The sequence below is a fragment of the Pseudochaenichthys georgianus genome, chromosome 4 (genome assembly GCF_902827115.2).
Source record: "Pseudochaenichthys georgianus chromosome 4, fPseGeo1.2, whole genome shotgun sequence".
In the NCBI taxonomy this organism is placed as follows: domain Eukaryota; kingdom Metazoa; phylum Chordata; class Actinopteri; order Perciformes; family Channichthyidae; genus Pseudochaenichthys; species Pseudochaenichthys georgianus.
Window position 1 is genome coordinate 16,625,575 of NC_047506.1, and position 576,716 is coordinate 17,202,290.

The 576,716-nt window shown below is 41.6% G+C and overlaps 8 protein-coding genes and 1 pseudogene across 30 annotated transcripts in view; 4 read left to right on the forward strand and 5 right to left on the reverse strand.

Annotated features, from left to right (window-relative positions):
- kif14 (kinesin family member 14) overlaps positions 1 to 5,826 on the reverse strand; it is a 27,917-nt gene extending 22,091 nt beyond the window's left edge. The window contains exons 1-10 of the mRNA XM_034082029.2: positions 4,603 to 5,826; positions 3,974 to 4,228; positions 3,735 to 3,822; positions 3,480 to 3,578; positions 3,235 to 3,287; positions 3,098 to 3,128; positions 2,691 to 2,798; positions 2,410 to 2,526; positions 934 to 1,052; positions 75 to 247 (exon numbers count right to left, since the gene is read on the reverse strand). Coding sequence (XP_033937920.1) covers positions 75 to 247; positions 934 to 1,052; positions 2,410 to 2,526; positions 2,691 to 2,798; positions 3,098 to 3,128; positions 3,235 to 3,287; positions 3,480 to 3,578; positions 3,735 to 3,822; positions 3,974 to 4,228; positions 4,603 to 5,630 — 2,071 coding nt within the window. The 5' untranslated portion in view covers positions 5,631 to 5,826. The remainder of the gene's footprint in view (positions 1 to 74; positions 248 to 933; positions 1,053 to 2,409; positions 2,527 to 2,690; positions 2,799 to 3,097; positions 3,129 to 3,234; positions 3,288 to 3,479; positions 3,579 to 3,734; positions 3,823 to 3,973; positions 4,229 to 4,602) is intronic.
- A 472-nt stretch (positions 5,827 to 6,298) lies between these two features.
- ddx59 (DEAD (Asp-Glu-Ala-Asp) box polypeptide 59) lies at positions 6,299 to 14,109 on the reverse strand. Its single transcript, XM_034081270.2, has 8 exons — positions 14,028 to 14,109; positions 12,863 to 13,719; positions 11,730 to 11,912; positions 11,542 to 11,631; positions 8,820 to 9,071; positions 7,519 to 7,671; positions 6,863 to 6,991; positions 6,299 to 6,750 (listed from the first exon to the last, which is right to left on the reverse strand). The coding sequence occupies exons 2-8, from the start codon at positions 13,700 to 13,702 to the stop codon at positions 6,490 to 6,492; spliced, it is 1,908 nt and encodes a 635-aa protein (XP_033937161.1). The 5' UTR covers positions 13,703 to 13,719; positions 14,028 to 14,109; the 3' UTR covers positions 6,299 to 6,489.
- A 556-nt stretch (positions 14,110 to 14,665) lies between these two features.
- On the forward strand, positions 14,666 to 63,298 carry camsap2a (calmodulin regulated spectrin-associated protein family, member 2a). Of its 7 annotated transcripts, none has more exons than XM_034081056.2 (19): positions 14,666 to 15,350; positions 20,317 to 20,576; positions 37,060 to 37,221; positions 38,101 to 38,184; positions 44,758 to 44,790; positions 45,947 to 46,088; positions 46,854 to 46,993; positions 53,407 to 53,503; positions 53,656 to 53,752; positions 53,903 to 53,934; positions 54,049 to 54,118; positions 54,213 to 56,241; positions 56,925 to 57,061; positions 57,471 to 57,694; positions 58,268 to 58,340; positions 58,951 to 59,013; positions 59,697 to 59,812; positions 60,319 to 60,437; positions 60,972 to 63,298. In XM_034081056.2, exons 1-19 carry the CDS (start codon positions 15,212 to 15,214, stop codon positions 61,275 to 61,277), a joined length of 4,323 nt encoding a protein of 1,440 aa, XP_033936947.1. In that variant the 5' UTR covers positions 14,666 to 15,211; the 3' UTR covers positions 61,278 to 63,298. The 7 variants fall into 7 exon arrangements, with proteins under 7 accessions (XP_033936947.1, XP_033936946.1, XP_033936948.1 ...); XM_034081055.2 differs by having other exon boundaries at positions 14,667 to 15,350; positions 58,244 to 58,340; XM_034081057.2 differs by lacking the exon at positions 44,758 to 44,790 and having other exon boundaries at positions 14,667 to 15,350; positions 58,244 to 58,340.
- A 2,126-nt stretch (positions 63,299 to 65,424) lies between these two features.
- On the forward strand, positions 65,425 to 76,545 carry LOC117445676 (WD repeat-containing protein 47-like; annotated as a pseudogene).
- Positions 76,546 to 76,720: 175 nt separating this feature from the next.
- Positions 76,721 to 81,274, forward strand: lim2.2 (lens intrinsic membrane protein 2.2). The gene is made up of 5 exons (XM_034081501.1): positions 76,721 to 78,379; positions 79,822 to 80,044; positions 80,618 to 80,758; positions 80,897 to 81,031; positions 81,204 to 81,274. Exons 2-5 carry the CDS (start codon positions 79,867 to 79,869, stop codon positions 81,272 to 81,274), a joined length of 525 nt encoding a protein of 174 aa, XP_033937392.1. The 5' UTR covers positions 76,721 to 78,379; positions 79,822 to 79,866.
- A 3,266-nt stretch (positions 81,275 to 84,540) lies between these two features.
- Positions 84,541 to 102,684, reverse strand: LOC117445503 (GRAM domain-containing protein 2B). Of its 6 annotated transcripts, none has more exons than XM_034081232.1 (13): positions 102,477 to 102,684; positions 90,447 to 90,620; positions 89,644 to 89,707; positions 89,458 to 89,530; positions 89,272 to 89,375; positions 89,061 to 89,159; positions 88,796 to 88,867; positions 88,606 to 88,674; positions 88,397 to 88,493; positions 88,194 to 88,283; positions 87,763 to 87,862; positions 87,136 to 87,243; positions 84,541 to 86,589 (listed from the first exon to the last, which is right to left on the reverse strand). In XM_034081232.1, exons 1-13 carry the CDS (start codon positions 102,566 to 102,568, stop codon positions 86,574 to 86,576), a joined length of 1,158 nt encoding a protein of 385 aa, XP_033937123.1. In that variant the 5' UTR covers positions 102,569 to 102,684; the 3' UTR covers positions 84,541 to 86,573. The 6 variants fall into 6 exon arrangements, with proteins under 6 accessions (XP_033937123.1, XP_033937122.1, XP_033937121.1 ...); XM_034081231.1 differs by having other exon boundaries at positions 88,397 to 88,496; XM_034081230.2 differs by having other exon boundaries at positions 90,447 to 90,623.
- Positions 102,685 to 106,918: 4,234 nt separating this feature from the next.
- On the forward strand, positions 106,919 to 116,404 carry gipc3 (GIPC PDZ domain containing family, member 3). The gene is made up of 6 exons (XM_034080858.2): positions 106,919 to 107,401; positions 110,247 to 110,432; positions 110,546 to 110,726; positions 113,339 to 113,448; positions 114,138 to 114,219; positions 115,268 to 116,404. The coding sequence occupies exons 1-6, from the start codon at positions 107,108 to 107,110 to the stop codon at positions 115,417 to 115,419; spliced, it is 1,005 nt and encodes a 334-aa protein (XP_033936749.1). The 5' UTR covers positions 106,919 to 107,107; the 3' UTR covers positions 115,420 to 116,404.
- Positions 116,405 to 117,432: 1,028 nt separating this feature from the next.
- On the reverse strand, positions 117,433 to 138,147 carry tbxa2r (thromboxane A2 receptor). The gene is made up of 3 exons (XM_034080857.2): positions 137,896 to 138,147; positions 128,414 to 129,278; positions 117,433 to 118,714 (listed from the first exon to the last, which is right to left on the reverse strand). Exons 2-3 carry the CDS (start codon positions 129,200 to 129,202, stop codon positions 118,415 to 118,417), a joined length of 1,089 nt encoding a protein of 362 aa, XP_033936748.1. The 5' UTR covers positions 129,203 to 129,278; positions 137,896 to 138,147; the 3' UTR covers positions 117,433 to 118,414.
- Positions 138,148 to 156,939: 18,792 nt separating this feature from the next.
- On the reverse strand, positions 156,940 to 419,686 carry ptprsa (protein tyrosine phosphatase receptor type Sa). Of its 12 annotated transcripts, XM_034082000.1 has the most exons (36): positions 419,453 to 419,686; positions 358,203 to 358,286; positions 288,444 to 288,670; positions 268,858 to 269,003; positions 266,746 to 266,887; positions 246,129 to 246,317; positions 231,818 to 231,928; positions 221,636 to 221,905; positions 220,456 to 221,037; positions 219,534 to 219,670; positions 219,283 to 219,427; positions 212,371 to 212,691; positions 210,320 to 210,513; positions 208,943 to 208,969; positions 207,666 to 207,783; positions 200,712 to 201,305; positions 199,580 to 199,674; positions 199,080 to 199,330; positions 198,720 to 198,807; positions 197,601 to 197,813; positions 197,237 to 197,400; positions 195,589 to 195,600; positions 195,149 to 195,264; positions 190,421 to 190,468; positions 186,634 to 186,731; positions 183,789 to 183,912; positions 180,460 to 180,635; positions 178,674 to 178,793; positions 174,604 to 174,758; positions 173,410 to 173,695; positions 169,811 to 169,989; positions 168,743 to 168,869; positions 168,460 to 168,585; positions 164,230 to 164,384; positions 161,325 to 161,460; positions 156,940 to 161,223 (listed from the first exon to the last, which is right to left on the reverse strand). In XM_034082000.1, exons 3-36 carry the CDS (start codon positions 288,538 to 288,540, stop codon positions 161,155 to 161,157), a joined length of 5,811 nt encoding a protein of 1,936 aa, XP_033937891.1. In that variant the 5' UTR covers positions 288,541 to 288,670; positions 358,203 to 358,286; positions 419,453 to 419,686; the 3' UTR covers positions 156,940 to 161,154. The 12 variants fall into 12 exon arrangements, with proteins under 12 accessions (XP_033937891.1, XP_033937894.1, XP_071058994.1 ...); XM_034082003.1 differs by lacking the exon at positions 208,943 to 208,969; XM_071202893.1 differs by lacking the exon at positions 195,589 to 195,600.
- Positions 419,687 to 576,716: the final 157,030 nt, after the last annotated feature.

Consider the following 576,716-nt stretch of genomic DNA (forward strand, 5'->3'; position numbering starts at 1 on the left):
ATATGAAACAAAGATCCCAAGGCTACATTGAGTCAAACGGAGATCATTGAATGCGAATGTGTTGAGTGTCTGACCTCTGATGAGCTTGGCACTGGTGTCCTCATTGACCTTTGCCACATTGATGATGGTGCGGGCCTGCTGGGCATAGCGCAGTGTGCTGAGGGTTTCCTCCACATTGCTGCCAGCTGGACTGATTGTGGCGATCATGGCCGTCTTAGAGTTACCACCAATGCTCTCTTTCAGCAGCCTGCGGAGGAGAAAAACGGGACTTGATCAGTTGATAGGTCTTCTTACCTACAGGAGGAATAGAAATGCAGAGAATCGACAAAGACATTCAAAGTATATTAACTAGTAGTTCAGTATTTTCAGTCATATCAGCAAGTGGGCTGTGGCTCAGCTACATTAGACGACTCATTCGGAAGATCACTGGAAACTTTTTTGTAATTATAAAAGCATCAGCTAAATGTAATAATTACTTAATAAATGTATACTTTGTTGTATTATTGAGGCTATAACATGGTCAAGTTTACATATAATATTTAGGAATAAAGAAAATCCCTCTTTGCAGTGTTTACCAGCCTCCTTAGGCTTGTCAATCACAATAATTAAACTGGAAACGATATACAATATTGATACAAATTGATTACATGAACAAATTATTTCATGTTCAATGTTAAGGGTTATTGTTCAAAAAGCTTTCATGAAGCTTCATCTCGCCATCCCGAGTGTCACAGGGGGGGTAAGGATGCAGTACCCAAACAGGTACAAACGGGGCAGCACGAGGTAGGATCACAGACAGGAACATTCATAGGAACGACGATGAACCGACAAGGAACAGCAAGAATAAATACACACAAGGGTAATCACAGGACAAGACACAGGAAGTAAGACACCAGGAGAAAATAAATGTCAGATCGTGATCTGATCCCTCACCATGTCAGGACAGACTCCCTGTACGGTATGAAGACAGTTTTCTGCGTCATTGACTGTTCTGATAGGGCAGAGATTACCTTTCCAAGGGTAAGCAGGGACTTGTTGATGCTAGCACCCTCCTACAACAACAAAATAACAGAACATTTTATTTCTAAATGCAAAAACTATAACATGCAAGGGAGGTTGTGGATCAAATAAAAAAATCATTTAGTCTTAAAATGTTGTATTTTTCAAAATCTCAATTACCTATACAACTTGAGATGAACTGTTCTATTGATTCTTTCAGCCTAAGTTATTGTTTAGGTTTTCCAATGGTAAGGGTTTATAGGTCAAATAATAACAAATATTTTGAGAGTCATATGGCATTGGAAGGTCATCGGCTGCTCACTGCCTTCTCTGGAGGAACTCTTCAGCCAACGTTGCCTCAACAGAGCAGGCAAAATAATTGCAGACTCTTCACACCCTGGACACTTCCTGTTTGCTCTTCTGCCTTCCGGTAGACGCTACAGGTCAATTCAATCAAGGACAAACCGAATGAAAAACAGTTTTTACCCCAGAGCCATACGAGAACTGAACACCGTCAAACGCTGAACTGAACAGTTACAACTTCCAACTGCACTACTTTTTAATAGTTGTATTAACTTATGAACTGATCGACATCAGAGATGCAAAATATCATCCCTGTGTTGTTTTTTTATATTGTAAACTGTATTTAAATAATGTGCGGGCATGTATGGATGTGTGAGCATGTTTAATGTGCATATGTTTATATAGATAATATATTTATTCGTTGTATGTGGAAATGCACTGCGAGGATTGCTTTTTTAAATTTCGTTGTACCTGGTGCGATGACAATAAAGGAATTCTATTCTTCTATTCTATTCTATTTGATTATATTATCGAGGCAAAAGCTTGAAAAAAAAACACCTATAAAGAATGATATGAAATAGAGAAAAACTTAAAGGTGGGGTAGGTAAGTTTGAGAAACCGGCTCGAGATACACCTTTTGTTATATTCCATGGAATGCTCTTAACATCCCGATAGCAATGAATATCTTAAGTGCTTTGACAAAAAATCCATAAAAAAAAAAATGTCATCTGTGGAAGCCGTAGTACTGAAAATAGTACAACCAATTGAATTGCCGCCCTGTCTGTCAGCCTTCCATCTCGTGCACGCACAAATGTATCTCGTGCCCTCATTGGGCGTGCATTGCAGCAGTACTTCAATGACTCGCCAGCAACAGGCGGCCACTTTCACCAGTCTGCTGACGTCATGTGCGCGTTCATGTGTGTTGGAGGAGGTGCTCTGTAAGGAAGTCTGAAGGAAGGGGCGGATTCTTTTCGGCTGTGTACTTTCAAATTTTAATGCACTCGAGCCGGTTTCTGAAACTTACCTACCTCACCTTTAACAATCCAGGAGCAAGAACCAATAATAACATTCTCGTGTGTGTGCGTGCATGCGTGTGTGTGTGTGTACCCTGAGTCGGTCTCCACTTGTCTTTGCAGAGTTACAGCGCTCGCTGCCTGCCAGGTCCACCAGGTTGATCCTGCTGGTGATGCTGTGGTCATGTTCCTCACCCTCCACAAACTCAGTCTGTACAAAGAACCCACATTCCAAAACTTATTTTTAGTGTCACACTTAGATTAAAAACATGACAGCCACAATTTATTAGTGCGTCACTGCAGAATTATGTACATATTTAAGAATTTGATCGGCAAAAGTCATTGTGTGCGATGTGTAAGCTTGAGAGGCCGTACCTGAGTCTGGGTCATGACCAGGGTGAGGACAGAGTGAGACCTTGAGCTCTTGTCATTCATGCCAGTGGCTGCTGTGGCTCTCTGCTTGTTTCCCAGCGCTAGCCAACCCTAAAAAGAGGAAATATGTGAATTACAACTGAATCTAAATGGTGTTACATCTTCAGCATTTTTGTTTTCTATGCTAGGCCTTGGATACATTGTTGATCCTCAGCACTTCACTAAATTGGGGGCATGAACTACACATTCAAGAAAATGAACATTCAGGTCTGTATTTCATTCTGTCCTCTCAGTGTACTTGACACTGAACCCTGACTTTCTTACTTGTTCAAAGTTGTTTTTAAGAGCATCCGCTGAAGGCTGATGATATAAAAGAAGAAAATATCTTGACAGCCGTTTTAAAAACTTACCTGAACGTCATTGTAGGAGCTCACAATGTTCCTGTAAAGAGAAAACAAAGTGAGCACTCCTGCGCATCAGACCATTCAAGAATGTTCTTTTTAGCCTTGAAGAGTAATGAAGCTAAATAAATTAAAAGGTTTCTTACGCAGAGAGGTCAGCAACATAGGGACCATTGACTGGATGTTCCCTTACCCTCAGCTGGAAACACACATGAACAGTGTTATCATGTCTTACCAATGAACCAATTAAACAGTACATATTAAGAATTATGAGCAAGAGTGGATGTCTAAAATGTGTGACTGTCAGATGTTTCATGCCATCTTTACAGAGAATAGCAGATACAAATAACAGTAATTTTACAGTAACAGGCTATAGCTGCAAACTACTTACGGGCATCCTTCTCTGGTTAGTTTGTTCTCTTGTCACCAGCAGGTCATGGATCTTCTCATTGTAGACTTCCAAAAGGCTCATCTCTACATGGCATTTCACCTGATAACCCCAAAAACCTGATAATCAGTTGTGTAAAAAAAAACTAGAACAAATATTTCTCATGAACACAAATGAATGTTTTAAAATGTATTGTTAAAGACATTTTCTTACAAATAAAATGTTTTTAATATACAATCATTCAAATAGAGAGTTTACCTCTTCGTTTTCCATAGATGCCAATCTAGAAAACAACTCCTGGCAGAATCGTGGGATTACGCCTTCCTCCTCTCCAAAACCCATCATCCTGCACAACAATGTTTTCAAATAAATGAAATTGACAATTTGACTGACAACTTTAAAAACACAAGAGAACACATTGAAATTGAGGAGAGCGTAGGGAATAGGTTTCAGTGGTGCAAGGTTGACTGTTATAAACAAAGACAAAAAATACTCACGTGTACGACTTCCCGGAGCCCGTTTGTCCATAAGCAAACAGACAGGTGTTGAACCCTTCAAAGGCCCTCAGCAGCAGAGGTTTAGCCAGCGTCTTGTACACGGTCTGCTGGCTGGCGAAGGTGGGGTCACAGTCATCCACTGAGCAGAAGGAGAAGTCGTACATGAAGTTGTATCTCTGTTTGTTGCCAGGATGCTGGACAGCAGTCTCCTGACCGTTCATGTAGATGACCTGCAAGGCCTTCTCTGCCTTTTCCCTAAAACAGAGCAAAGATATTTATGAATGTCCTTTCAGAAATAGATTTTGTCTGCCAGAAAGAGTATGTTCCTGATTATTAAATTATATTAATAAATGATAATTTAAAAAAACCATATGCCAACGTTTTTATCATAAATGGGCGATTTGATTAGTGTCATTTGTTAATCCCCTTTATGATTCTGAAAGGGTAATACAATTCACTGTGTTTCTTGTCTAGACTTGATTTCACTGCTGGCTAACAGTTAAATTAGCCAGATGACACCTTCAGAAAGCCCAGCAGTGACTTATGGAGAGTGGAGACCCAGACTCTAAACGCTGACGACATTACTCCTTAACTTAGCCACCAATAGAGACAAATACTGCGTCACAAACCTGGCATTGAAAGGCCGTACACGGACCGCGACAGTCACTGCACTGTTCTCCATCTTCAATGAATCCTGGGTCTGTTGAGCCTCGCTGGATCGGGACAGGTGCATGGTAGGTGGAGCAGGAGTAGTGGAGGTCCTGGCTTGGCTCGCGTCTCCCTTTTGGCCTGAGGTGGAGGTCTTTCTCACCTGCAGGGAGGTACTCATGTGCACACCTGAAGACGCGTTCATGACCCGGGGAGCTGCCACGGGTTTTGTATTCTTCGCTTGCTGTATTCTGGATTTGGGCCTCTCTAGACTTGCAGATTTAACTGCCACAGGTTTAGGAGCGTCTGTCCTTGCCAGCTTCTCGAACACGTCTCTCCTGGCAGCAATTTTTCCAAACGGGGTCTTTTTGGTAGGTGTCTTAAACGTGTGAGCTTGGTCCTCTAGCTGCCTACTTGTAGACACATATTTTGACAGCGTCTTCCTCCCCTGGGTTTCCACAGAAGCAGCCCCTTTGCTCTTACAGGTACTTTCTCTTAAACTCGTAGACCTGAACACACCAGCTGCCCTACCATTTGGCTCGCTGAGAACTGTTGGAGTTGTCTGTAGTCCACCGCCGCTGACCACACGCTGCACATGTGTGCTTTTACCCATGGAGGGAGTCCGGGTCCTGCGCTGCAGTGTCAGTCTCTTGTCCGGTACCGGTGTGGTGCTCTGGCTGCTTTCTAACAGCGTTGTCTCCGCTGTTTCAGACCCGGTTTTCCTTCTTGACCTCCTTTGCAGAGTGAGTCGGCCTCGATAGGGAGTCTGCTGTCCGCTGCTGCTTTTTGAGAGGGCAGAAACGACATAAGTCCTGTTCCCTTTTCGGCTTTTATCCGAGGACCTGCTGTCTTCACACGCAGAGCTTCTGGATGTTATTTCAAGTTTGCCTTCCGTTGTCTCCGCCGATTTTCGCTGAGCCGGGCGCTCTCTGGCCGGTGTCCTAGGTGGTGCCACAAGTTGGTCATAATAGGCTGTATGCTTTCTCGCTTGTACACTAAACAACGACATGGCTGCTCAAAACACGTTCAAATAAGCTCCCCGCTTAGCTAACGTTAACGACAACTTAACACCGGTTGCTCTAGCTACCTAACGTAACAACAAAACACGACATAAAAACATGTAAGGCGGACGCAAGTACTGCGGAGTGTGCTGGTTAAAATCGAATATAAATCCATTAGGGTAAAAAACAAGTTGTGTTCAAGCAACTGAGCTCCATCGGTTTGTTATTGTCCACTTATCTCTTCCGCGTTCGCCCGCTTTATTTTCAAATCGCCCCCAGAAGTGACCGCTGATTGGCTGAATTCTCTCAAGCCGTTACGTCATGTCGTGGTCACAACATGTAGGTACCTGAGGCTGACGGTGGGTGGCAGCATAATCAAGGTTATAATGTGTATATGCACCACAAAGTGAAGCCGGAAAGCCTGTATGTTTCCCAATGAAAAAAAATGTGCTGCTCATATTTTCCTGTCTAAAATTAGCACTCTACCGTTAACAAAGTGACGTACTCTAGGGTTTAAACTAAAACATATCAAACTATATCTGCGGTGGGAAAGGGCAGATATTTTTCCTGTCAACAATATATTTTACTCAGTGTTTGAAATGTCAAAGTAACTTATATAAAACAATACAATTTAAATAAATATACACATAGTCTGTAGCCTACCTCAGTATTCAAAAAAGGCACATCAGCCTGTTTTATATCTGTGTTTTGAAGAAGATAATACCACTATTTGAATACATTGTAGTACATAAATTACAAAAGTCATTTATTCATGGACAATTGTTTTTCTCCAAAAAACTATTTACAAAATAAACATTTAGCATTGACCATATAAATAGACATCACCACTGGCATTACAAAAATAGACTATTTCTTGCGTCGGTCGTGTTTCCTTATGATGTCTATGAGGTTGTTCTTAGTGACCAGCGTGTTGTCAGACTCTTGCTTGACCTTTTTTCTTTCCCTCTTCTGCTGCTCATGAAGGTAGGGGGAATTAAGGAGCTGAGGAGGCAGTGAGGACCCTGTGGCTTTGACCCGCTTCACCACCTCCAGGAACATCCGTTTATGGGTGTTGTTGAGAAAGGTGATGGCTGTCCCTCTGTGTCCCAGCCGGCCAGCCCGGCCCACCTGGATGTAAGAAATGAAGATATGTCTTGTGTTGCTCAATTTTAACTTTAAAATGCTGTAAAAAAGTTGGACCACTCACACCGAACCACAATTCTACTCCAGTATTACTAACCTGATGGACATACTCATCCATTGTGTTTGGCATGTCAAAGTTAACCACCAATTTGACATTGGCAAGGTCGAGTCCTCTGCCTAACACACCTGTACTGATCACAACTTCAAAGTCTCCTTCCAGAAGTCCCTGAGGATGACACAGATCAAATATTAAATTGTAAGCTACAATATGTTAAGCCTGATCAGCATTTCAAAATGTATGACGTACATTTCACTAAAACTCAACATAGTTCTGTGGACCTCTGTAAATGATAACCATGGTTAAGAAAAAATATATCGGCAAAAACAATATGTATGCTTCAGGATTTTAACAAATATAATTTTAAACTCTGGATCTATTGGTTGGTCCATCTTAAAAACAACAAAACCATAGATATGTATATTATAAATTGGCAAGATCCCAATTTTCCTTTGTGAGGAAGGATGTTAAATCCATTTGAAAAAAAAATATTTCTATCAGGAGTTGTATTTTGTTACAGCATCCTTCTGCATTCAATATTATATAAAACAACAGTTGAGTCTGAAGTCTCAGCTCTAGGTGTATGTGGTCCTGCAGCTAAATGTTATTCCAGAGCAACACTCTTGGACAACAAACATAGGAGAAGTGTTATTTATCCTCTTGACAGCGCATGTTCTGGCTGCCGCTGGTCTCACCCTGAGGATGCGGTTGCGCTGCCACTGGGTCTTGTCAGAGTGGATTGCCACAGTATTGAGGCCTGTCACCTTGGCGACCGCTTCGCACAGTAGATCAGCCCCCAGTTTACAGTCTACAAACACCACCACTGGAGGCTGGTACAGCTTACTGTCCTGCAAACCCACAAGGAAAAACAAAGGGGTGATGTTAGTTTATTATTAATTGTTTGCTCTTTGCATTTTTATATGGATTTGTATATACATACACTATATATATTTTAACATATACTATTTGCTCATTAGGCTTCAAGGAATGTGACATTTAAAATGTAGGGCATGCATGTTCTTTTTAACAAACCTTTGGACAGGTTCAGAGGTTTAAGTCCTCTTGAAGATTGCGACCTTGACTCTCCAGCCAACAAAACACTTACTGCAGGACTGGCTTACATGCCTACCAATAATCTAGATAACCTGTAACTTTTCCACATTGAAAAATAACGTGTTTCTGATTCAAGCAGCAGGTTAGATAAAGTGATAATGATGGTTATGACTGATTTCTATGTCATGTCGACTCTAGAGTCTTGGTTTTCCTGAGTGTACCATCCAATTTCCCTTGTAATAACCTTATGATTCTACAGTACTCCTGCTACACCACCTTCCCCTGTTCAGAGACGGCAGATTTATACTCTGAGCGGCATTCAAGAACAGATGTCATAATCAGAAAAAGAAAAATCCCTATTACAACCACCCTCCACTCAGAGAAGTAGCTCCTGTTACTCACACAATGCTCTAACAAAACGTATTTACCGGCTGAATTGGACCCTTCCTGTCCTGCCCTGTGTAAATGGTGCAAGCCATTGCTGGGATTCCTGGACAGGGGCCATAGCCCGAGGCCCACCCATTTCCTCCAGACAGGGGCAGGGCTGCAGAATGGCTGTCTAAATATGGTGTAGTGCGGAGACTGGTCTTGGAGCTTTAGGAATTATCACCTTTAAACAGACCGTTTTAAAGTGTCAAGCTGGGGCTAGTCTGTATAAAGACTGAGTGATATAGCCATTATAAACATACATTTTGGTAATAATCCACTTTCCGTGTTTGTCCCTTTCAAAGCACTCTCCAGAGTACAATAAGACTTTGTGTTACACAAGACCTAAGCAAACTGCTGACCTTTTTAATAATAGACAGCCTATGTTGGCAGTGAAACTGAGTTTCAAATGGTACTCCACCCAAAATGTTTCCATATTTTAAGATTTCCTGAGGAAAAACACTGTGTACCTTTTGAAGTAACTCTAAAAGCTCTAAACCTCAAGTCTTTAACCTACATTGAGAATCTCAAACAGCTTCTTCTTCTTGGAGGGTTCCTCTAACCAAAGCACGATCTGCCTCACGTTGGCACAGGGCTGGTTCTTCTCTCCAATAGCGATACGGACAGGGTCGCGAACCAATCGGGCAGCCAGCTCCTCCGTCCCTGTGGGGATGGTGGCCGAGGCCAGCAGAGTTTGGTGTTCTTCTGGGACGTGCTCCAAAACCTCCAACACCTGCTGCTGGAAACCCATCTTCAACATAGTGTCAACCTAAAGGACACACCCCAAATACAGAAGGTTGCAGGACTTTCTCCATTTCACAATTGTATGATTTCTGTACAATTAACAGCATATAATGAAATACTTTAAAAACTATTATTAAGGAAATCCTCAATTTGTTAGCATGTTTTGGGAAATGAGGCGACTTTAGTCAAAGATAGCTATCATTAAATCCTCATAACGTCCAACTCCAGTGTTTCCCCTATATACAAATAGTGGCGGCGCAGCGCCACTGCTGACATATGTGCGCCGCTGCTAGGGGGCGCCAGCCAGGTACCCAAAAAAAAAACTACTACTTTTTCATTTTTTATTGTTTGTTATGTGGATTTGTAGTATTTGTGTTACTGTATGTTCAATAAAGGTGTATTTTTGCTAAATGTTGAGACATTGCCACTGTATGTACTAGGCAGGGCCGATCTTTGGCACAGGCGGTCGCCTAGGGTGCCAGATCTGGGGGGGCTGCGCTGGTAGCTCTGGGAGGGAAAAAACATTTTTGAACGTTGGCGCTCATCCAAATGTTCGGCCTTGATGTAACAACATTCATAATTAAGTAAATGTAACACCCTTTTCACCTCGGTTACACTTTTCATTTGCCCTGTACGATGGGCGCTGTAAGTGATGAAAGTGGGGGATGTTGGCTTATCTGGCGCCTGCTGCTCACAGCCAAAGTGCGAGCATGGGAGCGAGAGAGAGGGCGCACCGGTACCGGCGCTGTTGTTATTAGAATCTGGTGCTAGCTGCACTAACGGATATAAGAAGTAGATGTTTCTACAACCAGGGTGGAGGAGAGCTCTCCTGTCAGACTGAGAGGCTCAGTGAGGTAAAGGACTCTCTGAGTGTTTAGATAAGTTAATTTTAGTCTAAGTTATCTCAGTGGGTCTCAAACGTTTTGACCACAAATTATGTAAACACATATTTTCAAGGCACTCCTTTATAATTATTAGGATAAATAAAAACAGGTTTGAAATCATTCCAATGTATACTATAGGACAGTAAACCAAAAATATCGTTTAAAGTTGGAGAGATACAAAAATATGAATAAATAAATAAATGTTAACTAGGTAAAATAAGATATGAATGAACACAAATAAAATAAGCTACATTTATTTGTTATTGGCTATGGTAGGTTATTGGTTATGTTCACATAATTATTTGATTATTAAAATGTAAACCGATCTTTTTCATATGGGTGTTTTAGAGTTGTACCCCCTAGATCAGGTCTCTAGTAATTGTGTGCTCAAAGTGCACCAGATTGAAGCATTTTACTTTAAAGGTCCCGTGTCATGGCCATTTACACTGATCATAATTCCATTGTTGAGGTCTACTAGAACAGATTTATATTGTGCAATTTTCCAAACTCACATTGGTTTCTCAAACAGCATCTCTGTAAACTACGTGTATTCACTGAATTTCACTCTCTGCCTTTAACGGCTCGTTGTAGCTCCAATAGCTCCAGCCCCCACCCTCCATGTGAGCACAGTGTGCTCCGATTGGTCGGGACGTTGTGAATCGCGCTAAGCTCCGTGGAGGGGTTGTTTCCTTGTTTAGCGATACACAGCGAAACACAGCCAAACTCATCCTGAGCACACACAAAGTCACAGCCGAAGTAAAAACAATAAGTGTGGCTTGATATTGAGTAAGAAAAAGGTTGATAAACGCTGTGAGAATGGGTCTGCAGAGAGAATTTTGCCGCGATCCCAACTGTCTGTTATCAGCCTGCAGCCAGGGAGGAGAAATCAGCAGAGCTGCTTGCACTGAGTGTGTGTGTGTGAGGAAGTCTGTGGATTGGTCAATTCACATCATGCGTACCCGGAAGAATCAAATGGACAATGACGTATCTCCAACGAGGCGTTTTGGGGAGGTATTTTCTGTTTTAGAGTTTTACTCGCTACAGGGTGTACTTTGAGGGTTTTGACTCTGCACACTGTTTACATGCATAAAAACCTTCATAACACACAAGGGGACGGGTACTAACCAGAAAAGCATGACATGGGACCTTTAAAATGTTAAAAAAAGGGCATACCCCCGGACCCCCCTAGAGGATGTGACGTCCACCCCCCAATTCAAACATGTTCATACAATAATGAATACATTTGAAGCCATTTTAACATCTATTACCTATGTCAATAGGTTTCTGTTTTTGTAGTGTATTTGCCTTTTGTAGAGACTTTTCATTTATTCTTTATATATAAAATCTCGCCTAGGGCAGCAAATTGGCTAGAACCAGCCCTGGTACTAGGCCTCAAGAGCCTTTCTTGTACTGACACATAGAAACAAATTGGCGGGGCTGCTGTATCAACACACACTGGTTTTCTGGGAGATACTAAGTTTAAAGACTTGGATGCAGAGGATTTCAAAGACCTGCAACTTTACTGTCTTTGATGGATTTACCTTTGTGTAAAACATTTTCACTAAAGAATGAAACCTCTAGGAAATCTGAAACGCTCTGTGTTTATCATACCTCATCAACCACCACTACCTTCACCATGTCCAGCTGCACTGCCTTCTGCTTCAGGATCTCGATGAGTCGCCCTGGGGTGGCTATGATAATCTAAAGGGGAATGAGAGAAAAGAACATGATGCTGTAGGAAAGCTACAAAGTGTTTGGATTGAGGAAGAAGAAAGTTACTGTAAAGACAAAGAGTGTACTTTGATGCTGCTTTTGAGGCGGTGGAGTTGCTGGGGGAGGGGCATGCCGCCCACCAGCAGAGCGGTCCTCATGTTGGGGACACCTATCACCAGCTCCTTGGCCTGCCTCTCTATCTGAATGGCCAGCTCCCTGGTGGGGGTCAGGATGAGAGCCACAGGACTGCCTGCACTCTGTGCTGGCTTCTAAACAAAAAATGTTTACAGCATCTTAAGCAATATATACTTATATAAACATACACACACATATGCAAGCCCAACAGCCATTAGCCATGAAGCAATACATGTTATTAAGTTATATGAGAGAGACGTTTCATGAATAGTTTAATAGTACTATTCATTTTTAGTTGTTCCCATTAAAAATAGATGAATTATTTTGGACTTAATGGCCAGCTCCCTCATTGTTATCTTGCTAAAGGACACTTCTGCTCATAGGTAAAATATCAGTCTGAAATATCTAACCATTTCAGTTGAGTTTACCTTCTAACCATGCAAACAATCTGCTGTATAATAATACTGATGATAATTCCCAAAATAAAGTAGGTTCCTTTTGATTTTGTCTAAACAAAGAGATTTACTTGACCTGGACAATATCTTTGTTTATGCTGGTCACTACTTATTATAATTGTAAATACTGTTTTGAACTTTTGTGAAGAATAACTTTTGTAGGTTAAGAAGAAGAATAAAACAATTCTGTATTTTTTCTAAACGTAAGTTAACCTGTTTCAGATATTTACAGATATGCATCACCATATGTTTATTATGGTGATGGTGTGTAAATGTTTACATTCCTTTTAACATCAGTATGTCTAAGTGATTGATGGATTATCAAGGCTAACACGATTACTGCTAGAATGTAACTGTATTTGCTTTTCCAAATTGCATTAATGCAATAACTCAAACAAGGCTAAGTTTATGTGGAGGCCGAGATGCGGTTTAACTTATATGTTTTTATCACCGTGACTTAAAATGTAAAATCTGCCGACATGTAAGGTTAAATAAGGCTGACTTCTGACAGGCAGGATGCTGGACGTGTTTGCCAAATGTGTTTGTTTCTTCTAGATAACATATCCCTATAGAAGTTTCCTATAGATGAATTAATCTCTTTCTCTTGGTATAAAAAGGCACTACTGTACCTCCAGTGCCCTCACTACCACTGGCAGCAGGAAGGCTACAGTCTTCCCTGATCCTGTATCAGCACTGACGATCACATCCCTGCCGGTGAGTCCAACCGGCACCATCTGCATCTGGACCGGCGTGGGCGCCGCATACCCAGCCTTTTTCAGGTTGCCATTCAGCGTGGCAGGGAAGCCACAGTGTTCAAACTCAAGGATGGGCCTCTTGACTTCACTCCCTTGGGTTTCTATGCCCAGCTCCTGTTTGATACGCTGCACCTGCTCCTCTGTTAGGCCTGATATGAACAGATCATCTTTGTAGGCATAGACTGCCTCACTTCCACCCACTCCATCGGTGTCAACTGCTGACTGTTGAGGTTGAGTCCTTTCATCTCCAATTGTGTCCTTACGGTTAAACACGTCCGCACCAGTGCCCATCCCCATTTTGAACAAATGTTTTGCTTTGCACTCAAGACTGCAAACATCATTGTCAGTACTGTCACAAATGTACTCCCCATAGCGACCACACATCACACAGACTGGCTCTCCTGGCTCAGGCCACCTCTGGCTCTTTTTAAAGGATTTGACAGGTTCCTCCTCTTCCTCTTCCTCTGTATCACTTGAGGCGGATGGGTCTTCATCCTTAAGCACTGGGCTTTCTGTCAAACATGCTGATTCTCCACTTGCTTTTATTGTCTCATCCTGTGTTTTGGTGCCTTCACTGATTTCCTCCTTCTGAACTGGTGTCGCTGAACTTCCTTCATCTTTTCTCTCCTCCTGAGATACCTTGCTTTTTTTATTCAACACTGGGCCTGAGACCTGGGCAGGTCTCTTTACTTTTAGGGCTCTTGGCATGAACATTTTTCCGGATTGTTTACCTGCAAAACATCAAGAAACATAAATGTCAAGGGTTTCAAAGTCAGAGTTAAGATTTCTACAGAACATAAATACATACCGACTAAAAGTCATATTCCCAAAGGTACACATGTTCGTTTAGTAACAAAATAACAGTAGGCTATCACAAACACCAGTTTAACAGCAACTCTTGGCTTCTTGGCTCAAAAGGAAGTCATATGTTCGTGTATTTGGTCAAATCATTTGTCAAACCACACTTCGACCTGACTCATAAACGCCGGGAAGTATACGCTGAATGTTTAATACAATAAAAGCATTAAGTTACACATACCTTCTTCCAACGCGTTATTTTCCAGCGATTCAAAACAATCACTGACGACGCAGACCAATGACGTGTATTGCTTTGCATGTTGGGAAATGTGGTTCGTGGAACATCGCCCCTTTACTCTCCCTTCTGTTGTTAACAGACCTTGTTGGTGTTTTTTTATTCAATCGTAAACATATTTGACCTTACTGTAAACCTTTATTGACATTCGTGGTCTTCTATCATGTATAATGAGTGTATGTATAACATGGAGTGGCTGGGTAATTAAACCGGGTTGTCAAGGTAATTAAACTGCTGGAAAAAGGATAGAGCAGTAGTCAGTAACTTGAAAGGAGGTCTTTCTGTCAATTTAAAAATAATAAGGTATTATGTAAATAAATTGTCTTCATTTTATTGGTCAAATTGTAGGCATGGTGTCCTTTTTCATGTTACATTCAAATGCTCATTGAACACTTTACAGTTCGACCAAAGACGTAAAGGAGTGCTCTCTATCCTGGTGTAAGGGCTTGTAATTAAAATATTTTAATAAGCCGGCTGTGATTTGGTATATAATTGCAGTCTCAACAATACACGGATTTATTTCTATGATAGGAAATGACAATACACGGCCAAAACAACAAACCACAACAAAACAAAGTGTTAACATTCCCCACAGTAGTGAATGCACCGTCCGCGCATGCGTATTGCGGAACAAAGGTGCTGTGCTCGGAGTGCCACAGTGCGGCAGGAAAACCGCACCACGGCACCAAGAACAGAATAGAGGAGAGAATGCCAAACACATAGGCAATTCATACAAAAATACATGGACATAAAAGGGAGAAGGCGTCTGCTTTCACAGAAGCCAAAGAATGGAAATATTTGTGTTTCCATTCTAGCTGAAGAGCTATTTTTCCTCTGAAACCCAAGGAAACCTTCGCTGCTTGGTCCGACGAAGCCCATTGCATCTGGTAGACAGCAGTATGGATGAAAAACAAGACTAGCTGATCATTGTGTCAACGAAACTGAATAAGAAGAACAAATCCCAGCAAAAGTCCAATTGTATCACTTAAAGAACCCGTGAATACTCGGAAGAAAGACGTTGTATGTCATCATTTTACAGCCGTTAATGGTTTTTTCAAGAAATTCCAGTGGTGGGATGCCTTCGCGTTGTGTTGCCTCATAGGATTCAACAATACAGTTCAGGGAGAAATATGGGTGAAGTGCAGGACGCCAGGGATGTTAAGAAGACCTGTGTTGCCCCGGCAGTAAAGTCTTTTGAGCACTATGACTTCCCCCGGGGAAAGATCTGTTGCAGCCTCACATGGCTGGTGGCCAAAGCGTACGGGACAGGTAGGTGCACAACTGTATAGTCAAATACCTGCATGCTGTATGAGTAGCTTGTTTTACAATGCATGTTTATAAATAATTGAATTACCTACTAAAGGCCAGAACCTAACGCAGTACGTGTAAAATATGCCAATAAAAACACATACAAAACATTACCTGCTCAGACTACACTGCAGAGACACCTAGAGAACAGTTATTCACAATAGACTTATCATTGATAAGGCTACACCAGTATTCTCTACTATCAGCCTGTCGAAATATCACAGGGATTTTACCTGTTTTGGTCCATGGACAATATCGGGTTGTGTTGCGGACCCTCTTAAATGAATAGCCTATTGGAAAGACAATAAATAGTATCCCAAGAGGAGATAAAACCAGTTGCCTGTACTAGTGATCATAAATATGTTGTCCTACTTAATGAAAAGGGAATATTCAGTGTGGAACTTGGAGCTAGGCAGGTGTCCCATATTATGTCACCTTCAGGGAACAGCATCCACATTTAGAAAAAGATGCATCACATCATGAGATTGCTTTCATACATTGTGAACAGCAATTTGGGGCAAATGGAAAGGTTCAGGTTTTTTCGTAATAGACCTATTTCATGTTTATCTTGCCTCATTGATATCACTTTCTTGATTCTGATATATTACACGATATTATAGATTTACCTTAGTATCTTATCAAAGGTCCAAATAGGGTTTGCAAGTAGTCGGAAGTGGGTTTCTTTTTACTCATTTAAAAAACCTGCTCTTATAAGATACGATAATATAATAAGATAATCAATATTAATGCAGAGGTGTATCCATATAGCCTGGCTCTATTCCTTTTGAATTGCCAGCCAACATTGCGGTGAAAACAAAATGGCAATTCAGTCTGATTATCTGATTGTCAGTATGGATAATACATAGCTAGAGAGGAGGGTTGTTACATGGGGTCTCAGAGGCCCCCCTCACTGTTGCAATACTAGGATTCAAAATAGATTTTAAAGGGGCGTTTTAGTGCTGTGGTTGTTTACCTGAGATAGTAGCTTTTGTTTCTCCACATCTTACTTTTGTTAGACTATACTGCAAAGCTGATGCTGAGAAACCGCTCAAAATATGTTAAACTCAAAATAATGAAAAATGCAAATGAATGGTGCTTTCACATGAAGTCTTTTTTCAATTGAACATGTCAAATATGTCCATCTAGGACTAGTACCAAAGATTGATGTGCTCTTTCATAATTTCCAGGCTGCTCGATTATGGCAAAAATCATAATCTCGATTATTTGGGTCAATAATTGATATCACGATTATTAAAAATGATTATCCATTTACTTTGAAAACATCAATTTATTGGAGAAAAAAATGTGACCAGTATGTTTTTAACAGTTGATGTAACTGAATTACCAATTGAAAAAAAAAAAGTAATAATAATAATAATAAAAAAATAATCTTTTAATTTCGATTACGTTGTTTTCATAATCGTTGAAAGCCATAATCGTAATTGCGATTAAAATGTGATTAATTGAGCAGCCCTAACAAAGCCTATATCTCTTATCACCCTATGTTGTCCAGCAATTGGAATTACAACAACATGAGTTAACAGTATCAGCAACTCGTCTCTTTCCACATCCATCAACCCCTCTTGTTTCATTGTGAGCGTCAGTGAAAATGGTATGATTCCAACACCCATAACACACACTCACACGAGTCACATGTTACCAATACAAGCAGGGATTTAACAGACATACTTCAGAATTAGGTTCATCAGCCTTCAGAGTAGGTACAATTCAAGGTTTTTATTGTCATGTGTACAGAGCTACAGTGTAGTTATGACAATGGATATCTTAGGTCACAGGCTCCTCCAACAGAAACACAATAAAACAGATACAATAGTGCAAGTAAATACAATAAAATAGAATATAATAGAAATAGTGCAAGAATAGTCATACAAGTTGCAAACAGATGAATGCTATGGATGTTCTTTCAAAAGTGCAGGTGTTTAACAGTCTTATGGCCTGTGGAAATGGGCCTAATGGTGTTGTCTGTCATCAGCTAATCATATTGAGCAGCTAAACATGCACAACACATTTTGAAATACCAGTAAGTGTGCTGTTTGTCCGCGGGAAGTCTCTTAAAAGTCAAGTGAAATACCCAACTGCACTTGACATTTATGTTATGCTTGGTGCCAGAGCCAAGGCTGATTGATAGGATGCCATCAGGGAACATAGAAGTACCTAACCATGCAAAGCCCTAAAGCTATAGGCATAATTAAAGATGTATTGCATGGCCCCTGCCTGATCACATGTTCAAGTCACTCAAACGTTTGTCCTACCACTGATGCATTTTCTTTGTTCGTATTAGGAGCGTGTTTGAAAAGATGCACAGTTACAAAACTTAATTACACGTTATGCAGAAGCATCTGAAAGACAAAACTACTACTACTGACTGAATGCTCAAATTCTGAATTTCCCAGGACTGATGGTGACTTATTTGAAGCAGCAGCTTGGGCTAAAACGAGTTCTTGCTCTATTGGCTTTCACTGAAGTGGAACGGATGTTGGTCTAAATATGAATCCTGAGGCTTTGTGAGAGGTTGTGAGTGGATCGAGCGGCTCAGTGTGTGCACTTCTCCAAATGTAAACCCCACACAATTCAGGGTGTACGTTTGACCTTAGAAATATGCTGTGCCTGTTCATATGTTGGTATCAGATTTTGCTTTGACAATATGAGTGCAAACGGAACACACTGTCTTCATATTCTTCTTCTCTATTTCTGTTGCCTCTATTCAACTACTTCCTATGATCCCCATCATCGTGGTTATTAATCACCAGCTTAATCTTCATATGGGCTGAAACAGATTTGCCATATAAATACAAACACATCTGTTTGTCTGCACAGTGCAGACAGGTGGTATTCTGCTACTGTCGCCACCGAGCACATTATTCCTTGCTCTGTATTGTGCAAGCCCTCTGAACACGAGATTCCTTGCAGATCCTCCGTGTATCCTCTGTCAGAACTGAAGGAAATGGGTTGATTCCAAAAATACAACTCTCCAGAGAGAGAGGGAGGGAAGGAGGGAGAGTGCAAGGAATAGAGAGAACAGGCTCATCTCCGGATCCCTGCCTACGCTGCTCTGAATACTTCTGCATCTGCCTCATTACACCAATGCAGCAGGGCATCAGGAAGAGATGTTGCCTCTGCAGCAGATCATCTTCTGTGTGAAAATACGATCAAGCTCACACCGATTCCACTGCATGTGCAATGCAGCTCATGTTAAGAGCTCAGAGGAGATTCACTGTGACCAACGGCTTTCCTGTTTGCATGCTGGGTGATACTGTATGTTGGAGCGAAATGAGTAACTGTAATTCTTTCAACGTTCCCCAAACAAGTACTTAACAGATTCCCTTCTTCAATACATTAAACCATTGCGTATTGAGTTTGCTGTGTGCAATTGATGGAACACTGCTCTTGTAGTGATTTCATTAAAGTAATTAGAGTAATGTGATTTTCAGCTCAGTGAACTGGGCCACACACACACACACACACACACACACACACACACACACACACACACACACACACACACACACACACACACACACACACACACACACACACACATTCCTCACAGTGAAGTCTTCTTTAAACGTCAGCTATTGTCCAGTTACAACATGAACTTAGGCCAGAAAAGATTTGAGGGCACAAGAAAAGCCTTTATGTTGAAAAATAAAATGCAATATGTAAAACACCTCAGCAATATGCCTGACCTCAACATCCCACAAGCTCGAGGCATGTTGCTCTGTAGCTCAGCCTGACCTCTGACCTCCCTGTGTGCGTGTGGGGATCTTTGTTTGAATCAATAACACAATAAGGTAGTCAGGAAAAGGATATAAGCCAGATAGCTGCTGCTGCGGTATGGATCTCTGTTCCGTAATGACACAGAGTCCATTTGTAGATGACCTTGTTGATGATGGTCAGCATAAGAAGGTGATTCATTGACGGTGGAGGTTGGGTAGCAGCGTCAGAGTGAGTAAAGCTCTCTCACCATATGCCACATTTGTCTCTGCTTACACCCAGGCAGTCATCTAATGTCTATCTATACTCCTGCTGCTGCCTCTGACACTGTGATGAGCTCCGACTGCTTGGGGAGGGCGTGCAGATGTGTTTGGATGTTTTGCATAGAAGCAAAATCTGAAGCAATATCAAACCAATTGTTTTTGTGTTTTCATAAGAAGTGCTTTCGTTGGTTTGTTTGTAATAATTCTTCCAAGCTCAGAAATCGCTGGTAAGAAAGGAATGAGACTAAAGCAATACAAAAGGCATTACTAGTATTGTTTTTGGACTATCCCCTTGCAGTGGACTTGTGTGCCAGTGGACTTGTGTGCGCACACACACACACACACACACACACACACACACACACACACACACACACACACACACACACACACACGCACACACTTACAGGCTCTCCCGTTGAGAGGCAGGAAGAGAGAGGGTGTTCCCAGGGAGCTGGAAGCTGCAGACTAAGATGAATCGATCGGGTTCCACTCCTCCTGCAGTTACTATAGCAACGCTCAGGTCGATCCACACACATCCACGTCAAAATAACGTCAATGCATTGAAGTGAAAAATGAAGCGCTCTTGCCAAATATGGTAGTGAATGTGGACTAAGGAGAAAAAAAGCTGCCATCACTATTTACGTCACAGTTTCCAGATTGTTTTACTTTTCTATTCAATGGATTTGTGATAGAATTTAAATATCTTCTGTGAAATGGGTGATGGGCAAAGTGGTTTAGCTTTTCACAATTAAGAAAATTAATTGAACATTTTTATCCTCAGTTCACATCTCAGCGGCATATGTTGTTGATGATATAGAAACCTGCCACTGTGGGGGCAAATAAACACAGTATTGTCTTCTAATCGAGCATCTAAGAAATGTGGAATGTCTTACCCAGCATCCAACTTTCTCTCTTTCATTATACAGACAGTATCCCAGCTGATTTAAAGGACCCCTTCTACACCGACCAGTATGAGCAGGAGCACCTGAAGCCCCCCCTGGCCAGCCTCCTGCTGTCTGCAGACCTCTACTGCAGGGCGGGCAGCCTCGTCCTGAGCAGTGATGCTGACCACCCCCTGCTGGGCCACGATGCTGTCGTCCAGGCGCTGGCTCAGCGGGGGCTCTACGTCACCGACCAGGAGAGACTGGTCACCGAGAGGGACCTTCGGAAGAGGCCTCTGCAAATGGTAAGAGAGATTTGTAAATCCTTTCTTTCATTTCAGGGTGCAGATGTCCCGAATAAACTCTATGGCTGCACGATTTTGGGAAAAAATAGAATTGCGATTTTTCTGACAAATATTGCGATTCGATTTGCGATATTTGTTTTTAAGCGACCCAACGGAAGTTTATTGTAAAATGCGGCCATATCACCTTCTATCATGGGCCACTTCTAATTTGTTAACAATGGCTGGTACATGTGGAGCACAGCACTTCTGATTGGTGTGGATGACTGACACACAAGAAGGAAAAAAAATCGATTAATCGTTCAGCCCTAGGTTCCTGCTTTGTGAGCATCGAGTGTTATGTCACAGTGACCATCACAGCTAGGAACGTATCTGTCTTTTTAAAAATTCCCTTTAGTATCATTTGAAACCAGCCTTGTACCATACATACATACTTTCTGTTCCCTCAGTTCATGAGGCATACTTAAATAGATACATTGTTTATTAGACACATGACCAATGCCAGTGGAATTTGTTATTCTATGCAGCACAAACGCATACATTGCCAACAGAAGAAGCTCCTGGAAATGCATATGAAGAGGAGGCAAGGGAGAGGAGTTCAGAGTCCTGTAGGGAAAAGGCTGTTTTTAAAGTGTTACATCTTGGTGACCTATAACAGTCATCTGAGGGTAGGAGCTGAGAGGTGCAGGATGTGAGGGGTGGGAGATTCTCTACTTTACAGTTGTTCTGAGTATGTAGAGATTTAGCTGAGGGGAGTTAGCCTATGATGTTGGGTGCCTTGTTAACTATCCTCTGTAGTTGTTTGTGATCAATCCAGTGATTCAGCCAGCGTCATTTATAAAAATGTATCCAACTTCAGTGTTTTCTGACGTGAGGGTGCCTCTCATTTTGTATTTGCCAGACAGCAGATAGGGGAAATCTCTTTAGTGTACATTTAAAAATCACATTGGTCTGTTTTTTGAGCATTTCAAAGAAGAAAGAAAGAAACCAGAAAGCTAGTGTATCAAACAAAGCATTGGTGATTGGTGGAGTTATTATTCACTCTCTGAGCCTGTCTGGGGAATGAAACAAGCTGACCCCAAGGCTCCCACTGCCCTGTGTGTATGTGTCATATCTCAGTGTCTTTGTAGCTCATCTCTATCGCTCATCCTACTGAGTGAGAGTGAGGGATCCTCATTATTTGGGGCCATTTCTCAATAGGAGGCTTTATTGCTTCAGTGAATTGCAATTGAGAAACAATTAGCACACAGTTTGCCTGCAGTCTGTTTGTAGAGTCTTGCTGCTTTTAATTTCCTTTCTATGCTAATTCAAAAGTTAATTAAGCTTAGTTTGAGTGTACATTTCAAGCACTTTGTTTAGTGAAGACAGCAAGTATTTTTGTATTTTGAATTTGTTAGTGTCGTTGTCGTTCTACTTGATCCTAATATTCTGATCTTTCCCCTTATCCACCGCCTTCACATAATTCACCATTTGTCTCCCCTTTAGCTTGTCTCCCTTTTCCACCCATACTGCCATTCAACCTAAACAAAATCCCTTATATCCCATTCTTCTCACATTTCATTCCTTTATTCCCACATCTCCCCCAAGCTGTAACTTGTTGGTCTTTTTGTATTATTTCCTAGCCTTATACCATTTAATTTTTTTATAAAACAAAAATAAGTTATATACTAGTAGCATACGACAAACATGAGCGCCATTTAGTATTTGCTTATTAGGAAGAGAATACAGACTTGAAACTGTGGATTACCTGCTGCACATAAGGCACCTCAGGTGGGGGATCATCTATTATTTAAAAACTGACTAAGGGTTGCCAAGGTGACCAGAACCTGTCCTGGCTGACATCTGTGAGGTTGGGGGAAATCTGCAAGAAGAGACATGAAGAGTTAGAGTGTGGTTGAATAGGATCAGTGTGTATTCTTCTGCAACAGACTGAACGAGTACCTGCAGCTCGGACTGTGAGCTTCTCTGGATAATTAGTGCTGCAGCGATGAATAAATGCTGCTTCGTGACATTAAATGCTGCTTCATGGTATTTTTAGCTGAGCATTTATTTTGTAACTCAGCAGTTTGCATAAGGTATAATACTTGTCAGACTAAGCAACTTCAGTGGAGGCTTAGTAGGTCACTCAGAGTTAGATGCTGCTGATGTCAGACACATGTCATAACTGAACGCTTTACTGACATGTTCAAGAGGTTGCCAAACTGACTTTGCATTTAAGTCCTGTTCTATACCCGCTTTCTTTTCTGTCACTATTCTGCCCACTCATCCTTCTGTCTTCTGCCATGTGAAGATGATGGCCTCTCACTCGCCTACATATATTCTGACGCTCTCCACCTGTATTGCTAACAACAGAACAGAGCGAGGGAGAGATGCGGAGGAGGGCTGACGATCTGAAAATGGTATTCTAGCATTTCACATTACAGCCCACACAAAGCACAGCTGCACTTAATATGATAACTCAAATTCATCATCAAAAGGCTGTAATTGCTAAGTGCTTGATTGTGTTCTTTTTAAATGGTCAGTCCTATGTGAACAGCTTTGTTCGTTGTGATGAGTGTTGGAGACTCAGCAAAACACCACGGGAACAATAACCATTTTCTCTTCCTTCAAATTGTTTCTGTGCAGGAGAAAAGGTAACATTGAAGTTATATGCACAGAGTATAGTGGCACAGAGTCGCACCTTTCATCACAGCAGCAAGGCAGGGAAGGTGGTAAATGTTTAGAAACAATAATTGACATTTAGTACTTGATTTAGAGCACGCACACTCTACATCAAAAACGCTCTGCTCCAAATTCACATACTGCTGGACACAGAGCAGCCCCACTGCACTGATGGTGTATTGCCTTGCTCTAGGGCACTTCAGCAGTGATAATGAGGAATGGATAAGCTCTGTTGTCCCATCTCTACTGTGTTTGAATTGCCATTGCACCCGAGGCACAAGAGAGTAAGCTTTTGCTAAATCAGAGCTGGATTTCACACAGTGTTGTTTTGCAGAGGCGGGCCACTGCACCAATATCATGTGCTATCATCATCTAAAATAGAATTGTAAAATGTATCTCAAATGAAAAGTTACTAATTACAACAAAATAGTTCCTACAACAAATACCAATAATGTAATGGCTTTTATTTATATCATAATCTACTCAGAAACCTGATGACATGCAGCAGCGTGCCACGATTTGAATCAACAGTTTCCTGGCTTTCCTTTAACCACAGGAACATGATGGTGATGTATCGGTATGTTCTCTTTACTTCCTTGACCTCGTTGCGGTGAGAATCGATGTTCATCCTAGCTGCCGAACCTTGAATGTCACAGCTTTAATATTTAATAAAGCTGTAGTAAATAGGTCATTTTGTTGCCAAGAGTTTTAATGTAGTGTATAAATCACGCGTATGTTGGATCGACTATGTTGGATCACACCTAATGGTTTTCTGAGTTGCTTATTGGCTATACCGGGGCTGTGTCTGTGAAGGTATGTCAGAAAAGCAATAAAACAGACAGCTTTATAGTCAGACAATGCTTCTAAATACACATTAATGGCAAATGCATAATGTATTTATTATCTGATTATTTCTGTAGATCTTATTAAAACCATGCTGCTCTAGAGTGAAACCAATCTGCGTTGTTTTAGATGTATTGTCAGGCAAATTAATTACACACCATTGTGATGTGGAAGCTACTCCCATGTTTGCTTTCTCTACTCATTTGATTGCTAGTTGTGGTAAATGTAAAGCACCAGATGTCACATGAAAGTTATTTAAACAGCAACACATTTACTTAATTCAGCCAAGTGAAAATGACCGTGGCAAAGAAGACGGGACCTGGTTAATTGTTGTTGACATATTACAACACAGGACCGTAACATTAGCTGCGCAACAAATCTGGACATGTGTACACTACTACAGCAGCTCCCAATAAGAACATCATCAATGTCAAAAAAACTTGCAATTAATTATGCTGAAGGTGTTATAAGGGCGTTGTGCCAATAGTATCTTTATCAGTTGTCTCCATAGTGTAATAGATAACAATTAAAAGCAATGTTCTTGTTAGGGCTTAAAACAAGCAACCATTAACGTGTAAAATACAACGCAAATGTAAAACAACATTTATCTCAAAGCATAGGAGTACATCAACAGATAAAGCCAGAAATCTAGGTGTAGTCATGGACTCTGACCTGAGTTTCAACAGTCACATTAAAACAGTTACTAAATCAGCCTACTATCACCTAAAGAACATATCTAGGATTAAAAGACTAATGTCACAGCAGGATTTGGAAAAACTTGTCCATGCTTTTATCTTCAGTAGACTCGACTACTGCAATGGTGTCTTCACAGGTCTCACTAAAAAATCTATTAGAAAGCTGCAGCTGATTCAGAACGCCGCTGCTCGAGTCCTCACTAACACTAAGAAAGTGGATCACATCACTCCTGTTCTGAAGTCTTTACACTGGCTTCCTGTGTGTCAAAGAATAGATTTCAAAATACTGCTGCTGGTTTATAAAGCACTGAATGGTTTAGGCCCAAAATACATTTCTGACCTCCTGCTAAATTATGAACCATCCAGATCTCTCAGGTCTTCAGGGACTGGTCAGCTTTCTGTCCCCAGAGTCAGAACTAAACATGGAGAAGCAGCGTTCAGTTATTATGCTCCAAACATCTGGAACAAACTCCCAGAAACCTGCAGGTCCGCTGCAACTCTGACTACTTTTAAATCCAGACTATTATATATATATATTAGGCGGTGGTGGCGAAGTCGATAGGGACTTGGCTTGGGAACTGGAAGGTCACCAGTTCAAGTCCCCGAAAGACCAAGTGCTACCGAGTTGTCCCTGAGCAAGGCACCGTTCCCCACATTGCTCCCCGGGGGCCGTTCAAAATGGCAGCACACTGCTCCTAACACTAGGATGGGTCAAATGCAGAGAAATAATTTCCCCATGAGGGATTAATAAAAGTTCATCTTCACTAAAGACTTTTCTTTTTGTCGCTGCTTTTAATTGAACTATTCATATCTTAGACTGCACTGTAACTTTTATCCATGTACTTTTTCTTTTAATGTTTGTTTAATTGAACTATTCATATTTTAGACTGCACTGTAACTTTTATCCATGTATTTTTCCTTTTAATGTTTATTTTATTAGCTTTTCTTTTTTAATGCTTAATGTCTTTCATTTTTTGTAAAGCACTTTGAATTGCCTTGCGTTGAAAAGTGCTATATAAATAAACTTGCCTTGCCTTACATAGACCCAAATGCATAACATATTTGATAATAAATACAGTCTTAAGCCAAATTAAAAAGGAAATGTTTTATAGAACTAAAGAAAAAACTCTCTATAACAAAAAAGAGAAACTGCGCTTTCAATATGTTTGCATTTATCACACTAACAATGTGTGTTATTTTCAAGTCTAAAGGAAGTTTAACGAAAATATTAAATTCACATTATTTAATATTCTTGAATAGATAATTAGTTATATAACATGTAATTATGTGAACCATTATTATGTTTTCATGTTTGTTATATCTTTGTTTGAATAATGTAAGGCATTGTGCCACAGTAAATCATCAGTGTTTTGATTCGTCAATCATAATGTCCTGTATACGTTCAAATGTAATAATCACTACATATAAATGTATAAAGATCAGTACATGAACATTTCCTAATTGATTCTAAAAAGTGTCTGTCACTTCAGTTTTCTTGTGTGACCGACTGAATAATTAACTCCTGTATTGCGTGGGTGAATAGAGGTGAATGCACTTCCTCCTGTTAGTCTCCCTCTTCTTCTTCCTCTGCTTCCTCCATCACAACCCCTTTTGAGCAGGCGCTCCGTTTCCATGGTTACACTCCAGTAGGCAGGGTATGTGTGTGTAGGTGGGTGCATGAGCGGGGGTGCTCATGACGGCATATGTCATATGCGCAATCTGCCTGTATGTGCAGCGATGAGAGAGCCCTGCCGCACTCTGAGGAAGAGGATACTGAAGGGCTGGGTTCCTACAAACAGGCAGATGGTATTTTCTAAGACATTGCACAAAGATACGCACACTTACAGTGAAGTACAGTATGCTGCCAAGCAATTCAAAAAAGACTTCTCGTCATTGAACTAGCTTCCTCTGCCCTGCTTCTCCTTCTTTGCACTTGATCTCAGGAACAAAGAGGAGCTGGAGCAGCAGGGTGGAAGGGAAGCCCGTCCAAGTGCTGCCTGTCCTCATCTTCAGCGGAGTCACAGCCAGTATGTTCTGCTCCATGCCAGCGGCGACTCCCAGGCAGCACAGTATGGATGGGTAGGCAGCAGCGAGCACATCATGTGATGTCCTAAAGCATCTTCTCTGTACTGGCTAGATTTAGTCGGATGACATATCTTGTTTTATTCTAATATAGGATTTTATCTTCAAAGAGAAACTGTAATGCAGAGTCCACATTATAAGGGTTGAGGCAGGAGCCCAGTTGTCTCGAGGCTTTTGAACAGCACATAGAAGAAAACATGCTTATGTTCAGCTGATAGAATACATGCAAATGCACTCAGAACCTGTAATACTTTACTTATGCAGTCTAGTTAACAGAATTGTGTTCAAAGTGTCTATTATAATGAAATGGATTGTTTGTTTGCAGAGGAAACAGCTCCTGGTCGGGTTACCTAAGGCAAATGGATTCCTGGTGAAAGGGTAGACTGAGCATTATTCAAAGACATGATATATATAGATCTGTGTCTTTGGTCCCTTTCGAGCTCGGCCTGTGAGGGAATGCCTCAGCCCAGTGCCTGGTGTTTCAGCCTGAAGGAATAACCTGGCCATAGACTTCCTCTTTCCTCTTATGGCATGTTGAGGTAAACAAATCCTGCAGTAACTCCAAAAAGCATGAAACAAGACCTACAGTGCAGTGTTGGAAAGAGGCTATGTACATAAACACACAAAGATTTCCTCACCAAGATTATTATTTGTATTCCATTCTTCTTTCATCTGTTCAATCAGGTCTCTGGTAAATGTAGACATCTGAAACGATGTGTGTTTTAAATGCTTTGTATTCTGACCTGGTGTAATGTCAAAATAAGCTTATTATACTTATAGAGAACATCTGTGTCATTTTCTCTTTGGAATGTAAAGCAGAGGATTTTGTTTGACAAATCTTTCTAGCTTTACAAATCCTAAAATATTCACCTGGTTCTGCTTTTAACTAGAGATGTCCCGATCCGATCACGTGATCGGGGATCGGAGCCGATCATGTGATTTTCAAAAAATCGGCGATCGGGAGAAAAAAAATCAAGATTTTTTCTTTATAATTTTTTTTTTTATTATTTAATGTTACAAAGCAAAAATGACCATGTTCACGTCTTAAAGTCATCCTGAGGACTTAGTTTTGGTTTAAAATTACACAACATCATGTATGTGTTGCTTCTCTTGGGCTTGTTTTCAGACCTGGTTGCTTATTCCTCTGAAATCTGGCAACAGAGTGGGCGCAGTGTCTAATAGTAGCAGTAAGCTAACGAGAGGCTACGTTCAGCTGGTGACTCGGGAGTCTGGACAGAGAAAATGTCAGGAGTTTGGAAGTATTATAAAATTGAAAGCGAAGGCAGTGTAACAGCCAGATGCAATGTTTGCAAGGCGGAGGTTCCGCGTGGTGGAAAGAACAGAGCTACGTTCAACACGACCAATCTAATACGCTACCTGAGAAACAAACACCAACAACAACACGGCGAGTACACAGCGGCCACTCAGGTAACGGCACTGAATCAACCGACACTTTCAGAGACTTTTAAAAGGAAAGAGAAACTGCCCCAGAACAGTGAAAAGGCCAAACAAATAACTAGATAGCTGAATTCATCGCGTTGGATGACCAGCCGTTATCTGTTACCTTTTGTTTCTCTTAATGCATTGCATAAAGATCGGATCGGGAAAAATCGGTATCGGCAGATTGTCAAAATCAAATGATCGGAATCGGATCGGGAGCAAAAAAAGGTGATCGGGACATCCCTACTTTTAACCGACATGACAAATGTGTGGGATTTGGATTGGTGAGACTATAATAGCACTTAATCCGTTATTAATGTATGCTGCTTCAAATGTGGCCCTTTACAGAGCTTTACACAGGTAAACCTTTTCATGAGGTTCAATTAAACGAGGGTTACTATTTTGTTAAACTATTGGAGTTTGTGTGAGAAATATATATTCACAAACATTAGCAAACAATAACGTCAATTAAACAATATGCAATGTATCAAAAACATATAAAAACGAAACAAAAAAAGTAGTATTTCTCTCCACGTGCATATCACAAAGATATAAAGAACAAAGAAAGCTTTGTGGACAGATACAGTGTATAAGATTAATAGCTCTTAGCAAAAATGTAGATTTAGCGATATAGCTAATTCTTGATCATGTTTTTGTGAAATAAGTATACCTTTCTTTTAAATCAAATCCCTAACCTATCCACACATGTTACAGTTTCCACACAGAGGTTCCTTTCACACAGGACTTCCAGTGCAGGCGTATCTCGGGGCTGGGTCAACACTGGCTGGGAGCCGCGATCGTATCCCCAGATACGATGTTCTAAGGTTAGCTTTGAGGTTTCTATATAATTGCTAGGTTGGGGTTTGGAGCATATGGAGGGCGAAGGTATTCTGTTTTAAAGCTCAATTCCCACAAGTGATGCCAGACCTCACAGTTGGTATGTTCTGCATTGAAAAGTGGGCAATTGTGTGCAAGAGCATTTTATGTCTGCACAAAACTGGACAAGCTGTTACAGGAGTTAAAAAGGAAAGACTAAAGGGAGAACAGACAGAAATAGTGAGGTTTTTTATGACCACGCTTTTATAAATATATCTTTTATTCTGTGAGAATTTGTCTGAATTCCAAAGGCAGCTCTGTGTCATTCAAACCATTTAGATGAAGTGCAGCACGACCCTTGTGACTGGTGACGAAATGTGTCTGAACAACCGTGATTCAGTTCATTAAATGGTTTGATTCTATTCAGTTGGAATACAACACCTGTAGGGTTTTAATATAGTTGGAAATGTAAAGGATTTGTTTGACAGGCAGCAAAGCTCAACGGGTAGTGAATACCTGTGCTTCCAAATGCAAGGAATAAAAGATTATCTCATTATCTAAATTTTTTCTTTTTATCGTGCCATGTATCAAACGGAAAAAACTAGAAAGGATCAGCTCTTTAACTGTGTTTTATGCTTTTCCCCCAAGCAAAGAACATTTATTTATAGCAATAAGTCTTCCTGCTTTCCCCTTCAATTTGACAGTACTTCTGGTGACCTTCAGAAGAGAGCAGAGAGAGGTGCAGCTGAAAGCTTTTCCATGTCCAGCTGATGCCCATGTGCCTGAAGTTACATGAACAATGTTTAATTAGACATATGCCCCAGCAAACAAACAGACTGCATTTCAATATTACATCACCCCCTAAGCTTTATGCTGAGTGTCGGTTTTTCCGTTTATGCTCATTTACTGCTTTAAAACTTTGGGGTTTATCATAAATAATATGAAAGTCTTGCACTCCAATAAAAGCAGGCACAGACTGATCATAAGCCACGATCCGTTAGAACCCCTTAATGCAGCGGATGGTCGAAGCAAAAGTATTTTTTCAGAGATCCTTTAGGAAATAGGTGTGGTAGAGTGAAGAATTGTGCTTCCTCCACTACCTGGTTCATGTCTCAACAAGCAGTTCAAAGCTCTGACGATGGAGATGTTGGATTATCAGACACACAACGATGAGGTGAAATACAACACACACTTTCTTTTGTGGGTTGCTGTGGTCTGTTTTGGCATTTCTTTTGTGTAATGTTAAATCAGGCTCTTACACGGTGGATTTTTATCTCGCCTCTTGCACCGAGAAGCCGTATTAAAGATCAACAGTGTTTTCTTATCTCCCCGGGTAGAAATATCAGAGAGGCAGCCATGAAGCGGCACAATAAAACCAGGATATTGGCCGTGAAGGAGCTTTTCCTTACCTCGTGAGAAATCAAAACAAGATTTATGGACTTAATCATCTTAGATGAGAGAGCAAAACATCTTGTTTGTAGCTACTGAGTTAGGGCTGCTCGATTATGGCAAAAATCATAATCTCGATTATTTGGGTCAATAATTGCTATCACGATTATTAAAAACGATTATCCATTTACTTTGAAAACATCAATTTATTGGAGATTTTTTTTTTAACAGTATGTTTTTAACAGTTGATTACCCTGAACTTTAAGTATAATAATAAAAAAATAATCGTTTTATTCCGATTACGTTGTTTTCGTAATCGTAATTGCGATTAAAATAAGATGAATTGAGCAGCCCTATGCTGAGTGCTCCATGGCTGTATGCAATTCATTCATCGAAGTGTGATTCAAATAAGTTATCATCAGTTTAGTTTTCGTACTGAGCATATGGTAAAGGCAGTATCCTAGGGGGAGCAGAGACTTAAGGTTAGGGAAGTAGTCTTATAATCAGTGAGTCATCATTCTTTTGAACCAGGAAAATCAAATGGAGCAAGTTATCAACATGTTCCCCTCTTGCAGATACCCTGAAGCACGACATATGATCCATAAGTGTGTGTGTGTGTGTGTGTGTGTGTGTGTGTGTGTGTGTGTGTGTGTGTGTGTGTGTGTGTGTGTGTGTGTGTGTGTGTGTGTGTGTGTGTGTGTGTGTGTGTGTGTGTGTGTGTGTGTGTGTGTGTGTGTGTGTGTGTGTGTGTGTGTGTGTGTGTGTGTGTGTGTGTGTGTGTGTGTGTGTGTGTGTGTGTGTGTGTGTGTGTGTGTGTGTGTGTTAGGGCTGCACGATTTTTCTGACAAATATTGCGATTCGAATTGCGATATTTATTTTTAAGCGACCCAATGGAAGTTTATTGTAAAATGCAGCCATAACTCCGGCTAGGAAGGTCGTATCAACATACTCCTGTCTCTAGCACCACCGCAGCCCGAGCTACGAGTGAAAGAACTAAACTTACATGAAACTTCCGTTGGGTTGCTTTAAAGTCAAGCTTCAGTTAAAGATTCACCCTTTTAGATGTAGAACATGTGATGGAGCATTACTAACCTGACTCAGATGCTTTGTTTCACCAAACTATCTAGGAAAGCTCCATTGGAAGCCATTTGGAAAGGGTAGGCAGTTTCAAAAGCACTTGGCAGGTGATTGGATCAATCTGTCTATCACCTCCTATCATGGGCCACTTCTGATTGATTAACAATGGCTGGTACATGTGGAGCACAGCACTTCTGATTGGTGTGGATGACTGACACACAAGAAGAAGAAACAAATGTAAACAAAACAAAAATCGCAGGCTTTGCGATTTAATAATCGCATCATCTCGAATCGCGATTTCGATTTAATATCGATTAATCGTTCAGCCCTAGTGTGTGTGTACATGTGTACATGTGTACATATGAAGTAAAGTATGGCTGAAGGAAAGCATATATGCTCAGCAAAAGGAAAGGTCAGCAAACATGACGTCATGGGATCACTTTCATCAGGTCAGCTAGTAAGCAGCTTATCCACGTTTTCTCTGCAGTACGAGAAAGGCTAACCCTGTCTTTGGGCTGTGAATCGACCTCCTTTCTCCGTCCCATTCTTCCTTCCTCTCTTCTTCTCCTTTTCGTCATTTAACCACAACTGCTATCTGCACTCACCAGGGCATTTTTTAAATGTTGGCTTTTATCTGACGTTTACAGTCAGATGATCCTTTAACTTGAATTGTATTAGTATTACATTACAGTGACTCTTATTCAAATACAATGAGACGATTGCATGAGTTTGTAGAATTGAATCAAACTACTGCTTCTTGCTAACATATCTAACTTTTAAATGCTGAAGGAAGCAGCTTTGTCACATTATAAAGTTGCACGATCTCAGTGCCAAACAATATGGCCGTGGAATGAGCCTGTGTTCCTACACCATCCTCCTCCTCCTCCTCCTCCTCCTCCTCCTACATAATGCCCTGGAGTCATTCAATATGATTAGAGACAACAGGTCTTGAGGTCTACTAAACAAGATTAGTTCCCCTTGCTGTCATCTCATCAGACTAGAGCAGCACCAAATCAATTCCTCCTATTGCTCAGCAGAAGGAAGGAAGCAGGAGGCAAAAGAGGCCTTTGAGGAATGATGACAATCTCTTGGCTTTTTGCAAATTGGTCTTGCCTGTAGCTCAGAATTGTAACTGCGCTACAAACTGATACCAGGAAGTGTGTGTGCATTTGTTGTTCCTTTCTGGGATAATGTTTCACAATGTTTAGACAGGATAAATGGTGGCTAATAGGAAACATCTTGGCAGTGTATTATTACATGGGATTGGTTTGCCACTGGGTTGCCAGACAAGAGATAGGGTAAAGCTATGCAATGTCAAACAACAAGATAATTTTACCACCAAAAATGTGCATATAGCTGGCTGCTCACTTGACAGCTAACATCGTTATAATGCTTTAGCTTCCAGGAAAAATAATATCTTACTTTATTTACACAAATTACAAAGAGTGCAGAAAAGGAACACATAAGGTGCACCTCATCATTGTGGAGCTAAAAGGGGCTGCTTATGGATGATTGGCTGGGTTAGCTCATGGAAAACCTGCCGCACAAGTATAAATATTTGGTGTTTTTAATTCCTTAGTAGTGTGTGGGTGGTTACACAAGGAAGTACAGACAATTAGAGGGAGATAAAATGGAGGTGAGAGCCAAGATCTGAAATACACAGATTACACAGATATGACCATGGTGACATGAAAACAATGTTATAGTTCACTTTAAATGTTCCTCATTTAACTCTTAATACCGATCACAATGCAAATAAAAGTGATCGATTACATGTCAGGAGTGTCATTCTAAGAATAGGCACCTTTTTATAAACAGGCATAAGTCAAAGTCAACTTCAATCTCAAAAGATGTTTGTACACCCAGAAAGATCGAAATACTGTTTTCCACAGTCCTGAGGTATACAAAAACACACATTAAAACTCAATAATTACAAAAAAACACTTCAAGTAAGCAGGATATATATATATATATATATATATATATATAAAAAAAGATGATGTACATAGTGCAATTGAGAGTGCAACAATGTCCAGAGCAGCGTAAAAGTGAAAAAGTGACTGGTGTTGGATTTTTTTGTGTCAATAAGTCTTGATAAGACTGTTTTCTGAATAGTTATTTTAGCTCTGTGTTGGTCTGTTTGAACCTAGATAAATAATGTTTCTATTCTCTTTATATATTATAATTTTTGTTATGCTTTGAAGTTGTCTTTCATGACATAGCATCTGTTTCATGATGTAACATCGCTACTTAGCACGAGCTAATTAGGCATGACTCTCCAAAAATAAACTGCCAAACTAAAAACAGATTTATTTAACACCACAGCCTCCTCCCTAAATCCGTTCGCTGCACTGTGAAAACATAAACTTTGCTTTGCCATTGGCATGTATACATCTCAATTCTGATTACAAGTCTTTTGTTTAGGCTCACTTGATCACCAATCTATAAATCTATGATTATTGAATACATGTACAAAGTGACCCACAAACAATATCTGAGATTGAGTGCCCTAATAGTATTAGGGCCAAAGTTTATTTGTATATTTATTGTTTCATGAAATATTTATTTTAAAAAAAATGTTCACAGTTCACTTTTGTCCCTTGATATTACACTGACATCTCCTCTGTATCTCACAATGATTACAAATGTAGTTGTTGTGATGCTTGGGAGCTAAACTGTTTGAATACACATGTTAAATGATACTCTTAGCTTACAGCAAACACGTCTATCTTGTTTCATACCTGACTCTAAAAATGCCTTCGATAGTTTAGCTTCATATTTTCTTGATGATAATGATGAAGATTTACTAATAATGATTACAGGAAATAAAGTTATGACAAGAAACAAGGAAGTATTGTAATTAAGAATTGGGGAATATGTTTCATTACAAAATCACATATCCATCATTTAAATAAAAGTCGTAAAGGTGGCTGACAGAGACAGTGTAAACATATATGCAAATTGCAGCATAGAACTGGTAGCTGCACCTTTCTTTGTTCTTTTTCTTGTATCACACTAGTTATCAGATTGAAACTAAATATTTTTAAAGAGTTCCTTTTGCCAGCAGAGCCAAATAAGAGGAGTAGTCACACAACACGCAGCGATTCATATCTGACATTCACTGTGAGATACTGGTGAGACATTGTATGGTGAACTCGTTCATTTGTCCCAACATTGATTTATATTTGTTGATTCAAAATAAAACCCTGTAGTCGATGATAAGTAAGGGATAATGTGCAGCGACGCGGTCAAAGAACACCTTCAGGCCGATCTAGATCCCTCCGCTTCGCGTCAGGCTCCTGATCAGCCTGTCGGTGTTCTTTTCCCCATAATGACCAAGTCGCTGCACATTATCCCGCTTATTACATGGCCACATTCTCAACAAAGTAACGTTATGACTCCCAATATTAATTGAAATGCTTTTATGGATTTAGAAAATGATTTTATTGATTTAAAAAATAGTTGTATTGATTTAAATTGACATGCATCCGCTAAGAAAAATAGTCCGTTGTTACCGTTTTAACTAACGTAGCAACGGCAGGAACTGCTTCGATAGCGTTTTTGAGGAGCTTTTTGATTACAAATTTGAAAACATCGCTGCTTGCTTTAAAAGTAGCACAATTCATTATGTCAAACCTTGGAAAGTATCTAGATATCCCTGCCCTAATGCCAAAGTAACTGCACACTGAATATGTGTCGCCTTTTGATGTCTATGTCTGGACCGCTGCCTAAAAAGGAGGGTTTCTGCCCGTTACTTCTCCGCTGTTTTCTTGTCCCTCTTGTCTTTTTCTTTTCTTCACTGGGGACTCATCTGCCACTAACCATTCCTCCAAATTACTGTGCTCTCCAAATATATTAAAATTAATGTTAAAATCCTCCATGTTGCTATCACACGAAAAACTAAAGACAATCAGACAGTTTGCTTGCTTTTCAAACTGTTACATTTGAAAAACAGTTAGAGTTTGCTTTTCGGCCCAACTGTATACAGTTAAATCGACCGGACTTCTTTCTGAAGATGTGAGCGTCCTTAACAACGGTCAATAAGTCCTTGACAGCGGTCTGTCTGTTCGGTATTAACAACGTGTCACGTGTTCTGAATTGACCAATCAGAATCGAGTATTCAACTAAGCCATGTAATAAAGATGAGTAAAGCAGCTTCGTATGAATGCCAATTCTATTAATTGGACTCAGTTGTCAGAGAGATGTCTTATTCAGGCTGCTCAGAGGGTAGCAGCCACCGTGAGCGAACTGGGTCTTGTAACCAGGGATGAAGGCCTTTGTTTCCAGGGCAACGGCCATAAGGGAATGTCCAACTGATGACGCTATTAGATGTACAGCGGAGGATTCGAGTCCTGCTCCAATCCTATAAACCACTGTGCTAACAAAGGCCTTGCTGCCCACAGTTCTTTGCAGTTCGGTCTCCCTTTCACAGATGGGACATTTTCAAACTTTACAAAAGGTTTTAAGTAGCTATTTTAACCTGCTCAGATACACATTTGCAGTCAAGCTTCTTTTTCCTTTGTTCGTGTCTCGTTCTTGATCTCAATGGACTAGAAGGGCCTTTGGCTTTGCCTGTTATTAGTGACTTGCTGTGATTTTATACTGATAACACTCAAATCAAGTTTTATTTATATAGCACATTTATAAACGATTTTTGGTCGAGCCAAAGTGCTGTACATATAATAAAAATAGCCTACAGTAGAGACACTTTACAGCAAATACAACAGCACAGATTGATCAGAAAATCAGTATGAGAAAAACAACACCCTCTATCCTTAGACCCTCACATCGTACAAGGAAAAACTTCCAGAGAAAACCCACAGTAAGGTCTTAAGATCAGATTGTCTTGTGGTCACAGCTCAATGTAGACAGCTCAATCCGTCACTGAAATTGAAAAAGCTTTCATGGTCTCAGATTCAATTCCTCTCAGAGCAAAGTGATCCGTCTCTTTGGATGCAGTGTCAAGAAAAGAACTGGGCTGGTTTTCATTCTCTTTTCTGTTATCTCACATAGTTTAACACTTTGACAAGGTGTTGACCACTGCAGTTGGGATTGACCTTTGAAGCTGGTGACTGAGAGCATTGGCTAATATACTTCAAGTAAACTGTCTACTACAGGAAATTAACCAACGTCAAGCATCTGCTGTTATTACCAGCAGGGGCGGACTGGGACTAAAAATCAGCCCGGGCATCTCGACCGGCCCACTTCGGTACCACTAGTAAATTGTCAACGGGGTGGGGGGGGGCTGCTACTGAATTATCCGACCGGCACACTTCGGTACCGCTAGTAAATTGTCAAATGGGGGGGGGGGGCTGCTAGTGACTTATCCGACCGGCCCACATCGTCCGACCGGCCCACTTCGGTACAGGCCCATCGGGATTCGTCCCGAACGTCCCGATGGCCAGTCCGCCACTGATTACCAGCCATCTCAAAGCTGCTAGTTTTACCTTCTAAACCTTTCTTCGTACTGTTTTCTCTTCCAGAGCGCTCACATGGCAATGATCGATACTCTGATGATGGCGTACACTGTGGAGACGGTGAGCGTTGAAAAAGTGATGGCCTGCATTTGTCAGTATTCGTACCGCGACCCTGAGGTGGAAACACCTTACGACACAGAGGACGCAGTGAACACCTGGATCAACAAGGTGGGTAATGGTATATCTCTTCAAATGACAGATTTACTGTTACTACAAGGACAGATTTTAAGATACTGGTCATTGGAGTTGTACTATAACATCAACATGAAAAAGATGTTCATGCTGTGCACAAGTTACTGTAGATTCACAAACATTGTATCCATATTGGGCTCAAACTATATCCTAGATCCTGGCCTAATACCCTTTCAACCAGCCTGCTCTGTGTGAATCAGGTTCTTTGGCTACATGGCCTGCCTGTACAGATGGTACTTTCGCCTTCGTACAGTGCTACAGGGCCCAGTCTGTTTACATTCTTCCAGGAGGAACACTGGGCTCCTGCCAACTCTGAGCTTTACACACACACACATACACACACAATAGCTAACAGGTGTGGTCGCGGAGTCCTACTGCTCGGACATTTGGCTCTCTGTCAGACTTCCTATGTGTTTCAAATGTCCAACATTTTGAAACTTAACAGCTGATTTCTGCATGAACTGGATCCATATGAATTCCAGAGGCATAAGTAACTGGAAAGGGTTGTGAGATTAAATTTGATTTCAGTAATTTCAGTTAATATCCACTTAATTTGATTTTATTCAGATTTCATTTGTATTTCTATTGTTGCGAAAATTCCCAAAAATGGTAGTTACTACACAAAAACACAGTTTAATAAATGTGTTGTATTCTTTAAAAGTCATAATAACAAAATAAAGCACTGTTTTGGTCACAGTGTAGTCATTTTTATTCAGTATCGTATTTCAATGTTTCACAGCTAAAAAGTAACATTTCAATATCAACTTAACTTATAAGATGTAGTCATAGTCTGTTACTCATATTTGCTCACGGATGCTTATTTAATTGTAATCTTGATCATCCTCTATTCATCAGGTGAATGAGTATCTGAAAGACGTTGTGGCTCAGCAGCAGAGGAAGAGTGAGACGCAGAGCGCAGAGCCTGCTGGGAGTCCTCGGGTGAGTGTTTTTCCTTCCTTTTCTCTCTGCCAACACTTCAATACCTACACATAAACATACACCTTTTCAACAGTTTGATGGACATTCCCAAACAGGCTGAATGAAATCCTTAGCCCCACTTAATGGACTTACCACAACATTCTCCCTTTGACTGACAGATATCCGTCTGGGTGCTCTGTGTCACCAGAGTCCTGCACGGGTCTGATTTTCAAGACCCGCACCCGCGACATACAATACCGAACCCACCCCGCTACCCGCACATATTGCCAATTAGTTCCGCAACCCGACCCGAGCCGTCGGCACAAGATCCGCAACCCGACCCGAACCCGCATAGCCTATATGAGCAGTGAAAACGTGCAATTATTAACACACGCAGTTGCATATTTGTCTCAAAAAGCGTGGGATGTTGGTTATTTTCCCCATCTAGGATGACACCAAAAGCCTCCCAGACGTTGGATTTCGCTCTTGAGGAAGTGTTATTGAAAATGCTGTATTCTCCGCTAGAGAGCTTCACCTCAGCCCATGGGCGGCGCCAGGATTTTTTTGCTGTAGTAGCTTAGCAGTTGCCATATGACAGCACGGCGTTGCTAGTTAATTTTCAAAATAAACAAACAATACCAGTGGGCCAAGCACGAGCCTGTTCATATTGTAGCGTTCACCGCTATTCAAGATCACTTAAGCCTTCAATGTCGAAAACGTTCTCTTTATTTACAGAACCAATCAATAGTGTAACACTCATGACTTTCACGTGACACACATCGGAAAACGCACACACATACACACACCTGGAAGGGGCGGTCTCTCCCTAACTCCCACCAACAACATCGCCTAAATAACGAACTTTTCCTCCTCTCTGGCCTCATTCTGTGACTCTCCTCCTCCTCCTCCTCCTCCTCCTCCTCATTCTCAGTTCTCTTCTCCTCATTCACAATTCCCTGTGTTAGATCTCACTGTCAGCACGCCTCGAACAATGCGCCATGTCGGAAAATACAACACATTCTTGATTCATTTAAAATGACCATTTGTAACTGAGAGGAGTGACTGCTCATTTCTGCCGAGATGCTCAAAGGGTGAGACGCTGTGTCTGAGAATCACTGACTAGCAGAATTTGTATATTCTGGAGTGGAGCTCTGCAGAGAGCAGGGTGGAGGAAATGAGGGCAGTGGATCATCACGGTGCGGAGAGCAGCAGCACTAGTTCCACTGCAGCTCGTGGTAGCAGCTAGCTGGTCCTGCTGCTGCGGGTGCAGCGGGTCAGTTGGCGGGGGCACCTGTTCTTCGTGGTCCCAATCCTCCCGGTTTTCATAGTGAACATCGGGATCCTTGTGGATAGCAGGGTTGTCCAGACCGGCTCCGTTGGAGAACGCGGTCGTTTACGCTGACTTGTGACTGTGAGAAATGTTTCCATTTTCGATCTACTGAGAATTAGCCAAGTAACAGTTCACGCAGTAAATTACAACGACCCGCCCCTGATAGATCCCGCAAAAATGTATCATATTTATACACATTCTCGCGGGCTGCGAGAATGTTAAATTATTATTATTTTAATATATTTATTATGCAACACTCGCGACCCGACCCGATCATCTTTGTTTTACCCAGAACCGAACCCGGAAAAAAGCGTTTGAAAAAATACCACCCGCGAATCACTTTTTTTGCAGGGTAGGCTACCCGACCCGATGCAGGACTCTGATCTAGACCAGTTCCTCGAAAAGATCCCAAGCCCTTAAAGCACAGCTAACATTGAAGAATCTCCATAACAAACAGTATGTCTGAGCTTTAGATTAAGCTAGTATTTATAAAATGAGAGAGACTGCCAGGCAACAACATCATAACGAGTCTGTCCACCCTGACCACTGAACAAGCTTCAGTCACATCAGCAGATCAGTGTTCTGTGGTCTCATCCAGCAGTCATTTAGTGCAAGGTCACCCATGGTCAGGGACCTGCCCGCAGTACAAATGTGTTATATAACTAACTCTAGCATCAGTGTGTGTGTGCGTGGGTCAGTGCGCGTGTGTTAGAAGATGATGGCACATTCATCCTTCATGCTTTCATGCTGGTGATTATTCTCCCCTCTATCATTTATTATGCACCAATAGCAGTTTTTCAGAAAGAAAGGTGACCTTTTTGTGATTTTTGAATTATGCAATATTGTTTGCAAGTTTCAGTGACCTCTGGAAGTCATGAACCAGGTCAATATATGTTAGTTAACCATTACATATTTTTACATTTCAATGTCGCCCTGCCCTTGATCCTTCTCAACTGAACCCTAGACTCTCTAGAGGTGTGTGTGTGTGTGTGTGTGTGTGTGTGTGTGTGTGTGTGTGTGTGTGTGTGTGTGTGTGTGTGTGTGTGTGTGTGTGTGTGTGTGTGTGTGTGTGTGTGTGTGTGTGTGTGTGTGTGTGTGTGGTGTGTGTGTGTGTGTGTGTGTGTGTGTGTGTGTGTGTGTGTGTGTGTGTGTGTGTGTGTGTGTGTGTGTGTGTGTGTGTGTGTGTGTGTGTGTGTGTGTGTGTGTGTGTGTGTGTGTGTGTGTGTGTGTGTGTGTGTGTGTGTGTCCCTGTGTGTGTTTGATGCTGATCTGACTGGTCACTGTGCAGACGCATCACTTCATGCCCTAGCTTTCACAAGAAAATAGGGGGAAATATGTTTAGGTTTAGAAAAAACAGAGAAGAACAAAGGGAAACAAAGTAACTAAAAACTGCACTAATATGCTAAACAAAATAGTGCACAACAGCTATTTTGAGTTGTTTATTTTGCTGATGTATTGCAGCTCTTTCTATCCTTCCTCTATCACTCCATCATTCCCCAAACCCCCAGACCTCCCCCTTCTGTTTCTGCTGTATGACTGCAGTGTGAGTCACGCAGGCAGCCTCTGTCTCAGTCAGACGGCGCTGTAGCGCTCACCGGAGCAACACTGTTTTATTTGAACGTACTTAACCCAGGGGTGAGAGTGGGTGGAGGCTAGGAGGGGGTTGGTGGAGGTGGGTGGGACTGTAAAGGCAACGTCAGGACAGAGAGGAAAGGACTAATCCTTTTAAGTTTTAAAAGCCGAGCTCAGCCGGACATGTCTGGCTTTAGAGGATGAACTTTGACGGGAAGAGGAAGAGTCACAGGATGATTGAAGATGGGTGGGGGGCATACATACACATGGGTAAAATGGTGTGTGTGTGTGTGTGTGTGTGTGTGTGTGTGTGTGTGTGTGTGTGTGTGTGTGTGTGTGTGTGTGTGTGTGTGTGTGTGTGTGTGTGTGTGTGTGTGTGTGTGTGTGTGTGTGTGTGTGTGTGTGTGTGTGTGTGTGTGTGTGTGTGTGTGTGTGTGTGTGTGTGTGTGTGTGTGTGTGTGTGTGTGTGTGTGTGTGTGTGTGTGTGTGTGTGATTGCTCTTCTGTAAGGCGATGGATGAGGGCCTTACCGCTCCCCAGGGGTTTGATCGGTTAAAACAGATTGTAAACTCTGTGTGACCCTGCTTGGCCCACAGTCTTGTGAACACTTATTCACAAACAGTTTTCATCTCCTCCTTCATCTTATTGTTTTACTATAGGGCAGCAAGTGTATTCAGAATAGTCCTTTAATGAAAGTTGAGGTTGACCCCTTAGCAGGTGATTTATAGGCATCAGTAGCCATTTTGTAATCAGAGCACCCTTTATCAAAACCCTAAACATACCTCCATTTATTCACTATCACTTTCCAAATGTTATACTGACAGGGATATACATGGTCAGAGTGTGTGTGTTCATATGTCAACCATTTTATTTAAAGAGCATTTTTACAAATAGAAACATAGAAAGGATTTCCAACCTTTAGCAGATCTGTATTCTCTTTCTTGTAACACAACACGACTGTAACACTCATGATGGGGCATTAGATTCATAGGCAGTCCTTTCAGCTGCGAATAGATCAAATAAATTAACTGACATTTTGTTTATAAGATTACATCACATGTCTGACGCCATCAGACCCATCCAGAGAGTTAATCAAATCAGGAAGATCCAAGAAAGCTACGGCCGATCTTTTCTTTTGTATTCATTTGGGGGGTTTCGGTACAAAGCGTCTGTACTTTCAAGGGTCATGACCTTTGAAGTTGAGCACTTGCCAGCTGTTTTGAGTGGCACTCACATTTGGGTCTTTGATGTGTCTAGGTAGTAGGGCTGTCCCGAATACCATTTTTCGGGCTCCGGATATTCGGTAGTAATCAGCAGCGAATATTCGGTGCGGAGAGATTTGTATTTTTTTTTAATACATTTTTTTTTCACATATTTTTTTTTCCCAAAAGGCTTCATAACACGCTCCGAATCCGAGACACCTGACAAGACGCTGTTAAGCAGAAGCGCATAAAGAGCATACTATTACGATTTATATGTATTTATTGTCTCAGTACTCGCAAACATTAAAACTAAATGTGTCCTCTGCATTTAACCCAGCGCAGCACCCGGGGACCAAATCTGGTTCCACATTCCGTCTATAACATTTTACAACCTGAACAGTCAAACAAAGATACAAAACACATATTTCAGCTGCCAGCTTCATGTTGCTGGCATTGTCGTGGACAACGGCTACTCGCTTATAATTCAGAATGGCAAAGGCGTCCGCCACTTCTCCAAGCTGTTCTGCAATATTTACTCCCGTATGGTTTACTTCCATTACTTTGGTTTCCAAAACAAAGTTACAGAGTTTCCACTCCCGAGTTATGAAATGACAGGTGACAGCCATATACGCCTCCATACGTACCGAGGTCCAAATGTCCGTTGTAAAACTTACGGCAGTTGAGTTTTCAATCTGAGTTACAATTTGGTCTCGGTGATCGCTGTACTTCAGAGACATGGCATCTAAAATACTGGAGCGTTTGGGGACAGTGTAGCCGGGCTCCATCTTCTTCATTAATTTTCTGAAGCCTTCGACTATGTAAATGGGTCTCATATCCATAGCGATGAAATCTACTATGGCATCGGTTTTTGGAACTGTAGGGTCTGCTGTATTTTTGAGGATGTTGATGGCTGGGATGCGTGGGGATGCACCTATGGACACAATTTATTATTAGGCTGAGCTACTCAACTTTATGCCAATAATTGCCTTAGCCCCAGATGTTCCCACATTACTCCTATTATTTTCACTATTCTGATCAAATTAAAAAACTAATATAAAAAAACAATTCGGTTGCTTGCTTGCAACTATTTTCCAAGCAAAGTAAGTGCACGTTTTTATCATGTTTAACGTTACTGTTTAAACGGCGGATAAAGCAGCTTCATCATGGCAACTTCACAACAGCTAAGCTAAGCTAGGCTACTACTTACAGCATCAAGGTGACTTTTCAGAGTTGTTGTGCCACCGTGGTAGGCCAGTTTCTTATCACATATTTGGCACACTGCCTTCTTTTTGCCGTCGTCCAATTTAAAATGGTCCCACACAGCTGAAGTATTCGGCATTTTATGGGTGAAACGAGGTGAAACGAGGTGAAGCGAGGTGAAGCGTGCCGTTTGCGTTCGTGACTGTCAGTGAACGCGATGTCAGGAGCACAGGCTGAGATTGTATATATTTCCGCATTTTAACAGTGCAATTCAAAAGTATAAATATAGTATAAGAATATGGCAATTCGCCTTTATTAATAGCATACATTTAGAAAAATATATCAATTTTTTTTTAAAAATATTTAATTTTTATTTTAAATATTTTTTTGTTTAAAAAAAAAAAAAAAAACGAATATGCGAATAATGAAATTGAAACCCGAATAGTTGGCCAACGAACGAATATTCGAATATTCGGGTACAGCCAGGTAGTGTGGGAATTAGCGTTTAACTCAGGCAAGCCTCTTCTCTTTTGAACTCAGCTTACATTGTCAGTGGATAGGTGACAGTTTGGTAACATTTCTTCACAGGGATTTTTACTTGGTTTCTTTTAGTTACTTTGGGTGTCAAGCACACGCTGTTTGCTTTTAATAACAATAAGATGCATTTTATGATTTTGTTGGTACATTACAGGGTCCCTTATAAAGATGCATCTAAGCTATTCAGGGACACTTTAAACTCTTTATGAAAATCTGGGAATTTGTCTTTAATAGATACTGTATGTGTCGATTTGATGGGCGCATTCCAGGGAAAAAACATGCAACAATTGAAGCTTATATCAGCTGATAAGTCATTTCTAACAACTTAATCAGTTAGTGCCCGGAAATCAATGTTGCAAAGACATTAACAAAAGGCCTCACCATTTTTTGTACGTTGCTTCTCCTGTTTTGATGCATTTTGTGCATTTTATTTTATCTGGCTTTTCAAATGTTCAATATGTTATTGTTTACTATTCAGTTATAGTGTGATTTTATTCATATAGAGGTTTCCTGTGTTGGGTCTAGTCATAAATAAACTCTTATTCTGGGGACATATAAGCTGTAAAAACCAAAGATACACATTTAAAACTCAACACTATATTAACCTATTGCCACTTTGATGTACTCTCAATAACACACAGGGTATCTTGCTTTGATGTCACTGCTGTCATGTCTTTCCTTGGATTGCTAATCACATTTCTAACAAATCTCACTAACGGGTGTTTCTTTGTTGTCTTTTCTTTGTGCTCTGCAGTCACCAACCAAGTGGTACATGAAGCTTGTGCCCGTAAGTCAACTGATCAGTGCTTTGCTTTCATCTATGTATCCATAGCGACCGTCTCTGCCGCCCCTACCTCTCTGTGTCATGATTCCAATCATTGTATTACGTTCACATCCACTTCACTGTTACATCAACACAGTGTCTCTCTCTTTTCCCTGTTTGGATTATCACGGTTTACCTTTTGCTGAATTCATGTAACTTACTGTACAGAAAAAATAGGAAAGAAATAGTTAAACTGTTTCACATGTCATTATTTCTGATTGAAATAAAGCAGTCAAGTGTGATTTACATTGCAAATACATGATCCTTTAATCTCTACAGCCTCTTAACTATAGGTAATTGAAAGCTTACATGTATTGATAACCTTTCTATACAGACAATAGGAATGTGTGTATATGAACTCTAACATGCTTCCATGTATTTTCTAATGTGAATGTCCTTGTAAGTGGAACTAGACACCCTTGGAGAATCAGTAAGAGGTCCAAAGGGATTAGCCAAGACATTTCTAATAATTGTATTATAATTTCATCTCAGAGAGGGGATGTCTGGGAGCATTTGGCATTACATTGTTTCAGAAACCCTGTGGTTGCTCTTGCTTTACTCTTACATTGCCTCTCTTGCCTCTAACATTGTGTGTGTTTAAGTGGAACACTATATCATGTATACCATTGGGTAGCACTAACAGTTAATGTACATTTTGACTGTGCGGTTTGTAAATACTTCTTATTTAATTTGTTGAATTGAAAACACATGTAGGGAATAAGTATCTGGTATCATACCATTAGGGCTCACACAGATCACAATATCGACTTGACGGTCAGTGAAGCGCTCTTATTGTATCTGTAGAACTGATATGTTACCACAGCGTGTTTTACCCTCTCAGTGGGCTCACTTTGGCTGTTTCTTTTCAACAAGTGAAACATTTCACTACAGGCTCCAGAACCATTCAATTACCTGCATACATGAGTACATCTAATGAAGCCTTAAGTGTTGCTGTTTTAAAGAGACAGCTTGTGTGATGGTGCACCATTAAACATGACCAGTTGTGCAGCTGTAGTTAATGATATGAATAAAGAAACAGTAGGTACTACAGACGTAGGCATGTTAATGTTGCACAATGGTTTATAGGTATGTATCTTATTTTAATTGTAATTGTATGCAGGCCCGCTACAGGAAGGAGCAGTCCTCTACCCAGATGGTTCCCTGGATCCCCCCAGTGGACAACCTGCTGAAAGACAGCACAGACGGCTCGGCACTGGGCGCGCTGCTACACTTCTACTGCCCTCAGCTGCTCCCATTGGACGGTAAAGAGCTTACAGTCAGTGTGGGCTGAAGGTGTATTTATCTGCAAGAATTTAAGAGCTACGTCGACCACAAAAAAACAAATGCTACCTTTTTCCACCTTTCTGGCTCTAACAATGTTCCTGTCTACTAAAACTGAATAAACATCGGTTTTCAGGGCACATTGCTCGTACATGCTGAAAAGCTTTATTTTCAAACCAGAAAAAATACTAGATTTATGTCATTTTGTCTCCTTCTTCTGAATGGTTAATCCAAAAGATCAGAGATCAGTCTAAAACTAAAGATAACACATAATCACATCACATTGCTAATGAAGTGTGTTGATAGTTGGCTAAACACACACACACACACACACACACACACACACACACACACACACACACACACACACACACACACACACACACACACACACACATTCTACAAAACATAGCCACACACACAGGCATTCAATTGAACTGAGCACATCACAGGAACAAAAGCTCAATCACTCAACACTGTTTAAATTGACTCCACCCACAGATCGATGACATTCAACCCCCTGTCATGATTGGCCAGTCACAAAGCAGTGTGCTATGACCCCTCAGCCGTTCCTGACTATAAATGAACCTCAACATTGTATTTAACACACCGCATCCATCTCTGATCTTAAACAAAAGCCATCAGTACACTAAAAAACCACTTAGGTGTTATAAGCAGAGCCCAGTTAATCATAAAATCCATACCGACGTCACACTGACAGCTGATGGCTCCCTCTGCCCTCCCAGATGTGTGTCTGAAGGAGAACATGGCGCTGGCTGACCGGCTCTACAACCTGCAGCTCATACAGGACTTCTGCAAAGACAACCTAAGCGGCTGCTGCCACTTCAGCCTGGAGGACATGCTCTACGCCTCCTCCACCATCAAGGTAGGGCACAAACCTGGCTGCATGCAGCACCAAAAAAAGATTAAATATCACAATAATTTGCTGTCACTTCTGTATCACTCCGCTGACTGGGGCTTAATAGATTTGTCAGTAAGTATGTGACATACAAGATTATCCAATTTGTTCAGTTTGAGGTTACTTACCTAGTAACAGTATTTTAATTGTCTATATATGTACAGAAATCTATTTTAAGCTAGTTGTTTTTTAGAAATTGAGCTAGATGATTATTTAAAAGAGTTTCAGTTATTAGTCCAAAATAGGACACATGTCTTCAATACTATAGTGTGATACTGCTCCTCTTTGTTGGTGTCCAAAGCTTCTCTCTGCAGAACACTTCTCCACTCTGAAATTGCTTTTACAGTTAGTGTGTAATCGTTGTTGCATTCTTGGAGAAATGTCTGCCAAAATGTAAACTGCTGAGCTTCTGACTTGTTGAAATGGAGCCTTTGAATATGCCAAATGTGTGCGTGCCAGCAGGAAGAACAAATGCCAATTGCAGTTAGTATATCTCAATCTAAAAGCAAATGGGATCTCATTTAAAAGCAAGTTATTTTTACTTTGAATCTGGAAGAAATGTCAGGTCTTGGTTGACATGTTTACAAAATAGCGAGACATCAAAATGTTGAGTTATACAGTACTTAAATTATTGAGTGTTTTCATAAACAGATGCAAATATTGATTATACGAATTCATTCATGAGTGTCTTGACGAAACTGATAAGAAAAACATACGTTGTGGTATCCAATGAGAGCATCAAGAGAAACAGGTGACTCTGTAGGCCAGTGTGGTGAGTCATCCTGTGGAAAACCAATTTGATCCTAACAATCCGTCTTTACCAACGCCTACCCTGGAGAGCTGCTCTCCCAACATGTCTGCCTGTGTTATTTCCTCAAACACTCTCTCCTTTTCTTACTTGATTTCTTAATTTCCGTCTCTAAGCTTGATCTGTCTTTATTTTACTACTGTGATTCATTCTGACTTCTTATGCTTTTTTTTAACAATAGCTTTTTGTAATTCTCTTCCTGTCTCTCATTGACTCACTCCTTTTCTTTCCTTTACCACTTCTTACTCACAGCTCACTCTCTCGCTCCGTAACCTCTTACCAAATACTAGTGTCATTAGAGAGTGGGACTAAACACATGCTACATTCATACTTTAATTTGTTTACGTTAAAGATCTGTGTTGGATCTAAAAATAACGTTCTAGATATGTTAACGAATGTATTTTTGTTGGCAGAAAACCTTTTCATATAATAGCCGCAATTCCCACAATGCCCCAAAGCAGCCACTCTGCCACACAAGCGTAATCTGTCCAGTGGTTTGATGTAACTTACTGTCCATGCTGTGTTTGTGTTTGTCCCTGATGTGTCAGTCTCAGCGGTCTTTGCCAAAGAGCTGCATTAGCTAATGTCTCTGGATAACTTTTACTCTGCCTCAGCATGTCCTCTGATGGAGAACTGTTGTTCTCAGCACAGACTGAAATGACATGCACTTTTTGGACTCTGGTAAAAAAAAAAAAAGATTGTATAGTTAAGCTAATACTCCTTTAATATATACTGTATATAGAAATGGTTATGCATGGGAATTTTAAAACCAAAGAGACAAAGGAGCATTATTTCACTGAATTGTGTTATGAAACAGACCTTGTCTGTCCACCAGGCTCAGGGACAGTTTTATCCCAAAGGCAATACGACTGCTAAACACCTGAGCTCTGTTAAGTGCCTCCATAAGCATTCATCTGTTGTCATCTTGCAATTTATTTATTTATCTAAATAGTTATTTAATTTCATCTTACTACACAATATTTAATTTTAGAGTCTGTTCTTGTATATATCATATTCTATTTACGTGTATATAGACTTCTTGCACTATTTTTTTGTTGTTGTATTTTATCATATACAAATATATTATATGCAGGTGCTCAGAAACATTAGCAGACATATTGATATTTGTACCAATATATAGTTATACATCAGGGAAAAAACACTATAAGGTTAACATGGCTGCACTCGCAGCAGCACACACGCATCGACTGAACACAAAGCATCAAAAAAGAAATAATTGAATTGTGTGGACGAGCCAGAAGCAGTTTTCTGCTGACACTGATTTTATGAGGGTGGAGAAAAGAAATCCCAGCAGTCAGAGCAATTGCCTGAGAGCAGCAGTGCATCCACAACTGCATACAGAACCAGTGAGATTCAGCCACCTTGACCCAGTTTCCAGGCAGTTACCCCCTCAGTAGCTGTACATTGTGGCCCGACACACTAATGCAGTTCTTATTATAGAGATGGAGCCCAGACATTAGTGGGGAGGGGAGGTGAGAGAGGTGTTGATGGGGAAGAAAATGGAAGCAGGAGCCAAGAGGAGTGATGAGACGCTTCTCCACGAGTCTGAAACGCTTAGACAGTGAGGTGTAAAAGAGAGAGAAAGAGGGACAGCATCTTCAGCAGCTTTAGTATGATTTTTGACATGCCCAACACTGAAGGATCAGATTTGATATAGATCAGAAGATTTCCATTTAGAATGAAGAACATAACCGTAAGAACCAAATGGGTTTTTGCAAATAAAACATACTATTCTATGTAAATAAGGGCGGCAACTAACTAATACATCCATTATCCTTGATTAATGTATCTATTTATTAATTAATTTGTTGTCTTTTTTAATGCTTATAGGTTTTAAGAGCCAACAAAAATACATTCAATTGTCTTGATTTTGTTTTGAAACCATGAAAAACAGCAACAAAGCCAAGCTAACCCAAGCTCTTTGTGCGAGATCCATGTGAGTAGACTTAAGGGTCTGTTGCTCTGAGAGTGAGATGAAAGTGGGTCAACAGTCTGGATCAGTAAAACAGGTTCAGTCCCCTTCATATTTAATTTGCCTTTATAAGAGACAAAAAACTGGCCTGCAGTACCCAACCCCCAAAGCCTTACCAAACATCACTTAGGGCTTCTCTTTCCTAATGGACACCAGGCTAGTAAATCATGCCAACCCATTCCCATTTACTGGCTCTTTAATTCATTCGCACCACATCTCAAATACCATCTGTGGATCTACAGCAAGAAGGAGAAATGAAATCCACCAGCTGTGGGCTTTCTTCTGTGTTTTCTCCTTCTTAACCAAGGAGAGGTTTGTAGGTCGCCCTCAGGAAGGCAATTAACACACTTCATGTATTTCATAACCTTTTGCGTTTAAGTCTGACTGTTATAAGCAGCAATGTTGTAAGCAATGCTGACATTGCTGTACAAACCAGATAAGTCTATAAAAAGATGTAACCATATACACAGACTGGTTTCTCAGTATGATTTACAAAAACTGTATTGTGTTCATTTCCGTCATTAGTTGACAAAGTGATTTGCAGTACCGGTAAGTGTTGCCTCAGGATAAGCCCTAGATTATGGACCAGCATTAAAAAGAGTGGAAGGATTGTGTGTAACCAATCGTTGTTTTCAGTGTCATTATATCATCCCATTCCGTCTCGTGTCTGCGTGTGGCCACTTTTAGAAGTGTTAAAGTTAATTTCTCTTCAGATGTTTTTCCTACTTTTAGAAATATGTTTTATAGGCAACTTGAGGGCACACTGATAAAGTTGTTTGGTAAATTCAGAAAGTGGGTTCTGTAAACTGATCGTGTCTGGCTGCAGGTCCTTTCATTGTCCTCTTGCCCAATGACTGTTTACATAAATGTCAAATGAACACTCAGTGTTGTCCAAGCACATATGTAATTAATTAATAATAATTCATGGATATGTCATTTTTAAGCAGTTTAAATGCATTTGTATGCAGGAAAACCCAGAAGACATTGCTCTTTAATGACAGTGTTATGTATGCATGTGTTGTGTATGGACTGTTCATGCCCATCCCTGTACAGCGGATTAGATCCCTCCACCCCCACATGCCTCAACCCTGAGCTCTCTTCTACTAATCACCAATCAGGTTCCTGTTTTCTGCCTGAGAGTGACACACTCTGACACGCCAATCTCCAAACCAGACAGACTTGGCTACAGTGCAGACTTGGCAGAGGTAGTAATGCCAGTCAACAGGGAGATAGGCGTAGTGGTGGTCCGCCGTTTAGTTGTGTGTGGATCTCTGTCTCTGTGTGTGTGTGTGTGTGTGTGTGTGTGTGTGTGTGTGTGTGTGTGTGTGTGTGTGTGTGTGTGTGTGTGTGTGTGTGTGTGTGTGTGTGTGTGTGTGTGTGTGTGTGTGTGTGTGTGTGTGTGTGTGTGTGTGTGTGTGTGTGTGTGTGTGTGTGTGTGTGTGTGTGTGTGTGTGTGTGTGTGTGTGTGTGTGTGTGTGTGTGTGTGTGTGTGTGTGTGTGTGTGTGTGTGTGTGTGTGTGTGTGTGTGTGTGTGTGACCGCTGACTGGTGGTATTAAACGATAGCACTCACACCTGGTGTATCAGTAGTAGTGAGAGTGGCAGATGGGAAGAGAAGTCAGACGGGGCTTCGCCACAGATTACAGCTGAGTGGGCGATAGGGAAATATTTCTTTCTTCTTTTTTTCTACCTGGGTCTTTTTTTTCTATCCGTCCTTGAGGAATGCTTTACATGCTGAGCACACCTAAAGGTAAACTACTCTTCGGTATTTGTCTAGCCATGTGTTAGTGATTCTATGCTTAAGAACAATTTATAGTCATAACAGTTTGGCCAAAAGAAAGGGAAATATAACTCAAATCATCCAATCCAATCCAATCCAACTTTATTTATATAGCACTTTAAAAACCTTCAGACCAAAGTGCTGTACAGAGAGATAAGCTCACACAACATAATTAAATAAAAATAAAAATCATAGGTAGTTACTCTTGTCGTTGTACTTGTATAATGACAATACATGATTATTTTCTATTCTAGAAAATGATGATAGAGAAATTAACTGATTGATGAGAGATTAAAATGTGTTATGTTTCTGCTCTACTTTATTCATTTTGGTAACCATGTGCACTACAGCGTCTCACATAGATTTTGTCAGAGCGAAACACGTTTTCACACGTTTGCAACTCTGCTATCTAGCATGTGAGAAAACAATGAAAACTGCTAAAATGCTGCAGTAAAACCCAAGGGAAACCAATGCTGCTGGCGTTAATTGACTTTGCCCCTCCTGGTGTGCTTCTGGGCTGCAGTTGAGGGGCAAAAGGGGTGTATGTATGATGTGTGTGTGAGAGCTTGGTAGACTGAAATGTTGCTGATGAGGACAATCATGTATCTTTAGAGCTGAGCGGTGCAGCATGTCTTTGTCTGGAGACCATGTTCTGAGGGTGGGGAGGGTGTTCCTGAAGGTCGCCCCCGCTTTACTGCACTCGTTTTGCATATCGTGAGCACGTGTGCATGTGTTAGTGAGTGCTCCCATGTTCACTTCAAAAGACACTGAGTTGCTGCAATAATTGATTACATATTAATTTCCTAAAGAGGTCAAAGAAGATCTGTTTGACCTGGATTCAGTTAACAGTGAAAAATAACTTGTTTCTGATTGCAAAGATTGACACTACATTTAAAATGTGTTTAAAACATTTCACTCAGAATCTAGACTTAATATGTTAACAAAAATAGAAATCGGGTTGAACCATTGGTGTTTTTACATGTTGTGCCTATTAAAGGCTACATATTTTTGGCTTTGTTATAAAGTGCAGATAAAGTTGAATAGATTTTCAAAGTCCACACATTTTACGATTGTTACAAAGAAATAAAACAACAGTAGGTGTGGGAAAATGTTATACTGAGAGAAAGTAATTTGTAAAATGAAAATGTTTTGCAGTGCAGTGTCCTCCAGCAGCTTGACCTCCCACTGTATGTTGACCTGATTGAGACATGGACACGGCCAGACACTGTGGCAAAGGTCCCTCTAACATTTCTTACCCGATCCAATTCATGCTGGCTGGCTGGTGGATCGCATGCTGGTGATTCAGAGCGGGAAAAAATAGCTGACCTCTATTTAAGAAATGAGGTTAATGCCTTATCACTCCTCTGTACTAGCACAGGTGCTGTTGACAGATTAGCTTGTCTGGAAAAGTGATGTTGTTGGGTTCACTAGCTTCAGTGAAAGCCATTTTCCTTATGTTTATTCAGTTTTTTGGAACATGTCTTTTTTTTTTTTTAAATGATGATAAATATAGATCCCTTCTAAATGACTCCACTGCATGTAGAACTATGTGGCATCTCTACATTTAAAGGATACTCTGTCACATGGAACAAGATTGGTGAAATACATAAACTGGATGATACAAGTAATACTCATTAACTCTGGTTCTTTGTAAGTGTAAACAGAGACACCTGCTGGGGAGATGGGTGCAATGCAGTGTAACGGCTGTTGTATTGTGGGAAAGTGACAACAGGACACATGCCAAAATGTAACTGAAACTCATGATTTTAATGTTAGTCTCGTTTGTTTGTTTTTTCCACAGAATAACTATCTGGTGTTCATGGCAGAGCTGTTTCAATTGTTTGAGGTGGTCAAGCCGTCTTTTGTGAAACCAAGAATGCTGGAGCATGAAGGCACAGGCAAGTCTTAAGTCTCTAAGTTCTGACTTTAAAAGTAATAGCAGCTGTATTGTCATTTGTAGAAAGAAGAATTGGTATATGCTTGGTATGTGCTTTACATTTTTAAAGCAAATTGTGTTACATCATCATTTGTCTCTGTTGTGTGACCACAGACCCCTCATCCTTGTTGAAGAACATTTCAGCCATTCCCATCTCCAAGGCAACCAAGAAGAGCTTCATGGAAAGACCCCCGAGTCCGGAAAGACCCAGGTATGCTAGTCTGATCTATAACACGTGAAATGTTGTCCATTTGAGACTTTGTGCTTGTTGGCTAGTAGTTTACACAGGTTGTTGGCAGGTGTGATTATATGGGACTTGTGTATTTTACACATTTGTAATTTTTTCTCTCTCATTCTCTAGTTTACCCCTCCGACCTCAGCCTCGAAACTCAGGTGATTTTATTAATGTATTCATATACTTCTTTTGTACTTATTTAGCTAATTGTGATTACTTTGAGGTACAACAACCTGTGTTTTAACTCTTACTCTGCTTCTTGTGTCATCCAGGAGAGATCAAAAGGTCAACCTCTATGTCCTTTGTCGATGGAAACCTCGGCACCTGGCCAAAAGAAAAAAGGTCAGTTATATTGCTGTACGTTTTATTGGCTGCTCATTTGAAAAAAAAACATCTGTATATTTATTTTGGTTTCTTTTTTTGTTTTACTCTTAAGGTCTGGTCCTTATGGAGTGTCATTTGACATCCCCTTTGACAAAGAGGACTCTGCGTCCGGCTCCATGCATGGGATGGTCCGGTCCGTCAGCACTGATGACGGTTCTGGTTTCAAAGTCCACCACATGCCCCGTGGAATGAAGCGTAACCTGTCCTTCCAGCCTGTGAACGGTCAGAGTGTGGGCATCGATGAGGAGGGCTGCCCAGACAGCCTGGCTGGTGAGGAGCCCAGCAGACGAGCATACCCCAACGGACATGGAAGTGTCATGGCAACAACTCCCTCCATTGAGGAAGCCCTTCAGATTATCCACAGCCCGAGCAGACCCCCAGCGGAGGGGGACAACAGCGGCTTCTTCCTGCACTCCCCACTAGAGGCTGGTGTTGGTGTCTTGGAGTCAGTGTCAGAGTTGGACTCCAAAGGGTCTCTGAGCATCACAGACACTATAGAGGTGGACACAGGCATCCATATCCAAACAGAGGACATGCTGGATGAGGACTCCTCTCTGAAAGACTGCTCTGTAAACATGGATCTGGATATGGACACGCCAAGCCCCTGCCCGAGCAATCGGAGCAAATCCCCCTCAGGATTTAGGTTGACCAGCTTTGCAGATCAGAAGAAGAAGAAGCCTACTCCATCATTGCCAGACTCAGGGAGGTGCAGCAGCAGCTCACTCAAGACCACTCCTGAGGGCTCTGAGTTTGGCCTTCCGTTATCCGTCTCCTGGGCCCCGACCCCCGAGCACAGCCCCATCCGTCAACAAACCCCATCCCCCCTCACTGCTAAAACATCGCCCACACCTGTACAACTGCCAGCAAATGACCCTGCTCAGGCCATGGCTACGGAGATGGTACAGCTGAGGATGAGGCTGGAGGAGAAACGCAAAGCCATCGAAGCACAGAAGAAGAAAGTAGAAGCTGCTTTTACAAGGCATCGACAAAAGGTTGGTCACTCTGCGTTTCTCACTGTGGTCAAGAGAAAGGGAGACGGGGCGGCAAGTGGGGAGGAAGGAGGGAAAATTGAGGCAGCAAGCACAAGTCCTACCTTTACATTTGGGAGGAGCAAAGCAGACACACCTGATGGTGCAGAGCAAAGCAGCACGGCCTCCTGTTGGACAACGTCAGCGTGTGCAGGAGAGGAAGGTGGTCCGGGCCAGGCTCAGCTAACAGAGGGAGATCTCTCAGAGTACACACGTTCTATTGACAAACTCAACCATTCACTAGCCTTCCTTCAGACCGAGATGCAGCGACTGGCTCAGCAGCAGGAAGTGATCATGGCCATGAGGGAGAAACAACACCAGCAGCAGGCGTGGGTCATCCCTCCTTCATACGCAAACCCATCACCACAAAAACAGAGTCGAGCCGTTACCCGATCCTCAGGACCCCCTTCTCCTGCCGACTCTCCTCATTCTACTCACCGCTCTCCAACCAGCATCAAACGCAAATCTGCTTCCTTCCACTCACGTACTCCTCGCAACCCTCGGCCCAACGAGCTAAAGCTTGCCCCTTATAATCGAGTCCTAACTGCCCCACAATCTGTCGACAGCATCCCCAGGCTACGGCGGTTTTCTCCCTCCCAGCCCTTGGTATATGCCATGGCTTACTTGGGGGAGAAACCAGCAACAGCCAATCCAGATACAATAGATGGAGATAAAAACAAGGAGACAGAGTCACTCCTTTCCCCAGAGAGGGAGAGTGCCAGTATATGTGTAGCTAATTCAGCGCCCAGCTCCCCAAACCTCAAGCTCAAAGGAGAACCAACCGAAGCAGATTCAGTTCTGAAACCTCTCATAGAGTCATCAGTCCCTGAGGTTCTGGCCCATCCTGTGGTAGAGACGTTCACAGTGACCACTTCAGAGATCCCTCCCCAGCCAGAAGACCCAGGCCAAGTGAAGAGCAGCTTGATCGAGGTTCCTCTGTCGGTCGTGAAGCCACTGGAAGATTTGACACTTGATGATGATCTGGAGATGCAGCTGGGGGAGGAGGACGGCCCTGATCACGAACAGAAGATATCTCGTGGTTTCTTCTTCAAGGTACGCAGATGATACAAAAGAATGTCTCCAATGCGTGTCACCTATAGAAATGATTAAAAACATAGTCTACAGAGTCCATGTAGAAACTATCCAGGACCATTCAAGGCCTTTAAAAAGCAATGCTGCAGTTGTGGGTTAAACACAACTACATTTGAACCTGAGGCAGCCATGTTTGCTGTTTATCATTGTTTCTAACACAACAAGATGATGAATGATTCAGGAAACATGTCTGCTGAGAAAAGCATAATCTTCCTATTAATGGGTTGGAAGATGGCTTGCTAGCTGCAGCCTGTGTTTCGATGTAGGTCATAAAACTGGGGCTGTTGTGAATAATTCAGGCACAGCTGTGGGTAAAGAAGGGTTAAATAGATGGTGGCTGCTGGGGGGTGAGCGAAGGATGTTCACATGAAAACGAAATCAATTTGTACTAATTAGCAGCCTAATATGACTATATTGAGAACAATACATTATACAAATGACGTGAAGAATAACAGAATAAAAACCATTTGCATAATAACGGTTCACATTTAAATTCAATAAGAATACCGATGAATGTATCTTTCCAACTCAGTCTCATCCCATAACAAAAAGGAGAGTCGAGCTTTCACAGTTTGAATTACATCATTCATTATAAAAACTGTAGATGGTGTGAAGTGACTGACTTTGCTTCCTTCACGTCTCAGGCGGATGGTGTGGCCGAGGAGGACATGGCTCAGAAGAGGGCTGCACTGTTGGAGAAAAGGATGAGGAGGGAGAAGGAGAGCCAGCAGAGGAAGATGCAGCTGGAGGCTGAGGTGGAGCAGAAGAAGGAGGAAGCTCGGTATGTCGACACTTGATCTGGAAAATAAGTCCATACGCATTTTCAGAATAGAGCACAGCACTGTACTCAACAATATTTAACAGGCAGTTTGGTGTGTCAATGTTTTAAACTGTTTTCAATCCTGTCTACTTCCTGCCTTTGTTTACTTTCTTTTCCCTTTATGGTTGTAAATAAATCTCTCTATCACTGTCCAGAAAAGAATAGGCAAGTTAGTTTTCATCAGAAAGTAAAGAAAGTGTGACTGCATTGCCAAAGGTTTTTATGTATTTTATAAAAGGAAAAATGTAGAATGTATAACTTGGTTGATATTGTATTTCTTTTTAGAATCATAAATAATCATTGACTCATAGTTAACAGAAAACCCCTGAAAGTATTTCTCTGCATTGACCCATCCCTCCGTTCTGTGCAGACTGAAAGCAGAAGAGGACCGCATGAGGAAGGAGGAAGAGAAGGTCAGGAGGGAGTTCATCAAACAGGAGTATCTCAGGAGGAAGCAGCTGAAACTGATGGAGGACATGGACACCGTCATCAAACCTCGACCAGTGGGCGGGGCCAAGCAGAGGCGGGGTCGTCCAAAGTCTATCCATCGCGAAAGCATGGACTCCCCCAAAACCCCTGTCAGAGCTGCCACAGGTAACCATGGAGACGACCCCCACTCAGAGGGTCGTGGTCATCCCATCTGTCGAATCTGTGTCCTGCTGCCACTGTGCTTTGAGCCACTTGAGAAATATGTTTTAATCACAATCATCTCCAATGTATATTTTTTTATTTTCCATAACTAAATAAAAAAAAATTATTGGCAATTTGTATTGTATTGTAAGTCAACAAACCCAAAATGATACAGTAGGACGAACATGTTGAGCTTAAACATAATGAAACTGAAGGAGCAATGCAATAATATTGTATGTTTATAAGTTTGTATGGGTCAAATAAAATAATGAATGATATACTGTATAATAATACAGAGTAATGTGTTACAGGGTATGACCATGTGAATATTGTGTGTATTACTGGCTGTTAGAGTATTAAGAGTATATTTGTTTTATAACACTGAGATTGCATTGCTCTGCAACAGGGTTTGGCAGAAAACCCAGTGGACAGCGGGCTGGTTGTGTTGCTGTTGTGTTGCTGTTGTGTTTCTCATTGTGTCTGTGTAACCGTGTCATGCTGTGTCACATCCAGGTTCACGCCAACGTGTCTTTTCAGTCTCTAGCTTGTCCCTGGCTTCCCTCAACCTGGGAGACAGCGACAGTGTTCACTCTGAGAAGAGGTTGCCAAGGTGAGATGCTTTTACAACTCTATACTCTAGCTGATGATGTAACACACATAAAATGCAAGACAAATATTTGTAATCATTTGGTCCCTACTACCATGAACTTAAACCTTGATGTTTTGAAGATCTGTTTTTAAATATGTCATACGTTTGGATTCATAACTCTGATTCATTCAGTTAGGTGAAAACCTACGTATGTGCATTCATGCCAGCTTGTTCTTTGCTGTTTGATCAAGAATATGAAGATCGGCAGTCCTAAAACAAAATAAAGGACTTTGGCACCCTGCTTTTATTAGAAATAATTAGAAATGTCAATCTGGTTTACCTAATTTAAGAATTACAGTTACTTAGCAACTTTGGAGGAACAGTAAATGCTCACTGAATTATACAGGGCTGACATATGGAACTGCAATGCCCTGAACATTTGACTTTGTAGTCATTTTTAAACATCATTATGTAATCATCCTTCATGTGCAGTAAAGGTGATTGTTCTGATTTTTCTGTGTTTTCAAAGCCAAGCTCTTCACTAACTCCAGTTCTCAGGACTAACATGTTTCCTGTATTCTTCTATCTTCCTTCTTTAAAACTTTCTTTCCTGCTGTTTCACACACATCAGAAGTGCTAGCTTAGCATCTGGTGGTCTCTTCTATCTGAACTCTCCTAAACTGAGAAGGAGAAGGTTAGTCTCTGCTTAGCGGTTACACCTTTAGCCTCTTCACGCTGCCCTGAGTCTAATCCTGCACTAAAACCCTTTCCACACCCTGGGTTTTATAATGGATTGATAGAGCACTTGAATAAAAATCAACTTATTCCCTCATCATTCACTTCAGCCCTTTTAGCTGCATCGCCACCACACAATCACTTGTCTTTCTCACTTACGTTTCTGCTGTACCTTCCTCACCAATGTCCACTCCCGCTCTGGCTTTTTCACACCTATAAAAACATTAAAGTAAATGTTTTAGTTTGGTTCAGAGCTCAAGACCAATTATATGGAACACACTCTGGAGAAAATGCAGTTGCAGTCCAGAAAAAGAGCAAGTAAATGCCTTGTGTTGCACTATAATTGATTGACCTTGACTGCACCAGACTGCTTCACATCACTGCACTCCCTGCCTGTGCTTGCACGCTTTGCTACTAGTTAGGCTGGAATAGTACAAATAAATCCCTCTACAGTAAAGGATAAATATATACCAACATAATGTCGACAGCGAGGTAAAATCACACCAACTGCTGCTATAGGATTTGTTTTTAGAGATGCCACCTTGTGTAGTAGTACCGTAGTCTCCTGCCTTCCCTACAGTATACTCAGCAACCATGCAGAAAGGTAATCTGACACTGCTTGTATACGTGTGTGTGCTTTAGGCCAGACTCTGCAGATGGCTTCCTGTCCCCGAGCCGCTCCAGCAGCAGGAATGGAGAAAAGGACTGGGAGAACGGATCCACAACCTCCTCCGTCATATCCAACGCAGAGTACACTGGTAGGAAAACTTCGGACATATCTTCTGTAGCATTGGTTGTAAGATGTTAAAACTAGCAGACTAAACAGCTAAACTGTATATATGTGTATGTCATTGTATGTTTTAAACACATTAAAGTTAATATTAACATGAGATAATGATATGAAATAATATCATAAACATATTTTTACTTTTTTGGATCTTACAATGCAGCTATATTGAACGTACAGGGTAGTGTGGGTAATCTGTTAAGAGGCACAAAGAGTATGATTAAGTAGCGTTGTGCTTTTTTAATATTGTCATTTTTATTTTACCAAAGTTAAGTCATCCTCTCGTATCGCTCAATAGATCTAAAACATGAATGTCTCTAATAACACATGGATATGTAACCAGTAGCAATCTTCATACATGATTTATCAGGAGAAAAAGGAGGAGAATAGGAAGGGAACATCTTTTTTTGGACATAGCTAGAGTAGTTGCCATGACAACAGTCCCATCTAGACGTTCTCTCCTCTCTTCTCATTCAGGACCGAAGCTGTACAAGGAGCCCAGTGCCAAATCTAACAAGCACATCATCCAGAACGCTCTGGCCCACTGCTGCCTCGCAGGCAAGGTTAATGAGGGCCAAAAGAACAAGATCCTGGAGGTAACGGCACGGAGCATTTGATTTATTGTTATTTACACTTGCAGGGGTCGGGGTGTCCTAAATATGCACGCCACATACAACTTTGTGGAGTAAAATGTTACGTGGGACCTTTTTATCTCTGCCTATTTCCATTTCTATTTTGTACTTGTATAAAAGAAAAGTATACACTTCTCACAAAAGGTGTTTCACAATAAAAGCCCCTCAATGAAGAAAAAGCTTTTAATTCTGCAGGACATATAATGAACTGTTTCTTAACATTGATCGGCAAAGGAGGAAAGGCTGGGATTATTTTGTTGATGAAAGAGAAATACGTTTAGAGGAAAATTAAGTTTAGGGTTAAGGTTTTTTCTATAACCAGGAAACAGTACAAATTCAAACAAATGCATCAAGTTATATTAAGTTAACTATTCTTCCATCACAGTGACATACAACACATTGTATGGCTAGTCCACCTAGGGAAATGTACATACAAATATAGGGTTGCTTTCCTTCAGTATACATGAACTAATGAGCTTTTCCACCTGACATTAACAGGAAATGGAGAAATCCGAGGCCAGCAACTTCTTGGTTTTGTTCCGAGATGGCGGCTGTCAGTTTCGCTCTCTCTACATTTGCTGCCCCGAGATGGAGGAGATCAACAAGCTGACAGGTATCGGCCCCAAGAGCATCACCCGCAAGATGATCGACGGCCTCTACAAGTACAACTCGGACAAGAAGCAGTTCAGTCAGATTCCAGCTAAGACCATGTCAGCCAGCGTGGACGCGGTCACCATCCACAGCCATCTCTGGCACACCAAGAAGCCCGCCACCCCTAAAAAAGTAGTGCCTGTCCAGTCCTAATGGAACTTGAAACCCCAGACTTCACCATTACTCCCTCAAATGGAACATACCCATTTCAATTTGCACTTCACTGTAAATATCCATGAAGATTCAAGCACCTGCAATGCCAGTTAGATGAATGCATACTTGTCTTATTAATGTGTGTTTGTTTTATCCTCTTATTGCATTCCTGTCCTTGTCTTTACTACTTACTATGGACTGGACATGATAGGACTCAAAGATTATGAACAGCTGGAATGTATGCCACCTTTTAAGAATGATGTAAATGCTTATCACAGCTGTGTTTTTAGAGATTTTACATGTTTAAGTCTAATTATGAAGGCATGTGTGAGTGTTGTTTTTCCTATGTGCCAAAAGTCAAAAAAGAGACAGTATGAATGCCAGGACATTTTAACGAAGCACTGAATGTTTTGAATTCATGTACAGATTGATTTATGTTGTGCATTATCCTGTTGTGGGGCCTTATACGCATTTGTTTTAGCGTGTGAGCGCAATGAGGTGTTTGCGAGACAGCGTATACAGAGGCTTTTTTGTATTTGGAAGAACACTTTTTGTCATCTCTGTAGGTTGAACAGTTTGTATATTAAGGTACGTTAAACTACAAAGGGCCAAAAAATGAATTGCATACAGCTAGTAATAGCAACACAGTTAATGTGTGCTCAACTCAACAAAGCTAAGCGGTTTCAGCTTTTTTCAAACCCCTTTTTAAGAAAGTGATTTTAAACAATGCAGGAAGTTACTTTAGATCACTGGTTCTCAACCTGTGTGTAGGGACACATGCAGACAATTTAACGTATGATGTGTGTATATTTCTTATATACAAATATGCTGTCATGTTTGTATTATTCTTTCTCGAAATATACAGTGGTAGTTGTAACTTCAAGACGTATTCAATCAAGTCAAATTGATGGACAGTGCTTGCTTTTCACTTGGGGTTGGCATTGCGTCAGCCACAAAAGGCAGAGAACCAGTGTTTGAGATCACGTTGCTGCTGTTTCAGAGCACCTTGTGAACAAATTAAACTCTTCAGTATTATTTATATTCTATTTTGAAATGCTGCCTAATGCACCGTGTAGGATCTTTGTAGTATATTATGTTGTACAATTAAACTTTCACCCACTGATATCAGGAATATGACTCAATGTCAGATCATAATGACACCTACAGTAAGAGGTTTTTCTCTTCACAGCAATATCAGGATTTCAAATAAAAAATGTACTATTACTTTGTTTTCAACATTATTACATTCTTCAGATTCACAACTATCCTAACAAAGTCTACACTTATGTTACTCTTAGGCACTTTTGGTAAAGGTATCCACCAAACACAAAATGTAATAAAGATTTACATTTTCAAATTCACAAAAAGAAATCAATTGCTCTGTTATTAAAAGAAAAAGACATCACAGCAATGTTTGCCTGATTAATGAACATGGTCAAACTTTTATTACGATTGTCCTTTTCAACACCTTTATTCATGTTTGCTCTAAATTCAGAAATGTGTGTTGACCCAAACTACGCATTAGGTGATTGTCTATGTTGCATACATGTAACATGTCCTAAAATGGCCAGATATAGTCATTTTATTAGATTTCAAAGATTAAATTAGCAAAGGCAGAATAAGTGAGATCCTTGTTGCTGCATACGGGTATGGAAAAATGGAATCTGCTGACAGGGTGCTTTGTTTATGACTGAAGGGATATTATGACCAAAACAGAGCATGTACATGTCATTGAAAATGTAATCTATTACAGAGTGTTTCCCTGTTGTTTAATCGAAGGATTTATCCACAGAAGCTCTGTCCACCTGCTTATGGCTGTTTAAGGCCAGGATGAATGGTTATTTAAACTGTAATGATATTGTACAGTATGTTCCTTTGAAAGTGTACCAATTTACTAGGATGAATTTGTTTGTTTGTCAGACGCTGTGCTGTCATTCAACTTTTTGCTGAAATTGAAGTGGAATTTTTGCTTAGTTTTTGTCCTTTTTTGGCATTCAATAAAACTAAGCATGGTCTCAGCATTTATATGGTTTTAATTGTAAAATCAAACAAGGGAGGATTTATATTATTTCTATGGGTTACTTTTAGGACGTTTGGGATTTAATTTGTTATTTAAGTTGTTAAAAAAAAATTACAGTAGACATTTTGCAAAAACAATACATCAGCACTTCCGTTCTCGGGCTACAGTATCAAATGTAAGGCATTCTCAAAATTGAAGTCTTGTTTTTTTTCAATAGCTTCCATATCATATGGCCCAGTGACTCTGAATCCATTGCAGCATTATATAACTAAAGTAGACGAGTAGGAGACTCACTATTTGTAGCCTATATGATTTAAGTGCATTTTTCCTATTTTATATTAAAAAAAAGTTTTTAACTGAAACTCTTGGATTTTTTCAATAACTTTCATTTCATATCACTGTATGACTAAATGGGACGAATAGGACACACCTATTACTCAAATGCTATCAATTCATGACACATCAGTTATGATCGCCACATAAGACACATTAATAATTTGAGTAAGTTTAGCACATAGACTGTAGGCCTATATATAAAGGTTTAGCACACCGAAAATGCTTTTTCTAATTGTTTAGGTCAATAGAAGTGCGAGGGCTCGAATGTATATGGGCCATATACCGAATTGGACCAATGTCAGGTTGGAAATGTTTTGAAATGTTGTATGTTTTTTTCCCAAAACTAAAACAAAAAAGTATTATATTAACTTGTTAATATTGTTTTACCTTCCCTTCTCTAAATAGTATTTTAACAAATATTTCCTGAGGGTTTTCACAATTAAATTAATAAAAGTGAATTTTTAATCAAATTTCAAAGTTCAATTTATATAATTCATAAACATCATAATGCAAACTTTCTTTGTAAAATGCATAATACTGATCATATTGATTCCCGAGTTGATGATTGTTGAAATTGAACATTAAACCAATCAGTATATCATTTTAGTTGATAACTCAATATACTTTATTTTATTTTTCGGTAGTGACCACAGTATTTTTTTCTCAAGGTTGTATCATATTCCCTCAACCTTATTGCTTAATCTTAACTTATAACATGCCTTATGTTGAAGTGTGAATGTTTGAAGCTACTGACCCAGAATCAGCACTTTAGTAACAGGCTGAAATAGAGGGGAATGAGGAATGCATGATCTGTTTGGTATTTTGAGCAAAACACTTCATAGACATTTTTTTTATATATCTGAGACTATAATATATAACAATAGTATAATAAGAGACCTTTAAAGTAACACACTGATTTTCCGACTTTAAAAACACATTTTTTCAAAATGGTGGGATTTGCTTACCATTCCATTTCGTCACTACCGAAATGATCGTGTTAATTACCGAAACGTAACCATATGTTTTGGTAGTGACCATTCTTAATGCCGATTTTCAGATTTTGGAACAGATTTATATCAAAAGTATGGGATATATACTTGCCATTCAGCCATGAGGGACAGGGATTGAGTTTCACTGCCTAGTCAAAAATGCAGGGGTGTGGCTAAAAACCAGGCTCAGCCATTGGATTAAAACCCCTTGTGTTTCGGTAGTGACCTATGGTAGTGACATGAAAACTGGGGACATGATTTTTTGAGTATAGTTTTTTTATTAAAAAATTATACCCACAATAAATCTAAATATTCCAACTTCTGTTTGAATTGAATCATAAAGGTATTCTAAATACACCATTGAATAAAATAAAAATAAAAACGTTTTAAATGTTATTTACAGAAATTGAAATGTAGATGTCAGGGTTGGGGACAGCTATTTCCCAATAGGCTACCCTATAAATGATGTGTTTGTATATATTAAGCTTATCACTATCTAATGTAATGCCTTGTGTTTAAATAGACCATAACATGTTCTTAGTAAATAATATCTATGTCTGAATACTTAATGGTTTTGTTAAATAGTCTTTCTTGTTGTGGGACCACACTTTGTACTAATTCGGTAGAATTCCCCATGTCATAAAAACTAAATACGCTGCGTAGGTTGTAATTAATTTTTATTTAGTATATTAGGTGTCTTGTAAGCCACAATTAGAATGAGCTTAATACAAGCCTAAACAACTTTTTGTAAGGTGTACTATTATTTGTATCGCCGTGTTGTTTGACTGCAGGGCGTCATCACTACAGTTGATTGGTGGTTTGCGGCTGCGTCCGCATGGCAACCGCGAGCTGTGTACAAGAGAGAGGGAAGAAGGGACCTTTTGGAGACGCTGACCGCGATTTCAACATTCAAACACCCAATTCCTGTTTCCTTCTTCGGACATACTGTACCATTGGAGACTGCAGACGGTTTGGAGCGGCTTTAATGCGGCGTGTTATTGGCGCAGCCTGACAGGTGAGGAGCTGGCACGGATCCAAGACGGCGTGTTAGCCTGCACGGTCCGGTGTAGCCATGCGCGAACTTCTGCACATTAGAGTGGAAATGTATGACATTAGCTCTTGTTGTGCTGCATGCTGGTCACAGGTGTTGGTGTGTGCGCTATGTGGTGTCATACTCAGGTAAACAAGTGCGTGTGAGAGCCGAAGTGCTGAGGCTGTCAGGTTTGGGCCGCAGACCTACTATCACATGCACAGAGCTGGATGTTGTTTCTGTGTTTAGGGAGGAACAGGGCGGTGTCACCGGCAGTCTCCCACACACACGCGCGCGCACACACGCACACACACCTCTGGGGCATCGCTGCTCTCTTAGCCTCTGATTGCTCTTACAGGGCAAGAGGATCATGCATTATGAAGATGCATCATGTTTTTGTCTAGCTGCCTCTGTGATGTTTCTGTAATTAACTATTTACAGCCCCACCTTATAGTGCATTGAAGATACTCTTACGTTCAGAGCAAATTATTGTTATTAAATGTTTAGTGGACTGCACGCCACTACAATTGTAATGAATGCTCATCACCGTAAGATCCCGTTTTAACAAACTGGAGGCTCAGAGACATCAGAAGCTCCTTAAGAAGAGTTGATTTTAAATACACATCAGGTTAGTGTTGTTACTGACCAGCTGTTCAAACCATAAGAGTGTATTGTAATTGGTTGCATTTGTGTCATATAAAGAATGACCATTTGTCAGTGTTTAAATCATTAACATTGATTTCAAACTATTAACCTGTCAGGGCACTCTCTTTTGTTTCACACACACATGAAATGATGTATAATAAGTGACTCATATCAGAACAGTTATTGTTTGGTCACTAATTAACTTGCCTACACTTTTTCTTAAGTCCAATACCTAGCTTGTGTTTTTCGTTTTACACCGTTTGACAGAACATTTAAAACATATGGCCATTTAACAGATTGCATGATATTTATAAACTGAGATTCCTGAACAATTGAAAAAGATATCACATGACTAAACAACTAACAATTTAAAACTGAGATTTCACCAATTCATTTCAATCCATCTATTAGGGTTTAATTAGATAATGTACTGTTTATGAACCATTAACGGTTCTTTCTTTATTGATGCAACATTGTCAGCATCTCCTCTTCTCTCTCTGTGTATTTCATCCAGCTGGGTAAGCTGAGACCAAATATCTGTAACCATGACGGCAGAGGAGACAATCGCCATCAAGGAGGCGGAGGTGATCAAGCTGATGCTGGACTTCCTGAACTCCAGGAAGCTCCACATCAGCATGCTGGCCTTAGAGAAGGAGAGCGGCATCATCAATGGACTCTACTCTGACGACATGCTCTTCCTCAGGTACGACTGTACAGCAGACCTGTGTGTTGGATAACGGATGATTCTCGTGTCCTTAAAGGGAAAATTAGACTTTTTAGTTTTATCTGGCAGTGCTGTATTTTTAAGATCTGGGTTGGTTCTGTCACTGTGGTTGGCTGCACTTTGATGGGAACAATCCTCAATTGTTAATGTGCTGCTTTCAACAGACAACTCATTCTGGACGGCCAGTGGGAGGAGGTGATGCAGTTCATTCAACCTCTGGAAGGAATGGACAAGTTTGACAAGAAAAGGTGAATTATTCTAACATGACATGCAGATTATTTTGTATTTATTCTATCACATTATGAGGAGGAGACCTACCTGAAACTCTTGGAGGTAGAGCTGTAGGATGCTTGTAGCTTGTGCATTTTGTGTGGAGTTGTGATAATGTTTCCCTTCAAAAGTGACTGAGTGTAGACTTACGAGTTAAGCAGACCACTGGTAGCCTAGGGACCTAAATTAGGTGATTCTCAGTACTGCAGTGGCATGATCATGTCATTTCCTGATGGCCTCTATTTATTTCTAACCACCAAACACTCAGCACAAATCATCCTAGTTCATTGACAGATTTATCAACAACAATCCAGCCTAGGAAATGTCCAATTGGAGTTATTGAATTCATGTCATACAAAGTAATTTTTTTAATACTGAGATTTGTGTTTTCAGGTTCCGCTACATTATACTGAAGCAGAAGTTTCTAGAAGCTCTGTGTGTAAATAACGCCATGTCTGCTGCTGAAGACCCTCAAAATGTGCGTGAATATGAAATAAGGAACCAAGTATGATTATTGACAATTTGAAAAAAGTCTCATTAGATCCACTGGTGTGAGTGTGATTGAATGGATTTGACACAGCTGTGTGACTATGAAGCAAAAGAGCATCTTACAGCCACTTACTCACATTTCCTTTTTGAATTGTACGTCTACTTCAGCTGGAGCTTACCATGCAAGCGACAGTCAAGTGTCTTCACAGTCTGGAGGAGTTCTGTCCGACCAAAGACGACTACAGCAAGCTTTGTCTCCTCCTCACCCTGCCACGCCTCACCCACCACGCAGAGTTCAAAGACTGGAACCCCAGCACGGCACGGGTCCACTGTTTCGAAGAAGCCTGTGCTATGGTGGCTGAGTTCATCCCCGCCGACAGGAAGCTGAGCGAGGCAGGCTTCAGGGCGAGCGGGAACCGTCTCTTCCAGCTGCTCATCAAAGGGATTCTGTACGAGTGCTGTGTGGAGTTCTGTCAGGTAATGTGACACTCTGGAAATTAATTGGGTAACATTCATTAGATGTTAAAAGGCTCAAACCTAATGCTACCTCGCTAAACCTATTAAATTGACTTTTCAAGTTTTCCAACATGTCAGATCTGATTATTTATATATATATATCCTTTATTTAACCAGGTAAGAGTCTCATTGAGATTAGAATCTCTTTTTCAAGAGCGACCAGGCCACGAGGGCAGCATGAACAACACAAAACAATACAGGCAGACAAATACAGCTGTCGTAAAACACAAATGAAATGGCACATTAACTAGTCTGTCAATATGCAAATAAAAGAAGCTGTTATAAAACATTACAAAACATTCCTTTCATGTTTCAAAATCGTCATAGGCAAGGAAAGTTTATTTATACAGCACCTTTCAGCACAAGGCAATTCAAAGTGCTTTACAAAAATGAAAGACATTAAGAGCATTCAGAAACATATTATAAAATGGCATTTATAAACACTAATTTGAAAGCAAAGATAATACAACATGAAAGCAAATGTACATGAATAAAAGTTACAGTGCAGTGTGACATATGAATATATCAATTAAAAGCAGCGGCAAAAAGATTTGAAAGTCATACACAAAAACTCAACGAAAAGTCCTCTGCTTCTATTTTCAGAGTAAAGCCACTGGTGAGGCGATCACAGAGGGGGAGGTGTTGCTCGGTGTGGATCTGCTCTGTGGGAATGGCTGTGATGAGCTGGACCTGTCCCTGCTCTCCTGGCTGCAGAACGTCTCTCCGGGGGCCTTCTCCTGCGCCTTCCAGCAGAAGACCCTCAACATCCACGTGGACCGCCTGGTGAAGCCCAGCAAGGCGGGCCACGCTGACCTGCTCACTCCATTGATCAACCGCCTGTCCCCCTGCCCGACCTCCCCCTTTAGCCAGAGGCCACATTCAGCAGACACCTACATGTCCAGGTCCCTCAACCCAGCTCTGGACGGCCTGTCCCACGGCCTGGCTGCCCAGGACAAGAGAGGCATGGAGGCCAGCATGAAGTCGGCCCTGAGTCAGAGTTTAGTGGAGAATAATCTGCATCAGCAGGACGATTCACCTGAGAAGTAAGGGTCAGCATGAGCACACCTGTGAGCAATGTGTTTTGTGTTAGTTATGTTCTAGGACAAACAGATGGCTGAAGTTCAGTACCACAAATGTCTGCAGCACTGCACAATACGTGTCAATACATACCGTCCCTTTTCATTTGCAAAACTATGAGCCTGTATCACTGCAAAACAACTTTTCCCCTGTCGAGATAACACACTTTATTGTCTTCTAAAAGTATCCCATCACATGTTTTGCTCTGATTATTGCTACTTTCCCTCAATCACTTTCACAACTGTATGTATATAAACTGATTTATTAGCAGATGATACTTTTGTTTTACATACTTAACCATGGATTTCCAAAACTCAGGTTGTCCAATATCAGTGATACAGTTTATGTAGCTAGCTTTAATTATATTGAATCAGCTGAGAGCCGATGGATCAAATATAATCTAAAGCATTTAATGGAAAACATATAGAAACTAATGTTACTCATTTGAAAGTTGATTCAGTAGGGTCTCATAGGAAATTAGGAAAAACTTGTGTAAAGTCCATAAAAGTATTAAAAGTAAAGGTGAGCTGACATATTTTCTCTACAAGCGAAATGCAAATAAGTAAAAAGTAAAGTAATGCAGGACACAGGGATGTAATAAATGAGTTGAGGGAACTCCTTAAACTGAGCAGTCTGTCTCACTGTTGGATGTTGTTAGGTTATGGCTCCACCTGCTGGAAACAATAATGTTCTCAACTGGTTCAAAAGTGAGATCGCTCATCCTTTCCAGGAATTTGTCTTGCAGTATGTAATGCAATTTATGCCATGATTACATTTAATCAAATCTGCATAATAACATTAACATTAAAACATAATTATTTTAGTAAAATAAATGTAGCATGTCTAATTGTATTGAAGTGCTCTGGCATTGGCATATGACTTGGTCATAAGACTTTGCAAAACGAATAGCAATCATTCAATTTCTTTCCTTTCGCTACATATGGTGTATTCTCAAGTTAAATATACAGAGACTGTGATTTTATTTGTTCTACTTACTTTATTTTATTTTCCTTAAGTTCACTTTACATTTCCATTTGTTTCCTGTCTATAGGAAGCAACCACAAGGGCTGGATGGACCCAAAACAACTCGCACACCTCTGACCCCCGGAAAAGATGGCGGCCCCCCCTGCAGCACGGACACAGATGAGGTAATAAGAAAGCCAAACCCTAAACAGTAACTTGTTGTATATGTTGAGACTAGTTCTGGTTCATATGAACCTTCAGAGCAATGTAAAGCCCAATCTTTTCTTGAGTTGTGGAGTGTCTATCACTGTTGGTTGCTCAGGCTGAATTGGTTTCATGACTTATATGAAGACTGTAAAAAGCCATGGTTGTCTGTCTGGTCAGAGTAAGATGTTAAGTCTGTCTCCCCTCCACGGTCATTACTCCATATTTTAGAGATTTAGAATACATTCCCCCTGAACCACCTTGTATTCACTGCCTCATAAATCCTTCCCCAATTTCCCCCCACCTCTGTCCACGGGGTCCGACCCTGTCCCAGTGAAGAGAGTGGAGGTCATGGACACCGGAGGCAGATCACCTGGTTTGATTGGGGGGGGGGGGGGGGGTTCACACCCGAGATGTCCCGCTGTCCATCATCGTTCATCTTTATGCATCCCAGATCCCATCCCAGTGTGTGTGTGTTGTGTGTGTGTGTGTGTGTGTGTGTGTGTGTGTGTGGTGTGTGTGTGTGTGGTGTGTGTGTGTGTGTGTGTGTGTGTGTGTGTGTGGTGTGTGTGTGTGTGTGTGTGTGTGTGTGGTGTGTGTGTGTGGTGTGTGTGTGTGTGTGTGTGTGTGTGTGTGTGTGTGTGTGTGTGTGTGTGTGTGTGTGTGGTGTGTGTGTGTGTGTGTGTGTGTGTGTGGTTGTGTGGTGTGGTGTTGAGGTCCTTGAAAACCTTTTATGGGATGGATGATGGAGGACGAGGCCTTGGGAGTTGAAGAGTTGTCAGTAGGGGCTCTCGGGAGTTGGTCTATTATAATCTGGTGTGTGTTGTGGCAATGAGAACTGCCAAGCATTGAAGCAAAGAATATTGATAGGCGATAATAACCTGCTCAGTGGAAGTTGCTAGAGAGTTCTTTCGACATCTTCTGCAAAAACAAGCCCCACGGTATAAGTTAATTTTCCCCTCGCTGTGTGGATGTGTGTTTGTCCAGCATCCCGAGTCCTCAGAGCACATCCAGGAGTATCACCGGCAGCGTCTCCGAGTGCAGCAGCATCTGGAGCAGAAGCAGCATCAGAGACAACTTTACCAACAGATGCTACTGGAGGGAGGGGTGAAGCCGCAGGACATTGCCCAAAACAACCTCACTGAGACCTTCCTCAGCAGGTGAGCAAGTCACCTTAAAAGAGTCAACATCAGTGATTTAATGAATGAAACACAACTTCAGTGAGATTGTGTTTTTGCTCAGATCCATTCAGAAGTTGGAGGAGATGAATGTGGGGATTGACCACAGAGCAGATGAGGTGCTGACGCAGTGGAACGGACTGACAGAAAACACTTCCAGCCCCCAAAGCACCGCTGCCCAGCACACCCCAGACACTGGGCCGCCAACAAACAAGCCAGGTGGGAGGGTCAGCAGCACCCCTCTAAGAACCGGGGGCCACAGCTTGCCCTCCCTCGGAGAGTCCCCCGTCCCTACCAGTCAGAGGTAAGAGCTAGCGTCATATTTGGTTTGCATTTTCATAATGTCATTTTTTTCCTGTCAAAATCATTAATTTGTACTAGTGTTGAATAAATCTACCTTTTTGACTGCATGTGTGTGTGCATTTTCATTTCAGTGCTGAGAAGATCAGAGGGGCAGTGCAAGATGATTCTGGCTGCTCTGCAACACGTAATTCACAAGAGGTGAACTGCTCAAGGATTACTTGTATATTATTATCATAGTTATTGTAGTATAGGTAGGTACATTGTTCCAAACTGTAAAGTTAAAGGTGGGGTAGGTAAGTTTGAGAAACCGGCTCGAGATACACTTTTTGTTATATTCCATGGAATGCTCTCAACATCCCGATAGCAATGAATATCTGAAGTGCTTTGACAAAAAATCCATACAAAAATTCATCTGTGGAAGCCGTAGTACTGTAAAAAGCACGACCAATCATTTTAGCCGGCCCGGCTAAAATAACTGGATGGCCTACCTGCCTGTCAGCCTTCCATCTGTGCACAAACTTATCTCGTGCCCTCATTGGTCATGTGCGCGTTCGTGTTTGTTGGAGGAGGGGCTCTGTAAGGAAGTGGCAGATTTCTTCCGGCTGTGTATTTTCAAATTCTAGCGCACTCGAGCTGGTTTCTCCAAAATAGCCTACCCCACCTTTAATGCTATACCAAATATCTGTTGGAGCTGTATCCTAAAGGTTAACCCGGAGAGAATTTGCGTTTAAAAAATCTATGCTGATGTTTATGTGATCATTGTTCAAAAGATCATCTGTTGTGATCCTGTGCAGCCGGGGAAGTCCAAAGCGCAGTTTGTGAGGGTGAACCAGCTGGAGGACACCCAGGCGGTGCGCGCCGTGGCCTTCCATCCCTCCGGAGCGCTCTATGCCGTCGGCTCCAACTCTAAAACCCTCAGAGTCTGTGCCTACCCAGAAACACTCTCCCCCAGGTAGGAGGAGCCTCTACTGGAACCTACAGATCAAACTATTACATTTGAGTACATGATAGATTATTTACATGCTAAATTATATTACTGAAGAGTGTTTATAGAAAGTAAACCTAACAAGCCAAAAAGTGTTTTGACTTAACCTACAGCATGGATATCAATGTAATGTGCATTCAAGTACACAGGGGATTTGGGCATTGTGTGTTGGTTATGACCTAGAAAGCACAATGGAGAAATTGCTAAATTCCTGTTTTGTCTTTAATTTGTTTTGAATGTTTTTGACAAAAAATAGACACATTGGAGAAAATTGGTTTAGGTTCACACATAAGAAAGTTATTCTTCGACTGACAACTCCAAATTGTTCTTAAATCTCAGTCTCTACATGTATGGCAGCCATTCCATTCCAGTGTCTTTTGAATTCCAACACAGAGAATTGTTGTCAGTAGTTTATAGAGTGAAATACATTTGCATTATATACATTTGACTCAAGTGCATACCTATAAATAGTAAAACCAGAGAAACTGATAATGCTTCATTGGTCTCTGCTGTATTTCATATGTGTTATTACTATATAAGATGTTAGAATGCCTGCCTTCGCACCTTCCTTAGTGTATCTGTCTTGTCTTCTTGGCTCCAGTAGTGCTTCTGGTGCAGTCAAGCAGCCGGCGGTGCGCTTCAGGAGGAACAAACACCACAAGGGTTCCATCTACTGTGTCGCCTGGAGCCACTGCGGACAGCTGCTGGCCACTGGGTCCAATGATAAATTTGTCAAAGTCCTGCCTTTCAATGCAGACAGCTGCAATGCCACAGGTATCAGGTCATGTTTGGGGTGTAGCTAATGAGTTGTGTCCATTTTCACAGCAACTTAACTTTAACCTAAAGACCTATGTTTTAATGATGGATGATATACCGATGAGAATGTAAAATACAATTTCAGGAAGAATACCTTAGGCAAGTTATTTCTCTCTCTAAGGATATTGAGATGATGATACTGTTTTCACCCTTGGCTCTCCTCTGATTAAGGCCCGGACCTGGAGTTCAGCATGCATGACGGCACCATCAGGGACCTGGCCTTCATGGAGGGGCCCGAGAGCGGAGGATCCATCTTGATCAGTGCCGGGGCCGGAGATTGCAACATCTACACCACCGACTGTCAGAGGGGACAGGGCCTGCACGCCCTCAGCGGACACACTGGTACCTTAGCAACAGCTCCTCCAGGACATTTAATAAATCAGTTTGTAGACAAGGTTGATCATATGCATAAACAGTATCTGCATCATAATAAACAAATGAACACTATCTTGTTTATCTTGTAAACACAAAAGACTTGGTAAAACAAGGTAACGGTATAAAATCCAAGACTGTTAAACACCATAACATTCAACTGTTTGCAACTTATATATATCAATATTCCAATTACTTATATTGTATATTACCAGGTATATAGACTATTCTGCACTATTTATATTATATTTTATTTTATTTACTTGCACTGTTATCTGTTTTATTGTGTTGCACTGTTGGAGGAGCCTGTGACCTAAGATTGTCATAACTACACTGTAGCTATGTACGAATGACAATAAAAGCCTTGAATCCTTGAAAATGTTAATTATTTAACACCTCCCCTTTTTGTCTGACCAGGTCACATTCTGACTCTGTACACGTGGGGCGGGTGGATGATCGCCTCTGGCTCTCAGGACAAGACGGTGCGCTTCTGGGACCTGCGGGTGCCCAGCTGTGTGCGGGTGGTGGGAACAACTCTGCACGGCTCAGGTGAGTCCAAACTACTTTCACCTGACTGCTGCAGGTTGGTGTGGTACCACAGTTCACCCACAGGAGGGCACTAATGCTTCGTGAAGATTTCTGGAACACAGCACAGCTTCACACTTATGTCCTTATTAAACTGCACAGCTTATATTTTACCGATTTCTCATAGTATTTTATAGTATCTTTTTAAATATTGCTGTTCTTTGCCTGTATTTTAGATTTCCTCTTGATAAGATAAGACATAAGAAGTACTTTATTCATCCCAATTTGGGAAATGTTTTCATTGCAGCAGCATAACAAGACAAGGCATTTGTACATTAGAGAAATTAAAAGATAAGAAATAAACAATCCAAAATGTAAACATCTCAAATAGAAATAAAATAGCATTAAAAAAAGTAGAAAATATACATGTTAAAATACAAATGTACAGTAACAAAATATAAAGCAGGATATTATAAATACAGTGTGTAAGGATGTGATATGATATGTTTATTGTATGCACCAAACCCCAAGGCAAAATTGGTTATAATTAAATAACCTTGGTAATGAAGTACATAAATAAATAAAATGCAAATTCTGAAATTCTTTTAAAATAGACACTTTAGATTAGACCAAGTTAGTTGTCCCATTTAAAAATAAAAAAAATTAGTAGCAGTAGAGGCTCAATGAGATAAACAAATCCCCAGTTCAGAGTTTTAGAGTTTAAATATTTTTAAGGAAAAACAAAAAGTAAGCAGTCCATTTTTTCTCTGTCTCTCACAGGAAGTGCCGTTGCCACGGTGGCGGTGGACCCCAGCGCGCGCCTGCTTGCCACAGGTCAGGAGGACAGCACCTGCATGCTGTACGACATCAGAGGAGGCCGCATAGGTCCAGACGTATCCGGCCGCACAGCAGCGACATCCGCTCAGTGCGCTTCTCCCCCGGAGCCCACCATCTCCTCACCGGCTCCTATGACAACAAAGTCATCATCAGCGACCTTCAAGGTAGCTGTCTGCACGGGGTGGGAAATAAACTCAATGTCTGGTGTGTGACAAGTAGACTTCGGAATGAAAAAAAATGAGTCACTTCTGATCATATAAACCAATTTGAAAAGGTAAAACTTGCCCATTATTTACTTAAAAACGGTTGTCTGCCGTATAATAAATAATAAATAATAAATTACATTTTTATAGCGCTTTTCTGGCACTCAAAGTCATTAAACAATATAAGGGAGGTTTGGGTTCAAACCGACAAGGACAAACGGAGGACAATCAAAAGGCATGGATTAATGGGTCTATTAGTAGACAGAGGAGAAGAGATGAGTTTTGAGGCAGGACTAGAAGAATGTGAGGGACTCGGAATCACAGAGATCTGGGGGAGGGAATTCCATAGCCTGGGGGACCGTTGGGGTTGGTAGGGGGTCAGTTGGTGTTTCGGATTTTTATGAAGTCATGAGAAATATTGTAATTTCCACTTACTTTTAAAAGAGTTACACACTTTTACACCCATATATCTGATCCTTTTGCTACCATGCCAATTGAAAACAACATTCTGGTGTTTGAACCCACTGTTTGCCACTTCTTTCTCGTACCCAGGTGACCTAACCAAGCCCCTTCCTCAGACGGTGGCAGGCGAGCACTGGGACAAGGTGATTCAGTGTAGGTGGCACCCCCACGACCGGACCTTCCTCTCCTCCTCTGCAGATCGAACTGTCGTGCTCTGGGCCCCCCGGCCCCTGAGCCGTTCACTGGAGGAACACTGGTGGGCAACAGCAGGAAGCACAAGAGTAATCACATCCCAGTGAGGGATCAATAAATGCTGTGTGTGTGTGTGTGGTGTGTGTGTGTGTGTGGTGTGTGTGTGTGTGTGGGTGTGTGTGTGTGTGTGTGTGTTGTGTGTGTGTGTGTGTGTGTGTGTGTGTGTGTGTGTGTGTGTGTGTGTGTGTGTGTGTGTGTGGTGTGGTGTGTGATGTGTGTGTGTGTGTGTGTGGGTGTGTGTGTTCAATTGTGTGTGTGTGTGTGTGTGTGTGTGTTCAATTGTGTGTGTGCGTGGATAAAGTTAGAATATAAAGATGACTGATAATGCCTGTATTGAAAGGCATGAGTCATTTCACTGCAAGCACACCTGCAAGTTAGATTTGTTTTATTTTTTCACAATACTAAACTACATTTTATTCAGCATAAGTCCGTACTTGGTACAAAACATGAATGTTACTTCAGAAGGGAAGGAGCGTTTGGTGAACCATGAAGCGTTCGCTGTCTCTAGTTTCTGTAGGAGGCAGTAAGCTGGACTCTTCATGTTGTGGAAAGAAAAGCCACGGTTGGTTATGCATATCATAATGTGCCTTTTTGTGACATTTGTAGATATTTTTGACGTGTGAATTGGATTGATTGAGAGATTTATTTATTTATTTTGTCATAAGGCTTGTCATCTGTCAAATATTGTAATGTCACTATAATGTAGAAAATGATCACTCATTGGCAGTTTTGCGCACTTATTAAAAAGGGAAAACAGTAATTAGAGCTATACAGTATGTTCAAGTTTGTAACATCAGTGGCTACTCATTTGTAACTTAAATAGATAAATTGCAACATGGAAATAAGTAAATGTTGGTTGTGACATTTTAGAAACCTGTTTTTTATGCCTACAAATGCGATGTTCAGTCATTACAAAGCTTCATGCATTATTAAAAAGTGATTTGAGGAGGAGAAATAAGAGTGGAAGTGGTAATACTGTAACCACTGATCAACTCCTCGGATCACATTCAAATTGAGGTGATATGCAGTTGTTGCCCAAAAAAATACAAAAAAAAAAGTTAGCAATATGAAGAGATGAATGCTGCTGGACTGCACAATATGAAATGACAAATCCACACACATCTTCAACTTTATATTCACTTTTATTGAGCACCTATGCAGACACCAGATCGATGTGAGAGAAAAGGCTATCATGCTTTATATTGTTCCTTATCTGTGGCTCACAAAGGCATGTCCAGTGTCACTTAAAAGTAAAACCTGTGCAGTTAGAAACAATGTGTGCACAAATGATGAAATGGTGGTCAATGGGATTCAAACTGTACAAAAACATCAGACAGTGGCTGTCTAATAACACATTTTGTTCTTGCTAAATAAATAAAGGTATTTTTAAGTTACACTTTGGAGGTGTAAATTACCTGATGGAATAAAGACATAAAGTGTCATAAGACCTCCTGTTGTTTGTATGCATTTTGGCCAAATAGAGGGCACACATTTGAATTACATTTTACTGACTTACACACACACACACACACACACACACACACACACACACACAAACATATGTTCTGCTCCTGGTAATTGCATGTGTTTGTATGCGTAGAAGGACTGTGAATGCCTGTTCTGTAAACTGTGGGGATTGGGACCAGCCAATGTATCAATTCCTTTGCAGAAAACATTTAAAGATGAGGGGAATGAGAAGAAGTCATGGACGACACATAGGGAAAGACAAAGTGCAAGAGGTAACTGCAGGGAAGAGCGCTAGCAGGGATTTAGCGTCCCTCACATTCTGCTCTGGATCATTCCCCCTTTTGTGAGCTGGACAATGAAAGCCAGGGGTACAGGGCTTAAAAAGGATAGGCACACAGTCACAGCCAGCTACCCTGGAGAGACACCGGCCAACCCAGAGGTATCAAAGCAAAACTTGAATCTGTTTTTTTTTCTTCTGTACATCCAGGTGTTCAAGTTACTTTCAGGGTTTCAAAGGCAAATCAACAACTGAGAAACTGATTTGCAGAACAAGCGGATCTACAGAGACCAAAGAGAGAAAGGACATTTGGAGACGAACAGCACGTCTAGGGAAAATCTAAATAACTATGCCTGGTCTGTTCATGTTTCCTTACAAGAACAACATAGTTTGACACATTTGAAATTGAGATTTGTACGTTTTATTTGGATTTGATGTAGGTATTTGGGTTTTTCCAAGAGCAGCATTGAGGATTACGGGGTTGAGGATCAGTGTATTGGTTTGCTGGCTGTGTGACAGAGAGCCACACTGCTGACAGTTCAGTTGCTCAGTGTTGGAAGATTAGTTTGTGGTGCATTGGGGGAATTAGTGGTGAACAATGCTCTGAACTGCCTGATCGGCACGCTTTTTGTTACACAGCGCCGTGGGTCAAGTGCTTTGCTGGCTGTGAACAATTTGCACGCGACACTGAATAATGACTCACTCTCTTTTCTAACGTGCAGGCATGTATGATTGAAATGTTACCGTCAAATCTTTGACTTTTGTATTTTATGGTAATTCCAAAAGCAGTCTCGCTATTGTTTTTTAACTGTTTTAAATAATAGGTTTCTTTCTGTACATTTAGTTTTGGAGTGTAATCAATATATTCTGTCTGCTCTGAAACCAGAGTTACTAAGTACATTTACTCAAGTCCTGTACTCAAGTACAACTTGAGATACTTGTTCTTGAGTATTTCCATTTTATGCTATACTTTGTACTTCTACTCCACTATAATTCAGAGCTAAATTGTGTACTTTTATTCCAGTAAATGTATCTTGTACCTTACTTTACAGACTTGGATTAACAATGTATAATATAAACAACTGTTAAAAAATACTTTAGGGACACCTTGAATACATTCACATTATTCTGAAATGGACCAATTTGCGTAATGAGTACTTTTACTTATGGTACTTTAAGTATATGTTGACGCTAATACTTTTCTACTTTCACTTGATTGACCCTTTGAATGCAGGAATTGTACTTGTAACAGAGTATTCTTACACTCTGGTACTTCTACTTTTACTCAAGTACAAGATCTGAGTACTTTGTTCTTCCATCTCTGTCTGAAACGACATACACATAAATGCACTTGATTCAGATAGGAAAAGAGAGGCAGCAGGTCAGTAGAGCTATCATGGACACATCCCATGACAGATGATTTCGGTCTGTTGCACATCCAGGAAATGTAATACGTTGTTTTCCAAAATTGTCATGGAAACTTGACCAGCTATACTGTATAATGATGTATAATGAATATATTTGGCATGAAGGGCGTCCATGAGTAAATCTTTGAGTGTGGTGTTTATATAATGAGCATGTTCTGCCCTGTCCTCCCTGAACAGTTGCTGAATGTTTAGGAGGACAGCGCTTCCTCTGGCTTCTCCACGATGCTGTATACTTTAGCGGGAGGGGGCACGCTCTGCGGTTTAGCTGCCCTTGTGCTCCTCATTGTTTCTACGGCAACTGATTTCTGGATGCAGTATCGGTACTCGGGTAGTTCTGCTAATCAGGGACTTTGGAGGTTCTGCATCAACCACAAATGCCATGCCCACACCATAACTGTGGGTGAGTACTTCAGAGGCCTTCAAACAAGACAACAAGTATGATATGGACCAATCAGGAGTTTCTGAGGAAATATCAGAATGTTAATAGGGATAAAGTTATTTCAATTACATTTAAAACTCAGCTCTTAGCCACAGACAACTGGACTTGCTGCATTTTGCAAAGTATGTTCCTTCAACTCAGATCTGAAAAATAATTGTTGCCACACATTTACACATACTGTATCTTTAAGAAGCTCATTGGACTTTACAATTCAAATGAATGGTATGACAGCCTTTCACAAACGCATAATGATAACATTTGAATAGCAGAGGAATTGTCTTGTTCAGAATGTTAATCATTTGTAATCAGAACAACACAATTATCTACACAATTAAATTATTTAAACAAATGTTTTAAAAGAGAAGAAGAGCATATTAAAGCAGACGAGAATTCTACATAATACATCCAGATGGTCTTATAGTGTAAAATTCCCAACTGCACAGTACTGCAGAGGAAATCTGTATTTCTGTAAAATCCAGGCCTTAGTGTTTGTGTGTTGATGTGTGCGTGGTCCTTGGTCTTGTTTGTGTCCAGCCTTCTGGGATGCCACCCGGGCCTTCATGCTGCTGGCGGTGCTGAGCTGCTTCGCCGGTGTGGTGCTGGGCCTTAGCGCCTTCACTAACGGCACCAAGAACCGGAGGGTCCGCACGGGGGGCATCGCCCTGGTCCTGTCAGGTAACACACACACAATAAGTGAAATCAACAGTCAGTGCCAAAACATGTTTATCTGGTTTCCGTTTTCCCTGCATTAAACGTTTCTGAGATATTTTTTGCAATATTGTGCATTCTTAACTTTACCTCCCATTTTTAAAGGTTTTCTCGCTCTGCTGGCTTTGGCGATCTACACCGGAGTGACCGTCACGTTCTTTGGCAAACGCTTCTTGGACTGGCGTTTTGCCTGGTCTTACTTCATTGCCTGGGTGGCCATCATTTTGGCTTTTACAGCAGGTATACTGTGTGAAGTTATTCTTAATGTTTTGTAATAATGTTAACTGGGAGTTAACTGTTGGGACTACAATCCTTGTCAGCAATAATATAATCTAAAGCATTCCATTATTGCACATTTGTTGGGTCAGTGGAAACTTAGACTTAACTCCTTCTGCTGTTTGGTGTCTTCCAGGTGTGTTCCAGCTCTGCGCCTACCAGCGCACCACTGCAGAACCGGCTCCATCAAATAACCAGGATACCTGAACAGGACAGCATGCCGTTTAGCTTCAGGACTGTTGCAATGCATGTCACTGCTGCTTTTGAGTATAGAATGGAATAAATAGAATGATAGACTCCTGTGTGTTTCACTGCAACTGCATCACTTACATGTTTCTAAACCTTGACCTCAACATTTGAAAAACATACCTAACCTTTTCTTCAGGGGAGGAAATGTGCTAATCTTAGACCACTAAATAAAATAAATGAACTACATTTTATTAATTGCATTAAAAATAATTATAGTTCATTTTAATTAACCCTTTCATGCATAGAGGTCACTACAGTGGACAGCTATTCAAAAGGTGTTTTCTTGTATAGGCATTGTTTTTTTTTTGCATAGTTGCACCATCAGCCACTACATGGCCCTATTGCATCATCCCATACACTGCCACTCAAGTGCCAAGTCAGTACGTCCACACAGCAGCTTTTCAAAAATCTTGAAAATCTTGGAGCTGGGCGTGTCTGACAGCTTGGGGATTTTTTGCGAGCAATGCGACCAACAACCAATCACATGAATCTCCCGCCCCCGACATACAAAGTAAAAAAAACCGGGGATTTTATGCGAGCAATATATATATATATATAAACTCCCCAAACAGGCGAAAACCTACCAGTTTCACCCACTGTCTCTGCCACCTCCCTCCATGCCTGGTTCCTCCGGTTTGTATCCCGTTAATAGTTCTGATCGTAAAGAACCGGGTGATTTGCTACCGTAATTTCTCGTTTGGAATATGAGGAAATTAACTGCGGTCTGGTTCTCCCTGCTTACACGCGGTTCTATTGGCTAGCGCTTCTACTGTCAGATTTGCATAAACGTGTTTGATTGGCTGACGCTTCCAGCTCAGCTTCAAAAGTTGAACATTGCTCAACTTTTGAATCCTGGAAATCCTGGAAATCTTCGCTTCGCTCCCCCACAATGCAGTTCGGCGAAAAGCGAGGCAAAGTGACGTCATCCCCATTCAAAGTCTCTAAACTAAGATGGACGACAGAAAGCTACATGGACCAAGTCACCCATCTATATCTTGCCAATCCTTTTATGGAAAGCGTCCCCTGCAGGTATAAAAAAGGTGGTGACATCAAGTAACAACTAAGGAATCATATAATTCATAAATTATCAAAGTATTGATTTTATGTTTGCAGGAAATCATGGTTAACCACCTCTCCACTACAGTGGACATCATGCATCACTATATTTCAACTACAATTCATACTGGTACTGCTGCTGTTGTTCCCAGGGCCGTCCCTCCCTACAGGCAGATCATGCAGACTGTGGACATATACAAATCTATTTGAAAAAACTAGATAAAAAAAAATAGCAATAATAAAAAAAAAATCCTGATTGAGGCTCTCATAATTCATGCATGAAAGGGTTACATAAAAACAAAGCATCCAGAGCTTGTGTAATACATGGATGCCCTCTGTTCCACTGATCAACATTGAAATGTCCATTCTAATGTGGTGTAGTTTTCTACTGCAGTGTCTGTTGAGATTGTCCACTAGATGGTGGTGTTAAGCCACATAGAGGAAGCGAAACACCTCAGAAGATAAGGCTACACATTATCTATTTCCACACTCACTGTACGAAGACGAACAAGACGAACAAAAGTCTGGCTGAATTCAACTGGTTCTGGGTTTGCTTTTATAACAAACACCAAGCCTTCAGCACAGTCAACAGCACAGGAGAGCAACTTTAACAGGAGATGAAGGTAGGATATTTCTATTACATTTAAAACTCAGTTGTCACCAGAGTTGGGTGTAACGCGTTACTTTGTAATATTATTACAGTAACGCGTTACTTTGTAACGCGTTACTGTAATAATATTACTTTGTCGGTAACGGAGTAGTGTAACGCGCTACTTTTATAATCCAGTAATCACACTACAGTTACTAACATTGCCCCGACACGCGTTACTTCGTTACTTTCTAAAATCAGTCATAATCAAACCTCAACAAACACCTGCAAAGAACACATGCTAGGTGAAGCTAACGCACATAGCTGTTGTTTATTTATATCACACACACACACACACACACACACACACACACACACACACACACACACACACACACACACACACACACCACAACACACACCACACACACACACACACACGTAGTTCTTCTTCTCTGTTTTCCGGTTGTTGCTTGTTTTGAATGACGAATACACACTACCGCTGCCTGCTGGTAAGGAGAGTTATTGCCACTCACGCATGCGCAGTTCGTACGTGCTCGGCTGAAGTCTGGCTCCAGTGCAACACATGGCCAACACGCAGGAGAACACGCTGACGCAACAGTGTGAGCAGAGATAGACTGCGCAAAATATACAGATAGCAGGAGACAGAGGACAGCCACGGTCAGATAGCAGGAGACAGAGGACAGCCACGGTCAGATAGCAGGAGACAGAGGACAGCCATGGTCAGATAGGAAAACATTCAGGAGCTATCTGGATCAGTCTTATGCGACAATGGAAACTGAACTAAAGAGAACATTTGAAACTTTAGCAGTCTGCGTGATCTGCCTGTAGGGAGGGGCGGGCCGGCCCTGCGAGTAAAGTAACGAGTAAAGTAACGAGTAAAGTAACGAATTACTTTATGTAGATAGTAACGAAGTAGTGTAATATATTACTTTTTTTTAAAGTAATATGTAATATGTAATATATTACTTTTTTTTAAAGTAATATGTAATATGTAATATATTACTTTTTTTTAGTAACGACCCCATCTCTGGTTGTCACAGACACGGACAACTGTTCTTGGTGCATTTTGCTTAAAAGATTTACGTATACTATTTCTTCAACTCAGATCTGAAAAATATTGTTTGCATTAAGTGCACATCTTCACATATCTCTAAAAAGCTACAAGCTAATTGGACTTTGCGATTCAATATGATATGGCAGCCTTTCACAAACAGAATGATTATGTGAACAGCAATAGTTTATTTTTCAGTGTAAAAGTATTCACACACCTCCAGATGCAGTCTGAGTAACACAAGGTGAATTCCAGAGCTCTAAACAGGTTTCTATCAAACCACAGTATAACGTTTCGCAGCAATTGCATTTTTTTCTGTGTCCAAAGATTTGAAGTTGCGTTATTACCTCACCACCATTGCTGTGAAATGCAAATATGTCATGCGTCTTGTGAATGCTTTCATTTATTTCCAAGTTATCTTTGCTAACCCCAAAACTTTATAAGATGAAGTTAATTTTCCATTCATTTGAAGTCTTGTGAAAGAACAGTAACAACGAACCATGATTTACTTCGCAACATTTGATTTATTTTGAACAATAGCAAAGCCATCTCACAGAGACTACCTTGAATTACACAGAATGCAAATAAATATAGAGGACCATAGAAGAATTAAGGACATTAACATTTGATACAAAATTATTTACAACACTTTGAATAGTGCAAAACCACAAACATACTGCCCTCATCATTGGGATTCTTGCATCGAGTCCATTCAAGGACAGTGGATGTGTGTGCTGCCCCCATGTGGGGGATATACGAAATGACAGAACTGTTAATCACATGTTGACTAACACCTTAGCTGAACATGGTGTGATTCTTTAAAACAGGATGTAGTAAACAAATCATTACACCTGGGCAACAACAGCTTCCACAATAACAGTGGTGTTAAACCATTGAGATGGTGGGTGGATATGCATTGTCAGGTTAGTTTTAAAAGTTCATTTGGGTGGGGGGGGGGGGGGGGCAATCTGAGAATCAGTTGCATCACTCAATAAGTAAAGTCAAGTATTCTTTCTCAATGGGACATTTGAGAAAACACCCAAGCCAAGATGTACAAAAATGTGAACCCCATCATAACCACTAGACATTGAAATGACAAAGACGACGACCTAAAACCACGAGGCAGGTAGTGCCCACCACCCCTGAGTGAAAACAACTGGAGCACCGTCTTAGCACCGTCAGATACCACAGAACGCTATGCCATTTCTTCTCAACCCAAGACACGAAGTCTCTGATTGTGACAGGCACAACACATTTTTTTTTAAAGTGCGCTCACACGACTGAGCAGTTTCTTTCACTCAAATCTTTTTTGATTTCTTTGTCCTACACAATTTCTTCCCCACAAACATCAAGCTCCATTTAAAAACGCCACACAAAAGATAAATTACATTTTTGCCATGCATAATAATTTGTTGCATATTGAAATTTCTTCTTGGGACCACTGCTGAAAACTCGGACCTTGGAGTGTGATTGCAACTCTCCTCTTTCGCTGACAAGAAGGAGAACGCATATACAGTATCAGTCAAGTGTCGATATTGCAGACACATGCATTAAAAATACATTATTGGTGCTACTTTAATCAACCTGAAAATTCTATAAAACACCACTTGGGTGATCAAGAGGCCTGCCATGGATAAACAAGACACATTTGAAATGTACGAAGGTCGTAAAAAAGTCGCACACAAAAACACATCGTTGCCTCTGAGACAACCTCTGCGTGTCCTTTCGTTTTAAATATGTGTGCATTGATTATGCATTCATCCACAGCTGGGACTGCAGGGAAACATTTACTCTGAGCATTGATCATTAAACTGCTTTAAAATCATGCCAAAGAACAGGAAAGTAATACTGCAATCATTGCCGATTGGAGGAGGAGAGAAAGGACACGCCCATCAGGAGAGTTTCGCGCCTCCATGGGCTGATCTGATTTTGAGGCTTCAGCTATCACCAATTCAACCTACAGCTGATAAGATAAGAACCATTCCGAGAGATATAACCCAGCAGATCTGATTATTCCACAGATAGATGAAAGTGTAAATAAGCGAAATATCAAAATCATCTCCGTGCACACATGCAAAAAGACGTGTGCATCTTTGGTTATGCATAGCACTACGTCTCAGGTGTGGAGGTGCATTATAAGCACCAGAGCAGGATAATGCTGATTGGTGTAGCCCTGTTCAGACTGCATGCTCAGGTAGAAGGTCTGAAGGACGATGGATAACATAACTTGGCACATTGCTGAGAGCCGCTTGGCTTTGGTTTCAACGACAGACACGCTGCAACCAGGCAGTGTGTGTTTTCATTTTGGCTCGGCTCCGTGTGACTTAGTCGCGGCATGTCCATGTGCCAACTGCAATATGAGGAAGTATAGCCCTTCAAGTTAACGAGTTGTTCTGATATTGCACAGGTCGGCCATTTTTCCTCTCGCCAACAGCACAGGCCATGTTAGGAGCAGTCTTAAAGTACATTGAATCTTTGAGGTCGAAACAAAATCCTCCAGTCCTCAGTCGACCGATCTCTCCTTCAGTCACTGAGGGTTATGTGTCTTGGTACCTGTGAAAACACAAGAGGGAACCAGTTTTGAGTGACATATCTAAAGCAAACACAATACACGCCTAACAATACTGAATGACTTGTGAGGCAACACCTTTTAAAGGAATCAATTTGCCCATTGTCCTAAACGAAGAACAGAGCCAATCATGCAACAGTTTAAACACTAGATTAAAAAGATAACAATGTAGATTTAGTCTGAAAACAACATTACAATAGCCATTCTGAGGCCAACACGATATGTTTATTTTTGTGATTACAGATTAGTTTGTCATGGCGAGTAAAGCATAATTGGGGGAAAGAGTAAGTCTTCAGTTTTTCCTTGTGTCGTATTCAGTACCCACCATTGACCACCCAGTGGCAGCAATGTGTCGTGATGAGGATCTTCACTCAGGACTTTGATCAATGTATTCTTCTAAGGTGCCATGGAGCGAAGCAGAACTGTTGTACTGCATGGATAAAACAGCTGCTAACTTCCAGTGTTTCATCGCTATGCCAACCATCCTATCAGGGTTGTTTATGCTTGTTCATTTTCAAATAAGTACTGACCCGCTTTGCAAGGTGAACTCCGGCAGGGCCCCTAGGGACGTCAGCTGTTCCTCCAGGGCCACGATACGTAAACCAATGTATCCAGAAGACAAGAGCAGCAGCACAACCCTGTAAGAGGAACATACGAGTCAAACTCACTGTGATAAAGACTAGAGATTTGAGCAAACAGCAGGTGCAAAGAGAACAAACAAAAGCTTAACACCGAATGAACGCCTATATTCGTAAACTCCTTAGATAAGATAATAGAATGATTACATGTCATACTTCATATCAATTATCTCACTCCACTGCCAACATTACAGCTCTCAAACGGAATGCCTTCTTATTGTAAACAGCAGGGGGGGGAAGAAGAGTTAAAGTCTTAATTAATAGGCTAACATATGGTTTAAGAGACAGCTGTGCACTTTTAACTGGAGCTTCCAAACACTGGGTTGCAAGCTTAGAATGTATCTTTATGCAATGAGATCCAACAAGATCACCTAGTTCATTAGAACCTCAGCAGGCTGCTGAGATTCCTCAGCCTTCCCTTTCATAAGTGTGACTTCAAGAGTGAGGAGCAGATTAAGATTAGCACATAGGGAGATTAGAAGAGCAGACAGAACATTGACGTGAGGAAGAGCTACTCACAAGATCAAGTATATAAAGAGTAGAGTGTTGAGGGTGCTGGCCTCTCTCTGAACCAGCAGGGACTTGGCCTTTTCCGTCACGCTCCAAACCCACGATCCACCTGAACAGCAAAGGAAAATAAACAAAAGCATTATTATCTATGTTCTGGTAGTCCTGCACTAAAAGTACACGCATGTTTTGTAGATAAATAGAGTGAGATGCACACTAACACTATGAGCAAAGAGAACACTTCTTAATATCATTGCAAGATTCAAACAGACATCTTCCAACTAGTAACTTTCTAAATGTATATTTGTAGTCTGTATATAGGGGATAGAGACTCAAGCTGCTTTTTTTATAGGCCCGTAAAACACCTCTACCAGCAAGTTTGGTAAAGAAACTTGTTTCAGGACTTGGCTGCGGAGTGAAACTAAGCTGTCGTAAAATGTTACCTGAAACGGACAGTTCTTCTGAGGATGAGCTGTCACTCTGCTGCATGTGAAGGCTCCTGAAAGGCGGGACATGGCCATTAAGCACTGCTTCTGAAGAGGGGAGAGAGAAGAAATAAGTTAGCCAGCTATTATACTTTCCATGATGACTGGTTAGAGTTGTTCAATTCACTAATGTTGATGTTAATGAGGGGTAAAAGACTCACCTCTGCGTGGTCTGTGCAGAATCTGCTCCTGTAAAGATCGAGACTCAGAACCATCGAATCGGTCTAAGCTGTCGTCCAGACTCGACTGGCTGGAGTTCTGCTGAGATAAGAGAGCACGGAACACCATCAGATTTATGTTGTCCTTTCAAAATGTAACATTTGAGTCAATGCATTCTACATATTTGCTTTATTGAGAAACGTTCTCTTACCACCAGTTTGCTCTTATCGAAGCTGTTCTCCGCTGAGGAAAAGATGGGGCTACTATTGGTGCTACCATCCTGTATCAAAAGAGAAATGTTTAGATTAACAGATGTATTAAACACTTTTATTTTTGAAATGTTACTTTCATTTTGATGGTCAGTTTTGTAAACTCTTTTACATTTGACTTGGGCACCTCACCTCTATCTGCGGCGACACTGAGCGCAGCAGCTGATAACATGACTCTCTGTTCCGCAGGGACACAAAGAGGTACTACACAAGGAGAGGGAGAAGAGAAGCACAGAGGGGATATTAGCCACCTGCCATCCTGAACCATTACACAAAGAGCAGTCGATTGGCTTACATCAAAAGCAGAGCTCAATGTGCTCGAACAAGGCTTATTAAATACACTGTATAGTCTGTATTACCAGAAATGTCTGTGTGGAAGTTAAGTAGAGAAACCAACCTTTTCTCCGCCTGTCGTGCGAATGGACAACGCGTTGGGTACCAGTAAAGCTGTGTTCTGCTTTTTCACTATATGGATACAGGAAACTGGAATAACTACCTGCAGAAGCATGAAACTGTTAGGACAAGTGGAACGACGTAATGAAACAACAAGAAATATTACAATTGAGATGTTACACAAACACACACAAACACACACTAGGACAGCCTACCTTGGTGTCTCTGAGCAGAACCGAGGAGTAGAAACAGGCGTTGGTGTCAGTGACGTACAGTCTACCGTGGTAGGGCACTTCCTTCTGCAGGGCACAGATGTATGCTGGGAGAAGAGGAGCAGAATCATGTTTAGTTTTATGTGATTCCTTCATTAAGTCATTATGCGTTTCTTTTCTTTTACCTACCGTGTATCAAGTCTTCGCCGTTAGGAATGTCTGGAAACAATTTGTGGAATGTCTTGTTGTGCTTCATAAAACTCTAAAAGAGGGAGAAGGAAATTAGGATCAGGTTAGATTTCAATAATGACATTGGTACAACAAAAGGTCTGTAGCCCTCCACCTGACAAGTATCATTAAATGTGTAATACTTACACTTTGCGAGCCAGTGCCCTCCGTCCTCTCAAACGCTCTGTGGTCAACATCGAAAGTCTGCGACCTGCGGAGACAAAGATCACGGCTGTCATTTCACAGGAAGTCTGTCGCTACAGCCCAGAGGACTGAGCACGAGAAACGCAAGAGCGTGGGAAAGCAGTCCCAGTCATCTGTATACTAAGCTAAACTGTGCATGACGTCATTTGTACTTAAGTGGCACCAGAGGTGTGTTACTTCAATGTGTTACTTTGTCGTGCAAACTGAATCCAAGGTTTATTTTAACTAAACATATAGCTTATTCTGAATAAAATGATAGCAACAAACATCAAAGTGTAGCACCAAATCGCAGAGATCCAATTGTTCCTTTATAAGTCGATATAAAGAGTTCCCAGTTTAAAATTGGGGTTTAGAATACAACTGAACTTGGAGTTCCTCAATTCATAATAACATATGTGGAAAGGAGCAGGTTCATCTCTCTGTCATGAAGGCAGTATTCAGGATGAATATTAGAAATTCACCGATATACCTCACATGTTAGAGTCATGTGAGAAGACAGTCGGTGTGGAGCAGCTGTGCAGTCATGAGTGTGTCACGACTACCAGCTGCGAGGGAGCTCTGGTCTTGTGATACTCTCCCGAATAGCTTTGAGTCGTCACCTTATGCAATTGTCTGCATTTCAAGTAACACAAACAGTATTTCCACACATCGGATAACACTTTAGGAGTCATCACTTATTTTAAGGCTTGTTTCTAGACACCTTATGGCGTTTCGTATACATCCCAGTCTCCTCCCCTCAGTCCTACCTGATGGCTTCCTGTCTGGTGAGGGTTTTGTGTTGCTGCTGGACCTCGAGCTCCGCAGCCTCTAGGCTCAAAGCTTTCCTGCTCTCCGCCTTCTTGATGCTGCCATTGCTGGAGCTGCTCTTGCTTTTCTTCAATTTGGCTGGCAGCCCGCCACCACTGCTTTCTACTGGGTAGCTGCTGGAAAAGGAGGAGGAGAAAAGGAGGTTTAGCAACATGCATAATAATAGTTTACAAGAGTTCTAATGCACACATGAAATAGGCCTCTTTAGCTCAAATGTCACAGCCAACATGTCCACTGATCAGAACTTCCCCACTGTAATCACTTGTAAATTCTTCAGTGAGCTAAACAAAATGATTAGCTAATTTGAATGATGAGAACATGAAGAAACAAAAAGCGGAAGACCAGCCACCATCTACATTTCTCTGCATGGACACAGATTACAATCTCCTGAACTCTACAGAGTCATCATTCAGCACCAACAGTAGCTACACACTTTACTGTTGAAGCTACATCTGTTCAACACCTGAACAGTTGAAACAACATCCTTAATATTAATATGGCTGCTACTTAAACATTATTTATCTATATATCCTATTTCTATAACTTGCATATAGACTCTTATTGCACTATTTCAAAACAATTTTTCTTTTTGTATTACTATTTACTTGCGCTATATGTTTCTGTTTATCTGTGTTTTGTGTTGCTCTGTTGGAGGAGCCTGTGACACAAGATTTGCATCGGCATAACTACACAGTAGCTATGTTGGTATGACTACATAAAAGAACCTTGTTATGGTTTGGGAGGTCAATTCTATTTACATGACATGTGATAATGGGACTTAGATTTGGGAGACGGTGTGTTTCTTTATGATCTGTCGGAAAATTCCAATGAGAAAGTTTCATTGATGTACGTTGCGTCAGTGCTCGAGTCGTGGCTGTATGATTCCACCTTCAGGAAACTTTACAAGCTCATCATCGTCGGCTCATGCTCTTACATTTACAAGCCTCTGATTTCTTTTCACTTAATTGAATGTACATGTTGGCAAAGTGCTCTTTTAAGGCCCTAACCTTTCCATGGCCAGGAACAAACAAGCTGCAAATTCATGGAGGAATAAATAATCTTGTGAAATCTATAGACTTGAATCTTAAACTTAATGACGTTACCAACAACGACTACGAGTCAGAAAGCCTCTATTTCGGTTTGTTTTTTTAAAAGCAAGCAAACTTAGAAAACGACTATAAACGAACAACAGAGACAATCTTACCTGGTAACTTTAAATCGCTTTGATGAACGAAAACTCATATACCTACTAACAGTAGGCATTTCCTTCTATTATACAAAAAGAACCCCACTCAAAACGCTCTTTATCTCTAAGCTATACTTACTGACTCCATACCATCAAAGCCAAAAGGTTCTAACAAGTCAGTAAGATATTAAAATTCCCCAAAAAGATTGTAATAGTTCCCTTCAGCTTTTGAATACCAAAAAGAGTTTAGTACTAGTTAAATCAGTGTCCTCGCCATATCCTGCCAGAACAAAACTGTTGCTGCACAGCTCTGTGAATGTGCTGGTAGGAGGAAGCAACTCTGTGCTGAGAATGGTGTGACACTCCGTAGTTGGTGACGTCAAACTCAGCCACTCCCCCCCGAGCCACACACACACACACACACACACACACACACACACACACACCCTTCCAGTGCCATTATCCAACATCACAGTCCTGTCTTGTTGGGATTTGTTCTGGTATGAAAAGTGGGATCATAGATTTTATAAACACAAATATGAGCGGGTAAGAAAGTGAAATACTTGTGGACGCTCAGACGGGCCCATCCGGCAGTGCAAAGAATGTTACCACGGTGATGGCAGGACAACAAAAAGCCTTTCTCAAACACACTCAGTATGGTAGGAACTTCTGTATAAGAATTCAGACATATCCAAAAAAGTGACAAACTTAACATATGGCAGCATGATATTGCAGAATGTTATTCTGAGGAAGTGCACTGAATGTTTACGGACTGCTTTAATCCTGCACAGATCAACAAAAGGAGTTAGTGCCCGTGTTAGTAACCCTTAAACAATGTCTCTGCAGCGCGGCCTGTGCAATTGGAGTAAAGGTCAGAAAGAAATCATGAAATGCAGCTTCACCTGTAATTAGACTAATCATCAAATTGTGTTCAGCAACAACACTTCCTGTAATGATAATTTCCTGCTTGTGTCATGAACAATTAAGCCTGTTATTCGTTGACAGACATCCTTTATTCTAAAATATAAAACGTATCAATATCCAAAGCAGCTAGTAAACATTGGGGAAAGTAGGCTCCTGCGGCTGGCGTGTAGACTAAGCAAACACACCGGGAACAATTCTAAAAACAGGTTGAACCGTTGACCACATGGTTTTTTTCGGTGTTCAAATAAGCCGCTTCCTGAAACACTCAGGCAGCCTTCAGCCCTCTGTGAACTTAAAAACACATCAATGTTGCAATTTTCCCACAGATTAGGGAGGTTTTGTGAATTGAGTTAAGTAGTATGTTGTCGCAGAAAAGTCTATGGATAACGTGGATGACAGACACAAGCATCCTTAGCCTTATTAGCATGCAGTCAATACACAGCCAGTCTGGCAGTCTGCCTCTCAATTCTCCCGTGTATAATGTTTATTGCAAAAGTTCCAGTAAATAAGGGCATTGTCTTTACACTGTATAGAAAACTTGACATTCACACCGACAAAAAAAAGAAACAATATGATTATCTAATATCTTCCAGTGAAATGAAATAAGGAAGTACATTTTCATGCCAAGCCTATCTCAAAGGAAGAAACTGAGTCAGCCTGGTGATAACCGATAACAGGGTTCAAGGCCAAAGCTATCAAGGGTGAACAGGTGCGCGACAACAGCCAATGTAACATCTAAAATGTTGTGGAAACAAAATCTAGATCTAAAAATAAATGATGGAGTGCATAAAAGTGGCATTTCTTAATGAGCACTTCATATTTACAAAGTAGGAGGCGGCCAGCCTGAATGGTTGTGTCATGGCCAGACCGGGGCCTTGACTTCTGACCTGATTACTACGGTGCTGGAGCACATATTGAATGTGTCACAGCACCCGACGTATTTAAGGGTTGTACAAACATTTCTGATATCTCAAAGCAGACGTAGGCACATCACATTCTACACAGAAGTGGATTCAAATGGACATGCATGGGGGCATTTCGAGACTTGCTTCTAAAAAATGAACAATAACGAATTTTGACCAATTGTGCAATGTGGAGGGATTTACCATATTTGAATGATGATTTCTGCATACTTTTAACTGAAGAGATGATCATGATGCATTTGTGCCGAGGATCTTAACCAAACAACGTTCTTATATACATGCATACGACAAGTCTACAGAATATAATGTGTATGCTTAACATCTCTTTAGCACCACAATACTTTTAAAAGTACTTTGGATTGGGAACTAATCCCTATACACAATATTTCTAGCCCCTTTTCAGAAACGATCAGACGGGCAGTCGTGAAATTATAATTCTTTATATAATGAAACTGCACAACAGCTGCTAGCATAAACAACAAGGTCAGTGACGCCTGTAATTTGTTCCATGATGACATGTTCCGTGAAATAGAGATGACTTGCATTCATATAAGTCTAATCAATTTCTTAATCGCTTTTGTCCTGGTATATCTTAAGAAACTAGACCAGACACAGGCTAGACGGCTCATAACTGTAACCACTGCTATGCTAGCACATTTACCCGATTTACATAGGATCCATTGAGAAACCGACAAATAACTTTGTCAGGAAGATGGGCTGATGATTACATTATTTTTGTATATGAAGAACACATACAGTATGAGACTACATTTTAACGAAAGATTTTACAAAGTGTTCACACATTAATTAGCCAGCCTTTGTTTTACAATAGGGAGAAAACATAGACAACCTATAATCCTACGTTTACTTAACATTTCTCAAGTGAGCCCTTTCCTATCCGAGACCGTTTAAGAAATGTATTTGCTCGCCTTACCTTCCCTGATCCTCGGAGCAAAGAGAACCGGCCACAGCACCCTGTTGGTTTAACAAGCCTTTCCCTCTCTCCATGACCACCAATCCCTAAAAGCGTGTTGCCAGCGCTCGTCGAGGCAGCCAAACGAGTATGGCGGTTTGTAGCTGTTGCACTTAGACCTGGAGCATCGCCAGCCAATTCAAAAGGGTGTAAAGGTCTGTTTTACTGCAATGTTAAAAGCACTAAAGAGCCCGACATGAAGATAGTGCAAGAAACACGGCGAAAGTCAAATTAAACCCAAAAGAGGGTGTTCAAAAGACCAAAAAAGAGACCGTGTGGTTTAAGCCTAAAATGCTCTCCCAAGCGTTGTCCTTTCGGAGCCTTTTCTCTGCCTGTGTTGTCGGGAAAACAGCTACAACGGTAGGGGTTAAAGGTGGGGGGTGAGAGAAACTATGCCAGGTTATTCTCAGTTTAGAAGAACAAAAAACATCCAATAGCCTGTTCTCAATAACAACAGTTAGATTGCTTTAGAAGCCGGCCGGGTCATTGTGCATAACAAGGGCAGTGCATACTCTTTGTTGATGGTGTTAATGGAGCCATCACACACATGAATACTTGCGTCTAACTAAAGGGAAAATGGGAGAAAAGCTCAGAAGAATATATTATGCAAAACAGATCATTACAGTGTACTCCATACTCTTGATGTATCAGAACCTTGTTTAAACCCCAGCTGAGGGCTGACGTTCTCCACGCTATTCCTATACCTGGTGAGATCACCATCCAGGACACTCAAGCAGGCAGATAAAGTCCAACTGCACTCGTGACATCATTCCTAATATAGCCACCATACGACTCCTTTACTCCCCTTTAAACCTGCCAAGTGTTTACTCTATACCTCTTGCTGTCAAGTTGCAGGATGAATTCAGAGGGATGGCCGTGTTATAAATACATTTTGTAAAAAGGACACAGTATTGTTCCTTGCTTGAGCCCTGTGGCCTTTCTGAACTGAACCCTCTGCTTGCAAGTCTGATAAACTGTCTAATTCTGAGTTAATATTAGTGGCATTCAAACAGGAAACGGGTTTAGATTATCGCTGAAAACAATGTGTAATATTTGAATCATAACACTGCCAAGTTTACAAAAGGAGATACTTAGGCTGCGGCCCCACGAGGACGAAAACGGCTAAACGCATAGGATTAACGCAAACGCAATCGCAAACGGCTTCCGTCCACATGCAATAATTATCCGGATAGTGTCTGCCCACACGAGACCGCTCCGTTTAGCTCCAACCGCTGGAGAAGCTGCAGTACATATGCAGGAGCCTCTACGTGGCGCTGTAACTTCCTCCACAAAAGCAGCGAAGAAGCATGGTTGTCATGGTTGCCCTTCTGTTTATTCTCCGCGGTGGGGGCCGAGGGAACCGGGCAGAGTTTTTCGCCAGTCAGCGTGTATTAAAGTTGAAATCTTCCGGACAAAATTATAAAAGTGCCGGTCAAAGGTCTTCTTTGTTATTTATTGAGCTTTAAAACAAATGAATAACGACTCTATATAATATAATGATAAAATACACGGAGCCTCTCTTTTTCCTCCCTCTCTTCGGACAGCGCCAGTGTCTGTCTCATGCAGCAGCTCATCCAGTAATCAGTGACCCGGCCGACTGTAAACATAAACATATTTATAACTAGTTTAGGGAGTTTGAGAGGTAATTAAAATAGCTAAGGGCGATGATCTGACTTGAAGTGTGTGTTTTGCTGCAGCGGGAGGAGCTTCAGGTGAGCAGAGCTGCGTGTCTCCGTCCTGTCAGATTAGACTTCACTCGCGAGAGAAAGATAAATAATCTGAATTCAGGGTGCAGTTTACTTTGACGTGGGGGTGAGCAGCAGAGGTGGGGAGAGGCGGGGCTATTGCCTCATCATTATTGCTGTAGATGTTGCACAAACAACTGTAGCATGGTCAATAGCGTCCGGAGCACGATAGCAACTCTGCGATCCGCCATTGTTGTTGTTGTTGGTGGCGAAACACTTCAGCACTGGCGCGGGGTAAGCGGAGGTGAGCAGAAGAGGTGGGGAGAGGCGGGGCTATTGCGCAATCACTATCAGTGATCTGAAAATGTCCGTATAGGGCGCACACACGGAGCTGTTTGACCCCCCAGAGAGTGGCGTATGCATTTCTATCCACCTTGGGACCCGTTGTCGTTTCCTCAGTCGTTTAGTGCCATATTCGGTCGTCCTCGTGTGGCCGAACGGTCTATATGACACTAAACAGTAACGCAAACGACCGAATTCGTCCTCGTGGGGCCGCAGCCTTATACATTCACCTTAGTAAGTAAGTAAGCTACCCAAGCACGCAGCCATGATCAATTCTACCTTGTGTTTGTCACTCTCCATTTCATCTACAGATAAGGCTTGCAGAGTGCTTGTGAGAAGGCTCAGGGGCCCTTCTCACGAAAGCCTTGCTCCTGATAAATCACTCTTATTTAAACTAGGGATCGACCGATATGGCTTTTTCAAGGCCGATACCGATAACGATTATTATTAATCAAGGAGACCGATAACCGATATTTGGAACCGATATACATTTGCAGTAAAATCAGAAAATCTTGGTGTCAAAATGTAGAATAACACAAACTCCAACACAACTTCTTTGAAATGCATTTAAGCATAGCCTATATTATGTTTAATGAACTTTTAAAACATCTTACAACTGGTTTCCTCTCTGTGCCCTTTTCTTTAGTGCAGCCATCTGCAATGAGTTAGAGAGACAAGAAGTGGGGCAGCAGGCTGACATGCTTAACTAACAATAATGCTTAATTTATTATATCAAACCAATGCCTGTCTGTCTAGCATAAAATCCCAATAAACTGCTAGCAACTGCAAAACACTATGCTAGCTAATGTTTTGCAAACTATTAAAAGTGAGGCTATTTCAGTAGACCTAACGTTAGACTAGTAGCCTCACTTCTAATATTTTGCTTCTTCTTCTTTCGTATAACGTTATATGTCCAACTCGGTGTCGTGTAGCCATGCCCGCATCTCTGGTCCTAGGTCGAAGAGGCTGGCTTCCGAGGGTGGTCTATATAAGGGGCAGATGGTGATTATATGGACAGCGGTCTGCTCAGGGTCACCGCACTCGCATGCCGCACTGTCCGCCAAGCCCCACGTCTTCATCGTGGTTTTAAAGCGACCGACCCCAGTTCGTAGACGGTTTAGAGTGGTCCACTGCCGGCGCGGTAGGTCGTCTCCTCCAATGGTGCCATCTCCTGGGTCCCAGATGTAACGGTGGATTCGGGAGGGCCCGGCTGACACCCACTCCTGCTTCCAAGCTGCTGCCAACCATGCATCTCTGGAGATGTCCTCAGAGGTGGAGTTGAGCATCTCTTGAGCTGCTATGTTGTAGGGGTGGCGGGACTTGAGTCTGTTTGGAGGTGCTGGAGTTATTGTGGTGTGGTGCAGGATGTGCCAGTCATACTTTTGTGCCTTCCTTCCTATTTTGCTAAACATTTGCTAAATACATGTTGGCTAGCTAATGAGCTTCACATATCAACCTGAAAAACTGTGAGGCTTCACTCGCAGCCCCTCCTCCGCACCACAGTTCCGCTGCAAGACGCTGCACGCTGACTGACTTCCCCCGTCCCTGTGTAACTGGGAAGCTGATAGAATTAAATCAATAGATCGTGCTGTTTTTGCAACTTCAGCATAGGGGATTGGGATGTTTATTGAACTTCGGCTTTCAACTGATTTACCTTCGAAACACATGTATGGCTCTGCCGCTCAGCGCTGCTGCTTGCCTCTATCTGTGTCTGCGTTCTTCGCACCTGCCTGTAATCTGAGAAGGTCCCGTCTCTATGGCTGGCTCCCGCCCGGAAAATCTTCAGTGTTGATTGACACTTCAGTAATAGCCTATCAGATAGCGCTGTGGGCGGGACATTGCTCGTGTACAGAGAGTGGTGACTGCAGACAGAGAAACGGCCGCATCAGAGCCAAAGTGTTATCGGCAATTTTATAAAAAAAAAGGCCGACACCGATAATCGGTCAAATGATGAATATCGGCCCCGATAATCGGCCTGGCCGATAATCGGTCGACCCCTAATTTAAACCCCAACATTAATTGTACGATTAACTTCACTTCTGGAGTATCAACATGTACAGTGTGTTACCGACAGCTTGACGGATGATGTTTGTGTTATAAACTTTAGTAAGCTGGGTGAACATACTTCAATTATGTTGCATGTGGGAAGATGGACACTGGCCCTTTTATGATATAATAATACATTGCAGGAAAGGCCCTTTTACAACAATCACATTTATTTAATAAATTACAACAAAAAACATCAGAAAGTTATAAATAAAATATAAACTAAGCTTATAAAAGATGCATATGTTTCAATTTACTGGAGCCTAGGTCGCACTAAAACGTGAGGGCTGACTTCTCCAGCACGGGGCTGTCCAGCTGGCAGAATAACTCCCATTGGTGCAGAGGTATGACGCATTTGTTAGCGGTCTCGAGATGAGAAATATGATCCCAGGAGCCCTTAGGAATCAGCCACATCAGCTTTTCAGTGCTAGTGCCATTAAGACAAAATTGCTTCAGTATAGAATGCTTATGTAAAAGCTTTCCCACAGGTAACACGACTGCTCTAACAACACCACTCACAGTTCTCAAGGCTGACAAAGGTTTGACTTTCACATAATCTAGATTGCCTGAGAATTTGCTGGACAAGATAGTGTGAGGGCACCATCTTCTGGAGAGTCGTGGATAATAGTCGTCATGTGAACCAATCAGAACCATTCTTCTCCAATGCCAACAACAGATTGTTGCAGCTGTGCTTTACAAAGCCAAAGGGTTCAGTTAAGATGTATGCAACCACGTACACAGCATCTGAGCTCATTTAGTTTTCCCTTTTTCTTATATTTTGATTAAACTACTTAAAAAAACAAACAGAAACTAACAAAAGATTGTCAAAATTAGGAAATTGAAGATAAGAGGAAATCGTATCATAATGAGTGACTGAAAAGGGTTCTGTGCCTTTGCATGTATGCATGCAAGCTTCAATAGAGCCGTTAGGAAGGGCAGGGAAGCGAGCTAGTGGTTATTGCAAAATAACAGGCCGTCTGTGGCGGCCTGCCAGGGCTCAGGCTGCATGTTGGCGTGTGCCAAATGGAACAGAGAACGCATCTGTGTGCATGTGTTACAGAATAACTGTGTGTGTGTGTTGGAGTGGGAAGTCATGTGGCCTTGAGTATGCGGCATCTCCCTCCAGTTCCTCTCTGCAAACTGGGCACAGAGACAGAGGGTCTTTCTTCAGGAAACTCAGAGTACTTCCAGCAACCAGGCATATGAGCATGGGGGGGCGTGTTGTGGTGGTTGCTGAAAATCCCACCTGACGTTAAAATCGTTAAAAGTAAAAGTAGTCTTCTCTACCGTGTACAAGGGGGCTTCTATTTTACTCACAGTAGAATTTTGTTGACCCCTCCTCCTCAGAACCACAGGTTGTTGGGGGGGGGGGGGGGGGGGCAGTCATATGCATAAGCACTACATGTAGCAAAGCCATTTAGAGGCTAAATGAATTCAACAGTTACTTGGTGCAAGCCAGCGCTGTGTATGGCAGGGTCCCTATGAATTGTTTTGAGTATAGTGGATTGCATTCTCCTTGTGTTGAGAGTTTCCATACTGATACCCCAAACTATAATAAGCAACCTTGATGCAGTGATGCCAAGGCAGTACACCCACTTTCCAAAAGGGCACAAGTGCCTTAGGTTAATCTTAAAATCAAGATACTATTAAAACAACAAATAAAAGAACTGTATTTTATGCAATCCTGGTGATCAAAGCTGAGCAGAACACCAAGCCTTTAGCTAAGCTTGCATAAAAGCCTTGTGTGGCAGAATGAGTCTGACCTACATTAGGTGGAATTCACCAGGCTACCATGAAAACCAAAAGGTGAGACAGCTGAGAAGAATATAGCATTTTTCTTGACCCTGTGACAAGGGCAGAGGAGTGGCCATTAGCACTAGCCTGACAGAAGCTACACATAACTTTAACCAGCTGTTAAATATGCAACCCTTTATTTAGCCATACAGTCCTGCTGATGTGGTTTCATCCTCCAACTTGGCTTTTCCTCTACGCCTGCAGCACATCTCATAATTTAGACCTACAGTCTACGCTGCCCACAGCAGCAAGGAGGCTGCGTCCTGGGAGCATCTTCCTGGAGCCAGCAGAGCGCCTGCAAAGCTGCCCCACCCAGACTATTCCAGGCTCCTCCATCTAAACAAGCTTTGCAGAAGTAGGTTCTTCCCCCATTCAAACAATACTATTCAAATTGATGCCACTGTGTTCATTGCAAACCTGTATGTAGTGACTAACTATACGCTGGCTACACATTTTTTTACATTAAGGTGGTGTACTCATTTGCTACATCAAACTTCTTGATGTATAGCGTTTTTATAGGGAAGATTAAAGTATTTAAAGAGCAATCCGACTAGATCATAAGTGGATGAAATGACTTTGGATAGCTGTTGCATTTATATGAACATTGGCTCACCTAGGCCAATGCAACAACACTGTCATGGAAGTGTGTGACTGTGTGTTGTGGAAACAGATAATCCCCCCCCCCCTCATACCGTTCTACAAACACACCATAGCTATGCTGATAAGCAGCAGGCCAAGTGTGATTGGCAGGGCTCCTTTACTCGAGCAAATGGCTATCTATGGAGGCAAGTGAAAGGTGAAGCTCAGAGGACGAGAAGTACTAACAGTGAGATACAGCGGGCATTTATATAACGCCATGTACCACCTGTGGTCGACTCAAGGGAGCTAAATATAGTCTTTACAGGGAAAAGCTAGACTTGCTCCCATGTGTCACAAGTGTGCGTTTCCCTGGGGGTAACACAATATATGTGTGCATGCTTAAAAGAGTCAACATGTATATGCAATCCTGCAAGAGTGGTCTGCTCTTGGTCTAAAAAAGGGCTGGATCCTCCATGACAGAAGGTCAAGAAGTTACACCAATCTGACCCACATAGGCCGGTGGATGAAGTCATGATTTCTGAGCACAGACGAGATTAAGAAAGTTCCAGACCTGCACCAGTCTGTCTTTATGCAACTCATCCATATGTAAATTAGATGTTTATAAACGCTGCCTGGAACAGATTAGAAAGCTACTAGTCTCCAACAACACACGCATTACATCACTTTGCAGGGCTGATGTGGGTCAATCATTGTGTTCTTGGAAAAAGCCCAATACAAATAGAAACAAATGATTAAATCAAATCCCCTGCCTGGACTGTGTCTGTAGAAACACTTGCAGAGAAGCTTAACATTACAATGAAAAAACGTACCAGAAAAACGCCCATTTTAAAACATTTTACTACCATCTGCATCAGGTGCTTAGGTCAACAACCGTTCAATCAATGACCAATCGTATACTACGTTATAACTACTACGTAACTACGTATGTTTTTGTTTATTTTTGGCTTTGTTTTGTTTGTCTACCCTCCCTCCCAAATGTAAAGCGTCTTTGGGTTCAAGAAAAGTGCTATAGAAATAAAATGTATTATTATTACGTTAGCTATGACAACATCACGTTTACAGTGAACCTATGCTAAAACACACACTGTTTACACCAATATTGCAAAGATGCAATCACCAGCCAGCGTGTACACCGATATATTAAAACTCAGTAGACAACAATGAACACAACGTACAGTTGTTAAGTGTAATTGATGATGGTAATGTTAGCTAGATGTAAAGTCATTTAAAATGCCTTCACATCCTCAGCCAGGAGGGTGGCTAACCTGCTAGCATATTCTAACGTTACTCGTTGACTGAAATACTTATTGACCCCTTATGCACAGCTGATGTACAATTCTAAACGATATTTCTTGGTTCTGTGTTAAAGGAAAATCTTGCGAGATAAATAGTTGTTTGACAGGTTGTCTCCTCATCAAAGAAATGCTAACCGTTAGCATCCTCCGGCTGATGATGATCACCGGCAGATAGCGGTTCAGCTAGCCACATTCGCTTACCTTTCTTTCATGAAGTGCTTAAGTCTGACGATGGCCTTTTCGTCGATCTTCTTGAGAAAGGTTTTCAATCTCTCTCTCTTGTTTTCAAGCATTCTTCTTTCAGCCAGTGGTCGTCGGTTCGTGTAGAAACGACGGTCCACACCAGACTCCACCGTTCCTGTTTGACTTCTGCTTTCTTTTTCTCTCACTCCATCCACGGCTGATTAAGATAATGAGCCGAAATCGGACCAAGTCAGCCGACCAATCAGCGTCGATGACGATTGTAAAAGATCGGTCATGTCAGACTGGCCCTCCAATCAGAACGAGGTAGTTGGCTTTCAGCGACCGCCCATTACCCTATATGGTAGCAGGGTGGTCTCTCTCTTGAGACCTACAGCAGGACTTATGTATTGTGCTAGCGGTGTCCTTTTAACTAATGATAAACATGTGATTGTTACGTTCCACCTGTGAACAACTTGGTAAATACACGTTGTGTTATAACAAAAGTGTTTTCGTTTCCACATCACACTATGCTCAATCCAATACAAAATAAAAAAACTGCTGTCGGCACACCAGGGTGGGGCCTGTTTTGCATTCTGCTTAACATCAACCAACTATATTAAAGCAGAATTGTATTGTATTGAGGCCCTGTAAATGTACACCATACATCTGATGAATTGTAACAGGAAATAGCTCTTATGTCTTGATATGATATGATTGATAATGTGTAGTTATTTTTATAAAACTATAATCAAACCAAACTTCCCTTAGAAGCAGTGGCAGACAAGTACTGACTTCACCAATAATGTACATTTGTAAATTCACTGTAACCTCATGAATCATAATAACCAAAGTCCCAGTTCTTATAAAAGGAAGTGGAGGGCACTGACCCAGAAAGAAGGCTGGTCAATGGCTCAGTTGGTGGATTTTATTCTGATGCCTCTGAATAATACACTTAATTTCAGCCTAGTATTATGCAAGCAGCTAATGTAGGGGCTTCTCATCTTCCTGGGGAAAAAGGCAACAACTGCCGTCAGCAGACCAAGGGCACAAGGCCAAAGCTAAATCATCAGCTATGTCACATTGTACTCACAACGGATGACGGTGGTTCTTGTGACTACCTTATGTGATTACAAATGGATTATGCTCTAGACTAGGGGTGGCGTATTGAGACACAATGCTGATGGGGAAGGATGTTCTGGTTGGGTTATTCTTCAATTCAAAATTCAGTTGAAATTGAAGTGTTTATACACTGACACAATTTTGAACTTGGCTTGGTTAGGTTACGCAATGAATATTATATAGTGAGAGTGACAATATGGCCTATTGATTATTTGTAGTTATTGTCCACAAATGTGTCGTTGTGTCATAAATACATCACATCCTTACAAATTGGTGCAACACTGTTCAGTCTTATTACAACACAGCTTTCAGAAGAAATTCTTTATTTGTCCCACAGAAAGGTAATTTACTCTGTTCCAGCAAAGACATGGTGAAGAAAAAGCCATAAACAAGATTAGTGCAGTAACATTAAATAAAATCTAATACATTCACAGGAACGAAAATAAGTAACAGCATTATAAGAAGTCATAGGTAAGGCAAGTTCATTTATATGGCACCTTTCAACACAAGGCAATTCAAGGTGCTTTACAAAAATGAAAGACATTCAGACATAGTGAATAGTACTGAGGTATCAAGAGTATATCACCACTCTATTGATGGAGACCTTGAATACAAAAGCCAATCATTATCAGGAGGCGTTCAGGGAAATGCACTCAAATCTTAGCATCTAAAGGTCTTTTTTTATGACCAGGCAGCTCAGGCGCCATCACACCACCACAAACAGAAGAGGCAGTGTATCACATCATGACACACCACCCACCCACTCACACAATCTGGCCTACACCGGCCAGCCCACGGTCTCCCCTTCCATCTCCCTCTCCATTAAACAAAGCCGATAGAGAGGAAGAAATCACGCTTCAAAAAGAAGGATGTGACGCAGTAAGGGGGTGTAGATCAAATGTAAATAACAGCGTGTGTGTGTGTGATTCATCAGTGAGAAAGCTGGATAGATAATTGGGGAATGTGGGGAACTACGCAAAGACTCAGGACTCACAAAAAGCCCCAGCATCACAGTGTGTCAATTGGTTTGAGGTCATTCGTTTTGGAATATGAAGGATGCACAATATCAAAACCTTGAGGCGCTGTCTTGTAAAGAGGCACTGTGCGTCAGTCAGTCAGATATCAATTTGATGTAAAACCACATTCAGAACACTAGACCAACACTGCTGGATGAAAACCGTGTGGAAACCATAAACTAAGGAAATAAAATATAAGGAACATTTGTATTTGTCACTATAAATGCTTTAAGTCGCATACAACCACACATCTGATTCATTGGCCCTGAATTAATCACTCTTGATGTAGTCAATATTCGTTAATTGCACACCATCTGTTCAGAGCCAATGAGAGAATAGTCACATAAGAAGGGCGTCATTGGAATATGCAAACAGGGGAAGCATATTTGAAGTCTTAATACTTTCTCTTGTACTTCTCCGTAACGTAATACATACCCATTGCAGAGTACTTAAGGCATTGGCAGGCTGATGTTAAATTCCTAATCTGTTATATAACATTTACATTTTACTTGCATAATCAGAGCTGAGTTTGAAAATGAGCAAAAAAGGCTTTGCCTTAACCTGTACTAAATCAGTGGCTGCAAATACCTTAAGAAAAATTGTATACCTTTTTTACCAGAAAAAACACATTTTAAACATTTCAGAAAATGCATAATAAGGCTTTCAGAGACAATTGTGAGCTAAATAAACATTTTGATTGATTTGTTTGTCTGTGAATATCAATCAACTTTATTTAAGGCGGATGAAAGTCCTTTGGAATTGTGCAATAGCCACTTTTTGATATTGACAACTCTAAAACAGAGGTCTTATCTTGTTAAGCAAATAGTTTCCAACAAATATTGGAACTTGTGCTTCCAATTACACATCTTGGGAACCAAGTCGCTCAGTTATCACTGATGTGACTAATTGGTGCTAAGTCATCTTTCTGCAATAAAAGAAAAGGAGATGTCCTTCACTTAGCGGTCTGCCTTGTTTCTGTTTGAAAAGGTATGATTTGTTAGGAAGATCATTATTATCAGCTGATGATCTAAACACTCTGACCTTCAGAGGCTGACAACACCTTGGCCTGGAAAAAACAAGGCTGTGACGCACAAACAGCTGCAGCCATGCACGTTACAGCACAGGTGGAAAATAATGCTTATGAAGCAGTAAAACAGATACATAAAAGGCTTGAGCCCTTTACTATACAATAAATGGAATTTATATGTTTGTCTTAATATTATAAATAATGTAAACATGGTAGGCATTTACTGATGGACCAGTACAGTCCTGAATTAGTACAGCCATGGATCAGTGTAGTCCTGGATCAATATAGTCTTAAAGATCAGTACAGCTCTAAAGGATCAGTAGAGTCCTGGGCTAGAGTCCTGAAATCAGTCGACTACTTCTGCATCTCAAATCTCTTTTGTAATTTAGACATTCCCAGCAAATTTAAAAAAGGGATTTGTGTGGAATTTCCCGATCTGATAGAGAGATAGATAGCTTTCCGTGTCCATGCTAGACAGCATCTTTGGTTTGCAAATTATTAACGCATCACATGAGAAAATGTGTGAAAATAGAAATATGTTGTTTATAACCTTTCAGTGTTTATCCAATTATTGGATTATTATTGATTATTATTATTGGATTCCAATATGAAAAAGATTATTAGTAAAAAAAAACTTTACCAGGCAAATTAAGTAATATGTTTCAATATATATCGTTTATTTATAAAGTATATCATCGTTTCTACAAGTTTAACAACAACTTGTAGTATTATTTATTTAATTAATGGACTGTCACGTGTACACACATTTTGTACATTCAGGTTGAAAACTGATATTTAAAAACCTTGCCAGAAGCACAAACTACCCAGATGAATTAAACATGTGTTTAGCGGCTGTAACTGTCATCCTCTGTATCTGTGGGCTGTCAGTGGTCAAATAGGTCAGAGCATCACCAAGGATTCACCCCAGCAACAGCCAATTTCATTTAAGAGGCCAGCAAAGGGGGGAGCACCTTGCTCCATACCCAATGATATCATCTTACCTGTTACACTGGGACTTTGTCTGTTGCCATCTCCAAGCTGCCCACTTTGGAAATCGTTTTGCTTATGCTTGGCATTTTCACGCTTCAAAGCGATGTTCGCATATTCAGGGTCATGTATGTCTTCCTCCCAGACTGATATGAGGGATTAGAGTTTTAACTGTGTTGTGTCTATGAAGAAACCTTTACCTAATGTGTTTTATTTCTGTTCTCTATGCGTGAGCTGCCAGAAGCTCAGGTATAACACATGCTGTCCTCAACTCAAAGGGTGTTGGGTTTCTGCCCAGCAGGGCTGGCTGTCCTCTTCCAGCTATTGTTACCAGGCTACACTTATCACTTATTCATCTGCGCTCTTCACCCCAAAGCACTGGGTGGCTATTTGGTTGGGTGGTTGGTCTGCTAAGCAGGGGAAAAGGCCAGAGTCTCTCTTTCCCAGAGCAGTGTAGCACCGGGGCTCCCAGAGGAGGACCCTACCTGAGCCGTGGCCCGATGCAGAACGGGGAGGCTATGAGCCCTCAGGACTCCAAGGCAGCAGTGGCAGAGCCAATGGAGGAGCAGAAGGCCCAGAACCAGAGCCATAATCAGGGGAGTGCAGAGCCCACAGCCCCTCCACTTCCTCCGCCTTCACCACCACCACCAGGGCCACCAGAATACCCGAGACCTAGGCTAATTTTCCACACCCAGCTGGCTCATGGGAGTCCCACAGGCCGCATCCACGGATTCACCAATGTAAAAGAGCTCTACGCCAAGATCGCTGAAGTGTTCCACATCTCCCCTTCAGAGGTACCAAACTAATTCTGCCATGCATGTTATGATTAGGCTAATAAGTGACATTTCCAGTGTTGAGAAAATGATCAAGATACAAAATGTAATACTGATGGTGTTTTTTGGAGTTTGATGGTGTTATTTTTCTTTTCCTTTCTGGTCTGATAGGCCAGCCGCAAATAGTTTTAGCTTTCCATTCTAGGCTGTTTTCCATGATGCACAATCGAAGACCATTTGACCTCACTTTTGTCAGCCATACTTTGTACTTGTGTGCGCCTTGAACAGGATCAATAACGGAAACAATTATTAACTGGATAATGTTATGTAGTCACAAAATACCACACATACAACATAACAAGTACATCAGATTTCCAAAATGGTATAGGACTAGGATGTGTGGTTTGCAGTCAGGTTACAGCAGCTGCTCACAAGGCCAGAACCCTTGAGAAGAGGTCTAGTCACTAAACTGTTTTGATGTCAGGGCTGTCCGCAAGCCCAAGGCCGTCACAGACCCATTTCACAGAATGAATTATCAATGGCTTCATTTGTTCGTTTTTACTACAGGCCTTTTTCCAGATAAACTGGAAAAAGATGCCATATATTGATCAAAGTTTGCATAGGAGGAAATGAATAGTTGAGTTAAGACTGTCAAAGCACTTAAGGTGTAGGAAACTGATAGTCTGTCTTGTGCATGTGCACGTTTTGTGAGTAGAAATTGGTTTACTGAACTCAGCTGTGGTTATTTGTGCAGTTCAATTCCAAACTACAAGGATTGCATTTAAATAGTGTTACCTTTTTATTAAGAATAACGGTGGCCTGCATGGTTCTCCAGTATGTTGTGGTGACAGAGCAATAAATATTCAACATTGGCCTTATCTAATACTTATCAGTAGCGTGTTTGAAGGCCACTATGAAGGTTTTCCTTTCAATGTATCCTTGCCTGTTGGACTTAAATGACTGGAGATAAAGGGATGTAGACCAATATACAGCACATTTCATAGCTAACGTTAAAGATCTTATCAGGCAGCTACCAGCTGTGATTATGTCTTGTGATGTGAAGGCTGTTTTCTTTGTGTAACACAAGGTTTATGCCTGCACGCTACATGTTAATGAACAACCCATGTTCACTTACCAAGGTAATCAAAACACATCAAATAAGCACACCTACAAAACATAGCTGTCACTTTTACTCCTCTTCTGATATTACATGTTCAGTTTAAACACTTAGCATACAACTCTCATTCCCTGTTATTGTGTTTATCTTCCTTTACATGTAAACCATGTGGATTCTTGGCAACCAGTCCATGGTCAACTCTGCAAAGTGTATGCTGGGATAATCTCCAGCAATTCTGAAAAAATAATAACTTTATATCATGTTTTGATCGATTATTAGTAGAGCATAACACTGAAACAAATACATAATAATAATAAAAATAATAGTTAAAATAAATCTTTCAAGTCTTGATATTTTTTTATTTTTGTCAGAAAATGTCATTCAAAAAACAGTTTACAAATAAACCAGACATCTAAATGATTAATGTACACACCTTTTTTGGTCTTGCATGCTTTGTTTTACAATCAACATTGGTTATTCTTAAACAAATGGTTTTGCCGGGCATTATTTAAATATTTGTTGATTTAGTGTCCTGTGTATCTACAATACCTTGAACTACAGTTAGAATTCAAGATACAAGACTTTCTATGGGAAATAACAAGCAATTAGTCAGTGAGAGTGAGATGTATAGCAGTTCCCTTGAACTCCTGTACTGAATTGCATAAAGCGTAATTTTTGACGGCAAAGAAGTCCTTGGAATGTAATCAGAATGTTCCACCTGGGAAAATTCTGTGGGCAATAGGCTATCTAACAGGAACTGCTACAAGGGAGATAACAGTTCACATAGGTTATCTTGAATTTCTGGCTTGGATTATTAAATCAAATTTAAACTCTAACCTCAGATTTCAGAAGGCTTTGTTTTGAAATAGATTTTGTTTTTGCAAATCCCGCCAAAGGCAATTACAGTTCCAAACTATAAATAAACTGTACAGTAAGAAATTGTTATTTCAAGAGCTTGAAGACATGATATTAGAAATGTACAAGTTCAATACAGCAATACAAATGTAATAATATAATAATGTGGTCTTGAGATTTATTCAAATGTCATGTTTTAGAAGAAACATTTCTTTAGCTTAAGTGTTAACATAATTTTGTGAGCCACTTAATTTAAGAACTAACATTTGATTACAACAATGATTTAAGCACTTTATCGATAAAACTATCAGAAAAATGTGTTTGTGTGCTTTGACTGACTTAACCATTCATCTTAAAATATATAAACACTCATAACGCTTTTTCACACAGCTCCTAACAAAATGGCCACAATGGCAAATTGTTGTCTCTACTGCCCTCTGCTGTTTCATTCTGATACAGCACAGCTAGAGGAATGATGTTTGGCTCCATAAACAGGAGGAAGAAAATGAAACATCAGTGAATGTTACAGGAACACAACAGAAACTATAACCACCACTTGTATTGTAAAAGGAAGCATATTTGTTATGTTTTGCAAAACATATGTCTTTCATTTCATAAAAAGTAACTTACTAGGGAGGATCAAACCATAATTTAACAACAACACACGTTTTCACCAAAAGAAAAACAGTTAATTCCATGGGAAATGGAACTGAATAAAAAAAGTGAATAGCTTTTACTAATGGATCAATTTAAAGTCATTACGGATTCAGGGTAGCACTTTAGAATGGTAAAAGGTATGTTTTAATGTTATTAATATTTATAAATAGAACATAGAAAACTCAATTGAAAACAATTGATATTCTATAGTTGTACTGGTCTATTTCCTACCTCTAGATCCTTTTCTGCACCCTCAACTCCCATAAAGTGGACATGCAGAAACTACTGGGAGGCCAGATCGGATTGGAAGACTTCATCTTCGCTCACGTCAGGGGGGAGACTAAGGAGGTGGAGGTGACAAAGACAGAAGACGCATTGGGTCTCACTATCACAGACAACGGAGCTGGATATGCATTCATCAAGGTGAATGAGTGGAAGAGCTAAACTGTCTGAGCCCTGCCACAAATGTGTAAAAGGCTTCAAACTGATAATCTAATGTGAGACACATGGCAAACATTTCAATCTGTTTCTTTCAGAGGATAAAGGAAGGCAGCACCATAGACCAGCTGAAGACAGTCTGTGTTGGAGACCACATCGAGGCCATCAATGACCAGAGCATTGTAGGTTGTCGACACTACGAGGTGGCTAAGATGCTAAAAGAGCAACCGAAAGGCATACCCTTTACACTCCGCCTGGTGGGGCCCAAGAAGGCCTTTGGTGAGTGGAAAATATTTCCATGTGGCCAGGCTTTACTGTCATATGTAGAACAGATGACGATTAGGATTTCTAAAAATGCGCTCATAAATCAGTGGTTGAAAGCTAACCTTTTATTATTTACAGTTGCGGTTCACTTTGTAGTACATTTCTGCTTTCGTTTGCAATGTTATTCTGATAAACAAACTATTTCAACATATCTAGAGTAAGACAATGCTCACATGTCCAGCATGTCTGTATTGGTGGTACCGCATTAGTTGACAAAAGGTCTGCGCTGAATTAATACTCAGTGAAAGTGTTTGCACCCATGTATTTCCAATTTCATTTTCTATTTCCCATGAATCCAGGATGTGGTAATCACTTTCATTCCACGGTAAAAATCTATTCCTGGCTAAGTAAAAAAACATATGGGCTGAGTTATTAAGAAACCGAAAGTGAATTCATAAGGGAAAATAAACATGTATGTTCTTCCTAATATTGCTATAGCTTTCATAGCTTTCTGTGGGAACCAGAAGTTTGTGTTGGCATTGATTCATAAAACTGGAATTGATATCAAAGCAAAAAGCTGCACCCAGGATATTATGATTGGACTGTCCGAGTCCCACAACCACTGTTAGCTAGCCCGAGTGGTTGATGGATTTCAGCATTCTTCTGTACTTTCCCCACATCTCATTAGCCATACCTGAAGAGGAAACAGGAACTGTTTAGAGATGACTGGCTCTCTGCCAATGAGCCAGGAAATGTTGTTCATTAACAGCTAACATTAGTTGACCAGTCTTGTTCTTAAGTCTCAGCCTAAATGATCTTGTGTGTCTACTCTAAAATGTCTCTGCAGGAAAAACTATGGCTTAGTGAGGTAGGATTTTTATTTTCAGAACCCTGACCAAAACACAGAAACAAAACATAGAATGTATATTGGTAAATTCTGCTCCTATTAAGAGACATTTAAGTATTTTGGCAATAATGACAAAAAATAGTAATGCAGTATATCAAGGTTACTGAAATATGTTTTTATTATCAATCACATTTTTTATCACATCACTTACTAATAAGCATCACTTACTAATCTTCCTGAAGAATCTCCCTACAATGAAGGCAGCCTATCCCTTTTCCTAAAGTATAATAAGTGGTCTATTTATCTGGTTCGAACATTGAGAGGAACAAAGGAAGTCCCCTTTCCAGAGTGGATGTAGCAGATTAGGTTGAAGTCCAGTTTCACCGGATACTAAATCCATGATCATAGGGCTAATTTCCTGTTAACAATCGGCAGCTGTTAGTGTATTGTCACCAGACAAACTCATGTTATAAGAACTGGCTTCGACTGTGGGACAACATAACAAACAAACTCAACCATTTCAACTTATAAGTTTTGTTTTGTGAGCTCATGTGTTAAAGGTAAAAAAGGCTCAACACAAACCACATGTAAACCATTTGGTAAACATCTTTAAGTGTGTACTGATTATTATCAAACCACAGCCTGTTTTGGGAAGCAACAGTAAACGGTCCTTTCAGTGAAAAAGGAGTAGGTTTAAATGAGGAGCAGAGCAGAAACGCATCCCCCATTTCCCTGTATAAAACTGCTAAGCACAATTGTCATGGCTGTTAATACATCTCTTTATAATAGAAACACACACACAATGGCTGGCTGATAAATCTGTGTACAACAGATTAGGTTTGATGTGTAAATAGTGTATTAGTGGGGGAGGCGTGTGGCGCAGTGGATAGAGCCTTGGTGTTGGGATCAGGGGAGCACAGGTTCACTTCACCCCAAATTGCTCCTGTGGGGATTGCCCACAGTATTGAGTATGTAAGTCGCTTTGGATAAAAGCGTCTAACAAGTGACATGTAATGTAATGTATTATACTAATAACAACTCTGAGTTCCACAGCGCTGGCCTTTTCCATCTATTGTCCTTTTTTGTAACAATTAAAATGCAGTTATGTAGCATTATGTGAACATTTTAGGTCTGATGTAACTATTTTACACTATTGAGATAATTTGATTTAGTGAAGGTTAGATACCATTCCATGTCTGTTTTGGAAAATGTGATTGCTGAGTATTATTCCCATACACTGTTAGCGTGTGACATACAGTAGTTAATGCTGACCCTTGACATCCCTCAGGAGAGGGTTTAATTCCCTTTTGTAAACTGATGTGACATTATGAAAACAGATGTGCATTTTCACACAGACCCTGGGGGGCATTTGTTCAAATTAACTTTTTAGAAAGAAAGCTAAAGGTATATTTGTGGCTGGGTGAGGCAGTGCTCTGAACTTAATGCTTACAGCATGCAGTTGATATTGATGGGTATGTAATCAGTATTGCAGGTGTTTGGATACAGATATGATGATGGGATCTCAGCATCTGATTCACAGTCAGAAATGTCATTGTTAACACAGACAGTTGGAAATGGAAAGATTTGGAAATCCATGATTCACATGGGTAGTTCTCAGGAAAAATAAACTAAGTTTAGGTTTCTGACAAAACATCAGTTTCTTTGGAAATTCTGAAAAAATAATACTCAATATGTGAGAGACACCTGCAGGAACTGACTAAACTTCATAATAATGGTCTTTTTAAATTGATTAACATCCTGTTTTTGTGTTTGTGGTTAGACATGATTGGAATGAGGACAAGAGCTCCAAAATCGACTGAAGGCAAGATGGTGAACGGGAGGGAGACGCTGCGTCTTCGCTCAAAGGGGTCTGCAACAGTTCAGGAAGTGGTGAGTTTCACACACTCTGCTCAACAATGACTGTGTTACTTCCTGATGTACTCTGTTAGTGACATGTGTACACATGGTATACAGTAGCAAATATGCAAACACACACACAGAAGTTTTGTAGATAATTAAACAATATGTTGTTAAATTATTCTACAGCTGATCTTTCTTTATCTTAAACATTACCTGATTGAAATGTTTGGCTATGCTGAGTCTTGCTAAAAGATTCCAATGGGACACTATAGAACTGAAAGGACCTGAGCTGAATGGCCCAGTTGACCTTGGTTACAAACACAGTCACATATTATTCTGCATTAAACAATGTCTCTCTCTTTCTTAGCTTGCCGGAAGTGACCTTTGTACCCCAAATTATTCCCACTTCCAAAACTTCAATGCAGGATGTTTCACATTACATCAAACTCTGAAGGGAATCCACAATAATACTTAGAAAAACACATTTTAGGGGGAAAATGTTTACAAAAATGGAACAAAATAAAAATAGAACATTTGACCGCAGTGAACACTTACCAGCAATACTCAATTTCAACTATAAACGTTCATATATTTATTTAAACAAGTGCTTGGCTCATACACGTTTTGGTAGAGGAAGATATGCTTGTTGTCCATATTTGGAGTACAAGCCCTGCACATTTTCCACTAACACCTCTGTATTTTCCTGTTCCATCTGCCAGCAGAATGAGTTTGAAGAACGGGCCACCAAGAAAGTGGACGACCTGCTGGAGAGCTACATGGGCATCAGAGACCTGGAGCTGGGTAATGCCTGTCTCCTTTAAATATAAATCACCTTTAAATCCATGTTTAGATGTAAGGATGTGAGCCATTGGATGTTCACACATCCAGGAGTGAGTGGGGATACTATGGACTGTTTCTTAGGGTTGTAAAAAAACTGGCAAACCCACTTGTTCTCCGGCATGCTGAGATAGACCAGGACCAGCACACTTCAGGCCAGGTCCGTATGAAAGGAAAATTCCTCCTGATAATTTATACTCACCACGAATAAACTGTAATTATTAAGTGTACCACCAGGGAGATGTTGCATTACTTGCCTTTTTTTTAGTACTTCAGTTTCCATTAACATTTTATACCTGCATTACCAGCATTCAGTTTTTTGTTGAGGTGGAAATAATAACGATAGTTATACGAGAGTAATATTTGAACTCAGTCAGGTTGGTTTGCATTGAGAGGTCATGCATATCGTTTCTTCCTTGATTGAGCAAACTCCACCTGCTGAGGAAGCCTTAAAAAAAGTGGTTAAAGCTTCAGACGTCCAAAATAAAAAAATGTAATTCAATAACAATAGTGCATACAGAGATGAAAAATAATTTTCAGCATCAGTTAGGAGCTATTTACTTTAATTCCTACAGAAGATCACAAAAGGAGAAAGCCATCTCCTTTTGAAGGGTCTTTGGAAGAACTTTTTTTTTAAAAGGGCTCATGGGGCTAATCTGATATTCTTCCTGTTTTCCTGATTCAATAATTGATCCAACAGAAATTGTTTGGTTGAATATTTTCATCCAAATATTGTTGGAATGTCATGGTTCATTTTAAAAATAATGGTGAGAAAAAAAGGGATTTATGCTCAGGATGTGTGTGTAGCGAGGTAAGACAAGATTGCTTGCAAATGTCTATTGTTGACCTAATGAAACTACATTAAGTTTTATGCATCACTGGGGGTGATCCATGCATCACTGGGGGATCCAAGCCATCCTTTCACTTTTAGATACTTTCAGGCACAAAGGAACTGGCTATAATACAAACCCTCATCTTGAATTACATCTGTCCTGTCCCTTCTTTTCTGCAGCAACCACCATCGTGGAAGCGGGCAGAGACAAGAATAACCCCGACGATTTTGCAGAGGCCTTGGACTCAGTTCTGGGAGATTTTGCTTTCCCTGATGTGTTTTTGTTTGATGTATGGGGAGCTATCGGAGATGTCAAGAATGGCAAGATGTAGACATTTACCATATATTCACATGATAGAGGGAGAGGCACATGAGACCATTACAACCCCAATATGTATGCACAGATAGACGGGGTGTATCCAACTGCGAAAATCATTTGTAGACTCTTTAATTTGTAATCACTTTCTTTGAAACCATGTCAGTGACTGCAATGTATTCAACCATTTCCCCTTTGAACAGTACAATTACTATAATTTGCCCAAAAGCAGATCATCACTATTAATGTTAGGTTTAGACAAATCTTGCAGTATTGTTTTTAAATACATTTGTATAGAGTGACTCAAATATTGAAATAACCTTGTATGGTGTTGGAATTTAGCTGATGATCTAGTTCAGAAAATAAGTTGTAAATTGTAGGTCTACAAAAATACAATCTTATTCTAATTCAGATTAAAGACAAAAGTTAAAAACATGTTTTGGGGGCTCCCTTTCTCGTACATACGCATAAAACATTATTTAAAGAGTCATTCAAGTCCACAACACGTCAGGAAACACAACTTCATAACAGAGGCCAATCAGCCGGACATCTGGGAATCAAGGAAGTTAGATAGGGAAGTTCGCTACAGTAAATATTTCTCCTTTGATGAAACCCAGTGGGGAAAACAGGAGACAAACAACGATACATCTTTGTGTCATTGGAAAGTCAGAATGTATTACTGCTTTTCAATTATTAACAATCAAATCCAGCTATGATCTATGTGCAGGATTTATAACTGGTCATATCATTGCACCAGGTTATCATTATATTTATCAGGAATTGGTTTCTGTTTCAGGCTTTTTGAAATTAACAAGTGGCCCCATTGCAGAAAGATATCATATTTGAAATCATCTAATTTATATTGACTGATCTGAATTTGAACTCGCAAATAACACTAAGTTCAAGAAACTTACCCAAATTGTGATCTCACACAGGAACCATGCCCATAATGTCCACACAATTCCAAAACAACCTCAAATAAAGTTTGCTGATGCATGTGTCATTTTGCCTAAAATTTGTATGCATAAAGGTCATCATGCAAAATAACATTGTATCCCATATTATTAACTTGCTTCCCACAGAGTTCACAGGAAACTCTTCTGGTTTGTTTCAAGTAAAGAATGTAAATATGCTTGACCAGTTTATGACAGTCTTTATACTTGACTTTGTTTCAATGTATACTCTCATCGCATTGAGGCATCAAATTACATCTTAGATTTTGACAATTATATGTTTTCTCACTCAACAAACAATGTGATATGTCACATTATTTAAATGCAGGTAAGTAAATGCTGAAATGCAGTTGGACTCAACTATATTTATTTAGGTTAAACTTAAATCTGCATTTGTCTGGTTTTGTTTCACCACTTTGTTTATGATTGCATCTTTCTATTGAGACATTAAAATGCATGGCAGACTTCACATGTTTAAATTGTAAAAATATTCAAAATGAGTTATCAAGCCTGTGTGTTAACAGAAAAGTCCTTTTAAAAATATTTCAGATTTTCTGCATTTCACTAATCCTTTATTTATATGTCCAATCATATGCCATCTCTGTCAACCACATTCAACATTTACACTTCATTGACACCGGATGATACAAATAAGGAGTTACAGCAAAACACATTTTAGCTGTTAAATATATTGGTTTGGTGATTTAGTGGCACATTGATATGAGTGATACAATGTATAAAAGATCAGTGTGACTAATGTAGGTAAATTAGAAATCACAAATAAAGAATGTAATCAGTTTCATTATATTGAAATAGAGCCATAATATAGTGCATTTAAATCTATTGCAATACAGCTACAATGTTTGTAATTTAACTTCCCAAATGATCCGGCTGAATTTGGATTCATCCAACAAATTAAACTAAATCCTTCCCTACTCTGTTCAACATTTTTACAATCAAACTTATACTGTTACATTTCAAATTTCTAAAGTACGAAAGATGTGTCTAACATTCACAACATAAACTTTGCATTTGCAAGTTCTGCATAAATATGTATCTTTGTTATGATAATCACATTCTCATTGGCATTGCTTTATTCTGCAGTTATTTCTCTTCTGCCAAACATTAATGTGGCCATTAATGACATGAATGACTGAACCAGAGGATCATATTCAAATCTACAGAAAAATCACAAGTGATCATTACAAGATCTGCAAAGTTTGTTTTGAATAATGTGAATCATCAGAAAAAGTATTATATTAAGAATACAGTTCTTAGGGGGCCTAAGCTAAATGTCAATTTAGTCAAAACTATTTCCTACAAGATTAGGATCATTGTTGGATGCTCTGGGGATCAACTGTTCCACCGTCATAGTTCCTTCAACATACAAAGTTGGGAGGGTAAATACTTTCAGAAAAGGAACAACACATGAATACACACTATAGTATCAGGCATAATAGGGTAGGAACCTTTATGATGTAACGTGTTGTGCATCGGTGATTAATAAACGAGAGCAAGTCAACCTACACGTTGGTCCAATCCTTTCCAAGAGCCTCTATATAAGTTATAGTGAACACTTATAACAATAGAACACACACTTTAGCATGAACCTTAAATCATAGCTACATACCTATTCCTCAAATGTATGGGACACTCAAGAGCAACTGAGCAAAGTACAAGCTTAAGATATATAATGTCCTACAAGAAAAAGTACATTGTTCAAACCTCATATATCACAATACACATCTGATGGAGCAGTACACCTAGAATGAGCAGTGCATATCTGTAGTTACAGAGACCGATTGTATCCATCTTTTAAACCTGAATACGTTTCCAATCAGCCACTGTTGTATTCTATAAACTGCTCTAAATTAAAGTGTCATTGCTAATACTGCTAAAGCTTTCAGTGCTATGTAAAAAAAATAACATAATTACAAATTGTTCATATTCTGTTTCTTATTTTGGTCACAGTATTGGTATTTTGGTCACAGAGCTTGAAAACACTGTCACCTCCAGTTTCCACAACAACAACTGGCCGCAAAACCCAAATCCAAATAATCACGGAGAAGGAGGTGGGAGGTTAGATTTCCGCCGGTCTCCTGTGGTTTCCTGGTTCATGGTGCTCCGTAGTGATGAGCGGGTAAACCTTCGGACGGTGTCGCCAAAAGATGGGGTCAAAGACATGATGGAGCTGCGAGACCAGTCGAGGCGGGGGGCGACTCTTTTAAGCATGGCTCTTCGGCACAGGATGTAGACCCAGGGATCCAGGATCTGGTTGAAGGTGGCGAAGCGGAGCCACAGCAGTAGGTATTTGATCTGGAGAGGACCTCCGGACAGCACAGTTTGTGCAATAAAGACCTGGTGGGGAAAGGGTTTAAGTGGGGATATGGATGAAGGAAAAGAGAGGAAAGATATAATGGAGTGAGGAAGGAATGAGGTGACATGATATAGTAGGTTTAAAGAAGGGAAGTAAAATAGTTGCAGGAGAGAAAATATGTTAATAACAACAGACAGCAAAGATTTTGAAGGAGAGATGAAGTAGGGAACAAGAGGCAAAAGATGAAAATGGTTAATATTGCAAATGCACACAGACACATACACATGTGTTAGGTCTACTGAGGGAAATGGCTAAAATATATTTTGCCATGGCAGTCCTGAAGTAATGGCTGTTGCAGCACAATTATCCCCCTTGCTTTACCAAAACTGCTGCATTTGTGAGGCATAGCCTTATAGAGTGGTGCAGTGATGAGTCCTAAAACCTGGAAGTGAGGTAGCATTTGACCACTACCGGTTCCCTTGTCTCAGATTACATTTTTGAATATCGATCCTAAATTGTGTGACGTTGAAGCAGCAACCCTGCTGTAGTTCGTTTAGCATAACGTTAGCATTTTGCTTCTGGCGATTAGATTTATGATTCGAAAATGATAAAAGTAGGGTAGACATGTGGATATTATCCGGCTGAACAAAACGTGCATTTATCTAACAGGTTAGTTTTCCACAGACCTTATTTCGAGCTATTTTCCAAAATCCTATGGAGAAATCCCATTGCTTTTTTGTCGAGGGAACTGTTCTATTTCGTATATGCAGGGGTGCACATAACTTTTTTGCCCTGGTTCTCAAAGGAGCACCTGGAGATGTTGCTTGGTGCTCATCCTTAAAATGAAATAAACCGTAACTTTTGAGGGGGTCTTGACTTTATTTGCCAGACACACGGCACTGAACACACAGAGGTGAACACAGAACACACATGCAGAGGTGAACACAAGACAACATTAGCACGACCAGTAATCCTACAAGCTGTCATCACTACCCTCCTGACTGTTCTCCTCACTGTCTTCCTCTCTGTCAGACATGGTAGCTGATGATGTAGGCCTACTACTTTCTCTCTGGTTGAGTCTGCGATTAGCTGCTTGCACCCACAAGTCAACAGCTGGTTTTGGGTCGAAAGTCTCTGTTGTCATCTTAGACAAGTGGATGTAATCAAATAAGTATGTGAATATAACCAATAACCTACCATAGCCAATAACAAATTAATGTAGGCTAACTTATTTTATTTATGTTCATTCATATCTTATTTTACCAGTTAACATTTATTTATTTATGCATTTTTTTTTATCTCCAGTTTTAAAGAATATTTTTGGTTACTGTCCTATAGTATACATTGGAATTATTTCAAACGTGTTTATCCCAATAATTATAAAGGAGTGCCTTGGAAATATGTGTTTACATCAATTGTGATCAAACCGTTTGAACTTAGACTAAAGTTAACAATCTAAACACTCAGAGTCCGTATACCTCACTGAGCTGTAGTTATCAGCCTCTCAGTCTGACTGGGGAGGACTCTCCCTCCACATTATTGTAGACACATCTTCTTCTAATATCTGTTAAAGCAGCTAGCACCAGATTCTAATAACAACAGCGCCGGTACCGGTGCACCCTCCCTCTCTCACTCCCCGCTCACTCGCACTTTGGCTGTGAGCTGCGGGTGCCAGATAAGCCAACATCCCCCATTTTCATCACTCACATTGCCCATCGTACAGGGCAAATGAAACGTGTAACCGGGATGAAAAGGGTGTTACATTTACTTAATTATGAATATTGTTACATCAAGGCCGAAAATTAGGATGAGCACCAACGGTCAAAAATGTTTTTTTCCCTCCCAGAGCTGTCAGCTCAGCGCCTCCCCAGATCTGGCGCCCTAGATGCAACTCGCAAATCTCTCTCTCTCTCTCTCTCTCTCTCTCTCTCTCTCTCTCTCTCTCTCTCTCTCTCTCTCTCTCTCTCTCTCTCTCTCTCTCTCTCTCTCTCTCTCTCTCTCTCTCTCTCTGTACGCAAATGCGCCTTTTTCAAATGACACGGTGCTCTTTTTTGGCGGAGGTGCGCATGCGCACCAGTTATGTGCAGCCCTGCGTATATGGCTTCGTCCTCAATCGCTATTGGGTAATCCCCCTGCGCACCCTTGCAGCACTGAAACACTTGTAGTCCACGCCCACCCGCAAGGTGGGCCCCAACCTCGGGCCCCCTTCCGGTATAAATAGGAAGGAGGCCCGACAATCTGCTCCCTTTTTTTCGCTGCTGCGACCAAGGAGGACAATTGGCCCGTCCAGGCTTTCGAGCACGTGGACGGCAGCATGTCCCTGGAGCCGAGTGCCGGGCAGGAGTCGGACGACTCCTATCCCGTCTCCCTCCATGCTTCACCGTGCGGTTCTCCCCTCCCTCCTCTCCCTCGGACGGGGGAGACAGAGTCGGAGCAGGGTGCCGGTTTGGCGGCCGAGCACGCGGTCCCCTTCTCCGTCACCACGGCGCTGCCGGCGCTAGGTGGCATCATGGTGGAACTGCCGGAGATCATTTGCAAGGCGGCCACCTGCAGAGGTCTCCCCGTTCCCCTAGGTCGGGAGAGGTGTGCTCTGGACGACATGGCGTCAGACGGTCAGGAGTGATCCAGTCTGGCCACGCTTCCCCGCCATCAGGAGGTATCAGGAGGGGGCGGCGGCGAACCCGAGGACCCTGAGGGCTCCGGTGTCCACATTTGTTCCCTTCACCAAGGTGGAGGGGTTCACAGATGCTGGTTTCCCAACCACCCCTTCTCTGGAGCCTGATGGCGTTCTTTGGGGTTAGACAGGCCAACATGATCGCCGGACGGCGCCCTACGTTGGCCTCCCCCAGGGACCAGTATGTCGCCCGCCAGGCCGACCAGGCGCACCAGTGTGCCTTTCAGTCGTCGGCAAACAACATCGCGCTGCTCTCCAACTCGATGGTGACGCTGGTGGAGTGGTCCACCATCTTGGCTGCGGATGAGGCGGAGGAGATCAGCAAGGCGGCCAGCACGGCGCTCATGCTGTGCACGTCCGTTGCTGTCTGCCGGGCAAGGATCGCTGCGTGGATGACGCAGATTCAGCGCCACCTCTGGCTGCAGCAGGCGTCGGTTACAGAGACGGCCAGGAAGGTACTACTGGACGCTCCGATCAGCCCGGACGGGCTGTTCGGACCCCAGTTCCACGCCATGGTGGAGTCCATGAAGGCGACTGCGGAACAGGCGGACGACATCCGCCAGCACGTTAGCTGGCTCCAGCCTGCTGGGCGGTCACAGCGGCACCAACGCCCGCAGCAGCCGCAGCGTCCAACCCGGCCACAGCGGTAGGCGGAGAGACGCACAGCAACCGCGGCGTCAGACTCGCCCGTCGGCGGCGGCAGGGGCTCCGCCCCACGTCTCCGCCCCACGTCTCCGCCCCCCGCCAGCGGTGGGTCAACGGGGAGTGAGGCATTCCCGCTCTTCGTCTGCTCCGCGAGAGCCTCCGAGGAAACAGAGCCGTTTTTGACGTGTTGCGGGGGATTGTGAGGAAAATAAAAAAAAGTTCATTTTCCAACCTTTTGTCTGAGTCATCAGTATCAAATGTGTCTCACATATCCTCCACTCTGCGTAAGCCGGCTGCCTATAACCTATAAATCGGTCAATAGCCAACAGGGCTCGTTACAAAAGCCTGCAGTTTTTAATCTATCGGTTAATAAACTGCAGAGTTCGGTAACTAAGCCAGCTGCCACCAATCTGTTGATTAGTAGACAGCAGGGCTCGCTGCAGAAGCCTGCTGGTTTTAACCTATCGGTTATTAAACCGCAGAGCTCGCGGCATTCCTCTGTCCGAGATACGCCACCGACACACGGTCATAATGAACCCATGAGCTCCGTTATAACGCCTCATGTGGACATCACTGCTCACACCTCCACTCATCCCCTGAGCGTGTACGCGCCTCATGATGAGAGTCGGAGTGAAACGCAGCGTGTGCACCCGCTCTCAGAGTGTTTATCAGAGTGGCAGCGCATGTGTCTGATGGACAGATGGATGAGCAGGCTGATCAGCAGAGGGTACACCCTGCAGTTCGCCTCCCCCCCCCCCACACAGTTCAATGGGATACAGGAAACACTCCTGTCATCCCGGGAACAGTGTATTGCGCTCCAGTCAGAGCTGCAGGAACTCCTATTGAAAGAGGCTATTTCCAGGGTTCCTCAAGGGGAAGAAAATCAGGGGTATTACTCCCGCTATTTTCTTGTCCCGAAAAAGACAGGGGGAATGAGACCCATCCTCGATCTGTCAGCTTTCAACAAAGCAATAATGAAAAGGCCTTTTCACATGCTGACGATCAAACAGGTGCTAGAGTGTGTTCACCAGGGAGACTGGTTCACCTCTATAGACCTGAAGGATGCATACTTCCACGTACCCATCATCCCACAACACAGGAAATTCCTGCGGTTCTCATTCCAGGGACTATCGTACCAGTACAACCGTCTGCCGTTCGGTTATTCCCTGGCTCCTCGCACCTTTTCAAAGTGTGTAGAGACGGCGCTGCAGCCGCTACACAGAGGAGGGATGAGAGTACTACATCCTACAGCCTACATCAATCGCCAGGGCGGAGTATGCTCAGCGCAGCTTCTGAACACAGCCAGGCGGCTGTTGATCTGGGCGCGCGCACACTTGCTCTCCATCAGAGCAATGTATGTTCCCGGCGAATTGAACAGAGGGGCAGACCTCATGTCCAGAGGAGGTCCTCGCCAGGAGGACTGGAGCCTCCATTCCGAGCTGATCTCCCAAGTTTGGAGCCGATTCGGGAGAGCAGAGGTGGATCTGTTCGCCGCACGCGGGAACGCGCAATGCGCGTTCGCACATCGTCCATGGCCCAGGGGACTGTTGTACGCTTTCCCACCAGTCCTGCTGATCCCTCGGTTCCTGGACCGAGTACAGGAGGAGCGACTGTCAGTGATCCTAATTGCCCCAGAGCGCACGGGCGCTTCCTGGTTTCTATGCCTTCAGAGTACGCTGTCAGGCAGACCGTGGGAAATTCCTTGGCGCGGGGACGCTCTCTCTTGCAGGTGGAGGGAGCGATCAGCAGTCACCCAGTGATAGGCCAGCACTTATGGGCATGGCCCCTGAACGGGAACACTTTGAGGGGTTGGGCCTCTCTCAAGATGTTGTACGTACCATTCAGGGAGCCAGGGCCGCGTCTACCAGAGCGTCCTACACAGCCAAGTGGACAGCGTTCCAGCGTTGGTGAGTAGAAAAAAGCCTGGACCCCATTACGTGCCCCCTGCCTCACGTGCTGTCATTCCTCCAGCTGTTGTTGGATCAAGGTATATGCTGCTGCCATATCATCTTTAGTCACCCCCTGACGAAACGTTTTCTTCGAGGAGTACGAAGACTCAGACCTGTGTCACGCGCACTGGCGCCTCAGTGGGATTTGGCTTTGGTGTTACGCGCACTAAGCAAAGCCCCATTTGAACCTTTAGAGCAGGTTCCCCTTAAACTGTTATCAGCCAAAGTAGTACTGCTTTTGGCTCTAACATCAGCGAAAAGGGTGAGGGATTTGTCTGCTCTCTCTGTGGCTCCGTCATGCCTCCGGATCCAAGGAGATGGCAGTTCAGCTGTGTTACGCCCTAACCCGGCTTTTATGCCAAAGGTCATCACAAGCTCTTTTAAGTCAAGAGTGATCACCTTGGATGGCTTCTTTCCGCCTCCTCACAGGTCGTAGGAAGAAGCCACGTCTCATCTCCTCTGCCCTGTGCTGTCCTGCTATGTGGCGCGTACGGCGGCCTGGCGCCGTTCTCAGCACCTGTTTGTGCATTATAGAGAGCGCTCGATCGGGCAACCTCTGTCTGCACAACGGCTGTCACACTGGCTGTGTGAGGCTGTGTCACAGGCATATGTTTCCTCTGGGGTGGATCAGGGAAGTCAGGGATCCAGCTGTGCGCTCTCCTGCCTGTCTGCACGCAGAGAGCTGCTGTTCCCCCTCTTTTGTCGCTGGGCAAAGTGTGACCTTCGTCTCTACTTTCTCACAGCGGCAGGTATGTATTGTTCCTAGCCTTCGTCCCCTCATGGAAAATATTCATGTTATGCTATGTTCCAGGGACGGTGATGCGCCATTACGCATAGGCGCAATAGGCATGGGTTGTTATTGAGCAGATGTGTCTGTGCTTCTAGTACCGGGCGGACCCAGTGGGGCGCAGACTACATCATGCTTCACCCTTAACCCAATAGCGATAGCCTTAGAGGGCGAAGCCATATACGAAATAGAACTGAAGTTACCTACTGTAACTCCAGCTTCTATGAGTAAATGGCGCAGCCCTCTAAGTGCTGGGCCCCACTGGCTCCACGAATAGCTGAAGAAAAGTTATTTTGTATGGGAGCAGATGGTCGGGCCTCCTTCCTATTTATACCGGAAGGGAGCCCGAGGGTGGGGCCCACCTTGCGGGTGGGCGTGGACTACAAGTGTTTCAGTGCTGCGCGGGTGCGCAGGGGGATTACCCAATAGCGATAGCCTTAGAGGGCTACGCCAATACTCATAGAAGCTGGAGTTACAGTAGGTAACTTCAGTTCTTATTATACATCCGTCGAGGGAACCCATGCGCAGCTTATTTCCGGGTAAATACGTCATCCCTGCACCACTCTATTAGACTCTAAGCAGTCTCTAGTGGGGAAAAAAACATACTAACAAGCTCCTTTAGAAATGAGTGACAAATTGCCTTATTGTTGTCTCTGTTTCAAATTCAGCTGGTGCCAACAAACTGCTCAACTGTGGTTTACACCCAAGCAGTGAGAGGAAACAGTTCCCCTTCATCATGAAATTGTTGCATGCAAGCTTTGAGATTAGATGCAAACCAACGTTTAAGTCAGACAAAATGTTCTTAGAAGCAGAGGTGCTCCATGGACTGAAAAAAACCAAAGTCACTTTTCCAAGTTTGTTTTAGTTGCTAACTTTCACTTCCGCAGAAGGTAGCGTTCACAGTCTTGCTTACAGGTAACAATCTTTTTTTTAGCTAGATAAGCTACTAAAGCAAGATTGCATTTTTCCGGAATACTACATTCACTGAGCCTGGAAAACGTACTTGATGTTTAACTCTTCCAAAAGACATCTGCTGCTCCGCTTCAAAGACATGTTTGAGTAACAAAACCTCAATCTTCAGATTGTTAAACTATCAAGTTCTGGTAATAAATCATTCATGTTAGTATCAGGGAATAACAAGGGCAATAAACAAACATGACAAAAGGCTGAAACTATTTAGGTAAAATGTTTATTAACGGACTAGGAATGGAATGAAGTTAACATAGCAGCATCAAAGCCAAGATGAGAAATTGGCCTCACTATGAAGCATGCTCCCCATGATGAGCTTTTGGGTAATGTTTTGGAAGCTGTAAACTTTGTTGTTCACTCCATCCGTGAGTTTTATTGGCAGATGTTCAGGACATGCTGAGTTAGCCAGCCAACCAGAACACAAAGTTACGATTTGGGATGAGAAGTTACTTTGAAGAAGCTGTGTTATTATATCAACTTATTGCTATCATGGTTTTTGTACTCGCCTTAGTGGGGACACTTGACACATGATGTATATCCAGGGGTCAAATATCTGATTGCAGCTGGCCATTCGTATGAAGAACAAAACATTTTCATCTCTTTCAGGATCTGCAGTCATCTCAGTCACCTGAGTCACGTACCTCAGAATATATATCTGTGCAGGGTATCACACAACTGAGGTAAGACAGGACTGAAGAACAATATGTGCTCCAGTCAAGTAACTTTAGCCTTTTTGTTGCTTACTCTGGGGCTACATTTTAAATCTATTTTTTTTTATAAAAGTTATGAATTGACAACTTGTAGGTGTTGTAGATGGTTATTTACGCTGGTCTGAAAGCAACATTGCATGTAAGATATGCAATACTAAGCTGTCTGTGGCTCTTTCCTGCTGTAACGATGCAAATTTCCCCTCTGTGGGACTAATAAAGGTATTCTGATTCTGATTCTGAACCCATAGGCACATAGATATAATTTAAGCACAGATTAATACCATATGATCTTTTGACCTTATGTTGAGCAGTAATCAAAGGGCACTCCATACACCTCTGTCATTTATTTTGTATCAAAGCCCAATACAAGTCAGTGTTTCCCCTACCATTGTCTTGGAGGGGCGCTGCGCCCCGTCAACGGAGCCCCGCCAACGGAGCCCCGCCAACGGAGCCCCGCCAACGGAGCCCCGCACCCATCCTGAAATTCAAGGTGTTTAAACAATAAATAATTATTATAATCTTTTTTTTTAATGAATTTTTTATATAAATATATATATTCATAGCACCAAATTGCAACTAATCTATATCTACTGTCACTTTTCACATTGAACATGTGCTCTTTTATTAAATAAACTAAACACTTTCATTTTAAGTTGTGAGTTTAGTGTTTTTGACCCTAAGAAACACTGATGCATTAATCAATAACGATAGTCCACAGCTCCTCTCTCTGCTCCAGAGGATTTAAAAAATATATATCCCAATGCCCCCCCCCCCGCCCCGCCACGCTCAGGCAGCACCCCCCCAAAGCAGTAAACCTAGGGAAACGCTGCAAGTAGGAACAAGCATGATGGTATGTAGGAGTGTACATAGATTGGAGTAAATTCTTCTTGTTGCTTCTACAGTTGTAAACATTATACTTGTCCTCCAGCAAGACAATTAGTGGACTGGTCTCAGGAAAACAGCAGTTTAAAATAACTTGGGTTGTATTTTGTTGTAGCTTGTGCTATTGGTAATGATAGCATTGTATTCAGGATAGTAATAGCTAAGATCTTAGATAAAGCAACATCCCTAAACATTAAGGTTTTTCTAAATAAGTTATCCCCATATTTGTTCTTATAATCCAACTATGGCAATAGCAGTAGGTAAAAGTTAAACGGTCACTTGGATTACACTTTACCTACACTTTTATTTTCCTTCCCAATAAATGTGTGTTTGTGTATTGATGTTGCCATGTTATCAGCAAATAAAGTTGAGTGCAATGTTATATCGGATAGAACCAAAAGCTATAGCTACACAAGTTAAATCCAAGTTGTGATAAACTGGAGTTTACCTTAAAAGGCACTGATTTCACCCATGATCTGAAGCTGAAGCATTATTTCAACTAAGGCATTAAGGGGCTCTCTAATCCAGATCAGAGGGCTTTCAGATCAATTAGGAGAAGTGAAGCATATTCATGGAAAGTGGACAAAAAGAGCTTAGGATCCTTTGATGCCTTATTATGGTTTCAACAATTGAAAAACAGCACAGATATTACCAAGAATAATGGATGACTCCATTACTAAGTGATTTGCAAAATAATATCTGGCTACATTTTAATTGCATTAGTCACCTTAAAATGTAGGTTGTTTCATGGTTACTTTGGTGTACAGATCAGATCATACATCTGTTTTATTTTAGGGTGTCTTGTGGTGGATATTTAAAGACGTTGATAATGAATTTCAAAAATGTGCAAAATGTCAAGATGCTCATCTGTAAACACCAGGACTGAGGGAAGACAAATGCCCTCTATTGCCTGCAGCCAAAAATGGCACATTCCCTTGTGATTTTATCACCACACTGTCAAACAGGGAGGAGTGTGAAGTGTGTTTTTGTTTCATCTTTATCTTTTGCCACACAACCAGTCCTTAAAATATTACATGCACACATATAGGGCTCATTTGAAATATTATTCAATATATATATATACAGTATATATTATTATTATTGTAAACAATTGGCAAACTCACCAGAAGGGGGCACCAGCAGTTGGAAGCGATGACCATGATGAAGATGAGCTGAACCATCATCTCTATTTCGTGATCTCTGCGGCGCTGGTTCTTACCCTGTCCGCAGCACACCTTGATTAGCGTCACAATGCTCACCGTGTTTAGCAAAAATGACACAGCGATGCTCATCAACCCGAGCAGAGAGAAGATCAGGGAGAAGGCAAAATCATTCCCCTTAGAGCTGATGTTGAAAAAACACCAGGATCCAGGTATCTGCATGTGGTAGCTCCCGATGCCCGTTAGGGGCAGCAAAGCTATGCAGCCTGCGATCAACCACACCATCAGCACCATGCACACTGTCCGGCTCTTGGGCATGCTGCTGGAGTGTGCAAATGGGTGGTTGATGCCAATGAAGCGCTCTATGGCCATGGCAGCACCAAGCATCAGTGGGCACAGTCCATAGAAGACCATAGACATACCCATGAAGTTGCATAAGTGGCAGTTTGGATCTAAGTTGCGCCAATTAAAGTGAGTGACGTGGTATGAAACCACGATGGACCCGGTGACCAGAAGACCCATGAAGTCAGTAACCACCAGGCCACCAAGGAAGATCATGAAGAAGGAGCGCGAGCGGCTGTGTGTCCGCCGGAAGGACTTGAGTAGAACTACGAAGGCGATTAAATTTGATGTGAGACCCAAGGCGCTGAAGATGGATGAGAAGTAGGCCGAGGCGTTGGGGATCGGCCTGAATGGAGGGCTGTTGATGGAGTAGCATAGTGGGGTGTTGTTGGCAAATGATGAGGCATTCATGATTATCAGCTGGTGTGAGTTCCTCGATTACAGATGACTCAGGGATGGAAGGAGGAATTTCATTTCCCTCTTCAACCTCAAAAGTAAAAAAAAGAGAAAACGTAAACATTGAGACATTCAAAACACATGAAGAAATAGAGACATACTAAACTTTCTGCTGTGAGAGTGGGCTGGTTTTGTTGCAATTCCAACATGCTTTTGTGGATGTAATGCTAAATGGTACTTTTCCAACTCTTTATTAAGGCAAGGTGTGTTGCATAACTGCTGGTGCTTGGATTCAATCTTCTACATGCATATTCCTATCTAAAGTAATGCATGGCTGGTCTAGTACATTATTATTCATTTACATGAATTTACGTAACAATTTCACCAGGAGACTATTCTCCAATTCAAACACTGAGTAAGTGCATTGAACAAATCAATGACTGGATGTGTCAGAACTTTCTCCAATTAAACAAAGATAAAACTGAGGTAATGGTTTTTGGAGCCAAGGCAGAACGTTTAAAAGTTAGCGCTGAGCTTCAGTCTGCAATGTTCAAAACAACAGATAAAGCTAGAAATCTAGGTGTAGTCATGGACTCTGACCTGAGTTTCAACAGTCACATTAAAACAGTTACTAAATCAGGCTACTATCACCTAAAGAATATATCTACGATTAAAAGACTAATGTCACAGCAGGCTGATTGTCGAACCTCAGATTGAGGAGGAACAATGCGGATTCCGTCCTGGTCGTGGAACGACGGATCAGCTTTTTACTCTCGCAAGGATCCTGGAGGGGGCCTGGGAGTACGCTTATCCGGTCTACATGTGTTTTGTAGACTTGGAGAAGGCGTATGACCGAGATCCCAGGGAGTTACTGTGGGAGGTGCTGCGGGAGTATGGGGTGAGGGGGTCTCTACTCAGGGCCATCCAATCTCTGTACTCCCAAAGCGAGAGCTGTGTCCGGGTCCTCGGCAGTAAGTCGGACCCATTACCGGTGAGGGTTGGCCTCCTCCAGGGCTACGCTTTGTCACCAATCCTGTTTGTAATATACATGCTTTTATCTTCAGTAGACTGGACTACTGTAATGGTGTCTTTACAGGTCTCACTAAAAAATCTATTAGAAAGCTGCAGCTGATTCAGAACGCCGCTGCTCGAGTCCTCACTAACACTAAGAAAGTGGATCACATCACTCCTGTTCTGAAGTCTTTACACTGGCTTCCTGTGTGTCAAAGAATAGATTTCAAAAATACTGCTGCTGGTTTATAAAGTACTGAATGGTTTAGGCCCAAAATACATTTCTGACCTACTGCTAAATTATGAATCATCCAGATCTCTCAGGTCTTCAGGGACTGGTCAGCTTTCTGTCCCCAGAGTCAGAACTAAACATGGAAAAGCAGCGTTTAGTTATTATGCTCCAAATATCTGGAACAAACTCCCAGAAAACTGCAGGTCCGCTGCAACTCTGACTACTTTTAAATCCAGACTAAAGACTTTTCTTTTTGCCGCTGCTTTTAATTGAACTATTCACCTCTTAAACTGCATTGTAACTTTTATCCATGTATTTTTTCTTTTAATGTTTCTTTTATTATCTTTTCTTTTTAATGACTGATTTTAAATGCCATTTTCTTAATGTCTTTCGTTTTTTGTAAAGCACTTTGAATTGCCTTGTGTTTAAAGGTGCTATATAAATAAACTTGCCTTGCCTTGCCTTACATTTCTTGCCATAATTTCCAGTGATTCAACATTTTATGTACAAAGTACTTGCTAAGATTTGGGAACATGGCTTTTGTATTTTGCTTAAACAATGGCTAACATTGAAAAAGGAGTTAGTAACAGTTTAGCCAGATTATCAGAGGTACATTTGAAAGTAAACTCACCAATGTTGCTGATAAATCCTAAATACTTAAAGTCAACATCAAAAGAGGTATTAAGGCTGCTAACTATGATGGACGATTACATGCGGCCATTTACTGTTTTTGTTTGTTTTTTTGTCTTCTGGTCTGATTGTATGACTGTTACTGCTGCTTGCCCTGTCAGACACCTTTTGAGAAGATGTTCCCAGATCTTAGCAATCGTCCTTGCAGGTACAATAATTGCAACCAATACCGACAGACCCTATCTTATGTCTGTTTAAATCGATAACATTTTGTGAGCACATTTTTAGGATGGATATGCAAACCATATAAAGATAGAGCAAAAACACAACACCCACACATACAGACAGCATGGAGAGAGTGATATAGAGACTGCTATAGACAGAGAGTAGGAGAGCTGTCATATCCTGGCAGGAAATGCAGTTATATGAACAGTGCTGACAGAGTTACTCGAATAAACACAGAGTGTCACAATGGATCTGTGATGCTGTCCCTAGTGGTCTGTCCCCAATATCATGTCTGCCATAGTCAGACTGTATGAGGCTGGTGACAAGCTAGGTGCAGTTATGCATTAGGTCAGAAGGTGAAGTGAAATCAAATATGGGCAATACATAATAATGTTGTCCCTAAGCAAAACATTAGATTGATGGCATACTACAGTATAAGGATATTGATATAATCCCGAAATAGGAAGAAATATTAAATGTTTATGTAAGCCTCACGGATTTGCCAATTATGTCTTTGCTCCTCTTTCAATAGTGATCTCAGTACATCCTGTCTAATACTTCATTTCAATTTACTAGGTTAATAACACTGCACATAGCAAACTGTGGGTGTAACTTCCTGTGAGCTTCCTAACACTTGTTTCATCAGCCAACAACAGGTGTAAGGCCACTGTATGTCCTGCTATTTAATACTTTTCAAGATACGATCCAAATGTAGAAGGAAATAGAGTGACCGCTAAAGAGAAAAAAGAAAGCAAACTAGAGGCCATACTTCAGCTAATGAGAAATAAACAAATAAATGGATAGTGTTTGATTAATAAACTGTGCATATATTTTCATTTATGGCTAAAATAGAGTGATACATTTTTGGAAACTATATTACATGCTTTGTTCTACGACATAAAATACAGCTGTGATCCTCTACTCGTAGATTCTTTAAGCTTCTTTGTATCTTAAAAAAGAGCAGTCACATACTGTACAAGTAGCCAAATAAGACTACTCCATCACTTCCAACACATTGGCTTAGCTGTGTGTGCCACAAGGAGTAGTTCATTTGTGACTTACATTTGCTTTATATCAGGCATTTGAATTTAAGCTTCAAAAATCATAAAAGTGGGGTCCATCTGGTGATCATCACGGGTGTCATACACTTTTGTTTACAGAGCTTATTTTTAAGCAATAATCTAAAATCAAATAAAAAATCCAACAGAGATTTTGTCGAAGGAGCCAGTGCGATGCTAACTTGCGGGGTAGCCTACAACAATTACGTCGTCCCTGCAGCACTCTATAGCCCTGACAGTAATTTGTCTGTATAATTGTGACATTTTCCTAACAGGCAACATTAAATTAAACATTAGGATCTAAAGCTAAAAGCTAACTACACTGTTATCAGGTCCTTCCATACCTTAGAGAATACTATAAGGAGACAGTCGGAGATTGGCGCCAGCTCTTTTGTGACCCTAATAACCATTTGAGTGTGCAATTAGACTAAAAATCCTGTTAGCATCTCAAATCAATATATTGTATCCCATTTTGCTTTAAGGAGGCAGTACAGTGGTTTCCTATTCAAACTAATGGTCAACCACATACACATAATCATGAGGTGCATGTACTCTATGCAATGGAAAATGCAGTGTGTGCAAAATGTGTGGTAAGAGGTTCCTAAACTGAGCATGGGATCTTTTTCAGCCACTTAACAGACCAGCCTCCACAAGACACAATTATATTACAGTTACAGTTTGTGGTGCAAACCATTTTTTAATACAGTATACTTGTGGTTGCAAATTATTTTGAGACATCTGTGATGGTAAATGGTAAATGGACTGTACTTATATAGCACTTTATCAGATCTTTAAGACCCCTCAAAGCCAATTGTTCTTAGAAACTAACATTCACACACTGTTGGCCATGCCATCGGGAGCAACTCAGGGTTAAATATCTACCAAGGATACATCTACCTGTAATAGTCTGCTGTACATCGAGTATTCTGCCCTGTATAACCCATCTGTAAAAAAAGATACTATTTGTTTTATTTGTTTGTATTGCAAACATTTTAATGGGATTTTATTAAAGATATTCCTTAGTAAAAACATTTCTGATGCAATACGTTATCAAGGCAACAGGGACAAATGCACATAGATGTGATCAATTAGACGAGAGATAATGAAAACGTTGTGCTCTCACCAGCGGCGTAGCTGTGGGTGGGCCCGGGTGGGCCTGGGCCCACCCACATGCACATCTGGCCCACCCACAGCCAATCAGCGCTTCATAGCGCAGAACCGGGAAGCCCAGAAGGAAGTGCCACAAACTGCAGTTCACCTTGTGGCCGACAGGGGATGGATGCAAAAAGGAGCAATTCCCATAGACCCCCATGTTAAAATGCCCAACTTACAGCCGAAATAAACATGTTTCTAGCCTGGATCCAATAAAACTTATTCTGGATATAGTTAGATTCCACCTTCATGACAATGGAATAGGGAGTGCATTTTTTTACCGTGAGTTTTTATAGTAAGTAAAGTAACTTTTGCCGTGAGTGAATGAAAGTTTTATTTCTTCTTGAGGTCTGCAGTTTAGCGTGTACACATTTGCTGAATATGAAAACACTCAGTGTGTGCCCACTGTGCGACTGTCAAGGATAAACAACCTGTGCCCCCGATATATGTTGTATGTATTATTGCTACACAAACATTACATTGCAGTTTAAGTGTCGCCAACTCTGTTTAAGATATCTATCCCCCGTCTGTGTGCGAGGGGGCGGAGCAGTTTACACACACGCAGCTGCTACATGCAGCAACACACACACACACACACACACACACACACACACACACACACACACACACACACACACACACACACACACACACACACACACACACACACACACACACACACACACACACACACACACACACACACACACACACACACACACACACACACACACACACACACACACACACACACACGGAGGAGATGGCGGAGAGAACGCGCTCCGAGGTGTGGTTAAACTATAGCCATGTCGATGGGGACAATACTCGTTACCAAAAGTGGAATAAGAGTTTAGCATTTAAGGGCGGTAACACGAGCAATGTGTCTAAACATTTATCAAAAGTGCTCCACATCCAGACGGAGAAATGCACCGGGTTCCACTGTCTTTCTAGTAGCTCTGTAGCCCCATCCACGAGTAACGTTTCCACGTCAGGTGTTATGTATGCTAGCAGCAACACACCGAGTTAACTACATTATACAAACATGGGTTATGATTAGAGGTAACTGAGTTATTTATTTTGTTAAAGTTTCAGCTATTCTGTTTACAGTTCTGTCATCACATTATTTAATACGATTTGTTAAAACATTGTTGTTTCTTTTGATGTGAAATATTATGTATTTAATTTAAATAAAAAGCAATGTTAGTTTTGTTCACAATTTGTTTAGTTAGTTTACCTTATTTTTTTCTCCAAAATAACCGATAAAAGTAATGTTAAAGGACCGGATCGATAAGACATAGACATACTTTATTGTCATTTCAACAAGACACAGAGTGTACTATTAAAACGAAATTTCGTTGTACTGGCTGCAGGAACAGGACAATATAAAAACTTGCTAAAATTGTACATATAAATAGATAATAGTGACGTGGTGCTGATAAAATTAAAGTGTAAGTGTGCATTTAAAATATAAAGACTTACTATACATATAAATAAAATAGACATACTATATAACAAATATGTTGCGTTGCAGTCTCTCGACCAGATGGAGATGCCGCTGGTCAGCACGCTCTCTATGGTTCCTCTGTAGAACGTGTTGAGGATGGGAGGGGGGAGCTGTGCAGGAAGTGTAGGCGCTGCTGTGCCTTCTTAAATAGTGATGTAGTTTGAGTGGACCAGGTCAGACTGCTTGTGATATGCACCCCCAGGAACATGGTGCTGGCTGTAGTCTTCACTGCTGTGCCGTTGATGTGGAGTGGTGGGTGACAGTGCTTTTTGTTCCTGAAGTCGACAATAATCTCTTTTGTTTTATCGACATTCAGGATCAGGTTGTTGGTGTTACACCAGTCTGTCAGATGTTTCACCTCCTCCCTGTAGGCCTGTTCGTTGTTGTCCCTGATGAGTCCCACCACTGTTGTATCGTCCGCGTACTTTATGATGTGGTTGGTACTGAACCTGGAGCATAAGCATAAGTGCTATCGATAAAAGTAGTAGTACCGTTAAAGCCTTAACGATACCCATCCCTATGTGGATGTCAGTTGTACACACATTCTGAGGCCGCCGTGCCTATGTTTTTTGTTTTCACTGCTAATTTATGCTTATGTTCTATTAGTGCATTAAAAAATCATTAATGAAGTTTCAGCTCAAACCCCACGCTTAATATGTCTCCCCCTGGCCCACCTACATTTCTCCAGGCCCACCCACACAATAATTCCTGGCTACGCCACTGGCTCTCACTGAGGTGAATAAATAAAACGGAAACTTCACAGCCTATAGGTTTGACTAGGTCTTGCCAAGAATCTCAACTAAAAACACTGAATTGCTTTTTTTTTTTACAAAAGTCTGATGTGTATACTGACAATATTTCTCAGGTGAGCTAACTGCTTTCTTCATAAATATTGTTTAGCTTGTTTTTAGACAGTAGGTGTTTTTTTTCACAGACTACATAGAACAAGGTTGGATCAAAAAGCATGAAATCCACAATAATTCTCCCACAGGAGCCAAGCTTTGGTTTATTCTAACATCATCAGTGATAGTTAATTAATATGGACTCTAGAATAGGATGACGTCAAACATTAGCCATTCATCTCCAGTAAATATTTTGTTAAAGAAAATGTTAGGTTTGAATGAACACTCTTTAAAATGGTGAAAGAATGTGCTATCGGGATGTTAAGAGCATTCCATGGAATATAACAAAAAGTGTTTCTGAAATAAATTACATACCCCACCTTTAAAGGCTGTTATTGTCTTTAGTTAATCAGCACTGAACTAGGTGCTGATTAACTTGGTGTTGCTTCCCGTCAATGGGCTAAATTAACTCACTGAACTATGACTTTTTACATCTGATATATAGGCCTAATAACAAATGCAAATCACAATTTGTTTAAACTATGCTCATGGACGCGGGAAGGGGGGTGCTGAGGCCCTCAGCCTGAGGGGGCTGCAGCACCCCCATCGGTTGGCGGAGAGTTGTAACTGCAACACCAAGTTATGCTTCTTCTGTTGCTCTGCTATATAAAAGAAGCTCGTCAGTGCAGACAAGATCAGGGATGGGAGTTTTGTGAAAGGAGGATTTAACAACTGGCGAAAGGCAGGGAAAAAATCTACGGAGCATGAGAAGTCCCATCAACACACAGGCCGTCAACAAACTGGCAGCATTAAAACGAACACCGATGAATGCGCTGCTCTGACAAGCAGTTGCTGAAGACCAAATGACTGCATTTAATATGACGTTATTATGGGCTGCCCCTCCCTACACGCAGATCACGCAGACTGTGAGGCAGATTGAGGTGGGGCAAAATGTGGCTCATTTTGCGGAGGGAGCCTCATCTGAAGCGCAAACGCGGCGCACAGTGTAAGCGCGCCACAGTTTCGCCGCTGTGAGGCTCCACTAGCACCTCCCGCACCCTCAACTCTGACTGACTTCACGCGTACATATGCTAAGATTGCATAATGTAATGCATAATCCATAAAAGCAAATGTAAATTAAATGTACATTTGCAAATAGTTAGCAACAAAACAAAACAAAAGGCATATCAAAGGGATTGGCTGATTTCAAAGAACATAGAATCCCTGTGTCAGGGGCCGGCCCTCGGCATAGGCAGTATAGGCGAATGCTAAGGGCACATCAACCCAAGAAAAAAAAAAAAGAAAAGAAAGAAATTAAAAAAATATATTTTTAAAAATGTCATAACAACACAATTTCCCGATTTTGGATCAACAAAGTACATTTTATTATCTTATACTAACAGAACTACGCCTATATTGCGTACAGCGCCCATAAACTATGGCACACACCCCCCCCAAAATCAAGTTGAACTGCCCCAGCCCCAGTAAAAACCATTATTTTTTAAATAATGGTTTTAGTGTGCAATTATAGGTTTTAATTTTGTATTTGTGTTAATTTAAAATAAATCAAACTCCCAAAAACGTACACAGCTTCTGTGTGCTTTTATTAACATAGGAATTTACTGTATAAGCGGCCGCGGGGAGGGGGGGGGAGAGCTTTAGAGAGCTCTCTCCTGAAAGACTAAGAGGCTCTGATAACCTCAGCTCAGTGAGGTAAAGGCACACCTTTATATGATCATTATAGTTATACAAAATAAGAGAAAAACAGGTATAAAATACTATATGACAGTACAAAAAAGTTGTTATTAATAAACAAGAATACAGTTTGAAAGGGGAGTGATTTGTAAAATATCCATAAAGAAAAAGAAAGCGCCAGCTAAAATCTTGCCTAGGGCAGCAAATTAGTCAGGGACGGACCTGCCCTGTGTAAAACAATTCCTACATTGGTGTTCCCTTACTTCCCCAATTTTTTTTAAATGAGACATTTTAGGCGTTTCATGCTTCATAGCTGTTCTTTCAGAAGTTAATTGACTAAGAGATTAAATGGGTCTTACCAGTACAGACGCACTATCAAGTTCCCAGTTTACTTTCACTTTGGAGGTTTGCTCTGTTCCCTTCAAACCATCTTTCTGCACTTGTTAGATAAATAACGAACCCAATAGTCACAGGAAGAGGAGGGAAACCGGTTGCATATCAAGTCCCATCTGATGTAAATATATTACGAACAACAGCAGGCTTTTAGCAGGAACCCTCGATCATCTCCACTCTCTTCCCCCGCAGCTCAGATACTCATCTCTGCCCCGAAAGTCAGGCTTTCCTTTGCTCAGTTCTCCCCTCCCCGGAAGACAAAAGGGGAGGGGGCTCCTGGAAGACACCACATGGTTTAGGCAAGAGAATAAGCAACAGAGAAAAAGTCCCCAGGCATACAACTGAATGTGTAGTGCACAAAGGTGCAAATAGGCTTTTTATTAAGTGTATTGGGTGCATAGGAGTATTTCTACAAGCTGTAAAAACATTTTTTCTTAACTTTTGCACTGAGAATAGATTTGAATAGCTACAATGCTGACATTTGACATTGAGATGTGTCCCAACATTATATAATCTGATACTCAAAGAAAACTGAAAAAAGGCTCATAGCTATTGTTTTCTTTACATAAAACTGTAAACAAAAAGAAAGTGTTCAACAACATGTTTATACATAATGCTGTCGGAGAAGAGACTTGGATGGAAATCAATCTGTTTTAAGGACATAGGTTTCAAGACAATTATAGAACAATTGAAAAAAGCTGGACATGCCATCAGCAGATGCTTTTATTTCTTTGGTTTCAGGTTTTACAACTGAATCTGACCTTTTCACAGTTTATATAACTTAACGACTTGTTGACATATGCGATGCAGATGTGGAGCACGGCTGCCAGACAAATTCAGCGAAAAGCATGGCCTGTAAATCAGTGACAAGGAGAATGTAGCAGGAATGAAGGTTTATAAAAGTACAAAAGTTACAGTCCTTACATTTGTGTTGAATTTCGAATGTTGGAAATATTTTCTTCAGAAGACATTACGTTAACGGTCTTAAAAGACTATACTGGGCTATACTGGGGCGGTGATTAGCTTAGCTTAGCTTAATTTAGCATGAAGAGTGGAAGTAAGCCAGTGGGGGAAAAAACTTCAAACATCTATAGATAAAATACTTCTTAGATAACTTGTGTGTTAATACCAAGCACAAATAAAAATATAAAAATAACCATTTGTGGTTAAAGGGGGTGTTGGGTGGTATAACCTTTCATTGATGAGCAACAGCTGTGCAAAGTGACTATTGGATATTAAAAACCCTTTCATGCATGAATTATGAAAGCCTCAGTCAGTCAAGTGTTATTATTGCTCTTGGTGCATGAAAAACAAGATTTGAACTTTTTTTTTTTAATCTACTTTCTTCAAAGAGATTTTTATATGTCCACTCAGGTGGACAGTATGCGTTCAGGGTTTGAACTGAAAAGATGTGCATTTTGAAAATATGATAAATAAAGATGTGCAAACTTAACATTACATTATAATAATATAAGTATATTGATTTACATGCATGATCTGCCTGTAGGGAGGGACGGCCCTGGGAACAACAGCACGTATGAATTGTAGTTGAAATATAGCCAGTGATGCATGACGTCCACTGTAGTGGACAGGTGGTTAATCATGATTTCCTGCTAACTGTTAGTGTATTCTAGAACCCTGAAGGCAGGAGAGACTGAAAAGAGTCAAGGGAAGCTTATAAAAGTTAACAGCGAGTGGAGGCGCTCTCCTCATCTGACCGGTCAGTCCAGGTCAGCAGGTAGAACTAGAAGAGGTCAATTCTTGGCTTGCTCTTCCTGTTGTCCTCTGAGGTCTTCTCCTATTGGCCGGCGTCGTCGGGTGGCAGGTCCAATGCAATTCCTGCCTTTTTCTGTTGTTAAATTACATCATTCTGGTGTCTGTGGTTATTTAAACATTCCCTAATAAACGTTATTCAGCGGCAATAAATGAGTGCTAAACCCAGTGTGCTCAGTGTACAACATCACATGTCATTTCACCTTTGATTCACGGTTTGAAAATACAGTATTTTGCCACATGCTAATGATAACAGGAAGTGAATAATTTTCAGAATAAAAGTATTAAGTTAATAGTTAGTGAACTTCAGGTTTTTCAGAATAAAACTGATTTAAATTAAATAGTGTATTTAATTCAAATTACGCCATATCAACATTGATTTTAATTTCTAACAAAACATAACATCAATACTTTGATAATTTATGAATTATATGATTCTTTAGTTGTTACTTGATGTCACCACATACAAAATGTGGTGACATCATACCTGCAGGGGACGCTTTCCATAAAAGGATTGGCAAGATATAGATGGGTGACTTGGTCCATGTGGCTTTCTGTCGTCCATCTTGGTTTAGAGACATGTATCATGCACTTACACTGACTTGGCATTGAGTGGCAGTGTATGGGATGATGCAATAGGGTCCTATGTAGTGGCTGATAGTGCAACTATGCAAAAAAAAACAATGCATACAAGAAAACACCTTTTGAATAGCTGTCCACTGTAGTGACCTCTATGCATGAAAGGGTTTTAAAGAGAGGTTTCCATGTAGGCCACCAGGACTATAGTTGGAGATGCTCAGTACAAAGGAGTAGGTGGTGCATCTATAATCTAATTTCTACCCACAGAGGTCTAACAATAAAGATGAAGTTATGATTTTGTTTCCTTTGGCTGTACTCCTCTCCAGCACACATTCATACACACATACACTCACTTACAAGAAGTGTTTGAAGCAATTTACCACAGTCTATAAAATGTTTGCATTACAAAACCACAAAGTCAAAGTCGATAGTATCTGCAGGACGGAAACAACTGAAGACTCATAGCTTTGGCCAGCCTCACAAGTTCTAAGAGAGAATAAGGCACCCACGGGATCATCACTGACCATAAAATCATAATCTGGATCCTATCCAATGAAGAAACACATGAGAGACTCTCCAAATAGCAAAAATGTAAACAAGAATTAAAGTGATGGATTATGGTGTCAGTGAGAAATTGTTGTAATTTTCCCACCAACACTGAGCAATCTCACTTCTTGTTTGTGCAGCCTTTTGCCAATTTGAAGAAACAGAGGCCTGTAATTGTTGTGTGATCTCTCAAACAGGCCTATCATTTGATGCTCAAGGAGTAGGAAAAGTAGGGCTATTACTTTCAGGTTAGGCACAAAAGGAAGATGAATAGTTTGTTTTAATGATAACCTGGAGATGTGTTATGCTTTTATTAATTCCAGAATGTATTACTATATCGTCCTTTATTTAGGGTTTGGCAGCAAACATATAGCTTGTAATAGTTACCAATGACTAATTAATAAATGATTAATTTAATAAAATATGATATCCCTGCTATGCAGCTTGATGAGAGTGATGGGTGAGGCTATCAGCAACATATTATGGTGCATCACACATTTTGATACATGTTGCTTTCAAGTTTCCCTTTTAAGAGGTATGCCAGTACAATCTAATACATAATTAACCAATACATGATAATTTAAAAAGACAATAAATCTAATCTTATGCACAAAACTAAAAATAGGACAACAGAAGAGCTAATTATTATGATCGATAGAGGATCCACTAACTTTACCAAGCTACTGCCTTGCTTTAGGCCCATGTTGATGTGTTTTCTCTTACAAGAGCGCTACTGATATTCCCTCATCTATTCCCCATGTGGTAGATGAAAGGGTTTGAGATAAGGAATGAAATGGTGGATGTCTGAATAACTACAATTTATTACACTTGAGCCATCCCTTGGGCTTTATACCGGGGTTATGTGAGGGATGACTTTAGGGAGAAAATAGATGCCGTGCAGTAATTTGTTCTGCTGTGGATGTTTGTGTAAATATTATGACCCCTGAGAGCGTGTTCACACAGCAGGCTACATCTAAATGTCACCTCTTTGCTGCGTTTTTACAATCCTTCAACACTAAAGCTGTATTTCTCACACAAAAGGCTGTGTTTTGAAGAGTGGATACATCTGAAAGGGCATTGTGTGTATGTTGAAAGGAAGCTAAAGGCAGGGCCGCCCCTCCCTAACGCATAACACGCATAGTTTCGCATAGCTCCACTAGCATCCCCCCCCCGGGCGTTGGCCTAATGTAACAAAAAACGGCACATTTGTCGGGATCACTGTGAACGTGACGTATGATAGTACACGTAGAAGATCCAATGGGGATACTGAATGGCGGTTCCGATGGATCTCAATCAGTAATGCATGACGCAGACCCAACCCTCTGATTGGCTGTAGGTCTATTCAAATTGCATTCGGAGGCATTTTGATCTGACCGCGGCCGCGCTGATATTATAACGCCAGAGAATTTCCACACCATTAGTGTATATACAACTCCCCCACTACTTAGACTATTCCTTGTACCCCTTTTCTAGCATAACCCCGAATGGTCGAATGGTCATCAGTAACGTTCACTTGTTGTTACAGCAGGATCAGTTTATGTGTTGTGGACACGACCCGTATATTTTCGCAAGTCGTGTTCTCAACATTTAGTATTTTGCTTATTAGAGGTGCTCTAGTGGTCGTGTAAGAAACAACATGCTCCCGGCCCGTTCATTGCAAACGCTCCGGAGGGACGTTTATTCACAAATATCCCTCTCTGGAAAATCCTAAATTGTGGAATAGTTTGGCCATTAAAATGCTTTTTGATTCAATTTCTGGCGAGAAGTGTATATTGTACTCTTAGAATCCACGTCCAGTCGATGTGTAGGATCTATAGTTTGATAGGTATTACAAAGATGATCTTCCCAGTCTTCCAAGACCCGACCGGACAAAAAGACGTGTTGCAGGCACGAAACACACTACCAATAGAAATAAATTGCTTTTAAAATCGTTCTGTGTGACACGAAAAAAAGGGGGAAATCGTGTTGGTGAACACGAATCAACAGATTAAATGTCGTGACTATAAAACGAAATGCCGTGAGATTGGGTCATTCTATAATACACAGTTTAAGCCTGGAAGCCTTAAGCCTCTCCACGAGCTGCAGAAGCGAAATGCTTGATGGGAAACGACTCACTGTTATATCGAGCTGAGCGCTCATTGGTGGTTTTTACGCCATGCTAGTGATGAAACTCTCCAATTGGCTCCGCAAAAGTTTGTTGTTTTGTGTCAGTTTTACGTCGCCACTTCCATTCACATTTGTCATCATTGTTAGTTTTCCAATGTTTATCATCATGAAATTAATATCTATATATTTTATACTATACCTGCACTGCTTACCGTTTTCATACTTTATACATCTTAGCATATTCATACACACTGTTCATACTGCTCACAGGATGCTGTGTATATCTAGTGTATTCATAACCCTCACTGTTTATTCATCATTCAATTCATTCTATATTTTATTCAGTACATTGTGTACATTACTTTTCACTTTACTGCTTTTTGCACTCCTGGTTAGAAGCTAAACTGCATTTCGTTGTCTCAGTACCTGTCACCTGTGCAATAACAATAAAGTTTAATCTAATCTTGAGCAGGAAAACATTTATTTACTTATTACATATATGACATAAACACATTTGTGCATCTTTTATAAATGCAAACCGAGTCAAGCCAACTCCGAACTGACCTCCCCCGGCTGCAATCGGCTATTCTTGTCTACTTTCGAGGCGAGCCGCAGCTCATCTCAAACAAGCCTAATCCCTTATTTGGCAAGACAGTAGTGACGGCCATCTTGGTGATGTGTGTTGTGCGAGACCAGAGATGTAGTTCAATGAGCGGTTTCACACAAAAATAAGTGTTACTTCACAGTTTTACGGCAATTTTTCTTTTTTTTTACTTGCAAAATTATCTTTTAAATTGACAAACATATGTGTAATTCGTGGCACAATTCAAACGGGATCGAAAGATAACTTTTCTCTCGCCATTGACTTCAATACATAATTTTTCTGAAATAAGGTCCCATGGAGGTCCACTGGAAGGGGAGGGACTTCGGCTCTCTATTGAAAGGGTTGACGTTACAAGGAAAGAGGACATGTACAAAGGGGAGGACTTCTGCCTTCATTTCCTTAACACTGAGCCTTATTGCATCAGTGTTATAGTCCATCTGAGACCACTCTTGTAGAATCTCTGCTTAAAGGTCTTTTTAAACACAATATCCACATGGCCTCCTTTGCACCATTTTAGGGTTAGGGTTAAAGCAGACAAAGCTCTATCTGATTAACTGACAGAACACATTACCTGAATCACAGTGACCCAATAAAATCCTTTCCTTGCACTTTCCAGTCTTGATTCCCGAATACATTTTTCGTCTTTATAAAGAGCTCAGGCTTTTCATAGTCTCTGCCAGGAACAGTTCACCAAACTCACTGAACGAAAAACTCACTAAATTATAACAAGGAAAAGAAGCAGGGAGTGAGATCTGGGGGATAACGGAATATTTCACAAGTGTTACTCTTTCCTAATGAGGCTGTTTGCTTTAGAGTAAAAAAAAACCTGCTTGGTGACTCCATATCTTAAAATAAACAACTGGCTAGACCATCTGCAGGAAGCACAAATTATAAAAAGGCCTCTTGCATAACTCTGGTGCACATACACAAATGTTTATCAATTTGCACTTTCCCTGTTAAATAAACAAATAAATTAACTTAATAATCAAGAAAAATCGAGAATTTGCTTTAGAAAAAAGGCAGCAAGTAGCAAAGCAAAGCTAAAGGAATTAATTAATAGGAAGCGTCTTCTTGTTTAAGAAAACATTAAAGACTTAAAAGAACAATGAAGATGGTTAGTTCTTCCAAAAAATGTCTTTCATCACCAATCACTAATACTCAACACATTTCCTCACTGCGCACCTTTATATCTAAGGAATAAAAGGTCCATTTGGGGGATACGGAGGACGATAGTTACGTCTGTAACTACGGTTCTATGAATCCCGGATGACCGCCAGAGGCGATGCTTTGAGCACTGGATATGTCCATCGCGCACATGTGCAGGTCGAGTACCAAAACCAACAAAGTCACCTGTGACCCCACGTGACACCGGCTATATCTGCCTGTGTCGTCAGAGGATCTGTTCCCAGAATCTTCTCGCGAGCACACAATAAATCTGAGTGACAGGATAGTGTGGCGGTCATCCGGGATCCAAGCACTTACTCACTTAACTGAAAGCAGCGGAGCTCGGCAACAGGACCACGGACAGGTTTGTGTCAACTTTGTTGGTAATGGCAACAGTTGTCCTGATTTCTGTCTTATTATTTGGCTTAGACTTTCTGGTGATGGCAGTGTTCCCTCTCCCGCTCCCATAAAGTTGCCCTTATGCGTACTTTTCTGATTGTCTGATTTCCCCCAAGCAACGAGGACAAAGAGGCAACTCCTTCCGGTCTTCCCGGAGAGTTGGATGAGGTGTCGGTCTCGTGGAGAGACCGGCCCTTTAGCAACAAGGCCCCAATCCAGGGTGCCTTCTCCCTAGACTGTGACGGTATGGAGAGGCTTGGCCTGCTCCGCATACCGCCTATGGAACCGCTGGTGGCAGCCCACCTCCTACCGAGGATTGGCCCGTCACCAAGCAGGAACCCCACGCTGCCAGCGAAGGCGGACCGATTCCAGTCGACCATGACTGAACGGTCCTACAGAGCTGCAGCGTTGTCCGCCAGGGCTCTGAACGATTCCTCGCTGCTAACCGCATACCAAGCGGAGCTCTGCGAGGATCTGTCGAGCAATCCTGGACCGGCCGTTCGGCATGAGATGGCCGTGGTCACAGACATTTGTCTCCGTGTCCAACGCTGTGCCGTCCAGGCCACGGGCAAGGCAATGGGGATCATGGTGGTGCAGGAAAGAGCTAGATGGCTCAACCTCACCAACCTCCCAGACCGGGAGAAGGAGGATGTGCTTGACATGCCCATTGTTCCCGAGGGGATTTTCGGCTCCGCTCTCGCCTCCATGCGGAGGAGATGCGAGTCGAAAAAGAAGGAGGACGAGGCCCTCCACCTCTCCCTCCCTCGAAGGGTCCAGCCGCTGCCTTCACAGTGGCAGTCCTTCGCCCAAGCTGCCTCGAACCCTGCTCGGTTCAAAATACCTAAACAGCAGAGGTCGCAGCCCGCCCCGAGTCCCCAGCCCAGGCAGAAGACGAGGGCGAGTTGGCCTAGAAAATCTCCGGTCCCGGCTGCAGCCCAGGCGCAGCCGACCCAGAATTTCGGCCAGCAGTCGAGGAAGAAGAAGCGAGCGGCCTGACAGCCCCTCCTTCTCTCCTCTGTGACAGAGCTGGAAGTCCACGGTTCCCCAGCTCTAGATGTGTTCCCGCCGCCTCGAGAGATGCCTCAACACCATCCTCAAGTCCGCAAAAACAATGTCACAAGTTTGTTGTTGTTTCTAAAATAAACCATTTTCCGCTGACGCATCCAGGCTTCAGGCCAAGGGCGCAGCTCAAAAAAATGAAAAGAAAAACAATAAAAACAATAAACAGTCCGTCAACTGTTCCCCTTCTGAGAGCAGCTATGGCCTCTCTCAAAAGGCGGATATTAGACGGGTCTGTGAAGGCACCACCGTCACGCGCATGCGCAGTGCCGGCTGGGGGCTCTCCGCGCGTCATGGCGCGCGGAGAGTAATGGTTACTGTGAAATGCGTAATGGCACTACGCCACTGGCCGCACGCGACTTTTCTAGTACGGGGCGTGCCTATGGGTGCTGTCCTTTCACGGAAGGTGGTCACCACGGACGCATGTCTGACAGGCTGGGGAGGTATTTACGAAGGTCGTCCGGTGAGGGGTCTCTGGAGCAGAGACCTCCAGCGGGCGCACATAAATTACCTGGAGCTTTTAGCGGTGTTCCTCACTCTAAAACGCTTTCTGCCTTTTCTCAGAGGACATCATGTCCTCGTGAGGACAGACAACACGACCACAATATCGTGTATAAACCGCCAAGGGGGTTTGCGTTCTCTCCAGTTACACATGCTGGCACGCAAACTGATCTTATGGAGCGGCGGACGTCTCCTCTCTCTGAGAGCGGCGCACGTACCAGGAGTGATGAACCTCGGGGAAGAGCTACTGTCCAGAGGTGCACCACTATATGCAGACTGGACTCTACATCCAAGGATTGTGAGTCAGCTGTGGGTGCGTTACGGCAGAGCCGCGGTAGATCTGTTCGCAACAAAAGAAAATGCTCAATGTCAGCTGTTCTTTTCAATGTGCGATTTAAACGCACCGTTAGGCGTGGATGCGCTCGTGCACGATTGGCCTCCGGGCCTTCTGTACGCGTTCCCACCCCTGGCTCTGATACCCCCAACTCTGGCCAGAGTGAAGGAACAATGCCACACACTTATCCTGATAGCTCCGCCCTGGCCCGCAATGTACGGGCTGGCGGAGATATATCAGTTGCTGTGCGGGCAGCCATGGCAGCCCCCACTACGCAGGGACATACTGTCTCAGGCGGGGGGGGCGATCTTTCACCCACGCCCAGAGCGCTGGGCACTATGGGCCTGGCCCGTGAGTGGTACAATCTGAATACAGTGGGACTCCCTCAGAAGGTGATAAACACTATTCAGAGTGCGAGAGCTTCCTCCACCAGGTCTCTCTATGACTGTAAGTGGAGGGTGTTTGAGGAGTGGTGCCTTCAAAAAGGACACATTCTTTTCAATGTCCTGTCGGGGTGATTTTATGATTTCTACAGGACTTGATCGATAAACACAGAGCTTTCTCTATGATCAAAGTGTACCTGGCTGCTATTGCTGCATGCCATGTGGGCTTTGAGGGAAAGACGGCTAGCCAACATCCTTTGGTCTGCCGTTTTATGAAAGGGGCTCGCAGGCTCCTCCCTGTTTCCAGGTCACTGGTGCCCTTATGGGACTTGGCAGTAGTTTTAGATGGGCTCAACCTGACCCCATTTGAACCCCTGGAAGGAGCTGACATGAAGCACTTGTCACTCAAGACAGTGCTGTTACTGGCCCTGGCATCCGCCAAGCGGGTCAGTGACATTCATGCGCTATCTGTACATCCTTCATGCACTCAGTTTGCCCCGGGGCAAACGAGAGTGTTGTTGAAGCCCAACCCTGCCTTTACACCAAAGGTGGTTGGTTCGTGTACCTCAATTGACATTGAGGCATTTCCTCCGCCGCTGTGTCCCTCCGGGGAGCAGCAGCAGGATTTGCTGTGTCCAGTCCGTGCTTTACGCACCTGGACAGATCAAAAGAGTTTCGTCATAATGACCAACTCTTTGTGTCCTGGGCTAACCCTCACAAGGGCAAGCCCGTTACTAAGCAACGGCTCTCCCAATGGATTGTGGAGGAAATTGCTTTGGCCTATACGAGTCAGGGTTTGCAGGCACCTTCGGGTCTGCGGGCTCATTCGACTCGTGGTCTGGCTACATCCTGGGCTTTGTTCAAGGGTGTTTCCATCCAAGACATCTGTGCAGCGGCGAGCTGGTCCTCGCCGCTCACTTTTGTCCGCTTTTACAGGCTAGACGTCTCTGCTCCTAGTGTGGCCCGAGACTAGTTGAGTCAGAGCTCTACCTGTTAAGTTCTGGTTGATCGGTTATTTTCGAGATAAGCTTGTCTGGCAATACGGGAGCTACAATTTCCCATAGTGAAACATCGAACGGAGTGTTATGAATGAGAACTATAGGTTACTTACGTAACCCCAGTATTCAGAGTAACATGTAGTGAGACGTCTCACCAGACGGCACTCCTTGCTATGGTGAAGCGAGAAGAGGTGCTTATTTTGAATGACGCATGCGACGTAGCGCAAGTTACTTATAGGGGGTGGATTCCCTGACGCTGACGTCAAGATCACCAGCCAATCAGGATTGGCGTAATGAGATTGATGCTTCTGTTTGCTCCGCGATGAGGCGCATCCCATAGTGAGACATCTCACTTCATGTTACTCTTAGGACTGGGGTTACGTAAGTAACCTATAGTTTCCAGCTTTAGCTGCGTTTTCTCGTTTAGTTTAGTTAGCAGTAGCGTGGCTCAGCCTAACCCCTCGATTCCACCAGGTCCGTCTGCGTGCTAGTGAATTGTCCGACCGGCCTACTTTGGTACCGGCCCACCGGGAAACCTCCCGGTATTTCCAATGGCCAGTCCACCCCTGTTGGTACTCGACCTGCGCATGCGCGCGATGGACATATCCTCATCAGTAGGGATGAAATAGAACAGCCACGGACTCATCAGTCATCAGGCACACTTGAAAGTGCAGTGCTCTCAGCTTTTGTGTTTTAAACATGCAATCTTACCCCATACTGATCTCATCAAGTCCACTTCATCACTCAGCCTTTGTCATCGTTAACTGAATATTGGTTCCCTTGTTTGACTACAGACCATCCTGAAACTCCTAATGACATCACGATGCATGCATCAGTTCCTGCTGTATCATTATGTTCCCAGTATAGATTAGCTGCACGGCTCCTTTGTTCTTTCACATACTCTGTGTGTCTGTAAGCTCAGTGTATCCTACTAAATTGTATTACACTACACTCTGTCTCACACCTTAAAAGGAAAGAGTGATTTCATCAACATTAAGCAACAATGAGACCTAACCATAATAGGACAATTGGCCTCCATTTTCATCTCTCATCCAAACACAAACTCCCACACAGCTACAAACACACATTCACTCTCTCCATCCATTATACTAGTTGCACGCTCAATCGCGCAGGCACGCACGCACGCACGCACGCACGCACGCACACACGCACACACGCACACACGCACACACGCACACACGCACACACGCACACACGCACACACACACACACGCACACACACACACACACACACACACACACACACACACACACACACACACACACACACACACACACACACACACAAACAGAACAAAAACAGTAGTGCACCCAGTAGCACTTTGCCTTTTTAAATTTCATCAGGAGCAAAGTAATCAGTAGCCATAAAAACATTCATGCAACTAACCTATACAATATGTTTTGTCTCAAATAACATTTGTCTATTTTTTTGACATTTTCTTACAATTACATTATAAAGCTTGTGAAGTTCACCTACGTATGCTGGTAAACAAGGATGTTGGTTGGTTTTTTGCTCAAGATGAAGTCATTTAAACTCTGTTTGTTATGGTGTGGATGCTGAATCGTGCACCAGGATAGTTCTCAGTGTTGGAACAGTTCCCAGACAAATGCATGCTGCTCATTGAGTGCAGTGTCAGATCTTCAAAGAAGAAGAAAGACACCCGTAAAGAATTCAGAGCAACAAACAAACAAACAAACAAACAAACAAACAAACAAACAAACAAACAAACAAACATGTATAGGTAAAAACATACTGTACAAAGGACTGTTCCATCTAACATCAATTTCTATATCTGACACACATCAATGTACTAACACCAGCCTCATGTATGCTTTTTTGTTGTTACCCTAATGAGCTGTATAAGGGAAAGAAACAGTGCAACAGCGAAACAAACTAACTGAACTTCACGTGAACTCCGCCAGAGGGTCCTACCCGTAGCAAATGTCTCCATAGATGCAGCGCAGACAAAACGAATGTTTTGTTCAAGAAAGGCAAAAATACATTTGACAATGCACTCCTGAGGAATTGCTGAGAGAGTTGTAGATTTCTTCTTGCAGAAATAAACACACCTTGATATACATCTGAAAAGACGTTCTCATTTCACTTCATTCTCAACTGCCAGTGCAGGCATGTTGGAACTAGTTTTAGAAGCCAATTGCTTATTAGCGTGAAGCATACTGCGGGTGTATGCTGGTTTGTCCCAGTCTCAATAGGGCAAACTTACTTTCAGTACAATTATAATGGACAGTTATTTAACATAAAATACATTTCAGAGATGCCATTTTTGCTAATGCACGTAGTAGACACATTGACAGGTCACCTGGCTGTTGGCAGTTTGTGTGAATCAAACCTGTTGCAGCAGGACAATGATAGATACCATACTTCAAATGTTCAAAACCAAGGTTTAAGAAAGGGTTATCAGTGACAAATTGGTGCTAATTGATACTGCGAGTTATTTGCTTGTTTACCCGATTTAGATTTGTTTTTTCATAGGATTTATTTACAGCTGGTGCACAACATATAGATTTACAAATAACAAAACAGCAACACATAGCAAGCATTGTTCAGAAAAAATACTCCTGCTCAATCAAGCCCAACTCCATTTGAGTGTCTTTCATCACCGAACAGAAAGGAGTAATGTGAAGTGACGGTTCAGTGGTTCAGTGGCTCTTCATACGGATATGGATTCATATCTGAAAAACTTGTGAGAAGAAGATTATTTTGTAGGTAGTGTGTGTGATGCTGGTGAGTTTGTTTTTTGAAGATGGTTATTAGGGTTAAGAAGGGGTTAAACAGGATGGGTAGGCCAATGTTGTTGTAAATCAACAACTGGAGTAGGTGGGAGGCAAACGGAAAGTGCTCTGAGTTTATGGATGACATGGAGTCATTAAATGAGGTATGGCTTCTTGAAGTAAGACGAATTTCCTCCTCCTTGTCATTGCGACTTCAGATTAGTAATACACCAAATAGAGTAACTAAAAAGTACCTTTCCTTTAAAAATCAATGCCCATTGTTAATTATTATTTAATCCAATCTTTCCCCTCTCAGGTAAACTTGTCTTTAGACAATCTCCTAGAGAGAATAATGAGGTTCGTAATTCCTCTGAGGCATTATTGCTCACACGTTGATCCAACAGCTCCGCTCATCTACCTAATTTGAATTAATATACACTGATAATGCTTCTGTCATTTAAAAATGACTTTCAAGGCCCACTGGAGAGTTGTTGCTTATGCTCCCCTAGCACCCAAATAATCCCACGCTCTCACAGTGTAGCAGTGACACAAAGGCCATAATTAAGGAGCCCACATGGTCATTGTACTGTAGGACATTGTGCTCTTTGCTAATGCATGACACTTGGCTAAGCTTTGCTCTCCCTTTTTCACAGTGCGTTAAAGTACATGGTAGTTACTTCTAATTCAAGTGAATAAGCCAACAAAAACAACCAAACAAAAATAAAACGGACAGCTTGGAGCCTGTGCATAAAAAGAATAAATTCAATAAAGGCAAACCTAACGACCCATAGTGTGTGTTGTAAACTCCCATCACAGTTTACATACTTCTTGGTTCAACTTAGACCTATTGGACTTACACTACTTAACTGTAAGCACAGTTGAGTGCTTACAGTTGTGAAAACTCACAACTGTAAGCACTGGTTTTCATGTGGAAAGAGATATCATAAGTTTTGATTTTCGTTTTTGAATTTTACTCACCAAAGTTATTGTGTTCTGAAATCTCAGCAATACCTGCAGCGAACACAACATCATCTTTAATAAAAGATCTAACAGCCTGAGCTCCATAAACAATATTAGAGTGGTTTTAGACCACAGATTTGTCTTTAAGTATATAACAGTATTCTACACCCTATACATGCACTGGATCAGCTGAGACACTAGGGGGAGAGAGATTTCTTCTCTTTGGATTTGATAATGGTCATGGCCCAGTGTTAGACCATGTCTGCAAACAATCTCACATGCAGGTCTCAGCCTGACACATATCGAAAGACGAAGGACACATTTACCATTACAGAGGTCCTCCACTTTGCTCTCATATTAATGGCCCATCCATTTCACTCCTCTTTGTTATAAGCACACAAACAGAGTGAGAGGGAAGGACGCAGAATGGTAAGGTTATAGCTTCACACATCAGATGTTGCCCCTAAACCCATAGTGGTGACATAAAGAACAGAGGGGAAAGCCCAATTCCTTATGTGGGATGTAGTGGTTAGTGAACACTCTCATTTTGCTTTACAAGCCTGGATGGCTGACTATACACAAACTGCAGTCCGTGTATGCACTCGGATAAGAGGTTGAATATAGAAAAGTCCTGTTAAAAGCTCCACCTGTCTTAGTACAACTCATACTATAAAACATTACCATCATTTTTCAGCCTAAATTCAATTTCTCAGCTCCTCACTTATCCAGAATGTGATTGTGCTCAAATGGACATGTTTACAGGCAGGCTTTAATGGTTCCACTGCTGATGGTTTCATGTATCCTTAGTCATTACTGTACAATTCACTTGAGAGAATCGCAAAGCAGATAGCACTGTTGGGGTTTATTCTCTGCCATCATTCTTACATTCTGTTTCCCATTACACAACCATAATCCCTACAGTACTGAGCCTGTTTTGTGATGATCTGGGGGTTTTAGCTGACATCCGAGACCCTGGTCCAGATGAGTTCCTTCATTTTTCTTTTTTAAACAATGTTTTATTCCGTTTTATTTTTTCAAATATACGACTTAAACGCTTTCACTGCTTTTTATGTTTGAGGGCCATGGATGGTAAATGTCTATAAATCCAAGCCGAGAGAGAGAGTCATTTGCCATTTTGCCAGATACATTCCTTTTCCTTATATGGACATATGTTTTTAAAACTTTAAATAGAAACATTTGACTTTTTCTCAGCCAAAATGAGATCTTACTTAATGTACACTTAATCAAAACATCATCTAAGAATGCAGAATATTGGCTTGTATCCTATATTTATATGTAAGCTGCCGTATTTGCTTTTGCAGCTTTTGCAGCACTTAAGAACGACAACTTAACACTATACTCATCGCATCCTTAGGTCCTGAGAAATACTGCTATGAGTTGTCTCACACACCCAAATGGCAGTTATTGTGAAACACGAGTGCGTAGAAAACACCAACGAAATACACTTAGCAGATGTATTCATTTTAAAATAGGCATATCTCTTGATTGCTTTGACACAACCACCATATGGCGGGTAATATTAACAAACACAAGTAATGAATTAATCCTTCCAATTACAAAAAAATGAACAATAATTACGATTTGTAAGACAATATCCAGCTGCCAATTGAAGCAGCTGATCATTCTCAAAGAAACACCAAAAACAAAACACATGGTTACACTTCCATTCAAAGTAAACCATGTAAGCACTTTGTAGATCAGACAACAAGATATTGGCCAAGCCATGTACCATTTGATTAGTGAATGTCAGGCAATTTAGTACTGAGCTTCCATAAAGTTGTAAAAATTGCGAGGGACAGACTTTCATTAGTTTTGCAGCCTATGTAAAAAAATCTGTATTTAAACCCAAGCTGAGATAACCCTGATGAAACAAACCCTGAAGTATTCATCCTGTGGGGATCCGATTCTACGGTCGCCCATCCACTATTTGTAGGCCTATTTCTCTCTGGACCAGCATTGGACCGATCAATCAGCAGAGCAGTGCCAGAACAAGACCACTGGCATGGTTACATGTCGATTGTAAACAGAGGAGCGGGGGTGGGGGGGTGGGGGGGGGGGAAGACTAACAGTGCAGAGAGAGGGAGAAATAGAAATGGTGGATGAGGGAAAGACAAAGTGAGTGAAAAGAGAAAGGGCGAGAGGGAAAAAACGAGAGCCCTTCTTCCCTCTCCAACAGGAACCTGTTTTAATAGCAGCAATCAGTCAGTGCTTGAGCTCTGTCTGGGAACACAGAGACAGAGAGGATGGAGGGGAACACAAGACAGATTATAGGAAATATCAGCACGAGCCAGGGCATAAACACAGGAGTCATGTCACAGTTTACTGATGGCAGATGCTCAAACAGCGGAGATGAGGGGGGTTGCAGCATATAAGATACGTCTCAAAACTGTGTATGATTTATACACTGTAGATAGGCGCTTCATTTGTTGGGGTCAAATCCATAAGTATTTGTCTAAATGCACAGGTTCCACGTGTTGGTTACTGTACTGTATTACATCTGATGTGTAGGTTGCTGATAGACAGCATTACTAAGCATATCTCACACTGATGTAATTAGCATCTGGAGCCTCTGGAGAACACAATACATCATCTACATTCATCTCTAATTTAATTGAATGGCAATAGGGCCGCAGTGTGTTTAACACTATGATGAAGAAGCATATAATACCCTGCAGAGGGCAGCAAAGACTTTTGAGAAAACAGCTCAAGAGTTCTCTTCTGGAAGGGAAGTGGAATTCAGAAAAAAATGCTAAATAAATGTTAGACTTTTATGTTAGCTGCTGTCATTTCTTTTACCTGTATTAGTTATCTATCTATCTATCCATCCATCTATATATATATATATATATATATATCTATATATCCATTTGTCTATCTATCCGTCGAGTAAATCCCTCCCATGTGCTTGGAATACCCTGCGGTGAGAGGAGATCCTGCTGTATCTGCATTTTATTTATTTATCATCGTGCCTCGGCTTCTCATTTACATCATCCAGATCTCAATGCAGTGCTGCTCAGTAGGCATGCGGTACCCCTCTGACACCTCCACAAGTCTGGCTGAAGTTCAAATGTCGGTAAATCTCTTATTATAAAAGGGGGTCATAAACACCTAATGGTCTGGCATGAATATTTTAGAGGCCTGGATATCATACAGAAATGACCTCTGCAGAAATCCCACCCTCAACAATGCACATCTCAGACAGACAACCTCAGGGGCCGGTGCAACTCGAGGCCCTTGTTTCTGGTTCTTTTGGCTTTTTTCGTCGTGATTGTATTGATTTGCCATTTGCAACAGAAAGAGCTTGGCCACGGGGCTGTGGATAATCCAATTTATCGCTTTGCCATTTATTACACATTTCTGTGGCTTTTGGGTCCACTGTCACATCGATTCGTTGATCGCTTGCTTAGCTGGGTCCTAATGAGCTGCTGTCTGAATCACTGCATAATCACCGCCCTAATTCACTTCTGCCCTCACACTCGGTCGGCTGGCTCACCACTATTAGAAAAGAATGGACTGAAACACAGCTTTCCGAGCAGACAATTAGTGACATCATCCTCCAAACGGGTGTCATCCTGCGTATATTATTGCCTTTAATAAATGACAATCCTCATGTGGCTCAGTTTGTTTTCACACTACTCACTTTTCACAGATTGTGGTTTCAGGTGACAATGAGCTCGTTGGCACATCTTCTGCAGCTCGCACACGTGTCAATGAAACACTCATGAACAGAGAGTTCTAAGCAGAGAGGGGTTTACATTCTGACTAAATACTTTCACCAGAGTGTCTATGACTAGATTTGTTTGTCTACATCTTTAGATCTGAAGCTAGAAAAACCTTTTAGATTACAAAAATGAAGTAACAGTTTTAAAATGTAAAAACATAGGCTGCCAATGAAATAATTACTGGGTATTTACTAGAAGGCACAACAGAAGACGTAGGTAACAAACACAAACACAAACACATGAGCTTAGTGGGTTCCAGAAATAGGTTGTACTGTTTGTACTTTCTTCTAATTAAAGCCTGCATACCCAAAGCGTTAACCAAGAGGATGCTTTATTTAACAGCCTCCATACCCTGAAATTAATGTGTGAAAAGGGATAGCAAGTAACCACTCCATGTTACAGCTTGCGTAACATGGTCTTACACTGTATTATTTACATTTTATCAATCCTTTTTCTTAATTGTGTTGCACTTCAATTAAAAAGTAACTCATGCATGCATTCAAAAAACAATTTGAACATGCAAAACCAAACATGACATAGAGACATTTAAAAGTCGTAACCCCCTTACTCTGTTAATTTTCTTTTCTCCCTGTACTTACATCACATTGCAAGCTGTAATAAAAAGCTACGCAAACTCAATTATGGAACCAATATTTTCATTTCATTTGATGGTTTCAAACATCTGAAGATAGATGAGAGAGCACATGCCACCAGGTGAAGGTTTACCTCTACACCAATATCAGTGTGTCTAGGTGACATTTATCAAGCTTAAAGAGGGGCTTAGGGACCCATCGCGACATGCTTGTGAAGAGGCCGGTGGACAAATATAGGAGGAAGATAATCAAGCCATCAATCAACAGAAGTGCGCCATCTGTGTGCTACACCACTTATCCTCTGAGCTGTTGTAACACAGCTTTTTCAGTTCAGTTTTCAGTGTAATGATTGATGTACAAAGTAAATAATGGAAACATTGAAATATTGTAGTTAAATGTTACAGCTATTAGCACATACACACTGATCGTCGACAAACAGACATTGCGACAGATATCTAGAAGAATGGCATCATCCCTTATCGTGCTTGATCAGTCACAAATCACAGCCAAATGGTTTTCAGACAACATTTCTTTAATACAAAGTCAACATATCTACATACACAGTGGCTTTAAACCAATTATTGTTTCAGTTAGAAGTAACAGTTTGAAAGTGATAGCGCTTGGCCCTCATAGAAAGGAAAAACTATTTAGCTGAATTTGGGTTATTTTTCGGTATGTACTGTATATGTTCTATTCTTTTTGAAGTCATTTTTTGTTAGTGTTTTTATTTTGTTAGTCCCCTCCCCTCCCCCAAATATTCGGTGACATATTCCAGTAAATTTGGCGTCAGTTTTCAAAAGTCTAGCATCTTTACATGAAGTCAAAAGAGTAACACATTGCACAAGCTTCCAAAGATTTCCGGTCCACGGTTTCAGTTTTGGCATTTGAGCCATTTGAACCAGTCCTTTAGGGTTCCAAAAAGACTTCACTTCAGGTTTTTAGTTCATTATGAAACATCTCAAGGTTCCCACTGTTCAGAAGTGACGTGCTGGAAATCAGAATTTGCAGCAAGTTTTTGGTTGTCTTGGTCTTCCCTTAGTTGCATCGCACTGCTCTGTTTCACTGAGTCCTGGTTTCTTTCTGCATCCCACAACAAAATATGGCCGAACAAAAACATAGTATGGTTCTATACAATGCTTAAAAATTATCTAAGGTGAAAAAAAAATCAACATGTCATGTTGCAACTGAACTATGTATGGCCTTTAACATAGCTGCATTCGTCCATCAGCCAATGAAATATTCATGGGTAACACCTTGGCATTTTAGGCAGTTGGACAGCTGGGAACCTTCTGAGGATTTTTAGGCAAAAACACCTTTGGGGGTCCATTGTTTCTCTCATTAGTGGAAGCTACATCTTTGTGTTCCCTTTTTGTTAGACTTTCAGTCTTTGGAAGTCTAATTATTTAAACAGAATCATTTTAAAACCTCTCCAGTTGCTGTAAGGAAAGAGGAAAAAGTCCATCTTATCTCTAGTAGACCCTTGCTAATGCCAGGGCAGGAGGACGTTTATGTCCACATTGAGAATGAGAATGTAACAGGACCTTGAATTGATGGTCAATTAGCATTTCAAATGGCTAGCGAGTGGACTAACTTCCCATCCTCTGCTAAATTATACCAGCAGGTCACTGATGCTGATTGCGTGCCCTCATTGAGGCTATAGGTGTGAGAACTGGAGCTGGCTTGTTTCCCGGTTTAACTACTTGAATGGGAAATTAAAGGCAGAAATAAAGTGAGTGGTAATTAAAGATCAGGGAGCAGGGCTGGAGAAAGAACATTTCAGGCTTTACAAACACCAGGAAGTCGTATATGAGCAGAACCTCAATCTTTGTGATTCTGTTTCCACTCAAAGTTTGATATTTTGAGGGTCAAATGATACAAATACATATAATCTATATATTTGTTTATTTACAGGTATATTCTAGTACATAGTGGATATCTAACAAAATGAATGAGCCAGTATGTCGGAAAATAATGAAAGTAAAAACAGAGAAAGAACTTAAATAAATGGATTTACTTAAACTCTGTGAGGGTCGTAGTCTGTACATGATCATACAAGGTACAGTACGTCAAGTCAGGCTGATATAGCTAAAAAAAGTTGAATTATGAAACTTTTGATTGATTTGATATTTCGTAGACCAAGGTATCGTTCAACAGTTTAAAAAAAAATATACTAATGCCTACAAGGTAATGATAATAAAGAATCTCAATAAGGTTTAAAAATGGCATATCCTCATCGGCACAGGGTCTACCCGGGGGTAGAAGTGAAACATGGTGAGTGGAGGCAGGGGATTCAGGCAAATAACTGACACCCACCCCTTTCCCTCATCAAACGCACAATGTTTCTGAGATTACAAAAAACACACAAACAAAATAATAAAATTCATAATTTGAGCACTGGTATAAAAAAAGATGATGATGAGGAAAATGTAATTAATACTAAGTGTTTGGATATATCTTTATATTCTGCATTTAAATATATATGCATGTGTGAGTGTGCAGTATATATACATATATGCACACGTTCACACAGACATGTTATACTTAACATTCCTACAGTGAAAAAATAGAATGTTTTTTAATGTAATATGAACAAATAAGCTTTTTTCTTTTCCTGCTAATTTAAACAAATGCGATACAACATCTCTGTTAAAAAACTAAATGGAAATAAACAAAAAAGAAAATAAAGAGTCTACTATGTAATGTAAAATAAGTCGTCATAATACAACAGTAATGTTTTCATAATGTTACATTAACAATAAGGCTTTTTTGGAAATAAGAAAAGATTACACACAGTTCTGTCCATCGCTCTGGTTTTTGTGCACACCCATCACAAACCGCCACAGAATCCGTACACTCGTCTGAACCAAAGCACTGATTTCAAAATGATAACCTGGTGATCTCAAAAGCTTGATTTTTTTTTAATATCAGACACATACATTAGTGCGTCATATCCAACAGGGAGTTGTTTGGGGTTTTCATTTTAACTTTATTTTCTTTTCTTTAGGGATGTGCAAGTAACTTGTACCGAAGAATTTCATTATCACATCATGGCATCGAGATCCAAGATGGCCGCCTGGTCTGGCTGTGTCATCCACAGAGACATCGTCTATAAAACAGAGGACCAAAACCAAAGCAACTACTTTGTTTATCCACCTGTTACCAAACACACACACACACACACACTGGAACTAAAGGCCAATTTTTTGTCAACCACATGAACGTACAGCTGTGTAATTGCAACAGGCCTCAGCCACTCTTGAGTGTCTTATACAATGAAATAGATGATTATAGAGGAGGCTGGGGGAAAGAAAAAGGAGAGGTGGAAAAGACCAGTGGACTGCGTGTGGATGCGCTTTCAGGCATGCCCGCCTCGATGCTAGCGGTTAGCAGAGCTGGCATCGTTTGTTCGTCAGTTTCCTCTCTCTCAAAAGTCACACATACAGCATACACGAGATAAGCAGCATGTTCGGTTCTGACAGAAAAAGTTAATTCCTCATAGGACAAAAAAAGTTTGAAATAGTGATGATGAGCATTGGTCAATGTACACAAAGAAAGCCCAGAATCTGCGGCAATCCTTGTTTGGTTGTTCTGTTTGTTCCAAAGCTTCTCGCCCAGCAGATTTATCTCTCGTTCAAAATGGTGGGTTTGAACACTGAAGCCTCATGAGGCAATGGTTCCAAAGAGTGGAGTGATTGTAAAAAAACCATGGGACACGTTCGCCATTTCTCCCACCGTGACCCAGCCACAGTGTGTAGCAACAGCCGAGTTTTGCCCCCCCCCGCTTTCTCTGGTGATTGAGACACGAGCCTCCTGGGGGAATTTTAAATACACTGGGATTATTTTGAACATCACTATGGTTACCTTGCGCGGGATACTGGTTTTACACAAATTCATAATTCATGAAACTAGCTGATTTTACGGTATTTGTTGCTGCTTACTTCCCCATAACGACTGACAGTGCCTACTCCTAGCTCTTAAGAACAGAGATATTTGATGTATTCTTTAATAGTTGAGTGTTTTTAACAGTGTATAAAAACTCATGTTTAAGTTGATCGTTGCTAAATGGGAATGTTCTCATTGCTAGTGACATTTCCACTGTTTATATTTTTTTGTCTTAACGGAGTTTGGGGAAAACCATTTGTGTTCACACAGGCAACCACAATATGTATTTTCTCTGGATGTCACTCACAAAATGTGTTGATAGAAATACTATTTTTACACCCAGGTATGTCTAAAAAAAAAAAAAACGAGAAAGTCACCCCATCTTGGCTACATCCATCTGCCTTTCATAGATTTTTGCTGTTGCCTTCTTCTTCTTCTGAACTGATGCTTGGTACAGTTGAATATTTTTGAGAAGGGAAATGTCCACCAATGTTTACAATATCCTCCACATTGAAACACTTGAGGTAAGGTAAGCAGTCTGACACTTTGATCAAATCCCTCCCCACAGCTTGAGCCACAGCGCCTGGTTTTTCTTCCGATTTTCCTTTTCTTGATGATGGGCAATTTTTCCTTGATTCTTCACAAAAGGTTTCTTTAGTCAAATTGGAATTATTCTCAACTGGTTGGTTGGGCAGCCTCTTCTAAAAATCTACATTAGGATCAAGTGTGTCTGAATTAGTTATGGTGTTGTTGTCGTCTGCTGTCATCTTTTCAAATTTCAAAAGTTTCTATGGCTCAGGAGACTGTTGAGTGGGGGCGACAGGATTCTGGGGGGTAGAGATGGCTTTTACGTTGCATAGTGATCAAAGCTTCCTAAGTACTCCAGAGCTGCGTGATAGCAGAATTGGTACTCATCCTGTAGGGGAAGAACACACACGTACAAGAGAAATGCATTAGAATAAAATAGTGGTTTAAAGAGTTTGCTATGATAATGAGAGGTCAGTTATTTCCTCTCACCTCAGTCTGGACCATGGCTGGCCTCTGTGTCCGGAGCATCTTCACTGTCTGGAAGATATCAACCACGCCTTCATAGCGCATTCTCTCCAGGACGATGCTGAGGGTGATGAAGACTCCAGTCCTGCCCACGCCAGCACTAGAAACATTAAAAGGCAAAGTGACTTAATAGGCATGTTGTAGATGTACATTGGCAGCATTTTGAAACTCTATTTACACCAAGGATAAGTCAAAGTCAACTTTATCGTCAATCTTCCAGTTTGTGCGTCCAGACAGAGAAATCGAAATACCGTTTTCCACAATAAGATAAGACTTTATGCCTTCGCGTTCTTCAAACTTCTTCTTGCTAGCCAACAATCCTGCGGCAGGGTAACGCAACGTGAGCAATGGAAAGGACGCAATCTGCATGTTTGAATCCACTTTCATGTGCGACCACCTTCTCGTCGAACACAGTATGAGCCTTCATGGACCCACATACACACTCCAAATCGGGCACAACAACAACCGAGCAAACATTTTGTCTCATTAAGCCCCTACCCTGTGTCGAGAAACTCAGCCTTCTGCTGCTCTCCAGAAATACTGAGTCTTAACTCAGATTCTGACATACTTGAGAGCTGCCTCTCTAAGCTGCTTTTCTGTGAAATGACTTCCACTTCACCAATGGAACAATAATTGATATGACAACAGATTTATTTGGGCTTCTTCCAGCCTCCGATGCTATTTTGTTGTGTGAAGAATGAAAGTGATGGCTCCTAGCAGCCACTTTTGGTGTGTGTGTTTTGTACGGTATGCCTGCAAGTGCGTGTCTGTTAGGAGACAATCCTAGACGTACGACAAAAGATGAGTCATTATTTAAATATAATCTAAGTGATACTGAACACAGTAGTTATTCAGTCTAATCATGCAGAATATACGGCCTCCCTTTTCACACACCCACTTCCAACCCCCACACCGCAGGAACTCTCATCCCACCCAAAGCCTCTTCCTGGGAGTCGGTCACAGCTTGTCACATGGACTCTTAAACTCACTCAGAGCTCCTCTCTCTCTCTGTGTCTCTCCAGGAAGATCGACTCTCCAAATCTGAAGGCTCGCCGAGCCGCTGCAGACTGAGAGGATTTGGTGTCCCCATTCACAGGAAGTAATCAGGCAATTAATGACAAAAAGCATGTGGGTCTATTAGATAGTGGCTGAGGAGGGGAGTGGAGGAGGTGGAAGAACAGAGGGTGTGAGAGGAGAGCTGGGAGACAGGATAGATGGAGGGGAGGAGAAGAGCCAGGGAGAGGATTACAAAAAAAAAAGACAGAGGGATGACGGACGGGAAAGACCAGTGACAGAAGACGAAAGTAAGAGGAAAAAGAAGAAATAAGCTCTGAAGATGAAAAGCCTGAAGGAGGAGGGGGAGGAAGAGGAGGAGGATAATAGGGAGGAGCAGGAGGTGGCTATGGCAGTAACAGACAAAGAAACCAACTAAAGCGTAGTTCTTTTTTTTCATCACTACTCAAGAGAAACTCATTTCCGAAATTCAATGACAAAGTGACACCTACTCATAAAAAAGATACATATAAAGAAAGTACACAATTACCACCAAGTATTTCAAATGACTGCAGGTGACATAGGAACCTGATTAACAGCATGCCATTCTAATGATTTACTCCACTGTGGGCTGTAGACGTTGTGTGGTAATCCTCTTATAGTGCTCTGAAAATCGAACAGAGTTCACGAGATGTGTGAAGGATGCCGTAACTGTGCATTTGGCAGCTGAATAAAACCTAGTCATGTGACTCTTGCAGTCATTTTGTTCCTCCAGTCCCGCTATTCTTCCTGCAATAACACACCCTTTCTGCTTGAAAACAAGCTCTCCCCCCCTTCAGTAACTGTTAGGATTCACAGAAGGGAGGAATAACTCAGACTTATTGGAGCTTCCCTGTCACATCTCACAACTCCCAGGGCGCCTATTCATAGCTGGTGACATCAGTGCTTTTTAATACAGGGGAGGTGAGGTTATGCTTGATGATGTCATGGCGCCTTTGTGATATAAAACGAAGAGACATAGTGACACCTGATCAGCCATCAAAGTGTACCATGTTTATGAGACAGCAAGGAAATTATTCAGTGTGTTCACACCTTTGTCAACACGATCACATTCAAAGAAACTGTTGTATCCTAAAAGATTTTTCTGAATGCCAGACGATGACAAAACCGCTGTATAATGAATCATACACGTACCTGCTTTTGTTCAAGGAATTATAGACATTTCCTTCTTTTCTGTAACAAAGTCTATCAAAGATGTCCAACTCCAGGGAACAAAAGGTAAAAACAAATCTGTTCCTACTGGGAGGTCTACCACGAATAAGAGAAAGCCCCAGTTTTGAACACTTCCAAATATGGGTTTGTACTTGAGTTAATGATAAAGGTTACCTTGGAAGCTACGGCCAATGTGATAAAAATGCATCACGGAGCTATCATACAAATCAAACAGAATGGCTGTATCATTTTATGTGCCTACTTTTTGCAAATGCCAAGCCTTATCAATTATGGAGGAGCAGAGCCTGTGGAGCCGCAGAGATGGTGTACTACGGAGGCAAAAAGGTGAGGAGGATGTGACGATGCTGTAAGAGCTGTCCCCCCAGGAGGGGCTACGTTGCTAAAACAATAACCATCTTAAAATTTGATTTAATCTAGTCTTGATATTTGAAGCCTTATATATCTTTCAAGAAGGAAAGTGTGTCTGTAGGGTTCACCTTGAAGCATACATGTTGCAATACCTGGAAAATGGTATGTGACCCCCCCCCCCCCCTTTTCAAGAAATCAAATTGATGATGTTTTAAAAAAAGTGTTATCCTTTTGTGTGTTGTCACTTTAATAAAAAGCAGAGAAATATAGCGCAACATGACAGTGAGTTTGTTACCTGCAGTGAACAGAGATTGGTCCATCCTGTCCAAACTGCTCCTTGGTTTTATGCACCTGGCCAATAAAATCAATGAATCCCTCTCCGGATTTGGGCACGCCTTGTTCCGGCCAATCAGTAAACTGGAACTGCCTTACTGTCCTGGACTGACCATCCTGCAAAAATAGAGAAAAACAATGTGAGAATAGAATACAGAGATAGCATAACAAAGAATAGGAGGCAGAGACGCGAGGAACAAATATGTAAAGAAAGCTTTTTTGGGTTAGAGAGGATCTTTGTTCATGTTTTTTTACACTCTACACGCTTTGGATCATTTTATGACCATAATCCAGATTGATAATTGATAAAAGGTGATAACGTCTTAACTCATTGTCCCTTTAAAAAAGTGTAAACTGATGATTATTTTCTAACATACAAACGTCTCCCTACAAGGGGACCGTTTGTCCTCTCCCTACAACCCTATCGCCCCTATATTCTCCCCTACCAAAGTGTGTGTGAGTGTGCGTGTGTGTGCATGTGTGTGTGTGGCACGAGTAGGTCCTGGTTAAAGCTAATCAATAGTGTATCTGCCATGACAAGCGTCTTCTCCCAGACATCATGTTGAATAGGATAATCCTGCGATGCGATCGATGCAGCGACCTGATTGATGGAGGTAAGAAGAACGGAGGAATACCGGAGCAGGAGGTGGGATTGGATGCTGACAATTGCAAATAAAAACCCTGACACCCTGACAAACCCGCTAGACAAAATGTCAATCTTAACAATTTAATCTAATATTGATTCTTATAATCTTGTGTTGGCAGTGCACTTGCATTTGCTTCCAATGCAAACAAACACCCTTAGATACATTTTTACAATGAGGTGGCATCACAATAGGACAAGTGAATTGATCTGCTTTATTTTGAGAGAGCTGATCTTGGAGTTTGAGAATGCACAGTCGATAGTTGTGTCCTTGTAAAGAAAGTTGTTATAGAAGTAGTTTGGAGTGAATACATTTGTTACAAAAGTAAGCAAAGAGAAGCAATTTCAGAGATTTTGAGATGCGCAGCTGTCCGCTTGAAGCCCCCAGCAATTAATACAACCAGGTGTTCATTTCTCCCTTTTTGCACACTACCCTATGCTTGTGTTTAGACAAGCTCTCACACATTTGCCTCTCATGTGTTCACTTTGCAAAAGGCTTAATTTGATCAATACTCATTTTGTGAGTAAACAGGAATATGTTTGTCCTTTATCTATTGTCATCCTGCTAGTAGAATTAAACAAATCTAAAATCAGCTTTAGGGGGAATTTGTCTAAATAGCAAATCAATGATATATGCAAGAATGTGAACTGTGTGAAACAGATATAACTTTGTTGGGAAAACTGAAATATATTTCCACGGAAGCAAATTATCAGCACTTGTTTAAGTAGCGTGATAATGATTAACAAATTACGTTTATTCACAGAGCCAGTGAATTGAGGAAAGTAACAATCAATGTGGATCTCATTCGCTACAACCTTATACTAGTCGAAAGCTAAGCAGTGTGTAAGGGGCTAACATCTCCACAATACCTCCGATGCTGGACATAGAAACAAGATAATACAAGATTAAATGTACATTTATATTATAGCAGTTGTGTCGGTCTGCACATATATATATGTTTGATCAGGTAACTATGACACAAATGGAGTGGTGTACTTCTATTATGAAAAATAATTAAATCCACTAAAGACTACTTACTGCCCACACTGAAACTCAGGTTTCATAAGGTATCATTACATCTACAGTAGCTAGCTTAATGGATAAGAGGTGGATGAGGTGAGAAATAACATCACGTCAGGATAGTATATGCAGAGGAGAATAAAATGTGTCAGTAAAAGAAGGTTAAAACAATGATTAATTATTATAACCTTGTAAAACTAACAATGGCTTACCTAAAGAGTTTTCTTGATCTATATTTTCTTGAGAAAAGTAGGTGCTGATGTAAGTAGCTTAGGCTCTATATTCATCATGCATGTTGTCACGGTGCCTTTGCCACATTTTAATTCATTCATTTTAGCCACGAGCTAACCCCCCCCCCCCCCCCCCTAATGTAAGCATACTGCATGCAGATGTCTACCTAATCTGTCCTTTGAGTCTTTGTGTGCTTCCTGTGGGAAGTCCTGCTGTCCCGCGGAGCCGTATGCACCGTGTTGCTATTTAAACTGTTGGTGTGTTTCTGCATTGATGCAGATAATTCACATTTATTGCGCTCTACAAATACAGTGATTTGGATTCTCATAAATTAATCTCCGTGTGCAGACTCTCTTTGTCCAACGTCTCGTGTCTCTCCCTGTTTTATGACGCATCGCATGTTTCTTCTCTTTCGTTGCCTTTGTTTTCATCTCATAAACATTTTGCCTCAGCAGGGGGATTAAAAGTGAAAAAGGGGCAAAGACAACAACACAATAAAGCAAGTATGCCAAAGAAAGAAAGAAAGAAGGAGAAAAAAGGGAGGACAATTTAACACACAACCTGAGGGCCCACGCGGCGTGTCAAATTGTGTGATTAAATACGTGACTGGCTCGCTAGATGTGAGTGTTGAAGCGTGGAGTCTATGCTATTACTGCGCAGGGCATGGAACATACATGCAAAATTGCGCACGCACACACACACACATACACAAAACACAAAGTTACATCAACAGTGTTTCTTAATATTTTACAGAGACCTAACCCTCCATATACCATCTCTTTACTGTCTTTGCTTTGTTTCCTTAACTCCGATGATAAGCTTTAACTGTCTGTTGGCTTTTTATCCTCCTTTAATAATCCTCGGAATAACTTCAGCACTGGGCAGGGCATGAGGCCACATGTGTGCATTTGTCAGAGTTTTAACTCAATGTATGTGTCCTTGAATTTAAATTGAAAAAAATAGGAAATACAAGGATGGGTCCGAATATAGAAAATCAGCATGGAAAAAGGTATGTTGTGAGAAGTAAGCCTGTGTAAGTGTGTGTGTTTGTGTGTGAGCCTGTTAAAAGAGATATTTTGCACACTGCAAAAAGTATAAAGATAAAAGTGTGCGTGTGTTGCGGGGGTGATGGCATACCAGCTTAAACAGCAATTGCTGTCTGATTTCCACACTGAAAAGTGTGTTGTTTGTATTCAAGTGTATGGCGTGTGTGTGTCTCTGTGTGTGTTTGTGTTGTTATGTGTTATGTGTGTGTGTGTTTGTGTGTGTGCAATGATATGATATGTTTCACTTTTAATAACAGGATGACTGCTAACTAGCTTCCACAACACACGGGAAATCATTGAATATGTCAGCCTGTTGGCACAGAGAGAGAAAGCAGGTATTTTTTCCTCGCTTCACTTCTTCTGCTGCTGCTGCTTCAAACTGTCTGCCCTAATTGGACCCAAAAAAGAAATCCTGAGGTGAAAAGATTACTGCAGTCGTTTATAAGCAGTTCAGATCAAGAACGTCAGGCTGGTTATGAACTCTCACTATTTTGTGAATGAAGTTACTTTCAACATTAAGTTATCGTGATATCTTGTTTTGTGTTGGAACCCAACTAACTCATATCTGAGCCATTTTAGGACATTTTAAGGAAATAAATATGATCCACTTGTGATATTTATGTGACCTACTTTCCCTTAACCTGCTTTGTCTCCTACATTTCTCACACTTCAGTGAAGGGTGGGTCGCCAGTGCAATTGTGGAAATGATAGCATAATTTTGTTTCCTTCTAAACTTTTGAGTCTGCTAATAAAGTTTGCCTGTGTATATTGTATGATTATTTTTAACCAAACACTAGTCCTGTATTGAAAGTCAGTCTAAGATCGAGAATCCAAAAAGCTCCTTGGTCTTTCAAATTGAGGGACTCATAACGGGAGCTTAACATTTACAAAGGATGATTATGCTTGCAGACAACAATTCAGTCAAGTGTGTTACTGTTTACATCGATAAAACCAAACAATAGACCTTTTCAAATGTTTCATGCTGTAATTACTATGATTGTCTTTAATTTCGGATGATTTTCTTTTGATTGATGATTTTTTTGCATGTCAGAAACAAAACATACAACAATAATAATATATATATATATATATCATTTTATTTCTTGTTTTTTCCCACTCATAATAATAATAATTATAACAAAGTACAAAAATAAATAAATAAATAATGATCATAATGTGTGGCTTGTTTCCACATCGCAACCTACTGAATACACACTCATTCAAAATCCAACACTGTTAGGTATGACTTACCCTTGCGTCTGTGACCTTGAACTCTCGGAGGATGTACTGGGGCATGTTGTACTCTGCCATGGGATCGACCACGAAGTATTGGTACCTGGCAGAGCGCTCTGCGGGCCAGTACTGGTGACACTTTTCCTGTTAGAGCAATTGGGAAGATAAACTCTTGTTAATTTAGATTTTGACAACTAATTATTGCATTTGTTACATTTCCTTTTCCTTTGACTCCTTGTATAAAAAAGTTGAGAAATAACATAACAACAAATATTTGGAAATGATGTGTGTTATGTCCTACCCGTCCCATCTCTCTCAGTTTGGTCAACATGACTACGATAGTAGAGTTGTTCTCCCAGAGCATTCTCCAGAAGTCTTCTGTAGTCTCTGCCAGAGGGCCCTGCGTGGCGATGTATGCCTTCTGTTGCCTGAATACAGCAAAAGCGTATCAAAATCATTTATGTTCAGCTTGTATAATTACTTTGTACCAATTTCTTGGTACAAAACTGATACTTAAAACATTCTTGAGTGATAGCTAATTTTTTTTAGTCCATTTTTTGAACATGTCAGAAACAAAACATACAACACTAATAATAATATATATATTTTTTCTTATAATAATAATTATAACAAAGAGAATAAAACAAACATAAACAAATAAAATAATAATTTCAATCTCGAGTACGCTTGCTTGGTAGCACATGTCTTCCGAGCATCTTGCTTCAGAAGAAGGCAAGAATACTTCCTGGCATTCGAAACGAAGAATGGAACAGGCTAGCAAGTGTGCAGGTGTGCGCCATATGAGAGGCCCCGCCTTACATTTTCCGCCCCAGATTTGGGGAAATTGGTCCGTGCGCAAAGCATTGTGGGGATTTTAAGACTGCGGAGTCTACACATGTGCAGCCACGAAATTTCTCCAAACGAAGTACGCTGGGCTCGGTAGAATTCCAAGTATGCTGGACATTGGAACAGTACTTCGGCAGCACTCGATGATGTAATATGCTTGAAATAGTGGCTCTGGAGCAGCTTTACTCGATATTGAGAAACACCCTCTGTCATGTTCAACAGAGGCATCGTCATCAGCGTCATGTTCGTGACTCCTGAGTTGCTCGTGTTAACAAGTTATACTTTATATGTGGATCTAGAAAACAACAATAGGAATGCATTTACATTTGCAGTTTGAAGTATCTTCCTTTGAAATCGAAATCATATCCTGATTTCCCTTGTGTACCGTACCTTCTCTTCACAATTGTATCTTTAAGTTAAACCTCAGAGGAACATTTTAAATGTATGTCTTGCATTATTAAAGATGTTCCTGGCAACGGATCAAAACAGACATGTTTCCCACCATCCCCCCCCCTATTCCTACCTGTATCCATCGATGAAGCTGGAATTGATGTAGTCAGATCCTTCCAGGCCTCTGATTGGCTGAAGGCAGACGCGCGTGGTCTCATAGGGCATGATGTTCACCAGCCGATTCTTGAACTTGTTACAGGGAAGGTTGGCACTGATGAAGCGCGACGTGTGGGCTTTGGAGTTGGCCAAACGCTGGAGAGGAAAGACGAAGGATTAGATGAAGAAATGGTGGAAAGGAATTCACAGAAATAAGTGAGGTTGAAAAATACAGAAAGAAAAAAAGTGTTACATAGAAAGTGTGGCATGAAAGTTATTGAGGAGGAAGAAGATGAAAAGAAAGGTATGGTGGAGGTAGTTACAAAGAGCAAAGAAGAGACATGAATTGAGTTGGAAGAGTAGGAGAAGATGATAAAAGGTGGAGAGATAAGGGAGACATGGTAGGAGGGGAGGTCAGGTGCGAGACAGATAAAGGGAGTATATCAATGACAGAAAGTAATGAAGAAGACCCAATCTAATCTGCTTTGCATATAATGACACCACTTCAAAGGAACATTGTTTATTAAGTATATATTTAAGCAATTCAAAAACGTTTTGTAACTTATGGGGTCTTGCAGTGTCAGAAAGCAACAATGAAAGATATACCACACACCCAGAGTAACAAGCCGCTGGATCAAGCCTGGATGAAACTAAAAACTCTTCTAAAAGTGGGTCACCAGTGCCTTTGATAGCAGCAGAGTGGTATGTGAGCATAAAACGTAGACTAAAAAAGGGAACTTCAGAAACACAAACACTGCATAATGATCAAAAACAAGCTGTACTGCTACGTCGTCGCCGTCACATGGACCTCAGCGGGAGCTGCTGTTCAGGGGGAATAAGATCGCCACCTTTTGGCTTCAATGTCCCAAAGAAGCATGCATGTGTGTGTGGGTGTGTGTGCTTGCTTGTTAGCGTTCGCCTGAAAATGGAAGACACTCTAATAAGATTGTCGAGAGGCCCTTTCAAACAGCAAACAGCTTGGCGCATCGTAGGCACCAGCAGAATCCGGTGAGAGATGGGTTAAATTGACCCTAATAAAAGGTAGGCAGGAGTGCAGATTTACTTCCTTGTCTCTCAATTGTCGTCCAAAGTCAAAGTGTACCTCCACATTTCTCAGTGTGTACACAGCCAAACTTACCGATTTGCTATTTCTCCCATTAGAACGTTGTCCTCTCTTTCGCTCTAAATCCCCTATAGCACCAGTAACTCCATGTCAGTGGACACTTGGAGTCCGTCCAGCCCTTTTTCTCCCTGCTTCCCTTCATCCCTTGCTACCATCCTCCCTTTGATCTGTGTTTCACAAAGGCACCTGGAAAGGCTCGAGGTGGCCTGGCAGCTCTAAAGAGGCTCTCAACGACACCACCAAACACCAGAGGGTGCAGGGAACGGAGCCAAACCTGGCAACCTGTCATCTATCAGGCCAGAGAAGCACCTACTGCTGGTCACGGTTGCCAGTTCCTTATTTAAATCACAGTACATCTGCACTTAAATGGTAAGGAAGCAAAAGGGACATTTACGTTTTGGGTTTTACGTAACAACAACGGGGCAATTTGTTTTTCCTAATCCCAACCTGCCCAAGCCATAACCTTAACAAACACTTGAACAATCAATGTTTAATGATGTTTATGATGTAGCTACAATACCTCACAACCCCTAGAAAGGATCTTTGGAAATGTCGCTTCACAATATAAAAAAAAACAGAACAGTTCCTCTTCTCTTGTCTTGTTGTTTGCATTTCGATCCCAATTGAAAACTCTGCTGCTGAAGTTCATTCCTTTCCTAGGACTTTTAATAGAATCCAGTAGCCCACTTATAGCTTATACATTTGAGATATAATTAGTATGTTGCTGTATACTTTTCCTACATTATGTTCACTAAATTCTCCTGTGCAACAATATTTCCCGGCAAAAAGCTGTATTATTTACACACATATGCCAGAAATCAGCAGTCTGACAACTTTACAGCAAGTCCCTGTCCTCCGTTTATTCCCCGTGCTGAACTCCTGTGAATCCCTCCAGTCGCAGCTTAACTCAGCGCGACACCGTTTCCCACCTGAGAATGACAATGCTCTACCACCCTTCCCCATAGTGCAGCATTTGGTCGAATCACTTCCTAAGTGCCAAGTGAGCATACACTCGTTCCTTTGTTCATTAGCCAAACGTTCCTCCCTCCACTTGCCCTGCCATCTCCCTCCATTTGTCATCATCAAGTGTTAATTACAAAGCTTCCCCACCCGTCTTCACCAGACCTATCGTTTATATCCTGAATGTAGCATGGATGCTATATTAATCCCCAGTTGACTCTGTACGCCAGCTCAGCATTATCCCCGCTACAGATGGCGAGGGAGATTCTATCAACGAAAAAAAAAAAAGGTAACACACCAGTACTGTTATTACTGGGGAGGGGGGGCTGTGTTGGTGAATGGCAATGGGATGATGGATGATTTCAGAGTGAGCAAGTGTGCAATTCAAGGTCAGCAGATACTGAAGGAAACACCCGAGCTGGTGTGAGTTTATACACTGATGATTAAGATCTTTCATGGAGATCTATGTAAACACTGTACCTGGCTGTTTCTCCTCACCTACTACTTTGTCATGTATTTCTCGAAGGAAGCGTACATGCTTTCTATCTCAAAACTAAACTTAATTCCATGTTGGTTCCAGCCAAATGCTTTGTCTTGTGTCTGCTAGATTAAACCCACTTTCTTTGCTTAAGCATATTATTCCAAATCCTCTAAAATGAACATTGGGACCCAGCATTGAAGGGCTTATATATGATAATTCAAATGTTGTGTATCTAAGTGATTAAGTCATTGAAGTGTGGCTCAAGAAAAAAAAAGAGATTTGCTTTCTATACCATCTGAGATCCTATTACTTTGGGAGCATGTACAGCATAAATTGATGAGTAGCTGCCATGTAAATAAGGCTGTTTAATCTATATTATACACACCTGGTGCTGACAAGGTGCTGACAACTTCAGGAGACGTGTCTTTATCTCATATTTTTGTAATCTTTACGCTTTCTGTGTTGTACAAATTGTTCACGCCTTTTTTATTTTGTCTTTGTATGCAACAAGCGGAAAGAAACATCTAACCTGCCTCTTATGTAACTCATTACTACGTTTATCTGAGATAAACACATTTGTTGTAAACTGTATCTTCACTCATCTGAAAGGCCTTTTTTTGTATCTTTCCCTCAGTCTCCCTATTTAGATTCATAGTTTCTACACAGAACCACTATATTTTAGTATACAAAATGAACCTAATCTAATCAAAAGTCCATTATTAAAAGCAACAAATAGGAACACCGCAAATAACGATGACAAATTAAAAAGTGTGAGGCGAAGAAAGATAACACTGGCCTAATTTTACAATCATTATGTTCTGTAAGTGGGTGGAGTGAAGGTTAATACAGACAGTGATCCGACATGTCTGTAATTTACACGTCAGACACCAATAATAGTTCAAATAAATACACTTAATACTGAAAAAGTCATAAAACCTTGGTATTTCACTTATAGAAATGTAGTTAACAAATAGACATAGTGTTATAAAGGAAGTTGCTATGTTTCCTGTACCTTGAACTCAAGCTCCATGCCAGTGACGTGCTCGCCGCTCTCCACCTGGGCCAGCTTCTGGATGTAGGAGTAAAGGCTCCGGGCAGCCACTTCAGTGTTGCCGCAGGCGACCGCCTCCAGCAGAGCGTCGTGAATGAAGCTGTACTGATCCTCCGTCTGCACCATGTAGTTCCGCTGCGAGCGCATCAGCGTCACATGGCCGTAAATGTCGACCGTCTTCTCGTGCTTGATACGTTCAAGCATGGCATCGATAACAATAAAGCAACCTGTCCGGCCAACACCCGCACTACAAGAGGAGGGGAAGAAATGAGAAGAAATATAAATGATAGGGTTTGTTTCATAGATGTTCACCCCTGCTTTTAGATCCAGTCATCTGAGGTGCTTTGTGTGTAAGGTATAGCAATTATCAGTGCTTAAATATATAAAGGATTGAAAGAATTAGAGATTATGTGTGTCCAGTAATGCTTGTAGATTGCTTGGGCATTGCATTTTATATAAATGAGTGGGAGAAGATATAGTGAAAGCAAGAGCAGGAATACTGATAAAACAAAAAATGACACACAGAACAACAAGAGGACAGGGAAGGAGACGGAGCAAAGCAAGCTGTCACATTTCAGTTCTATTGGGTAGTGCTTTGGACTCACTGAAGTCTTCTTATCTTGACAAAGAGGAAGGTTTCAATTTGAATAAGCCATTTGAGAAATATCACTTGTAAAGGGAGGATGGGCTAAGGAGCAAAAAGGGAGAAGCACGAAAGATGGAAAGGGATTACTGTGAGGCTTTTCACAGAGAGGAGAAAAAAAAGAGGACAAAGATAGAGAGAATAAAAGCAGAGAAAAAAGGGATGCCTTAAAAGGAAAGATGATGTGACCGAGAGGATGTGTCCAACGGAGGGAAGAAAGGATGTGGGACCTTGTAAGAAAGAGAGCATGCGTTTGTATAATGTGCGTTATGTAATATATAATAGCAATCATGGAGGAGTTCTTCATTTTGTTTGCTCATGGACATACAAACACGCATACGGGGGCGGGGCAAAATGGAGAAAAAATCTTCCATGTGTACGGTTCATTTGACTTTATTGGCATTCAGCTTACCACAGGCGCACATTCAACTGTCCCTGTTGGCCACAACAATTCCACGTTGGATCACAGAGCATCAAAAGAGTACATTATCCAACCAAACGTTGCTACTGACCTGCAGTGAGCGATGATGGGTCCTGCGTCAGGCGGGTTGCAGGTCTTCACTCTGCGGAGGAAAGCGAGGAAGGGGGTGGGGTACTCTGGTACTCCGTGGTCAGGCCACGCCGTGAACTGGAACTGACGAACCTCCCGCTTCTCACTCGAGCCATTCTGGAAATAACAAAGCGAGGCGGGGTTGGATTTGGTGGTGGAGTTTAGTTTGGAGTCATTGACCGACTCATTTTCTTTGTGTCACAACAAAAATAAACACAAATAAAGTGTTTCCTTAGCAACATGGGCGTTACAGACATGGTTTACTGTTCAGGGCATTTGAAGGGTTATTGTACAATGAGAGCTGTAATTAACTTTATAGGTACAGCGACTCGCCCTCAATCTAGCTCATCTACTAGATGCCTGGATCGTCTGCCCCCACAAAGCCCATTTAACCCTCCTGTTGCGTTAATTCCCCCCCCCCTTACTTTGGTGTTCGCGGTCAAATTTAACCGGTCCTGCTTTAACTGCTATTACATTAACACAAAAAACATTTCATCACCAAATGTCATTTAACACCCCTTCAAACTGTAAATATTGTATCAGACTACTGGTATGAACAATTGCACTGAACAAGTATTGCGTGTGCCAGGTGTGATCCATGTGGGGGGATGGGCACATACGAGCAGGAAATGTATGAAATTGTTCCTGTGTGTGTTTGTGTGTGCACATTTTTTTTTGTTACTTTCGTTAGTAACAACAAAAATTTAATATCCTTTTCAGTTTCACAGAACACAAATTGGGTTATTTAAATAATATGTTTACATGATTTTGTTGTGAAATAAATGCAATCTCAATGTCATTGTACTATAATACGATGGCTACACGACGGCATTGCGAGGGCTTCACGTAGTCGTGTTGCCTTCCTAAGAGGATCGTGCAGCTTTTTGTTTCCTTCGTTGGCAGGGAAACGTGGTTCAGGGGGAGTGGCTGTACCCGTAGGATAGAAAAGGGGGAAGTGACGTCTGACTCAGAGGTCGCGCGGCTGTGGAGAAGAACGTGTTGCCCACATTCTGTTACTGAGTTTAGGCTAGTTAGCTAGCAGGTTTATTGTTTTGGGTGCAGTCACTTTTGCCTCCACTTGCTGTTTAAATAAGTGTTGAAAGAAAAAGTAAATCTGTTTACAGTTCTGTTTTATATGGGTGTTGAAGAAGAAGAAGAATTGGGAGGGATGAAACCCTCTTTAATGGTCACACATGCAGAGCACACAGCACACACAGTGACATGTGTTCTCTGCTTTTAACCCATCCTAGTACCAGGAGTCTAGTACTAGGAGCAGTGGGCAGCTATTGCACAGCGCCGGGGAGCAATGGGAGTGAGGGGGGAAGGGGGATGTCCGGTGCCTTGCTCAAGGGCACCAGGGCAGGAGGTGAACTGGGACCTCTCCAAGTAGAAGTCCACACTCCAAATAGGTCTGGTCAGGGACTTGAACCGGCGACCCTACGGCTCACAGTCCAAGCCCCTACTGACTGCCATAGATTTAGTCACTAATTTTGCTCTCAAAGTGCACCAGATTGATGCTTTTAACTTCAACATTTAAAAAAAAATCTTCCCGGGGGAGCTTGCCCACCGGACCCCCCTAGAGGAGGTGAGGTCCACCACCTGCCCACACCCCCTGTTAAATTGTCTCACCCACATTGAGGATGCTTCCTACGCCCATGTTTTATTCCATGTGTCAAGTCAGGCAAATTGGGTCCAAATGTTATTGCATCAATGATCTGTTAACATTAAAATCAATAAATATATGCAGTGACTATTTTGGTCTAGGCAACTCAAGGGCTCAGGTAATGTGATTACTATATGAATAATTGTCCAAAATAACATAAAATGCATAGGGTTTTTGTTAAGTAACATACTTTCGTCGCCGCCCGGCCGATACATGCCGCGCATTAAGTGGGCCTGTCTGTCAATTAATCCCCGGGCCACGTTTTCCCCCCAGTCCGATGGCACCGATGATCAGACAAAGTCAAGACAAAGATGACACGATTTGACAAGATGCCCTCACGAGTGCCTTACGAAGGGTAAAATGGACACACGAATGCAACATGAAAATGAACCTTCGCAAGGTCCTTTGGCAATCTTTTGGCATGCCAAAGATTTTGCCACCGCTCACAAAGTTGCTGCCGGAGCCTGAGAAACTCCACCGGCGGTCATACGATGGCTTAAGATGCCCTCACGAATGGCCCGATGTTGTTAAGATCAGAGCCGAATTTGAACATTTCCTTTATCGTGTGTACCTCTGGTGTCAATTTTGGGACAGTGTGAAACTGTCCCAACTGCTAAATCTCAAATTCTAACATTTATAGAGGAACCATCTCTCATATGCTATCTATAGTTCTACCTTAAAAGGGGATTATAGTTTCAAAATGGAAAACATATTTTTGGTGCAGCTTAAAAGGGAATAGTTTCATTACATATGGAGCTGATCGGATGGAGACATCATAGTTTAATGAATGCGATAATTTATATACCTAACAGTACAGATATAGTATACCTTCTTGCTCTCACATTGCTGCTCTGAACATCTACAGATACATGCAGCAACCCCCACATAACACAGCCGTCTGTCAGCTCCCGCCTCAAACTCAACGCATCAAAGATACAAGCTTGGATCCAGAGGAAGGTTTTTAAGAAGGATGAGAAGAGAGAGAAAAAATCTCCCTTGCATCTTTCTGTCCTCCACTCCTCTCTTTCCTCTCAGAAGCTCCTCTAATGGGGGTACTGTTTGCATTTCAATGCGGTGTTTCTGCTTCCCTGACAGAGGGAATTTTTGTGGTAATTAAAAGCAAACTGGCCTAAATCTTTTTTCCCTTTATTTTCTTTTGGACATTCCCTGTTTCTGCAGTTCAGACAGAATGCATGGATGTGCCGGGTGCTTGGCTGCTGGTTTTATTTAAATGTAATTATTTTGTTAAGGATTTATCAGTGGACACAATTCTGCATCACTGCAGGACACACATACATATGCATAGATACCATGGTGACTGCTCTGTAGATGCAGTGTGTTTATTTGTGTGTGTACTGCCAGCTTCTGCTACCTTATTCGTCTACACAGATTCAGCACAGCCTTTTTTTCTCAGAGATATAAAGTGAAAACAGCTCAGTGAAAATCACAGCAATTGCTACAGTTATAAGGAGGGGGGAGGCAATGGATAGACAAATAACCCTATCCTGAAGTTTGATAGAGGCTGAGAGCAGCAGAATGTAAATGGTCCTGAATGTCAACTGGCAAGCTTTAAAGCACAGTGGCTGCTGAAATGCTGCTGTATTTATGTCACTGGTTTGTCCTGGTGTGTGTTCTGTTTGCACTCCTACGAAGCCAACATTACAGCTGTGACATTATGGGGGAGCTATCTTTTGGAAACGTCTAATCTGTCCAATGGCAGGTTTTTAGCTTTATGTCTTCTCACAGGTCTTTTTTTTAATAACAATTGTGTTTTGAACATAAGGTGTGTGAGTCGGTAAGAGTGAGTTTGCATGTAAATGGAATGGTGTGTCTAAGTGTGAGTGTCTGTTTTTAAATTCATGTGCGTTTCAGTGTGAAAACGTGTCTTTGTGTGAGTGTGTGTGGGCATAGGAGCATGAAAGCAGTCTGCCAATTATGTATATTGAGTTGATCTTCTGCTCACTTTACCTAAGTGCTTCAATTTGGCAGACACACATAAACAGATGATCTATTGTAGGAGAGAGAGAGCTGAACAAGGTAAAAGGAGTGGATTGGAAGGGCAATGCGAAATAAGTGTTTTAGAATATGTACCTTGACATTCAATGTAAAATCAGCACACGGTTGATACAAACATTTTAGTTCCCTTTGCAAACTTTGTGTCTTGTTTTTACAATGTGTGTCCTATCAATAAACCCCGTGTTCACTGTATAGTTGTTGAATAAGGATGTTGTTATTCGTGGTCCTGCATAAGAAACCGTCCACTCTAGAATTATCTCCATGTCCTTGCTAGTTTGTTACAGTATTAGTGAATAAGAGGTTGTGTACTAACGTTTGTACTGTATGTGAGAGAGAGAGAGAAATAATCTTACCTTGTGCAAGGAGAAAGTGCGGACACAGAAAGTGGCCAACTCTATGGTGTCCAACAGGGTGACTTGGGTCATACCATAGGTCTCTGTGGCACGACTGGGCCAGTACTGGTCACACTTAATCTGGAAGTGAGAGCAAGGGAAAGAGGTATGTTACATTCCAATAAATGGTGTTTCCAGTGTTAAAAAGATCACACACACAAATGGAGAATTAATGAAAAAATCCAAACATTCTCACTCATAATTGCATTAACACACGCATCACTCATTAAAACAGCCTTCCTGGGGATTAAAACTCAAGACGGTGTTGACAGAAACACCAAGGTAACTCTTCTCTATTTCAAAGCTGAGAAATAACGCTTTGCAAACTGAACAGAAGGAAGCAACTCAACTATAATAGCTTAACTTCACCCATCTTATACAAATCCTGCAAGCGTCTTTCCGTACGTCTTAGAACTAAAATGTTCATCAGTAAAGCAAAACATTAGTGTACAGGCACATGTTTAACATTTAGGACACATTATGCCTTAACAATTACATTTAGATTTAGGATCTGTCAAAACAAACGCATAAATAGAGGGAGATTTGACAGCTAGTGAGGGAGATGCACTCGCTGGCAGTCACTGCCCTCCGTCTTTCTCTCCCATTTCCTGCTTAAGCTGACACTCATGTTCTACCGCCCACTAATCCTGATCACGTTTGACAGGAGTGGAACGCGCAAGTCAGGATGGAGGATAGGTAAACAATTGAACAGGGATAGAGTGAGGTAAATTAGTGGAGACACCTGGGGTGAGCGAGCCCGATGTTGACACATGTTGGAGTTGACAGGATGAATCATCGCAGCTGGCTTTTTGACATTTAGACAAGTTCACTCCTTGATAGCAAATGTCAAATACGTAAGAGACTTCCCTAACAGTGCCACCTTGGTTTTTACTGATTCACAATCCCAGATGACAATTTTCCTAAACGATTTCCAAGTGCTGCTGTTGCCTTCTGTATTTTTGATCTATTGTAAGCAAGAGTAAATTGTCTACAATTTATTTTACAGTTTAGTCACAACTCAAAAGGTTGGACTTATGGTATCTTGGGAAAAGTGTCTTTGCAAGCTCAAGGATACCAGGCTAAGCTCCATCTGTAAAACTTCCAAAAATACTCTTCCTCATGAAGATAAAAGTATGAACAGAACAGAAAAACTAAAATAATGAACTTGTATGACATCTCATGGCTCCCATTTGGGACTGAGCTGCTGTACTCTCAATGCACTTTTCTCTAACTTCCACTATCAACAGATGGTTGTGGAAAGCAATGGTCACAGATAGTGTAGGCACTCTGTTGCTTTACATTTAATTTTAGCATCCTGCCCTCAGAGCGCAAAACTTGCTAAGCTCTGAGTACTGAAGGGAACAAGTAACAGCTTGTTGTTTTTCACTGCAAATAAAGAGAGAAATGAGAGCCAAGATACTCCCAGTGGAAACGCAGCCTAGCTTATCAGATGTGAACAGGTAGTCCGTCTTTGAATTAACTCTATTTTAAACCCTCCCAGCTGTTTTCACCACTTAACATTTCTACACTTCTCTGAAAGAAATCCAGCTCAAGAAAATATATTATGTTTACCTACCAATGTGTGTGAAACTGGGAAATCCCTGTACAGCTGGGCCCTTCTCTGCAGCTGGTTCATATCCTTGGCCAGTGATTTCAATTTGTGGTTTTATATATACAATTCTAAGTTTGGGAGGCCACTGCTGAAGAGATTTAAAAATAGACCAGCTAATCTCCACCAGTGACTTACCCGTGACTTCTCCTCCAGCCGGGTCATCATGACGACAGTGGCGGCTCTCTGCTCCCACACCATCCTCCAGAAGTCCCCGAACGTCTCTGGCAAAGGACCCTGGGTGGCGATGTAGGCGTTCTGCTTCCTGTAGCCATCAATGTAGTTGGAATTGATATAGTCGCTCCCTGTGATGCCTAGATAAAAACAACAGAGAATATATATATAGTAAGAGATAAAACAATCTGTTTTGTAAGGCAAGGCACGTTTATTTATATAGCACTTTTCAACACAAGGCAATTCAAAGTGCTTTACAAAAAATGAAAGACATTAAGAAAATGGCATTTAAAATCAGTCATTAAAAAGAAAAGCTAATCAAATAAACATTAAAAGAAGAAATACATGGATAAAAGTTACAGTGCAGTTTAAGATATGAATAGTTCAATTAAAAGCAGCGACAAAAAGAAAAGTCTTCAGCCTGGATTTAAAAGTAGTCAGAGTTGCAGCGGACCTGCAGGTTTCTGTTTGTTTGTTTGTTTGTGGCCTTTATTTAACCAGGTGAAATCCCCTTGAGATCAAAAGATCTCTTTTTCAAGGGTGACCTGCAGGACATTAGTTACACATGTAACATAAAAACAACAGAACAACAATAAGGATGACATACAACATAAGGTACAGGGTACAGTTTACAAAACTCTATTTACAGTGACAGGTACCATGAGTATCAAACAGCATGTCACCCAGCCGAGTTTTAAAATGATGCAGGGGAACCAAAGTGCTCAGTTTTAAACAGGTTTGCAGACTGTTCCAATTTAGTGGAGCTGCACAACTAAAAGCTTTCTTCCCTAAGACAGTCCTAGCACTTGGCACATTTAATAAAACAACATCATGAGATCTCAGGCAATACGTACTTTCAATTCGTCGAGAGATCAGAGAGCAGATATAAAAAGGTAGTTTACCCAACATGGCTTTATAAATGAACATGTACCAATGACTGAGCCTCCGTACAGTTAGTGAAGGCAGACCTGCCTTGGCATACAGGGTACAGTGATGCGTAAGTGCTTTACAGTCTGGGAGTTTGTTCCAGATATTTGGAGCATAACAACTGAACGCTGCTTTACCGTGTTTAGTTCTGACTCTGGGGACAGAAAGCTGACCAGTCCCTGAAGACCTGAGAGATCTGGATGGTTCATCATTTGTAGGCTTTCTTCACTTTTAATCCACACCTTGCCTTAATCTCTCCGATTTTTTCATTGTTTTACTTTCCTCATTATTCGCACCCCTTTGTTTTGTGCCATCTGCCTCGATTATTCACAGTTATCACACACAAACCCTGTGTCCCAATCAATGAAGGTGTAAAGATTGCAGAAAGGAAAAAATGGAAAGAAGTTAATTGCTTAGTTCTTACACCTCTATTGTTGAGAGAAGTGAAAATTGGCTGGGATCTGTAGATATATTGAATTATCCAGAGGACAGTGTCAACTTTTGGGACTTAACATATTCTAACCAATAAATGGTATACTCCCATACTATATTACTAAAATAACCTCTCATAACCCCTCTCCCCCCTTTGCTACAGCAGAGCTGAAGGAACCCTCAGTTGTGTTTCCATTTGAATGGATTTTAATGCAGCAACTGCCTCAGATTCACAACTTCCTGTACTGCTCTTTTCTCATTTTCTTATTCTGCCCCTGTGGTTCTGCCTCGGTTTCTGAACAGCCTACATGTGATTTACCGCCACCACAGACAGAGTATGCTTGTAAATTGAGGATATCGAGGAGTAAATCAGACTCTCAGCAACCACACCCAGGAGGTAGATCCAGCTACCATCCTTCTCATCCCGCCACCATCCTCTGTTGCACACCGGTCCACTAAATCTAGCCCTAAGGAGGAACGCCTCCACGTTTTGGGGTAGACGGATGTGTACTGGAGACATAATGACGAGGGTGGTGTGTATGGCACTTGTAAGCTCTATCGCAAAAGCTTGCTTCCGTAATCTGCTATTAGAGTATGTCTAACACTGAGCATCTGACAGTGATAAGACAGAACATCACAACCTTTCACCAACACTTGAGAAGAGACTGGAGTGTGGAGGCATCCGTGTTGAAGAGTCACGTCTCTCTTTGAGTGACGTCTCCTCACTCAAGTGACAAACAATGAAACACTTGACTGGGCTAATTTAAGAGAGGAGACGTAGTGTGGACAACAACCAGGGTCGAGAGGAAGCATGAGATAGAGAGAGAGAGAGGGAAAGATAGAGAGAGAAATATATATATATATATATATAGAGAGAGAGTGAGAGACATTGAGAACAAAGAATGGAGAAGAGGAAAAAAAGAAAGAAAGCTAAAGAAAGGCAAATGTCATTAAAACGGATACCACGTCTATAGTGGCTTGGCTTTAGTCATAGCTAAATGAACAGAGAATGGCAGCGTGCATGAATTGTTCTACTGCTGCGACTAATGGCAAAATCACTGCAGTGTAAAATAGAAATTTCAGACTTGATTAATTTATGTATTTATGGACGAGGCATTTTTTCCCTGGGATAATTTTGTTATGCATGTTGTTGCACCCTCAAATTGGCCTGACTATTGCGAGATGTCGAAATGTAGTCCGAGCAGTTATCTCGCACAAAAGGAGAGTACTGGAGTAGAGAGTTTGGCACTCCTCTGAGGAGTCTCTTTTGGTGATGCAATGCCAGCACAATGTCAGCGGCGAAGGGTGACTACCTCTGACAATGTCCAATGAGATTTAGGAGTCAGAGGAGGAGTTTTTCTGGCTCCCAGATATTCAGCACTGTGTCTGTGGGCAGTTAGAGGGAAGTCATGAGAGGGGGGCAGATCTGAAGAGACAAATGGGACGGTGAAACACTGGTTGAATTCCTTGGTCACTCTGAGTTCTGACAGGGTGCTGGGTCCATCGATGAGCTAAAACAAGTCCTTACCAACCCCTCAAAAATAACAGGGTTTACTGAACATACAGTTTTGTTCTGTAAATTCAATTGGTTTCTGCTGAACTAAATCTGAACCTCACATACTATAAATGACTAAATCCTATTTTAAATGTCTTATTTGGTTTCGTTTCATGTTACTGCATTGTGTAATCCTGTCCATTCTTGATTTTTGTTCTCCTATTTTAAGGACTTCATTGTATTTAATGTATTCTGTTCTGCACTGCTATGCACTGTTCTAGTTTAGTCTTCTCTGTCTAACCCCATCCGGTCTATCCAGTATAAATTCCTAATAACTCAAACTGACTCTGTAATTATGAGGATTTCCCAAATGATCAGCAATGAGCTGAGCTCATCTTCCATGTGGTAGATGCAGAGTGTGAGGATGGGTGTGCCTTACCGTCGATGGGGGCCAGGATGACGCGGGAGTGGTCGTAGGCGATGACGTTGGCGTAACGATTTTTGGGCTTGTTCACCTCCAGGTTGGAATGTTCCCAGGTGAACTGCTGGCCTGGATCGATAGACTGATGGGGGGGGGGGGGGGGGGGGGGGGGGCAGAGACAGGCAAAACAAGCACACACAAATAAGAAAATCAGAGGAGCTATGGGAGGAGCTGAGCAATAACAATAGAACCTGAATGTTATCTAAGAAAGGGAGGGTGATGGAGAGAAATTAAGAGTGTGATTTCCCGAAAGGAAAAAGGAACTTGGTATCATGAAAATCTGCTCATTGCCAGCATCTGCACACGGTACTTTATCAAGATCGTTAATGTAGCGTGTGCATAATGACAAACAACAATATTGATGAAGGCGGCAGATCTCCCCCTCGAGGCGAGGGCTTACAACGAGCCTGGCACTTGGGTAAAGATATATACAGCTGCCTGTTTAAAATACAAGAACTCCAGTTAAATATTCTGTTTCCTTGTCAGGATAATTAAGTATTCCATTACGATCTGATGTTTGCTCATTGGCGTCTGCCGCTCTGTTGGTGTGGGGACGGAGGCTTGAAGGTTATTTGCAGTTAGGGCTTCAGAATGTAGGGTGGGGGGCTGCAGAGAGAGACTGAATGAAGTCCAACTGGAAAGCTGATCTAACAATTTCCATGCAATCGTTACAGCAATCAGAGCTTCCCTCTGTTTAAGCCTCACTCCATCTGTTTCTGTCTTTATTTCTGCCCCCTCATCTCTATCCCTCTTTCTTTGTCCCTGTTTTCCTTATATTCGTCTCTCAATCTTCAAAGTCTTCTCTCTTACTTTCTCTTTATCTCTTTTCTCCATCTCCTGTCTCCCCTCTGATGTTTATACTCCCTCTATCGCAGCCCCCTCCAGCAATTGTTCCTTTCTTTGGAGATTACCTTAAGGCAGGCTATGTGAGCATGTGTGTGTTTGTATAAAGATTGGGGTCACTTCCCTGAAACATCGATCAACTCAAACATTTTAAAACCACATCTGTGTCGACCAAACTTTAATCAATTTATCATAAATTCGATGTAGGACTTGTGTATGGCAAATGTCCAGACAACAATTCAGCAACAGCTAAAACTTCTCCCTCTTATGTTTCATGACCTGGTGTTTTTGTAGTTGAGGGACGGCTCCTTGTTAAGAAGGCCAGCTTTGCAGGACATTGCTGCTTACTGCCTGACAGAAGATAGATAATACACTCTATGGCTTCAGTATCGTCAGTAAAACTGTGGCTGCCTTTTCATTGCTGTTTCTATGTCAAATTATCTCCTCTTCATCTCCACTCTCCAGCTGAGATGCCCCGCTCACTCTCTCTTTTCCCTCGCTGAATCCTCATCATTAACCAAGCCTCCCCACCTCAACTCTCTCCCCTCTTCCCTCCATTTTTCCTCCACACTCACATCCCGCCTGGCTAAAAACCAATCAGTCAAAGCCCCGTAGAGCTGCGCTTGGCAAGCCAGGGCGCCCGGACAAGCAGACATTCATCAAGAAAATAACAAAATTAAAATTACACTTCTCTATTTAATGTGGTCATTTATTTTTCCTGGGGGGTGGTTTAGTGAAGGGGAAGCGGGACAGAGAGAGTGAAAAAGACAGAGTGGGAGAAAAGAGGAACGGGCGGTTTAATGTTCCCTCAAAGCCAAGTAATTAGAAGTTGTAGTTGTAGCAAAGCCTCAACTTTGGCATCACGTCTCTCTTTCCAGCGAATGGAACAAGCTTGTCCACTTGGTACATAGCCCGGATGTAGATTTATGAATAATAGACACCCAAGAAATACTGGATTGCTATGAGAAGTCATTATCCACCAACATTCCCCGGCAGGCATGATGACAGCAATCTATGCCTGGGTACCTGCTTCCTACCTTGCGTGCAGCGAGGCGACAGGCGCGGTGATTTAGGAATGGCGGAGAGGGGATATTGCTTGTATGCAAACGAGAGCTGATTCAGCACTCCTGATTTCTAATCAACTCTGGTGTCATTTATAACCACCGCGCTCTCAGAGCTCAGACAGCTCAGTTAACCCACACGCACGCACGCACGCACGCACGCACGCACGCACACACACTATGTTCAAGTGTTCCCCAAAAAACAGATGGAGTTGTGCATACACCACACTCTACCCATATTTTGAAAGAAGGAACATCTTTGCTTAGTCCCCTAGTAGAGCCGTTATGTTATCACGTTTTCTTAAGTAAATGTTTAAAATATTTAGGATTTAATTCATCAAAATAGATTTCATGTTTTTAAGCCCCTGATTTCTCAGTCATTCTAATGTTCTCTCCTGAAAGCAGTTATCACATTGGAGAGTTTTTCATTTTGCAGCAGAAATATTTACCTTCTTTTTTCCCCCTTGTTTCATGGTTGAATGCATGATCGTATGATTTTTATTATTTAGCAAATATATTTGTTTTTCCGATAAAATTACTTGTTTTTCAGTGTTATGCCAACACATATTTTAGTCCCTGTCAAATAAAGTAATAGAAGAAGAAGACAATTGCTTTAAGGAGTTCAGGAATTGCAATAACCCGCCAAGGGGAATTTTATATAATTGAAAATGACAAATGCATTGCTTTGCCATGTTAAGGCTGCCAATGTATCTGAGGAAATAGGTGGCTGACAGAAACTGATAGTTCATTATTACAGCATTGTGGACAAGCAGGAAAAAACAGCAAACACAGTTGTGTCCCTGGAGGAAAAAAAGTACTATTGTGTCCTGTTCCAATGAAAACACAATCAGGCAGAAATCAATACTCAGAAGAAAAACTTTGACCTTTGGCTCCCTCACCTCATATTCCTGGGAGAGCTTGAGGTTGTCGTTGGCCTTGAGAACTTCTGTGTGTTCAGCCAGCTCTGAGATAGGGATGGGAGGATGACTCATCATACCTGCTCGCCAAGAAATGGAGAGAGAAATTGCACACAGCGTAAGAGAGGACAGAAGGTTAATTAGTGAAGCACACAGGACACACGTTCAAAATGTAAAAGTCACACAATACAGCATTTATGGGTGAGAAAATGTTGCTTACATAACAATGGAAGTTGTGTTTTAGTGGTGAGGAAGCTTGTGCAGAACATGGTGAATGTCACACACACACAAACATGTATTGACGGGTGATGTTATAGGCACGTGATTGGACCAGGCCAGAGCTCAGAAACAGCTAATTTGTCGAGCAGGGCTGACTGATTATTTACTATAGCAGCCTGTAGCAAACACCCACACAAACTGTATTAATTATTGCAAGGGTCATGATACACACACCGATAGGACCAATGCTGCTGACTGAAGCCACAGAAAAACATTTGAAGGCATCAATTATTTTTAATAGCCAGTTAAATCAGTTAAGAACGACACAAGATGAAAAGATGATGAAAGACAGGACAAGAAACGCAACTGTCTTTTTTAGTCTTGGAATCAATGGAATGCTTGAAATGTTGAAAACATGCCTTTTACTTCTCATTGAAGATAGTTAAAAGTACATTTGCTTTCAGCTGTTAGCAACAAGAAAAAGAGGATAATTTAATGCTGGATCATTTGTTAGTGGGAAAATCAATCTCGGAAACGAAGTATCCCTTTGAGGGAAGTTATTTGTCATTACCTAAATCATTACTATATATTATTTTTAACATTTGAACTTTATTACTTTCAGCACCATCCTCAATTCAAATATTGATCAGAGAAAAGCTATGAACCAGCTTGATCAGATCAAAAATACTGCAATATTGTATCCTTAATCTTTAATTCTCTTGTTGTGCTGTGTTGTTAGGTGAACATTTAGAATGGTGCCGCTCTAAAAAAGGCAATTATACAAGAGCAGAGCTCTGACCTGGGGGCTCTTGGGAAGGGAGGTGTGAGGGGGATTTAGGGGGGTTTAGGAGTGTGAGTGATGTGAAGTGACACAGTGAGCTGCTCCATTCCAGTCATTGCAAAGCAAGCAAGCTGCTGTTTCTACACTTCCCTTCATGTGCTGATTCCCGCAACTTAACCATGTTCTCCTCCCAAATTCTTCTGCTATTTATCTCAAGGAATTTCCAGAAATAAGTGACTTTTAGTTGGGTAGGGTAGTCGTGAGACTTTTTGTGTTTTTGGCTCGCTCCAATTTCCACTGCATATTGTGCTGCTCATGCTACAATATTATCAGCACTGCTGTGCACTCCAGTCACTAATCCATTTAGGAGCATTATGCTGTGGCCATGTAATGGAATATGGAGCAGCCATAGATTGTGGCTCTTTCCTTGCATGGAGACTGGCACTACTTAACGCTGTTACATTTGGAGTAAGAGGTCTCTCTTCTTGTCGAGTGATGAGGTCAAAAGTCAACATTTTGAAATCTCTTCACAAAAAAAGTAATTGGGCGTGCTAATCTACATAATCACATTAACCATCCTTAATTTCTCCCTTTTCACAATGCTTCCTATCACCCCCAATGTCAAGGGGGTCACTGACACTTTGGTTGCTTTTGTTGCGCTTAAGAGGGAGCCCAACTCTACACTGACGCTCTTCATTAGTAATGGTAATTCATTTTACACTGACAGAACAATGCAGCAGCATTAATTACACTAATATGAACAAAGATTACAATGCATATGAGACAAATGGAGATGACACTGGATGCTGTGACAACCCCCCGGAAAATGAATGGCAATGACACACTGCATTAGCAGCCTACTTGACAAACAACCGGGCCCTTAATGATCACCATCATTTAAATAATGTTTACTGCATTTATAGTTTCCTTTTTATTTTTTTAACCCTCTGTTGAATTTCACATTTCCTTCAATATCTTAAAAGAAATGTTTGAAGGTAATAGAATAAATCAAATTATATAAATGTATTTTTAGAAAAGTGTGTGTTTTATTTTTCAGTTTCTCAATGAGCTGACAAAGCACATAGATTGGCACCCTTTGCAAATAAGTTATTAATCATCTTCTGCTGCGGGTATTTATTAAAATGAGAATAAAGACAAAGAGGGAATACTGCAACTTCAATTTAGTTGTCAGTTTACTTGCATCAAATTCAAAGGGAAAAGGTATCGGAAAATAAGTAAGCGTGTATGATGCAAATGAGAGGCCCTCACTTCTCCTTGAGAGAACAAGACCGGGATGTTTGAGGGAAGATCAAAGAATGTTTGTGTGGGTGCGGTTGTGTGGTCGTGAAGTTGAATCTGTGTGTCTCTGTGTATTTGTGAGTGTGTGAGTTACTGATATAGTCAAACTCAATCAATTCCTTTCATTTTGTGTTTACTGCCCACATTACTGTCTGCATGTTTAAGTGCCTGGTACAGTTAGAGAGATATATCAGGCCAAAGTGTTTAAAAATGCATCCAAATAAAATATAACGCCCTGCCAGTGGGATATGGTAACTACTGTTTGTTTATTCCATTAAAGTTAAGGTAGAATACTTTAGGAAACAATTTTTTTAGAAATCTAATTTGACTACAGTATATTCCACTTTGCCCTTTACCAGCATGATTTCTTATATAAGCTAGAAGTTGTAATGTTTTCACAAATTAATCTAATCTTAACCAATCTGTTTCATCCATTTCTTTCTTTTAGTGTTAACCAATATGTTTGGTTGGAAAATGAAAAAAAGAGTCAATAACTGCTGATTTGTCATCTCATTCCCTTAGTCATTAACAAACTGCACGGCACATTGCAGTGTTTATCCAACAGAATATTTTCATTGAAAACAGGGCTTTGATGTGACCAGTACTCGAGCAAAGTCACTCAAGGACAGATTGTCGCTTTTTTCCCTACCCCCACTCCAAAGCTCTCATCCTTTCCTTTAACACAACCCCCTTGTGCACGGCTTTCTACTATCCACGTACACACTATTTTTTCACTGCAATCGACAGCGTGATCAATGAACACAGAAAAACAAACTAGCGCCTAATTACAGGTTTCCAATCTCCCGATCCGCAGTCGATGCGCCGGAGAAATATAATGATTATTTTTGATAAGCCAAAGCAGTCTGTCTCGTAAAGCCTATTTATGATGTTGCATATTAACATATAAAAGGGGAAGAAGTCTGTCTGTGGGTAATCACAGAACATAAGGGGGGGAAGAAGAAAACCAGAAACTCTTTTTCTCCAAGATGATCAAATGTCGAACCATTGTTTGCCACCGCTTTAATTAATTCTGCTCGTTATCTCTGAGCACAGAAAAGACCCCCTTACTTCAGAATGGAAATGGAGCAGTGGTGGTGAAAGAGCAGGAGAAAGGAGAAGGGAGAACAACAACAAGGAGGTGAGGAAGGGGAGGTAGAGAAAAAGGGATAACTCCTGTAATCTCTTTTCAAACATCTCTACATCAGCGGGAGTGATTGTACAGGTTATTTATGCATGGTGGATTAATGCACAGCCAACAGCCCAAGTGAATATCATGACTGACATCCAATTACAGAAAAAAAGCCCGGTATACCAATAGAAACCAACATCAAATTAATTAGTGCTGAAATATTTGCTGCATAATGTGAAAAAACAAACAAATGCAAATTATGTATTTGTAAATGGAGGCAAGCGTGCGTAAAAACAAAGATAAAGAAAGCTGGTACGCAAATGCTAAAAGCATAGACTAACTTTCATAGTCAAAATCTGCTTCACTGTGAGGACTGCTTAGACCAGAATCTGTAGAGAACAGCAAACATAAGGGAACATGGTTTCAAAAGGCTGTAATGCAACATAAAATGCTTTATAAAAAGAAAACATAAAAGAATGCAAAATGATTGAAGGCCAAGAAATAAAACAATTCCTATAAAAGTACTTTACTATCAGTAAACTCCCTTATCGGGTAGCCGGATGACAGACTTGAGTCAAGACTACCACACGGATATGAAAAAGTAGGGCAAACATCTTCCGATCAGATCGGCTATAGCCTTCCTGAGGAGCACACTGGTTAGCCAGAGGCCTCCACCTCTGATTCCCCTGCTGAGGCGACCCTTCTGCCAAGCCCCATAACAACGGTCATAGAGATCAGGGATAAGACAATTGATTTGCTATCTCTGAGCTTTCGTGAGCACCAGTTGGAAGGGCCCATTGACAGCAATTAGAAAGAGACAGAGAGGGGGGGAAACCAGCTTATATTTCCTGGTGAAAACGAACTGTGAAAAGGTCCTTTGTTAGCGGCTTGGTGGTGAGGCATTGAGAGTGAAAGGTGTGGAAATGTATCCACATTCATGGCTGACAGCTGTGGAGCCACAGCTGATGGGAGTCACAGCATTCAGGGAAGCAGTGATGGTTCAAAGTCTGATTTGTTTCCTCTGAGGCCGCAGTCAGCGATGCTACGTCCGGGTATTCTCAGGTCCTCTTGCTAAGAGGTGCAGATGATGAGATGCTGCCAATCTGTCTATCAATTGAGGGAAATACATTTTGCCAGGGCAAAAAGATGAAATCAGATCACTTGGGTGCTCAGTGATAGACAGGATCACATCACCCCAAGATGGCAACTTTGATCCAAAGAAAACGGATAGTTTGTTCCAGAGAATATACGAAGTTAGGAAGGGAAATGGAAAATAAATCTGATCTGTGAGCAAAATGAAAGTGTGTTTTTCTAAAAACACAGTTTTCCTTCCAAAACATCTGGTGCCAAAAAACATCACACCTCTTTGATAAAACAAAAAGGTAGGAATACTATCATCATTCCAAGTTGGGAGCCAAAATGAATGACAATAAAGATTATGTATGTAAGCCTAAAAACACTGTTCAATTCTATTAAAAAAAGTTGCTGAACAGAGTTTTGCTAGGTTTCCCTCGCACTGACATCTTAGCAAGAGGACGTCAGGCCAGTGGCGCCAAATGAGAGCAGAGAGATGAAGACATTGAACATCCCCCTCTCCCTAATTGATTTGTGACAATGACTAATTACACCTAGCAGGGGGTTCTCTGATCCACTGTCTCCAAATGTCATTCATCACAGCAGGAGGGAGGTACAGGCGTGTCTGATTATGTTTATGTGTGAGCGTGTGCTGTGTGTGTGTTTCAATAACACTGTTTGTGAGGAGGAGGGCACGGTTGTTGCAGTCGTAGCTGTAATCTGGAGAAACAAGTGGGTTGCTAACGCACGCCAGCGATTGGCTGCTGTCCGTGGGTTCTGCAAGTTTCTAAAGCTGTCTGCAAGAACATTTTGGATTTTTACATGCTTAAATGTGGAAGGCACTTTGTAAGACAGAATTGTGGAGGCGTGAAATGCCATATGCGATGTTGTATTAGAGGGAGGGAGATATAGATAAACACAGATGAAGACGGCATAAATAAAAAACGTATATCAGAGATATGTTGAAGAGTAAACCCAGAGTTACACTTAGTCTTATTTTGGAGTAAGAGAGAGCTTTTCTCTTCTTCTATTTGTGCCCGCACAGGTGTAAATTCATATTATACTATCACACTGATAATTATGAAAGTAAGGTTTTGATATAAGATACCGATATATGTGTAAAAGATAAAAAAAAATGTAACGGCAAGACACAGATAAAATGTAAGCGAAAGATAGTGAAAAAAGAGATACAAAAAAGTCCTCATGACTAAAGGGGAGCTTGGTTGGAGATAGACAACAGATATCCACTGAGTTGTGCTGCTTCATTACTCTGGCCCCATTTGACAATCAAACCCCAGGCACCAAAGAAGATAATGACAAAACGAGCCACTCTGTGCCCCAAGGGGTTATGGGATGTCACTGTGTGGCTGTCACACGACCTACAGGCTTTACAGCAGACATGCACAAGGACACACACACCCTCTCTGAAACGCATTAGCCAAGCCTAGCTTACTGGAAGCCTAATCAAAAACATATTTTTGTTCTCCAGCACTAGTGGTCAGTGAGCACACATTGCCGATGTGGCATATGCTCTGTTGGATAGCAGAAGCCTTGGATATGTGCAATGGGAGTATGCTCATTTGAACAATTGTCGCTATTAGCTGATGGGGATGTTCACAAATGCTCACCGGCCCACTTAATTGGGCTAAAATGTCCATTCAAATTAAATTCCCCGGGTGCGGAGATAACGACATCGCCCTAATTCTGCAGGACAATGACAGGGCTGTCGAATGAGGATGCTTGTCATATATAAAGAGAACTCTCAGCATGTATTGGGGAATGTAATGTAAAAGTGGCTGTAACAAGAGTTTCTATTATTTAAAGAACGGAGGAGGACAGTTGAGGGCACAGGGGAAAGAGCTGGAAGTCAAAAAGACAAATGGCAGGAATAGCCATTATAACCTTGTCATTACAGAGCCACTGATAGGGCTCTGAATACGAGGCAAGATAAAGACGAGGAGAGGTAAATTAACTTCCACAGTTCTATGGATAAGCGGGTTTGTGTAACTTCTGTCATTCACTCTTCTCTGATGTAAAGAAGTCCGCTTTTTCTCCCAAGATAAAAACTCAGCCAGCATGACTGGTCTCCCAGAGAAGATGAAAAGAAAACGCTCCATTTTGAAATCTGAGCCTTTTGATGGAGCAGAGACTGGCAGGGGATGACAGATGGATGGCTGAGAGACAACTAGGCCAGAGACAGCAAGGCGGGAAGCAAAACAAAAGAGGAAAGGAACATAAGAAAAAAAAGGGTGTTGATTCCCCCTCTGGAGGATTGAATCCCTTTCTGTCATTAGCCTGGTGAGAGCAATGTATTTCAAATAATACAGTTTCCTCAAAATGCAGGACTAATTTCTCTGTCAAATAAACCACTTAAAAGAGACAATACAAGGTAAACCATGTGTGGACAACTCACGACAATTCATGATGCTTACTAGAGGCGAATAATGTGACTAAACTCAGATTTGAAAACATTTCACTTAATTCCTCTATGAGTCAAACTAATGACAATAAACTGTAACAAGCTTAAATCAAAGAAACAAAATAACAGAAAGGAAGAAAGGCGATAGATAATGGGCCTGCAATAGAGGCAGGTGAAAGATGGAGAAGCCTTAGAGAAAGAGTTTGGGATCAAATGGGCTCTGTTGTTAACACCAGGCTTTAGCTCTGGAGAAAACAGGAAGATACCCAGCAGAATTTCAATACAGGGTTTGTTCCCAACATATACATTCCAACAAAAGGCATACTTTTCTAATGATTTATTATCATAAATGGCTATTTGTTACATGGGGACAAACATATAAATATGGCTTGCACGTAGTTATGGAGGCACATAATGTCAAACAGAATGATGTGGGAGCACTTCAAGGACATCATCTATGTTGCAGCAGAAATGTAACTTTGAGTTGCATCATTTGTGAATCGTTAATCTCTGTGTAGGCTGTCTGCAAGTGTGTGCCAATGTTACAACCTGCTTTCACTTCAAAGTAAATTAACACGTCAGTTATGTGAGTGTTAACAAATACTAGTGCACTTTGCCTTTCATGTATAATAACGTTGTCCCTGTAATAAATCATTTGTTGTAAAGAAGGAAGGTTTTATGCAAGTGTGTGTCTTTATTTTGCACCAGTAATATAATATAGCAGTTGGCCAAGATTAGGTTTTGACTCCAATAAGGGGATTTTGGATTAGAGCTGCCCTAATAACATGTTATGCCAATTTTTTTAATTTGCTTTCCATTCTAGTAGGTTTCAAAATGAGGATTTGAAATTCCTGCAAAACTTGTTATTAACACAGGTTTTCTTTTGCATAGCCAAAACGTTTGCATTTAGTTTGTTTAAGCCACAGTGGCCTCCATTTAATTGTATGTAGTTCCTTAAAACTCAGTTCTATTTCTACAGCTTTGGTCTCTTTCCAAATAAAAACAATGAATTGGAGAGATAACAGGCATGAGCACTCCACTAAAAACCTGTTTTAGAATGGAAATCCAATTAAGCCTTAGCAATCCAAGCCTTAGATGGTTTTTTAACCAAGGCCCGTTTTTATCCAACAATCAAAAGTAGTGCTTTGGATGTCTAAAAATAGAACAAAAACTGTAGTTATATCAATTACCCATGAAGTATTTTGCAATGCAGCTACTTACTCGACCATTGTACTAATACTCTAAGACAATGGTGTAAAACTGTCCCCAGCATTTTCCAAATCTCTGGTAAGTTATTGATGAGCAAAATGTTGTATTAACCTAAGCAGACCCAATTTTCCTTGAAAGCAAAGTGGGACATAATTCTTTGAAGTTTTACAGGTTGTCACGGCTAAAGATGGATGACTAAACTTCCTTCCTCACATCCTTCATATTGTCAGTGAAAATGAAAATATGTAATTTACCGAAAGGTCATTGTTGCATACAAAATAAATCAGTTTTAGCAATGCATGTTGTTCAATCTTTCAAGAGGACTACCTGTGTTCCTCAATGTACATGTTGTGTGTCTTTTCTGTACCTGGAGTTTGGAAGTTGATACGTCTCATCTCCACAGGGTCTGTAGGGTGGTGGGGTGTAATGTCCGCGTTGTTCAGGAGACATTTTGTGCGCGGCTCTGACTCTTTTCTTTTGCGGCTGGAGAGTATGACAAACAAAGAGTAGAAAGAGGGGAAGACGTACAGCAAAAACAACAGAAATTGTTTTAATGAGCACTTGATCCAGCAGTCACCACTCTCACTAATGATGGCACCTAAACAACTTAGCAACTCCTACTGACTGGTAACTCAGCGTGTCAAGAACACTCGACTGAAGCCGAATCAACAAAAGAGGAGCTGAGAGCGTTTGTCAAGTACGCAAAATTGACTTTCACCTTCACTAATTAAAGGCATCTTTTTTTTTGCTGAGGCAGACTATTTTGTATTACCCTGTAAAATGCAATAAAGTACAGCCAAACCTTACCTGTCAGGCTTGCTGTTTCCAGAGAAAGCAATAGGAGTCAAATACATATATAAAGATGGTGAAAACACAACACACAAGGAGAAAGGGAGAGGGGGAGGCAAGAAGAGAGATAAATCAATAGAGAGCAGTTTAAAATGCACAGGGGTCGCTGCTGGGCTCGCAAAATACGAGAGAAAGCTCATCAGCATTTGAGGCATGCGTGTGCGTGTGTGCTCATGTATCAGTGTGTAAGAACAAGTGAGTAGTCAATGAAATGTGCGAGTTAGTGCATACATTCTTCAGCTTGTGTATGTGTGTCTATGTACGTGTGTGTGCTTATGTGTGTGTGCACGGGGGGTTCAGATACAGATGGGAAAGGGGAATGTCAGAGCCAAGGGCAGACCCGGCAGAAACTATTCACCAGGGAGAGATGGAGGGGGAGATGGGAGAGTGAGGGGTGCAGAAAGAGAAGAGAGAAAAAAGAGAGATCCAAGGAGAGATGTTACTCTCCCTAACCACAAAGACTGAGGTAAGGCAAGGTCAGACAGTCAGGGATCATCTGACAGAAGCAAGCTGTACGTGTGGCTTACACTAACCCCCTTCAAAATCATTCAGGGAACTTCCCATGTACCGTATGCACCGTGTAGGGAGACCCTTACACTACTGATCATTTGGGACTTGCAGTTACTGAGTCTGAAGCTACAGCTGCAAAACAAGGGATGGGGGGGTGTTGACTATACACCTGTGTTCAAAAGCCCAAGGATGCTGAGGAATAGTATTTATTTAGACTTGTGTGGAGAGCTGAGTTCTATGAACAAAGGGAACTTGCTTAAAATCTTATAAAAAATGTGGTATACGTCAGACTTCAAGTAATCACTCTTTAAGATCGTCATAAATATGGTATATTGGACTTGTTATTGTGTTATCGTTCATATAGATTTTGGAGCATTGCATACCTAATTTGAAGCATACATTTTGAAGAAATTACCGTTAAACTGACTATTACGTTTTTCTGACAACATTTGAATAACACCGTTTCGGAGTATTCTTTCCAGAATTATAAGTTATTTTTTTGTCAGGTGTAAAAAATAATTGAACACCATCTCAAGGAATCTTCTCCTCTCTCCTTTCTCCAACCCCCTCACTTCCCACAACCATCTTTTTCACAAGAAAAGCTCCTTCATATTTACATGCAAAAATGTTGTTGGGTTCTTTCAATATCATGCCGCTATGAATATAGAATAAGCCCTTCTTTCAACATGCTCCCTAACATGCAATTATTTCCCCACAGCCCAATTCCCTTGTTACACTGACAACATAACTGGTTCTACATCAAATGACAAGAAGCTGCTCATTGTGTGTTGCAGGAAAAGCAGAAATTCTAGCATGTGAACAATATTTCAGTACAACATGGATAACAGTTATACTGCTTGTGTAAACAGAGGTTCCAACAAGGCACTTACTATGCAAAGTTAAAGGGTTGAATTCCTTTGTATCTTAATGTTAAGAGAATACTTATACTGTAAATGCTTTCATGAAAAAACATTTCAAGTTAGCTTTGTATCATAACCCTTAATGTTCTTTCCTATCATTTGATGTTGAACAATATTATTGTTACATGCATAAATGTAGCTCCAATGCAGTCACTACAATTACCAGGCCAACTCACTTTTTATAAAGGAGAATGGCAATGACGATGCAGATGATGAAGACCACAGCGAGGACTGGGCCCACCACCCATATAAGTCCGTCCCCAGTCTCTATTGTCAGGGGGTCCACCACCAGCGCAGGGGTCATCACTGTGTCCGTATAAGGGCTGGTGGCAAACATTTTCTGAACAGAGAGATCAGGTAGAAGTTGATTACACATGAAACAGTACCTAAACTAAGCAGCACAAACTGGATACAAATTCAATGTTAGATTCAGATGTAAAAGATTAAAGTGAAAATAAATCAATAATTTAATCCACTCCAGCAATTGACCAAAAGTAAGTCTACTAAAGTGAGATTAACTGAGTTTAACTAGTTACTCACCCCAACGGTGGCATTGAGTTCAGCCAGCAGGAAGAAGACATACTCCTGGCCAGGTTCAAGAGGCTTGTTCTCACAGCTGCTGTGGCGATAGTCCGATCCCACCGTGAAGCTGGGTGGCAGCTGCCTGAAGCAGGCTGTGATGTAGGGCTTCCTCTGGTCCAGCTGAGGCAGCTGACGCCGCGAGCGCCGCTTTGGAATCACCTCCCGCAACAGCTGATTGACGTGAAAGGGCATTAGTTTACGACTGCTTTTTCCGTTTAGTATCCTCTTGTGTTTTTGGAGTTTCTAAAACATTCGTCCCACATTTATTGAAAAACGTCTGAGTAAAAACATTTTTTTACGATAACTGAAATGTTTTTTCATAATCTCCATTGTTTCTGAACACAAGATAAACTGGACCTGAGACTAACTTAACTTGGCAAAATGATAGGTCATCAAATATTTTAAATGAATAAATAACTATTTTGATTCAGGTGTAAAATCACTGGAGCCCTTTCAGTGGGCTGACTGAGACCAAAGAAAAAACACCTGTAGGTGTAATTGTACCTTTAGATAAAAATAGCTGCAAACTATTTGGCAATGTTCCATGTAACCAGGCTCCAACCCCCCCAACATTCAGCCTCTCTCATTCATTTCAAACAGCAGACAGAGGCAGGCAGTAAGCAGAGGGAGTGTGTGTAATCCCAAATCCAATAGGGATGGTTGCTGTTGATGTAGCGCTCAAGGTGACCTCAAGCTATGGTAAGAGTGGGAGAAGACTGTGTAATTCTCTCTTCTGCATGCTTGGGGGGGGATGAATTAGCATAGCTGAGATGTACTCAAGTTTGTGTTGTGTGTGTCGATGTCTGCTACTTAGTGTGTACAATTTGCCTTGCACATGCAACTGTTATATCACAAACAAGTGTTTCTGGAATCGCTACTCTTAAAAAACACAGTTTGGCCAGAGAGAAAATATTACAGTCTCTTTAAAAACATGTTACTAAAGTTTGAAGACGCCTTTTCCTTTCCCATATTCTGCCTTATGTTTGAAACAATGCACCCCGTTAACCTTATCATTTCTGTTGTTCCAGAATCACCGCACACCGTTTACTTAAAAAAAAGAAAAAAAAGAAACTCTACCTCTTCCATGTCCATCTCATCGGGGTTCTTCAGGTTTTTGACAGTTCCTGAGGTCCTCTTAAGTGGCACCACAACCACATAGAAGCTCCTGCAAACAATTTATTGATAATGTATAGCAAACACTTGGTACAAGGTTGAAAGGAAATTGAAGCTACAATTCTTGCAGGATCTAGAACAATCCAGAAAGCCTCATGAATCCAAAGACCTTATCTCCCATTTCAACATCTAAAGACACCTTAAGATCTCAATCTATACAATATCAGATTTCAAGCATCTCCAGACTTAAACCTCAATACCCTAACCCTCAAATCTAATGTAAACAGTGCCTGCAGAACCCATCTTAAGTCAAGGTATACTCACTTGACCTCCTTGGTTTCAATTGGTGGGAAGGACATGGTGAGCATGTTGTCAGGCTCAGCGTAGATGTCCAGCTTGGGTTTCTTGACCAGTATGAGTGGCGCGGTCTTGGCATACACACGGTGTTTTTGCCCACCATCCGCGCTTTCTTGGCAGGTCACCCTGAACTCATAAGTGGTGTTGTGCTTTAGCCCGGTGACGAGCACCCTCATCTGCCTGGCATCCACATCCATCTTCTGTCGGTTGTACTCAATCTAAAGTTCGATAAATGGTCCAGAAGTTTTAATTGGTAATTGGTAAGAGAGATGATGTAGTGTATGATCATGTTGGTAGGTCAGTAGATTGATGGATGAAAAGATGGATGGAAAGGTATGGAGATGGGTTTTGGTATGAAGGTAAGAAGAAATATGCAATGTTAAATTCAGGAAATGGCCATGTTGGAAATTATTAAAGGTATCTCAGCTGAGAATTGAAATGATCTTTTGGCCCTATATTAAACTCACCGTGCATTTGTAAGGAGACCTGCTTTCAGAAAACTTCCATGCAATGACCACTGTAGTCTTGGTGGCCCACTTTACAGTGAAATTCTGTGGAACGTCTGTTGAATGGACAAATGCAAAAAAAAACTTTAATAAATTGAACAAGTTGAGAAAGCAAGGAAAGAAAAACTAAAGAAGAACCTTTGGTTAAAAAAAAAAATATATATTCAGTAGTTCCTCTGCAACGTTCCTCTGGGTTGGAGAGTGAGTGTAACGGTGAGCTGTGATTGGCTGTGAGAAGGGCAACGCCATTGGTTAAGACACACAGCACATACGACTCATGGATGACAGACCCATGGAGCACAAAGGTGTACCCGCTGGCTAGCTATCGTAAGTAGTGCCAACCCATCTCAACACTGTCTTTGAACCCATGACCTGAGGATTAACAACTGACCATTTGGTCCCAGTGCCAACAGTACCTATGCTTCTACAGAGTCTGGGTTGGCACTGCCAACGTGCTGCCAGCCGGGCATCGAGACAGACTCAAAACACAGCATGCCAACAGTCCTTAGCAGTGCATCAGGGGGATGCCATGCCACAAACTGTCCCAATAAGGGACAGGGGAAGGGGAGAGGAGGAATTAGATGAGGAAGGGGGTTAGGAAGGGGGTAATATTTCAAAACAAACCCAAAACCAAATAAATAAATAAATATAGAACCAAAATCCGCTTTCTGTCAACTTAGAATATTCCAAACATACTCTTTGAGTGACTGGGTTTGACTGACGTCCTACCTTTGCAAACTGGGGTTGTGAGATGGCATTAGCTGTGTGAGTGTGCTTGGCAAAGGGCTGCAGGGATGACTGACAGGAGTGTCTGACCGAACAGCACTTACCTTGAAACTCTATGCTGCTCTCCTCTTTCTCTACATGACTGACTATAACTTACTGACTTGCGTGTTACCTTTTTTGTGTTAGTGAAGTGAGTATCCAACGGCAAACAATATTAATTTCAATCTTTTCTCTTTCTTGAGGAGAAGTGAAGGTGGTTGAAGGAGGGGGTGGGGCAGTTTTCATTTTTGTGTTGTTGCAGATTGTTTGTTAGCCAATTGCCAACCCCCTGCCAACCGGGTTGGAAAAGATAACAGGCAAACCCTACCTGTTGCGTCAAAGGTCACCGTCCGATACTGGATAGGCGGGCTGTAGGGCCCTGGGCCTACACTGGTGTGTGCACGTATTTTCACATCGTATGCTGAGTTCGGTTTGAGGCTGTTGAGAACATAGCTGGACTGGCTGGGGGGCAAGTGGAGCTCCTGTGGCGCTCCTCCGGTACCAGTTTCCTTAAAAGCCAAAGTGTACTCGGTGATAACCCCATTTCTCTCCGCCAGCACAGGGGGAGACCAGGACAGCTGTACAGAGCAGCATGTCACATTGGAGCGCTCTTCAATTTGAGGGTATCCCCCTGGCGTATTCTCAGGCACATTAAGTTCTACCAAAGCCTCGTCTCCGAAGCCCCCCCTGCTCTTAGCTGAGACTTTAAAGAGATAGGTGGCCCCCCGGTGAATGTTGCCCACAGAGTACTGTCGTTCTTGGGGAGCAAATTCCAGTGTGGCCAAAGGACTGACATCTTTCCGGCCAAACTGGAGCCGGTAACCATGCAGGTCCATGCCATGAGTGAGAGCTGGAGGGTCCCAGCGAACCACAGCTGATGACTCAGAGTTCTGAGCCACTGACAGATAGGGCAGACCAGGCACTGTACAGAAAAAGAAATAAAAGAAATATTAATTTCTGTGCTTTCAAGAACCATGAAGATGATTTTTTTTCAAGTGACATGTAGAAGTTTATCGCAGATTGAACATATACATGGCATATACAGTTTCTGTTAGTGATATTCAACATTGCTATAGTGCATTTAATATAATTCCTATGCTCTCAAGTCATACGGCATTAGAGCTCCAGCACTGTCACTATTTATACCTACAGAATACTACTGAAGCATTATTTAGCATGTCATAAACACTGCATCTGACCTATCCAATTATACTGTTTGACATGAAAGTATCTGCACTTTCAATAATCATCTTAAATTCCACCATTTGTCAGATAACATCCTACTAAATGGAGTCAGGTTGAGTTGGATGGAGACGTAGAAGATCCTAAGAGCCGATACACTCTTGAGTGATAGCTGTACCTATTACCATTTCATGATACATGTAAGCTATAGCCAGTCTGTACTGCAAAGGATCACTAAAACCTTAACAGAGAACAGTGCCTCTTTCAGCTGTAATAGTCATCTCTTGTTGTAAAATGGATGATCTACATTTGGGGTCTAGACACCATTCTTCAGAGTGGCCCAGTTCTGCTGCTCTTATGGATGACACAAGTCTCATCTTAACTCTCTTTGTAAGGGCTCATCAGTGTGATAGAGGCAGCAGCAGTTGTGGGAAGCCTTCAGTTCTCAAGTTGCCATTGAAGCTTTGTGAGAGATAAGTGAGGCTGATCGTAATTGAGCCCTATCTCTCAGTAAATAGATTCCATCTTGACTTACTCAACTATGTCCCTCCTTTATCAAAAATACAAGGCAGTAGCAGGACAAATATCTGGGAAATATAAGTGAAGGAATAACTGCAGACCAACACCCTAAATCACGCAATATCGCCAGAGCCAACTGTTTTGAGTAATTCCCTGATTTGGAGTAGGTTGTTCAAGCTTTTATCTCTCATTTCTCATGAATTGCAACTTCCTGTAGACTCTCCAAAAAACGTTCCTTTGTATTTGTTCCTTAACATTCCAAAATGCAGCAGCTCCAATCTTGACAGGTTAAAAGAGGTGACCATGTAACACCAATTTAAGTTCATTTACATTGGATAGCCATGTCTTTTAGAATATATTTTCAAATATGTTCACTTTGAAAGGCAATGTCTCGTATTCGAGGTCTATTCATATTGAACATGTGGTTTTTCCAGATTTCACAAACTTCAACACTGCACGTCTTTGAATCCCCAGCAACACACTCACCAAGTGTGAAGTAGATTGGATAAACGGTTCTCAAGACATGCAAATAGACAGACAGATATGTATTGCCCTTAAAGATGGCTCTACATGAGTTTATGAAACCAGTGGTGAGAAGACCGAGTATCTCTGTATATTTCTGATTCAGTAGCTGCCAACTGGGTCGGAAGCAAATTGGTTAGTCCTGGAAGTGAGAGCTTTCTCAGCATAAATACAAAAAAACGCTGAATAAACTGAATTTAAATATTAATAACTCTAGTTCAATGTGTTACATACATTTCTTCATTATCTTAAGCAGCTACAATTATAGATACATTTGCTCCTTCATCACTTACATCCAGCGTTCGTTATATTACGCTGCATGAATTTATATTGCAGCGTCTGTTTGGGCCTCTTTTCTTATTATTTATTTGTTATTTATGTCATCTGCTCTAGTGTATCTTTATACATAATGGACAGTGTGTATGCCCATGTATAACAAGAATGTGTGTGCAGTTCCTATATACCCACTCCCCTCCAAACTGAAGTATTTGGCTTTTTGCCCAGTAAGGACTTAAAGTAATTTGGAGGAGCCAACATTAGTCTGAGGAAAATTGACTCCCTCTCAGTGGCATAGTGTCATTGTGCGTGCATGTCTACATATAGTATGTTCCTGCACCAAGTAAAAAACACACAAAGCAATCCACTCTACAAAGTCCACTCCCTCTGCTCGTATTATTCATTTCCGTTTGCTAATGGTCTTCTTTTTGAGGGCTGTTGGATGAGGAAGACGGGGGTTGGTGGGTGGAAGGTGGCTAGTCAGCTGAGCCTTTGCCGGTAATGGAAAGGCGGGGGCGCCGAGTGTTGGTGAGACGAATGCTCCTAATACTCACCGGAAACATACTATAGCTCAGCTTGGTGTCATTTAAAAGCCCACTCTGCCTCATGCTCACCACCAATCAAGGAAATAAGATTCTGAAATAATGATCCTGTGAATGTGTGTTTTCCATTTTAGATGTATTTGCTTTAACCTCGAAAGGCTCCCAAATGTATCCATTACAACCTTTGTAGCCCCCAGAACTATTTTAAAATATTTGTACATTTATAACAGTGACCTATTGCTCATTGGGGAGAAGAATCACGGGTAGCAAGCCAGCGGATTGGTTTTGGGAGGAGGTGTGGATGTTCATGGTGTGTACTGTGTATGTGTTTGAGAGTGTGTGGTGCTACAGGGTGATGAGAGAGAGAACAAGGGCAGGGAGAGGGGCTGAAAAATGAATGAATGAGGGATGATGAAGGTGACTGGGGACAAGGAGCAATCTGCTGCAAAGAGGGCCCAAAAGGGATATTAGGGAGCAGAAGTGTGTGTGTGTGTGTGTGTGTGTGTGTGTGTGTGTGTGTGTGTGTGTGTGTGTGTGTGTGTGTGTACAAGTGATTCCAGGGTTCCTGGACACTTTGATTGTCCCTCTCCTCAGTGTTCATCTTTCTCCCCCATAACACTCACCTTTATTCTTTCCCCATCTCCCTACTTCTCCCCTTTCACACTGCCCAATCCCCCCATTTCATTTTCTAACCTCCTCCCCCACCCCCCTATCCCTCTCCATCCATTTCAGGGTCGACCCTGGTTCAATCCCTCCTTCTGGGCCTCCAAGCATGTTTCCCCATCAGGCAACTGTATTACCAGCCTGCTGTTGACACTCACTGAGGCTGATTGAGAAAGGGTCCATCAGGTTTCCTTCTCATTTCCTCTCTTTCTTGTGCACACCAACATACACAAAAACATACAATATATTGCCTTTGTGCAAATGACATGGTGCCCGTCATGTAAGGTGATCTGCTTTGAGCTGCACTCCTTCACAATAGAAAGTAATACAAATGTTAAGGACATGGGGACGACGTTTTTTAACCTTAAAGGTCATGACCAATACATCACTCTCCTGTCTTTTGCTCCCTCTGCTTTTAATTCAGTCTGCCTACTTAAGAAGTGTATGTGTGTGTGTGTGGCAGGGGCTCATGGAGGGGAGAAATTGGTAGGGTAGGAAATTGAGTTTTGCAACACATTTCCCATTGTCCATTTGGAGTGCAAGAGCTTTTAAGGAAGCAAGCGATAAAGAAAGAGAGAAGAGAACAAGATGGGCCACTTACATTGATTATTTCTCACTGGACCAAAAATAACAATCAGGAAGTAAGTAAACATGTAATGAGGTGCTCTGATTTTCAAGTAAGCTGTCTGCATTCAGCATTGGAATAAGTAACAATAATAATAATAACAGACTTATGCATCTCTAAGCATGTTTTCACAGGCTGCAACCATCAAAATTATAGACTGTAAGGTATGAGGATATATGGAAGATTTGTCAGACAACAAAATACCACAAGGGCGGTAACCTCTACTTATATCTTCAGTGCCTGTGTAACAACAGTTTATTTGAGTCTACATCTACTCTGACCTGCAATATAATACATATATAATGGAAACCACTTCACATAATTACAAACACACACATATAAATTCCTAAGTGATAAACAGTAACATTTAAATGTTTCCTGTCTGCATTCATACAGTTCTGGTATCTGCACCGCAATAACAAGTATAACATCAGCCTATGACTTAGGGTTTTAACATCTTTAACATTCAGGAACCTTTTGCTGCCATCGGGGGGCCACCTATACTTTGTGTGAAGTTGCTAAATACAGCTTTGAATGACTACAGGCACTTATCTTTTCATTTGTTTTTTCTTCCTCTATAGTGCCAGTCCCTGACTTGGCATTGCCTAAATCTTCCATTATCAAAACACTTCTTAAGTCTTTGCTTGTACTGTAGGCTCAGAGGTACATGTATTGTGGCTTATTCATCATTTAGGCTACTTGTAAAGTGTTTTGTAGCATGCTGTTTCATTTTGTTTTGAGTTTGTTGTTGGTAAGTTTGACTTTGTTTTCTTTCCCAACACTTTCCTCTTATAGAGGACAATGTATTTTTTCCACTGAAACCTGAAAAGATGATGCTTATATTGATTGCTGCTGCTGCTTTCAACCCAGTGAACTACTCTATAATGTGAAGATAGGATGCCAGAAAAACATTTCCAGACATAAACATTTTAATCTTTTGTCAATAAAGTCATATTCAGGCCCCTTCTAAAACATTGTCTCGCATTGACCATAGGAAGTCGTTTTTCAAAGCAAGACAATGGAAAGTATGAATCATGAAAAGGCCATTTTTAAACCTGGCCACAGAATGACTGTTGTTTGTCTGTGTCCACAAATAGGTGCACAGTTGTACTTGTTGTTCTCTCCTAAAAAAATCCTGCGGTTGATTCTTTTTCACCAGAGAGGTTTTTCTGGAATGTCTTGAAGATGAAAACATTTGATTTGAATTCAATTTGAAGTCTTTACTTTTGTCATAATGTTTTGTATTGATGTTGCTTTTTAGGACTTAAAAGACTATGATGTCATGCTTGTCTTCAAGTAGATAGTTTAACAGCTGTCGCATAAGTTATTTGTGTTTGTGTGTTTTAAAAGTACAAACATGCAGAGAATTCATGTGATAGAATATTTCATGTATTTTAAAGTGTGCTTGCTTAGTTAAACAAGGGTGAACCACATGAAAGAGCAGTCTTGCAGGACTTTTACATACTATATTTAAATGATAGTCCTAAGAAAAGCTTGTTTGTCTACAATGACACTGGTCTTTGTAATTATATAAGCCTGTATAATTCAATCCTTTTGTCATATTAGTTCCCTTTGTTTGTTCCAACTGGTATTTCAGAAATCCCATAACATAACAAGCAGGAACATTCGCTATCCACTAGTCCATCCTAACATCCCTTCAAACAAGCAAAACAACCACTTTACCAGCGAGAAAAACGCTTCTCCTAACCTCTCACCTCTTCCCTTATTCCATTTATCGTGGCCCCATGGCATAAACCTTTTCTTTACACTTCAATGATAAAAAGACGAGGCTTTCCCTCCGAGGGACAGACGGAGTGTACTAGACTGACATATCAGTCAGCGGTCCCTGACAGGAGGATGGAGAGTGACACCACTCACTTCAGCCCCTTTGGCAGCGTTGCACACCCTGTCACCTGTAACACACACACCTGCCAGGATCTGGGAAATGTGCCTTTGTTTGTGTGTGTGTTGGTTTGAGAGGATGCTTTATGTGTGTTTATCTATTGATGTGTTGGGTTTTATGCTTGTGCTGTATAGGTCTGCACACAATTTAAGTGTGTGATCAACGGTGGAGACTGCAAGTGCTCCTGAATATGTGTGAGTCAGAAGGTAAGTATGCACGTGTGTTTGTACATAAGTATGAATGCAGTTGTGTACATATTGGATCTCTGAAGCCTTCGAATGCCGACTGGCACAGATGCTTGCACAAAGGAAGCTCCTCTCTTGGCTTGATGCCTTCAATTATGTCAAGGTAGGTTTTCATACTCTGAGGCAGCCAGCCTCACAGGTTTAGATCATGTTCATGGTATCTAAGCCGCTAGCTCCAACACAGGCTCAAACGGTCCAGTTAAACTGGTGTGCCTACCTGTGGTAACAAGGGAAAAAAGTGAAGAAGATGAGGCTTTGTAGTGTGCAGGCATTAGCCTCCAGTATTTCATCCTTAAAGCTCAAACCAAAGACCCAACAGGGGCTTTCAAGCTGTCATAATCTGTCTGAAAATCTACCACGTACCTCATACCAACTCCTTGATCTCTAAGAATCGTTTGATAGTCTTCTGAACATGATTCAAATAATAAATGCTACCCTGGTAGGAGCAAACAACTCAACAGACTGAACTGTTCTTGCATCCAGATATTGCTTAGAAAGGTTTATTTTGAAAAATGTATTGGATACATTTTAGAAGTTGAAAATTAATGTTCATTTAAAATCATGTATTTCAAAAGCAATAATCTTGACTAGAGACATGCCTTTGATACGGATGCGTAATTAATTACAGATGAGAAACTTGTGCATCTGTCCATCTCTTCTTTTCCATGTTCGGATCAGTTAAACAGTGACTGTTAACAGCTGGATGTGAACGATGACTAACCCCTACACCCCGCAACCTTTATTGCCGTATATACAAAACTTCTGATAAAAAGCCAACTAATAAATTGTATATTTTCGTACTAACCTGCCCCTTTGGTCACCACCAGTTTTGGTTTGCTCCGGGCTCCATCCCCCTTGGTGGTGTAAGCTGCCACCGTGATGGAGTAAGTGGTGTCTGGCTTGAGTCCTCCAATGACCATTTCCTATGGGAGACAGGAACAGGAAGATGTCAAAATGTGTCATGAATCTTTTAGGATTTGACCCCCTTCATGCAGCTCAAACTGCCTTATGCAGCATGTTAATCTAGGTGAAGTGTCTCCCAGTCCTCTTTATTGAAATCCACTTGGCATGCATTACATGTAATGTTTTGCTTCCATGTAATAGAAGACCATGCCAATGAGTAAATCCTTAGAGTTTCCATGGTGGAGTTAGGGATATTAGGTATGTAAATGGAAAGCATCCCTTCATATTCCTTTAGAAATATTCCAATCAAGAACTTAACTTTGCGATACCTGCATGCTGAATACATCCTGCCCAATCGCTGGCAGTGTTTACCTCAGCCATTAAGTTTCCTTGAGTCCTCTTCAAAGAGAGGCTTCCGATCAATTCTAATGAATCTTTCAGTCGAGCAGGTTTGAACGCATGCAGAATGAGGTTTTTAACAGGCTGGTTGGCAGAGGGATGGGAGAGGTCAATAAAGGTAAATGAGCTTTAAGTACTGTCTTGCACTTGAGATGGTGTTCACGTAATGCAGATGGACTGGGGGTTTCAAATGCAGGTTCAAAATAAGGGTACATTTTTGAGAGAAAACTGCAGTCGTGAACAATCCTCAGAGATGCGATGAGGATTTCGAGTAGGTTTCAAGGGCCATACATACTGTACATGGCCCAAATGTACAAGGGTCTCAATATTTCTAATTAAAGAGATACAAAAACGTATAAGCACAGTAATTCTACGGCACCACATTGAAAAATAAAATGATATTGTTTTAACACACACAAAAAAGAAAAAACACACACCACCAGAGCACAAGACCAAACACACTGTATCAACACTCAGCATGACACTAGTAGTATTAGCATTCCAGGCACAGTGGGCAGTGGATATTGCATCAGCCATCAATTTTTAAACTAGCTGGCAATAGAAGTTTGTCCTTTTTTACCTTAGCAGCATAAAGGGATATTGTAAAAGGATGGTTGGCCAGACAGCTGAGGTGAAACCTCTGAGCTACTTTTCTATCCAAACTTATTAAATAAAGATATGAGTGGTTATGTAAACCATGAATTCAACCGGGAAGATGCAATACCCACTGTTTATACCCTCTCAGCTACACAGAGCACTCAGGCGAAACTTCGTACTCACATATTCAGCTGTATCGTCCGTTTCCCACTAACCCCCCCGCCAAAGAGGAGAGCGCAGGAAAGAAAGTAATATTTTTTTTAAAGAAAGACAGAAAAAAGAAAGGGAAGAATAGGATTGTGAGAGATGGGGGCATTAGAGGTTTGGGAGCAGAGGGTTGGATAGAAATAGGTCACTGGCTTTGTGAAAGCAGGAGAGAGAGAAGCTGTTGAAGGTTGTGTCATAAGAAGCAGCTGCAACAAGGTTGAGAGTTGTAAAGGTCTGCCTGTGTGGCCTGGAGACGTGTGAAACTAAAAATAAGGCACCTCAGTGATACTGTTAATCATTGATAGCTACAGCCAGCAGTGGCATTAAGATGTATCTTTAAAATACTTTTTTTTATTTTTTTATTTACTCACAAAAATATTGCAACTTAGAAGATATTTCTTCCAGGCATTCTTTGTTGACTGCTGGGTGTGTGCTCCGCTTGGGTCTTATAATTTAAGTTATTTAAGCTCATTCTACTCTTGGATTCGTGGTCAGCTAAATGCCAAAGAATGCAACGTGATTCTGGTGGCATTTGGCCTAAATAGAACATAGAAAGAATAGATTCTGATTCATTCATTCCAGAAATATGTAGAATTGCGTGCAAGTTTTCTTTTCTGTTTCGTTTACCCTATTGCTTTAAGGCTATCATTTCCATTTGGATGATTGCTACTGTGCACGAAAGTCTCATTTTGGCTGGATCCTCATACAAGTTTTGTAAAATGAAAAAAAGCCCATTATCGAGGGCTCCATCACAATTTGAGCTGTCAGTGCAGGCTGATTTTGGGTGAAATGTTTTCATGCCAATTTTTACCCCCCGAAGGCACAGAATACTATAATCAGCATTTTCTTTGAGTCTTTGCATTTGATACAAGCACACAAGCAGACATTTCATGGCAGATGTTGCCATAAAGAAGGGGTCTAGATATTGCTAATAAAAGCCATGGAGGCAAAAGAGGGAGGACAAGATGAGTGAAGCTTTGATTACAGTTCTTGTTGTGGGCTGAGGGGAAAATAATATTACAGCAATATGAAATGAAATCCAAGAGGGAAGAGCACCCATATCGCTTCCCATTCTCCAGCAATATTTGGGAAGCCACAACAATGAGTATAAAGTAAACAATTTGCGGTTTCTCTGAAAAAAAGTTTCTTTGAATTTTGAATTAATCACTGTCACTTTGTTTTGACCTGTTTTGTGTCTTTGTATCATAATTGAAAAACAGATGAGAAGTCAAACTGGCATATTTCCTATTTAATTTGAGCAAATACTGCATGAATGCATAGTCTAGGGTGCTTTGAGGCTTGATTTAAAATAGTTTGATGATTTGTACAAAATAAACTGAGAGATGGTCATACCTGGGCATCGGCCAGCATGACATCCTTGATGAGGGGCAGCCCCCGTGACTCGCCATTTTCCACACGGACATAGTGAACCTGGTAGCCACGGATCTGACCGTGCTGCTTGCCTGGCGTCAGGGAGCGCCACATCACCTTTAGTGCTGTGGAGTTGAGGACCTCAACCTCCACTCGCCTTGGAGGAGCCCCAGGAACTGTTTAAGACAAAACAAAAACTGTAATCAGATATAAGTGGGAGAGGGAGATAGGAGGAAATATTCTTCATGAATCAAATGCAAAACAAGGAAAAAGCTTCAAATCCTTTCACCATTTCTAAAAGCAATGCAGGATGAGACTGGCATATTAAACAATGTCAAGACATGAATTACAGTACGTATACACGGACATAGAATATCCATGAAACATACCAAAAATGGGCTAAAATGATCATAACAACAACAAAGACCAACACTCCAGGGTCAATCTTACGCAGTACGCAACACTTTATCCTCCGCCTTTTCAGTATGTGTCTGCTGTATCTGTCTGCCATCAGTTGGGGCTCTCAGTCATAATGATAGGCCTTTATGGAAGGCCTTGCTTCTAGGCCTTTCCGTATGCCCAGACTGACCCTTTGTGAGATGGATGTGCCATTAAAATACCTCTTACACTGAAACTGCATTCCATTTGATCCTCTTTTCCCTTAAATCACAACCCCATTTCCTCCATCTTCCCAGGCAGGATCATGCACCAATGTTGTTTATTACCAACATCTTCTCTACCTTTTAGTCCTGACACTTCTTTTTTTTTTACCTGGCACTTCTTTGTCACACGTTATTATCGTAACTACACCAGCAAAGGTGTTATAGCTATTGTCAGTGTGCTGTGGCTTTCAACGCTGCAATTCCAGATGCTGGGGTTTTTAAAAAGGTACGGTTACAATTTGAGCTCGTCTCTGCTGTGGCACTCGTTGAACGTCAGTGTCAGAAAAATGCTTATAACGCTGTGGTAATGGATGTGAAATGGATCGTGGAGAATAGAAGGCAATGTCAGCCATCCGTCAATGATTTAGATGTGCTGTGACATGCCCCCATCTTTACTTGTCATTTAAGATGTTTTATTACTCAACTGCTTTTCCTTTTTGTCATTTATTTTCTGCTATTTCACTTGGCTATATTATGTTAATGTTGTGGTTCTTTAGAGCTTGAGATTTTCTTTTACACTTATCTCGGCTTTTGTGTGTTTTTAAAGCAGTTTGTGGTACAGAGTTGTTTCACATGTAGAGCAAGGTGTATATAAAATGCATTTATCTGTCCTTTCTATTTATTTATTGTTAGCATCCTGAAGCACGTATTCAAGTAAGTGGATCTGATTTGCAACCTTTGTCACACACCTGCTGGTTTAACCTCCAACCTACTGTTGCTAGTGTAAATGCAAAGTTCGATTTGGCCTTGCAGTGGTACTGCACTCATACATGCTTATGACTCTCAGCTGACCAATAGGATACAGTTAAAAGCCTACAGATAGAGGCAGGATATAGGATGTGGCAACTATTATGAATTGCATTTGGTTTGATATGTTTTATTAGCAAGACACTTGATTTCCCAAGTGTTCAGTGTGTAATATTTTCCTTTTATAGGGTTTGGTTTACTCAGCTATATGTGGTCCTTTTACTTGTAAACAAGGATTTCAGTACACTTTTGTAACCATTCTATGAAATAATCTTTCTATGGCGCCCATGTTTGTAATGTACTTTAGCTCAAGGAAAAACATAATCTAAATGACTAATGAAGGGATAAATATATTATTAAAGAGATAATTATGCATTGTAAAAATATTATTATATAATACACTAACAAGGAAATGACATCATGATCCTTGCAAGAAAATAGGGTAATTATAAGTATATGGGTGTCATAGAAATCGTTGCTTTCTAATGTAAGATGAATATGTACTTCAAACATGTTGCAGCAATTCCTTTCTAAACAAATACACATCCAACTCCAAGGGTTAGATCACAATTTAACTAAACTTTCATTACTACATTAGCCTCTAAATATCAGAGATGTATGTACCGTCTTCGTCTGTGCGGCAGATCAGGGGCTCGCTCTCAGGGCCTGGGCCGATCTCAGTGAAGGCAGACACAGTGATGCGGTACTGGGTCCACTTCTCCAATCGCTGCAGCAGCACCTGCTCGTCTGTGGCAGGGACTGTGGGCTCCTCCAGGGCCTCCCCATCCTCACTGCCACCTTCTGACGTGCCCACCACCTGGTAGCGCACCCTATACCCCGCCAGGTCACCGTTCTGACTCTTCAAAGGTGGGGGGCGCCAACTTACCAGCAGGGTGGTGGAGCTGGTGCTGCTGCACTTAATTTCTTGAGGGGGGGCTGAGGGCTCTGGTGAGGTGGAAAGGACAGGAAGGACGGGGGTCGAGGACGAGGAGGACGGGGAAAGGAGGAAGGAAGGGGTGAAAAACAAAAAAATAAAAAGATGGGAGAGATAAAGAAAATGATAAAAGGATAAAGAAAAAACAACAAGACTAATTCAAACCAAAACATTGCAAAAATAAAGGCTGAGGCAAACTATGTTTAAAAAAAAAAAAAATCATCAAGCAAATGTCAACAAAAGAGGCTTATATGGACAATGGTACATGATTTTGTAATAATGAAACAAGATGGCTACCCTTTTGAAATAACTAGGGACTAATGCAGTAAACAAAAGCGTCATGGTATTTATTTTTTGCTCAAGCAGTGTTGTTTTACTATCACTGAGGATATCAACATAGCAATGTAATAATTATTCAAGAAAAATAAGTTCTCAACAACATTGTGACCTGAAGCCCTACTTACAACAGAACCCACGCGTCTGTTCTCCTTTGTTTAACAATACAGGAGAAGAATATTGTCTTGCTATCCTTGTTAAAGCCTTTCCTCAATATGCCTGGTGTTTGCCAGTTCAGTTCCAGATGAACTGGTGTGTATTTTATTCACGCTTAGCTTAATCCTTACTAAAACTAAAATATATAAACTAATTTCCTCCCTCAGGGTCTCTGTAATTATTGCAACCACTAAGCCACTTGATTGTCCACATGAGGATAAATGACATACTGTCATAAAGCCAGGACACAAATAAGTGAATGTTTTCAAAAATATGTTTGGTGTTAATGTGCATTGTTAGTTCAATTTATCATTGCCATTGTCTTGTCCATCTTTCTTTAAATAAACATGATTGAGCAAACCATTTAAAATAATAAATTGGCATTAACTAAAACAATATGGTCCTATGTATGTATTGTTATAAGCTAGCAGGGAGGTAGTGTTCTTTTTAATTTCTTACAGTTTAAAAACACTCTTTTACTTGTGTCTTCCAGCAAATATTAAAACCTACACATCTGTGAACTTTCTAAATAAAATGCAATGCCTCTCACTTCTAATCTGTGCCAAGCTCTTACACAGCTTGTGCTCGACCACAGTGTGCTGCGCAGCGAGCGATAAAATGTGTCACTTCTCATCCAGAGTTTGGTATTATACAGATAAAAGGACATGTATGAACATATTTCTATCCAAGTCGGGTTTCCTTTATCCCTCTAATTTTTGTGTGAGAAGATATTCCCTCCATCTTGGTGTGACAACCCCAGTTCATTATTACATTTGTTTTCTGTTATGCAAGGTAAAAATAGCACAGTAAACAAAAACACAATGAATTACCATCGGAAAAAAGCATTCCACACATAGCAACTCAGAAAACAGAAATCAAATAAAACCCATGGAAACAAGCAGCATATTGTCATTCCAAAAGAAAAGCTAAAGAAATAAATTATGAACTAAAGGAGGGTACTGGGAAATGAATTTCGCTGTAACCCAGGTGACTCGAAAGAAAGAACCACAACAACAGTTAAGGTTCAAAATGACAACTCATGAAAAAAACATGAAAAAACAAGATACTCAGCATAAACTAAAAATAATAACATTATACTTAAAAAAAAAAACAACCACCAACAAACACAAATAAATTACAGGCATTGTTTGCATTATACGTACCTGACTCCCACAAATACTACATGTTTAAGACTTTCTTACCACCAGCACCTGACTACAGAGCGTGCTTACTCTATAGCCAGTGAACAGCAACACTCTCCCTCTCAAGCCAGAAATGTTGAAAATCATCCCAGTTTTAAATCAATCAATAATACCTTTAATTTTGTCTCATTTAGAGGTTGTTTTGGAGACATTTGTGGGTTATTGAGAGGGAGAGAGCTGGCTCTGTGCTGTAGCGAGGGCTGTTTAATACTCATGTATCTTTGGGCCGGAGCGTCCACAAGACTGTGAGAGGGGAAGCCATAATGGGAAAACTCACTCCCAAGATATTCTATTCTTCTGCACTTTGTACACTGACAACCTTCCATGTTAAAAATGTGTTTAAATATATCCCATTTCATAGCCTGCTGCCTATGTATGTTCATACATCGTACTGTCATTTGGAGAATGCTAACACACAAGAATAGAGAAAGAAAGATGGTAAGCGTGTATTTCTGTCTTCATAAAAGTTTAACTACAGTGTTTTGACTGCAGTGTAATTTTAGGCAGGAGAGCAACAAAATGAAAATAACAAACAAGGGATCTGACTATCATAAAAGACTCCTCCCAGTGAGGACGGCATGTTCCAGCACACAACAAATAGGGCAGGACCTCAGCCACAGTTCCCAAACCCTTCTCTGTGTCCAATGGGCTTATTTACTTACGGTCTTACTGGATTCTGAGCCTTTCAGCTTCTTTCCTCCGCTCATATTGCATTTGCAAACTGTCCACGTCAAGAATGATTGCTCAGTTCTCAATCTTTGTGGTGCGAAAAAGGCTGAGAATCTTACAGGGGCCAGGCTATCACAGTGCACAGGCATCCTCATGCCTGATAAGGGTTTAAGACTAGCTGAGGCAAAGCTTTAATAAAGTGCATATCCCATGAAGGCCAGTGTTGGGATTATGGATAGAAGAACTATACAACCACAAAAGAAGAAACTCACTTGAGGTTCTTTTGAAGCTTCCCAGAAAGAGTTTCCCAAATGCTATTTGACGAATAATAAATCATGTCTGCATTCATTTTCTTCACTTTGATGTTGGTCTGTTGTGATATGACTAAGAGCTCTTGATATACAATCTGTAATGTCTAGTAATGGTGTCCTACCTAATCATTATGACATAAGAAAATGCAACATACTTAGTGGATATGAATAACAAACACACAAAATCTTAAATGACGCAGTATGCCAATGCTTTTTGCTATCGTAGTATAAGCACGTGTGCATTTGAATAGTTTTTTCATTAGAAGCCTTAGATGACAGGATGTTCATAGATCATTATGGAATTAATCCCCCCGGTGCCAAATGGCCATGCTGTGGCTCACACAAAATGTCCAATATTTCTAAAAAAACACCCACAATTACAGTAAGTGGGCGGGCTAAACTGCTTGTTTGGCTAAATACAGAGGATTAAGAATCTGCCACTTTAATTTGAGAGATAGATGACTGGCTACTGGCAGGTTCTAGGTATAATCTAAATGTGTAACAAAGCCTGACAATCCAGGGGCCTGGCTCATCGCAAAGCATGAAATTAATTCTGATGCTATGAAATGGGATTCTTAGCTGATACTCTAGGGCTGTGCAGTCCCCTAACACCCACTCCCAGGGTCCATCTTAGGTCCAAATGGCTTGCAACTGGGTTACAGCTTGAAGAATGGGGGGAGCCCTCCCAGCTCTCGGGTTGTGGACACACTCCGGCCACGTCTGAACAGTCTCACAAATGTGTTTTCTCAACCTGGTCTTATTATGGCAGCATACCAAAAGAGGCCTTGCTTCTGAATGAGGGCTACTGTTGCCAGTAAAAAACTCGTGAATTGGTTTCAGCCTGCTGAATTATCGATTGAAAGCCCAATAGAATAGTTGTGGAGATCTTTAATTTGAGAAGATACTTGGTGCACTCACGTTGGAGTAAATGAGCATTTTTTTTATGGCAGTAACTTTTTACGAGTTTGTGACAGAGTAGTCCCCATGACAAAAGCCCCTGGTAATGCTGCTTGGACTGAGCACTTCAACAAACTGCACACATTTTGTACCACAAATAATGGACAATAAAGCAAACATAAAGCACATCATGTTGTCTGGCTTACTTTTTACTTAGTGGAAAAGGGTTTCAGTCTGCTTGATAAGCATTGGGTTCAAATTCAGCTTAAAACGGTTCTGGAAGGCTGCAAGGAGAAAATGGCCCCAACAAAGCAAAAAGCCAATAAAATAATGTCAAAATTGTGCGCAGTCATTTCTCTGTTGTCTGATTTGATTAAAATAATCATTTGTATTTAATGCTGTGTGTTTTACTTTTGTTGGTGTATTGTATGGGCTTATGGTACCCCAGACACTACAGTTTATGTTTTGACCTAAGGACATTGTGTTTCTGTTAACATGTGTGTCCATGTGTGGCCCACAGGCTCCTTTATATTACATAAATAACGTGATTTTCTTCTGGTGTCTTTCCAAAAGGCTGACAGTTTAAATTGTTTTACTGCACTGTAGACACTCCATTTAAGCTATATATATATGTCACAATATCTTTATTGACTTGGATAAATAAACATGCTGCTATTCCTGACCTGTAAGACAAGCAAAACAGCAGACAAGTCAGTTTAATATTTAACCGTGTCATTAGGAATGCTTACTCTATGCATTCAATTTTCTGTTAGTGTTTCAGAAAAAAAAAAAACAGTTGGATTAATGAATATGTAAAGGTCTTTAAGGTTATGGGCAGACTGAATCCCTTAACCACGCAATCACTTACCTCAACGGATCCAACAGATCAAGTTATTTTTTGTGTTGTGGGAAATATTTTACTTTGTCTTACTTTGTATGGGACTTTTCTGACCTCAGAAATGACAAACCAATGGATGTGTATCCCATTTGCAAAATAAACTTGTGATATATTTTCACGGAGGAGCCCCTTGTCTCGAGACTTGAAAAAAGCCATCAGTTTGACTTCTTTGTTGAATGGGCAAAGGTATTGTTTTGTCTGCTCTGCCTTCAGTGTAGTTGCCTGTGTCTGTTGTGGACTTTGGTTCATGCAATAACCTGACTTGGGCATGAAAATAGCAGCAAGCTACAGTTTGGATTGATGTCAAACCGCTATTATTTTGAAGAACCCCGAAAGTAACAGAAAAAAAAAAAAATCCAACCCACATATTATTTTTCAAAAGACTCAACATAAAAGGAGGAGGACACAAAGTGAGAAAGGAGATGTCAAGCCATTCCAAGGAGAGCTTTTGTTCCATTGTACAGGGGAACAGGTGGCAAATAGAGAAACACAGCTGGAATAGTGTGATGTGAGAGGAAGAGAGGAGTGTATCCAATCCAATCAGCTTGTGGTTTACCAGTCAAGAACAAATGCAAAAACAGAGGTAAGGAAATCACAAACACACATCGACAGGTGAAGATGTGCACACACACTCGAGACAAGAATGGTACTGAATGAACAGAAAATTATTATCATGCTTGGAATGATCAAAGATCAACAGCTACGCCAGTGGGCAGGATTGAATGTCACATGCAACTGGCGCTCTCCTCAGTGACTCTGCACTGTGTAGCCCTGCTGCCCAGCAGTACCAAAAAGAACTGTGAAGTGGTTGTTCCAAAGCCCCCACAGCCGGATGTGGGGGTACATCCAACAAGTTGCACTGGTAGAAACAGAAAATGTGTTAAAAGAGGTCTACTCCCACCGCCATGGCTCTCCTATGTCTCAGTAAAGGTCCTTGCCAATTTATTTACAGTAAAGACAGCCACTCCCACAATGAATTTATCTTTATCCCTGCCTTTATATATTTTGTATCTGCAGGATCCACAATAACAACCTCAGTGCAGCAACTAATCCCCTAAACCTGGCTGCATTTTCACGGCTCTGTACCATTAATGCATTAAATGTCAATATACAATGTCATTGTTCATCTTTGTGTGCTGTGTAAACCCAAAATACATTAATTTCATACCCTGTCATCCCTACAGTTCCTTGGCTACTATTGGATATTTGATTGGATAAGCTGTGTGTATTTTCTTTCCCCACTACTGCAAGTTATTATATCACTAATGTTATTTTTAGCAGGGTGGTTTTAAATAATTCAGTTGTGTTCCTGCCATCTGTAAAATAAAATAATCAGGGCAGAACTGATATACTGGAATACATTCAGGAAGTTGGCATGCAAGTATTTTGGTGACTGCTGATTGTGTTTTTCTTTAATGAGTAAACTCAACAGCAAATTCCCCATCTCCAATTTGAATACAGTTCATATGAGAGCCTTGGCGGTCACAGAGGAGAGCTGACATTTTTTGTGTCTCTGTCACACGGAAGAAAGTGCACTTGCTGTTGACAAAGGAAAAGCAAATATGAATAAATGTGAAAGGGGTAAAAATAAACGGCCACAATTGTAAGTGTACGTATAATTCATTTACACTCATGCATTGTTGGCACTAGAGTCACCTTATAAAATAAGGTAATTCTAAAATGAAAAGGTTGTAAAAAACTAAAAAAGTGACTTTAGCCATTTGTAGCCTAATTTTAACCTTAAATCACCAAAAAACGTAAAAGTTGGTCTACATAAGTTACCATACTAATATTGTTACACTGAGGTTAACATAATCAAGATGCAAAAACAACATGTTTTAGAATGAAGTCAATGACACATTAGTTAAGTCAGCTTGTTATGTAGTTCAATTTGTGAATCAGCTTTGAACCCTGACCATGTCCAAGATAACACAATCATAGTTCAAAGGGGATGGTGCCGTTGACATCACAGGAAATACCATTGACAATCTCTAGTAAAAGAAAATGCACACATAACCTCATTAGAATTCACTTCAAACAAGGCATACAATAATTGTACTGCTTTCCTGGAGAAAATGCTTGTTAGCCAACCCACAGAGAAGATGAGAGAAAACCAAATGAAGGGCTACATACTGGCTTGCAAGGTCTTCTGTGTTATTTCATTGGTGAAGGCTCCAATGCCTTTGTTAGAGATGGCTGCCATGGAGAAGTGGTACTCAGTGTTTGGGCGGAGATTTCCCACAACATATGAAGATGCGGGCCCAAATGTTTTCTTCATCTATTGAGCGAGAGCAATGTTATTGACAATGTTATATCATGAAAGGATGATGTACATCTGTCAGTGCGAAAAGTATTGAAAAAAGAAAAGAAAATTGAATTCTTACCTGGGTCCCAAAGCGGCCTTCCCTGTAGCGAAGTTCATAGTTTACAATTCCTTCTTTCTCATAGGCTGCTTCCCAGGTCAGTTCAATGCTGGTATCGGACACAGCACCAACCTGAAATTTGGATGGTTGACCTGGAACTGAAGAACATAGCAGGACGTTGAAGGATGTATTACTAGACATTTGTAAAGAGATAGGAATGAATTATACTGTACACTTTGATACAGCCAAACTACCATTCAAAATAGGGTGTTAAGAATGTGTACAATTGAGTACTTCTTCCTGTTCATAGATTTCTACACACTACCACAATGAATATCATGATATTTGGTATAAAATGGAGGAAGATTAGATTGAGAAAAAAAGATTATAAATGAGTACAAAAATGTGTTCCCCAGTCGCAATCTGCTTATGGTGGAGTCTCTGAAATGGACGTGCCTCCTTGCCCTAGCATGGATGCAGTAATTTTGCTCAGCTCAGAAACTGCTCCTGGTGAGTTCTCAGATTTTTTCTCATTTCTGAAATGCGGCTGTTTTTATTCAGACTGCCATGATCAAACATACTTTTGTCATAATTTGCAGAGGCCGCAGATGTGTGGGTGAACCTTGCACAGCAGGGGTGAAAACTTGTCTCTCTGGCAGCAGGCACATTCTGTTTAAAGTTTCAGAAACTGTGCTGCTGATGCACAAAAACAGCTGAAGATGTTCTTCATTGGCTGTCAAAGTCTTCTCCTCCAGCAGAAGGCAGGAGAACAAATGCAGCTTTCACTAGTTTCTGTTTAACTCATTTCAAACCTACTTAACAACTTGTTTGTACATCTTACAGGTGACTATTGTATGCAATATTGCCAAGTATGAAATTCAGACAGCAATGAAAGTAAAAATACTGCCAAGTTTAAACTAAAAATCAGTTTTCCTATTCTTACCTCCTTGCAGTACTTTGACATGGATGGGCTCCGAGAAGGGTCCGTCTCCTACAGAAGTGAATGCTAGGACTTTTATTGTGTATGTCTCTTGAGGAACCAGACTCTGGATAGTGGTGAGAACGCTGTCCTGGACATTGTGGATCTGCCAAAGGCTCATGGGTTGGGAGTCGTCCATTGTGTAATAAACGCGATAGCCCTTGATCTGCCCATTGGGCTCCTCAGGCTCTTCCCAGCGAACCATCATGGTGTTTTGGGATATAATCTGTGCCTGGATGTTCCGTGGGGGACTGGCAGGGGCCTGTTCACCAGTCCGAGTTTCTACTGGTTCACTGGGAGGACCCTGGCCGATTGTGTTGACAGCTGAGACACGGATTTCATACTCTGTGTTGGGATAGAGGCCACCAATGCTGTAACGTGTAGTGGTGATGTCGTCCACAGTCTCATACTTGCTATCTGGGGACTTGGCCCTATACTGGATGATATAGTAAGTCACTGGGTCTGGGTTGCCTGAGTCCCAGGTGATGGTCACACTGGTGGCAGTGGTTTCAGTAACCACGGGGGTACCTGGAGGCTTGGGAAGAGCTGTTATGGTGACAAAACAGGACGGGAAGAGAAAACAGTCATTTTTCAAGATATGAACTGATCAAAGAACTTTGTAGCAAAAACTGATAACTGGCTATTTCCTTCAGAATGTTCAAATTGTATAACACCAATACATGTTTCAATCTTGATACAGTCGGCTATTGTACTGACAGCCTCTGGGGGCAATGGCCAAATATTTTAGGGGATTCCGATGAAGCCAGCACATTTCAAGATAACCACAACGTTAACAGTTCAAAGGTTAACTTGAGTTGCGGGAATGCCGTTGGAGGAAACAACCTCTATAACCTCTATGGCTAATCTCTATAAACATATATCTAAATATGCCTTTAAAAAAACTTCTCTTCACACAGATTGTTTAAATGCAACAACCAAGTCCACTCAAATGTGATGAGTCAATAATACTTGGACTACAAACAGGCTGCAGATGGACACCAGAATGCATCTAATAAAACACACTCTTGTCCCATTTGTTTTTCTAGTGTTCACATTATAACTGCACTTTTCTGTACATTATTTAAGACTTAATTGCAGATAATATTTGTTTATACAACTCTTCACAAGCACAGTTTTCTCTTACATTTGACAGTGATCTGCGCCACAGCTTCAATGATGCCGAGGCTGCTCATAGCCACGCAGGTGTAGTTGGCTGACTCACGGACACTGCTCAGTTCGAGAACATTCCTGCCCACTGGCATCTCGTCCTCCGGTGTCAAATCCTCTGTGTTCAGCATCCACTTGACGTAAGGCATGGGCGACCCTACCGCCACACATGTTATGTTCACACTGCCACCTGGCATAATTTCTTGACTCGTTGGTGGAATGGAGAAGCGAGGAGGAACCCGCCGGACTGGGAGAAGGCATGAGGAAGGGGAGAGGATGACAAAAAAGGGCAAGGGAATCAAAAAAAGAGAGAGGTAACAAGAGAGGCCGTTGAAAATGGACCCTTCTCAAGGAAATATTTAACACAAAAGGTTCAACATGGTACATGTGAACTGAAACACAAAATAAAAGAAGTAGACTTTTCAAAACATAAATAATATACAAATGAGAAAGAACTAAACTAACAGAACTGCTTCAACAACAAAGTAGATTAACAATAAAGCAACGATTCATAGCAACAAGGTTCCATTGACCAATATTTGACCCATCACAGCACAATTAAAGTCACAAAAATCTATTATGAGTTTCTCATCTTTGAAACTGAACTGCTAATACATACAACTACAGCATAACCTGATCACGAAGTATGAAGGTGTGTAGTAAAGGCCATGTGATAATGCTATCACATAAAGCCACCATGGCAACCTGGAACTTCCTGTCCTCTCAGGCACACATGCCAAACAGGATATAGGCCATCACAGGCTTCTCCCGTAGCACAGGAAGTGTAGGGTTACTGGGCTCTGACCATCTCTTCAAGACCTCTAAACACATTCCAGCATAAGTTTGCACTTGACACCTGTCTTTCTACCTAGATATCTTAAAGATGAGAAACTTTAATCAGATTTTTGTGGTTTAGGGTAGATCCACTGGACAAAGCCTTATTAAGATCTGACACGGTTCCATTGATAGATGCAGCTATCAGTTTCACAGACAGCATGCATAAATAGACCGAGGTAAATTAAGAAGTAAATGATAACAAAATCAGATATAAAAATTGAGGTAAAATGCATAGAGGAATATAACTGAAGGGTCGCTAGCATGCCCAGACAAAAGACGATTGGAGAGGAAAGAAGAAATACAAGACAGAGGATAAAGTTTCTGAGGAGAGGAACAAAGAGTGTCAGAGGAAGAAAAAAGAGAGGGGAAGGTTTGGAGGAGGGTGAAGGGTAGGTAACCCACTTCAATGCTGTGTAAACTTTGTTTTTCTTCAGCAAATGTGACAAAATGTGATGGTGGCACATTGTCACATCGCAGTCCCAGTTAACACAAAATACGTATTGCAGAACAAGGTATGTGCCTAGAAATACATAGAAAATAACTGGTAGTTGTAGCTAGAGAATCTACAATCACAGAGTGTTGGAGTCAAGAAACAGAACTGGATCAACAGGTTGTAGAAATCCAGAGGACAAGAAAGAGAGTTTGAGGGAAAGGGAAATAGAAAGGTAAATGTATTAGGGCAGAATGGCAGCTAAGAGAGGGACAGGGAGGACCTCAAAACTCATGAATAGGAGTTGAGTGGAGGAGGTTGAAAATGAGTCTGAGACACATTGGAAGGGCGTGAAAGGTACTGTGTCATTAAATGTGTGTATATGTGTATATACATAGATGTATATATTTTCTGCGTTGGTATAGGCATGAGTGCGTGTGTACAGTATGCAAGAGTTAGAAAGTGAAAGAGTATGAGTTAGCAAAAACACAGTGTTCATGAGAGGCATCCCAGCAAGCACTTGACAAATATATCATTCAAGAGGTGACCATGTTCAACACTGACTGAGCAATCTTATTGTTTGCTTTGCCTAAGCGCCACAATGTGTTGGATAATTGCCCATTTTGCTAATAGTCTAATGCAAAATATTTTTTGTTACAATAAAAAAAATATATATTAAGCCAATATGGACAAAAAAAACAACTTAATAAACATATGAGTTATAAATTCAACCAAAAAAGATACAGACAACAACTATGGACTAACACACACTAAAACCAAAGTATCTACATCTATTTAATGTCAAAATGTTTGTTGGGATGCAGTAGATCAAAGAGAGAGAAGCAATGTATTGCCAATGTGGGAGTAAAAAATGATCAACTAAATGGAAGAGCTGACTAAGAGACAGACAGATAGACAAGACAGGAAAGACAGGACACGAGAGACAGGACACGAGAGACAGGACACGAGGCAGAACAAAACAGACTCAAGCAGCAAGACAGCAGACAAGAAGACAGAGGGAGACGGGCAGACAGACAGTGACGTATGGGCACGCAGACATACTGTACAGTACGCAAAGAGGAAGGGGATTGGGTTTGATTGTCTTAGAAAGGGAAGGAGGAAGAGGGCATAAGTGAAGGATAGAAAAGGGAGACTGTGATTTTAAAAACAAATTAAAAAAAACAATAGACCATGGCTCAAAGTGGGTTTTTGAGGTCTCACACACTGGGGCTTCAAATCAAGAATAAAGTACACCTCCCCTCCATCCCACCTTAAACATTACACCTCAATGCAAATGTCACTTGGGAAGTTTTTGGGTGGGGGATGTGAGGTGTGTGTGGGGATTAAGGGGGAGATTCGGGGGGGAGACTGAGAGGTAGGATAGGTAGCATTCCAAAATATACCGTGTCGATCCAAATGGGATTCATATGATCGTTGCATGGGACACTTATCACCTACAAACACGGGGATATTAACCAGAGAACTGCCATTTTCTGACCTGAGCACCGAGGAAAAACAATCACTCAAATGTATATAGCATTGCCAAATAGGTTAGTAATCTAATGCAAGCTCGCATTATGTGCAATATCCAAATGGTCAAAATGTATCTACTGTTGCTGGATTGTATCAGCCATATCCATAGTAAACATTAAAAGTTATAGTTAAAAGATAATCAAAAATGGATGGAGACCTTCTGCAGCCACTGTTAGGCTTTTAATGTATCCTTCTCTCTAGTACTTTACATTTATTATCTAAGTCCTGTAATTCACTGATAATGTCAATTATGTTTCTACCTTGGGCAAGACATGACCTAAGCTAGAGAGCAAAAACTTCATCGTTGACCTTTGAGAAAATGCTCTTTTGTGGTACACAAACTCCCACACTGATTTGGCAAAACATGTACCAAGAACCAATGGTTGAGTATTCTGTCCTTGAACAATGTCAAATTTCGATAAATTAGAATCAAAACACGGCTACAAAAGATCCATTGAAATAGTAACTAAGAATCTGACCTGTTCTTCCCTGATCTGACTATAAAAATAATACAATTAAATTGAATGGGTTGCATTACCTTTTGGTTAAGATATTATGCTTTGTGTCTTTATGACAAGTATGATTATATAAATAGGAGTTATTCCAAAACATGTTGAAGTGGAAAAAAGGACATAAAATATTATCACTGTTTTGTAATGTGTCCAAAAAGATGCCTTACTTAACAACACAGGTGAAAAGGCAGCCCATTCCTCAGACAGACATGCATGGGTGTGGCTATGGCATGAGTGACATTTACAGGTCTACTTAGGCAGAACCAATACAATAAAAAAAAGTCACCGGAGCCCATCCAAGCATGCCATTCATTCCCAAATGTAGCATTGTTCACACACAATACATTCAAATAAAAGGGAGTACATCTTTTAAAGACTTTTCTTTTTGTCGCTGCTTTTAATTGAACTATTCATATCTTAAACTGCACTGTAACTTTTATCCATGCACTTTTTCTTTTAATGTTTAATTGAACTATTCATATTTTAGACTGCACTGTAACTTTTATCCATGTATTTTTCCTTTTAATGTTTATTTTATTAGCTTTTCTTTTTTAAAGCTTAATGTCTTTCATTTTTTGTAAAGCACTTTGAATTGCCTTGTGTTGAAAAGTGCTATATAAATAAACTTGCCTTGCCTTGCCTAAATCAAACCGAACAAGTCGACGAAAAAATAACTAAGTTCAAGCATAGACATTACAGCGTGCTGAGTGCAGCTGTGTTGGACAAAAAGTTATGCATCAATACCATTAGATGTTTTTCGCTATGATTTGTCTCTGCTTGAAATGTGGTTCCAATCCAAAAGAATGGTGGAAACTAAATAGGGCAGACATGTGCTTTTTCTTTTAAGGGTAAATGTCCAAAAAATGGTGTCTTATACTGCACTTCTCTCCCATGAGCTCAGGTCAGCCAGTTACCTACAAGCTGAAGCAACTGAGTGAAAGGGATTTCCCCACAGGAAGATTTTTCTGTTCACCTTTGTGCACCTACACTGCAAAATGCCTAAGGATCACAAAAAAAAAACGTTCTTAATGTTTTCATGGCACTGGGGTACTCACAGATTATGGAGAATTGGGGGGAATCCACCTTTCAACAGCATGCAAAGTGTGTCTGACACCAATACATAGTCTGGTTACAACAGAAGATCAAGAGCTCAAGGTCAGTTGATGCTACAGTAAATTAAGCTCTATTTTGGAAGAGACAACAATCAATGTTAAAACCCTGTAGAAACGAGGAGAACAACCTAATCTGTGTATAAATGTCAGTATCACATGCAATGAGTAATTCAACTATGATTATGTAGGCCCGTAGGTAACGCACATGTCAATGGTCATATTAGCTAACTAAACCTGTGTGTATGTGTGCGAGTGGCACCTCTGCTATCCTACCCTTGACATGAAAAGCAAGTGAAACAAAGAAAATAAAGAATCCCAATTGCATAGACAGGCTCCTATTTCATAGAGACCAGGAGCCCAGCCGGACCATTTGGAATGGAGAGATAGTAAAACAAACATATACCTTTCATTTGGACTACTTAAAATCTTGTTTCAAGCCCCAATGTGGAGAAAAAGACAAGAAGCCTTACATTGGACGAGGTGAAAAGCAGTCGAGAGAGAACGCCAGAGTACTGCACTAACTCTTATAGTGGGCTGTGTTGTGGAGGGATTTGTGCCAAAAAACAGAGGTCAGAAGGTGGACATTATCGGCCATTTTGGTGAGGCAGTTTTTGCTGCCCCAAAATGAAGGGGGAAGCCAAAATAATGTGCAGCCTTTAGTGTCACCTTGAAGCTGAGATTACACCCTCTTGCTGCCTGAGGATACAGGTGCAGTATGGAGATCCTTTAGTCACACTTGCTGGGTGAGGCCCGCAGCATTTACATATAAGCCGCAGGGGGTCGGCCTGCATTAACATACCTCGGCTGCGCCAATGTTAAAAAGTCACTATCCGTGGCTCATCAAAATGGAAATTATTACCTAAAGGAAATGGTTGGGAATCTTGGCAGGGGTAGCTTAATGATAGCAAGCAGCGGATTTAGGGGATTTTAGAGTGTATAACATTTTCTATTGTCTTACATGTAGATGCCATGTCTACTCACTGTAGTGATCCCTTCAGTGATTATTATAAGTCAGATTGAGAAAGGGAGTGTATTCATATTTGTATTATAAAACAGGTGAGGAAACCTTTGTTTTGGATGAAAACTAAATGCACTTCTGATAGCAACGAGAAACGTTTTGAAGGTGACCAATAACTTCAGGACTCCTTGAGACAAACAACTAATAGAGATGGCAGGATTTTGCTTTGGCCAGTGAGAACATAAGGTGTAATCTAGCTTTCTTTCCCAACGTTACACACAAATGCAGAGCAGGACATGCAAGCACATTCAAAGTCAGGCAGATACCATTGAAGGAGGGCAAACATGCACATGCGTACGTCACAGCACAGTCTTTCTGCATCAGTGTTATTCTTAGAATTTATCATTTAAATATAGACATTTTTAGGCTTTTATTATTCTCAGTATCCTACAATGGGATTGTGCCGTGTTCTGTGGACATTATTATGTAGAGGGCCGGAATGACAGATTATTGATTGGCATTTCTTTACAGACTCAACTGCTACACTTACTGATAGAAAATCTTTGGATAACCAATTGGTGCTTACAGGGGTTGGAATTGAAACCCGCTTTTTTTGTCTGAGATAACTGCTATTTTCGAAGGGATGATTATATATATTTGTCTAATGACTCTCTTTATGGATGAATGATGTGTCTGGAGCAAGTGAAATAAATCTATCATGGGATCTCATTTTGGTTAGTGTGACTAACTCTTACAAAGCAAAATGGCTCAAAATGGCTATGGGACAGTAGTCATTACCAATAAAGCTATCAGATATCAGATACAGAGATCAAATAAGACTGATCAAATGAGGCACTGATAAAAAAACTCCCACTCTTAGAGGAGAATTATAGGGATGAAATTGTCTAATCTATCTACCTAAATGTATGATATGCCTAATATGTGCAGTGTTGTTGAGCCATGTGTATAATAGCCAAAAACAATGGCTCCTTTAAAAAAAATATCTATCTGAAGTACTCATAAGAATACTGGAGCCATAATATTTACCGGCAAGAACTGCAGGTGGTGACATGATATTCAGTATGGATATGATTCAGTTGGATAGGCCTGGTGTCCATGTTGGTGCTGACATTTACCGTACAGTAGGTACAAGTCCTTAAGAGATGGTCAAAGCCAACTGCAATATAAATAATCAGAAAGCTGCTTGCATTAAACTCAGAGTCATGCCTTACTTTCTCCTCATGTTTGTTGTATGACTACAGTATAAATGCATAACAGAACACATGAGTGTGTATCCTTTAAGTCCAGTTAGAGGATCGCCGTTACTTTTGTCTTGTTAACCTACACATCTATTTTATTCAGAGTGTGTATGTTTAAGAGAAGGAGGGGTCTCAAATAATACATTATAATATGATTGAGTGCCATTACTGCAAGGGATCCCAAACAGCAGTCACTATACGAAACCAATCACATCTAGCTACAGCTATTTAAAAATAAAAATATCTCTGAGTACCAGCTAAGCAACAACGAACGTGATGTCGAAGTCATTATATTGTTATTGATCCACACGACACTGTAAATGGCATCCCTTAATGGCTGCCTGAAATCACCATGGAACCCAATCAGGTCTAATTTTTTCAGCATTGATTGCTATAAACAAGATGACAGGAAGACTGGCTGTATACACACTTATTATTTCATTCGGCATTTGCATTCGCACTCCGAGAATCAAGAAGCAGAGCAGCATCATTGTGAAAAAGAAACACAACTCTCACATACAAATTAACTACAAAAAGACAAACACTTTGTAACAGAAAAGTAAGATCAGGAAAATAACTGAAACAAAGGAAAACTCACAAACACAACACGGTAATCACAACAAAAAAAAATACTAAATAAAGGAAAGCCAAAATATCAGGTTGTATCAGGGAAAACACTTGTTGAGAAACCAAGGGAAGAGAATAAATCAATTGAACAAACCACACAAGGAATGCAGAAAGAAAAAGACCAACACGGCCAAAGGGATTTTGTACAGGCATGCGAGCGCAGTTACATTCTCCCATCATGCAACAAGTTCTGTTATTTCCACGTGCTGGGTGTCCATGACAACACGTGCAAGAAAGCCTTTAGGTGCAGAAGCAATACCAAAGGATGCAAAACGAGAAAAGGCCCCACAATGCAAACATAAAGGTAATTTAACAAGACCCGAGCTAATCAGGTTTGCTTTCATCATTTCTTCCTCGAAATTAAGATACATTTCTTTCATAATCATTTAGCAGTTTGGATAAACTGATTAGTATTTCTTCAAATTAGTAATGAATCGAGCTCTGCAATAGGCAAATACAGCTAAAAATGTTCAACATGTTGAATTTTTTTTTTTTCAAATGTGGGTTAAAAAAAGTAAAAAAGAAAAAACACACCAACCTTCTCGAAGCTCTGAGGGATGTAAAGGGGTTGATGCAGAACACAATGACATGAGGAGAAGAGAAAAATAGGGGAAACACAGAGAGAGTAAAAAAAGCCACCTCAAGGTGTTTAGCTGCAGCTACATTTCCCTTTTCTTTAACTAGTTTTTTCCTCCCTTTCCCTTGACCCTGCTATCAGTGACACCCATCTAGAGAGTACACTTGCCTGGCCCCCCTCCCCCTTAAATCTTTGAACCAAAACAATCAGATACACTCCAGTGGCTGCACTGTCGCCTGGTAAGAAAAAAATAGTGAGGCGCCACTGGAGTCAAATCAAGCGTACCATACTCATAATTCAAAATGCACAAGCTCCTTATAGCCACAAGGAGAGGCTCCTGTGGTGGCTGTATTTGCTTTGTTAGAGAAGGAAACAAAATAAAGAAAGAAATAAAGAAAAACTAATGAGAGATAGAAAAGAAAAAAGACACAGTTTGGGCTGAAATTAGCAGCTGCAGTTTAAGAAAGTAACAGTGAATTTTGTTGGGAGCCAATCAGTACAAATGGCATTATAGTTTCTGTTTGGGAAGAAGACTCAATTGTTCCCTGATGAAGTATGCCCCAGATACAATTTAGGATTGTTATTTTGTTTCTGAAAATTGATCCCTACCACAGCTGCTAATCTCAAGTGCATTTCGCTTTGTGAACAAAACATAGTCAACATCAAGTATCAGAATTGATTGACAAAAGTTAAATGAAAACAGACAAAGGTTGACACCATCAAGGCATAACAAGTGTGTTACATACTGTGGAAGTACCTGACTAATTATGACCGTTGTGTAGTTTATATAAAGCATGCTGATGGAGCCAGTGTTCATGGAGTTTGCATGAATTGTTGGATATGATATCAGGGAATAGCTGTGTGTTTTTGACAAAAAGAACAACTAAATAACCCACTGCTGTGTCAACAAAGTTCCCATTATAGTTTTTTAATGATTCGTGTAGTGCTCTTAACTGTAATGTTCCGTGAACCTCCTAACTTCTGCTATGCTGTACGTGAAAAAGTGGATTTCTCCTTCATGTTAAATGTCAATGCCTCACAGTGGTGACAGCATGAGCCTCAAGGAAGAATGCTGGCAAGGAGAGACACACATCTTGATGAACCATTTGTTACCTTCCTCAGCTCAAATAATGTGTCTTCCCTATGCTGCTACTTCACAGGATATGATAATAGCAATAATAATGAAAAATCAGCTCCCTGACCCATTTTATAATGTCAGGCTAGTGAATTATTTATCGGGAACAAAGTTATTTAGTACACAGCAGAGGGAACACACTGAGTAGATACCGAGGCATCTTTATTTAATATGCACAATATAAATAAAACATGTCGAAAATGCATCTGCTTCAATTTATCAGAGCTCCCTCAACAGGGATTCATTGTCATTTAAGATTAGTGGTAGGGGATAGGCTTTTGTCTTCATTGCATGTTTCCAGTGAAACTCAACGTTCCCTGTGACTGATTGTTGTTCATATCTTCACTTTGCTGGAACATGCCAGCCAAAATGACTTCTGACTGTATAAGGATTTAAAGATAATACCCCAAAGCAGAAACAGGGGAATACTATGGATTTATGCTCCAGAACACCATGAATAAAAAAAGAGGAAGAGCACTATTTATAATCTATGCAATTGAGCATTGTGTTGTAATACAGAGCAGCTGACTGTGTTAAGAGTCCCTTTACATTAATTCACCACAAGGGAATACTTTCTTCCTCTAAATCTGGAGGAGAAGGGGGTTGAGATTTTGATTGGTGGCCATTAATACCTTGCCCCACAATCAAAATCCAGACTTACCGTTATGCTCCTGTACCTGAAAAAAGCTAATCAAAAAGAAGTCTTTTCCGACTCTTTTTGGATACCGTAACTTGGACGGAGGGGGAGACATTTGGTCGAGCACACATTAAGAGGTAACAGGCGTCGTTACAACGGATAGGGTAAAGACATACGGCTTGTTGTGCTACACATTTCCTTCCAAGCGAGTAGGGGAGGGCATTCAAAGACAAAATGGAGCATAACATCATCACAGAGAAGAACATTAGTTGGTCAATTATAGTTTTACATTTGGAAATTTCAGTGCATATGAAAATTACATTTGTGGGCAGGCAATAGTAGCAATATTAAAAGATTGATATTACTCGGGTAATGCTATTTTGCAAAATACATTTTGTGCAAATACAGCTGGGCTAGAATGGAAGCAATTATCATTTGTTAAGCTCAACAGTAATGCCCCTTAAAGCTGAGCTGCACTGTTAGTAACAATGGGTGGATCTTTGTATTTTTTGGCCTGTATTCGGGGCCGGGTTGCTCCCTACCTCGCACATAAAGGTTGGCAGGGGCCGAGTAGCGCACGCCTTCCATATTAGACGCCACGCACTCGTACTTCCCCTGGTCGGTCTCCTCGCTGTTCTCGATCTGCAAGGCACCTGGGAAAAACAACAAGAAAAACAAGAGGGGAGGGGAGAAAGATAGAACAAGAGAGAAAGAAAGAAGGCAGAAAAGAGAGATTAGTCAATTTGTCAGTGACAGGGCATGAAGTTGCAGACAATCTTCTTAGTACAAGGTATTCTCAATTTCTCAGGACCATTTTGTCAACAACTCTTTCTCTCTGCAATGCTAATGCGGACTGCCATGACACACTGTGTTCCTCTCCAGCCTCAGCCATCCATAGAAAAAAAGAAGGGGAATTAAATAAATAACAATGTGGACTGAATCAGTCACACTAAATGTGTAGCTCTGTTGGTGTATGCAACTCATATGAGACATGGGATCTCTTCAACAAAGAAATGCTGTAAAGACTTAGTAATGATGTAAGTGTGATGAAAGGTAATAGGAAAGGATGCTGAGATGGTTCTGTAAACTGAGCAAGACAAACAAATGTCCCTTTGCATAGTACTCACCAAGGGAGTCTGTGTGTATCGGAGAAGAGGGGTCATGGGAAAATATCCAGACATATAGTTCATGTTTCAATGAACTGGCATGGTGCATATGCAGCAGCTCATTCCATTGGTACAAATGAGAAATTCAAATCTTAAATTATATATTGTAAACATATAGGGAGATAGAAAATATATTTGTACCCGCATGAACTGATATACTAGCAATTGAAAGTCATTTTTAACTTGTTATTCATGTTTTTATTTATTTATAATTTGTCATATTTGTTTGTTTCCTTCACTATTTAAATTCACTGCCGCATAATAGTGTTTAAGGGTATACAGCTTTATAAGAACCCCTTCGGTCTTCAGTGTTTAAAACGTACTGTATATATTATCACATTTTGGATTGTATCTATAGTATGTGAAATAAACTCAACATAATTGCTTAGCAACAACAGTGGAGAGGGGCGTGGGGGACAGAGGAGGGAGGTGAAACAATGGGCGTCAGATCATTCCTCGTTAGAGCGCTGTTGACGGCACTTCCTGATGATATCATTAGGGCTTCTGGCTGGCTCAGCAGACAGATTGCAGCCCAGGCCTCCCTGACAAACACAGCACCATCGCTCGTTAGCGTTTAGCCAGGAAGCATCAATACGCCAGCCGCTACCCAGGATGCTTTGTAATATACCATAACCTACTCCATCACATAAGCAATCAAAGTGAACACAATGTTATACAAAGCAACTATTCTGGAACATTGGTCTAATAACGTTTTTCAGCTGTGCCCCAAATGAGATCATCGATCGTGTTTAATTATAAAGATTAGTCACGCTTCCTCCTTTGCCACAGCCTAATACTCTAGGAGTATTTTACACCTTGGAGTCAAAACAAAGATATCTACTCTTAGAAAAAGAAAACCGACCTGAAGCTATCTCGTCTATGTTTTGCCCTTCTCTTCATTTCCCTCTACAGCTCAGATCATCCTCAACCCCCAGAGGGAGCTGTTCCTGGCACATAGCTCATGAACAACATAATAATGTCTACCTGCAGAGTGCAGGTGGTGGAGTCCTTGCTCTGCGTTTAGGCAGGAATCTGATTTGGATGTGTTTGATGTGTGCTTGGAACAGCAAATGCCAGCCTGGTGGCAGGTGGCTTGGAATGTGCTCAGAAACCTACTGCTCATCACCACGGAGACCACAGAGTAAGGACTGTGTGAAGTTCAACTCCGGGTGGACGCTTCCAGAAAGCTCTGCCAGAGGCTCGTAAGCCTCAGTCCCTGTGCTAAATTATAACATATTTGGTAGGCGGAAGTTGAGGTTACCATTTTTTCATAGCTTCATGAATAGTAATGTTGAAGGGTTCGTTGTGGACCACAGCTTGTTTTTTGTACCAATCCCAAACAGCTAAATTAGAGGACATGTTCTGTTATCATATGTCATATCTCATCACTCTGAATATCAACTGTTCAAGGTCTGCCAGTCTAAATGCTTCCAACAATTACATATGTGTTTTACTTAAATGAATATTTAACATATGTCAACTGAAGGTCATCATTACTCAACCACAAACATGCAGAGGGTGACAGATAATGAGCCAAGCAAAGATAGAGGGATAAGACGTTTTTTTTCTAAACCTCTTGTAAATCAAGGTGAGTAACAATTTATCTTACTGAATTAACACTGACAACAGCAATATTGAAGAATTGAACTGCAAACACTGAATTAATTAGATTTGCGTGAACAAATGTTTGATGAATAAAAGTCCAGAAGGAGAGGGATAGAAAATGTAGGAGATTGAGAAAGAGGGAGCGCAACAGAGAAATCACAACTTTGTTCTATTTTAAGATGCTTTATGCTCCTCTCTCCGTCAGATTCACACATAGCAGAGATGCAATATCCCCCTGCTATTATCTCTTCTGTCATCTTTATAATTTCCACTCTTCTCATATGTTTTCCTCCAATCCAAGCTTTGTCTTTTTAAAACCTTAAAGAGGTCAATTTAATGTATTTCCATTGATGTCATTTATGATCTCCTCACATATATAAGGGAACAACATTTCTTTCTATTTTGTGACCATTACAGGTCAGTTGTAAAGCCCGGTAATATTAGTATTTTAAAGACAACAGACCTCTAAGAGCTCCGAAAAGCCCCTCTTTGATCTCCTATCTCAAGCAGCAGCAAACAAAACAAAATACCCCCTTCTCACAGGCATATATATATTTCTACCAATTTCTTGTGTCTTTTCTTAATATGACTACACTCTCTGTTTTGCATAATTACGCTAAGTATACCCTGCCTTGCCATTTATTTTCTTGTATCAGGAAAGGAGAAAACACAACAAATTAAATAAAAGTTATCTTTCACAATAAAAGACACGTGCCAAGTCTGTTTACACAATAGGTGTTGACTGATTAAGACTTGCTTTGTTATTCCTGTATGAGGCCTAATAGCAAGTCTTCCCTGTCTTCAGCTATGACGTCTTTTCACAATTGCAAACCACCAAATGAGTTCTTTGTCCGATTTCATATAAATCATAAAAACAGTTTATACCACAGATACTGCCTTCAGAGAGAGATGGCATGCTCGACAAAAAGCATGGCTCATTTAACTTTAATATAATAACTGCACATTTAAATATTGTGACTTACTGTTTAAAAGATACAGTTATAAAACACCTAATTGCAGGTACAAATATGACACGTGCAGCAGTACTTGAGTATGTATTACTTTACATTAAGCTTTAATTGTGAGATTGACCACTGACTTACACAACATTTTGCAAAAGGACACTTAAAAGGACATAGGAGGAGACCACCACTTCCAGGCCACACCAACCATCCATAAATGCCAACAAGTACTGCCCCTACTGAGTAATAATTCATGGTTTCTGGGTCAGAGGAGAAAAGATGGGCCATTTATTTCTTGCTGGGTTATTCCATGATGTATGCTGTATCATTAAGATTTAAGAGAAGAAAACAGAGTGGGTACAGCTGGGGAAAATAAAGTCCCTGATAATAATGACCACACTTCTATGTGGACCAATTAGTCTCCATCTCAGTCAAAGTGACCCTCCCGGCTCACCAACACACACAACCTTCCAGTCTCCACTACCCTGACTGTCTTGCAGTATGTTCGCTGCCTTCATCCATTCCATAAAGAAGGCTGTAATGGGCAGTGGGGTCTGGAACATTTGTCCCAGCCGTGGCTGCTGCCCTGGTTAACAGCGCTGCAGGCCTCCGGCTGATCTGATGGGGAGCACTGAGGTGCCAAGGTGTGATAACAAAGAAGACTACCTGGGCAGAGTTCATAAAATACATGTTTCTGAAGGCCAACTCAGATTCTGGAAAAGGTATTCTTGTATTGAAGTATTTTAAGAGCAGATCCATAACAGTTCTTTGCAGAGTGTCAAAGCCCTTTCTGCAGCAGTACACTAACAGGAGATATTTAAGAAAACGCATCATTCTTCAACTAAATATTCATATTAAAATCTCCATGTCGATCTTGTTTTTGAGGGGAACAGAAGGGTTGGAAAGAGGGTCTTGTTTATAAGAGGAAGAGAGAAAGAACAAAACAATCTGAGAAGATCTCTTCAAGGAGTACTTGAAGAGACATACAAGCAGAGAAAAACAGAAGGACAGATGAGAATTTAAAAGAAAGGCAAGGAGGGGCAATGATGGATGATTAATTTCAGAAAGTGCCTGAAGCAGTGGTCTACCCACCCCCGTCGTTGCTTTGTAGCAGCTTCACTATGTGTACCCCCCTCCGGTCCCATTTGTGTAATTCAATTAGTGTGCTACAGCGGGTCTTGATTGATTTGTTTAGGCGATCATCAAAATGGCTGGCCAAGTCTCACCCTTTATTTCCCTCAGTTTTGCTTCTTTTGCAGCCCACTAAGACTTGCCGGTGGCACACTGTTCTTTTCATCATTTTAACTCTCATTTTGAATGAATCTTTCTCAAAGTATCTTATTTCTTATCACCTCCCCTATCTTCTCACCATCCTCACATCCCTACACTGCTCAACAGTGCAATTAAAACCCCAAATTAGCAACTTACTGTATAAGTGGCTACACAGTCAAAATGATAATCATTCCAAAACATAAATTAAACTCACAGCCGTGCACAGAAGTGTGCAGGATACAATACCTTAAACTCACTCAATGATTAAGGAACTGTTACAAATATATTTATACTAAAACATAACAAAAGTAAATCACTTTCATTAAACAATAATATATCTTTTAGGCAATTGAAACATTTTCCAGGCGATGACACCTCAGCTGGAGTTGAACACAACAAGCAAACTATAAATAGCAAGTTTAACACTGTTTAGTATTTTCACATCACCATTATCGCATCATGTATAAACGTGTGGAAATGTAGGATTTCTGTTGAGAATCTACAGTTTAAACAATAACAATAAGAGATAACATCCAGTTTGGATACACGGCAGCAAAGTATGTAAATGCCCTTATCTCTCTTTCTCCCTTTCCTTCTGTCTGTATCCTGTCACTCGGGCACACTCTGCAACCAACCCAAGGTCATTATACTGTGGTCGCAGCAGCATGGGGCCCCACGTGTGACGCCATTGTTGGCAGTGCCCATCTGGTGGCTTGTAACGCTCCCATGAAATCAGTAATGAAGCAGGTAGGGAGTCCAGCAACCTTTCTACCTATCGCTTACCTCTAGGCCAGCACCTGGGTGGCTTTGCAAGTGAAAACAAATTTACATTATATATTTTGGGAATAAGCTATGACGTTATTTTGCGAGAAGAACTTTATGAATCCCTGAGATAAACAATCACCTTCTACTCATTATTTCTCCTACATTTGTATTTCATGTATCTACTTCAAATGTGTATGAGTATTTTTGAAAACATGACTCTGTTTGAGATTTGTCCCGTGTGGCTTGTATGAGATGGTTGAGGATGGAGAACCCTAACTGTACTCTAGGAGCTTTGTATTCAAATCAATCACCTCCTTTGCTGCACAAAACTGAAACATTAAACTATGAGCATTCCTCTTGTCCCCATGAAAACAGGGCAAACTGAGTTATTCACTTACCTGCTCAACCTGTGGAACCAAAGCATTTTACAACAAACACATAAATCCGCAATGACACTGAAGTGGGAGAGAGTGCTTCAGCAGCAAAGCCTTGTGGATGATTACAAGTGAAGTTAAACCGTCCGGGGAAATGTAAAAAAATAAAGGTGGAGAGGAAGAAGTATTGGACTAAGCTATCATATGATTCATTGGAGCCAGGCTTACACTCTTTTATTCCATTTTCACCTTGATATCCTCCTGTTCATCCTTCATCAATTTAAGAAATTGTTTAAGTATGGTAAAACGGTGTTTCCTCTTTTGAAAATGCAACCATTGCACCCAGCATCTTCACTAGTCTTGCCTTTATAAATTGTTGTTACGCATAGTAAAATGGCGAAAAAGGAAATAGATGAAAGGCAGCTTTTTCTCCGACACACCATGAAGGCTCATGGAAGTGATTGGAAAGCATTCACATACACAATGTGGTTTCGCTATGGTGTTGAATAGAAGGATAAAGAGGATATCAAAGCATAAAAGAAGAAAGACTGTTGCTAGTTGCAAGTATTCAATAGCCAGGCCCTATCAACAAAAAGACCAACGTTGTCCACCCAACAACATCCTATTACCTTTCCCCCACCCATCAGCTCCATGTACATGACCAAACTATTTAAATGAGGCACAAAGCAGACTGTTTATTAATACCCTTCACCATCCCTCCCTCCTGCTACAACTTTCTCAATCCTGTATCCTAACAAGCCGGCAACACAATTTAAATTGCACGTCAGTTTTGTGACACTGACGATGTGGAGGAGATAGGAGGACACAGACACAGAGCGCCCACAGGAGTGGAACATTTACACATCAATGATGACATGTGGCATGAGAAAAGTTAAACACATATGATCACGCTCACAAAACAGTGTACAGAGAACACAGAACCCAAACACAGATGACATATTAATGTTAGTGGACATAGACAAGTATGTATTTTTTAAAGAGGAAAAGCCCATATGACATCGCCACTGTTTAGTTAGTTAGGTGTAGTTAGGAGTGATTATGTCTGGTTTAATGCACTTTGACGTTTTTTTTCCTTTCTTTTTATTGTGTTAAACAGCTTACCTCGAATCGGGGTACCCTCTGGAGGAGACACAAAAATGAAGACACAACATCAGTTTAGTTCAACGTTAATGTTAGTAGTAGTTAGGAGTTATTTGGGTTGGAAGGTGGATCTTTGGAATTAGATTATCAAACCATTAGGTAATCTCTTACAGGGTTTTGAGAGATGTTTTTGTATCGATAACACCTCAAATTGCTGGTATCACAAAGGAATTAAAAGCTTTAGACTATGACTGGCCCACTTCAGTGCCTAATTGAGTTTTTTTTTTGTATTCTACACCTTGCCTTAGACATATGAAGTCATCTGCAGAGCTGAAGAAGCTCAAGGTCTTGGCATGCAATTTATAATGGCTCAACTCAGGGTAAAACAATCAAGAGAGGTTTGACCCTAAGCTCCATTGACTTTTACCAACTAACTGAGCATCAGTAAAACAAGTTACGTGCGCTTATATTCTTTATCGGATGTCTACATTACTATGAATCAAACTTGCTGAGGGAGGAAATCTTTGGTGAACTAGAATTTCAGACTTTACCTTCCAGCAACCACAAGTAAAATCTAACATCATTTAGTTCTTATTTATCCTACAGGTCGTAAACCTGCTAAACTGTGACTTTTTTCATTTCACTGAGAGTTGTATGTTTCCCTATTCTTTGTTTATGGTCCGTGTTGTGTTACATGCCTGACTACAAGCCAAATGTCCCATTAGAACAATAAACTATTGAGCTTGTCCAGTCAGTGGCTGGTGGGCTTTTAAAAGTAGCCTGAGTTGTTACTGTGATTTAAAAAGGATCCCTTATAGGCAGTGCTTTGGGTGTAGGTAGGGAAGCCAGCTTAACTGCAACCCCCTCTCTGCCAAGAATGAAACTGTCCTTCCTCTCTTGGCTTTTTTTCTTTGCTCATTGTTTCCTTAGTGTCTTTCCTAAATCTTTCTTTCTTTTCTTAGTTTATCTTTGCCTCCATTCCTCCCTCTTTATCCCCATTTCAGAGTTTTTGTATGTCTCTGACTTTCCCACAGTTTCCTCCCTTTTGCCTTACTCTTAGTCGCCCTTTCTAAGTCTAAGGATGACTCAATGGCTACAACGTGCCCATGGCCATCCCTTGAGAGTGCCAGCAGGGCACCACCAAGGCCGAGAGGTGCCTTACTTTGCATAGATTGCTTACAGGCAGAGAGCTGAGGGTAAGGGTACGCACTGCCCGTTGAACCTGATATTTCAGGCTTGGCCCTTGTGTGGACAGGCATTCATGCAAGTTGAATACAGCAAACTGGCATCATACCAACTAGCTGGACCAACAAATGGTTTAATGTATAAAGTGGCGCCAGCAATTGTCCTATACGGTACATTTAGGGCTGTGGGTGGTTGGGCAGTGGGATGTAACTTTCAAAACCTTCTGATCGGATTATTGTTTCAGCTCTACATACAGAGGTGCCTGTTGTGATACCAGCAGGTAGGAGGATATCACTGAGTTTAAGTTCTGCCTGGTTTGCAATGTACCTACAGTAGGTGGATTTTATTTAAAGTTGCTTTACACTGTGTTTATATGCACTTATCAAAAATGTCAATCATAGTATACCATTATCATATTAAACAAATCAGTTCAACTGTATCTTTATACAGTGAACATTTACTGGGATTAGCCATAATGATTTACTGGGATTAGCCATAATGACTACTCATTACAAAATATAATCCCATTTTATAATTTAATTATTATTCCCACATTGTCTGATATAAGTGGCAAATGCGTTTCGCATTGATCGTTATGTATTCTTGAATAATTATCACTTACAAGGTCTCGGTATTCTGTTTAGCCGCACTAAGTGTGGTAAATGCTTGTATGCTGCTCATGCTCTTTCTGCATATCATGTATTTCTGTTTGCCATGTATATAAATGTTATGTTCATAAATGTTGTATGTGACGGGACTATGGATGGAAATTAGCTCAAAGCTAAAAATCCGGCTCATTTACATTTGAAAGCATTATTTTGTTTAAAATGTTCATTAATGTGCACTGTCCCGGTTCAAATAAACGATACAAAAAAAAGTGTTATTAAATGCATACATTTGCAACAGAGATAGTTTAGCTTCATTGAAAAACCAGGCAAAACAACAGTGACATTTGAATCATTTCTGCAATGATTTTAGAGACCACATAATCATAGATAATCACAAGACAAAGGACAGGGCACTGGGAAGGTTACATTGTTATCGAGTTAGAGTTTGATTAAAGGCTGCATTATTTCGCTTTATCTGTGGTGAATTTTTTGTTTGGGTTAAGGGGTTACTAGCTAAAGGTTAGGTGAGGTTAAGGTCAAAGTTAGGTTGAGGTTAATGTTAATAAGCAGGTTTGTAAAGGAAAAGGCCATTACATCTGGACCATTGAAGGACTGCACAACAAAAGAGGGACAGAAAAAAAGAGAGGAAAGTAATTAGGAAAATGAGGGATAAAAGATGGAGGTTTTTAATGTCAAAGGAATTGGTTCCAACAAAAAATATAAAAACATTGAAAGGATATGAATGACTCAGGTCCTTGGAACTTCTGCTATTTGAATAGTAAAGCAGCATGCAAAGATATCATCGAACCTTAACCAAGGATCTGACCAGGCAGGCTGGGTCGTGAGAGGGTAGCAGGTATTCAATTACATTGGCAAATCCACCTGTACTACAGGCACATAACCTAATGGCCATAAGCTCGCATTCTAAGCTTTGGTCGACCAGGGGTTGATCTGCTTAGGGTGACAATGACCTAAATATATCTCAATGGGCTGTCGATCTCCTCGCATTATCAAACACGGCATTATTTGCCCCACGGAACACCCCAGCTGTTTTGTTAAACCACCCTCTGAATATATTAAAATATTATTGAGGCAATAGTCTGGCCAGAGATGTTGCCCATCTGAGTCAGATAGGGTTTGCGTGATTGGCCAAGTGTCAAAGTCTGACCACCCTCCAGAGGGCATCTGGCTGACCTTCTCATCAGCACAGACACCCTCTGCGATCTCAGTGCAGTCGCAGCAGGTCTCAACAAAAACCTGGCTGTTGTTACCACATCTGCAGAGCTTCTAGCCACTCCCTGCAGAGCAGCTTTGATGTCAACAAATATGATCATTCACTTGCTAATTTTAGATTAAGGACAATTGAACTATGCAAGAGTCACATTGGGATGTGCATGAAGCTGTGTGAGTGCCAGGGGAGCCATCCAATGTCGGGTCATGATTTTAAACCTTTATATTTAAAAAAGAGGACCTTAATCTTTATGAATATGCACTCTTCACAATCCTCTCAATGTCTCTCTGGCCTCTGGTTAATCTGCTCTGGCTGACAAGGCCAGCGACGGCCTGGGGTCTGCAGCCACAGGGACTTGGGGAGAAATGTCAAGCTCCCTCCACATCTCTAGAGGAGCTCCTCAGGGAACCCTGGTGCAAATATCACTGCCCCGCCAGCACAGCATGGTTTGACTCATAAAGAATGGGTCAGCCAACTAGGCAGCTATCTAATAAACAAATATAGCTCTATCTTCCTGGAATCAAAACTATAATAACATTGGTTTTAATGATTAAATTGTACAAAAATCAAATCTCTTATGTATTGTTGATTTGATTTTTAAAATAAGAGGAGTCGAAAGTCACATGAGGGATTCATTTTCAGTAGCTGGAGACTGAGTATGTTTTCAAACTCATGTTTTCCAACCCACTTCCCATGTTCCCTTCAATTTTACTATACCATCTATGGGAGAGCATCTACTGTATGAGAGTCACCCATATGGACTTGAGAGTGTGCCTGAAGCAAACGAGGTCAGGACAGGTAGCCCCAAACTATTTTAAAAGCATTAACATTAACAGCATTCAGATCAACAGAATAATCAAAAAATAGCCATTCAAAGATTGCCAAAATAACTGTTTCTTTTCATTCTGCGGTTGGATTTCTATAAGTGAGATCCAAAATGGCTACTCAAAGTGCTGAGGACATGAAAAGATGGCAGTCTATGGGGCTTGAGCACGCAGGCCTTTTTCTCATCAGCATAAATCCTGCATGGCTGCTGAATGAGCTTTAAAACCAAAAGGGCAGTAGAAAACGCTAACATTAGCTTACGAGAGTCTTGGTATTGAAACAAGGGAAAGTAATTTCCTTTTCTGCCCTCCTACAAACACACATAGTTTGACCTGTAAGTAAAACAAACCCTGCTTAAAGTGGCTGGGTATATTTTTACAAGTGGTTCAAGAAGTCAGGAGGAGTACAAAATGTGGCCAAATGTAACTATCACTTGAGCCCTTGTACTCTACCATGGGCAACGGAGCCTTAGGTTGGGATTTGTAAGCCAGTGCAGATGTGTGCCGATTTGGCAATAAAATTAAATTCTCTCCTGAGAAAATATTTGGCCAAGACCAGAGGGTCGACCCAGCCCAAGTGTGGGATTGGAGAGTTCAGCCGTACTGCGTTCTTGCAGAGACATTTACCTGGAAAGAACTCAAGATTCTTTCAGGCCCTCTCAGATTTTGCTTCACTTTCCAAGGGTATTCTTGGATAGTAAAGCTGCTATTGTATTCTAAAGTTTGACTGTTCACCCTTGAGTATAAACAAGAGTGTATTTTCGGAGGATTGTGTTTGCTATATGTCCCAGCAAGAACACAAAATAAATACTGTAGACTGTGACTGCAAATAAATAATTGTCTTGAATTCAAGCAGAGTTCAATTATTTCCCAAAGCCTGCTGTCTTGCAACACAGCAGAGAGAAAAACCTTGATGTGACATAAAGCATTTGCAATGTAACATTTGGAGAACAATTGTTAGGGAAAAGTGCATAAGGCATCTTCCACTTCCAAGGTAACCTTGCACAAGGTACTTTTGACCACAGGTGGTCCAGTAAAGCTGCTAAAACATTGTAGAAAAGGTGGTTGAACCAGGCAGTACAGTTATAATGCAGATGAGCATGAATGTGAGGCAGGATGTTGTCATTAAAGACATGCTCAGCCGCTTTTCCTCATATACATAAAAACTGTGCTGCTTAAAGGTGGGCTGTAATGCCTAACCAGCATCCAAACTTGTGCTGGTGCTTGTCCTTTATTTGCCTTTCTAAGATCCAGTGTGGGGGGTGAAAGAGGATAACGTTGGCATAAGGAGTGTGGGTGAAACAAAAGTAAAAGTTGAGCATAAATAGAACAGAACATAGGGAACAAGTGGCAAAAGAGGACAAGGGTGAGGGGAGCGCAGAGGATGCATGCATTTTGGAAAGTAGTATGCCATCTGCTTCAAGGAGAGTGGGTGGGATTTTTCTGCTTTGCAAGACACTTACCAAAGGATTCTGAAAATGAAGGGGAAGAACAACATAGTTCATTTTAGGTTGAGGTTAAAAGGGATTGTCATGCAAGAATTTAAGGGACCACAGTTTAGTTGGGTCTTTTTTCCCCATCTAATGTTAGCAGTTTTATCACGAGTTACCATGAAAGGAGCATTGTATTTTCAAGTCATGTAACATGGATTCTATTTTCAATTTATAGTGATTATAAAGGAAGTTATTGTACACATTTTTGGTGTCAATTTTAATTAAAAAGGTTTAGTCCTATGTTTATTTTATTGGCTGGTAATGGCTCTCAGCCACATGAAACGTGTTGAAGACTCTGCAATGTGAAACACATCTGAGTTTCATACACAAATACAGACACAATACATGTAGATAGAGACAGCCAAACATCAGTGTGTTTCGGTACATACAGGACATACAAAGACAATTGACAAAATCGTGACAGAGACAGATGATAGAGAGGTTAGAACACAGACAAGAAGATACAATCATTCGTGTGATCATCCTCAGAGGCTTAAAACGCACAAAATCATGTTAAAATGTCAACAGGTAACCCAAAGAGCCGGCCTTACATATGACTATTTCAAACCTAAAGAAAGTAACATGAGGTACATTTCTACCACCTATTTATCTAAAATGAAATAATAAAAAAAAACCTGAATGTAAAATATTCAATGCTGTTATTACAACCTAATTACGATTACCTGCCAGAGCATCTGAAAGGTTAACGATACCATGTCGAGTTTTTGACCACTTTTTTGCTACATTTCAGATTAGAAACAATCTTGTTTGACTTACATGGCAAAAAATGGCACTAACATATTAGTTAGACCTTAAGGATTCACTTAATATGTTTGTTAAAAAGAAACTGTGTTAAAAACTTTTGTTAGTTTACAAGAAGACCCCTGTGCACCTTCAATTTCTAAGAAGAAGTCTGGCAGTGCAATACGAACAGATTAGGGGACAACATCTACATTAGAACTCTCTTCCAAAGTGTCCCTTGTGGGCACTCTTTGTCCTACAGCACTAGCTGACAGCATTCTCCAAAGCACCTTAGTGAAGAGCTTACATCCGCAGAGGAGTTCCTCGGACCAATATGAACCGAGAAACAATGTTTTCAGAGACAGCAAATACCCTAAATCTGTGCACTAATTATAAAACGTATCTAAAATAAAATCATCTATGGACTAGGCAAGACATAAATAATGAGATGACAAATTGATTATTTTGAGTGTACAGCTCATGGGGTCCACAACTGGGGCAGGGACTCAATGGCAATAGACTCTTTATTTAATGCTGTCTACACTGATTTACATTCACAGCAACAAATGAAATAGGAGTCATTGGATTTTTCAAATGGTAAAAAATCATCGACCTAAAATATCTACCCCTTATTGCCCACGGCTACCCCAGGGCTTGCACTTAATTAGCAATATAATTAGGCCTTGCTTTACTGGGCCTCTCACTGGGGTGGGAACAAGACAACATATACACCACTGAGTTGTGTCAGTAGAATATTGGCTTTGCTCTCATTGTCTACTATGACACATTTCTGGTTTGTTGTGAAGTATTTGACCTAAATCAGTGATATTCTGTGACATTTTGAACCTCAATGATTTGATTTGATTTGATATACTTTATTAATCCCCGTGGGGAAATTGTTTCTCTGCATTTGACCCATCCTAGTGTTAGGAGCAGTTTCAACAACAGATGTATTGATATGATTCATGGTCAGAGTATAATGGCCATAATCAATTAAATGTACATTGGTGCATGCTTCTCACGTTGTCATCTACAAAATAGAGCTTGCCCCCATGAGCTGATTTTTAAATGCTTTAAATATAGTTGAACAGCTTTTTTGTTTGGTTCAACATCAGACAGAGTTTGATCTGCACTTTTGGTAAATTCAGGTCTTCAACATGATTTTTTTTAATATATATGCTGATTCTCAGATCTCTTGTACTGCAACCTTACTCAGATCAGTTTGATAATCAACCTAAAAAAAACAACGGATAGTTTTTCTTGAGATCAAGTCAGGTCCACCTCAAAATGATATGGTTTCACTTTGTGCAGTAAATAAGTACATGTGTTAAAAATGTAAAAGTACTTTCAGTGACACTTCTGTACTTTTCCGAATAATGTGTGTTCAAAAACACTGGGCACTGGAGTCACATTAGCGGCAAGCACAAAACAACAACTATTGCTATAAAATGTCCTGTGTAATCAAAGAAGAGCTCAAGCTCGTAAGAAGGGAAAAAGACATCAACACAATGCTCGGGATTCCTTACCTGATCTCAGCTGTTTGATTCGCCCATTACTCGCACTTGGGTCAATGGGTAGGAAGTCTTTGTACCAGGTGATTTCGGGGTCAGGGTTGCCACTGGCAGCACAGAGCATGGTGGCTGTTCGAGTGCGCTCCACCACTTTAAGTTGAGGTCCCATGTCAATGTTAGGGAAGCCTGGTGGGAGTAGGTCCTCTGTAAAAAGAAGAAAAGAAGAGGGATAAGCCATCTTACTTGCAAATCCAGGTTTTTCGATGAAAACGCAGTTGTCATTCAAAGTATTTGTTATCCTTGTATACACATTTTCATTTTTGATAGAACTGAGGGCTGTAACACATAATAGCGATTGAACTAAAATAAGACCCAGTCAATTATAAAACTGAAATGATACTGAGCATTTTTTTTATTTACTTTTACCTGTGAGAAGGAGGCATTTGGAATTACATATTTTGACCAATGAGACAAATGCACCTCAGAAATGAGAGATTATAGCCAGCCATGTACAGTAGCCAGATACATTAATAAACCAATTGAGATAAGACTTATATGAATATGTTGTATTTCATTCTTTTCATTATGAATCTGAATGTACCAGAGGGCTGCACTGGGGCATCGGAGAGGTCGAAGAACAAAGACCAGGATAAGGTTTGTGTTATATTCCTCTTTCTCAGAACACTAATGAGCTTTCTAATGGTTAGATGAATCATCCTGTAGCCATTATCTACTAACCACTGCATTTATAATACCAACAATCTTGTCCATTAATAATCATGTGTCTTAATCAAATGTCCTAGAGGACACTGACTCCCTGCACATATTACAACAAGTAGTAAACACATGTCTTAAAATGCAACACAGATCAGAGGAAGAGAAAATTAATGAATATAAATACCAGAAGCAAAGCTTGGTAATCCCAGCAATTTCTTCATCACGTTTCCCCATGTTCAGGAAAATAAAGGGCCGTCATTTCAATTTGAGGTTACACAGAGCTGTGTAAAACCACTTCGTTAAGACACACTATAACCATCGAAAGCCTAGGACTGAATACCAATCGGGTGAATTTCACTCGGCATTAAATGCGTAAGGCTTAGGAATAATGGTAAGATTTAAGCCTCTTTGACTTTCTTTATTGCTACACTCATTCCAGAACCATCACATCGGCAAAGATAGAGATATCATTGCAGCTAATACTCATGCATGATTGAGCAATTATTTGACTATAAAGAGTCAACAGTGTAGTTCGCTCTGTGGTCACTGTTCTTCTAATGTAGACTTCTTACTTTCCTGGGGCAATTAGTCCCATGGGTCAGATCGCTTGACATATACCCTGACTCGAGCCAGAACAGTGACTCATACTTATAGAAGATGAGAGACGGGAGGAGGGACACTCAGAGCTGTAATATGCATCAGAGGCCCAGGGCCACATCACAACTTGGAGAAGATTGAGTGACTAAGAGGCTGGCCAATGGCAAGGCAGAGGTCACTGTTCCTTTTGAGAGCCTTTGAGCTCATGTCCACTCAGAAGACATCATGGTGGTATCATCCAGAGCTGGGGAAAGCCACATTATGGGACATTGGTACACACTAAGTTGAGTCGCATCACCTTAGACGCATGTTTCATGAACACAGAGAGCTATTCCATATTTCAGTTAGCACTTTATACAAATAAGAATTTAAGGAAGGACATCATAATGGTTAAAATATATTTAATCCATCAAGTTTTGCTAAACAATGTGTCATTTTGAATGATGGCAGCAATATTTTTAATATTCAATGTATGGCAACATTGCAACAATGGATACAAAATATATATATTGACATAGTTCAAATTTAAGAATTGCCCATAAGGTATTTTGTTATCTTTTATTTTTCTGTCACCAAAAGAAAAACCTTTTTTTTTAAACGCACAAACTTTGCACATTACAGGCAGTTAGGTTGTGAGAGTGGTGAGTTCATGCAAGTTTAGTTGTTGACATTGTTAATCTTTTAAATAAATGTCATATGGGACGACAGAAGAAGGAACAAGAGGGTCTCAGAAAAACAGGTTTCTAACTCAAGATGACAACAGCAGAGCACAATGAATATTTCAATGCTAAGTTCACAGAGGAACAGGCGTTTACACTGTTGTAGGCTCTGTGCTGTATCCTCTTCATGGATTATTAATGGTCATCCCTGTATCATCTCGGTATACCAAGTTACCCTGAAGCCTAAAAAGCAAGCTAACACTTCACTTTAGGAGTTTCAGAACAAGAAAGCAATATGTACTCACAAATTCCTATTCATGTCATCAATGATCGATGTACAAGATGCCATGAAAGGTGCCGCACTCCTGTATCCCTTTAGCTACTTCCGTCTGTTAAAATGGATTCTGGGCTGCTCTTCGGGCGTTCAATCTGATGTGTTCTATGTCAGAGAGGCCTATCTGTACTTTGCGTGTCATAAACTCTGCCTTTATTGTATGAATAAGGTAGATAGAGGCCTGCACAGACTACAGTAATGAAGCTAGAACACATTAACAGAGTAAGTGGATTTGAGACTAATTAAATAAGGCAATTGACAGAGGGAATCTGCCTGAAGGAATAAGGGGGTGGGCATGAAAAGGTGGGCAAACAAACCAACCAACCAAATCAGCAGTAAACAAGAAGCAGGGATGGTGGATTCATGCAGAGATGATGCTATCATTACAGCTGCTCTTACCTGATACAGCACCGAAAGCCATTCCTGAATAAATTGCATGTATGCTGGTTGCTTACTTCCCCAGAAATAGAATCTGATACCATCTTTCCCCCTGAAGCTTACAGGCTATGTCGATAAAGGCGGCCATGCACAAATAAATAGATCACTCATCGAAGGAGTGTTACTTCAGGGTTAGCCAGCCTGAATGTGAAGGGGAGAACCAATGAAATGGGCTGATAGTATCCTAGAATCCCTCAAGGGCCAGTCACCCAAAATGGCTTATCAATTGCATTTCTATGATGTGTAATGGGGGTTCTCTGTGATGACAAATCTTCACAGGCCAAATAGAATTCACACGTGTAAACTATTGGTCAATGACAACGTCGCTGTTTATTTTGCCTGAAGCAGCCTATCTCACTTAAAGGTGGGGTAGGTAAGTTTGAGAAACCGGCTCGAGATCGCTCGAATTTGAAAATACACAATCGGAGAAAATCTGCCACTTCCTTATAGAGCCCCTCCTCCAACACACACGAACGCGCACATGACCAATGAGGGCACGAGATAAGTTTGTGCCCCGATGGAAGGCTGACAGGCAGGTAGGCCATCCATTGGTTGTACTTTTTACAGTATTACGGCTTCTACAGATGACATTTTTGTATGGATTTTTTGTCAAAGCACTTAAGATATTCATTGCTATCGGGATGTTAAGAGCATTCCATGGAATATAACAAAAAGTGTATCTCGAGCCGGTTTCTGAAACTTACCTACCCCACCTTTAAGCCAATAATCATCCTAAGTACCACATCGACTTTGATTTTCTTTGTTTAATCTTAGACACCATAAATCACATTTAATTGTCTTTATCAAAGTATAAATGCAAAAGCAAAGATATTTACAAAGATAAATGACCGCCATTATTTTTGATCACCTTCCTGATTGAAAGAATCTGATAACAAGAGTCGGCAATTAGGTTACAAAATACTAACACGTTTGTTGTTGCCACAAAGCCTTTTTGAGGCATCCTATTGATTTTGAAATCCGTCAGTTGCATACTTGTCAGCACATGATGATTGACAGCTCAGTTTGGAACTCTACCGTACTACTATGTACAACACATATGCAGCAGTGACAAATGCCACCAAAAAGACAATTGAGTAGTAAATCAGATGAAAGATTATTTATCTGCACAAAACATGATCTCAACAATAAAGAATGCATATCCTCTTACAATAACGATTCCATAGGATTTGGACAGGTTTCAAAGATCACAACTAACATAATGCAAATCTTAATTATAGTCATTAAAGAGGGAAACATATCAAAAGTGATGGTACAGTCTACTCCACACAACAGCTGGCTTGGTCCAAGGCTCATACAGGCTCTAGTTGATCTGATCTAGATTTTGACTTTAGTCATTCTCTTTGTTTGTTTTTTTGGTTGGCTTGAGTGCCATCATTATCCATAATTGTCTTTAATTTCGCCATTTAATACCATTACACAAGTGACAGGTGCAAAGCCTTTAATCAGCCTGTGGTTAGATTAGCGACTGCCCGGCTGTTAATCTGCACACTCATGCCTGCTGTTGCGTTCTGCATTTTTATCAGGCAAAGTGTGGCCCTCTTAAAAGGTCTGCCCTATAAACCCATTTAACTCTGCTGACAAATCCCAGTCAATTCACTGCTACTAAACCAAAAAAATCTCTTTTGAGTAAATCTATGTCCAGGACTGTTCAGAGTTCTACATCACTATACATAAGGGTGTTGAGATGAAATGTGTCATCCAGTGCCTTTCTCTAGCCCCTGATCAATTGGTAGTCCTGAGTGCTGGTCAATATATTATACTGTATATGGATCTTTATATACTGCACTTGTCATCCATATTCATCTAATGTCAACATCTCTGACGGACTGGCTTCAAATGTGATTGTTCTGAGCCATCAATTACCTCATGGTGAGAGCTATAGTAAGAGAGAGGGATGGAGAGAGAGAGAGGGAGGTAAAACCCGACTAAAGCAAATGCTGTGGGGTTCTCTACCGTCCCCTGCACCCATTACTCATATTATTATTTTCACTTACTGAAATGATTTAATTTCATCAGCAGTGTAATCAGGTTAACTGATTATCCAGCGCAACAGCATAGAGACACAGGCTTTAAGCAGGCCTGTGCATTAATACCACAGAGGGACTGCAGGGGGGAGACGGGGTAAGGGCAAGGGAAGAGAGAAAGAGAGAGAGATACACAAGGAAACAGAGGTCCACCGAAAGAAAGAATGATAAATATAGTGAAGGTGGTTAAAGATTACAAATGGCATGCTATTTTTTCACACACAAGTAGATGTTTAACTAATGGGCAGACCCAGCTGCTGGGATACTAGACAACACAGTTTCAGTTGCTCTGCGCCTATAACACAGACAGAAATGTTCCCATCAAACAGGCAGGCCAGGGAAAAGAGAAGTGTCTGTTTTTAATAGGGAGGCTCTGTGCTACACCTGGGTTGCAGCTGTATGTCGGGGAGACTACTTTCTAGAATGAATGTATGCATGAATGATCTATGCCACATCTTCTTTTTTAAATGGCTTACGTTACAATGACTATACAGGCTTGACTTATAAGAACTAAGTAAACATCACTTAATTCAGAGAAGGCTTAAGACGTGTCCTTTACATTTGTGAACAAAATTAATCTATTTGTGTGCACTTGGTTGAGCTGTAAAGTAAAGTTGATAAAAGCCATCAGCTTTTGAACAGAATGTCTGATATCAGGTGACACATCCTGGTCTTTTCTTACATACAAATAGCTCTTGTCTGTGTTTGATACATGGTAATTTGCTTTGGTATGCAGCCAAATGTGTATCTTCCAAACAAAACCTATTAAAGTTAAGAACATTCTGTATCTTCAATGCATTGCATTCCCCAAGCTCTATAACCAATGGGATTCCTGTTGAAGTGTTACTGTACAAAGGGAGTCAGGGGAACAGTTAGATAGAAAGATCCAGGGACAGAGAAGAATAGCAACACAGGGGAAATCTAATCACAGTGTCTCTGGCCCCAGCACCGATAGCCCTCTCTGGATAGCCATCTCAGCTGAATAATGGTTATTATCCAGCAAGCACTCAACCTCTACCCCCCTGCTCTGTTCCCGGAAAGATGTCTGATGTCCCATTGGTATTCTCCACACCTAGCAAATCTAGCCACCAAGGGCAACATTTACATCCAAATCTCTAAAATACATCCTGAGGAAAATAGTCTGGAAGATGAGAGAAAGGAAGAGGGGCAGAGAGAAAGAGTGACAAAGGAAGAGAAAGAGACACACAGATTGGATAAGGTGTGGGGGGCACTCTGACAGTAAACTAGAAGTTTGCAATATTGCTTATTTGAACTAGAAGAAGCTTATGGGGAAACTTCATGACTATATGGGTGTTTATGTAAGGTTAATATTGGCTGAGTATGAAGCATGTAGGTCCTGTAGGCAGAGTATAAGGACATCTGGTTATATGTGTGCTGTTTACACTTGTATAATATGTGTGTGTGCTGTATATGCAGAAGACACACAAAGGCTTGATTTCCACAGCAGCTTGGTGTTCTATTCAATTTCCCTTTTTCTCTTGCGGTTTAACCCTACATTTTACATTGCTAAATGGCGAAAAATGTGAGGAGGATGACAAGAAGTTAGAAGTTAGTCCAGCGTACAAACTGACAGTTATGGCTGTGGTCGGTTTGCAAACCCTTCCCACACACCACCTCCAGTTCTGTACAGAGCCCATATTAGGACACATCCATGAAGCTATCATCACCCCTGAGCTAACCAGCAAGCAGCTTGTTTGCCAAAGAAAGACAGTGATAGCAGCCAAGAGCGGAATATTTTGGAAAACAAATGGCAGCAACAACCACAGGTGGCAGCTTGCACCACCGTTTTGTCACATGTGAAACCCAAAAGATGAAAGTAGAAAGGAACTGATGTCAAATACCAAGAAAAGCACATTTATAGATAGCACTGGGCACCTTTTGCCCTCTGGCTGAGCAGAGGTAATAGTTGGGCATTGTTTTCTGTCCATTAAAGGCAAAACACTCAATAAGCAATATTTAAGTTGTATTGCAAACATTATCACCCATGAAATGTAGCAAAATACAAGATTCATTTTCATTATTATTTTGTTACAGGCATTTCTATAACTGTATTTAAGCACATATATACGTTCCAACTGGGGAGTAGGCCTTCTGACAAGTTTTTGACAAGTGAGTTTAATGCCGTCTTTGCACTATTAATTATTTTTAAATTCTGAATGGCAGGGTCCAGTCTTCCATAGTAAAAAAAAAAAAAAAAAAAAAGGCTGTTTACCTGATGCGGTTAGCCACAATAATATACTCATCAAGAGAGGGGAGTAATTGTCTAAGACAGCTCCAATATCCCCTGTCTGCAAGGAGGACAACAAAAACTAAAAGGATTCAGTTTATCCATCTCAATGGGTGGAAGTTTATTAAGTGCCCTCCTTCTCTCCCTCTCTTTCTTTTTCTCTTCCTTTCCGCTGTCTTGTCAGGCTTCTTGGGTGTCTGGGGTAAGACAGGCAAACTCTAACGGGGACAAGGGATAAGGACAGGGCCATTAAAGGAAATGCCTCACCGGAGAGAAACGTCAACAAGTCAGGTCGGGTTTAGAAGTGGGTGGCATTATGTGTGAGTGTGTGTGTTTATATGTATTTGTCTGCATGTGTTTAGGAGGGAAGGACTGTGTGTGTAAGCATAGTGGGCACCTTGAAACCTTACGTCAGTTAACCACACAGAGTGGGTGGCAAGGTTGCTTTAGAAAACTCTCAAAAGGGATCTACGTTGTTTATTTGTTGGCTACATGAGCCTTCTACAAAATGTAATGTATACCATCTCATTCAATCATGAAAACAGCTGAGCTTTACTTTCCTAAAATAAAAATGTCAACCAAGGTAGGTTGTAACACGCTGTAAGTTATATAAGGCACTTTATGCAAAAATGTACAGAGGGGGGATAGGGCGTATATGCATTCAAGACTTGGTGAAACTCCTGACAAGTGGAGCCACGGCCTCTCAAAGCTTCCCGAACAACAATGGGCCAACACGACAACGGTTTAAAGAGTAGCTTCACTGTAGAGTTTCTGCCCTAAACACATACCAAAACTTTAAACCAAAGACTGACAGTAATTTTGGGCACTTTTGAGAGAATTTAAATCTCAGATCTGTCCACGTGAAACTGTCACTGCGTCCAGTTTCTGTCTGGGCTGCATTTAAATACGCACCCCTCTGCGTTGATTGTGCGTGACGTGTAGAAACAGCTGGAGAAACCAGTTCCCAGCTGACAAAGCAGTTAAATAGCGGTCTCAAAAACGAGTTAATTCAGTGTACTCCTTTGACCTGGCTGCTACACCTCCTCGGACGCAGAAACCGCTGTAAGTAATAATCTTGTTTAATTAGACTTCTCTATTTCAGTTATTCTACTCTGTATAATTGTTCTGTAGTTGTTGTAGCTAAAAGGGCACTTTTGAGAGAATTTAAATCTCAGATCTGTCCACGTGAAACTGTCACTGCGTCCAGTTTCTGTCTGGGCTGCATTTAAATACGCACCCCTCTGCGTTGTCGCCCATCAGCTGTTGAGAGTTAACTAACTAGAGGGGCGTGGCACCTTAGCTGTGAGAACTCAGCAATCAGGCGTCCATTTAGGCAGCTGTTTCTTGAGCGTCAGCGGCAGCCGAAGACTTTGGAGTCACGAGGGTGGCAAAGAGGAGGCAAATCCTACTCTAATTTGAGCTAAGTATCACTGGTGTCTTATTCTTATTTTTCTTTTGTTTAGCTTTCCAGCCCCTCATGCTATAATCATGTGTATTTTCTCCATTCCTGTTCATGTGTCTTCTCGCAATTATCACTGGCCCCGTGTATCTCCTAATCGCTATAACCGGCCCGCTCTCGTCTATCCCACGTGCTCCACTGAGATCCAGCACCTAGTTTCAGGCGGCCTGTGGAACTGCCAGTCAGCTGTTCCTAAGGCTGACTTCATCTCTGGCTACGCCTCCCTGCAGTCTCTGGATTTCCTTGCTCTCACTGAGACGTGGATTACTCCATCCAACACATCCACCCCAGCAGCTCTCTCCACAGCATATTCCTTCTCCCATACACCCAGACCCACTGGCAGAGGAGGTGGCACTGGTCTCCTGCTCTCTCCCAAATGGAGCTTTTCCCTCTTCAAGCTACCTAACTTCACTCCTTCCACCTTTGAATTCCATGCCGTCACTGTGACCCATCCTATACAACTGACCATTGTTGTTCTCTACCGTCCACCAGGAGCCTTGGGGGACTTCTTGGATGAATTAGATCATCTCCTCTCACACATCCCTGAAACTGGCCCTCCCGCTGTACTTCTCGGAGACTTCAACCTCCAGACGGGGAAGATAGACGAACTAACATCTCTGTTAACCACCTTTGCTTTCTCACTGTCTCCGTCCCCACCGACTCATAAAGCTGGCAATGTCCTCGATCTCATATTCTCAAGGAACTGCACTACTTCTAACCTCTCTGTAAACCCGCTCCACACCTCCGATCACTTCTTCATTTCATTCTCTTTACCCCTTTCCAAACATAACAAACTAATCTCTTCTCATCCTGCACCTGTCCGCCGTAACCTCCGTTCCCTCTCCCCCTCTACCTTTGCCTCCTCGGTGCTCTCAGCCCTCCCTTCCTCTGACTCGTTCCAACTCCTGCCTCCAAACTCTGCTGCAGAAACTCTCCTCTCTACTCTCTCATCCTCTCTGGACTCTCTCTGTCCTCTCACATCTCGGCAGGCTCGTCAGTCCCCTCCTGCTCCCTGGCTAAATGACGCACTGCGTGCTAATAGAACCGTCCTTAGGGCAGCAGAGCGGAAATGGTGGAAATCCAAACACCGTGACGACCTCCTAACCTATCAGGCTCTCCTCTCCTCTTTCTCTGCTTCCATCTCTCAGACAAAAAGCACTTTCTTTCAAGATAAGATCCAATCTTCCTATTCCAATCCTAAAAAACTATTTTCCATCTTCTCCACCCTCTTGGACCCCCCCAAAGCCCCTTCCCCCTCCTCCCTTCTGTCAAGCGACTTTGTTAACCACTTTGAAAAAAAGGTTTACGACATTCGCTCTTCTTTTTCTGACTCACCCCTACTCACCGCCGGATCACCTGAGCCACCTTCAACCGGCACACTAACCTCCTTTTCCCCTCTCTCTCCAAGTGAGGTTCTTACCCTCATTACCTCTGCCCGCCCTACCACCTGTCCTCTGGACCCTATCCCTTCAAACCTCCTTCAGACTATCGCTCCTGATATTCTACCGTTTCTCACCCATTTCATCAACACTTCTCTAACTTCTGGTCACTTTCCACACACTCTCAAGGAGGCGAGAGTAAACCCTCTCCTGAAGAAACCCACTCTCAACCCGTCTGATGTTATAAACTACAGGCCTGTCTCTCTCCTCCCGTTCCTGTCTAAAACACTTGAACGCGCTGTCTTTAAACAACTCTCCTGCTATCTCCATCAGAACAACCTTCTGGATCCGCACCAGTCTGGTTTCAAGGCAGGTCACTCCACAGAAACTGCTCTCATTGCTGTCACTGAGGAACTGCACACTGCTAAAGCAGCCTCCCTCTCCTCTGTCCTCATCCTGTTGGACCTGTCTGCTGCATTCGACACGGTGAATCATCAGATCCTCCTTCGCACTCTCCAAGAACTTGGAGTTTCAGGCTCTGCACTTTCCCTCCTCACCTCATACCTCAAAGACCGCACCTACAGGGTTACTTGGAGAGGGTCTGAGTCCGACCCTTGTCAATTAACTACAGGGGTCCCTCAGGGCTCTGTTCTTGGTCCTCTCCTCTTCTCCCTGTACACAAACTCGCTCGGATCTGTCATTAGCCCGCATGGTTTTTCATACCACTGCTACGCTGACGACACCCAATTAATTCTGTCCTTTCCCCGCTCAGAGACCCAGATCGTCGCACGCATCTCTGCTTGTTTAGCTGACATCTCTCAGTGGATGTCCGCTCATCATCTCAAGCTCAACCTTGACAAAACTGAAGTGCTTTTCCTTCCGGGAAAAGATTGTCCCTCTCTTGACCTAACTATCAACATCGGCCCCTCTGTTGTTTCCCCGACTCAGACTGCAAGGAATCTGGGTGTTATCCTAGATAACAACCTGTCCTTCACTGCAAACATCGCTGCTACAACCCGCTGCTGCAGATACACGCTTTTCAACATCAGGAAGATACGCCCACAGCTGACCCAGAAATCTACGCAGGTTCTGGTCCAGGCTCTCGTCACCTCACGCCTAGACTACTGCAACTCCCTCCTGGCTGGTCTACCTGCATGTGCCATCCGACCTCTGCAGCTCATCCAGAATGCAGCGGCTCGTCTGGTCTTCAACCTTCCAACATTTTCCCACACCACGCCGCTCCTCCGCTCCCTCCACTGGCTTCCGGTAACTGCTAGAATCCACTTCAAGACACTGGTACTTGCGTACCATGCTGCGAATGGATCTGGCCCTTCCTACATCCAGGACATGGTTAAACCGTACACCCCAGCACGTGCACTACGCTCTGCATCAACCAAACGACTCGCTGCACCCTCGCTGCGAGGGGGACCCAAGTTCCCATCAGCAAAAACACGTGGGTTTGCTATCCTGGCTCCAAAATGGTGGAATGAGCTCCCCATTGAAATCAGGACCGCAGAAAGCTTACACACCTTCCGGCGCAGACTGAAAACTCATTTCTTTCGACTCCACTTCGAGCGATAGAATGACTAACAAAGAACTGCTAACAGAGCATATACTAATAAAGGACTGGCTTAGCCAGTTGAGCAGCACTTGAAACGATTGGCTCTTTGAAACCTGATGTTCTTATATGATTCTGTTTTCCTCAAGGTTGTGTCTTCCTGGTCGAATGTACTTATTGTAAGTCGCTTTGGATAAAAGCGTCAGCTAAATGCAATGTAATGTAATGTAATGTAATGTAATTTCCAAAGGATTTGGACAGAGGTGGATGGGTCATAGAGGATGTTTGCCAACAACAGGTTGGGTAGTAGCTGGGTACACGCAGGACTGTGGAAAACGGAAGACATCTGCTGCAATTCCACCCTCATTTTCTACTGTGATGCAGCATTTGACAGAGAAATTGGTAAATGGCCAACATTTCTACTCCGTCAGTAAAAGTATCTGCAAAAAAATATTAAAAAGGGAAAAGCACAGAGCACATAGTGTACCAAAGCATACAACTATTTCCCCTTCAGCTGAAACAACCAAATGATGCCCCCATTCACACTGAGATGCAATGCCTAAGTGGACCTCGTTTATTTTAATGGAATGATGTGATTGAAAATGTTGGTGTGTGGGTTTGTAAGCAAAAGGAAGAGACAGAAGCTACAGCAACACATGTTGGAAGGGGCGTTGTACTTTACGGGCCAAGGAGCACTATGTTCTTTACATTTAAACCACTATAAATCCAGTAGGATCTGGGCTGCACTCCAGAACATATGCTTTGTAACCAGGTAGAGTCCTGGGTAGCATCTTCCACCTGGCCTCTCTGTTATTTCCTTCACATACTTGTTCTCTATTTTCCACCCTAGATGAAATACTAATACTCATGCAGTTAAGCTTGCCATCCAACTCTATCCAGAGGAAGCGTAGGCATAGCGCTTGTGAAGCACGCAGGACTATAAGTCATATCAACTCTGCCAATCCTGCAGGGCCCAAAGCCCGACCTCAGCGTTGTACGACTCTAGCCACCTGGGCTGCTGGCTCATGTTTATGCATGAAGCTGGTGGTCTAGGCCATTTCCCTTTGCTCTTCTTTATGCATGAGTAGGGACACTCCAAAGGTCGTCACTCACACGTTTCCACAGGAACCACTTCTTTTTGTGTGGAGTACTACATTGTACTATTTTTGGATTGTTAAATGAATTCTTGCACAGCATTCTTTCTTTGATTTTGATGTTTTTATTAGATTCCACATGGTCATCTTATATGCCAAAATGTGATTCTTCTTATTAGTATTTTTTTCAGATAAATAGAAACACTTCTGGGCGAGCAAGTCCCATGTCCAGCTGGACTGATCTTCCAATTGCATAGTAATGTGAGTATGTGCATGTACTCAGTATGCAGAGAACGGATTAACATTATTTCAGTCATCTAACAAAATCTTAGGGGACACAAATCTGATGGACAGTGGGAACCAGATTTTATTATATTAATACAGGCCTGCTGACTCCAACAGTAGTTATTGATATTTTTTTTATTTAACATTCAATTCGTAAAAATGTTGATAACATTAAACTGATTTAAGTTGAATATTGTTTGTAGCCATCAGATGGGTACACACACATTGGTTTAGTTTGGGGCTCTATAAATGTTATTATGGCTCTTTTGTCTGCTGCTTTACTATCGGCTATTGAGAAAAGGATTTTAAAAAGTACCTGAGGAAACATAAGGGTATACTGATCAGATCAAGGGGGCGTTGGGGAACTCCAGTTCGAAACCCGCTCCCGCCCCCACTGCGTCAGGCCGTTGTGTCCTTGGGCAAGACACTTCACCCGAATGTGCTCCTGTGGGTATTGTCCACAGTAGATGACCATTACATGTATGATCTGTATGTGTAATGTGTATTTGTAAAGCGCTTTGAGAGTCATTGAGAAAGCGCTATAATAAATATAAGGATTATTATTATTATTACTGTAACATATTGAAACACCAGGATAAGTGTCTAGAAGACAGGGATCTTTCAATGTATTCTCTTTTACAACTCATTGCTGCCGCAAAGGATCCATTTATCTGTCTTTCTATCCAGAAGTAAACCAATCAGCCTGATCCTTACACCTCTTCTGCGTGCCCCTCGCTCTTTCTCTCTCCTTGCCTCTTCATCTCTTTATTTTTTACTCTACCCCAGCATCTTATATTTGCTTTCGTCAGATGTCGACGGTGGCAAGGGTCGCTATACTTGAGCAAGAATTATATGAAATTGATGGCGAAGGTTCAGGAGCCAGCCAACCCTGGCTGGAGGCAAGCCCCGTCCACTTATTCCTCTCCATCAGCACCCTGTCTTTTCTCACTCCCTCTTTCACCTTTATCTTTTTGTCTACCACTCAGCTTGTGTCCCCCTTCTTCATCCCTCAATCACAGATGATTACTGCATTACAGGTTCCTAGGATCAAAGGATTCAGAGGCCATAAACTCTAATTGTAGTAAATTTCCTCTGTATGGATTTTTTTCTAAAAGAAAGAAAGATGGAGTCTGAGAGACAGATGGCTGGCAATAATCTGTAAGACATACAAATGTAAATATGTAGGAATGAAGTGTGGCAGGGGAAGGAACAAGTGGAAGGAGAAGAGGAAGATTCATGGTGAAGGACAGGAAAGGAAAAGTCTTTTTAAGAAAAAACACAAAACCTCTTCAATGAGAGATTGAAGGGGGTCACCAAGGTGGTCAACATCCGATTATTGATTCGTTTTTTGTGCCAAACCTGCATTTCTCTATACAACGGAAACACAAATCACACACAGAGAATCAAAAAAATAATCCTCCTCGAATGTAAAAGAACCCAAACAAACCCAGGAAAAAGTTTCATCTTCAAAGTGAAAAAGAAAAAGTTAGTACTGACTGGCTAATAAAACATTCGTCATGTAAGAATGGGATTAAAGTGAGCAGGTAACCTGCAACAAGGGATGAAGTAAACCAATGTATTATCTACTGGTGGAGTTCTGCTTGGGAATGAACACTCACTAGTTTGTCAAGGACAAACAAGAGATATGGGGAAATATATTGGGGAAAAAACAACTGAGAGGCTAAGTATTAGCTCAGCTTGGACTTGGTCATATGAGGTAAGTCAGGGTCTATGGCTTTGTTAAGTGATGTCTTCTTTATTTGTACTATTTTATTCAGGCATTTGCGTGTCATATTGTACACACTTTCACCCAGTTGGCATAGCAGTATAAACATTGTCAGCAAGATGTCCTGGATAGAAGACAAACATGTACACTGAAGAAGGTGTGCCAGCAGAACACATGCAGTCAAGATGATGTGTACAAAAGACAAAATGTTAGCACAATATGTTGAATGTGCAGCTGGTCTTTATTGATTTCCTGGATTAGTAACCCTGGACTCATTGTCTTGAACTCGCAAGTACAACTAAAGTAAAATAAAATAAAGGAATTGTATTTATTTCTTCATCTCTTCCCCCCCATCTTTTTTACTCTTGCTATACAGTAGGTGTACCACAACTAGTTGAAGATGGCAAAGGTCACCTCAGAGGCAGGTGGAAAGGAAGAGGAAGAACAGCTAGATCTGTTGCTGATACTGCCAAGCGTATTCTTCACTGTCTCATTACAGGGCAGCCACTGCCTGCCTGCATACTGGCTCCCTCCATTTCTTTACCTCTGCCTTGTTCTCTCTGTCTTCCTCTTACTTTGTGTTCCTCTTTGTCAAACACACGCGCGCGCATGCACGGCAGACAAACAAACACACTTAAATACACCACAAGCACACATCGGGAAACTAACTCTGACTCTCATACACACACATACCTGCTCATGTTTCACTATGTGTCTTATTAATTTTTCATCCAGCCTGTCTGATGCCCTGAACTCACCTCTTTCTTTGAAGTAAACACAAGAAAATAAGTATTCAACCCTTGAACACCAAAACAGCACGGCATTAGCACTACAAAGAGAAAAGCTAGAAGAACAACTGACCACGGACAAATCAATGCAAAATAAAATATAAATGTAAAAACTAAAAAACTTGCATCTGCAAAAAATAAGTTTTAGTCGAGGAGAGTTTTCTCATTATATGTTTGTGAGAAAAATGTAAAATGTAGTTTTAAGAGGTTACAAAAACCCAAGAGGTCATGAACAAACTCAAGGGGAATATTTTACAAACCTAAATGTGTATTTGTGAAGAAGCTTGTTTAAAACTGTTTATTCTCTCCGTGTTAGCCTGGGCTAAAATAAATCCAAAACAATTTTGAAATTGCATTGCATCACACAAACAGATACATTGCGTTTTTCTTAACAATGATTGTAAATATCTACCAACTAAGTAATGTGTGACGATCAAAACGTAATGTGAGTTTTACCTTTTTCAACCCCCTTGTCTTTCCTTATTCCTTTCTTCATTTAATCCTTAGCTTCCAAATGTTTAAAAGCAAAACTCAACATGTTTCTAAGAACAGCAAATTATTTTAATACTAAGATAAAATATGTTTGTCTGTTAAAGGATATACATTTGAAAAAGAATAAGCATACCCACTATGTAGGATCTAGACCTTATGTGTTCCAGTCTACCCCGAATAATGTATCTGAAATTGTATTGTACTTCCTGCAGTTTGTTTAAAATTGACACTAGAACATAATGGTGGAGATATTGTGAGAGAGAGTCAGAAAAGGGTAGGTGGAGAACATTAAGCAAAGGTGAAGACAGGAAATGAAATGTCTTAAGGCTTGGCCCGGAGCTACAACTGGTTGAAAGAATGATTGGTTTCAATCACTTTAGCTTTGACTTTTTCCTCTTGTTGGGGCTCACCTTTTTCCCCTTTCATCATTGCTCGTCCGTCTGCCTCACTCCCCCATTCCGTCCTGCTTTCCCAACCCTTGTCCCATACAAAGGTACCTAGAATTCACTGGGCTTGATCTATGCACAGACTGTGCATGTATCAGGATCCAGAAGCCCATTAAAATGCATCATCACCTGCTCCTTCACAAGTGAGCGGCCAATTAGCAGACAGACTGATCAAACAGTAGGCAGGCTACGCCCCAACTCCCCTCTGAGTAATAGTGGGTGCGTTCCCAAACCTGACCGTCACAGTGTGGCAGATTTTCTGAGTTTCCAGGCGTTTTAAAACCACCAAATGAAACGGCACATGCAGCGTGTCTGTAGCAAAACAACAAAACCTCACTTGTGCAAACAATGTAAAAACAATTAAACCGGTAAATATATTTCCTTTTTACATGGTTGGACATGGCTGAATCCAAATAAATATGGTAACGCTTTTTTTCTGCCAACAATTGTAAACGTCAGAGTGACATTTACACAGACTGCTTTTACCTTGGCTGACACTAGTTTTCTTTACATTGGAACAACTGATTATCAAAAATAAGATGCACCAGAGAAAGCAGGGGAAGAGGGGTTGGAGGCAAAAAAAATAAAAAAAAGATATACATGTCAGTACTGTGGATGCAAACCAGACTTGTAACTTGGCATACACAAAGAGAAAGCAAGATGATTGGAAAGGTTTCGGAGAGAGTAAGAGTGCTGAGAGATGGAAATAGAAGGGTGTGTTTGATTGGTTCCACCTGGTTGGGAATGGCAAAGGAAAATAAGCAGGATGTGAGTGTGACTGTGTTTGTGCACAAAGGTGTAAGGTTACAAATTAAGGTAATGGCTAGGTCTGGTATCATACAGTATGGCAAAACCAGAAAACGGCACTGTGTGTATTCTCATGTGTGTCTGCTGATTTAAACAGCCCAAACTGCAGCTTCATGGCTTCACTTCTGAGGTGTGACTCAATAAACTTGTTTTGTTTTCTGCTTCTAGAACAGCTCAGGCTTACTGTGATCTGAATGGTGTTTTTTTTCCGAACATAAGGAGAGACACATAATTGTTTTTCACCAACAAAAAAAAAGATTATCATACCAAATCTCATCAATCACATTTACTCATTGGGATGCCACAGGGGAGATTTGCTACAGTAGTCATAGGTCTTAAGACTGCAGCTGTGTAAAATACAAGCACACAAAGCGGGATAGCTCCCCATGATCTCCCCACAACAGCATGAGCTGACAGTATCCCAGTGGCAACTTTGCCTTTCTTTGCTTCATACACTTGTCAGTCCCTCTCCAAGGACTCCCAGAGGACTGTGTGCAAGTCTTAGTGGAACCAGATGGCCCATATCTTAGCTATTCAGCTGAGGCAGTGTAGCAACAGCCAAGGAGGTGTCACACTCGCTGCTAAACGCACCCTGCCATCGCCACGCACGCACGCACACACACACACACACACCAGATGAGAAGGTGGGGTTTTGTCATTCTAAATATGGTTTAAGTTAAACCTGTCTCTATTGTATCTATGAATACAAGTATGTGGAATTTAAAGTATTTGATTGTTTCAGAATGTCTGCATCCTGTTTAGTGTACATGTTTTTGTAGATGTAAGTTATGGGTATGATCAGTATGTGATGGGAGACGTAATGTGTGTGCATATCTTTATCAGCGCAGACAAGCAATTAAGTATGTGGCTGGTGAGCACTTTGCTGTTTCCTTTCAAACGCCAACCCAGTAGTGTCAAGGCAGATGAGTTTTCACTAAGACAGAAAAAGCTGGTGGACAAAAGGCTTGTGTTTGTATGCATGTGTGATCCACAGGGACTTGCATGAGCCTGTTTATGTGGAATGCTGCTATTGTGAGTGAAGAATGATGTCTATTTGTACACAAGTTAAAATAGTTCATGATCATGTGTGTGTTTATAGAGCTTCATGACCCTTTGTTAGTAAGCATGTACCCAGGCAAGCATTACATTAGTGTACAAGTCATCCATGTTTGTTTAAATGTATCTTATTCTATTTATGAGTGGTATCAATGCTGTTCATGCAGCCGTATCTTTTCACAAATTAGATCAACAGCTTTCCAGCCAAGTCACCCATCGTGGCGACCCATTTTCTGCCTCTCCAGATCCCATACCACAACCCCTCTGTTTAGTCGGGATGTGTCTCTTGTGCCTTGTCCTATATCCTATAATCCTTTGCCCCTGTTCCAAGAACCCAGGTTCAGCTATTGTCCTCCTCACCTGTTCTACACTGCCAACCATGAGCAACACCCCCTGTTGTCTCGCTTCATCTTTGGCCAACCTTTCTCATTTTATTCCCTTATTTGTTCCTCTGGTTTACTCCACTTCCATGTCTACATTCATTCCCTTGCTACATTCAATCATTATCCATTTCACTTCGCCCTTAACACCTTTCTCAATACAACCATTTTGTGTTTTCCTTGGATTAAATGACATATCTCTTCTCTCATGATTTCTCTCTATACTATTCCTATCTTCTTCCTAATGCCTTAATGCAAGGGGACCCGACCTCATTAAAGATACAAAAAACAGAGAGAATGTACTGCTCTCTTCATCTGCTGCTCGTCTTGCACCTTTACCCTCCATCATCCCCACTTTCATCCCTCCTTCATTGCCGGGTCTTGCATGGGCAGGAGAGCTGCTGTCTTCCTCTAGGCTCAGGAGGAAACCTTGTTGAGCTGATTCCAATAACTTTTCATTTTCCCTCTGCTCCTGTGGACCGCCTGGGTTTGCCCTGTGCTCTTTCACACACACACTCACACACACTGTGTACAAGCACACACCATGTGCACATGCCTGGGCTTGTAGTGGTCTGCTTGTTCCCTGTTTTTCAATCTGTCTGTGTCAATTGTTTATTTTTAAAGGATGATTTTCACAGCAATCCATAAATGCATTTGGTTCAACTTCTGACTATGAATAACAAATGTTAAAATAACATAATTTGAAGTTGGTGCTTAAAGCACAACTCTGGTGATGCAGACTGAAAGTTTGATTCATAATTGGTCGTGTCCTTAAATGTACTTAAACATAAGCTTACTGCTTACTCAATGTACATCAGTCGGCTATGGTATAAGTAGAAGTTCATACATTTCAAAATGTATCAAGTTTAAGGGCACCTGAGGCACTCACCCACACCCTAGTAGCACCCACCAGCAAGCTTCCAGGATGGGGGTGTGTTGCTAACAATAACCAACCCAGGATGCAGGGCCAGGCTTCCAAACGCTGGTCCAACACCCCACCACACTGCCTGTGGATTTGACAGCCAGGAAGGCCGAGCTTGTGCACTGCCAGCCAGCCAGCAATAGCTCAGCTTCATCCAGCCTTGGAAACATGGCAGATGGCGGCAGGAGAGAACAGAAGAGAAGGCAATGTATGTGTGTGTGTGTGTGTGTGTGTGTGTGTGTGTGTGTGTGTGTGTGTGTGTGTGTGTGTGTGTGCGCGTGTGTGTGTTTGTGTGTGTGTGGTGACTGTATCTGAGGCATACAGAGACAGGTAGAGCGAAAGAGAAAAAGTGGCAGTGTGTGACCACAAGCTTGCCTATAATACCATCCTCCATGACCTCTAAGCTACAGCAGAAAAAACAACAGGAAGAAAATGTATATATACCAACGAAAAAAAAACTTGTATATATATATATATATTGCTGAATCTAAACTAGCACGTATAGGGACAAATCAATAAAAAGCCCACAAAGTTCAGTGGTTTAGTTATTTTACACCTGCTTATGCGTGAGAGTGTGTCTGGGTGACCAATCAATCTTTTTCATGTAGGGATCCTATAGGTTTCCATCACGAGTAAATAGCGGTTCAGCTCTTTCATGAATAGAGAGCTGATTAGTTTCATCAAATTGATGGATCCTTGATATACAGCCTTCACACTGTCCATCTGCTGAAGTGAATATGGGTTATTTTAAGCTGTGTCGTGCAGCTGCACAAAAGCTTTAAGGGATTATCTACCACATTTTCACATATAATGTGGCTTCTTTAGAAATAATGAATCCAACAATGTTATCATATAAGGGCTCAGCAAATGAATGCCTTTACCAATTTTAGGTACAGATGTACATTTTTAGATGTTTCTAAAACAGAATTGAATATAATCACTAAGTTTTAAAGGAAAATCTTGTACCAAACATATGCCCCAGATGAAAATGTTTTAGAGCCAAAATGGCTTTCCAGACAAATATAAGAACCCTACTTGCAGAAGTTTTAAGCAAAGCACAGCCCTTTCTCACTGGCAAGTGAAATATAAAACTCGAAGGCAAGATGTCATCACAAAAAACCTGAGGAGCTTGCGGACATCCACTTTAATGATTTATATTGTAGTTAGGCCCTCTGCACACTTTTTCATAATGCAGGACTCACCTCGGATGATGGACAGCTTGGCATTGACAGTAATCTCGCCCTCTGTGTTCTCAGCAACGCACTCATAGATGTTCTCATCCCGCGGTGCTCTGAGAGGCTGGATTCTGAGTACGGCGCCGGCACCCTCGTCAAACTCAATGGTCTGTGGGGTAAAGCACATAAAAGGTTAGGTTAGAGCAATGTGGGAAACCCATAACAATACTGTGTTGAACTTAAGTATGCCTCTGAAAGATGAGTTGTGGTGTAATTCTTTTTAGTTGCAACCCAGAAAATGAAGTAGTAGTTGACTGAAAGGTTTTCCTAGCAAGATACCTTTGTTAGGAAAGGTGAAATATTTCTATTTCAAAGCATATGGCCTTTATATATATATATTCAGTACTGGAAGGAAGCACACACACAAACGCAGACTGATATCTCTGTGTGCGCTGTGCTTGCTTTTTCATGTTTTCATCTCTTGTTTTATCTGCAATTATGCCCTCTGTTCTCTGTAAAGCCGTTGTTTTGAACCTTGTTGAAAGCGCTTTTCAAAAACAATTTCAGACTACACTCAGAACGCGCCTATGAACACCGAGTAGAAGAAAACTGTAGTCATAATAAAACTCCCCTTCAAAAATGAACACATCATAGAAGAGCTACTTAAATATGAACACCCTTTATGTTTGATTTATCAAGATATAATACAAAATCAGAAATGTTAAAAGCACAGTGACAACACAAGGCATTTCATCTTTATTCAAACCTCATTTTAAATTAGGAACAAAGTATTATATTATTTTTTGCCAAAGCATAGTAGTTAATACAACTGAAAACATGTGAGGAGCCACAGGTTTGATCGTCCTGGAAACCATATCCACATGTCCTGAAGTAGTAAGCTAACTAGAATTGAAATGGTGGCAATTCTGAACCCATTAGCCCTTCTTAATAATACATATAGCCAGTCATTTAGCTAATCTGTTTTGCTCTAATTTTAAATGGATGACTTGTTTCAGAAGATGTTCATCCTGTCTGACAGTCTCAAAGCAAACCTACGTTTCCAACATCTATCGTTCTTCACAGGAGCTTACATCATCCCGACGAAGCCTTCACTACGGAGATCTCTGAGCAAAGCATGACTTTGAGACACAAGTACAAATCTTCAGCCGCCCTGCTGCTCCACTGCTGCACATCTCAGGGCTGAGCCACTAATTAGGCTAAAAACACTGCAGAGCCTGGCATCATGATCGATATCAAAGCAGCTGTCGAGAGGGCAGAGCAGGGAGACAAATCACAACTACTTATAACCCCCTTTACAAATGTTTAATTTCATGCTAAACGAAGGAGGGGAAGCGTCCGTTCTGGCAGGCTCCATCACGCCCTTGGCTTTGTTTCCCACTTAGCATGCAGAAGCAGAGAACGAACAAACACAATGTGTCTTTTTATTTTGTCCTCCGTTGAGATGCTGCGTCTCCCACTGTTGTTGATGTTGTTGTCATTTTTTTGGACTTTTTAGCCCCCTCCCCTGTGGTTGCCTTCATGCTGCATCATGTGCATGTCTATCTCTGTGCACCGCAGTCGTTAACGAAAGCAACTTTTGAATTAAGAGACATTGAGCATCAATCAAGACTTTTAGATACTGCCATCTGGGAAGCCTGCCGAGAACTGAACAACAAACATCATGAATAACGCACAGACAGACGCATTCACACAGACAGGGCGCCATGCAGACAAATAACCAGTCCTGTACAAAATGTGACAGCAGAGACAGAGTCAGTGAATCGCAAAGAGGACAGAGAGGGATGAATGAGAGGGTCTTTATTGCGTGACTGAGCGACTGTAACCATTGGTGAACCTGCACATTGCTCAGAGGTTAGGGAATCCTGTCCATGAGAAATTGTCTAAAACTCTCTGAAGAAGTATGAAGAAAGCCAACAAAAACACCCTTTTATATGTATTCTAAGCCAGTCTGGGAACTCAGCTGCAACAGAAGGCTCTGCCTGTGTGAAAGTGGTATAGGGCAGCTTTCGAAAATCATGTGTAGGCTGATGGTTAAAAAAAATGGACAAGTTAGATTTTCATTGTATACGTATTGCATGTGATTCCGCTGATGTAGTGCAGCAGGGGTCTTCGACTCACCTCTATACGCTGGGAGTTGACCTTCTTGCCTTTCTTGTTCCAGCTAACCCTTGGTTTGGGGTCCCCCGTTGCCTGGCACACAAAGGAGACCACGCCCCCTGAGACGCCAATCTGGTCTACGGGAACTTTAATGAACCGTGGCGATACTAGAGGAGACAAGGCAAGGACAGACAGAGAGAGGGAGAACGAGAAAAATACATTAGCACATAAGACAAAGTAAGTGGGAGTACATTTCTGAAACGACACCTATTTCCACACACAGACATTCACACATATCTCTATAATACCACACAATGTCCACTCCACAAACCCTTCTTTAATAAAGGTTCATCTTCTTCTCCTTCGTCTTCTTCTTTACCTTGTTCACACTCAATACCACCACACACCCACATACACTGATTTGCAGCAGAGCGATGTCTTCAAATACAATAAATGATGGGAGATAGCCAGTTTGAGTTTTGGAGAGACACATAATAAATAGCTAGATAGACAGTTGGAATATACAGACAAACAGTCAGATTGCTCCCTATCTACAGCGAATCAGAATCCTAACTCTGGGATACTTGGAATTCGGCCATTGAACCGGTCTCTTTTTCTGTGACGGCAATTTTTTTTTTTTTTTTTTTATTAGGACACGTCGTCATCCTGAATCATCCCCAGCAGTACACACTTGGTTTGAATTAAAGAACGTTGCTTTCCCTCTTTGAGTACCTTGATTTCAGTGCAGTGTAATTCTGTGTGTAAATCAATCACAGCGCTGTGAATTTATATGCTAATGTTGTGCCAAGATGCTGATCATTAGGAGCTCACAGATCTCTCCATAGGGAAAATAGAATCTGGCTACGACCAGTACAATAAACCCCTTCAAGAAAAGGGTATTAGGAAGATGAGGCAGTGAAAGAGGGGTTTTGCTCTAATTTGACATTTGACAGTGTTCAGAAATAAGTAATTTAGCTGGTTAATAGAGTATAGGATTGACACAATCAGTTGTTCTATTCTCAATTTCACCACGCACACTAAAAATCTTAGCAATCATATTTTTGATTTTTGAGAGAACTCGTGGTGCTTAGAATTGTAACTCATGTCTTGGTTGCAGAAGGTTATAAACAACAAGCCTGATAGAAAAAGAGATAAAGAAAACAGAGTCTCCTGGGGAACTCGTTAAATCTGAATCATACAGATATGTGGAGATGATCAAACGGACGGCGCATAACGTCAAATTAATAATTAAGGGACCAGGGGCCGACACCAGGCTCCAGGCGCCGCTAAACACATATGAAGGAGAGTTCCTGCATTCATTATCGGGTGAGGAGAGAGAGTCACTATTTTAGAGAGGGCAAGAAATAGAAAACCTTGTAATAAAAGAAAGAAGAAGAATTGTGTACTGCCTCAGGAAGCAGAGGGCACTGCATGCTAAGATTATCGCCGTCATTTGACAACCAAAATAGTTTCAGAAGGAAATAGTATGTTTTCACAATTTCCTCAAACTGCTAGATGTTTTCCAGTAGAAGAGACTCTCTAAAGGATGAGTGCACATCACAACAAACAACAGAATGTGTTCCTGCCCTTCTTACAAGTGTGCGACAGTGTGAGACACACTTAACCTCGAGTTTTACAAGCTTAGATGTCTGCGAATGCAAGATTATCGCTGAAAACAATATGTGCTCATTATGCTGTCTATGGTCTAATGAAGATAACAACTAAAAACAACTTCAGTCTATAGTCAGCAGCAGCCTGGGTTGCTCACCTGCTGATGAGCAGATCTAGTCTTATCTTGCTTTGATTATTTCCTCTTTTTGGTCTTTTTCCTTGGTAATTTGGGGCATACAGTATGTAGCTAACAGGAGTAGAGTGTTATACAATACATTGCCAGGTTTAAAGTTGTAATTCCCACAGTGAACAGTACACAGTATTGTAAGACTTTAGAATTAATTAATGATATGGTTAATAAATTCATCATTCTGACAGGCTGAGACTGTCGGACATTGACAGACAACGCGTTGGGCTAAATATATCAGCCAAGGGGCAAGGATGGAACACTTCAACTTTTAAAAGAAGTATTAAGGACTGTGTAGTGAGAAATCATTTGAAATGTTGAAAATATTGATTCCTGGCCTTCTGATGGTCAAATGAAAGTGTATTGATTGTTACATCCTTGAAAAATGTTAAATCCCATATCAAAACGTACTCTAAGAAACAATTACGTGTCTAATTCCAGGATATTTAGGAAGGCTTTTGCAACCTGAAACTCCTCTGTTAACATATTCAAATCCCATTATAACGTACATATTATTGATCATGTAAGGAAGATATTTAGGTGAGGCCAGTTTTGATAATAGTTTGTAGTGTCAATAGGAGAAGCTGCTCTTTCCAGTTGTTATTCTTAAAACTTAACTCAAATGTTGCTCAGTCCAAAATGGATTGAACACACAAGACATATGAAATAAGACATAAGAAATTATAAATCAAGTCTATAATTGAAGCATTGGCTAAAGAGGTATTCTCCACCTGTTGCATATGTGTTTTAACTTGTATTGTATCAATAGGAGGTGAATCGTTAACACAACTGACTTTCTTCAAATGTAATACATGTAAACGATTGCTCACCAGAAAAAAGAGCCCTAAAATAAATCAAATTATACTTCCCAGGAGTACATATTCTGAAGGTTGTGGGGTGATATGAGCACTGCAGCTTTCATTAGCATCAAGTAGTAGATCTGTATTTTTCTGCTACATACAATAATCCCTTTTGGCTTTTTACAATCTCAATTTCCATTCTGAAAGCGAACAACACAGCTTTACACAACACAGCTCCTCTGCATTTGACCTCCCCTCACAATGTGCCCTCTGTCGAGACAGAGGAAGGCTTTACAAAGAGCAGGCCTGTGGCAGTGGTTCTGCACAAGGCCAGCACTCTTTGATTAGTTTTCCCCTGGACCTTTCCACATTTCCAACCAGTCGCCTTCTTCCTCTCCTGAAATGTTGTGAGTTTTGCTGAGACTTAAGCTGAACATGATTTTGGAGATTTATAACCTCCATCTCCACAGGATAGACACTGAACAGTTCAGCCATCTTTTCCTTCGTCTTGACATGAAATTATAAACCATAATAAATCAATTGTATAGGTCTAGCCTCCTTATATCTGTGTGAAATTGTTCCATCCTCAAAAACTAAAAACTAATACTTCTGCAGTCTAGCTGCAGCTTCTAGCAACGGTCTTCTGTTAAAAAAAGGACACTGAATGTGGCATCACAAACATGACTTAAGTCTGAACACAGCAGACAACAGGAGTATTTACAACAGCATATAAAAACAAAAATACTGCATGTGGGTGCACACTTACATTCTCTGTCTTACTGTTACATGAATCCCATGAATGTATGAGATTAAGTTAGCTTCATCATATCTCAATCAGTGAATAAGTCAATAATACAATTTCTTTTTTCCTACTGCCTTCACAAACTTTACACAAGTATTTATCAACTGAAAATAGCAAGAGGACATTCATACTCTGCAATCCAAGACTAGATTCAATCCACCAAAAACCTGACATGGTGCTAACGCGAGTATTTTTTAAAAACATAAATCCATGTGTGTCTGAGCCGCAGCGACACGGACTGATTCAGGTGCATTTATTGTAGTCGGATTGTTTCTACACAGTCTGTGAACCGCGAGCGGCGAGCTACTGAAAAGCTGCCCGCGAGCTACCGGTAGCTCGCGATCGACGTGTTGGAGAACCCTGGTCTAGACAGACTCAGGATTTTCTCATAACGTACTGAATATATAGTTTCCAAAGGACGTTTTTTAAAAGCTAGTGAGCTAGAAGTATGGTTGAAATGAAACACATTGAAAAGTAGTGGTTGACAGGAAGAGGAGTGCAGGAAAAAGTGATGAGGTCGGTAGGGAGTAAAGCTACAGGAGAGGAGGTGACAGGAAGTTTAAGGACTAGACAAGACCTTGTGAAGAAGGGCCGGACAAAAAGTGTTATCGATATCATAAAAAAATAAACAATAAAAAACATTCCTGGTTTGTATTATTTCTTCTGCATCAATGTCCTCCCTCTACCAATAGTGGAAGATTACAGTACATGCCAAACACTGTGCCATTGAACTATAAATGATATCTTCTTCACAAAATATTGACTTTACAGTATATTATGCACTAATCACGCACACTGTTAAGCAAACAAAGAAGATTGAATAACCAAGCTGTGAGAAAAAAGAAAAAAAGGAAATACTGCAGTAGAAAGCTGGAAGCTGGTCAGTTGCGTGTGAGAGATAAAATCCCTTTAGGACAACATTTATATGCTTTGTCTATTTTAGATTATTTTAAGTCAGTTTAAAAATTGTTAGAATGTCATCAGAATAATGTAACTTCCAATGAACCCAGGTTGGGTAAAGGGTAGAGACAATGGCTCTGGGCCAATGGATGTCTTCTATAGAGCAATCACTACAGGTATGCAGTGTGTGATTGTGTGAACTCTAATGAGCATAATTAACCTTCTTTTCAATTTTCCTCAGCTGTGTGCCTCTGGGCTTCTGCTGCCAGTTACCATTGACTTTAAGCCTTTCCTATGGAATTTGAACCTTGGTATGTAGCCAGTAACAGTAATTGCAGGGTAGAAAAGGTTGAGTGATGTTCAGGATTAAACTGCTTCAAATTCCAGTGAAGTATGGCATAGACCACACTATATTATTGATACATAATAGGCTTATTCAGAATGGTTCATGCATTGGCTAGATTCAGAATCTACATCATAGAAACAAAAAGTTGACAAAATCTCTCCTTTTGTAAGGGATCAAACATGTGGCTTTCCTGTAATAAGGACTCACCCTTTGAAGGAGCTATGTGCAGCATCTTAAACATATAATAATATATATTTTTAATATTTCATGTTAGTTCCTGGTATCACCTAATACTAGCATCACCGTATAGTATGGTAGCCCTTTATCTCAATCCAGTGGTGGAAGGTGCTGTTGTACTAACAAGATAAAACTACAATTATAATGAAACCTGATGCTTCCTTTTTGAGAGCTTCATCTAAAACCACTCCCTCGACACATGGTGCAGTAAAGCAACTTTGTGACAACAATGTAGTTTATATTCTGTTACAGTAAGTAAGGCTTGCTTTCACTTTTTTATAAGGATTTATTGGCTTTACATTATAGGTCTGCTAAGTTACAGTAGTTAGACAACTTTTTATAGTAATTTAAGGACATACATTTAAAGGTCACCTATGATGCAAAATCCACTTTTTAATGTATTTTACACATAAACATGTGTCCCCTCTGTGTAAAGAGATTCTGAAAGTTTCAGGAAAAAAGATTCGCTCACTTTCTGTCCTGATCCATTTATATAAAAACTAGGGCTGTCAAACGATTACAATTTGTAATCAGATTAATCAAAGCTTAAAAATTAATTAATCATGATTAATCACCATTCGAACTATGTCCAAAATATGCCATTTATTTATGTATATTGTTGTGGGAATGGAAAGATAAATGAAAGAAGGCGGATATATCCATTTAACATACAGTATCTATGTTTATTATAACATTTTTCTGCGTGTCAAAATGAAAGACAGCCCACACACCTATCAATCATCAAACCGTGGGGTCTTAATTCATTACTTGTTGTTTCTATCAACGGGGGAGTACTTCAGGAAAGTCGACAGGGGGGGGGGGGGCGCTAGTGGAGTACATCGTGACCACAGAGTGTGAACGTTGTGATCAGCTGTTTTAGCGCAGTTCTCCAGTGATGGGGGGGGGGAGTCTCCCTCCGCAGCCGGTTGGCGTAGTTTTGGCACAATTCCGTTGTACAGACCGACGTTAACAGCAGCCCTGTCTGTGCACACAGAGACCGACTCTGTCGTCTGGTGATCTAACCGCCTTCTGGAAAAGCTTCACAAGTACGCTTTGTGACACAAGTGACGGTACGCATTTCAGATTACGCACATAACCTGCGTACCAGTTATGTGTTACCTGTACTACAGCAAAAGTATTCTCCGTCGGGACTTCCTGCAACAACACCACGACGTTATTGATTCTGATTGGCCAGAAGACATTATCAAAGATGTTCTATTGAGAAGACGATCACTACATGACAAAAGTTTTCAAAACCGTTTCTGGTCTTCGGTATTTCCAGACAAGGGTCTACTGAAATCAATCTTACTAACTGCTGTTTGTGCAATTTACTCCGCGCGACTTGGCAGACTTTATTTTGCTTACTTTAACATCATTTTTCATGGTGGGGCTAAGCCATTTCTTGGTATGGGTGTAGCCTACCCCAGCCATACCCTGGCGCTGCCACTGGTGGGATGTATGGGGCGGGCCATTCTGCACATGCGTTAAATGCGTTAAATATTTTAACGCAATTAATTAAAAAAATGAATTTCCGCCGTTAACGCGATAATTTTGATAGCATTAATAAAAACCTGTCTGAAAATGAGCTGATCAGATTTTGGCCACTTTATGATGTCATAACGATGTTTTTGGCTTGTGTAACCAATAGCCAATAGAGAACCGCAGTGACGCGTCCTAAAACCCGGAAGTAAGTTAGTATTTTTACCACGTCCGGTTCCTTCGATAAAAAGCAATGCAATTTCTCCATAGGATTTTGGAAAATGGCTCCAAAACAGATCACGTTTTGTTCTACGACATTAAATACATCAGCAGTGACCCCGCTGGTGATTTTTGAGTTTACGTGTCTGAAAAACGATGGTTGTTAACAAGTGGCTGAACAGGACTACAGAAGTTGTCCAGGCCGTTTTACGTCATTACACCGAACACGTAAAACACTCCCGCTAAGTTTGTTTGCCCTGTTCTGCTTGAAAGCAAGTACCTGCCTCCTGCAAACTGTTCAAACAAACGCTTCAACCTGTACAATTTAGAATCTGTACGTTTGAATATGGATCTTAAGTTGGCATGACGTTGAAGCAGCGACCCTGCTCTATAGTTCGTTCATAGCATAACGTTAGCATTTTGCTTCTGGCGACTAGATTTATGATATCTAGGATATTATCCGGCTGAACAAAACGTGATCCGTTTCTTAAATGTGTGTCAACCACAGACCTTATTTCTAGCTATTTTCCAAAATCCTATGGAGAAATTGCATCGCGTTTTTGACGAAGGAACCGGAAGGAGTTTACTTCCGGGTTTTAGGACGCGTCACTGCGGTTCTCTATTACCAACCAAGGTAACCCCCCCCCCCCCCCCCCACCTTATCACCTGAATCTCCTCCTAGAGCACCATTGTGTTCTTTTTAACCAAATATCTCGCAGAGGGTCGTGGGGAGTGGCTCCTTATTTTCATCTAAAGTAACAGACAGGAAATCAGCACTTTTGAAACAGGGCTGAAACAGAGGGGTTTATGGGATGCTGCAATGCATGATCTGTTTGGTATGTCGAGCAAAACACTTCAGAGACATGTTTTGTATATATCTGAGATCTATTAATATATTGATGAAAAACAGTATAATAGGTGACCTTTAATGTGGACAAACTAGAATGTACTCTGATTTGTGTGCACATAGATCAGTGTTATCCAAAGCACAGAGCTTTTGAGGTTGGATTCCTGTTGACACCTATTGTACAAATGTATTCACTTTCTTTTGCTGTAAGGTACCTTGTATAAAAGTCTCCAAAGACTGTGCGTACTGTTAACAGAGATGACATTGAAAGGACATTGCACCCGCAGTGGCCATTTGTCCCTTCCACCTAAGTCTCTCTCTATTCCCTGAGCTTCCCTCAGACAGACTGAGGTATGGCACTGCCCAGATAAGCACACAATACCTGTGTTTATCTGCCTGGCAGGGGGGGCATGGCCTGAGCTAAAATAACCAGCAATGGGGGCCAGCTATCTTCACAAGGCCCTGAAAATAGAACAGACCAACACAAACACGACCATCTAGCAGGAGGGGGAAAAAAAGCTCACACTGTGCACACAGAAGTTTTTTTAGCTAGTACAGCTACCACCTGCTACTGGCCGCTGCCGCTGTTGGACCCGATAAGAAAGGATACACCAGCTATGTGATTAGTGGCAGAGAGTGGGAGGTGGATGTGTGAATATCAGACGGTTCCATTTACACTTATTTTCTGTTTTCATTTGGAGGGGGTGGACGAGGGGGATGGTACAGGCTTTATGACTAATACAGTAATTGATGGAGAAAAAGCTTCTTGGGTCATAAATTGTAGCCATTATCCGCTGAATTAGCAAAGTGGGAGACAAAATGACGCACATCCATTCAGTGATTTGCACAGAAAGGCAGAGAATTGGGGAAAAGGGCACTATCCATCTTGCTAGAAATAGGTATCTTTACAGCACATAGAAACAATTTTTCCCCGCAATGTCGAAAAATACCTCTCTGAAGAACCAGCACCTTACCGTGGTAGAGAGGTTTGTGTGCCCTGATGAACCTGGGGGCTGTGTTGTCTGGAACCTTGTGTTCCTGGTAGGGTCTCCCATGGCAAATTGGTCTCAGGCAAGGGGCCAGACTAAGATTGGTTCAAAAGACCTCATGAAAGACGACACAGGAAGTGAGGATACCCGGCCCGGAGGAAGCCCGGGGTCCCCTTCTGGAGCCAGGCCCAGAAGGAGGACTCGTCGGCGAGCGTCTGGTGGCCGGGCTTGCCACGGAGCCCGGCCGGGCCCAGCCCGAAAAGGCAACGTGGGCAACACCTCCGCTTCTCCGTCCCGCGGGCCCACCACCTACGGGAAACATCGATGGGGTCGGGTGCGCTGCCAGAAGGGTGGCAGTGAAAGCGGAGGGTCTCGACGGACCAGACCCGGGCGGCAGAAGCTGGCTTTGGGGACGTGGAACGTCACCTCTCTGGGGGGGAAGGAGCCCGAGCTTGTGCGGGAGGTGGAGCGGTACCAGTTGGATCTGGTTGGGCTCACCTCTACGCACAGCGTCGGCTCTGGAACCTTACTTCTGGATAGGGGTTGGACTCTATTCTTCTCCGGAGTTGCTCAAGGTGTGAGGCGCCGGGCGGGTGTGGGGATACTCACAAGTCCCCGGTTAGGTGCTTCGTTGTTGGAGTTTACCCCAGTGGACGAGAGGGTTATGGGGGGGAAAACTCTGACTGTTGTGTGTGCTTATGCACCCAACAGCAGTTCAGAGTATTCGGCCTTCTTGGAGACCCTGGAAAGAGTCCTGTATGGGGCTCCTGAAGGGGACTCCTTAGTCTTGCTGGGAGACTTCAACGCACATGTGGGCAATGATGGAGACACTTGGAGGGGCGTGATTGGGAGGAACGGCCCCCCTGATCTGAACCGGAGTGGTGGTTTGTTACTGGACTTCTGTGCTTGTCATGGATTGGCCATAACAAACACCATGTTCGAACATAAGGATGCTCATAAGTGTACGTGGTACCAGAGCACCCTAGGCAGAAGGTCCATCATCGATTTCGTTATCGTATCATCGGACCTGAGGCCGTATGTTTTGGACACTCGGGTAAAGAGAGGGGCGGAGTTGTCAACTGATCACCATCTGGTGGTGAGTTGGGTCGAGTGGCGGGGGAAGCCTCTGGATAGACCTGGTAAGCCCAAACGTGTAGTTCGGGTGAACTGGGAACGTCTGGAGGAGGCCCAAGTTCAGGAGACCTTCAACTCGCACCTCCGGCGGAGCTTTTCGGGCATTCCTGTGGAGGTTGGGGACATTGAACCAGAGTGGTCGGTGTTCAAAGCCTCTATTGCCGAAGCCGCGGCGGGGAGCTGTGGTCTCAAGGTCCTAGGTGCCTCAAGGGGCGGTAACCCTCGAACCTCCTGGTGGACACCGGTGGTCAGGGAAGCCGTCCGACTGAAGAAGGAGGCCTTCAGGGATTTGTTATCCCGGGGGACTCCCGAGGCAGTTGCAAGGTACCGACAGGCCCGAAGGGCAGCAGCCTCATCCGTGGCCGAGGCAAAGCAGCGGGTGTGGGAGAAGTTCGGAGAAGACATGGAGAAGGACTTTCGGGCGGCACCAAAGTTGTTCTGGAAAACTGTCCGACACCTCAGGAGGGGGAAGCAGGGAACCATCCAAGCTGTGTACAGTAAGGATGGGACGTTGTTGACCTCAACTGATGGAGTGTTGGGGCGTTGGAACGAACACTTTGAGGAACTCCTGAACCCGACAACTCCGCCCTCTATGTTAGAGGCAGAGCTGGAGTATGACGGGGGATCAACGCCAATCTCCCGGGGGGAGGTCACTGAGGTCGTCAAACAACTCCACAGTGGCAAAGCCCCGGGGGTGGATGAGATCCGCCCGGAAATGCTGAAGGCTCTGGGTGTTGAGGGACTGTCATGGTTGACACGTCTCATCAACGTTGCGTGGAAGTCGGAAACAGTACCGAAGGAGTGGCAGACCGGGGTGGTGGTCCCCCTTTTCAAAAAGGGGGATCAGAGGGTGTGTGCCAATTACAGAGGCATCACACTACTCAGCCTCCCCGGGAAAGTTTACTCCAAGGTACTCGAAAGGAGGGTCAGGCCGATTGTCGAACCTCAGATTGAGGAGGAACAATGCGGATTCCGTCCTGGTCGTGGAACGACGGATCAGCTTTTTACTCTCGCAAGGATCCTGGAGGGGGCCTGGGAGTACGCTTATCCGGTCTACATGTATTTTGTAGACTTGGAGAAGGCGTATGACCGGGTTCCCAGGGAGTTACTGTGGGAGGTGCTGCGGGAGTATGGGGTGAGGGGGTCTCTACTCAGGGCCATCCAATCTCTGTACTCCCAAAGCGAGAGCTGTGTCCGGGTCCTCGGCAATAAGTCGGACCCATTTCCGGTGAGGGTTGGCCTCCGCCAGGGCTGCGCTTTGTCACCAATCCTGTTTGTAATATACATGGATCGGATTTCGAGGCGTAGTCGTGGGGGGGGGGTCTGCAGTTCGGTGGACTAAGGATTGCACCACTGCTTTTTGCAGATGATGTGGTTCTGATGGCTTCATCGGTCTGCGACCTTCAGCACTCACTGGATCGGTTCGCAACCGAGTGTGAAGCGGCTGGGATGAGGATCAGCACCTCCAAATCTGAGGCCATGGTTCTCAGCAGGAAACCGATGGACTGTCCACTCCAAGTAGGGAATGAGTCCTTACCCCAAGTGAAGGAGTTCAAGTATCTCGGGGTCTTGTTCTCGAGTGAGGGATCAATGGAGCGTGAGATGGGCCGGAGAATCGGAGCAGCGGGAGCGGTATTGCAGTCGCTTTACCGCACCGTTGTGACGAAAAGGGAGCTGAGCCGGAAGGCAAAGCTCTCTGTCTACCGGGCCATTTTCGTTCCTACCCTCACCTATGGTCATGAAGGATGGGTCATGACCGAAAGAACGAGATCGCGGATACAAGCGGCCGAGATGGGTTTCCTCCGCCGGGTGGCTGGTGTCTCCCTTAGAGATAAGGTGAGAAGTTCGGTCATCAGGGAGGGACTCGGAGTTGAGCCGCTCCTCCTTCGCGTCGAAAGAAGCCAGTTGAGGTGGTTCGGGCACCTAGTTAGGATGCCACCTGGGCGCCTCCCTAGGGAGGTGTTCCAGGCACGTCCAGCTGGGAAGAGACCAAGGGGTAGACCTAGGACCAGGTGGAGGGATTATATCTCTTTGCTGGCCTGGGAGCGCCTTGGGATCCCCCAGTCAGAGCTGGTTGATGTCGCCAGGGAAAAGAAAGTTTGGGGCTCTCTGCTGGAACTGCTACCCCCGCGACCCGACCACGGATAAGCGGGAGAAGATGGATGGATGGATGGAATGTCGAAAAATAAAAATTGGTACTATTAGTGCTACTGCTAAGAGCAAACTAATTTTGTTTTCTCCTGCCAATCATGTGGCAGTATAGACAGAGGGTGCGGCAGGGTAAGTATGCAGATGAAAATTACATAAATGTACTTTAGGTTTAACTGTCATACTCGTAGCTACTTTGGATAAGAGCAACTTGTTTGCCGTGTATAACCTATTATTTTTCCTATATTTTCCTCCCACTACTTTATCTCAACAGACCTATCCTTTGCCTAACAAATATAATTTTCTGTCTTTTTTTAGTAGTTACAAAGTGGATGAGAGCAACATGTGCATTTACTACTTAATCCTTGCTGAGAAATTTAATTTTCATATTACAAACAGCAGACACATGACACACACTCTCATGACCGTCTGCTTGGATAAAAATAAACAGCCAATAACTAGAGAACGGATACATTTGCCAACATGGGTGCACAAATCTATTTTTCATGTTAAGTCTAACGGGAACTTTTGATATTTAATATTGCTTTTAATATTATTTATTTTGGGACATTTCTAAAAAATTCCCAGGTCAGAAGTAAAAGACCAAGTCAGATGGACTAACAGTGCAGACAGATATTGCCGATCGACAGCCATGTGGACCTGTAAGGTGAGGAGATTTAACCAGCTTGCAGTATCTGCCTAACAGCTATCCAAAAAGACTCAGCAGGCTGCTAAACTTGCCAGTCTGTCCTGAACCTGACGAAAAACCCTACCAGCCACACACACACACACCCACACACACACACCCACACACACACACACACACACACACACACACACACACACACACACACACACACACACACACACACACACACACACACACACACACACACACACACACACACACACACACACACACACACACACACACACACACACACACAAACAGACACACTCTCTCACAACCGTGCACACACCCTCCAGCCCTCAGCAAACCAAGCCCCATCAATCAGGACCAATTCTAACAGGCTGCCTGGGCAAGTGCCATCTCTATGGAAACCAAGCCTTTACTCTAAAGCTCTCCTGCTTTGTCTCTCATCTGGAGGTTTTCTCACGCAATCACTGACAACAAAGACTGCTGTAAAAAACTTGAACCGGGCGAGAAAAATAATAATAATTCCTTACATTTATTATAGCGCTTTTCCAGTGCTCAAAGCGCTTTACAGATACACATTACAGTTTTTTTTTTTGTTTTTTTTTAGAGAGAAAGGAGTGAGAAAAAAGGTTGGTCAGTCTGTCACCAATTTCTGATGGACATTTGTGATAAAGATGGATAATGTAGAGGTATAAACATATGCCAACTTAGAAGATGAACAACAGGGCTAGCCATACAGTCCACAATGTGGTATCTTTTATGTGATCCTCTATCGTATAAACCTCCTTTTGTAAGAGGGCAGTCCATTTATGTATCAGCTAATATAGCACTACCTATGGACATGTGTAGCATCTACAAACCTAAAAAAAGAGCAGTACACCTTACTTGTATAAGTGCAGCTGTAATACTGTGGTTGTGCTGATTTCCTGATACTGCTTAAATGCATGATTAAAATTAGCTTTAAAAATAATAAAGTCAAGATTTTAAAAATAATGTACTGTCTACATTAATCTCAGCTGTAGCCATATTGCACAGGGCCTGTTTGAGTCAGGATTCCTTACCTTGGCTTAGTAAGGGTAAGGGTTAATGAAACAGTTGCTTTTCCAATTAAAATATGAGGAAGAAAGGCTAATTGGGACTTGCTCTTGGGGCATCTGGGGTGCCATGCAGTTGTGGAAGCAGTCATAAAGCGCGTTTGTGCCGCCTGGACTGTACAGGCAGTTCCCACTGAAAATTGTCCATCTTGTAACATCAAAACATTTCCTAAAATTATATTTCCTTGCAGCAATTTAATAAAAAGGCAGGATTATTGTTGCCTGTTGAAATATAATTCAACTTTATTGAAGAAATTACATTTTATTCCTACGAGTCAAAAGGCCCCATTTTCAATTATCATCACATCATCACAAGACAATTCTCAAAGAGATTGATTTCCACAGCCAAGACATTCAATTATGTCACACCGCTTGAAAATGATTTCAACTTGTTTTGAGAAAACAGAGATTGAGGGGCTCAGTGGTACATGCAATGAGTAAAGATGTGACGTTTTCGTGCAAACCATTCCCCATTGCATCATGCAGTGGGCCATCTGTGTCGACTTCACTCCAACCAAACTCGCAGGACTCAGGCTTCTCAGTCCATGAGGGACTTGTGGCAGGATGTGGTAACCCAGTATAAAATAAGTTCTGCACTGTTTGTACCCAGAGGTGAAAAACGTTGCCGAGCCACACTGCTGTCACAGCGAAGCTGCATTTCTAAAAAGAGTGGCAAACTTGTAATATGCACAAATTGGTCCCATTGAAACCTTTGTTGAAGGCTAAATAAAAAAGTAATACACACTAAATATCCTTCCGCCAACTGGAAATAAATAGGCTCAATTCCTCAGTGAGAGGGAAGGTAAATTAAACCTAAGTGCGTTTCTGATTTCAAATCACAGAGCACACTCTGAGGAGGTGGAATTGGAACAATTGTGTGTCATTTAGAGACTAACGTGAGGCAATTGACACTTGTTGGCTCGTTAAATGAAGAGGGCAGCTCCGATTGCTTAAATTGTTATAGGTCAGAAAACAAAGGACAAGAATAAATAAAATAGAGATCAGACACTCTTCTTGCTCAATGCTAAGAATAAAATAAACAAAGACAAAAACTGAATTTTTTCCTGCATTCTCCAAACCAAGTGAAGTAAGGACACCTGTGTAGTCTGAGAAAAGAGGTATGAGAAATTATCGGACCAACTGCCCGGCATTGAATCTCTTTCTTTGGTGGCCTTAAAAAACCTTTGAAGATATGAATTGTTCTTCAAAGCATTGAAGGCATTACAATTTTGAAAGCCACCTTGGTGATGTGTTGAATACCTCTATGTTGAAGAAAAAAACTGAGGGATAGTGCCTTCACGCACTTCAATCACTCCTATTGTTCTGTCAAACTGAGTTCATATAACATCGCTCAAACTACTCAAGCATGTTACTGAAAAGAAACTGAGAAAGAGCGAAGATGGCAAAGAAAAGAGATATAATTAAGTACCACAAATGCTGCGGCTGCACATTTGGAGGACAACTATTTGATCCATTCTGCTGACCAAAACGTTGCTTTTAGAGGTACATTTAATAAAATAACTTACAATGCCAATTTTTTCCTGATACGATCGCCATACCATCTATCTTTTGGAACCAATTTGAGTGTATGGTGTCCTAGTATCTCTTTGTATTGAGTCATATGGACTGCAGCTGCCCTGTTATCGAGGGTTTTGTAAATTCTTGTAAATGTTTAAAATGGTAAATGCTCACACCTGGAACTATTTTATTCAATTACAACATATACTGTTGATTTTAATGGCAAATTATCAGCCAAACTTGTATGTCTTTCCAAAGCACGATTAACAAGAAGGAAAGTTGTTTTCTTGCACTCCTCTAAATTGTTTCCCTCTGCCATCTGTAAGTTTACAGCTCTGAGAATTCAACAACAATTCTCAGAAAGTATACATTGCCAACAGGCTACTTGAGGCAGGGATTCTACCTGTAACTTAATTAAAAATGAACTTGTTTTCTTCTAATTTGAGAGAAAAACTGTATAGAGATAGCATGGGGCCAAGCACGCAACAGCAGGATGCTCGTAAAATTGAATTTTACAGAATTAACTTGACAGTGTTGGCTCAAATATAATTTGAATGGAAAAGATAAGGAGCGAGGGAGGGAGAAGGAAAGACGGAGAGAAATGGAGAAAAACAAGGAGAGAGAAACACAGACACAGAGACGTAGGCAACAAGAACAAGAAAATAACGGCTTTTCATACTTTTTTTCAATTGGCAACTTCAAAGGAATATAAATAATTGAACACCCTCGCCCCATCGCTGTGAGTTCTGGCCAATTACTATTAGGAGTAGTTTGCCAAGAATCCTTCTGTTGAGGAGGACTCAAAAAGGCCAAAAGAAATCAGAAGTCAGAGGTGAGGAGGAGGAGGAGGTGACAGGCACAAAATAATGCTGACAAATCACTTTTGTCAACAAACAGTTATTGTCAAATAGAACCACTTAACAAAAACAAAAAAAGAAGCAAAATATGGAAAAGTTAAACTCAAAAATGTAAGTGAGCAAAAAATGAAGGCTTATTAAAACATCAGGCATGGGCAGGGGAACGAGAGTGGACTTTCCTCCATTTACACCCATCCTTTTTACACGCAGTGAACTGTGCGTGTGTGCAAGTCTGTGCCCCAAAGCTCTTAAATAAAAATAAATTATATTAAAAAATGGTATTCATACATCTAATAACTTGAGTAATGATCTACACTTTAAAATATTTACCAATACTTTTTAATCAGCTTCCCTAAACACGTCAGAAACACAAAAACAGTGTTTGAAGTCTAAAATGAAACAGATCTTTTCAGAGCTGTATTTTATTCAGTTATTTTAAACACTTTATAATAATAATAATAATAATAATAATAATAATAATAATAATAATAATAATAATAATATTACTTTCTGTGTTATTGGGTCTTTGTTTTGATCCGTGTGTCCCCATTTAATCGTGACTAAAAAACACCCTGGGTTGTGATTTTGCACATTCTATAAATGGGATGAAAATGAAAGCTATTTGGTCCAATGACAGTACATTTCTCTGATAATGATTTATTCAAAAACAAAGAATACGTGTTTGCTCGTAAATTCCATGGCCCAAAAAAAAAGATGGATGCACACATATGTTGATAGCTTGCTGGTTTGTTCCTTATCTTTATTGTTTATTTAAATGACTGTTATGTATGGACTCTTACATGACAGGCCAATAAGCTAAAAGGTCCTAACAAACAATACAAAAAGATATTAATATTACATGTTACTACATTTACTTTAGATTTTTCACATAAAATGAATGCACGACACTGCCATCTAGTTTAATAGCTCTGCTACAACTAACATTATCATCCTGCTCAATCTGCTATAGACACCTATGAAAAAAGCTCAGGAGACACCCCACACATTAGTGTTACGCGCCAGCACACACATGCTATGCAAACATGCAGACAAATATAAGCATACACACTTAAACAGGGAGCCAAGCATTATTACGGGTGGGGTGGCAGGATTTATTGGCTATCTTTCTTTCTCTTTTGATTAAAAATGTCTCCTTCTCACTGTGATTTATGAGTTTAAATGGAAGGGATGGAAGGCAGAGAGAGAGAGAGAGAGAGAGAGATAGAGAGAGAGAGAGAGAGAGAGAGGGTGAGAGAAGGAGATGACATCATGCTTTCAGCTGCGTGCGTGCGTGCGCGTACGAAAGACAATCAGATGGAGCAAAATGAAGTAGTCTTTTTGAGTGTGTGCATATATTTCCAGACATAATTGTAGGGCTATGCTGTATGGCCCCAAAAAAAGAAGAAGCGGAAAATTAGAAAACAAAAACATGTGTGAACATGAGTAAGATACAGAGACACAGAGTGGGAGAGCTCCACAAAAGCAGCGATCATATCCACTGGCAGGACAGACAAAGACTGGCAGATACTGACTGATGGGGAGGGAGCCCTGCTGTTGTGTATTTGTTAGTGTTTGTGTGTGTGAGAGAGAGAGAGAGAGAGAGAGAGAGAGAGAGAGAAGTATTGCTAATCTCCACAAAAGATGAAGCAGACTGCACTTAATGTTATTTAAACCAGGGTGAGCAAACAGAGGCTGTGAGTAAGTTGGAGAAGACGAAAAAAACCTGCGTCCTTCCACGGTGGCAAATTAACTGAGAATTAGAAGATAAAAAAAACACACGTCTTTCTAGTCAACATGTTGAGAGAAGGAGCTTTTGCACATCGGCTTTCATCTTACCCTGAAAATGAGTGTGTGACCCTGATGTGAGAGGCATAAAAGGCAAAGAGGAAGAAGACAAAGACATCTGTTTGACATCTGTCTGAGTGCAATTTCAGATGTTTTCAGCCAGCTGAGCCGAAAGACACTTGAATTATGCTACAAGACACTCAAACCACCGTCCAATCAAGAGCAGACAGCTCTGTTGCAACATGAGAACAATCAAGTCCCCCCTCATGCTATCTTGAACCATCTAGAACAAACTCACTGAATTTGTGGATTTCAGACAAATGAAAAGACAGAGAGAGGAAACAAGGACAAAAAAAGCGATTTCTCTCACAAATGTCCTAAGAAAGGCAGATAATCAGGCAGGGCTCATTTTCCGGCAGATTGTTCATCTCTTCCTCTGTATTTCTTTGGAATATCTTTCTATGGGCTGTACCAAAGAGTTGAACCTCTAAAGTGTCATTCATAACTTTGAAATTCAATTTCCGAATTGACCTTTAAATGACGTGCTGATTGAATATTTCATTTTTGCATTTTTATTTAATCTGTTTAAATCTGGTATCTCTGCATATTTGCTTACGCTACACTAATTAGATTACAACGATTGACCATTGCATTTTACAACAATTGTTTGAAAATCTGTAAGTAAATGACCCAAGATTTAATATAGTTTTCCTTTCATGTTACATCTCTATATCTGCTTATCTTGTGAAAGGTCAAAACATATTTTTTTATATGGCTGTTTTCCTTTCAATTGCACATCCGTGAAGAGAAAGGAGTAGAGAAGGGTAATGACTTCCAGCAAGTACTGCCGCTCAGTAAGAACACATTTGTAAGGGGGATTTACCAGGTGAACCACTGGTGCACTGTTTATTATGATATTTTATATTTGCTTTAATCTTGTTTTTTGTATCTTTTTGCCTTAAATATTGTTATACTGAGAGAGAGACACACACACAGTGGGGTAAAGAAAAATAACTTTCGATAGGCACATACAAAGCCATATATCGTTTTACATGTTGCATAAACATGTCGCTGACACACTTCAACACACAGGCTCTAACTGATCTACAGCAGACAATTCAGGACGTCATACATACATATGTCATCCCACTTACCCAGGCACACAGGATTTACAAACAATGAAACCTAGAGGAGACACTCGCCATCACCCTTGTTCCGTTTCTCTACAGCGCCTCCTCTTTGTTTTGTCTCCTTAATGCTGCTCTAAGCCTATCTTAACGGGGAAATGGTGCAGAACAAATCCTAAGCAGGAGTTGACGGGTGGGATAAGAGCTACTGATGTTGCACTGGTATTAACATGGGGAGATATGGAGGACCATTTAAAAACATGGCAAATATTTTTGAGACACCTGTGATTTAAAAGAAATGCCAAATTGGGGTTGATTAGTACCACATAAATATTAGCTTATAATCTCATGTGCAGTCTTTTTAAAAGTGAATGTGTCGCTCAATAATTTCATGTCCTTGTTTTCAGCCATTGAGCAAAATCATAGAGGCCCTACATGCTCACTCATCCCAAGTGCAATACAAATACTAAATCAGATGTGAGATTGGCATTTAGGATTATAAGTCAAAAGAAGATCTGAGCTTGTGGTGAAGTTCTTATTTTCTTTGGCTGAGGCATACAGTAGGATGACATCCTATAAAAAACATGCCTGTTGAAGATGAAAACAGCTTTTCCGAGATGAGATACTATTTCAGATAGTAATCGAATACAAGCCTTTACATGCTGACCTAAAGCAAACTCGAAAGGACAGTAACATAAAGCAGCAAGAAAAATGTTCACTAATGTCTTGTTTACTCGCCGTATTTGCCACCTTCCATATTCTGTTTATAACCAGTGTATCAGATATGTACAAAAGACATCTATATGGCTACATAGGAAAGCCGAGAGGTTATCATTAGTAGTATGGTTACTCAGTGTCCTGGTACTTACATGAGGCGTGGGAGCCGGTGAGCAGCAGTGATAGCAGCAGAGTGGTGACAGGCAGCAGGAGTGGCAAGGAGAGGCGAGGGGCACCGCTTGTGGCCATCTTGGCTCCAGTAGGGAAAGGGGGGGGGGCAGCGAGGGGTAGGGTGAGACTGATCTTTGACCTGGCTGGAGAGCCGAGGCCCCGACTGCGCAGGGAAGGTTGGGGTCTTCACGCAGGACGGTTTGGCACTCTGTAAAAAACAGGAGGAGAGGATAAACATTAGACCCAAATGAAATGTACATTATTTTACCCAAGAAAGGTTAGTTAACGTTTATACTGTTTTTTTTTTAACACCAATATATTTGATCATAATTCTAAAACAAAGACATACATACAGTAATACATTTGAATCACAAATCAGCAACATGACGTATCATTTACATAGTGTGCCAGGAAGGTACTGCAATACAATCATTTGATTGTCCCAATGGGAAAAAATGGTGCATACTGTATTGCTATTGAGCATCTTGCAGTGAAACTGTGAAGGTTCTGCCCTCATTCACATGACATGTGTCTTTTGATAAAAACAGACTATAGGCAATTCTGCTGCGTATTTCCACAACATCTCACTGCTGCTGACGACACATAAATGGAAGGAGGGTAATGGGTGTTGGAGGCAAAATCCTCTTTCACACAACCTGTTCAAGGTGGGACAGTTGCGCCGTTATTTCACCTTACTGGGGGGACAGAGTTGCGCAGAAGTGAAGGTAGTGACAGAACTAACATATGCATTCAAGATTAATAATGGAATTTCTTCATGGAAGTATTGCGGGATCGCTCTGTGAAAAGGGCTCACATACCCCACACCCTGTAATCGCTCAATCTCTCAACCAGGGCCCTTTGAAACTCCTAGGTTAGCAGGGGAGTCTATGTTTTCTACAGTTTTTTTTATTTCTTAATCACAGGATCTTGACATTATTTGCTTATCTCTTTGCCCTTGTAATTGAACAGGCACCCAATGATATTCCAGGCAGCGTCTCTTTGTTTTAGTCAAATTGCCATTAATCCCCCAAGCTAAACAGAAAGACTGGGTACGCCTTCCACCTAACACACGTGTACGCCACTTTTCTCTCATTTATATGGCTGGTGCAGCACAAAGCCACCACCAAGAGGTTCCATATGCTTTAATTAAAAGATGTCAATGAAGAGACAAAGAAAGAGAGAAGTAAGCGAGATCCATGTCATGAATTTAATGAGTTTGTCGACCACTTGACAAAAGCGTGTCAGCAATCAATCTTTAAACGGTTCCTTCTTAGAGGACCCAGATGACAGGTCCCAGGTTAGGGGCCCTATGGCGGCATTTGATCTGCTTTAGTGTCCTTGTGCAAGACACTGAACTCCTCTCAGTTACAGTGATGCTGCTACTCTGCTGAGCCCACACGAGTGGTGAGGGTGACTCTCTAGAAGGGAGATTAATTACCTGCACACACGGTGGTGAATAGGCTACTACTGTGCAAACTGTGCAGAGAGTACACGGTCAACAACTGTGTGGGTATATCTCAACAAAAAGACAAAAAAATCACCTTAATCAAAACAATGAGTGGCTTTATCAATCAAGTCAAGAAGCTTTTAAAGTGTAAAGTTACATATATTTAGCTGCTCAACAGAGCCACATTTGTGACTGTGGCGTTGTGTGAGAGGTGGACCACCACAGCTAATTGCAGTGTAACCAAGCACCTCAGACAGCAGGCATATACAAGCGTCCCACCCTTCACAGCAACAGCACCAGTCTCTTTAACGGGCAAAATGGAACAGACAGACACATGCAGCAGCAGGCGCACTTAAAATAAAACCACAAAGCCATGCAGCCATGCAGCAAAACCCACCCACACATACACTCTAAATCTACAATTTTTTTCCCACAAAATACAAATAGAGAAATTCAAGAACACGTGACACGCGCGCACTTACAAGAACACAAAGGGACGGATCAACAATAGGTCGTTCATGCCAGAAGAGAGTGGGAGTATTTCAGTAGCTCAGCTCTTCTTTCAACACAATATTATAGACACACGACCAACATGTGTGTCCTTTCCCTTCTTTTTCCTGGCAGGTAATGTCATTGGTGGAAACTGAGGGAAATACAGAAACATGAATAGCGAGACTGGGGGAGTATCAAATTATCTAGGAGACCTCTGAATGATGCCCCTTTTGTTTTCCGACGGTAAACATTGGTGGAGGTAGAGGGAGTCTTGCCATGCCTGTAGGGAATTATTCTATCTACGTTCACAAAGTGCCTAGGTTATGATTTATGACCATACCCTTAGGGCATGGTTTTCTATCTCCTCCTCTGGTTGCTATACAAACTCCACAACACAATTACAACAGCTATTGATGTTGAACGGCCTCCCAAAACATAACCCAAGGCCAAGTGTGGGCTCCAGGTTAACAATAGGCACTGTTCAAACAGCTCAATGATTCCTTTTCTGAACTGTAAATGAAAAAATAAGAACAGGCCAGATGAAGAAGTGTAGAATGAAAGGTACACGTATGTTTCATTATTCCCTGAGGGATAATATCTTATATTTCTATTTTAAATAACAACAAATGCAATTTTAAACAGAGATGCCAATATGTTGCTAAAGCAGTGCTTCACTCAAAATAAAAATATGATATCGAAAACACAACATACTTTCCTGTCATTAATACCCCAATTGGAAAACCTGTCAAATGTTGCTTAAAGCATGCATTACTTTTTCTCTAGAAATGGGCCGAGGAAAGATAGAGTATTTAGAATTCTGGCCTTGCTCGCAGAGAGGCCGATCGATTGATAAACCATTTACCTCAGCTGCTTCCACAGTAAAGGCTATGGCCATGAGGAAACTGCTAATGGTAATGTTTTGCGAATTCAATGTGACAAAATGACTAGCACTGCAGCAATTCACTAATTTATTCTGGAAATCTAGTAAATTACATTAACTTACATGCATCTCAAATGGGAAGCTAATGTCATAATTATTAACAAGACAGAATTATCGCTAGCCTTTCTGACATTACGTGGAATTAAAAGTATTTCACCTTTTTTTGTAACAGTTTTAAGCATTTTTCTTCTGAATGGAATGAAATTGGTGCTACTCATATTTTGTTTTAGACTAACAACCCAGACAAAGTCTATCCATTAAATTCCAGGTGATTCCCATTGATGGCCAATGAATATATATTGAAGCTCGAACTTCCTTTTAATATCTGGCAATCACTCCAGGTATTAAACAGTCACTAGGCTTCAGTAATTACATCCAAAATGGCAACACAATTTCAAAAGAGTGGTAGCAGTCACTGGCTATCAGGGACTCTCACTTTGACATGGTCAAGCTTTAAATTCAGCTCATTTCCCCATGCAATATTGAAACTAATGCATTTGATTACTGAGATTGAGAATGGCAGTGAAGGGAATGGGAGATGGGAATAAGCGCCACAAGCATGAAATGAGAGAAGGACCAAGAGATATAAAAGTGTGCACATCTACACACAAGCCACAATGGGACAAGAACAAATAAAAAGAAAGAGTGCATTTTAAAAATGGAAGGAAGAAGCAGGTAAGTATATACATCCATTTTCCTCAAAGAGAGGAGACTAGTAGTGACTTTAAGACGCAAAGCAATTTCCATCAACTCCTACACACTTCACTATAAGAAACAGCCCCTCCCCCATCCACCCACACTTACATACACACACTGCAAAGATGTTAAGTTGTATATTCAAGGAGAAAAACAACAACTTATCACCTGAGGGACCACATTAATAATCCCTTTCATGAGGTGAACAGTAAGCACACTTCGCAAAGGCGTGCACATAATACACACACGGACACACAAAACACCCTCTAGTTTGGTTGAGCTTGATGATAAAAACGGCGTGTCTGATGTCTAAAACTTCAAAAAGAATAATATATCCTGTTTGTTGAGCCCCCCAAAAGTTGGACTTTCTGCTTTATGTTTTCATGCATTGTTTGGTTACAAGAGTTTATGGACAACATCTACATATTGATTCCTTGAAGCAGCCTGTTCGGGATGTTGATAATTCCCCAGGAATGCCTATATTATAATGTGGAAGTCATGGCAAATATGTCCATAAATGGCAATACAAAGATTATGAGTATTCTTTCAGAAAAATCCACATTTCCAACACATTAGTTCCTCGATACCAAAACGACTCTTGAAAACATCCGATTGGGTGATGCTGGTAGCTCAGTGATGCCCACCCTTGAGGCATAAATACGTGGCATTCATTAGACATGTAATTTTCTTCGAGGAATGATGGTAAAAAACTGAATATTTTGTGCATGACCATGTAGTTAATGTCTAGTTGCTGTTTAATTGCATCATGTTTCAGGCCAGCAACACTTGCTCCACTCCCTACATCTCTGAGTGCTGCAGTTCTTCTGATACCAAAGGTGTGCTAACTGGATAGCATCATGGTCAGAACATGGATGTAAGTATGAACGACTATTCTAGGAAAACAAAATATTCTTCAGAGGAAATATTGTGTGGATTTTGAAATGCAAAAAAATCCACACTAATGCCATGAAATCACTCTTAATGTATTTTGTAAAACAAAGGGAATGAGGTAGCTAATTGTCATGTTAAGCTGATTGTCATGATAATAAGCTAGTTCAAGACAATGTCATTGCTATGCTGTTTTCTGGTGAAGGATGATGGAAAAATACTTATTTTAAAAGCGAATATTGCCTTTTTCATGGCCCTCTCTAAACTCTGCTATCTGCTGTCTGCTGTTTATGTTCGGCCTTCAACTGATGAAGTTTTTATGCGCCAACCCCGAGTAACAGGCTTTTACCTCAGCCAGTGTACTGCCTTTTATTGATTCAAACCCTACAGAAGACCAACAACACACAGATATATGATGCATAACCTTTTAGTGTTTCAGAGTGTCTCCATATGTGATGTGTTATTCGTATGAGTTCTATGTTTACATTAGTGTCGTTGCTTCTTTATTTCAGCCTCTTTGAACAATTGTGTCCATGTGTTTCTGTTCATAAATATGTATATAGTTCTATTATGTGTAGCGGTTTTTATTTGCATGTGATACCATGTTTTATTTAATTTATATGTGTGCATTTGGCATTCCAACGATTAATAATTTAGAGTAAACTTATGTATAGGGATGTCCCGATCACCTTTTTTTGCTCCCGATCCGATTCCGATCATTTGATTTTGACAATCTGCCGATAACGATTTTTCCCGATCCGATCTTTATGCAATGCATTAAGAGAAAAAAAAGGTAACAGATAACGGCTGGTCATCCAACGCGATGAATTCAGCTATCTTGGCTGTTATTGTGTTGGCCTTTTCACTGTTCTGGGGCAGTTTCTCTTTCCTTTTAAATGTCTCGGTTGTTTCAGTGCCGTTACCTGAGTGGCCGCTGTGTACTCGCCGTGTTGTTGTTGGTGTTTGTTTCTCAGGTAGCGTATTAGATTGGTCGTGTTGAACGTAGCTCTGTTCTTTCCACCACGCGGAACCTCTGCCTTGCAAACATTGCATCTGGCTGTTACACTGCCTTCACTTTCAATTTTATAATACTTCCAAACTCCTGACATTTTCTCTGTCCCGACTCCCGAGTCACCAGCTGAACGTAGCCTCTCGTTAGCTTATTGCTACTATTAGACACTGCGCCCTGCCCACTCTGTTGCCAGATTTCAGAGAAATAAGCAACCAGGTCTATGAAAACAAGCCCAAAGAAAGCAACACATACATGATGTTGTGTAATTTTAAATCAAAACTATGTCCTCAGGATGACTTTAAGACGTGAACATGGTCATTTTTGTTTTGTAACATTAAATAAAAAAAATAAAATGTATAACATTTTTTTTTTTTAAATCCCGATCCCCGATTTTTTTTTAAATCACGTGATCGGCTCCGATCCCTGATCACGTGATCGGATCGGGACATCTCTACTTATGTATGTGTGTACATGGTGTGTCTGTGAGAAGCAGAGATGTATCTAGACACAAAGAAGGCACACAAAAACACAGCCCAACCTCAGTCATAAAACAAGTCTCCAGGAACCATCTGTTTTTCACCATGCTGAAACCCTAACAGTATTGATTCCATGTGTCATTGCTAAGGTTTCCCTCACTCTCTCTATCCCAACCTCTCTTTCTCTCACTCATTGCACCCTTTTAGCTTTCTGTATCAGAATACTGGCTACATCTTGGAGAAAAATGCACTATGAGAGATACAAAAGGGGAAACCATACCCTGTCCTGTGGTGCCTTAAAGCTATGTATATTTTGAGAAACATATGGGCAGTATTTGATAAAGGCTGTGTGTCTGTAGGAAAGTGTGTTTGGTTTCTAAATATATCCTCCTGATCAAACTAGTCGTCCTTCAAATCCTCCATCTCTGTTTTCTTTTTCGCCATCCAACCCCCTCCCTTCCCCTTCCTCATTTCCTCTCTCTCCTTCCCTTCCCCCCTCGAACTCATGCATACTAAACTATGCTTGCATTGCAGATGTTTGGTAGGGAATCACATGAATTTGCATGGAACTGCAGGACTATTATGTAAATGCTCCAGTGTGTATATACCTCCTTGCTTTACTCTTTCGTTGCCATCCACTTCTTCCATGTCAGAGGAATTTAAAACAAGGCACACCTGTCACCCTGTGTATGGGAAACCCCAGTGGAATTTACAGGGGAGCTTACGGGAGGTAAACATATTCATACGTGTTGCAAGATAGTGTCTGTAATATTAACAGCGGTAAATGCAACTGGTAGTTAGGTCTGCATCGATCAGAGTCTAACAAATGTGACTATTTCCTTGAAGTTGCATATTTGACATATTTGGTACAGAAATCAGATCCCAGGGACAGGATGGATCTAATTGAGAGTCTCCATTCTCACGCCTTTGGAAGACAAGTATCCAAGGACAACCAAATCAAACAACTGATAATTTGAGCGTTTGTTCCCAGAGAATAAACTTCAGAGCATATTAAATAAGAAATGTATTTCCAGTTAGGCAACGCATGAGCAACCATTTTTTGCCTGAAGTGGAGGTTGTTTGCATAGGTAGGCGCCGCCGTGACCTCATTAAGAGATTGCAGAACGCCCTGCCCTAGCAACCTCTCCTTGGAGTAGCTTTCCCATGGGCCTTTGCCCTCAACTGTTCCCAACCTCCCAGGCCCAGAAATGGTGCTTGACACCTCAGAGACACCGTGTGTCGGCCATCTGCTATACCCCTGGGAGTACCATAACCTTTCTCAGGGATTTTATGAGCCTTTCAAGTTCCTGTTTGTATTTTTAAAATAGAGTTAGCTTTAAATAACTTTGAATCACTAGTGTTTTTGTCTATCTTGTAGAAGTTGCCAACTTTTCTTGCCTGATTGTTGGCATGACAGTATAGCATTCTAAGGGTCCCTCTAATGAGTCAGTCCAAAACTCAAAAGTGTTTTTCAAAGGTTGTGAATCATCAGTGTTTTGTTACTTATGTTGTCTGATCAATGTTCAGGCAGCCTTCATAGACATTGGACAAATGATAGACTGTCTGACTACACCCTAAAAGGAACTAGGGGTTTAGAAAAACATTTGAGACCAAATTACCAGAAGCCCTCAACCTATTGTTTATCTCCAGGTGTTGCTCTGATTTTGATCGTGGGAAATAGGTTTACTTTCAGCATTATGAGCATGCACTGTGTCCTTCTAATAAACACCTAGGGCTGTGAGGCTTTTTGCTGAAATCCACCTCGACTGAGGTTGACTGCACAGCAGCGAGCATCAGGGTCATGCAGCGGGGGCAAACCGATTGGCAGAGCTGGGAGGCTTGGACGGCAAGCTGACCTCCTAAATGCGGACTTTATTGCACAGCCATTTTGTTTACCACAGAGGGGTGACACAGTATCTCCTGTGCAACCTCGCCATACTGTGACTCCCCACAAGTTGGCAGGCGTAATCCGCACACACTGACACACAAAGAGGACACTTGTTTTTATGTTGTGCCCCTCCTGGTCTGTAGCACTGGCTGCCAGGGATCGTACTGGCCAAAGGTTACAGGTGTCTGTCATAGCAATCACATTGTCTTGGAAGAGTCTGGATATTATATATGGGGAAGCATTTAATTATAGGACTCGGCACAGGTCACTGTTGATAGCTGCAAGAAGAGAGGTGAGCCAGAGGATGTGAGACAGTCATTGACAATAAAGGGACAGTGGGTTGGGGATGTGGTGTGTATATGTGTGTCAGATTGTGATGGTTGAAAGACGTTTAATGATGGGTAAAAGGGGTGACATCAGTTTTTGGACTTCTGACAATAGTGTCTGACAAGCACTGAACTAACTGGCCAGAGGCTTGAACGCCCTTTAAATATTATCACAGGGGGGAAAGAAGTTTTTGAAGGACAGCTGGGAGAGTTGTGGAAGAGCGTTTCATATTCATCCTGGAAGTGGGTTGCGGTTGGGGGGAATGAGATTATTCTAAGTGATCGAGGAGGAGGCGGAGGAGGGAAAGACTGGCAGACCAGGGTGTTTAGAAAATGGCTCCAAAACTCCTCCGTGTAATTGGCAGGGCTCACTGTGAAACATTTGCAGTGTGGTTTGAGAAGTCTCTTTTCCAAAATGAGATAGTATACCATTTAAAAAAAACTGTTACACCTACACAACAACATAACTGCTGCCATTTTAGAAACTTCACAACTGAGTGAAATGGCGCTATCTTTGGCCCTTTGCTTTAAAAAGTTTTAAAATATAAAATACAACATGAGAGCTTATTTTAAGGATTGATGTCTTTAATTTTTTTTTTAAGGAAATCGTGTTTGCTGAAAAATAGTATTTGCACTATAAATTCAGCATGATAAATGATAAAAACAAATAGATACACTATCACAGAGCCATCAGGGGCAATATGAATGCTAAGTAGGGATGCTCCGATCGTTCGGTCACCGATCGAGATCGGCCAATACTCACTCTCTACCGATCGATCGGTGCTCTCTAAACATGCCGATCGCGAGAGCCGATCACATGACGTAAAATACATGACACTTTTCTCTGTGTGCGGCAAAACAAGCTCACCAAAATGGCTTCACCGGTCTGGCATTATTTTAAGGTGTCCGAAAAAGACAGTAAAATAGCGGTATGCAACGTGTGTGAAGCAGAAATCCTGCAGCTCCGCCCGCCGGACCGGTAAGCGGAGCGAAACACACAAGAGTTAGACCTAACACACTTAACTAGTTTAGCTTGTTCCAGAGGTAGATAAAATAGCTATTATAAATATATGTATTCTTCACTGTCGGGTCACTCATTACTGGATCAGTGAGCTGCATGAGATACTGACAGGCTGTCAGGAGAGGGAGAGAGGGGGAGAGAGGGGGGAGAGAGAGGGAGAGAGGAAAAGAGAGCCCTTCCGCTAATTTCTCCCGTGTTATTCTCCAAAGTGAATGTAAACTTGAATAATGTACATCATTTGAATGTAATAATTAAGTTGATTGTTGTTTGTGGAAGCTCCAGTGAATGAGCCCCATTAACTGAGTTTTAAACATCACTTTAAATGGAAGATTTAAAGTGATGTTTAAATCTTCCATTTAGGCCCCGCCCACTCGATCGGATCGGCGATCGGTATCGGCCGATACTGATTCCGGCGATCGGTCCCGAAATTGGCGATCGGAGCATCCCTAATGCTAAGGTTTTTTTTTTGTTTTTTTTTACCTGCCTAGTATTTTGGAATTTGAGTAACATTGTTGCAAATTCCAAAAAAGGAAACCTGGATGTTTTAGGATTTTTCTGCTGACTCTCCTGTGCAACTTTAGGGACTGGTCATAGAGTATGTGGACCTGATAAATATTTCCTCTAGAAAGAGAGTCAATAATAGATAACTGACATTCTATACTCTGAAGTATCATTATCTTTTAATATATTTCAGTGAGTAGGTAAAGCGGATCGTCCTTTAAATTACAAACTCGATCCTTTACTCCTATTGCATGTATGAGGAAGGGTATTTGAGCAAACATTGAACCCCAAGCTGCCTCGGACAGGTAGGCCATGCACCTTGCATGGCGGCTCCACCACTATCAGTCTATCAATGTGGGTGTGCTTGTGTGAATTTGAAGCAAATTCTAAAAAGCTTTGTCGAGTAAAGTAAAAAGGAACTAAATGCAGTCCATTTACCAATCTCAATTTTATAATTTTTATTAAACTTAGACAAAACTCTCAGCCATCAACAGGCAAACTAAATTAGTTCCATTTTGTGCCCTTTCAGGTTTCAGAATATAATTCTTAGTCGCTTTGGTATATCATTCAGTATCATATAATATGAGCCTGCAACCTCTTCTGAAGCAAGGCTGCTTTTTCAAGGCTCCTATCTAAGGTCCCTTTTGTCCTGGCAGCTTTTTTGATTAATCCTGTATGTGTGTCTCAAGAGTGGGAAAGAGAAAGAGCCAAACACAAACTAGTGCATTGACACACAAAGACTCACTGATATGCGGCTTTCACACCAGCGCTTTTCCCTTTCTAGCTCCGAGCGGGAGCTTTTCTGGTTCAGCTCCGGTTTCCCTTTTCTGCTCCCGCTCTGTTCACACCGCCCAGAGCTGCCGCTGCTGCGTCATGACGTCACCGTTTACGTGCCTGCTTCATAAAAATCCAAACCGCGCGGAAATCCCTCACATCGACAACAACAACAATGGCCGATTGTATTGAAATGCTGTTCGCTTTGGTTATCCTCTTACGAAACGAAATGGAAGGCATCGGACGACTTTACAAGGGACGACTTTACTTGGAACTTTACAAACATCACATGTGAAATGCAAGACTTCTTTGTGGTCTTCAGCATCTACTTCAACGACAAATCTGCCCCTGCCCCCGCCTCGACGTAAGAGAGACGTAAGCGACACCGCCTCTTAGCTCCGAAGCTCTTGCCTCTAGACCGACAATTTTTTGGAGCTGGAAGTGCACCGGATTCCGGAGCTAAGAGGCGGCGCCTCTGCGGTGTGAACAGGAAAAAACGGTACTTTTCAGGCTCCAGCTCCGAGCCGGAGCTGAAAACGCGTTGGTGTGAAAGGGGCAATAGAGGAGCTCACACACTTGAACACACAGGGGGAAACTCTATTGGCACTGTTGATAACAAACCCTCTCTTCATCAAGGGGGGTCATCTTCTCCAGGCTTCTCTTTTCAGGTAATTCATTGAAAATGGAGCAAATCCTTGTAACTTGCCTCTGAAAGTGGGTCAAAGCCCATCAGCGGGCTAAGTAATACTATTTTACTTCACTGAACTAGCCAGAGTTTCTAAGATTTACTTTTTCCAAATATGTTTGTGCTAGTATCTTACTATTGACCTCAACAAGGACTAAACATGGAAATGATTGATCTAGTGATGCAGACAGATACACCACTTGACATTTTTTTCTAATACATACAAATGTTCAAATGGCATGTAATTGCTTCATTTTCACTGTGGTTGTTTGAAGTGACTAGATCTGATTATATGGTTCAATGTGCAAGAAAGAATATAAACATGATACCATGGCAATTAGTGTTGTGCAATTTCATGTGGAGCAGACTGTGGTTAGATTGTGTTTGGGCTGGAGGTTAGGGGAGTATCTGTACCCCTGTCAATCACACAGCATTGTAAAGAGCAGAGACAGATGGCGAGGTTGACCCACACTCTGTCTTTCTGCCTGTCAGTCCACCCATCACAGTCCCACCACCAGCACTGCCACTGAAAGCCTGGGAAGGACAACTGTTTTTGACATCTACTTTTAAAAAGGCACAGGGAACAGACAGCAGCAAATGCAACACTTTGACTCTGCACTTTCTACCTAAGAAAACAAGCCCTGTTTTTCAAAAGGGTGTGCTATAGCAAACCAGACAAGAAAGAACAGAAGACAGGACTACAAACAAACAATGATTAAACAAAACACATCCTTACAAACAAAACCCTATGAAACCCATCATAGGGTGGAATCAAAATGTTGCAACTACATTGAATTTTAAATATCTAAATAGAATGATGCTCATGATCATAGCACCATGCCGCAACAAATAAAGGAAGTCACAATAGACAGTCACGTTGGCATACAGAAACTTGCCTTTTGAAGCTTTTTTTTATATCAAAAGAACTGTTAACTGAAATAATAGTACACAATGACAATTTTAGATGTTTGGAAGCACATGACTGTTACATTTCCCACAAAAATCACCCCCCTTTTTTTTGATAACCATCAGCTGGCAAAGTACAAGAAGTCTTGTGTCCTTTGGCCAACCATTCAGGCTCAAGCCCTCGTGACCTGTGGAGCATTTAGCCAGAAGTTGGCAGATGCTGTACGGGTGGGGGGGATTCAGTGGGAGGTAATAACGTAGCATGATCCATATTAATGAATTCCTCTACAGTGAATTATTGAAACACAGGGCCTGTGTTGTGAACTGACCCTAGTCTCCTCTTGCCAAGCAGAATAAAGAGTTTGTTTGTGCCACAGACAGAAGGTAATTGTGGACGACGGGTATGCATGTGGGCAAAAGCCAGAAGAACGCGTTGATGATGAACATGCTGGAGTTTCCACGAAACCTTAGTACATACAAAAAGGAACAGACAGTTGCCACACATGTATGGCTTTTCAGCTGTGTGTTAAGTGTCTCATGAATTATCTTTAGTGTCTACAAAAGCCGCGTTCACACTGCGGTACTTTTCCCACAAAGGTTCATGCGAACTTAGTTCATGCGAACTCTTTAGTTCGCATGAACTAAGTACAGATCGCGTTCACATCAGAAAAAGTCCCTGGGGGTGGATTAGGCAAATGAAGGCGCTGACGTCACTTCTTCTTCTTCTGCTTTGGGTTTACTGGCAGGCCGCAAACCACTTCACGGCGTATACTGCCGCCCAAAGTCCCCGGCCGGAAGTCCCCGGAGTTGGGGACTGGCTTCAGTAGAAGCTGCTGGGAGTCCCAGCAGCTTCTACTGAAGCCTTCCGAGTAAATCGCCAGAACGCCGACACCTCCTCATCTCCACCGCTCCCATATTTTATTTTGTGTTGCCATAAGTTAGTCTCTCTGCGTTTCTGCGCTGGGCTAATGCTAATGCTAATGCGAGGATAATAAAATGGCGGCTTCACAAAACTTTTTGGGAGTTTTACGGGGCGTGGTTTGCAATTCGCCCAGCCAATCAGGAATATAGCTCTTTTCTCAAAAAGGAGCCGCTCGAAAGTCCCTGCTTTCTAGCAGGGACTTTCGAGGGGATTAAAAGGTTCGCATGAACTACTTTTAGTACCGGCTCTTTTTGGTGTGAACGCGAGCATGAACTAAGTTCGCATGAACTAAGTTCGCATGAACCTTTGTGGGAAAAGTACCGCAGTGTGAACGCGGCTATAGTCAGCAATCACTCTTTTGAACCCCCCTACACTGACCCTTTCACTTCAACCAATGACCTTCCAACATAATCCCTTTACACCCCCACAACATCCAGCCACTTTGTATGCCGTTGACTTGAGAATGAATTTCTGAGGGCCCAGGGAGGGATGGGAGGTAAGGGGGGTGGCGTTGAGTTCAAAGTTGAGAGGTCAGACAGCTGGTAAACCTCTTTAAAATCCTCTTTTTTATTTTCTACAGCACAAATTCCTTCACAGCAGGGTACCGTTGTAGCCATCCATCCCTGCCTGATTTAACTCTGAGCATATGTATGAGTGTTTGCACACTTTACATGTGTGTGAGTCACACTCTTGCTTTGGTGTGCATATAAAATGTCGTATTTTTAAGAGATATCAGAACACAAAAGCAAATGTATTCTGCAGAAATGAAAACAGCAACACCCCAGTAGAGAAGGGCTGACTGGAGGGTACTGGGTTTGTTTGTTTCTCTGCTTGCAGTATCCACGCTGATTTTAAGTGGTGGTAGAGTGGGAGGGGGTGCTTTTAAGTCCTACAACTAATGCATAAACAAGATCCCTTTCTCTCTGTCTCGCTGTCTTTTATTTCCTCTGTATGTTTGTCATTGTACACACCCATGCTGTGTATTGTTGTGCTGTGTGCCACGCTGCATGGAGTGAGTGGAAGAAAAGGAAATAAAGAAAGAGAAGCGGGGGTTGCTCTACCCTCCTGCTCTAACTTAAAAGGAATGTGACATGCTTACGCAGCCAAAGAGACATATATTTATTTACACATGCAAACATGCACATATGTACTCATATGTAGAGAAACTTGGCTGGCACAAATAAAAAATGTTTTGCAAATATAATCAAAAAGTGATTTAAAAAAACCACACAAGTGGAGACACCACATCCCTGTCTGATCGACAGATGAGTCAGTCGGAGACAGACCAAGGGTGAAGCCACGGGAGGGACTGGTTGGAGATGGTGCAGGTCTGAGATGGGAGGGTTTATGGACTTAATGGAGACAGATTAATGTATCATTAGGGCCCAGACAAGGCGGTGGAGCCACTGCCAGTGACAGTGATCAGAAGAACAATGTATACTCAGACAGGCTTGTAGAGAAGTCTTGCGATAGCTCACACTGCAGAGTCAATGCTTCATGTAGCAGTTCAGGCATTGAGCACTTAGCTCAAGAGCACTTTGGCATTGATGGTGGGTGCTGTAATTCCTGCTCCCCTCGAATCAGCAGCTTGCCGCTGAAACAGAACCTCCTGTCTCAAAATTAAACTAGAAGCCTCTCAGTTTCAGTGATTTACAAGCCAGAGGCAACCGGCAGAATCTTGGCCTACAACTTTGTATGGGATGGTATAAGCTCCTAAACTAAACCCTATACATGTTTTATTGTTGTAATCCAGTTATGGATTAACATGTGTTTTACTATGTAATCCATAAACAGGCCTACATTTGGCCTCAGTTTATAGTCACAAGACGGATATGTTGTTTTGGACTTGACTATTACGGTTTTGACTGGGTTTTGGCCACTGGTGATTCCATTAGGTTTTTAGCTCTCTTTTTTTTCCAAAGCCTGCATTCTCATTTTAGGATTGTCTCTTGAGAGGCTATCAGGAAGTAAACACTAAACTGTGGAAGATGCAAAGCCACAGCTGGTTCCCTAGTGAGAGGACAAAAGGATGTCTTCTATATCGTATTATTAACATTATTTCTCCTGAATCCTTAAGAGTTAGATCGAGGCTATTTTCCGACGTTGGCTCAGCTTTTCAAAACATGCTTGTGTCAAAATGTTTCATAGATAACTGAACTTGTTTAACACACCTTTCACTCAGGGTCAGGGACACAGAAAATCATCTTAAGAGTGTAATTGGTGGATATCTTCTGATATGAATGATCGAGGCTTTGTTAAGTGAAAATTTGCCTCTTTTTAACAACACAAAATTAAAACATTTAGGTGGTATATTTAAAAGAAAACAGTGGGAAAACATATAAGAGTTCCAATGACACAAACGCAAAGACAATTAATCGTATGAGAAAAGTGACAGAGAGAACAGAAATTGAGAAGGAGCATAACATGATGAGATGCCAGGCTGCCGTACCACCACCAAGCTGCTCATCTTCTTGGCGGCTTTCATTCAGCCACGAGGCCAATTCTTTTTTTCTTGCTTTTTATATTTCTTTTTGTTTTGCTTATTCACCGTAAGAGTTGTGTACAACTTTGCTTGTTCGCGTCGCACATTTGGATCAACCTCACTCGCCGTTCTTCATTGACTGAAAAAGACGGCTGGTTTTTCCAAAGCCTTTGGGCCTTGAAATGCATGCGGGCTGGAATCCAAAGCCCCTAATCACAGCTAAGGGAATAGGCTGAGAGGAGAGTCACGATTTGTGGCAAGGGAGGAACAGAGAAGGAGAGAAAGGAAAACGGGAGAAAAGCTAAAAAGGAAAAGAGGGATGATGGGAGGGAAGGTAGCAGGCAAAAAGCCATTACTACCAGAGACAATATAGCTCATGCTTATTACGTCAATTGGACCAGATTGAAGGCCTTGTATGATGGAATGGTATTGAGTGTGTACTATGACCAAATCAGTGTGTGTGTTTGTGTGGGCATCACTTTCCATGTGTGTAACTTCATGACAGGTCTTCATGAGTGTGTAAGGCAGTGTATTCATGTATTTGTACGTACATTATGTGTGTCATGTATGAGATGTGACAGTGTGTGTGTGTGTGTGTGTGTGTGTGTGTGTGTGTGTGTGTGTGTGTGTGTGTGTGTGTGTGTGTGTGTGTGTGTGTGTGTGTGTGTGTGTGTGTGTGTGTGTGTGTGTGTGTGTGTGTGTTTTTGCGGCCTGCCACTCCGGTACACCTCAAGCTGTTCAGCTGTCGTCAAGCTCGCTCAGCAAGAAGTGAGCTGCTCCATCTGGTCAACCCACCCCTCCTCTGTCTTCTCTAGACTCTCTGTGTATAATCCTGTGTGTGTGTGTGTGTGTGTGTGTGTGTGTGTGTGTGTGTGTGTGTGTGTGTGTGTGTGTGTGTGTGTGTGTGTGTGTGTGTGTGTGTGTGTGTGTGTGTGTGTGTGTGTGTGTGTGTGTGTGTGTGTGTGTGTACCAGCATGGCTTACAATCACATGCCCCAATGTGAATACACACACATGCACACATGTGCATCCATTCTCTGTATTATGCAATGTTCCGTATAGTAAACAAATTGAGTATAATCTACCGATCCACTTATCCCTTGCTTGCACCCGCACACAATCACACACTCACACACTCACACAAATACACACACATGCAGCAGCTTAAACAGGTACTATAAAATTAATCAGTATTCTATTACCCTTTCATCCCTCATTTCAGCCCTGTGTTTGACTGCATGATAGCAGGACAGCCTCTGAGGTAAATTAGAGAAAATGACACAAAATGAGCGGCTGGAGAGTCAACAGGAAAAGCCCAAAGCCCACCAAGGCCACTATTTGTTTACCATTGTGGCTAATTGTTGGCAAAGTAATGTATATTTTGTGAGCACAAATAAGTGAAAAAGATCAAATCAATAATTATGACTATTTTAAAACAACCTATTACTTATATTTTCCAATAAATTAACAAGCCATGAGAAGATAGGTTTCAGCCAATATGATGAATGACAATGCAACGTAACCTGCTCTTTCAAATATCCATTACCAAGGGCTTTTATACCATATAACAGGATCAAAACATATATAACCTGAGAAAATAGCGAACCTGGACACACACTACATGTCAATTCCGTCAACTCCCTGGACTTGCGTAAGATGCAGCCTAAAATGTGTGACGACCCAGACTGTTCACACTAAAATTGCAACGACTGTGGGTATGAGCAAGGCTGAAGAAAAAAGATGTGAGAGCAATATAGAGACTAAGGAGACAACAAATAAAAAAACAATGTTGATCATATCTTCTTATTACGATGATAATGATGATGACATCTGTTTATTACACTATTATCTCATTCTCTAGAGGGTGTCAAATGAAAAAAAGTATGTAACAAATCCACCAAACCAATGAAATACTATAAAAAGCATGGCGGTTAACTCCACTAATGAAATGACAGCATCACAAAGAATCCTCTATGTTTATAGACAAAATGTGTCATTTGGTGGATGCTTGGTGCCCTAGATATCAAATGTGGGATGAATTGAGTGTGTGACGACGAGTGTGTTTGTCACTAACAAGACCCCATGGGGCTGCCTCAGTCACCTGGGCATCACAGCACAGCTCGTAGCCAGGTCGACTCATGAATGAACCCAGAGCAACAACAGCAATCTCCAGCATTTTCAACAGAGTGACTGTGTGTGTGTGTGTGTGTGTGTGCGTGCGTGCGTGCGTGCGTGCGTGTGTGTGTGTGTGTAAGGCTACTTCAGAGCTGTAGTGCAGCTGGCTGCCATCTCACTGCACCATGGAAATGTGAACCAGCTGCCCCCTCTCCCCTCATCATCCTCAGCAGATAACACAGGGGCCATTGTGCCCCCCCCAACATACACACGCGCACATACACGCTATCACACACTCACACGCGCACACACACTCTTTCATTGCCTTGTTATCTTCCTTCCATCACTCACTGTTTTCACCACTCTTTCTTTCACCCTACCTACATCCACTTTCTCATGCAGTTTATGGTTGGAAATGTCAGCATTGCTGTCAGTCTAAGGTATTTCGTTTTTTCAGTATTGCTCCACACTGGAAATTAAAAATCAAAAACTGACAGATATTCAAATATATATCACATTCTTGCAAAAGATGTAATGCTTTGATATCTCTATTCTGTTTCCTTAGTGATCAAATTGATAACTTCTAATCTTGGCTTAACGGATAAGCAAAAGCTACTGAAAACTGAACACAAGAAACGCTTCTACACTGACATAACAATCTAAACAAGAATTAGTGCATTTCTGATTACTTGCTTTGCTTTGAATCCCAATGAGCAGAGGTAAAGACAGCACTAAGGAATGTAATGATTACCAATTTGAGCCCCTCCACCTTACTAATGTCTGCTGGAAAGAGCAGACAGGTTGCTGTACTTGTATCCGTTGCTGTCGTTTTCTTGTCGCTTAATGTGGCCTTCAAAGAGTATTAGTACCCTCAAAATCAAACGAAAAAAATTAAAAATTAACCGGCTTTAGGTTAACACAACTGGGAAAGCAACCAATCATGTGGTGTTTTAAATGAATTATATTTTATTCATAGTTTAATCAGGCCCTGGCGGTAATGGGCTTGAATTTCTCCATAAACATGTTGTTTTGTTTGATGCAGTAATGCAGCGAGTACACCTCAGGCATTCCTGTTTCATGTTTACATGTTTATTTTCTTCTTGAAATGTCATTCAATCTCCCCCGCTGCTCTGAATGCCCTCCCTTAATTCCTTTGACAATCACTTGTTTTCCTTAGTTTTTCCAAACTTGCCCTGCTGCTTTCAATCCTCAACTTTCCCTTCTTCTCATCTCAGCATCACTCATCTGCCTGCTTTTTCCCCTTGTTTGTTCTATTTCTCTCGCTCCGTTCACCCCCTGTCTGCCAGGCTTCCTTTTCTCACTGTGTGCAGAGGAAGAGGAGAACATAACAACATAGTGACTGGTCTTCACACAGTAATGCTAACAGCATCTGGATCAGAAAAGACACACGCTGTCATTTTGTTTAGGCTCTATGAAAGCACACACTAACACAATCAAATTTAGTTAGAGAAAAACACACAGGTAGCAGACAATCGTGAAACACACAGATCAGTGCTATAACCAAACAGCTATTTCTTCAATAAACATGTTTTGGTGACAGAGAGGCACCCTCCTCTTCATCATCATTAAACGGAGGGAAGCCTGTGTTGTCCAACAGACGGGAGTAATGAGGAGGCGGGCAGGCCGGTAGAGTGGTGGGTGAAGGGGGGGGAGCTATCAAATGACACCCTGACATTTGAGCCTGAAACAAACGAATCGATTGTGATTAAATTATTCATCTGTCTGTTTACAATGGAAATGGAGGGTTAGGGGGAAATGGGATGGAGAGGGAGGAAAGATGGAGACAAGAGAAAGTGGGAGTCTGACAACAGCTCTGATTAGAAGCTCCTCTGCTAACCTTATAAGAATGATCTGCTCTATGGAGTGAGTTAACAGCAGCTGCTGTATCTTTAGGTGTTGCTTATATGCCATGGTTTCAAAACAATACTCATATAGTCCTAAAAATGTGTTTTATTCATGTTGATTAATTTGTGCTTTGCAGTTTGTCCTTTTCTGAGTATATTCAATTATATTATCCGTACGATTATACCTGGATGTGTCTTTATCTGATTATTTTAAGAAAACACTATAAGATATTCTACGGTCAAAGGCGGCCCTTAGGTTTGTTATTTTATTGGAGCATTATGGCTGCAATAAACCTTTTTTAACTTATTAATCTTCAAAAATATGGTTCAAAGTGCCTATTTTGATTTGTTTGCTATCCTCCCATTTCAGAAGTTGTAACATTATTTTTTTCATTTTTACTTGAGGAATACAGCCCCTCCGTTTTTACCAGAGATTCAATATGGCTGCCGCATCACTCCCCCCAGCCTACTGCATTCCACAGATAGAATAGATGGCCGTGCTTAGGATGACATTTTAATGGGTGTGTGTGGGAGAGAGGCTCTGAGAGGGTGACGATGGAAGGCTGCACACACGCACAGGCGCATGGATGCACAAAAAGACTACTACACACTGTTACAAAGAGCTACTGTCACACTCACTCACTCTCACTCACACACACACACACACACACACACACACACACACACACACACACACACACACACACACACACACACACACACACACACACACACACACACACACACACACACACACACACAATATGGATATACGCAGACAAACCCACATGAATACAAAGTGCTATTATGCACATACAAAATGCACATTAGCAGACACACAGAGTCATGAAGCTCACTATCACGTAAAGCCAATCCTCGACAATGACGGAAGGGTTTTATCCTCAATGACACAAGTCTGTGCCACTGCCACATAATGATCATTTATTAATCACCGACTCAAACAACTCGCCAGTCTTACAAACTGAATGCAGCATCTTTATACTGACTTGCCAGCAGTTAAATTGCAGCTAAACCATAAAAAAGAAATGGCTGCTGTGTTTTCACACCTGAGGATGTTGCCGTCGCCCCGGAACGTTTTCTTCTCCTGCCAACAGGAAGACAATGTGTGTATAGAAGATGTAATAATGACATGGTTGTCTTGCTTCTATGCTAACAGGAATGTATCCATTTCCACTCCACAGGGAGGTCATAGGTCGGCTACAGAGAAGCTCCACTGGAGACTCAATTATTGGTAAACCTTTGGCAGGGAGGAAGCTTTTCCAAGTTCCCAGATTTAACAAGCTTCAACTCAGGTCATCCATTTGAGGCACCGAAATAGAGAAATATGAGAGGCCTCAGTCAGTGTCAGCACTATTGACATTAATACACTTGCTTTGTTTTTGGCTATTCCTCTTTTTCAATCCTTATCTTAACCTTTATCACTTGGTGAATTTTGGGAGTGACCTATCTATCAATGTCTAATACATAGCAAGAACATTATTTAGCATCATGTATTTTTAGATGAACAGATTCATGGACAGATACAAAGCAGAGAGATGTGTTGACACATCATTTCTTAGAGTGTATCCACAGATAGTTAACCTCAGCAGCTGCAGATTATATTAACCTTTTAGAGGAAGCATTTGCATATGTGAAAAGGGTGGGGTGTAGGGATAGCACTGCAGTATAGCCGATGGGTTGAATTAATGAGATTGTAGGTATCTGCATGGCTGCACATTTCAACTGGGCTTTGGATGAGGAGTGAGAAAAAAAATGGGTAAGAAATGGGGAGTGGGGAGGTCAGGGCAAGCAAAGTGGGTAAAACACACACACACACACACACACACACACACACACACACACACACACACACACACACACACACACACACACACACACACACACACACACACACACACACACACACACACACACACACACACACACACACACACACACACACACACACACACACACACACACACACACACACACACACACACACACGTGTACGTGTACGTGTACGTGTACGCTGAAAGCCTCTCGTCTTCAGCTCCTGTGGTATAACCTTCAATTAACCTTCCTCCTGAATACAGGAGTGTGTGAGTAGACTGGGTGAGTATAAGTGTGTGTGATTTGTGCATACGTGCCAGCGTATTCTTGCTGACGTGTGTGTGTGGTGTGTGTGTGCCTGCCCGCTCATTCCCTCTGATGCATCTGCTTTTACTCAGCCGAAAATCAATTGTACCTAACCCTCACTGCTCCCACCCCCTCCGATCAGTACGCATCTGAGCCTCATTGAAATTCAAAACACTGAAAACACACATTTCTTTATTAGTTTAGTGCTGCCAAGCTCTGGACATACAGCTTAATAACTGGACACAGGTGGAGAAACTAGGACACTGGCAACATGTCCATAGAAAAGCATTTAATATGTTGCCATTTGTTCAACTCCTGGTCAGTCTGTGCAGTAAGGTATACCTATAAGACTTTGCAATATGGGACGGGTTCCTTTCACATTATCCAATTCAGTATTCTAGACATTTTCCAGATCTTTATTTCTTGACAAGAATCAATGATTTTGGCATCTGTTGAGTGTGATGTCGGCCGACACATATCACATAGAACACTCTCTGATACAGCTGAAGATTATGCTACGCATCAGCTGATTTCACACTATGACTATCAACTAGTAACTGCCTCTGCATTTTGGATTCACACTATAAAGCTGCGGTTTGTTCCAATTCAACATTTTACTCTTGCGACCAAATATGATATAATATAATAATATGGGTGCATAGAAAACAGACACTTTCAGGCTTTTCCGTTTGCTGATGTTATTCCTGCAGTCAGCTTGTACCATTCCCTTCTAGGGTTCAATTCTAGTCCAACATGCTGATGCAATAAAATACAACATCATTCTATTACTGAGAGTTTTAGCATCTCAGGGAAATGTTTTGGCATCAACCATTTTATAGGGGCAACAAAACATGGAATGGATTCTCAATCAAAGGTGCTGATATTGACATCAGCATTGAAAATATATACATATTAGCTCCTGCGCTCCGACTGTCACTCTCAACTGTTTTCTAGCAGAAGTAAAAAGACAGTGTCAGACATTTTTGCAGTGTGTGGTGTGAAAGAATGCTGATTTGAACGATATTTTTCCTCTCTCGACTGTGTTATCCAAACCAGGTGAGGAATGGCTTGGGCCTCATTTTGGAACCCCTTCCCCTATCGGCTTACGGGATGCACATTACATCCAGTCAGGCAGGATGAAGGAAAAAAAGGAACGGTGTTAGATGAACAGAGAAAACTGCATATTAGTTTTTTTTAAAGAAAAGACTATATACTGCCTGTTGCTGCACTCTTAGATTCTTCACCACCCAAGGCTGTGACTAAAAATAGCAAGTTCCAGCCTGTTAGTGTGTGTGTGTGTGTGTGTGTGTGTGTGTGTGTGTGTGTGTGTGTGTGTGTGTGTGTGTGTGTGTGTGTGTGTGTGTGTGTGTGTGTGTGTGTGTGTGTGTGTGTGTGTGTGTGTGTGTGTGTGTGTGTGTGTGTGTGTGTGTGTGTGTGTGTGTGTGTGTGTGTGCAGCTGCTCAGCAGGAAGGTTAAATTGGAGCTGATGAGGGCCATATAAAACAGTGAACATCTGTGAGAGCCTATTCATACTGTAAAAATAGTGTAGGCTGCAGAGTGTGAGTGTCCCTCAATGTTGGAGAACCACACCCCACTCAAAGTCTCTCTCACTCTCCCTCTCCCTCTCAGTCAGTTCAAACCTCGCTCACCCATCCCCCTCATTCTGCATTCCACCACACTTGAGGGGCCCTCAATAACTTCCTGGCTGCCTTTTTCTCACTCTATCTCTCTTCATCTCGCTCTCCCACACACACACACACACACACACACACACACACACACACACACACACACACACACACACACACACACACACACACACACACACACACACACACACACACACACACACACACACACACACACACACACACACACGTCAAGCTAGATATGCAGTAGAAGATAGTTTGAGTATGCACATGGGCTCATTAGACCGTGTGCGTACACTGTGTATCCATGCATGCTCTTGTAAGCATGTCTTATATATGTTAATACACTTGGCGACATTACATTACACGTGCGCTGATTTTCAGAGACTTGAGAGTGTGTTTGGAACAGGGAATAGTCGTCAGTTTATACATAAACCTACTTGTAAACTTGCTTTAGGTTAACTTTCTAGAGGCCGTCAACATGAAAATATAACTTTGAGATGCATGAGCTATCCTGTGTGTAACAAGAAATCTGGGTTAACATCCCCGTGTCAAGCCATCACACAAGACTAGGGATTACGAGTGTGTGTTTGTGTATGCCTGTCAGAAGGTGTGTTTATATCAGTCTTTCAAAAATGTTGCCGCTTTATTATGAATGGGTCAACGCATGTCACCCTCTTGAACTTCATGTGGTTTTTAGGTAATGGAATTTTTTTTAACATTTCTATTGTTATTCAGAATATTTTAAACTCCGTGGCTTTGGCAGTGCAGCCAGAAATTAACCTTTGAAAGTTGTCTGATTATAATTGAATTGATCTCCTTTTTGTATAAACAGGTATTAAAGACAGACATAAGGTATATCATTTGGTTGTAAAAGGCTGGGGATAATTGGCCATATGCATGTGAGTGTCTGTGTAGGAGTGTCTGAGGGGGGAACAGGGGGAGAAACCAGCCTCTCTGTTACATTGTTTGGAGGGTAATCCAGGCAGGAGGTCTTGAATAGCAGCCAGATTAGAAGCTAAGGAGGCAGCGCAGAACACACACACATGTGTATGGGGGGAGAGAAGAAAGGGAAGACATATCCGGTGTTTTTTACGTTTAACATGCTTTATTCACTGATATTTGGATTGGCTAGAAAATTATTCTGAAAGACTTTCTGCGTTTTACAAATGTTGAAAATGTTTGAAAGCAAATACTTACTATTGATATTCTAGCTATACAGAGATTTATCTTTTGACAGTTGGTCAATACGGTATAAGGTAGCTGAGCTAAAAGACTGCAAAAGCTAGACGGAGGCTACTGTTACAGATCTGTTGACATATTTGGATATATTTTTTGGCATGTTTGCCCTATAAAACAGATTTAATTCAATTCATACATTTCACAGTAGTGCAACTCGAGAAATGTGAAAATGGACACAAGGATACCATGATAGATCACAGCACAAGCACAGGCCCTGTACACAGCCATTTCATATCCACAAACATCCCCTCTCTTTGCCTCAATACTGCTCTTTGAGTGAATAAAAAATGCATGAGAAGCTGACAATTTACACGAAAAGACTACAACCAATACTCGACCTCCACTGGCACCACTCAACAACCACTTTACAGTCAAGAGTCAGGAGATTGGTAGGTGCACTATGGAAATCGGTAAGAAGGGTGTACACACTCAAATAACCTTTCCTTCAGCACTGACGGACTGGAATAAGTCTATTTCATACCTTAAAAATCAAAAAAGAAGAATAAAACGGTCCTGTGGTCCATCAAAGACTGTCTGCAATACTGGTTCTTAATTACAGGTAAAGCTGCATGTACTGTAAATCTTGGATACATTTTCTGTTTGCCAAAGGTTTTTAATAGGAACACCAAAGTTTCCTCAGTGGCTCTGACGTTAAATTAACTTAGTTTTGCACAAAATTGCCATCAAAACTTGCCATTAACGAAAAAATATCTTCCTTTCTGTTATTTGACTAACACTAGATTTGGATTAAAGAAAGGTGCAAAGAGAATACAACGGGTTATTAAGAGCATCCCTGTTTATTTCTCACCCAATAGAGAAACCTAGAATAAGAGATGCAAGAAGACTTGAGAAGAGACATGGATGGTAATGACAACTGAGCTTCCGCTGTTTGATCATTGTAAAGCTGTCAGAGATGTTCTGGATTCTACCTCTGCTTGTTAATTAAAGAGGGGGAACATGTCGGAATGATAGAACGGGGAGATAGCAGCTGGTGAGCTGGGGGTTAAGAGAGGGGGGGTTGCAGCAAGTGTTTGACCTGCCTGCTGGATAAGAGGAAACATGGCAAGTTTAATACATTTAGCATGTGCATCCACTTTGAAATGTGCAGATGAATACATTAACGAATGTCCTCATAAACATACTAAAGTGTATACGGGTAAATAGAATGAACAGTTGGAAGTATATGCAATCTGTGTGAGTCATGCACAGTAGGACACTTAACAGCTCAGCTGCACTCGTCTCCAATTTCAGAAAGGAAGCCGTCTGCAAGATTCCTCCCACATGCTGCAGAGCTGCTATTGTGTCCTTTAACAAATCAACACGGTAAATCACAGCTACAAGTGTTTTTTTTAGCATGATATTCTCTTTGCTTCCTGAACTGAGAACAGCACTTGATGCAGCACCTGCTACTCGAACATGTAACTGAGAGATCGACTGGTTTGTCAGTCAGCCCCTGTGTCATTAAAGGTGAACATTATTTTGGCTACTGTAATCGAATTGCATTCTTGTTGCTATTTCTCCACATGAGTGCCGTCCACGAAAGCGAGAGCTAGTGATGGGGGAGGGCAGGGGACACGGAGAGAGAGTTTTCTCGAGCGAGTGACCAAGGAATGCAAAAGGGGAAAAAAGCTGAGCAGAAGAAAAACAAAGAGCGAAGCGGGAGAGAGACAGGGATAGAGCAAATCAATACCTTGCCTTGAAGAGAGGCATACACCAAAGGTGCAATTATGCTAAATGTGTTTTGTTTACACGACAGCAGGCCACAGAAATCTCACAACAGGGGGGGCTGGAGCCAAATTAAAACATTATGACTGCAGGGTATAAAAACGTAGACAGATTTATCCTGAATTCACCATCACGCCACACTTTACTTTGACATTTTTATAGGAACACATTAAATCTTTCTCTGACCTTTTAAGGTGTTATTGTTCCAAAAATATAGCTTTATTGCTCCAAGGCAGTTTCTACCGGCACTTTTAAAAATGTAGTTTACTAATTCAATATTAATAAAGACAATTAATAAAACAGACAATCAGCCAAATTAGTAGAACCGGGAGGGCAGAAAGTATAGCAAATATAAAAAAGCCATCAAGTTTGAGCGTTTTTCGGTCAGGCACCTAAAAACACAAGACCTAGTCCCTGCTCTTTTGCCTCACACAATGTTGGCATATGCTATACTTCATAATATCTTAATTTCTTAGTTTGGATGCTAAATGTAACTGAATAGACTCTTCTGATTTTAGAATGGCAGTTCCTAGAGCTGCATCTTGTTAGTCTGTAGTGAATTGTATGTGTCCAGAGTTGTTTTTGTGTTAACCACACTCTGATATGCATTTTTTTTTTTGGTGTCCCCATGTGAAGGCTATGAAAATAAGTTTTCTTATCTGTGTATCGAACAGGCAGTTCCCAGGAGGCAGTGGGTGGTGCTGGGTAAATGTGAAGTCAGACAGTGCTTAAAAATAGTCACATTCTCTGCAACTCTTTCTAGCTTAATAAAAGTAATGGAGACAAGTCTTTCACAATTCTGGAAAAATGCCACAGCCCATGGGGACTGAGTATGCTCAATAGCTGTCAGACTGTGCACAACTGGGAAGCCACTATAAACAGAATGCGATACATTGTGTGAGATTGTAAAGAGCTCAGGTTTAAACACCCACAGGTCTGAATAGAAAAACATATCTCGCTTCAGTCTGGTCACTTCTTACAGCCCAACAATTAATGTTTGCTTCAAGGCCTACATCTAAATAACATTTTATGGTGGTTAAAGTCGTGACAGCTGGGGTACCAAAACCAAATAACAACATGGCCACATCAAGGGTTATGGTGACAAAGGGGACGATTCTTTTCGGATGCCATGCTACAGTACAATGCTGCGGAGTGCCAGAGGCCTTTTGAGATGTGGTAAGTTGAAAGGGGCAAGGGTGTGAATATAGCAAGGTTAGCGAAAACACCGCCACACCATAGCAACATTCTTGTCACAAATTGAAATTGTCAGCAGCTGTTTGCGCTGGCCCTCTTCAAAGGGGTTCCATCCTCTTCCCAAAGACATCAAAAGCCAAGTCACGATGCTAATCCAATCAGCAGCCTTTTCTGAGGGACTGACTTTGTTTGACAGTGTAATGTCTCTGTTTCTCAAAACTGCGGCCTGCTTTGAAATCTGAGCTGACGTATGAAGGACAAGATGACAGTGTCAGGTGACAATCTCTGCCAGTGTGCCGTTATGGATCGTCAATACTGGGAGTGATGTGACTAGCGCCGCAATGCAAACTACATTACACGTAATGCTTAACTCGCAGGTTACCATATCAGGCCAATTTGAGAGAGTAACGAGAGCGGGGGAGATGGAGCCCGGTGGCAGCACATCATGTCGAATGAAAGCTTGGCTGACATTTGCTGGCAGGAGTGAAGAAACTAAAGTTAACATCAAGCGGTTTCATCAGATTTACTTTTTTTGTGAAGTGCCAGTTGATGAATATGGTGCTGTTTAAAGATGAAAGCATAGCGGAAGATAATTCACCCGGTGTCAACAACACTACAACCTCACATGACATCCAGAAAAGGATAAGAACACATCCTGAAAGCATGAGCTCAAACAGAATCCAACAGGCTGGTAACAGTGCATCGACTGCATACAGCCCTGTAGATCACCTGTTGTCCTTATCAGCTAATACTATTTCTTTGGCCCATTTTCACCAACACAGATCTCAACAAAGGCAGACACTACAATTGAGGCACAGCAAGCAGTAATGGGGTTACTAAAATAAAAAAGGGTGGATGTAATACATTAGGCCTGAAATGAGGGGGAAAGACTTTGTCATTGAATAGGCCATAAGGGAAGATTACAGCTGCATAGCTTTTTGCTCACAATGTTTCATCCCTCAATGGTGAGGGAGGGGAAGGGATGTGATAACAAGGAAAAAGAAAGTGTTGATAGTGGGACGGCTTCACTTGGTGGGGTATCAGGCCTTGTCCTTTCAAAGCCTTCACTACCCTGCAATACACTGACATGCTAATCTGAGACTGTTAAAAGTGGAGCATCATTCAAATCAGATGAGGCTAACATCAAACGATGAGGTCAAAACATTAGGAGCGTCAAACTAGCAACTGCTAACTAACTGCTCACTATCACTGTTATAAAGTTTCCTTGTCAATTCCTATTCTCCCGCATTCTTTCTAATTTGCTTTATCTCACTCACATGATTTCTCCCCTCTTGTTTTTATACAGTCTCCTCCCTCTCTAGTGTTTCCTTGACAAGGATGGCAGCCTTGGTCTCAGAAGAATCCTTGCATCTACCCCTCCTCTTTTTCCGCCTCTTCCTCCTACTCCCTGCCTCCATCTCTCTCCATCATTCCTCGTAGAAAAAGAACCTGCTTGTATAGCACACGCGCACACACACACACACACACACACACACACATCTGGGCCTTCTTCTCCCTCCCTCCCTCCCTCTTGTCTCAGCATCCAGTGTTGTGTGCCCACGCCACCCGCGCCAACAGGTCAAGTGCATGCAATCGCCTCAGCTAACAACCTGCACCGACTCAGATCAAGCGAGATCATGGGCTCGGGGTAAAAATATCACACGCATTTGTCAGCTATTCAAAGCCAAAGACAAATTGGCATAGTGAGGAGGGGTGGGGGGGGGTTTGTTTGAGTCCATTGGATGCCAAAGGGCCAGCATTTGAACTCTTGAAAACATCTTAAGCACATCATATCCAATCTACATTGTCAAAAATGAACAAAAGATGATTTTCAATGGTGTGATTGTTGAAGGGCAAAGTGTCCTACTTGTTATTCAAGAGTCAATTACAGTGTTGTTTGTCCACCATATAAATTGAAGCCGAGAGGACAAGCGGCCAAAGTCACCTTCGGATCAAGACTTGTGTGGGGCCGTGCAGCCGGCTGTGCTTGATGGTGGTTAGATGAATATGGGGGAAGCTGATGGGCTGTCGGGGAATCACATGTGTGATTGTGCAGGAAGCTGATAGATAGCTTGCCCCAAACTGGTCCTCCACTCTCTGACCCCTACAGATGAATGGGACACAATTCTCCATTGTTCACCGCTCATGTTTGGAAAGGGAAAGCACCTCACTGCCAGCCAAACACTCTCACACACAGGCTTGCAGCTGTGAGTTGTTCACACAGTTTTTCATGCTCTAATGGTTTCTATTACAAATTACGTGACAATCACTAACTAATAGAGACACACAAGGACAGTTGAGTATGCTTGAAATGTGTGAGCACACACACACACACACACACACACACACACACACACACACACACACACACACACACACACACACACACACACACACACACACACACACTGCTGTGGTTACTCGAGAGGACACCCTCATCTGTTTACAAGTTTATCGGCTAGTGCTGGCTTCAGTTACTTAAGTGGAAAGTATCAAATAGAGGTGCCAATTACGATCATGGCAAAACAAATTAACAGGTGCTTGAACAGGCTAATAACCACTAAAACCTCTCTGTACAAACATGACTGAACTCTGTGAACATAAACTCATTTTCCATGCCACGCCAGGCGCTTTCCACCATGTATGCCTTTAATCTTATGACATCGAAGTCATTATCACATGGGAAATTGTTAAACGCGAATATTTGTTTCACCCACTTGGAATATGAATTTGAAGTAGATACAGGTTTTTTTTAGGCAAGGCTGCTGACTACAACTATTGAAGAGTCTTACTCACAAACCACATTGAAATCCCCCTTTAACAATAAACCACAGGGGTCAAACATATCTAACCATGTCTCCACACGTGGCTGACGCTCTCTGGATTCCATCTCGTTAACAAAGGCAAAGCCTCAGACCACCACCGAGCATCACATACAAAGCTATGAAGCCCCCCCCGATAGCTGTCGAAGAGACAAAAAACGCACTCACACACACATACAGTAGGAGCCATCTTAGGTTACAAATACCTTCTGACAAAGTATCCCCAGACTGGCTTTAAATGCTGTAAATTCAATACAAAAAAGGAGGGTGCATTTTGTGTGAAATTCCGGCTTTGAAGTGAGTGACGCACATGAAGTAAAAGAAAATAGCTAACATCAAAGAAAGGCCCAGGTTCCTCAAGGTTCCTAGTTTTTCTTTTTAGACATACAATGTTCAACTCCACTCTGCCTGAGAGGCTTAAGGTTGTCTGTCAGTTGTTGCAAGAAAAATCTTAGCAAAACTGTTACACTTGAAATTAACTTCAAATAGATTGAAGTAACTGCTTAATGCATAGAGAGAAAACATCCCCCAACCCTACCGTTCCCCTCAGCGCCTATTTCCTTCCCTTCTAACCACGATTTAAAAAATACATAACTTTATGGACAAGCAAATATTTTTTTTTCATTTTCAGTCTTTATTTCGAACAGATTAAAAAATAACAAATAACAAATGTGAAAAACAGAATACCGTATTGTTATAATACAGTATTTATCCACATTCATGGTAATATTTGTATATTCAACAAAAAAAATAAAAAAGTCTTCATATTAATAATAATAATAAATCATACAGTATGTGTCCGAAAGGGAGTAGGAGGAAGCAAATGCTTATTAATTCCCACCCCATACTTGATCAATGATTGTCCTTTAAATCATTATGCAAGTTATTCCTACAATAATTTCTCATCTTCAATCACCTTTCTTCATTCTCATATTTTTCCAAAAAAGTGTTTCTGTACATCCTTTTAAACTGAATTATGCTTGTGCTTTGTTTTAACTCCTGCTCCAAACCATTCCATAAAATCACCCCACAGATTGTTATACTCATACTTCTCAGAGTTGTTCTGACCTTGAGTTGTTTAAAATGTAGCTTTCCTCTCAAATTATACCCACCCTCTCTGTCTATGAACAATGTTTTTAATTTCTTAGGATGTAGATTATGTCTTGCTCTGTACATGATTTGTGCCGTTTTAAATTTAACCAGATCAATGAACTTCAATATGTGTGACTTCAAAAATAATACATTAGTGTGTTCAAGATATCCAACATTATTGATAACTCTTATAGCCCTTTTTTGTGATGTGCATAACGGCTGTAGGTTGGTTTTGTACGTGTTTCCCCAAATCTCCACACAGTAAATCAGATATGGCAATATTAGTGTGTTATATAGAGTATGCAGTTGTAGTCCAGAATGTATCTGGTTTTTCCCAATATTGCGATAGTTTTAGCCAGTTTTGCTTTTACATGAGTGATATGAGGTTTCCAGCTGATTTTCTGGTCTAAAACCACACCAAGGAACTTAATTGCATATACTCTTTCTATGTGTATGTTATCTAGTATTAATTGTATCTGTGGATTTGTTTTATGTTTTCCAAATAACATAATCTTTGTTTTGCTTATATTTAATGATAATTTGTTTGTGTCAAACCAATATTTTATTTTAATATTAGCTCTTTTAAATTGTCACCGGAACAAAAAATATTAGTGTCATCTACAAATAAAATACATTTCAATAAATGTGATACTCTGCAAATGTCGTTGATGTATATTATGAACAGCTTTGGACTCAACACGGACCCCTGAGGTACTCCACAAGTTATGTTCATGTATTCTGATTTATGTTCACCAATTTCAACAAATTGTTGTCTGTTGCTTAAATAATCTCTCACCCAGTTTAATCCCACCCCTGATATATTTAAAAAAAATCACATACTATAAGATATCTTACTTGTTCGCAATAAGTAGTCGTCTAAAATTATCTGTTTTTCTTCTGACAATTTTCATGCACACTCTGCATAAGCAAATCAGCTAAATGCCCAACTTTTCAATGAATAATGTAACAACATCTTACAGATAAGTTATTTAAAGAAACATGTAGTTATACCGAACAGCTTTACAAAGTGCAAAAGCCTTTCTTAGGAGCAAACAAATAAAACATAACAAAGTGTCTTTGCCTGGACAGAAATATGACACCCCAGCTCATGCCTCATCTCCGAAGTTCCCTTTTAATATTCAGAACCCATATAACACAAACAGAAGAAAAGGCCACCATCCATCATGTGCAAAGCTGCCTTCTTTCTTTCTCTGAGTGTCTATGTGAAGCTGTCCTTGGTAACACATGCTATTCCCATGCAAGTCTCCCAAAGGCGTCAGCCGAACAAGACCCCTCTGTGATTTACAATGGAGAGGCCCACTACATTATTAACTCACAGGCTCACGGCTTGGGGGTGAGACCATTACCTCCACATGGGGGTAGATGCCATAGGCAGTTGTTGGTCTCTGTGTTGTAAAACAGCACATTGTAAAAAATGATAGATAAGGTATGCAAGTACAGGCTCTGGACAAACTCAGAGTCCTTGGTGTTCCAAAATCTTTGCTGAACATTAGCTTTGTGGTTTAACAAGGCCTTAATCTTTGTATAAAGAGAAACTGATAGTTTAATGGGTTATTTTGAGAGAGCTGCATACATATTTAATATAAAATGTAATGTTGTGGAGACTTATCCAAAGCATTTTATACTACCTAAAATCCATCATTTTTTAAATGGGACCCTTGGAACCCATGTGGTAGTATATGCTACAGAAGAAAGCATTAACTCAGAATGTTTTAAGTATTATACACAATTAAGTCATAATCACTTAAGTGCAATGTACCTATTAGTTATCTGCAGCGAATCGCTTCAACACGTGTATTTCAGTTTATTCACGGCATTCATTTTGTTATTCTACAGTATTGTTGTTTTATAGTTATTTGTTAATGTAAACAACCCAATTTGTGTTCTTTGAAATTGAAAGGATATTGCATTGTGTTTGTTACTTTCGTTGCAGTTGTATATGTCTTAAGTGTAATTTGGCTTGGCTTCCAATTTGTATGGACATGCTTTTATTTTGAAGGAGAGTTAGCGCTGTTGACAGGAAGTTGTTGTTGCTATGGAAACAACGTGACGGAGATTAACGGAGAAAAAGTCATATCTACATATAAAGACGGAGAAAGTCAACAATAACTTTTATGGTTAAGTGTTAGCACCCCCCGAAGAGGCACAAGCTCTTACGTTGGTATTGGAATTTTCAATACCAACGTTTTCAAATTCAATTTTTTCAACAAAAAAAAACGGAAAAATTAATATCCAAAGAACGAAATTGAAACCCGAATAGTACTCCAACAAACGAATATTCGGATATTCGGGTACAGCCCTACTGGCCAGTTAGGCATATCTCCTCTGGCATCATCTCTCTCTAGTCCCTGGCACAGCCATCACCCGTGGCAGTTGGCAAGCCGTGCGACAGCCATCTTAGTGATTGCAGAATTGGGAGCACCCGTGTGTGTTTAAAAGACAGTTTGGCTGTAGTTTAGAAAGCCACTAAACCCCAATCTGCTCTTTCCTATTTTTGCCCGTATGGTATATCCCTGGAGGGCACTGGTTCAAATTCATTAGCGCTCCTTTATCTCCATCAAAAAGGGAGACCCTCTGCTTTCCATCTACCTCCTGTTTTTAAGCTGCAAGCCCCCAATCCTGCCCCCCAGCCCCCGCCCGCTCTTCTTCTTCTCCCTCTGTCTCTCTCTCTTCTTCAAATTGTTTCTGTCTCTCCCTTGTTTGCCCCGACAATAACCCAAGGGCAGAAATGCTGGGGCTGTAAACAGCAACCCCCGTTTCCATGCCAGACCTGCTTTGTCTTCCCGTCTGTCCCTGTGTTTTAGACTTACCTCCACCCTATTGAGAGTACAGATTTGGGGGCTGTTAGATGACAAATGTTATTGGGCATGCCTTAGGGGGAGATGGATTTATCTCCAGATACTCCCTTCCCATCACATTGGCTATAAGACTGCGTCACAGCAGAAGACAATATCTTACAATGAGCATACAACTAAAAACTGCAGATTTAGATTTTGCTAAAGGACACTCACTGGGCATAGGCTACTTGGCAATGCTGTGATATGATATATTAACTACAGCCAAATATCCTGGGCTTCTGATAAACTGTATTTAAGAATAATTACTTATTTGTTGTGCATTTGGAACTGTGCTTGGTTTTGTCAAGTAAAATGATTGCTTCTTGAGACTCTCCTCTATCCAGGTATATGGTGTATGAAGTGCATTATTCTTTTAGTTCCTACTTGGGAGCATCAGGCTGCAAGCATAATTTCACCGGCGCTGGCTCACGCTTTCCTCTGTGTCAACTCTATCTCCCTGTATCAGCGACAAATAGACAGACTCTGATAACAACCTTATTTGCCTCGTTTAAAAAAACATGTGCTTACTGCTTCTCTGCTTACCCAATTCCCTCTTTCACTGGATGGACTAACAGGTGATTGCTTACGTTTTCACTTCATACTGGAAGGAATAACAAACTCTACTTTTCACAAGACTTGTGGCTTTTGATAATAACTGACTTTATAGTTACAAGACCATCTCTCAATCATCTAACCGTGACTCCTAAATTGGGGTATAAACTGAACTGACTCCTGTGTTAAGTTACACACCCATAAAACATGCCATTTGGGACATGTTTCATAGGCGAGGCCAGTTACATGTCATGCTGATGAACAGGGTAACCGTGACCCTTTCACAGCAGGGGGTTGATGAGACCCAGTAATAACCCGGTTGACCTGCCATTTCTGAAAAAGATGCCAAATCAGCTGCCCTATTTTTTAGTGACCACCCGGTCAACACATCTCTACAGCCAAATATGCGATAAATAATGCATATTTTATATTACAAGACTTGGAAGGGACAATTCTTAATTCCAACATATTTCAAATTAGTTCTCCTATGATTGATAAACAGTTACTATGCTCACTTTTGTTACAAACCACTAAAAACATTGACAATCCACACAAATATAAAGTGGTTTCGTGGCAAAGACAATCTTCCCATTTATATAAAAACCAGATGAAAAAAAATCAAACCCTTAAAGGAGACATGTCATGCTTTTCCGGTTATTACCCGTCCCCTGTTATGAAGGTTTTTATTAGTGGTGCACGATAATTATCGGCCCGATAATTATCGGTCCGATATTAGGAATTATGACGTCATCCCGATAAACCCGATAAAAGTATTAATAGCCCCGATAATATACAATATATTTTTTGGGTAAAAAAAAGAAAAAAATACTGCGGTGTGGGTGGATTGGGATGAGGGGCGCTTGTTTTTCCCTCGGCTCCTCCCGTTTTGCCAGTATTGTGGTATTAGTGGTTTAGTAAGAGGGGAGTTTTTCACAAATCCAGCACTCCCTAACTCATGCCTGGCTGTGACGTAAATGGTGTGCGACCGTGAAGCCAGGACAGTAAACAAACATGTCGTCGATAGTATGGGACTATTTCAAAGTTTCAGAGTTAGATAGTTTGCTTGGTATTTGTATTAACAAATGCAATGCAGAAGTTCCACGAGGGAAAAAGGCAACGAGCTATAATACTTCCAACCTGATTAGTCACCTGAAACATCGCCATCGCTACGATGGTGTGTTAAAAGCGTACGAAGACGCCTGCGCTGCTAAACTAGCGGCGAATCCAAAGCCAGCTGCAAAGGCACCGGGGCTTTTACCTATCGACGAGGCTTTTGAAAAAGGCAAGAAGTTTGCCAGAGACGACCCCAGGGTTAGTTTTGTTCATAGTAGTAATGCTCATGTCATTTGCTCACTACTAGTCTTTTTTTACCACCAGGTGTGCAAAAACTACAGGTACATTTAATATATTATATTATTATCGGTTATCTGTATCGGTATCGGTCTTGATAAGCAGGAAGTTATCGGTATCGGTTTCAAAAAACCAATATCGTGCATCCCTAGTTTTTATGCATGTAAACAGTCTGCAGAGTCACAAACCCTCAAAGTACACCCTGTAGCGAGTAAAACTCTAACACAGAAAATACCTCCCCAAAACGCCTCGTTGATTTCCCATTTCCCATTGTTTACTTCCTGGGTATCGCTACGCAGTGGCGAACCGTGTCTATCACAACTGGACCTTCTGTAGACACACACACACCCCCCGCCGCCTCCGTCTTTTCACTGAATTGTCGTCTTGAAAAGGGTACTCACAACAATTCCGCAACAACTTCATCTTCACCTGTTGCACTTGTCATTTCAACGTTAAAAACAATAAAACGGCATGAATTGCTTCGTCGCATTCATGTAGATCCTCTGTCTCGAACCAGTTAACTAGCGGGCCTTCTAGAATACCCTGGAACCGAGGGGAACTCTGAAAGAATACGCCCATTGGCTACAAATCAGTATATGATTGGTTGATCAAACTGTCAGTCGTCGTACGCTCTCATTCAGTGCAACGGCCAGGGCATTCGATCAAGGATATAGAATACCTTGGTTGAAGGACAAGATCTGATCGGTTGCTTTCTTTTCTAACACAAAACCACTGAAATGCGTAGTGCATGGTCCGAGAAGGACAAACAAATCAACGTAACACTGTAATATTACAGATCAACGACACAGATACAATTCTCATTTATTCATTTTATATACATTTTATTTATATAATTAAATCGATTTTTTGTTTGTTTTATCTGAGTGTTCCAGGGTATACCTATCTGAATACCTTGAAGGCCCTGACGGTTTGCCACTGTCGCTACATAGGGATACCCAGTAGCCACGCCCAGAGCTATGACCAGGCGGATTGGTCCACATTAACCAATCCACGGACTTCCACACACACACACACACACACACACACACACACACACACACACACACACACACACACACACACACACACACACACACACACACACACACACACACACACACACACACACACACACACACACACACACACACACAGCTCTGCTGATTTCTCCTCCCTGGCTGCAGGCTGATAACAGACAGTTGGGATCGCGGCGAAATTCTCTCTGCAGACCCATTCTCACAGCGTTTATCAACCTGTTTTTACTTCGGCTGTGACTTTGTGTGTGCTCAGGATGAGTTTGGCTGTGTTTGGCTGTGTATCGCTGTGTATCGCTAAACAAGGAAACAACACCACGGAGCTCAGCGCGATTCACAACGTCCCGACCAATCAGAGCACACTGTGCTCACAGGGAGGGTGGGGACTGGAGCTATTGGAGCTACAAAGAGCCATTAAAGGCAGAGAGTGAAATTCAGTGAAGACACGTAGTTTACAGAGATGCTGTATGAGAAACCAATGTGAGTTTGGAAAATTGCACAATATAAATATATTCTAGAACTCAACAATGGAATTATGATCAGTGGAAATGGCCATGACGTGTCTGTCTCCTTTAAAACATTATTCTGCCATTGATTTTGTTCATAAACAAAGGGTGACAAGGGTGGAAGGCCCCCACCCTCGGTGCTAATCTCCCAAAACGTGGCTGGTATCTCTGATTGCTATGTTGTCGTTCTTACCCCAGCCTCCGTCACTTTTTAATCAGGATTATCTTCCCTGACACCGAGATTCGAGAGTTAATTAGGGGTCCAGCCATTGCAGTTGATGGAGCCCTTTTGGAATAGCAAGGATTATTTTAATTCTTCTTCTGCTCTAATTTGTTTTGTTGTCAGTCTGTTCAACCTATAGCACTCAATCAGGCAAGACTTCAGAGATCACGTCATGGTAGCACACTGAAAACGTCATGGTAGCACACTGACAACCATTTTGATGCGTTGCTCAATATGTCCGCACAACACAGCATACACAACTACGTGGACTTTGGTGTGTATTGAGCATATCCACTTACATTCACAATCACCTATTGTAAAGCAGTTTTTCACATTTATTTTCCTCAGAGAAAAAAAATGTCTGGGAAACAACTAAATCTTTAACTTCTCACAAAAGAAAAGAAAAACGACAGGTTGCCCACTCTGTGTTCTGTCAGCTGGAATACAGTGCAGAGTGCCTGTCTCCATTTACATACAAATGTCACCTTCTATCTTCCCAGGGGCTGGGGAAGGTTGTACTCTCTCCACTGTGATGCGCTTGACAAACCTTTCTTCCCCATCTGGGAGACAAGCCTGTGATGCACAGTGAGAAAGTGAGAAGGAACTCAATGCAATTTGCCTCTGGTGCCTGTCTCCTTTTTTATTTTACGCGCCACGCTGTAATTTGTATAATATATAGGCTTTGTTTCCATTTCACTGAAATTTGAAAAAGAAGCCCAGCCTGCAGGAGCTGTAATTACTACGGAGGACTTATGATTGGACTTTTCTTATGCTGGGGAAATTATTAATACAAAATGAATGATCGCAGTGAGCCAGACTGCAAACGAGGAGGGAACAGTAAAAATGTAAACAACACCTACAAACAGTCTGACAACGAGCATCTTGTAGTAAGAGAGATGATGGCATCATCTGCATACAAAGTAACCATCAGAGCCCAACATGGCAGTAGGGCTGAACGATTAATCGATTTGAAATCGAAATTTGAAATTATGCAATTATCAAATCGCAAAGCCTGCGACCGTACTTTTCGGACTATAAAGCGCACCTGCATATAAGCCGCAGCAGCTAAATTGTCTGTCTGTCTTGCTCTCGTTCTGTCTCTCGGTTCCACTTTTACTTTGGCGCGTTACCTGTCTCACTCTTTTCCGGCCTCCAGCTTTTCCTGCTGGAGCCCGCCGCTTAAAGGTGGCAGGCGCGGACCGGTCATAGAGCCCATAGTGTTAAAGGTGGTTAATTTTACCTGTAAAATCCATAGATTTAGGAGGTTCCCTAGTGGCCGTTAGCTGTACAAAAAAAATGGGGGAAAAAGTTGCGGCTTATAGTCCGAAAAGTACGGTAATTAAATGTTTGTATTTCTTTGTTCTTCTTGTGTGTCAGTCATCCACACCAATCAGAGGTGCTGTGCTCCACATGTACCAGTCATTGTTAACCAATCAGAAGCGGCCCATGATAGTAGGTGATAGACAGATTGATCCAATCACCTGCCAAGTATTTTTTAAATACTTTTCCAAATGGCTTCCAATGGAGCTTTCCTAGATGGTTGGTGAAACAAACCATCTGAGTCAGGTTAGTAATGCTCCATCACATGTTTTACATCTATTACAGGGTGAATCTTAAACTGAAGCTTGACTTTAAAGCAACCCAACGGAAGTTTCATGTAAGTTTAGTTCTTTCACTCGTAGCTCGGGGTGCTAGAGACGAGAGCACGTTGATACAACCTTCCTCACCGGAGATATGGCCGCATTTTACAATAAACTTCCGTTGGGTCGCTTAAAAACAAATATCGCAAATCGAATTGCAATCGCAATATCTGTCAGAAAAATTGCAATTAGATTATTTCCCCAAATCGTGCAGCCCTACGGCAGTGTTGCTTGTATTCCCAGAGATGCACAGGCAGCCATTTTCTGTGGTTAAGTGGCCCACATAGTGATTCCACGCTATCACTCATAAACCAGGACGTGGATCCCCTGATGCATAGGGATGCACAATCAGCCTGACAGGCAGGTAGTTACTCCTTTTTAACCCCGACTAGTGCTGAGTGATGCAACAGAACAGCCGGGTCCCTCCCTTTCCTCCTCCTCTGCTTTCCTCCCTCACTCGCCGTCTCCTCTCTTTTCTGTACCTTCTTCGTTCACTCCTCATTTCTCTCTTTCTCCCTAGCCTCCTATTTCTTGCACACTCCCTCTCTGCATTATTCTCCACCCTCACTTTACCCCCCCTCCCTCCTTTCACTAGTCCTATTCACTGGCTCCCTCTCCATCTCTCTACCTCCCAGAGGCCCATGTTTCCTTGCTTGCATTACACACAATTACTTCCATCCATCAATTATCTGCCTGCTCCTCTTCAGCTAGCCCACTTCCCTTTCTCCCCTCTATGACAACAACCCCCGCTATGCTGCATACACATGTTTCTTTGCGACCCCCATCTCTCACCTCCCACCCCTCGGGGCAGCTGAGTGTACCTCCCAACACACTTGTCCCCCTTCCCCTTCTCCTCCTTTCTATTCCCCCAGTGCCCACCCTTCTGTAGCCCCCCTCATACCAGATGTCCCTAAAGTTTTGTTGAGGCTCTGCATGGGAGGAGAAGGCAGTAACAAAAGGAAAGGGTGGTGGATTAGAGGGGGCGAAAGGAAGGGTGGGTGTCTGTTTTTCTTTCAATGGGCCAAGCCATCTTGCCCTTGGCTTTCTGTGTGTGCACAATGAACGCCATCAGATTAACAGAACACACACACACACACACACACACACATAACCACTCATATTTTATAACAATTTCTCACTAAAACTGCAAACTTATCAGTCAAACAATGCTAATGGACTTTCTTTGTTTAGTCTTATCATAAACAGTTTGTTATACAAGTCAGACATCACTCAGCTTGTGGAAAGGCTTCTACCTACAATTCTATCTCTTCATCCTTAAATTCAGTTTTTGAAAAGCTGGAGCAGTTAAGTACGGCCTACGTCCAATTAACTTAGTTACTGAATACATCAAAACTGTTATTAAAGATGTATTTGGAACATTTGAAATTGATTGCACGTTTACCACTTGTTTGTTAAAATCAGCCGAACAAAGACTAAGGTGGTGTTTACACGGGAACGAAACGGGTTGTATCCGCTACTTTTCTCTTTCGTATAGCCCGTTCGTTCACACGAGGCCATAACGGAACCGCGGAAACAGACCCCTAAAACGATAACGGGTCCCAAGGTGGATAGATCTGCAGACGGAACGCTCTGGGGGGCCAAACGGCTCTGTGTGTCCTATACCAGTGATTCTCAAATGGGGGTACGCGGACCCCTAGGGGTATGTTGGGGTACTGCAGGGGGTACGTGATTTTTTTTTTCAAAAACTGAAAAAAGTTAATTTAAAAAATACCATGCATGATTACAAAAATAATATTAGTACAATAAGTTAAATAGAAAACACAATTTTATATAAAATATTCCTAGAACCACCTCATATAAACATGTCAAATGTGTGTATTGTATAGGTTTGCATAATATATCATTCTGTTCATTGGTTTGTTAACCCTCTGGAGTCGGTGGACGCGCCGGCGCGTCCAGGTGCGCATAATGTTACGTAATTAATCATATATTTTCGATTATAAGGAGTAGAAACATGATTCAGATATCCGCGGAATTGCTGGAAGAGTAGCTTTCCAACGGTATCTCCTGTAAGACTGTAACCAGGGCACAGCAGCCAATATGGCCGCTCAAAGCAGCTTGACTTTACACTGTGTGGGATTGGTGGATTCGTGTGTCCGTCAAGGAAATCTCGGCCGGCAGCCATCATGGTCTAAAATGGACATCAAGAAATCACTAAGGACCTACCCACCAAGTAAAAAAAACATAAACCACGTGTCTCCCATCAGTTTACGTATGTAAGGAGAGAGAGAGAGACAGAGAAAATGGCTAAAAAAAACGTTACAGTTGCCGACTTCGCTAGAGATTTTTTCCGCTAGCAGCAGTGAAGATAGAGCCTCAGAACCTGAAGTCTTCGACTCTTCTGAAGGAGAAAAATACAAAGACAACAACAAGGATCCATTTGGACATGGGTAAGTGTAAATATTACAGTAATAGTGTACTGGTAATGTGTGGGGAATACCGCGAAAATGAACAATAGGTTTATTGATATATATTTTTTCATGAACTTTTTCTTGGGACAAAATAGACTCCATTAGCAAAAGTTTACTCTGTGTTAAAGTTATTTTGGTGTGTAAAAGTGAGATTACATGTAGATGATTAAATTAATCATGTATTCATCCCACAACGGAGACATTTACAGTGACATGTTTTTGCCATCGATTATTTTATCATACTGTTCTGTACAGATGAGACTTTGTCATAGATTTATTTATATGTGTGCCTGTTATTATTTTACCGTCCTGTACAGATAAGACTTTGTAATCAGATGTAGCCTATGTGTGTGTGTGATTTTATACTGAATGTAAAGTAACTGGAAATACCTGTGTGTGTGTGTGTGTGTGTGTGTGTGTGTGTGTGTGTGTGTGTGTGTGTGTGTGTGTGTGTGTGTGTGTGTGTGTGTGTGTGTGTGTGTGTGTGTGTGTGTGTGTGTGTGTGTGTGTGTGTGTGTGTGTGTGTGTGTGTGTGTGTGTGATCGAGAGACTCCTTCTCCAACCTCCCAAACTTTCTTTATATGTGTGCATTGTTATTTGTGCTTGAGCAACATTTTACTTGAACTTTATTTCAATGAATTATTGTAATTCATTTTAATTTGTTTTACAGAGATGTTTCACAGCTGTCTGGGCCTAGTGGCCCACAGGCGGCGGAGTTTATCCAGGAGCCAGAACATCCATCTGTGCCGGCCCCCAGGTCAAAATCTACTGTGGCTCAAGGGCCTTCACCAGAGCCATCACCACCAAGGACCAGCAGACCAGCATCACTACAGCTGCCTCCACCTCCATCTGCGGCTGCCACCAGGTCAAGATACACCTCAGCACAAAGGCTCCACCACAGCCATCACCTTCAACCCACCCAGCAAGGAGGTCTCGTGGAGGTCTCGTATAGCACTTGTACCCCCCACCTACACAGCAGCCCATGCACCATCACCCCCACCTACACAGCAGCCAGACCCACTGTCTTGGAAGACACTGTCTTGACATTTATAATGAATAGTTGGTTGAAAGTTCTGATGTTCAATATTGTAAATAGTTAGATTTTCCAGTTTCTTATATTTATATAAATAGTTGGTTGAAAAAAACATTTATAATAAATTGTTGGTTGAAAATAAAAGGTTGAATGCTCAATTTGTATTTGTACACATCACATGAACCTTGGTATGTAATATGAAGTCATTATTCAGTCCTGATGTATCTCAGTCCCTGCTGTGGTGAAAGTAGAGTGATAAACACCTGTTTTACTCAATATTCGAATTACATTTTTTTCATTTTAGACATGAATAACACATTTATATACAGTTTAATTCAAATATTTCACTGCTTTTGTGATACTAAGACTTTGGTAACCAAATCTAAAACACCAAAACAATTCGATCACATGAGGAAATGTGTGTTTTCACAAGAGTTTTGAAGATTTTCCGAAAATCGGATGTAACATTTTAAGCTTTTGAGCTACTTATCTCATCAAAAAGTGCTCTAAGGTGAGTAATATGCATAAGCAATACCAGAGATTGTCCTGAACATTTTGATATTTAACACATGGGGTGCCATGTTAGAAGAAATACATTTAAAAGGGGATTTAAGAAAACATAAAAAAATCGAGAAAATACCCTTAGACTCCAGAGGGTTAAACTTCAATTGAAAAACTCCTTGGAAAGATCTGTTTACATTTTTTTTCATTATGTTATTATTTTTCATGCATAAAATCAAAATATCCTTAGTTTGTTGTAATGCATGCATGAAGGAGTAAATAAATCACACACTGAGGGAACATCACTATATTGGAATTATTTGTATAGGTTTTTTCGATCAAAAATGTTCGGGGTCGGTCAGGGGGTACTTGGCTGAGAAAATGTTTCAAAGGGGGTACATTACTGAAAAAAGTTTGAGAAGCACACTGTCCTATACGATAATTTTCCTGATAACGATGAAGCCATAGCCCCGCCTCTCCCCACCTCTGCTGCTCACTGCTGTAGCAGTCAGTCACTACTACTGTCAGTAGCTACTGCTACTGCTACTGACAATGCTACAGATGTTAGTGCATAATCTACAGCTCCTCTACCACAACCATCAGCAACAAGTGGACATGGAGAACTACCTGAACTACATGTTGCTAAATCCACCGCGGAGCATAAACAGAAGGGTAACCAGGCAACCATGGCAACCATGCTCGGGGTCTTCTTCGCTGCTTTTGGTGTATTTTGTGGGCGGAAGTACAGCACCACTTACAGGCCCGGCATATGTACTGCAGCATCTCCAGCGAGTCGAGCGGTCTCGTGTGAAGGGACACGTTTATTGAGCCGTATCCGTGTGAACGGAATACTTTTTTGATATCGAATTCGTTAGTTTGCGTTTCGTTTGCGTTCCTGTGTAAATGGGGCCTAATACATTATTGACATTGTTGAACAATCAAAGGCAATAGTGTAAAAGTGGCAGTGTTATTTTACCTTCATTTTAATCATGCTGTCCACTTAACTAGGACACAATCATATTGTTAATTCTAGATGCTTAGTTGAGTATCAAACCAAAACCAATATTACAGTGCATGAGAATGACAAGATGTCTGACCTTCCTTATGCAAAGTGTTCAAAATTGTATCATCTAGAGCAGGCATCCTCAAAGTACGGACTCCGGTCCGGATCCGGACCGAACCACAACTGTCTCTGGACTCTGAGCAAATTATACTTTTCATATGTATTATCTGTATCTGTGTTATCTGTGAGACATCGCCACAACGCAACGAGTCAAAATGATCCGCTATGTCCATAGACTGCAAACAGCGCTCATCGGACATTTATGAGAGAAAGTCTCTAATGTCCGAGTGCAAGTGAATGCAGCACAAGATGCACGTCATGTAACCCCTCCCCCGGTCCTGGCACGAGCGTGGACATATGATTGGCGGCGATTTCATTTGAACGGGACGGCGCAAAACGAGAAGCATTCGGACCCAAGCACTGAAGGAATGAGGTATTTGCGGTCTACACTGACAGAGAAGAGACTGTCAGTGTGGCTGTACTCAGCATTGAATCAAAACACACTAAAGCTGTTGATCTTAATACTTTTGTGAGGCGTTTTGCTGAACAAAATGGTAATCGCCGCATTCAGCTGTAATACACATCAACTTGATGCTCTGCTCACAGATGAGCATACACAACTATTAAGATGATGACCTTACGTGTGTAAATATATATTTTTCTTTGAGGGGGTCTGCCCCCAAAAAACTGTTTTAAGTCCTGAGAAAGTCAAATAAGACGGTGTGTAAAACTACACTGCCCAGCCAAACAAAAGTAACCACTTTGATTTAACTAGGTTAGTAGGTAAGGACATTCCACTGGATAATAACTGAATATAAAAGAATGCATTACTGAAGTGATGGAGACCAGGTTGAAGGCAAACAAAAAGAGGAAATAACAGGTCAAATCAAGCAAATCCCCTCTCAGATTCCACAGCAACCAGAAGAACATAAATACTGGCTGGTGATTTGATTAATCAGCTTCGTGATGGAATAAAAAATGCACAGTGCATTTCCTTAGCTGTGGATGAGTCCACTGACACCACTGACATTGCTCAGTTGCTGGTGTTTGTGAGTTGTTATGATGAGGCAAAGGGGGAGTTTGTTGAAGATGTGTTGGGCCTGACGAACCTCCGTGGACACACAAGGGGGCAAGACATTTATAAAGCAATAATGGGAATGCTGAATGAAAAAGAGTGCAGCTGCCTTTATTCATAACTGTGCAGCTCTTACACTGCGACTCTGAGGGGTCAAGCACAGACACAATAACAATGAAAACTGCTGCATACAGATTATTTTTGTTTTTGCAACCTCGTGTTAAGAATCTTGTTGCAATTGTTTAAAAGTTTGAATGACCGTAATAAATGGACCTTTGTCTTATTGAAACATTTATTTTGGACCTTTAAGATTTGTATTTGAGTACCCCTGATCTAGAGGCTCAAATAATGCCCAAACGAAAAAAGTATCTAGGAAATATTTATGTAAATATAAATACAAACGCGTACTAGGGCTGTACCCGAATATCCGAATATTCGTTCGTTGGAGTACTATTCGGGTTTCAATTTCGTTATTCGGATATTCGTTTTGTTTGTTTTTTCTTCAAATTGAATTTATTGAAATCTCCAATATCAACGTAAGAGCTTGTGCCTCTTCGAGGGGGTGCTAACACTTAAACATACCGTTATCGTTGACTTTCTCCATCTTTATATGTAGATATTACTTTTCTCCATTAATCTCCGTCACGTTGTTTCCAATGCAACAACAACTTCCTGTCAACTGCGCCAACTCTCCTTCAAAATAGAAGCATGTCCATAAATAGGAAGCCAAGCCAAATTACACTTAAGACATATACAACTGCCACGAAAGTAACAAACACAATGCGATATCCTTTTCAATTTCAAAGAACACAAATTGGGTTACATTAACAAATAACTATGAAACAACAATACTGTTGAATAACAAAATGAATGCCGTGAATACACCGAAATACACGAGTTGAAGCGGTTTGCTGCTGATTACTACGCCCCCCCCCCCCGCGCGGGCCGAATATTAGAATATTCGCTGCTGATTACTACCGAATATCCGGAGCCCGAAAAATGGTATTCGGGACAGCTCTAACGCGTACTACTTCACAAGTACGCACTTCATACAGATGGCTCAACAGGCTGGTGAGGAGCATCTAACGGCCTGCATGAGCTGCATTTAAATGAGCTAAATGCAACCTGTTTGACCCCTTTGGGAATGGGGGTGCTTAGCCCCCACTACCACGTGTCTAAAACCTCAGAAGGGTCAAACTACCAGGGCACAGGCCAGCCCCTCCTGCCAGACCTAGTTTACAAGGGGAGGAGGAGGCAGACGCCCCAGGGGGAACCTCTGTGCATCAATCTGGGGGAGGCCAGCTGGTATTCGCACAAAACATAGGAACAGCCCAACAGCAAGCATCAGCGGACAGGACCAGACACATGCATTTGAGGCCTAGTCCAGACCTTGTGTTAATTACTTCTCACCATGAAACACCAGATCACATTAACTCCATAACCATAAAGAGGATGGGATCAGGGCCAGAGGGAAAGGCGCGTGGATGGGTGTTGGTCTGAGTAGAGCAGTGTTTGGTACGGTTTCCTCTCAGGCTTTAACAGACTATGCAGTGCACTATGTTTGATCAACTGTGTTGTATCTTGAGGGAGGCAGACTCCAGTGAACAAGGGAGTAGCAGGCATCAACAGCCGGTCTGCTACTGCTCGTCGTCAAAAGCAGATTACTGTCACTTCATCAGAAGGTGCTGGAGCGAATCATTTTTGTAAAACCTGAAGGTACCGGGGGAATGGGCAGGAGGCTGGGGAGGTGACAGTGTGTCGATGTATTCCCAAAGGCTTTACCAGATATTCTGGCAGGGATTAGTGGAGTCCATGTGTACCTTCACTTCTGTACACAATAACTTGACAAGCGAAAATACTCTATTTAAGACTCCTTTTTCCACCTAGCACATCTGAGGTGATAAAAGCACTAAAATGCAGTAAAGACACATTTTTATGTTTTTAAATTGTCTGGACTCCAATGCTCTGGTTTTTCTCTTCCACCACTTGGCTATTCTTTCTGTAAAGACAATTAACACTACTCCAGGTGTAAACATTCTGACATTTTCTCCAAAGTGCATTACAGTGCTGAGCTTGCATATTCAAAATGAAAGGCTCCAGGGACTTTAAAGGTCCCATGTCATTTCTACTGATAATGATTCCATTGTTAAGGTCTACTAGAATAGATTTATATTGTGCAATTTTCCAAACTCATATTGGTTTCTCATTCAGCATCTCTGTATATTTACAGTATATATGCTCCGATCGATATTGGCCGATACTCACTCTCTGCCGATCGATCGGTGCTCTCTAAAAATGCCAATCGCGAGAGCCAATTGCGAGAGCCAATTGCGAGAGCCGATCGCATGGCGTAAAAATGATGACGTAAAATACACGACACTTTTCTCTGTGCGCGGCAAAAGAAGCTCGCCAAAATGGCTTCACCAGTCTGGCAGTATTTTAAGGTGTCCGAAAATGACAATAAAGTAGCGGTACGTAACGTGTGTGTGAAGCAGAAATCCTGCAGCTCCACCCACTGTGATGGACCGGTGAGCGGAGCAAAACACACAAGAGTTAGACCTAACACACTAGCTATTTTATCTACCTCTGGAACTAGCTAAACTAGTTATAAATATATGTATTCTTCACTGTTGGGTCACTCATTACTGGATCAGTGAGCTGCATGAGATACTGACAGGCTGTCAGGAGAGGGAGAGGGGGAGAGGAAAAAAGAGCGCTTCCGCTAATTTCTCCCGTGTTATTATCCAAAGTTAATGTAAACTTGAATAATGTACTTAATTTGAATGTAATAATTATGTTGGTGGTCTAATCCTTACATAACTGCATCCAGAGACATTGTACTTTTTACTGTAAGACTTTATACATGTGAAACAAATGTATAATGTGAATGATCTTTTGATAACTAGCATGTTTGCTTTTATGCTATAAGTTCTTACATGTTACTTTAATAGAGTATTTCACCCCACCCTGGCTATATACAAAATGTGAATGACAGGCTAGTAATCGACAAATCGGAGAGAAGGGGACACTTTACAAGACACACTGCCTCCTGTTTTCACAGCCAGAATAATTGCACCTTGTGTCGCCAGAAGAGCACTGATTTAGCACTCAGAGCATATTAAAATGAATAAACACAATTAGCTGTGAGTGCAACAGCACCTCTGCACAGCGCACATTTCTCTCTGCAACGACACTCTCTTCAGAGCAGCTGTTATTAACTGTGATGTTGCGTCAAGTGCAATGTGTCTAATTGTAAAGCACTTGATGCCACCAAAATGTTACTAATTTGTAGTTGAATAAAATGAATGGTAATACATGGGTGGGAAAATAAATAATTAGATGAACAAAGGGCTAGGCAATAAATGTGTAGTGTTGGCTGATTAATGTGTTTTATCTCATTAGAAAGATTAAACATTTTATAACCAAACCATGGTGTTCATTCAAGTAAAACCAAGGCACTGTAATTGAAGAGATAAATGTTATTAATAAGACCTAATCCTCTAATTCATTAGTACATGTGTTTTGGGATGTGTGACTTTTGAAAATGGCAGAGATCTAATTTTGACATTTCAGTGTAACATCTGGAAAATCTCTAATGATAAAAGGCTCTTAAAGTATCAAGAGCTCTGCTTGCTTGTCCTCTATACAAATCCAATAGTCTAAGTTGGTTGTATTTCAAACAGTCAAAATGCAAGTTTCATGTTAAGAACCCCAAAGAACACAAACTATACAACAGTCAGAAACATGACAACATCTGAAATCTCCTGTAGTATGACGTTAAATAGCCTCCAGTCATTCTGTGAGGCCTGTAGCTATCTACAATATCCTTCTCTTCTCCACCCTTTGATCCCGTTAAAAATGAGAAAGAGAATTCACCCTACTGTCGAGGTAGGGGAAATAAAAGAAAACAGCTCAGAATGTAATAATTGCAAAGGAAATTAATTTTCAAAACCCTGAGGAGGACACTTCTTTAAGGCCTCCGTTCTTGGGGGGGGGGGGGGGGGGGGGCACAATTAAATTAGCTTCTCTTCCAAGGGTAGGGAAAGGAGCTCCGGGGAGAATTCTAAAGTTTTGTCCAATAAAATAAGTTTTCGAGGATGTAACACTCTCACTGCACCCTCCTTCGCCACTATTCATTACAACTGCTTACAAGCTTGCCACTCACAAACGCATCGATCTGCGATTTCCACAGACAAAAAAGAAAATATGTCAAATTAAATAAAACAGCACCTTGCTTTGACAGACATGCCGGTCACGCTCAGTTGACTGTGCCTGGCAGCTTTTACTTGGCATTCTCATTGCCTTTTGTCTTTCTTACCCAGTTATTTGACAGTGATCAGGAGGTGATGAATTGTTCAATTAAAGCCACATTAAGAATCCAGCACTAACTTGATGCACAGCCTCTTGGTATGTGTTGTCCATTACTCCAAAGGACAAGACTCCTTCTTGCTACTGACAATCAACATGTGACTCTCATCATAAGACAAATGGGTTTATTTATATAGCCTAGCAGGCTGATTGAATACTGGATTGCAAGACTGATGATCTGGAGTTACAACATACATTAAACCTGAATAACCATTACAAATGGAAATGTGGTATAATTGGTGTTGATAAAAAAAAAAATGCATAATAGAGGAGAATATATTCCCCATTATGGGATTGTCTAAGGTTCACCAAGGTGTATAATAGCCTCAAAAGTATAAAAGCAATGGATGTACTGTAGGATGTATAGCTAGATGAATTGTCTTATGTGCAATTTCCCGCTTAATTCTCTGGTTTTGACCCCGACATCTGAAAACTCTAAATGTCTAGATACTTCTCTATTTTATTAAGATCTGTAATAAAAACAACACTGTTTGTTCTTGTCTGTTCAGAAAGCTTCAGTAAATTAAATGCATTACTAATCTGTTGTTGGCTTGCAGTTCACTGTTGGGGTGGGAGGTGAGGGGGAGGGAGGGAAATTAAGATCCACTGCAATTCAAGTTAGGCTCAATTGTCTTACTGTAGCTTGCTGTATCAAACAAATATGAAAAAAAGCCAAAGCTTGTAGCCAGAGTCAGACAACAGTTATTTCTTAAGCAAAGCAACAACCCTTTAGAACAAAGAAAGCTAATTGTAAAAAAAAAAAAAGGTTATTGATTGTACGAAAAACAGATAAATAACTTAAAGTGGCTATAAGTTTAAAAAGATAACAAAAAAGCTCAAATAATTAACAATAAACTCTACAAAAAGCAGTCTAGACACATTACAAGTAAATATGCTACTTCGACACCATTGTTATCTATCGTGTTAGACAGGATGGAACAAAAATAATCAATATAAATTGTATAGTGATTCAGTAAATTAATATCCCCTTATCAATAGTCACATCAGTTGTTTCATTGACATTTGTAGGCTTTTGCTTAGCCCTGATAAAAGTAATGAAAGTTCAACCTGCTTCACATTAGCAGAACCATGCACATAATGGCTAAAAAATGCTTGCCTTGATGTTTTCAAATGCAATGTTATGTGAGCATTTTGTTCAAACTCTCAACAGAATGCAGGATCAGTGTTAGACCTGTGTGTTTGGGGGGGTCCGGGGGACACCTTTGCTTTAAGGCGCTGACTCAGTGCAAAATGAGAAAAACTGAAGTTTACTGAAAAAAAGTCAGAACTTATTTTTGCAATAACGTTTCCTTTGAAACACATTCGTGCGAGAGAACAGAAAAACATACCTCTTTATTTATCCCCCCTAGCAGACTGGAAAAAAAGGATGAAAATAGACACCCGGTAGATAAAACGGTCCAGCATTATGCCAGAGTTGAAGGAGAGTTAAAGAGGAGTAACTTTTTCCTCATTCTTATCACATAACATATTGAACTGCTCTTTAAGCGCATATCAATCATTTCGAGAGATCAGAGAAGAAAAGTTGCAAGCACTTACTTTTACCGCGTGAGAAAAGTATTTCTGAGACTACCCCCTAGTTGGTTTACGGGGGCAGATTTTAAAATCCAAATTCGTTGTGGATGAGAGGTCGTATTCCTGGAGAAAATTTTTTTACTTCACATTCCCGACGGTGAAAAACCCGCTATATTCCACTTTGTTGAGCAGCAGAGCAGTCACTTGTTATTGGAGGGAGCGAGTATAAAATACCTCTATTATTCCCTGTACGTTTGTATTCCTTTTCCCGAGATCAGACGCTCCGAGCTAGAATCTCGTTGAGTCTGTGAAAGAAAAAGTAAATACCCTATAATAATCCGTGCGCGACACCGCCGCGCGCGGATCTCCAAATGTAGGCTATCTCTCTTTATTGGTGTTTCTCGTTATCTCTGCGTCCCAGGTTTTGGTTCCTTTCTTCCTAAATCCACCTCATACGGACTGGGGGTGGGGAGACAGGAGTCAAATACCCCCCTTCTCCCTCCCCTCGATTGCAGTGAAAAAATACGGAGCTGTGTGATGCGTTCAATGTACCCTCATAAACTTCGTGTCTTGACTTCTCCCGAGTCGTAAATCCTACCACTTGGTGCGTTCAAGCACGTTTAGTCGAAAAAACCCAACACAATGGGGGCCGAACGAAACAGCTTATTAGGCAACAGGCTGATTTTATTTAGTTGATATAGCTCGGCTGCGTCGGCAGAATTACTACGAGACAAATGCAGAGCAATGGTGCATTGACGGAAAAATACTTAAAAGAGAAAATCGTTGGTAAAGATAGTTAACATGTTCTTACAGTAAGTGATAATGAAGCATGTTTTCATACTCCTAACAAATATAGATGCGTCGTTGAGACAAAAATGTTGGTACTAATGCAACATGTGAAGTTCATAAATAAACTTTAATTGTCAAAATGAACTACAACGTTTACTGTAGATTTAGCAAGAAAACATCCAGTAATTATTAATAGTCAATCGACAAGCTGTGATGAAATATCCATGTTTTGTCGGTTATGTCCCTTTTCCCATTAAAATGGTAATACTAATCAAATTACGATTGAATTGCTTTAATAGTCAGTGACAATAAAAGTAACCTATTTGAATGTGCTAAACAACAAAACAATAAGCTGCAATAAAATAAGGTCTTAATTAAAAAAATAGACAAATAATACAATAATAAGTTGATTATCAACCATTGGTGCCAAGTTATCCCTTTATCACCCCATTCTTTTAATTTAAATGAGGAGGGAATTGGACTTGATTTTACCCATTCACATTGGCTTTCAGGGGAAACAAAAACTCTGATTGGATGGTAGAATTCAAATTTGAATAGGGACAGCTGGGCTCCACTTTGTCCAGTAGGAGGCGAGACATAAACTGAACTGACATCAATCCACTGGCCCACAGTCAGTTACCACCAGCCAGCATGCAGCCAAATGTTACTTCCAAGGCTAAACTATGTTAAGTTTTCTTGACCCTTGTTTAAGATTATTTTCAAAATTCTAAATACTTTCTGGCTCAGAAGTTCCCTTGTCCCTTACCACAGCTACAACTGCTCAGATTAAACATTTCAGTAGCTTGCTACGTCAAATGACCTTACTGTAGCATTTAGAACCAGGGTGTATGATTGATAATTGATGGAAATGAGATTGAATTGGGCAGACTTTGGAAGGGGACTAACATTTTTGAGGCACAGTGCATCAAGTGAAAGGCCTCGTCTGCCCTATTGGGAGGAGAGTAGCAATATATTCTGTGTGAAATGTTCAAGTTATGCAGGCAGTAATGGATAGCAACAAGCCCTTCTAAAAAGACCTATCTTCTGTTGGCAAAAAGCTACTCTGAGCTACAAGCAATCCTCCACTGCCCTCTCTCTGCTCTTTGTTTAAAACCCAGTGTGACATGTAACCAGTGGCGGTTTTACGGGGTGGCACGGGGTGGCAGCTGCCACCTCAGAAAAATGCCTTGCCACCCCAGTTGGCAGCTTTGTTTTGAAAGAAAAGTTGTGGCTCATCGGACATTTATGAGAGAAAATATCTAATGTCCGAGTGCAAGTGAATGCAGCACAAGACCGAGCCTTGTAACCCCTCCCCCCCTGGCGCGAGCTTGGAAACGGGGGGACAGCGCAAAACGAGAAGCATTTCCATGGGAGCCTGCCTGCAGACCTCCACTCTCAGGACAGTTCCGGTGCAGACCTCCACTCTCAGGACACCTCCACTGTCAGTACAGGAAGTGACGATTCTGACGCGTTTTTTTCCCGCCCACCGAAGGACTCGTTTGATGGAAGTTTTCAAATCACAATGGAGACTCATCACGGAGGTGATGAGTCCGACCACCGTGCACTTTGAGTCGGCCTTGGTCAAGCCCTTTTGACCCCCCCAGCATGGTTCTCCTAAAAGTTTTTCGCTCAAATGACACCATGGAGGAATGTAACGGGAGTTGACAGGGGACTCTGCCCTCCTCACGAGTGCCTATTTCCGGACACTTTTTTTCACTTTTCCCCGGTTTTATTATTTTTTTGGCTATTTCACCCGGGGACATTGCCCGGTCTCGGGTGTCCCCCCATGGCCTATGTCCAACCCCCCCCCCACACTCATCCATATATTAACGGATTTTGACAATTTTTGTTGCATTTTTCTCCTCTCCTCTCACTGATCGAATGGCAAACGCGACCCACTGTCGGAGGGCCTTCGCGCCGGCCGATATGAAGCGTGACCAAGACGCACCGTCCAGGGGTCCCACGGGTCCCGCAGCGGGGTGGAGGTTCCCAGCTGGAACCTCCCCACCTCCGCCGCGGTGCACCCGGCAAACACGGTTGTTTCTCGAACCTTCCACTGTTGTCTAGCGGGTGTAACTAAAATACAAGATGTCGTATTTATATATATAAATAAATATATATATCTATATAGATAATATATACATATATACTTTATGTATATAATAAGTGTCAGTACGATTTTATTTTGTATTTGCGTGCATTTCCTGTTCGGAAAGTGGCGCTGCGTCTGTACTGATAGTAACTACAATACAAGGTGTCCGTATATATCTATATATATATATATATATATATATATATAGACACTTATTATATATATATATATATAGATATATAAATATATACATATGTATATAATAATAAAATCCGTCACGATTCGATTTTATTTTGTATTTGCGTGCATTTCCTGTTTGGAAAGTGGCACTGTACTGATAGTGGTGATTTTATTTTGGAATTCTTAGCGTGCACTTCCTGTACTGACAGTGGAGGTCATAGATATATATAAACACTAGATGGCTCATGGGAGATTTTCCAGCGTAGCTGACCGGCCGCCATCTTGCCACAGTCAACAGTTACTCTGATTCGCGTTATGGTAGCTGTTGTAAGGTGAGTGATCTGCACAAAAATACTCTTAACTCTCTGAAATCTTGACTGATTTACAAACGGTTTGGTTTATTAGAAACATTATTAGCATGGCTATGATATAGGATGCTTGGACATGTTGAAATTGCAGCTTTTCTTTGTGTATGTGGTTGTATTTATTAGCTGGCTAATAACAAGAGGCTGTGAGTGAGACCTAGTATTACAAAGTTCACCCAGCAACTTTACACCAGTGGGAGAGGCAGAACTGCTCTTTCTTTTCAACATAACTTAAGTTACACATGATTTCTTCCAAGTGGTTTGGCTTGTTAAAAACATCTTGCATTATGATACAGGAATTTGCTGGCTTTGTGTTTACAGAAGTACCTGACTATGCCGGACTTTTGTGCAGCCTACGGATGCCGTGGGATCACCACATATGTTTATGTTTGCTCAGTCTAATAAACCCATAACATGGTTGTGAAAGAATACCAAAGCTGAGGCTGGACGATGATTGATTGTTGGTGTGCCATGTGTCACCGTGTGTCTTATTGGTTTTGTGGTATACTGTATTTTATTGTGTGCAGCTGGTCCTTATCTCCAAGCTAAGGCATTGCTAAATTAACAACTCTTGGCTTACAGAGTGGTAACATGAGACCGATTTTTATATATAAAATATAAATGTATTTTAATTTTATAATTTATTTATAATTTATTTTAAATATTAACAATATAATAAAATAAATGGAAATATATACACTGGCAAATATGTAATATAAATACCGTGTGTGTGTGTGTGTGTGTGTGTGTGTGTGTGTGTGTGTGTGTGTGTAGCTATTGCTTTATCTGATTAATGTTATTTTCATATGAAAGTCCATGATTATAAGTATGCAGTATCATAACTACATCTTTAATGTTTATAAAAAACCAAACCGTTTGAAAATTGGTTGAAAATTGAGCAAGCTATGGTTATTTAAATAGTAAACCATAATGTTATGAATGAGAGAACTGCGGCATCTGTGGCAAGATGGCGGCCAAGTGGCAACGTCGGTCTCTATTGGCCTGCAGCGCGGTTGAGTCATCTAGTGTTTATATAGATCTATGGTGGAGGTGTCCTGAGAGTGGAGGTATGCACCGGAACTGTCCTGAGAGTGGAGGTCTGCAGGCAGACCCCTCTCAGCATTTCGGATCCAAGTAGACGGAAGGAATTAGGTATTTGCAGTCAGGGTATGGCTGGGGTAGGCTACAGCCATACCAAGAAATTGCTTAGCCCCACCATGAACAATGATGTTAAAGTAAGCAAAATAAAATCCGCCAACTCGCGGAGTAAATTGCACAGACAGCAGTTAGTAAGATTGATTTCAGTAGCCGTCTTCTCAATAGAACATCTTTGATAATGTCTTCTGACCAATCAGAAACACGATAACGGCGTGGTGTTGTTGCAGGAAGTCCCGACGGAGAATACTTTTGCGGTAGTACATCTCTATACATCGATACAAAATTACGTGTTGATATAAATCAACACGTAATGAAATAAGACCCCACGGTTTGATGATTGATAGGTGTGAGGGCTATCTTTCATTTTGACACAGAACAATGGGGGCTATCCACCCTTATCCACAATGTAAAGTAATGCACACAGCCTCTTCCCTCTTCTCTCTGTGAGGAGCAGCAGGTTCAGCTTTCAGAACAAAATAACAAAAAACTAAAATGGCATTCATTTTTTTAAATATTTCGTGGAGATTTATTTATTTTTCTTCTCAAGAGAGTACCAGAATGTGTATTTTATGTTAGTATTTTAAAAAATCCCAGACCCCCCTGCAGGGGTTGGGTTTTCAGCATGTCAACTCTTTACCTGTGGGTAAATTGCAGGATTGGCTCCAGGTCGCCCTTTTTATTTACGACAAGACAAATGTGCCTTTTTATTTCATACAGTTCAATTTGGATTGAGACAGGGAAATAATCTAAACCTCACGCGTGGCGTTTCACGGGGAGCCTGTATGTAATTACATTGCAAATACTGACTTGAGCCCCACCACTGTATGGGTTAGCCCTACCATAGATTACCCAACAAATACAAATACTGTTTGCGGTCTACAATGACAGAGAAGAGCCTGTCAAGTTAGGCTGTTCTCAGCATTGAATCAAAACGCACCATAGCTTTAAATCGTTTGTGAGGCGTTTTGCTGATCAAGATGGTAATCGCCACATTCAGCTGTTATAGGCATGCCAACTTGATGCTCTGCTCACGGATGAGTCGATGAGAATAATAAACTCTTAAGATGATGATCTTACGTGTGTAAATATATGTTTCTTCTTTGTGGGGGTCTGCCCCCAAAAAACAGTTTCAAGTCCTGAGAAAGTCAAATAAGACGGTGTGTAAAACTACACTGCCCAGCCAAAAAAAAGTAACCACTTTGATTTAACTAGGCCAGTAGGTAAGGACTTTCCACTGGATAATAACTGCAGCGATGTATATGTTTTAGCTGAATACACGTTTTTTAACCCTAATTGATGCAGTTAGTCACTTCTTTAATGTTTGTTCTTTCTGATGTAAAGTCAAGGTTGTAAGTGTTTGCAATGAAGTTGTGGGGCGCTGAACTGTTCTTTTGATTTATGATAGTAATTACTTGTCTTTCAAATTTGAAGGAGGATGAGCAGCATCTTGAGGAACATTCAGCATTAACTCCTCCAAAAGATATAGTTTATTTAATAATAACACTGAATATGTGAATCATAACAGTGATTGACAGCTGATAGGAATAATATGATTGTTAATATTATCATATTCATACAGACACACATCGATGAGACAGTTAATTAATGTACGTATTGCAGCAGTCTGCATATATTTGGTACCCCTGCTGGTCTAAGAGTGAAACCAACTCATTCAGTTAAAATTCATTAAATTATGTCTGCCACCTTATATATTTATATTTATGGCTTTACTGATGTGCCACAATAATGTCACCTAATGTTATGTCCAAGTTAACATTGATTGATATGACTGTGATTAAATCAGCATATACTTCTGCCAGGGGATGCCACCCCTCCAAAGGGTCATGTGGGGGGGTCTAATCAATTTAACTGTTGAGTAAAAATCATGCATTTATGTTACGTAGATTTCTCCCTTGGCCTCTTTGGTCACACTACAGACCCTTATTTAATCATGCCGGTAAATCTTAGTGGCAACGCAGAGCTCTCACCGCCATTCCCCTGGTGGCGTGAGCCTTAACATGGTACATTTCACCCGGGTAGGGCAATGCGCTCAGTGGCCGAGGCTAGTGCTTTAGAAGGATAAAAAGAGCACTTACCGCCTGACATGTGCAATCCATAACGGAATAATGAGACTCCTCCACACTAGGATCTCTCTTCCCCGGCTCCCCCTATCCTCTTTTTGTTTTCTTTGTGAGTGTTCATAAACGCCACCTAAATGCAAGGAGCGGAAGATGTTGCGAGTGCTCGTGGGATAGCGCTTAATCGCTTGCGTCTTGTTAGCCAATCGTGTAACAACATGTAAGATGTGAAGATGCTCCTAATGACCAGTGAACCTTGTGGAAAGTGCCAGTCTTCTTAAATCAGCTGTTAGTTTTAAAGTGAAGGTGATCTTCACAACAATGTCTGCTTATCAATGATTTCCGACAGAAAACACTAGCGTGCAAGAAAAAGCTCTTCATATAGGCTACTTAGCTTTTTTCATATTCCATGCACGGACAAAATATTTATGTCACCCACCATCATATAAAGGTCAGAAAACTGTATCTTGTAAACAGAAAGGTGAATAAATTAGGTTAAGGCATATGCTTACTTTTTCTCTTAGAGGCGTTCAACTAAAAAACGAACAAATTAGTGATGTGTACAAAGTGTCCATACCAAGGTCTAGCCTTTCCATATTTGCATGCAGACCTGCAATTATTTCTCGCTTGCTGCCTTGTTTTTTAACTCAATGTGAGATTGTTAAAAAAAAAAAGCATGTTGTCTCTTTCCTTATTGTCTTAGTTCTCCCCTCTGCTCATCTGTCACCCCTAGGGGTTGAGGCACAATCACCTCCGACAGCAGCGGGCCATCGCTCACTCTGTCCCTGAAGGCGACAGCCTACTTACTGCCAACTCACGCTCAAATGGAGGACATTTCATCACCCCACCAAAAACACAATTAAAAATGTGAAAGCGGTAGTTTGCGGCCCTCAAGAGCCACCCCCAGTTGTGAGTTTAGTTACTCTGAGCCTGCCACACCCTCTCAGATATTTACTTCCAGTGTGGTTGAGTGTTTGTCAGCTAAGATGAAACGCCACATAGCACTCGTGGCATTTCAGGGTGAACGAGACACTGGAAGAATGAGGGAAAGTGGACCAGCGCCCAGTGATTACCAATCTGAGAGAGCAGAGTGGCAAGCCAGTCTGCCTTTGGCATACATGTAGCTTCAATAATTAGCTGATAAGCAACTGAACATTTTATTTCCCCTCCTATAAGCAAATAATGGAGGATAGTGTGATAGGGTATGTGGTGATTGGTAATGTGCATAACAAACACACATACTGTACACACACACACAAAAACACACACACAAAGCAGGAACACAGGCAGACTGACGGCTATTAGAGTGCAACAATGCTCCCGCTTATCTCCCACCATGATAGAGATCTACAAAGAGCTTGAGAGATATTATGAATTAATTACCTTGATACACAAGTGAACACTGCGATAGACAGCAGTTTGAGAATGGAGATGGGAGCATGGTAGGTGTACTGGGTGGGGCAGGGATGGGATTGCAGCGAATTACACGCTGCTGGGTAGAGAAGAAATCTGTTCGCACTTGTTGGATTTCAGTAATTTTTCAGATCTTCTAGTGCCATGTTACATTAGTTACATGTAGGCCTACTCTCCCTATCTAGACTTTGACTACGGTACAATATTATTACAGTGTTGGTTGGAATATTTAATGTTTTAGTTTGTACAATATGTTCAAATAAAGGTTTTTGTTCATGGCATATTTCAATTTATCAATTCATTAATTTAGATTTTATGTTAATAGATTTTTTTTCGATAACACAAATCCTTTTTTTTTTATTAGAGATTGTGTTTTATGGTGCTGAATAAAGCGTCACTTCATATTATTTTAAATTCTGTTTAAATTACGTAACAATTAAGTAATCTAGCACATGTGACTCGCATTAATTTCTTGATTTTGTTGACATCTTTAAAGCTGTTGCTCATTGGTCACTCCTATTTTGGTGACTTTAATGACATGCAATTTGGCATGATTGGGTGATGACTTGACAAGGCTGTTGATGGCCTTTTGTGGAGAGGACATCAGCTAAATGCCTAAATTATAGGCTGCTATTTGTTAGTATTTTAATGAATTAGAGTCAGTACCCTCTTGGAGGACTTGTATATCACCGCACTCACTTGATACCTCTCTTTCTCCTTAAAGTCTCCTGCATTTATTTTAGTGTTTTGCCTCCAGCTCTGTTGAACTCAGCTGACATTTGGAGGCAGGTGAAAGAGTGCAGTTAAATAAACTAAAGCATTTCAGAAGAAAGGGTGAGGACAGAGGAAGATACAAACAATGACAGAGAGGGAGTGTTTTGTATGACTGTGTTTAACTGTGTGTCATGTTAAACTGACACGTGTTGTTTTATATGGTGCCTACTGCTGCAGAACATTTTCATTTCCATGTTCCTTGACTGAGCGGACAGTTAGTTGAACTGAATGTTGTAAACTAGTGAAGGTTTAATATGTTCTCCACTGTGTAGAGTTAGACCAGTATTTGCTTTTCATTACACACTGTATAGCAAATAGTTATGTCAATCGTTGATGTTAATATTTCACTGTGACTGCAGCTACTTTATGTGGTAGAAAAGTCTGTGGAATATGAAAGCAGATTTGATTTTATGAATTAATTTTTTGTAAATCAATTCATTAAAATAAAAATAAAATATCACTGAATTTAGGGGGTATGAAAGCATAACATGTTCTTGATGAAATTGACTAAAAGTAAAAACATTTAAAAATAGTAAGATCGTTGATGTAAAAAACGAAATGTCTGCTAACAGACCTATGAAAGTCCCATTGCTTTTTAAGCTCAATGTTTTCTGTGCTGGCTTGTTTTTAGTGTGGGAATAAGCACTTTTACTCAGCAATAACTACCTGTAATGGTATATCACCATATGAATCCATCTTTCAGCAAATTTAGAAACACATCTTTGATTGTTAGGCTGGAACAACCCAGGGTATAATTTATGCTATGAGTAGGGGTGTTTTTATGCAGTAATACATCATTACTCTGTGTATATGTTTGTATGCAGCGTCCTGTGAATATGCCTTTTGTAAGTGTGTGTGCCTCTGAGGGACTTTTTATGTGCTGTGTGTGCATATGTGTCCTTCACTGTGTGTATGTTCAAGCATATGTGCCTTTCAATGTGTGTCATTGTATACAGTGTGCTGTATGCATGTGCATTTGAGTGCCTTTAACGCTTTCGGGTCACTGTGCGTGTGGTGCTGTCTGAAGATGCAAGTGTGCCTTTCAGCTAGTGTTTGTGCACATGGCGTACGTGTGTAGTGCATTCCTACACCGCGAAGAGGCGGGTGAGGCCAGGAGTGATGAGTGATGCCAGAGGTGGTTTTTCGACCTACCCCTCTGCTGGCTTGCTGGCGCACTAATGGCCTCCTCAGTGGGTTGGCTGACCGTCTTGCTGGCTCTCAGTGGCTCCTTCTTCCATATTTGGTAGTGGGGGATGGTGGCGGCGGGGGAGTGGATGGTGGAGTAGCGGTGCTCTGTTTACACGCAGGGTCAGGAGGTCATAGCGCCAGAGTGCCATGGAGCAAACACAGATCACTTCAAGACAGTAAAAGAGCGAACGAGTCATTGCTCCACGGCCGTCAACGGGATAGATCGGGGCAAATTTGCCGTGAACAAGTGTGATGGAGTGTGTGTGAGTGTATTTGTGTGTATGTGATAGAGAAGGGTGGATAACAGTACATACTTTGTTGAAGCCCTGTAAAAAAAGATAGCCTCTACAGGTAATTTACACACACATACACACTGTGTTCTCTCTTTCCCCTGTTCTGCTCTCAGGCCGTGGACAGTTGAGGGGAGTCGGTGGGAAGGAAATTAAAGGCAACCATCCTTATAGTTTTTCTCTTGTCCGCTTGAATGCCTGCCCTGCATGCCTGCCTGCTTGCCTGCCTGCGTTCCCTGGGCAATGTTTATGCTGTGCCCTGCCCAGGACAGAATAGATTCACCCACACAGCACTGTGCTCTCAACCAGAACCTAAGTAGGTCTGGCAAGCCCGAGCCACAGTCCCATTCACTCTCAGTCCTCTGGATTAGGCCCCATGGCCTGGGGCATCATAGCAGTGACTGCATTAATAGACCTAAGATAGCATCTCTCCAGCCCACCCTAAAAATATCTCTGCAAGTTTTTCATATTAGGACACATCAGCAGGTTGTTTATTTTCATCCATCAGCTTCCCTAAACTTTAGCGGGATAGTTTATGAACCACTTGGAATCTAAGTGTTACGTTATGTGTGTCTGCAGGGTCAACCAAAGCCCTGCAGCTGGTAAAAAGTGCAGTGTAAACACAAGTTCTTACTCACGACTTGTAACAGGTTGTCAGAATTGATGGTTGAAGCTGCATTGAACAAGCAGAGACATAAATTAAGCTTGGATGTATTCCACTTTCCAAAGAAATAAAATGGAAAATGTGTCATGTATTCAGTCATGAAAACAGAAAGGGGATATGTATCACACTGCTTAGCCCATCATCACTGTGAGGTAAGCACAATAAGTAAAACATGTATCCTTTCCAAATGCTATGAAATAACATGCGTCGGCATAATCAAACTCATTACCTCCAAACTTCACTTACATTTACATTTCTTTAAATGCCACTACAAATAAGTAAAGCGTATATAATTGAATAATGCTAATTTATAGCTGTGTTTTCTGTCTTCTCGTTGTATATTAGGGTTGTTGTATGTTCAGTACGTGTGCAGGGAAAGCACTGCTGTGAGGAGGGTGGTGGCAGCTCGCAGGGCACATTCAGCCTGTCAGCCTCCCAGTGCCATGCCACGGATAACAGCGCTCTGTGAGAACACAGTGCCTCTTGACGCCAGCTGTAAAGATTAACAGAGCTTTGTTTAATTGTGCTGCTAACATCCTAGGAGCCACTTAAAAGCTGCTGCTCTCTTTTTCTTAGAAACGGTCTTTAAAGCTCAGCCAACAGTTGCCACTAACTGTGCTTTAAGGTGCAAATGCGTAAGGGATTTGGCCAAGTCATGTATGCTCAGACAATTGCAACATTGCACAGGTAAGCATAAAAGCGAGACCAAATTCAAGGTGGATTTTCACACCACCTACAGACCGATGAATAACACATCTTCGTGGGTGGATGAATAAAGGGTTTCTTTTATAGATGTTTGTATCCAACTGCCAAATGTTGATTATGCAATTTTAAACGAAGAAAGCATCCACAGGGCCCGCTAGCAGCTCCTAGAGGCCATGTTCCCACCCAACTGAATCAGTGACAATTCTACCAACTGACTTAAATTGCCAATATTTAAACCAAACAATCTTCTCACAAGTTGGAATAAACAAGATCAAACACTAAACTATATAATATTTCCTCCGGTTGGATGTTATTTTTCATTACATTACATTACATTTAGCTAACGCTTTTATCCAAAGCGACTTACAATAAGTACATTCGACCAGGAAGACACAACCTTGAAGAAAACAGAATCATATAAGTACATCAGGTTTCATAGAGCCAAACATTTCAAGTGCTACTCAACTGGCTATAGATAAGCCAGTCCTTTATTAGTATATAAGTGCTCTGTTAGCAGTTCTTTGTTAGTAATTCTATCGCTCGAGGTGGAGTCGAAAGAGATGAGTTTTCAGTCTGCGCCAGAAGATATGCAGGCTTTCTGCTGTCCTGATGTCAATGAGGAGCTCATTCCACCATTTTGGAGCCAGGATAGCAAACCCACATGTTTTTGCTGATGGGAACTTGGGTCCCCCTCGCAGCAAGGGTGTAGCGAGTGGTTTGGCTGATGCAGAGCGTAGTGCACGCGCTGGGGTGTACAGTTTAACCATGTCCTGGATGTAGGAAGGGCCAGATCCATTCGCAGCATGGTATGCAAGTACCAGTGTCTTTAAGTGAATTCTAGCAGTTACCGGAAGCCAGTGAAGGGAGCGGAGGAGCGGAGTGGTGTGGGAAAATTTAGGAAGGTTGAAGACCAGACGAGCCGCTGCATTCTGGATGAGCTGCAGAGGTCGGATGGCACATGCAGGTAGACCAGCCAGGAGGGAGTTGCAGTAGTCTAGGCGTGAGATGACGAGAGCCTGGACCAGAAGCTGCGTCGCTTTCTGGGTCAGCTGGGGACGTATCTTCCTGATGTTGTAAAGCGTGTATCTGCAGCAGCGGGTTGTAACAGCGATGTTTGCAGTGAAGGACAGGTTGTTATCTAGGATCACATCCAGATTCCTTGCAGTCTGAGTCGGGGAAACAACAGAGGTGCCGATGTTGATAGTCAGGTCAAGAGTGGGACAATCTTTTCCCGGAAGGAAAAGCAGTTCAGTCTTGTCAAGGTTGAGCTTGAGGTGATGAGCGGACATCCACTGAGAGATGTCAGCTAGACAAGCAGAGATGCGTGCGACGACCTGGGTCTCTGAGCGGGGAAAGGACAGAATTAATTGGGTGTCGTCAGCGTAGCAGTGGTATGAAAAACCATGCGGGCTAATGACAGATCCGAGCGAGTTTGTGTACAAGGAGAAGAGGAGGGGACCAAGAACAGAGCCCTGAGGGACCCCTGTAGTTAATTGACAAGGGTCGGACTCGGACCCTCTCCAAGTTACCCTGTAGGTACGGTCTTTGAGGTATGAGGTGAGGAGGGAAAGTGCAGAGCCTGAAACTCCAAGTTCTTGGAGAGTGCGAAGGAGGATCTGATGGTTCACCGTGTCGAATGCAGCAGACAGGTCCAACAGGATGATGACAGAGGAGAGGGAGGCTGCTTTAGCCGTGTGCAGTTCCTCAGTGACAGCAATGAGAGCAGTTTCTGTGGAGTGACCTGCCTTGAAACCAGACTGGTGCGGATCCAGAAGGTTGTTCTGATGGAGATAACAGGAGAGTTGTTTAAAGACAGCGCGTTCAAGTGTTTTAGACAGGAACGGGAGTAGAGGGACAGGCCTGTAGTTTATAACATCAGACGGGTTGAGAGTGGGTTTCTTTAGGAGAGGGTTTACTCTTGCCTCCTTGAGACTGTTTGGAAAGTGACCAGAAGTTAGAGAAGTGTTGATGAAATGGGTGAGAAACGGTAGAATATCAGGAGCGATATTCTGAAGGAGGTTTGAAGGGATAGGGTCCAGAGGACAGGTGGTAGGGCGGGCAGAGGTAATGAGGGTAAGAACCTCACTTGGCGAGAGAGGGGAAAAGGAGGTTAGTGTGTGGGTGGAAGGAGGGTCTGGTGACCTAGCGGTGAGTAAAGGTGAGTCAGAAAAAGAAGAGCGAATATCATCAATCTTTTTTTAAAAGTGGTTAACAAAGTCGCTTGACAGAAGTGAGGAGGGGGGAGGGGCTTTGGGAGGGTCCAAGAGGGTGGAGAAGATGGAAAATAGTGTTTTGGGATTGGAATAGGAAGATTGGATCTTATCTTGAAAGAAAGTGCTTTTTGCCTGAGAGATCGAAGCAGAGAAAGAGGAGAGGAGAGCCTGATAGGTTAGGAGGTCGTCGCGGTGTTTGGATTTCCACCGTTTCCGCTCTGCTGCCCTAAGGACGGTTCTATTAGCAGGTAGTGCGTCATTTAGCCAGGGAGCAGGAGGGGACTGACGAGCCTGCCGAGATGTGAGAGGACAGAGAGAGTCCAGAGAGGATGAGAGAGTAGAGAGGAGAGTTTCTGCAGCAGAGTTTGGAGGCAGGAGTTGGAACGAGTCAGAGGAAGGGAGGGCTGAGAGCACCGATGAGGCAAAAGTAGAGGGGGAGAGGGAACGGAGGTTACGGCGGACAGGTGCAGGATGAGAAGAGATTAGTTTGTTATGTTTGGAAAGGGGTAGAGAGAATGAAATGAAGAAGTGATCAGATGTGTGGAGCGGGTTTACAGAGAGGTTAGAAGTAGTGCAGTTCCTTGAGAATATGAGATCAAGGACATTGAGTTGGTGGGGATGGAGACAGTGAGAAAGCAAAGGCGGTTAACAGAGATGTTAGTTTGTCTATCTTCCCTGTCTGGAGGTTGAAGTCTCCGAGAAGTACAGCGGGAGGGCCAGTTTCAGGGATGTGTGAGAGGAGATGATCTAACTCCTCCAAGAAGTCCCCCAAGGCGCCTGGTGGACGGTAGAGAACAACAATGGTTAATTGTATAGGATGGGTTACTGTGACGGCATAGAATTCAAAGGTGGAAGGAGTGCAGTTAGGGTAGCTTGAAGAGGGAAAAGCTCCATTTGGGAGAGAGTAGGATACCAGTTCCACCTCCTCTGCCAGTGGGTCTGGGTGTATGGGAGAAGGAATATGCTGTGGAGAGAGCTGCTGGGGTGGATGTGTTGAATGGAGTAATCCAGGTCTCAGTGAGAGCAAGGAAATCCAGGGTCTGCAGGGAGGCGTAGCCAGAGATGAAGTCAGCCTTAGGAACAGCTGACTGGCAGTTCCACAGGCCACCTGAAACTAGATGTTGGATCTCAGTGGAGCACGTGGGATAGACGAGAGCAGGCCGGTTATAGCGATTAGGAGATACACGGGGCTAGTGATAATTGCGAGAAGACACATGAACAGGAATGGAGAAAATACACATGATTATAGCATGAGGGGCTAGAAAAGTAAATAAAATAAAATAAGACACCATGCGGTAATTAGCTCAATCAGAGTAGGATTTGCCTCCTCTTTGCCACCCTCGTGACTCCAGCAGGACTCCAGCAGGACTCCAATGTCTTTGTCAGTCTTACTCCAGCAGGACTCCAATGTCTTTGTCAGTCTTACTCCAGCAGGACTCCAATGTCTGACGCTGACGCTCCAGGAAAGAGCTACCTAAAATGGACGCCTGATTGCTGAGTTCTCACAGCTGTGGGGCCACGCCCCTCTAATTAGTTAACTCTCTACAGCTGATGGGCGACAGCAGAGAGGCCCTGCCTATATTGTAATGCAGGCTTGAGTGCCTACTGAGACCTGTGTATCAGGTTCACGTGAGCAGATCTGAGATTTAAAATCTCTCAAAAGCGCCGTTTTAGCTACAATAACTACAGAACAATTATACAGAGTAGAACAAATGAAACAGAGAAGTCTAATTAAACAAGAATATAACTTACAGTGGTTGCTGCGTCAATAGGTATTGTCGTCACCCGGTCTAGATGACCGATGATGACCGGTCTAGATGACCGTCTCCAAAAAACGTACCTTTACCTAAAACAAATTACATCTGCTGGCTTTACTTTACACAAATTAACTGTTATCAGTGTACCAGCCTAGGTATCCTCACAGGAGGCTTAATGGAGGCTTCTTTCTAGAATTATATCCAAGATGGCATCTTTTAGACATGTGAACACGGTAATCAAGAAGGAAAGGGACCAGTCCTATTTTAAATGTGCATAGTGGGTGTCATTTCATAGTTGGCATAACACATTTTTCTTAATGCTAAATGTACTTTGGTTTTATTGCATTATTTATTTAAATGAATGAATTGTTGTTATGGCTCAGAATAATGTGGTGCTTACTGCGTTTAAGAAAACAGGGATACATGTGAATAAATCATGTAATAAACAAATCAAGTCTATTCAGAGAATAGCTTTTTTAAATGGAGGAATATCCTCTAAAATCCCTTGGCTGATGTGTAAATGACACACAGTCATGCGGTTAAAGCTATCCCTGTCCTTTTCAGTTTCCAGCTTGCCCGTAGTGGGGGGTCCAGATGTGGTGTATCTCGCCTCTCCAGCATTTCTGTAGTCAAATGTTGCAGGTCACCGAGGCCTCACTATCATTGCAGCCCAATATGCAAAATGCAGCTGTTAATATCAGGCTGGGGGCCTCCGGCGGAGAGGTGACGAGAAGCAGGCCCCCTCGCACGTGGAGAGGCGATGTCTGGTGCATCTGCTCTGACACCCATTAGCTCACACTCATCCGCAGTTTCTGCATGTCTGCCGCTCTGCCAGCAGCACTAATAAATCAAGTTATGATATGGAAATGAGAATGGGATGTGCAGAGTATGTAATGACAGTCAACTACAGTAGATATTTCTGAAATAAATTAAACTAGCTTTGGAAATGAGAACATTTTGCCAGACAACCGATTCTGACCTGATGGTGTAACATCTGGATGAATAAGAATCATCCACGTGGTCATACAGTGCATACATGTAAAATATCACGGTGGGGTTTGATTTGAAAATTGATAATGTCAACAAAAACAGAAGTTTTTAGAAACTATAATAGTCTGTAGAATGTTTCCAGTTTGTAAGAATAGGTTGTCTTTTTGTGTGCATTTATGCTTTACAGCATTTGATCTTGGAGATGATATCTCTTTATGTGTGATGTGCGTTTGAGATGAGTGATAGATTGAGTAATTTTTAATTAGTCTTTCTTTAATGTTGCTGTTTAACTTCTTACTCATCTGCCTCTTTCTTTTTGTATGTTGACTTGTCATGTTGTCAAGGAATTCCCTAAATGACAGATTATATTCTCAAGAGACTATTCCAGTACAATAAAGGTAAAATAAATAAACAATTAAAATCGGGAGGCAATTTCAATTAAGGAAAGCCTAGGATGTTATTTTACAAGGCTACTAATCTAGGAATCTTAGGAAGCCTAAAGTGCAAAAATAATTAGTTAATCAATTTGAAAGGGAGTGTGTGGGGAAAGCCTTTTAAAAGGAATTATGCACCTACTGTATACTAGTGGTAGGAACCAACGTGGAGAGGGGTGAATAAGAATGAACCTGAAAAAAGTCAGTGCAACTGGGAACATTACACTTCTAAACTAATGCGCGATAGTTTCCAGGTCTGAAAATCCCAAATGCGGTTTTATTGAATGACAGAATGGCAGAGGTACAGGAGGAGCTCTTCAGTGCCAGCTCGCTGTGACAGGTAGATGATGGCTCTCTCGCTCTCTCAGCTGTCAATGGAGTGGAGGATGAAAGTTTACAAAGTGTCATGTTATGGTGATCATGAGAAGGGTAAATAAGGACAACGGTCCTGCTACTTTTCAACAAAACTGAAATAAAGTTTATGCACGTATTCACCGAAAATTGTTTACATCAGTGCACAATTTTCATTCAGTATGGATTCAATGCAGAAACTTTGGCGACTCAGCAGATAAATCTATTGTTGAAAATATCCAGCGTTCTCCATATTTATCTCCACTGTTTTGTCTAATTGCTTCCCGTGCACTGTGTGAGAGTCCATTAGTGAAAGCTAGAAATTATTTATTAGACAAATGCGAGTTATCTGCAGCTTCTCAATTAAGGGGGGATTGGGCGGTGGGGGGGGGGGGGGGGGTCCTGGGGTGTGATAAGATGCTCTGTCACAGCCCCACTTTGTGAATTACAAAGAAGGCTTTGCATGCTGCTTATTTGAATAAAAATGGTCATTGAAAAAGCAACACAACAATGTAGAAGTATAAGGTTGCTTCTGACGATTATTCCAAGGAGGTTAAAGATAGCAAATAATATTCACATTATGGCACAAAAGAACAATATGCAACCAAACACAGATATATAAATATGGGAAGGAGGAGGAAGAAATTAATAAAGGAGAAGGAAATACGGGGTACGAAAATCAGACCGACCTCTAGAATATTATAAAGCATATGTTTGTGCCCCACGATGTAAAATAAGTTATTATTCAGAACGGAGACTCGCTCTAGAAGACAAAATGACTCCTAATATGGCGGTGCACTGTGCGAAACAAGAATAAAATGGGGCCCACTTACCACTGGGTTGTTTTCAAAACCTTTTTAGCTTCATATCTTCATCTGCTCCAGCGGCTTCTTCTTTTTTCTTCTCGTTACTTGTACCTTTAAAGTAGAGGGGAAGAGGGGGAGAGGGAGAAAAAGAGAAAGAGGGGGAAATGAAAGAGAAACATTAATGAAAGGGACTACAAAATGAACTGCCTCCTCAAGTGGCAGGGTGGGGGGAAACTGCCAAACGCTGAGATGAGTCTCCCACCCCCTCCCCTCCTCTCTCTCTCGTTCCTTCTTGCCCTTTGTGACCGCAGGACGACATTGCTTGACCGACGAGGAGGCTTGCCGCTGATTGCCTGAGAGCGGTGGAGTGCGAATCTTCATGAAATCCCTCTTGGATTTTTTTTGATCATTTTCTCCTTCACATCTCTAATGAGCATGGTCAAAATCTGTGGGTGTGTGTGTGTGGGTCTTCTCATGAGCATGTTTGGATATTCAGCCATGTACTGCATCGACAGATCCATAGGTTTATGGTTTGTATATCATTGTGGAGGGATATATAAATATATGTTTGAGTGTGCATTAAAGTTAGTTTGTAGTTATTCTGTAATACCAACAAGAAGTATGAGGCATACTGTATATCGACTTACATTTCGTGTTTGTACAGGTAATGGTGCTTGTGTGAGTTTTCATGTGTACTGCACCGTACCCTCACTCGATATTCAGTCAATACTCTTGGTCAGGTTTGCAGCTGTGGGCAGTCATGAGTCCACCCTAAGGAGCTTCCACTTAGCAGCAGAGGAAGGTTATCTCCAGTGAAAGGTCAGAGGAGCTCATCATTACTCTGCGCCTTGAGTCTCCTTCTAGATAACGATATGGATATCATTGCTTGAATGCACGACAGGGGCATAATCAATTAATATGGATACTATGGCTTCTACAGGAGAGCACTACATGGCCTGTTGCGGTCGAGATGTGAAAATACAGAGTTTTAAATCTAAGTATATGTTGAAAAAAGGCAGTTGGAGTGAAATACAATATTTATGCAAAGGTATGCATAGCAACATCACATCAGTATGCAGAGAGAGTGCAAGTAATGAGAAAACATAATTCATAACAAGTGCAAATGCAATGCCGATGTTGTGATATCCACCAGGCACAACGTGGGCTCACTGTTTGTTTGCGTGTTTTTGAATATGCTTAAAAAGTGCTTTGATTCTTTGACCAATCTTAATCATTTTGGAATATAACTTCCACTTGCAGATCAAATGAACTACTTTCTCAACTGGTCCTTTCAAAATGTATTTTGATAAGACAACTATGCTGTGTTGCATGGTGAACAATTGAAAAGTTTGGCAGCAGAAAAGACAACTTCCACTGACTCCTATCTTTCCTCAGCCTGATGTTATTGGCTTCTCTCCTCCTCTTGCTCCGTCTTTGGCTTATGAACTGCCCGCTGCTTGTAGACAGTCTCCCAGCATCCTCTATGGGCATTATTACCTCGACGGCTGACGGTCAACATGATCCTTTATTCTGGTAGGCCACTGGGGTCAGGTCGGCCCGCGCTGGCCAATCAGTGTCAGCTAACAGGCTGGCTGCAGAAGGATCCCCTGATAAACTGCAGCAGGGGGTAGAGTAGGTAGTGTATGTGTGTGTTACTACAAGAGTTTGTGAATATGTTATAGGGCACATGAGGACAAATGCACCTCTCATGCACCTTTAAAACATGTCTAGAAATAAATGCACATGTCCCTGAATACACCTGAGCAGGCATGCATATATATCAGTGGGAGAAAGAGGGGGGAAAGTGAGGCAGATTCTGCAATACTTCCTCCTCCCACACGCCTGGCTGCCAAGACGAGCGTGGGGGAATTTGTTTAATGTACAGCATTTATTCACTGTACATACGCTGTTGCACTACCGCTTCCTGCGTCGCATGAGACACTCCCTTGGCTGGGCGAGTCGCCATCAATAAGCCGGAATGAAGGGTAGGCGAAACAGCACGGAAACTAAAACGCATCTTAGATAAACAAGATAATATATATATTGCCTGATATCCTCACAATAGCATGCAGGTGAGAACGGGATGCTTTGTGTTTTTTTTGACGCGGATCGGGGGGTTAAGTTATGCTTGGTCCACTCATGTGGAAAGCAGCTCCGGTTTGTTTTCTCATGACCCTGCAACATATTGGCATGGAGTTTAGTAACCGTGCTAAGACAGATGGCCGAGCATCATGGTGCATGGCAAAATTGGAAATGAAAACATGCGTGCTCAGAAATGTGTCCACGTCTTTTCTCTCCAGCAACGTGACCACATAGGGTACATTCAGGACAACAAATACAAGCCAAAAGTAAGAAAACACAAGCCTGACCTACTCTGTGCAAATGTCAACGGGTCTGCAACTGGAGAAGTAGCAAGAAACCTTGGATGATGAAATGAAACACAGTTTCTGCTTTAAGCCCCTGTCACACTGTCCCAAAATTGACACCCGATGGACACACGAATATGGAATTGTGAATTTCGCACGAAGATGGCCCCGAACCACACACGAAGGCAACATTTACATTACATTTAAGACATACAACTGCAATGAAAGTACCAAAAACAATTATGTTACAGTACTATGATACTGTACTGATATCTTCAGACTTTGTTCTTTACTTTATCCATCATGTAGAAAATATTACGTTTTCTCCGTAATGTTGTTTCCATAACAACAACAACTTCCTGTCAACTGTCCTTCAAAATAATATATTATATCCTTTTTAGTTTCACAGAACACAAATTGGGTTATTTACATAATATGTTTACATGATTTTGTTGTGCAATAAAACAACCCGATGGACACATGGTAAAGGAAATGTTCAAATTTGGCTCTGATCGTAGCAACGTCGGGCCATTCGTGAGGGCATCTTAAGCCATCGTATGATCGCTGGTGGAGTTTCTCAGGCTCCGGCAGCAACTTCGTGAGCGGTGGCAAAATCTTTGGCATGCCAAAAAATTGCCGAAGGACCTTGCGAAGGTTCATTTTCATGTTGAATTCGTGTGTCAATTTTGCCCTTTGTAAGGCCATCGTGAGGGCATCTTGTTATCATCGGTGCCATCGGGCATTCGCCCCGATCAGAGTGAGGGTGAATGCACCGATGATAACACGAAGATGACACGATTGACAAGATGCCCTCACGAGTGCCTTACGAAGTTGCCGCTCACGAAGTTGCTGCCGGAGCCTGAGAAACTCCACCGGCGGTCATACGATGGCTTAGATGCCCTCATGAATGGCCTGATGTTGCTACGATCATCGTGTGTCCATCGGGTGTCAATTTCGGGACAGTGTGACAGGGGCTTTAATGTGAGAAAAATAAAATGACTTTTTTCTCTTTAAATGAGAATGTTGCCATGGTACCAACTGTCTTCCTTTCCTATCCTCACCTCACCCTCACCCATGTACCTCCTTGCTCTACATTGTTCTATAAAAGGACTGATAGGCCCAAAAGCAATTCAAAACCCCATCTTCATTGGAATAAAGGGAAGAGAAGAGTACAGAGCAGATGACAAGAGAATAGGGGGAACAAATAAATAGGTTTGAGGCACAGAGAAAAGGTGGGTGGAATGGAAAGGGGGCATTGTGAAGTTGAGGAAATCGATAGGAAGGGAAGTGTCAGGGAGAAAAACGAGAGGAAAAGCTGGAGGAGGACGAGTTCAGCGAGAGGAGAGCGGACAGTGACAGGAAAGGAGAAGATAAGTCAAGAGGAGAGCGGTTGAGTCAAGAAGGGACAAGTTGAACGAGAGGAAAGCAGTGAGGAAACGACAGATGAACCCAAGCCAAGGGAAAAGACGGAAGAGAAGACAGGCAGGGAGAGGAGAAACTTGGAGAATGGTAAGGATGAGCAGAGAGGAAAAGACAAGAGAGGAGATAATGGGAGTGGTGACGAGAGAACGAGCCAAGAGGAAGAGAATGGGATAGAAAGAAAATGACAAGTCGAGATATAAGATCAGGAAACGGAAGAGAGGAAGGAAGTCGAAGGGAAATGAGGAAACAATAAGGCTTAGATACTGCTTCTGTATATGTGACTAATAGAGATTTTAAGCTCTTGGCAGCTGGGTACACACTTGTAAATCCAAATACAATAATTTATTGACTTTAATCCTTTTGCTTAAAGAAATGCCAACAAATTAAGTTATATTCTTTTCTGAAAAGATAGGATCTTTAGGACCTTGGTAGACTAAAAACACTAGACTGGTTTTCTAGGAAACTGATATGAGCATGGAATGTTATCATTCCTTCCTTCCTTCCGGAAAAAACATCAGGGATGAAGAAGTGATACAATTACATCTCTTTGACACTATTTACCTCGAAAGGATTTCACAATTATATGGCAATGGCTGAAAGTCTCTCGTCATTCAATACAGAAACAAAGTCAGAGAAAGAACAATTATATGATTGAAGCATCTTTGCTTATATCAAAGATTAAATAGCATCAATTAAATGTCATTTAATTCATACAACAGAACAAATTGGCCGATTTTTCTTATGGCCCAAGCCTTCCTTTCTCGACCATTATCAAAGAGAGATGCACTTGGAATGTAATGTATTAATAAAATGACCTTACCCCTTACCAGAGGTGGGACCAAGTCATTGTTTTGCAAATCCGAGTCAAGTCTCAAGTCTTTGCGCTCAAGTAAAGGCAAGGCAAGGCAAGGCAAGTTTATTTATATAGCACTTTTCGACGCAGGGTAATTCAAAGTGCTTTACAAAAAAGAAATGAAAGACATTAAGCATTAAAAAAGAAAAGCTAATAAAATAAACATTAAGGAAAAATACATGGATAAAAGTTACAGTGCAGTCTAAAATATGAATAGTTCAATTAAACATTACAAGAAAAAGTACATGGATAAAAGTTACAGTGCTAATAAAATAAACATTAAGGAAAAATACATGGATAAAAGTTACAGTGCAGTCTAAAATATGATTTAATTTAGACAGACTTTCTTCACCATATTTTGCTCGCATGACATCCACAATCGGACCCTCAGGAGGCTGTACACACCCCCTCCCCTGCTTTGCTTCCATAACAAAGTCTTTAAAGTGTTACCAAAACACTATTTTTCATCCGTCGATGCCAGATATTCCAAATATCTCTGCTTTCGAGCAGTCCCTCTCATAAATGTCATGGAGTTTAATTACGTTTAGAAAAAGTACATGGATAAAAGTTACAGTGCAGTTTAAGATATGAAAAGTTCAATTAAAAGCAGCGACAAAAAGAAAAGTCTTCAGCCTGGATTTAAAAGTAGTAAGAGTTGCAGCGGACCTGCAGGTTTCTGGGAGTTTGTTCCAGATATTTGGAGCATAATAACTGAACGCTGCTTTACCATGTTTAGTTCTGACTCTGGGGACAGAAAGCTGACCAGTCCCTGAAGACCTGAGAGATCTGGATGGTTCATAATTTAGCAGGAGGTCAGTAATGTATTTTGGGCCTAAACCATTCAGTGCTTTATAAACCAGCATCAATATTTTGAAATCTATTCTTTGACACACAGGAAGCCAGTGTAAAGACTTCAGAACAGGAGTGATGTGGTCCACTTTCTTAGTGTTAGTGAGGACTCGAGCAGCGGCGTTCTGAATCAGCTGCAGCTTTCTAATAGATTTTTTAGTGAGACCTGTGAAGACACCATTGCAGTAGTCGAGTCTACTGAAGATAAAGGCATGGACACGTTTTTCCAAATCCTGCTGTGACATTAGTCTTTTAATCCTAGATATATTCTTTAGGTGATAGTAGGCTGATTTAGTAACTGTTTTAATGTGACTGTTGAAACTCAGGTCAGAGTCCATGACTACACCTAGATTCCTGGCTTTATCTGTTGGTTTGAACATTGCAGACTGAAGCTCAGCGCTAACTTTTAAACGTTCTGCCTTGGCTCCAAAGACCATTACCTCAGTTTTATCTTTGTTTAATTGGAGAAAGTTCTGACACATCCAGTCATTGATTTGTTCAATGCACTTACTCAGTGTTTGAACTGGAGCATAGTCTCCTGGTGAAATTGTTACGTAAATTTGTGTGTCATCTGCATAGCTATGGTAACTTATTTTGTTGTTCTTCATTATCTGAGCCAGTGGTAGCATGTAGATGTTAAAGAGAAGAGGCCCCAAGATGGAGCCTTGAGGAACCCCACATGTCATATTTGTCAACTCAGATGTGTATTTACCTATAGAAACAAAGTTGTTTCTATCCTTTAAGTAGGATTTAAACCAATTTAGAACTGTTTCCGAAAGTCCCACCCAGTTTTCCAGTCGGTCTAGTAATATGCTGTGGTCAACAGTGTCAAACGCAGCACTGAGATCTAATAATACTAACACTGAAGTTCTGCCACTGTCCGTGTTTAAGTGGATGTCGTTAAAGACCTTTACAAGAGCAGTCTCAGTGCTGTGGTTTGGACGAAAGCCTGACTGGAACACATCGAAACAACCATTTAAATGCAAGAAATTACTCAACTGTTGAAAAACAACTTTTTCAATGATCTTACCTAGAAATGGCAGGTTTGATATGGGCCTGTAATTGTTCATTACTGAAGCATCTAGATTATTCTTTTTTAAGAGCGGTTTAATGACTGCAGTTTTCAGGGCCTGTGGAAAAATACCTGAGTGAAGAGATTTGTTTACTATATGAAGTAGTTCTGAGGCCATGCAAGGCAAAACATCTTTGAAAAATCCTGTTGGAATAATATCAAGGCAGCAGGAGGAGGACTTCAGAAGTTGTATAATGTCCTCTAGGTTTTTATCATTAATCTGATGGAATTGTGTCATGATGTCTGAATTGATGTTAAGTGGACACAGAGACAGCACATTTGCTGTTCCTGATGCAGAGGCACTGACTGCTTGTCTGATTTTCTGAATTTTGTCAGTGAAAAAGGAGGCAAAATCATTGCACGCCCTGGTGGTTAGAAATTCAGAGGCTACTGACACTGGGGGGTTAGTTAGTCTGTCAACGGTAGCAAACAAGGCACGTGCGTTGTTTTTGGTAATGATGTCAGAGAAGAATGATTGTCGTGCGTTTTTCAATTCCAAATTATAAAGGCCAAGTCTCTCTTTATAAATTTCAAAGTGAACCTGGAGATTTGTTTTTCGCCACCTGCGTTCAGCTTTTCGACATTCTCTTTTTTCTGTTTTAACGGTCATGGCCTTTCTCCATGGAGATATTTTCTTCCCAGTCACTTCCTTTACCTTAATTGGAGCAATGGCATCTATAACATTTTTAATTTTTGAATTAAAATGATCTACTAGCTCATCTACTGGGATGTTAGCAGGGGCAAGTGTGGAAGAAAAATTCTGAGTAAACATTTCCCTAGTATTTTCAGTTAAATATCGCTTTGTGGTTACCTCTTTTTGAACACTTGTGTGAACAGAAATAGAGCTCTCAAAGAAAACACAGGAATGGTCAGAGAGCGCAACATCAGTCACCACAACCTTAGAGATATTCAGACCCTTTGAGATAATTAAGTCCAGAGTGTGCCCCTTATTGTGCGTGGGCTCCGTTACATGCTGAGTCAGTCCATAGCTATCAAGAACACAAAACAGTTCTTTAGCCCCTCTGTCCTGGGGGTTGTCAACATGGATGTTAAAATCACCAACAATGACGAGACGGTCAAAGTCAATACACACTATAGACAGCAGTTCAGTAAAGTCATCAAAAAAACTTGCACTGTATTTGGGTGGCCTATAGATATTTAGGAACAGAGCTCGAGAGGAGCATTTCAGCTGAAGGGCCACATATTCAAAAGACCTATTGGTCTTTGCGCTCAAGTCCGAGTCAAGTCTCAAGTCAGGATGGGCAAGTTCAAGTCAAGTCCAAGTCCTAAACTTTGACAAAACGAGTCTTAAACAAGTCATTAAGTGCTTTTCACCAAATGTAATGTAACCACCCCGCTCCTCCGCTGCCTTCACTGGCTTCCAGTAATTGCTATAATCCACTTCAAGACACTGGTACTTGCGTACCATGCTGTGAATGGATCTGGCCCTTCCTACATCCAGGACATGGTTAAACCGTACACCCCAGCACGTTAGGGCTGTGCAATTTAATCGATCTTGCGATATATATCGATATTTAGTTTTCCGAGAAAGTATCGATATTTCAGCCGCGGGTATCGATACATTAAGTCTGATAACTGTGTTCGTTATACTCGCGTCCAGGAGAGAAACTTTAAAAAGGAGACTAATTGAGTCTCTGAGAATGTATACTTTAATTAATAAAAAGCGCGGTAATGTTACAAGCAGAAGATGGTTCAGTCAGAAAAACAGCTGTGTTCTGGCTCTCGTGAGCGAAGGGAAGAGAGCGAGCTCCACCTTTCCAGCTGTTAAATATCCTCTGCTGAATCCTCCCTGTGGGCCGGTTGGCGCTGCTGGGGATCGGCCCTCCACGTCTCCAATGTTCGTTCTATTTCGTCCCTACTGACCGCCAGAGGCGGTGCTTTAGCACTGGATATGTCCATCGCGCGCATGCGCAGCTCGAGTACCAATAACAACAAAGTCACCTGTGACCCACGTGACACCGGCTATATCAGCCGGTATTGTCAGAGGATCTGTTCCTTTTCATCTTCTCGCTGCGCGAGGGTACCGTGGCTACGTTTTCGTAGCCTCCAGCGTTCAGGCTTGAACGTTTGATCGGAGGGATTTCTCTGCAAACAGCTGGCCGTGTGAAGCTTCGCGACTGACAGTCGGAGCTACGGGTCGTTAGACGCGTCCTCCAGGAGCTGCGCCGGCTGTGCAGAGCATCGACAGACAGGTTTGTGTCAGCTTGTGGCTAGTGATGGCTGTGTTTCCACACCCGCTCCCAGCCAAGTTGTCCTGATTACCGTCTTATTGTTTGTGGCTTAGACTTTCTGGTGACGACAGTGTTCCCGCTTCCTCTCCCATAAAGTTGCTCTTTTGAAAGTTCTGCTTGTGGCGTTGTGCCCGAGCTATCATTAGCATTTGAGTCCCAGCTTTGGCTGCGTCCCTCATTCGATTTAGTATGGAAAGCCAAGAGTGTCATACTTTAAACCCGTTTTTCGTTTAGATGCAGAAAGTAAGGTAAGTACTTTCTATTTTCTAGAAGCTATTATCTGGTCTTAACATTTGTGTTCTGACTTGGTCGCTTGTTTGTTAGCAGCAGCCGCTTGGCTAACACCTTGCTGTTGAGCTTAACTATTAACTCAGGGCAGTGCTCCCGCTCCCTGTAGCATAGGGTTTGATTGCAGTAGCGCTAGTTCGTTGTATTACTGCTCCCAGTACTAGACTCCTAGCACTAGGATGATATGCAGAGAACATCTTCACGGCGGGTGCTGTGTGCTCGGCATGTGCGGTTACTACTGTAACCAGACACGGTTCTATGCGGGCTGTTCTCTTTCTTAGAAGCTAATTATCTGGTCTTAACATTGTGTTCTGACTTGGTTGCTTGATTGTTAGCAGCAGCCGCTTGGCTAACACCTTGCATGTACGGTTAAGCTTCATTATTTAACTCAGCCGGTGAGGGCAGTGCTCTCGCTGCTGCTCCCGGCAAACGCATGGTATGGTTGCAGTAGCGCTATATCGTGGTATTTACTGCTCCTAGTACTAGACTCCTAGCACTAGGACGATATGCAGAGAACAATCTTCACTGTGTGTGCCGTGTGCTCTGCATGTATGGCTATTAAGGAGGATTTCATCCTCCCAATATTATATTGTCTAGTGGGCAGCCGTTGGCTGACACTTTTAGGCACCGGCCACAGTTACTATTGTAACTAAGGTTCTAAGCCGTAAGTACTGGCCATAATTACTACTGTAACTACGGTTCCAAGCTGTGTAAGTACTGGCCATAGTTAATACTGTAACTACGGGGTTAAGCCGTAAGTACTGGCCATAGTTACTACTGTAACTACGGTTCCAAGCCGTGCACGTACTGGCCATAGGCAATACCGTAACTACGGCTCTATGCCGTGTAATGGCCATAGTTACTACTGTAACTACGGTTCTAAACCATGTAAGTACTGGCCATAGTTACTACTGTAACTACGGTTCCAAGCCGTGCAAGTACTGGCCAGAGTTACTACTGTAACTACGGCTCTATGCTGTGTAAGTATCCAAGCCGTGCAAGTACTGGCCAGAGTTACGACTGTAACGACGGTGCTAAGCCGTGTAAGTACTGGCCATAGTTACTACTGTAACTACGGTTAGATGCCGTGTGAGCCCTGGCCATGGTTACTGCTGTAACTACGGCTCTGTGCTATTCTATTCTTTAGAAGCTAGTTATCTGGTCTTAAACATGTGTGTTATTTGACTTGATCTCGCTTGATCGTTAGCAGCAGCCGCTCGGCTAACGTCTTGCGTATACTGTTAGCTTCTTTATTTTACCCAGCTAGGTGAAGGCAGTGCTCTCGCTCCCGCTCCCTCTACCGGTAATGCGGATGTAGCTACATCCCTTTTTCTGTTCGGCGAGTAGTAGCACCGCTCTACTCTTCCCGTTCAGCAGGTAGCCGGTGAAGGCCGTGTTCCCGCTCCCGGTTACACTGCATCTGGCGTTTGACTCTAACTCAACCAGTGAAGGCAGTTCTCGTCCCCGCTCCTGGTAGGCGCCAAACGGCCTCGTTTTTCCGTTAAGCAGGTAGCCGGTGAAGGCTGTGTTCCCGCACCCGCTCCCGGTTACACTGCATCTGGCATTCGTCTCTAACTCAACCAGTGAAGGCAGTTCTCGCCCCCGCTCCTGGTAGGCGCCAAACCGCCTTGTTTTTTCTGTTAAGCAGGTAGCTGGTGAAGGCTGTGTTCCCGCACCCACTCCCGGTTACGCTGCATCTGGCATTCGTCTCTAACTCGACCAGTGAAGGCAGTGTTCTCGCCCCCGCTCCTGGTAGACGCGGAACTGCTTTGTTTCTCCGTTAAGCAGGTAGCCGGTGAAGGCTGTGTTCCCGCACCCGCTCCCGGTTACACTGCATCTGGCATTCGTCTCTAACTCAACCAGTGAAGGCAGTTCTCGCCCCCGCTCCTGGTAGACGCCAAACTGCCTTGTTTTTCTGTTAAGCAGGTAGCTGGTGAAGGCTGTGTTCCCGCACCCGCTCCCGGTTACACTGCATCTGGCATTCGTCTCTAACTCAACCAGTGAAGGCAGTTCTTGCCCCCGCTCCTGGTAGACGCCAAACTGCCTTGTTTTTCTGTTAAGCAGGTAGCTGGTGAAGGCTGTGTTCCCGCACCCGCTCCCGGTTACGCTGCATCTGGCATTCGTCTCTAACTCAACCAGTGAAGGCAGTGTTCTCGCCCCCGCTCCTGGTAGACGCTAAACTGCCTTTTTTATTCTGTTAAGCAGGTAGCTGGTGAAGGCTGCGTTCCCGCACCCGCTCCCGGTTACGCTGCATCTGGCATTCGTCTTAATTTAACCAGTGAAGGCAGTGTTCTCGCCCCCGCTCCTGGTAGACGCTAAACTGCCTGGTTCCGTTAAGCAGGTAGCTGGTGAAGGCTGTGTTCCCGCACCCGCTCCCGGTTACGCTGCATCTGGCACTCGCCTCTAGCTCAGCCAGTGAAGGCAGTGTTTTCGCCCCCGCTCTTGGTAAACTGCCTTATTTACTAATCCAGCTAGGTGAAGGCAGTGATCCCGCTCCCGCTCCCTCTGCCGTAACGTGGGTGTAATTACATCCCTCTTTCTGTTCGGCGAGTAGCAGCAATCAATCAATCAATGTTTATTTATATAGCCCAATATCACAAATGTTACATTTGTCTCAGTGGTCTTCACAGTGTGTACAGAATATCAGTATGACAATACGACACCCTCTGTCCTTAGACCCTCACATCGTACAAGGAAAAACTTCCAAAGAAAACCCAGTTTAAAGGGAAAAATGGGAGAAACCTCAGGGAGAGCAACAGAGGAGGGATCCCTCTCCCAGGACGGACAGACGTGCAATAGATGCCGTGTGTAAATTGAAAAGATAATACATTTGCAACATAGGTAGTCCAAATGTTTGGAAATGCATGTGTGTATAATAGGAAGATGAATCCACGAGGATATCCATCCAGGACCTATGATCCAGGACCACAGCCACGACTCAAGATCCAGCGCTCGCGATCCAGGACACAGGACCGCAGGATCATCCATGACTCCGGATCCCAGCGTATATAGACACCAAAAAGAAAGACATTTGGGGAAGCTGGGTTAATCGGAACATGAGAGTACACGGGTATAGACAGAGAGAAGGAAGAAGTAAGATGTCCCCCGACAAATTAAGCCTATATCAGCAAAACTAGGGGCTGAATCTAATCAGCCCTAACTATAAGCTTTATCAAAAAGGAAGGTCTTAAGCGCACTCTTAAAAACGGATAGGGTGTCTGCCGCCCGAACACAAACTGGAAGCTGATTCCACAAATGTGGAGCTTGATAAGAAAAGGCTCTGGCTCCCATTGTACTTTTAGAGATTCTAGGAACAACCAACAACCCTGCATTCTTGGAACGCAATGCCCTAGTAGGACAGTAGGGTATAATGAGTTCTTTAAGGTAAGATGGCGCCTGCCCATTAAGGGCTTTGTAGGCGAGAAGAAGAATTTTAAATTCTATCCTGTGTTCTATAGGGAGCCAGTGTAAGGCAGCCAGAACAGGAGTAATGTGGTCCCTTTTCCTAACTCTGGTTAGTACACGAGCCGCAGCATTTTGAATCAGCTGAAGCGACTTGATTGACTTCTTAGTACTCCCTGATAATAAAGAGTTACAATAATCCAGCCTAGAAGTAACAAATGCATGGACTAGTTTCTCTGCATCGTTTTGAGGCAAGATATGCCTGATTTTTGCAATGTTACGTAGATGGAAGTAGGCGGTCCTTGAAATTGATTTTATGTGGGCGTTAAAGGATAAATCCTGATCAAATATAACACCAAGATTCCTTACAGTCTCACTGGAGGCCAAATTAATGCCATCCATAGTTAGTATGTCTTTAGATAATTTGTTTCGTAGATTCTTCGGGCCAAGTACAATAACTTCAGTTTTGGTCGTGTTTAACATCAAAAAGTTTAACGTCATCCACGTTTTTAAGTCCTTAAGGCAGTCTTCAATTGTATTTAGATGATTAATTTCATCAGGCTTGATTGATAAATATAGTTGAGTATCATCCGCATAACAATGAAAGTTTACAGAATGATTCCTTATAATATTGCCTAACGGAAGCATATATAATGTGAACAAAATAGGTCCGAGCACTGAGCCCTGTGGCACTCCATGGCTAACTTTGGTTTGCGTGGAAGATTCATCGTTAACACGTACAAACTGAGAGCGTTCAGATAGATAGGACCTAAACCAGCCTAAAGCAGTTCCCTGTATGCCAACTAAGTGCTCTAGTCTTTGCAATAGGACATCATGGTCGATAGTATCAAATGCAGCACTAAGATCGAGCAAAACAAGAATAGAGACAAGTCCCTTGTCTGAGGCTATTAGAATATCATTTGTGACTTTAACCAGAGCTGTCTCTGTGCTATGATGTGTTCTAAAGCCAGACTGAAAATCTTCAAATAAATCATTGTTTTTTAAGTAATCACACAACTGTTTTGCGACCGCTTTCTCAAGAATTTTTGAGAGGAACGGAAGATTAGAAATAGGTCTATAGTTGGCTAAAACCTCTGGATCGAGGTTGTGCTTTTTAAGAAGCGGTTTTATCACTGCTACTTTGAATGATTGTGGAACATAGCCTGATAATAAAGACATATTCATAATATTTAATAAAGAAGTGCTAATTAATGGAAAAACTTCCTTCAACAGCTTAGTTGGAATTGGGTCTAACATGCACGTGGCAACGCTCTACTCTTTCCATTAAGCAGGTAGCTGGTGAAGGCGTGTTCCCGCACCCGCTCCCGGCTACGCTGCATCTGGCTACCTACAGAATGGTTCATTCATGTAGCGCCTGTAGGGTTTCTCTTGAGCCCGAGGACGGCCACGACCGCTGCCCCTCCTGCCTCGGCCGCTTCTGGCGGTCAGTGGGGACGAAATTCGAGCATCTGAGGGAGGTTCTCACGGTAAACGCCTGCATGAGCTGTAGCTGCATGCCTCGGGTGCTCAGAGTGGCTCGAATCACTGAGGTGGAACGTCTGGCAGCAGCCAACAGACACCTCTCCTTGTCACGTACTCCTCCAGATCAATTCGGCCGTTCCCGGCGACTTGAGGGAGCGATGGCTTTGTGTGCTCCCCCCAATAGAAGGACTAGAAATAGGCTGTCCTCTAAAGTGGATCGGCTAGCTGCCGATAGGGGCATGATGAAGTCGCCTCTTGGCCCTTCAGCCTGGGCCCGGTGTAGGGGCTGCTAACCCCCCCCCCCCCTCCTTCGGTGGGCGCCCCTCCTTCGGTTGGCGCCCCTCCTTCGGCTGACGCACCTCCTCCGGTTGACGGAGAGTCCTCCGTCGCGTACCAGTCGAGCCAGGGGAGCTGTTTAGATCAGCTGCCCTCGGAGGCACTGGAGTGTGCCGCCCAAGCTAGGCAGACCAGGCAGCAGCACTCGGGTCCTCGCAGACCTGTGCCCACTCCCAGCAGGCCCAGGGGCCGCTCTAGCAGCCGCACTCAGCCGCTGGATTACAGGGGTGGTCTGCAGAGGTCTTAGCGGCCCACTCAACCGCCTCCCAATGACTTTCGTGCCCCATGTCGCCCGCCTTCCAGGCGGCCTCGTGCCCCAGAGCCTGACCGGAACCCCCCCAAGAGGCTCCAGGGTCCGGGGGGCTGGGCTCTGAAATCCCGGGGGTGGTCGGCGGCTGCTTTCCCAGCAGCAGCTCAGTTTCTGGGCAGTCTGTACTTCCGTCCCTTGGGTGGTTTTCACCTTAACCCAGGGGTACGGACCGCAGCTTCGGCCCCTAGCCTTCGGCTGGGTCTAATTGACAGTCGTCAGCGATCCGGCAGGGGCCCTACCTCTGGGCCAAGAGTTGTCCGTCCTTTTGTCCAAGGACGCAATCAACCCAGTAAGACCCTCTGCTTAGCCAGGGGGTTCTACTCGGCATACTTTCTCGTGAGCAAGAAAGTCGGCGGATTTCGCCCGATCTTGGACCTCAGAGGAATCAACAGATTCCTGAAGGTGCTGCCATTCTATATGCTGACTACTGCATACGCACAGGTGGAGTGGTTCCCAACCGAGGGATGCCTACTTCCACGTGGGCCGGGCAAGAGGGTGCCTTATATTCAGTTCCTCCGGCCCTTGGGCAGACTGGCAGCTGCCTCGGCCGCTGGGCCCGTAGGCCCGCTGTCGTTGTGCCCCATGCAGATGTGGCTGAACAGCCTTCACTTGGACGCCAAGTGGCACAGGCACAGTGAAGTCAGGGTGTCGCAGCATTGCTCCACTCTCCGTCACGCTGGAGGGGCAGGGCCTATCTCTGGTAGGCGTGCCCATGGGCGCCATCCCATCCCGCCAGGAGACCATCACCATAGGTGCATGTCTCTCAGGGTGGGGTGCAGTGCGGCAGGGCAGGACCGTTCAGGGTCAGTGGTCTGCCCAGCAGAGAGCGCGCCGGGTCAACGTGCTAGAGCTTCGGGCCGTGCAGCTTGCACTCACGCACTTTCTACCCCAACTGGGGGGCAAGAATGTGCGTGTTCCTTGGGGACAGCATGTACATTGTTGCTTAGACAACAGTCCCTTCTAGATAGTGGACGTTCTCACTCCACTCTGAATTTATGTGGCTGCGATTCTGCCCGACATGTTCGGGTCGACGGCGCCACGGCGGGGTGCCACAGGTCGGTGTCCCTCTTTATGAGAGGGGCTTTACGGCAGCGTCCCCCTTGCACCCCGAGGGCTCCGGCTTGGGACCTGCCCTTGCTGCCGGATGCCCTATCACCTCCTCCCTTCGAGCCCCTGGCCCAGGTGGGGCTTAGGTGGCTGCCCACAAAGGCAGCATTTCTGCTTGCCATAGCCTCAGGGAAGTGAGTCGGGGAGTTGCATGTCCTCTCCATAAACAATACATGCCCGAGGTGGGACTCTCATGCGTTGCCCTTTGGGCAAATGTGGCATTCCCGCCCGGGGTCCTTCCACAAACTCACTTCAATCAGCCTGCCCAGCTGGCACGCTTTGACATTCAGGAGTACGGCACATCGAAGTTGCTGTGCCCGGGGGGTGCCCAAAGGGCGTATATCAAGGCTACGGCCTGCATACGGCAGGAGGAGCAACTCTTGAGTTTGCCCTGGCGGCACTAAAGGAGGTTAGGCCCTCTAACCAGTGGCTTCCCCACTGGGTTGTCGATACCATCTCACAGGCTTACGGGGCCAGTGGCCGCCCCCCTGCCACCAGGCTGAGATGCCACTCTACAAGGAGCATCTCAACATATTGGGCTGCCCTGAGAGGGGTGCCCCTGGAGACCATCTGCGCCGCGGCGTCGTGGGCGTCTTCTGGCACATTCTCCAGTTGTCATCAGGTCAATGTCGCCACTCCCCATTCTTTGGGCGTGGTCCTTTTGCCGAGCTCCGCTGCTTCCAGTGGTGAGCAAGGGCTTGGATTCTTCATGACATTGTTGGTATAGGTCATCCAGTGCTAAAGCACCGCCTCTGGCGGTCAGTAGGGACGAAATAGAACGATAGTTACGGCTGTAACTACGGTTCTATGAGTCCCGGATGACCGCCAGAGTTCCCTGTCACTCAGAATTATTGTGTGCTCGCGAGAAGATTCGGGGAACAGATCCTCTGACAATACCGGCTGATATAGCCGGTGTCACGTGGGTCACAGGTGACTTTGTTGTTATTGGTACTCGAGCTGCGCATGCGCGCGATGGACATATCCAGTGCTAAAGCACCGCCTCTGGCGGTCATTCGGGACTCATAGAACCGTAGTTACAGCCGTAACTATCGTTGTTGCGCATTACAGAGGATTCAGACATTGCACATTAAATATATAACTAAACACGCCTTTTCTCCTCCTTATCTCTTTCATGACTTTTCATTTAATACATTTTAAACGCTGTAATCAATACTCCAAAAATACCTCACGGCTGGTATCATTTCCGGTAGTTCCGAATGTTGTCTCATGCTACCCACGTCTGTAAACAAACGTATTCAAATAAACTGTACCTTCATTTAATATTCAGCAATAATAATATCTCGACGTCTATAGTTGTAGTGTTGAAATCAGTAGGTTTCGGTGTGCAACACTCCGTGTCATATCGCTACTAAATTCACCTCTATAGGAAATTGTATATTAGCCACATGCTAAATGCTAACCGGAGATGAAGGATTTTCAGAATAAAAGCTCAACAACTGGTTGTGCACAACAACTTCTGGTTTTTCAGTATAAAACAGCATTTAAACTGACGGTATGTTTATGGTACTTTATGCCATCAAAACATTGATTTTAATTTCTAACAAGTCCCATTCAAATCCCCCGTGTTCCGCCACCTGCTGCACCTTTTAATTCTCCATTGTCCATTGTGATACTGCACTTTATGTACTTACGTTTCAAAGGCTTGTAAGCTACAGTTTGCACTGTTTCAATAAATGAAACTAATTTTCTCACCACATCTTTTGATTCATTTTGTCCAGCATTTGAAAACTGTAGACTCTCTGTCAGAGCCATATATTGTATAATTGATGCTTTCAGTTTTCAGTTGAATTAATTCAATCCAAGTCAATGGAACACTCACAAGATGTCACCAAAATCACACTGTCCCTTTAAAATCTTTCAGAAAATGATATAAGTGTATCGAATTATATCGAATCGTATCGTTGGCTGAATATCGTGATATATATCGTATCGTTGGCTGAATATCGTGTATCGTATCGTGAGATTAGTGTATCGCCACAGCCCTACAGCACGTGCACTCCGCTCTGCATCAGCCAAACGGCTCGCTGCACCCGCACTGCGAGGGGGACCCAAGTTCCCATCAGCAAAAACACGTGGGTTTGTTATCCTGTCTCCAAAATGGTGGAATGAGCTCTCCATTGACATCAGGACAGCAGATAGCTTGCACATCTTCCGGCGCAGACTGAAAACTCATCTCTTTCGACTCCACTTCGAGCGATAAAATTACTAACAAAGAACTGCTAACAGAGCACTTATATACGAATAAAGGACTGGCTTATCTAAAGCTAGTTGAGTAGCACTTGAAATGTTTTGGCTCTATGAAACCTGATGTACTTCTTCAAGGTTATATCTTCCTGGTCGAATGCACTTACTGTAAGTCGCTTTGGATAAAAGCGTCAGCTACATAAATGCAATGTAATGTAATGTAATGACATCGATCAACAGAATAATACTTAATAATCAAACTGCTCTTTATTAGTCACATTCATAATTTAATAATCAATTTTTTCTCTGCTGGTAAAGTAACGTGTTTTTTTCGAATTTAAGAGGGATCAGTAAGGTAAGGCTACCGTGACGGTTTGATTCAGAAGGAGTTTAATGGATAAGATCCCTGATGTTAAGATGACCAGAATGTTTATTTCCACTGTGTACAACATGTTATGAGGGACCCACAATCTATCTATATGCAAGGGATAATGTGCAGCGAGGCGGTCTCTATGGGGAAGAGAACACCTGAATCTAGATCCCTCTGCAGGTGGTAGGCCAGAGGCGCGGGAAGGTATTTTGAGTGGGGGTGCTGAGGTGCTGGACTCCAGTGAACATTATTACGGTCACTATAGAGCACGCACAAAAGCACTCCCCACATGCAGTGATGTACCTGAACGCGTTCAATGAACGATCGTTCATGAACGCGTTCATATTTTGGGCGAACGTGAACTGAACGTACTGTATTTCCGCTAGATGAACGTAATTGAGAACGCGTTCATTCTCAGCGGTGTATAACGGCGTTCAAAAGTGCGTTCATTCTCAGCACTGTATTATAACGGCGTTCAAACGTGTACCAGATTTCATATGCCTTTCAGCCGAAAACCCAGTTAAAACACACCGTAAACAGGCTTCAAAATAATGCGGAAAACCACCCAATTTGGCAACAGCAAGCTGCCTGTGACGCGTACGCGCCTGTCACCCCTGGCTGTCGCACTAAAATATAAATATACTAAATATATCAGACTCCTCACAACAAACAATGTGGAACCGCGGAACCGGCGAGCATTGAATGAATGAATGAATGAATTAGTATGGACGAAGCCGAGAGCAGCTGCAGCAGCACTCGCTCAGAGTGAGACTCTACGGCAGGGGTGGGGAACCTCCGGCCTCCGGGCCGTATACGGCCCGCGAGACAATTTGGTACGGCCCTCGAGGTAATTTATAAACACACGCAAAAAATAAAAAAATGAAAGAAATCTAGACCGCAAAATAATTAAACAAGGAAGTGCCTGTTTTTCCTGGCCAAGATCAGGGTCCTTGAACACAACACGAGCCTAACGTGTCATCACGTGGTATATGTCTCGACTGACAGGGGTGCAGTTCTGACGGAGAGCACCAGAACGCCACTTCAGAAATGGCAGAAAGTCCATACACATGCCGCAGTTTCTGCGTGTCTGTGTCTTTAGTTGAAAGCCCAGTGGCGATCTGCTCATCTGTCATACAGTCAATAACTTTGTTGTTATCATTAGCATCTGGTTAGCTAGCTATGCTAACGAATATAAGAAGCTTTGTCTACAACCAGTGAGGTAAAGGCACATCTTTATATGATCATTATAGTTATAAAAAAAATAAGAGAATAAAGTAAACAGGTATAAAATACTATATGATAGTTATTAATAAAGAAGAATACAGTTTGAAAGGGGAGTGATTTGTCAAATATCCATAAATTAAAAGAAAATCTGCTTACAGTTGTGTTTGGGTGTTGAGAGATGTGTCCATAGCTCTCCTAATGTTGCTCTCAAAGTGCACCAGATTGATGCTTTTAACTTCAACATTTAAAAAAAATCTTCCCAAGGGAGCATGCCCCCCGGATCCCCCTAGAGGAGGTTAGGTCCCCCCCCCCCCCCCCCCCACTTAAATCATGTTCACATGAATAGGAAACTAAATACATTTGCACACATCTTGTGTCCATATCTTTCTGTTTTGGTGGTCACGCCACACCGTGCACGTGCATGCATACGCGAGTCATGGTGAGATATCTGGATTAAGAGGTTGCTTTTTCTTTGCACAGAATGAAATGAATGGGCTGTGATTTTAGTTTTTTTAAGCAGAGGTCAATAACTTGTACGGCCCTCTGAGGATATTGTAAAAATTGAAATGGCCCATTAACATCGTACAGGAGACAAATAATAGCTCGCAGCAACATATTGAAAAAAGAACTATGAACTATAAATTAGTTCATTTTTGAAACCATGAACTTTAGTTCAACATTTTGAATTATGAACTATGAACTGAACTAGTTCATTTTAAAATGTGTGAACTGTGAACTGAACTAGTTCATGTAGAAAGTGAACTTTCCCAACACTGCCCACATGCAAACACACAGTACACCCGCGACTGTTACAATGAAGGCTCGATAATCAGCTCACGGCATATAGGCAGGGGTAAAGTGCTATTTTTTACGAGTGGGGAGCGGACCTCATCTCCTCTAGGGGGTCTGGGGGGATGCTCCCCCGGGAAGATTTTTTTTAAATATTGAAGTTAAAAGCATCAATCTGGTGCACTTTGAGAGCAACATTAAGAGATCTATGGACCATACAGTACATCTCTCAACACCCAGATGAAACACAACTGTAAGCAGATGTTCTTTTTCTTTATGGATATTTTACAAATCACTCCCCTTTCAAACTGTATTCTTGTTTTACTGCCATATAGTATTTCATAACTGTTTTTCCTTTATTCTCTTATTTGTTTTATAACGATAATGATCATATGAAGGTGTGCCGCGGAAATAATCTTTTGAATAATTTGTGACCAAACCGTTTGAGACCCACTGAGATAACTTAGACTAAAGTTAACTATCTAAACACTCAGAGAGTCCTTTAGCTCACCTGAGCCTCTCAGTCTGAGAGGAGCTCTCCTCCAGCTTGTTGTGGAACCAACAGCTCTGTTTGTCCGTTAGTGCAGCTAGCCAACCAGATGCTAACAACACGGTCCCTGCTGCTGGCACCGGTCCCTCTCTCTCTCTCTCCCTCTCTCACACACACACACTAAATGCGCTATTTCCACACACACACACACACACACACACACACACACACACACACACACACACACACACACACACACACACACACACACACACACACACACACACACACACACACACACACACACACACACACACACACACACACACACACACACACACACACACACACACACACACACACACACACACACACACACACACACACACACACACACACACACACACACACACACAGCCGAGCTTGAATGACACAAGCACACTTTTATTTCCATGCAACTCTCTGATTGGTCTGGTGTCTTGCCTCTGTTGCATTCACTGAACACGGGAAATTACACTTCTGTCGTCCTCTCTAGTGTCTTGATGAGGTTCACGTAAAGCACGTTTAATGTTTTATATTATGGAGGTAGAATTGTCCGGGGCTACAGAAACAACATTCGGGGCAGGCCAAAATATTATTTTACCAACAATGTGGAATTTATTGGCTACATATTACACAGATTATGCACAGCGGGAGCAGCCGTCAAATAATAATTCAGACAGGGGAGCTCCGCACCCCCTGCCTGCCGCTAGGGGGTGCGGTCATGGGCTACATTAAGTATATTTTGATGCTAATACTTTTATACTTTTACTTGTAACATTTTGAATGTAGGACTTTTTATCGTAACCGAGTATTCCTAAACTCTGGTACTTTTACTCAAGTACAAGATCTGAACTTCTCCCACCTCTGACAATAAATCCTGGTTACCAAAAAAAAAAAACCCTGCTCTGAAGGTTATTTTCATTTTACAAATCCTGCACTCAGCTTTGCTTTCTCCAAATGCAGCCAGATGCTGCTTCTTTTTTCGGTTTTCGCTCATTTCTTGACTTTTTCCGACGCTCTAGCATTTAAATCCGTCTCCCCGTCGCTCTGTGCAGCTGGCCTGTACCACTACACCTGCTGTGCCCCCCACCCTTCTTTCACATAATGGTATGATCCTAGTGTGTCCTCGCATATGATTGGCCGCATGGTGGCCCAGCTAAATAAAGACCCGCCTGCAAGGAATCTCAGTAACGGAGCGTCCACACTACAGCTCCAAAAATAGCTTGGAGCTGGGCGTGTCTGGAGCTTGGGGATTTTATTCAAGCAACACGGCCAACAACCAATCACATGAATCTCCCGCCCCCGACATACAAAGCAAAAATCCCCCGGGGATTTTATGCGAGCAATATATATATAAACTCCCCAAACAGGCGAAAACCTACCAGTTTCCCCCACTGTCTCTGCCACCTCCCTCCATGCCTGGTTCCTCCGGTTTGTATCCCGGGAGGTGAAGAGGGTCTGGTCATACAAAACCGGGTGATTCGCTACGGCGATAGTTAGTTTCTCCTCCGACTTTTTTTGAAATATAGAAATGAACGGCGGGATATCTCTCCCAGCTTAGACGCGGTTTGATTGGCTAGCGCTTCAGCTGTCAGATTTTGGGAAACGGGATTTGATTGGCTGGCGCTGGCTACTCCGGCGTCCAGGCGACCAGAAGTTGAACAATGTTCAACTTCTGGTCGCCTGAGACGCCTCGCTCTGCTACCCACAATTCAGTTCGGCGAAAAAGCGCGGCTACGTGACGTCACCCCATTGAAAGTGAATGGGCAGCTTGGAGCAGCTTGGAGCTTTCGACGCTGTCGACGCTGTAGTGTAGACGGGCCGTAAGAGTAGGAGCGGCTGGAGGGATTCTGCTCTCCCCGACGGGAGGTTGCTCTTCTAGCAGCATCTCGCGATCGGCGTGTTGGAGACCTCTGAATTAAATTATCAAGTCACCTCAAGTCAGAAGGCTCAAGTCCAAGTCAAGTCCTGAGTCATTGGTGTTCAAGTCCAAGTCGAGTCGCAAGTCTTTTGTGATTTTGTCAAGTCGAGTCTCAAGTCATCAAATTGGTGACTCGAGTCTGACTCGAGTCCAAGTCATGTGACCACACCTCTGCCCCTTACAGTGCATTGCACTGGGTTATTCATTCAGTGGTCACACTGTGCAGCTGTCAACATCTGTTTCTCCTGTATGTCCTTGAACAAGCCTCTACCTGATCCTTAACTTTAAACTGCTCTGGTTAAGTGCATCGGCTTAATGCGGAAAAATGCAAATGCGAAGAAGCAAAATCGACTTCATGGAAATTACTGTTTCAATTCAAAGCCATTTAGCAAGACACTGAGGCACCAGCCAAGGCCCCTTTGGAACTGACAAAGAAATAATGAGACATTCATTGAATAATAACCTCCTTTAGACATTCCAATGCATTCCAATGTACTCCAGGCAACATTCTGACCCATAAAGGCCTGGAAATGACCAAATGCCTACATGTCTTGCTTGTACTCTTCCTTTGTTTTATATCATTACGTATACACCAAGCAAGCATGACAATGGTTTAAAAGGTCTATGCAATGGATGTATTAAGGCACGTTAAATTGGCGAAAGTGTTTGGTTATTGTCGCTATAGTTACAAGGCCTTCTCTTAAGCCCCTTAAAGTTAATCTGACCTTAGTTTAAAGTGTTGGTCTTGTGTCTGAATGAGCACTGTGTTGACTTTACCAATTTCACAGCAGTTAGAATAAAGTAAATGCTGATTTGGTAGTAGAATAAACGTGCAGAGAGGGAGTTTAATGTACATTGTGTATGCCATCTAAGATAACTGTAATAACTATTATTCCAGTCATCATCTTTTCTGCAAAGAAATTGTTTAATAAACCCTGTGAGCCCATTTTAGGTTTTTGAAGAGATTGATCTAATTTCTCATACATTTTTTCATAAATCAGGAAAATGATTTGTTCCTTGCAATGAAAGCAGGGCGGTAGAGGTTATTAAACCAACAGACTTTCCCTGTATTACCAGTTTTTATTTATTCAAAATGTGCTGATGAACGCATAAATGTCCAGTACAAGTCTTTAGATAAAGCAAGTGAGCAAATAAGAATGAGTTTGCACAATTAAAAGCTGCAAGTCTATCAGTGTGTTCCAGTCCTCTTTTTTCCTATCAGTCTGCTGTCCTTGAACTAAGGAACACCTGATTCAGCTGTAACACTGCTGGAAGATGCACTAAAAACTGTTTAAACTCTATTGTATTATCATGGATTATAACAACAGGGTTAATGACTTCCTGACCACTGAAATGTTTGTTATTTCATATGAAACTGTTGTATCCTGCGGTCTTCAGACTACCCTTGTAATATGGATGAATAATTATGGTTACACAAATGTTAAATAGAAAGGTCAAAATATAAAATCTAGTTTCCTGTGAAATAGTTTGCTGAATGCCTTTGTGTAACAAAATAAGTGACATTGACAAGAGTAGCCTTCAGAAAAAAACTCACACTCAACAAGAGACCCTTTGTCCTGCAACCTCATTATTCTCTACGACTGCAAACTAATCCCGTACCTCGGTGCTCTGTCGGAGAACCTCCACACACTCAAATACCACCATGCTCAGATGAAACACTCCAGCAATGAGCCACTCTGACTGAAGGTTCATTAGTGGGGCTTGTTTTGTGCAGATAAGTGCAAATGTACCCATTATACAAACGTCCCCTCAGCAGAGCCCCAGTCATAATAACTGCCATGGTTAAAAAGTCTATGTGGTGACCTGTGTGAACAACACCTGCACATGCAAGGTAGAGCTTACTTATATTTGGTGTGAGGTCATGCGTGTAAGTTCTTTTGCATGTATGGATTGGACAATTCTGTGTGTGTTCTTATTCGATGGTGAGTAAGTGCCTATCGGCATGCTGTATGCAGTGACTGATATTCAATTAGTGCACCTGCCACCCCTACATGGCCTGGCATTCCAGCGCTCCGTAAATCAGCCCGTCTGACAGCACACAGGTCGATATTAATATTAACGCCTCCATAAATAATGTTATTGTAGGCCCTCATGTTAATGGTTCATGATATGGTGGCCATGATAAAGTACAGTGCGTGTTATATTGTGAAGGAGCTGGGATATAACAGGGACAGAGAGTGAGAGATATAGACGGACTAAATCCCCTTCCATGTCCTTCGATAGGGACGTTGGTGACATTGGTTTGGAAAGGTGCCGAGCTGGTCACAGCTGTGTTCCCAAGCCTGGCTGGCTAGGGGGTGGGGAGGCTGTGTGTGTGTGTGTGTGTGTGTGTGTGTGTGTGTGTGTGTGTGTGTGTGTGTGTGTGTGTGTGTGTGTGTGTGTGTGTGTGTGTGTGTGTGTGTGTGTGTGTGTGTGTGTGTGTGTGTGTGTGTGTGTGTGTGTGTGTGTGTGTGTGTGTGTGTGTGTGTGTGTTGGGGGTTAGAGTGGGAGGCTGTTGGTACTGGACACAGCGGATTAATTATTATAAATCGTCTCCCAGGCCACATGTTTATGGCTGCTACTCAAACTGTTGCCTGACTATGCGATTTCCATCTCGTAGACTGCATTGTATTCGACTAAAGAGGGCTAAGGTTGAGTAAGAAGAAAGGCTTTGCTGTTTTGTTACAATTGCCACTATTTCATTCTGACAGCAAACATATCATTGTTAAGTCTTTATTCAGCTGCTGCAAATCACCAGATTAGCAACTAGCTGAAAGCGATGACTGTTGAGGCTATGGGCTGTTTGAAAAGTCTGCTTTTTTTTTAGAGGCCAAAGTTTCAATATTTTACATAATAAGTTTTCGTTTCAATCTGCCCTGCTTCGTTGCCACATAGTTGCGTGTGATTCTTCCAAGTCACTTCCCAGTACACACACTCTTCTAGCCTTTGAACAGCTGGTTAAATTGCAGATATAAAGAAAAACTCATCAAGAGTTGCTTAGAGAGCAGTTTTACTCATTGACATGCTCCTCCACACAGATGTTGACTGAACTTGCAGCATGCAAATTCAAACGAATGATATTGCAGTCACAAGTTACAAGCGTCTCCAAACCATGTGTTAGATGTGGTATCATTTGTGGCCTCAGTTTCAGCACACATGGAAATTCATGCCGTCAGAGGTTAGCATCGTCAACAAATGATCAAAAAGTCTATAATAAAAAAAATCATTACATTTTAATTCCCATACCCCATGTCTATATGCTCCTTCTTTATACAATGTTGAGAAATTAAAGGAAAAAAAAGATTATTTAACACAAATCACCTCGCAGGCAACAGCTCGCAAATAATTAAATGAATGAATAAATCACTGCGGAAAAATATTAATCAGCTCTCCTGCTCATCTGTGAGGGAGGAGGCAGCTCATGCACTGCATGGTGATTGGCGGGGAGAGTGACACACACACACACAAATCATCCAATGTATTATTACAGTCATTGTGGATAATTCTGGGTGAGGAGTGATACCAAAAATGGGTAAGAAATGGGGAGGTCAGGGCAAACAAAGTGGGACACACACACACACACACACACACACACACACACACACACACACACACACACACACACACACACACACACACACACACACACACACACACACACACACACACACACACACACACACACACACACACACACAAGCCCTGGACCAGGGGTTTTGCAAAGCCCGGATCATCCCCACTAATCCACACTCATTAAGGATGAACTCCATGATAGCGTGCCACCACCAGCAGACTCCATTCCCCCCCTCTTTACCCCACTTTCACCCGCGTACACACTCACCCCACCACCGTGGATAAGTGGCAGCTTTAATGGTGAATTTAATAAATTACTGCAGATTGTTGCATGCATTTTTGTTGCCGCTACTTATGTAAACAGAACACCTGCCACACCTGTTAGCAGTAATCAGGCCCGGCTTGATTAAAAGCGACGAAGCTTTTATTTCAGGTGACGTGCGTTTGACCGAGGGAAGTTGAGCACTCTTCACTCCACTCTTCAGAGAAGTGTGTCTTCAAATGGACGAGGAATTCAAGATGAGACAAGCTGCGGGGTGACAGAGCTGGTGAATCCATTTTCTCTGGTAAAATGTAAAAGGATTCAGAGTTTTAGCAAAACTTCAAATCAATTATTCAAGCACTTTTATTGTTCCTCAGGATAGAGAAGAAATTGTTTCTGCTCCCAACAGTTTTTACCCCAGGATTGCAACATAAATAGAATGTTCTTCCTCAGCGCTCCTCTGAATCGCTGAGAAGGTCACTGCTGAGTAGAGTCTACCTACAAGCCCCTTGGGCTGAACAAAAACTGCCACACGGATACTTCCTTTCCAGCCCTCTGCCTCTGAAATAACTGTCCCTGTGTGGTGTTCTTAAATAAATTACAGATATGCTATCCTCCCAAGATGTGATCTCTGTTCTCCAGTGCAAATTAAACATTTAAACCCATTTAGGTTGGTGCTCAGTGTAACTTGAAGCAGTGTGGTTGCAAGGGGCGATATCCAGCCAGAGTTATGTCGCAGCAGTACTTAGAAGTGATGCTTGTTGCTCTGGGGCCCTGCATCCGGAGAGGAAGCAGGGTGGCCTTGATGTGAGAGAGAGAATATATCGTGTAACTAAAAGGTCACAAGCTTGATCGCACAACACAACAGTGTTTCTACCCGAAGCTACGTATCGCGTCAAGACACTATAGTCAGAGATGCTCTCTCCGTTTGACCGCCTCAAATTAAACATAACTTCAAAGGCTCATCTTGGAGGATGATTGAACAATGTGCCAGTTTTATTTTCAACCAGCCTTTTTTCTTATCAAAGTCACACACATACTTGTAAAGTTGAAACAATGACCTTGGTCACGTGACGAATGGTAGAAATGTGGGTTTGAGTTGCTCAACTTAGCTTATACCAAGATGAGCTGGAATATATTTTACGAATCGTAATAAACATCCAAAGCTGTACAGACTTTTAACTCAGAACGTTCTACGTTCACAGATCTAAATGTTTTTTTCTGAGCTCCCATTGTCATGTTTGAGAATAAAATGATTTATAGAAATCAGGAGAAATAATACCAAATAATTACAGCAATTATAATCGCTCGAATCAATTCATAATCTAAATTAATTCATGTGTCCTTCCAAAGACAATGGCAGCATGACAACAGAAATGGGATTACTACCAATCTGTAATGCTTGATTATTAAAAATAAATAGCCTACAGTGTTGAATACACCATAGGATTGCTTTGGAGGTTTGCAAATCATCAAAGCAAATCCTATTTATCTTGTATTTTAGGGATGGTCGAGGACCTTAAAAGCTAATTAGGTGGGAACTCTTTACAAAAACATAATCCAGTAGAACAGGAGACACTGTGTGAAGTCAATGTCCTCTGATCATTAAGCAGCAGAGGGCTAAATGAATTAGTTTGGGTGTGTGTGCATTCTTGGAGGGGAGGGGTTGGAGCATTTAATAGACCCAACCTCACTATGAACCCAGAGAAAGTGTTTTGTCATTTGACCTTCATTAACATCTTCTATTCATTGCTCCAATTCTGGTGATAAATCAGGAAATGGCTCCTATTGTATCTTCCAGTGGCGTGCAGTAAAGCATATCCCGGTACCTGACTTTCATTAGCCTTTGTCTCTTTAAATAATAAGCAGAGCCTTGATCGAACACAGGTTTTAGAAGGTGTTTGTCTTCGGAGGACCCAACTAACAGAAATGAAGAGGTGATCTAGCAAAGATTCAGAGAAAAAAACAAACCTTGATGTTGTAAGGTGAGGTGTGTGGAAAAGAGTAACACCTCTAACAAAGATAGTGGAAAGAGAAGACGAGGGGGAAAATATAAAGTCTCTTTGGGAGCCGAAGACTTTCCAGAGGGGGTCGTCTTCCCACCATTGAAGCATTGCTGGATTAACCCAATCAGAGGATTAATCAGACTTGAAACATTGGTGGCCCCTTTATCCGCCGGTGCCGGGCAGCAGAATTAGGATCCAGAGTACGGAGACGGTGTTCCCACAACCTCTCTGCTTGCCAAAAAAACCTCAGAGACAGAGGGGAATTAGAAGCTCCCAGCTTACCCTATCTGACTTTTTGAAACTGCAACAGTCTCATTATCATTAAGAGCTAAAGTCCCGAATTTCTGCTCTACTGGAGGCGTATCAGGCAAGACAAGGGACATGTATGTTGGGTTGGTATAATCGACTTCATCTTGAAAAGATTGTAGCATCTTCAAAACGTATCTGAGGAGCAGGCTCCACCCAGCAGATCCCTTTCAACAATGCCTTGCATGCATGCTAAATTTCAAAGGTCAGCACTCAGCTGTGATTTTAGCATCTTCAACACAACAGGCATCAGATTATCAGCCACTATTAAGTACAATCCTCCTTCCTTGCAGGGATTTAAAGACGTGGTGAGCCGATTGCCCTCGAAACCAGCAGAAATTAGCTCTCGCTGTGCCATGTTTGCCTAACCCTGTAATAAAGGATCAAATCTGTGAGAAGGCCAGACGCTTTATTTTTTAAGCCTGTGACCACATGTTCATGAGCAGCCCTTGAATATTTGGCTGACAGAAAAAAGGTATTTGCAGTCAATCTGCATTGAATAAATAAATAAAAGATAATACTTATCCGTCTCTGCCTTAAATTATGCTGCAACCAATCCCAACACCTAGGCTCAGCAAAGAGAAAAAACAGGACTGTCGCCCATGAGGAAAAAGCAAGAGAAGCCTGCAGTGTAAACAGGGAGGCCAGCATTGATCCCAGCTCTCTGGTAGCCAGGTCATCGATTGCAGGATGCAGCTGTGATACTTGGCACACCTTGCTGACTCCAACCACAACTTTGAATCTACTGCTAACAGCAAGCATGTTTCACCTTCCTTTTGTCAGCTGACCAAGGGATGCAGAGAAGAGGGAAGGGGGAGGGATCCTACACCATCCTCTTATAATTGTGTGGGAACATTATTTTTCAACCGCAGCTTTGCTTCCCCATCCCCAGGAGACACTTTTCTCAAACAGTAATCATTATGTCATGGAAGCGGCTGCCAGGCACGGTTGAAAATGCAACAGGAGACAATGAGCAGAGGCTTACAGTCCTTGGGGCTTCACAGGCGCACATATGGGAGCGCCATTGTGGGATTGTGAAAAAGAATGAAAAAAGTGGAAGTGAGCGAAAGCACGGGCCCATATTTGATCTTTTGTTCTCCCTGGAGATTTATCGATCCTGGAATCTTGTCAAGGCTTATTTTGCAGGGTTAAGTAAAACACAAACATCAAAGATCAACTTGTTTTTCTCCACAGCCCTCCTTCACAAGTGCCCTTCCTACACACACTGTTCTATTTAAAGATGTGTATCTCCCAACATTCAATATGAATACACTTAAAAGAGCATGTGAGAGGAGAGCTGAGCGAAAAAGCACTTTAAACAGGTAGCGTCAGGATGCACCTAATAGCCGTCTGATGTGTTTCATCTTCGCCACATTATCTCCAAATTCAATAATGGTTCTTCAAACACTCTGTTGTGTCTAAACTCTCTTGCAATTGATGCATCCGGGCTCCACTTAGTTGGTATTCCACTCCTGTTGCTGGTGTCCCCTCTGTGTCTCCCTAATACTTGACAAAAGGAAGCCATAATATATTTAGAACTGACGCACAGACATTGATGTCTGGTGGGAAAATTACAGATTCACATTAGAGGCTTCTTTGTCAATGTACAGCCAGTCTTGTTATTGACTCTGATATATTCTGGGATGCTACTGATAACAACTTGACAAATGGGCCCCACTCTTCCTCCTCCAAATAACACTTTATCTCTTTATGTCCCCCCCCATCACCCACCTCTTTCAGATTATTTTCTGTGATAGGATATTACATTCTGGCTGAGTACAACCAGGAAGTGCTGGTAAGGATATAATGGCATTGTGGGTATGGTATGAAGATCCTGTGCTATGGTAAGGAGAATAGAGATCCAAAATGTCCACAACAAATGGGAGATAGACGTCATTCCTGTCACTTTGAATTAAGTTTGCATTGCTTAGAAATGAAGACTCAGTGACCTGATGAACACACATTTAGAGTCTGAAGGGGATAGAATTACAAGTGAACACATAGTCGAATAAGAGTGGAATCATTTACTCACTAATTTTGGGGAATATGGCAGTAAATACCAAGATAATAACCTGGTCAAAGATGGAATAGGAAGAACGCAAATGCCAATGAATGTTTACAATACACAGTTTTCCTAACAATATAAATGTCAAGCATTATTTGCATTTGCAGTAAGTTCGTTAAGATAACATTGTTAAACCTTTTTCAAACCTATGTTAAGAGGACTCTATAGAGTGGTGCAGGGATGACGTATTTACCCGGAAATAAGCTGCGCATGGGTTCCCTCGACAAAAAAGCAATGGGATTTCTCCATAGGATTTTGGAAAATAGCTCGAAATAAGGTCTGTGGAAAGCGAACCCATTTGATAAATGCACGTTTTGTTCAGCCGGATAATATCCACATGTCTACCCTAATTTTCGAATCATAAATCTAATCACCAGAAGCAAAATGCTAACGTTATGTTATAAACAAACTACAGCAGGGTTGCTGCTTCATCGTCACGCCAACTTAGGATCGATATTCAAAAATACAGATTCAAAATTGTACAAGTTGAAGCTTTTGTTTTAACAGTTTGCAGGAGCGCAGGTACTTGCTTTCAAGCAGCACAGGGAAAACAAACTTAGCGGGAGTGTTTACGTGTTGGTGTAATGACGTACTATGTCCTCGTCAACTTCTGTAGTCCTATTCAGCCATTTGTTAACAACCATCGTTTTTCAGACACGTAAACTCTTCAAACATCACCAGTGAGGTCACTGCTGATGTATTTAATGTTGTAGAACAAAATGTGATCCGTCTCTTAAATTTGTGTCAAACACAGACCTTATTTCGAGCTATTTTCCAAAATCCTATGGAGAAATCCCATTGACTCTGAGACGAGGGAACCGGTAGTGGTAAAATGCTAACTCACTTCCAGGTTTTAGGACTCGTCACTCCACCACTCTATAGCAAGGCAGTGTTGAGCCAAATGTATGCCTATTTATTTATTTTGTAACCGTTTATTTGGCAGGGACAATGCACAGTAATGAAAACTTAAAACATTAAAATGTATCAAGCGTAACAGTGCCAGATTTAGCTTTGAGCTTATTTCCATCCGCAGTCCCTCACATAAAACATTTTACAAATGTACATTTTACAAACATAGCAAAAACAAAATACATGATATGCAAAAAGTGCAAAAGAGCAAGAGCAGCATATACAAGTATTTATGACAATATAACAGCAACGACATATAAAGTGCAAGAGAAGATACAAGAGCTACCTAAAGTGCAAGAGGGGATGCTCCTGTGTTAAAGTGCATTTAGCGGTGATTGCACGTCTGTTTGTTTCTCAACCATTCTTTGAGTTGACCTTTGACGCTATTGACAGTGGGACAATCCCGTATCTCAGTTGGGAGGCTATTCCACAAAGTACTGCATTTAATGGAGAGGACATTTTGTCCAAAAGTGGTCCGTCTACAGTGGAACTCACAGTCTCCTCTGGTTTCTGACCTGGTACAGCGTCCAGTGTGTTTTTTGTGGATGAATTCCCCTAAGGGAGGGGGGGCCAGTCCATGTAAACATTTATAAAAAAACACATACTTTTAAAAGACTTAACATTTTCAAGACTTAAGAAATTGTATTCAAGGATGGTACAGTGGTGGTATGAATTTGGCTTTCTGTCAAACACCTTGATAGCTCTCTTGTACAGCTGTTCTATTGGTTTCAGGTTTGTGGCGCAAGCAAACGGCCAGTTTGTAAAACAGTATTGAATAAAGGATATAATCATGCAGTGGAGGTATGACTTTGCAGCATTGACAGTTAAGAAAGGTCTAATTTGTTTAAAATGTTGCAAGTTGAATTTAATGGTATTGGATACTTTCTTGATATGTTTCTTAAAAGTCAAGTTCGAGTCCAGTATGACTCCAAGATACTTGAACTGGGAGACTAGTTCTATTTCTGCTCCGTTTAGATTTGGATCCTTCGATTTTGACTGGTCGTTTACTGAACATCATGCATACTGTTTTTTTTACGTTGAACTGTAAGCAAATGTTGTTCAGCCAGTGTTGAACCTTGTCCAAAGCTTTTGTGAGACAAGATAAGATAATTTCAGTGTTCTTCCCGTGTTCAAAGATTACCGCATCATCGGCATACATTTGCACAATCAACTCAGGACATATATTAGGCAAGTAATTTATGTACAGTGAAAACAGTAATGGTCCAAAAATTGGAACCTTGTGGAACCCTAACAGGGTTGACAAGTTAGGGCGATTTGGCACCGTTGACCAAAATACACTGTTTTCTGTTAATCGGTGAATGGTGAATATATGAAAAAAATCTCCACTTTTCCAACCTATTTCAAATGTGTATATGAGAACATAATTACTCAGCACTTGTCAGAGGCAGCTGAATTCACCATTGAGGAAGACCTCTGAGATTCCTTTTTTAGCTGGGTTTTCACACATTTAGAACGTACGATACGATACGATATACTTTATTGTCCCGTAAGGAAATCTGTTCTGGACTCCATCCCGCAGTTCCGCATACATGTACATATACAAACATAGTAAACATTAAAATACATACACATATCATGGTACAGAAGGAAAGATGCAGAGCTGGTGTTGCCATTAGCTTGAAAGCTATCAACACCGCAGGGTAGTTTTCTCTACAACCCATCATCACAGTGAGGTAATATTTACAACTTGTTTACATTAAGACAAAATAAGTTCATGCCATATTTATTTAACAGTCAGCTGGCTAAGAAGGTGATTTGTTCAACACTTTTTTGTTGAACAGGACAGGAGAATGGGAAGTAGGAGCAGCTGAAATGAATATCTACAATACATGACAGACATGGGAGAATCATTGTATTGGACAACACTTTTTCAGCACAACACAATAATGTAAAGTACAAGAAATAACTTAGATTTAACGATCAGCTATGCTATGAAATAATGAGCTGGCATCACCTACAAACTGTTTTTTAAATGTAATAATACACCTCTCAACTGCCAGGTTAAGAGAACTTCGAAATTGAAACTCATGCCTGAACAGCATTTAGTCATTTACTGGTCCATTAAAGAAGTCTGATACAACATTTGATATTTTGGTATTAATTATTGCTGAAAAAGAACATTTACACTAAATTGACCTTCCCAGAAAAATAAAAAGATGAAAGAAAAATCCTATGCATCAGCTTTTAAGACTTGCACATGTACCCGTGGGTCCTATGACCTTTCAGTGGCTGCAGACGGGTGGCCCAAAGGTATGACAGCTTTAGAAAGGAGCATGCTAATGTTAGTTGTGGTGTGTGCCCCATGGTGCTATTTAGCACAGTGTGATGAGAGTTCATCTCCTTCACATCCTGCTTGTCTCTCTGTCTGAGAGCGAGTACAGAAATAGTCTTTGTCACTAACCACACAGCAGGGCACCTTTCACACACCCTGTCCAACACACAGCCAATATGTGTGCCAATGTGTGTAGCTTTGTAGGGTATGGTTTATGCTACTACTAAGTGCATGTCTGTGTGCCAGTGATTTTCTGTCATGATAATTATGGTGAATAGTGTATGTTATCGACCATATAATCACCTTTTTTCCACACAGGAAAAGGGAGAAAATGTTTCTCTGTTTACATGATTTAGTTTATTTTTAGTGTTCACAGACATCTAACGTTGCACTTTTCATTCAATTAAAAATTGTATTTACGAATTCTCTTGGTATGGTACAGTAATAATATAATCTGACTTTTCTCTGAAAATGGTTGCATAAATTCTCATTTTCATAGAATGTCACAATTGTAATCTGAACTGAGCCAAACTGTGCACAAAAGTCAAATGGGAAAACATTCAGTATTGTGCCAGCTCAGTATGGAATGATACACTAGAGCAGAAGAAAAATGATCTGTGAGGGTGAGGGAAGCAGCAACAGATACGAGGATTACTCCATTATTATCTACCCCAGGGGCTGCTACCCAGGAGCAGAGGAACATGGTTAAAAAGGGCAAGACCTTGATTTGTTCCCGAACATGCTCCCATCGCTTGAGCGAGGCAGAGTCGCTACATGACATACTATCCCACTCTGGACAGGGCAAAGAGATGTTTTTAGCCCAAGCTCCCAAGCAATAATACGAGGTGTGACCTTGCTCTCCTGTCCAGCCTTCCTCTAATCTTCCTCCAGAGACACCAGATGGATGGACCTGATATCTGGTTTGATATGTGGGGTTAAGTGTGCTTTCAACTATGTGGGGATTTTTTTTGACTGATCTTTTTGGGTCGAAAGAGTTTTTTGTTCTATAAATCAGGACATAAAAAAACATAGTTGAAAAGTGTTTGACATGGATACCTCAGAAGTTAAATCCTGCTTCCTAAAGGCTTGACAGTCATGCAATACTTTTCTGACAGAATGATGTCAGTGTAAAAGAGTTATACTCAGTATATAGAAATATTAGGAAAGTCAGTGCCAGACTCAAACACTGGTATACGCTATATCTCTATCTATATATGTTATTAGATAACTCCTATAAATGATCTCTCATTAATGTCGAGTTAACACAAAAATGCAATGAAATGCACATCTAGCACGACAAGTATGTTGTGCAGTGTAGGGTTTGTGTGGGCGATTGATAAAGGGCTCTCACTTCAGTTTCAACAAAGACATCAAGAGTGTTGGTGTCTCCACGTCAAGACTGAAGCGATAATTACTGTCATTCAAGCAGAAAGCTCATCGCACTGGTGGGGATTAATGTGTGTTAGCTAGTGACTGTGTCTTTGTAAGATACACTTACACCAGCTGTCTGAGGCTTCATTTAAGCAAATACAACTGTTTTTCCACTTCAATTCAACCGTATTTACCTCTTGGCCACTTTCATGCCCCAGCCGTTAGCCCCATGTGTATCCTAACAGCTCCTTTGAGTTTCACTGTTTTGGCAATATGCTGATGTTCTTGACCTGATAAATGTACACTGAACAAGCAGGTAGAGCATCATACTCCTGATTGAGGAGCAGTTGTGCATGTTTAAATATCCCCTGAACCATACAATAACATATTAAGTGTGGCTTTACAAGCATTTTCCTGTTGTGTATAGGTGGTGGTTCAATCCATTTGTGGATGCAGGGGCTTTGGTGTCTTTCATTCAACATATTTGAACAATTATAACACCCTGTTCTCACGTACTATACTTATATGTGCAAAACAGGCCTTTAACAGAAAGTTGAACGATTATTAAACAAAAAAAGTAAACAAAAAAAGATGCTATTGGACATTGCCTTTTAAAACGACCAATGATCAGATGTCCATCAACAAGATGAACAGCGGTTTAACGAGTCCAAGTTACTTGGATTTTGACCCAAGCTAACTATTCGTTTTTTTCTGAAGACAACCTGCAAATGCAGCTCCTAAAATGCAAGATCTAAATAAGAAGCCAAACATCTTGTTGTCCATGCTCCAACATATGAATGTACAAACGTGCCTGTACTATGTTGCCGCATTGTTGCAAACCAATAAACCTGGTCATTAGTCAAACAGGGGATCTATTTTTTCTGCATTACCACAACCTTAAGCTGACCCTTTTTTAACATGAACCCAAACGATAGATTAACCCTTGACACTCCTCATATGACTGTCACTTGATATTCAGTTCAGTATCAGCATGGGATTGTGCATGACAAGTGTGACCTATACAAGGTAGTCAAAAGGTCCACATCCCACTAGGCATCCTTCTGGAAGCTGGGTGACTTTTGGGTGACAGAGCATAACCTTTCACCATGTTGGAAATATCTTTGAGGGAAATATTTCAGTCCCACTGGTGCCGTTTTATTATATTTGGTAACAGGCATATTAAAACTACTCAATATACTTTATCTTGCACATTACTGTTTTAAGACATAAACAGCAGGCAAGAGTATAAACATTCACCCTGGAGACGCTACGCTTTGATTTGTGAAAGTAGCCCTCAGTCAAGCAACCCTGACACTTCTCAGAAAATTAGAAAAAGAAAAACTCACGGAAAATCGTGGATGAGAACAAGAATGAGCCCTTGTTTGAAACGTGGTTAAGTTCCATCTTTCCCATGACAATGTTAATGCAGTTTCCATGAATGAGGCAGGTTAAAAGGATTGGAAAGGCCTGCTTGGTCGGTAAAAGAGACATTTGCTGAAGGATAAGAATGCAGAAGGTGAGCTGTAACTCTTTGAAATATTGGGAGCTCCTCACACATCTGGAAGGCTATCGACAGTGATGGAAAACAGACTGGAGAGCGGGTGCATTTGGGAGCAATGCATCGAGGAAAATGGAATTTTCCTCTCTCCCTTCCACAAGACGACTGACCTTTGCCCTCTGTGTGGCTCTGTCCTCCTATTTCTCCATTAGTACATGGAGACAGACAGGCACAACACACGTACACACAAAGACATTTGCAATTTCTCTCTAAAGCTGCCAGTCCTGATACACACACAGGCGCTCACTGTCCAACAGTCAATATTTTCTGAGGGATGGCCTCCCTCGAGAACTAGCAGGCAATCCAAGGGGAGCCCCTGCAATGAAAGGGCCCGTGATTGCATTCGACCGTAGCCCTTACAAAGATGTCGTACATCAAATGCCAACAGATAAAAAGCCATCCGAGAAGAGTTAATCAGCAGAGTAGCTGTCATGGCCACGACGCAATTTGTCTCAATATCATGAAAAGAAGATAGGATCTTTAAAAAGGAAAAAGCACCAATATATAAATAAATACATAGCCAAATACATAGCCAAATACATAGCCAAATACATAGCCGCTTTTCGGTGTCATGTAGTGCTCAAGGTGATGTTATCTCAGACTACTCCATGGCTGCCAGAGCTGTTTTTATCTTACCATTTGCCAATACTGCCTGACCTTGAGGCTGAGATAGGTTTGTGCGTGTACTGCTTGTGTACACTTGTATGTTTCAATGCTTGAGTTCCCCTCTCCTCTCATGCTGATACAGTTGGGAGTGAGCCTGACTCAGAGTGGAAATGCCTGGATGAGAGGCTGTTTAAGCATTTTGCATACTTGTCACCTCATACCTGGTGGGATACGCTTGTGTGATTCTTGTGGAGTGGCACGATGGGTGAGAAGGAGGCTTAATCACGATAGCTGTTAACCCCGTTTCTGACCTCTTGTACCAGCTACCACATTTCAATCAAGTTAATTTGTGGGCCCCACCAATGCCAGTGAAACATGAAAAAAAGATCAATGGAGGAAGAAGGTATTTAACCCCAGCAAGAGGCTTGCCAAATACTCCAAAATGCACACAGAGCCACTTGAAAGACTTTCGCTTGAAAGACTTTTTCAGGGATTATCACGGGTGGAGACTATTGAACAACCTTGTAATCTAATCATGTAGTTATGGTAGGGATTGTGAATAATGGGCATTCAAATGTCATGGAATAATGGGATCTCGACATTTTGTATCACATTCATTATGTTATACATACGAGTATAGGGTGGCTATATCTGCTTATCTTGACAAGTTACCATTTCGAAAAGCTCTTGCAATAACAAAATACCAAAAATGCTATATTTAGAAATATTTATGTACCGGTACAAATAATTAACTCTTTTATTCCCTCTTTTTTCTTGAAACTATTTAGGCAATAACAACAGTTAACATGATGGCGTTATGGTACGCCTCCTTGCATACAGTGCCGTTTACAATTGGTATGCAATCCACATTCTAACCTTTATTCCGCTCTCTTTGGAGCAGTCCATCTACCTTGGCAGTGGACAGGCTTGATTATGTTCAAGGCTGAGACATCCCGGGGGTAAAATTCTTCATCTCCTCCTGGAAATCTAGACGGTTGTTACTTTGCTCACAGGACACGTCGACTCAGACCGTCACAGTCAATTGTGACAGCATGCATTGACACAAGCGTCTGTCACCGTCCATTTACCTGTACAATGAAGGCAGGACACAGTACAAATGTAAATATTTGACTTATCTATGTAGTTATGACCATACACACATAGGCCATAAAGTATGCCTTATGTCTCATGCTCTTTTGGGTTACAGTGAGCTGAATACATGAGTACACACTTGGATTACAGGCATCAATTGTTTTCATGATTGAGTATCCTACAGACTTATCAATCGATTAATCAAACAATTATGTTTTGCTTTCTTAAGGAGCAATAGTAAATACACAGAAGAGAAAATAAGGCTACTAATGGGTTTTACTTTTTCAGGAAAATCCACATTATTATTACGTAAATTGCATAGAATAATATTACGTGAAAAAAATAAGCCCATTTTCTGCTTTTAGGTGCTACATGTTGCATTAATGGTCTAAATGATCAAAACTAACTTTTTTCAAACCTTCTTCCCAGAACAAACCCAAAAAGTAAGTCCATTCAAAAGTCAAAGCAGTCAAAAATGTTAAATGTTGTCCTTTTATGTCTGTTAATGCACATTAAATAAATGATATGATTTTAATGATAAAAAAAAGATCAACTTCAACTGATATAGATGCTGGCTTTGAAGCCTGTGTGTAAATGTTAGCATGTTACATGTCCTGTTGTGTGTCATATTGCACTGTATTTCTATTTCCTGCAAGTTACATTGTTGTCTCTCTGCACAGGGGCCACTAAGCCAAATATATTTTAAATTATAATATATGATTTATTATTTCGGATTTTTCTCACTCATATCCATCCCATCGCAGATCCCAAAGGTGCTGTGTCCTTGGGATATCAAAGTTTCGTCGAGCTGTTCTTCAGACATCTGCTAATCGCCTCATCATGAAAGCGTTGAGGTTCATTCCCTCGCGTTGCCGTGCCAAGAACGACTGGCAGGCGCAAAGAAACCTTTCTCTCTGCCACCAAGGTTAGGTGAATCACAACGTTGAGTTACTGAGACACGACAGAGCAGACAGCCAGGGAATGAAAACAGGAAAGGCAGGCTTCAGTCACGTCTGACTGTATATTTGCTTTCTTTTTTCATGGCACTATTGACTTCAATTTTTTCTAGAAATCCTAGCCAAATATTTTTGCTTCTGCAATTTTCCCTAAGGTGTTCCCTTTCTCTGTCTTTTTATAGTTGTTCTCATTGTGATTCTCAAAACACTCGCAAAACAAAAACAACGCTCCTCTTCCCGCTCAACCTTCCTTCCCCCGTCTCTTTCTTACACTTGACTAAAAAGAGGTGAACTAATGCTGTGTCTGCATTATTAATCATCAGACAACAAGGTGCTGCAGAATTCCAAACGAAGGTCAAACAGGAGTATTGGCCAGCACAGAAATCACACTCAGCTGCCCTCTTTTTTTGAGGAGAGACGCAGAGAAAAGATGGAGGGAGGATGGACAAAATATCTCCACTACCGGGCAATACTGCCGTAAAATCTTTGAGATCACAACACAGAAATCTTGCTACTTTGCTGTGGTTGAAAGGAGCAAAAGTTCACATTTTCATCAAACATCATTCACACGTCATTCACACGTGTGCAAGCATCTTTCAAAATGACTGCGGCAGTTTTAAGAGGACCACAGCTAACAAAGATATATTTATTATTTACTAAGATATATAATGATTTCAGGGCAGAGCCAACAGTGATAGAGGACATCAGCATCATGACCTACTGTATAGATTATCTGTGTTGTCTTTGAGGGCCAAAGACATTTGCATTCAAGAAAACTAGCCAATGTTCTTTCCTGGATTGATTTTACAATGTCTGTAGGGGCCTGAAATTCCTACAACATCAACTATTTCGCATACAATATAAACAGGTCCAGGGGTCATGTAATACTTAAGGTCTATGGGAGGACTGACTGGAAAAGTAGAAGCTGACGTGGACATTTTCCATACTCTCCATTTATCCATACAACAAGAGGATTTCAACATAAAAACTCAAATGAAAGCATTATTAAGAAAAAGAGGAAAGTGACAGAGTGAGGAACAAAATGTGTTTCTTTACGACACAAACCTTCGTTGCTACAAAAGATTAAATGTTAATGATGGCGTATCTGGGTTAGTTATTCAAGAGGGAATTGTGGGCAGGCTAATTGTGCTGTTAAATATTGCCCAAAAAACCACATCATCTGGTTTTCAAACTGGTTTAAAACAAATGTATATTCCTTTTATATTAATGCAAATATAACAATGCAGGAAATACAAATGATATCTTATTTTACAGCTGACAATTCTTTTTGTATTAGTCATAGTAAAAGTGCCAACTGCAAAAGATAATACAAAGCAAGAAGTTTTAGACCCGTTGTTTTTTTTACATGTCTGTGAAATACAGACACTGGTCATCTCCCTTATCACATGTCAGAAGAAGGTGTGGTATGGAGTCAGGTATGTGGTCTAGAAGCTCTTACCAAATACATAAAGCTAGCATAAACTATGAATTTTATCTTGCCCCCCATCCCCATGTAAACTCTACTGGGAAAAATGTACCAATAGTCTAATTTGTCTCAAAGTAAAGCTCAAATGCTGTGGACTCGCCAATTTTGCTTACATGAAATCCTGGTATGGTATGTGATAACAAAACCAATACAAATCAATGAGCAATTTAGATTGTTTCCTAAACAGCAGTGATCTCTGTCCAGATAAATCTGATCTCATGAGTATGAGAACCTACATATCAGCTTTTACTTTAATTAAATGATTCCTAAAACAGAACGCGCTGCCCTTTTGGAGCTTTAAGAAAACGTACAGTGTATCCACCATCTGTGGAATAAATAAGCAAGAGCCACAGTCAGTGTCAGGAGACGTATGGGCTGTAGGATATGCTGGGGACTCCCCAAGGGGTCTCTGTCCTGGCAATAGGCTACAGCATTTCTGTTGGAAATCAAGGCTGAGACACGAGCCATCAATCAGGCCTCAACTCACACTACATGAGGCAGAGAGAGGGAAAAACCTGGGATGATTAATGTGCCTTCTGTGTGGTCACTCTCTTTCTCCAGCACATACACACAAGCAGAGGCTCAGATGTGTACTCTCACACAGACATTGACATTTACACGTACACCAACCTACGCAGTTGTTTGCACATGAGCAGAAGTAAGCACATGGACACACATACCAGAGGATAGTAGATGAAAATTGCCCAAGCTCAACTCCTTTTCTTGTCTAACCTCAGTGTGAATGGAGGAATATTGACTAAAGAAAGAGACAGACATATTTTATTAATAAACGCCCCTGCTGAGCCAACAGAAAGCCTCACAGCACGATGAGCACACACTGCCATCTGAAAACACTCGACTCACAATAACTTCCATCACCACAGCTAACCATAACTCATCAGCAGGTGTTCTCACTTACTGGGTAGGAACATGAACAAGTACAGGGCTTTTAAAATGGTTGTTGGAAGTTAATTGATAAATTGAAAGAAGATTTTAGAAAAACATGATTTACAATCTTCCACAGACAAAAACACAACTCATCTCAAGGTTATTTATAAGGGATCAACAAAAGAATTAAGAGAAAACCAGAAAATCAGATCTTGTAATATCAATCAATATTGTGATGCAGGATTTCAGATCATTTACACCACTTTTCTCCACTCTCCCACAATTCCTCTACTTCCATTTTACATTTGTGAAGGTCCAGGCACCTGTGATTATTGCTTAATGGTCCTTTTTCAAGCTTTTCTATTCTGTACAACTGCATGAATACAATGGGGGTCTGTTCCATTGTGCAAGAACAGGGTAGTTTGGACATTAAAAGCTCCACACTCAAGTGGATTCAGTTTTGTCTGGCCACAAAGGATGCTGGCGAGCTCATAAGCCACACATTAATATAACCACAGATCAATGAGGCTGTGAGCAGTCTGAAGGTATTGCTGATGTATTGGTTGGATTTACGGGGCTGCAGAGATTTATACTGGTGAGCGCTGACTGGAAGACCTCTAAAGCTCTGGTAGTGCTAACTAGCAGGAACAATTTATGGAACACTGAAAGACATAGCGTGGATTAAAGGCTTTCATTTTAGACATAAATTCACCAGAATTGATTTATCACAGAAGGGATGATCACTAAAATGGTATTGGACCTGTCTTACGTTATTGTAATTACTTATTTCTGCAAATGTTTTAATCTGAAATCAACAATGAAAACAAAAAGACAACGGACAATATAAGAAAAATGTTTAATGGGACACGCTATGTTTGAATGATGTCATGGAAAATGCCTCACAAAGGAAACTGTTGAATTAGAGTTAATTAAATGTATTAACCAATGTTATAAGTCTACAGTGTGGAGGAGATTATTTGTTATTTTTCATTCATGCTTTATTGATGCGGAACATCGCATCATCTGTGTAACAGAATCTAAATAAAATAAATGAAACCCATTCTATTTACAACTAATTATTTTTGTCTAACTGTGATATATTGTTTTAATGCTGCTTTTAATGCAATGTTTATTCCTGACATTTATGCAGAAGAGTCACCCATATGCGTGATGTTTTGACTTGATTTGTAGGACTGAATTGTTGATTATATTTGCTGGTTTGGTTTAGAGATATTGTTAAGATAACCTTGAAACTCCATCAGAATCAATACAAATCATAAAGACTGCATTATAAGGCTCTCATGATTAAAAGCCTGTTAAAACAAGATTCCATTTTGTGAGTAATTTAATAAAAACAAACTATTGATCACATTTACAAAACCTGTGCATAAGACATTTACTTTTGCATAAAGAATAATGTTATTTTAAGACTAAATGTCAAATGTAATGACTTCCCTTTTGTTTCCATACTTGGTGCTAAGTACTTTTTATGTTTTATGCAAACCACTTTACAGAGATCATCTGTCAATCAAATAATGAAAGTTCTACTTTGACATATTCTCCTTTGGATTTGCTCTACTTCCTTTGTCAGCCAGAGTTAATATTTATCTAAAGGAAACTGTCTAAAATTGTTACTTCCAGCAAACTGAAGGTTGGGGAGTGGTTTGAACAGGCATTGAGTTTGACATATCTGAACGGGTAATAAAAAAATATCCAGTGGTACCCGAGCTGGAGTGGTTTTAAGGACCGTTCTGTCTGTTACTCTGTCCCGTTGTGGGCGGGGCTCCGCTGGCCCCGGGCCCTGGACTATCAATCAGGCTGATGTATAGGTCCACAGGGTACAAATGAAACCTGTCACAACAAGGGTAATGATGTCAGAGTCACTATAGCTCACTGTTGGGGAGCAGAGGAAGGGAGACGAGGTGAGACGAAGATGTGGGATGGGGAAGAGAACAGGATTTAGGAGTGAGAACTGATCAGATCAGGGAGGAAGGTACAGTAGGAGAGACACTGGAGGACAGCGAGGTAAAGAATAGGAAGACCAATAAGGAAGAAAATAAGAGATGGATTTGGATTAGTGGAGATAGAAAACGTGGTAACAAAACAACTTTATTCAAACATTCACCATAAAAAAGTAAATACCCTATTAACTCCTCATCTACTTTCCATCCCATTCCTCCCTCGAGAGACATAAAAGTACTGGACCTAAAGAAATTGAGAACATAAAAAAGAAAAGGACAAAGAGTAACTTGGTCATTCTTTAAAGTTATTCACATTCACCATTCTATCTTCTAACCAAACCAACTGTGGTAGAAGTGTTTACATTGATCCTAGCAGCTCTCTCTCTCTCTCTCTCTCTCTCTCTCTGATACCTTGTGTCGCTGTCTCTCTTTTATTCTCTCTCTCTGTCCTCATCCTCCATTATCATTGACATCATCCTTTCTGTCGTGCTCTCTCCGCCGTCCCATCCCACCCGCAGCACACACACATACATACACATACACCCAGACGCTGCCTGCATCCTCCCTGCCTTCTCCTTTATGGCAATCTCTCTCCATCCAAGATGTGGCCACTAATGGATTGAAAGTCTTGGGGAAGAAGCAACAGTCATTTAAAGATTAATGTCAGGCCTGGTATTCTGAAGGGCAGCGAGCCCAGCCTCTGTGTGTGTGCCTGTGTAAGTGAGTTCACGTGTAAGAGTGTGTGTGTGTGTGTGTGTGTGTGTGTGTGTGTGTGTGTGTGTGTGTGTGTGTGTGTGTGTCCAGTGGGCGACATGCACATGTCATCTCTGCAAAGATGCCCTCTTCATTATCAGCCATTAGGCACAGACTCAGAGAGTGAGGAAGCAAGAGAGGGTTAGCTGGCTGGCCCGTACAAGCACATATCATAGCCTGTCACTTTCTTCTCTATGCCCACAGCCATTAAAACCAAGGACTTTCATCAATTAGCATAGCTCACTTGCTCATAAGTATGAATATGTTCTTCACTGTCTTTGAAATTAGTCTCTTCCTTGCAACAAATGTCAGCCTGTGATTTAATCCTCTACTGAGACTTAAAGATACACTAGATATTAGTTGTGATCATTTATCCGGCTTTAGTTGGGGCAGTTGAGTATTTATGCCAAAACCGTCAAAGATCATGCTCCTGTGCATTCAGCCACAGGCAGAAAACAGGGTTCACAGAGTATCTTCTGGTAAGAAATCTTATAATGTAATGCAGGAAGTGACACACAAGCAATACAAGGGAACTCCAAACCAGAGAGTATAGACAAGCCCTCATCTGTCTCCACCACACCAACCACTAAGAGGGGGGACATTCACATATTCTGAGTTCAGTTATGACTTCATCTTTTCATGAAGCCTCTTTGAGATGAGATACATATCGTCTAAACAGTAAAGTCAATGATCCATTGAAACTATTACAACCAATGACTTGAACATGGATATGTTAAACCTCGTGAGGAACTAACCAGAAATGGTGAACACATTTCCAGTAAAACTACAATTTCTTCCATCTATCTGTTTTATGAACTGCTGGAGCCTATCGCACAATGGGCCAAACGCAAGGTACATCCTAGACAGGTCACCAGTTTCACAGGGCAAAAAAATTAACAGCCAGACAAAGCATTTCATAATTCATAACCACATTTGTCTATATTCAAGTGACAACGACCCGTAGAGGCCTTCATAATCATGACCAGATTCGTATGTTTGGATTGAGCGTAGAAGTAGTTAATATTAAATAACAGTATGAACTGGCAGGGTGGACGTCTCACAACTGGCCCATTATGTTTCATTATTAGAATAGTCAAAACATCCTTGAGCAAGACACCGGACCCTTGGCCGCTAACACTGTTCAAAAATTCAACAGATGAGACAACAAAGCTCTGCTATGCTGCAAGGACAGGATGAGATCCACAATGAATTCCACATCGTTTCAACCTGTACTCTCTATTTTACCGGATCCCTTGATAAAATAATGTAACACTTCAACGCTGAACATAAGTTGAAAACACTAACTTGAAATAATGTTAATCAAAAATGAATTTAATCTCATGTACAGTAGGTGCCGTACAATTGTGCTTAACCTTAACTGTTAAAAACATAGCAGGAAGAGAAACGGCAAATAAGCAACAATTGATTTTGGAATAATAATAAAGCGCTGCATAAAATGCAATCTCTTAGATTTCCACTTCACTCTGAAATGTAGCAGTGAAAGGAGATATACTTTGTGAAGCTATTGTCCCAAAGTGTCTGTAGATGAGTCAATAGCACAGGAGATTATTTATTGTGCCCAAGCAACTGCACATTCCTATTTTCCCTGCAGTGGAAATGGAAGATTGACGTGTAAATTCATGTTCTAATATTGGAAAGTAAACTAAGAAGCAGCTACTGAATAATACACACACACATCCGAAATAATTATAGCCACACAGACCACACAAAGAGCTAAAACGCCATGCACATGCTCGCATAAAAACACAGATCTGTGTGTCAGTATCTAAAGGACAAAGGAACACACATGCATAATCATTGCCCTTCAAGTACACACACCGAGCCCAGTGTTAAATGCCGGCTTTTATGAGCAACTGCCCCTCTAAATTTCTGTGCACATCCTCGCTGCAGAGAAAGACACTTTGAACATCTGTGGTGTGTGTTCCTGTGAAGCGAGCAAATGCAGCAGCTAAATATTTAATGGGCCTGTCTGATGGTCATAATTGCTTTTAAGAACAATAGATGAAAACAAAGGGCATCAGTGAAAAACTGCATCAGAGGTTAAAGCCACAGCTCAGTGTGACAGAACAGACTGCTTAGCGGGAGGGGAGGAAGGGAGGGAGGGAGGGAGGGAGGGGAAAGAAAAGGGAGAGACATTAAAAATACACAACGGGTGACTATCCATTTTAAGTGGGACTGTCCTTTGTACTGTATCCCATGATGACGGGCTGCACTTAAGAGCTATTTTCTGAATGTGACATAAAGTAAGGTATATATACACGTAGAAAGAACTGTATTGTAAATATGCGAAGTTAAGCTATGAAATGTGATTGTAATATTTTTAACGTTTTCAAGGAAAAATGTATTCAACTCATATACTGTATAGTAGATTTTTGGCCAGTTCATATATATATATATATACTGCTGCTGCATATTACCATTGGCGGTACTAACAAAGGTTTCAGAACTGAAAACAACATTTTGCGATTATCCCCAGTGGGACCTATATATTAAATTAATCATTTGTAAAGATTTGTTGGTGACAGGCATACAGTGAATATGTCTGAACCAATTAACCTCAAGGACATTTGGTTTGTGGCACATGAAAAAAAACATACATATGCCATGTATCTGTCTTCTGTCAGTCCTGCTTCGTATCGCAGGGTGAAATATGCCTGCAGTCATGGGTGAGATTCACCAGCTCATCACCAACCTGAAAGGGATACAAATCCCACCGTATGGAGGCAGAGAGGTATGTTTCAGGTAGATATCCTAACAGATCATGTGAACATGTATTACTTTCATTTCCAGCCGAAGGGCCTGAACATGGGAGGCACATTCAGAAGTCTCTGTCAAATAAAACTCTTCATGTGCGGCAGAGGAGAGGAGATATTTCCAGAGCCAAGTACACCTCTGTGATGTCAGATGGATGTTAGGAGCTAAAGCTGGGCAGGTACAGTTGCTACTGGTTTGTAGGCTTTCAGAAAGTCACGCGGCACTGATGTTGCTGAGGCGGTGTAATGTGGTGGGATCCATTGTTAGTTATCTATTAAACATTGTGTAATTATTTTTAATAATTAAAGATGATGTATATAGACTTGTGCATAATTGAAAATATGGTGTTGAGCTTTCATTAATATTGTTGTAAGTCATTTCTAAACCATAACACAATATTTGTAAGTGATTATTATTAGTGACGTTAAACATAATGCGCAAATAATTCAAAGATGTAAGGTTTAATGTAGAAACAAATACTATCAATAAATTATGAGACGCAATTAATGGAATCATTACATGTGTTTCTGCATTTTTAAATGAGTAAATTGTACTTATTATGCACCTTATGAAATATGCTGTTACCAAACATTATCACCATCATCAGTGCCTCGTTTTATCGACAGTAAATAAGGTCACTAAAAATGTACAATTATTTGATACCTAAGATCTTCATTTTAATATTCAACTAATGAAATATGAACATTAAATCACACATTTAATAGTTTTTGTACAAAATGTAAGTTACTCAACATGCATTTTTTCTTGAGAAATGTGCAAGTCTTTAGATAAACTTTAACACTTTTGTTTTCCAAACCGAGACTCTATTGTTCAGTTGAGATCTTCCTTTCATAATTTAGCAAACGTCTAAAACTTTTAAAGTCTGAGCCGGGGAGAGAGCAGCGTAGGGGAGACAAGAGGAAGATGTAAATAACTAGACATGGAGAGAAGAGGAAAGGAGAAACAACACAACAATCAGCGGGGAACGGGATGGTTTTTGATCTGAAGGAGAGGCAGAGAGATAGTTTCAGGAAAGAGAAAGAAAGAGGCAGAGAGAAACAAGCCCAGAGAGCATAGTGGAGTGATTAAAAGTCAAAGACACAGAGAAGGGGGATGACGGACAAGGAACAAGAGGGATAGAATGAACTTAATTGACATGAAACCAGAAAGCTTTTTTCTTTGTGTCAATTAAAACAGCACTTTACAAAGGTACACAGGAGGAGGAAGAGGAGGAAAGGGCAGAGGATGTGGATGTTCGGCGTCTGCCCACCCTGTCCTCCTGCTGTCCGTCTTACTGAGTGTTTTGGAGCTCACAGCCTGGCCACTGGTGCTGCACTGAACTGCTTTCCTTTCCAAACCCTGAAGACTGAAAGGAGTGACCTAGCCTTTTCCGCTAACTCACTGACCCTAAACGAAGGAGGGGAAAAAAAGATGACATGGGAAGAAAACATGCCTCCCATCGCTGGGAAGATTAATCAAACTGATGAACAGGGCAGTTTTGAAAAATCGGCAGTCCTATTTGGGGTTTGTCAAAGGTCTGACTGATTTCTTTGGCGTGAGGTGATGGACAGGAGGCTTCTCCGATTCGGTGTTTCCATTCCAGACAAGCAGGGCAAGCTAAGGGTGATTGAAGGTAGATGCTGTGTACACTTCCTGCTTTTCTGACTCCAGGACTGTTGTAAAGAAAAGGAAAGGGATGGATAGGGAAAGAAAAGAAAGCGTGGGAGGTAAAACAGGTCAGAAGAGTGTTGAAGGAAAGTAAAGTGAGCGGGACAGGGGCAAAAAGTAGGAGAAAGCAGGGAGCAGATGGAGAATAAGAAGAAGATAGGTTCACCTCTCATTAGCTCGCCTGCCACACAGTATGCCACGAAGCAATGCACCTCCCAAGGACATGAATTAAACAGAGAGCCAACTCCCTCAGAGGAAAGCAGCCCTGCCAGCACTTAGCCAGCCCTCATAAACAACCAGCTCACGTGTGTCACTTCCTCTTCACCCAACAAAGCGACAGCAGAAATAAATTACCTTTAAGTAGACCTCGCTCCTCCCTTCCCTCAGCATCCTGTAGCTGTCGGCGCAAACTGATGGACAGCGAAAAGGTAAAAGTCAGGTAGAAGACTTTCGCCCTAAGGTAGTTGTTACAATGGCAGCTGAAAAGAAAATCCCCCTCCCTGTTTAATCCTGCGTCATTGCTTCTTTTAGAATGGTATTTAGCCAGTCAGTCCTTATTGGAGGAGTTTCAAAGAGAAGAGGGATTAGCTTGATTTTCTTACATCGACAAACAACAAGCAAGCAGTGGCCTGACAATAAACATCTGTGACCATAAAATTATCAAAACATGTAAGGGCAAAGAAGAAAGCTACAAGGGAAAACAAATGGAGTGAGGTGTGTAACGAGAATACTTTGGCAAGGTGTTGTGCTTCTTGGCAAGACGTTCTCAAGCTGAAAGCAAAAGCAGGAATGAATCACCAACGAGGACAGTAAGCTGAAGGTGGGCAACATCCTTCTGAGAACACGGCACAATGAAGATGGCCCTGTGTTATATAAAAAGAAATGTCATGCAGAATCTTTCTGGGTGAACAACTAAACACATTATTATTAGAAACTAAATGTTCTCACCCTTCCAGGAACTAGAGCCTTGCTTGTAATGACAGCTAAAGAGAACAAATTGATTTTTCCAAGCATTTTCTCTTGGATAAAGAGTCAGAGTTCAGACATGGTGTCGTGGGAGAGGGGATGGAATGCTAGGTTCTCAGCACTACATCTGTGAAAGGCACCTAATGAAAAGGTTGAGTCACAGCTTATGAAAGGAGATATATGAGTAATACACAAGTACGCTTACATCCCACCCCCTATCCCCTCACTTCCTCCAAACCCCCCGAGCTCCAAAGTATGACCTGAAGTTGCTCCAAAAACTCTCCATCATTCCTCCTACTCCTCCGCCTCCTCATTAGGTCTACTCCTCCACAGCTGTGATACACTCTAGTATTCGCCAAATAAAAAAAGAACAAGAGGCCAGCTATGCAAATTCCTAACATGCCAGTAATGCCACACATCTATCATCAATCATCCTGCTCACTGCTGGACAGGAATCACAAAGGACAGTGCACCTGGATGCATGAGCAGAGGGGCCACCATACACTGATCTAGGGAACCATTCGCTAAGCTTTGGCACCTTTGGATAATGAACTGTCTAGTTGGTGTAAAACAATTCTGCACCACAAAAACGAGAGAATGATTCTGCACCACTACTGTAGTGAGCACCCTGTTAGCGATTGGAGTTTGGCTGCCATTAAAGGCTGCTATTGAGCGGTCCTTTGGTGAAACACAGGTTTGTTAATCAAGCAAAGACAAAACAATTACTAGAATCCTATAATCAATGTTGGTGGACAAACAATAAATCCTCGGTGGCCGCTTCAGACAACGACAAGTGGTGGGAAATGGGCTTCTTCTAATTAAACAGAGACCTGCTGGTATGCTATCGTTAGCTATTAGCTCCGCCGCTACACCGTTTAGCCCATCTGATTAGGCAGTTTGACACATCCAATGTAATAGCCTTGGCAAAGTAAGTACTTTCTTTCCCTTTGTTGTTACTGCATGCTTGCCATTCTGCCACTGCTTCATACTGCTGTTATGAATAAATAGCATTAACAAATGAAATGTCTCTAAAGGGTTACTGTAATGTAGATCAAATAAATGTACTGTACAGGGAAAATAACTAATACTGGATACAGTATGCAAAAGTATACTTAACGAATTATGGAGGTATTTGTACAATCACTATTACTGCATGAGTTAGAAAAGCACATGTAAAAACGGTGACATTTGACTAAAAGCGCCTGTTGTTTCAGCAAATGATTTAAAGAGGTCAAAAGGGTTATATAACCCTTGTGAAATAAGAGTATATCCGCTCAAAATTTGACAGATATAATCACTCAATCTAACCAATGGAAGATTCAATTCCAGTTGTCTTCCGCTGGATTAGAAATCAGGATTCTGAGGGATGTGCGGAAAGCCTAATGTACAAGGAATCGCAACAAAATGAGAAGAGCTTGATGGAGAATGCCGGGGGAATCATTAAAGAAAAATCTGCCTGGATTTAAAGAGCCTGTGACAGCATCCCAACAACTGTTGTGCAATGAAATATTGGGCTACTAGTAATCTCGAACCGTCAGTTTAAAAAAGAAAAAGCGATACCGTTCCATTAAATATCAATAATTTCGAACATCGCGGGGAAATTCCTTCGACTCATTTTGAAGTTTTGGGGGAAGCCGGAAGTGACGTCAATGCGGGAACGCTTCGAGAGCCAAACACGGACAAAGTGTGTTGTCATGCGTAGAAATGGTGAATTACTGAGATTAGGCACGTTAATAACGTTTTAATGAAGTTGACTACAGTATATTCATATTTGTCAGTGCTTTCATGTCAATTCGGCGACATAAACATAAATGATCGTGGTGAAGATGATGATTACATTAGGATTAAAAATCGGGAGTGAGAGCTGCTGAATTTCCTCCCGTGGGATGTGATATAAAAACAAATCGATTATTTTTGTAGTTGTAAACTCAAGTGGATGAAACTACATTTATTAGTGCTTTCATGTCAATTCGGCGAACATATGATACATTAAATGATCGTGAGGATGATGATTAAAAATCGTTTGTTTGAGCCGGTCTGCATTTCCTGATGAGAAAACAAACCGATGCTTTTTGTAGTTGTAGTACACCAACAACATGGATTAAACGTGTGTTTTTTTTTACCACAATGTTGGGGAAATTAATGGATAAAATGCACGGATTATTATTATTATTCCCACTCCGATCGGGACACTAGGTCCACCGTTTCCCCGCAGCGAGGCTCCCCCGTTGATAGTTTACGTGGGCTGGGTGCAGTGGCGGACTGGCCATCGAGACGAATCCCGATGGGCCGGTACCGAAGTGGGCCGGTCGGATAAGTAACTAGCACATCCCCCATAGGCGGCGCGTGAGGCTCAGGTTTGAGAAGGCTAAATAACTTATTTTACCTGACGCTGCCCGCCTCCGGCGTCTATAGAAAAGAGATCAACTCAGTGTGCGGAGTTTAAATCTCTCAAGTCATATTACAGGATAAAGGAAATACAGTTTAAACTGCCATATGCAGAGAAGACGCCGACGTGTCGCACTTATCATTCATATTACATCATCAATCAGATCATCGATCATATAATATCATAATATATCATATATTTCCTTATCTGAGTCAGCTTCTCCAGCCTCATCTGGCCGTGCAACACTCACAGTGTCACAGACTGTATGCAGAAGTATTATTTTAAGCAACACATTATGTTGACGAAACACTCGAGACAAATGTAATTAAAGTCAGATCCACTCGTGTCTTAGACGTGAACGCGCTCTCAGCTGGAGAGAGAACCCCTGGCTTGATTTACCGTGTTGATAACCAGCGTCATAGGACCGCTTAGCGAGATCTTGTTTGTTAGTTTGTTGTTGTTAGTTTGTGTGTTACTCAAACATATCCAGGGTCTGTTGAACTGGCTTCGTAGTAGGCCTACAGGGCACAGGTGGCTAGCAGCGCTAAGGTCAAAGACACAGACATCATTATATTTGTATTTTACCAGGATGCAGTGACACAAATATTTACATATTTACATTTACTATCTACAGCACCCGCCGCCCCTGACATCCCCCACTCCCCCCGTTGACAATTTACTAGCGGTACCGAAGTGGGCCGGTCGAGAGTCCCGGGATGATTTTTAGTCCCATTCCACCACTGGCTACATGACCATATGATCGCCCATATTGACGCACCTCATTCCTAAACTTCTAACAGATACAACATAAACCGATCCTTCAGCCTCATGAGCTCTCAGACACGTTCAAAATTAAACTGTCATCGCTGTCTGAGCTTGCTGCTGTGTGCACCATCGTGCGTTTACATGCAGAAACTGGGATCCTGAACAGTGCAGCTTGAGCGCTGTGCCCGCAATGACGTCACCCATCATTTGGCGGGACTTGAAGAATCCGCGAGAAGATCCAGAAAATTGTCAACATTGAAGGGCAGATTAATGGTTATCAAAGTACAAATATCCAAAATCAGTTCAGTAACGGTTTTCAAGAGGACAATATTTACTCAAATTGATGGGTTTGGATGATGGGGGAAAACCGTGTCACAGGCTCTTTAAGAGAGCAGCGTGTGAGCTGCTAATGGCAGACTATAGGCAAACAGTGATATGTAACTCTGAACGCACAGTTTATAAAACAAAACAAAATATGCCAGGGGGGGATGAAATTATATTGTCCAAATCATATTGATTTCTTATGGCCTTTTGAAACCGGCAGAGTGACTTGCTTTGTAGATGTTATAGGATTTTGTTGTAATGCAAAAGTGGGTGAAGCACAAATAATGGTCAACTAAACATTCAGTTAAGCTGACATGTTACCATCTACACACTTACCAAATGATATAGCAGCCAGAAACCAGTCATGATCAATAGTTGTTCATGACTTGCTTTAAAAAAGGTCCCATTATCCACAGTCTTCCTCCATTACTGCCTCTTTTCCAGTCATCCCTTACTCTCCCTCTCATCTATAATTCCACCTTGCTTCCTCTGATGCTTCCTGACCTCGTCTAGCTAATATCTCCTTTCCAGCCTCCATTTCCTTCTTCACCTACTTACTTACTTCTAGGTTCATACATATGTTCCTTAAATCTCATAACTCTCTGTTTTCTTCCCTTTCTGATTTCCTGCAACTTTCCTTCTCAATTTCACTTCCATCTATTCATTCTGCTCCTTCCTTTCTCGCTGTCACCTCCACTACTTTCTCCTAAACACTCCGCTCTGCAACCCTTAGTTTAATTTACCTGCCCTCCACCTCTACTCCCTCTCCTTCCACACAGCTCTCTCCAAACAGCCCTCAACTTCCATCTACCATTTCGCCTTTTCCACCTTCTGTGTCTTCCTTGCCCTCCTGCAGTTCACAGGTTTCCCAGGGCACATTGTTGCATCCCAACGGAAGCTTGCACAGCATTCTGCCATAAATAATTGAAGAGGCCCCACATGGCCAGGCACGCTCAGTCTAAATGGATTATTCTGGGAGAGATCAATGCCGGCCTGTGAGGGTTTTATTAAGGCCTGCAGATGAAACGAACAAGGCCACCGTCAATGCTCTCCTCTCTCTGTCTTAATTCTGCACCACTCTAGCGTTTCTACCTACACACCTCCTCTTTTGCTTCGTGTGCAATACCCATCCACTCCCGTCAATGACCCCGTCCCGCCACATGAAGACCGTGGCCGACCTCTTACAGTACAGTTCTGAATTAAACATAAATGTCTTTCCAAGACAGTGTATGAATCATTCATTCTTTATGATGCCTTTGACTGTGATGCAGGCTAGTAGTAAACAGGCGAGACAGGGTTTTGTTATTCCTTTGTCGAGACGCATCATCCTCATAGACATCCACCACCTCCAGCATCCGCTCACCAGCATGGCGGGAAACATCCGGCGATACCCACTGGAGTTGACATGGGTAAAAAAAATGAAAAAAGGGGGGAGGGGGTGAAATGCTACCGTGACCTTCAGAGTTATGACCCTCGGGGGCGAGTGGTGGCTGCAGTGGTGAATAACCGTCTGTAAGCTTCTCTCCCTGAGGAGATTTACATCTGCCTCATCCAGTGAGAGCTTTCCTAATTGTCTGCTTACCGGAAAACATCCTGCCAAGCTGGCAAACACAGACAGCTTGTTAGTTATTCAGATCTACCGGCTACACATGGTTAATGAAGACAACGATATCGTACTATTCCAAAACTACGGGCAATTCTACTTTCTAACTCACACCTAACCCAATCCTCATAATTTGCAATGCCACAACAAATAGTATTATTAATGTTGCCTCCAAAGCATGGCAATAAACACAGTAACAAAATCCAGAAAACATAGTTACCAAGTAATTGACTGTAGTTGCAGGACATGGGACTTTTGTTGCATATTTATTTTCATCACCAAAAAGTGCAGCAGCAATGGAGCTGTAGTACAGATCAAAGCATCATTCATTCACATCCTTGGCTTCCTGTTATGTGTAAATGCACATTACAGATCAAGTTCTATAGAGTGAAAATGCATTATTTACATTTACTTAATGTCCTATTTATATAAAAAACACACATTTCAAGCAAAACGTAATTGTTCAGTGTCCATTAAACAATAGGCTACATCTCCTCTTGCTACCTGAATGTACATTTTTTAAAAAGGGAATGAAATGTGTTTCTTTAAGTAGTGGTTTTAGTGTTCATGTGTTTAAGGTCATTTTTGCTGAGGTAAGGTGGCCAAATGCTTTAATTTGCGCCAAAATGTACAATGTTACTCATTGGCGAGATTTAAGCCACATCTAGACAAAATATAAGTAACACTTGTCTTTGGAAAAATGGTGACTTACATTTTCCTGGGATATATTTATCTCTGTTGTCCATTGCGCATTAACGTCCATAGATCCACTTAGAAAAAGAAGAAAAAAGACGCTCCTTGCTGTGTAAATACGGAGCTTGCCTTAAAACGATCGTTCTAAAAGTGTATCTAGTATCAAAGTAGTACGGTGATACATGACTGTACTTCCACATAATATCTCCAAAACAGAACATATATAATTCGGCATCGTCTGAATGCAGCGAATTTTCCGAGGTCTAATCAAATACAGCTTTTAAAGACGAAGGCTCAAGAACTTGCCCTATGACCTCATGGATCTATGTGACTCCATACTTCCTGTGTATATTTCCCAAAGCATTGTGGGTGGATGGAAAACTAGTGATTATCCCTTCATTTAATGAAAAAAACGAAATTGGCATAACAAGAGTGACAAAAAAATAAATTAGTATTAACTCAATATTAACTATGTTCCTTTTGTATACAAATGTTTGTCAACGTTTAAAGGTGCTGGGTGAGTGCAGAGCAACGTGTGTATCATTTTAAAATAGGTTACAGTTTGAATAAATGGGAAATAATGTATTCTTCCCAACAGTTAAGCTCCTTTATTAATATGTTCACTTTTACTGTATATTTTGACTAAATGTGGATAGATTACTAGTTATATGTTTGTTATATTCTCAGGTTGTCTAAACATGTCTATATTATCCTTGAGTAAAGAGCCTTTGAATGTCTTACATGCTGCTTTAACCTGCACAAAGACTCCATCCGTGACTATGATGTGTTCCTCTCACCAATTAAATAAAAAACTGACAAGGTTATGTTTACCCTTAATGTACACACTTTTCTGATTACTGTGAAAACAACATAATCAAACCTTCCACACAAGCTCTGTTACCCCCTGCTACGTCAACCCACTTTGTTTTGATTGTGATTGTGGCTGGCAGACATGAATAGACATTGCTTTATGGAATGGTGTTTTGAAATTAAGCTTAACATATTTGACAGGGAGAGAGAGGCCCTGAGGCTTTTACCCCATCCTTTACATGTGAGTGGTCCTCCTCTCCTTCCTTGGGATAGAGGAAAACTCTTGCATTTCTCCAGGACCGCCCATCTTCTCTTTCCTGACATCTTGGCGTGTTCCAGGAAAATATGTACATATCAAAGCCATTAAAGTGTCAAACTCCACAGTAGGCTTAAAACAGGTCAGAATGTTCATGAAAACTTGTGAATAGTACTTTTTTTGCCCTCATTCGAGCAGTCAAGACTTTCACTAAAGAGCTTATCTCTTAGTCATTTGAAATGACAAGCCAGTGTTAAAAAGATGGACAATTTGTTTCTCTGCTGTTAGAATATTCCAGCTCTTCCAGCATTTGAGGACCATATGTTTCCTGACAAGATTTACTACAATATGGAAACGTTAGACAGAAGGATGAGAGATGCTCTTTCACATTAAACAACCCTTCCTTTATTTAATGATTTACTTAGTTTTCATTACCGTTGTATTGCCAACAATGGGGTTATGATTATAAATGGCAACAATTCACTGGTTTTAGTTATCCAGACTGTTGACATGTATGAACAAAAAAATACTTGTGGATCAAGCAGTGGAGGTAAGGACAAGATGAGATGGGATACTCTGAAATTGACATTGTGCTACTTAGCATTTCAAATTCTGCCACAGGCTGAGGAACAACATGAGAGAAAAAAATAGCCCGCTGTTTATCTGGAGGTGACAACTAACAAGCACTATCCTGGCAATTAGACTGGTGCAGTGCACATGTGCGAAGCTTACCATAAAGTGTGCTTATGATTACATATTTTCTTGTCCCTCTCTCCTTCCAGTCTCCTCCCGCTTTACATTTTGGGTCCCCTTAAACAGCTCCGCCAGCCATCCGCATCTGTTTTCATTTTGACTGCATTAATGACATGGCCACAAGCGTAGGCATGGTGGCTTGTAATGAGACTGCAGATTGTGACTTAAAGCTCATCTTGTAAATATAATAAAAGTGTAATTGCATTTGTAAGTGTTTGTGTTTATCAGGTACCTATCTGTCACTCTCTGCATAATGCAATGTGTGTCAGTCCTATCTCACATGCCTGAATTTTATCTGCCCAGCTGGTGACAGGTGAGTATGATTGAAGTGCATTTCTGCAGCAGAAAACAACGCACGCTTGGGCATGCCATCCAATCACCCATCTCATACAAAGAGGCTGGTTGATTGATGTCAAGTTGAGACGTGTACACAGTAGAAAATTAACCTGCCACGCCTCCATTACTAAGAGCTATGTTACTAAAAGGTGACCTATGAAGCTCTCTAGAAATTAAAAAGGCTCCTAAATGAAGGTTTGTGTTTCTAACATGTTTAATTTCTCTGATAAGAACGAAAGGTAAGGGAGAAAAAGCTCATGTCACAAATAAATACTTGGGTGGAAGATTTCACATTGTACATCATCTATCTTACTCAGCTTCACAACAGGGTTTCCTTTCATGAGCACTTTTATCATGGTGTTTGATGAACTTTTTGTCCATAGACATATATTTCATGGTTGTTCTCCATTATTTTTAATGCCTTCAAATCCATACTGGTTCTTGTAAGATCGTATAAGACCCTACAACGAACCATCACTTTTTACAGTGTGTGGCCTGGATGTCCAACATGGGTATTTGATTGCTCCATGAGCAAAAGCTGGGTGAGGAGACGCTTCATAAAGTGTGTCCAGCCCATTAAGTCTGAGGGAGACTCCAGTAAGAGCTTTTCTTCCGCAGGCCTGCCCTTTAAGACAGCAGAGAGCGAACGCCTCTCTAGTGATCATTGGGTGGCACCAGATCTTAATATCAAGAGGCAGACTGGAGCATACATGTTGGTGCTGAAGTGGGATACAAATTATAATTTAAAACATCATATTAAAATCTTACAAATAGAAGCCTTAAATTCAACGGGTGTTATCATAAAAATGTGTGACATTACAAAGACAGTGCATGCAAATTGGTGTGTGTGTCTTTGTGTTACACTATACACCAACTGACGCATTACATAATTTGTTTCATCACTGTGGTTCAGCTCCTATATTCTAATGCCTTTTTGCATGAGGCCAAACTGTCTACTGTTTTTTTTTAAAAAGAATGTGCATGAAATATGGAAAGGCAAAATTCAGTGAGCATGATTGGTTGCCAGAATAAATCTGTGGTAGCATAAATCTGAATATAATTCCGAAAGGACTGAAGACTATTTTCAGAGAGGTTGGGTGCAAGTGAGGGGTGTGTGCTCCCTCACATACAAATCCAGGGGAGGATTTTACCTGCCTTGCTCATGTGCTCATGCATATTCTGGTTTGTGTGTGTGTGTGTGTGTGTGTGTGTGTGTGTGTGTGTGTGTGTGTGTGTGTGTGTGTGTGTGTGTGTGTGTGTGTGTGTGTGTGTGTGTGTGCGTGTGCGTGTGCGGGGGGGGGTCGTCAGTCCAAATGTTCTACGTGACGGAACATAACAGGGAATTGTAACACACAGCAACATAATACATTTGATTACATTACATTGTACAGCAAGCCCGTAAGCCATTTCCAGGAACCATAAAAAAAGCTATAACTAAGTTACCACGGGTACAAAGAAAAATGAATAAAGCCATTTTCTTTTCACAACCAGGGCGCTGGCGAGATATTGTTCTCTCCTCTGGCTTTTATGAGCTAGACTCGAGATGCGCTCATTTCGATCGAAGCAGGAGACGGCACAAGATGGAAAATGCACAACTTCAGAACCAATTAACTCGATTGTTTTGTGGCAAACGTTAAACACGTATCTGAAAATGAAATGCTCATTCGGTTTCAGAAATCTTCTCTAATGCAAACAAAGATAAGTGTCTGCATTGATTTAAACAATTCTCTCCCATTCCTCGTAAATCTTCTTCATCATGTCAATGGAGCTGCATTAAGTGACAGCAGATACGTGTGTAATTCCGAGGTTACCGGGTAAACGAAAAGAAAGACAGCAAAGGCAGTTTTAAAAAAAATAAATACACATTTAAAAGTTTGAAACTGAGACTTTTTTTTCTGAGATCCTCACTGGACATAAACATCTGCAACAATTTCACACAACATTGTTTTAATTCAAATCGGAGCGTCCAGCATTCAACAAGGGCATCCCTTGTAAAAAGTCAGTGTCACTGCTGTGCTGACTCCACCTCGGTGTAGCTGTGGAGAGCTCGAGCTGCGCACCTCGAAATAAGCCCAACTCATTTACACGCCATTGGATCAACGTGGTGCGCAGAGGAAAATCCGGTACAAGGGTGTAGAGCAACACTACAGTACTCTCGAAAGTCCAACATGTGTACCTTTAGATTAACATTACAAACAACCGGTCCACAAAAAGAGAGAAAGAGAGAGAGAGAGAGAGAGAGAGAGAGAGAGAGAGAGAGAGAGAGAGAGAGAGAGAGAGAGAAAGAGGGAGCTATCACAAATTGCATTTCCGATTGATGCCTGCAAGCCTGAATGTCTCTTGATCTACTGGCATGTCCGTATGAGTGGTTTTAAATGTAAAGCGCCTCACCCCCCTGTGGAGATGCACTTGTTTGATGGAGCACCCCCCCCCCCCCCCCCTTAAACCCCCTGCATACACTCTCTCTCACACACACACCTCCGCCCGAAAAAAAGATGATTCAGAAATATGCGTTTGGCTCCAGATCTATGGCATATACAAGTGCATTAAGAGACATTTTTGAGAATCTTCCCCCGGCTATCTGCTACAGTACCATCCGGGTTTCTTTTATTTGGCAGATTACGAATGTAATTAACTCTCAGTGGGGGAATGAAAGGGAAGTCGTGCCTGTTACGGCCGTCGTTCAGAATGATGGATATCCTTCGTGCAGCAGAAACGCTCCGCTCACAGCAGCAGCAGCAGCTATGCGGTGGCTGAGCCGGGTCTCCCGCTGAGTCCGGGACTACACCGAGCATCTCTCTCCATCGCACAGCTCTGTTGCAGCTTAAAAAGCTTATTTGCAGTATTTTGAAATGATGCTCCTCTTTGGGCACTTGCCTCTGTGCTGGTGATAAAACCGTAGAATAACGCACAGCTCGCGCGCTCCCACACCAAATGCCCACATGACTATTGTGTTCAAGCGGTTAAAACATGAAAAAGCCGTAATTTAAATGGCAGATTTTGTATTAGAAATATCGGGTAGACAAAAGTGACCGAATAGAGTCAGTAAAAAGACACAGCGAAGTGTACCATACCTTTTTTCAGCCTCGGAGTTCCTCTTTCTTTCTTCTCTGCTTATAAACCCTCACATCTTCATCATTAAAACAACAATAATTCCCGGGTTTTGTTAAGTGTGTGAGTTCCTGCGGCAGGTCCAGTGAGGAGCGGTTCAAGGGTTCCTCTGCTGGGTTAAATGATGTTTTTAATATCCACCCCAAGAGCGCAGGTTGCTCAGGACGCGTCTGGGTACGGCAGGAGGAGTCGCTCCCTCAGCAGCAGCCACCGTGCGCATTTGGAGAAACAAGTGCTGTGTCCGCGCAGGGAAGCTGAGGGAATGATGTCATGCGTCCGGCCCTCCCTTTCCAGCCACCTCAACTCACGGCTTTCTCCATATTCTCTCCCCCCTCATCTCATATAGCCTACCCTTCTTTCTTTGACAGAAAAAAAGACAATAAAAGATACATTTAGTCAAGCACTGCATTTAAATCTTGTTTTGAAATGTTAAAATTATTCTAACATTTTATTGAATGTTTCCAGAATTGAAATAAAAATGTGTTACTTTATCATCATATTCTGAGATTTGTTTTTGGAACACTTTTTTCATACGTTTATGAGGTTTGAAGCTGAAATACAGGGCTGCGCCTCTTGATTTTGCAGATATGTTTTACAGAGCTTCACTTGACGTGATGAAGTCACGCCGCCCCCCCCCCCCCCCACGCCTCAGTGAAAGTATCGTCCAGTAGCATCGCCAGCCTGCCTTTACCCGGGAGAAAAGGGGAGGTAAAGCAGGATGAAAAACACCAATGCACGCCGTGCACTGAGTCAAAGCAGCCTCCCCCTCCCAGCCATCGCATCTTAAAGATAAAGCTTCATATCTTCTCATCTGAGTTATAGCTGAGGATTGTCGTGTTTATCATGAACTAAATTGCAAATAAATGACACCCCTTTAACATACCATTGACCTTGTTTTGAATGTAAATAATTTAGGAAATGCAATTGTTGCCTATAGGATGGATGAATTTAATATGTTACAATGGAAAAACATGCACGTATTGTCATGATTATTTTTGTATTGTCATTACTTTAAGGATATACTGGGAAACGATTATAGCAAATGGATATAGGTTATCTATATCTATGTGACATTTGTTTCTCCAGAGGAATATGAAAAAAGATTTAAGAGAAAAAACATCTAAATCTTAATGTAAAACTGCTGAAGATGTCTCTTTTAATGCAATAGGTCAGTCAAAAACTGAGACTAACAGCCTATTTTAAACTGGCGTATCTTCAAACGCATTTAAATTCCTCACAATGGGTGAGCAAGCTAAGGTATTTTCTGCATTCCGACTTTGCAGCTGGCTGCTTGCTGAAAGAAACTGAAAGAAAAGACTGTGAGGGCGTTTAATCAATCAACTTCAACTGCAGGTTTTACTTAATCAAATCTTTAAAGTGGCAGGGCTGCTTTCCTCCATATTGGTGCACGGATGCTCTGCAAGGACAAGCTGAAATGTTGCCCTGTGCCCAAATTAAGCTTTTTCTGTATGCATGCACTTGTTTTTAAAGGGCGGCTAATTGTCGGAAAACACAGGTTATTTTGTTCAATGTTCAGTGCATCCATGTCATCCATCAGAATGGCTTTCCATCCATAACGTTTACTATATATTGTATATTCCTACTTATCTGTATTCATGATATGGGAAGGGGGGATATAAACAGAAGACAGATAAACAGGACAGATCATTGACATGCCAATACATCACAGGGATAACAGACAAACACGAACACCCGAGGGCACCAGTGAGTCTTCAAGTCAATGGATCTGCATGTTTCAAGTGCAGCACCCAAAGGACCAAACCACTGTGTGACCCTGAGTCCTTTTTCTTAAGAGTTGTATGCATTTTCAAACATGTCAGGTATAAACAAGATGTGAGGTATGCTGTGTGGTCTTGCAGAATTGAACAGTTTGATGAGTAGTTCAAACTGATGAGTACAGCAAAGTATTACAAGCGGTACAAGTAAATATTAAACATAACATTATTGAATTTAGGTGACATGCTCAAATGGTTATTAAGTATTGAGTCTGACGCACTGGTTGCAGTCTAGGGGGGCCAAGGGCGGCCAAGACGATTGTAATTGGTTTAAAGAAATACAAACAAGCTGCTCAACTTGAAGCATTCATGGCCACAAACAATTCAAAATGAAAGAAAAATAAACCCTAAATGTTCAAAATGATGCAAAGATATGACAAAAACATTAAGAAATATATTATAGGGATGTCCCGATCACCTTTTTTTGCTCCCGATCCGATTCCGATCATTTGATTTTGACAATCTGCCGATACCGATTTTTCCCGATCCGATCTTTATGCAATGCATTAAGAGAAAAAAAAGGTAACAGATAACGGCTGGTCATCCAATGCGATGAATTCAGCTATCTTGGCTGTTATTGTGTTGGCCTTTTCACTGTTCTGGGGCAGTTTCTCTTTCCTTTTAAAAGTCTCGGTTGTTTCAGTGCCGTTACCTGAGTGGCCGCTGTGTACTCGCCGTGTTGTTGTTGGTGTTTGTTTCTCAGGTAGCGTATTAGATTGGTCGTGTTGAACGTAGCTCTGTTCTTTCCACCACGCGGAACCTCTGCCTTGCAAACATTGCATCTGGCTGTTACACTGCCTTCGCTTTCAATTTTATAATACTTCCAAACTCCTGACATTTTCTCTGTCCCGACTCCCGAGTCACCAGCTGAACGTAGCCTCTCGTTAGCTTATTGCTACTATTAGACACTGCGCCCTGCCCACTCTGTTGCCAGATTTCAGAGGAATAAGCAACCAGGTCTATGAAAACAAGCCCAAAGAAAGCAACACATACATGATGTTGTGTAATTTTAAATCAAAACTATGTCCTCAGGATGACTTTAAGACGTGAACATGGTCATTTTTGTTTTGTAACATTAAATAAAAAATCGGTTCCGATCCCCGATCACGTGATCGGATCGGGACATCTCTAATTATGAAGATGGCAGACCACAATTAATTGTGTCTCTGTGCAACAAAGAAACAATGATTCTTAAATAAAGAACTGGAAAGCACCCTACTTAACAACTTCATCATTTGTGGCCCCAGCAGGGTTCAGACTGGTAGCTTTGGAAGTGTTGAAGCCATTCTCTCCCTCTGAGCTTGAGAGGACCATGTGTGACCGTTAAGACCAACTAAAGCATCCAAGTCCCCTGGACTGATCATTTGATTGTCCTTTGCCTGTCTGCCTTTACTTTAGATAATTGGACATTTCTTTGATAATGTGTGACACTCACTTCAGGGGGTCGTGAATTACGGGGCAAAAAGTCGTAAACATTTTTGATTTTACAAGCTGGCTTGTTGTCACAATGTTACTGTATGTATTGCATTTAATATTAGTTTTGTTCCTTAAAATCAATCAATAAAACAGTTGGCGTAATATAAGCGGAGTCCTACTGTACGTCTGTTGTAACCTTGCCACGCCTTCAAGGATGAAGAAGAAGTAGGAAGCTTGGTGATGAAAAAAGGCCAGCTACTACAACGTATTGTAAGCTAGTAGGTTGTCTGCTGCAGTGATATTTTCAGAATCAGAATCAGAAACAGGTTTATCACCAGGTAGGTTTACACTTACGAGGAATTTGACTTGGTGTCGTGGTGCATAAAAACAAGAATTACAAACACAGGTAGAGAACTAGAAAAATATAAAAAAATAATACAAAATATAGTGTAAAATATAACAGTATTTACATTGCAATGGAATGAAGAGGAATAAAATATGCAATACAAATCAGCTGTAATACAAAATAATGTATATGAGTCTGCGGTGTGGTTGAGGTAAAGTGTCAGGGGGGGGTGCCCGGGCCTTGTTTAAGAGGCTGGTAGCGGAGGGGAAGAAACTGTTCAGGTGGCGAGAAGTTTTGGTCCTGATGGAGCGCAGCCTCCAGCCAGAGAGGAGGGGGGTGAATAGTTTGTGTCCAGGGTGGGAGGGGTCGGCCACTATCTTCCCTGCCTGCCTCAGGGTCCTAAACTGGAGGCGTGCAGGAGGCACATTATGTATCAGGGTTACATTAACTATGAAAAAGGCAATAGCAATGAAATCCACTGGCTTCTAATACAAGTCTTTCTCACTTTATGGCTGAGTGAGAGGAGCAGCATTATTTTATTTGTATTTTGGCATGAGGCAATTAACTTATCAATCTCAAATGGCTATCACATACTCTCGACTACAGCATGCATTCCTGTCGTTGTCCAACCCCATGGCATTGAATTAAATGAAATAGATCTATCAGAGAGAGAAAAATAATACTAGTATCAAAATAAAATAGCTCCCTGATATTGTCATTTGTTATGATAAAGTATGACACCTTTGGGGCTGATACATCATCCTGTTTCCTGATTAAAATGACTCTCTGCTGCCTTAGTGTTTAAATAAAGATAAGGGAGCTGGTCAATTTGCTTTAAAAACAAGAGACTGCTCCTTGTCTTTGATTGAATCACAACATCTCTCCCCTTTCTTTTTCATTCCTTCTTTTTTCCATCACCTACTTCCATTCCAATGATCTCCCCTTGTTGTTCTTCTCTAACTTTGACCTCCTCAGTTAACCTGCATTTCTCTAACTCCTCTTCTTTCTCCCTTAATAGGTTCATCTGTGTGTGGGAAAGCCATACCAGTCAGAGTGGCTGGATGAGTGGTTTAATTAGAGAAAAAGTAGTTGCCTCATACTGAGCACGGGCAATCAAGGGCCACTGTCTGGAAGAAAAGTCGGACGAAGCCATTCGTTGATTGGTGATTGTAGAAGTGTTATTTAATCTACATGATACGCTTAAAGAGCTTTGAGTCAAATTAGGGATAAAGATAATGCACTACAGTGGAATTAATTGTACCAAAGTAGAGCCAAGTTCCAGGCCAATTATATATTGTATCTGCTGATGGCTGTCTACTGAATGTGGGCACGATTATCAGCTTAACAGTAAAGGTTTCCATGCATGTACTATATTGAATTATGTTATATTTGGTGTGCATTGTCTGCAATAAAACATGTCTCATATTTTACAATCAACAAATCGATCAAAACGTTGGCTTTCATGATCTTGTAATTATAGTTTTTATGTGTTATCTGTAAAGATAAAACATGAATGTTATAATATTAAATAAAAAAGCTAAATGAAGTAATGACTTGTTCTAACCATGATAAGTGTCTTATTTTCTGTCTTTGTAAGCATCCAGTTTCCTAGGCAAGGCAAGTTTATTTATATAGCACCTTTCAACAATCCTACACATCATTGAACAGAAAAATGTTTTTTCTGAAGATAATAAACAAGAAAGATGTAGTTTTTAGTAAAATGTGAACATGACAGCTGTATACAGTTGTGTTTCAGATATGCATGTTGTCCACAGTAAGTAATCCGCCTTCTGTGCAGCTTAGTGATTACTTACAAAGAGTTAGTGGCTCGATTCCCCGCAGGTCACCACACTGAAGAGGCACTTCTCTTACAGCGCGTTGCTTTGGATAAAGTGTCCTCCAAATGGCATCTTCCAGCTGTCTGAATGGCCCTTGATTAGACAACCAGATTAACTGAGGGAACCATCTAAATCAGTTATAAAGCATCATTGAAAAGTACTAACAAATCAAATCAAATCAAGTTTTATTTATATAACACATTTATAAACGATTTTTGGTCGAGCCAAAGTGCTGTACATATAATAAAAATAGCCTACAGTAGAGACACTTTACAGCAAATACAACAGCACAGATTGTTCAGATTATCAGTATGAGAAAAACGACACCCTCTGTCCTTAGACCCTCACGTCGTACAAGGAAAAACTTCCAGAGAAAACCCACAGTTTAAGGGGAAAAAATGGGAGAAACCTCAGGGAGAGCAACAGAGGAGGGATCCCTCTCCCAGGACGGACAGACGTGCAATAGATGCCGTGTGTAAATCGAAGAGATAATACATTTTACAGCATATAGACCGAATGTTAGGAAATGCATGTGTCTGTAATAAGAAGATGAATCCACGAGGATGTCAGCTACAATCCTGTGGAAGCCATCAGGGAAGCAGCATGACGAGACCCAAGGCAGGACCGCAGAGACAGGTTCAGTCACGACCCGAAGTCCACGACTTAATCCAGAACTCAGGATAGAGCATCCAAGACACAGGACTACAGCAAGAGGATCATCCTCGACTCCGGATCCCGGCGTAGATATAGATACAAAACAAGAAAAAAGATTTGGCTGGGTTAATCGGAACAAGAGAATACACAGACACAGACAGAGAGGGAAAAGGTCATTGGATAAAAGTTATTCTTGATAACCCTCTAGAAAGATCTCATGAACTTCCCCACTCAATCTATCAAGACCCGAGCAGTTCTATTAGATATAGGATAAGAAACAGAGATAAAGAAACAAAGAATGAATGAATTGAATGCACATTCATGTATAATTTCCTTACCTTTCTACAGTACTTGATACTTGCATCTGGGATCAATCAATCTTAATAAACTAAGAGTGTCTAAGTTACAGACATTCGGAAAATACAGCCTGGCATTAGAACTTTGCATCACTGAGATGAAGATAACACTGCTGAATTTTGCTGAACGGAAGCTTACACATTGCATAATAAACATAAGCCAATGAGTGACAGTGCACATAATGAGACTGAGCATATTGTTTAAACCATTTTCACTTAATCCATCATTACTGTGGTTCTGCTGTGCAGCGAAAGTTTGGGATCTTTGATGCAAACCATTCGTAAGCATCCAGAGAGAGATGGAGAGCTGAACATATGATGGGATTAAAGACAACATTGAAGTCGCAGCCTTTTCAAAGCTCTGAGCAAAATTCGATTTTCATTCATATTGTTTTGACTTTTTGTGTTTACCACTTAATTTACCTGTAATACAAATGGTACCCTTAGGAACAGAGGGTCATAATCGCACCTGCATACTCGATAATTCTCAGTGACAAGAGCAGACACATAGCAAAGAGAACTTGCCTGTACAAGTTAAAACATTTAAATGGATAATCATTAACATTTTCAGTAGCTCCTGACCCAGATACACTAAGCTTTGTTATCCAACAAACTATCAGGCTAATTTAGCCATTTAAAAGGAATAACAAAAAAGGATAATGAGAATTTCACAGTTCTTTGCACAAGGTGTTAGATTATTAGTGTGGCCAAGATGTCTCCGACTGTAATATCTGAAATTATAATAACAGTTTTTCAGTTCCTTTGAAAAATATTGGCTAGGAAGGAAAACTAGTGCCTTTGGATTGACAGTGCAGCCTGGTCTCATAGGGATAGGGCTTCAAATACAATGCTTGGCTAGAGGTTTTTGGGTTCTTGACATCAATGCAGGAACCAGGCTTCATGGTATATCCAAGATGAACCCATGCTATCAATATTAGATACTCAGAGTAATAGCATTAGTAATGCTGCAAAAGTCTGTTGACAGAGTGAAGGTGTATTGGTCAAACAAACACACTTTTTTACATTACCTAAACTCAACCATTATGATCAGTTTCATACTGCAGAAAATAGCAAACACTGCCAAATACTTTAAAACCATTCCCTCTCTGGAACTTATTGCATTTAGTGAGAGCAAGGTCTTTATGTATCCTTAATTTCACTTGTGTTTTAATAAGACTGGCATTGTTTACTAGAAACACATATTACATAATAACATGCACACATGAAATTGTTTTGTTTGGTGTCTTAAAACCTTTTCTATTTGGTAACCAATATTATGACATAGAACCACATTGATCTGTGCGATGCTCTTTTTTTCAAACAATTGTTGTCAAGCTCGCAATGCATAAATAACTATGCAAGACAAGTTTATATTGAACCTGTCAAACACAAAGATTGAAAAGGGAATAATGTATTGGTGCAATGAAACAACATCTGAAAACACCTGGCATTAAAACCCGATCTGGTTACATTATCTGAATAATGAACAGATCCTCACACAGGAGTGAAGGGACCGGGAAAGCATTATAATTTTTCTATTGCATCGGTGGGAGCAGAAATAGAAAAATGAGATGCTGTCATTACTCGATGCCTGCCACACACATGTCACTTGGAGATTGTTTTAACAAGCTAACGGTATCAGCTCCCTTTAAACTACCAATCTACTCAAGTGGTCACTCTTGTAAATGTTGGGTGGAATGGATAGAAACCACTCATCCAATATACTGTGGGATGAGTAAAGATTTGTCCATGGAGAAAGTCAGTGAGCAGGTAACATGACAGTGTGAAGGGTGCAGGCTGTGACAACAGCGAATGGAAATTCGGCAAGGCAAGGCAAGGCAAGGCAAGGCAAGTTAATATAGCACTTTTCAACACAAGGCAATTCAAAGTGCTTTACAAAAAATGAAAGACATTAAGCATTAAAAAAGAAAAGCTAACAAAATAAGTCTTCAGCCTGGATTTAAAAGTAGTGAGAGTTGCAGCGGACCTGCAGGTTTCTGGGAGTTTGTTCCAGATATTTGGAGCATAATAACTGAACGCTGCTTTACCATGTTTAGTTCTGACTCTGGGGACAGAAAGCTGACCAGTCCCTGAAGACCTGAGAGATCTGGATGGTTCATAATTTAGCAGGAGGTCAGAAATGTATTTTGGGCCTAAACCATTCAGTGCTTTATAAACCAGCAGCAGTATTTTTGAAATCTATTCTTTGACACACAGGAAGCCAGTGTAAAGACTTCAGAACAGGAGTGATGTGATCCACTTTCTTAGTGTTAGTGAGGACTCGAGCAGCGGCGTTCTGAATCAGCTGCAGCTTTCTAATAGATTTTGTAGTGAGACCTGTGAAGACACCATTACAGTAGTCCAGTCTACTGAAGATAAAGGCATCGGGCGATACATTGTCTGTAACACAGCCTTATAATGGCTGCGTGAGGGTGCTGGTGTATACAGCAGCCATTGAGCGGCACTTGGCTCATTAGGTTGAGGCATTGAGGTGCTGAGTGGGTGTGTGAGCGGTGAGTATATGACATGACAAGCCTTTAATGCACTTGCAGGTAGGGAGCTCATTTCCCTTGCTCTTCCCCTGTCATCATTCCCTCTTTTCACTTCTCACGCACATTCTCTCATTCTTGATAAACTCACTAGCAGCTGGATTATTGTTCCACATTTGGTGTCTTCACTGTTTCACTCTCTCTAAGCTCTCTCTGCTTCCTGACTCTGTCTCTTTTCTGCGGCATCTCGTCGTTGCCTTCTCCTCCTCGCTGTGGATATCTATAGCAGCAGCCTGAAAGGACATTCAGGTGGGCGAAGGTGTGAAAGTCCCTCAGAAAAAATACCCAACAACCCAATGATAGATCATGTGCGCATAAAAACAGGATCTTCTCACAATGCTTGGTTGTCATGATAGCAATGAAGTAGATATTTACAGCAAAGCTTGGTTAAAATAATTTTGGGTGGGCTCAGATGGATTCATAATGTTGCCTACTATAAGTGGAAAAAAGTGTGATTGAGCAATCTGCGCCCACACCTGCTGGTCATGTCTACCAGTTAGGGATGATTTTAAAAATGCTGTTTTATAAACTTGTGTTTATATTTTCCCAATCATGTTTGTCACATAATATTAAATAAAAAAGCTAAATGAAGTATAGATAACTTGTTCTAACCATGATAAGTGTCTTATTTTCTGTCTTTGTAAGCATCCAGTTTCCTAGGCAAGGCAAGTTTATTTATATAGCACCTTTCAACAATCCTACACATCATTGAACAGAAAAAAAAAAATTCTGAAGATAATAAACAAGAAAGATGTCGTTTTTAGTAAAATGTGAACATGACAGCTGTATACAGTTGTGTTTCAGATATGCATGTTGTCCACAGTAAGTAATCCGCCTTCTGTGCAGCTTAGTGATTACTTACAAAGAGTTAGTGGCTCGATTCCCCGCAGGTCACCACACTGAAGAGGCACTTCTCTTACTGCGCGTTGCTTTGGATAAAGTGTCCTCCAAATGGCATCTTCCAGCTGTCTGAATGGCCCTTGATTAGACAACCAGATTAACTGAGGGAACCATCTAAATCAGTTATAAAGCATCATTGAAAAGTACTAACAAATCAAATCAAATCAAATCAAGTTTTATTTATATAACACATTTATAAACTATTTTAAAACCTTGTTTTTGTCATAAAACACAACACCAATTGTAACAAGTTAAACCCAAACCCTTTAAATGCACACATTACTTCAGGAACAACACAGGTAAGCATTATAACATATGAGCGTAAAATCTATTTACACTGTTGTATAGAGTCTCACAGAAGTCAATTTGCAGCCCCTGGTTCAGCTCAAACAAACACGTAATTTGGGGGTATTTATGATACAGAAAGACATGCAATTTAGTGTTGTTTTTAACTCGCTCACACAGTTAAACTAATGTTTTACAGCAGCTACAAGCCATGCATCAATTAACTTTTCCAGTAGGCTTGTTTTATTGAAGTCCATTAAATGTCAGTGGCCTTTTTTGGTAGAACTAAATGTCGCAGATTATAGTAATATCGGCATTCCTTACAGTTCCATTGCTGCAAACACTGAGAATGTAACCTTTACCCCTGACAGATGTAATACCATGCTCCCCTGACCCCACAAAAACATGAGCCCTGAGCTAGTTCAACATTACACACAAACACCTTATATTTATTTATACAGGAGCACATAAAAGAGAAAAAAGCTGGCAGTGAGTCAGCGAGTCGGGCTGCAGGTCATCAGTGCATTATCCCCCAACCTTTGCCTACCCTCTTTGCTTCACTCCAACTGCCTGCAAAACAGTATCACTCTCTCACCTGCGCTGTGATAAGATCTGACTTAACCTTGGTGAGGTGAGGTGCAATACCACTAGCTTGTCACTACTACAGAACATCACCTTCAGGGGATAAGGGTACCATTAAGAGAGGAAATAGGCTTAACAGATAAGGGCAGATTTTAGTTGTAGGCATGCAGTGTTTAGTTCAGCATCATTTCATTCTCATGGGTTCTTTTTTAATTTTAAAGCAATACACAAGTCAGTGTCAGCTTAGACTAGGTGAAATGTATGAAATGAGAAAAAAGTGTTAAAATTCCGAACGACACCTGACAATACTTATGCATCTTTAGCGACATTAGAGAAAGGAAGTCAGTCTGTTCGACTCTTTATCTATCCTGAAATATCTCAACAGCATGTGGTAACCGTGACTTTACCTTTAAATTTAAACTGACAATGCCACCTCCAGCTAAGGGGCAGGAGGAACCCGTGGACACTCAATTTATGTTGATCGTGGTAACCAATTTTAAGGCTTCCCTTAACATGTACAATTAGGACAGAGGCATGAATTCCCAAAATATAATCCAGCTTTATTTAACAAATATTAAAACATGGTTAAAATGTCAATTTCATCAGCTGTTAATGGGTAAAAGGCAAATATAATTCACAAGGCTACATAAGTTACCCTCCTCAGGTGGGCAGGTCTGGTCCACTGGGTCACAGTGCTTGCTAACTGGGAAGGACAAAAACAAACAAGAGAAGCCACACATCAAAAATAACAAAAGCATGCAATACTTAAACCACAACCTCTAGAAAATAACAGTGAGATATTTAGCATACCCTTATAAAGTGTCACATCGTGCAGGCCATACACTGAAAACAGACAGAGTATCACACGGGCCCAGACCTGCGCCTCAGAGGAAGAAGAGCGTAACCTAAAACACAGATCTGCAATTATTATATTGCCACAAACACATTTGACAGAAACAAAAAACACTATAGGTATGCTGGCCTGGTCCATTTAAAAAACAAACAAACATATTTTTTAGTTGCTAGACCAATACAATGTAAAATTAAAAGAGGGTTCAAAACAAGGCATACTTTCACAGTTATTTTACAATCTCAGCTCAATCCAGCGGGGAAATGGTCACTCAGCTGTTATAAATAACAATAAAAGTTATAATAAAACAAAACAAGTGACATACCAGTATCCCAGGTTTCTTGGCCGGTTATTGGCAATAAACTCTGTAAAACACATAAATAAGAAGTTTTCAAAAAAAACAATTAAAACTTCTATTAAAACACCATTTAAAAACAAATTGCTCGTAACAGACCCGGGCTGCGTCTCACTTCTATTATTTTTCATTTCCTCGCTCCTCGGTCTCAGTATCACCGGAAGCTGATTTGTCTGCGCCATCTTGAGAACCGTCCCAGTGGCTTTATTTTTGCCAGAGGATCGAGGAGTGATAACGGAGGAGCGATAATCGAGCAACTAACAGACCATCCTCCATTGAAATCCTCAGACACTCGCCCCGCCCCCTTACTGTGTATCGCTCACTGATTGGACGATGCAGCGCATGCACTGATCTGTTGCTTCTTGACATGAGAGCAGCTTCCCAGCTTAGTGAAGAAAACACATGAACCTCACAGGAGTCACTCCTCAGTTTATACTTTGTTTTGTTTCAATTAATGTATAATTTAGTTACAAATATGTGATATATCTGAACAACAAAGTGGTCAAAAATCATTTTATTCATTTAGGCCCAATCCCAAACCACTCCCTCGACCCTACCCCTCCGTGACGGAGTGAACTCCGTCTGTAGCCCATGCTGTAGCCACACTCGCAGTTCAACGAGGCTCCCTCCTGTCAGATGGAGGGAGTAAATACAGCAGCAAGCTTTGGGACGGCCTCCCCTCTCTCCGGCAGAAACAGGAAATGCCGTAACTGTATGTAACAACGGTTTCAAATCAGCATCTCTTAGACACAAAATGTAAATTAATAACTCAAATAAAACTCCAAACATCTTTCATTGTGTTTCAAAGCTCTTTTAGTTTTAAACCTGATGTTTATAAGCTTCTTAGTTTTTGCAACAGTCTGTAAATATACACAACTTTATAATAAAATGCACACATTTACCTTTTTCTAGACTAAACACAGGTATGATCCTAAGTTAAAAACATATGAGGTTATCATGAGGTTGTTAACATCGCAGTTTATCAGTGGATGTTTGCTGGAACTACTTGTAAACAGTGTGTTTCCTGACGGACACACACAGCGTGACTCCGGTCAGGTAGAGACCGGTCTCAAGTCAGCACCGCTGCAGACTCGCTGTTTGAGGGCTTGATAGCCCACTCCCCCTCCACACCGCTCCACACTCGTTCCTTTGGAACAGCCCTCAATATGGCGGACCCTCCACGTGAACGTGCAAACGGAGGGGTAGGGTGTAGGAGCCATGATCAATATTGATTGGTTGGCTTGGGTCACATGGGTATGGGTGGCACTCATTATAATCCTGTTCACCTGTGTGAGGTGTGGGTGTGTGGAAGAGAGGGTGACACGGGGCCGTTGTACTTTTTTGTTGACCGCAAGATTACAATTGCTTTGATTTTAACAGTGTATATGTCTGAGAATCGAGTTTTTTCATTAAACTACCATACTACGAAACAGAGCTTCAGATCTCAGCGAGTACTTTTTTAGCGTGTTATACAACAGCAAACAGGCCCGGCCTCAGCCTCTCAGCGACTTAGTTTGTTTCCTGCTGTCGCTACATATTGGAAACATTTTCATGATCGCTTCTTTCGTTTAGCCTATACATTTTAAGAATAGCGTTTATCTTTTTTAAGAATGAGTTCTTATTTGATTTTATTTACTTGGGTCTACAACAGATGATACACATGTTTATGTCAGTAAATGTGTACTAACAGAGGCAGGGGTGTTTGTGAAAATAACGGGGACAGAGCTGGCTGGCTGCTGTCAGACGATCAGCTGTGCTGCTTCATCACAAACGGACTTCGCTTCACGTGACGCCCCGGAGGAAACGACGTCCGATTACTCTTAAAACTAATTTCCCTGCTTCTCGTGGGGTGTTTCTCAATCTCGAGTAAAGCTGCTCCAGAGCCACTATTTCAAGCATACATCGAGTGCCGCCGAAGTACTGTTCCAATGTCCAGCATACTTGGAATTCTACCGAGCCCGGCGTACTTCCTTTGGAGAAATGTCGAGGCTGCACATGTGTAGACTCCGCGGTCTTAAAATCCCCACAATACTTTGCGCACGGACCAATTTCCCCAAATCTGTGGCAGAAGATGTAAGGCGGGGCCTCTCATATGACGCACACCTGCACACTTGCTAGCCTGTTCCACTCTTCGTTTTCTGAATGCCAGGAAGTATTCTTGCCTCGCTTCTGAAGCAAGACGCTCGGAAGACATGTGCTACCAAGCAAGCATACTCCACATTGAGAAACACCCGTGGTTTCCTTGCGTCTCTCCATGCTTCCCTGGTGGGAGGGACTGGTCGCAGGGAAACGATGCAAGTGAGGGACGCAAGGAATCCATTCAACAGAAGTGAGACGCAGCCCCGGTCTCGTGCTTTGACTGTCGGAGAGTTTCCCTCCGTGATCGGGTGAAATTCGTTTTGCCCTGGCGGACTGGGACTAAAAATCAGCCCGGGAAACTTGACCGACCCAACTCGGTACCGCTAGTCAATTGTGAACGGGGGGGGGGGAGGTGCTAGTGAATTGTCCGACCGGCCCACTTCGGTACCGGTATTCCCAATGGCCAGTCCTTCCCTGCCTCGCCCTAATAAAACCCAAGCTGAATTATTAAGCAACTTGCATAGGTTAAAGACCATAAAACCACCTTAAAAACCGTAATTCCTACCTTTGTGAGAGGGAGACAGCCAAGGACGTGCAGCAAGGTGAAAAGCTTTCTTGAACTCACGGCAAAACTTTTTTTATTTCCTGTTTACCGGTCGTCGGTCATGTGACCACGTCAGGTGACAATGACGTCACATTCCCACTAGCAATTTAAGGGATTGCAATGAAATATTGTAGATACATGGTTCACAGAGACACAGGGGGTGTTTCTCAATGTCGAGGAAGGCTGCTCCAGAGCCACTATTTCAAGCATACTACATCATTGAGTGCCGCCGAAGGACTGTTCCAATGTCCAGCATAGGCTACTTGGAATTCTACCGAGGCCGGCGTACTTCGTAGCGAGAAATTTCGAGGCTGCACATGTGTAGACTCCGCGGTCTTAAAATCCCCACGATGCTTTGCGCACGGACCAATTTCCAATTATTTGGCGGAAATAGCGCTCAATTTAAGGTGGGGCCTCGCATATGACGCACAACTGCATACCTGTTAGCCTGTTCCACAATTCTTCGTTTTCCGAGGCTAGGAAGGATTCTTGCCTCGCTTCTGAAGTGACTCGGAAGACATGTGCTACCAAGCAAGCATCCTCGACATTGGAACAGTCCTTTGGCGGCACTCGATGACGTAGTATGCTTGAAATAGTGGCTCTGGAGCAGCCTTCCTCGACATTGAGAAACACCCACATACTCAGGGCCGGTCCTAGATATTTTGGTGCCCTAGGCGAGATTATGATTTGGTGCCCCCCCCTCCAAGCAATATACAATAGAATATATTAACCTGTTAAACCCCAAGGTCCCCGCCGGCGACCTTTTTTTCACGACACTGTGTCTCAGGCAGGGCCGTGGGAAGTAGGGGTGCTGAGGGTGCTGCAGCACCCCCTGGTGGAGGACAGGGGATCTGCACTTCGACAAGATTAAATACAAATATAATACAAACAAAAAATGAATTTTCAGCTTTGATGTTACAACATTCATAAATAAGTAAAGATAACACCCTTTTCACCCTGGTTACATTTTCCATTTGCCCCGTACGATGGGCGCTGTAAGTGATGAAAGTGGGGGATGTTGGCTTATCAGGCGCTCACAGCCAGCGTGAGAGAGAGAGAGGGGGTGCACCGGTACCGGCGGGGAATGTTGTTAGCTTCTGCTGCGCTAACGGATATAATAAGCTGTTTCTACAATTATGTGGAGGGAGAGCTGTCCTGTCAGACTGAGAGGCTCAGTGAGGTAAAGGACTCAGATAGTTTAGATAGTTCACTTTAGTCTACGTTGTCTCAGTGGGTCTCAAACGTTTTGATCACAATTTATGTAAACAAATATTTCCAAGGCACTCCTTTATAATTATTAGGATAAATAAAAACAGGTTTGAAATCATTCCAATGTATACTATAGGACAGTAAACCAAAAATATTGTTTACAACTGGAGAGATTTAAAAATATGCATAAATAAATGTTAACTGATAAAATAAGATATAAATGAACCACAAAAATAAAACAAGTTAGCCTACATGTATTTGTTATTGGCTATGGTAGGTTATCGGTTATGTTCACATACTTATTTGATTATTAAAATGCAAACCGATCTTTTTCATATGGGTGTTTTAGAGTTGTATCCCCTAGAACAGTCTCTAGTAATTGGGCGCTCAAAGTGCACCAGATTGAAGCATTTTACTTTAAAATGTTCAAACAAATGGAAGATGTGAAGTCCACCCCCCAATTAAAACATGTTCATGCAATACTAAATACATTTGAAGCCTTTTTATATAAGCTGTCCACCATATCAATACGTGTCTCTGTTTGTAGTGTAGTGGTCTTTTGTAGAGGTTTTTCATTGCCAGCTAAAATCTTGCCTAGGGCAGCAAATTGGTCAAAACCGGCCCTGGTGTCATCCCCACAGCACTCCCCATTTGAAACATGTTCCCATGGCTATGGTCTCAGGGGATCTTAATATTTAAGAACCTATTAATGTGTTATACCAGATTAACGGGAATAATCTCAGCTAACTGACAATACAAACCATTTTTACCAAAACAAAACACAAGTCTCATAAGAAGCATCTAAATGACCCCTTAGCGAAAAATGCTAACGGACATTGGCACAGAACTCAAGATAAAAGTACCCTTATTACTTAACGTAGCTGCACATACAAGATATCCGATTAAAGCTGAGGTTCCACAGATTATTTAGGTATATAGTATCATCACTGAGTGATCCGAACTCGCAACAGGGGAAGCAAACACAGACATCACAACACGTACCTTTACAGAGCTTCTAGGGAGATCGTCTCACCGTAGCTGTCAATCTGATCAAAAGACGTGTTCAATGGCATTAAAACGAGAAAAAACGCGGCTGAATCGGTTAATCCATAGGTTGATAATGTTTCTGTTGAATACTTTTTACATATACGTCTCTGTATAACAGTTATTTTTCATTTATAATCCATAATTCTATTTTTATGTAAAAATCGCAGAGCAAAAGTTAGCTGCTAATGGTAGCCACCAGAGTGGCTGCTGCTTCCGGTCTTGGCTATGTGGCAGTCTAACACACACACATTACCAAATAAGGACTATGTGGGAGTTCTCCTCGATTCTATTGGCTCTGACGGTTAAAAATATATGTCACATGTCAAAATCCAGCAAGGGGGGCCAGAGATATGGAAAATCCACCCAAATGGCCCCAGAAGAGGTTTTTTTTGTGCTAAATCTGTCTAAAAAGATCAAATATCACTTGTTTTACATCAATCTTGATACAGGGTACTTATTATATGTTGTACTTTGGATTCCTAAAGCTTTTAGTCTACTAACCCATCATCTAAGGTTAGTTTTCACTATAAGTAAAACATATGTTTTGGACGGACACTATAATTTACAGTTTTTTACCATGTTCAATCTGAATTTTCTTTAAAATAAAAAAACATCTATATTTATTCTGACTCCTCTACATCCAAATCACAGGTTTATCATTACTTTGAGAAAAAAGATTATTAATTTAACCCTTTTAGAAGGGAAGATATGGTCATTTGTTCTGGGAATGTCATTTTCGAGCCTGCAACCTGAAAAACAGGCTCGGGGTTTAACAGGTTTTAAGAATAAATGAAAAATCTCTACAAAAGATCAATACACTACAAAAACAGAAAGGTATTGACTTGTTGGTTGTATACATAAAGAAGGTTTAAAATGATTTCATTATTGTATGAACATGTTTTAATTGGGGGGTGGACGTCACATCCTCTGGGGGTTTTTATATCTCCAGTTTCAAACGATATTTTTGTTTTACTGTCCTATAATATACATTGGAACGATTTCAAACCTGTTTTTATTTATCCTAATAATTATAAAGGTGTGCCTTGGAAATATTTGTTAACATAAATTGTGACCAAACCGTTTGAGACCCACTGAGATAACTTTTAAAGTGAACTATCTAAACACTCAGAGTCCTTTACCTCACTGAGCTCTAGTTATCAGCCTCAATCCAACAACAATCCATGGTACCGATTTTTTCCCTCCCAGAACTACCAGTGCAGCAACCTCCCAGATCTGGCGCTCTAGGAGACCGCCTATGTCGCCTATGCCAAAGACCGACCCTGCACATACTTATGACTGTTTCTCTAGTGCAGTGCTTCTCAATGTGTGGTCCACGGACCACTGGTGGTCTGTGAGTGCCCCCTAGTGGTCCGTGAGTATCAGTGGCGAGCCGTGACTTTTATACCTAGGCCCTCTGACCCCCCTTCCCTCGAAAAAAAAGAAGAGATATTACGTCACAGCGGAATATCAAAATAGAGGCCCGGGGTGCAAAACGCATCAATGACAGCGACCCTCTACCACAGTGATTCTTAAACTTTTTTCAATAATGTACCCCCTTTGAAAAAAGAATGCAGCCATGTACCCCCTGATCAGCACAAAAACAATTTGTTGGGGAAGAAATGCCTATATAAGAGGAACAGCACAGTGCTGCACCATCGGTGTCTGATTTATTAAAACAACAACCTAACTGAGAAACACTTAAATGCTACATTTCAAATGTTGACAATCCATCACTAAATTCATGGCAAACCAATTTTAACATCATGCAATAACACTAAGACGACATTAGTTGCATTGAACTGATCTTTTTAAGTTGTACTTACAATATAGTGAGAAACATGGGCTTGTGCTTCACTGAGAATCTTTGTTATTCTCAGTGACAGGAAGGCCACTGCAGTTACCATTCTCGTTTTGAAATATGTGTAACTCAGTTAATATAAAACCCACACTGCTCAAACTTCGTTACATTTCCTAAAATTGGTATTTTTTTTCCCCATTAACATAAAAATAAATCTCACGTACCCCCTGCAGTACTTCAACGTACCCCTAGGGGTCCGTGTACCCCCATTTGAGAACCACTGCTCTACCACACAGAACAACACCATTTATATAAACACCTATCATGACAGGGCACCCACAGCCAAGTAACAATTACAAATGAATTAAGTTGGCATGGCAGCGCACATTGAAAATGACTTAGGCCTACCTTTGATGATAAATCACTGAAACACAAAGTCCATCCTCCTGTCCTTTTGGATGAAGCACTTGCTTCAGCTGATCCTTTGCCACTCAATCTTGAAAATGACTCGGTTAATAATTTCGCAACAATGTCATCACTATCACTGAAGTGAGCCATCATGAACAAACTTATGCTAATTATAAATATATCGATCATAAATCTATCGTTTAGATTTATGATTCGAAAATAATAAAAGTAGGGTAGACATGTGGATATTATCCGTCTGAACAAAACGTGCATTTATCTAACAGGTTCGTTTTCCACAGACCTTATAATTCCAGCTATTTTCCAAAATCCTATGGAGAAATCCCATTGCTCTTTTGTCGAGGGAATCCGAGCGAAGCTTACTTCCGGGTTTTAGGACACGTCACAGCACCACTTGCATAGACTGTCACTACCCGATCGGTACTGCGCATGTGCGAGATGGTCCGCCATATTGGACAACTCCGGACGGCAACCCAAGATGTAAGTACATTGTCAGAATAAGTGAGAAATAGATTTAACTTCTGTTAGACAGCTATCATACTGAATACATATTTACTGTGAATGTATGCAAAAATGTATGGCATATGGCTGTCTAACAGAAGTTAAATTCATTCCTCACTTATTCTGACAATGTACTTAACCCCAAATAAAAGAACCCAATAAAAAGAGTTGTTACATAATAGTGAAGTCACGTTGTAATAACAATAACTCATCTCTCTCGAGTTTTCTTTTTGAGCTTTGCTAAAAGCCACTGTGTCAATTGTCCATCTTGTGTTGCCGTCCGGAGTTGTCCAATATGGCGGACCATCTCGCACATGCGCAGTACCGATCGGGCAGGGGGACGGATCATGGATGTATAATAAGAACTGGATACAGCGTGGGAGGCGGGGCCTCATTCATTCCTATGAGAGTTGCTCATTAGCGCATGATGATAAAATGGCCCAACTTTTGAGAGAGTGAAACATCACAGATTACCCGGCATGCCTGAGAAGTACCCGTATGTGCGCTCATAGCGCATGCGCAACTTTAACCAACATGCTCGTTCACATCAAGCACGTCAATTTGCGTACACGTAACAGCACTGTGCGTTCATGACAGCATGGTAATGGCTTGTTATTATGCAGTTAGCAGCTAGCGGCTAGCTAGTAATTATGCTAATGTACACATCAATCGTTATGTACTTCTATTATGCTGTAACAGGATCTAGTGATATCCAACAGAGCTTCATTTAGCATGAAAGAATTATTGCACTGTATATATATATATATATATATATACACAGTGCAATAAGCTTGTTAGTGCAATAAGAAGCTACAGGAACGTTAATCTACGTTGGTAATATTAACTTTATTTAATACAACATTTACGGTACAAGATTTACATCATACAGCCCATGTAGTATAATATTTTACAAATGATGAATTACAGCAAACATGTGCAATATATCCATTATTACAGCTCCGTGGGCTGGCAGTAAGGCGATATGGTCCGTTGTTATTGTACATCCATGGGTAAAGATAAACGCATGTAGTGCTGAACACGTAACATGAACGTGCCGGGCAGCGCGGTCCCGTGGGTTAGATGCGCGTTCATAATGCCGAGGGAAATAACTCTCAGAATAACGTTATTAGCACATTTTTACAACATGAGGAACGAATGTTTTTAATAAAGGCTATACAAGTGTTCATACTGGGTTGTTTATTTAGTTTAAAAAAAATTATCCAACGAGTTACAGACCACTCTTTCTCCATGTAAGTCAATGGGAAAAAGTGTTTCTGGGCCCAGCAACCAAACGGAAGTGTAGTACCGCCGTTTGGCCAGCACGAATATTCTCATCAGACTCCGGCGCACTTCCTGGGGGCTTGGGACGGATCGGGTAGTGACATACATAGATATATATAAACACTAGATGGCTCATGGGAGATTTTCCAGCTTAGCTGACTGGCCGCCATCTTGCTACAGTCAACAGTTACTCTGATTCGCGTTATGTAGCTGTTGTAAGGTGAGTGATCTGCACAAAAATACTCTTAACTCGCTGAAATCTTGACTGATTTACAAACGGTTTGGTTTATTATAAACATTATTAGCATGGCTATGATACAGGATGCTTGGACATGTTGAAATTGCAGCTTTTCTTTGTTTATGTGGTTGTATTTATTAGCTGGCTAATAACAAGAGGCTGTGAGTGAGACCTAGTATTACAAAGTTCACCCAGCAACTTTACACCAGTGGGAGAGGCAGAACTGCTCTTTCTTTTCAACATAACTTAAGTTACACATGATTTCTTCCAAGTGGTTTGGCTTGTTAAAAACATCTTGCATTATGATACAGGAATTTGCTGGCTTTGTGTTTACAGAAGTACCTGACTATGCCGGACTTTTGTGCAGCCTACGGATGCTCCAATCGCCGCTGTCTGCAAACAAGAACCCGTGGGATCACCACATATGTTTATGTTTGCTCAGTCTAATAAACCCATAACATGGTTGTGAAAGAATACCAAAGCTGAGGCTGGACGATGATTGATTGTTAGTGTGCCATGTGTCACTGTGTGTCTTATTGGTTTTGTGTTATACTGTATTTTATTGTGTGCAGCTGGTCCTTATCTCCAAGACACATTTAAAACAAATAACCTTGAACCTTGAAGCCCCATCTCTCCCCACCTGCTCCTGCTTCCTACATCCCCTCCACACCACACCAAGTTGTTCTTCTTAATAATAATAATAATACATTTATGTTGGGGGGCCGCCTTTCATAACACCCAAGGACGACACCTTACAGGGGCATAGGGGCAATATAGGGAACAATTTAAACAGTGGATTTTGTGATATATCAGCCGGGGAAAACTAGGATGATATGAAGATCTCATGTAAAAAATAATTGTGATAAATTAGACAGAACTGGCCTGTCTGTGAGCACATTTTATGTTGGTTTGGTTCTTCTGATAAAGGTGTGAATATCTAAATAATATACCAACATATGCTATATATTGTATATATAAAATATAAATGTATTTTAATTTTATAATTTATTTTAAATATTGACAATATAATAAAATAAATGTAAATATATACACCGGCAAATATTTAATATAAATACCTTGTGTGTGTATAGCTATTGCTTTATCTGATTAATGTTATTTTCATATGAAAGTCCATGATTATAAGTATGCAGTATCATAACTACATCTTTGATGTTTATAAAAAAACAAACCGTTTGAAAATTGGTTGAAAATTGAGCAAGCTATGGTTATTTAAATAGTAAACCATAATGTTATGAATGAGAGCACTGCCTGTAGCAAGATGGCGGCCAAGTGGCAACGTCGGTCTCCATTGGCCAGCAGCGCGTGTGAGCTATCTAGTGTTTATATATATCTATGGTGACATAGACCTCACAGCGGGGGGAACTTGTCATAAAGTCCGTGAAAAGAAAGCCCGCCCATTTAGAGGGAAGATATGATTGGTCAATTGTACTGTCATTTGCAGTGGCGGCTGGTGGACAATATTTTTGGTGGGGCTATTGATAGAGTGAGTACACATTTTTTTTTTGGGAGAAATGACCCCTTAAATTAGGACTTCTGGTGATGTAATGGCGCGTTTCCAGTGCAGCGCGGAGCTCGCTTTAATGCTGCATTCAGACCGGACGCGATGCGAATATTCTCTTCGCTCTAAACGCTCCTATCGCATCGCTCTAGTCGCTCGAGTTTCACCGCGGCTGCCAGCTGTGTTTACTCGCATCATTCAAACAAGACGCGCTGGCTCGAGAGCTACAACTACAACAACATGAACATATGTTACCGTGATTAAATTGTAATACACGTTTCTAAATGATGCCGACGTAACAACATACTGATACCGGTTAGTAAAAACCATGAATTAATGCTTTGACAAGTCTGCAGACAGACGGCAGGCGAAAAACCCTTTTAAAATGCGTGCTTTCTAAATGGAGCTTGGCTAAGCTAACGCTATATATGCTCCGACCGTCCACACTCACAACAACGGCCTACAGACATAAATAAACCAGCGACTGTATTCTCCATGACACAGACAGTCTGTGGTTTGTACTTGTTTAACTTTTGTCTAGTTTCTGAACAGATCGTATTTGTCCCCGGCTGTTTGAAGAGCAAGCATGTGAAACAAAAGATAGCATTTACCTGTTTGCATCCAGCTAGCCATGTGAGAAGCCTTGTTGATACGTTTTGTCTTTTTCACGAGCTTGCTGTGATATATACAAATCGGGTTGGTCCGGTCCAAGGTCTTTAAGTATCAATTTATCTCCCAAACTTCTCCTTTCAAAAGGATTGGAGAGTAGCTCTTGGGCGGACCGAGGTTCCGGCGACTCCACCTGCACACCATTCTCATCCAAATACTGCGTCACCTTGGTCACTCACGAGTCTAAAAAACAACTCACGTCAACGCACGTAAGCAACATGGGCGCCAACGTGAGCGCCCACGTGACCAACATATTTGACGCCGCTGATTGGCTGAAATTATGTTTCGGCGGCACAGTTTACTATTGAGACTTTTGCAACATGCTGGTTGCTGCTGTTTCGCTCGGGGGCTCTGTCCGGTAATGATAAACTAATGCCATGGGCAAGGCCAGGCAGGAAACAGGTGACTTATCAGTAACTTTAGACATCGTAACACAATTTTAAACGAGATTGTATTGTAGATTATACATTTTTGTGATACCAATTGTATGATATTTACCTTGTTGATTAAAAATTAAAATATATATATATTTTTTAATTTTTTTAATTTTGTATCTGGCAAGAGGTGGGGCGGCGCCCCTAGCGCCCCTATGGGCCGGCCGCCACTGGTCATTTGACATTACTCTCTCGTTGAGTTACTATAGCTGGCCCTCTGTGAATGTAGAGAGGGACCAACAAGCTCTCCCGTCTTCACATAACTCGCAGAGACGGCATTTAACCCTTCACATTCCAACAGAAACTGAACAGGCAGATTATTTTACATACAATTAAATCAAGTTATGTTGGTAAAACTAATGAAAAATATAACAACAAAAACATATTAAAAAAAATATTTAAAAAAAAATGTTTTCTTTTTAATGTTTTCAAATATTATTTCTTAGAATATCTTAGGCCCTCATAGAGGGCCTAGAGGGCCCTGACGGCTCGCCACTGGTGAGTATATTGGTAAAATGTCACATTTGAAATAAATAAATGTAAGTGTTCCGCACTCTCACGAGAATATCTCCGCAATGGAGAGAGCTTAAGTTTCACTTTCGATTGCATGATATAGCCCAGCGCAACACCTTCATCACACATGTTGCAACTTGTTTGTACCATTTTCAGGAAATGTGTAATCTGTTCTAGAAAAACGATGTGTTTTTGATATTTGTGGAGTTAGGTGGTCCGTGAGTGTTTTTTTATTGGTTAAGTGGTCCTTGGTATGCAAACGTTTGAGAAACACTCTAGTGTCATAACAAGGTTGACATGTCAAATGTTGTGACAACTTTGGACTGATTACAATGGCGTTTTGTACAGATATCCATGAAGCCAACAGTATGACAAGTGACCCCCTGATCACCAATTCAAGCTTTTAATCAAACAATTTGGTTCATGTCATAATAGCTAAACTAAATGACAATAACATGAGCCACAATTGTACTTAGTAGACCAAGCATGAATTGTAATCTTCAACATGTTAGCATGCGTTTAGGTCATATCACATCATCACAGAGCCTCTAGCACGGTTGTACTCTCCTACCTTAATGTGCTACACCAAAAAAACACATGTCATTTATTTATTTCCAGGTGTAAAGCAACATCACATTTTGAGTTACTTTTATTAACTTTGAGAGTCATAAAAGCAGCATTTCTCTGCACTAAATTAGTAATTTAAATACTTACGTAGATATGGGAGCGTTGGACTAAATTTCAAGGTGTTGAATATCTTTTTTTTTATGATCATACATTCTTTATTATAAATGTGGACCCTGCAGTGCCTTGGTATCTGTGTGGTTACAGCATGTCACATATGACATCCTTGGGACCTTTGTTGCATGTCAAACCTTTCTTTCCCCCTATTTTTTTGGACTCTTATTCTTTCTTTGTAAAAACTCTCACCTCTTTAACTTTTACTAACAATTCCCAGTACTGTATTCCTGGATCTGACAAGTAATGAAGGGGGGGAAGACTATTATTCAAGGCTTTAATAACAGATGAAATCCTGAGAAATTGAAAATTAAATGAATCCCCTTTAGCAGTTATGGTAATTAAAAGTTAATGGAACAATTGTGGGACCACAGATACAGCAGCAGAAGGAATACATTACAACACATCATAATTCACTTTGGAACACTAGAGGTCACAGTACAGCCTTCTGCAGGTGTTTGGGGTCCCAATCACTGAAACATCTGGGCTGGGGGGTGCCCACTTTATGACCCAGTAATAGACCAGTGCCAACCCTTTTTGTTTTATTTTTCACTTACAACTTACAGTAGGTTGAAAATAATACATCTACTGTAGTGAACGTTTTTCAGAAGCTATTTCAGCTCCGTTTCTTTAAGCAAGCCAAGACAGGTCAGTTTCCAATGTTTTGCCAGCGGCCGCTTGCTTTGCTGTTAGCTGAGAGGTTATGACTGAGGTTAAGATGACTACTGACAAAGAAATATATGTACTTTTTAAAAGAATGGGAACTGACGCCTGTGTATGTGATAGCACAAGATAAAACGGCCAGGCAGCTGATGACATCTGAGGATGGAAATAGCTTTCGTCCTCTCTTGTTGTCTTAACAGATTGTGGAGTAAATGGTGAATGTATGCGATAGACGATTTTCAGTTTACATAAAAGAAAACATTGGCCACCATTATAATAAAAGGAAATTGATTATTAAAAAAATATTGTGTGCCGTGTAAGTCCTCATGAATATTGAAAGGTACTTAAACATTCATTTACTCATCAATTCAATTACACCAGCAGATAAAGCAGCATGATGCCACTCACACAGACTGTGTTAGGCATTGTTATTCAGAACAGGTGCAACTCTATCACCATATCAAAATAATGTAAAAATTGTGGTGGACAGTTTTTCCAATCACATAAATGGGCCAGTTTAGCTTTGTTTGAATTATTAACCATATAGGAGAGGGAATGCAGGCTTTGGGTTCGTCCAAACACAACAGGAGGTTCTTATCAGGAGGTACATGCTGAGATGTTTAAACAAAATCCCAACCTGTAATGCAAACTGCTGTCTGGCGGGTTACCATCTTTTCATGGAGTGCAGTCTGTATCGACTCGGCCTGGTAGGATATCCCTCTGCAGATATTCAGATGGAAGACAACCCCATGCTCTCATTTACTGACACTCTTCATACTGATGCCTGCTCCCTTAACCTGCATGTAGCTGTCAACACTAATCTGACTGACAAACATGCACAATGGTGTTCTACATTTGAAGCCTTTCAGGGGAAAGTGGATCTATTTCTCTGGTTCATAAGCTTGTTTGGCAGTCAAAAAGAAAAAAAAATGACAAGGTATCAATCAGAAACATGATGGAGAAAATTACAAATTACAAGATGTAATGAACCAAAGTGACAGCTGAAAGTTAACCAATCTTTCACATGGGAAGACATGTTGAACGAAACATGTAAAAGTGTAGGATTGTCAAGTTAAAATGAAGTGTAAGTGTTGGAATGTGGAGTGAACAGCCTTACCTACAGATCTGCTCCTTCAATTCACCAATGTTCTTCTTTCTGTCTCTCTTATACAGATTGTTCTCTTGCAGCCCTTTAGGGAGGTGGTTGTGGTGAAAAAGAAGAGCCTTTAGAGGCCTATTAGCCGCAGCGTCTGCAATGTTGATATGGGGGTATTTAACTTGAGCTTCTCGCGCTGCCTCTATCTGTCTTCATCTGTCTCACTCTGTCTGTGCTTCCCGGTGTTTGTGTTTGAGTCAACAATCATTAATCATCTGCAGCCGGTACAACAAATGCTCTGGGACACTTTCATTTAGGTACAGCTTTGACAAGCACACAACAGGATATATATGTGTCTACAAACACACACACGTTACTGCAACACAGACACAAACCAGAACACACCTAAGCTACTTAGCCTAGTCTACACCGAAACGCCTGAGCTATACTGACTTCACTTTACTTTTCCCCTAAAACCATTCCAAACACACACAACTTTACATTTCTCACCCCATGATGAACACAGACTGCAGTTGCCATGTGAACATGTTTGTTTCCCTATACTGCACTATTTCTCACGCACATTGTTGCATATAAAGTAATGTAACTAAACCCACAGATATGCACATAAATGTAATACTTTATTGCCATGTTAACATAGTTAATAGGAACTTAAAAATACATATATAAGTTAATAAGAATGGCGTAGGCAATTATCTCATATATATAAACACTAATGCTACTTTCTTTTTCGTGCTTGAATCTGTCTGACATGCTTTCTGGAAGAATTATGTAATTTTCATTTATATATAACGTAAAATATGATACAGCATCCTTTTGCGCTGTGTACCATTTCATAGTAATGTTGTCTAAATAAATGTAATTGTTTTATAAAAACAGTAACGGAAACTGGAGTCAAATTCCTTGGATGTGTATACAAACTATAAAGCTGAACACATTTATATTTTGTGCGATATTGTAGGCATCTAAAGTACAAACAAAATATAATCACTAGAAATCCAAATAGTTAATTCTGGTCTACAAAGTACAGGATATATGGGCATTCCTCTTCTAATGCAAATTAAATCAAGAAGGCCACATAAATAATACAAATGACCTCAAAACGTCAAATAAGAGCAAATGGCTGTCTGTTGCTAGGCGACAGTGGATGTTTAGCAATGGCACACATGAAGATGAAAACACAGTTGAGGTTTGGGAATAGTTTTATTGTGACAAACAACTTTATTGAAACACATGGCTCCGAGCCATACACTGTAGGCCTATAGTTAGCCAGAGAGCTGAACACCTGTGCACAGCAAGAAGCCGCTAACTGATCATTTTGTCTACTGTAATTTAGATGAATGCTAACACGCGAACAGATTCAAATCAGCCATGATAATTGTTCTGCATCCTCTCATGGTTCTTGAAAGTTAATGTTATACAACCAACTTTTTGCAGAGTTAAATATGTCAGGAAATGTTTTGTTTCTACTTTTAGATTCAAAGGCATTTGTACATGGCCCATTATTTCTCTCCATCGGTTGTCAATCTGTTTTCAATTCTAAGCAATTGGCTTGATGGTTTGTCAAAATGATTGTTTTAGACTTTGTTTGTCAAAGGCAAAGAAGATTTCCTCTGTGTGTGTTTGATGGTTGTCTAGCTAATGCTTGCTGAGAGCTTTATCACTTATCCGTATGTCTGTTACTTTATTATGATAAATTGGCTGAACTTGCTGCAGCGGACTTGAATGAGACTGTGAACAGCGTATCATCGCTTATGAACCTGTGAACCGACACGAGAAAGAAAAGCATAGAGAAAAAGAAAGGGAGAGATATTATTGTATTGTTTTGGAATAGGTTTGGGCTTAAACATGGATTGGTGATACATATATACCGTGCAAATAAATTGGTACACAATGTTTTCCAAAGCCCTGCAACATTACCAACAATTTTGAAATGCTGTTGTCATTACTTGTGTATATCAGTTTATAAGCATTATCTCTCGCCCGATTGTTGATCTTCTTTGTATTTATTGGCTTGCGTGTAGTGAGTGTAGTGTGTGGATATCGCAAGGTCTCGAGTGTAATGGGGATCCACCCCTGAGGCTGTTCGACATTGTTTTTTAATCTATTTTCTTATTCCTAATACCCACTTTCATAAAAGCCTTTTTAAAATTCCTGACCATGTCTTTATTTACCAGTCCTGTGTTTGTTTTCTACGTTATCTTTTAATCCTCTCTTGATAACTCACTTTTAATAGGCTTTTAGAATGTATATCCTTTCCCCTGTCAACCTTCTAGTGGTTTCTTCTTCACTTGAGATGTTTTCCTTTCCTCATTCAATAATGGTTTTACTTCTTTGGATAGCTTACCTGCATTGTATTTTCATTTAAATCCCTCCTGATAACATCCTTCTCTAAAGTAACCTCTTAGAGCTTGTGTTTTTTGTGTTGTGATCTTTTAGTGTGTTCTTATGTGTTATTCATTCTGTTTTTTTATTCCTATAATGCATTTAACTTACTGTCAAGAAACATGTTTTGAACATTACATCTACTTCCCATATCTAACATCAGATTTGCATTGCAAATACTGTTAAAGCATTCTGCATTTTATGACCAAGTAAAATGTTGATGCAAGCTCCATGACACTGCAAGCAACATGATCCATTATTTACATGCAATCTTTCATTTAATCCTGAGCCAATGTTTTCCAAAAGTTGTTTAGTTTGACTGTATGAACAAATGTTGTTCTGGGTGAGTGTTGTTTTGTTTGGTTTGAGTGACACTATACTTAGTTATTACAGGCTAGTTATACCCATCCTGATAATGTAATGTTTTGAACATTAAATATCAGAACAGCACAAAAACATGTAAGATCAACTACTAGTGACCTAGGAAGTAACCCCTTAATGCAGAGGTTTGTTCTGATTATGGAAGTCTTAGTTTTACTCTCAGCTGAATTTCAAAAAATTACCTTCAGCTGCATACCATAGCGCAGGGGTATTCAACTACAATTCAACGAGGTCCAGTTAGAGAAAATGTCCCTGTGCAAAGGTCCGGAACTTCAAAATGTCTGACTTGAATTAGTGTGATACACTGAACAAAGATATAAACGCAACACTTTTGTTTTTGCTCCCATTTTTCCTGAGATGAACTCAACGATCTAAAACATTTTCTTTATACACAAAATAACCATTTCTCTCAAATATTGTTCACAAATCTGAAAAAATCTGTGATAGTGAGCACTTCTCCTTTGCCGAGATAATCCATCCCACCTCACAGGTGAGGCATATCAAGATGCTGATTAGACAGCATGATTATTGCACAGGTGTGCCTTAGGCTGGCCACAATAAAAGGCCACTCTGAAACGTGCATTTTTGCTTTATTGGGGGGGTCTGGGGGGGTCCGAAAAGGGTTAGGGTAATGTTGTGAATCGAGTGGCCCATTGTGGTGGTGGGGTTATGGTATGGGCAGGCGTATGTTATGGACGACGAACACAGGCCACTCGATTCACAACATTACCCTAACCCTATCCCTCACACCAGATACTGACTGGTTTTCGGACCCCCCCCAGACCCCCCCAATAAAGCAAAAATGCACGTTTCAGAGTGGCCTTTTATTGTGGCCAGCCTAAGGCACACCTGTGCAATAATCATGCTGTCTAATCAGCATCTTGATATGCCACACCTGTGAGGTGGGATGGATTATCTCGGCAAAGGAGAAGTGCTCACTATCACAGATTTTTTCAGATTTGTGAACAATATTTGAGAGAAATGGTTATTTTGTGTATATAGAAAATGTTTTAGATCTTTGAGTTCATCTCATGAAAAATGGGAGCAAAAACAAAAGTGTTGCGTTTATATTTTTGTTCAGTGTATATATTGAAGTAGCCGGTAGCTTTATCAACGTCTGCATGTAATCAACAACTAACTGCCAATCAAATAAAGAAAGTACAATTCAAAAACAACAATATGTATTGTCAATTAACATTGAACTATACAGATATATACAGTAAATACTGTGGATATGTGTAATGTTCCTCTCGGGCTGCATTTCAAAATAAAATAGAGAAAATAAATAAAATAGCTTTTGAAAATATGTGCATCTTAAAAGTGCTTAATTTTAGATAAATAAAATAAAGTGTAGCAGCAGCTTGAGTTTCCCTTTTTCTTTGTTAACTGTTTCACATCATGACTTAACAATTTCAGCCGATTATGGAACAATATCAGTCTTTACACATCATAACAATTGGACAGTTTAAAGTTTCTCTTTCTTTCCCTGTTATATTGTAGTCCCTCACTCACTTTTTTTTTAATTCAGTGCGAGAATTGAGCTTGTCCTGCCAGGAGTTTGTAAATATGGGCTGAAATGGTGTCAGGGCCATTCTCATACACACATGCAGGTGCTCATTGGTTAGCGTCGGTTAGCCTGCCCTGGAATGATATTTAGTTTTATCCTGGTCGACTGATCATATTGGGCTCTGAGACTGCTTATTTTTTGTGACCTCAGTTCTGACTTGAATGTTTGGTCAAACACTTTGTGTTTTGGCACTTTTAATGAGCACCACGCTCTGAACAAATGAGACACACTGGTTATGTGCTCCCAGTGGGCAGGATGAACATGAATGAGTCCGTCCACTCAGGGTTAAAAGCTCTGTTCTCACTGTCCACTTTCCTCTTCTTGGAGAGCGCCATGTGTAATTATTTGTCTCTCCCTGTCTGCCGCAAACACGCCTGTTCACTCTCCTCTCCGTCTTCTCTCCCTGTATCACTAATTATTATCTTCACTCACTTTGGGACGGGGGTGGCGCAGTGGTCTGTGCATCCGATCATCAGATCAAGGGGGAGTGCTGGGGAACTCCAGTTCGAAACCTGCTCTTGCCCCCACTGCGTCAGGCCGTTGTGTCCTTGGGCAAGACACTTCACCCGGATTTGCTCCTGTGGGTATTGTCCACAGTACATGTTTAATACCAATGTATACTTGTAAAAGCGCCTCGATGACCTCGAGGCGTGAAGATGGACGGTGTGGCGCAGTGCGCTGTGCAATGATCATCAGATCAAGGGGTGAAACCTGCCGCTGCTGCGTCTGTAAAGCCGGTGTGTCCTTGGGCAAGACACTTAAGATGGACTTTTATTAATCGTGGGGAAATTGTTTCTCTGCATTTGACCCGTCCTAGTGTTCGGAGCAGTGGGCAGCCATTTTGAACGGCGCCCGGGGAGCAGTGTGGGGAACGGTGCCTTGCTCAGGGACACCTCGGTAGCACCTCAACTTGCTCCTGTGGGTATTGTCCACAGTTTCTGACCATTGCATGTATGATATATGTGTAATGTGTGTATATGTAAAGCGCTTTGAGTCATTGAAAAAGCGCTATAATAAATGTAAGGAATTATTATTACTTTCCTCTCCGCTTCTCTCTGCCGCGCTCTCATCTCTTCTTATGTGTTTCTCTCCCTGTATCGCTCAATCGTCTCTTTCGCCCCCTGTCGACGGTGGTTAAAATATAATCGCCCCGTTAAAATCCCCTATTAATGTATTGATTATAGGTCCGGGTCCGTATAGGTCGGCATCTGGGTCCGGATCCGGACCGCGGTCTGCCTGTTGCCGACCCCTGCCATAGCGTATCCAGTTAATGTACTTCTACAAAAATATTTATGCCCAACATTTGTCGTACTTGTCTCCTTCAAACTTTGCAATCCAGTCTGATTCTCACTCTGGTGAAGCCTGCTGAACCCGGGGGCCAAACGTCTGACACCCCTTCAGATGGCTGATTTGACCTCGTGTCCCACCACTGACCCAACAGACCTGCCTTACTACACCACTGCCATGTTAGTGCCAATTGAAAGTGGCAGCAGAGCCTGTCGCCGAATCCTAATCACAATGCATAATTGGCGACAGGTTCAGCGTGTGTGTGTGCGTGTGTGTGTGTGTGTGTGTGTGTGTGTGTGTGTGAGATACATAAAATGTGCATGGCACTGAGTTCACAGCTAAGGGGAATTTTGGCCTGGTGGAAAAGTGAGCAAGGATATATCGTACTTAACACAGAGCTTAGAGACTGGCTAAATGAAATCACTTCATTCATATAGTTTAGAATATTTTGAAATTAAGTCATTGAGTTTTTACACCTCTATACAGGTTGGGTTGATTAAATAAAATAATATGCAGGCAATAGTAGTGAAGATGCAGTAGTGCTTGAAGTAAGCATTGTGGCAGTAGCAGCTTGGCAAAGTGAAATATTTAGCAGTGCTTAACAGTTCAAGTAGACACATTGAATATGAGTGAAGCGCAAAGGATGTCACGTGTGAGTGTGATATAGCAGAACCGAGCTTTCTGCCTGTACTGGCTCATAGGCACGGCTCTATTTGCTTGTTTAATACTTAAAGAGCCTGTGACAGCCTCCCAACAACTGTTGTGCAATGAAATATTGGGCTACTAGTAATCTCGAACCGTCAGTTTAAAAAAGAAGTTGCGATACCGTTCCGATAAATATCAATAATTCAGCCTGTCCTCCTACAAAAAACGACCATATAGGTCGATTGTTCAGCAGCTAAATACGACCCAGAGACACGTTTTAAAGTGTAGCCCCTCTAGTGGTCGTGTAAGAAACAACATGCTCCTGTCGATTGCAAACGCTCCGGAGGGTCGTTTATTCACAAATAACCCTCTCTGGAAAATCCTAAATTGTGGAATAGTTTGGCCATTAAAATGCTTTTTTATTAGATTTCTAGCGAGAAGTGTATATTGTACTTTTATAATCCACGTCCAGTGGATGTGTAGGATCTACAGTTTGATAGATATACGAAGATGATTTGAGGTCTCGCCAGGAGAACGTGTACTGTATATGGGGCAACTTCCATGTAAAGTTAGCGTGGGTGAAAACAGTATTTCCGGTCTCGAAGTTTTCATAATAAAACCGGAAGTATTCCCCACACTGTCAAATGATTACGCAGTGATATCTCCATTACTCATCCACTAAAAAACATCAGTTTATCCTTGTTAATTACACAATATTGATTGGTTTAAATTGTGTACAATGCTTTTGTGTTTTTAACCTTCGATTTGGAGAAACAAATTGTTTTTTCGGAGTTTAGACACGACAGAGTTTCCGAAGACACTACACTACCCAGAATCCCCAGCTATCGTTTGGGACTACAACATCCGCCTTGCTTTACAAACCCCGTGATTAGCCCTCAAGCTCTGTGATTGGATATTGGAGTGGCAGTGCGACAAGGTTACGCTGAGCGTCACAGCTCTTTGAAATGGAATGGAACCACGCCAGACTATCCAAAACTGGACTTGGACGGGTCCAGCCCGGCCCTCCCCCCCAGAATTACACTTGCTGGCTATTGTGTGTTTCGCAACATGTTCTATGGCACGTCTCTACTGGGAAATGTAGTTTTAAAAGATGTTTTCGTATTTCCCACAATTAGAAGTTGCCAGTATTAAACTGTATACATCCCTGGAGGTTTAGGGGACACGAAACACATTGGTGTTATCAAATTTAAAACATATAATTAATACATGGGTGAAAATTGCTTGTGTCCATAATGGGCAGCATTAATACCACATGACAGCTGGTCTTATGTCTGTGACCCCTCCTGTTGTTAATAGATAAGCCTGAAACATGCACTTGTCAAGGTTCAAATGCACATTTAGCAAATATGGTAGTAGCCATCGATCATCTTAAGATAAGATACTTTATTGATCCCAAGTTGGGAAATGTTTTTGTTACAGCAGCATGTACTACTTTGTTCTACTCCACTACAATTCAGAGGTTAACCTGGTATTTTTACTCTACTACATTTATTTTTGTTACTTTGCAGATTCTGATTAATGATGTGAAATATAAACAACCCTTAAATCAGACTTTAGTTACACCTGAGTAAAATTCAGCCTTATCAGTTTGTCTGTTTTGCACATCCTCCTGTTAATATCTTTGGACGTCCTGCACTAAACTGTTTTATTGTAGAGATCACTACAGTATCTTCTAGATATTTTCCATTCTATATTTCTATCATTGACCCCTATGTTGTATGTAGGCTACTCTTAATATTTAAATGTTTTCATCAAATATTTATATATCAAATATATTGTAAGTCGCTTTGGATAAAAGCGTCAGCTAAATGCAATGTAATGTAATGTAATGTAAAAATATAACTTATTCAACAACTACATTCAATAACGTGCTTTAACCACTAGGAGGTGCGGTTTAGACCAGTGGTCTAGTTAATAAAACATAATAATATCGTACATAATATGACTATTCACTTTATTGTGAGTTTAAAACAGAACGGTAAAGGAAAATACAGTTTCAGTCTCTCGATGTGAAGCTTATGCATTGTACCATGAACCTGTATAGACCTGTAACAGTCAACTGCATGAGGAGTTGGAAAGGTAGTTCAGAAAATCAGTAATATCTTTAAAAACTACAAAAAAGTCCCTTTCTATCAGATGTACACCGTTATGGTGTAAATACAGACTATCTACTAATTGGATCAAATATAAAAGTCAGCCGAATTAGTGTTGATACTGCAAGGAGACGTATTGTGTGAAAAGAAATGGAAGATGTTGTTTAATTGTTGATATATTTATGGTCCACGTCACGTATTCAGTTTTGGCGGCATCTCTTCCAGTTTGTCAAAAGGTCTTCTGATCAGGGCTCTATAAATACATATCTAGGGCAGATATGTAATATTTAATGCAGCCGAACCGTGTATTACAATGCCGTTATGTGATGAATTTCAAAGAGAAAATCAAGAACGCTCGGAATAAAGTATTATTATTATTTTTTTAAATGTTTTCCGATTTCATATCACAAACACCATATCCCGACGTGCATTGCGGCGTGATTTTAGCCTATCAACACCTCTGAAAAAAGAAATGTGTCTCTCAGAATCGAAAGAGAAAAACCTATGGGAAAAACACAAAAGCATTGTACACAATTTAAACCAATTAATGTCGTATAATTAACTAGGATAAACTGATGTTTTTTATGAGTAGTGCAGATATCACTGTTAAATCATTTGATCATTGGTTTTATTATGAAAACGGCGAGACCGGAAATACGGTTTTCAACCCGTAACTTTACATGGAAGCTTGCCGCATATACACGTTCTCCTGACGAAACCTCAAATCATCTTCGTAATATCTATCAAACTATAGATCCTACATATCGACTGGACGTGGATTCTAAAAGTACAATATATACTTCTCGCTAGAAATCTAATCATAAAGCGTTTTAATGGCCAAACTATCCTACAATTTAGGATTTTACAGAGAGGGTTATTTGTGAATAAACAACCCTCTGTAACGTTTGCATTCAACGGGAGCACTCGAGGTCGATAATTTTCAAACGTAATTATAGGTCGTATTAAGCGCTTGAACAAACGACATATTTGGTCGTAATAAGGGCTTAAACAATCGACCCATTTGGTCGTATGAGTTGGAGGACTTGTTGCAATAATTTCGAATATCGCGGGGAAATTCCTTCGACTCATTTTGAAGTTTTGGGGGAAGCCGGAAGTGACGTCAATGTTGGAACGCTTCACTGTGCGGCGAGAGAGCCAAACACGGACAAAGTGTGTTGTTATGCGTAGAAATGGTGAATTACTGAGTTTAGGCACGTTAATAACGTTGTAATGAAGTTGACTACAGTATATTCATATTTGTCAGTGCTTTCATGTCAATTCGGCGAACATAAACATAAATGATCGTGGTGAAGATGATGATTAAATTAGGATTAAAAATCGGTAGTGAGATCTGCTGAATTTCCTCCCGTAGGATGTGATATAAAAACAAATCGATTATTTTTGTAGTTGTAAACTCAAGTGGATGAAACTACATTTATTAGTGCTTTCATGTCAATTCGGCGAACATATGATACATTAAATGATCGTGAGGATGATGATTTAAAAATCGTTTGTTTGAGCCGGTCTGCATTTCCGGATGAGAAAACAAACCGATGCTTTTTGTAGTTGTAGTACACCAACATGGATTAAACGTGTGGTTTTTTACCACAATGTTGGGGAAATTAATGGATAAAATGCACGGATTATTATTATTATTATTCCCACTCCGATCGGGACACTAGGTCGACCATTTCCCCGCAGCGAGGCCCCGTTGACAGTTTACGTGGGCTGGGCTGGGTGCAGTGGCGGACTGGCCATCGGGAAGAATCCCGATGGGCTGGTACCGAAGTGGGCCGGTCGGATAAGTCACTAGCACATCCCCCACTTCCCCCGTTGACAATTTACTAGCGGTACCGAAGTGGGCCGGTCGAAAGTCCCGGGCTGATTTTTAGTCCCAGTCCACCACTGGCTACATGACCGTATTATCGCTAGGGCTGTGCATCTTCACTGGTCTCATGATTCGATTCGATTACGATTATCCTGTCAACGATTCGATTCGGTTCGATATCCCGGTGCATCACGGTGCATCACGATTCATACCAATGCGTTGCATCCTCAATTTTCTATATTACTGCACATGGCTTATTTTTCATCAATGCATACATGCAGTAAATACATATGAACTCTCTTTTTATTATTTAGAAAGTGCTTCAGAAATCAATAACATAAATGTCTTGACATTAATTTATAAACCAAAATAAATGAATTGTATAGGTCTAGCCTCCGTGTGTGAAGTTGTTCCATCCTCAAAAACAAAAAGCTAATGCTTCTGCAGTCTAGCTGCAACTAGCAACGGTCTTCTGTTAAGAAAGGACACTGAATGTCCTGAATGAGGCATCACACACAGGACTTGAGTCTGAACACAGCAGACAACAGGAGTATTTACAACAGCATAACAACAAAAATACTGCATGTGGGTGCACACTTACATTCTCTGTTTTACTGTTACATAAATCCCATGAATGTATGAGATTAAATTAGCTTCATTATATCTCAGTGATTAAGTGAAGAATAAAGTTTCTATCGGGTCACTATCAGCATGTCACTCATTATTTTCAGGGAGGGGCGGGGCTTGGAGGAACAGAGGAGACGGTGATCGCGGAAGCTTTTTTCCTCCTGCCTTCACACACTTTACACACGTATGTATCGTCTGAAAATTGCTAGAGGACATTCATACTTTGCAATCCAAGACTTCATTAAATCCACCAAAAACCTGACATGATTGTAACGCGATTATTTTTGAAAAACATAAATCCCTGTCTGTGTCTCTGAGCCGCAGCGACACGGAGTGATTCAGAGCGGGTCCTTCTGCTGTTGGTTCTGGACTGGTGTTCTTGTGTTGGTGGATAAAGCAGACTGCTCCGTGTTGCTGTGCCGCTGTCACGTCTGTTCCCTGATCTCTGCGTCACCGACCGATTTGATATTAAAGTGACAGAAAAAACGTTATAGTAAAGCCGCGGCCGGAAAATCAGGAAGCAACGTTACTACTCTAAAACCGATTATCTTTCGTCACTGCATCGAGACCGAATCGTCCACGTCCGCATCGCAATGCATCGTAGAAACGATTATTTTCAACACCCCTAATTATCGCCCATATTGACGTACCTAATTCCTAAATTTCTAACAGATACAACATAAACCGATCCTTCAGCCTCATATGAGCTCTCAGACACGTTCGAAATGAAACTGTCATCGCTGTCTGAGCTTGCTGCTGTGTGCGCCATCGTGCGTTTACATGCAGATGATGGGATCCTGAACGGGTTGAGGATCTCATTATTTGACCTTAAGGGCTATACTGTATGAGGCCCTAAAGCAGGGATCACCAACTACATTTGTCCAAGGGCCGAAATGTAACCAATAGACACTATCGCGGGCCAGCGATTTTTTTATAGCCCAGAATTTTATAAATAGTATTCAGATTACTTTTGGAATACTTTCTTTTTCTATAACAGATGGGTATGTTTTGGTGAACAGGAGACACTTCTTTTACTGTTTTCATGGCTTATCAAGAACTCAAACACAACATCTTGGTGTCATTCTGGACAGCTCTCTCATCTGCACCCCACATAAAAAACACAACCTGATCTCACCAGAATGCGTGACTCCACCACGACTTCTTAACACCACAATGCGTGGTGGAGTCACGAACTTTGTTACATTTACGTGTCGGCACCACGCAAACAACCCCAATATAAAGTGAATGAGGCTCCTTTGTCGTGGTGCATTTCTACAACGTCCCGCAGTGAGCTTTTATTCTATACAACGTTTTTAAAATCTGCTATATAGCTTGTAGTAACTCACGGAAGGCTTCTTTTATTTTATTTGTATTCATAATAATTTTTATTTTTCGTCAGAATGTAAACATTACATTAGTTACGAATTTGTGTTCTCAAAAAACAGTGCATTGTGTGTAATGCAACTGTGATTTTTATTAAATTAGTTTGGTTAGTTTAAGGAAGGCCAGAGCTTCAGCTGTGTCAAATAGATTGTTCCCTTCAGTTAACGTTATTTAAAAGATAATGATCATGTCCCCTGTATTGTATTACGAGCGTCCATTCCCATTGGATAACGGAGAATTTTACACCCGGAAGTAAGTAGCCTATTCTCCTTACTGTCGATTGATTTTACAGTGATATCTGCACTACTCATCGACTAAAAAACACCAAATTGTCCTTGTTAATTACACAACATTGATTGGTTTGAATTGTGTACAATGCTTTTGTATTTTCCCCCTTCGATTCGGAGAAACAAATATTTTTTCGGAGTTTTAGGATGGCCGAAGACACTACACTACCCAGAATCCTCAGCTATCGTTTGTTGGACTCTGTCGCAGCGGGGCTACTGCTGTGGTGCGGAGCGCATTAACCAGGCTCTTCACAACAAAGGATCACTTCTTCTTCAGGGGAGGGAAGGTTTCGCAGTACGCAGTCTACTGTCCCGCAGCTGCTGCCTCTCTGTTGGACTCCGGTACTGCACCTTACTCACGGGACGTTGTAAACAAATAAATGGGTGGGGGGCGAACGCAGTAACCACTCCGCTAACGCCACAGTCACCCCCGTCGTGCGGGCCGGAAGAGAATGTCTGGCGGGCCGGATGTGGCCCGCGGGCCGCCAGTTGGTGGTCACTGCCCTAAAGCAACTGCTCCATCATCTGTATCAAATACATACATTGATGCCACCAAATGACTCAATACAAATAGAAAGTACTACAAATAAACTGGAATTCATTTACATCTTAATTTATTAATATATACACAAAAACATGTTTACAAATATCCAACTTTCAGGTTGCTTTTTTAAATCAACATTGCTCTGCAGACTTGCTAAAGATCATTAGGTGGACATCTCAGTTCATTTGTAGGGCTGCGTGAGTATGGCCAAAAGTATGTGAGTAAATCTCACTGTAAACTATTTAATCATCACCAAATTCGGTGAAATTATGACCAATCATAGCTCAGCTTTATGCACACACATATATTTTGTATGGTTTAAGAAACGTGCTCCGTGTTACACGACGGGTCGGAGGGTTTTGCGGCACCGCTGCAGACTCTTTACAGGGAGGACGGTGCAGCAGTTCCTGATCGGAGCAGAGACACTTTTCATTTAATTTAATTTAATTTTAATTTGTCCCGCTTATGGTAAGCATAACCAAATGTACAATAATTGCCAACAAAATATGTCTCTATAAACACACCATTGAGCGAAAAGGAGCAGGGAGAAGAGAATAAAATCTTATATGACCTGCCCCTTTCTAAAAAAAACTAAATAAATACAAATAATAAATACTTTCACTAAGCAGAAATATTTATCTTGTCAGAGAGATCTGCTATTTTAAAGTAAAGTCAACACATATATTCTATATTAACAACGAGAACATTTTTAACATATATATCGTTTTTTTGTATCATACATTTTTTATTGCAACATCTTCAATTTACAACACAGTACAGAAGACAATTCAGGTTGCACAACATTTTGGATTAATTCAATCCCATCCCTCTATCCTACATCCCATCCCCCCACCCACTCCAACCCTATTAAATCTGTAAGAGTACTAATAACCTTCCCCCAAAAGTGTAATACTCCTGGACACTCCCATACAACATGTAAGAAAGAGCCAATGGTTCCCTGGTGACAAAATGAACAATACGGGTCAGGTACCAATCCAATTCTGTGTCTAATTATTGGTGTTAGATATGCTCTATGACAAAATGTCAGATGTATATACTGATGGTTTGGGTTTTTTGAAGCACCCGTAACATTAGCCCAAATTGCATCCCAATCCAATTCTTGTCCTAAAGTGGATATTTCCCTATCCCATGCTCTCATGCCTGATGTAGGCATATAGTTCTGGGAATTAAGATTATTATAGATAAACAAAACTATTTGTTTGGGAGCACTCTGCACCCAACTCAGAATAGGATGTTCTTTCAAATCTGACCCCCAGGGGACCCCATAGGCTTTACAGGCAGACCTTATTCTAAAGTAAAAGAAGAGAGAGTGTTGATCAATATTATATTGAGAGACCAGTTTTTGAAAGTCATGAATACAATTTTCCCCATTAATGTCCTGAAGAGTTTTAATACCTTTATCCTCCCAAGCTTTGTTGTTAAATGGTTTGCCCCCAGTCAATAGGTTATGATTGTTCCATAATGGAGATGACCTACACCACTCACTCTTAACGTTTAGGAATGTCCCTGCTGCTCTGAACACTTTCATCATATAAGTTAAAATTGGACCGTACAGTAAATCACATTTTTTGTTAAGTCCCTTAATCTTATCGGCGCTATTAAGTCTTGTTCCATATTCTTCCAAGATGACATTTTATCTTCATCTACCCAATAGCTGAGAGATCTTAATATGAATGCCCAATGATATAGTTTAAAATTTGGGTATGCCAATCCCCCATCTGATTTTCTATACTGAAGAGCTGACCATTTTATACTGGGTCGTTTACCATTCCAGATATAGCATCGTAGTAAAGAATCTAGTTGTTGCCAGTATCCTGTTGGAGGTGCTAGAGGGATCATTGAACTTACGAAATGTATGCAGGGTAATATGTTCATTTTAACAACCGATAAACGGGCTGGGACTGATGCTGGAAGGTGTTTCCATCTTGTAATATCTTCTTCTATTTTCTTCAAAACTAAAGAGTAATTTGTTTTAGCTACAGATGATAAGGAAGTACTAACCTTAATACCTAAATAGAGGACCTTATTTGAAACATTGATTTGGGCTGGGAGGGACACTTGGCCTATGTTAAGAAGCATCAGTGTTGATTTTGATAGGTTAATCTTGTATCCCGAAAACTGCCCAAACTGCTCCACTACTTCCAAGACACAGGGGAGGGTTCGCTGAACATCTGCCATACAGACTAATGTATCGTCTGCATATAGTGATATAGAATGTGACGTTCCACCTATTGTGATGGGGGAAATCTGAGGGCAATTCATAATGAATTGTGCCAGTGGTTCGATGGATAAATTGAAAATTAAAGGAGACAGAGGGTCTCCTTGCCTTGTACCCCGTTTTATGTCAAATAAGTCGGAGAAGCTTCCTCCCACACATACTCGAGCTGTAGGATTCGCATACAATGTTTGAATCATGTTAATAAATGTATCTCCAAATTTAAATTCTTTCAGAACCCTCCATAGATATGGCCATTCCACGCGATCAAACGCCTTTTCAGCATCTAAAAACAAAAGGCCACAGGCAGGTGGAATTGTATGTGTTGCGCCAAGAATGTGCAGGAGTCTGCGGATATTATCAGATGCGAGCCGCCCCTTTAATAAAGCCTGTTTGATCGGGGCTTATTAATTTCCCACCCACCGTCTCAAGTCTAATAGCTAAGACCTTGGAAAAATTGTTGAGGTCAGCATTTATCAGTGATATTGGGCGATAGTTAGAACCTTCAAAGGGGTCCGTTCCAGGTTTGGGTATAACCGTAATCAGAGCCGTATTTAAGTCTTTGTGGAACATACCCTTTTTGGTAGCATAATTAAGTGTTTCTAACCATACCGGTCCAATAATATCCCAACATGTTAAATAGAGTTCCAGAGGTATGCCATCTATACCCGGCGTACGGCTCTTATTTGTAGCTTTGACAGCTTTATATAGCTCCTCCAGCGTGATAGGTGACTCCAGTGTTTTGGTGTCATCTAATGATAATTTAGGGAGGCCTGACCCGCTAAATAATTTGGCGAAGTATTCGTCAGAAGGAACTGAGCTACTTGAATACAGTTCTTTAAAGTAATTTTCAAATGTTTCATTTATCTCCTCTGTAGAAGATACTGTTCCGCGTTTATTACATCTGATTGCTGGTATGGTCCTTTTAGCCTCTTGTTGTTTTAAAGTTAATGCCAAAAGGTGGCTTGGTCTGCTGCCTTCTGCATAATACTTGTGTTTGGTTATATGGATCATATATTCTGCCCTGTGTCTTAATAGGTCGTTAAGTTCTGCTTGCTTTGTTTTGAGCTCAATTTCTATTGTTGTTGTGTATCTCTCTTTTAGGACTTTTTCCAACATATTACATTGTTCTTCTAGGTGAAAAATATTTGGCAGTCGGCTTTTATGTAGGTGGGAACTGAACCGTATAGCATTATTTCGTATAAAACCCTTGATGGTGGCCCAGACCACCGTCACATCTGTGACACTATTCATATTCAAGATTATAAATTCGGTCAGTTTTGATCTCAATTGCGATATAAATGTGTTGTTCTTTAAAAGGGTCGTGTTGAACCTCTATCTAGTAGCCTCATTTTTTATATTTGCATAGTTAAAATTAGCTAAAATTGGGTTGTGATCCGAGAGATGTCTGGGTAGGAACTCAATTGACTGTATTGAAGGCATCAGCCCAGAAGATACAAGAATGTAGTCTATTCGAGAGAAGGTTTTATGTCTCGTGGACAAAAAATGTATAGTCTCTCGCAGATGGATTATGCACCCTCCACACATCAATTAAGTTTAAGTCTGTTATAAAGAGATTAAGTGCTTTGGAAGCAGATTCTTGAGAACTTGATAGAGTTGCAGCAGATTTGTCCAGGTTATTGTTTACAAAAGCATAGGGATGTAACAATACCAAAAACTCACGGTACGATAATATCGCGATAACAAGTCCACGGTACGATATTTATCGCAATATTGAATAATAAAGGGGAAAAGCATTTTAGTAGGATAGCAGTATTTTAAAGTGTCAAAAACAAAGTGACAGTAACAGACTGCAACAAGAAAACCAGTGTTTTTGTACCTACAGTACTAGTACTACCAAACAAAGTAGGCATTTTCTTTGTGCCACTGCATTTCACAAATAAACAAGGACATTTAATAATCAGACCCTGCAATAAAATAAATCAAGTTTCACTTTAGTTTTTCAAGTAACTCAACTCAAACTCACTAGTCTCTCACTCAGCATCATCAGACAGGTTTTTAGGAATATGAGAATGTCCACATTTCCAGGTATTTATAAGCTGGGATGTTTGGGCATTTACAATATCCCCTGCTCTGGAAAAAACTCTCTCGCTTGGTACTGATGTTGCTGGGACAGCAGTGGTCGCATTAACCGAATATTTTATTTAACAATGACGGAAAAATCTGAAAGCAGTCTGTCATTTTGACAGATTAGAACAAACTCGGAACAGCGCCAATGTTTCCCCGCAGCGAGGCCCTGGTGTTATGCCGTGGTATGCATGCCTTCCAAAAGGAAATTATATAGTTTCCAAACCGTACTTTGCCGTACAGATCAACATGTAATACAGGTTGTGCTTTACGCTGTGCGCGCTCCCGCGAGGTGCATGCACACATGGCATAACACCGCCCCCCCCCCCCCCCTCGTTGACAGTTCACGAGCGTGCTCTCTCGTGAACTGTTCAGACCAGACCCGAAGGGTAATAAGGGATTATGACGGACATTTTACGATCCTGTCTGTCAAAATGACGGACAGCGAAAAAGTCTAACGCCACCTCAGTGGGACGGAGAGATATGCTTTGGCCATGGGTGACAGCAGTGGGTCAAACTGTGCATTGTCTCTCCACCACTTCAAAAACAATACAGTTTTTGCCAAGAAGGTGAGGCTTATTGACAGGGTGAGATATAAATATACTGTTGGTACTTGTCAATGTCTCTAGGTGTGTAAATTTAGCCCTGTAAATACGATGTCCTTTTGTGTTCTGTTGTTTTATGTTCATGTTGTAACCTACTTGCTGCCATGTTGGACAGGTCTCTTGAAAAAGACATCGATGATCTCAATGGGACCACCTGGTTAGATAAAAGTTTAAAACAAAAAAAAGTGTTTAACATTTTTTTTTTTTTTAATTTTTTTTTTTTTAAATCGCGGTTTATTTTGTCAGTCTCACGACGGTATTGGGACGTTTATTTACCGCGATACCGCGATATTCGGTATATCGTTACATCCCTACAAAAGCATTCATGCCCGACCCAACATATAATTGGTAGTCATTTAACTTCAGTAACTGTGAAGTGACTGAGGGAAATAAATCAGCTTCAAATACTGTCGGGCATATATGCTAACAAAAGCCACTTTTTTACCTTGAATAGATGTGCAGCAATAGGCTAGACGTCCTTTATTGTCAGAGCCAATTCTTTCAATTGATACATTTATGTTACGCCTCATAAGTATCATAGCTCCTTTAGTGCGAGTGCCATCAGTTGATGCCACAATAGGTTTATAGAATCTGTTTTGAACCCTTGAAGTGTCATTAGGTTTAAGGTGTGTCTCCTGAAACATTGCAACATCTATCTTCTTTCTGCGTAAGAAATCTAAGATTCTTCAACATTTATACGGAGAGTTAAGTCCTCTTACATTAAATGACACAATATTCAAATGTTCCAATTTATCTGTATGTGTATTTATTCCCTGGACCTGTTGTGAGTTGGTGGTGGATCCCTGAGTTACAACCCTCCCCTTCCCCCCCCCTGTTCGACCCTCTTCTTGGTAACATCTGTGAGCGTCACTTAGCTACGTCTAACACTGAGCACTAGGGGTGTAACGGTATCCGTATTCGTCCCGTACCGTTACGGTTCGGACGTCACGGTTCGGCACATGCAGTCACACGACGAATATGCCTTTTTTTTATGAGTGGGAAAAAAGTCTGTCCTTCAGGGCAGTATCCACTACACTATTTATAATCCAGGGGGCGGTATTGCGCCTAAAAGCTGTTTGCCAGCCGCCCTTAAACAACAAATGAAGAACAAGAAGAAACACAACAACAAAACGAACTAAATACAAGAAGAAGAAAAGTTAGTATGGCGATTTCAGATAACACACAGGAGCTAGAACCCACCTGCTTCTTTTAAATCAGCTGTGTGGGAACATTTCGGGTTCCCTGTGGACTACAATAACGATGAAGTGTGCGAGTGGTGAATCCGACGAGGACGGTGTGTCGGCGTTGTTCGATAGCGGTGCGGTATGCTAATGGGAACACACGCCAAACATGCTAAATCATATCAGAAGGCATCACCCAGATTTGCCAATCACCGGAGCCCGGCAAAAGACAACAGCAGTTCAACAGCTGATCCCCGCTGTTTTTAAGAAGCCAATAGACATGAAAGCCGTGAAACCAAAATAAATAACGGAAGCTTTTGGTATATGTTTTTCAACGACTTTGCGCCCTTGAAACACTTTCTTATTATTTATGATGTAAGACATTCTTTTTAGTTTTACAGCTTGATAAAACCTTTTTGTTTGACATCAGCCATTATAGATAATATGGCCATCTGAGTGTGTGTGGTACTGTTTATGGTTTGTTTTTAACTGTTTAATACAGTTAATTATTCAAAATGTCAGAGTTCCTTATTTTGAAACTGAAACTTGCACTACTGTTCAAAAATAAATAACAACAAACCTGGAATTATGCATTTGGGACTTTTTTTTGCTTTTTCTTGTTGTACCGAACCGTACCGAACCGTACCGAACCGTGTCCCCCAAACAGAGGTACGAACCGAACCGTGACTTCTGTGAACCGTTACACCCCTACTGAGCACTGATTGTTCCCCCCCCCTTGCATAAAGCATAGCAGATCTCACAAACAGTAAAACTGAGGAATAGAAAACCCCTTTCAAACCGATCAACCTGTATCATTACAACCATCCCCCTCTCATTCTCATGAAATGGTATAGCCCATATACAGACCGTTGCCTGCCGATGACGTCATATCACGCGCCCATGAATGTAAACAGTGGAGGCATGAACAAGTTTTAAAAACACGCCTCCAGCTTCCCAAGCCTATTCCGTTATAATGTACATCAGTGACGTTGCGGTGAGGTTCATGGCTGGTGAGGCACTGACTCTTTCAGAGTCAGATTTACAAATATTATATTTTGACCGTAATCGAAATATTCGGTTATTTTCAAAAGCTTTTTTAGTCTGATGATTGATTCAATTAATTTTAAACAGACAGTTCAACAAAAGGATACCCAAAATCTAAATATTGGATTGTTCTTTCTTAGTAAGATCCCATTTTCATTACAATTGGGGTCTTACCTTGACTTGAAGATGAAGTCCATGCTATCCTTCTGGACAACAATCTCTATTACTTTTTTGTAAAAGTCCTCCTTATCTTCCTCTAGTTTCAAAAGTCTAGTTTGTTGTTTGCGTCTACCGTCTCTGCGTAGAATAACAGTAGCAACAAGAACCTGTGGGCTCACTTGCGCCCCCTTCAAGGAGGCAGAGGTTATGGCTGCCTCCCTTGGTGCTTTTTTCATTGCCGTTGTATGATGAGACCAGCGAGCCTAAATATCATATATACGTGAAATAATATATGCGCTTAGGGCCCGCTTTCCTGCCAGTTTCTGTGGGGTGACGCATTCTGAGTTGAGGCAGATCTCATCTGTGCTTCACCTTACCCCACAATAACTGGCTTGAGCGCGCTCACAAAATAAGTGCCCGCGTTAAATTAGTGCCCGCGCTCCAGCCAGTTACTGTGGGCTTACGAGAGGCAGAGCTCGTCCCTGCCTCACTTCTCATCGCTACCCGTAGTTGTAGCGGAGCTCGGCAAATTAGCTTATTTTGACTATAAAAAGCGATAGGAATCATACATAAATCACATTTACAACACAGATCAGTGGAGACATTTTATTATTATTACTATTTAGTTTTTCTTTAGTTGTTTTTCTGTTACATTGGAATGACAGGTGAGGCTCTGCCTCCCCTGACTGCACGTTGCTGATGTACATTATGTATGCCGCATATCACTCGAATTTAAAGTATATAGTATGGGCGGAATATTACCTTAACACCATATAAACATGGCAATTAAACAATAACATTAGAACTCTTATCTGCAATAATTTGAAAATATATCGAGGCTTAACGAACATTGTCCAATATAAAATAAACATAGAACATCACCTACATAGCGTCTACCTGCCCATAGGTGCCAGACTTTCTCTGTCCTTATTGCAGATCCATCTCCTCCGTTGGCACAGGTAACGTATTCAATGTCCAGGATCTTCTCGCATGTCCACCGTTGATTTAAGGGATTCTCTCGCCTCTTCTGCCGAGTTAAATGACATCCTCGTGCCCTTGTTGTTCACTTTCATAATTGCCGGGTATATGATGAACGAGTCGATCCCCTTCTGTCGAAGTTTAGTGCGGATCTCCTTGTATTCCTGTCGCTCCTGTGTCGTACCGGGGCTGTAATCGGCGAAGAACAACAGCTGTGTCCCGTCTTGGAGAGTCGGTCTAGCTTTCCTCGCACCTTCAAGAATGGCCTGTCTGTCGGTATAGCGTAGTAGTTTGAGAACCATGGTCCGAGATATTGAGGTGTTGTTGGAGAAAATACGATGCGTCCTATCGATTTCCAGTGGATTATTGTTGGGGCTCTTGATTGAAGGTATCCAGATAGGCAGCATCTTTTGAAGGTAACCCCTGGGATCATCGCCCTCAACACCTGTTGGTAAATTGACAATCCTTACATTGTTCATTCTGGACCTGTCCTCCAATTCATTGAGCTTCCTTCGCATCTTTGTCACCTCCATGATACACGTGCTAGTTTCCTTCTCATTCTTGCGCATGGCAACCTGGATGCTATCAATCTTATTGAAAACCGTGTCAAACTTTTTTGCGTGACCATCAGCTTGTTCTTTTAATGACCAGAGGATGTTGCCGTTTTCAACCAAGTGCTTCTCTATAGGATTGAGAGCCTTCTCAATCGCACCCTTTAGCATGTCTGCTACTGTTCCCTGCAGAGTTTCCATCTCATCCGCGATAGCTTGATTAGTATAGCTATATCGGTGGGTGAATCGCTAGCTTGCTGTTGTCTGTTAGATTCTTGTTTTTTAGTCGGAGTCTTTTCCTTCTTTGCTGGAAACATTTCTTTTCTCAAATGTGTGTTATTACTGTCTATGAGTTGCAATACATATGAAAAAAGGGGGGATTTTGTTCAGTGCTCAGTATCTTGCTGCCATCAGCTTCGTGCCTCACCGGAAGTTCCTCATATATATCGTTTTTTGTAAACATATGACAAATGAGCGAGGGTGATGACGTCAGAGCATCGCCCTATGAGCATCGCCCAATTTAACCCCTGGTAATGAGTGTTACAGAGGTAAGGGAAGGAGTCCAATGGAGGTGTTTCAGACAATGGAGTGTGTTGGAGAGAAGGGAAGTTTGAGATTTTAGCCGTTTCAGACCATTTACATGCACACAAAGACATATACAACACACAAAAGGAAAGGGAAAACCCCAAAAAGCATTATAGGGTCCCTTTAAAATCAGAAAGAAATATGTAAAAATAGGCCCTCATTGTTTTGGTGACCCAAAACAGTTCAGGATAAACAATCATTAGCAATCCAACGATGCAAATGTTTTAGTCAATGAAGTCCAAAGAACACAGAGAGAGAGAGAGAGAGATTTGAAAATCAGCCACCATGTGACGTGACTTGAACCTAATAAGTCTCAAAACTACAAGGGGGTTTTAACAAAGATGAATCAGAGAGCTGACAATTTTGTCAATGCTTAAACTAAAATATTACTTTATTTCTGAGTCATGTTTGATAGCAAAGCACAATGGCCATGTGCCTTGATCCAAAGAAAGATATTCCTTTTTGTAGTTTGTAATTCATCAGTATCTATTGCAAGTAAAATATCTGCCACTATAAACTATAATGTGAGATCATCACTTAAAGGAGATTTTTAAGCTGTCTTTAAGCTGAGTTAAATATTCATAGGTTGAGAGGAGTGACTCGTGGACTATTTATTCCATGCCAAGTTTCTTTGAATAAACTCTCTCAAGTCATAAGCTGATCCAAAAGACAAAGATCCTTTTGAATGAATATACGATGCAACCACACAACATTTAACCGTTGAAGAAAAAATCACTGCACTGAAAAATATGATCAATACAAAGCATGCTTGTGAGGTGTGAACTTTTTTGTATGTTCCATTAGCTTACAAGCAAATTTACAAGCAAATAATAAGTATTACAATAAAACAGGTAGCAAAGAAGGTCATATCTTCTTCCTCTCACCTGATTGGGTGAGGATGGAGGTACAGGTATCTTGTTTGTGACCAACCATACCCACTCAGCGGTATTTATAGGTCAGAGGGCTCTTACTGTATCTACACTGAAGAAAAATATAAACGCAACACTTTTGTTTTTGCTCCCATTTTTCATGAGATGAACTCAAAGATCTAAAACATTTTTTACATACACAAAATAACCATTTCTCTCAAATATTGTTCACAAATCTGAAAACATCTGTGATAGTGAGCACTTCTCCTTTGCCGAAATAATCCATCCCACCTCACAGGTGTGGCATATCAAGATGCTGATTAGAAAGCATGATTATTGCACAGGTGTGCCTTAGAATGGCCACAATAAAAGGTCTGGGGGGGTCCGAAAACCAGGCAGTATCTGGTGTGAGGGGTAGGGGTAGGGTTAGGGGTAGGGTTAGGGTTAGGGTAATGTTGTGAATCGAGTGGCCTGTGTTCGTCGTCCATTACATACGCCTGCCCATACCATAACCCCACCACCACCATGGGCCACTCGATTCACAACATTACCCTAACCCTAACCCTAACCCTACCCCTAATCCTAACCCTACCCCTACCCCTACCCCTCACACCAGATACTGCCTGGTTTTCGGACCCCCCCAATAAAGCAAAACTGCACGTTTCAGAGTGGCCTTTTATTGTGGCCATTCTAAGGCACACCTGTGCAATAATCATGCTGTCTAATCAGCATCTTGATAACCCACACCTGTGAGGTGGGATGGATTATCTCGGCAAAGTGCTCACTATCACAGATTTTTTCAGATTTTTGAACAATATTTGAGAGAAATGGTTATTTTGTGTATATCGAAAATGTTTTAGATCTTTGAGTTCATCTCATAAAAAATGGGAGCAAAAACAAAAGTGTTGCGTTTATATTTTTGTTCAGTGTATGATATTCAGTCAGCTTCATTGTTGTTCTAACTTCTAGGGTAAGGAATAGATACATAAGATAAGGATTATGGTGCATTGGGTTGGAGCAAAAGATAAGCAGAAGGGCAATGGGGATTGATAAGTCATCTACTGCATATACTCATCTATGCCGTTTCTACAGCTCCTTATCTTATTCAATATTTGCCACACCAACAAAGGAGGTATGTCAAAGAGGAAAGATAACAAAAAGTGGAAGACATTGTGAATGAATAATCACAAAAAATGAAAGAACTGTAAGCACCATGTTGCCACATTTACATTTTTTAAATCTCTCAGATGCTGTCATAAACTGGGACTCTGTGTGAGTTTCACAGCGTGATAAGCTTCAGTAACTAAATCGCACAAGTTACCAGCCACAAGCAGAGCTTATAATGAAGCACAGAGATGTCCATTAGGTTTAACAGAGAGAAAATGCTCAATATATGCATATCAAACTGTTAGGATGGCAGGATGGCAGGATGACAACACAAAGGTGAGTAGAATATTGAAAACAAAACTACACTCCTTCTACAAAGACTCTTTGAGACATATTGGATATGTTGGTGGATATGGGAGGCTTTGAGTGTAATGTTCCAAGCTTTTTTTTATGCATACTTATTAGTTTATATTCTCGTGAATTGTACCCATCAGATGACTTGAGTGGTTATATATTGTAAACTGGCCTTTGAATATCCTACAAATTGTTATTCATAGCAAACCATTTTTGGCACGTTGTGTATCAGGTTGCTATGGCTTTCTGTGCATCTCCACAACTCATTGTTACCCCTGAATATGATTTCAGAGCCTAGTGGAGACACATGCGCTGCAATTGAGTGTGTTTGGGCAATCGCCAGTCTATTTTACACCTCACTAGCTTTGGATGAACCCATACAATTACTGCAGCGGGGTCTGGCCCTGGTAAACCTGGCACCTGCAATGCTCTCCGGTGCTTTATTGCTGTTTTACCTTATATACATTCATGACTTCTTCTCCCCTATCTGTGTCTTGAGAAAACAGGAGACTCTCTATTGCCCCATCAAAGAGATAACCTGCATATCTTAGTTGACCTAACTGAAGCAGAGCCAGAGCAATTCAGAGTAAATATAAATTGTGTTTTGATGACCACTATGTACCCAACAAGCATATTATGAAATCAAAAAGGATCGGAAAGACTGGACAGCAGTCTGGATGAAAATATGTTGGAAAGAGGATTTGCTAATAGTGTTGATGTCAATTTGATGGACATGCTCAACGGGGGTGGAGGGGATGAGAGGGGATGAGAGGGAGATGTAGTTTGGAACATCACAAACAGTTGATTTATGCATGCAATGCTAATTAGCTGCTCTATTTCCCCTCATTTACTCGCCACTTCAGATGTCCTTGGGCATGACAATAAACAATTATGCACACATACACACCAATCCTAAACTTCCAACTGGAATTTGTTGTTCCATTGGAAGGCTGAAGTGACAAACCTGTAAGCTGTTTTGATTTTAACTCTTGATGAACCTAAACTTCTTTGGTCCTATAATACTGCAGAAGGAAACAACTAAATACAGACAGACTTCTGCAATAAGTCTCTCTAATGGTGCCACGATAATGTAAAAATACAAATCAAGATGGTAGTTCAGTCTGTCTCCTCTGCCTCAGACTCAGACTCTTCCTCTGCGTTCTTGAGCCATTCGACAACGTTTTTCATCTCAATGGGATTTTATTGGACATATCCACCACAGGAACTTTCCAAAATTAAAAAACAACCTGTTTCAACTGGGAGAAACAGGGCTACATTGTATTACTGTAGCCTTCTTCAAGATGTCACAAAAATAGATGGGCAACTGTAGCATCATTATAAGGTCAAGAGTTTGACACATTTGTTGTTGGCTTCTTGTGTTTAAAAGGAAGAGCGAGAGTAAGAAAGAGTGTTCTAAACAGTAAATAATCATATTGAGATAATAGGGGAGAGTTAGTGCTGACAAGAATAACATGCAAGTAAATGAGAGAAAGTATACTTTCTAATAGTTTCATTGTGGTTACATTCTTAAACAGAAATAAATAACCAGCAAGCACTTAGCAGATACTGTGGAGCATGTGCTGTTGCATTTGTGTCTCCTTTTTGACATCTTGTCAGCAAATCCAGAGTCATGCAACATTAAATACATTCAATCAAAAAATACATTATGACTCTTTGGGTTTTATACCTCTGAATTTGCCAAACATTTATGAGTCTCCAATGTGTTGAGAACACAAATAGGAATACACATTAGGTTAAGTTAATAATCGAGTTACTACGTTTAGTTCCAGAACTGTCTAAACAAGGGATTATTTTCAGGGGCGGTTCTAGGGGGGGGCCAACAGGGGACATTGCCCCCGTAACACTGACCAGGGACCCCACTGTGGCCCCCCTCCAAAAAAAACAAGGTTACAATTATTACGATTCCAAATCAAATCAGAGATCCGGATGTACAGTGGAGATTAAACTGTTCATTACCTTATAAAAGCAAATTCTGTTTATGTTTTTTTAATTCAATTGTCACTTAAAGTTACTAAAACAAATACCTTTACAAAAACAAATACCAATTACTGTATTTTATGTTTATTTTACACAATTACTTTATACTGTCTTTGTCTATTTAACCTGCTGTTATTGTGCCCCTCTCATTAAATAACTGGCCCCAGCCTGGCCCCCCGAGTAAAATTGGTCTAGAACTGCCACTGATTATTTTGAATGAATACCACTGTAATGGCGCGTTTCCACTGCAGGCCTCGCTCGGTTTGGTTAGGCCTTATTAGGCCCGGCTCACTTTAATGCTGCACTTCCATTACAGTTTAGGAACTGGGGTAGTTACTATAGTAACGCAGTGTAGGCGGAGCCATGACGTCATCTTCAATGAGCGCCCCAAAAAACAACACAGCCGTTAGCTCTTAGCACTCAGAGCTCACAGCTCTTCATATCTGTTTAGAAACTAGACAAAAGTTAAACAAGTACAAACCACAGACTGCCTGTGTCATGGCGAATACAGTCGCTGGTTTATTTATGTCTGTATAGGCCGTTGTTTTGAGTGTGGACGGTCGGAGCATATATAACTATAGGTTACTTACGTAACCCCAGCACTAAGAGTAACATGAAGTGAGATGTCTCACTATGGGATGCGCCTCATCGCGGAGCAAACAGAAGCATCAATCTCATTACCCAATCCTGATTGGCTGGTGATCTTGACGTCAGCGTCAGGGGAAATCACCCCCTATAAGTAGCTTGCGCCACAACGCATGCATCATTCAAAATAAGCACCTCTTCTCGCTTCACCATAGCAAGGAGGGCCGTTTGGTTTGCTCCCGTATTGCCAGACGAGCTTATCTCGAGAATCACCGATCAACCAGAATTGAACAGGTAGAGTCCCGACTCAACAAGGTGCCCAGCACTGCTCGGGCCACGCTTGGAGCGGAGACGTCTAGCCTGTAAAAGCGGACAAAAGTGAGCGGCGAGGACCAGCTCGCCGCTGCACAGATGTCTTGGATGGAAACACCCTTGAACAAAGCCCAGGATGTAGCCAGGCCCCGAGTCGAGTGAGCCCGCAGACCCGAAGGTGCTTGCAAATTCTGACTCGTATAGGCCAAAGCAATTGCCTCCACAATCCAGTGGGAGAGCCGTTGCTTAGTAACAGGCTTACCGTTGTGAGGGTTAGCCCAGGACACGAAGAGTTGGTCATTAAGACGAAGCTGTTTTGATCTGTCCATATATGTGTGTAAAGCCCGGACTGGACACAACAGATCCTGCTGATGCTCCCCGGAGGAAACCAGCGGCGGAGGAAATGCCTCAATGTCAATTGGGGTACACGAACCAACCACCTTTGGTGTAAAGGCAAGGTTGGGCTTCAACAACACTCTTGTTTGCCCTGGGGCGAACTGAGTGCATGAGGGATGTACAGACAGTGCATGAATATCGCTGACCCGCTTGGCGGATGCCAGGGCCAGTAACAGCACGGTCTTGAGTGACAGATGTTTCATGTCAGCTCCTTCCAGGGGTTCAAATGGGGTCATTCTGAGCCCATTTAAAACCACTGCCAGCTCCCATAAGGGCACCAGCGACCTGGAGACAGGGAGGAGCCTGCGAGCTCCCTTCATAAAACGACAAACCAAAGGATGTTGGCTAGCCGTCTTACCCTCAAAGCCCACATGGCATGCAGCAATAACAGCCAGGTACACCTTGATCGCGGAGAAAGCTTTGTGTTTATCGATCAAGTCCTGTAGGAATGATAAAATCACCCTGACAGGACATTGAAAAGAGATGTGTCCTTCTTGAAGGCACCACTCCTCAAACACCCTCCACTTACAGTCGTAAAGAGACCTGGTGGAGGAAGCTCTCGCACTCTGAATAGTGTTTATCACCTTCTGAGGGAGTCTCACTGTATTCAGATTGTACCACTCACGGGTCAGGCCCATAGTGCCCCGCGCTCTGGGCGTGGGTGAAGGATCGCCCCCGCCGCCTGAGACAATCTGTCCCTGCATGGTGGGGGCTGCCATGGCTGCCCGCACAACAGCTGATATATCTCCGCCAGCCCGTACGTTCTTCTTCCTCGACTGCTGGCCGAAATTCTGGGTTGGCTGAGCCTGAGCTGCAGCCGGAACTGGAGATTTTCTCGGCCAACTTGCCCTTGTCTCCAGCCTGGGCTGGGGACTCGGGGTGGGTTGCGACCTCTGCTTGACCGGTGCTTTGAACCGGGCAGAGTTCGCTTGGGTGAAGGACTGCTGCTGCGAGGGCAGCGGCTGGACCCTTCGAGGGAGGCAGAGGTGGAGTGCCTCGTCCTCCTTCTTCTTCGTCTCACACCTCCTTTGCATGGAGGCGAGAGCGGAGCCGAAAATTCCCTCTGGAACGATGGGCATATCCAGCACATCCTCCCTTTCTCGGTCAGGGACGTTGGTGAGGTTGAGCCATCTCGCTCTTTCCTGCACCACCATGATCCCCATTACTTTGCACGTGGCCTGGACGGCGCAGCGCTGGACATGGAGGCAAATGTCCGTGAGCAGCCATCTCGTCCAGAGTGGCTGCTCCCGGGCTACCCAACAGGTCCTCGCAGAGCTCCGCTTGGTCGGTGAGGGGCCCACCTTCGGTAGAAGGTGGGCCGCCACCAGCAGTTCCATGGGCGGTATGCGGAGCAGGCCAAGCCTCTCCATTCCATCGCAATCCAGGGAGGAGGCACCCTGGATTGGGACCTTGTTGCTGAAGGGCCGGTCTCTCCACGAGACCGACACTTCATCCAACATTTCCGGAAAAACCGGGAGGAGTTGCCTCCCTTTGCCCGCTGTTTGGGGAAGATGCTTCCCCTCGTAGCGGGACCTGGAGGTCTCCTTGGCCATTTCAGGCCACGGAACATTGAGTCTGACCGCAGCGCGTTTGCACACGGCCTGCAGGTCCATGCTCAGACCGGGCGAAGCTGGTGTGCTGTCGCCCGGGAGAGCAGCCCTCGCTCCAGGCTTTGCAGTCTGGGCCGATGGCATGAAGGTGTCCTCTTCTTGGTCATCCGACTCGGACAGGAGGAACGCCAGGGCGTCCCCCTCCTCGTCATCCTCATAGTCCAACTCGAGGACATCCTCCGCGGGTGAGACCATAGTGAGGTCTAACCGGGAGCCCCAGCTTGGTAAAGCGCGGGAATCCGTTCCCGCGTGTCTTGTCGTCACCGGGTCCCGGCCTGTCAAGGTGCGGGATTCCGGTTCTGAGGCCATCGCTGATAATGAGCCCCAGACCGACACGGAGAGGGGATTCACTTGTGTCTTGACTGCCGGCCGGCGGGTCCATGGACATGGGGGGGTCCTGTTCCGACAGGCTAGCATTGTCTCGCTAGCCGTCGGCGGAGGCTCTTAACAGTGAAGCGGACACAATGTCTGCATGAGCCGGGGTTGTCGATAGCGCCTCGGGCGTGTTCCAGCCCGAGGCAGGACGAACAGACCTGGTGTGTGTCTGTGCCCGAGATCTTCAACCCGCAGCCGCAGAGTCGAGCCACCGAGTCCCTGACTCCTCTGGTGTGAGGGAGAGGGGCGTCCATCTTTGTTGCCTCGTGGCGTGGAGAGGGCCCGCTCTCGACAGGTGGGACGGGAAGGTATTACCACCTTGTCCTTAATCCGGAGAAAGAGGACGGTGTGGGTCTTTTAATCCCGGAGAATACTGACTGGTGTGGCAGTATGCTCCTCTTTTAATCCTTTTCCCCTCCGTGGGGAACAGAAAAGAAAAAACGTCCTCGCTACCGTGGTCTCGGTACAGAGGGAGCGAGCTAGCAACAGGTGTGTTGCTAGCTTGAAAAAATCGGACCTACCTTACTTTCTCGTAGAGAAGGGCAAGGTCGATTTTTCAAGTACTAACGGCGTGAGTACTACCGTCTTCCTGGGAAGCAGAAGGAGTAGCCGGCTAGCGCCCGTCGACCGAAATGGTATTTTGGGTTCAGTCTGTGGACAGTGAAACTTGCCCGGCTACTGTGAGATGTGCTCTGAAGCGAGAAGAGGTGTTTGAATGACGCATGCGTTGTGGCGCAACCTACTTATAGGGGGTGATTTCCCCTGACGCTGACGTCAAGATCACCAGCCAATCAGGATTGGCGTAATGAGATTGATGCTTCTGTTTGTTCCGCGATGAGGCACATCCCATAGTGAGACATCGAACGGAGTGTTATGAATGAGAACGTTAGCTTAGCCAATCTCCATTTAGAAAACACGCATTTTAAAAGGGTTTTTCACCTGCCGTCTGTCTGCAGACTTGTCAAAGCATTAATTCATGTTTTTTACTAACCGGTATCAGTATGTTGTTACTTCGGCATCATTTTGAAACGTGTTTTACAATTAAATCACGGTCAAATATGTTCTTCTTGTTGTAGTAGCCCCCTTGCCAGCGATTCTCTCTCTAGTTTAGCATACTCAGCCCGACTCAGCCTGGTTGTTCCTGCCCCTAGAACCACGATTTAGTCGGGCCGAAAAAAGGTGAAAAAGTAGCCCCGGGCCAAAACTAGGCCAAGTGGAAGCGCAACCAAAAACGGGCCCCGCACGACTCGGCACGCTTAAAGCGAGCTACCCGCTGCAGTGGAAACGCGCCATAAGATCTCTTGGCCAGTTGGAAAGTGTGATCTTCGTCATACAGGAAACTGGGAGATTATGCACTGTGGACTTCTTAAAGTTTACACATAAAAATGCATGAATGTTTGCCAAAAGTCTCCTTGTAAGAGGGCCAAACATCATTACCTTGAAATACTATTCTTTCTTTTTTTTTCAACTGCAGATAGCTCGTCAGCTGTTTTGGTGCACACCCTCTCAGCTGTTTAATTAAGGTTGATTCAAATGTCAAAATGAGAAGCGTTACAAATTATTTTTCAAGATATCTCCAGTGAGTTTTCTCTGGCTCAGAAGAACACACAATGCACTAGATTGAACATGAATAGCTTGAGTAGAAACACATGCACAGTGGTAGTTAATGTTCTCTCTTGATAAATTAGCTGAGTCAAAACAGCCTAAAATGAACAGCGCAATAAAATGTGTAAATGTTAGACTGTGAGATACAGCCATTGTAAAGTGTATTATTTAATTAACTAGTCCTGATGTGCCAGTTAAATCCAATTATTGGCGGCTTTATGTACAACCACAGCCAGAACTTAGTCAATGCCGACATAAATCACTATGCATCCCACACATTATGTTACCTACCAATTAACCTACCCAATCATTACTTTGACCAGGGCAGGGGGGTTCAATGATTTGGAAATGTAGACATAGTTCCAATATACCATTATTGTGTTTATGACCCCCAATTCATTGGTTCATAAACAGCGTTATGGTGGTCATCAATCCTCTTGACCTTTTGACCCCCTTCTCCGTAATCCGTAAACCCATCCTCACATTTTTGCTCCATAAAATTGTGTTTTCCTTTGGTTAGAAGAAAGAATAAAGAGACACGACAGACTGGTGGTCTGCATGTTATACGGCCACTCTTCTGATTTTTTCCTAGTGGCGCATGAGTGAGGGGTGAAGCATTGTGTCAAGCGAATGGCTTGTAATTACAGCACCCTCACTTCTCGGCTGCTCAGACAGCCTTCTAATGGATTCTGCACCGGTGCTCCGGCAAACACCTGTCGGCCCCCGGATAGAGAGAGCACGGCCTGCCTTGTCCTTTCATATTTCAGTCATTATTTCATTACTCATGCTGTGCTTATATTCTGTCTCGCCTCAGGCGCCCCCTAAGCACCCCACTACCACCACCACCCACACTTACACGCGCAAACACATACTCTAGCTCTATCTTCCGAGTAAAGAACGAGTAGGGTATGAAAAATAAATAAAGGATCGGTGGTTTGTTGCTAAAACTCAGATTTTACTTTATGCAAAGAGAGGTGTAGCGGAATAATTAACACACCAAAAGGATAAGGAAGGGAAGACGTATGGTTTAACCAGTTAAGCCCCAAAGCCCCCCTTGGCGGGGGCTTTTTTTTTTTTCCGCAGATTATTTAGGTATAGTATCATCACTGAGTGATCCGAACTCAGGACAGGGGAAGCAAACACAGACATCACAATACGTACCTTTACGTAGCTTTTACGGGAGATCGTCTCACCGTAGCTGTCAATCTGATCAAAAGACTTGTTCAATGGCATTAAAATGAGAAAAAACGCGGGTGAATCGGTTAATCCATAGGTTGATAATGTTTCTGTTGAATACTTTTTTTTAATTTATAATCCATAATTCCATTTTTATGTAAAAATCGTAGAGTAAAAGTTAGCTGCTAATGGTAGCCACCAGAGTTATCGCAGCTTCCGGTTTTAGCTATGAGTCAGTCTCACACACACACATTACCAAATAAGGAGTATGTGTGAGTTCCCCTCGATTCCATTGGCTCTGACGGTTAGAAAGAGATGTCAATCAGCAAAATTGAGCAATGTTTTGCTAAATCTCTCTAAAAAGGTCACATTTCACTTGTTTTGCATCAATCTTGATACAGGGTACTTATTATATGTTGTAGTTTGGATTCCTAAAGATTTTAGTCTACCATCCCATCATTCAAGGGTGGTTTTCACTATAAGTCATTTTTTTTTTTGGACGGACACAATAATTTACCTTTTTTTACTTTGTTCAATCTGAATTTACTTTAAAATAAAAAACATCTATATTGATTCTGACACTTCTACATCCAACTCACAGATGTAACCTTGCTTTGAGAAAAAAGATTATTAATTTAATCATTTTAGAAGGGAAGATATGGTAATTTGTTCTGGGAATGTCATTTTCGAGCCTGAGACCTGAAAAACAGGCTTAAGCAAAAGCGTGTGACAAGACTCATTGATATGAAACCATTTCTAGCCTGTATGATATTAAGCCTGGTTGATCTCTAAACAGCAGGCAAACAGCAAGTAAATGCATTATAGTTTGTAACATTTTGAAACAGAAGAGATCCCCTTACCTTAGAGTATTAAAACGCAACGCTAAAGGTATGTCCAGTAGCATTTTAATGAAAAAGATAAGAAATAATCTCTTTATATACTTAAATGTTAAACTCAGAGATAAAGAAGTTATCTTATAGCAAGTTTAATTAGATTTCTTGTACTTATTTTCTTGTGTTCTTATTCTTGGGCACTGTCTGGTTAATGGCTCAGAGATGCCAGATGCTGTGTTCAATAAATTATTGAATGCTTTTCCAGTGGACAAATTGCAGTATAACCCCCATGAGGACCGACACCCCCCACCCACCCACAGTGACCGTCAAGTGAGTTGGGTTCAGCGACACAAACAAATAAACTCATGCAGGCTATGTCAAAGTAGAAGAGAAAATAGAATCGGTGAAATTTTCTTTCATGCATTCCTTTTTTCTTTTAAAATTGGTGAGAACACACCCACCCCCCCCTCACCAAGATTATGCCTTAGACATGTAAACACACATATTGAATCTGTTGGTTTTCTGTGCTGTTTCTACCTTTTAATGGTACAATTGGTAGTAACACCTAATGATGCTGATAAAAGTAGTCATAATTTGCACTCACACACTTTCCCTGGGATGACATTTGTACTGGTTCAGCCAATAAGGATGGACCCACTGATTCATCTAGAAATGGCCATTCAACAGTACTGACCTGGCATCTGATTTGTTTCAGCGACTGCAACACAACAAATGAGACAATTTAGATCAATAAAGGTTGGCAGTGTCTCCTCTTCTTCAATGCAATGATCCCCCTAGTACCCGATTCTAACTAGGTTCACATGTAGTGAAGTTGACAACACTAACCAAAAGAGCAACTGTGTGGCCTTTTGGCAAGTCCAGTACATTTCAATGTAGGCATGCCAGGGTCTCGACCTGTGCTCACAAGGGTAAAGTGTTACAACGTCAGGTCACGTAACAAAAAAAGGTGTTGTCAGTGGCGAGCCGTGACTTTCATACCTAGGCCCCCCCTCGAAAAAAAAGATATATATATTATGTATATTTCAGCAGAATATCAAAACAGCGGCCCGGGGTGCTTAACGCATCAATGGCAGCGACCCTCTACCACACAAAACAACACCATTTATATAAACACCCATCATGACAGGGCACCCACAGCCAAGTAACAATTACAAATGAATTAAGTCGGCACGGCGGCCCACATTGAAAATGACTTAGGCCTAGCTTTGATGATCAAATCAAGTCCATCCTCCTGTCCTTTTGGATGAAGCACTTGATGGCGGGTCATGCAGCTGATCCTTTGCCACTCCAATGTATCATTGTAAGTCAATCTTGAAAATGACTCAGTTAATAATTTCGCAACAATGTCATCACTATCACTGAAGTGAGCCATCATGAACAAACTTATGCTAATCATAAATCTATCAATCATAAATCTATCGATTAGATTTATGATTCGAAAATAATAAAAGTAGGGTAGACATGTGGATATTATCCGGCTGAACAAAACGTGCATTTATCTAACAGGTTAGTTTTCCACAGACCTTATTTCCAGCTATTTTTCAAAATCCTATGGAGAAATCCCATTGCTTTTTTGTCGAGGGAACCCGAGCGCAGCTTACTTCCTGGTTTTAAGACGCGTCAATGCACCACTTTATACACATAAACATAAACCTCACAGCGGGCGGAACTTGTCATAAAGTCCGCGAAAATAAAGCCCACCCATTTAGAGGGAAGATATGATTGGTCAATTGTACTGTCATTTGACATTACTCTCTCATTGAGTTACTATCGAGTGGCGAAGTCACGCCCATCTACTTCCGGTCCATGGGACCTTATTTCGGAAAAATAATATATTGAAGTCAATGGAGAGAGAAAACTTATCTTTCGATCCCGTTTGAATTGTGCCTTGAATTACACATATGATGTTTGTCAATCTTAAAAAATTATTTCCATGTCAAAAAAGTCATAGTTTGTCACTTGTGTTTTCCTCCACTATGAGATAGCTAAGATCAGCGCCATATAGATATAATCTATCTATATGGCGCTGGCTAAGATAAGATAACTTCAACAAGATGCCTGTGTGCTTAGTACCAGGTTGTTATCATACCAGAAATGGGTCTTGCTCGTTCTTTCGCTTCCTGTCTTATGAAAGGACCAGGAGTGGCTGGATCAAGTTAGCTACCTAGCTAGTAGCTAGCACGTTAGTTAGCATTACAGCCTTGTCATTTTTATTAGCCTTAATATGAAGTAACATTAAGTAACCCAAAATGTTAAACAGTAAGAGTAGTAGTCATATTTCGTGAACCCTTTGAAGAGTACTGTCACCGGTGTGATCATTCTATAATACACAATTTAAGCCCGGGGGAGAAATGCTAACGCTAGCATCGACGATGGCCGATCTTTTCTACTTCATGCTATCTGCACAAATGGTTGACATTAAACATTCAAAAGACCAGGCTGTTCAGAGAGAATCAAATGAAGGCAGGCAGGCAGCTTTGCATGACATTCTTCTGGACGTGTTTCATTGTGGTGATAGTGAGGGTAGTCAATCGTTTTGTTGACAAGACAGTAGTGACGGCCATCTTGGTGACGTGTGTTGTTCTGCGAGACCAGATATGTAGTTCATTCAGCGTTTCACACGAACAAATGTGTTACTTCACAGTTTTACGACACATTTTTTATCTTTTAAATTGACAAACATCATATGTGTAATTCGTGGCACAATTCAAACGGGATCGAAAGATAATCTTTCTCTCTCCATTGACTTCAATACATCATTTTTTCTAAATAAGGTCCCGGAAGGAGAGGGACGCCCATCTACTTCCGGTCCATGGGACCTTATTTCGGGACCTTATTTAGTAAAGAGAGGCAAATGTGTCAGTGTAAAGGAAACTCATTACAGCCTCTCATGCAAACAATATGAGTTTACATAAAGCAACATAGGCATGCTGTAGGTGGTGACTGGTGTCACCATGGCAACCAGAGATATAGAACTCAGATAAAAAAAAACACACCTTGTCTTGTTAAGACTATCGCTTCAAAAGTTGAGCAATGTTCAACTTTTGGCGCCTCGGCAGAAGCGTCAGCCAATGAAGTCCCGTTTATGCAAATCTGCCAAATCTGCCTGTCAAAAAATTGAGGGAAAATTCATTATAGCGGTAGTGAATCAGCTGGTGCTGTATGATCGGTCTCTGTTCATCTACCGGGATACAAACCGGAGGAGCGAGGCATGGAGGGAGGTGGCAAAGACAGTGGGTGAAACTGGTAGGTTTTCGCCTGTTTGGGGATTTTATATCCAGTTTACTTCGTTTTAACATTGCTATTGCTTTGTATGTCGGGGGCGGGAGATTCATGTGATTGGTTGTTGGTCGCGTTGCTCGCAAAAAATCCCCAAGCTTCAGATACGCCCACCGCCAAGCGTCAACGCACGCTGCTGTGTGGACGCTCCGTTAGACTTGAGTTACAGGAGGTGTAAAAGTGTTCAGAGACTAATTATGGCCAAAGTCGTCAGATGCCAGGGCACTTTTGAATACAACTCTCCTGTAGAATCTGCGACTATCATTCACAAACCCTTTGCCCTTATACTGGTATCACCTTCATTTTTGACCTGCCTACACTCCCTCTACTGCTCTGTCCTGCTTTAATAAACAATATTATACTACCTTCTATCAAAGTAATAGTATGGTTTTGCTATGTGTTTCTTTTGCTTACTATAAATCTGCATTGAAGTCAGCAAATAACATTTTAAACATGTTCTTTTACAACAAGTTATTTCCAAATCCCTACTTGTATTGGAGCATGTGAATTGCAGGAGCACTCTTTCTTTATCTTTGAGGAACCATATTTTGTAATGAAACATGTAATGAGATATTCTTAAATTGCAATTTTTGGGTTACACATTAGAGTGCACATCCCCTCAGGCATCCTTTAAGCATGTCAGTGGCAGTCAGGAGTTGGCTGATATTTCATTCTTGGCAACTATTATTTGCTGTAAATGGATTGCTTAAATGAGCTCTCGATACATCCCTTTAAAAAGCGATATACATTTATGTTGAGTATGTAACAAACACTAACAAAATGCAAATAGATGGAGATACATTATGTGATTTTTATTTATGTGTGCACATCTATAGGATACTACAACAATGTTGAATACATTGTTATTTTTGAATAAACCAACCCCCTTTAACGTCAGGCATGTCTAATATAATTTAAATAAAGTGTTATATATAATAATAACAACAACATAATTGAGTCAATACAGTGATGATTTACTGAAATTACAGTATACAAACATCAATCAATAGACTGGTACCCTTTCCCGGCCACTACATGGCATTTTCATTGTATACCACCAGGTTGGATTTGGCAGGAATTACTGTACGCTGCTATTGATTTATGACATGATTCTTCCAGTACGACCAGCACAAACGAAGCTAAAGCTTTCAGAGTTTTCACAATGGCAGATTGTGACCGGGGAAAAGGCCAGTAGAAAAGTCAGTTCTTACACATTTATCTTTCTCTGCAAAGGCAAAGACAGCAACAGCACAATGTGAAACGCGTGGTTAAAGGGTAATGTGAAATTTATGTAGTTTCAAGAAACATCACCAAATAACAGTTACTGTAATACTAGAAGAGCAAAACAGGCTTGTTTTATGGTCTTTCTGTGTATGGTAATAATAAAGATAAAAATAGAGTTACAAATGTATAAGGTACATCCATACTATACAAGGATATTTGATTTGATCATACAGCTCTGCAATAATCCAATATGTGTGAACCTTAGTTTAGTGATATGTTATGTTTTGCATGGGGCTTTTGTTGTTTTTGTGTTTAACTTGTTGTATGCTCCATTTACCCCTCACTACTCTGTCTTTCTGTCTCTGCAGGGCTGGTGTGTGACAGGGGGGCGTGGCTGGTTACTCCTGGCTGCAGATGAGGCACACCTGTCCCCACTCACTTGATTACCTGCTCTTTAAGAGCCTGGCCCTCACCTCACTTCTCTGCCAGAGTATTTTTCATGCTGTCCCGCGGTCCGGAGTGCCTTTCTGCAGCCTGGAGTCTGTTGTAGTTAGTTAAGGAGTTCTTTTTGAGTTTTGGTCGGAAACGTTTTTCCGCAGCTTTGTTTTTGGTTACTACCGCCAGCCAAGCTCCCTGTCGTCAGTACCTGCCTTGGATTACCTTGTTTATTAAACTTTTTTGAAACTTTATTTTTTGTCAGTCTCTGCTTTGGGGTCCCAGTAGTATCTACTGTAAACGTCACATGATATTGATATTGACATGCTTATTAAATTATATGTCGTAGATAATGGTGTTATCTTTGGTGTTTTCTAAAATAGATTTAGCATGCACATAAAGAAATGTGGAATAAATGCATTTGTGAACACAAGCTCAGAAATAGGTTTACAAACATATACAGTACATAATGTGTGACTGTGTACCAAACCTACTATGTCCTTAAGCATTCATATGCCTAGAAAAAGGCACACACACAGACCTACAAACAAACACGTACATGCACTCACACTAGATATGCATGAACACAGACAAATCCACTCTTGCTTGCTCCCGCTTTTCTTTTCTTTCACTTTGTTCTGCTCTCACCTCCCAGGCATAATCAGCCTCTGTAATCCATTCCCTTACATTAAGTGATGCTTCCTCCTCCGTTTGGCCTCTAGCGCTCGCTGCACTAGCTGTTGACAGCACTGTTGTTTTCCACAGTAAACCCCCTCCCGGTCACGGCAGGGAGATGGAAAGGAAAGAGAGACAGATCCCTCTGGCACCTCTTGGAAAATATCCTCATTTTTTGTTTCCCCCTTAAAGAAGACAGGCTTCTTTTTCAGCTTTTGTTTGGAGAATGTCATTGAACAAAACAAGCAAGCTCTGCCGGCATCCCTGCCTTTGGAGCTGAGCTATTCCAAGTGTTGGATCAGATGAGAGCTTTTTATAGGTTCTTAGCATTGTTGGTGGGGTTTATTAACAGCAGAGTATTGCACAATCCACTTAAGTAGGAACATTCAACATTTATCTATGGTATAGATAAGAAAACATAAGGATTAGATGACCTTAACCTGTTAACCGGGAAAAAAAAGGTACGCCCTAGTGAGAAATTAGCCAAGTAACGTTGTCATATGGACTTGTTCTTTGCATATATTATGGGCTGCACTTGTTGGCTGCAGTGGAATTGTGATGTTTATTTAGTAGCAGTGTGAACATGTCACTTGGAGTAAATGGAACATGGTGATTTATCCTATACAATCTGATCATGGAGGTTTAAATGTGACCAAATAATTAGACACATCTTAATTGTACAAACGAGTTGGCATATCATGAATCGTTTGTAATGTTTGGAACAATCATACTGTATGGGTCAATGGAAGCAGTCTGCATGATGACGTTATTCAGGAAATCAGTTATTATTGAACATAATAATCTCATTAGATTCAGCCCCTAGTTTTGCTGATATAGGCTTAGTTTGTCGGGGGACATCTTACTTCTCTCTGTCTATACCTGTGTACTCTCATGTTCCGATTAACCCAGCTTCAATTTCTTTCTTTTTGGTGTCTATATACGCCGGGATCCGGAGACATGGATGATCCTGCGGTCCTGTGTCCTGGATCGCGAGCCCTGGATCTTGAGTCGTGGCTGTGGTCCTGGATCATAGGTCCTGGATGGATATCCTCGTGGATTCATCTTCCTATTATACACACATGCATTTCCAAACATTTGGACTACCTATGTTGCAAATGTATTATCTTTTCAATTTACACACGGCATCTATTGCACGTCTGTCCGTCCTGGGAGAGGGATCCCTCCTCTGTTGCTCTCCCTGAGGTTTCTCCCATTTTTCCCTTTAAACTGTGGGTTTTCTCCGGAAGTTTTTCCTTGAACGATGTGAGGGTCCAAGGACAGAGGGTGACATATTGTCATACTGATATTCTGTACACACTGTGAAAACCACTGAGAAAAATGTAACATTTGTGATATTGGGCTATATAAATAAACATTGATTGATTGATTGATTGATTGATTGATTGATTGATTGATTGAACGAACATACATGTGCTGCATTGTCATTGCATCTGTCAATAACCAAATACATTAGTTTTGCAAATATGGTTACAGTTTTCTTGAAGTCAAGTTACATACATTAAAGAAAATAACATAAAAAACTGCCATCCATGTTAACAAAAGTGTGATGTTCCCGCCATGTGTGGGGCAGAGAATAATATCAGAGGCAGGTTTGTTGAATTGCATTAAACTACAATTGTGTTCAGGTTTGCCTCTTTTGATGATGTAGTATTTCTAAAACTTTTGAAACAATTGAAGATGTCGGATCACAATTGCTGTAGCAGCGAGAGTAATATTTTGAGTTCCATGTTAATCTAATTTTCCCGTCAACATGGATCTCACCTGTGATGCGTACACATAATCCATTAGTGTTATTACATTATTGAGGTGTTCAGGCCAAACAGGCCTTGGGGATATGTACATGTAATATGTCCCATGAATACAATTGCTTTCAATGTTTTGATGTGAGCTACTTGCACACATTTAATAGTTGACGCAGCTTGTGTGATTCATTTTAAAGTTTCATTGCGTGTAACTAAAAAGTTTAGTGGATTGTGTATCTTTCAGTACTAGGATGACATTATCTAAAACCTATTTTTCCTGTACTAAAGCCAGCAAAGTAGGGTGGTAAGTATAGCCTGTTACTTATGAGGATAATAATGTATGTGTAAATAAATAGTTTGGAATTGATGAGTTCAGTTTTGTAGTTTAAAGAAATACTCTACGGACTGTTACTATGATCAGTTGAAAGTAGACAGATTCATTAATTTGACTTTCCTTCTTCTTTTGATGGAGAGGAGGATGGAGTAACAGATCTAAACAGGATTTAAAGAACGGTATTGGTTTATGAATTGAACAGGAATAGCAAGACAAAAAGTCAAGGGTAAATAAACTCACAACCTACTTGCCTTTGACTGGGCTCTAAAAGTTTCTCTGCAATTCAACATTATGTCAATCCTGGTGTAACCTTCTAAGGAAGGAAAGAGTTGTCAAGAACAATTGGGAATGGTGATTTGTCTTGATTTAGCTCTTGCTAAGATGATCTTTAATCTAGCTGCATCCCCACTAAATCAAAGAAAAGCTCCTAGCTAAGCCAATGACAAGAATAGACCATTTGCTCAAGACCTTTTAACATTGTTCAACTTGATAGGTAGCAGACCTGAAATTGAGCATGGTTTATTTATAGCATAGTTTCCCCGGTGGGCCGGTGCTGTGTGGGCCGGAGGGCCAAAAAAAAAAAATCTAAATCCTACCAGCCCACATTTGTAAGTGTTCCGGCCACTCCCTTTTTTTGTTTTGCTTATCTAAATCCTACTGGCCCACATTTGTAAGTGTTCCGGCCCAGCCCAGCCCAGTGGGGTGTGGCCCACTGGGCTGGGCTGGGCCGTTTTGATAGGCTACCTTTGTTCTATCTATCAGTTTCACTTTCACACATCAGGCCCGTAGCAGCTGTCACTGCGCAGTGAACGATCAGGAGTGAGTGACTGAGAGACCTAGCTGGTAGTTGCTTACAGATGGATAAACAAGCTCCAAAGCATAAAGGCGTTTTTGTATAGTTTGTGTATACAGTATTTTCGCGAGCCCTGGGTTCAGAGGGAGGGGCTTGCATAGGGGAGGGGGGGGGGGGGGGGTTGGCATGGAAACGGGGTTCAGGGAGAGTGGCTGTACGGCTGTAACCGTAGGATAGGGGGGAAGTGACGTCTGACTCAGAGGTCGCGCGGTTGTGGAGAAGAACGTGTTGCCCACATTCTGTTACTGAGTTTAGGCTAGTTAGCTAGCAGGTTTATTATTTTGGGTGCAGTCACTTTTGCCTCCACTTGCAGTTCAAATAAATGTCGAAAGAAAAAGTAAATCTGTTTACAGTTCTGTTTTATATGGGTGTTGAAGAAGAAGAAGAATAATTGGGAGGGATGAAACCCTCTTTAATGGTCACACAAGCAGAGCACACAGCACACACAGTGACATGTGTTCTCTGCTTTTAACCCATCCTAGTACCAGGAGTCTAGTACTAGGAGCAGTGGACAGCTATTGCACAGCGCCGGGGAGCAATGGGAGTGAGGGGGGAAAGGGGATGTCCGGTGCCTTGCTCAAGGGCACCACGGCAGGGCAGGAGGTGAACTGGGACCTCTCCAAGTAGAAATCCACACTCCAAATGTAGGTCTGGTGAGGGACTTGAACCGGCGACCCTACGGCTCACAGTCCAAGCCCCTACTGACTGCCATAGATTTAGTCCCTAATTTTGCTCTGAAAGTGCACCAGATTGATGCTTTTAACTTCAACATTTAAAAAAAAATCTTCCCGGGGGACCTTGCACCCGGACCCCCCTAGAGGAGGTGAGGTCCACCACCTGCTCACACCCCCTGTTAAATTGTCTCACCCACATTGAGGATGCTTCCTACGCCCATGTTTTATTCCATGTGTCAAGTCAGGCAAATTGGGTCCAAATGTTATTGCATCAATGATCTGTTAACATTAAAATCACTAAATATATGCTGTAACTATTTTGCTCTAGGCAACTCAAGGGCTCAGGTAATGTGATTACTATATGAATAATGGTCCAAAATAACATAAAATGCATAGGGTTTTTTGTTAAGTAACATACTTTCGTCGCCGGCCGGCCGATACATGCTGCGCATTAAGTGGGCCTGTCTGTCAATGAATCCCCGGGCCACTTTTTCCCCCCAGTCCGCCCCTGATTAATATTGACTGTTTTTTGTCACTCTATCCTAAAGTATTCCAGTAGCGTGGCGTGGGAAAAAAATTAGGGGTAGCCAATAATACGTCCTTTCTTTTGGGTCGGGGGTGTGGTGGTCAATGTAATAACGTAACCAGATGAGTGATTACAGCATATCATTTTACACACATTTGTATCATACAGATGCAGGACTTACACACGCCTGTTATCTAACCGACAGGTCCGCACGCACTCTCCAGCCCAAACTTTAATAAGCATTCATTCACAAACTAAATCAGGAGACCTTTCACGTTGTACGTCCGATTCGCTCCTTTTTTCCTCGCTGTACACAGCTCCAGTTTGGGCATTGGCCTGTCATCAGATGTTATTTGTTGTTGCTGCTGTAGCGGAAGTTTAGTACAATTATTTTTTGATCAAATACTCCAAATCTCCACCCTCCATAATTGCACTTGCTTCAGTTGCTTGCTACTTTCTAACGGCGGTGAGAGTGGTGCAGTGACGCTATCTATCTTCTATCGATTCAATTTAAGTAGACATGTGGATATTATCCGACTGAAACAAACGTGCATTTATCTAACAGGTTCGTTTTCCACTGACCTTATTTCGAGCTATTTTCCAAAATCCTATGGAGAAATCTCATTGCCTTTTTGTCGAGGGAAACCGAGCGCAGCTTACTTCCGGGTTTTACGACGCGTCACTGCAACACTAAGTTGATGCGATTTGATTGGATTGTGAGGCAAGGGAAGCCAGCCGCCTCTGGCTCATGGATGTATAATAAGAACTGGGTTGCATTCCAATAGTCCATTTAGGTTAGGAACCTTCCTAACCAAGTGAAATGACCCGGAAGTACGTCAGTGGCAGCCATGTTAAGTGCCGTTCCAATTCTCCAAATGAAAGGAAAGGAGGTTTCAAACTTCCTTTATAACTTCCTTTAGCTTAGGAACCACTGGACCTCCCTTGACGAAAGGAGAGGAGAAAATGCTGCCCCACAATGCATTGCAGCCACAGCATTTGCCGTCACTTAACAGTCGGCCGTTCACGGAAACAACCGATTATGACCGAGAAATTATATCATGAACGTTACGGTGCTTATTAAGCATTTTAAAACGTATGTGTTAAGTTGCCAAAGTGCTTTGTTCTGAACGTTCATCAGTATTTTAATCAAAAAGAGAAATATGAACGTTAGTTTTTACTGAAATGATCAAATAAAGTCAACATTTCACAGTCTTTACTGAGCTGTGTGGAGTTTGTTCAACTTTGAGTTGGATTTTTGGAGTTTGGACTTTTGGAGTTTGAATGGTGATATACACAGTGATAGATGTTAAGGACTAACATTTATAATAAATACATTTGTATTGATTTTAAGATATTTACATAGTTCATACAATCATATTGGGATCATTTGTATTAATGTGGACCAGAGGGAGAGGGTGATGAGCATAAGTTTCACTTTCCTTTTTTATTTCAATTCCAACTTTGGTCATGAAGAATATGTTTCTCTGTTGTCCACGTTCATAAAGCATAAAACAACAGCATCAGAGCACGGTGCAGAGTCTCTAGATGAGTTTACAGTAGTCCCTCGTTCTTATTGAACATCCATGTTGTAGTCCGCTGTATAGAAAACTGTAGTTTCCATAGTTTCCCCACAGCAGCAGACGCACATTCATGACGTCCGCTGGCGCATCATAAACACGTCGGATAGTGAAAGTGCATTCGGATTCCCTAAAGTAACGCAGTCTCTTCTCCTAAGTCCTTTTGAATTCTCCTATCCACTATCCCTTAACCCCGTGATGTTTCACTAATGCCCCTTTCACACCAGCGCCTTTTCAGCTCCGGCTCGGAGCTAGAGCCTGAAAAGCGCTGGGTTTTCCAGTTCACACCGGAGCTGCGCCGGCTCTTAGCTCCGGAATCCGCTTCATTTCCAGCTCCAAAAAATTGTCGGTCCAGAGGCAAGAGCTTTGGAGCTAAGAGGTGACGTCACTTACGTCTCTCTTACGTCGAGGCGTGCAGGAAACTAAACCCACCTCCCATGGGTCGACTGTTATGCCTGCCTACAAGCAGTAGTGCCTATAAACACACTTTATAAAGTCAGGCAACACTAACCAGGCTTCGTGTGATTCTGTTTATTTGTGCCTTACTTTGACCATCCGTTCGCTGTTATCGATCATTGTGGAGAGAGGCAGACGTGTTGTTTTGTATTATTGCAGCTATCGGATGCAAGTAGTCAGTTTAGCTTCGGTTGCTATGCTAACATCACCCGTTTTATACCAGAGAAACTTTCATAACAGCGTTGTGATACCAAACAGTGTCAATTCAGACTGACACACATTCACTTAGGCTAAGGGGAACTGGGGATATGCATCAGCTGCTTGTGTGAGTCGGACAGTGAATACTTTAGAGCGGCCGCTGCAGTGTGAGCTAACCGGGAGCTAACGGGGAGAATAAACTCCTGTGGAAGAGCAGCCAGCACTGCAGCGGTCGGTAAATGCTGCAGAAACACATTAATAAACAATGAACCACGGCACTCTGGAGAAAAGTATAAGGTTGGAGAAGTCGTTATTCAATTTATTCTGGCTTCGTGTGATTAAAAGCAACACGATCATCGACCCGACGCAGTTGTTGTTGTTGTTGTGAGCTGCCGTTGGGGGGCAAATCAGCGATGTAAACGGTGACGTCATGACGCAGCAAGGGCAGCTCTGGGGCGCCAGTGGGCGGTGTGCACAGAGCGGGAGCTGAAAAGGGAAACCGGAGCTGAACCAGAAAAGCTCCCGCTCGGAGCTAGAAACTGAAAAGCGCTGGTGTGAAAGCCGCATAAGAGGTCAAGGAATAGGAGATAGGGTTAGAATTTAGGAGCTGATTTTTGGATTATCGGAACGCAACCCTGGATACAGCGTGGGAGGCGGGGCCTCATTCATTCCTATGAGAGTTGCTCATTAGCATATGATGATAAAATGGCCCAACTCTTGAGAGAGTGAAACGTCACAGATTACCCGGCATGCCTGAGAAGTACCCGTATGTGCGCTCAAAGCGCATGCGCAACTTTAACCAAAATGCTCGTTCACATCAAGCACGTCAATTTGCGTACACGTAACAGCACCGCACGTTCATGACAGCATGGTAATGATTTGTTATTATGATGGATTTGATATTAACGAGGCGGCAGTTAGCAGCTAGCGGCTAGCTAGTAATTATGCTAATGTACACATCAATCGTTATGTACTTATATTACGCTGTAACAGGATCTAGTGATATCCAAGCAACAGAGCTTCATTTAGCATGAAAGAATGATTGCACTGTATATATATATATATATATTAGGGCTGTCAAGTTAATAACACGTTAACGCAAAAAAAAATGAACGCCACTAATTATTTTAATGCGATTAACGCATGTGTATTTTTTTGCTCGGCCGCCCCGTAGTTTCCGAGCGCATCGACTTTAAAATACCATCTACAAGCTGATGGTGACAGCCCCGCTCCTGCCGTCCGCTTGCGGCAGCAGACCACACTTCCACGCTCACCGGCAGGCACCGACTGGCCATCGGGAGGACCGGGAGGGTGTGTGTATGTGTGGCTCGAGCGAGAGAGAGACCTTACGTGCATTGTTGTTGTTAGCATCTGGTGCTAGCTAGCTGCGCTAACGGATATAAGGAGCTGTTTAAAGGAAAACAGAGGAGCGATATTTCGCCGACAACTGCGCAGAGCACTTGACTTTATGCAGGTAGCAGACAGTGGGACATTGTACGAAAAGTCAGCACACTCAGCTCTGATAGTGCGCGCAACATGATTGCAGCGTCCAGGCAGCTCCCGTTCGAGCATATGCCTTGAGTTGCACATAGCTCCAACGATCCAACACACACACACACACACACACACACACACACACACACACACACACACACACACACACACACACACACCATTTGTATTGTATTATTTTATGAGAGAGGTTCCAGATTGAATTGAGGCGAATATTTGTAATGTTCAGAGGTTGTTGTGTTTAATATTCATGAGAATATTTGTCATTGTTCAAATGATAATAAACACACATATAAAGCATATTTGTCCACTCATATGTTGATAAGAGTATTAAAAACTTGAAAAATATTCCTCTAAGGTACATTTAGAACAGATCAAAAATGTGCGATTAATTTGCGATTAATCGCGATTAACTATGGACAATCATGCGATTAATCGCGATTAAATATTGTAATCGACTGACAGCCCTAATAAATATACTTATAATAATAAGTAATATTAACTTTATTTAATACAACATTTACGGTACAAGATTTAATCATACAGCCCATGTAGTATGATAATGAATTACAGCAAACATGTGCAATATATCCATTATTACAGCTCCGTGGGATGGCAGTAAGACGATATGGGTCCGTTCTTATTATGCATCCATGGGTAAAGATAAACGCAACTCACATTGGTTTCTCAAACAGCATCTCTGTAAACTACGTGTATTCACTGAATTTCACTCTCTGCCTTTAACGGCTCGTTGTAGCTCCAATAGCTCCAGCCCCCACCCTCCCTGTGAGCACAGTGTGCTCTGATTGGTCGGGACACGTAACATGAACGTGCCGGGTGGCGCGGTCCCGTGGGTTAGATGCGCGTTCATAATGCAGAGGGGAATAACTCTCAGAATAACGTTATTAGCACATTATTACAACTTGAGGAACGAATGTTTTTAATAAGGGCTATACAAGTGTTCATACTGGGTAGTTTATTTAGTTTAAAAAAAATTATCCAACGATTTACAGACCACTCTTTCCCCATGTAAGTCAATGGGAAAAAGTGTTTCCGGGCCTGGCAACCAAACGGAAGTGTAGTACCGCCGTTTGGCCAGCACGAATATTTTCATCTGAGTCCGGCGCACTTCCTGGGGGCTTGCTCTGGCTTCCCTTTGGCATGGCCCTGACTAATCACAGATTGGCAGGGGCATGACGTGAGCCTTGTCTGATTGGTCAATCCCTCCATTTTATTTCACCAAGGGAAGCCAATTTCGGCTGGCCTCCTCTCGCAACAGAGAGTGCAATCTACTGTTTTACCATAACATCTAGAGGGGCGCTGTTTCACTCTTTGTAAAATACTCAATGAGAATGGGGGAGAGACGGGCCGGCAGCAACACACAACAAAGAATTTCCGAAACTAAACGAAGTGTTTTTATTTATTTATTAATATTATAACTACAATCCGAAAAAACAGGGGAAGCCTGGCTTCCCTTGGCCTCCAGGAGAAACGCCACTGAAGTATTCCCTTCTTTGATGTCACTGTCATAGTTGTGTGCTTACATGTGTGTTTCATCATTCACCATATTCTCAGAAGTTATCAAAACAACTTCTGAGATGGAAAATAAAGTGCATCTTAAAGTGTTTATTTAAATTCTGTCATTTTACCCTTCACTTTGTTTGCTTTGTAGATGTTTTTCTTTGAAAATTGGCTGCAAGTCACCCAGTTTAACTCTGTTTCAGTTGCCATTTGTCCTCTCACCTACCGACAATTAAGCCCTACCGAACACCACCACTTCTCATGCTTCTGAGAATGATGGATCACATCCAGCATGCGGCTAAAGGTATTCACGGAGCGGCTCCACCTGTTGCTGCCTGCGATCTGCGATCTACGGAGGCCTGCTCGTCGCGAAGAGACGGAGCGGCTCCACCTGTTGCTGCCTGCGATCTGCGATCTACAGAGGCCTGCTCCCACCTGTAGAGTACGGCTGTACTGTAGAGGTTTTTACCCCGGAGTCGTCGCGGAGAGACGGAGTGGATCCACGCTTCGGGCTTGGCCTGCTTCCACCGGGCGTGTGCTGCTGTGCGGAGGAGGATTTTACCACGGCTGGGGCCTGCTTTCCACCTGTCCTGGTTCTGCTGTTGCAGAGGCCTGCTTTCACCCCGGGGATACTACGGTGGGACCGGAGCGCTTACACGCTGCTGTTTTCCCCTGTCCTTTGCTGCTGTGCTGATTTGCTCCAGGAACATCGCGGATACTGTGTGCTGGTCTGGGAAAATGGCCCATATCGGGATTCTGCTGTGCCTGTTAACTGTATTGGACTATGATAAGATCTCTAGTCATTCTGAGAAGTCTACTGGATTCAGGTCTGTTCTGCCACCTGCAGTGGGCATCCCCTGCAAAGGTTCGGATGTGTTGCACAAACAATTACCGGTTGCCTTATCACAGACAATCTGCTCGACAAAATATGTTAGTCTTTTTTGTTTTCCTGCGATGATGGTTCTTCAGGACTACTTCTTAAGCTCAAATCACACTCTCGCAGACTTTTCCGGTGTTTTTAAAGTAGATGACAATGTATGTGTGTCGTTTAAGAGGAAAAGATGCCTGTTTTTTTTGTTGCTATTACTGTCAGGAAATGTACAACCTAACCCTGGTCCGCCCAGTAGTAATAGTCAGATCGCTACTCCTGCTGATTTTAAAGCTAGTTCTGGGTTGGGTTTCATCCATTTGAATGTGCGCAGTCTGTTAGGTAAACTAGATTTTGTCCGCATTTGGGCAACCTCGACTGACGCTGGCGTCATTGTTTTATCAGAAACATGGCTAAATAAATCTATTTTGGCCTCTGACATTGATTTAAATATAATGTGTATCGTTCCGACCGGCCTAATAAAGGTGGTGGCGTTGCGTTTTGTGTTAAGAATAAGTTCAGTGTATCCACATTAGTTTCCAAATCTATCAGTAAGCAATTCAAATGTTTAGCCTTATATATAGAAGTGGCAAAGGGGCAACAGGTCATGGTGGTGGGCTGTTACAGACCCCCCTCAGCTGTCAAGGACTCCTTGTTGTCACGATTCTCATGTTATGTCACGTTTGTAGTTTTGTCTGTGTTGGTGTTTTTCTTGTCTTTGGGTTTTATTGTGTAAAGTGTTCACCCCCGTTTCCTGCCTGTCTGCTTTCTGTCTGTTTCCCTCCCTGATTACCCGATTGTGTTCACCTGTTGTCCTTGTGTTTCTCCTCCCCTGCACAGCTATGTCTTGTTCTGTGATTACCCTTCTGTGTATTTAGTCTAGTCTTCCCCTGTGCTCCATGTCGGTTCATTGTTTCCCCTCCATGTCATTCCACGGTCTGTGTTCCTTGTGCTGCTCGTTGGTGTTGGATATTTTGGATTCTGCCTTGTTTTGCCACAGCTTTAATTTATTTAATAAAGCTCGCTTTTCGTTATTCTGCATTTGAGTCCTACCTGCTTCACCCATTCGTAACAGAATGAACCGACCAAAAATGGACCCAGCGGATATGGAAGATTTTGAGTTAGATCTGTTCGATCTAGACTTTTCCCTTCAATGTTATCATACCGAGTGGAAAGGAACTTCTTCTAGAAGGGACAAAGAGGCTATTCTCGAGAGGGCAGGAATGGAGGTGGCCGGTTGAGGAGTGGTTACAGCTTTTCACAAGTTGTCCTGAGGACTGGTCCGACGCATCTAACCCTTTCCTCGGATCCGACTACGGTCCTGTTGGAGGTCCACGGAGTCTCCAAAGAGCCTCTAGGAGACGCAGGGCCAGGATTCCAGCCCGTGCTCCAACAGCCATGATCCCGGCTTCAGTTCCGGTTTCCACAGCCATGGATCCATGCACCAGTACCGGCCCGCAGAGCTATGTTTCCTTGCTCGATTACCTGGCCCACACAGCTATGATCCAGGTCTCTGTTCCGGCTCCAGTTCTAACCTCAGACCTTTTCTCAGGAACCCGTCTGGCGTTTGGAGGTCCACGGAGCCTCCAAAAGGTCTCTGGAAGATGCACGGCCAGGATTCCAGCCCGTACTCCAGCGGCTCCGGCTCCAGTGCTGGTCTCAGCAGCCATGGTTCCGGCCCCAGTTCTGGCCCCAGCGGCCATGGTTCCGGCCCTGGTTCCGGCCTCAGCAACCATGGTTACAGCCCCAGTTCTGGCCCCAGCAGCCATGGTTCCGGCCCCAGTCCTGGTCCCAGCTGCCATAGTCCCTCCTCTAGTCCCTTCTCTAGTCCCTTCCCTAGTCCCTCCTCAGGTCACTTTCCTAGTCCCTTCTCCAGTCCCACCTCTAGTCACTTCTCTAGTCCCTACTCAAGTCCCTTCCCAAGTCCCTTCTCTAGTCCCTTCTCTAGTCCCATCTCCAGTCCCCTCTCCAGTTCCCCTCTCGAGTTCCCTCCTCTAGTTCCTCCTCTAGTCCCTCCTCTTGTTCCTCCTCTAGTCCCCTCTGGAGTTCCGTCTCTAGTTCCCCTCTCGAGTCACGTCTCAAGTCCCTACCCAATGTCCTGGTCTGTTGGAGGTTCCGCTGGGGGTCCTGCCAACTCCATGTCCTGTCCCGTTGGAGGCCCCGTCGACTACTCCTCTGCCGGGGGTCCTACCAATCGTATGTCTGTCCCGTTGGAGGTCCCGCTGTCTACTCTCCTGCCGGGGGTCCTGCCAGCTTCTTGTGCTGTCTCGTTGGAGGTCCCGCCGCCTACTCTCCTGCCGGGGGTCCTGCCAATCCTATGTCCTGTGCCGTTGGAGGCCCCGCCGACTACTCTCCTGCCGGGAGTCCTGCCAACCCTTTGTCCCGTCCCGTTGGAGGTCCCGCCGTCTGCTCTCCTGCCGGGGGTCCTGCCAGCTCCTTGTCCCATCTCGTTGGAGGTCCCACCGACTGCTCTCCTGCCGCGGGTCCTGCCAGCTCCTTGTCCTGTCCTGTTGGAGGTCCTGCCGACTACTCTCCTGCCGGGGGTCCTGCCAACTACTCTTCTGCCGGGGGTCCTGCCAACCCTATGTCCTGTGCCGTTGGAGGTCCCGCCGACTGCTCTCCTGCCGGGGGTCCTGCCAATCCTATGTCCTGTTCCTCTGGGGTCCCGCCGACAACTCTTCTGCCGGGGGTCCTGCCAACCCCTTGTCCTCTTCCGTTGTAGGCCCCACCATCACCTGTCTCACCGGGGGTCCTGCCAACTCCTGGTCCTCTTCCGTGGGGGATCCTGCCGAAGCCTGTCCCACTGGCTCCGGTTCCTGTTCGGCCGACACCGGGTCCTGCCCGGCCTCCGGAGCTGTCTGGTCTTCGCCCTCGAGCCCGGCCCCCTGAGAGCCGCGGTCTTCGTCCTCGGGCCCGGCCCCCTGACTCTTCCTGCCGCTGCTTTCGCCCTTATGATCGGCCCCCTGAGTGCTGTGGCCTTCGCCCCTTTTTGAACTTTGCCTTGCCCCCAGGCCGTCCACCCGAGACCCCCTCCTTGGTCTCTGCCTTGCCCCCGGGCCTTCAGCCCGAGACCCCGTCCTTGGTCTCTGCCTTGCCCCTGGGCCTTCCGCCCGAGACCCCCTCCTTGGTCTCTGCCTTTCCCCCGGGCCGTCCGCCCGAGACCCGTCCTCCAGACCCCCTCCACCCACCCTTTCTTGGCCCTAGTTATGTGTCCTCCCTCCGGTCCCCCTCCACCCACCCTGCTGGACCTTTTTTTTGGACGTCTGGGATCCCTCCCTTGAGGGGGGGTTCTGTCACGATTCTCATGTTATGTCACGTTTGTAGTTTTGTCTGTGTTGGTGTTTTTCTTGTCTTTGGGTTTTATTGTGTAAAGTGTTCACCCCCGTTTCCTGCCTGTCTGCTTTCTGTCTGTTTCCCTCCCTGATTACCCGATTGTGTTCACCTGTTGTCCTTCTGTTTCTCCTCCCCTGCCCAGCTGTGTCTTGTTCTGTGATTACCCTTCTGTGTATTTAGTCTAGTCTTCCCCTGTGGTCCATGTCGGTTCATTGTTTCCCCTCCATGTCATTCCACGGTCTGTGGTCCTTGTGCTGCTCGTTGGTGTTGGATATTTTGGATTCTGCCTTGTTTTGCCACAGCTTTAATTTATTTAATAAAGCTCGCTTTTCGTTATTCTGCATTTGAGTCCTACCTGCTTCACCCATTCGTAACACTTGTCTTCGCTAGCAAATCTTATATCGCAGCTAGACTACAAGGAAATAGTGCTACTTGGAGATTTGAACTGGGACTGGTTAACTGCAGTGTCAGAGGATTTAAAAAACCTTTGTATCTCTTTAAATATTACTCAGATTGTTGACAGTCCTACTCGCCCTAACATTAAGTCCCCTAATAAATCCTCCCTAATTGATCTCATCTTAACTAATGTTCCCTATAAATACTCATCTGTGGGAGTATTTGTGAATGATGTGAGTGACCACTGTACTGTAGCCACAATTAGGGTTAAACCTCGTATTATTATTAAGAGAGACATAAAACATTTTGTGGAGCAGGGTTTTGTTCATGATCTGTTTGATTTTGATTGGGGAAAAATCGTTCTGTGTGCTGATGTAGAAACTGCATGGTCTTATTTTTATCTTGGTTTTATGGAGATCATTGATAGACATGCACCCCTGCGTAAATTTAGAGTAAAGGCACGAGACAATCCTTGGTTTTCTGCTGAACTGTCCAGTCTCCTGCATGAGAGAAATAAGGCCTGGGCAAAGGCTAGGAAATCAGGCTCAGAGGTAGAATGGCTACGCTTTAGGCAGCTAAGAAATAGCTTCACATCACAAATCAAAAGTGCTAAGTCTAAGTATTATCTATCAGTTACCACAAAGAACCTGAATAATCCTGGAAAATGTTGGAAAGCCATAAAATCGATATCCACCGGTGATATCCGTAATGAGCTACCTCTGTGCATTACCACAGCATCTGGCTCTATATCGTACAAGACCACTATGCTAAATTGTTTTAATGAGCATTTTGTGTCCTGTGGTTCTCTGTTTGATTCTGTCACTAACTCTGCTTCTGTGAACACTACAGTCTGTGATTCTGAAAAACGTGTTTTGGAAAACCCTTTTAGTTTTACTCCTTTTACTGTTGATGTTGTTTGTGAAGCTTTAACCAAGTTAGATCCTAAGAAACCGGCTGGCCCGGACAACGTAGAACCTTTCTTTTTAAAGATAGCTGCAGATTTTATTGCTCCACCTCTCACTAGTATTTTTAACCTCTCCCTCAGCTCAAACACAATTCCAAAATTGTGGAAGTCAGCGTATGTCCTGCCTCTACTAAAAGGTGGGGAGGCCACTTTATTAAATAATTATAGGCCCATCTCTAAATTATCAGTTCTGGCTAAGGTTCTTGAACGCCTAGTGAGTGAACAGGTAAAGGTGTTTTTATGTACAAATGACATCCTGTCTAAACATCAGTCAGGCTTCAGAAAGCAACATTGCACCATCACTGCGACAATGAAAGTGGTGAATGATGTGGCGAGTTTTTTAGATAATAAGCAGAGTTGTGCAGCTCTATTTATTGACCTGTCCAAAGCGGTTGATACCGTCGATCATCGCATCTTAAAGCAGAGGCTACTCAGTATTGGCATATCCAGCCATGCAGTAGGGTGGTTTGTGAACTACCTCTCTGAACAACCCAATATCATGGCATTTCGTGTTCACCAACACGATTTCCCCCTTTTTTTCGTGTTGCCCAGCACGATTTTAAAAGCAATGTATTTCTACTGGTAATGTGTTTCGTGCCTGCAGCACGTCTTTTTCTCTGGTCGGGTCGTGGAAGACCGGAAGCTGTGTGGTTCATAAAAACATGTTCTTACTCAATATCAAGCCACAATTATTGCTTTTATTTTAAATCGTATAATTTTGGACTTTTGTTGCCGTGTGTGAGGAAAATAAATGGGGCTCAGAGCCTCAGAATACTGAAATCTGTATTTTTTAAATCTTTTTTTCCTTCTAATTTGTTATTATTTTCAAAATAACACACTGTTATTTACTCACCAATAACACACAATTATCCTTGCTTTTATTTATTGGTTTAATTTCATAATCTCGTGCTTTTTTGGCGTCCGTCAGGAACTGAATTTCAAAATAAAAATAACCGGAAACAGACTAGACATTTAGAGCGATTACCCAAGATCCTCAGCTATGGTTTAAGCTTGCTTATTGGATGTTTTAGCCGCAATGCATGCTGGGATTTGGTGTTTATATGATATGAAATCCGGAAAACATTTTAAAAGAATAAAATAATACTTAATTCCGAGTGTTCTTGCTTTTCTCTTTGAAAGTCATCACATAACGGCATTGTAATACACGGTTCGGTTGCATTACATATTACAGATCTGCCGTAGTTCTTTATTTATAGAGCCCTGATGAGAAGACCTTTGGAAAAACTGGAAGAAATGCCGCCGAAACTGAATACTTGACTTAGGCCTATAAGGGACATTTTGAGCATCATTGCGATTGTCAACATTTCTGAGTTTAGGATGGCCGAAGACACTACACTACCCATAATCCCCAGCTATCGTTTAGGACTACAGTCCCTGTGATTAATCTTCAAACTCTGGGATTGGATGTTGGAGTGGCAGTGCGCCAAGGTTACAACGAGCGTCAAACAGCTGTTTGAAATGGAACGAGACCACGCCAGACTATCCAAAACTGGAATCGAACGCCCCCCCAGAACTACACGCTGGCTATTGTGTTTCGCAACATTTTCTATGGGACATCTCTACTGAACGTTTTCGTTTTTCCCACAATTAGAAGTTGCCAGTATTAAATAGGGATGCTCCGATCGATCGGTCACCGATCAAGATCGGCCGATACTCACTCTCTACCGATCGATCGGTGCTCTCTAAACATGCCGATCGCCAGAGTCGATCGCATGACGTAAAATACATGACACTTTTCTCTGTGTGCGGCAAAACAAGCTCGCCTAAATTGCCTTCACCGGTCTGGCATTATTTTAAGGTGTCCGAAAAAGACAGTAAAATAGCGGTATGCAACGTGTGTGAAGCAGAAATCTTGCAGCTCCGCCCACCGGACCGGTAAGCGGAGCGAAACACACAGTTAGACCTAACACACTTAGCTATTTTATCTACCTCTGGAACAAGCTAAACTAGTCATTATAAATATATTTATTCTTCACTGTCGGGTCACTCATTACTGGATCAGTAAGCTGCATGAGATACTGACAGGCTGTCAGGAGAGGGAGAGAGGGGGAGAGGAAAAGAGAGCGAGAGGAAAAGAGAGCGAGAGGAAAAGAGAGCGAGAGGAAAAGAGAGCGCTTCCGCTCATTTCTCCTGTGTTATTATCCAAAGTGAATGTAAACTTGAATAATGTACATCATTTGAATGTAATAATTAAGTTGATTGTTGTTTGTGGAAGCTCCAGTGAATGAGCCCCATTAACTGAGTTTAAACATCACTTTAAATGGAAGATTTAAAGTGATGTTTAAATCTTCCATTTAGGCCCCGCCCACTCGATCGGATCGGCGATCGGTATCGGCCGATACTGATTCCGGCGATCGGTCCCGAAATTGGTGATCGGAGCATCCCTAGTATTAAACACATTGGTGTTATCAAATGTAAAACATATAATTAATAAATGGGTGAAAATCGCTTGTGTCCATAATGCGCAGCATTAATATATACCCACATGACAGCTCATTGTTACTTTGTAATTCTACACCACTACAATTCAGAGGTTAACCTGGTATTTTTACTCCACTACACTTATTTGAGTTACTTTGCAGATTCTGATTAATGATGTGAAATATAAACAACCCTTAAATCAGACTTTAGTTACAGTAAAATTCAGGTAAGGTGATTGTCAAGTGCCAACAATCAGGAGAGATATTTGTGCTTGAGAAGACTAAACATGTATCTGCAATTGACATGCATGGAAACGAGTAATAAAGTATATTCATTACTCGTTATTCTCTACTAATAGTTAATTAAAGACTGTATATTATGGCTATTTTGCACATCCCTTTCAAGATTTCAAGATTTTCAAAGGTTTATTGACATATCATATACACAACTACGGTGTAGTTATGCAATGAATGAAAAACTTGGGTCACAGGTTCCTCAACAGTGCATTACAAGACATCTATCAATATGTGTGTGCTTCCACCATTAAACTGTCATATTCTGCACATTTCTTATTCTATCTACATACATAAGAATATAATTAATATGTATAATATCAGTTAAAATAAGTGCTTCAACATAGTTAACATTGCAGGAAAGCAATATGTTAGACGTTAAGTACTTTGTCAGGCTTAATATTTATCTGTAGATAGATATCCCCAAAGTTTTTTTCTTATTTAAAAGAAGACCTTAATCTAAAGTATTATTTAATGTTTAAATAAAGGTTAATTAGTTTGTCTGTTTTGCACATCCTCCTATTAATATCTTTGTACATCCTGCACTAAACTGTTTTATTTTAGAGATCACTTATATTATCTTCTTGATTTTTTATATTCTATATTTCTATCAAAGACCTTCTACTTTCCCCCTATGAAAGTATGTACTCTTAATATTTTTTTAATGAAATATAACACATAAAAACAATAATTCAATAACGTGCTTTAACCACTAGGCGGTTCACACAAGGTACACACAGCCATAATAACTTTGTATTATTAGTGTAGGACACTTATGTATGTACAACATCTGAAGATGTGTAGTTTTATTCATGCTTTCACATAATTTTACAGCATATTGCTATACTATTTCAGACTCAGTATTTACATTCTTACATTCAAAGAAAATCAGTAATATCTTTAAAAACTACAAGTCCTTTTATATCAGCTGTGCACCGTTATGGTGTAAATATCTATGAATTAGATTAAATGTAAAAGTCAGCCAAATTAGTGTTGATACTGCAAGGAGACGTATTGTGTGAAGAGAAATTGAAGATGTTGTTTAATTGTTGATATATTTATGATCCATGTCAAGTATTCAGTTTCGGCGGCATTTCTTCAGTTTTTCCAAAGCTCTTCTCATCAGGGCTCTATAAATAAAGAACTACGGCAGATCTGTAATATGTAATGCAGCCGAACCGTGTATTACAATGCCGTTATGTGATGACTTTCAAAGAGAAAAGCAAGAGCACTCGGAATTAAGTATTCTTTTATTCTTTTAAAATGTTTTCCTGATTTCATATAATATAAACACCAAATCCCCGCATGCATTGCGGCTAAAATATCCAATCAGCGAGCTTAAACCATAGCTGAGGATCTTGGGTAATCGCTCGAAATGCCTACGTCTGTTTCCGGTTATTTTATTTTGAAATTCAGTTCCTGACGGACGCCAAAAAAGCCCGAGATTATGGAATTAAACCAGAATTAAACCAATAAATAAAAGCAAGGATAATTGTGTGTTATTGGTGAGTAAGTAACAGTGTGTTATTTTGAAAAGAATAACAAATTAGAAGGAAAGAAATACAGATTTCAGTATTCTGAGGCTCTGAGCCCCATTTATTTTCCTCACAAACGGAAACAAAAGTCTGAAATTATACGATTTAAAATAAAAGCAATAATTGTGGCTTGATATTGAGTAAGAACATGTTTTTATGAACCACACAGATTCCGGTCTTCCACGACCCGACCGGAGAAAAATACGTGCTGCAGGCACGAAACACATTACCAGTAGAAATACATTGCTTTTAAAATCATGCTGTGTAACACGAAAAAAAGGGGAAAATCGTGTTGGTGAACACGAATCAATAGATTAAAAATCGTGTTGGTGAACACGAAATGCCATGAGACTGGGTTGCTCTGAAAGGTCCCAATGTGTTCATTTTGATGGGCTGTCTTCTGAGTGGTTAAACATTACTAATGGTGTTCCTCAAGGTTCTGTTTTAGGTCCACTTGTATTCTCCATCTACATCAATAGTTTAGGTGAAAATGTCGATGGAGCAACCTTACATTTTGATGCGGACGATACCGTGATGTACTGTGCAGGTCCCCTATTAAGGAGGCTGTTGTTGAAATGCAAGCAGTTTTTAACATTATTCAGACTCAGCTCTCTGAACTAAAGCTTCTTTTAAATGTTGATAAAACCAAGGTAATGCTGTTTTCAAAAGCTAAAAAGACACCAGAGCCTGTTGTAGATATTGTAACTACGCAAGGAATACAAATTGAAGTGGTTACCTGTTACAAATACCTTGGTATCTGGCTTGATGATTGTCTCACTTTTAAACGTCATGTCAATAACCTGCTTAAAAAACTGAGGGTTAGGCTAGGTTTCTTTTACAGGAACAAGTCCTGTTTCTCGCTTGAGGCCAGGAAAAGGCTAGTCACTTTGACCTTTTTACCTGTGCTGGACTATGGTGATTTGATGTATATGAATGCACCTGCCAATTGCCTGGTCAAGTTAGATGCTGCGTATCACAGTGCACTGAGATTTGTGACAAACTGTAAAGCATTAACCCATCACTGTACCCTGTATGCAAGGGCTGGTTTGCCTTCGCAAACTGTACGGAGGCTCAGTCACTGGTACATTTTTATATATAAAGCCATGTTAGGGAAACTTCCATCCTACATCTGCTCCCTGATCTCACGGCGAATTGTAAGTGGCTACTGCCTGAGATCGCATGCTGTAGTTTTATTAAATGTGCCAACTGCTAGGACTGTCTTAGGGAAGATAGCTTTTAGATGCGCAGGTCCTCTGTCTTGGAATAGTCTGCAATTGAAATAGAAACTGAGCAATCTGGTGCCACTAAATGTTTTTAAAGCTCGGTTGGATGCTACTAAATCGGAAGCTGTTGGTACCTGCTCATGTGGATAGTTATTGTAAATTGTAATCCCTGTAATGATGCTGTAAAATGTCATTTTTGTTGTTCTGTTTATGTTTTTATGTTTATGTCGAACCTACTTGAGCAGGTCTCCCTTGAAAAAGAGATCAATGATCTCAATGGGATACACCTGGATAAATAAAGGTTTGAAATGAAAAATACCCTCAATATGATGCTGATTAGGGATTGGGTAGCTTTGTAGTGCTACAATTAGCCACAGAAAACATACTTTATGTTTCCTTCAGTAATGCTGGTGTGTTTCCCAACACCCTGAAGAGAATTCTTTGAACCTTTTTTTTGAAGACACATAAAAGAGGTGAAAAAAAATACGTTGCGAAGAGGGATGACATGTTACAGTTATCCCATGTAGCTATTCTGTTCAGTATGATGAAAATTATTCAGCAATGCAATATTGACTCAGGGAAGCTGTAATAGCTCCCGCTATATCACCAGATTGTTGGATAACTTCTACATCAGTCCAATTCCATTCCATTGACATTCTGGAGGGAGTGGGGGTTGTCTGAGGGTTGAAATAATTGTCCTTGAAAGGAGGCGAATGTTCTTCATTTGAATCGAGAGCGTGCTGTTCACTGAACCATTAAAGATCCTGCCACCTCCTAGAACCGACACACTAATAATTACATTCTTCTTTCATCAAGATCTCTCACATTTGGGGACTGTTACGACATGAGGCAGAGTCAACAAAAGAAAGCTAGTGCCTGCAGAGGGAGAAATAGCTGTGCTTAGACAGATTGCAGCTGTAGAAAGTTCATGCACCGCTAGACTCAATTATAAACTACCACAGCAAATCCTGCTTGCTGAGAAAAAAGGATGTAAATTGTGTTTACTTTAGCCTTGTCGAGTAAACAGCATTTATTGGTATGCCATGTTTGTTATTCATCATTCTGCCTGCAGACTATCACACACAAGCTGGTAATTTCATAATTAACTCTGAATTATGTCACCATCGTTTGATTGATTTCATAAATTTCCTTGCTGAGAATTAATACCGTTTGTGTAACGGATAATTGGTAGTCAAGCACTTCTCAAAAAAACATTAGGTCACAAGATGTTTTTTTAATTTTCTGTTAAGGACATCTTAGTGTATTTTACATTAAGCCTTCGGGGAGTACGTGTTCAAATGACTTCTGACCTTCCCTGAGTTACCTCTGCATCACAGGGATTAATAGGAGCTGAACACCACACCATTCATCATGGATTCTTTAGGACATATTTCCAATCAATGCAAACAATGTTTTAAAGAGAATCAGGATTAATTATGATAACAATGTTATGATTATTCAATTTTTAAGGTAACAGAAGGCACACATTAACCTGCTCTTAATTACAAAACTATTAAACCATTTATTTATTACCTTTTTTTCCCCCTAACAAATGTCGTAATTTAGATTGTTCAAAGTCATGTTTGAGATATTTTTGATATACTATTCATTATTCATAATTAGTTTTGGCTACTTATTATAGAGAAGATATAACTAAGTAATAAGTTGGGATTGAGTCAAAATGTAGACAAGAATCAGTTATAACTAACCCTAACCCTAAGGAAATAAGAAAAGGGGCTCCATCTCAAGGAGAGTTTGAAGCGGTGTTCTCTCCATTTCACAAAACCTTCTCAAACATCCTCGGCTTCCTTGCCTATATCTTTAATGAGAGTTAAGAAAAGATATGCAGATTGATATTGTCACCTAGTTTACATTTAACCATACACTGTGGGTTCAATCTCTTGTTCAAGAACATTTACACAGGATATATACAGTAGCTGTTGCTGGGAAACATATGATCTTGCAGAGATTGCACCTTATGGTTAATAAAACATTTCTCATACTACTTGGCCAGCCTGCAGCCAAGGAAACGACCCGCTGTAACAAGACTTCTAGAGATGAAGGAAATGTGTGCCTGAAAAACAGATGAAAGGAGGGTTAATGGCCATATGAGAGAAGAAATGTAGAAGATGAAAAGAGTCTGGTAAATAAGAGCAGTATAGGGGATGTACTGTATGTGTGGAACATAGGGGCATCTGGATTAAACAAAAAACTACACAGTCTTTTCAGAGACCGGTAGGGACTAAAAGATTAGGATCACGACCCAAAGCTGGTTTCAGGGATAGAATCCCAGGAATATGAATCTGTTCATCTTAAGTCATTAAGTGTATCTTTGGGTTTCTAATTTCTCGCCCTCACTTCAGGTCTCCACTGTTGCATCTGTCATTGCTCTTGCTGAGTTCATCTACAGTATGAAGCTAAGTAACTGCCATCCTCCACCTTCACAAGTGCGGAATAAGCAGATGGGGAATGCAACCAATTTGTAACAGAGAAAGCAACACCTTCAACACGTTTTTATGGTTTGGAACAGGTTTTGTCTTCTGCACGCTAAATATAAACCTACACTTAAAGCAGCTTGATGGCTGGAAGTAGGCTTCTGTTTTTCTGTGCAAAGCACCAGTGTTTTGGTTTAAGGATTGACTGTGACTTTCAGACAAATATGTCCTTGGTTGCTCATAGTATCTTATGTCTAATGTATATGTAATGGTTGCTCAAGTGATTGACACAGAGGCGCAGTTGGTAGTGGTAAGATAATTAAAGTACGTTTTTTATACTGTTTGCTGTTCACTGGATGATCCAGTTAAAAAATAAACAATGTGAGGAGAGTAAAGGTTCCTTCAACATAACCTGGATTTAGCTTAGTAAAACCTGCTAAAGCTAAAGGCAGGACAATAGTCAAGCTATGTAAAGTGCATATATATGTATATCAACCTGAATGTTTTTATTTGCTTGAGTTTATTTGCTCAGTTTGAATCATCATTTGCAATGCAATAATAATAATAATAATAATACATTTGATTTATATAGCACACTTTAAAAACAATGTCATCTCAAGGTGCTTCACAAAGCTATAAGGAGAAAATAATAAAATAAAATAAAAAAAATATATCTAAGGGAGCATATTGAATAAAATATGGTAATATAAAAAATAAAATGTTAAGAGCATAAAAGGTTTAAAATAAATAAAATAAAGGACAGTCAGTAAAATGCGGTGCGGAGGGATTAGGGCTGCACGATATTGAAAAAAAACCTGACATTGCGGTTTTTTGTTCCCCTGCGATATATATTGCGGTTTTTTAACCTGTTAAGCCCCAAGGTCCCGGCGGGTACTTTACTTTTTTTTTCACGACACTGTGTCTCAGGGGATCTTAATATTTAAGAACCTATTAATGTGTTATACCAGATTAACAGAAATAATCTCAGCTAACTGACGATACAAATCATTTTTACCAAAACAAATCATAAGAAGCATCTAAATGACCCCTGAGCGAAAAATGCTAACGGACTTTGGCACAGAACTCAAGATAAAAGTACCCTTATTACTTATCGTAGCTGCACATACAAGATATCCGATTAAAGCTGAGGTTCCACAGATTATTTAGGTATATAGTATCATCACTGAGTCATCCGAACTTGCGACAGGGGAAGCAAACACAGACATCACAACACTTACCTTTTATGGAGCTTCTAGGGAGATCGTCTCACCGTAGCTGTCAATCTGATCAAAATACTTGTTCAATGGCATTAAAATGAGAAAAAACGCGGCTGAATCGGTTAATCCATAGGTTGATAATGTTTCTGTTGAATACTTTTTTTTAATTTATAATCCATAATTCCATTTTATGTAAAAATCGTAGAGTAAAAGTTAGCTGCTAATGGTAGCCACCAGAGTTATCGCAGCTTCCGGTTTTAGCTATGCGTCAGTCTCACACACACACATTACCAAATAAGGAGTATGTGTGAGTTCCCCTCGATTCCATTGGCTCTGACGGTTAGAAAGAGATGTCAATCAGCAAAATTGAGCAATGTTTTGCTAAATCTCTCTAAAAAGGTCACATTTCACTTGTTTTGCATCAATCTTGATACAGGGTACTTATTATATGTTGTAGTTTGGATTCCTAAAGGTTTTAGTCTACCATCCCATCATTCAAGGGTGGTTTTCACTACAAGTAATTTTTTTTTTTGGACGGACACAATAATTTACATTTTTTTACTGTGTTCAATCTGAATTTACTTTAAAATAAAAACATCTATATTGATTCTGACACTTCTACATCCAACTCACATATGTAACCTTGCTTTGAGAAAAAAGATTATTAATTTAACCCTTTTAGAAGGGAAGATATGGTAATTTGTTCTGGGAATGTCATTTTCGAGCCTGAGACCTGAAAAACAGGCTTAAGCAAAAGCGTGTGACAAGACTCATTGATATGAAACCATTTCTAGCCTGTATGCTATTAAGCCTGGTTGATCTCTAAACAGCAGGCAAACAGCAAGTAAATGCATTATAGTTTGTAACATTTTGAAACAGAAGAGATCCCCTTACCTTAGAGCAGTGGTTATTTTTAACGTCTCTGTATACAAAAATGATTTCATTTATAATCCATAATTCCATTTTTATGTAAATATCGCAGAGCAAAAGTTAGCTGCTAATGGTAGCCACCTGAGTGGCTACCATTAGCAGCCAAAACCGGAAGTGCTGCTTCCGGTCTTGGCTATGCAGCAGTCTAACACACACACATTACCAAATAAGGAGTAAGAGTGACGCGTAGCCAAAACCGGAAGCTGCATACACTCTGGTGCCTACCATTAGCAGCTGACTTTTGTGCTCCGATTTTTACATACAAATGGAATTATGGATTATAAACAATTGCTTCAAAGCCACAGATACATTATTAACCTATGGATCAACCGATTCAGCCGCGTTTTTTCTCGTTTTAATGCCATTGAACATGTCTTTTGATCAGATTGACGGTGAGATCGGTGAGACAATCTCCCGTAAAAGCTCTGTAAAAGGTACGTGTTGTGATGTCTGTTTTTGCTTCCCCTGTCGCGAGATCGGATCGCTCAGATACTATACTTAAATAATCTGTGGAGTCTCAGCTTTAATCGGATATATTGTATGTGCAGTTTCGATAAGTAATAAGGGTATCTTTATTTTGAATTCTGTGCTAAAGTGCGTTAGCATTTTTAAAAAAAATAATAAAACCGCACGTCCCTGCGGTGTGAATATCGCGCATGCGCATATCGCATTTATTTCAAACATTTTACCAACACACTATAGGCATGTAAAAACAAACATTTTACCAACGTACTATACAATAAAACCACACTGTAGGTTTGAAAAAACAACAAATATGTTACCAACACACTATACAATAAAATCACACTAGGTACATAAAAACAACAAGTTTTTTTTTTTAAATAAACACTAGCAAAACGTTATACCTACCTGAACTTTATACCTACCTGAATGTTCCAGTATTTAGGTCATGCCACTCCCTGAAACAGTTATTTTTGACAGTGAAGCACAGAGGGACCTGGCACTTCCTGCAGTACACAGGTGTCTTCACCCTTTTGAGTCCAGCATCTAGGCACCTCCTGCAGTTCTTCCTGACCTTGGTGGCATCTTCCCCATAATACTCGGGCATGCATGTGAGTGGTGGAGGAGGGGGTGGTGGAGGAGGGGGTGGTGGAGGTGCAGGGCCTTCAGCAAACTCCAACAAGTTGGCTGCGTAATGCGTAATGGAGCCGGAGCGGGCGTAGTTTATACTACGCAGGATCATATCTTTGGAACCCATTGGTCGATTGACACCTTTTCTGAACCGTTAGAGCCAATATAATCGAGTGACAGTTAGTAAGTCCTGCTAAACACTTACGTCAAGTAGAGAGAGGTTTGCGTAAACAGCACGTGAGACAGCATTAGCTCGGGACTGTGAAACTTTATACCTACTCTGCTGCCATGAATGTAATGATAGATTATCAGGAACAATTCTAAAGTGACTAAGAGACATTGGATTAACCTTAAGCAGCGTTTTTATTCCCTTGAACAAGAGCTTTGATTACAAAACAGCAACGGTAAGACGTAATTATTGTTATGGTTTTGAAAACTGTTGTTTTTTTTCTTCTCTGTTCTGGCTGCTAGCTCAGTGAGTTTGTGTCCTACAGTGATGATACTTATAACAAAAATAATCTGTGGAGTATCAGCTTTCATATGATATGTAGTTTGTGCAGAAAATATTAAGTCTTAAAGATCGTTTTTGCTAGTTAGCACCGGAAGTAGCATCTGCCTGTTTTAGCTAAGGGCTAATGCTAACGCTTCTTGTGAGACTTGTGTTTTGTTTCTGTAAAAATGGTTCGTATTGTCAGTTAGCTGAGATTCTTCTCGTTAATCTGGTATAACACATTAATAGGTTTTTAAATATTAAGATGCCCTGAGACCAGTGTTACAAAGTAACGCGTTACTGTAACGCCGTTATTTTTGGCAGTAACTAGTACTCTAACGCATTACTTTTTAAATTCAGTAACTCAGTTACCGTTACTACATGGTGCGTTACTCCGTTACTGCGTTAGTTTTTTTATATAGTCAACAGCCAGGTGAACAGAGATGAGAACTGTACTTAAGTACAGTACTTGAGTAAATGTACTTAAATACTTCCTGTGTCACATGCGGAGATGGGCTGTGGGCGTGTTTGTGTTGGTTACTAACAAGACTATCATGGCGGCGGCGGAGCTCAAGTCTAGTTTCTCCACCTGGAGATATTCTCACTATTTCACTTTTGTCGAGCACAAAGAAAAGAACGTTTTAGTTAAATGTAAGTTGTGTCCTGGCGGGTCAAAGAGCCTATCTACTGCCCAAACCAGTCATTCAAATCTCTTAAAACATCTGCAAAAACAACATGCTGGGACGAAGCTAGTAGCTAAGACCACAGAGACTCAGCCGACGCCACTCCACCTCCACCTGCACCTAAGCAACAGCGGCTGGATTTTAAAATCCCATTGATATTAATGATGTATTTTTCAAGGGAGACCTGCAGCAGTAGGTTCCACATGAAGACATAAAAACATAAACAACAGAACAACATATCTATCCACATGTACAGGTACCAACAGCATCTGATTGTGTAGCATCCAACCAAGCTTTAAAAACATGTAGTGGTACTAGCTTGGTAATTTTCCATTCTTTTTGCAGACTGTTCCATGTTAGTGGAGCTGCACATCTAAAAGCTTTCTTCCATAAGACAGTCCTAGCATTTGGCACATTTAATAAAACCACAGCATGAGATCTCAGGCAATAAGTACTTTCAATTCGCAGAGAGATCAGGGAGCAGATGATCAGTGGGGCCTTGTTTTTACTGAATGATGTGTTTTTTTATGGGGAATTCAAATATGAGCTTATTTTTAGGATTTTCTGAGACTTTGCACACGTTTTCACAAACATGTTCACGCTAGGAGTACTTCCATTCGCTTCGTCTTGATCTGTAGATGTGATTTGATGTGTCGTGTGTCTCCCAACTCCTCTCCAAAGTTCAGATACTATATAAAAATACTAAAAGGTAAATAAAACATTAAACAATGACAAAATAATAACATGAAAGATATGTATTCTATCTACACATTTCGTAATTATCTAATCTCGTGGCCTTATAAAAGTGATGGCTAAAGTAACGCAGAATATATATATTTTTTAATTGTAAATAATTAGAAACATTATTTATGTGCACAAGTACACACACATAACAAGCTGTACCGATGACGGGTGCGACGGAAATACACCCGAACATACCTGGTAGCCCGAACACATCTGGGCCCTTTCTCATTTCATCAAATCCCCCTCCTCGACTCCTCGGTCCTCCGGTAGTGACCCGGAAATGAATTTTAGTGCGCCATGTTGAAGGACATCTCATTTCTCTAAATGCACTTCGAGGACTGAGCGTCGAGGAGACTCTCTGGAGGAGCTATAACCGAGGATACACTGATGGGTCCTCCACGGTCCTCCACGGCTCCTTCGTGGATGCATTTCCGGCAACAGAGATGTTTCAAAGAGTCGTGACCCACGGCCGGACTTATCTCAGCCAATGACAGCTCTGCATGCTCTGGATAATATTTTATTAACTGCTTTCATCGGTACGCGATGTTTACAGTGAGAACAGCTGTGAGGTCCATGCAGAAAGCAGAGCAGTGTGTATAATATATATCACTCAGTATAACAGGCCTACTCTCTTTATTTGCTTTAGTTTAGTAGATATCTACAAACAAAGAGTCGATATTTTTCTAAAACCATTTAGTGCTTCACAATAAAATACACAACGGCTGTAGCCTGTCTTAGGAGCTGTATGTGCGTGCGTGCGTGTGTGTGTGTGTGTGTGTGTGTGTGTGTGTGTGTGTGTGTGGTATAGGTGTGTGTGCTACAGTGTGTGCGTAGATGCAGCGGACAGACAGGTCTCAGTTGGTTTGGTGTCCTCTGCTTACTTGTAATACTTGTAAATACAACTTTTGGCCCGTAATTTATTTTCCTCATTGTAGCGACCAGAGGGGAGAGGGGGGGGATATATCCAGTCTCTGATAGTGTTACGTTATTATGAGAGTGCTCTGTTTGATTCTGAAATTGTATATATTTATATAAATATATACATATATATGTGTGTGTGCGTGTCCGCATCTCTAGCCTGTTATTGTCTCATTATACCGCACTGTGAATGAATCAAAGTAAATATATAAGTCATCATGAACACATCTGTCCATCAGACAGAGGGCTGCTGTGCCTTTTGTCATCATTAATGGACGTCTCTTTAAAATGACCGCTCAGAGGAGAGGAGTTCTCATTTCTCTAACCGCCTGCTGCTTCCCCTCCTCTCTCCTCGGTTCCCCTCCTCGGCTCCTCCGCTCACATCTCCTGTGGGCGGGACTAAGTATCGAGGATAGGAGTCGAGGAGGGGAGTCAAGGAGGGGAGTTCGAGAAATGAGAAAGGGCCCAGTACTGACACCCATAGATATATATAAACATTAGATGGCTCATGGGAGATTTTCCAGCGTAGCTGACCGGCCGCCATCTTGCTACAGTTAACAGTTACTCTGATTCGCGTTATGGTAGCTGTTGTAAGGTGAGTGATCTGCACAAAAATACTCTTAACTCACTGAAATCTTGACTGATTTACAAACGGTTTGGTTTATTATAAACATGATTAGCATGGCTATGATCCAGGATGCTTGGACATGTTGAAATTGCAGCTTTTCTTTGTATATGTGGTTGTATTTATTAGCTGGCTAATAAAAAGAGGCTGTCAGTGAGACCTAGTATTACAAAGTTGACCCAGCAACTTTACACCAGTGGGAGAGGCAGAACTGCTCTTTCTTTTCAACACAACTTAAGTTACGCATGATTTCTTCCAAGTGCTATGGCTTGTTAAAAACATCTTGCATTATGATACAGGAATTTGCTGGCTTTGTGTTTACAGAAGTACCTGACTATGCCGGACTTTTGTGCAGCCTACGGATGCTCCAATCGCCGCTGTCTGCAAACAAGAACCCGTGGGATCACCACATGTTTATGTTTGCTCAGTCTAATAAACCCATAACATGGTTGTGAAAGAATACCAAAGCTGAGGCTGGACGATGATTGATTGTTGGTGTGCCATGTGTCACTGTGTGTCTTATTGGTTTTGTGTTATACTGTATTTTATTGTGTGCAGCTGGTCCTTATCTCCAAGACACATTTAAAACAAATAACCTTGAAGTCCCATCTCTCCCCACCTGCTCCTGCTTCCTACATCCCCTCCACACCACACAAAAGGACACATGGTACAGTTTATATTATTCTTGGTCTTTTTTCAATAACATATTTCAAATGGTTCTGGATTTGTTTACAAATCTAGAAACTAAATACAAAACTAGGATGATATGAAGATCTCATGTCAAAAATAATTGTGATAAATTAGACAGAACTGGCCTGTCTGTGAGCACATTTTATGTTGGCTTGGTTCTTCTGATAAAGGTGTGAATATCTAAATAATATACCAACATATGCTATTGTCATTATTTGTGTCCCTGTTCTTAAAGCTAAGGCATTGCTAAATTAACAACTCTTGGCTTACAGAGTGGTAACATGAGACCGATTTGTATATATAAAATATAAATGTATTTTAATTTTATAATTTATTTTAAATATTAACAATATAATAAAATAAATGGAAATATATACACCGGCAAATATTTAATATAAATACCTTGTGTGTGTATAGCTATTGCTTTATCTGATTAATGTTATTTTCATATGAAAGTCCATGATTATAAGTATGCAGTATCATAACTACATCTTTGATGTTTATAAAAAACCAAACCGTTTGAAAATTGGTTGAAAATTGAGCAAGATATGGTTATTTAAATAGTAAACCATAATGTTATGAATGAGAGAACTCCCTGAAGCAAGATGGCGGCCAAGTGGCAACGTCGGTCTCCATTGGCCAGCAGTGCGGGTGAGTCATCTAGTGTTTATATATATCTATGCTGACACCGGCAGCAACACACAGCAAAGGAGAATTATCTAAACAAAACAAAGTGTTTTTATTTATTTATTTAAATTATAACTACAATCCGAAAAAACAGGGGAAGCCTGGCTTCCCTTGGCCTCCGGCTCCGGGAGAAAACGCCACTGCTAGAATGTGAAATTACGTATCCGTAACGAGCCAGCAGGTTGTTCTGGTGGACCTGACGCAATCCCCCGCTGTCTCACGGAGAGATACCGCAGGTCCTTCCTTCCTGCAGCGGTCAGACTACAACCAGCACAGCCCCTAGACCCCGCACAAAACAACACAGAAGATAACCAACCTGATCTCACCAGAATGCGTGACTCCACCACGACTCCTTAACACCACAATGCGTGGTGGAGTCACGAACTTTGTTACATTTGCGTGTCGGCACCACGCAAACAACCCCAATGTAAAGTGAATGAGGCTCCTTTGTCGTGGTGCACACACGCATTTCTACAACGTCCCGCAGTGAGGTTTTATTCTATACAACGTTTTTTAAATCTACTTTATAGCGTGTAGTAACTCACGGGAGGCTTCTTTTATTTTATTTGTATTCATAATTATTTTTATTTTTCGTCAGAATGTAAAAATTACATTAGTTACGAATTTGTGTTCTCAAAAAACAGTGCATTGTGTGTAATGCAACTGTGATTTTTATTAAATTAGTTTGTTTTTAAGGAAGGCCAGACCTTCAGCTGTGTCAAATAGATTGTTCCCTTTAGTTAACGTTATTTAAAAGATAATTATCATGTCTTGTATTACGAGCGTCCATTCCCATTGGATAACGGAGAATTTTACACCCGGAAGTAAGTAGCCTATTCTCGTTACTGTCGATTGATTTTACAGTGATATCTGCACTACTCATCGACTAAAAAACACCAAATTGTCCTTGTTAATTACACAACATTGATTGGTTTGAATTGTGTACAATGCTTTTGTATTTTCCCCCTTCGATTCGGAGAAACAAATATTTTTTCGGAGTTTTTGGACGGCAGAAGACACTACACTACCCAGAATCCTCAGCTATCGTTTGGGACTACACCATGAACCCCGTGATCAGCCCTCAAGCTCTTTGATTGGTTGACCTCCAACTGCATTCCATATGAAAAAAAACGTTTAGTAAAAGAGAAAATCATACTTTATTCAGCAGTGCTTGCTTTACTCTTTGATAGTCATCACATGAATGCATTGTAATAAATGGTTTGGCTGCATTAAATATTACACATCTGTCTTAGTTCTTTATTTATCTCCAGAGATCGGGCATCAGCATAGACCAGAAACTATTCTTTTACCGTTCTGTTTTAATTTCACAATAAAGTTAGTAGTAATATTTTGTTTTGATATTATTGTTTTTTATTAACTACTAGACGACTGGGTCATGTTAAGACCATCTTTTTTTGGTTGCTATGGATTTTTTCCATTGCTTTTGTGTTACAAATATCAAAACAATAACAAAATAATATTCGTCGTAAACTAAACCGGAAACAGCAGTATATTTTATTTTGTTAACACTGTAAACTTGACAGCCTTTTAACCTATGCTTTTAACCCAAACCACCTACTGGTTAAAGCACGTTATTACACGTTTAGAGTAATTGCAATGCAGGAATATTGTGTTGCTTTTTAATGACTGTTTAGAATGCCTTTTTCTTAATGTCTTTCATTTTTGTAACGCACTTTTGAATGTGTTATATTTTATGAAAACATTCAAATATTAAGAGTACATACAAAATAGTGGGAAAGTAGAAGGTCAATTATATAAATATAGAATAGAAAATATCAAGAAGATACTCAAATGATATCTAGAGTAAAACAGTTTAGTGCCTGATAGGAGGATGTGCTAACTAATAAGGCTTTATTTAAAGAAATGTGCAGAATACGACAGTGTAATGGTGGAGGTACACACATTGATAGATGTCTTGTAATGCACTGTTGATGAACCTGTGACCTAAGTTTGTCATTCATTACATAACTACGCTATTGTGTATATGATATGTCAATAAACCTTAGAAAATCTTGAAATCTTGAAAGGGATGTGCAAAATAGCAATTATATACAGTCTTTAATGAACTATTAGAGAATAACGAGTAATGAATATGCTTTAAACGGATCTGCAGATAAATATTTAGTCTTCTCAAGCACCAACTATCAAATATCTCGCCTGATTGTTGGCACTTGACAATCACCTTCACTGAATTTCATTCAGGTGTAACTAAAGTCTGATTTAAGGCTTGTTTATATTTCACATCATTAATCCAAATCTGTAAAGTAACTAAAATAAATGTAGTGGAGTAAAAATACCAGGTTAACCTTAAAGAAAGCCCTCAGGATTATAAAAGACCACCATCACCCCAGCCACAAACGGTTCTGTCTGCTGCAGTCTGGCAGGCGGTACCACAGCATTCGGACTAAAACCACCAGACACAGAGACAGCTTCATCCCACAGGCCAGAAGACTATTAAACACCTGAATTTAGAAATAACATTCATCTGGCTGCTACTTAGAAATTATTTATCTAATATATCATATTCCAATCACTTGTATATAGACTCTTATTGCACTATTTCACTATTTTTTCTGTGTATCTGTTTTATTGCGTAGCACTGTTGGAGGAGCCTGTGACCTAAGGGAGGGAGGGGGGTAGGACACGTTCGATTCCTGTTTTGAATAGTGTGCCGTCGATGGGTTTCATTCCATTTCAAAGTCCTTTTGGACGCTCTGTGTAAACGTCGCGCATCCAATCACAGAGGTTGAGGACTGATCACGGGGTTTGTCAAGCTAAGCACATGGTGTAGTTCCAAACGATAGCTGAGGATTCTGGGTAGTGTAGTGTCTTCGGCTATCCTAAAACGCCGAAAAAATATTTGTTTCTCCGAATCGAAGGGGGAAAATACAAAAGCATTGCACACAATTCAAACCAATCAATGTTGTGTAATTAACAAGGACAATTTGGTGTTTTTTAGTCGATGAGTAGTGCAGATATCACTCTAAAATCAATCGACAGTAAGGAGAATAGGCGGGTGTAAAATTCTCCGTTATCCAATGGGAATGGACGCTCGTAATACAATACAGAGGACATGATCATTATCTTTTAAATAACGTTAACTGAAGGGAACAATCTATTTGACACAGCTGAAGCTCTGGCCTTCCTTAAAAACTAACTAATTTAATAAAAATCACAGTTGCATTACACACAATGCACTGTTTTTTGAGAACACAAATTCGTAACTAATGTAATTTTACATTCTGACGAAAAATAAAAATTATTATGAATACAAATAAAATAAAAGAAGCCTCCCGTGGGTTACTACAAGCTATAAAGTAGATTTTAAAAACGTTGTATAGAATAAAAGCTCACTGCGGGACGTTGTAGAAATGCGTGTGTGCACCACGACAAAGGAGCCTCATTCACTTTACATTGGGGGTGTTTGCGTGGTGCCGACACGCAAATGTAACAAAGTTCGTGACTCCACCACGCATTGTGGTGTTAAGGAGTCGTGGTGGAGTCACGCATTCTGGTGAGATCAGGTTGAAGATAACACCTCTTGTTGATAAATAACAACTATGTGCAATATTTGCAATATGTGCAATATATGCCATTAAAAACTGTGCAATATATACCTGGCTGCTAAATCCTCAGAACTGTTACATGGTGTGTATTATGTAAAATGTGTAACTTAAAAAAAATATATAATTTCTTTTTTTAATCTTTAATACTTTTTGTATGCATGCTTTAGGTAACATTAAGCTGTCTTTGGCTCTTCTCTGCTGTACCAATGTAAATGTATCCCCTGTGGTACTAATAAAGGTATTCTGATTCTGATTCTGATCGCAAAAACCAAGCCAATACTATGCTGCGTTCATTGAGCAACGTGGAAGTGGGGAAGGACAATGCTTAATTACGGATACGTAATTTCATATTCTAGCACAGTTTATTGCTCTTATACCTTGATTGTTGCCAACTACAATGCTCAACAGCTCGCTTAACGGAACTTTGACGCTGGTATCAGTTTTATTTCCCACCAATCACCGGAGTATTGTGTATAGAAAGTATTGAGTTATATTTCTCACGCTACCTAACATCCATGAAGGCAACAGGATGCCCCGCCCCCCCCAGCATCATCAGGGCCAAAAGTCTGAAAGCGAAAAAAAAGATCTCAAAGCGAAAAAAAAATAATTGTTTTGAATCTGAAAACGAAAAATCTGCAACTAAAAAAAATAAGGATTCAAATATCAAAAATATAATGAATATTTTATTACAGAAAATTGCTGAACTGAATCAAAATAATGTTCAACCTGAAAAATGATTTCAAACACTTATTTTGATTTTGAATACATCATTGTATTTTTCAAAGTTCAGGATAAAAACTTGAACTTTCAAATAAATTGTATTTCTTTCAATGATCAAAACTTATGACCCTGAAATAGCTCCATATGGCCATGGGTGACAGCAGTGGGTACAACTGTGCATTATCTCTCCACCACTTCAAAAATAATACAGATTTTGCCAAGACGGTGAGGCTTATTGACTGGGCGAGATATAAATATACTGTTGGTACTTGTCAATGTCTCTAGGTATGTAAATGTAGCCCTGTAAATACGATGTCCTTTTGTGTTATCTGTTGTTTTATGTTCATGTTGTAACCTACTTGCTGCCATGTTGGACAGGTCTCCCTTGAAAAAGAGATCGATGATCTCAATGGGACCACCTGGTTAAATAAAGGTTTTAAAAAAAAAAAAAAAAATGTATTAACCATGTAATATCGCGGTAGATTTTGTCGGTATTGAGACGTTTATTTATCGCGATATTCGGTATATCGTTACATCCCTAGTCTTGAGGCATTTCCTAAAAACTGAGAGTGATGCAGAGGTCCGTATGTTCTCTGGAAGTTGATTCCACAGACGTGGACCCAGGGAGGAGAAAGCACGGTCTCCCATGCTGAACTGTTTTGTCTGCGGAACATCCAGGAGATTGGAGCTGGCTGACCTGAGTGTGCATGACGTATGGGAATGTTTTCTGGTTAGCAGTTCCTGTAGGTAGGTGGGGCAAGTGTGGTTGAGGGCGTTGAGCCAGTGGAGTGAATGAAGGATGGGGGTGATGTGCTCTGATTTGCGTGTTTTTGTGAGTATCCCGGCGGCACAGTTTTGTACATATTGTATTCTCTGAGTGGTTTTTGCTGGAATGCCTGCAAGCAGAGAATTGCAGTAGTCAATGCGGGAGGTGATGAAGGCATGGACCAGTTTTTCTGTGTCCGGTTTGGTGAGGGAGAGTCGCATTTTGAAGATGTTCCTTGATGAGGCTTGGCAGACCTTCTTAATATGTGCTTGGAATGAAAGGGATGAGTCCAGTTTCACACCTAAGCTCATTACAAGTGGGGAGAGGGGAATGGAGTGGCCATTTATGCTGATATGAGGGATATCAGTTGTTTGTGTTTGATATGGTGTTCCAATCAGAATGGCCTCTGATTTGCTGCTATTTAGTTGGAGGGAGTTGTTGCTCATCCAGTGGTGTATGTGTTCCAGGCATCTTGAGACTTTTGAAAGTGCCAGATGTTTATCCGGGGCAGCTTGGACATAAATCTGTGTGTCATTGGCATATGTGTGGAAGATGATGTTATGGCTCCTCAGTATTTGTCCCAGGGGCAACATGTAAATTAAAAAGAGCAGTGGCCCAAGACGGACATATTCCTGTCTTCCTGTGAGGTACAAGTGGAAAAAGTCCAGTGCCTTGCCAGCGATTCCCACCTCCTGGAGTCGCCGACACATGATGCGATGGTCAACAGTGTCAAATGCTGCACTTAAGTCCAGCAAGATGAGTAGGCTTGGGGAACCAGAGTCAGCCACCATCAGCAGGTCATTTAGAACCCTGACCAGAGCTGTTTCAGTGCTGTGAGCTGGTCTGAAACCAGACTGGAAGGTTTCATAGAGCTCATGAGTGTGGAGATGTTCGTGAAGCTGAAGGGCAACACTTTGTTGCTAGAAAAGGCAGGTTTTAGATGGGGCGGTAGTTTGTGAGTACCTCAGGATCCAGGTTGTGCTTCTTCAGGACAGGTCTGATGGCTGCCAGCTTGAGGGAGGGGGGGGGGGGACCGCACCACTCAACAGAGATTTGTTTATTATGATGGTGACAGTTGGAATAATGGATGGAGAGCAGGCTTTCAGTAGGGAGGTGGGGATAGGATCAAGGGCGCAGCTAGATGAAGTCATTGCTGAGATGATTTTTGAAAGCTCAGCTTGCGTGACCTCCGTGAGGCAGTTTAGGGTTTGTGCATTTTATGGAGCAAGTACAGGATGTTGGTGAGAGATAGGCTGGTTTGAGGAGGCTTTGGCGATGTTAAGCCTGATGTTTTTGCGGTTGCAGTCATCAGTTGTAGGAGTGGTTGATGAGGGATCACTAGGCTTGAGCAACCAATGTATTGTGGCGAATAGGTGCTTGGGTTTGTTACGATTTGTCTCAATCAGATTGGAGTGGTAGGCTGACCTGGTTTCTCTCAATGCCGAGGAATAGGCCTTCTGGTGATCTCTAAAAGAGAGCAGGTGGACAGTTAGGCCAGTTTGCCTATATCTGCGCTCAATCTTCCGACCCTCTGATTTTTGTGCTCTGAGCTGGTCAGTGTACCATGGGGCAGAGCGATGGAAAGACACCACTCGTGTTATTTCAGGTGCCAGCCTATCTAAGCACTCATGCAGGGTGTTATTATACCGGTGCACATGCTCTTCAAGTGAGAGTGCAGCATGGGGCCTGGATAGGGAAGAGGAGAGGGTAGATGTTAGCTAACTAAGGTCTATGTCCTTGATCTTACGGAAGGTTATGGTACGTTTTTTGCCAGGATCCAATGGGTGAGACGTGACATCCAGCAGCACCATCCGGTGGTCAGACATGCCAAGCTCAAGAGTGTGGGTTTTGGTAACCGTGACATCACCAGTGATGGCAAGATCAAGGGTGTGGCCATGTTTATGAGTAGGCTCTCGTATATGTTGGGTAAGAGGGAGACAGTCCAGGAGTTTGAGGAAGTCTGTGGCCAGTGAGCACTTAGGGGCATCACCATGAATGTTAAAGTCCCCAAGGATAACCAGCCTGGTGAAAGTAGGGCATATCGTTTTGAGAAGGCTTGAGAAGTCTGAGATGAAGGTTTTATTTGCCTTTGGTGGTCTATAGATAGAGACGGGTTCTGAAGCTAGGCATTTAGCAGCTAGACACTCAAATTATGGCAGATCAGGCACCTGGATTTCAGCCATGCCAAAAGTTTCCCGATAAATAAGCGCTAGCCCCCCACCACGCCCAGAGTTGCGTGCTTTCACAAAGTATTTATATCCTGGAGGTGTAGCCTCATTTAAGGAGAGATAGTCACCATTGTGATCATGTTATAATCTCCAACAAATTCATTTAAAACAAGTGATTTGTTTGTGAGAGACTGTATGTTTAGGGAGGCAAGTACTGAAGGACAGGCTTCAGCTGTTGGGAGGGGAGTGTGTGTTTTTTGAGGAAGCATAGATTTCTATTAAGGCCCGGACACACCAAGCTGACACCAAAGAACTGGCACAGACAGACCCCGACTGTTGCTTTGCCTCACGTCTCTGTGTTTTGGCCATGTGTCGCACTGGAACACACCGCAAAGACTTCAGCCGACGGCCAAGAAGCACGTACGAACTGCGCATGCGTGAGTGGCAATAACTCTCCTTACCAGTAGTGTGTATTCGTCATTCAAAAGAGGCAACAACCGGAAGACAGACTGCGTGATAACCAAGAGAAGAAGAACAGACTGCGTGATATAAACAAACAACAAATAGCGTGTGCGTTCCATTTTCACTCTACAACGAGAAGCTCATGGGGCTTTCCCGAACCTGCGTCGAGAGCTGGAGTTAAATGAAATCTCAGATTTGGCTTCTTAATAGTTTGTTTGGGTCCCTCACTTCCGAGCAAGGGCATGTCGCACCAGGACAGCAAGACAGCAGGGCAAGGCTGTCAGGCTGTCGCCAAAGATGCAGGCACTGGTGCTTTAGCCGAAGCAGAAGGAAACCGGCAGTGGCTGAAGATCCAGCGATGTCACCGGAGTTGTAGCAGGACGCCGAAGGACGAGTGGAGTTAGCAATAGGTGGCTAACTGCAGCAGTGGAGGTATTGGATATACAATTGCTCTCTTAAAACAAACTGGCAGACTGGTAGGCTAATACAAAATCAGCGTCAAAGTTGAAAGACAGACTGACATAGATAGCAAACAGATTTAGGTAAAAAAAACAAAAAACGGAGAAGAGGCGCCAGCGTCCTCTCCATCAGATTTTAATTGAAATCAATGCCATGCAGAGTTATTTTACATCCAGTGAACTATAACTACTTTTTACATTACATGTCACTTGTTAGACGCTTTTATCCAAAGCGACTTACATACTCAATACTGTGGACAATCCCCACAGGAGCAATTTGGGGTGAAGTGTCTTGCCCAGGGACACAACGACATGCTGACTGCAGTGGGGTTTGAACCTGTGCTCTCTTGATCCGAACACCAACTTACTAGTCCACTACGCCACAGCCTCCCATTGGGATATACTTCTTGTATAGTATTGGAAAAAAAACTATTCCAGCAACATTTTACTAGTGACAACACAGTGAACACACTTTGTGAGTTCCTGTTGCCATCACAGCAGTACGTTCCAGCTGCCATTAATTCTCGCATTACTGCCTCAACTAATTATCCATATTTCCTCCCACAGTACGAGTCATCTGCATTCTGTCTCCTGCTTCATTCTGAGCTCTAAGTGTGACAACTAAAGATGTGTTAATGTGTTGCAATTAAAAAAAGAAATTCAAAAACAATTAGAGTCCTCTAAGAAAGTCAAACCATGACAATCTTAAGAGTGGTAATTATCCCTCGCTGAAGACACACCTGTGTTTTGCGAGCCATAAATCCTTTTAGGATATTACTCGTTAAAATAAACAGAGATAGCACCAATAAACAAATAAATGGAGGCAAATAATAGGAAGATATATATCGATGGAGGGTCTTATTTGACAATGAACCATATAACAATAATAGATGAGTGTCCCTGATCTGCAATCATCTTTACACCAATTTCATGTGTGGTCCTACTGTGATACATTGTCATGCTCAACTGTATGAGAAGTGAACCCATAACCCTTGCAAATGCAATGGGTTTGATTGGTTGGAAATTGACTTAATTATAATTATTAGAGAGGTGAGCACAGATTTGGGGTGGTACTCTTGGTTGGTATTGCCTTTGGGATCTGGGATCTATATAAATATTTCATTAGCGTCTGCTTTAAATGGGAGTTACAGTGTGCTCCGAAGTTACAGTATAAGGTTAGCATATCATCCATTTATTCTGAGGATTTTTGCTATAAAAATTGCGTTTTTATTTGTATTTATTTTAAATACACAAAATATTTGCGCAAATAATCTCCCATTGTTTGCTGTAGAAATAAAATATATTTTCTGAATTCAAAATGTATTTTAGTTGTTCACACACTTTGTTGGCACAGATGTATTCGGCAGGTGTCGAAGCCAGAGTGGCGTGTTTCATCTTCGGACCATCAAAGGCAACAATGCACATTTCAAAACTTTACATATTTCCCAATGCAATAATGAAATGACACGATATGTTAAGTGCATGAGGAGTTGTGGATGCATCATGCCATCTGAGACAAATGAGGCACGTTTTGACCAATCGAGGGATATTAGCAGTCTCAGCAACGCCTAACACACTGAGAATCTGAAGGCCTCCACATAGTAGCTGATTGCATTATGGGCTGGCTATGCAGCTGGCAGCTGCTTCCTGACAATAATATGATGATGGAAAACTCTCGTTGCTCTACTTCGAAATAGTGAATTAACGGAAATTAAATTGTGTGATGTTGGTTGCTAAAGGCGAAGATGAAAAACTAGGACTGCAAAATAAATTCTTCCTTACTAGTTCAAATGTACCAATTATTTGCGGATAGGTTTTCATTTCACCTTTTGAAACACATGCAAAGCATGATTATACTCTGGAAGTGTATGAGGTTAATGAAAATGAAAACATTAATTATATACATTTGCATATTTACACATCTATTTGAATGTACAAATATTACTGTATCAGGTTATATGAAATGTAATTAAGCTCTGGTAATTAGTACTTCTCAGTGCACTTTTAAATGATATGAGGGTGGGTTATCCATGACATTATTTTGGCAATGCACAACATGACATAGCTACACATATCGTCAGATGGGAGCTGCTTCCTCCCAAATTGGTTTAATGATTGTTGTACTTAAGGCATTTTTAATGTATGCTTCTCTTTAATTCTTTCTATGTTTGGAGTTTAGTAAAGCGAAACACTGAGCATGTGTTCATTTTAGCTTGGTGCAACATGGTGAGTAAATTAAAGAAAACAGTATTTTATCAGGGATGTATACTGTATACATCCACAGTTTAGATTTGCAAACTACCTGCACTAACTGTATACAACCTGCTAACCATACCGTGTTTCACGCATACACTGTAATAAAAAGAAAGGAATCATATATATTTACCACACACACACACACACACACACACACACACACACACACACACACACACACACACACACACACACACACACACACGCACGTACACACCAGTGGCGAACCGTGTCTATCACAAATCAAATCAAGTTTTATTTATACACTCAAAAAAACGATTATAGGTCTGAGTTACTCCAGTCTATCTATTTTGAGTTTGTTTAATGAAAAATATATATGTTTTGAACTGAACATATTTATATCTAATAGAAGCAACATATAACTATGTGATTTTAAATTAACATGATTTGTTTACGTTGATGCAAGGGGTGAAACATAATTGGATTTAATTATACCAGCTAAAAAGCATAGCTTTTAAATTAGCAAGATGCACTTAGTTTGACCTGACGTGAATGGAATGCATTGGTTTAATGACACCTGCTAGTTTGAGACGCATGATGTCGTAATCTATCGCGAGGCACACCATGGAGAAAGACCGCAGCACACGAGGGAGACGACCCCCATGCATGTGGTAAGTAGTCCTATTTAGATTAATTAATGTATTGACGAGGTCTAAAATATGAAACATCGTTGGTATGAGGTAATATCATATACCTACCGTGAATATTGACCCGTGAAGTCAGCTAAATTGATGTTAAAGTGTTTCACAACTAGCGGCTAGCTAGCTAGCTTCTTGGCTTACATCGTGCACGGTGCCTTGCTGCATGCACTCTAAAACGCCATATTTCCATTTTTGATCCAAATCAAATGAAGTCATAGTGCCTGCACGTTATATCAATTAGAAATAATAATACAACACTAGATTTATGTAAGGGCTAGTGGAGCAATAACTACTGGAATGCATGGGTGTAGTGCTGCCGGAGCGGCATTTCAGAATCGACACTGTGTGACCAAAACTCACTGAACTAGCAGCCAGGAAAGAGCAACAAACAACTTAGTAAGATACATAAAGAAAAAGTACATCTGTTTACAGGTGGCGCTAGAATTAATCGCTGGAACTTGACATTTCCGTCAAAATCCATTATTACCCGTCGGTCTGTACAACGGGGGGGGGGGGGGGGGGATTCAGGCTCGTGAACTGTAGCGCCGTATTATGTACATATTTCATTTAAATTAGAGTAACATAATGTAATTGCGTGGAATTTTGTCACGTAATTAAATCATGTTGGTTTAACAAATCTTTTTTTTTATTTTATTTTTTGGCCCCCCCCCCTTGCGTTCGAAAAAGCCGACACAGGGGACTTGACATAACGTCAACATAGGCCGACCTGGGAGTGAGGATGTGTTGTTTTCACCCACGCTAACTTTACATGGAAGCTGCCCCATATACAGTACACGTTCTCCTGGCGAGACCTCAAATCATCTTCGTATATCTATCAAACTGTAGATCCTACACATCCACTGGACGTAGATTATAAAAGTACAATATACACTTCTCGCTAGAAATCTAATAAGAAAGCATTTAAATGGCCAAACTATTCCACAATTTAGGATTTTCCAGAGAGGGTTATTTGTGAATAAACGACCCTCTGGAGAGTTTGCAATCGACAGGAGCATGTTGTTTCTTACACGACCACTAGAGGTGCTACACTTTAAAACGTGACTCTGGGTCGTATTTAGCTGCTGAACAATCGACCTATATGGTCGTTTTTTGTAGGAGGACAGGCTGGCTCTGCTCTGTGTGTGTGTGTGGCACGAGCCATTTTGTGTGCGTGCGCGAGCGAGAGAGAGAGCTTGTGCACCGGTGGGCGAGTTTGAGAATGTACAATTGGCCCAGTCTCCTCTGATGTTACACTGCAACCTGTCTGTGAGACAGAGTCCAACCACACAGTGTGTCCAACACATGTCCTGCAATACACATGCTGCAGCTGCCCAGCTACTCACTGTTTGTAAAAGTAAATAAATAGTATTTTCATTTCAATAATGCACTTTCTATACCCTGCTTCATAAACAATACTGACATCCCTGTGCTCCTCCAAGTCTGGGGGTCCGGGGATGTGAGGACAGCGCGAGGACACAGACAGGGAGGCTGCTTTACTTCATCAAATCAAATCAAATCAAGTTTTATTTATATAGCACATTTATAAACGATTGTTGGTCGAGCCAAAGTGCTGTACATATAATAAAAACGTTAAAGGTCTCCTGATTTAGTTTGTGAATGAATGCTTATTAGAGTTTCGGCTGGAGAGTGTGTGCAGACATGTAGGTTAGATAACAGGCTAACAGTCCTGCATCTGTATGATACAAATGTGTGTAAAATGATACCGGGTGCTGTAATCACTCATCTGGTTACGTTATTACATTGACCACCACACTCCCGACCCAAAAGAAAGGACGTCTTATTGGCTTCCCCTAATTTTTTTCCCACGCCACGCTACTGCTCAAATGACATCAAAACGCATTTTAATGGCCAAACTAACCTTAAAATAGGCATTTTCCACCGAGAATAAAACGAAGTTCGGCCATGTTTTTTTTTTCTGCAGGGAGAAATTTGAAGATCACGTGACATACAGTAGACGCCAGCCATTGGAATGAATGGTGAAAAAAAACGTAGGGATCTTACAATTTCAGAGGCGTTTTTGTAGAAATACTACGTCCCAAGTTGTGGACCAACGTAGTTATTACAATTTTTTTTACGAGACTGGGTTGGAAATGCGTAGTGCATGGTCCGAGAAGGACAAACAAATCAATGTAACACTGTAATATTACAGATCAACAACACAGATACGATTCTCATTTATTCATTTTATATACATTTTATTACATTTTATTTATATAATTAAATCGATTTGTTTTATCTGAGTGTTCCAGGGTATTCTCTGAATACCTTGGAGGCCCTGATGGTTTGCCACACACACACACACACACACACACACACACACACACACACACACACACACACACACACACACACACACACACACACACACACACACACACACACACATACAGTATATCTCTCATCATCAGTTATTTATAATTTTTGGAACCTGCCTTTTTGTGTGTATGTTATTCATCTGGGTATTTGCTCTGTACAATGCACTAAAGTGCTCTATAGATACATGTTTCCCTTTCTGTCTAGCTTGGAACATATCAGTGAGAAGTACCAGGATCCCTTGCAGGCACACATGCTCTCTGAGACACACTGTCTTGGACCTTGTCTTTAGCCTTCCACTATTGCAGGGAACTGAAAGAGGTCTAATTGGCTGCATTGCTTGCTCCCAAATTGTCATGGTCATTCAAGCGATCCTGTTCCATGGAGGATAGGAGGATGGGGGTATAGAGCTGCACTGGATGTGCAGAGAGACAGATAGAAAAGCAGAGGGACAAATAGACAAAAATGTAGGTCCATGAGGGATTGTGTGTGACAAATTGTTCACTAGACTTCCACCACAAGAATTCAAACAAAAGTATTAAATGTTATGGTTAAACCAATGTGTGGTTAAATAACGATCCTACACTATATCTCTGATGAACCCAACAACTGAAGATAAGAAGAATACATTTTGTTAATGTAAAAAAAAAGGCATTACTTATTAAGTATTCCAAAAGTAAACATGTCTTTGCAAAGCAACAACAATCTAAATGCTGGTGCCAACATTCCTTTAGAAACTCCTGAGAGATCCAAGAGGTCCAACCTGTTTTTCTGTCCCTGTAAACAGCTTAACCTGAGTTAGACTAAGACCTGTGTAATGACCAAAAGCTTTTCCCCTTTCTTTTCATAGCTGTGTTGGTCTGAAGTGATTTTAGACGTAGCTCCATTACACTAATTACTGACTAAAACACATAGTGCTCATGTCTGCCAAAGGCCCCTTGGATCCCAGGGGCTCTCGAGCAGTGCAGCTGACATGGAGTGCTGCTCGGTCCGTTTGGGGCTCCATCTGTGCCAGCTTCTCCCACTGGGTGCCTTGTACCCATTCAACCCCCCAACAATACCACACACCTCGTCTGACTCCCCAAAACTGGAGCACAATACATCTGAATCCTGCCTGATCTGCTCTTACACCGAGGCATATGATGGTGTGTTTCTGAACTCTACCACAGATCCACATGTATACTTCCGCACGCATTATATAGACTGATGTGAAAGATGATGTATTTACTCTAGCTGCACAGTCAACCTGAACACAGTTTCACTGATGTGAACGCATTTTACAGTGTGCGAAAAAGCACACGTCCCACCGTCCGGGACGTGTTATTTACAATATCGGACGAGTAGATCTTTCAATTGACTTGTCCGATGGACAAGTGACGTTTTAAAATTATTATCGCCCTTATTTATTGAAAGCTAATAAATAAATAAATAAGGACGATAATAATTTATCAATAATCTAGAATATTGATAAATTCAGCTTACATTCGGCAGAACTCATTCGCAAATTGTATGTGTCCATTGTTGTGGTTTTGCTTGTCGATTCCTAAGGAAATGTATCCCGCCGCTTTCTGTACTGTCACGGCCCCTACACACGGCGGCGTGCGTTGCCGCTTCAACGCTTCTGCCCATTCACTTTGAATGGGGTGACGTCACGATTCGCCGAACTGCATTGTGGGAGCAAAGCGTAGCTTCTCTCACGGTGCTCGCTGCAAAAGTAGAGCAATGTTCTACTTTTGCCGCCTCGACGGAGGCGTCAGCCAATCAAATCCCTCGTATGAAAATCTGACAGTACAAGCACTAGCCAATCAAACAGGGTGTATGTTGGGAGAGCCAGACCGCAGTTATTTCCCATATGTCAACAAATGGAGGAGAAAATTATCGTGGCGGTAGGGAATCACCCGGTACTATATGACCAGTCCCTCTTTACATACAGGGATACAAACTGGAGGAGCCAGGCATGGGGGGAGGTGGCAGAGACAGTGGGTGAAACTGGTAGGTTTTCGCTTGTTTGGGGAGTTTATATCCAGTGTACTTCGTTTGAATGGACAGCTAGCAAGCATAGACAGTATATTTAGCCAGCATGGATGTAGCATGAATGCTTTGCTTTGTATGTCCGGGGCGGGACATTCATGTGATTGGTTGTTGGTCGTGTTGCTCGCGTTGACTCCCCAAGCTCAAGACACGCCCACCGCCAAGCGGCAACGCACGCCGCCGTGTGTAGGGGCCGTTACGGTACGTCCACACAGCAGCTTCAGAAGAAACTTCCACCGCTTCCAACGCTTCTCTGCCCATTGACTTTGAATGGGGATGACGTCACTTTGCCTCGCTTTTCGCCGAACTGCATTGTGGGGGAGCGAAGCGAAGATTTCCAGGATGTCCAGGATTTCAAAGTTGAGCAATGTTCAACTTGTGAAGCTGAGCTGGAAGCGCCAGCCAATCAAACACGTTTATGCAAATCTGACAGTAGAAGCGCTAGCCAATCAAACCGCGTGTAAGCAGGGAGAACCAGTTCATTTCCTCATATTCCAAACTCTCTCTCTCTCTCTTTTTCAACACACAGCAGATCCACTGCCCGTTTAACAGCCTCATCTTTGTTAAACTTTCTTATGTTCTTATCTAACACATAATGAAGGTTATTAAGCGTTTTAGCTCCTATGTTGTTAATATTGACCGCCATTTCCTTTATGAAATCATACTGATATTCTGAACAATCTGTGCTTATAGTAGCCTATTAGCTGTAAAGTGTCTCTACTGTAGGCTATTTTTATTATATGTACAGCACTTTGGCTCGACCAAAAATCGTTTATAAATGTGCTATATAAATAAAACTTGATTTGATTTGATTTGATGAAGTAAAGCAGCCTCCCTGTCTGTGTCCTCGCGCTGTCCTCACATCCCCGGACCCCCAGACTTGGAGGAGCACAGGGATGTCAGTATTGTTTATGAAGCAGGGTATAGAAAGTGCATTATTGAAATGAAAATACTATTTATTTACTTTTACAAACAGTGAGTAGCTGGGCAGCTGCAGCATGTGTATTGCAGGACATGTGTTGGACACACTGTGTGGTTGGACTCTGTCTCACAGACAGGTTGCAGTGTAACATCAGAGGAGACTGGGCCAATTGTACATTCTCAAACTCGCCCACCGGTGCACAAGCTCTCTCTCTCGCTCGCGCACGCACACAAAATGGCTCGTGCCACACACACACACAGAGCAGAGCCAGCCTGTCCTCCTACAAAAAACGACCATATAGGTCGATTGTTCAGCAGCTAAATACGACCCAGAGTCACGTTTTAAAGTGTAGCACCTCTAGTGGTCGTGTAAGAAACAACATGCTCCTATCGATTGCAAACGCTCCAGAGGGTCGTTTATTCACAAATAACCCTCTCTGGAAAATCCTAAATTGTGGAATAGTTTGGCCATTTAAATGCTTTCTTATTAGATTTCTAGCGAGAAGTGTATATTGTACTTTTATAATCTACGTCCAGTGGATGTGTAGGATCTACAGTTTGATAGATATACAAAGATGATTTGAGGTCTCGCCAGGATAACGTGTACTGTATATGGGGCAGCTTCCATGTAAAGTTAGCGTGGGTGAAAACAACACATCCTCACTCCCAGGTCGGCCTATGTTGACGTTATGTCAAGTCCCCTGTGTCGGCTTTTTCCAACGCAAGGGGGGGGGGGCCTTAGAGTCCATTTCCAACGCAAGGGGGGGGGGCCCTTAGCGTCCATTTTCAGCTTTCCGGGATGTCCATATGCTTCTATGGACGCTCATGGAAGCACGGCATTCGTTTGTGTCGACTGCCCTTAAAGGCAATGTGAGCGTCCATTCTCATTGGATAACGGAGAATTGTACACCCGGAAGTAAGTATTCCCCTTACTGTCGATTGATTTTACAGTGATATCTGCACTACTCATCGACTAAAAAACACCAGATTATCCTTGTTAATTACACAACATTGATTGGTTTAAATTGTGTGCAATGCTTTTGTATTTTTCCCCTTCGATTCGGAGAAACAAATATGTTTTCTGAGTAAAGGATGGCAGAAGACACTACACTACACCATGTGCTCTGTTTGACGTCATGTGATCTTCAAATTTCTCCCTGCAGAAAAAAAAAACATGTCCAAACTTAGTTTTATTCTCGGTGTAAAATGCCTATTTTAAAGTTAGTTTGGCCATTAAAATGCGTTTTGATGTCATTTGATGCGAGAAATATGAGTTGTTATTTCAGATTATGTGTGCAGTGGATATACATGATGTTTAGTTTGCTAGTTATTACGAAGATTACTTCAGGAAATTGCGTCCATAACGTTTTCATTGTTACCAAGGTGGTTGCTAGGGACGCTGCTATCGATATTATTGCTGTTATGTTGTGTAACTGTTTAATGGTGTTATCTTTATTGCTACCCCCTTCCCCGTCAAACATATTAGTTTAACAAAATCCGCATCTAAAGATAGCCTACGTTATTTCCCCTGTGCAATTCCAGTCTCACATCTCAGAGCACATCGTCATTAACAAATACCGGAAACAGACCGAAAACATTTAAAAAAAATAAAAGTGTGCTTGCTTTTCTCTTTGAAAGTCATCACATAACGGCATTGTAAAACACGGTTCGGCTGCATTAACTATTACATATCTGCCGTAGTTCTGTATTTATAGAGCCCTGATGAGAAGACTTCTAGACAAACATGAGGAACTGAAAACGTGATGTGGATCATAAATATATCAGCCATTAAACAACATCTTACATTTCTTTTCACACAATACGTCTCCTTGCAGTATCAACACTAATTCGGCTGACTTTTATATTTGATCCAATTGGTAGATAGGCTGTATTTACACCATAAAGGTGCACAGCTGATTTAACCTAGTGGTTAAAGCATGTTATTGAATTTCATTATTTTTATTATTAGATATTAATAGGATCCCTATAAAGTATATTCATTACTCGTTATTCTCTACTAATAGTTAATTAAAGACTGTATATAATGACTATTTTGCACATCCCTTTCAAGATTTCAAGATTTTCTAAGGTTTATTGACATATCATATAGGCCTACACAACTATAGTGTAGTTATGCATTGAATGAAAAACTTGGGTCGCAGGTTCCTCAACAGTGCATTACAAGACATCTATCAATATTTGTGCATACCTCCAGCACATATGTTGAAGCACTTATTTTAACTGATATTATACATAATGTATTATACTCTTATAAGACGTATGTAGATATTTCATCTCCGGCCTTGTCAGGTATTGAACAATCAATAAATAAAGAACACAGAATTGTTAAATATAAAACACAGAATTTGTGTGATTATACTAAATTATTTACAAATAAACACCACTGCATATTTAACTGTTACACATGCTGATGTAACGCAAATGTTCCAACTTGGGATCAATAAAGTATATCTTATCTTAAGATGATCGATGGCTACTGCCATATTTGTGCCTCTGAACCTTGACAAGTGCATGTTTCAGGCGTATCAATTAATGTAATGTAATGTTATCAATTAACAACAGGAGGGGTCACAAACATAAGACCAGCTGTTAAATAAAGCTCTTCTGACTTTAGCTGGCATGTGTGTATATATATTAATGCTGCCCATTATGGGCACAATTTTCACCCATTTATTAATTATATGTTTTAAATGTGAGTGTTTCCTATCCCCTAAACCTCCAGGGATGTACACAGTTTAATACTGGCAACTTCTTATTATGGGAAATACGAAAACGTCTTTTAAAACTACAACTCCCAGTAGAGACGTGCCATAGATAGAGAACATGTTGCGAAACAGAATAGCCAGCATGTGTAGTTCGGGGGACGGGTGGGGGAGGGGGGGGACGCGGTGGACCCGTTCAAATCCAGTTTTGGACAGTCTGCCGTGGTTCCATCCCATTTCAAGTGCTGTTCGAGGCTCAGTAACCCTCGGAGCACACTCTCCAATCACAGAGCTTGAGGACTATCACAGGGTTTGTCAAACAGAGCACATGGTGTAGTCCAAATGATAGCTGGGGATTATGGGTAGTGTAGTGTCTTCTGCCATTCTTTACTCCGAAAAAATATTTGTTTCTCCGAATCGAAGGGGGAAAATACAAAAGCATTGCACACAATTTAAACCAATCAATGTTGTGTAATTAACAAGGATAATCTGGTGTTTTTTAGTCGATGAGTAATGCAGATATCACTGTAAAATCAATCGACAGTAAGGGGAATACTTACTTCCGGGTGTACAATTATCCGTTATCCAATGAGAATGGACGCTCACATTGCCTTTAAGGGCAGTCGACACAAACGAATGCCGTGCTTCCATGAGCGTCCATAGAAGCATATGGACATCCCGGAAAGCTGAAAATGGACGCTAAGGGCACCCCCCTTGCGTTGAAAATTGACGCTAAGGCCCCCCCCCCTTGCGTTGGAAAAAGCCGACACAGGGATTGAGGATGTGTTGGTGAAAACAGTATTTCCGGTCTCGAAGTTTTCATAATAAAACCGGAAGTATTCCCCACACTGTCAAATTATTAGACAGTGATATCTCCATTACTCATCCACTAAAAAACATCAGTTTATCCTTGTTAATTACACAATATTGATTGGTTTAAATTGTGTACACTCCTTTTGTGTTTTTAACCTTCGATTCGGAGAAACAAATAGTTTTTTCCAAGTTTAAACACTACAGAGTTTCCGAAGACACTACACTACCCAGAATCCCCAGCTATCATTTGGGACTACAACATCCGCCTTGCTTTACAAACCTCGTGATTAGCCCACAAGCTCTGTGATTGGATGTTGGAGTGGCAGTGCGACAAGGTTACGCCGAGTGTCAAACAGCTCTTTGAAATGGAATGGAACCACGCCAGACTATCCAAAACTGGACTTGGACGGGTCCAGCCCAGCCCTCCCCCCCCCCAGAATTACACATGCTGGCTATTGTGTGTTTCGCAACATGTTCTATGGCACGTCTCTACTGGGAATTGTAGTTTTAAAAGACTTTTTTCGTATTTCCCACAATTAGAAGTTGCCAGTATTAAACTGTATACATCCCTGGAGGTTTAGGGGATACGAAACACATTGGTGTTATCAAATTTAAAACATATAATTAATACATGGGTGAAAATTGCTTGTGTCCATAATGGGCAGCATTAATATACCCACATGACAGCTAAGGTCAGAAGAGCTTTATTTAACAGCTGGTCTTATGTCTGTGACCCCTCCTGTTGTTAATTGATAAGCCTGAAACATGCACTTGTATAGGTTCAGATGCACATTTAGCAAATATGGCAGAAGCCATCGATCATCTTAAGATAAGATAAGATACTTTATTGATCCCAAGTTGGGAAATGTTTTTGTTACAGCAGCATGTACTACTTTGTTCTACTCCACTACAATTCAGAGGTTAACCTGGTATTTTTACTCTACTACATTTATTTTTGTTACTTTGCAGATTCTGATTAATGATGTGAAATATAAACAACCCTTAAATCAGACTTTAGTTACACCTGAGTAAAATTCAGCCTTATCAGTTTGTCTGTTTTGCACATCCTCCTGTTAATATCTTTGGACGTCCTGCACTAAACTGTTTTATTGTAGAGATCACTACAGTATCTTCTTGATATTTTCTATTCTATATTTCTATCATTGACCCATATGTTGTATGTAGGCTACTCTTAATATTTAAATGTTTACATCAAATATAACTTATTCAACAACTAAATTCAATAACGTGCTTTAACCACTAGGCGGTGCGGTTTAAAAAACCAGTGGTCTAGTTAATAAAACATAATAATATCAAACATAATATGACTATTCACTTTATTGTGAAATTAAAACAGAACGGTAAAGGAAAATACAGTTTCAGTCTCTCGATGTGAAGCTTAAGCATTGTACCATGAACCTGTATAGACCTGTAACAGTCAACTGCATTAGGAGTTGGAAAGGTAGTTCAGAAAATCAGTAATATCTTTAAAAACTACAAAAAAGTCCCTTTCTATCAGCTGTGCACCGTTATGGTGTAAATGCAGACTATCTACTAATTGGATCAAATATAAAAGTCAGCCGAATTAGTGTTGATACTGCAAGGAGACGTATTGTGTGAAAAGAAATGGAAGATGTTGTGTAATTGTTGATATATTTATGGTCCACGTCACGTATTCAGTTTTGGCGGCATCTCTTCCAGTTTGTCCAGAAGTCTTCTGATCAGGGCTCTATAAATAAATATCTACGGCAGATATGTAATATTTAATGCAGCCGAACCATGTATTACAATGCCGTTATGTGATGACTTTCAAAGAGAAAAGCAAGAACTCTCGGAATAAAGTATTTTTTAAATGTTTTCTCCGATTTCATATCACATAAACACCATATCCCGACGTGCATTGTGGCGTGATCAAAAATCAAAACCTCTGAAAAAAGAAATGTGTCTCTCAGAATCGAAAGAGAAAAACCTATGGGAAAAACACAAAAGCATTGTACACAATTTAAACTAATTAATGTCGTATAATTAACTAGGATAAACTGATGTTTTTTAGTGGATGAGTACTGCAGATATCACTGTTAAATCATTTGATCATTGGTTTTATTATGAAAACGTCGAGACCGGAAATACTGTTTTCAACCCGTAACTTTACATGGAAGCTTGCCGCATATACACGTTCTCCTGACGAAACCTCAAATCATCTTCGTAATATCTATCAAACTATAGATCCTACATATCAACTGGACGTGGATTCTAAAAGTACGATATATACTTCTCGCTAGAAATCTAATCAAAAAGCGTTTTAATGGCCAAACTATTCTACAATTTAGGATTTTAGAGAGGGTTATTTGTGAATAAACGACCCTCTGTATCGTTTGCATTCAACGGGAGCACTAGAGGCCGACAACTTTAAAACGTAATTATAGGTCGTATTAAGCGCTTGAACAAACGACATATTTGGTCGTAATAAGGGCTTCAACAATCGACCAATTTGGTCGTATGAGTTGGAGGACTTGTTGAGCAGAGCTTGAATGAAACACAGAGATCCAGAAGTAAGCTACTTGTACTCACAAGGCCTATTATGTGCAGAATCCCTCTCACTTTCAGGTGGTTTTGATTGAGTGTCCACATGTGAACGTTTAAGGACTAAAAAACGATAAAATGTTCACTTTGCTGTTAGTAAATAATTTGGCACTCTAGCTAACAGGAAGTCACTCAAGTGTCACAAAGTAATTTAGCCTATGGGTAGGTCAAAAATCGAATGGGTGCTGGCCATTGGCCTAATCATATCACCTGTGTTGGCTTTATGTTTTTGGTCAAACATTTGTTTGTTTCACATTTGCATTGATGTAATCAATACTTTTTCTAATTTAATTTAATAAAAATAATAATAATAATTTTCGAAAAAAAGAAAACATATTTATTGGGGGTGCTTAGGGGGTGCTTCAGCAGGGGTGCTGATGCAGTAAAATCTTACCACTCACTTTCGTTAGCGGTGTCGTAAAAACAGTGGGAAAATGTTAATAACGCGTTAAATTAACGCCATTAATTATTTTAACGCGATTAACGCATTTGTATTTTTTGTCCTCGGCCGCCCCGTAGTTTCAGAGCGCATCGAGTTTAAAATACCATCTACAAGCTGATGCTGACAGCCCCGCTGATGCTGACAGCCCCGCTCCTGCCGCCCGCTTGCGGCAGACCACACTTCCACGCTCACCGGCAGGTAACAACTGGCCATCGGGAGGACCGGGAGGGTGTGTGTATGTGTGGCGAGAGAGAAAGAACGTGCACACCTTACATGTATTGTTGTTGTTAGCATCTGGTGCTGGCTAGCTGCGCTAACGGATATAAGGAGCTGTTTCAATGAAAACAGAAGAGCGACATTTCGCCGACAACTGCGCCGAGCACTTAACTTTATGCAGGTAGCCAGACAATGGGACATTGTACGAAAAGTCAGCACACTCAGCACGGATAGTGCGTGCAACCTGATTGCAGCGTCCAGGCAGCTCCCGTTCGAGTATATGCCTTGAGTTGCACATAGTTCCAACGATCCATCACAGTGTCTCTCCACACACACACACACACACACACACACACACACACACACACACACACACACACACACACACACACACACACACACACACACACATGAAAATTGTCGGGCTTCATGCAAATAAATCAGAAATTATGTAATAATAAAGTAAAATCCTCTGACTGACTGACTGATTTCTCCCAATATACAAATAAATAATAGTTTTTTAAACCCATCATGATTCATCACATATTATTATTGTGATTAATAAGGTTTCACAAACTAGTTGTCCATCCTGGCTCCTGTTTAAAATAAGACTAAACATTTGTCCGTTAGTAGGAATGACAAATCAGCATTCAATGACGGTTTAAACTAAAGCAATCAATAAAAAAGGACACACATACACATACACACACATACACACACACACACAAACACACACACACACACAAACAAACACGATCAAACACATTATCTCTTGGGAGGCTTATGTCTGGCAGTAGTTGAACACTATTATTATCAATGCCGTGATTTGGACCGACACTAACAATGTGGAGATTCCTGCAACTTCACTTCAAAATCACATTGAGACATCAGGGCAAACTGAGGCAAACAAGTCATTAAAGGCCACGTAGATCCAGCTCCAGACCTGGGGAGCAGCAAAGTCATTCCCATGGTTCTCTCTTTGGCACGGTGAAGGTCGGCAGAGCAGCTGGGAAACTCTAACAGCTGGGAACCTCCTCAGTCTCCAACATACCCCAGATGTTCCTCTCTCCCCCTCTCTCCCCTCTCTCCTTCCCTTGCTTAGTTTCTAGTTATATCTCTCCCTAGTGTGGGAAAAAGAAACTGGCAAAGCAACGTTCCAGTTGTGAAATGGTTGTTTTTGCCAATTACTTCTCTCGACTTTGCCCCCTTACCACAGATGTTGCCAATCTTGTATGAAGATGTCATAATTATTCAAATTATATTAGTAAGGCTGTAAGAGTGGATAAAGGCGATCTACGTTTTGCCATTATTTAGGAATTATTTTACTGTCATTTATGATGCATTATAAGAGTAGATTTATTATTTTGAAGATGATACATTGATAATATTAAAGTTGTATTGGATTAATTTTGAAACATTGAGGGGGATTTTCATTGATCTGACCTTGACTTACTGAAAAAAACGAATTATTTGGGACTCAACAATAAAGAAGATTTATCACACGGTTAATTTGAATGACATCAAGGCTCCATTCCAACTGATACCCGGTTATTGCATGATAAGAAATTGAATTTGTAATTTATGCAATTTACAGTGTACCTAAAATCGAACATACAGTACATTACTTAAACTGTTAAGCACTGAGCCTGTTTTTCAGGTCTCAGGCTCGAAAAATGTCATTTCCAGAACAAATGACCATAACTAGACTTCTAAAAGGGGAAAATTAATAATATTTTTTCTCAAAGTAATGATAAACCTGTGAGTTCGATGTAGAAAAGTCAGAATCAATATAGAAGTTTTTTCTATTTTAAAGAAAATTCAGATTGAACATAGTAAAAAACTATAGGTTACTTACGTAACCCCAGCACTCAGAGTAACATGAAGTGAGATGTCTCACTATGGGATGCGCCTCATCGCGGAGCAAACAGAAGCATCAATCTCATTACACCAATCCTGATTGGCTGGTGATCTTGACGTCAGCGTCAGGGGAAATCACCCCCTATAAGTAGCTTGCGCCACAACGTATTAGGGGTGTTGAAAATAATCGTTTCTACGATGCATTGCGATGCGGACGTGGACGATTCGGTCTCGATGCAGTGACGGAAGATAATCGGTTATAGAGTAGTAACGTTGCTTCCTGATTTTCCGGCCGCGGCTTTACTATAACGTTTTTTCTGTCACTTTAATATCAAATCGGTCGGTGACGCAGAGATCAGGGAACATACGTGACAGCGGCACAGCAACACGGAGCAGTCTGCTTTATCCACCAACACAACACCACCAGTCCAGAACCAGCAGCAGAAGGACCCGCTCTGACTCACTCCATGTCGCTGCGGCTCAGACACACAGGGATTTATGTTTTTCAAAGATAATCGCGTTACAATCATGTCAGGTTTTTGGTGGATTTAATTAAGTCTTGGATTGCAGAGTATGAATGTCCTCTAGCAATTTTCAGACGATATATACGTGTGTAAAGATTGTGAAGGCAGGAGGAAAAAAGCTTCCGCGATCACCGTCTCCTCTCCGTTCCTCCAAACCCCGCCCCCTCCCTGAAAATAATGAGTGACAGGCTGATAGTGACCCGATAGAAACTGTATTATTCACTTAATCACTGAGATATAATGAAGCTAACTTAATCTCATACATTCATGGGATTCATGTAACAGTAAGACAGAGAATATAAGTGAGCACCCACATGCAGTATTTTAGTTTGTATATGCTGTTGTAAATTGTAAATCCTGTTGTCTGCTGTGTTCAGACTCAAGTCCTGTGTGTCAGGACATTCAGTGTCCTTTTTTAACAGAAGACCGTTGCTAGAAGCTGCAGCTAGACTGCAGGAGCATTAGATTTTTGTTTTTGAGGATGGAACAACTTCACACACGGAGGCTAGACCTATACAATCCATTTATTTTGGTTTATAAATTAATGTCAAGACATTTATGTTATTGATTTCTGAAGCACTTTCTAAATAATAAAAAGAGAGTTCATATGTATTTACTGCATGTATGCATTGATGGAAAATAAGCCATGTGCAGTAATATAGAAAATTGAGGATGCAACGCATTGGTATGAATCGTGATGCACCGGGATATCGAACCGAATCGAATCGTTGACAGGATAATCGTAATCGAATCGAATCGTGAGACCAGTGAAGATGCACAGCCCTACAACGTATGCGTCGTTCAAAATAAGCACCTCTTCTCGCTTCACCATAGCAAGGAGGGCCGTCTGGTGAGACATCTCACTTCATGTTACTCTGAGCACTGGTGTTACGAAAGTAACCTATAGTTCTCATTCATAACACTCCGTTCGATGTCTCACTATGGGATATTGTAGCTCCCGTATTGCCAGACGAGCTTATCTCGAAAATCACAGATCAACCAGAATTTAACAGGTAGAGTTCCGACTCAACAAGGTGCCCAGCACTGCTCGGGCCACGCTTGGAGCGGAGACGTCTAGTCTGTAAAAGCGGACAAAAGTGAGCGGCGAGGACCAGCTCGCCGCTGAACAGATGTCTTGGATGGAAACACCCTTGAACAAAGCCCAGGATGTAGCCAGGCCCCAAGTCGAGTGAGCTGCTTGCAAATTCTGACTCGTATAGGCCAAAGCAATTGCCTCCACAATCCAGTGGGAGAACCGTTGCTTAGTAACAGGCTTTCCCTTGTGAGGGTTAGCCCAGGACACGAAGAGTTGGTCATTAAGACGAAGCTCTTTTGATCTGTCCATATATGTGTGTAAAGCCCGGACTGGACACAACAGATCCTGCTGCTGCTCTCCGGAGGAAACCAGTGGCGGAGGAAATGCCTCAATGTCAATTGGAGTACACGAACCAACCACCTTTGGTGTAAAGGCAGGGTTGGGCTTCAACAACACTCTCGTTTGCCCTGGGGCGAACTGAGTGCATGAGGGATGTACAGACAGTGCATGAATATCGCTGACCCGCTTGGCGGATGCCAGGGCCAGTAACAGCACTGTCTTGAGTGACAGATGTTTCATGTCAGCTCCTTCCAGGGGTTCAAATGGAGTCATTCTGAGCCCATTTAAAACCACTGCCAGGTCCCATAAGGGCACCAGCGACCTGGAGACAGGGAGGAGCCTGCGAGCTCCCTTCATAAAACGGCAAACCAAAGGATGTTGGCTAGCCGTATTACCCTCAAAGCCCACATGGCATGCAGCAATAGCAGCCAGGTACACCTTGATCGTGGAGAAAGCTCTGTGTTTATCGATCAAGTCCTGTAGAAATGATAAAATCACCCCGACAGGAAATTGAAAAGAGATGTGTCCTTCTTGAAGGCACCACTCCTCAAACACCCTCCACTTACAGTCGTAAAGAGACCTGGTGGAGGAAGCTCTCGCACTCTGAATAGTGTTTATCACCTTGTGAGGGAGTCCCACTGTATTCAGATTGTACCACTCACGGGTCAGGCCCATAGTGCCCCACACTCTGGGCGTGGGTGAAGGATCGCCCCCCCGCAATCTGTCCCTGCGTGGTGGGGGGCTGCCATGGCTGCCCGCACAACAGCTGATATATCTCCGCCAGCCCGTACGTTGCGGGCTAGGGCGGAAACATCAGAGGACCCGGAGGTCAATCGTGTACGAGTGCGTCCCCGCCTAACAGTGCGTTTAAATCGTGCATTAACCCTCTGGAGTCGGTGGACGCGCCGGCGCGTCCAGGTGCGCATAATTTGACGTAATTAATCATATATTTTTGATTATAAGGAGTAGAAACATGATTCAGATATCCGCGGAATCGCTGGAAGGGTAGCTTTCCAGCGGTATCTCCTGTGAGACTGTAACCAGGGCACAGCAGCCAATATGGCCGCTCATAGCAGCTTGACTTTACACTGTGTGGGATTGGTGGATTGGTGTGTCCGTCAAGGAAATCTCGGCCGGCAGCCATCATGGTCTGAAATGACCAATGGACATCGAGAAATCACTAAGGACCTACCCACCAAGTAAAAAAAACATAAACCACGTGTCTCCCATCAGTTTACGTCTGTGAGGGGAGAGAGAGAGAGACAGAGAAAATGGATAAAAAAAACTTTACAGTTGCCGACTTCGCTAGAGATTTTTTTCGCTAGCAGCAGTGAAGATAGAGCCTCAGAACCTGAAGTCTTCGACTCTTCTTCTGAAGAAGAACACAAAGACAACAACAAGGATCTATTTGGACATGGGTAAGTGTAAATATTACAGTAATAGTGTACTAGCAATGTGTGGGGAATACCGCGAAAATAAACAATAGGTTTATTGATATATATTTTGTATCAATAGTCATGAACTTTTTCTTGGGACAAAATAGACTCCATTAGCAAACGTTTACTCTGTGTTAACGTTATTTTGGTGTGTAAAAGTGAGATTACATGTGTAGATGATTAAATTAATCATTTAATCGTCCCACAACGGAGACATTTACAGTGACATGTTTTTGCCATCGATTATTTTATCATACTGTTCTGTACAGATGAGACTTTGTCATAGATTTATTTATATGTGTGCCTGTTATTATTTTACCGTCCTGTACAGATGAGACTTTGTAATCAGATGTAGCCTATGTATATGTGTGTCTGTGATTTTATACTGAAGTAAACTACCTGGAAATGTGTGTGTGTGTGTGTGTGTGCGTGCGAGAGATCGAGAGAGACTCCTTCTGCAACCTCCCAAACTTTCTTTTTATGTGTGCATTGTTATTTGTGCTTGAGCAACATTTTACTTGAACTTTATTTCAATGAAATTAGTTGTAATTATTGTCCTATATTTGTATTTGTTTTACAGAGATGTTTCACAGCTGAAGGGCCTTCACCAGAGCCATCACCACCAAGGACCAGCAGACCAGCATCACTACAGCAGCCTCCACCTCCATCTGCGGCTGCCACCAGGTCAAGATACACTTCAGCACAAAGGCTCCACCACAGCCATCACCATCAACCCAGCCAGCAAGGAGGTCTCGTGGCGGTCTCGTATAGCACTTGTACACCCCACCTATACACAGCAGCCCATGCACCATCACCCCCACCTACACAGCACACTGTCTTGGAAGACAGACAAAGACCTTGACACTGTCTTGACATTTATAATGAATAGTTGGTTGAAAGTTCTGATGTTCAATTTTGTAAATAGTGAGATTTCCCAGTTTCTTATATTTATATAAATAGTTGGTTGAAAAAAACATATTTATAATAAATTGTTGGTTGAAAAAAAAAGGTTGAATGCTCAATTTGTATTTGTACACATCACATGAACCTTGGTATGTAATATGAAGTCATTATTCAGTCCTAATGTATCTCAGTCCCTGCTGTGCAGGGTTTCCGCTAGGATTTTTTCTCGCCGGTCAAATGTCCGGGCAGAATTCATTTTACCGGACTAATTTGAAACTTACCGGTCATATTTCAATAATAATAATAATAGTTGTGTAGCAGAGTTTCCGTTAGCAGGTAATTAGCGGACTATGAGCAGATATGCTTCAGTTTAAAACTCAGTTCACGGGGCTCATTTTTATATTGCTTCAGTTTATAATCGTAACAGATCGAAAAATTCAGATTCATTTTTCAATAAATGATTCCACAAACAACAAACAACATAATTATTACATTCAAACAAACTACTTGTAGTAGATAACGTACATTATTCAGAAGTTTACATCAACTTTGAATAATAACACGGGAGAAACGGATCCTCTCTTTTCCCCTCTCTCTCTCTCCTGACAGCCCGTCAGTTTCTCAAGCAGCTCCTGCAGCCCGCTAAACAGAGGGCGGGGCTTCAGGTGATCCTGCAGAGCTGCGTGTCTCGGTCAGACTCAGCAGCTGATCTGATCTCTCTCGCGTCCGGTTACACTTCACTCGCGTTTATGTCCATATCGATCAGATCCAGCTCTCCTGATCGGCCTTTATAGAGAGCACCGATCAAACTATTAAGAGTGAATATCGGCCGATAATGACCGGCGGCCGATCGATCGGAGCCTCCCTAATTATTACCAGACATTTTGACCGTCAGGTTTTGAATTTACCGGTTTTTTATAAATTTTACCAGCTAAAAACCGGTAATTACCGGCTAACGGAAACCCTGCTGCTGTGGTGAAAGTAGAGTGATAAACACCTGTTTTACTCAAAATTCGAATTCATTTTAGACATGAATTACACATGTATATACAGTGTAATTCAAATATTTCACTGCTTTTGTGATCCTAAGACTTTGGTAACCAAATTTAAAACACCAAAACAATTCGATCACATGAGTAAATTTGTGTTTTCACAAGAGTTTTGAAGATTTTCCGAAAATCGGATTTTACATTTTAAGCTTTTGAGCTACTTATCTCATCAAACAGTGCTCTAAGGTGAGTAATTTGCATATATAGCAATACCAGAGATTGTCCTGAACATTTTGATATTTAACACATGGGGTGCCATGTTCGAAGAAATACATTTAAAAGGGGATTTAAGAAAACATCAAAAATTCGAGAACATACCCTTACGGCCCGTCCACACAGCGGCGTGCGTTGACGCTTCCCCATTCAATTTGAATGGGGTGACGTCACTTTTAGCCGAAATACATCGTGGGAAGCGACGTGGAGCGTAGCTGGCGTGGCTGACTGCAAAAGTTGAGCAATGTTCAACTTTTGACGCCTCGGCGAGGCGTCAGCCAATCGAATCATAGGCCAGTACAAGCTCTAGCCAATCAAACCGCTGCTTGTGTGTCAGGGGCGGGAGATTCATGTGATTGGTTGTTGGTCGAGTTTCAGACACGCCCGCCGGCAAGCGTCAGCGCACGCCGCTGTGTGGATGGGCCGTTAGACTCCAGAGGGTTAAAGAGAACAGCTGTCATTGAGCATTTTTTCTTTATGCGAACAGATTTAACGCGGCTCCGCCGTAACGCACCCACAGCGGACTCACGATCCTTGGATGTGGAGTCCAGTCTGCATAGAGTGGTGCACCTCTGGACAGTAGTTCTGTCCCGAGGGGCATCACTCCCGGTACCTGTGTCGCTCTCAGCGAGAGGAGACGTCTGCCGCTCCAAGGGATCAGTTTGTGTGCCAGTGTGTGTGACTGGAGACAACGCAACCTCCCTTGGCGGTTCATACACGATATCGTGTTGTCTGTCCTCACGAGGACATGGTGTCCTCTGAGAGAAGGCAGGAAGCGTTTTAGGGTGGGGAACATCGCTAAAAGCTCCGGGTAATTTACGTGCGCCCGCTGGAGGTCTCTGCTCTAGAGACCTCTCACCAGGCGACCTTCGTAAATATCAGCCTGTCTGACATGCGTCCGTGGTGACCACCTTCCGTGAAAGGACAGCACCCGTAGGCGCGTCCCGCACTAGAAAAGTCGGGTGCCACTACGCATTACATAATAACCAATACTCTCTGCACGCCGTGGCGCGCGGGGTTTAGTTTTATTATGAGACCCATGTTGAGCGGGTGCTTTACGAGGACATTTGTCTGCGTAATCTGACTCTGCTCGGCGGGCATTATAGATAAAACCCTCCTTTCTAGGAGAGAGAGAACCTCTCTCTCCAGAATATGGGTTGACTCTCTCTGGGCTTGTGAAAACAGATAAAGTATAACTGTTTTGAGAAGCCCAGGCAGATGTCGTGAGTATCTCCTGCTGTATGCTCCTTAGAGCCAGCTGAGATGTCACGCTTACGGCTCCAGCCGGCACAGCGCATGCGTGTAACGGTGGAGCCCTTACGACCCCAGCCGGCACTGCGTATGCGCGTGACGGTGGTGCCCTTAATGCCCCAGCCGGCACTGCGCATGCGCATGGCGGTGGTGTCTTCACAGACCCGTTAATAATCCGCCTTTTGAGAGATGCCATAGCTGCTCTCAAAAGGGGAAGAATTGGCGGGCTGTTTATTGGTTTTATTGATTTTCTTTTCATTTTTTTGAGCTGTGCCCTCGGCCTGAAGCCTGGATGCGTCAGCGGAAAATGTTTTATGACAGAGGAATCAATTAACATGTGACATGTGTTTGTGCGGACTTGAGGATGGTGATTAGGCATCTCTCGAGGCGGCGGGAACACATTCACGGAGGGGAGAAGGAGGGGCTGTCACGCAGCTCGCTTCTTCTTCCTCGACTGCTGGCCGAAATTCTGGGTTGGCTGAGCCTGAGCTGCAGCCGGAACCGGAGATTTTCTCGGCCAACTTGCCCTTGTCTCCAGCCTGGGCTGGGGACTCGGGGTGGGCTGCGACCTCTGCTTGACCGGTGCTTTAAACCGGGCAGAGTTTGCTTGGGTGAAGGACTGCTGCTGCGAGGGCAGCGGCTGGACCCTTCAAGGGAGGCAGAGGTGGAGTGCCTCGTCCTCCTTCTTCTTCGTCTCACACCTCCTTTGCATGGAGGCGAGAGCGGAGCCGAAAATTCCCTCGGGAACGATGGGCATATCCAGCACATCTTCCCTTTCTCGGTCAGGGAGGTTGGTGAGGTTGAGCCATCTCGCTCTTTCCTGCACCACCATGATCCCCATTACTTTGCCCGTGGCCTGGACGGCGCAGCGCTGGACACGGAGGCAAATGTCCGTGACCGCTGCCATCTCGTCCAGAGTGGCTGCTCCCGGGCTACCCGACAGGTCCTCGCAGAGCTTCGTTTGGTAGGCGGTTAGCAGCGAGGACACGTTCAGGGCCCTGGCGGACAGCGCTGCAGCTTTATAGGACTTCTCAGTCATTGTGGACTGAAAGCGGTCCGCCTTTGCTGGCAGCGTGGGGTTCCTGCTCGAGCAGTTCCATGGGCGGTATGCGGAGCAGGCCAAGCCTCTCCATTCCATCGCAGTCCAGGGAGGAGGCACCCTGAATTGGGACCTTGTTGCTGAAGGGCCGGTCTCTACACGAGACCGACACTTCATCCAACATTTCTGGAAAAACCGGGAGGAGTTGCCTCCCTTTGCTCGCTGTTTGGGGAAGATGCTTCCCCTCGTAGCGGGACCTGGAGGTCTCCTTGGCCATTTCAGGCCACGGAACATTGAGTCTGACCGCAGCGCGTTTGCACACGGCCTGCAGGTCCATGCTCAGACCGAGCGAAGCTGGTGTGCTGTCGCCCGGGAGAGCAGCCCTCGCTCCAGGCTTTGCAGCCTGGGCCGATGACATGAAGGTGTCCTCTTCTTGTTCATCTGACTCGGACAGGAGGAACGCCAGGGCGTCCTCCTCATCGTCCTCCTCATAATCCAACTCGAGGACATCCTCCACGGGTGAGACTATGGTGAGGTCTAACCGGGACCCGGTGTCTTGTCGTCACCGGGTCCCGGCCTGCCAGGGCGCGGGATTCCGGTTCTGAGGCCATCGCTGATAATGAGCCCCAGACCGACACGGAGAGGGGTTCGCCCGTCGACCGAAATGGTATTTTGGGTTCAGTCTGTGGACAGTGAAGCTTGCCCGGCTACTGTGAGATGTGCTCTGAAGCGAGAAGCGGTGTTTGAATGACGCATGCGTTGTGGCGCAAGCTACTTATAGGGGGTGATTTCCCCTGACGCTGACGTCAAGATCACCAGCCAATCAGGATTGGCGTAATGAGATTGATGCTTCTGTTTGCTCCGCGATGAAGCGCATCCCATAGTGAGACATTGAACGGAGTGTTATGAATGAGAACTGTAAATTATAGTGTCCGTCCAAATAATATTTTTTACTTATAGTGAAAACTACCCTTGGATGATGGTAAGGTAGACTAAAAGCTTTATGAATCCAAAGTACAACATATAATAAGTACCCTGTATCAATATTGATGCAAAACAAGTGACATTTCACCTTTTTAGAAACTCCACCTCTGAGGTGATTTGGGTGGAAATGGCCGTTTTTACCGTTTCTCTGGAACCCATTGGTCGATTTTGGTGATTGACATCTCTTTTTGACCGTTAGACCCAATAGAATCGAAGGGGAATATCCACATACACACACACCTTACCATTGAGAAATAAGAGCTATGCGTACACAGTTTTGTATGAGAGCGAACCTATCTCTCGCTCTGACATCTGGAAACGGAAAAGCAGGTTTATTTCTTATCGATTATCAGAAATCATTTCAAAGGGACACAGACACATTGGATTAACCTATGGATTAACTTCAGCAGCGTTTTTAATCGTTTTAATGCCATTGAAGACCACTTTTGACCAGACAACGACAAAGGTGAGCCATTTTGCCATTTTTAGCTACCTAGCGCCACATGTTTTGATGTCTGTTCTTGTTAATATCTTCGAATTCTTATCATGGAGTGATGATGTATGTACCGATCGATTCTGTCATCTCACGACGCGAATCGATTGGTTGGACGTGCAGCTACGATAAGTAATACGGGTGTTATGAGTGAGTTTCTGTGCAGTAAAAAAAAAAAAGATCAGTTAGCTGAGTTTCTTCCTGCTACATTGATATAAAACATTCATAGTTAATTATTATTATTATTATTATATTATTCATATTAAGATGCCCTCAGACGCTGTTTCCTGCAGATGACGCATTTTTCCCCCCGGTATCGGGGGGGGCGGTGTAGAACAGGTTAATACTATTTGACCGCAATTAAATAATCAAATAAGAAAGAAACCAAATAAATCCCTTGATTACATTAATACAAATAATAATAGTAAATACTAATCATAACTACTACTGTAAATATACTACAGAGAACATAGAATTTGAGTGATCAACTCAATATTTAAATTATTTATTTGACTAATATTTGATAGTTGATTAAATTAACTAACCATGATTCAACTGTACGTTGTGCCTGTTAATCAGTCAGGTGATGTGATTGCATTTGAAAGGTAATCCATGAAAAGGCCAGGTGTCAGACGGGCCAAAGTGGGGTGCCCTCTGACCAAGTAGAAGCAAGACTCAATCCAATGTGGAGAACATCACATCATGTTTATCCAGTCACAAAACCTGCTTCTAGTCTTGTTCTTGTGTTTCTGTTGCATGCATCATCAATAAAAAGAGTCTTTTTTTATTTGTATGGCACCAGTTAGTCAGGTGTACTTCCCTTGGTTGAATACAAAGGACAGATGTAACCTGTTAGCTAAGAGTTTCTAACTTGGGAGTGGACTGCAGGATAAATTCTTCTTCGGAGCCTGATTAAAAAAAATCAAGATTTTCGATGGTTCTTCAAGCTAAATCATGGCAACAACACAGAAAGAATATGAAGATTTGCTTGTGGGAGCGGTGGTCCATGGACATTCATTTCCTCCTAGTTCTTCAATTCACATAGTGCCAGTGCATCCATTATGCAGCATTACACATTACAAGTGTCACTGCATTTTTATTTTATGTTTACAGCAATCAGACTGATTGCTTCATACAGTAACTTGCCAAAATTATCGCGACAATCAGCGGTGTCCCCCACCATGGGACATCATTTGAAAATTGGAAGTGGTGCACACACTCTGTTTAAATGTTGTTATTGCAAGCTTGTCCTGCATTATGATTAGGAATCATAATGAGTTTATGGAGTGGTTTGATTGTGCCAGCACTGTCACTGTCTTTATTTCCAGACTTTGCTCATTTACACAGTCCATATGTGCAGGTGGTGAAAATGTGCCGAGTGAGGTCACAGGAGAATACAGCGTGTGTGATGCAGCGATGTGTCCAGAACACAGTCTGTCAGTAAATACACGGTATATATTTATATATATATTAGGGCCGGGACTTTAACGCGTTAATTAAGATTAATTAATTACACAAATATTAACGCGTTAAAAAAATTAACGCATTTTAATCGCACTTTAATCGCACTTATTTTTGCACAGCGGAACGTTTCTCACTGGATGAGTTTCAGGCGTACCGATTATACTGGAGCACCAACTAACATTCATGACTTCAGCATGGGACTTCAAACAAAAACAAACCACGGTGAACAATAGTCAAACATGAAAGAACAAGCTGATGAGACCGCTTTGGTCGGCCCCGTGGATGGGAAATGTTGTTTTAAAAAACGGACGGAGGGAAGCGTCGACAAGAGCACGGTTGTGTGCAAATTATGCAAAAAAGAATTTGCCTATCACTGCAGCACATCAAGCCTAAAGTATCACCTAAATGCAAAGCATGTAGCAGCTAGCGTGGACGTTAGCCCGACTCCGAGTGCAAGGAACCCAACCTGATCTCACCAGAATGCGTGACTCCACCACGACTTCTTAACACCACAATTACGTGTCGGCACCACGCAAACAACCCCGATGTAAAGTGAATGAGGCTCCTTTGTCGTGGTGCACACACGCATTTCTACAACGTCCCGCAGTGAGCTTTTATTCTATACAACGTTTTTTAAATCTACTTTATAGCTTGTAGGAGCTCACGGGAGGCTTCTTTTATTTTATTTGTATTCATAATTATTTTTATTTTTCGTCAGAATGTAAAAATTACATTAGTTACGAATTTGTGTTCTCAAAAAACAGTGCATTGTGTGTAATGCAACTGTGATTTTTATTAAATTAGTTAGTTTTTAAGGAAGGCCAGAGCTTCAGCTGTGTCCAATAGATTGTTCCCTTTAGTTAACGTTATTTAAAAGATAATGATCATGTCCCCTGTATTGTATTACGAGCGTACATTCCCATTGGATAACGGAGAATTTTACACCCGGAAGTAAGTAGCCTATTCTCCTTACTGTCGATTGATTTTACAGTGATATCTGCACTACTCATCGACTAAAAAACACCAGATTATCCTTGTTAATTACACAACATTGATTGGTTTGAATTGTGTACAATGCTTTTGTATTTTCCCCCTTCGATTCGGAGAAACAAATATTTTTTCGGAGTTTTTGGACGGCAGAACACTACCCAGAATCCTCAGCTATCGTTTGGGACTACATCATGTGCTTAGCTTGACAAACCCCGTGATCAGTCCTCAAGCTCTTTGATTGGTTGACCTCCAACTGCATTCCATATGAAAAAAAACGTTTCGTAAAAGAGAAAATCATACTTTATTCAGCAGTGCTTGCTTTACTCTTTGAAAGTCATCACATGAATGCATTGTCATAAATGGTTTGGCTGCATTAAATATTACACATCTGTCTTAGTTCTTTATTTATCTACAGAGATCGGGCATCAGAATAGACCGGAAACTATTCTTTTACCGTTCTGTTTTAATTTCACAATAAAGTTAGTAGTAATATTTTGTTTTGATATTATTGTTTTTTATTAACTACTAGACGACTGGGTCATGTTAAGACCATCTTTTTTTGGTTGCTATGGGTTTTTTCCATCGCTTTTGTGTTACAAATATCAAAACAATAACAAAATAATATTCGTCGTAAACTAAACCGGAAACAGCAGTATATTTTATTTTGTTAACACTGTACACTTGACAGCCTTTTCTTTTAACCTATGCTTTTAACCCAAACCACCTACTGGTTAAAGCACGTTATTACACGTTTAGAGTAATTGCAATGCAGGAAGATTGTGTTGCTTTTTAATGACTGTTTAAAATGCCTTTTTCTTAATGTCTTTCATTTTTGTAAAGCACTTTTGAATGTGTTATATTTTATCAAAACATTCAAATATTAAGAGTGCATACAAAATAGTGGGAAAGTAGAAGGTCAATTATATAAATATAGAATAGAAAATATTAAGAAGATACTCAAATGATATCTAGAGTAAAACAGTTTAGTGCCTGATAGGAGGATGTGCTAACTAATAAGGCTTTATTTAAAGAAATGTGCAGAATACAACAGTGTAATGGTGGAAGTATACACACATTGATATATGTCTTGTAATGCACTGTTGAGGAACCTGTGACCCAAGTTTTTCATTCATTGAATAACTACACTATTGTGTATATGATATGTCAATAAACCTAGGAAAACTTGAAATCTTGAAAGGGATGTGCAAAATAGCAATTATATACAGTCTTTAATTAACTATTAGAGAATAACGAGTAATGAATATGCTTTAAACGGATCTGCAGATAAATATGTAGTCTTCTCAAGCACCAACTATCAAATATCTTGCCTGATTGTTGGCACTTGACAATCACCTTCACTGAATTTCATTCAGGTGTAACTAAAGTCTGATTTAAGGGTTGTTTATATTTCACATCATTAATCCAAATCTGTAAAGTAACTAAAATAAATGTAGTGGAGTAAACATACCAGGTTAACCTTAAAGAAAGCCCTCAGGATTATAAAAGACCACCATCACCCCAGCCACAAACTGTTCTGTCTGCTGCAGTCTGGCAGGCGGTACCACAGCATTCGGACTAAAACCACCAGACACAGAGACAGCTTCATCCCACAGGCCAGAAGACTATTAAACACCTGAATTTAGAAATAACATTCATCTGGCTGCTACTACTATTCCAATCACTTGTATATAGACTCTTATTGCACTATTTCACTATTTTTTCTGTGTATCTGTTTTATTGCGTAGCACTGTTGGAGGAGCCTGTGACCTAAGGGGGGGAGGGGGGTAGGACACGTTCGATTCCTGTTTTGAATAGTGTGTCGTCGATGGGTTTCATTCCATTTCAAAGTCCTTTTGGACGCTCTGTGTAAACGTCGCGCATCCAATCACAGAGGTTGAGGACTGATCACGGGGTTTGTCAAGCTAAGCACATGGTGTAGTCCCAAACGATAGCTGAGGATTCTGGGTAGTGTAGTGTCTTCGGCCATCCTAAAACTCCGAACAAATATTTGTTTCTCCGAATCGAAGGGGGAAAATACAAAAGCATTGTACACAATTCAAACCAATCAATGTTGTGTAATTAACAAGGACAATTTGGTGTTTTTTAGTCGATGAGTAGTGCAGATATCACTGTAAAATCAATTGACAGTAAGGAGAATAGGCTACTTACTTCCGGGTGTAAAATTCTCCGTTATCCAATGGGAATGGACGCTCGTAATACAATACAGGGGACATGATCATTATCTTTTAAATAACGTTAACTGAAGGGAACAATCTATTTGACACAGCTGAAGCTCTGGCCTTCCTTACAAACTAACTAATTTAGTAAAAATCACAGTTGCATTACACACAATGCACTGTTTTTTGATAACACAAATTCGTAACTAATGTAATTTTTACATTCTGACGAAAAATAAAAATAATTATGAATACAAATAAAATAAAAGAAGCCTCCCGTGAGTTACTACACGCTATAAAGTAGATTTAAAAAACGTTGTATAGAATAAAAGCTCACTGCGGGACGTTGTAGAAATGCGTGTGTGCACCACGACAAAGGAGCCTCATCCACTTTACATTGGGGTTGTTTGCGTGGTGCCGACACGTAAATGTAACAAAGTTCGTGACTCCACCACGCATTGTGGTGTTAAGAAGTCGTGGTGGAGTCACGCATTCTGGTGAGATCAGGTTGAAGGAACCACATCCTGACCCAACCCACACTCAACTAGATGACTGGTTTCAGGGCCAGGATAAGTAAGTCCACGTCTGAGAAAATAACCAACTCACTGGATTGCACTCCACTTAGAGTAAAATCCATGTGAAAATGGCTTCTCACTGTTCTCAGGTCAAATATGTATATTTGATTAAAAATGCGATTAATTTCGATTAATTAATTACAAAGCCTCTAATTAATTAGATTAATTTTTTTAATCGAGTCCCGGCTCTAATATATATATAAATATACAGTATTACAATGAATAACCAGTAGTGATAATGACACTGGTGGTATATTTTTCACCTTGTGAACCTTCGTGTCTTGTGACATATTTTTGTCACTGCGTCGCAAACATGCAACCATACAGGTGTGTAGAGAAGATCAAAATAAAGGTCAAGTTCATTAATGGGCCTAGTTTTAGAAAGGAGGGCGTGTCTGTGTGTGTGTCTGTCTGTGGACATGCAAGAGTTCCTGAGTTCTCCAGAGTTGATTTTACATTAAAGTTGCTTATGGAATAGTCAGTGCTCATTAGCAGGAGTAAAAATAACACTGCTGGTTTGAATGTTAATGATAGAGTGGATCTTTAAGTAACATGTAATGTGAAGTGAAATTAAATGTGTGAAAGGCATCATTATATGGATAATAAATGCTCCCACACTTTTTCACAATCTGGCTTTCTGCCGTCAAGTCGTTTTTTTGCATTTTTCTGGCCGCAGTTTGTGTGTAAATAGTGATTGTATATGAGACCCCATGCTAGTTGTGTGACCTCCCCCAAAGAAATAGATATTTAAAGAGTAACGGCCCGTCCACAAGGCGACGTGCGTTGAAGCTTCAACGCTTCTGCCCATTCACTTTGAATGGGGTGACGTCACGCGATGCTCGCTTCAAAAGTAGAGCAATGTTCTACTTTTGAAGCTTCAACGGAAGCATCAGCCAATCAAATCATATGCCAGTACAAATCAAATCAAGTTTTATTTATATAGCACATTTATAAACGATTTTTGGTCGAGCCAAAGTGCTGTACATATAATAAAAATAGCCTACAGTAGAGACACTTTACAGCAAATACAACAGCACAGATTGTTCAGAATATCAGTATGAGAAAAACGACACCCTCTATCCTTAGACCTTCACATCGTACAAGGAAAGACTTCCAGAGAAAACCCACAGTTTAAGGGGAAAAAATGGGAGAAACCTCAGGAAGAGCAACAGAGGAGGGTTCCCTCTCCCAGGACTGACAGACGTGCAATAGATGCCGTGTGTAAATTGAAGAGATAATACATTTTACAGCATATAGACCGAATGTTAGGAAATGCATGTGTCTGTAATAAGAAGATGAATCCACGAGGATGTCAGCTACAATCCTGTGGAAGCCATCAGGGAAGCAGCATGACGAGACCCAAGGCAGGACAGCAGAGACAGGTTCAGCCACGACCCTAAATCCACGACTTAATCCAGAACTCAGGATAGAGGATCCAAGACACACGACTACAGCAAGAGGATCAGCGTCGACTCCGGATCCCGGCGTAGATATAGATACACAACAAGAAAAAATATTTGTCTGGGTTAATCGGAACAAGATAATACACAGACACAGACAGAGAGGGAAAAGGTCATTGGATAAAAGTTATTCTTGATAACCCTCTAGAAAGATCTCATGAACTTCCCCACTCAATCTATCAAGATCCGAGCAGTTCTATAAGATATAGGATACAAAAACAGAGATAGGGAGCACAACAAGCTCTTGCCAATCAAACCACGTGCTTTTGTGTCCGGGGCGGGAGATTCATGTGATTGGTTGTTGGTCAAGTTTCAGACACGCCCGCCGGCAAGCTTCAACGCACGCTGCCGTGTGGACGCTGCGTAAGATTCGGGCAAGAAGACAAAAAGAAGAGAAGGACAGAGAGCTGTGAGTGTGGCATGGCAGTTAATCATGCTGAAGCTATACACTTCCCCATACTCAATCTGCCCATCCATCTGCCTCCCTCGACTCCTTCATTCCTCTCTGTCTGTCTCTCCCTTACTCTCCATTTCTCTCCTCTCAGCTCATCTCTCATTCCCACCCACTAGTCTGTCTCCTTTTCACCCTTTGTTGATCGCTCACCTATAACCTGCTGCAGAAAGGGAATCATTCATATCACATTTCCAGTGTGCATTCTCTGAGATTACAGCTTTACTAAAAATGTTTTAACATCCACTCTAAGCGCAAACTTGTTTCAAATGGACCTTATTTCAACAACTTCTTCCCTCACCTCACCTAATCTGTCTTTACTTACACTTTTACCTCTGTCTGTCCACGGTCCAATGCCCTACCAATACCTACTCTGAACACCCACTGAGAATTCATCCACCAGTCCCGTCCTCCCAGCTCTATCCTCCCAGGGATGGCTGGATTTCCACAGTGGGAGGTTGTCAGGGCCAATCAGCTCCTGGTGGGTGGTGCTGCTGATGGGATAGGTAAACTAAACATCCCAGCAGGACCAGATGAGCCTTGCCTTGCCACAATACTGAGATAAAGATGAAATGATGCCTAAACAGGCATACTCCACAGTCTCACTGCTTCTGCCAATGGTGCACGTATTTATCGGTTAAAGGTCTGGGGAGAATAAGGCCATGATTCAAGATGGCACGTGTGGCTTATTCTCAACAAACACCACAAGTCATCTGTGGGAGGTTTTACGTTGGTGTTCCATTGGTTTAAGCCCCTGTCACACTGTCCCGAAATGTACACCCGATGGACACACGAATATGGAATTGTGAATTTCGCACGAAGATGGCCCCGAACCACACACGAAAGCAACATTTACATTACATTTAAGACATACAACTGCAATGAAAGTACCAAAAACAATTATGTTACAGTACTATGATACTGTACTGATATATTCAGACTTTGTTCTTTACTTTATCCGTCTTTATATATAAAATATTACGTTTTCTCCGTAATGTTGTTTCCATAACAACAACAACTTCCTGTCAACTGTCCTTCAAAATAATATATTATATCCTTTTTAGTTTCACAGAACACAAATTGGGTTATTTACATAATATGTTTACATGATTTTGTTGTGCAATAAAACAACCCGATGGACACACGATAAAGGAAATGTTCAAATTCGGCTATGATCGTAGCAACATCGGGCCATTCGTGAGGGCATCTTAAGCCTTCGTATGATCGCTGGTGGAGTTTCTCAGGCTCCGGCAGCAACTTCGTGAGCGGTGGCAAAATCTTTGGCATGCCAAAAAATTGCCGAAGGACCTTGCGAAGGTTAATTTTCGTGTTGAATTCGTGTGTCAAATTTGCCCTTCGTAACGCCATCGTTAGGGCATCTTGTTATCATCGGTGCCATCGGGCATTCGCCCGGATCAGAGTGAGGGTTAATACACCGATAATAACACGAAGATGACACAATTTGACAAGATGCCCTCACGAGTGCCTTATGAAGTTGCCGCTCACGAAGTTGCTGCCGGAGCCTGAGAAACTCCACCGGCGGTCATACGATGGCTGAGATGCCCTCACGAATGGCCCGATGTTGCTACGATCACAGCCGAATTTTATCGTGTGTCCATCGGGTGTCAATTTCGGGACAGTGTGACAGGGGCTTTAACAGGGGAAGGGGAATATAATACAAGTGTTTTGACAGTTTAAGTAGCAATACCAACATAATACTTAGGCCGATACCTTACTTTGAGTAATACACATTTATTTCAACTAAATTAAAAAATGTGCCTGCTTTGTTTTCTTGCCATAACTCCCCTGTTAATTCAGACCCTGTATCTCCCCCCTGCCATACATTAACCCCTGTTCCGGCCTGATCACACTCCTCATTTGCTCCTCATTTGGTGGAAGTGTTTAACAGCGACACAGAAGATGAAGACTTCAGCAGTGTTGGGAAAGTTCACTTTCTACATGAACTAGTTCAGTTCACAGTTCACACATTTTAAAATGAACTAGTTCAGTTCATAGTTCATAATTCAAAATGTTAAACTAAAGTTCATGGTTTCAAAAATGAACTAATTTATAGTTCATAGTTATTTTTTCAATACGTTGCTGCGAGCTATTATTTGTCTCCTGTACGATGTTAATGGGCCATTTCAATTTTTACAATATCCTCAGAGGGCCGTACAAGTTATTGACCTCTGCTTAAAAAAACTAAAATCACAGCTCATTCATTTCATGCTGTGCAAAGAAAAAGCAACCTCTTAATCCAGATATCTCACCATGACTCGCGTATGCATGCACGTGCAGGGTGTGGCGTGACCACCACAACAGAAAGATAACTTATGGACACAAGATGTGTGCAAATGTATTTAGTTTCCTATCCATGTGAACATGATTTAAGTCGGGGGGACCTAACCGCCTCTATGGGGGTCCGGGGGGCATGCTTCCCTGGCAAGATGTGTTGCACTTTGAGAGCAACATTAGGAGATCTATGGACACATCTCTCAACACCCAAACACAACTGTAAGCAGATTTTCTTTTAATTTATGGATATTTGACAAATCACTACCCTTTCAAACTGTATTCTTCTTTATTAATAACTGTCATATAGTATTTTATACCTGTTTACTTTATTCTCTTATTTTTTTTATAACTATAATGATCATATAAAGATGTGCCTTTACCTCACTGGTTGTAGACAAAGCTTCTTATACTCGTTAGCATAGCTAGCTAACCAGATGCTAATGACAACAACACAGTTATTGACTGTCTGATCAGTATGACAGATGAGCAGATCACGACTGGGCTTTCAACTAAAGACACAGACACTCAGAAACTGCGGCATGTGTATGGACTTATCGGTACTGCAATTTCTGAAGTGCTGGAGTTGCGTTCTGGTGCTCTCCGTCAGAACTGCACCCCTGTCAGTCGAGACATATACCACGTGATGACACGTTAGGCTCGTGTTGTGTTCAAGGACCCTGACCTTGGCCAGGAAAAACAGGCACTCTCTTGTTTAATTTTTTTGCGGTCTAGATTTCTTTCATTTTTTTATTTTTTGCGTGTGTTTATAAATTACCTCGAGGGCCGTACCAAATTGTCTCGCGGGCCGTATACGGCCGGAGGCCGGAGGTTCCCCACCCCTGCCGTAGAGTCTCACTCTGAGCGAGTGCTGCTGCAGCTGCTCTCGGCTTCGTCCATACTAATTCATTCATTCATTCAATGCTCGCCGGTTCCGCGGTTCCACATTGTTTGTTGTGAGGAGTCTGATATATTTAGTATATTTATATTTTAGTGCGACAGCCAGGGGTGACAGGCGCGTACGCGTCACAGGCAGCTTGCTGTTGCCAGATTGGGTGGTTTTCCGCATTATTTTGAAGCCTGTTTACGGTGTGTTTTAACTGGGTTTTCGGCTGAAAGGCATATGAAATCTGGCACACTTTTGAACGCCGTTATAATACAGTGCTGAGAATGAACGCACTTTTGAACGCCGTTATACAGCGCTGAGAATGAACGCGTTCTCAATTACGTTCATCTAGCGGAAATACAGTACGTTCAGTTCACGTTCGCCCAAAATATGAACGCGTTCATGAACGATCGTTCATTGAACGCGTTCAGGTACATCACTGGACTTCAGTGGATAAATGCGACTTATACACCGAAGCGACTTATATGTTTATTTTCTCTTAACGACACATTTTTTGACAAGAGCGACTTATACACAGGTGCGACCTAGTCCGGAAAATACGGTATAAATACGGAGCATAATAACTGATCGCTGCTTCTTCTTTAGTTTAGAAGACAGAAGACATTTTGACATGTCAAATCAATATTCATTATGCTTGTTTTATGTGAAAAGTGTCACTTTGCTGCAGGATTTGGATTATTTTAACAGCAGGCATTCAGTAGCAGTAACCATCATAACATATGAAAGGTCAAGGTCCAGCCTGCAGATCAAGTGCTGTCAGGAGATGATTTGATTTAGTTTAGGCTCAATCCAGTTTGTACTTTCCAGACGTTGAGGTTGAAATATCCTAAATAATTATGCTTAATTATTTTCTTAGCTGATACATAAATAAACTGTTGAAAATTAGTGATGTAAGTACATCAATTATATTGGTTTTACTTTACTTACTTTACATGGATCTCAGATTTGCTCACTGAAGGCTGAATTCAACCAGTATTTGTATTAAAATGTCCAAGAGAGCCTGCAGGCCAATCTCAGGACACCCTCCACTCTGAGGACACCGCCACTCTCAGGACAGGAAGTGCACGCTAAGAATTACAAAATAAAATCGCCACTTTCTGAACAGGAAATGCACGCAAACACAATATTTAATATTATTAAGGGACAGCGCCACTTTCCGAACCATTAATTAATGCTTGTGTACACAAGACGGCAGGCAAAACCGTTTTAAATGTGTGTTTCCTGTATGGCGATTACAGTCGCTGCTTTATTTATGTCTGTATGAAGTTGTTGTGAGTGTGGACGGAGCAGCTACATGTTAGCTAAGCCTGATCGATCCGATCTCCATACAGGAAACACACATTTAAAACGGTTTTGCCTGCCATCTTGTGTACGCAAGCATTAATTAATGGTATTTACAAACCGGTATTAGTATGTTGTTATTTCGGCATCATTGTGAAACGTATATTAAAAATCAAAGCACGGTAAACTACAGTATGGTCATTTTGTTGTAGTTTGTATCTACATGGGGATAAGCCCCGCCCCTGGCCAGCATGTCCTGTATGAATGAGGTGAGTAAACACAGCTGACAGCCGCGTGAAACTCCAGCGATTAGAGTGATGCAAATCGTGTGAACACACCATTACATTAGAATTACAAAATAAAATCGCCACTCTCAGTACAGCGCCACTTTCCGAACAGGAAATGAATGCAAATTCAATCTATAATATATACAATCTACAGTATATCATCTGACATATATAAAATATAAAAATATTGTATTTTTTGCGTGCAATCGTGCATTTCATCCATCCATCCATCCATCTTCTCCCGCTTATCCGTGGTCGGGTCGCGGGGGTAGCAGTTCCAGCAGAGAGCCCCAAACTTTCTTTTCCCTGGCCACAACAACCAGCTCTGACTGGGGGATCCCAAGGCGCTCCCAGTCCAGCGAAGAGATATAATCTCTCCGCCTTGTCCTAGTCTACCCCTTGGTCTCTTCCCAGCTGGACGTGCCTGGAACACCTGAGCGCCCAGGTGGCATCCTTACTCAGTGCCCGAACCACCTCAACTGGCTCAACTGCGTGCATTTCCTTTTGGGAAAATGGCGCTGTACAGCTCTTGTATATTAGTTACACCCGCTATTGATTAATTCGGTCAACATTGGACCTTGACACCGTCCACAGCTATAGTGAAATAATATAATAGAAAACATTTAGCCTCTTTGATTTAATAATCGGAGATGAAGCCTCTCTGCCATCTCATATAACACACACTTCCTTATCTATCTTTGAATAATAATAACATAAAAATAAAGATGACTATACAATCCTCCGGGGGGGCGGGAAAAAAACGTCTTTGTCACTTCCTGTACTGAGAGTGGAGGTGTCCTGAGATTGGCGCCTGCACTGGAACTGTCCTGAGAGACTAGTGGAGGCCTGCAGCAAGCCCTCAGGAAGTGCGCCGGACTCAGATGAACATATTCGTGGTGGCCAAACAGTACTACACTTCCGTTTGGTTGCCAGGCCCGGAAACACTTTTTCCCATTGACTTACATGGGGAAAGAGTGGTCTGTAAATCGTTGGAGAATTTTTTTTAAACTAAATAAATTACCCAGTATGAACACTTGTATAGCCCTTATTAAAAACATTCGTTCCTCAAGTTGTAAAAATGTGCTAATAACGTTATTCTGAGTTATTTCCCTCTGCATTATGAACGTGCATCTAACCCACGGGACCGCGCCGCCCGGCACGTTCATGTTGCGTGTTCAGCACTACATGTCAAATGCGTTTATCTTTACCCATGGATGCACAATAAGAACGGACCCATATCGCCTTACTGCCCACAGAGCTGTAATAATGGATATATTGCACATGTTTGCTGTAATTCATCATTTGTAAAATATTACGGCGGCGGTGCCCCCACAAATAGAATCACATTATGTGGGAAACACTGGCTTGGATATCACTAGATCCTGTTACAGCGTAATATAAAAGTACATAACGATTGATGTGTAAATTAGCATAATTACTAGCTAGCCACTCAACACACTCTCACTCCCTAAGCGTCCAATAGCGACGTTTGGTCAGTGTCCGTGGCGTCCAATTGTGACGCTCCTAGGCTCCTTCAGCGTCATAAAGGGACGCAAATAGCTTTCAACTGATTGCAATGTATTCCCATCTGCGTCGGGATTTGACGCTCATGGAAGCACGGCATTCGTTTATGCCGGCTGCCCTTAAAGGCAATGTGAGCATCCATTCCCATTGGATAACGGAGAATTTTACACCCGGAAGTAAGTACTCCTCTTACTGTCGATTGATTTTACAGTGATATCTGCACTACTCATCGACTAAAAAACACCAGATTATCCTTGTTAATTACACAACATTGATTGGTTTAAATTGTGTGCAATGCTTTTGTATTTTTCCCCTTCGATTCGGAGAAACAAATATGTTTTCTGAGTAAAGGATGGCAGAAGACACTACACTACCCAGAATCCCCAGCTATCGTTTGGCCTACACCATGTGCTCTGTTTGACAAACCCCGTTTTTTTCACCATTCATTCCGATGGCTGGCGTCTATGTCACGTGATCTTCAAATTTCTCCCTGCAGAAAAAGAAAACATGGCCGAAATTCGTTTTATTCTCGGTAGAAAATGCCTATTTTAAAGTTAGTTTGGCCATTAAAATGCGTTTTGATGTCATTTGATGCGAGAAATATGAGTTGTTATTTCAGATTATGTGTGCAGTGGATGTACATGATCTTTAGTTTGCTAGTTATTACGAAGATTACTTCAGGAAATCGCGACGTTTTCATTGTTACCAAGGTGGTTGCTAGGGACGCTGCTATCGATATTACTTCTGTTATGTTGTGTAACTGTTTAATGGTGTTATCTTTATTGCTACCCCCTTCGCCGTCAATGTATAGTGTTGGTCCACAGCCTAAACATATTAGTTTAACAAAATCCGCATCTAAAGATAGCCTACGTTATTTCCCTCCTGTGCAATTCCAGTCTCACATCTCAGAGCACATCGTTATTAACAAATACCGGAAACAGACCAAAATAATAATAATACCTTATTCCGAGTGTGCTTGCTTTTCTCTTTGAAAGTCATCACATAACGGCATTGTAAAACACGGTTCGGCTGCATTAACTATTACATATCTGCCGTAGTTCTGTATTTATAGAGCCCTGATGAGAAGACTTCTAGACAAACATGAGGAACTGAAAACGTGACGTGGATCATAAATATATCAGCCATTAAACAACATCTTACATTTCTTTTCACACAATACGTCTCCTTGCAGTATCAACACTAATTCGGCTCACTTTTATATTTGATCCAATTGGTAGATAGGCTGTATTTACACCATAAAGGTGCACAGCTGATATAAAGGGACACCTGGTGGTTAAAGCATGTTATTGCATTTCAATATTTGTATTATTAGATATTAATACGATCCCTATAAAGTATATTCATTACTCGTTATTCTCTACTAATTGTTAATTAAAGACTGTATGTAATGACTATTTTGCACATCCCTTTCAAGATTTCAAGATTTTCTAAGGTTTATTGACATATCATATAGGCCTACACAACTGTGGTGTAGTTCTGCACTGAATGAAAAACTTGGGTTGCAGGTTCCTCAATAGTGCATTACAAGACATCTATCAATATTTGTGCATACCTCCAGCAATGTTAACTATGTTGAAGCACTTATTTTAACTGATATTATACATAATGTATTATACTCTTATAAGATGTATGTAGATATTTCATCTCCGGCCTTGTCAGGTATTGAACAATCAATAAATAAAGATCACAGAATTCTTGAATATAAAACACAGAATGTATGTGATTATACTAAATGATTTTCAAATAAACACAACTGCATATTTAACTGTTACACATGCTGATGTAACGCAAATGTTCCAACTTGGGATCAATAAAGTATATCTTATCTTAAGCTGATCGATGGCTACTGCCATATTTGCAAAATGGGCCTCTGAACCTTGACAAGTGCATGTTTCAGGCTTATCAATTAATGTAATGTAATGTTATCACAGGGGTCACACACATAAGACCAGCTGTTAAATAAAGCTCTTCTGACCTTAGCTGGCATGTGGGTATATATATTAATACTGCCCATAATGGGCACAAGCAATTTTCACCCATTTATTAATTATATGTTTTAAATGTGAGTGTTTCCTGTCCCCTAAACCTCCAGGGATGTACACAGTTTAATACTGGCAACTTCTTATTATGGGAAATACGAAAACGTCTTTTAAAACTACAACTCCCAGTAGAGACGTGCCATAGAGAACATGTTGCGAAACGGAATAGCCAGCATGTGTAGTTCTGGGGACGGGGTGGGGGAGGGGGGACGCGGTGGACCCATTCAAATCCAGTTTTGGACAGTCTGCCGTGGTTCCATCCCATTTCAAGTGCTGTTCGAGAATCGGCTTAACCTTCGGAGCACACTCTCCAATCACAGAGCTTGAGGACTATCACAGGGTTTGTCAAGAGCACATGGTGTAGTCCAAACGATAGCTGGGGATTCTGGGTAGTGTAGTGTCTTCTGCCATCCTTTACTCCTGGGAATGGATGCTCACATTACCTTTAAGGGCAGCCGACATAAACGAATGCCGTGCTTCCATGAGCGTCAAATCCCGACGCAGATGGGAATACATTGCAATCAGTTGAAAGCTATTTGCGTCCCTTTATGACGCTGAAGGAGCCTAGGAGCGTCACAATTGGATGCCACGGACACTGACCAAACGTCGCTATTGGACGCTTAGGGAGTGAGAGTGTGTTGAGCCGCTAGCTGCTAACTGCCGCCTCGTTAATATCAAATCCATCATAATAACAATCCAGTACCATGCTGTCAGGAACGCACGGTGCTGTTACGTGTACGCAAATAGACGTGCTTGATGTGAACGAGCATTTTGGGGGGCGTGGTTAAAGTTGCGCATGCGCTATGAGCGCACATACGGGTACTTATCATCATGCGCTAATGAGCAACTCTCATAGGAATGAATGAGGCCCCGCCTCCCACGCTGTATCCAGTTCTTATTATACATCCATGGCCTGCAGGCAGACCCCTCTCAAAATAGGCTTGTTTGAGACGAGCTGCGGCTCGCCTCGAAAGTAGACGAGAATAGCCGATCGCAGCCGGGGGAGGTCTCAAAAAGCTCGCCTGAAGTCGGACAGCTCGGAGTCGGCTTCTTCTTCTTCTTCTTCTTCTTCTTCTTCTTCTTCTTCTTCTTCTTCTTCTTCTTCTTCTGTGGTGGAGGTGTGTTTTTGAAGAGGGAAGAGGGATTTTCACTTTTAGTTCGTTTGTTTCTGTTTCAATCGTTTTCTTTCACTGTATGATCTTACGTGGGGATATTTGTACTCTTTCCAAGTACGGTTAATTTGTTTTTCCGTGCCTCGTGGCTGGGATGGCGTCCTTCGGGGCGCCGCCGGTGTCTCTGAGACACGGAGTGCGTTTGGTGGCTCAGGCCGCAAGCACAGTGGAGCAGGTGCTGCTGGCTGTGGGGGAGCAGGTAGGCCATGTAAACATCTCCTATGCTTCCCGCATGAACAAAGCGGTCGTGGTCTTTTTGAAAGACCAGAAATATGTAACCGAACTTATTGAGAGCGGATTAATGGTAAACGAGGAATATATCCAAGTTTCGCCATTGGCGACACCGTCCACGCGGATCACTGTGTCTGGCGTTCCTCCATTCATCCCGAATGAGGCGCTGGAACGGGAGCTGAAGCGTTTCGGTAAGTTTGCCAGTAATCTCCGCACTGTTGCTCTGGGGTGTAAAGATGAAAAGTTAAAACATGTCCAATCTCTACGGAGACAGGTGTTCATGTTTCTGACTTGTCCCACTCAGACACTGGATGTGTCTTTCCGGGTGAGGCATGAAGAGGGGTTTTATATGGTTTATGCGAGCTCAGGGAACGTAAAGTGTTTTGAGTGTGGGGAGTCGGGTCACAAACGTGTTGCATGTCCACAGAGACGGCACGCCGCTCCGCCGGGTGCGGCCGAGCCCGGGGCCGCCGAGCCCGGGGCCGCCGAGCCCGGGGCCGCCGAGCCCGGGGCCGCCGAGCCCGGGGCCGCCGAGCCCGAGGCCGCAGAGCCCGTGGCGGCAGAGCCCGTGGCCGCCGAGCCCGGGGCCACCGAGCCGGTCGCTGGGGCGGCCGGGGCCGCTGGGTCGGCGGCCGCGGAGCCCGGTGTCGCGGGGGCTGCTGTTGCACCCGCCGGGGCCCCAGGGGCTGCGGATGAAGTAGAGATGAATATCGGGAGAGATGAAACGGGGATTGTAGAGAATGTGGTGAGTGTGAGAGGAGAACATGTGGAAACAGGTAAACGGGTGGGAGATGATGTAGCGGGACAGGTGAGGACCGGGGCTGTGGGACAGGTGGAGGCTGTTGGCACGCAGCAGGAGCTGCCGTCTGGTTCTGGGAGGCAAACAGAGCTTCAACAGGCTGCAGACATTAATGAGGTGACAGAGATGGACACAGACGGTGAGGGGGATTCTGACTGTGTTTCAGTTGCAGATAGTCTCTCTCATAACGCAGAGATATATTCTTTGGAAGAAATTAATGTCTTTTTAGATGAGTCCTTTGGCAAGGCAGTGGAAGTGAGAGAGTTTTTCCCTGACACTAACAAGTTTCTTCACACAGTGAGCACTCTTCAGAAAGTTGTAGGGTTAGACCTGCTGGATGAAAAGAAACGCTATCGTCTCAGGAAGCATGTCACTAATATGAGAAAAGTTCCGAAAGGAAGCAAAAAAGGGGGGAAACTGAAAAGGTCTAAATAATGTCAACATGATCATGCAACACTGGGTGTCTCCTCTCTGCTGTGTGTACCTGTCTGTTATTTTTCTCTATCTCCTTCCTCTGATGCAGGCTTTAAGGGTTGCTTCTTTAAACATTAACGGGGGTAGAAGTGCACAGAAAAGAGCTTTAGTGCTGGAGGTCTTTAATCAGAAAAGATTAGATATGATATTTCTGCAGGAAACGCACAGTGATAGCCTGAATGAGACCGACTGGGGGATATGGTGGGGGGGTCAGTATGTACTCAGTCATGGCTCAAACCTCAGTGCTGGAGTAGCTGTTTTTTTCTCCCCCTCTCTAAATGTTAAGATTGTATCCAGCACAGAGATAGTGGCAGGTAGAGCCTTGATGGTGAAGGTGGAACTGTTAGAGTTTTTTTTCACTTTTATTAATGTTTATGCACCCAATCAGGGCCCTGCACGTGTATCTGTGTTTCAGTTATTAAAAGATGAGTTGGACACTAGTGTACAGGGGGAGTGTGTGATACTGGGGGGGGACTGGAACGCTTGCACTAATGTCACTTTAGACAGAATAGGACGGGAGCCGCATCCTCAGTCGTCCCTTTTACTGTCACAGGTGATGAGAGAGGCTGACTTAGTGGATGTGTGGAGGATGAAACACCCCTCTGTTAAACAATACACCTGGATGAGAATGCTAGATGGGGGCGTCAGTGCAGCCAGGCTAGACAGATTTTACATGTCTGCTTCTTCTATTACTCGTGCAGTGAACTGTCACATCCAACCGGTTGGTTTCACAGACCATCAGCTAGTTTCTTTAGATTTAGTTTTATTCAACACAGAGAAGCCGAGATCGTTCTGGCAGTTTAATGTTCAAATTTTACAAGATTTGACTTTTTGTGAGAATTTTAAATTATTTTGGATCAACTGGAAATCAAAGAAAGAGTATTTTCCCTCCCTGAGTCAGTGGTGGGAGGTAGGAAAGGCTCAGATTAGAGTATTCTGCCAACAGTATACAGCCTACTCCACTGCAAACATTAGGAGAGCTATAGAGCAGTTAGAGAGGGAGATCAGAGAGTTAGAGAGTGTGTCTGCTCGAAATATAGAACAGTCCCTCCTAAAACAACAACAGCTTAACTGTTTTCTTCAGGAGAAGGCCAAGGGAGCCCTGATCAGAGCCCGTTTCACTTCCATGAGAGACATTGATGCACCAACCACCTTCTTCTTCAACCTGGAGAGGTCTGTGGGCCAAAGGAAGCAGATGGTACGTCTGCGTCTCCCCGATGGACAGGTAACCTCTGAGCCTGCTGAGATGAGGAGGCATGCAGTGTCCTTCTACACAGACCTGTTCAAAGCTGAAGGTTGTGACGTGGAAGCTGCTGATGAACTTCTTCAGGGTCTTCCACAGCTGAGTCCAGCCGAAAGTGACACCCTGGGCTCTGACATTACGCTGGAGGAACTGACCTCTGCGGTGACACAGATGGCCTCCGGCAAGGCTCCCGGCATAGACGGTTTACCTGCAGACTTTTTTAAACATTTCTGGAGTATTCTGGGACATGACTTGCTAGAAGTGTTGATGGAGTCCTTTGGGAAAGGGACTCTTCCAGCTTCCTGTAGGCGTGCAGTGATCTCACTGTTGCCTAAGAAAGGAGACCTAACCCTGCTGAAGAACTGGAGACCTGTGGCTCTCCTATGTACGGACTATAAGATACTGTCATAGGTCTTAGCTAACAGACTGAAGGTTTTTATCGAACTTCTTATCGGTCCTGATCAGACATATTGCATCCCTGGCAGATCAATTGTGGACAATTTGTTTTTGATGAGAGACACTTTTGATGTTTGTAAACTGTATAATATAAATGTTGGTATTATTTCTATTGACCAGGAGAAGGCGTTTGATCGTGTGGATCACACTTTTCTGGCTGCCACATTGCAGGCTTTTGGTGTTGGGGAGCATTTTGTGTCCTGGGTGAAGTGTTTGTACAGTGATGCATGTTGTGTTGTGAAGGTGGGGGGAGGGCTGAGCAGACCTGTACCAGTTAAAAGGGGGATCAGGCAGGGCTGCCCTATCTCAGGCCTATTATATAGTATTGCCATCGAGCCGCTTTTGTGCAGACTTAGAAACCGGCTGAGGGGCCTGTGTCTGCCAGAGTCAGCTCAGGCCCCCCCGGTGGTTGTATCAGCTTATGCTGATGATGTCAGTGTTTTTGTCCAGGGTCAGCGAGATATCCAGGAGCTACAGGACAGTCTAGCTTTGTACAGGAAGGCTGCTTCAGCCAAAGTTAATTGGGAGAAGAGTGAGGCAGTTTTGGTAGGTCAGTGGAGTCTTGAAAATAGGCCCAGTCTTCCTGGTAACCTTAGCTGGGGAAACAAGGGTTTAAAAGTCCTGGGAGTTTGGTTGGGGTCCGAGGACATGGTGGCACAGAACTGGGAGGGATTGCTGGAAAAGGTGCAAGCAAAATTAGCCAAATGGAAATGGCTGCTCCCCCAGCTGTCCTACAGGGGAAGAGTTCTTGTCTCCAACAATCTGGTTGCCTCGTCTCTGTGGCACAGACTGCAGGTGTTAACCCCACCGCCGGGCCTCATGAAACAACTGCAGCGGCTCCTCGTGGATTTCTTCTGGTCGGGTCATCACTGGGTGCCAGCATCGGTCCTGTACCTGCCCGTGGCGGAGGGGGGGCATGGCCTCGTGGACATTACTGCAAGGACTGCTGCTTTTAGACTGCAGGCAGCTCAGCGGCTGCTGTATGGTGCCTCTCCCTGCTGGCTGGCTATGGCCCGGCTGTTGCTCTGGAGGGCGGGGGGCTTTGGTTTTGATAAACACCTGTTTCTGCTGAAGGCCCCTGCGTACAAGATCACTGGACTTACACCTTTTTACTGCTCAGTCATCAATGCCTGGAAGATTCTGAGTTTTACAAGACCACCCGACCCCCGGCCTGGGATGTGGCTGTTTGAGGAGCCACTGTTTGACACTGGTTTTCTTTCTGGAACCCTTTTCTCTTCAGCCACCCTAAAGAACGCATTCATTGAAGCGGGAGTGGTAAAACTTGGCCATTTGACGGGGGTCTCCACAGAAAAACTGGCTGAGGTGACGGGCATTCGATCAACCCGAGTTCTGGAGAACCTGGTAGATGAGGTGTGGCAGTCGCTGTTGCCATCCCACCTGACTTTTGCTCTGGATGCAGATCTGGCTGACCAGTGGAGAAAGGGACATGATTATGTTTTTCCTTCCTTGAGTGTGGGTCCTGCGGTGGGGGAATGGAGAGAGGAGGATGGTCTCCTGCTATCACTGGGGACTGTAACACCTGGAACGTTCAGCTCCTGCAATGGGAAGAAGCTATACCTTAGCTGCGTAAAGGTGTTAAACCTCAGCTCGCTTGCAGGCGTCAGAGAGTCGAGGTGGACGGATGTGTTTGGCTTGGGCTCTTCCCCTCAGGGCAGCTGGCGGATCCTGTATAAATCTCCGGTTGAAAAACGGATGGCTGACATCCAATGGAGAATTATACATGGTGCAATAGCCACTAACAAATACAGAGCTCATTTTGACCCAGGCACAAGGGGAGGCTGTCCGTTCTGTTTTATGGCAGAAACATTGGAGCATTTAGTCGTGTCCTGTCCCAGATTGGCTGGTCTTAAAAAAATGTTACAGGGGTGGGTGGAAGGGTTCGGGGAGGTTTTCTCCATACCGCTTTTTGTCCATGGCCCCAAATACATCCTGAAAAAGAAGGAAACCCTACTGTTGATGAATTTCTTGTTTGCTAATGCAAAATTAGCAATCTGGAAAAGTAGGAAGAACCAACTTGCTGGAGTGGGATGGACGGATGCAGTGCTCTGTCTGAGGGGGCTGGTGGCAGCGCGTCTGAGGGTGGAGCATGCGTACTATACGCTGATCAATCACCTGCAGGGGTTTCTGGATGTGTGGGCTGTTGGGCAGGTTCTGTGCTCGCTGGGGGAGAATGACTCTCTCATATTGAAGTTTTAAAGGATAGGTGTAGTTTTTGTTTTTAAAGTGTGTAAAAGAGGATGTTTTTAAATGGGTAAAACGCTTTTCAAATGATATTTATTTGGTAGTCATGAAAATCTGTTTATTTATTTGATTGTGTAATGTTTTAGTTTTGTTCCGACTCTTTTGCAGGGTGGGTGTATGTTTAAAACAAATGCAAATAAAATTTGTTTTAAAAATCTTCTTCTTCTTCTTCTTCTTCTTCTTCTTCTTCTTCTGTGGTGGAGGTGTGTTTTTGAAGAGGGAAGAGGGTTTTTCACTTTTAGTTCGTTTGTTTCTGTTTCAATCGTTTTCTTTCACTGTATGATCTTACGTGGGGATATTTGTACTCTTTCCAAGTACGGTTAATTTGTTTTTCCGTGCCTCGTGGCTGGGATGGCGTCCTTCGGGGCGTCGCCGGTGTCTCTGAGACACGGAGTGCGTTTGGTGGCTCAGGCCGCAAGCACAGTGGAGCAGGTGCTGCTGGCTGTGGGGGAGCAGGTAGGCCATGTAAACATCTCCTATGCTTCCCGCATGAACAAAGCGGTCGTGGTCTTTTTGAAAGACCAGAAATATGTAACCGAACTTATTGAGAGCGGATTAATGGTAAACGAGGAATATATCCAAGTTTCGCCGTTGGCGACACCGTCCACGCGGATCACTGTGTCTGGCGTTCCTCCATTCATCCCGAATGAGGCGCTGGAACGGGAGCTGAAGCGTTTCGGTAAGTTTGCCAGTAATCTCCGCACTGTTGCTCTGGGGTGTAAAGATGAAAAGTTAAAACATATCCAATCTCTACGGAGACAGGTGTTCATGTTTCTGACTTGTCCCACTCAGACACTGGTAGTGTCTTTCCGGGTGAGGCATGAAGAGGGGTTTTATATGTAATTTTAAATATATATTTATATTATGGGACGGGTGCCGCAGTGGTCTGTGCATCTGATCATCAGATCAAGGGGTGCTGGGGAACTCCAGTTCGAAACCCGCTCCTGCCGCCACTGCGTCAGGCCGTTGTGTCCTTGGGCAAGACACTTCACCCGGAGTTGCTCCTGTGGGTATTGTCCACAGTACATGTATAATACCAATGTGTACTTGTAAAAGCGCCTCGATGACCTCGAGGCGTGAAGATGGACGGTGTGGCGCAGTGTGCTGTGCAATGATCATCAGATCAAGGGGTGAAACCCGCCGCTGCTGCGTCTGTAAAGCCGTTGTGTCCTTGGGCAAGACACTTCACCTGAACTTGCTCCTGTGGGTATTGTCCACAGTGACCATTGCATGTATGTAAAATATGTGTGTGATGTGTATTTGTAAAGCGCTTTGAGCACTGGAAAAGCGCTATAATAAATGTAAGGAATTATTATTAGGGCCCGAGCACGAGAGTGCTAGGACCCAACGGCGTCCTAGCACGAAGTGCAAGGATACCTATTGTTATTCGTGGTATTATTATTATTATTATATAATTACGGAATCCTTGTTTTCAGGCCTTTAGGATGCTGAAAAAGTTGTATAATTTTGCACGGACGCCAGGACCGGTGAAAAATTTGATATTTTGGAGTCAATGAGTTCAAATTGTCCAACCTGCTCGCTAGCGCCACCTATTTCAATTCCATTTTGGAAAAATTCACAAAGTCCCACCGTAACTCCGAATGACCTGACATTTTGCAAACATATCCGGGTGGACCTGCTCTACGAATAATCCAATTGGAATCCTTAGCTCCGCCTACTTTAATTTTTTTTAAATTAGCATAATTTTAAAAACACTTAAATATTCACTTAAATTTCAATTTTTAGTTTATCAACACCAAACTTCGTATACAGTATCGCCGGAGGCTCATACACATTACCCTAGGAGATGAGCATGTTCAAACGATAAATATTTCCGCCATGAATTAAAACGTACTCGCAAAAAGGCGGGGCTTAGAATTAAATGCTCCTAATTCATCAACAATGTATCCAAACATCAAAGATTTTGGTGGAAACGTTAAATCTGTCTTGGGGAATAGGCACACCAAAGTATTTTCATTTTGGACTATAGGGGGCGCCAAAAACACCACCAATTTATAACTCAAGAGGGGATGGACTAATCTTTTTGTTTTTTTTATTTACACATACTTTCGGGGCGACTACGAACTTATATTCAAAGTGTCGCAACAAGTGCAGAATGTGGGCGTGGCCTATACATTATTTTTAAATTGCGATAGCATAAAATGAGCTTCGTACGCAAAACTTGGGACACAAGTCAGATCCCAGGACTTTTTCGAAAATGTAAAAGAAAAACGTACATTTTCCAAAAAACTGCTCACTAGCGCCCCCTATTGTGTGGTAGTCACATATAGTTTCTCAAAACTTCACGAATTTTGGCACAGACATTTCTCATGGAATTGCGGATATATTTGTACATACATTCCATTAGCCCCGCCCCCCAGAAAGTCGGCCATTTTGCAAAATGTGCGTTTTTCAGCCATTTTACGCACGTTCTTGCGAACTCCTCCTAGGGGAATGATCGGAAAAATTCCAATGCAGGACAGGTTCAGCCCCTATCCCATACGATACTTAATTGAGGAGCACATTTTTGAAAAAGTACTCGTGGAGGTCGTTAGCTAACAGTGAATACACCATTTTTGACGATTTACATGTCTCAATTTACTCTAAACTACTCGGATATAGTTATTCCGATATTCACGAAACGCTGTATACATATTGCTATTATGATTGCACCCATATTTCAAATTGCCTTCCATTAGCCCCGCCCCCCAAAAAGTCGGCCATTTTGAAAAATGTGCGTTTTTCAGCCATTTTACGCACGTTCTTGCGAACTCCTCCTAGGGGAATGATCGGAAAAATTCCAATGCAGGACAGGTTCAGCCCCTATCCAATATAATACTTAATTGAGGAGCACATTTTTGAAAAATTACTCGTGGAGGTCGTAAGCTAACAGCGAATACACCATTGTTGACGATTTACATGTCACAAATTCATCCAAACTACTACATTTCCATTTTTGGAAACCTTTACAAAGTGGCACCGTAACTCCGAATGACCTGAAATTGTGCCCACTTATTCGGGTGGACCTACTCTACATATTATGTCCCGGAACCCCAAAGCTCCAACTTCTTGATTTTTTTAAAAATTACCATAATGTTAAAAACAGTGAAATATTACCTTACATTTCCATGTTTTCTTTTTCAACGCCAAACTTAGTATACAGCATCAGTGGAGGGTCAGACACATTACTGAAGAAAATGAGCATGTTCAGTCGATAAATATGCCCGTCATTAATCTAAATGCTCATCACTGCTGTCACTTCAGCCTTACATACTTTTACTTATAATTAAAAAATTACATCTGTGTGCCATGTAGTACTTGTCATTTTGCATAATACTGTATATACTTATTACATTGCTGTTAACATTGTCTTTTTTTTTAAATACTGTCTACACTTAATCTACAACTTCTCTCATATAATTGAATCTACATTATAGTTGTTTATATTTATCTGTTATCTTGGACTTCTTTGCGTCTTAGGTTTACATTTAAATGTTTGCTGTGACTGACTGCGGAGCTGAGCAAAACACACACTAACAGTTAGACCAAACACACTTCGCTATTCCATCTACCTCTGGAGCTAGCTAAACTAGTTATAAATATGTTTATTCTTCACTGTCGGCATATCGCTAACTGGTTGATGCAGGAAAAATGGTACCGACAGAACTGGCGCACATGCCTAAGATTTCCTGGTCAGAAACAAAGGAACGCAAAGTCAGGTAAACAATTTAGAGACATGACAAACGGCTCATCTCGGAGGACTGAGGGGGGGAACCAGCAACCCT

Coding starts and splice junctions, on each gene's coding strand:
- ddx59 (XM_034081270.2), bottom strand. CDS start 13,702: ATGTTCATGCCAAGAGCCCTAAAAGTAAAGAGACCTGCCCAGGTCTCA. Junction 9,072..11,541: donor AGGTAGTGGTGGTTGATGAG/GTATGATAAACA, acceptor TGTGTCCTTTAG/GTTGACACTATGTTGAAGAT. Junction 7,672..8,819: donor AGCTGTTTGAGATTCTCAAT/GTAGGTTAAAGA, acceptor GTGGGTTTGCAG/GACAGTAAGCTGTACCAGCC.
- camsap2a (XM_034081055.2), top strand. CDS start 15,212: ATGGGTGAAGTGCAGGACGCCAGGGATGTTAAGAAGACCTGTGTTGCC. Junction 53,935..54,048: donor ACCTCAGCCTCGAAACTCAG/GTGATTTTATTA, acceptor TGTGTCATCCAG/GAGAGATCAAAAGGTCAACC. Junction 54,119..54,212: donor ACCTGGCCAAAAGAAAAAAG/GTCAGTTATATT, acceptor TTTACTCTTAAG/GTCTGGTCCTTATGGAGTGT.
- lim2.2 (XM_034081501.1), top strand. CDS start 79,867: ATGCTGTATACTTTAGCGGGAGGGGGCACGCTCTGCGGTTTAGCTGCC. Junction 80,759..80,896: donor CATCGCCCTGGTCCTGTCAG/GTAACACACACA, acceptor CCATTTTTAAAG/GTTTTCTCGCTCTGCTGGCT. Junction 81,032..81,203: donor CATTTTGGCTTTTACAGCAG/GTATACTGTGTG, acceptor GGTGTCTTCCAG/GTGTGTTCCAGCTCTGCGCC.
- LOC117445503 (XM_034081229.2), bottom strand. CDS start 102,568: ATGCTTGAAAACAAGAGAGAGAGATTGAAAACCTTTCTCAAGAAGATC. Junction 89,708..90,446: donor ACCAGACAGGAAGCCATCAG/GTAGGACTGAGG, acceptor TTGTCTCCGCAG/GTCGCAGACTTTCGATGTTG. Junction 89,160..89,271: donor TTCTGCTCAGAGACACCAAG/GTAGGCTGTCCT, acceptor ATGCTTCTGCAG/GTAGTTATTCCAGTTTCCTG.
- gipc3 (XM_034080858.2), top strand. CDS start 107,108: ATGCAGAACGGGGAGGCTATGAGCCCTCAGGACTCCAAGGCAGCAGTG. Junction 107,402..110,246: donor TCCACATCTCCCCTTCAGAG/GTACCAAACTAA, acceptor TCCTACCTCTAG/ATCCTTTTCTGCACCCTCAA. Junction 114,220..115,267: donor CATCAGAGACCTGGAGCTGG/GTAATGCCTGTC, acceptor TCTTTTCTGCAG/CAACCACCATCGTGGAAGCG.
- tbxa2r (XM_034080857.2), bottom strand. CDS start 129,202: ATGAATGCCTCATCATTTGCCAACAACACCCCACTATGCTACTCCATC. Junction 118,715..128,413: donor ACTGCTGGTGCCCCCTTCTG/GTGAGTTTGCCA, acceptor TTTCCCCACCAG/GTCTTTATTGCACAAACTGT.
- ptprsa (XM_034082000.1), bottom strand. CDS start 288,540: ATGGCCACAAGCGGTGCCCCTCGCCTCTCCTTGCCACTCCTGCTGCCT. Junction 178,794..180,459: donor GGCTGGAGGAGAAGTCACGG/GTAAGTCACTGG, acceptor TCTCACTTCCAG/ATTAAGTGTGACCAGTACTG. Junction 161,461..164,229: donor CCAATCTCTGTTCACTGCAG/GTAACAAACTCA, acceptor TAATGTTTCTAG/TGCTGGCGTGGGCAGGACTG.